At 39.1% G+C, this 487,587-nt stretch overlaps 6 protein-coding genes, 3 long non-coding RNA genes, 1 other non-coding gene and 1 pseudogene across 19 annotated transcripts; 5 read left to right on the forward strand and 6 right to left on the reverse strand.

The window, feature by feature from the left end:
* Positions 1-106,562: 106,562 nt before the first annotated feature.
* LOC123579701 lies at positions 106,563-108,329 on the reverse strand. Its single transcript, XR_006702904.1, has 2 exons — positions 108,218-108,329; positions 106,563-106,803 (listed from the first exon to the last, which is right to left on the reverse strand). It is a non-coding gene; the product is annotated as an uncharacterized LOC123579701 (long non-coding RNA).
* A 38,631-nt stretch (positions 108,330-146,960) lies between these two features.
* On the forward strand, positions 146,961-179,224 carry PAPOLG (poly(A) polymerase gamma). 2 transcript variants are annotated; one of them, XM_045446138.1, is made up of 22 exons: positions 146,961-147,210; positions 150,285-150,446; positions 151,915-151,981; positions 155,682-155,763; positions 155,991-156,100; positions 157,368-157,421; positions 159,220-159,331; positions 161,595-161,684; positions 163,895-164,033; positions 164,725-164,797; positions 165,564-165,684; positions 166,017-166,101; positions 166,492-166,545; positions 168,531-168,650; positions 169,544-169,653; positions 171,277-171,398; positions 171,642-171,817; positions 172,202-172,290; positions 172,371-172,591; positions 173,082-173,147; positions 173,333-173,389; positions 175,198-179,224. In XM_045446138.1, exons 1-22 carry the CDS (start codon positions 147,194-147,196, stop codon positions 175,294-175,296), a joined length of 2,226 nt encoding a protein of 741 aa, XP_045302094.1. In that variant the 5' UTR covers positions 146,961-147,193; the 3' UTR covers positions 175,297-179,224. The 2 variants fall into 2 exon arrangements, with proteins under 2 accessions (XP_045302094.1, XP_045302095.1); XM_045446139.1 differs by lacking the exons at positions 171,642-171,817; positions 172,202-172,290; positions 172,371-172,591; ... (1 more) ...; positions 173,333-173,389; positions 175,198-179,224 and adding an exon at positions 170,353-170,436 and having other exon boundaries at positions 171,277-171,389.
* Positions 154,006-154,114, reverse strand: LOC123581831. The gene has a single exon (XR_006704043.1). It is a non-coding gene; the product is annotated as a U6 spliceosomal RNA (small nuclear RNA).
* Positions 179,225-245,689: 66,465 nt separating the features above from the next.
* LOC123580829 lies at positions 245,690-267,076 on the reverse strand. Its single transcript, XR_006703481.1, has 3 exons — positions 266,934-267,076; positions 246,309-246,389; positions 245,690-245,893 (listed from the first exon to the last, which is right to left on the reverse strand). It is a non-coding gene; the product is annotated as an uncharacterized LOC123580829 (long non-coding RNA).
* On the forward strand, positions 246,054-246,334 carry LOC123580828 (ATP synthase membrane subunit K, mitochondrial-like). The gene has a single exon (XM_045446146.1). The coding sequence runs from the start codon at positions 246,114-246,116 to the stop codon at positions 246,288-246,290; it is 177 nt and encodes a 58-aa protein (XP_045302102.1). The 5' UTR covers positions 246,054-246,113; the 3' UTR covers positions 246,291-246,334.
* A 108-nt stretch (positions 267,077-267,184) lies between the features above and the next one.
* Positions 267,185-307,366, forward strand: REL (REL proto-oncogene, NF-kB subunit). Its single transcript, XM_045446140.1, has 10 exons — positions 267,185-267,490; positions 278,364-278,506; positions 278,996-279,144; positions 283,956-284,047; positions 296,763-296,903; positions 298,025-298,129; positions 298,861-299,073; positions 299,878-299,946; positions 300,075-300,140; positions 301,344-307,366. Exons 1-10 carry the CDS (start codon positions 267,481-267,483, stop codon positions 302,105-302,107), a joined length of 1,752 nt encoding a protein of 583 aa, XP_045302096.1. The 5' UTR covers positions 267,185-267,480; the 3' UTR covers positions 302,108-307,366.
* On the reverse strand, positions 271,479-289,524 carry LOC123580830. Its single transcript, XR_006703482.1, has 3 exons — positions 289,433-289,524; positions 272,255-272,426; positions 271,479-271,648 (listed from the first exon to the last, which is right to left on the reverse strand). It is a non-coding gene; the product is annotated as an uncharacterized LOC123580830 (long non-coding RNA).
* A 5,830-nt stretch (positions 307,367-313,196) lies between the features above and the next one.
* On the reverse strand, positions 313,197-386,645 carry PUS10 (pseudouridine synthase 10). 4 transcript variants are annotated; one of them, XM_045446142.1, is made up of 19 exons: positions 386,270-386,645; positions 382,264-382,404; positions 381,162-381,185; positions 378,929-379,192; positions 378,106-378,192; positions 347,476-347,510; positions 343,379-343,490; positions 341,208-341,269; positions 340,917-340,962; positions 338,448-338,512; positions 337,009-337,094; positions 335,812-335,937; positions 329,429-329,485; positions 328,506-328,582; positions 328,357-328,412; positions 327,190-327,307; positions 320,173-320,315; positions 316,800-316,899; positions 313,197-314,714 (listed from the first exon to the last, which is right to left on the reverse strand). In XM_045446142.1, the coding sequence occupies exons 2-19, from the start codon at positions 382,387-382,389 to the stop codon at positions 314,676-314,678; spliced, it is 1,623 nt and encodes a 540-aa protein (XP_045302098.1). In that variant the 5' UTR covers positions 382,390-382,404; positions 386,270-386,645; the 3' UTR covers positions 313,197-314,675. The 4 variants fall into 4 exon arrangements, 3 of the variants coding, with proteins under 3 accessions (XP_045302098.1, XP_045302097.1, XP_045302099.1); XM_045446141.1 differs by having other exon boundaries at positions 386,191-386,278; XM_045446143.1 differs by lacking the exon at positions 381,162-381,185 and having other exon boundaries at positions 386,191-386,278.
* An 82-nt stretch (positions 386,646-386,727) lies between these two features.
* PEX13 (peroxisomal biogenesis factor 13) lies at positions 386,728-406,724 on the forward strand. Its single transcript, XM_045446144.1, has 4 exons — positions 386,728-386,895; positions 400,204-400,898; positions 401,426-401,551; positions 403,875-406,724. The coding sequence occupies exons 1-4, from the start codon at positions 386,804-386,806 to the stop codon at positions 404,171-404,173; spliced, it is 1,212 nt and encodes a 403-aa protein (XP_045302100.1). The 5' UTR covers positions 386,728-386,803; the 3' UTR covers positions 404,174-406,724.
* A 6,094-nt stretch (positions 406,725-412,818) lies between these two features.
* On the reverse strand, positions 412,819-418,376 carry LOC123581379 (annotated as a pseudogene).
* Positions 418,377-418,687: 311 nt separating this feature from the next.
* Positions 418,688-485,420, forward strand: SANBR (SANT and BTB domain regulator of CSR). Of its 6 annotated transcripts, XR_006703483.1 has the most exons (22): positions 418,690-418,829; positions 422,545-422,703; positions 432,403-432,589; positions 433,400-433,493; positions 435,512-435,750; positions 439,102-439,160; positions 441,675-441,835; positions 446,531-446,617; positions 446,730-446,840; positions 449,883-450,006; positions 453,692-453,844; positions 462,139-462,284; positions 463,025-463,124; positions 464,852-464,884; positions 465,716-465,815; positions 478,820-478,911; positions 479,810-479,838; positions 479,915-479,988; positions 480,804-480,892; positions 481,036-481,107; positions 482,591-482,682; positions 483,582-483,635. XR_006703483.1 is itself a non-coding variant. In XM_045446147.1 (21 exons), the coding sequence occupies exons 2-21, from the start codon at positions 422,554-422,556 to the stop codon at positions 483,616-483,618; spliced, it is 2,157 nt and encodes a 718-aa protein (XP_045302103.1). In that variant the 5' UTR covers positions 418,690-418,829; positions 422,545-422,553; the 3' UTR covers positions 483,619-485,420. The 6 variants fall into 6 exon arrangements, 4 of the variants coding, with proteins under 4 accessions (XP_045302104.1, XP_045302103.1, XP_045302105.1 ...); XM_045446147.1 differs by lacking the exon at positions 481,036-481,107 and having other exon boundaries at positions 483,582-485,420; XM_045446150.1 differs by lacking the exons at positions 418,690-418,829; positions 422,545-422,703; positions 433,400-433,493; positions 481,036-481,107 and adding an exon at positions 433,246-433,322 and having other exon boundaries at positions 432,480-432,589; positions 483,582-485,420.
* The last annotated feature ends 2,167 nt before the right edge of the window (positions 485,421-487,587 follow it).

A 487,587-nucleotide genomic window follows, 5' to 3' on the forward strand; every position in this document is an offset into this window, starting at 1 on the left:
TTACCTTTGCAGAGTCATCGTGACACAGTCTTCGTCCTACTTCAGTTTTCAGAGTGTGTGATGTGGTCAACCACTTCCTCCTCTCTTCCCTAGACCTCTGTGTCACCTTACTTGCCTAGTTTTCTGCACACCTCACTGGCTTCTTTTCATTTTCCTTTGATGATTCCTCCGTTTCTAACAAACCTTTAAATGTTGAAGTACCTCAGGGCTCTGTCTTCTTTTTAAATTTTTTTAAAGTTTATTTATTTATTTGAGAGAGACAGAGACAGCGTGAGCAAGGGAGGGGCAGAGAGAGAGAGAGAGAGAGAGAGAGAGAATCTCAAGCAGGCTCTGCGCTGCCAGCACAGAGCCTGACACGGGGCTCCATCTCACGAAACAGTGAGATCATGACTTGAGTGGAAACTGAGAGTTGGATGCTTAACTGATTGAGCCACCCAGGGCTCTGTCTTCTGTTTATTCCCTGTCCATCTTCTCTCCCTTCCATGGCTTCATGAACCGTGGCTTTCTGATGACTGCTGAATGTCTGCCTCTAGCCTGGACCTCTTCCCTGAGTTCCAGGCCCATATTTCCAACCACTTGCTCAACAACTCCATGTGGGTATTGTGGTGGCTCTGTGTCATATTGACTAAACCAAGCTACATTTCCCGGGATTCTCTTTCCTGTATGTTTCCAGGTAGGCTGGGCCACAAAGGAGATTCTTGGAAGATCTTGGAGGGTGTAAGGAAAGCACCAGCCCCGCCATAGCTCTCAGGGATTGCTGTTGACCTGCTGGCTCACTTTTAGGCATGAAGCAGCAGTGAGGCCTGCAAACGCTCTGCCTTTCTCTGGACCCTCCTCCAGCCTCTCTGCATCCTGCGCCAGGTGTCTGTTTAGCTCCATGACAAAGGGCCCCAAGTTCTGCGGGATACCTACGCTAGGATATACGTATTCTAGCGGACCTACTTCTCTGGTTAAACCCTGAGTGATACACATGTACAAAAGGCACATCATGTAGCCCAAGCAGAATTGTTCCATGTCCCTCCTCAGCCTGCTCCCCACAGTCCTCCCCATCCCAGGCAACGCAAAGGAAACCACAAAATGAATCCATCAATTGGTCCTAGCTCTATCTCCAAACTGCATTGCCCTCCTGACTGCTTCTCCCCACATTCATTGCTACAGCCCCAGGCCCAGCCGCCTCCATCTCTCACTTGGATGACTGCAACAGTCTCTCAGCCTCACTCCCAGCTCTCTTCTCTCTCCATTCATTGCAGTCCCTCCTCCACACCAGAGAATCTTCTTAGAGCTTAAATCACAACACTTCCTTCCCCCCTTCTGCAAGTCTCCCCTAGCTTCCCACTGCAATCAAAATACAAATCCAAAATCCTACAAAATCCTATGTACTTTGGCCCCCGATGCTCCCTGTCTCTGTGCTCACCCACTCATTCTCTATCTTTAGATAGGTACCACTCTCTCTGCCTGTACACACCCCAGAGCTTTGGTACCTGCTCTTCCTCCTGCTTGCAATGCCCTTTTCCCAGAGCCTCACATGGCTCCCTTCTTCTTACTGTTCGGGCCTCAACTGGACGTCACCTTCACTGAGCGATCTCCTCCAACCCCACTCCCCCAGTTATGTCCTACCACATTACCCTAGGTTGTCCTCCTCACAGGACTTCTCTCTGTGTGAAGTTGTCTGGTTGATGTACACTGTTAATATGCTTCTGGGACATCGCCCCCCTCTGGCATGTAAGGTCTTTAAGGGCCGCACTCTCTCTGTTTCACTGCTGCACTCAAAGCTAGAAATGATCCTTACATATGGTAGGACCTGTTGATTGACTGTTTTTTATGTTATTCCTTAACTGGTTCAATCTTTTTACATCCTCAGTTATAGTGTATGCACCTTGGGAATCAAAATCATCTTTGGTGTCCTCTACAGTGCCTAGCATAGGGCTGGGAACGTGGGTCACAGGTTCTCAATAAACCTCACCATGGACAAGAGTGGGGGGTAATAACAGAAATCGTTGTTGGTGGCCCTCTCTACCCCATGCCTCCATGGAGTTCTTTTTTTTTCTCTTGGCTTTGCCCTCCTTGCTTTTGAAGATGCACCTAAGACTTCTGGGCCAGACAGGCAGGATTCTAGGCTGAGCTCTATTGCTAACTAGCTGTCTAACTCTGGGCTAGTGACCTTGTGTGGACCTCAGTTCCTATAGCTCTAGAGTGGGTAGGGGCCTTTCCAGGTATGCAGATGTGAGAGAGACCTGCTATAAGTCAACAAGGAATGGAGAGGTCGAGAAGACCTATGGACTCTGGAGACTGCCAGTATGCCTAACTTCCTTTATAGGATCTTTCACAACCATTCAGGCCTCTATTTCCTTCTCTTCTTCTGACCTGCACTGGACAGAGCCCTTTTGCCATTTCTTAGTTCAGCTATCTCCTCCAGCAAGATTCTGCAAGCCCTTCTTCTGTCCTCACATTCTTAGGAACTATTGGACCCTCAGTCGATGCTTACTTTTTCTTTTAATTTTTTTTTTTTTTTGAAAGAGAGTGAGTGAGCAGGGGAGGGGCAGAAAGCGAGGGAGAGAGAGGATCTGAAGTGGGCTCCGTGCTGACAGCAGAGAGCCCAACACGAGGCTTGAACTCACAAATTGTAAGATCACGACCTGAACCGAAGTCAGACGCTTAACCGACTGAGCCACCCAAGCACCCCAATTGATGCCTACTTTTATGAACAGTGCCAGCACCTGATACCCAGGCCACCCTTTTGGACACCTGCTTCTCTACCTCCCTGTAACGCTAATTGTGTTCTGGTTTATAAGACAACAACAGAGAGTAGAGAGCAGAGGCCTGGGGCACTCTCCAGACAATGCAGCCCAAAAGTACCATTACCGAGAGGGAAGATTTCTGACTTTAACCATTCAAATAATTGCTCACCTGCATACTTTGGAATGTAAATGTAAAAATAGTTTGTCTTACAGCCTTCAAGACGTGACTATGAGATCATAATGGCTCAAAGTCCTTCAAAATACTTACTATTTGCCAAATAGGGGTGGCAAGCTGAGCAGACTAGCGAGGAGGTAAAGAGCTACTATTCTATTTTGGGAAATCCTGCATTCACAGAGAATCGGTGTCTGAGACATGACTGTGGATCTGATGTCCTGGTGCCTTTGACAACCGAGTAAGAACTGCTGGAGCCCTATCACACTGAAGATCCATTTGAAAAGGCCTCCTGGTTTGGGATGTTGTGCTTCCTTCTACAATAACTACTTATGGTCTATCTGAGGCTCATGAAGACTTAAGGGCTATCACCCCTCACCCAAAAGTCCTGACCTCCTGGGGTCAGTCCCTCTCAGATGAAACAGAGAGGAGCGATTAGTACATAACCAGCCCCCCAAATGCTGATGCCTCAACCAATTTACTCATCATTGTACTTTAGGAAGAGTGTCTCTTTGGAAAGGCTGGGAGGATCTGTAACTTCATCCTTTTTGTGATGAGAGAGAGGATGGAGGTTAGGGGGGTGGAGGGAGGTCATTGAGTAATTCCAAAATAACATTGTTTCTGTAACTATGCAGACTAATTCATATCAGTAGTTCCATGATGTGTGTTTACAGCAACACAAAGATGGGAAATGAACCTTGTAATGGTAGCCCATCACATTCTTTGAGGTCTTTGTCAGTCTTACCTACCAGAGACTGTGTAGACTAGCTGCAGTTGAAATTCCCATTTTCTCATCAATTCCTTTGAAATTTATCTGAAGTCAAAAGGAATGGGCTGCCCAAAGAGAAGTTTCCAGAGATGTGGTTGGTGCAAGAAGAAACTCAGCAGGAAGCATCTGAATGTACACTACGGTCCACAAAGACCAATATTTCCTTTCTTTTCATTAGATTATAAAATAGTAGAGCTCACAACTAGCATAAAAGATGGTGTTATGGGCTAAATTGTGTGCCTCCAAAATTAATTTGAAGTCCTAACCGCCAGGCCCCAGAATTTCAGATTGTGGCTTTATTTGGAAATAGAGTCATTGCAAATGTAATTCATTAAATTGAGGTCACCCTGAAATAGAGTGGGCCCCTAATCCAATATGACTAGTGTTTTGATACAAAGAGGAGATCTGAACATAGATGTGCACTCAGAGAGAACACCACATGAACATGCAGTCAGAGATCAGCCAAGGAGTGTCAAAGATAGCCGACAAACCACCAGAAAGTAGAAGAAAATCAGGGATTTTCCCTCAAAGCACTAAAGAGCCAGCACTGCTGACACCTTGATCTTGGATGTCTAGCCTCCAAAACTGTGAGGCAATAAATTTCTGTCATTTAAGCCCCTCAGTTTGTGTCACTTTGCTATGGGAACCCTAGCAAATGAATATAGATGGCCTGGTTCAATTCTTCATTTTAGAGCAGTAATTCTCAATGGGGGAATTTTGCCCCCTATCAGGAAGAGTTTCACAATGTCTGAAGACATTTTGGGTTGTCACAGCTGGGAGATACCACTGGCATCTAGTGGATAGAGGCCAGGAATGCTGTTAAACATCCTGCAATACACAGAATAGTCTTCCATAACGAAGAATTATCTAGCTCAAAGTGTCAATGTTGCCAAGACTCAAAAATCCTCTTTTAAAGATACAGAAATGGAAGGCCAGAGAGTTGAAGTGACTCACAAGATCGCTAAGAACGTTAGGGCAAAACCGGAACCAGGATCCAGGCTCTTGGCCCAGAGAATGAGCAAGAAGAGATTTGGCCCAGAAGAACCCTGGGGAAATCATGTTCTAAAATATAGGCAGATGAGGACACCTGGGTGGCTCAGTGGGTTAAGTGTCCTACACTTGATCTTGGCTCAGGTCTTGATCTCAGGGTTGCAAGTTCAAGCTCTGCATTGGGCTCCGCACCAGGCATGAAACCTACTTAAAAAAAAATTTAGATGGTAATAATAGAGGAAAAAAAGCCTGCAGGGCAGGCAAAGAGGGAGGGAGACACTGGAGAGGAAAGAGGAGAACTGAGAGTACTTGGAGCAGCTGGGGTTGGGGGGCAGAGGCAGACTGCTGAGGATGCTAGAGCAGAAACCCTTATAAGACATTGGCTGAGGAGAGGAAGAAAGAAACACGTGGATAGCTGTAGGGAGACTTTGGGTGGGCAGGGGATTGGGAGTTTAAGATGGAAGGGACTTGAGCATCGAGAGGAGCCCACAGAGGGTTGAGATTGAAGGTCCAGGGTAACATGAGGGGAGCATTACTGAGAAGGGAGCAGGGGACATGGTCAGAGCCCAGGGTGAGGGGGATTAGCTGAGACACGAGGAGGAAGGCAGAAGAAATTAATGGAAAGTGACTTTCAGAGGGAATAGGTTTTTCCATTCTATTCTGCCTTAATCTTATCTTATTTTACTTTGAGAATCATATTTTCTAATAATTCATTAATGTGGTGGAGAACTCTGGGCCTCCTGGATGTGTTCAGGGATATGATGGGAGCACCAGCACAGGAAGGCTTCCGGTTTCCTCTGTTATTCCCTGAAAAGCTACTGCTATTTCCTCCCAAGCCTGTAGATCTGCCTTAGGAAGTTTCAAAAGCCTGGTCCTACAAAGGCTGATGGATGCAGAAACAAAAAGAGTGGAAATGAACCAAATTCTGTAGGAAGGGGTTCAATAGCATATGAATAACTGGCCAGGCTGGCTTCATGCGTGTGCGACCCATACAGTCACACAACTCACTGTGCTCAGAAGCTTCATGGCTTAATGCTCTGTGGTCATAATCTTAAAATTGTCAGTACTTTTATCTTTGGCTTGATGTTTTGTAAGTGAAGTTTGATTGGACAATAGAGAAGGCATTGAAGGCTTGAAGCCTTTGCTCAAATGTTGTCCTGTCTCCCACTGCCTCCCTAGGATGGGTTCTTGACCCCTCTCTTTCACCCCCACCCAGAAAGTGCTGCCCTACCCAGAGGGAGTGAATGAGAGAGCATGGGCGGAGGAAAGGGGTCTGGATATACACCCCCAGGTGCCTGGGAGGGTCTGCACTCTCTCTGCAATTATCCTTATGCATGAGTGTGCAATGTTTAATAGCAAATAAAAAATACCTCAATGGATCAAGAGAGAGAGAGAAGAAGAAAGGAAATGGCTTTTTCGTGGTTTTTCAACAAGGGGCCCTTCATTTTCACTGTGCACTGGGCCCACAAATCATGCAGCTGTCCCTGATGACTGGAACAAAAGAAGCTGAGAGGTCAGAGAAGTGGAGTTTCCCAGAGTTTTCATCATTTTTCTCCAACTAATAGTCATCAAGCACCTAGCAGACCCTAGGGATAAATTACTAAAGAGACATGACAGTTCTGGATTTCAGTGAGCTTTGAGACTGGTGAGGGCTGAGTGGGCATATGTGAAAGCAGGTCGCTGTGCAGTGTGGAAATATCATGAGAAGTCAGCCCAGGGATGATGAGAGCCCTGGGAGGGGCATCCACCTGCCTCTGGGAGGACGGAGGAGGCTTCTCGGAGAACACCCTCTCTGAGCAGTGTTCTGAGTGAGGATTATTTAGAGGAAGAAAAGGGAGCTGCTATCTCAAGGATGTAGGGAATACATGGCCAGTTTGGAAGCTACCAATTGTTCCAAGAAGCTAGAGTACAAGGCAGGGGAGAGTAGAGAGGTCAGCAGGACTGGATGACCAAGGGCCTCACTCTCTAGGCTGAGGAGTTCAGGCTTTATCCTGGAGACTGTGGGAGCCACAGAGGGACTTTAAGCTGGAGTGACCTACTCAGATTTGTGCCTTAGAATGAGGGTATCTGCCCTATATGCAGAATGACTGTAGGGACCCAGGCTGGAGCCAGGCAAAACACTGAGGTTTTTGTCTCCATCCTAGATCCCTCCAGGCAAGAGATGACAAAGAGCCTGAACCAAGGTGGTTGGCAAAAGGAATGGAGAGAAGGAGCCTCCCAACTGTATGACCTTGAGAGAGATTTAGGAGGTGGAATAGAAATGGCAAGCATGATGATGGATTCACTGGGGTGAGGGATGAGGTATAGCAGTAAAGGGCAAGTCTTGTATTTCTGGTTTGGTCCAATGGGCAGGTGGTGTTGCAAGCACTGTTCATAGAGAAAATAAATTCACAGGATAAGTGTACAGGCAGTTTTTTGAGATGGTCCCCAATGATCATCTCCTGGCACTGATGCCCTAGTGTAACACCCCTGTCTTGAGTGTGGACTGGATTTAGTGACTTGTTTGTAATGAATAGAATATGGCGATAGTTATAGGATGTCACTTCCAAGATTAGGTTATAAAAGACCATGTGACTCTTGTCTTGTTATCATTCACTGTCTCTTTCTCGCCTTTTCACTCACTCACTCTGAGGGAAGTCACTACCATATTGTAAGCTGCCCTGTGGAGAGCCCACATGGCGAGAGACCGGATAGCAACTGAATCCTGCCAACAACCATTTTAGTGGGCTTGCAAGTGGACCCACCCCAATTAAGCGTTAAGATGACTATAGCCCTAGCCAAAACCTTGCACTCTTGTGAGAGGCCAGAGCCAGAAGACCCAAGCCACACCCAGATTTCTGACCCACAGAGACTGTGAGCTATGTTTTATGGTGATTTGAGCACAGCAATAGCCAACCAATGCAATAAGCAAGATAGGGTTATATTCACAAGGAAAAAGAGAAGAAAAATTTCAAATATTTTTGAAGAACTTCTGGAGCACTAATTTACAAACGTACCTTTGCTAATTATGAACTATATTTATGTATTCATTTGACAGATTCCCTAAGAAACTTTACTAGGTTGAATTCTTATTTGTGTATATTCTCTCCTTTTTTTATAACACTTTTCAAACCATGTGATGACTTATCTCTTTGTATTAAAGATCTGTATTAAACTACAAATCTTTGAAGACAAAAATCTTCTTCCATTTAACTTAGTATCCCTAACACTTAACGTGACATGTAGAGTCACTGGTGACCCAAGTGTGTTAGTTGAATAAGATTCCAGTTACTGAATATTTTCAAAATCTCTACAATTAACACTTTTGTTGGCTTCAAATATTCCATCTATAGTCTAGAGATACTCCCAAGAGAACTTCTGATATAAATTGAATCCTGGTAAACTGAGACTAGCAGAGGCAGAAAGATTAAGAACGTTTTTATTTCCAGGGTGCCTGGCTGGCTCAGTCGGAAGAGGATGTGACTACTTGATCCTGGGGTCATGAATCCAAGCCCTATATTGGGTGTAGAGATTACTTAAATAAATAAGCTTAAAAAAAAAGAAAAAGAAAAATTTTACTTCCTCCAGTGTTATTATTTGAGATTTGTTAAAAGTAAGAGAATATAATTTCTTTTTTATCTGCCCAGACATGGATTGTTTGAAACATTAGAAATGTAAAAATACATAGACATTTTGAGAGAAGTTGGAATTGTGAGATACACAAATATCTTTCTTCTAATTGTTAGAAATTCCACAGATTCGTGAGTTAATTTATTTAGCAAGTGACTTTGCTCTGCCATTTCCTATGAGAGCTTGGACCAATCCCTTCTCACCTTTATTTATTTTCATTTTTATTTTTTTTAAGTATGTTCCACACCCAGTGCAGAGCCTAAACATGGGCTTGAACTCATGACCCTGAGATCAAGACTTGAGTTCAGATCAAGAGTCAGATGCTTAACCCACTGAGCAACCCAGCCAATCCCTTTCTTACCTTTAGACTTAATGTCTTCATTTGTAAAATAGGAGGAAAGGTGGTCAGATTGTATGACTTCTAATTTCTACTTCGTGTCTCCAGTTCTTTAAGTCCTATGAAATGCACTAAGAAATTGTGCTCATTTAGACGAAGGACAGAACTGAGTTTGAATCTAATATCTGCCTCCCAATGACCCTGAATAACTCATTTTGGTTTTGTGAACTTTGTTCATTTTCCCTAAATGTAAAAGGGGGTCGTTGGTAAGAATCAGGAACAAAACATGTAAAATAACTGCTTTAAAAAAAAAAAAAAAAGGTAGCAATGACCAATGTGTCATGCACTAATGGGGAAATACAAAAGAAAAATATAGGACATTGGATCAACTTTCTAGAAATTTCCAGTCTGGTGGGGCACACTATTGTCTAAAATGATCTTTTAAAATATCCCTAGCCTCCACGCAGGTGACTATTACCTAATCTTGACTAACCACGAACATTTTTCATTAGCATGAAATTTTCCCAAAGCTTTTGAGATTCAGCCAGCATACCGTGTCCTAACACTGAATTTCCTGGCCTCAATACCTGCAAAAAGCAGTGGTTTCTCTTTTCATTTAGCTTACATTCGCTGCCCTGTAATTTGATTCTTCCTCTTCATTCCTGGACCCCGTCCTTTCTTCTCAAACAAGAGGGACTGCTTTGGTTTTGACCAAGCCCTTCATCTTCCTGAATTCCTCAGCTACATCGTTTCTAACGCTTCCCTTTTCCAACATAAATAGTCCTTGCTCGCTCATTGTCCCACCCTGCCTCACCTCTGGCTCCAATTAGAGCAATATTTATTTTTCCTTTTTAAGAATCTCTCTAGCCTCTACTCTTCAGAAATGAGGCAACCCAGCTCGTGTTAAAAGCCCTTTATTATGGTCACAGAAAATCCGCTCTGACAAGATCTACCTCGACAAGATTGTGTTCCTGGAGATCCTTCTCTCGTTTTATCTGTCATCTCACTTTCTAGGTCACATCATTTCCTAGCATCTAAAGTGTTGTCTGTTTATATATATATTAAAGAAATGGAGGCGTGGAATGTCGAGTGAGTGCCTTGTGTGCTGGAGTGTGGAAGAGTCTCTTCTAATATCAACGCAGGGCGCTCTGCCATCTTCTGGGGAAGGAAGAGGAACAAACACACACATAACCTCTTTTGCTTTGGATTTTGGTGGGGATTTTATTTATTTAAGACAGCCAATGGCTCCCTAAAACCCAAACATAGACTCAGGATGGTAAAACTAGGATTCAGGTCAAACCCTCAGGGAAGTATTGATTACCTGCTGGAATCTTCCAGAAACACAGACAGCATCAAGGGACTTGGGGCCATAAGAACTCTGGGATGATCCTACACTTCTCACCCTCTTAGAAAACAGTCACATAGTAAGTCAGTTTGCATTGGATTGGCCCGATATCATCATACTAATGTCTCATTCTTCAGTCCAGTTTGTCACCTCCCTTATGCTAATATGATATCTATTTATTGAATGTTTACCAGCTACCTGCCCTGCACTGAGCATGTGACAAGTGCTATTACAGGTACTCTTCACCACTATCCTTTTTAGGGTAGGTTCTATTATTACCACCCCCAGGTATAATGAGGAAACTGAGACCCAGTGAGCTTAAATAACTTGTCTAAACGTAAAAGTGAGTAAAGAGCAATCAGGATGTGACCTTGGACAGTGCCCAGGCTCTTATCTCAGCTTGATTAGTGTTATGGGCTGAATTTTGCCCCTCCCCATCCCCCCCCCCCACCACCAAGAAGATATGTTGGAGTCCACCCTCGGTATCTCAGAATATGTCCTTCTTTAGAGATAAAGTCTTTATGTAGGTAACCAAGTTAAAGTGAGGTCACTGGGGTAGGTCCTAATACAGTATGACTGGCGTCCTTATAAAAAGGGGAAATTTGGACACAGAGACAGACATACACAGAGAGAAGATAATATGAAGAGGCGCAGGGGACAAGACAGCCACCTACAAGCCAAGGAAAGTAGCTTGAGACAGACTCCTCCTCACAGCCCTCAGGAGGAACCAACTCTGTCAACACTTTAATTTTAGACTTCTGGCCTCCAGAATGCAAGATAATACATTTCTGTTGCCAAAGCCTTCCAACTTGTGGTACTTTGTCTCAGAAGCCCTAGTAAAATAACAGTCACTGATCCTCATTGTAAAGCAAAGACACTCTAAAATTGCTTCAACGAAACTTCTTGGTTTCCCTTTCAATGTGATCATTTACCTGCCTGGGATTCATTAAAACACTCTTAAATCCTAGGTCTGCAGGGTCTGGACTAAAAAGGGTTAAAATATTTTTTTTGCAAGGGTGAGTAGTACCCATCCAGATTCTGTGCAGCAGTAGCAGGGCTCAGAGCAAGCCCGGGATTCCACTGAGGTTGGGTGGAAGCCTGCTGATGTTTCCAGAACACAGGCGCCAGCAAGGTCAAGTCCCCCCAGGTCCTCATAAAGAAGACACCTCCGTGTAATTTTAGAGTCAGCACCTTGAGGGACACTTAGGCCTCCTGGTCACCGGACTTGGGTCTAGGTCTTCAAGAGAGGGGGCTGTGGGTGAACCATGTAAGAGTGACTTCCATATGGCATCTAAGTAGTGTGCTGCTTACAGATAAATCCCCTGCTAATCAAACATATTGACTATCACTATCACTGGCTGGTGTTTCCATCAGAGTATATGTTCCATCAGCTGTGGATTCAGAGCCAGATTCTTAGGGGAGTTAATTGAGCCTTAGCATCTTAACAAAGCAGTATCTGATATCCTCTGATTAAACAGTGTCGGCCAACTTGACACTTGTTCTTTCTCTACCCTCCCTCCCTTCCTTCCTTCCTTGTCTATCTGATCAGTATATATCCTTTGCATATTTCCACTCTAATATGCATACATTCATAAGAAGCTGTTTTAGGTTCCAAGGGCTGCCATAACAAATTAGCAAAAATTTGGTGGCTTAGAACAATAGAAATGTATGCTCTTGCAGTTCTGGAGACCAGATGTTCTCAATCAAGGTGTCAGCATGGCTGGTTCCTTCCTGGGGTCTCACTCGGAGAATTTGTTCAAAGTCTCTCTCTTAACTTCAGGTGGTTTCCCGCAATCCCTTGCCAGCTTTCCTTGGTTTGAAGCAGCATAACTTCCGTCTCTGCCTTCACTGTCACCCTGTGTCCAGATTTCCCACTTCCTATAAAGACACCAGTCATATTGGACTTAGGGCCCAAACTACTCTGATGTGATCTCATCTTAACTTGATTACATCTGTAAAGATTCTATTTCCAAATAAGATCACATTCACAGGTTCCAGGTGGACATGAACTAAGTTTGGGGGGACACTATTCAACCCAGGGCAGAGGGTGACTACCATCAAGCATGTAGTCAGTCCACTTGCTCCCTGCCATGGACTCCTTCTAGAAGCCTCTCAGATCAAAACAGTGTCTAGGACAGGACAAGCAGCAAGACCAGCTGGCTTCCAGATTATTCTACTTCCACAACTCCAAATCAGCTTATACATGGGGATGGGACCTGAGTTGAAAGTTCAAGTCCCCAAACAATAATGGAGTGTTAATTCTCCACCATGTTGTCACCCTAGGATATCACAAAATTTTAGGGGATGCTTGTGCCTGCCACAGTGTATATGAGCCACTTAGATGCTCCTACAGACCAAGTGCTTTCTTTCTCTCTTTTTATTTTTTTTAACATTTATTGACTTTTGAGAGACAGTGACATTGCACAAGTGGGGGAGGGGCAGAGAGAGAGGGAGACACAGAATCTGAAGCAGGCTCCAGGCTCTGAGTTGTCAGCACAGCGCCCTATGTGGGGCTAGAACTCATGACGTGAGATCATGACCTGAGCCAAAGTCAGACGCCCAACCAACAGAGCCACCCAGGTGCCCCAGACTAACTGCTTTCTGCCTGCTCAGTGTCTGGTTGCCGAGTCAGCTCACAGAGCCGGAATGTTATTTATTTTGCTCTCTTTGACAACACTGAATCATATGATAGAAATCTAGAGAATGACCTGGTGAATTTGTTGCATTCATTTTATTTTAATTTTTTCTAATGTTTATTTTTGAGAGACAGAGTGAGTGGGGAAGGGGCAGATAGAGAGGGGGATACACAGAATCTGAAGCAGGCTAGGCTCTGAGCTGTCAGCACAGAGCCCAACGTGGAACTAGAACCCACCAACCATGAGATCATGACCTGAGCCAAAGTCGGACACAACAACTGAACCACCCAGGCACCCCTGTGGCATTCATTTTTAAGACTGGTTGAGTCCAACAAATATCTGGTATAGTCTGCTTTCTTTTTTGTTCTTTCTTTCTTTAAAAAAAAAAAAAATATATATATATAATATAACAATAAATAATATATATATATATATTTATAGTTAACAGAGAAAGCTGTCTAAAAGCTATAATGTTAAAAAGAAGTAGGTGGCAAAAGAGTACATATAACTTGATCCCCATTGTGTGTAAAATAAATATGGGAATACATTTAGAAGTAATAAAAATAACAATAATAAGAATAAATATTGAACACTTTGTGCTACCCTCTTACAAGCATTTTATATATTTTAATCCTTACAACAGCCCCATGGAGGTCCTATTTTTATCCTTACTTTACCATTTTCAATACAGTTGACTAATCTACATATTAAGTGGGACAATATTGATATTCACAAATCAGAGGGAAAGAGTTTCCTTTAAATATTTAAAAATAGAAATTAAATCCTGTGAATCTATACAAAATCATAAATATGAATTTCACATAAGCTCTTATGTATTTTTAGTTTTATTGTACTTTGGGGTCTGAGGGGGGCATATTTGATGCTTCCCCAACTATAAACTCTTTTCTTTGGGAAAGTTCCCCAATTTTTGAACTCATATTCCCATCCTTTGATTCAATCAGTTGCTAGCCATTCTCTCATCAGGTTAAAAAAAACCTCGTGGGGGGAAAGGGGTTAAGAGCGGCTCAGCATTTCGTGGGGAACAGCCAACTCCTTCATTTCCAAGATCTGCTGTGTACTTCCTGCTTCTCTCACTGGGGGCAAATAAAAAACAGGAGATTTAAGAGACAAATTATCCCTAAGAAAGCCTCCTAGAACAGAGTAAAAATAATTGAAAAATGATAACAAGTGGCTGAAATGTTTAGAGAGATAAACGTGATTTATCATATAGCACATAAGCACAGACGTGAAATTGTAACTGCAGACTTCCCTTAACATCTGGGTGACCTTCGGAGCATCCATAAAACTTCCTCCACACGCAAAAACCCACGTATTTCTGCTTGGAGACGAACCCTGATTTGTGTTTCACTTCCTCAGACGCACCTTTTAATTTGTCCTATTTTGTATTTTAATCCATCTGGAGAGGCATTTCCTAAGAACTTGAGCAACCACAGAAAACAAAAGCGGTGCTGAATCCATACGGTGTGAAGTCAAGGCTATATCTACCTTTCTGAGTCTTCATGAACATGGAGATGTGAAAGATTGCTTTATGTAAGACATGTTTTCTTCTCAATATATTTGCTGAAGAAAGAGGGGAGAAAGAACATATGCTTATTGCTTCATTGTTATCAGCGAGTTAGTTTTAAGTTTCTGTCGCACTATTTTCTCTTCTTATGGCTGATTTTCTCACCATTCTGTGACAGAATATGAGACATGCACCGCCATGAAAGAGATAAAGGTTTCCAAGAACAGCCTAGTGCTCTTTGGTATGGAAATGGAGGGTTTATGCTTCTTTGAGTTGTTTCTTTTTTTTTTTTTTTTTTAAGTTTAGCAGCCAAGAATTCAAGAGTTAAGGCTGATAAAACTGCATTAAGATTATCTCACCTGCCCAAGTGTGGGAGAAAACATGAGTCCAGAATAAATTGCTTTTCTCAAAATAGAAAGACTTCTCTGGTTTTATTTGGCCTGGGAACAAAGCTGAAGGGTAGGTGGGGCTTCCTCTCCAACATCTGCTTCTTGGATTGCTGGGAGCTCAGAAACTGGGAATCCCCCAAGCACCTTTATGGATGAGGTGAGGATTTAGGCTCCTGCCAAAGAGCAGAGGGCAGGAGATGGGGCACGGGCAGTCCCAGGGGCAGCCCCTGCATCCTGCCTGAAGCTCCGACTCCTACTAACATCAAAAATCCTGATTCAAGACCTGGCACCTCCTCCTGAACAGAATAGGGCCCCAACTAGTATCTGTTGACTTACAGTCTGAGGGGTAAACCTGTAGGTGTTTTAAAGGCATCATACTTTCCACAAAGAAAAATATTTTTCAGTAAAAACAACACAAATCCCAACAAGTGTGCTAAGGGTGCATATCATATACAGTACTTGGTAACCACGTAACTGTTGCTGTCCCCATCGCGGGCCGTCATGGATGCAGGTCCTGTGAAATACATGTTACCAACACACAGTGTTTATCACGCTGTGATGCAGGTCCTGCAAACCCAACTGCTGCTGCTACACCTCCTTCTTTCCAAATTAACATCTCTAAATTCTTTCTCTGTGTAGGTCAACTGATATTCCAAGTCCTTTTAAAACTTTTTTTAATGTTTACCTATTTTTGAGAGAGAGACAGAGCGTGAGCCGGGGAGGGGCAGAGAGAGAGGGAAACACAGAACCCAAAGTAGGCTCCAGGGCCTGAGCTGTCGGCACAGAGCCTGACATGGGGCTCAAACCCACAAACTGTGAGATCATGGCCTGAGCCGAAGTCAGACACTTAACCGACTAAGCCACCCAGGTGGTCCTCAAGTTCTTTTAACATACATCTTCCAAACCCACCGTCCTTCCAAATCAGTCCTGTTAACCAGAAATCAATTCTGCAACATTGTTTGTTTAAAATTTTAAATTACCATTTAACTGCACATACCATGGGATCATAGACCAAAAGCCCAAATGGAGAATAATAATTTTTTAAAACAGCTCTGGGTAAGAATGACCTTGTGAAAATGTATTTTTCACATGTTCCATTGGTGAATTTTTGCTGTTCTTTTTTTTTTTTTTTAAATGGGAAGCCGTCATTTTAGGGGATAATACAGTAACCTCAGTTAATTCATATGCTGCTGTTCAATCAGAGTCTGCAAGCTGAAGGCCATGAGGTTGTGCTGTAATGGAAAAAAGCTTTTTAACTAAAAGCCAGGAGACCTGGGTTCCAATATCAGCTGTGCCGCTGTCTCACTGTGAGACAGTGGGCAAGTTGCTTAACCTGCCTGTGTCTCAGTTCCTTCATCTCTAAAATGGGGATAATGGCCCTGTCCTCACACGCTTGGGGTTCTTGTAAAGACGAAAAGCAGTGATGGAAGTAGAAGCCCATCATGAATTAGGAGCACGGTACATTCGCCATGTGTTTGCCATTGCATGGTTTTATCCACGCTGCCATCTGACACCAGGCAGCCTGGATTTGCTTCGGGGCACACTGGGAAGCTGTTCCATGCAGGGATTGTGAGCCTGGGCATTGACTCCGACTAGCCTGAAGCTTGAATCCTGGCTTCACCATTTCTAAGCTAAGAGACCTTGGGCAAACTACATAACTTCTCTAACTCTCAGCAGCTGCATCTGTGAAATGGACATAATTATATCTATCTCTTTGGGCTGTTGTGAGGCCAACATGAGGCATGGAGGAACTGAGTATACTCAGTGAGGGCTTAGTAATACCATCATCGTACGTTTTGGGGCTAGGCTTTTATGGAGATACTCTTTTTATGGACTTTATACTCAGTCATTATTAGGTCCCAAGTTTATTCCTCTGGTTCCTGACTGTGTTTAAGTAGCTCACCCATAAGTACTTCTGAAATATTGGAAACCAAAACTTTCAACTGTTTCCTGATTATGTTATCCAAAAAATTCAGGTAGTATTTAACTTGGGAATTACCCATTTCCCTCTGAAAGCCAGAGGTTCCTTATGAGAGATAGGACAACAGGCAGAGGTGATTTTTGTGAGCATGCAGCACACAGGAATGGACTCCTTAAGTCTCAGCACTGAACACATCTGTGCATTTCAAGTCAAAAATGGAATATCTGGGGCTGCCCAAGTACTTATTAATGACTCTGGGCTTAAAACACAAATATAGACATTTTGAAAACAGAGACTTGAGAATTCTTTGCAATTGCCTTAAAAATCTGAATGTAGCAAAGTTTATATAGTAAAGTAGATATTCAGATTCCTAATAACTACACATATACTTATTTAATACATGCCTATTTATAGTATATACTTTATAAGCTAGTAATATATACTAATAGTATATTGATGTACTTATGTTTAATAAGATATATATTCATATTCAGTAAACACTGAATATAAGTCAATGCTTCAGCTGTCTCCTGCATGCAGTTAATTCTCAGATTCCCATTTAAATCTTCAACCTAGTCTTCTCCATCAAGTCCCAGAGCAATAGTCCCAACTCTGTGCTTGTGCTAGAAAACAGTTACAACAAATTCATGAAGCAAATATATACAGAGGACCTCAAATGTGCCAGGCAAGCACAGGGAGCATGCATTCTGGTGGGGGATGCAGAAGGATAAGTGGGTGACTAGGGTGTGAGCAGAGCCACTCTCCCCTGGGAAGTAGGACAAAGCCTTCTGGAGAAAGTGAGTTCTACTCCAGTGTAGTTGGGACAAACCAATCAGGTGTGTAAGGGGCATTAGAAGAGCATCCAAACAGAAGGAAGAGCCTGCGTAGTGACCTTAAGGCAAGAGAAGACTCACTGAAGTGACTGGAGAACCAGTTGCTCAATGAGGAACACCATGATCGGATTTACACTGTAGAAAATCCCTCTGGGAATGATGTATATTTGAGAAAGGCAAGGCTGGAAGTAGGGAGACCAATTAGGAGGCTGTGAGGTAATCCAAGTGAGAGATGACAGGTAGTGGTGGTTGCAAATCAGAGAATGCAATGGAGATGGAGAGAAGCCAGTAGATTTAGAATAAAAGAGTGAGAGCTGGTGGGGAAGTGGAAACAAATTGGATGTGGTCTTAAGCATTTGGGACTGGAAAAAGATTTGAAAATCACCATAGAAATCATGAAAAAAAAAAGGGGGAGACCATCCAGAGAGAGTATAGAGTGTGATGAAAAAGGGTCAAAGATGAAATCCTGAAAAATGTCAAAGTTTAACTGATGATAGAGGAAATGGAGCAAAGGGACAACTGTGAAGTAGGAAGAAACCAGAAGAGAGTAATTTTCTAGAAGCCAGTGCAAGAGAGTTCTTCAAGAAAGGAATAACGTTGGTGTCAAAAACCCAAGAATAAAAAAAAAAAATAAAATAAAAATAAAAAAAAAAAAACAAGAATAAGGGATAAGGATTTAGGGTGGTAGACAAGTGGTGTGATTTTTCTTTTTGAGGTGATGAAAATGTTCTAAAATTAATTGGGGTGATTGATATCCAGAATAGGTAAAGAACTCCTACATCTCAACAACAAAATAAACAAACAACCTAATTCAAATAGGCAAAGGACTTGAATAGACAATTCTCGAAAGAAGCTATACAAATGACCAATAAGCACATGAGATGTTGAACCTCATTCATCATTAGGAAAGTGCAAATCAAAAACACAGTGAGATACCACCTCACACCCACTAGGATGGTTACTATAAAAAAAGAAAAAAAGAAGTGTTGGTAAAGATCTGGAGAGACTGAAAGCTTGTGCACTGTTGGATGGAACGTTAAATGGTGCAACCACTGTGGGAAACACAGTATGGCCATGCCTCACAATATTAAAAGTAAAATTACCATACGATTCACCAATTTTACTTCTTTGTGTATACCCAAAAGAATTGAAAGCCAAAACTCAAAGAGATGCTTATACACTAATGTTTGCAGCAGCATTGGTCACAATCGCCAAAAGGTAGAAACAACCCAAGAGCCCAACAAAGAATGGATGGTTTAACAAAATAAGATAGATAGCTGCAATGGAATATTATTCAGCCTATCAAAGGAAGGAAACCCTGATACATGCTAAACATGGATGATGTTTGAGGACATCACGCTAAATGAAATAAGCCAATTGCAAAACGACAAAACTACATGATTCCACTTACGTGAGGTATCTTGAGTAGTCAAATTTGTAAAGACAGAAAATAGAATTGTAGTTGCCAAGGACTAGGGAGAAAAGGGAGTGGGGAGTTATTGTTGAATGGGTACAGAGTTTCAGCTTTACAAGATGGAAAGAATTCTGGAGATGGATGATGGCATGCTGAAGTGTACATTTAAAAGTGGCTAAGATGATGGGGCACTTGGCTGGCTCAGCTGGTGGAGCATGTGACTCTTGATATTGAGGTCATGAGTTCAAGCTCTATTTTGGGGGTAGAGATTACTTTAAAAATAATAATAATAATATTTTTTTAAGCATAGCTAAGATGGTAGGGGCATCTGGGTGGCTCAGTCAGTTAAGTACCCGACTCTCGATTTCAGCTCAAGTGATGATCTCATGATTCATGAGATCAAGCCCCATCGGGCTACTGCACTGATGATGCAGAGCCTGCTAGGGATTCTCTCTCTTCCTCTCTCTCTGCCCCTCCCTCATTCCCTCTCTCTCTCTCTCTCTCTCTCTCTCTCAAAATAAATAAATAAATAAATAAATAAATAAATAAATAAAATAAAAATAGCTAAGATGGTAAACTTTGTTTTGTGTATTTTACCACAATAAAAAAATACATAAAGCAACAGCTGGAAAAAAAATGATGGTGGTGATAGTTACACAACTCTGAATATAATAAAATGTAATTATACTAATTGCACATTTTAAATGGATATATTGTACAGTATATAAATTACAGCTCAATAAATCTGTTAAAAAACAAACCCAGGGTAGTCAGGTAAGAATAGAACTGATCAATGTTCACATGACATTGGGGATAATTGATCATTCCAGGTTCCGAAGGAGGTGGGCAGGGCTCACATGCATGAGGCATGAGGAGGGAAGGGAGAGAGGGTGGGTTCAGAAGCAGGTCACTTTGTTGCCAGGATGGCAAAAGGCTGAAGGAATTCTGATTTGATGATTTCAAGGTAAAATTTCAAAGGCAAAGCCGGAGGCGGTGAGGAGGAAGATGGTGGGACAGGAGGAAATCTGAAGAAGGTGAGGAAAGCCTGAAATAGCTGCTGCGAAGAATGAGAGAGAGCACCGCGTGTTGAAGGCCTTGTTAAGGTTGACCAGGATGAATGTGGAGTGCTTCCAGTATATGAAGTCCCTCACAATGCATCTGCTGGGAAATCAAACTCTTTGACTCCTCTCCTCAAATGCCTTCTTCTTCAGACTTTCCTTTCCTTTTCTCCACTCTCCACCCAAGGACATTCTCCTCTGAGGAACATTCCTCATCTCTCTCTGGGCTGTTCTGTGTCTGCTGCCATCACCTATTTGAGGCCTTATTTGAGGTCCCCTATTTGAGGTCCTTTGAGCCACTTTTAAATGTACCCGCCAAACTCCACAGATGAATCTTGCAGAGTGTAGCTCCAATCGTTTCATCTCTTCAGAATTGGCTACCAAATGTTGTAACCATGTCCCCAACCCAATGACTAGGCTTTCTCTGTACGATAGGCCCCCATCCTATCTTTACAGCCTCGGCTCCTCACTCTCCCTCAGTACACCCTCATCCATAGTCACACTGACTGCTTAGACACCCGGGCGCCCCTAGAGCCTTCTTTTTAATGCACATGCTACATTTTTTAATTGTGGTAGAATATACGTAACATAAAACTCATTACTTCAACCATTTGTAAGTATACAATTCAATGCCATGAAATAGATTCACAATACCATGTACCCATCACCACTGTCGATACTCAAAGCTTTTTTTATCATCCCCAACATAAACTCCGTACCCATTGAACAATAACGTCCCCTCCCAACACCCTCTGTAACTTTTATTCTGTTTTCTGTTTCTATGAACTTGCCTGTTCTAGGTATCTCATATAAGTGGAATCCTACAATATTTGTCCTTCTGTGTCTGGTTTACTTCACCAAGCATAATGTTTTCAAGTCCATCTATGTTGTAGCATGTGTCAAAATCTCATTTGTTTTTCTGTCTGAAGAGTATATTCCGTCGTGTGTATATACCACATTTTGTATATCCATTTATCTGTTGATACTCTCCACCTTCTGGCTATTGTGAATAACGCTGCTATTAACATTGGCGTGCAAGTATCTCCTTGAGTCTCTGCTTTCGATTCTTTTGGATATATATCCAGGAGTGGAATTTCTGGGTTATAAGTATTTCTACGTTTAACTTTTTGAGGATCTGCCAAACTGCTTTCCACAGCGGTTACACAATTTTACATTCTCATCAGTAATGCACAAGGGTTCCACAAGGGTTATCCACATCCTCACCAACACGCGTTATTTTCCTTTTTTAGAAAAATTACAGCCACCCTAGAAGGTGTGAACCAGGATGTCATTGTGGTTTCCATTTGCATTCCTCTAATGACCAATGATGTTGAACATCCTTTCATGTGCTTGTTGGTCATTTGTATATCTTCTTTGGAGAAATGTCTATTCAAACTCTTTGCCTATTTTTGAATTAGATTGGGTTTTGTTGTTGTTGTTGCTGTTGTTATTGTTGTTTGGTTGTTGTTGAAAGCGCTTTCTTGGGGCACCTGCCTGGCTCAGTCGAAAGAGCAAGTGATGCTTAATCTCGGGGTTGTGAGTTCAAGCCCCATGCTGAGTGTAGGGACTACTAAATAAATAAATAAATAAATAAATAAATAAACTTAAAAAAAAAAGTGCCTTCTTTTGTAAAAAGGTGGCTTGGAAACATACAATATAGAAATGACCTCAGGCTGCCTCATGCTTGGTGAGAACCAGCAATCTAGTATGGAAAGTTTCCATTTACTATTTGCGCTCCCAAATTAACCCATCATTTTCTCTATGTTCTTTTTATTTATTTAGGCATTGGAATTTTCTTAGATCCCAGAGAATTCTTTCACTGAATTCATTGATCCATACATACATTGATGGGTTACATGTTGCAGGAAAGATGCCCTTTGATATGGATAGGAGATCCGTCCTGGGAAAGATACTGAGAAAGAGGTTTAGAAGCTTATCTGGTTTTCTTATTTTGGTGCTTTTATGACACTATCAATCTTCCCACAAAATCAAGTTCTGGTGAAGTATAAAAAAATTGGTATTCTAGGCATCAGGCATTTCAACGTCGCAGAATAATCTGGAAATATGATGTCAATTAACTCAGATTTCACCCAAGACTCAATACGGCTTGAGATAATATAAATTAGTCCTGTGGTAGGGTGTTGTATCTCCCCAAATTCATATGGAGTCCTAATTTATTTGGAGATAGGGTTTTTAAAGAGGTTGTCAAATTAAAACAAAATCATTAGGGTGAACTCCAATCCATTATGGCTGATGTTCTTATAAAAAAAGGAAATTTGAACACAGATATGCACAAAGGAAGAACACCACATGAAGATGAAAGCAGGGATTGGGAAGATGCATCTACAAGCCAAGGGAGGCCAAAGGTTTCTGGCAAACCACCAGAAGCTAGGAGAGAAGCGTGGAACAGATTTTCTCTCAGAGCCTCAGGAGAAACCAGCACGGCTGACATCTGGACCTTTATTTCCAGTCTCCACGACTGAGACAATACATTTCTGTTGTTTAAGCCATGCTGTTTGTGGTACCTTGTCAAGGTAGCCCCAACAAACTCATACAGTCCAATTCTCCCAGAAACAGGTAGTTGTCTGGAAAGAAAACTCAGAAAGAAATCCCCAGTAGCATGTGGAGTTGTTTGGGAGGGATGGATGGGACAAGTTCAGATCTTGATTGTAGAGGTGGTTACACAAATCTGTTTGTGGAATAAGATCGCCTAGAAGCACACACACAGACACATACACACACACATTCAAATGAATTTAGGTTTTTAAAATGGTGAAAACTGAATAAAGTATGTAGTCTAGTTAACAGAAATATACCTGTTACAATTTCTGGTTTTGATATTATACTGTAGCAGCATTAAGATGCCATCTTTGGGGGAAGCTGGGTGAAGGGTACGTAGGACACTTACCGTTTTTTGTGAATTCTTGTGAGTCTGTAATTGTTTCAAAATAAAAGATTTAGAAAAAAATTAATACAAATGACATTTCTTACCAATGTTGTTCTCTTGATATTGAGTATTTTTGCGCTGCTCCCATATAAGCTGCACACCCACAGAGACACCCACCAAGGTCAGCCAGCTGACGGTCACGTTCAGCAAAATTCTAAAACTACATAATAGCACATGGTAGCACGGTGCTACTATCAGGAACAAGCAATATATTTCATCTAAATTTAAAACACTTTAATACTCCTCCAGAAAGTGGTGGTCAAGTTCACAAAATCACTACAAAAGAAACCAGGAAGAAGGACAAGAACAGAAAGGTTAGAAAACATTATGCTGGATTTCTTTCCGAACATTGATCCTATTTCAGCCAGTAGAAGTGAATTAGTAAGAAATTGGCCTGTGACTACAATTTTGATTCCTGGAAAAGCAGTATCTTCCACATCCTATTAAATTCAAAGTAAGCAATTTTTTTAACTATTATTTTAAAGGGAAGTCAAGCTACTGGCATGCCTGGGGTGCTTTCATGACCCTAAATCCAGCTCTGTAGGTACTTAGAGGCTTCAAAACAACATGTCTTTAATAGAACAAGTTGGATGTGGGTGCAGAGGCATGTGAGGGTCAGGTTGCTGACAGACCCTGATTTCTTCTTGGCTCTGTCATCCCAGGGCTCTCTCACCTCCCGCTTTGCTTGCTTGCTTTCTCCTCTTTCCACCCCTCTATTTTCCTATTCATCGTGTCATGAAGTGATGCTCGCAAAGGGTCAATTCCGCCCAGCATGGCTCTGGTGGAGATACAAATCACCATCAGCAGCAGCTACAAGAAGTAGAGAAAAATTATAGGATGCTTTTCTCAAAGGGAGTTACAGAAATAGAATATGTCACAACCATCCCGAAGATTGAGACTTGATCAACACTTGAAGGGAATGAAGCCACAACTCCTGGGGCTGTGTCTTTGGTCAAAGGTAGCCATTATCCTGGGACGATTAACTCCACTGTCTTCGCTGCAAACAGGTTCTTCTCCATTTGTCAGATGGAAAAATGAAACTCTTCCATTTCCAAAGAAGGCAGTAACTCGGAATACTTTTACCCAACAAAATGATTTTCTTTCTCACCTCCTGGGTCTGAAGGCTGCCCCAGCTGCCTCCTGGGGTAGACAGTTCGGTGGGGAGAAATATCTCATCTACACTCTTGTTACTTTTGCACTTGGTGCTTTGTCTCTTGGGGGCCTTTAATGGAAACAGGTTCATTGTGATTTCAATGGAGATGGATTTATTTTTTTCCCTTTGCTGAATAAATTTATCATGAATGGTTTCAGCAAAAATATAATGCTCGTTCTACCTGCACGTTTTACAAAGCCATATACCTTCTTACCCACGAGAAGTTGAAAACAATAGTCAATCGTAGTTATTCCGTGAAGGCACAATTGTATTAATAACCAGAGTTTTAGCAAACATGTACCAAAGTGTATCAACTTGATTTCTGCCTTTACTCCTTTATTTCTGTCCTTAGCCTGATGACATATGTTACATGTCACCCATGTCCTTGTCAGTTTACTAACGTAGCCTGACTGCCTGCAACACCAACATCCTTTTTGTTTTGGCACAGTATGCTTTCTGTAGCCAGTGGACTTCCTGATTTCACCTGAGTTCTAGTCCTTACCTTGCTGTTAACCAGCTGTGTGACCTTGGATAAATCACTTAACATCTCTGGGCCTTTATTCCACAGACACTTAATGAGTATCTATCTTGTATGAAGCATCATGACAGCAAGGTAAGAGAAGTTTAGTAGGAGAAAAATAAAGAAAGGCGGCGGTGGGGGGGTGGTAAATAGAGAAAGAGAAGAAGGAAAGAAAAAAGCAGCCGGGTAGTGAAGCTTTGAAGGGGAGACTAGATTTAGGGTCTTTTTGTTTTTGGGTTTTCTTTTTGTTTTTGGTCTTTCTGCATCAATACCACTAGAAGGCGGGCACAAGGTAAATTGCTGTACCACATCCCAGGCCAGCTCCTGTGTCCCATTCCTAGGGACCCTCCTCCTCATCTACTGGAGAAGCATTTGAGCATCACAGTCTGCTACCACCAGAAAATGAGGCAGAAGGAACGGCTGGCGATACTCAATGTCAGGAGGAAAGTGGAGAAAATCCATACAAATCAAATCTATGACATTGTTTTTTAATTTGTTATGGGTATTATGAGTATTATCTCTGAGTATTGTTTTGAGTATCATTTTTTTATTTTTTTAAATTGTGATTTTTATTGCAAGAACAATTCATATTCGTTATGAAAGAGGAGACAAGGAAAGAAGAAATCAGAACACGCTCATGATCCCGTGCACCTAGGCAGCCACTGTCGATACCTTTTTTGGTGTAGACCATTCCTCTCATTTTGAACACACATGTACCTGCTTCAATTTGTACAAGTGGGACTACACTATTCTTGTTGTTCTAATACTTTTCCTATGTAAAAAGACAAAACCTATATTTTAGACACACTAATAAAAAATAGTTCTCATATGTTGAATTTTCTATGTTAGTGTATTTTAATTACTCTCAATGAGCAATCTTGTAAAGCAAACAAGAGTCTATTTCAATGGATGACACATTTGCTCTCATCTTCAAGCAAATGTATTTAGAAACCAAGAAGACATTTAATATGGAAAGGCTATAATGTATGCATTTGTTTTTAGTGTCAAAGTTCCAAGAATCATGGACCTTGTTGCATTTATTCTTGTTCAGCTTTGAGGGTTAGGAGGAAAAAAGATTTATGAAGTAAGATGTTTAATGATTATGAAAACTGTATCTGTTTTTTCCTAAGAGTGATCTTTTCACATGCCATGAAGAAGTTCCATCACACTGATATATTGTTCCCAACCTTTTGAATTAAGGATATAAAGAAATTTGTTCTCATCAGGCCATAAGCTTTCACTGAGTAAACATACATAGTTCAGATTTTCAAATGATGGTAAATTTCCTCATTCTATGAATGTCAAGAAACACATCTAGTATGAAACTTCTCTCCCAACTGACATGAAAATTCACTGTCTCACCTGCTCATCACTTGTGATGATCAAGAAATTGTCCATCCTTCAGAGAGACCTGAAGGGGTGCCATGATTCCCTTTTGCTTCTGTGCCTTTGGGTAAAGGAATTCATTGTCACATCCCCTGACATTGCTGTCACATTAGTTGGAAGACAAAAGTGACCTTTCTTTGTAGGCAGATCTCACCCAGCCTCAAACCCAGTTGTAGACTCTGGAACCTGCATGGGGATGTTGGTGATAAGAAAGGATGCGATTTAGAACATCATTCACACACACTGTAGTTGAAGACAGCTCCAAGTATGCCTTGTCTGTTTCAGGTCAGCTGTAGTTTCTATCTCCAGTTTTATAGAAGTAGAACCCTCTGGGTTGGGTTCTCCTCCCTCTGTTATTTAAGCTAAATTCAATTCCTCTTTCCATCTTCCTTTAACAGCTACTCTTTCGAGTATTTAGCATTGTACGTCCTCTTCACTGCATCTTTTGCCTCCATCTAAAGGAAAACCAGGAACACGAGAGACCGTGTCCAAAAGGACTCAGGCCAGGGATAGAAAACATCTCTTAGACTTGATAGTGAAAAGCCATTGTCCCTAGGGACTCTCCCATGCCCCTCCCAATGGAACAAGTACAGTTGCCTCTGGTCAGGCTTCCATCTGTGATACACTGATTCTGATCTGGAAGTCAAAAGAGCTCAGGAGGTTATAAACATACCCCACACTAAACAAAAACAGTCTTTATTTTTGATAGACCTATGTAGGAAGCTTGGGTTCATGCCTTATTCCAGGAAGCTGGCACTCACCTGGCTAAGTATTTCTTGGCCTGCCTCATCAAGTCTGATCCTAGGGTTACTCATCTACCTGTCTTTCTCTACCCCTCAACATTCTAGGAACATATACCATGTAGTTTTCGTCATTAAGTGTTTGTATTATAGGTCAAAAGCTAAACAGGATCTGTATGCCACTCCCCAGAGTATGTTTGTTTAGCAGTTGTAGTACTTGTTCGGTAGAGGAAGAAATTTCAAGGCTTAATTAGAGCAGTTAAAGAAGTGTGAACAGTGGCTAAGGTGACCATCCAACAGTCAAGATTTCATTCAACACGCTTCATACAAATGCAGCTTTGTTATCTGCTATGGAGTACGGTAGTCTGTAATTAAGACTACTACCTAGCATTAGTGAGCATAGGATTGCAGAGGCAGTTACGCAACAGATACTACCTTTACCCCCTTCCGTTTCTGCCAGAGCTTATGATACTCATTCGCTCAACAAATATGTAGTGAGCATGCTATGTGCTGGGCACTGCTGAGCACTAAGCATTAGCACTAAAAAGACAGACAAATCCCTGCTATCCTGGAGGGATATAAGCTATTGACCATGAAAGCTAGTTATTACGTGTAAGAAAAAAAAGAAGAGGTAAATTTTGGAAAGGAAACCCCTCACTGTCTTTCTGTTTAAAAACTAGCCTTCTGTGGGGCGCCTGGGTGGCGCAGTCGGTTAAGCGTCCGACTTCAGCCAGGTCACGATCTCGCGGTCCGTGAGTTCGAGCCCCGCGTCGGGCTCTGGGCTGATGGCTCAGAGCCTGGAGCCTGTTTCCGATTCTGTGTCTCCCTCTCTCTCTGCCCCTCCCCCGTTCATGCTCTGTCTCTCTCTGTCCCAAAAATAAATAAATGTTGAAAAAAAAAATTAAAAAAAAAAAAAAAACAAAAACAAAAACAAAAACTAGCCTTCCGAGACCAGGCCCAGGCTTTGGGAGTCCCGTGGTCATTCATTCTATGCAAATAACTCTAACCTTACTCATCTTTTTGAAGTACTCTTTTCTCTTCTGGTCAATTGAAGGCCAGGATTTAAGAGCTTTTGGTTTCTTATTTTTCTGGCTGTCTCATCCTGTCTTTTAAACCATGACAGAAAAGGATTAATAGCCAGGAGAACAGAGGGTCTGACAACTCAATTCTGTCACCCAAGAGTACTTATTAAGCTGCCACCTGTACATAGCCTTGTGTTAGATGCTCTTGCTAATAACGTGTGTGTCTCTTCTCCCTGCAGGACCTTGGCACACACCAAACTTAACAGAAAACTGCAGCTCGAAGGCCCATAGTGAGTGTGGGGTCAGGGCCTTGGATGAAGCTTCAGTGTGTGAAAAAGAGGCAGATGCGGGTCTGAGGTTAATTACATCCCAAAGAGACATTGTGGGGAGGGGCTGGCTGGTGATCACATGAAGGTTAATGGCACTATGATATATTGGAAAAGTCTATACCGTATCAATAAAGAGATAGACTTTTTTTTTTTTTTTTTAACAATGACATAACTGACCATAACTGCTCCTTGGGTGCACTGAGATACAGAAGTGAATAGGGGTCACTAGAAGCCATATACACAGCTACACCCATGCATATGTGCACACCCAAAGCACTTTGCCAAGGAGACTCAGTCCACTGTCTTTGGGTTTTCAGATGACTGTGGCATCGTTTAAAATCGGGACAACTTAACTTTTTATTGTTGGGTGAAATCTATTGGAAGATACCAAAATGCTGAAGCCTAGCATGGAGAGGTTTTAGGATTCTCTTCCAGTGGGATTTTAAAGCCAGGTAATGTTTTCTGCATCAGACCTGGGGAAGGCTTGGCAAGAAGTCAAGGTTTGAAACCTGTGTCCGCCTCACTATGTCTGGGGTGTGGAGTGCGGGCTCTGTGAATACTTGCTAAGGAAGACTTCAAATCTAAGAAAAATGGGCAAGGTTGCCCTACATTGCCCAAAGGCAGGATGAGAGTGGAGACAGGAAACCAACCATTGTAGTCTCAGTCTTCTTTTCTCTGAGGTGGAGCTATAGCCTTAATTTTGAGGATTACCTGGGATAACAGCTGTGAAAATATTTTTCATTTATAAAAGGGGACACAGATGTAAACAACAATTTTTATTAAAAGGTTAGCTCTCTGTTTAAATGTTTCAACTTACTAAGGGTAAGAGCGGACTGCTTGAAAAGGAGATGTTCTCAGTCTGGGTACATAATATTTAACATGCAGGTGACTCAGCTCATCCAGGTTGTTTAAAGGGAGGTTAAGGAGGAAGGACAAAAAGCAGAAGAGTTTTTAGGGTCACCTTTCATGCTGGTTTGCCTAGGACTGAGGGATTTCCCCAGACACAGGACTTTCAGTGCCAAAGCCTGGAAAGTTGTTCATCCTGTCTTGTCCAACCCTCTTCATTCGTGACCTCTAATTTAGTCCTCTCATTTCTAACAGTTTCAATAAACGTATGAAAATTAGTGCAATATCCTTTAAAAAAATTTTTTTTAAACATTTATTTATTTTTGAGAGACAGAGTTGAGACAGAGCATGAGTGGGGAGGTGCAAAGAGAGGAGACACAGAACCCGAAGCAGGCTCCAGTTTCCGCTGTCAGCAGAGAGCCTGATGCGGGGTCTTGAACCCATGGACCGTGAGATCATGACCTGAGCCGAGGTCCGATGCTTAGCCGACTGAGCTACCCAGGCGCCCCTAAGGGCAATATCCTTTAAATGACTGGCCGCGAAGCTATCCCTGTGGTTCTTGGTGAAATTTTAGGGGTGCCATGAGAGCAGAAGGAAAAATATTCTATTGCATTCCATTTATTCTCCCAGCCTTCTGTTATCCATCTTTGAAAAGAGCTGTGAGTTAAACAATACACACCCAACACTGCCCACCTGAAATCAGTCACCATGTGACTCCCAGGCTTCTCCAACCACAAATATGCAAGAATAATGTTTCCAGAGTGTCAGTGGATAACATAAGTTCTACTGAGCTCAAACTTGGAAGGAAAGTAATCAAGGTGTTTACCTGATGAATGAAGAGGGGGGAGAAGGCAGTACCATTTCAAATATATCTAGCATTTTCCCATTAAGCCACGAAACTTGCAGGTATTAATCATCAAAATAAATGTGCCCTGCCCTTAGGTGCATGCAGCCTTGCATGAGAGAAAGCACCAGTACAGAGCTTCATTTCATCAAATTACCGAAGATGAAATGAATTTTGAAACAATATCCCAGGTGAATTAGACATTTAGCTACTTAACAAGAGGCTTTGCTGGGACCCTCGTTTATTACATCGAGACGTTAAGTCAGTTCCTGCCAATAATTCAGTACCGTTCTGTTCACATCTCCATTATTTCACAGCCAGGAGATTCCAGGGCTAATAGCCAGACCCTATTGTATCTTGAGTTTGGCATTGGAAAGGGTTCTGAGAGCCTCCCCCTGAGCCAAGAGTCAAGTTAGAGATCTCCTGTGCAAAAAAGGGGTGGGCATTCCATTATTCTGCAATATAGCAGAGTAAAATAAGTAGGATTTCATTTAAGCTGTGTTTCTCTCTTAGATTAGGTTAAATGGCCAAGATGCTAAAAGCTTCCTATCGTCCAGAAATCGAGTGCCTCTGTCTGCTGATTCTGACCATTCTGGCTGTAAGTCATATTCTGAAAAGCTTTTGATAAGTGTCTTAAGTGTAGGGAGACATCTCATGTGTCTTGCTAAGAACGAGCGCATTTCCATATCGAAAAGGTACTACTGCTCCTTCTGTAAGTGTCTTTCTTCCTTCAGGGGTATTTTCAAGGCAAGACTGAGAGTTTTAAACTAAACTGTAACTCTGAGTTTTGAATATCAGTCCCCAGTTTGGGGAGGAAAAATGTTTAGAGGACAAACCAGAATATCAATATTTCAAAGTGTACTTCCTAGAAAGATACCTGTTTAGGAAGGAAATTCTTGAAACAGAGAAGGCTCATTTCCCAGCTTAAAAACAAAAACAAAAACAAACAACAACAACAACAAATACCAAAAAACAAAAAACAAAATAAAAAAAAGGCCCAACGTGGAAAAGGAAAAAGCAGTACTAGTCTACCTACCACCAAACTTCCCTCCACCCATCTCCGGTCTGACCTTGCCCACTGTGGACCGCCCTGCTCTCCCATCAAGGCCAGAGGGAGGGTTCTTCCAGCAGCAGAAAATCCTCTTCTACCCACTGGTTGATGCTTAAAATTCTACTATTAGGACTTAATCCCTTTAGTTTCAGCTTTGATCCCAGTTAAAATGCAAATACCTCTGGGTGGGGTAGCACTTTTAAACTGTTATCAGCCCTTTCCAGTCCACTGAGAAGGAAAGAGCTGGGCGAATTTCACTAGGGTTGCGTGGAGAGGTCTGGAGGCCAGAGAACTCTGGAGGAAATGAAGTGTGAGCACAGAAGGAGGGCTCCCAGGGGCAGAAAACAAACCGCCTTCTCCCAGTTGCCCAATCAGGACAGGATCTGAAAACAGGACAGCACACATTTGTGTGGAATTCCCTCCACCAAAGAATCTGAGAACAGCATTAGCTCAACAATGGGACAAGCTACCTTTCTACTAAGAGATAATTCAAATGTTGGGGCCCATTCTATGTTAAAATGTAATGGCTAATCCTCAGGGTTCAGCCTTTCTGTTCTAACTTTAACTAAGAGAACTTTAGCCTTGTTAAAGCTATTCTCTGTTCCTAAACTGCATAGTATATAAAATGTAAATGTGACCACACCACTCTTAAATTATTATAACAATACGCCATTCTGTTTTCTTCCCCTTGACATTTACAAAATTCATTTGGAAGAGTGGGATCTACCTCACAGAGATTAGTGATAAATCATGTATTTTTAATGAATATCAATAGGAGAAACCCCATGACATAGCCCACCATCTAATTTGATTAAACTGTGCTTAAGGCAACACTACCTCTCTGGCTAGGGAATAGCTCCATAATGACTTTGTGAGCATTATTGCAGGCTGTTTTAATGATTTAATGAACTGCCTCTATATTTAGTTCAATAGCCTTAAAATGATTAGTGTTTAAGAAAAATTAGCTCACTTTGATTTGATTCTATTTGATGGTAAGTTTAAATAACCTAACCCTTCAAAACACAGTGGAAAAAAAAATCCTAGAATCACAGCCAGCTAACTGCTAGAAAACATTATGCCCATCATTAATAACCGCTCATTTATGTTTAGCTACAGTATCCAGCTCGACATGCTCATCCGAGGAACTGGGCTGTAGGAACAGGGCTAATACTCTATCTCATCTTCCCTTTCTAGCCCGGGGAAGGGGAGGGAGAGGGGAGGAGATGGGCGAAGCATGAAAGTCTTCAATTTCATATGTTGGGCTATAAGGAATTTTCTCTAGTTCAGATCCAAAGTGGGTATCTGTCTACACTTGGGAGAAGTTCCAAGTTTCTAAAGAAGGAGGAGGGGAAAATTGGTGTGAGGTTTTGAGCCAACCCTCCTGCTGTGATGTGGGCAGCCAGCACTGTGAGGCTTGAGCAGTGTGGTCAGGAAACTCCCTGGGACACCCTGATGGGAGTCAGGGAGGCTTTCTGCAAAGAGGACTAAGGCAGATGGCACTTTTTAACAAGGGTAAGTGATCTGAGAGTTGGTGTGACACAGCAGGGACCAGAGCCAACTCCTTACTTGGAGGTAAAGAGGGTCACAGCACACAAATAGAAGTCTGTTCTGTTTTATCCCCATGGGTCACCACAGTATATCCACACCCCAAAACATGGAAAGTAATTACGGTATTGGGGAACCAACTTCTGCACTTCATCTGAAAACATCCGAGCCAGTTGACTTCTGATTGTGTAGAACACAGTGTTAAGAAATCATCTTAGAGTGGGGGTGCCCAGGTGGCTCAGTTGGTTGAGCATCGGCTTTTGATTTCAGCTCAGGTCATGATCTCACAGTTCATGAGTTCAAGCCCTGAATCTGGCTCTGTGCTGATGGCACGGCATGGAGCCTACTTAGGTTCTCTCTCTGCCTCTCTTTCTCTGCCCCTCCCCTGCTTGCTCCTATGCATGCTCTCTTTCTCTCTTTCTAAGTAAATAAACTTTCAAAAAGGGTTATTAAAGAAAAAGAAATCATCTTAGAGGAAAGTCATAGACTAGAAAAGCCACTTAGCTTTGAACTTATTTTTTTTTTAATGTTTATTTTATTTTTAAGAAAGAGAGACTGAGTGTGATTGGGGGAGGGGAAGACAGAGGAGACACAGAATCTAAAGCAGGCTCTAGGCTCTGAGCTGTCAGTACAGAGCCCGACGCAGGGCTCAAACTCACAAACCATGAGACCGTGATCTGAGCCGAAGTCGGATGTTCAACTGACTGAGCCACCCAGGCGCCCCAGTTTTGAACTTTAAAAAATTTTTTTAAATGTTTATTTATTTTTGAGAGAGAGAGAGAGAGAGAGAGAGAGTGGGGGAGGGGCAGAGAGAGAGAGAGAGGGAGATGCAGAATCTGACACAGGCTCCAGGCTCTGAGCTGTCAGCACAGAGCCTGACATGGGGCTCCAACTCATGAGCTGTGAGATCATGACCCAAGCCCAAGTCGGACGCTCAACTGGCTGAGCCACCCAGGTGCTCCACAGCTTTGAACTTTAGAATAATGATAGGGAATATTTTTTTGAGCACTACCAAATGGCAGGCACTGTTTCCTCTTCACATCAACTCTCAGAGGTACATAGTGTGATTCTCCCCACTTTCAGCAAAGAAGCCCAAGCAGAGCTATTAAGCGACTTGCCTATGGCCACATAGCTAAGGGGTGGTGGGGAGGCGTAGTGTGGGGCAGACTTGAACCCAGGTCTGTTAATTTCACATCCAGTGTTCTTACCGCTTTGCCACATTGCCTCTCACCCCCCAATCCGTGTCACACAATGGGCTGAGAGTATTCTGAGGGAGAAACAGGGGCAGATTTAAAGACAATGAATGTCAGTGGAAGGCTGGTGAATATCCAGCAATTCACTAAATGAGGCCGCTCACCCCAGCCTTCATTACTCAGAGCTGTCGCTGTGGATTCCTGGGCCTTAGGGGCAAGAATGCAATCCACTAGCCATCACCACTCCTTGTCCTTAGGAAGGGAGGGGAAATATTTCTCAATGAACCTTTGTCATCTGGATGACAAAGCCCTGTACTTCTTGGCATGTATTATATATTCCCAGGATGCTTTTCCTCTCTGTCTCTGTTAATGTCCACCCTTCCTGCACTCAGATATGTGCAGGTGCATGCACACAACATGCACACACATGTACGTGCACACATGCACCAGCATACACTTCAGTCCCATTTGAAGGCCATTTACTGAGCCCCTAGTGTGGACACCATAGCACAGAACTGAATATAACAGGGCCTCTGCCCATGGCTCTGTACTTGGGGAATACACAGTCTCCTGAGGAGAAGGGACTGTTTCAAATAATGATGCACAGCATCCCATGGTCATAACCTCTTCCCTGGCATAATCCCAGACAACCCAACACTTTTTCAGAGTCCTCTCTGCAAAAGTGTCAGTCTCCCTTCTCCCTTCTGTTATCAGCCTCCGCAGGTCTCAGGGCCACCCCTTTTTGTTCCCACCCTTACTCCAGACCCCAATCTTCCTTCCCTATCACTTCACCAAGAAACCCATCCTATAATTCTCGACTCATTTTCTCAAGGCCATCTGTTCTGACACACTCCTTTTGGACTTACATGTAAATAACTGAGGATAACGTGCGTCTCCCACTCCAACAGGGGCTATGAGCATCTATCTTATACTGTTGAAGAGTATCAGGCCATTTGTGTAGGGACGTTTTGCTTGATGGTGGAGTGCAAATTCTTATATGCAGCAGAAAATATAAATGAATGAAGTTAGCCCTACGGGAATTGGCAAACCAGAGATACACATCGCATTCAAAGGGGACAGCACCACTCAGCAACAGCCCATTGTTACCAATCAGGGATGCCAGTGTGGCCAGAGCACCCAAGTTTTCAAGAAAAACACACATACTAATTTTTGTACGAAACGCTCTAATCGTTTAAAGTTAGCTCGTTTTTTTAAAAAGAATGAATACCGTGCAGGTGAAATAAGACATACCTGCCGACCAAATACAGCCCACAGCTGCTAGTTTGCAACCTCGCCCCCAAAGTAACACAGCAGCATCGACAGACCAGCTATGTGAGGACCAACATATGTAGGAATTTTAGCACAGTGGCCACAACTCAGCGTGCAAAGATGCTCTCCCTGGATGTTCCCCAACCACACTCTGGACACTAAAATAAGCACATAGCATCAGATGAGACTAACATGTGCCTCTTGGCATGAACCAAAGACTCTACATGTTGCTGCTAATAACTTTTCCTGTAACCCACCCAAATCTCTAACTCTTGATGGGGAAAAAAAAAAAAAAAGCTCCCGGCTGTGCATATGCAATATCCAATCGGAATTTAAAATTACTTGACCTACATTTAGATCTTCTGACTCCAGTTCTGAGTACTGTGTTCTTGAAACAGCTGCTGTGGAGTTGAGGATTCCAACCTTGCTTGTTATTTGCTTCTGCCCTGCCTCTGAGAGCTTTCTGTAACCATAAATCCAGTTGTTTTAATAGAAAATAGCAAGTGTCATGAGGAAGACACATCTCGAAATTTGGGAAGCTTTATAGGAAAGTGGGAAACCATGATTTTCTTAAGGTGGGGAAATCCCATTAATTTCCCACTTTAAATTCCATCTTTTCCTGGCAAGTGGAAAACTTACCCTGAAACTGGGATAAAGGGATGAATCAGTGGGTTTGGACTCCAAAGGGAAAATCTCAACAGGTTTCCTGTATGTGCAAAGCCACTTGAAATTGAGTATGTGTCAACACAGATTTAATTAACTCCCAGCCAGGACATATTGGAAATGATCCCAGAAAGTTGGGACAAAAGAGAAGGTGTTAATTTCTCAGTAGGAGAAAAAGTGCCTTTTAACTGCATTGGATTATGGCTGAGGACTGGGTGAATTTTTAGATGATCCACTTCAGGTGGGCTGAAAACAGGTGGCAATAAAAATCAACAAGTCAGTCCCTGCCAATAAGGCTGGAAGACACAGGACAGCGTCCAGCGATCAACACTGTGAATATTATTCAGTTATTCCATGTACAGGTCATCTGGAATCCTGATTCCAGAAGGGACAGCAGTGAGGTGTCCTTAAGAGCTTAAATCAGGTTTCTCTGCAAGAGTTAAAACAGTTAAAAACATTTTTTTAAGTTGCACATATTGGGTATGATTATCCATGTCTGGGAGAAAGCCAAGAGATTGAGAAGTTTGGGAGTCTCAAACCGCAGCCAATTGCTGATATGGACTGAATGTTTGTGCCCCTCTCCGCTGCCGAATTCATATATTAAAGCCCTAACTCCTCAGTGTGATGGTATTAGAAGGTGGAGTCTTTGGGAGGTAATTAGGTTTAGATGAGGTCCTGAGAGGGGAGCCCTCTTGGTGGGATAGTGTCCTTATAAGAGGAGAAAGAAACCCCAGAGTTCTCTCCCTCTCTACCGTGTGAGGATACAGCAGGGAGACTATCAGCAACCTGGGAGAGCACTGTCACCAGGAACCAAACTGGTGCCTTGATTTTGAACTCCCAGGCTCAAGAGCTATGAGAAATATATTTCCGTTAAGCCACTCAGTCTATATTTTGTTGTAGCAGCCCAAGTTGACTGAGACACTTGGGGAAGCAGAATTGAATACGATCGTGCCTTAATAAGCAGATAAAAAAATCAATTATATTGTACCTAGTTAGGAGAAATCCTAGAACATAGAAAGAGAAGTCTTTGGAGTGGGAAATTGGCCCTGTTTATTCATTGGTGTTCAGGTAGTTCAAGGCACTAAGTGAATGTGAACTTTCTGTTCCCTGGAGAAGTAGACTCTGTTGCAGGGCCGAGGTGACTTGAAGCCACACAGTGGACAAAACTGAATTTTCCCCCAAACAGTCCACCTCTCCACACCATCATTTCAGGTGCACCAAACAACCTTTTCAATACAAATCTGGCCTCCCAAGCATACAGATGCCAGAAAGGGGCTTGGCAGGAAGCTTGAGTGTTTCAGTGATTAAAAAGCAGTTCTTTATTTTGTTATTTAAAAAAAATTTTTTTTAACGTTTATTTATTTTTGAGACAGAGAGAGACAGAGCATGAATGGGGGAGGGTCAGAGAGAGGTAGCCACAGAATCTGAAACAGGCTCCAGGTTCTGAGCTGTCAGCACAGAGCCCGACATGGGACTCGAACTCACGGACCGCGAGATCATGACCTGAGCCGAAGTCGGCCACTTAACTGACTGAGCCACCCAGGCGCCCCTATTTTGTTATTTTTTAATAAGACTTCTTTTTAAATTTTTTTTTTTTTTGAGAGAGAGAAAGTGAAAGTGGGGGAAAGGGGCAGAAGGAGAGAGAGAGAGAGAGAGAGAGACAGAGAGAGACAGAGAGAATCTTAAGCAGTTTCCATGCTCACCAGTGAACCCTATGCAGGTCTAGATTCCATGACCCTGGGATCATGACCTGAGCCAAAATCAAGAGTTGGTTGCTTAACTACTGAACCACCCAGGAACCCCTCCTGTGAGCTTTTCCGATGTGAATCTGCCTCCCTAGTCCAATCAGCTCCTGATGAGAATATAGCAAAGAGCCACACCCAAGACAACAGTACATTTACCAACACACTATCTTTTGGTTGGATAGCAACTCTGATTCCCTCTATGTCCCCTTTTGTACCTAAAATGCTTTCCACATGCCCAGCCCTAGTCTAGGTACTCAGAGGTTATAAAACATTGTCCTTGCCTTCTAGGACCTGCCACTATACTTGGAAAAATTAAATTGGACACACAAAACAATTAGAGAACAATATACAATAGCAAGTGATTGAGTACCTGTATGGCTCATCAGATACCATTAAAGTGAAAAGAAGAACACAAACCTTGGGGATTAGTATTATGATACTAGTAATCATAATATGTTTGATTTTATCACACTTCATCATCAATCAAGCAATTACACATATTTTATCTAATTTAATCCTCTGGCTAACTAGTTGAAGCAAGTGTTATCATCCTCTCAGTAAAGATTAAAAACCTGAGGCCCAGAGAGCCCACTACTTGGTCAAAGTCTTAGGTATAGGTATAAGGTGAGCCAGGTCTCAAGTTCAGGTCTTCTGATTCCAAGGTCAGTACGCCTTCTGCAACATGCAGCTGAGAACAGGAAAAGAAGTGAGGCAAATCCTCAAGACCTTTAGTGTGGGGAGAAAAAGACACAAGCTGGTTCTGACATTCAGGGAAGGCATCCTGAAGGAGACAAGATTAGGGGGAACCTACAGGATGGATGGGAGTAAGACACAGGGAAGAGGGGGTCTTACACATAAAGTCAGACCTTCCTCTGTGAGATGACCTGAGGTGTCCCTGAATCCTGCCCTTGCAAGTCAAGACAAAAACAACAGTCTGTGCCATTGCTAGATCCCAGGTTTCATGGGGTCTGAAGCTTGTAACATGGAAGGAAAGCAATACAAATTACAAATACAAAAATCTCCCAGGCGCCCTGGGATAGGCCCCTAAAAATCTTTAGCATCACATAAGCCCACCTCTGGTTAGTCACTGACGTTCATAAGGCCCCAGACTCTTTTCGGGGACCATCTGCTGATCTGTCTCCAAAACTGTGAAAGGCTCCTGTCCTCCTCAGGATCTGATTTATAGAAAAGACCTGTTAGGTCTTTTAGAACCTAAATTAGTTAGGATTTGGTTCAGCTGCCGGTAATGCCAACAATACTGCCACCAAACCAGTGGCATAAATGAAAGAAAAGGTGATCTCTCCTCATATAAATAAGAACAGCTTGGGGTTTACATGGCAACTTAATAATCATCCAGAACCCAAGCTCCTTCCTTCTTGTTGCTCCATCATCCTTAACACAAGGCTTCCACCTGATGGTCCAAGATGGCTGCTTGGGTCCAGCAATCAGCTACATTCCAGTCAACATAAAGAATAAAGTGCTGGAGGACATGCATATTTTTCTCTTTAAGGATAGTGCCTAGGAGTTGCACATACCTCTTATGCTTGCATCCCATTTGTTAGAATTTAGTCACATGGCCACACCAGGAACTACAGCTTTTATTCTGGATTACCATGCAAACAGCGAAAATGTGAAGGGTTCTATTACTAAGGAAATAGGGTAAGTGTATATTAAGAATCAACTAGCCACAGAACTCAAGTTCCTTTGAGGAAGACTGTGGAGCTCCTAGTAAGGTCACTAAAAATGGACATTATGATAATTACTCTATGACTTGGAAGCAAGATTGCACCCAGGGAAGAAACGGTCCATTTCATGCAACCTGCTTCAAGTCCTAATGAAAAACACTGGGGAGGAATGTTGAACATGTGCAGCTTTCACAGCCATTAGTATCCTCAGACCCTTGAAGAACTCAGCTCAAGTTCTTCAGGCAAACCTCAGTTCAACTCCCACTCCACCAGTTACCAGATGTGTGATATTAAGGTTACATACTTATGGTCACAAATGATGGAAACTCAACTTAAATTGCAAATGGAATTTACTGCCCTGTCCCAATCCAGAAGTTTAAGATGTTGACTAGCTTCAAGAATAACCACGTTTGAGTGCCTGGGTGGCTCAGTTGGTTAAGTGGCCGACTCTTGACTTTGGCTCAGGTCATGATCTCACAGTTCATGAGAGGGAGCCCCTCATCAGGCTCTCTGCTGTCAGCACAGAGCCTGCTTAGGATTCTGTCTCCCTCTCCCTCTGCCCCTCCCCTGCTTGTTCTCCATCTCTCTCTCAAAAATAAATAAAAATAAACTTAAAAAAAAACAACAACAAAAGAATGACCACATGCAACCACATGGCTATATCTCAGTCTTTGATTCTGTCAAATTCATTTCCTCTCTTAGGTTCTCCCATCAGGTGCAGCAAGTTCACCACCAGGGCTTACAGTCTCCATTTATCAACTCCAGAAGGAGAGCCCTTTTTCTGATTATCCTAATGAAAACCTAGAGTTAACTCTGATTCGTCCAACATAGTTGATTTTCACATGTCTAAGCCAATCACGGTGTCTCTAACTGGCCAGGGAGATGGGTGGGGTTGGCATCATCTGAGTCACAAGGGCTGAGAGCAGGGAGGAGTGGTTTCCCAAAGGAAACTCTGAGTGCTACTAGCTGAAAAGGGGAAATTATATTGGTCAGGCAGAAGCAACTGAAGCTTGGTTTTTTTCATCTCTTAGTGTAATACTAACCGCATCTGATAATTATGAGAATTAAATGAGATAACATGTATGCCAGGCATAGCAGGAGCCTAATAGATACATTTGATTCATCATAAGGAATTAGAGTCAGGAGCCAGGACAGAAACTTCGGAGCAGAAAGCCAGCAAAGTGGGTGATGACTGGAGACAGATTCAAATGTGTGGCAGGGCAGAGGGGAGAAGTTCCAGCATAAGAGGGTGGGTGTTCCCAGGAGTGCGCCAGCAGCCAAGAGCAGGCCAAGCCACTTCAGTGGATCAGGGATCAGACCTGGAGTTGAGATCACCATGGTAGAAGGGGCAAGGACCAGATATCAGGTAGGGCCCTGGAAGAAATCAGAACCCATTCAGAAGGGTTTGACTGAAGAGTTTAATGAAGGGCCTATTTAGGGAGGTGTAGTCAAAGTTAAGTGAACCCTAAGGAATGTGAAGGCCCCAGATGCAAGAGAGGGCAGCAGCTTCCATCCCTCACCTCGAGGGGCCAGGGGAGGAATTGCTGAAAGCCAGTGAGAACTGGGGCCCCTGCATAAGGAGGGCCTCCCCTTCCCCCCCTGCAGAACTGACTTAGCAGAGGGATACAACCCCCACCAGAACCAGAACTCTCTCCTCTGGCTTTCTGACTGCCTGCTGGGGGGTGACTCCTCTTGGCAAACCCAGAGCACAAAGGAACCAGGGTGATCAATCTGCCAAGGTCGCCTTCCAAGGACACAGATAAAGGCAAAGATCTGGAGGGACGAACTGAATAGCTAGCCCGGGGTGGGGGGATGAAATAGGTGAAGGGGATTAAGAGTACATTTATTTTGGTAAGCACTGGGTAATATATGGAACTGTTGAATCACCATAATATACACCTGAAACGAATATAACACTCTGTATTAACTACACTGGAATCTTTTAAAGTTTATTTTCACATGCAATGTATAGAATCTCTAACATCAGATGAGAAAGTGTGTGTGTGTTTGCAAGCCATAACAGATAAATAATTTCTTTTTAATGTTTATTTATTTTTGAAAGAGACAGACAGAGAGCAAATGGGGGAGGGGCAGAGAGAGGAGGACAGAGACCTGAAGCAGGTTTTGTGCTGATAGCAGAGAGTCTGATGGGGGACTCAAAATCATGAAATGTGAGATCATGACCGAGCTGAAGTCAGATGCTTAACTAACTGAGCCACTCAGGTGCCCCCAGATAAATACATTTCAAACTACATTAAAATATATTTTGTCACCAAACTAGACAGTGTCTGGTATGTCATATTTAATATATTTGTTTACAAAATATGTTTTTTTCCCTTTTCAATTTAAATAAAACCAGCGCTAATTTGGTTTAAAAAAAGAAGAAGAAGAAGAAGAAGAAGATGTAGCCCAGCCACATCAATGGCTTCTAAAAGGAACTCTAACTCCCTGGAAACTTCTGCCTTCACACAAAGCAGCAGGGAAAGGAGTGATGCCGACTCTTCCTCCTACTCATGATCTCCCAGAACTGTAAGAACGACATGGGCTCCACAAGATCAGGAAGGCATGGAGGCCCAAGAACTCTGGGCAACCCTAATTTCTCACAGGCAGAAAACTGTCCTCACCTATCCTAGCATGACAAGCTGACCTTACCAAGACCTTCACCTCACAGGCTCCTCCTCAAGGCCTGAGCCAATGAGGCAGTGGTTAGCAGCAGAGGTAGGGGCTTTATCCCCATCTTTATCTACAAGAGCTGGGACAGTCTATGCCTTACTCATGACAGAGCCTCTAAAAACCTGCATGTCCACAGAGTCATGACCTATCTCCAACCTCCTATGCCTCGTCCACAAGATTGGTCTTCTGCTTCCACTCTTGGTTTGTCCCCTAGTTCCCAGCAGACTTGGGATACTGACCTATACTCCAGCCTGTCTAGCCTGACACTCTGAAGGCCATCTTCCCGTCAGGGTCCTGGTCCATTGTACAATGGTATTACTGAATGTTTTTTCAGAGGGGCTATAGTATACAGGTTCAAAGTACAAACCCTGGGGCCAGTGGTTCCACCACTTACTGTGTGCCTTTGTGTAGGTTACTTGACCTCTCTTTTCCCTGTTTCCTTATCCATAAAATAGAGATGATAATGGTACCTACTTCATAAAGTTGTTGTGATAATTAAATTAATTAATAGTCATAAAGTGCTTAGAACATGTTGACACATAGCCAGGAACTAGTGACTTTTACCTAGTACTCCTGTATTTCGAATGAATGAAAGTTGAACCGGTTGTGTCAGAAAACAAGGGCTGAATTCAGAAAGCTGGTCTTGAATTATTAAGTTCCTCCTCCACAGGTGAAAAAAATGACCAATATATCCTCTCAATCGTATTCTACTTGGGTTTGGTGGGATCTCCCTGGGATGATGCAAAGCCATGCTCCACGTGCCTTTGTGATTTTGCTCATTAGCAGAATGAGAAGTGAAGTTATTTTTGGTGTGTCTGGAGACAAATCAGAAAGTCCATAAGAACTAAATCAATCTTTCAAAAGTATCTATTGGTGATCAGTGTGTGTTAACACAGATTCTTTGAGCACGATAAAGGCACAGTATATGTTGCACACTCTGCTGAGACCAGCTTTCTGATGGCTGAGGAACGTGTAGAGAACTTGTCGAAATAGCTCTTTAAAGCCAGCATAATAAGCAATGCCCTGCCTTCCCTCTTTCTAGGCTCCACCCTCACTGACAGTCCCACATGGATGGCTTGGCCCTAGATGGCAGTCAGGGAAGACAAGAATGGGAGAAATTGAGTCTCCCTTACCATGACTTAACATGGAAAGCAAAGAATGAAACCAATCACCTCTCCTTCAGATCATGGTGAAATTCTAAAATTAAACTTAATTCTTATAAAGAATTCAACCAGTAGATCCCCACCATCTCTTTTTTTACTTTATTTTTTCTTTTTTTACTTTAAAAAATAAAGCAACAAAGGTTCATTTAAAGTGGTAAGTATGCTTTCTCAGTTCCTCTCTTGTCGCTTCGTGTTCCCACATTCAGGCCACCTCACCATCAGCAAGTAGTAGGGGGTTTCTCCACATCAAGTTCAGAGGGTCTCTCCCTTCCCTGTCTGTAGATCTCTGACACCAGAACAGAAGCCCAGAGCCCCTCCTCATATTTGTCTATCTAATGAGAGGGGTAAAGGCTGAGTCCTAGAAGTGTTGGATCTGGAAGGAATCTTACATATCATCTAGAACCATCACTTCAACTAACTGATAAGGAAGCTGTTGTCCAGGGAGGAGACAGGACTTACACAAGATTGTATGGCTGTTTTACATCCAACAATGCAATTTAGATCTCAAAATTTTCATGTATGTTTGCACACATTCATTCCTTAACTGGGATATTTTTGTACATCTATGATGTGCCAAGCAATAGGTAAATAAGATAGAACCCTGTCCTCAAAGCTTTTATTCTCTCTGGGCACATAGGCAATAAATGGACCATTTCCACAGCCCAGAGTTCTTTCCCCTAAGAACTTTCTCACAGCTGGTATTTGGACAACAAATCTGACTCCCCTCATCTATAGAAGATAGTACATCTGCAGTTGTGGTACACATCACTTACAGTCATTCTGACAAGAGTGACAATAGCACCAAACCACTCACTTTAAACCATCTGATCTGTGATGACAAAAACAAAAACGAAAATTCACACACCTAAACACCATCTGTTCCCAGAAAGGTTGTGTGAGTAAATAAAGAGCATGGCCTTAGGAATCAGGAAACTGATCTCCTGTTAATACCTTGTGATTGTGAATGCTGTGTAAGTGACTTTGCCTCTCTGGCCTCAGTCTATCTATAGATTTCCTCATCTATAAAAAGGAGGTGCTAATGTTGCTTCATAGGGTTATGTAGGATTAGATGAGATAATGGATGCAATGCACTCAACACGGTGCCTGACACACCACAGAGCTCAAAATACGTCAGTAGCTTTTCTTTCTCTGCTGTTCCTTTTTCCATAGTTAGAACTGGCAATTCCATGATTGGTACCTTTGAAGAAATCATGGCATTTAGAAGACTTAGTAAAATGAGGCACTTGAGGGGCTGATCTGATCATGAAGAAAAACTCGAACCACTCTTCCTTTCGTGTCCTGGAGTTTTTTCTGGGTCTTGTTTTTCTTGTAAGCTACTTTCTTTGCACACTAATCAGTAGGTGTCAGAGTCTGCCCCCTAGTGGTTGTGGCACACAGTGCCAGTTTTGCTAATGACAATTCAAATGACAAATCTGATTAACCTTCAGTGGTGCCTCTTGGCCTAGTCACAGCAGATTTTTATCTCAACAGAAAAATTAAACAGGAACAAGTATGACTAAAGTTAGTAAGATTGATTCTTTAACATAGAGTTTAATCCTGGCTGCATATTGAAATCACACACACACACACACACACACACACACACACACTAAATCAATGCCTGGGCCCCACACCAAACTAGGTGAACCAGGGGAGAGGGTCTGAGCATGGAGAGTTTTTAAAGTTCCCCAGGTGATTCTGATGAGTGTCCAGGATTCAGAATCATAATTTCCAAAACTCTATTAGAACCTGACAAATGATAGCAAAGACTATAGCCCTTGATGGCAGTCCTCCCAGAAGCTCTCCATGCTGTCCTTGCTGCAAATTGTCCTGGTCTCTTCTTGGGGAGTTGCTTTCAGACCATGTGGCATATATTTTGGAACAATCCCAATACTGGCAAATTTTTGTCTTTTGACAGTGGATTTGAGTTTGAATAAAAATCCTAAAGTGATTCTAATTTTTTTTTAATGTTTATTTATTTTTGAGACAGAGAGACACAGAGCATGAACGGGGGAGGGTCAGAGAGGGAGACACAAAATCTGAAACAGGCTCCAGGCTCTGAGCTGTCAGCACAGAGCCTGAAGCGGGGCTCCAACTCATGGACTGCGAGATCATGACCTGAGCCGAAGTCCGCCGCTTAACCGACTGAGCCACCCAGGCACCCCTAAAGTGATTTTAAAATCCAGTCAGCTGAATATGTGGGGCCATTTTGCAAGATAAACTGGGTAAGACCATTTTTGGTCAAAAACAACATATGGCCAAAGGGATGGATTTATCTCATGCACCTCCAAATTGACAATTTTGCAATTCCAAAAGAGGGCCCCAACATTTTATTAGTAACAGCTGTATTCGAGCCTATATGCTGCTCCCTAAAGTCCCACCTTCAAAAGGCAATGTTTGGGGTGTCTGGATGGCTCAGTTGGTTAACCCACCAACTCTTGATTTCAGCTCAGGTCATGATATCATTCATGAATTCAAGCCCTGTATCAGGCTCTGCACTGACAGTGTGGAGCCTGCTTGGGATTCTCCCTCTTTCCCCCTCTCTCTGTTCCTCCCCCACTTGTTCTTTCTCTCTCTCTCTCTCAAACTAAATAAAATTAAAAAAAAATTTTTTTAATAATAAAAGACAATGTTCATCTGGACATGTGAGGTCTGGTAGAACTATTAAAAATCTGCCTCATTACTTAAGGGTCAACCCCCCATTCAGAATTGGAAGGGGGAAATCTAGTGGAAGGGTCAGAGCGGGGCAGATCGTGGGTTTTATGGAACTCTGTTCATCATCCAACACTGTCAAAATCCAATTTGCCATGTCTAGGAGGGACTCCGCTCCAGGCTGGCAGAGCAATGGCCAGCCCAGGGAGCTGTGGAGGGTCTCTGTTCAGGAGCACCAGACCCTGGCTTCTCAAGAATCTCGGTGGCTAAGTGAAATGACTAAGTATTGCATTATGATTTTTGCTGGCCCTCTAAACCCGCGTAATAAAACTCTCTAACACTGTATCAGATAAATCCTGACTGGGGAGAACGTAAGACACCAGTAAGCCCTTATCATCAATTAGTGGAACTTCATCTCCAATTCTAATATTGTACAGTTGTTTTCTTCCCCAGGTGAGATTTTACTCTTGTCTCATACCTCCTTAATCTAATTTGAACATCCACCACTGGGTCCTCCTGCCTGGAGTCCCCACGACAGTGTTTTCCAATGTGTACTCCAAGGAACGCTGCTTTTGTAGTATCCATTCCTTTATTCATGTATTCTGTGAGTATTTATTGAGCACCTCAGGTGTTCCAGGCAGGGGCAGATCCAGGTTTTGTGAGGCCCAAAGCTTCTAACAATCATGGAGGTCCCGTCTAAGAGAAAGAATGCAAATTTGTGAATACAAGAGTAGGTACAGAGTATCCTGAAGCTTAAGGTCTATTATTTTATGGTGCCTTGTGAACCTTTCTAGGCTACTGGGTTATAGTCACAAATAAAACAAAGACCTGCTCATGTGAAGCTAATATTTTAAAAAGGTAGTAAGAGTCAGGGCACCTGAGTGGCTCAGTTGGTTGAGTGTCTGTCTCTTGATTTCAGCTCAGGTCATGATCCCAGGATCGTGGGATCAAGCCCCACAGTGGGCTCCATGCTGGGCGTGGAGCCTGCTTGGGATTCTCTCTCTCTCTCTCTCTCTCTCTCTCTCTCTCTCTCTCTCTCTCTCCCTCTGTCCCTCTCCCCCACTTGTGCTCTCTCTCTCCCTCAAAAATAAAAATAAATAAAAAGGTAGAAAGAGGAGCTGAAGATTAATTGAATTTATAGGAAAAAAAATCCATGGTTACATGTCTGGGAACAAAAGAGCTAAACAAAATGAAACAGGTTTCTTCATTTTAGGGCTTCTCAGAGCCATTAAAATGCTGATGTGCCCCATGATCCTCCAAGAGGGGAAGTGTGGCTGCATCATTCCCCAGCATTATTTATCAGAGAATCCTTCTTTTGTGAAGCATCCCTGGAGACTAAATTCTGTGAAACTCACTTTGGAGAAATCCTGCTCCGTAACGTATTGGAAGCTCAGAAGTGACATCATCCGTCTGCTGCCAGCCATGAAACTGGGTCCCCTCCCTGTTTGGGGAAAGCATTTGGTTCCTGCGCTAATGAAATAATGTAAATCATTTCTCATTATTGGAGTTTTCTAACTCCCTCCTCTACTGTGTTAGGCATTTGGAACACTTATCTCCTCTGCTCCCAATCTTTCAGACTAAAAATCTCAAAATACGAATATCAAAACTTTTCCAATCAGGCCTTGAATTTTATATAGCATGGGTTCCGCTTAAAGTAACGTGAATTCACCTTATGAAGGATTCTCAGATTTAGAAATGCAAAATACTAGGACACCTCGTGGCTTCAAAATCATCTGTTATCCTGAAGAATCACAGAAGAGTCAGCATTTGGGGTCGTAAATCTGCCTTCGCACCTCCCTCCAACCCCTCCACCAGGGCGAGAAGGCTCTTGTGTGAGGCCTTGCTTTCCAGTGGTAAGAATTATATTTGTCTCGGGTGCTGGTTCCAGAGACATCTGTGATGGCAGCCCATCCAGCTCTGTTCTCAGGGAGCTAACTTTAGCAGCAAATTCTGCATCTGCTGGCGGAGTTTGACACAGCATATGTTTTCCAAAGCAGCCCTTCCCAATAGCTGACTCCCTTCTCATGTGAGGACATTTAATATATCCTGAGAACTAATCAGCTCCCCCCCCTTCCCAAACGTTTAAGCTATTTTTAATTTCATCCAATTTAACAAGTAGTCATGTCTGGAGCCCATTTTTTGATTTCAAAATAAATAAAAAAGAGTTTGTATGACTCACAATAGATTTCACCTCTGGGCAGGCCAGCACATTTATTCCCCACCTTTCTCCAAATAAAGTCCTTCCCTCATATGCTTCCTGACACTCTTGTTAACCCTTTTAACCTCTTGAGGGAATTAAATACAAGTGAACCACCATTGTGGTGGTTTAAAATTTCTTCGACGCTTCTTTATTCAGAAGGGGTGGAGCTTAGTACCCCTCTCCTAGAGTGTGGTCTAGACTTAGTGACACACTTCTAACCAAGAGAATAGAGTGAAGTGGTAGTGTGTCATAAAAGACACTGTGGCCTTCTTCTTCTTGGATCACTAGCTCTGGGGAAACCAGCTGCCATTATGACCCCATTCAGGCAGATCTATGGAGAGAGTCACATGTTAAAGAGCTCAGGCCTCCTATCAATAGCTAGCCAGGAACTAAGGATGTTGCCTACAACCTTGTGAGGGAGCTGTCTTGGAAGTGGATCCTCCTGCCCATCAAGGCTTCAGAAGACTGCAGCATCAGCCAACTTCTTGACTCGTACCACATGAGAGTCTCTGAGATAGAATCACTCAGCTAAGCTGCTCCCAAGTGTGTGACCTACTAAGTGAGATAGTTATTATCGTTTATTAATATTTGGGATAATTTGTTACACAGCAATAGGTAACTAATACAACTGTCTTATGGGTTCCTGTATGAGGTCCCAACTGCACTCCCTTAAGGTGTCAGAGGCAGTTGGGCTTGATTGGCCAGGCACATAATTATCTAAGTAATGGGAAGGATGTCCATGGCCTTTAATCTGGGTAAAATTAAGTTCTACTAATATAGTAGAGCTAGTTTCTGATAGCGCCACGGCCCACTTTCAAGATTCCCAACCCCCTGGAGGGATGGGGGAGAACCCACAGCACTTCTGGTTTAATCTTGTCTGCTTCCCACATGTCTCACAGCTGCCACTGCGTGTCTGCAAGGCCCATCTTCATGCTCCTCCAGACCATTACCCAAGCCACCATCATTGCCCACCTCTTGGGCACTGAATCACACTCCCTGGGGCCCTGGTATTTTCCTGTATGCTGGACTATCTAACAGCTGTCCTCCCCTCCATTAGCATCTCTTAAAGGTGTCCCAAAGCAGTGGCAGAGCTACTTGAACTTGACACTCAGCCATCCATCTGCAGGGAAGCTGCCACTAGTAGGATGCAGCATGCAGGAGCAGCCAGGGCACCTGAGAAAGACTCCCACAACTCTACTGTTGAATTTGACTAATCACATTTAATACTTGTTTTTCAGAGTAAATTCTTCCCCCAGACCCAACAGGCCCGTCCTTGCATTTTTTTCTAAGACTTTATTTTTTTAATATCAGTTTTAGGTTCACAGCAAAATTGAGGGGAAGGTAGAGAGATTTCCCAATACCCCCTCCCTGATACATGCATAGCCTCTACTCTTTATCAACATTGCCCACCAGAGCATTACAACTGATGAACCTACATTGACACATCATTATCACTCTAAATCCATAGTTCACCTTAGGGTTAGCTCTTGGTGCCATATATTCTATGAGTTTGGACAAATGTATAATGACAGGTATCCATCATTATGGTGTCCTACACAGTATTTTCACTGCCCTAAAAATCCTGTGTGCTTCTCCTATTCACCCCTTCCCCCAACCAAACCCCTAGCAACCACTGATCTTTTCACTGTCTTCATAGTTTTTCCAGAATGTTCTATAGACAGAATCATACATATGTAGTCTTTTTGGTATGGCTTCTTTCACTTAGTAACATGTATTTAAGGTTCTTCCATGGCTTTTCATGGCTTGATAGCTCATTTCATTTTAGTGTTGAATAATATTTCACTGTTTGGATGCACCATAGTTTGTTTATCCATTCATCTACTGAAGGACATCATAGTTGCTTCTAGGTTTGGGCAATTATGAATGAAGCTGCTATCAACATACATGTGCAAGTTTTTGTGTGGAAACAAGTTTTCAGCTCCTTTGGGTAAATACCAAGGAGCACGATTGCTGGATTGTGTGGTAAGAGTATGTTTGTAAGAAATGCCAAACTGTCTTCCAAAGTGGCTATACTGGTTTGTATTCCCACCAGCAGTGTATGAGAGTTGCTGTTTTTCCATACCCCCAACAGCAATTTAGTGTTATCAGTGTCCCAGATTTGGGCCATTCTGATAGATGTGTAATGAAATCTCATTGTTGTTTTAATTTGCATTTCCTTGAATACATATGATGTGGAGCCTCTTTTCATGTGCTTATTTGCTATCTGTATATCTTGTTGGTGAGGAGTCTGTTAAGGTCTTTGGCTCAATTTTTAGTTAAGTTGTTTTCTTACTGTTGAATGTTAAGAGTTCTTGGTATATTTTGGATACCAGTCTTTTACACCCTCCTTGCATCTGTAGTAACCACCATCATCAGCAAACACAAATAAGTCCATCCAACATTCTTACACAAACATAAATCCTAGTCATTTATCTTACTTAAGTTATTTTCCTAAAAAGCTCTCTGACCCCCATAACAGCGAAATAACATGTGAGGAAGCCCTCAGTTTTTAATCTTAATAGCCCTATTGGAAAAAAAAAAAAAATTCTAAGACAAGTACTTATGTGTATATGTTGGTAGGGCAAGGGAAGGTTGCTAAGCAATGACTGGCCTCCCAATGGTTTCTTTCTGGAAAGAATGATGGCTATATTTATAAATCACCAAAATCTCAGTTTGTTTTAAATTCCCCCAAATACAGTGTGCAGCACACTAGCTGGATGATTAAACTCCAGGATGTCGAGGGCGGGGTAGGATTCTGTGGTCGTCTTTGGGAAATGCTAGAGCTAGGGTACTTCTCTACAATTGGACTTCCTCAAGGCTTTTGTATGGTAATTTTCATCAGGAGGCACTAAAATAAGGATTTAGATTAGGTATGCTATGTTTCCCAAAGTCACTTCACCACAAAGCATCTCCTGGAACCAGTGTTCTGTGGAGCACACTCTGTGAAACGCTGGGTGAGCCCCAGCCCCAAAGAAAATGAAAAGTGGTAAAATCAAACATTCTTTAATGTGTTACCTGCCCCAGCTCAGCCAGGTCACCCAAGCTTTGATTTACTCCCAGTAAGTCTGAAGAATGTGAGGGGAAGATTGTTCCTTAAAGACATAGATCCAAGGTCCAAAGAAGCTTGAAACCAAAATAAGCTAGTTAGCTAATTTTCTCTCTAAGGACAGAAGGAATATGAGGGTGCTCAGTAGACATTTGTGGGTAAGTGAAATCCAAATTCACTCTCAGTCATTAAACCAGGACGAAGACATCCCACCTCAAGCCCTACAGTGGAAACCAGGGATGCCAAGGCAGAGAACTATCACAGTCAAGGCCTCTATCCCATCTCTCCCTTTCAAAACACCTCCATAAAGAAGGTGGGAGATGGCAGCGGGGGGAGAGAGAAAAAAAACTTTATTCTTTCCACATTGACCCATTTTGTTCAGGTCTAACAACTCAAAAGCAGCAGAGTCATTGAAACATGGATTGTAAAACTATAACACTCCTCAATTACTTCTTGTTGGCCAGACAAGCAAACCTATTATTTGACAATGCATCACATGCTCCAAGATAGTAAACTTTATCATACAGAGGTCATGAGAAAAAGACCACAGGTACAGTTTGCTCACCTCCACTAGATAATTTTTCACAGTTATCATCCAAGCACTGTAAAAGCACAAAAGATATGTTATCTTCGGGCTCAGTTTATTATAACGTGTGGGTGAAACTCCCTATAAAACCACTTACTAGGTAACTGTTGCACGTTCTCCTGCACAGAAAGTCAAATCAGTAAAACATCTTTTTGACAGTGTCTTTTTAAGTGTCAGGAATAAAAGGACGTGCTCTTAAAGGAGAGGTAGCACACTATTTATCATCCCCCCTCACTTTCCCACACGTACACACACAGATCCCCATCGCCTCTCTGCATGCCAGAGACACTCAAAGGAATACTTCTTGGTAGTCTCGTTTCTTTTACAGCTATTTCACGGCAGAATTGTTCGTGAACAAAGCTGCAAGTAACATTAACTCAAGATACTATAGGTGCCAGCATTTCAAGTACTAGTCATGGTATTTTCTTCTCCTGGAGTCAGAACACTGAGTGAGACCCAGGAAATACAAAATAAAAGAATGATGGATTCCCTTGGCAAATGCTCTCAAGAGTCTCAGATTTAATAACAGAGCTTAAGAGAGGTCATCTCTTTGTTTTGTGTGTGTTTTTTTTAAAGAACCTACCTCTCTCTCACAGTGATGTCTTCATGGTCCCCTGAGTCATTTGCAGGGTGGGGCAAATCTTGGATGACTAAACCCCAGGATGTATAATGACATCCCAGGAAACTCGGGGTTCACAATCCTATCCCCAAAAGGAAAGACAAGCTACATAGTGTGAGATGGAGGGTTCCTCCCAGAATGCAATTCTCTTTAGGATTCGCTTCTTCCAAGAGTCTAAGAAATCTGGGAGCCTCATTATCCATTCAAGGCAAAGAAGCAGCTTTGTAGATTGGTATGCACAAGCTCAGTGATTTTCAAAGGAAACCATCAGTGATTTGGGGGTCTAGTTATGTCTCCCCACAAAAACCTGCTGAATAAATATTGAGGTGCTTATGCGGCCCCAGTACAAAATAGAGGCTGTGGGAGAACCGAAAGAAATACAATATGCAGTTCCTATGTTTGAAAAATGTATAATGTTGTCAAAGAGATGAGAACAAAGAACAATTTGCAAAATTCTAAATTGAACGTCTTCCAGTTAAAATGTTTCTTCAATAAATAAATAAATAAATAAATAAAATGTTTCTTCATTACCAAAATATGCTTGGGGACCAATGAAGGGGTGTGCATAGAGTTCCTTTACCTGGAGCTGAGCTCAAAACTCAACTCAAGGAACCTGAAATTCAGCTATGTACAACTTAATGACTAAGCAAAACCTCATTTCCAAATCCTTTTCCTATATCCAGCTATGTTGAAAGGTCTTTGAGATCTTTCTAGTGAGTTCCTCAAGTATTCAATATTCAGCCATTCAATAAATATTTAGGTGCACCCTCTGTGGGCTGGGTACATGGGATACAGGAGTTAAAGATCCAGTCCTTACCCTCCCAGGGCCACAGACATAGACATAGGATCCATTCCAGGCCTAAGGTTAATCATACATTGGGATATCTAAGTCAAACCAAGTGGATTACAGAAAGTTTCTCAAAAGAAAATGATATCTGAGTCAAGGTAAGAGGGTATGTGGGGTTAGCTAGCTGGGAAACGTGAAGGATAAGCATGCAGCAGGCACATGGCTTGGGAGGCTTGGGAAAGATTGGTGTGGTCAGAGAGCTACAAGTCATTTGGTTTGATTGGTGAAGAAGATGTAGGAAGAATTCAGAGGAAAGCAAAGATCATTTTAGCTAAGGGAACTGGAGAGGCTTCATGGGGGAGGTGACATTTGGAGCTGAGCCTTGGAAAATGGATAGGATTTCAGTTAGATGAAGTGAGAAGATGGGGAGGGAGGTGGTGTTCCAGTATTCCTGTTTCCTGTACTCTGCCTGGCATGAATAGGTGCCCCAAAAACATTATTAAATGCTGAAAAGGTAAACTGAGTTACCAAGGCAGAAAAGTGAGCTCAAGATATGTTTGGAAGAGTGAATAGTTTGGTTTGTTGAATGCCTAGAAGGACACAGAAGGTTTAAGAGATAAGGCAGGAAAGGTAAACTGAGACCAGATTGAAGAATTCTTATCTCTCAGTTATAGAATGTGGGAAAAGGCTCTAAGCAATGGAGAGCCATCATGGAATTTTGAGTAGGATAGTGGCAAGACCAAAACGTGCTGAAGAGGTCACTTAGTAGGATGGAGAAAGTGGGGACCAAAGTCCAGAGACCAGTTAAGGTACTAAGGATGCAATCCAGAGTGAAAAAAAATTAAGTGCACAGCTAGGGGAGGGCCGGAGGGAGGAAGAAACATGCAGGTTAACTGGTTAGAGGGAGAAAGGAAGGCACCGAGGAGAAGAATGACAAGGTTCTGTGTTCCAGGTTCATAATGCTGCACACAAAACCACCCCAAACTTAGTGGTTTAAAACAACAATCTTTATTCTACTTATAAATATGCAAGTTGGGCGAGGCTCGGCTGGGAAGCTTTGTCTGTGTTCCATGAAGGGTCAGCAGGGGAGGCTGCCTGAGGGCTGGAGGACCCTCTGCCCAGATGGCTCACTCACACCCCTGGCACCTTGATGCCTGCAGCTGCTGGCAGCTTAGCTGGGGCTGAGGGGTGGTCTCCTCCATGTGCCTGGGCTTCTTCACAGCACGGTGGTTCATTGTGAGCGAGAGGCAGGTGGGGCCCTTTGTCTTTTATAGCCTAGCCTCCGAAGCCACACAGCCTCACTTCTATCATTTTCTGCTGGTTGAAGCTGTCACCAAGGCCCACCCATTTCAAGGGGAGGGAGGAGACACTTCACCTCTTATTGGGAAAGTGACAAGGTTTTGGAAGCAGATATGGAACAGAAAAGGTTGTTTGGCCTATATTGGGCTGAGTGGCGTCACCCCAAAATTTGTATCTACCTAGGACATCAGAATGTGACCTTGTTTGGAAATAGGGAAGATGAAGTCACAGAAAATTAGTGTAGGCCCTAAATCCAATGACCGCTGTCCTTACAGAAAGGGGAGATGATCCACAGACACAGAAGAAACAGACACATAGGGAAGAAGGCCGTGTGAAGACGGAGGCAGAGACTGGGCTTATGCTGGCCCAAGCCAAGGAATGCCAGGAGCTAGAAGAAGCTGCTGGAAGATATAAAGAAGGAGCATGCTTCAGAAGGAGCATGGCCCTGCCAACAGCTTGATTTCAGACTTCTTCCCTCCAGAAAGAACCGTGACAGAATACAGTTCCGTCGTGCGAGGTAATGTGTTAGGGCAGCGCTAGGAAACTAATATCTGGCCCTTTTTTGGAGAATACCGTCTGCCATGCTGGGCGGCTTAAAGATGGAAGGTATAGTCCTGAAAGGTCACATCAGGAGGAAAAGCTGACCTAGAGGTAAGTTCTAATTTCAGGATCTGCTCGATGGAGTTTGTCGGGTGCGGCAGCAAATGCCAGGATGGCACTTGTTTGATGCAAGGCTGTTGCTCCTAGGACTGGGCTGGGACTAGAGATACGGTTTTTAAATCCTGGCCATCAACAAGGAGCTCGGCACAAAGTCAAACGTCCTCTGCATTACCACTTCCTCTCGGGACTGAATCAGGTGACCGCACATGTTTGTACGCATTAATTATTTATAGTGCGCAGTCTAAAGTGGTATTCCACCAGCCTAATGAGTCAGGGTGATTGAATCAAAAGGGAAGAGGATTTGAGCCCCACATGGAGAGTTTCTAATAGACTTCTCTCGAGTTTACAGCTGAAGGGAAGAACGGTTCCCTCCGCCTTCTAATAGACTAACAAACCTCTCTAAATCTTCTTCCGAGACCCCAGAGGTACCCGCCAGTTGCTCTTTCATTCGAGAGCCAAAATGAGCACAATAAGTTTTGTGGCTGGCACAGATGAAATTAGGAATTTGTTAGTGAAATGTTCTATACGCTGATTTTCCTGACAACCCTCTCACGGTCCTAGATAGCAGTCCCCGATCAACTAGATGCCAATTAAAAGAGAGCAGCCGTTTCACTCATCCAAATATTTCCACTTTACTCAAAATGGATTCCAAACAGTCCTGGGCTTCTCAGCGATGTTTTAAATCCTTTTTCCTAGCTAGAAGGCACTTTTGGTTTTCTGTTTCAGACCCTCACCCTTGCAAAGCTCACAAAGAAATTATATCTTGGTTTGGTTGGCCTCGCTGCCCGTCCCCCTCCACACCTCTTGGTAGGGCATTTATTAATTTAGATTTCCTGGGAACTCGGGTCCCTCCTGGCTGGGGCTGGTAACAAAATCTATTAAAGATAATGAATTTTTTTTCCTAAACTTTTTGGGCTGATCATTTTCCTGAAAGGTGCAGAGGGACAGAATTTTCTTTGCAAGGCACGAAGCTGAAACCATTGTGGATGAGCCCGTGGAGGACTCTTTGGGGATGAGGAGAAGATGGAGAGAGGAACGAGAAGGTGCTCCCTGGGGAGGAAAATGGTAGGGAATAGGGGAGGGGGAGCCAAGGAGGAGGGAGAGAAAATGGTGAGGGGGGAAAGAAAGACACAAAGATTCCTTGCTGCCTCAAGACCATTGAAGATTCTACAAGTGCTCTATAGGTTTTGAGAGTAGTTTAGCCAGGAAGCTACACACAGTTGGGGCACTTGGGGAACATGAGTGGGCATCTGCGAACTCCAAAAAGGTGGGACTGGACTAGATCATGGGCCAGCCTCAGAAAGGCTTGCTGCAGAACCTAAAAAATATCTGTCCTCGGGGTTCCTGGGTGGCTCAGTCAGTCGAGCCTCTGACTTCCGCTCAGATCATGATCTTACAGTCCGTGAGTTCGAGCCCCAGGTCGGGCTCTGTGCTGACAGTTCTGAGCCTGGAGCCTACTTCGGATTCTGTGTCTCCTTCTGTCTCTGTTCCTTCCCTGCTCTCTCTCTCTCTCAAAAAATAAATACACATTAAAAAAATTTTTTTTTAAAGTTTCTGTCCTCATCTTCATCCTCCCAAGTGAGGTCAATACTCTTTTGTAAGAACTTGGAGTATAGGGGTTGGGGGGAGGGGGGGTCACCAGTTGTCTATACAAGTCTGTAAATAAAGACTAATTTTTTTTTTTTGGATGGGGTGAGTAGTTTGCTAGTTATACTTGTAATAGAAATGTACGCCCCTAGTTTTTCCAAGTTGTAAAGGATAATAAAATTCACAATTCAGCTAACATTTAGTATTTAGCGCACACCAAGAATTCTGTTTAGTTTATGAGCATTCACTTATTTCAATCTCACAAGTTCTTGGTGAGGTCAGTACTATTATTAGATGAGAGAAATAAGGCCCAGACGGGTTACAAAATTTGCCTAAGGTCACTCAGAGTCAGGCTGTGAGGTAGGCAGCCCAACACCAGAGTCCACCCTTTTCACACTTACTTTCTACCAGACCATGGTTGGGGCTGTTGTAACAAACATTAGAAGGCATAACACACCGAGTAAAGTGAACTAATTCCGAGATTCCTCACTGAGCACCCCTGCATGTTGTGGAGCAGAGGTCGTAGGATCATATTTAAAGCTGTAAGGGCTTTAGCAATCATTAGTCCCAGTTGGGGAAACTGAGGCATTAGGGATTGAATTGCTCAAGGTCACACAACTACTTTGTGGCAGAGCTAGGTTAGAATCAGACCCTCCTAACCCCTGGCCTGCTGCAAGGGTCATTCATGTGTCCACCCTGCTCGACTCCCGGAATCCATCAAAGGTGCCATCAACCTAGAAATGTGTGTGGGAAATCCAGGTGTGCTGCCCCAGAAGGAGGGGAGTCCAAGAGAAAGAGCTGGTCACAAAGGCCCACGGAGGAGACACCAGAGAGAGAGAGCGCACGCATCTTTGCTTTACCCTCACCTTCTGCGAATTCGGACCCCAAATCCCAGGTCTGTTGTTGGGAACACAGGGAAAGACAGTGTTGATGAGCCAGCCCTCCCGGGGCTGGAAAGTGTATCTTAACAAATGGTAAAGGAAAGGGAGCCGCAAAGAGAGCTGAGCGGCAGAAGGCCTTCTTATTTGTGTTAACAAAACAATCAAACCTTTCCTTAGATCCCTTTATGGCAGAATAAGAAGGCTTCGGGGGATCCCAGCATACCTGTCACCGAGCATTTGCGTTTCACACTGCAAAAACCCTTTAGATTAACGACCTCCCTATCTGCAAGATTTTCTTGTCTTAATAGTCGAGTTATGTGTAATACCAATCCCACCAAGATTAAAGAGGAAAGAATTTCTGGTACGAAATTTTGCTAATGACTGACTGAGACATAAAATCTTGCTGCAATAAATTAACACATGTCTCCTAATATGGACCTACTGATTTACTCGAGGCGAAATTGCTCTGGAACCACACACCTGGGCATCGTCGGGACCCCCCTTAGAAATGGTGGGCTTTATATTTATGCTCAGCTGCAGTGAACCCTGAGGACAGCCATCTGGCGCTCCAAGTACCAATAGCCCTGAAGTGGAGAGTGGCACTCCTGTAACGCCGCAGTCATCCTGCAGGTAGAGTGCACTGAAGAGAGAAAAGGATACCTCCTCAGGCTCATCATTGCCACCCAGGCACCCCACACGCCCCTTTCCTGCCTTCTGTGCACTAGACATTTTTACCCCATTTGTATTACCTGCCTTGAAATAAAAAAGTGCCAAACTGTGCGAGTGCTCTAGTCTGTGTATAAGGCAGTGCAGCAGAGAAGAGCCTGGCCCCTGAGCACAAGGACTCTAACCCTAGACCGATCCGGTTCGAATCACATTTCTGCCACTTATTACTCATAATGGCCTCAAACGATTGACCTCTCCATGCCTTAGCTTCCCCATCTGTAACTTGGGGATAACCATACCTACATACCTCATTTAGAATAGCCCTTGACAGGCAGCAGGGTGTTTGAGGACAGACATAGAACTGGGCCCCCTCTTCCTTCTGATTTTCAGCCCAGGCCCCATGCGGAGGAACGAAGTGACTTTCGGTGCTCACTGAAGCAAGGAGGGCGCTAACATCTCTATGGAGTGAGCCCAGCCACCCACCCAGCAATCGGCTGTACCCCCGGCAGGCAGCTCCTCTGGCTCACCGGTCTTAGCAAGTTCCCAGGTGCGGGGGCCCTGAGTTCTTCAGACGCCAATGTTTCAGGGTTTTGCCGCTTTTTGGTTCCACCAAGACCTTTTTCTGATGCTGACGGCATTCCGTGGTTGTAAATGGAAGTTTGTCTGTCAGCTTTGTGAACCAGGGACAGGAGTTTCAGAGGCTGGGAACTCCAGTGTGCTTAACTCAAAGCCAGAGTCTTTATGCCTAGATTTCTCTAAGTGGTTCTTGTGATTACAAGGATTCCCGCTCCCCTCCCTGCCCCTCTCCCTTGCTTGGGTCTGGCTGAGCAGGGCACCTCTTCAGAATCCACACAAACAGCCCAACCTCCCCTTCCTTCCCCTCTCCCTCCATTTTGACCTCTGAGGCAATGTTGAAGTTTGTGGTGGTAGAGAACTTAGCAGCTTGAGATACGTGAGAGAAAACGTCATCTCGTGGACGATGGTGACCACTTAAAGCTTCCACAACGGTACCTCATACAAGAACCTCAGGCAGGTAAGAGGAAACAGGTCAGCTGGGTCCCCTGTCAGTTGCCTTTTCATATGTAGTATCTCTAATGTCTGTCCATTAATAGTGGGTGTGGAGGATAAAGGTGGGCACCCCCGTCTTGGTTATTGAAGATTGAATTGAACGTTTTCCTCGTGTCCCCATCACCCCCACTCCCATACACATCTACATAGCCCCAGAAACCACACACCATCCCGACCACCCTCTGCTAGGACCTCACTTCCTGAAGGCCTTCTCTTAGGGGCCCTGGCTGGGCATTGCCAGTGGTCTTTAACCTCGATGTTCCCTCAGGACTGAACTGGTTCACTTAGGTAATGAGCTCACTGGACCCCAGCAGAAAGAACTGGAATGCTGTCTCCACTTATACCCTGCCACGTCTTTGACTGCCCCCTCAACCTGCTACTTTAACCGAGGGTTGGCCCAGTGACATGGTTCCCGGAGATTTTCATTACGCTGTTCAAAGGTTTGTAATTGTTATCACCAGAACATCCCTATCAACATGCATTGTGTTTACCATATTCCTGTTTAAGAACCCAAGTGACTTTAAGGCCCACAATAAAAATGCTTTTTCTAGTTGTTTCGGTTAATCTCATCATGGTGGGTAGAATTCTAAGGTTCCCCCTGAGATTGCTGCCCCCTGGTGTACATGCCCTACATAACATCCTTCCCTTGAGTGTAGGCCAGACCTATGAGTAGAACGGGATGGTATCTGTTGCAGATGTAATTAAGGTCCTTAATCAGTTGACTGACTTTGAGTTAATCAAAAGGGAGATTATCTCTGGATGGACCTGATCTGATTAGCTGGGCCCTGAAAAGTGATGAGAAGCAGCAACTGACACTCCTCTTTGGCCTGATAGGAAAGCAACCAAAGCAAATGGCCATGCTGTGAACTGCCTATGGAGGGGCCACGTAGCTCAGACTTGAGAGCAGCCCTAGGAAGTGAGAGCGATGTCTGCCAACATCCAGCCAGAAAACAGGTTCAAGGGCACCTGGATGGCTCAGTCAGTTGAGTGCCCAACTCTTGATTTTGGCTCAGGTCACGATCCCAGAGCTACGGAATCAAGCCCCACATTGGGCTCCAGGCTCAGCTTGGAGTCTGCTTAAAATTCTTTCTCTCTTTCCCTCTGCCCTCTTGCCCACTCACTCTCTCTCTTTCTCTGTCTCCAAAATTAAAAAAATAAAATAAAAAAGTATTTTGGGGGCACCTGGGTGGCTCAGTTGGTTGAGCGCCCAACTTCGGCTCAAGCCATGATCTCACGGTTCGTGAGTCTGAGCGAACCCCACATTGGGCTCTGTGCCGTCAGCACAACCCAGAAAACAGGGTCAATCCTACAACTGTGAGCTCACCCTGAGGCTTCTTCATATCACATCGAGTTTAAGGTAGGGCTTAATACAGGTCTGTTTCTGTTTAACTTATTCGTCTTTAGTCTTTTTTCCCCAAATACTTCTCACACATCTCTCTATTTTTGGCTTGGAGCTCTCTGCCTTTTCTGCTCCCAAGTCTTGGCTCACTATCCTGCTTTTAAACAATTGCTAAATACTCAGTCCACAGAAATCCTCAGTATCCCCTGCTACTGTGACCTGCTAGATTCAGTTTGATAGCCCCACATCTACATCTCAGCACAGCTTTGTTTTCCCTCCTGTCTTCGTCTATACAGCACTCCCCAAGAAGTGCTATTATAGAGATTCCAGATTTGGGGGCTGCAAAGTTCACTCGGCTATGTCCAAGGGCTAGAGTGCCTCAGAGTTCCACACAGGATACTACTGGAAGAAAGAGTAACTGGTATTCTCAATTAAAGCTAAGTATTAGAATGAATGACACCAAACATAATTATAGCAAAAGTTCTTTGATGAACCAGTGGAATCCACACAAATGAGGTTTTGCTGTATGCGATTTGGATTGCAGGAGACTTCTCCATGACCGGCATAAAAACATGGTTAGCAGTTTTTAAATGAATGAATGTGGGGCGCCTGGGTGGCGCAGTCGCTTAAGCGTCCGACTTCAGCCAGGTCACGATCTTGCGGTCCGTGAGTTCGAGCCCCGCGTCGGGCTCTGGGCTGATGGCTCAGAGCCTGGAGCCTGTTTCCGATTCTGTGTCTCCCTCTCTCTCTGCCCCTCCCCCGTTCATGCTCTGTCTCTCTCTGTCCCAAAAATAAATAAACGTTGAAAAAAAAAATTTTTTTTAATGAATGAATGTATGAATGAATGAACGAAACACAGTATTCCAGCAGCAATAAAATTAAGGGCCCAGAAGAATGGTACCTAATTAAACATCAGCATTTATGGTTTCTTGACTAAATGGTGTGTCACTCACTTAAATACAAATGTCAGTAATATTAGTTACTGTCTGGGCCTAGTTGCTTTATTACTAAGGTTATATTTTATTTTTTTAAGTTTATTTATTTTGAGAGAGATAGAGAGCATGAGCAGGGTAGGGGCAGAGAGAGAAGGAGAGAGAATTCCAAGCAGGTTCCACACTGTGAGCACAGAGCCCCACATGGGGTTCAACCCCACAAACCATGAGATCATGACCTGAGCCAAAATCAAGAGTCAGATGCTTAACCAACTGAGCCACCCAGGCGCCCCTAGAAAGGTTATATTTTAAAATCCCATTTAATTGAGGGGGCGGATACAGTAACTTCTGTCTGCATATACCAGTCCAAACATGGTAACTAAGTCCCTGGAGGTAACAGACACAGCCACCATGGAGGGAAAAGCAGCTTAGAGAAAATAATTGGCCACTCGGATATTGTTCTTGCAAAATTCCAATCCACAGAGTGATAACAAGCAACTGGAAATTTCTTTATAAATATTTTATAATTCTAAAAAATCAGAAATAATTGATGTGCAGGATGAGTGAAATAAATTATGGCACATCTGAATGGAATAGAATAGAATGGAAAAATAATGGTAAAGATCTATATATATTGACATGAAACATTTTCATGACATACTGTTAAATAGAAGAAAATCAGGCTAAAAACTAGTATTTACAGCATAAGTATACGGGAAAAAAAATCTAGAAGACTATGTGATATGCTGACCATGACTATCATTGGGGAGTGGAGCTTATAGGTAGGGTGTCCATAAACTCTGGTGTGCCTGGAACAGTCTAATTAAAAGAGCCTATCTGTTCACTCCCATTCAATTTACCATATAAATAGTGTTCCTATTTATATGACAAATTATATGGCCACACTATGGTCACGTATATGGTAGTTTTACTTTACTCTTGTATTTTTGCATTTTTGCATGTTCTTACCATCAAAAAACTAGCTATTTTTATTTGGGGGGGGGAGGAGAAAGCATTTTGTAATGTTCATGTCTCAGTTATTTAAATTGGTCATCTGCAGGTTAATCCAAAGTATACATTTTGGCTAATTCAGTGACGTCTCCTAAACATCAGGCATGATGCTAGGCACAGGGGAGCCAGGAATGGTTCAGTAGTCTCCACTCTCTAAACTGCAGAGCTCAGGGCCACCAACTACCTTCCATGTACCAGTTAAGCACTTTACATGCATTGTCTCCTTTCATGACGGCACACCTCTGAGATAAGCAGTCCTTATTCCCCGTTTATAAGGGAGGAAGTATCAGAGAGGCTGAGCTACTTGCTCAGGGTTGCACAACCAGAATTTAAAGCAGAAAAGCCAGTTCCAGTGTCCATGTTCATGACTACCCTCTGGAGCGTGTGGACTGGCACAGGCAGCAGACAATAATAGGTTGATGTGATGCCACATGGAAAGTGCTATGATAAAAAGCATGTCAAGTGCTAGGAGAGCATGAGGCTAGGCAAATAACCCAGCCCAGGATGAGGGGACAGGGGGGTTTTTTAAAGGTAGAGAGTGTGAATGGGGAGACCTTCCAGGCAGAGGGAATAAGATGAGAATTTGATATTGGTGGACCCTTGGGGGAGTGACAAGTAATGTGAGGGTGGTGACTTGTAATGTGCAAATTGGAAGGTGGGAGTGGGGGGACCAGGCTGGCCCATGGAAGGACCGGCATGCCTGCTAGGGAGCTTCACCTATGCCCAGGAGACAATGGCTGCGAGCGAAAGAAGGGGAACACATGGCGCTGGAGGCCATATGGGATGGGTGTCGCAGAGGAAAGGTGATTGTTGCTGGGGAGATCAGCAGGTCCCAGCCACATCACGGGAGGATTCACATGAAGCTCCTGAAGTTTAAGCTCCAGGCCCCTTCCAAGGCCTCTTTTCAAACGTTGTGTTCATAATTTTGTCATCTTTCTCTTGTAAAGCCCCCTCGTAAAACTGTTTAAGCTGCTGGCCCCCCAAACCTAGATCTGCCCCCTGTGAACAGTAATTATTTTCTTATGCCAGCTTCCAATTCCCAGCGCTTTAGTAAAATTCATCTTCTTTAAATTCCTTTTGAGTTTAGTTTCCCTTCCTCTTTTTAAAAAAGAAATACCTTGTTTTTCTTAATATCCTAATCTATTCTTATCTCCTTGTTTTCATTTTGCCACCTAGTTATATTTGTTACTGTCAAACTTCTGCTGTATTTCATACCATTCCTCTCTCTCTGCTGCACCTCATAATATTTTAAAGTGTAAACAACAACAGAGTCTGGTGAAATGCAAACAGAAGAATGCTGTACAGACCCCATCCGTCACGCATCAGGGCCTCCTGCTGGCGAAGAGCCCCTGCAAGGTCCACTCTCCCCTTGTCGCCTGGCCTCTGACCAGCTTCTCCTCTCCCTGGGTTTCACCTCTTCCTCTTACCTTCTGTTCCCAAACGTTCTGCTAATTTGCTTTCCCTCTAGCTCTTTTCTCTTAGCCTCTGACAGGCCCAAAGTCACCGCTTCCAGTCCTGTCTTTCCTTAAAAGTCAACCTTTGTCTTCTTCTCACCCATTATGTCCTCCAGCAAATCAGTGATTACTACGGGCCGCCCCCAAAACATGGACTCTTTGGGGGTGTTGGAGAAGGACACAGAAAAGTATAGTCCATACACAACACGTATATGTATTTGATTGCATATGCAAGTCAGCATGTAACTCTCACCCCCAGATTCTGTTGCTCAAGCCTGCCCTGGGTGCTCATCCTCAGTGTTGAGGCACACAAAGTTTATCATTATCTGTATTCTTCCCACCCTCTCCAGACCTGTACCTTCTGAACCTTCTGGTAGCACCCTGACTTCATTTTTTAGTGCTAGCAATTAGATGTCCCCATTAGCAGATTAGTTAATACAGTCACCTTACCTGTATTTCAGAATATAAACTCCTTGATGGAGGTGGATGGTCTTGTGTGCTCTCTGGTGTTGGAACTAAGTCAGTATTTGTCATATAAAGGAAATCCCCCAAGACATGGTACAACCTCAAAATGTGGCTTTCATTGTCCTTGCTAGTGCAAGTCAACCCACTTCCTGGATGGTCCATTCATCTCCCTCTTCATTGCTGGCTTGGGCTTGTGCCTTCTTGAGCCTACTGCTTCCCACCCTCACCAGCCAAGAAGGCAGGGCAGAGAGAAGAGATATGCACAAAACTGCCTCAGTAACAAGTTCTAGGCCATTGGGCCTCCCAGCAGAGTCAAACACTACTCCATTTCTGAGTGCATTTTTCACTTGTTCAAGTCCAAGCAGCCAAACAAATGACGACATGTACACACTCACAGTGTCAGGTCAGTCAATAGCAATTAAGGGTCTTGCTTAAAAACTGCCTGGTTGGTCCACAGAACGGGCAGAATTCTTGCTCGGGCTACTGAAGACCAATGTCAGCACATGTATCATGATGCCACATTGGTTATAGTTAGAAAGATGTGTGAGCAGAAAGGTCATAGGTGTTGTCCAGGGAAAGTCAGTTGCTGGGCCTTCAAGAGACCTCGTGACTTGGATGGTCTTCATGAATATATCACTGCCCAGGATCAGACTCTCAACTGTGCAGTATTTGAAAATGGACTTGATCAACAAACCTAGAGATGATCAGACTTTCCATGGGAAACTGCAGCTAACTAAACTCACAGGAGACTGAAATATAAGTCAGAATACCAGCTTATTCTTTTTACACAGATTATCTCTTTCCAGAAAGTTCCAGTCCCCCAACCCAATTTCTACCCTTTCCCTGTGTCATGCTGACTTAATAATGTGCAGGTTGCTTGATGGGATAGAAGCAGAACTGGGTCAAATGGTAACTTTATGTTTAACTTCTTGAGGAACTACCAACCTGTTTTCTAAAGTAGCTGCATTATTTTATATTTCCACCAGCTGCATGTGAGAGTTCTGATTTCTCCATATCCTCACCAGCACTTGTTATTGTCTAACTTTCTGATGATAGCCATCCTGCTAAGTATGAAATATGAAGTCGTATCTCATGATTTTGATTTGCATTTCTCTGATGTTGAATGACATTTTATGCATTTATTGGCCACTTGTATATCTTCTTTGGGAAAATGTCTGTTTAGATCATTTGTTAATTTTTAAATGTTTGTTTATTTTTTGAGAGAGAGAGAGGCAAAGAGAGGCAGAGAGAGAGGAAGAGAGAAATCGCAAGCAGGTTCTGCGCTGTCAGCACAGAGCCTGACACAGGGCTCAATCTCAAGAACCATGATTTCATGACCTGAGCTGAAACCAAGGGTCGGGTGCTCAACTGACTGAGTCACTCAGGCGCCCCTATTTAGATCATTTTTTAAGTGGGCTATTTGCCCTTTTACTATTGAGTTTTAAGAGTTCTTTATATGTTCTGGATACAATGCATTTATCAGATATACATTCTTTTCTATATGTGTTAACGATACTGTCTAAAATATTAGGGCATTCAGTCTCCTTCCCCTTGCACTGTATATCCTTGGTTCTAGAACTCAAGATTTTTTCTCCTTTAATACTTCTGGCATTGAAAGAATTTTGTAAAAAAAAAAAAATATATATATATATATATGTGTGTGTGTGTGTGTGTGTGTGTGTGTGTGTATGTCTTTTCCCTCAAGACCTAAAAGCTAGAATTAAATCAATGGTGTATCTTACAATCACCAATGAACTTGCTAAAGGATGTCTCAAGGTCAGCGAAGGTCACCTGTAGGTAGTTAAAGTTTTGTGGGCAGAAGAGGGAAGAATTGATAGGAAGAACACGAAACTAGAAGAGGTGATCGCCATATTCAGCAGACTTGGGACCATTAGAAGTGGAGCGTGGGAAATATTTCTGCAAATATTTCTTAATATAGAAAAAAAAAAACTAAATGCTTTTCTTTAGCAGGCACAAAGAAGCCCATAATTAGGTACTCAATAACCAATGTTCACCAGAGAAATCCGTGGCTCTTGTAGCCCTAACCAGGAATCAAACCACAAGATGCTAGAGGCTCTAGGCTTTGTTTTAACAACCTCTTCTGTACTGGAAGAGGCTGGAGGGGGTTCCTTGTAAACTGAGATGACTGTTCTGCCAACTCATGTTAAAGAGGCATTTTTATGACACAGAATAGGTTATCATCTTGTTAAGATTCTTCTGGGTGTAAGGACAGAACCTCCCACCTTCATCCTGACTCAGATACAGAAAGGTAGGATGATGGTGACCATCCAGAGACGCTGCCGAAACGAGTGACTGCCAGCACTCCTGGGGCCTCGGCAAGCCTCAGGGAAGTGGTGCCCAGTCTCTTCTGCATCCAGGGATATAGGGCAACCCATGGATCGGTAATCACAATAATGGGGAACATTTGTTGAGGGCTGGCTATGTGTCAGGCACTGTTATGATCAACTTATGTGGAATTAGTTCATTTAATCCTCACAACAACCCATGAAGTAGATTTTTATTAGGCCCGTTTTAGAAATAAGAAAATCAAGGCATTGAGAGGTTAAGTAACTTGCCCAAGCTCACGCAGCCAGGAAGTAGTGGACCCAAGATTCAAACCAAAACAATATAGCTCCAGAGTCCATGCCCTTAATACTGGGCTTTGTTTTACTGTGTTCCAGGTCACAAACTAAACCCCAAGTTTGAAACAAATGCATAAAAATGCACACAGCGAGGGACCAGGTGGGACACGTAAATGAATCTATATTTGTCTTCATCTTAGATTCTTAAAGCTGAGCAGAATTTTCAAGATGATCTAGTCCATTGGTCCTCAAAGTGAAGTCCACAGACCCAAGACTTTTTCAGGGGCATCTAAGAAGTCAAAGATTATTTCATAATAATAGTAAGACATGATTTGTCTTTTTCACTGTGATAACATTGGCACCAATGATATAAAAATGACAGTGGATAAAAATGCTGGTGCCTTAGCATGAATCAAATGTACTAGTGGTCATTGTATTCTTCACTGCTACTTGGTAGAAGTTAAAAATCAAAGCCAGTGTTAATTAAGAACGTCCTTGATGAAGCAGTGAAAATTATTAAGTTCATTAAATCTCAACACTTGAATTAAGAGGCTATGGGATGAAATAGGAAACACATAAAGGAATCTGCTGCATTCCTACACAATGATCTTGAGCAACAACCCTTGTGTGATTGCAGAGTGGTAAAGTGCAGCCAATTTTATCATGCAACATCATGTTTATTTGAAAGAATAACTGACAAATCATGATGCTTCAGACATGGATATGAGGCTGACTTCTCAAAAATAACTAAATGAGCCCATTAAATCAAGGAAAACCATTGACAGCATTTGTTGCCAATGAAAAAATTTGAGCTTTCAAATAAAAGTTTGGAATTTGGAAAACCTATACCCACCGCCGTGAGCTGGATGGCTTCCCAATATTTAAAGACTTTTCTGATAGATTCATGGTGATGTTAATGAACGTGATTTTTTATATGCTATATTTTGTGTTGTATATTTGATATTGTATAATGGGATGTGTCAACATTTGGAAGATCTGCCTAACTCTGTAAACCAGTATTTTCCAAATGACAAATGCATGATGTTATAAAATCATGCACGAGTAAACAATCCATTCAAAGTATAAGATGGACTGATGGATTTTAGTGAAACAGAGCCTGAAAAGTTCGTCAATATCTTTTTATATTCCACATATAGAGGAGAGTGTGTGCACTCTCTCTCTCAAAATAAATTAAGAAAAAAAATTATCCGGGCCACCTGGGTGGCTCAGGCCATTAAGCGTCCGACTTCAGTGCAGGGCATGATCTTGTGGTTCACGAGTTCAAGCCCCGAGTCAGGCTGGTCTGACAACTCAGAGCCTGGAGCGTGCATTGGATTCTGTATCTCCCTCTCTCTCTGCTCCTCCCGTGCTCGCACTCTGTCTCTCTCTCTCTCAAAAATGAAAATAAACGTTAAAAAAAATTATCCTCTCAGGGCGCCCAGGTGGCTCAGTCAGATGAACGTCTGACTTCGGCTCAGGTCATGATTTCGTAGTTTGTGGGTTCGGGCCCCGCGTTAGGCTCTGTGCTGACAGCTCAGAGTCTGGGGCCTGCTTCATGTTCTATGTCTCCCTTTCTCTCGGCCTCTTCCCCACTCATACTGTCTGTCTCTCTCTCAAAAATAAATAAACATTAAAAAAAAATTATCCTCTCTTTTACAATTACATATCTCTATAAAGCTGGATTTTCTTTAGATACTTTAGCAAAACAATATATCATGATAGACTGAATGCAGAAACACATTTAAGAATCTGGATATCTTCTACCAAACCAGACATTAAAGCAACACTACACTTCTCAATATTTTGGGGTTTTGAAAATATAGGCACTTTTTAAAACAATGTTACTTATATTAACATGCAATGTGCTTATTACTGTATTTTTACCAAACTAATATGTAAATATTTTAAATGTATCCTTTTATGTTAAATGTGATAAATAACAATGGAATAACTCAGATAAATAAAAGCTCCTTGGGGTCTTCAAAACATTAAAAAAAATTTTTTTTAATGTTTATTTTTGAGAGAGAGACAGAGTGTAAGCAGGGGAGGGGCAGAGAGAGACAGAGACACAGAATCTGAAGCAGGCTCCAGGCTCTGAGTTGTCAGCACAGAGCCTGATGTGGGGCCCAAACTCACAAAGTGTGAGATCATGACCTGAGCTGAAGTCAGACGCTTAACCAACTAAGCCACCAGGCGCCCCTGGAGTCTTCAAAATTTTTAAGAGTCTTAAGAAAAACAGTTTGAGAATTCTAATCTAGTTCAACATTTGCTAACCATATTCCAGGAGTTAATAAGTTTTCTTCAGAAAAAAAAGGATTATTGCCAAAGTAAGTTGAAAACTCCTGCATTTAAAAATACACGTAGATAGAAGAATACACTTATCTGGATGAGCACCCAGTGATATACAGAACTGCTGAATCACTATATTGTACACCTGAAACTAATATAACGCTGTATGTTAACGACCCTGGAATTAAAATGTTTTAAAGAGGAAAAAATAAAAAGCACATTGTTAGAAAAAAATGCATGTATATATAATATATGTAAAATATATGATACACACATAAAAGCATTTCTTTATGGCAGGACTCTCAAGAATCATGTCATGTGCTAATGGACATGTGATGCTCTAGAGGCAGAGGGTGGTATACAGAGTTCCCCAAATGCACTTGATCTCCAATTCTTCATTTATGGAATACCTAGTAACATTTCAAAGCACCAGCTTTCCTTAGACCCCATTCTGAGAAATGTTGATCCAGTACCGTCTCCTCATTCTTCACAGAAAACTGCGTCTCCGAGAAATAAAGTGACTTGCCATACGTTACGCTACTAACTGACAAGACTCAGATTAGGACTCGGGTGTTCAGACTGCTAATCCAGCATTCTTTCATTCACTATAACCTGGAAGCCTCCCTGGGCCTCATCTTCACTGGAAGAGATTACAGCACCAACTTCAGTTTATTTGCACCAACCAGCGCTTCTAATCTGTTGCCTTGGAGAGATAATCCTACAAAATGTAGCAGAATGTAGATTCCAAAACCTGCAGAGATTACTTTTTATGGGAGGGGGATTATCTCTGTAATCCAATTAACTCAGCAAGCCAGGGGAAAAAACATAGGCTTTAGATTAGCATTGGGGGAGGAGGAGTTGGGAAAGAAGTTAATTCATATTAACAGGTTCACAAACCTTTGAAGTGCATTTACACTTTCCTAAATCCTAATCATTAATCTTCGAGGTGAACCAGTACCTTTTGGAAATAATATTTCAGCCATGAACCAAATAGTATTAGTGTTTAGAATGCTTCCTTATGAATGTCCCAGTTCCCTTTGAAAGCTGAGCACATTTCTCCCTGACCCAAATGACGAGCTTGTAACTCTACATTTCCCTCTTCATCTTGGCTGCCAGGAAGCTTTGAGTCAGGTAACATACACATCCAGATACCAAATCAACATTAGGATCCCACAGATAGTTCCCAAATTCCTGGAGATGGGCGATGATTTATGTCATATGGGATTAGCGAAACAATTTTTCACCTCTCGGCCGGTCATTTTTGCCATCTGTTGAGCCAAAGAGAAATTACTGGCCACTCCTAAATTCCCTGAACAATCTTCCCAGATCTCCAGGCAACTTCCTGTCTAAAGTTACAGTGGCTGCTGCTGAGAACCAAAGTGGCCGTCAGATTATTATCCTGCCTTCCTTTTCAGTATCTCCTATGCTAATATGATCAATAATTATGCAGAGGGCAATAATATTAAACTGCTTTTATCCCCTGAAGGAAATGCTTATGTGCTCAGGATAGCCTGCATTTTCTGAGTATATTCCAAAATCTCTGAAGATTTTATTCATGCAAGGTAAGTTTGACCTTCCACTAAACTCAAATCTATAATTTAAAGTGGCCTCTTTGACTCAAAATCCTCTCCATTTCAATGCCAAATGGATCATCAGCTACTCTCCAAGTAATATTCGCTCCAAAGGAAGGTTCCTGCTACTGATCAACGCACATTTTTGCATTTCTACTCACAGACTTAAGTTCTGCTCTCCAATATGTGACTGTAGCTTAATTGACGGAGGAATGCAAAAAGAGATTCGCAGGCGTCTGACTACTGTCGACTCATTGACTTCCCTCAGAGAATTCTTTCACTTGTCTTTTAAATTTTCCTTTCTTGTCAAAATTGCAGGTGCAGATAAATGCTGGAATCTTATTTCAATCAGAAAGTGCCAAGAACAAGAAAAGATGGAGAATTTTGATTGTCGTTGAGGACAGAGCCTCAAACAGCTGGAGGCCTTCCATTCTCTTTTAGCTTCCATCCATCTAAGAAAAAAAATGCACTAAGGATTTCACTCAATTTGTGTGGAAAGATGAGGAAATTCACGCTGAAATGAAGAACCGCACTCCCAAAATAGCATTAACCTAGAACAGCAATGCTGGGGGAACAAGAGACCTTGAATGTGGTGGGTCCAACCTCGGGGGAAAAGGTCAAAGGGATGCCCCAGATGGATTCCGCGGGGCAGTTAGCTGACGATGCCCTTGCTTTCCTTTCCGGGAGCCTTAGAGCAGCTCAGGGATTTTCACCTCAGCCAGATTTTCTTTCTCAAGACGAAACAAATCTGTGTTTCAAACAATTTCTGAGTAAACCTGGAAATGATTATGAGAAGGAAAAAAAAAAAATAACAAAAATCCAACTCTGGCTTCGTTGTCATTCAGAGCCTCTCCTCTAGGGCGGGTCAAAATGATTTGTCTCAGGGTCCGCCCAGTGTGGGCTCAGACATCTGCAGCCACGCCACATGGCTCTGAAAGATTCTAATGGGCTGTCTCCCCACGAGTCTGCCCTGGGTCCTCGGCGTCAGACCTATGTGGCTCCAGCCTCCAGCCCCGCTCCTGGTATACAGGAAGTGCTCAGTAACAAACTGAAATGTTGCCCCTCGGTAAATAGTTGTTCATGTGTGAAAACACCAGAATCTTCCCCTAGGCCTGATTTTAATTCTTCTCTGGTTTTGGGTCTTAACCTTCCCCTCAGTCCGAGCCTTATCCTTTCCTCTTAGCTCTTCAACTACTCAGTGCCCCCTACTCCTGTCCCCTTCCCCCCCCCCCCCCACTGTCCAATACTGTAGCCATTGCCACACGTGGTCGCTGAGCACTTGAAATGTGGCTGATTCAAACTGAAATGTGCTGCATGTGTAAAATGCACACTGGATTTCAAAGAGTACAGGAAAAGAATGTAAACTATCTCAGTAATTTTTACATCGATTATGTGTTGAAACGATCCTATTGGGGTATGCTGGGTTAAATAAAATATATTATTAAAGTTAATGTCACCTGTTTCTTTTTCTTTTTTTTTTTTTTAACGCAGCTTCTAGAAAAGTTAAAATAATCTGAGTGACTCACATTCTATTTCTATTCGATGGCACTGACTCAGACTAGCTGGCTCCCATTCAGATCCGGCTGGAGTCTACTGCGACCCCCTTTGACTTAACCAGCATGGTGTCGGTCCAGCCGGACCTTCGTGCCCACCAACAGCTCCAGAAAGTCCCAGGAGCAAGTGGCATAAGGTCAGTTCCGCTTCTCCATCTGGTGGGCTCCACCGCTTGAGCCGCAGGGCCCTGCAACAGCCGTGCTTTGCTGCCCCCTGCTGACAAATCCCGTTCCTGCAGCCTCACGGGGCACCCGCAGCCCCTCCCTCTGGCCTCTCTCGTTAGCAGTAGCAGGCAGCCGTTCTGGCCCTTCTGTGCTACCCACTTGCCCGTCCTTAGCATTCCTGTTTTCAAGAGTAGGAGTAGGAAGGAAAAAAGACCCTGCACTTTTCAAAAGGCAAATGTATTCTGGAGAAAGCAGTTTCTTTTTAAGATCACTATGTATTTCTTTCAAAAATACAGAAGTATGGTGTAGTGGTCCCCACACTTCACTCATGACCAGTATCACCTGGAACATTTTCAAATTACAGATTACCAGGCTTCTCTGCTGGAAATCCTGGGTCAGGAGATTAGAGTTGGAAGCCCAGGAATCTGTTTTTCACAAGAACCCCAAGTGACTCCTGTTCCCCTAGAAGTTTGAGAAATAGGGCTATTGAGCAGAGCTTCTCAAACTTGAAGGTGCTCACTGACCACCTGGGACCTTATTAAATACAAATTCTGATCCAGTAAGTCTGAGCTGGGGCCCGAGAATCCACACTTGTAACAGGCTCCCCCGTGAAACTGATCCTGCGGGCCAGTGGCCATGCTTTGAGGAGTGAGTTTGTAGATGCGCAGGCTCCGTGCCCCCAGGTGTATCCTTAATAGCACACCTGTTCTATTTAGAATCACTCCCACCGAGGCTTCTCTAAAAAACAAACTCAAATTGTTACTTCTTTTGTCTGGAAAAGCAAGGATGCCCCCTTTTGACAGCTCAAAATATTTCCTGTAAAAGGCCAGAAGAGGAACAGTAAGTATATTTTCTTCCAAAACATTTTTTTTTAGTTACTCTGAGTTAGAAAGAATTCCTTTCCCTAATAGATAAACTGTTAAGCACCATGTATTGAGATCATGTAGGGGTCCTGGCCATTTAAGATGACGATATGGTGGGGGTGACTTGGTGCTGCTGAGATTGTACCTTCTGGAATGTCACCATCATCCCCCCCCCCACCCAGGGTGAGCTACACACGGGCATCTGGGGCTTTGGAAATAAGCCGTTGCCTTTGAGGACTGTATGCAGTCTACAATCTTTAAACTTATTTTCTGCCTTTGTTTCTTTAAAAAAAATTTTTGTTTAATGTTTATTTTTGAGAGAGAGAGACAGAGCATGAGCAGGGGAGGGGCAGAGAGAGAGGGAGACATAGAATCTGAAGCAGGCTCCAGGCTTTGAGCGGTCAGCACAGAGCCCGACGCAGGGCTCAAACTCGAGAACCCACAAACTGTGAGATCATGACCTGAGCCAGGAAGTCAAAGTCGGATGCTTAACCCTTAACCGACTGAGCCACCCAGGTGCCCCGAGTTTCTGCCTTTATTTCTTAACCCTTTCCTCCATGGAAGGCAGCAAACAAGTTTTGTGTTGTTAGATCTGGCGTTCATCCTGGTCAGACTGTTACTGCTCCCAGCTGTCCCCAGGGATTCTCTGAAAGTTTGGGGGAGGGGTGTAGTGGATGGGGAGTGCCTTTATGGTATCAACTTTGGTTAAACTATGTTTTAGAAACTTGCTCTTCCTAATGGTGAATTTTGGATTTACCCAATGTTATGCCTTAAGTTCCCAAGACATCATGAGACTGCATCATAAACCTTGCAATTTCCAGACACCAATGAAGTTGCATTTCTTAACCTGAAGCCCTTTTGGAGGAGACCTTATATGATCAAAATGTGACATACACATTAGGAGGTGAAAAGTATCTGGCCATTCCATTCCTAGCTTAATCTTCAAGGCTTGGAATACGAACCTAGCATCTATCTACATAGTTTGCAGATTGGTGGTGGTGGAGGTGGTTTGCTTGTTGTGTTTTGTTTGTTCCAAGGCCAAGAAAATCATCTATTTTAACATTTAATACCTTCCTATCCTCACTCCCGCATTTTCAAAAGACTCCTTCCATGGTTACCAACGTAGCTCCCATTAAAGTCAAATTTCCTTAGATGAGGAAGTCACTGAATGCCTAATTACACATGCAATGCCGGGAAAAAAAAATATTAAGACTGCATTTACATTGCCAGCATTCTTTTCCCAATACACAACAGAAGATTTACCCTTTCATCTGGTGCATGAACATTGCTCTCGTAAGCTTGTGTTTCCATGTAACGTGTATTAGTATATCATTCACTATTAGCACCAACCTTGACAATCCAGAAGTTATGCCTCTCTCAGTGTTATATATAGTCTTTCTTCTGAGCTAGAAACAAACCAAACCAAAAATAATCACCAAATCCCACATCCTGGCTGTCACTTACCCAGACAGAGTGACATTGCAACACCCCAGGGCCCCACAGATCTCCTGTGAGCTGTGTGGATTCCTGCCATGGGCTGCACCCACGCAACTATCAAATGCCATTCACTGGCGGAAAGCCCATTTAAACCTTTATCCAGTGGCGTGTTCAGGGCTTTTTTTCTGGACAGGTTGCTTCTGCCTGTGGAAATAAGTGAGTGCTCAGCGATCAGTCATTGTCCAGGAATCAATCTTAGGTCGTACTGAGAGTGACCCAACAAAACGGCACCACACACGCATGCACATTCACCTGCATTAATTTCCAAGTGCTTAGACCTCGGAACATTCAGGTCTAAGCACCTGGTTTGATCAGAAGTAAATCCCAGTACCCATACTCTCAAACTCCAAGGTCAGAAAGTAACTAAAGAAAAACTGCAACCTTTAATTGGGCTGCTGCCGAAGCCTCAGGTGTGTGGGTGTCACCTAGTTTTTCCACATGTCAGCAGAGAGACAGGATTTGATAGATAGATAACTTGGTCCTCAACTCTTGGGAACTACTGCTTCAATGCCTGGATCTCCTACCAATTCACATTGCTAGCGGGTTCCCAGGAAACGCTGCTGACAGACTGTCGAGCTGAGGCAGCTCCAGCGGGGGAACAATTTGCAGAGTGGCATGGCAGACGTCATCATGTCACACAGAGCCTCAGCAGCTCTCCTAGGGAGCGATCCAGTTCCTGGGCTCCTTGCCCTGTGCCTCCAGAGATTCTCCAAGGATAAACTAAGTCATAACAATTCAGTGCCCTCGACAATGGCATGTGGAGAATGGGGCTGGACACTGAGGCCTTGGGATTCTCTGCTGCTAGTAGCTGCTCTCATAAGTAGTCCCAACTGTAACTTCCCAGGCTCCTAATGTGAGTCTTACATTTGTAAGACTGGGAGTAAGATATGAAAGCCCCAGAAGAGTCTTCCTGGGCTTCAGAGAACAGGAAGAAACCTTTTGTCGAATGGTGGCACTGGCCCACAATGCCCCTTTAGAGGCTTGGGAAATGTTCTGGGACTGAATCCCCTGTCTCTGGGTTCTTTGCAAGCTCAGGGCTTGTGCCTCCCTGAAGTGAAAGTCATAACCACTGCCCAGGAGGGAGGCCAGCTCCCACCCCTGGTACCCACAGGCACACCCAATTGATAGCACTTGATTTTTTCTTTTTATAGATCCCCTAATATATAAATTCTCCCACCATCCCCAGGCTCTATCAAAGTGGTTCTCAAACTATTTAATCTCAGGACCCCTTTACACTCTTAAAGACTATTGAGGACCCCAAAGAGCCTTTGTTTATGTGTGGTTATATGTATCAGTTTTTACCATATTATACACATTCCAGTACATACCAGAAAGATATCACATGTCATATAACCTCTGGAAAATGCCTCTGTGCACTCATGAGAGACTGAGGGCGACAATGGTGAATAAGATCTAAATATTTTCATGAAAATAGTTTTGACCTCCCAGACCCTCTGTGCCTCAGAAACCCCCAGATGTCTGTGGATCACACTTAGACCATCACTGACCTATTAAATGACTGTATTTATTATCTCATCTGATAACAGATTTACTCATCTATTTATTTGTTTACTTGGCCACCTCCACCTGAGTGTAAGTTCCATGTGAGCCACAACTTGGTCTTCTTAACCCCTGTTATAGTTTCTATAACAATGCCTGGGATATAATGTGTGTACAAAAAAAAATCCTGGCTATTCCTCAGGCACAGACAATGATCTCAACACCTGAGCTTGGCAGAAATTTCTCCTTCCTGCAGCTGGTCTCACTGTTTGAACTCAACCAGGGTCCAAGTCATTCAGTACTGACTAGGGTTGACTAGAATCAATCACTACTCAATCTCAACCCCTGTGTGAAACCAAAAAGAGAATTGCTAGAGCCAGAAGATGAAGTCACTAAGATCTGTTTTTTGCAACTTTTTTAAAAGCCAGTTTTATGGGACATTTCTTGACTGGCTTATCCTTCCCATCCTACACACATTCCTCCCTCCAGGATGTCCCTCCACACTCCCTAGGTCTACAATATAGGCAGGTCACCCTGCCTCTGTCTTGTCTCCTTACTGTCAACCAACATTGTACAATGTTGATTATTTTAAAAATTCAGGAAGGACATGTGCCTTTATCACTGTGCTCCATGAATCAGCACATACACATACGTGTATCCTGCTCCATACGCTCAGGATACAAGAAATGCCACCTTGATTTTCTAGGCACTCTCTCTCCTTTCTGGTAGGATATTCTGCACCAGGTGTTTCAGCCACTCCCTCCCCCATGGGAAGCCCACCAGTGGTCATCACTGAGAAGAGTTGTTTCTGGGACACAGGGACCCTGGGAAGCAGGTGGCTTTCTAAGGGGGATGAAACTGACTGGGTACTGAACTACCAGAGATGGCTGGTGTGACCAGACCAGAGAGAGTGAGGTCAAGAGGGAGGTGGAAGCCAGTTCATGTTGGCCTTCTAGGCCCTGGAAAAGAGGGGGCTTCATTCAAGGTGTGATGGACACCACTGGATGGCTGTGAATAGGGAGTGACATCGCTGACTTGCTCTTTATGGAGAGCATTCATACTGCTATGCAGAAAATAGACTGTAGATGTGGGAGAAAGGCCAGAATGACAACAGAAAGACCAGGAAGATAGATGGCTATTGTAAGGGTCCAAATGAGAGATGGGGGTGACTTGGACCAGCAAATGAAAGTGATGACAGGGTGTTTGACCAAGATATATTTTGAATATAGAATTGATATAACTTGTGGTTAGATTGGGGTTTCTGGATGGCTCAGCGTCCGACTCTTGATTTTGGCTCAGGTCATGGGATCAAGCCCCACATTGGGCTCTTCACTGGGCTCTGTACTCTCTCTCTCTCTGCCACTTCCCCACTCAGCGCTCACTCGCTCGCATGCTCTCAAAACAAATATAAGTGAACATTAAAAAAAACTTGCAGTTAGATTGATGTGGATATAAGGGAAATAGAATAATCGATGATGATTCCTAGATGTTCAACCTGAGCAAAATCTACGCAAATATATTGACATGGAGAAGATGAAGGTAGGAACAAGTTTGAGGGATAAAATCAAGTTCTATGTTGAAGAAGTCCAATTTGAGATGCCAATTGGACTTCCAATTGGAAATGTCAGATAGATGGACTTACGCAAGTATGGAGCTCCAGGGTGTTGCAGAGATTGGAGCTAAGGATATATATTTGGAAGATGTTGGCGCATAGATGGTATTTAAACCCACAGGACTGCATGTCACCCAAGAGAATATAAATAGACAAGAGGAGAGAAGGGGTAGAGGACTGAGCCCTGGGACACAGCAACATTTTGAGGTGAGAAAGAGGAGAAGCCAGAAAAGGAGACTGAGAGGTAGCAGGAAAAACAGGGGGGTGTATGGCAAAAAGAAGCAATTAATTGCATCAAATCCTATTGAGAATTCAAGTGAGATAAAGATTGAGAACTGACCACTGGATTAGGCAAGTTTATGACCTGGATAAAAACAATTTCAGCAACGTGATGGGGATAAAAGTCTGATTGGAGTAGGTTGAGAGAATGGAGACTTCTAGGCTGAATGCATTTACTTCTGTTCCTTCTTGGATTCCCTCTTGGGAATAAAGGGCTTAAATGCATAAACTTATGTAACAGAGAATAAGAGAGGTGATAAGAGCATATGAGAGATGTTAATAACATTTTGAAATCTGGAGGGCAGAGAGATGAGTGGTAACTGACCTAGCAGCCTGAAGAAATTTGAAAGCTAGGTACCTATAGTCTGGAAGTACAAGAAATGGTCTAATTCACAACAACAACTACAATAACAACAACAACTTAGGAAGTTTCAGGAATTGAAGGTACCAGGCACTTATGAAGGTAGGGGTGCTAGAGGGGACTGAAAGGAGGAATTAGTGAAAGCCTCCATGAGAAGAATTATCTCCTACACCACCCTACACCCCCATGCAAGCTGATGACTGCTCGTCTACCACACAATCAAAAGACTAGAAGCCCAGCGACGATGAGCCATAGGGACTCTGGACTGGGAGAACCACAGCAAACATGAGAGTGAAATAAAGGTTATTTCCAAAGCGCAAAGTCTTATTTGCATTCTTAGAGAGAATTGGAGAATGTATGACATCAAAACAAGAAGGTAAACCAAGAGAGAGGAAACCAAGAGTCAGGAGACCACACATAGGAAGTGTAAAGAGAATGCCCAGGAGAACAGCAAAGAGACAGTCCAGGATGACATCCATGCAGCAGGCCTAGAGAGCAAAAAGTTTGGACTGGAGGATGAGGATGCAAGACTCTGCGAAGAACGTCTCCAAGAAAAAGAAAAGAAACATACATTAACTACTTTAATGTATGTTTGGGAATAACTTGTAATAAGTCTAGAGAAAACCAAGCAAAGGAGAAAATGGGGAAGTAACTCCAAAGAAATTGTACAAGAAAGGAAGTACAATCATAGTTCATTAAAAGGCTCTGTTAGGACTATGTACTAGTCATAATAACAATGAACATTGATTTAACCAAAATTGTCATCGCCATATATTGAAAGGATGGTAGGAATAGAAAGAAGGTAAAAAGACTAATTCTTAATCTCCCACAATAGGAAGTCAATAAATAATACATAAAGCTGAAAAATAAGGAAGCATATATATGTAGATAGATTTCCTCCATGCTGTGGCACACTCATTCCTGCTGTTCTTGCTATAATTCCCCAGCATTGCTCCACTGCCTACCTTTCTAGGCTAGTAGTCTTGAAGTTAGGCTAGTAGTCTCTGCCACCTTAGAGGTATGCCTGCCTCAATTCCTCTGATATGTGAGATTCATATGTCTCCAGACCTACCTCACTTTCTCTAGGGAAAGGAAAACATATTTCCTTTTGCTCATAATTGTTTCTCTTCCCTTCTCTTAGCTCCCTTCCTCCCTTCCGTCCATCTGTCTTTCCATGGGCCACCCTGAGGCCCTGTAGAAACATTTCTCTCCAACTGATCCACTGACTCCTTTCCCTACGGTACCTCTCACACCACAGTTATATCCTAGTTTTTCTGTTGGCTACTTTTCTGTGCAGTAGATTCAAATGGTGAGTAGGTACAGATAACGTTTACAGGAGAAGAATATGGGGGCACCTGGGGGGCCAAGTTGGTTAAGAATTTGACTTGATTTTGGCTCAGTTCATGATCTCATGGTTTGTGAGAATGAGCCCTGTGATGGGCTCCACACTGACAGAGTGGAACCTGCTTGGGATTCTCTCCCTCTCTCTCTGCCCCTCTCCCATTCATGTGCGTGCACGCTCTCTCTCTCTCTCTCTCTCTCTCTCTCTCTCTCAAAATAAATAAATATTAAATAAAGAAAGAACGAAAGAACAAAAGAATAGATAGATAGATAGATAGATAGATAGATAGATAGATAGATAGATAGATATGGCTTCCATCCTCTTCACAGGAAGTAATTGGCAGTAGCATAGAACTAATCTAGTCTGCAATAATATACACAGAGGGGGAGCCTTGTCCTGTGTGTGTCTCTTATGATAATATAATTATTTGGGAGCCTGTCTTCGGGAGGATGACAAAAGCTGGGCAATAATTGGTCCTGGCTATGTACTTGAAAGCCCCGATAAGGAGGAATGAATTACTAATTTGTCAAGAGAATGAAAGGGATTCTGGATCCTATTCCCAAACCCAAGATCTTCTCTGGCTCCAAAGTTTTTCAAATTTGCTTTAATTATTCTATTTTCTATAATAACAATAATTTTATTGTAGCATAGACTATTCATTGTATCTCAAAGTCCACTCTTACCTTTTTAAAGTACCTTTAACTTTTAGCTGGATGCATGGCCATCAGAACAAAAATTGTATTTTCAGACTCCGTTGCAGTGAGGTGTGGTCATATGTCCAAGTCCTAGGCACAATGGGGTGTGATTTCTGGTCACATTCTTAAAGCTAAGGAATGTGCCATTCCTTCACCATTTCCTGCTCCCTTCCTGAGGTTTGTAATGGCAAAGAAGCAGGAGAAGGAGCCAAGGTCCCTGGATGATCCTATGGACTAGAGACACTAAAGCTACCTTGGACCTTTACAAGACAGAAATAAGGTCTCTTGTTCAACCCACTGTTAGGTTGGGACTCTGAAATAACAGTCGGGACTCCTAACAACCTCATCCTTCTCTTTCTTTAGCTATGTATATGTCAGACATATACAAAATACCTAATTAATGCTTTGTTCTTCCCATCCTTTATTCCATTCTTGAATCCACCATTGATAAGATTGTCACTGTGGTGGTTTTCCTTAATAAGGGAAATTTTTAAATTATATCTAAGATAAGGATGAGTCACCTTTCTGAATGTCTGGTGTCTGCAAATGCAATGGCTGGATCCTATTCCCATACTGTCTTTAGTTAAGTGAAATAGCAAGTATAGGAGTAATTGAACAATAATCTTTGAATAGTAATCTTTAAACAGAACTAGTTGTGTTTAGTCCTGAGCATTCTAATAGAAATGATTTCCTTTTCAAAATGCCATCTTGCTCCTTTCCCATTTATATTGTTATTGCTAAACCACCCAATTTTAATTATCATTTAATTATCTTTATCTACAGTTGAGTGCCCCCCTTCTGTTGGAAAGCCTATTTTATATAAACCAAACCATGGGTAATTACCTATCAAAAGCAGATTTATCTAAATTCCCACTGAAACTAGATGAGACAGTTCCTTTAAGTCAGAAAATCATTTAAAAGTGGATCCAGGAAAGAAGGACAGCACTGAATTTAAATTTATAGAATACCAATAACATTATAGTCACCATAGGGAATCAATTCTTATCTGTATTGCCTGCTGTGGGAGTATGGAATCTCAGTTTTAAATTCATCTTCTCGGATGTATATTGTGACAGATACTATAAGTGGATTCGCTCACCATTTTTTTTCCAACCCACATTTTCTTGCCCTCTTCTACTACAGAGGCTGGGAACAAAAAATTTAAATCTCATATTCTCAGTCCCATCTCATCCCCTTTACAGTAAGGAGGCACCATGTGACACAGTTCTGGTCAATGAGACATACGTAGAAATCTATTTAAAAACACAAACTGCCAGTTTTTCCACTCTTGGGTATGCACCCAAGAGAATTGAAAGCATGGACTCAAATAGATACTTGTACACCCATGTTCATAGCATTAGTCACAATAGCCAAGAAGTGGAAACAATCCAAGTATCCATCAACAGATGAGCAGACCAACAAAATGTGGTGTATACACACAATGGAATATTATTCAACCATAAAAAGGAATGACATTCTAATACATGTTACCACAAGGATGAATCTTGGAAAGGTTATACTAAGTAAAATAAGCCATACACAATAGGACAAATATTGTATGACTCCACTTATGTGGGGTACCTAGAATAGGCAAGTGCATAAAGACAAAAGTAGAATAGAGATTACCAGGGGCTGGGGGCAAGGGATAATGGGGGTTGTTGTTTAATGTTGTTGTTTAACACAGAGTTTGTGTTGGGAATGATTAACAAGTTCTGGAGATGGATAATGGTGGTGGTTGCACAACATTGTGAAAGTACTTAATGCCACTGAATTGTACACTTTAAAAATGGTTAGAGTGTTGAATTTTATTTATATTTTACCACAATAAAAATATTAATTAAAAATCCTTATATCTATTTTTAATTAGCAAATTATAAGTCTGGATCTCTCAGTTCTGTGTTTTGTTTAAAGATTCAATATACTAAAAAAAAAAAAAAAGAAAAAGAAAAAAAAAGATTCAATATACTCCTGACTAAATGAAATTTTAATTTCTACTCAAGGTACCTATAAGGCAGCTCATTTTTACCCAAGGCCAACAAGAGATAAAACCAACAATAAACAAAGGCAGAGGACTGTGGCTCCCTAAATATTTTGTTTTGCTTCTCTGCCTTGAAGACTTGGAGGACAGATAGGGTTTGAGAGAAAAAAGGAGGAAAGATGTTCAAGCTGCTACTTGGTGATGAAGAGAAAAGGAGTCTCCATGAGGCAGGACATGCCCATGGCAGATGAGCAGGAAGGAGGAATATTCTTCACAGAAGTTTAAGGTAATCTCCCATTTTGAGATGTCTTGCCACAAGATTTTATCTGCCCAGTTGGGAAGCTCATCAGTGAGGAGGGTTGTTAGCTACAAGACTAAGCAGCTTTGTGGCTTAATCTCACGCAGAAGTCTCTCCCCTAGTCTCCTCTGGATTTTGAGCCCCTGCTTGACACATGGTTCTTACTTGGTAATTTATAATAAGCTAACATTTATTGAAGGCTTATTTTTCCAGGTACTGCTGGAAGCATTGCATATATATCACCTCATTTAAATCTTATACAATCCCTATGTTTGAAATACAAACATAGTATTATTTCCATTTTAGAGATGAGGAAAGTGGAGTAAAAAAAAAATTGGATACTCTGTCCAAGGTCACAGAGATGACAAGTGGCAGAGCCAGGATTGGAACCCAGGCAATCTGGCCCCAGATCCCTCCCACTTAACCATTATTTGATGCTGCTTCTTAGATCCTACAGATAATTGCTTTCTGGATAGTGTCTCAGCCCCCAACTGTGCTTTTACTTTAAAATATTTTTAGCTAGTACTGTCTCTGCCATCATCATGGTTTGTTTACAGAGGAACAAAAATAATGTATGTCTGTGTATATGATTATACAAGTCAAATAACTTCCTATTTCATAATTATATTAATTAGGGTAACATTAGCAGCTGTTCTGGATACAACTCCAAAGTTGCATTTGCCTAACACAATGGAAGTCTAATTCTTACTAAAGTACAAAATAGCTGTTCCTAATCAGATGATGCCTCTCATAAACAGGCTCCCCATATTATGGTTCCACTATCTTGGAAACTCATGGCATCTAAGGTCGTCATGCTCTTCTGCATCAAGCAGGAGGGAAAAGAGCATGGAAGCTCACCTGTTACAGATAATTCTTTGCAGGACCTGGAAATGGCATACATTACATAGGCTTGCAGGCCATTGGCTAGAACTCAGTCACATGGCCACACTTAACCACAAAGGAAGCTGGGAAATGTCAACCAGTTATGTGACTGGAAAAATGTGAAAATGAGTTTTGGGGGAACACATCTCTGCCATAACAGCTTTCCCACCCAATAATGCATTTGCATTGTCAATGTTTTCACAGCCCTTCTGAGCCACAGATTTGAGTCCTTGCAAAGTATCCTAAACAGATAGGATGGACTACCAATAAATCTTCCCCAATGCTCTTCTCAACTACATCTATTATTACTACCCTTATCCCTTTTTTAACCTTACAGATTAAAAACCCATAAGCAATGTAGGACAGTTTGAAGCTTTCATTGATTGCTCCCATGAGAGATACCAGCTAAGGTCTGACAATACGAACAAATATAGATTCTCCAGATATTAACACTTTTGTAAAGCTTGTACTTTAACATTGTTAGGGCAAACATTATGTTTCAACAGACCAGATCACAATCTCAAGCAACAAGAACCGTGAGAATTTAGCCCCTTATCTGTTTAATTTACATGTTAATAGTCTGATATGAATTCTAGGTTAAAGGAGATGCTAGCAGGGTCTTTCTATCAAAACTAGGAATGACCCCAAAAAGCAATTGGTCTGAGTGTCTTTTGTCAGATGAATGTATTTATTCCCTCCAGTGAAATAAGATAATAGTTGAGCTGTAAGATAAATCAAGGCATTGCTTTTAAGATACATTAGTAGCATTTGGTGATTTTTAAAGAAAAATTCCTTCCTTAAAAATTTAGCATGATATACTTATAAATTGAGTTTGTACTTGCTGTAAACATCTCTTGCAACAATGCCAAAAATATGCATGTATTTCAATAAGGACAAACAGGCAATGTTCAAAAATGAAGAGGAACAGCTATATTTAGACAATATGATTACGAATGACTTTTTTCCTCCTTTTAAAGTCTTCTCTAATATTTTTACATCATATCAATAATTTTCTCACAATTTATTGCAAAAAACAAAAAGAAGATTCCTTTCCTCATTTTAATACAACTGTAATAAGCCTTCCATTCTTCGGTGAGAAAGAGTTATCATTTCTATCTCTTTTGGCAGAATGAGTAGTTCTAAAGTGAAGTGTAGGATTTTAAAAAATTATAGTTCCCTGATAAGGACTAAGGGAAATTAATTTTTTAAGAAGTGAGAAAAGAACACTTTCCTAAAAGATACACACGCACTGGTCAGTCTTTTCCGAACACTGAGGATGCCTGAAGGCTGCTACTCTGACCACCATGTTCATTATTAAGAAGCAGGAAGGTGAAGGAACTCCTTGACTTAGAGAATATTTTATTGGCTGAAGCTCCTAAGGGATCCTTTCTTTAAATATTCACTGTGATCAGCGTTCCCTATCACCTCAGGAATTTACTAAGAACTCCAAGGTCTGTTTTGCATCCTTAGGCAAAGGTTAGCCATTTCAGGGGGTTGGTGTATGTGATTTGTTTTCTTATGGACAATATCGTTCTGTCCCTGAAAGATCACTTTTTTTTTTCCTTCAAAGTCTTTCAAACTGTCTGAACATCTTTGAGATTCTTAAGCTCATCACTGGGTATCAAAAAGTGCCACTGTATCCAAGCCCACAATTTCCCAAGTTCATTAAAACTCCTGTCCTCATGGCCATATTAGGTGCTGGAGACTTTCTTTGCCTCACCTGCTTGGATGTAACTTAACATCCAAGAAGACTCTGGTATTTGAAGCTTCCCCAAGAAGCAAAGTTAGGCATTGAGGGATATCTCCCTCATTTTATCTGGTAATTTGGCCTTAGACATATGCAGAGAATTATTATAGCTCTCCACATTCTGGGTTCATAATCTAGTATCTATTTCCAACCAATCCTTTACATATATGAAAGTTACCTACCAGCAGAAGATGCTACTTAGGATGGAGAACTATGTCTTGACTATAGGAAACATAATGCAGAAGGAAAAATAGGAACCTAGATCTGATAATGAGTCAGGAAAATGCCCCTTCTTCTTGTTGGCAGACAGTTCTCCTTGAGTCCCTTGTGTTTCTGCTCGACCTATGACAGTTTTTATTCCAAATTACCTGCTCTAGTGAACAGTATTAGAATAGGGAGAAAGTGCCTGCCTTCAGGACAGAGGGCAGATTTGTTTGCTGTCTGGGATAATAGAGAATGTTTCTCTCAGGCAAAGTTGTGGTAGGTTTGCAAGAAACCAACTAATAAGACTGGTAGTTTTCTAAGCTCATGGTCCCTCAGCTGTGGTACAAACCTAATATATACGCAGCATTGCCTTGGGCCCCCTCCACATTGTCCCTGTGGAACTTGTAAGAGGAATGGGTGAGAATGTGAAGATCAGACTGTAACAGCAGTCCATTGTTTCTGATCCAGGAAACTCATGCCTTCTTTCCAACAGGAAATTGGCAGACTAACTTGTTAGCTTGAAAGTAGTGTAAAATCTCAAACTCTTCATAATCCTTGACTTTTCTAACATTAGGTAGCCCACTGTTAGGATGAGGACTCTCTTTAACCATTGTAGAAGAGAATTTTGATTTCACAGGCAAAACAAATAGGTATATATGATGGTTAAGTATGAATGTGTGCCCTCCACTCATAGGTACTTATCTCAGATGACTTGCTGTAGTAAAATATCCTCTACACTTACCAGAGGACATAATAAGTATCAATATCACATAGACTTATCAACTGTATTCCTTGAATGTCTTTAACAAATGAAATGTCACTACAAACACCTGTGATGTGGACTGGCTACACACTTATTTTTGAAAGGGGCTTTCCCAGGAGGAAGCTGGTCTTGTTTTCATCGAGTAGATCAGAGTTCCTCCAGGAAAACACAGTACTTCAGAGAATGAAAGCTGAGATGCTGGTAAATCCTACTAAATCAAATAAATTTCAACTAGGACATGGTAAAACACCTAAAAGCCATATGCAGACATCTGAATTATAAAACACCATGCCAAGCCATACCTAAGAACATCCTGTAAATTTTTTTAAATGTTTATTTATTTCTGAGAAAGAAAGCATGAGTGGAGGAGGGGCAGAGGGAGGGGGGACAGAGGATCCAAAGCAGGCTCTGAGCTGACAGCAGCGAGGCCCATGTGGGGCTCGAATTCACGAACCGGGAGATCATGACCTGAGCCAAAGTTGTCTGCTTTACCGACTGAGCCACCCGGCACCCCATCCTGTAATTTTTTTTAATTAATTACTTTCTATTTAAAGTGCTTAATCTTTTTTTAACAATAAAAGAACTAAGAAAAAAACATGGTAGAATCCAGCCATCTACAAAAGTAACAGCTTTATTTTATTAACTCACAAACTTGTGTTAGAAACTTTGATCTACACAGAACACGTAAGATGTAGATATAGTTAATATTTTGCTCTCAATGACCATCCAGGGATAGTTTAGGAGAGAAATTTGTTTCCTATATCTATGTCTTATATTCCAAACTAATATAACCCAAGATTGTTATAGAGTTATAGAATTACATTAAATCAGATATTTATAAGACATTGAATCCTATGCATATTATGTTTCAGCTGTAAGCTAAGTAAAAAGCAGATTTAGCAACTTCTAGGTTGGACTTTACCTTTGCTTTCTGCTAAAATGATGGAGCCTTATAGTACAGTGGTACACTATTTCTCATCAGTAATATCATCTGCTGCCAGTGAGAAGTTCTTTAAAATCCAACTTGTTTTGGAAGAGGAGGGGCCAGTATTTAAAAGATAACTTTTTAGGGGAACCTAGGTGGCTCAGTTGGTTAACCGTCTGCCTTTAGCTCAGGTCATGATCTTGTGGTTTGTGAGTTTGAGCCCCACGTCTGGCTCTGTGCTGACAGCTCGGGGCCTGGAGCCTGCTTCAGATTCTGTGTCTCCCTCTCTCTCTCTCTCTGCCTCTCCCCCACTTATGCTCTGTGTCTTTCTCTCTCTCAAAAATAAACATTTTAAAAACTTAAAAAAAATAAAAGATAACTTGAAAAAAATTTTTTAACATTTATTTATTTTTGAGAGAGAGATAGAGCATGAGTGGGGGAAGGGCAGAGACAGAGGGAGACACAGAATCTGAACCAGGTTCCAGGTTCTGAGCTGTCAGCAGAGAGCCCAATGCAGGGCTCGAACCCACAAATCATGAGATAATGACCTGAGCCGAAGTCAGACGCTCAACCGACTGAGCCACCCAGGCTCCCCAAAGATAACTTTTTATTTTTTTTATTTTTTTTATTTTTTTTTTTTCAACGTTTATTTATTTTTGGGACAGAGAGAGAGCATGAACGGGGGAGGGGCAGAGAGAGAGGGAGACACAGAATTGGAAACAGGCTCCAGGCTCTGAGCCATCGCCCAGAGCCCGACGCGGGGCTCGAACTCACGGACCGCGAGATCGTGACCTGGCCGAAGTCGGACGCTTAACCGACTGCACCACCCAGGCGCCCCCAAAGATAACTTTTTAAATGGACATTGAATCCAATCCAAATTTCTAAAATGTTTCTAAACTTTCTAACATTTTCTTTCCTTTCCCTTCTAAACATTTTCTTTCCTTTCCCTTTACAGAAATATCCCCAAGAGATCAAACCCATTCATAATAATAAAAATAAAAATTACAATCACACTGCCATACTGAAATACATTTTTTTTTTACCTATAACATTTGCAAAGGTAAACAGATTTGAAAAGATTTGTTATAAGAATATGGGAAAACAGGCACTGTTGTATTTTGTTTAATAGAAAAAATTGATATAGTTTCTATATAGAGAGCAATTAGGCAATATATCAGATTTTTAAAAATTTTTCTTTTAATGCTTTTTATTTTTTTAAGAGAAAGAGCACAATCGGGGGAGGGGCAGAGAGAGAGGGAGACAGAATCTGAAGCAGGGTCCAGGCTCTGAGCTGTCAGCACAGAGCCCAACATGGGACTCAAACCCATGAACCATGAGATCATGACTTGAGCCGAAGTTGGACACTTGGCCGACTGAACCACCCAGGTGCCCCAAGAGTTTTAAATGCAGAACTTAACTTCTAGGAACTTAGCATGCAGGCACACTTGTACATAGGCAAAAGGACATCTGTCCAAGGTTATTCATTGCAGCATTGTTTGAGGTAGCAGAAAAATGGGACAACCCAAACACAATGCAATACTCTACTACCATTAAAAAGAATGACATACATCTATATATAATGATATGGCAGGACCTTTAAGAAAGATGCAAAGGAGTATACATAATATGGTAGCATTTGTGTAAGAATTTTTAAAAATGGTACCTACATATAGTACCTTTGTGATATGTTGACTAGCCTGAACTACATTTCCCAAAATTCCCTTCTCAGTGTGTTTCCAGGTAGGGTGGGCCTCAAGAGACATCTTTGCAGGAGATTTGGAAAGCAGAAAGAAGTCAAGCAGCAACGTTTTGATTTTTATGCTTCCAAGGTAAAAGTGGGCACTCTTGCAGTTCACATGCCTTGTTGTTTATCTGTTGGCACCTCTCTTTAGCCTGCGCCTCAACTGCCTCACCTTCCCTTGGATTCTCCTTCAGTTTCTCCAACTCTGAGCCGTGTGTGTGTGTGTGTGTGTGTGTGTGTGTGTGTGTGTGTGTGTGTGTGTGAGATCAGCTCTGTGAAGGGTACTGGCTTCTTCTGTAGGACAGCCACAACAAGTCAGGGGCAGAGAGAATTGACAGAGGTTCTAATCCATCCTCGCAGATTCCAACTGATGTTCACAGGTTCCAGCTTGCTTGCCTCCTGTTTTATATCTCCATCGTCCCTCCCCAACTGCCTATCCTGTAGACTTCAAGCTCTAGCATCAGATACAAAGACGACTGCCTAGCTGACCTCCTGCAAGTACATCTGAGTAAATCCTTATAACAAATCCATATGGAACATCTAGAACAAATCAGAAATAGGGGATAGTAATTGAATCCAGGGAAGGATAGAAACAAGGTAACTCAGAAGGGGAAAGGAAGGAACACCACTTCCACTTGTGCTTCTGAGTGTGGCACCATGTGAATCTAGTACCGGTTTCAAAAATAAACATGTAAAATGTTTGAAAATTCCTTAAATTATCTTTCTCATATTTGCATGTAGAGATACAGAAATATTTACCCTTTGTTTCTATTCCTTTAAATAGAGTCTGATTTGCTTTCTATATTTATAAAAGGTTTTGCATGTCACAGGGGACTGCAAGGGGAAAAGGGAACTTGTATGGTTTCTCTCTCTAGAACAAGCCCTAAGTGAAAGAGAACAAAGCTAGGATATTGCATCTCCTATGCCCTTTGTCTCTTGCTCTAACACCCTCCATCAAAGGATCCGATTTGTGGGGACACCTAAGACTTATAGTACTGTAAAGCACTTAAAATGCTTTAAGAGAACTAGTCCCTCTTAAGACCATATGTACTATAGGATTAGGTTTAGATCATCAATCAGTTGTGTAACCAACATCAAGTAGACTCTATGAAATGTAGCTCACATCTGAATGGTTTGTTCGGTACACATGGGATCAACCAGACTGCATCTGGTCACAGTTCCTGGAGGTGTTCTTTTGATCAGAATTTTGGAAATAATATAATCTGTCTAAAAAATCAATACAACATAAAGATAATAACTGTATAATTTTATAATCTTTAAGGTATTTCTACACACATTGACTCATTCCTCAATTATATAGTAATAGCAAGTATTAATTATCACATATCAGGCATTATGCAAAAACCTCAGCATCCTCTGGTGAATCCTGAGGGTACCATCATTAACTTCATTTTACAAATGAATGCATTAAAGCTTAAAGACATTGAGACTTACCCAGTATACCCAGGTATGTCTTGCAATTAAAATTTGAACACAGGGAGGCGCCTGGATGGCTCAGTTAGTTAAGCCTCTGACTCTTGATATTGGTTTAGGTCATGATCTCAATCAAGTTCATGAGTTTGAGACCCACATAGGGCTCTGTGCTGACAGTGTGGAGCCTGCTTAAGATTCTCTCCTTCTCTCTCTGCCTCTCTCCTGCTCTCTCTCAAAAGATAAATAAACTAAAAAAATTTTTTTTAAATAAAATAAAATGAAATTTGAACATAGGTGCACCTGGGAGGCTCAGTCGGTTAAGCGTCTGACTCTTGACTTCAGCTCAGGTCATGATCTCACGGTTCATGGGTTCAAGATCCACATTGGTCTCTGCACTGGCAGTGCAGAGCCTGCTTAGGATTCTCTATCTCTTCCCCTCCCCTACTCGTGTGCTCTGTCTCTTTCTCAAAAATAAATAAACTTCTTAAAAATAAGTAAATAAAATTTGAACACAGACCCACTTGACTCCAGAGCCCATGTTCCTCACTAGTTCATGGTACTGTTTCTCATTATAGCCCCCTGTGACAGAGGTAGGTTGAGTTACTATTGTTATCTCTATTTTACAAAAAAAACCCACTAAGGATCCAGAGGGTATATGATTTGTCAAGGCCACATAGGTGAGACAAAGTGGAAATCAAAATAAGAATGTCTGACTCCATGTATAACACTCTGGTTTACTTAACCACAGCTGATTATGATGTGTTTCCATGAATGCATTCTTGTTTGACCATGTATTCCTTACAGAAGATTAGCAAATTCTTCTAACTGTGGACAACTGGAAGAATAGTCTATTAGCTGTAGTAATCCTGTATAATTTTTTTGTTTGTTTGTTTTCATTGTGTTTTGTTTTTCTGTCCTGGACATGTGTTGTCTATTTCTTGGGCATTTCAATGGGCCTCTCAATTGACACAGAAGTTCTCAGGCTTTTGCAATTTCCCTCAGTCTAATTATTGTAACCATTCTCTGCTCCTACAGCTGCTTCTGTAAACAAATTCTCATCACAGTCTCTTCTCCCCTTTTCCATACCGTCTTTGGCAAGGCTTTGGCATCTTTGGCAAGGCTTGCTTTCTTTCAAGTGGCCCTTCTCTGTGCTACTTACACATTCGTGGTAGCCTTTAAGATGTATTTTAAGCTTCTGAATTTTAGGTGGTAATTCCAAGATTTGTTCATGAGCAGAACACTTAAAAATCTCATTGTTAAAGAAGTGAACTACGGAATCAAAATGGCAAGCCAGCAATGCAAGAGTCAGGAGTAACCTCTATGCAAATAAGAAGGAGTAGAGCTGTAGGTGAAAACCTGAGACAGAACCTGTTGTTTTGCTTTTAAAACATTTTTTTAATATTTGAAACTAATAATAAACCACATAAAATAACATACTTTTTAACCCAGGTATCCATCCCCCAGGATTTTCCAAAACTAAAGAAAGTATCAATTAATACATTCAAGAACTATTATTATGAAGTCCAAATAGAATAAATATAAATTTTAAAAAGCATAAATATTAAAGGATACACTTAAACACATCAGAGTGACATTGCTAAAATCTAAAAAAAAGGAGAGAATCATTCCTAGCTCAAAGCAAATAGAAAGAAAAGAAACATTACCTTCAAAGTTACAATAATAAAAAAATTAAAAAATAAAAACAAAAAAAAGTATTCTAAAAAAAAGAAAAACAATAGGGGCACCTGGGTGGCTCAGTCAGTTGAGCGTCTGACTTCAGTTCAGGTCATGATCTCACGTTCATGAGTTTGAGTCCTGCATCAGACTCGCTGCTATCAGCAAAGAGTCCACTTCAGATCCTTTGTTCTTTGTGCCTCCCCACTCACACTCTCTCTCTCAAAAATAAACAAACATTTAAAAAATCCAGTAAAATAAAATAATAAAAGCAAAGTTGCGATAATAATATTGGTGGTTGACCTCTCAACAGAAACAATGGAAACCAGACAGAGGGCAATAGAAACGTATCTTCATAAGTACTGAAAGGATATATCTGCCAACCTAGAAATCTTTACACAAGAAAAATATTCTTCAAAGACAAAAGCCAAACAAAGACCTTTTCCAGAAAAACAGGGATGGGGAAATTAGTCACCTGCACTTAAAAAAGGAAAATAATCCCTGAAGGATACACAAACATGCAGGAAGGAATGAAGTGCACTAGTGTGCTACACTATTGTGTAGCGTAAAATACACAATACGCTAAAATTGTGTATTTTAATTTAACACAATTAAAACAAATGTGTTAATGCACGTTTTAAGGAATATCAGAAAAAAATTATTAGAAATAAGTTATTGAACACCTATTTATGATAAACTAATGAAAGTCATCAAGACAAAATGAAAATTATGTAGATCTAATATAATTAATTTATAATAAATTATTTGAAATATGAGTAAATATGCTGTTTCTCATGCTTAATTTATAATAATGCAGTGCAAGATGTAACTAACCAACATAATGGAGTTTCTTGGAGCCAAGAGTAGGATAAAAGGCATGATTTTCTTTCAGTAAACAGGTGCACATATATGTACTCTAGTGCTTGGCTCTTGGAAATATTTTGTAAATTATGTATAAAATTCAAAAATAATTCCATACACATTATGAGGTAACTCATTGGATTTAGTGGGAAAGAAAAGCCCCTTTGAGCCACTGCAGCAATGTAGGTTGATGACATTGATCCCAGCCATTGTAATAGAAGACAATGCCTTCTATTATTTTTGAAGATTATTTTTGAAGACGGGGAAAAAGAACAATTATGAAACAGGAGGTGGGAAAGAAGCACGCGGGAGTTGCTGGAGTTGCTGGAGGGAAAGTATACATGGAAGTTGAAGTTTTTCTTTACCATCAGCACCCCGGTACCTGGCAAAAGCTTCATATAACCACAAGGATATGCATACTCCCGTTTGAAGACCATTGCTCTGGGTCTAAGGGATTACCTTGTCCCAAGCTGTGCACATTCTCACCTGTACTAGATATTGACAAACTGCTTCTAAAGCAGTGGAATCGGTTTATAGTCCCACAGCAGGAGTTTTGACATAGTACCCCAGCGTTATTCTGATTTTTCCCTGGCATTGTATTTTTGTTTCATTTAATCTTTCCCTGATTATTAAAAGTGTTGAGTATCTCTTCATACGTTCATTGGCAATTTAAGTTTCTTATGTGAATCTTCTCTTTTTTATTATTTGCCTCTGTCTCAATAAGATATATTTACACATTCTGGATACTCATGCTTTGTCATTTACATGCATTGCACATAGCTTCTGCCAGTCCACAGGCAGATTACTTAAACCTTTAAATGTCTCAGTTTCTTTGTATGAAAAAAAAAAAACCCTCTTCAAAAGACGTTAAGCCAGTTAATCCTCAAAATAACTCTATAGGGTATATTTCAAAATTAAGCCCATTTTTCAGATGAGAAAACTTTTCTAAGTTATGCCAAACTGTTTACCAAACAGGTTGTACCAAATTTTTTTCTATCTTCAGAATATACATGTCCTGTTGCTCCATTTGAAATGATCAGACTTTAAAATTTTTGCCCGTATGGTAAGTGTGAAATAGAATCTTTGTTTTTTATTTTGCATTTTCCTGGTAACTAATGAGGTTGAACACCTTTTCATATGTGTATTCTCTATTCTTGGTTCCTCTTCTCTAAAATGCCTGTACATGTCTTTTGCTTATCATTATTGGGTTATTTGTCTCTTTCCAATTGATTCAAAAGTTTTCTTTCTATATTCTGGATACTCGTGCGAGTAACTTCTCCCAGTTTGTGGCTTCTTTTTAAATTCTCTTTATGCTGACACTTGATGAAAGCAAGTTCTTAATTTCAACATAACTTACTCTGATTACCTTTTCCTTTTTGGTTATGCTTTTCTTGAGTATATTACCTTCCTTCCTTTTTTTTAAGTGTATTTATTTATTGTGTGTGTGTGTGTGTGTGTGTGTGTGTGAGAGAGAGAGAGAGAGAGAGAGAGGCAGAGAGAGAAGGCAGGAGAGAATCCCAAGCAGGCTTCACGCTGTTAGTGGGAAGCCTGATGTAAGGCTCAATCTCTCAAAACGAGAGATTATGATCTGAGCCAAAATCAAGAGACAGACACTTAACTGATTGAGTCCCCCATGTGCCCCTACCTTCATTTCACTAAACTTTTCTATGTCATTCTGTTGTAGTATACCTCTTGCAAAAATCATAATCAAATCAGATAGCTTCTTGTCTTTCACTATATAAATTTAATTTGTTTACCTTTGTAACCAGTCATATATTTAGACTTATTTCTACCATCTTATTTTTTTAATTTACTACTTGCAATCCTTTTTACCAGCTTTCCCCGCTCCTTTCCTGTCTTTTGTTGGATTGATAAATTTTCATATATTCACTGTAATTTTAGTATCTACAGATTGTATATCTACCTACATGCTTAGGCTGTCTTAAATATTCAGCATATATTCTTTTTTTTAAATGTGTATTTGTTTTTGAGAGAGAGAGAGACAAACAGAGTGTGAGCAGGGAAGGGGCAAAGAGAGAGGAAGACACAGAATCCGAAACAGGCTCCAGGCTCTGAGCTGTCAGCACAGAGCCAGATGTGGGGCTCAAACCCACAAACTGAGATCCTGACCTGAGCTGAAGTCAGTTGCTTAACCGACTGAGCCACCCGGGCACCCCCAATATTCAGCATATGTTCTTAACCATAAACTTTTTTTTTTTTAATTTTTTAACGTTTATTTATTTTTGAGACAGAGAGAGACAGAGCACGAACGGGGGAGGGGCAGAGAGAAAGGGAGACACAGAATCGGAAGCAGGCTCCAGGCTCTGAGCCATCAGCCCAGAGCCCGACGCGGGGCTCGAACTCACGGACCGCGAGATCGTGACCTGGCTGAAGTCGGACACTTAACCGACTGCGCCACCCAGGCGCCCCAACCATAAACTTTTAATACACTCTAAAATAATTCAATATTTGTATATTTTTAAGGACTTTAGCAGTATATAAAACAAAATAGCCAAAATATTGATTACTGCTAAGCTGGGTGATGGGTTAACTGTATTAAAGGACTTAGTATCCTTAACTACCCATTGAATACACACACACACACACACACACACACACACACACACAAATAATATTATTAAGGAAGAGTTTTATTATTTATCTTTTTTAAAATTGTTTTCCTTTTTAGAGAGAGAGCACACGAGTCAGGTAAAGGGGCAGAAGGAGAGAGAGAGAATCTTAAGCAGGCTCCACACTCAGTGCAGAGCCCAACACGGGGCTCAATCCCACGACCCTGGGATCATGACTTGTGCCGAAATCAAGAGTTGGATGCTCAACCGAATGAGCCACACAGGCACCCCAGTTTTTACCTTTTTTTAATAAAAATATGCAAAAATTTGTTTTGCGGGGGGATTTTTTAGTCACATAAATACATTTCCAGAAGTATTTGATCTGTTCCCATGCTCACTGTTTTTTGGTTGGTTGGTTGTTTTCATATGCTGTGCTTTTCTTCTGAGTTCAGGTTTCTTCTTGATGGAGAAGAATCTTAATAGTCTCTTCAATAAGAGCCTGTGGCAAATTTTTCTCTCCCTTTTTTGACATATAGTTTAACTGGATATGAAACTCTGGGTTGATGGTTACTTTTCCTCAACACTTTCATAATATTACTCCTTTGTCTTCATTGTAGATGAGAAACCAGCTGTTTATTTAATTGTCATTCCTTTGTGGGTAATGTGTCGTTTTTCCTCTGGCTGCTTTTAAGATTTTCTGTTTATGATGCAGTGTCACTATAATGTGCCTACTATGTGGACTTAATCTCATCTCTACTGCATATTTCATTTTTCTTCTGGAACTCCTATTAGAAATGTCTGAAATTATGTCTGGAAAAAACGTCTGGAACTCCTATTAGAAATGCCATCCAGAATGTATCCTTCACATCTTTAACTGATTGTTCATATTTTCCTTTATTTGGATGCCAGGTGAATTCCTCAGCATTCTTCCAGTTTACTCACTGTCCAATTCTTCCTGACCTAGAGTTTGTCCCAGCTATTGACTTCTCTTTCAAGAACTATTTTTTATTTCTGCTTACTTTTGTTTCTTTTATAAATATTATTCCTTATTTTATCCTTTTGAGGAGGTGACATTTAAGTTGAGAAAGTTGAAACCATGTGAAGTGACTGGTGTAGAGCATTCTAGGCAGGAAAGAATAGCTTTGGAACTAGACATTTCTCCCCCCCAGAATTGTCTGGTCCTTAGCCAGCATTTACTTTCAATTTGACCTATGTTTATTATATAAACATAGCTGGTTGTAACTCAGCATGGGGACTGAATCTGGAAGCTTTTGGTGTGAAACTTCTGAGGGACTGACTGGGTTTTGGCATCATTTAGCATAGAAACTCTGACATGTAGAAGCTTTACTTGCAGTAGGTCAATTGAGCCATATTGTATCCAGGGATAAACATGGCCATGAGCTGACTAAGCAACAAAATGCATGGTTTTGGTTGGAGTAAATAACACAATGCAAGATTTATTTCTATATTAATCATGTGCTTTATAGAAATCAATAAAATAATTGTATAAATATAAACAAAACAGTTAAATGTCATCACTTAGCATTGTCATGATTATATATAAAAATGAAAACTTGGGCGTCAAAATCATGTAGCAATACTCACTTACAAAAATGTCATAGATGATCTAGATACTCCAAACTATGTTTATACCAATATTTTTTAGAATATGACTTAATTTGCAACAACAACAAAAATTTTAACCCCTGTTAGAACTTGAATATCCCCAGTTGTAAAACTATTTCCCTCTCAGCCCCTGTAGATGGGGAGATATTTTGGCTAGTGGTGGTAGTAGACAACCCTGATGTCCTTTTCCTTATGCCATATCACCTTTGCCTCTTTTCTTCCTCTTCCATTCCTCCTTTTGGCCAAGTACCATTCTTACAGCTGCCTGCTTTGAACCAGAGTCTAGTGTTGTCTTTTCTGAATGGAAGACTAACATATCCACCTATCTTGCATTATCTAATGCAGTGAGCTTTACCATCAACCTGTTAGGTTGTCACTTCTCTAGGGCTCAGCATACTGAGGCATAACTAGGTAAGGCACTCTCCTTGGTGCAACCATGCAGTGTGTCTACACATAGCCCAGCACAGTGGACCCACTAGCTGTATGTATGCCCTCTGCCAACCACGGAATCATACTGAACATTTTCCTATTAACAGTGTCGTCTTTGTCTAGCATTCATCTTCCTCATTTCTCACAGTGCTTCCTCTAAAGTAAAAAATATTTATATCAAAAAAGGCTGATTACTGGATACTGAGCTTTAGATGTTTAACTCTGCCCTGAAACTCCTTGACAAAATATAAGTGATATTAAGTTTTTCACATTCTCGCATTGTAGAAGAAGAACTATCTTCCTTTGGGGTGTGGCTAATTTTGGTAAGTCTTTTGAATGAAATAATTCAAATACAGAAGTTGTTTCCACAAAAAGAGAAAGCTCTCTCCAATCTATCCTCAGGTGGAAGTTAGTACCTTGAATGTGATGTTCACTTCCTTCAAGAGAACAACATCTTAGGTAAGTGGAAATGTTTTTCAACAAAGAACCTGCTGTTTCAAGTTCAATATACTGTTTCAATTCATTATCAAAAGCCATATAGAAAGAATGTTTAGTGCCAAGGAAATCTATGGTCTGACGAACCAACAGATGAAATCAAATTCACATTTGAAAATATTTCTTCTATTTGTTTAGGTACAATTTCAACAACATTGACTTTTGAAATAAATACAGCCTGCCTAAGATAGGATGAAAGTACTCCTCAGTGAACTTCCCACAGCTTCTAAGGTTTCCCATAGCCTAAAGGGCTGGCATGCTGTGGTCCCTGATATCTCCTCCAACCACAACTTGTTTCCTATGCCACTTGCTAATTTTGTTCTAGTTCTACCAGTCTTCTGTTAGCAACTAAAGCAGGTCAAGCTGTTTCCTATCACAAGGCCTGCCCAGAGTATCCTTCTGCCTCCTCTCATCTTAACTATCTCCTCAAAGAAGTCTTCCCTGACCACCCTGTCCCAAGTAGGTTGTCTACCTTAGTCCCTGTGTATTTCCTACATTCGGTGTATGTCCTGCATAGCACTAATTAGAGGTTTCAAGATTCTTATTTCTCGGTTATTGATGGTCTTTTCCCCACCCTAGAATGTAAGCCCCATGAAGGTAGGAATCTAATCTGTCTTTGTTCCATCCCTAATCCCTCTGTGCCTGGTACAGAAGTCTACTAGCCAATGGCATCTTCCTGATACAGCCACCTCAGATTTAGAAGAATAATAAATGTTATTCAAACAATAAGGGCACAGATGCCTATCTGAATTTCATGTAGAATTGACTATAACACAGAATTTAGGATAGTCCTAAAGCCACAAATCCTGGACTTTGGGTTTGAAATTTTAAATTTATTTTTATTTATTCTGAATGATAGCCACTAGAGGGAGACATAGCCAAATACTATAGTCTCAAATTCTATAATTTTTCCATTAGAATTTTTGAAGACCTGCAACCTAACCCTCCTCCCAACTTCCCTGAAAGATATCCATTCAACTTTTTATTATTTTTAATGTTTTATTTATTTTTGAGAGACGGAGAGCATGAATGGGGGAAGGCAGAAAAAGAGGGAGACACAAAATCTGAAGCAGGCTCCAGGCTCTGAGCTGTCAGCAGAGAGCCCCACACGGGGCTTGAACTCAAAAACTGTGAGATCATGACCTGAGCCAAAGTCATACACTTAGCCGACTGAGCCACACAGATGCCCCATCCAACTTCTTTTAAACCAAACCCCCCCCCCACACACACACACAAACACACACACACACACACACACACACACACACACAAAACAAAAATAAACAAACAAAAAAAAAACAAAAATAAAATCAAGAAATCTCAACCCAGTGGAACAGACTATTCTACAGCTGGGTACCACTCATTTAAAAGGTCCTCTTGTCAAAGATGGCAGCACAGTAGGAGGACCCTAGGCCTACCCAGGCCCTGAACACAGCTAGATAGCCATCAAATCATTCTGAATACCTGAGATATCGACCTGAGGACTGATAGAATGGACTGCACAACTAGAGGAAAAAAAGAGGCCACATCGAAGAAGGTAGGCAGTACAGAGATGTGGTTTGGGGGAGAAAAGATCAGATTGTGGGTGCCACAAAGGGAAGGGAGCCCTGGTCGTGGAGAAAGGCAGAAAAGAGAGGAACACACAGGGATGTGCACAAGAAGAACACTTCCACAAAGCCATTGGCTGGAAAAATAAGAGGGGATGATTTTCATGAGTTTTTGCAACCAGCAGGGCTCAAAGACTGGAGTTTTGGAGGTCCATGGGCTTGGTTGGGATAGAGACTTGAGGGCACTACCTTACTTCTGAGAAGAAGCAGGCAAGAAACCCTGGGGCAGACTGCATGATCTGAGAAGTCCCTGGGGCACACAGGGAGTGAATGTTCATACTTTATGGAGCGCATCTGTGAAAGGTGGCATTGCCTTTCTGGGGACAAGGAAACCAGCAGAAACCATTTCCCTCCCCCGCCCCACAGCATAGGTGCAGAGACACCTGCTAAGGGCCTCTAACTGGGACACTGGCTGTTGAGCCTGTTTTGCTCCAAACTCCATGCCCCTGCGATCTGCCACGACTGCCCTTCTGGGTCAAAACTGCATCAGTCCCAGCTCAGTGAGACCCTTTCCCAGAGGACCAACGCAGATCCCTGCCACACCAGGTCCTTAAAGTATGGAGTTTTAAAAGGCATCAGGCCTGGCTGGGGTAGAGAGCACTGTGCTTCTCCAGGCAGGCAAGCGACCCAGAGACAGACACTGTGAAAACAGCAGTCTGAAAAACACCTAAGACACATGAGGCTAAGGTATTTTCTACTCAGAAAGAAGTTTTCTGACTGCAGCAAGCAGTGACTCCCTCTCCAGAGACAAAGGGGCAGGCTGACGCCATTTCCCTTCCCCCCTCACAGCATAAACTGACTTCAGTAAGCTGCACAACCCCAACACTGACTGCCTAACCTGCATAAACAAACTCATGCCTACCTGTGCTTTGTGGGTACTTCTTTTCTTGGGCAAGGGTGCCTAACAACCAGCACAATGGGCCCCTTCCCCAGAAGACCAGCACAAAGCCCCTCACACACCACGTCTACTGACCATTGAGTTCTGCAAAGCTTCAATTCTAGTGGAAGGAGCATACATCTCTTTTAACAAGCAGACCAGAGCACACCTAGTTAAACTCACCACATTCTGCCCAATATTCATATATTCCCTGCTGAAGGCAAGGACAGCCTCTGCAGACGACTGACCTGAGTTATAGAACAGAAAAAAACACAACAGGAGAGTGCACGTAACACACCAGAGACACTTACTGAAGTGCCAGGCCCTGGATATTATATGATCTCTACTTCAAACAGGAATCAGGAGCTTCAAACTCAGGAGCAGGAAACATAACAGGCTTTTCTAACACAGAGAAGAAGACAGAACTTGAGACAAAATGACAAGATGGAGGAATTTATCCCAAAAGAAAGACAAGAAAAAGTCATGGCCAAGGATCTAATCAAAGCAGATATGAGTAATATGCTTGATGCAGAATTTAAAGCAACAATCATAAGTATACTAATTGGGCTTGGGAAAAGCATGGAAAACACTGTGGAGACTCTTGGGAAAAGCACGGAAGACAACACGGAGATAAAACAGCTAAAAAGATTAGGACCAAAATGAAAAATGAGACTTAAAATTAAACTTGAAACTGACTGGATATAATGACCACAGGATGGAAGAAGCAGAGGAACGAATGAGTGATACAGAAGATAGAATTATGGAAAATAACAAAACAAATAATAATAAAAGAAACGTGGCAAGCCAGAAGGTAGTGGCATGACATATTCAATGTGCTGACCAAGAAAAATCTGCGGCCAAGAACACTCTATCCAGCAAGACTATCATTCCAAATAGAGGGAGAGATGAAGAGTTTCTGACATAAACAAAAATTAAAGGAGTTCATGACCACTAAACCAGCCCTGCAAGAAATATTAAAAGGGACTCTTTGAGTAGAAAGGAAAGACAAAAAGTGACAAAGACTAGAAAGGAGTAGACAAAATCTCCAGAAACAAGGACAAAACAAGAAATAAAATGGCACTAAGTACATATCTATTAGTAATTACTCTGAATGTAAATGGACAGAACACTCCAATCAAAAGACATAGGGTGTCAGAATGGATTAAAAAAAACAAGACCCATCTATATGCTGCCTACAAGAGACTTGTTTGAGACCTAAAGACACCTACAATTTGAAAGTGAGGGCATGGAGAGGCATTTCTCATGCAAATGGATGTCAAAAGAAAGCCAGAGTGTCAATACTTATATCAGATAAACTGTATTTAAACCAAAGAATGTAACAGGAGACGAGGAAGGGCACTAGATCACAATAAAGGGGGCTATCCAACAAGAAAATCTAACCATTGTAAATATTTATAGCTCCAACTTGTGAGCATCCAAATATATACAACAATAAACAACAAACATAAAGGAACTTGTTGATAATAACACAATACTACTAGGGGACGTTAACACCCCACTTACAATGATGGACAGATCATCTAAGCAGAAAATCAACAAGGAAACAATGGCCTTGAATGACACACTGGACCAGATGGACTTAACAGATATAGTCAGAACATTCCACCTTAAAGCGGCAGAACACACGTTCCTTTTGAGTGCACATGGGACATTCTCCAGAATAGATCACATGCCAGGTCACAAATCAGGCCCCAACAAGTACACAAAGACTGAGATCATACCATGCATATTTTCTGACCACAATGCTATGAAACTGACGTCAACCACAAGAAAAAAATGGAGAGAACATAAATACATGGAGGTTAAACAACATGCTACTAAAGAATGAATGGGTCAACCAGGAAAACTAAGAAGAAACTTAAAAATACATGGAAACAAACAGAAATGAAAACATGACAGTCCCAAACCTTTGGGATGCAGCAAAAGCAGTCATAAGAGGGAAGTACATAGCAATATGGGTCTACCTCAAGAAGCAAGAAAAATCTCAGATAAACAACCTAACCTTACACCTATTGGAGCTGGGGGGAGGGGTAAAACCTAAATCCAGCAGAAGAAGGGAAATACTAATGATTAGCACAGAAATAAATGATATAGAAACTAAAACCACAATAGATGAGGTCAGTGAAACCAGGAACTCGTTCTTTGAAAAATTAACAAAATTGATAGCCCCCTAGCCAGACTTATCAAAAAGAAAAGAGAAGAGGCCCAAATTAAAAAATCACAAATGAGAGAGAAGAAATAGCAACCAACACCACAGAAGTACAAACAATTATAGGAGAATATTATGAAAAATTATATGCCAACAAATCGGACAATCTGGACAAAATGGATAAATTCCTAGAAACATATAAACTACCAAAACTGAAGTAGGAACAAGTAGAAAACTTGAACAGGCTTATAACCAGCAAAGAAACTGATTAATAATCAAAGATCTCCCAACAAACAAAAGTTCAGGACCAGATGGCTTCACAAGGGAATTCTACCAAACATTTAAGGAAGAGTCAACACCTATTCTCCTATAACTGTTCCAAAAGATAGAAATGGAAGGAAAACTTCCAAATTCACTCTGTGAGGCCAGCATTACCCTGATTCTAAAACCAGACAAAGACTCCACTAAAAAAGGGGACTATAGGCCAATGTCCTGATGAACTTGGATGCAAAAGTTTTCAACAAAATACTAGCAAGTCAAATCCAACAGTACATTTAAAGAATCGTTCGCCACAATCAAGTGGGATTTATTCCTGGCTTGCAAGGATGGTTCAATATTCGCAAATCAATCAACACAATACACCACATTAATAAAAGAAAGGATAAGAACCATATGATCCTTTCAATATTTGCAAATGACATGCAGAAAGGGCGTTTGACAAAGTACAACAGCCATTCATGATAAAAACCCTCAACAAAGTAGGGTTGGAGGGAACATACCTCAACATAATAAAAGCCATACGTGAAAAACCCATAGCTAATATGATCCTCAATGGGAACAACTGAGATCTTTTCCTCTATGGTCAGGAACAAGACAGGGATGTCCGCTCTCATCACTGTTATTTACCATAGTACTCAAAGTACCCAGCCTCAACAATCAGACAACAAAAAGAAATGAAAGGCATCCAAATCAACAAGGAAGAAGTCAAACTTTCACTATTTGCAGATGACATGATACTCCATGTGGAAAACCCAAAAGACTCCACCAAAAATTGCTAGAAATGTTACATGAATTCAGTAAACTTTCGGTCTACAAAATTAACGTAGAGAGCTATTACCTTTCTATGCACCAATAATGAAGCAGTTGAAAGAGAAATCAAGGCAATGATCGCATTTACAATTGCACCAAAAACAGTAAGGTACCCGGGAATAAACCTAATCAAAGGAGTAAAAGATCTGTACTCTTAAAACTATAAAACACTGATGAGAGAAATTGAAGATGACACAGGAAATGGAAAAACATTCCGAGCTCATGGTTGGAGGCACAAAGATTGCTACCCAAAGCAATCTACACATTTAATGCAATCCTGATCAAAATACCACCAGCATTTTTCACAGAGCTAGGACAAACAATCCTAAAATTTGTATGGAACCACAAAAGACTCTGAATAGTCAAAGCAACCTTGAAAAAGAAAAGCAAAGCTGGAGGCATCACTATTCTGAACATCAAGTTATATTACAAAGCTGGAGTGATCAAGACAGTATGGTACTGACACAAAAACAGACACATAGATCAATGCAACAGAATAGAAAACCCAGAAATGAACCCACAACTATATGGTCAACTAATCTTCAACAAAGTAGGAAAGAATATCTAATGGAAAAATGACAATCTCTTCAAAAAATGCTTCTGGGAAAACTGGAGGGTGACATACAGAAGAATGAAACTGGACCACTCTCTTACACCATACACAAAAATAAATCAAAATGGATGAAAGACCTAAATGTGAGACAGGAAACCATCAAAACCCTAGTAGAGAACACAGGCAGCAACCTCTATGACATTGGCTAGAGCAACTTCCTACTAGACATGTCACCGAAGGCAAGGCAAACAAAAGCAAACATGAACTTCGTTAAGATAAAAAAACTTCTTCACAGCAAAGGAAAGAATCAACAAAACTAAAAGGCAGCCTACAGAATGGGGGAAGATATTTGCAAATGACATATCTGATAAAGATTTAGTATCCAAAATATATACAAACTTATCAAACTCAACATCCAAAAAACAAACAACCCGGGGCGCCTGAGTGGCTCAGTCGGTTAAGCGTCCGACTTCGGCTCAGGTCATGATCTCACGGTCCGTGAGTTCGAGTCCCGCGTCAGGCTCTGTGCTGACAGCTCAGAGCCTGGAGCCCGTTTCCGATTCTGTGTCTCCCTCTCTCTCTGCCCCTCCCCTGTTCATGCTCTGTCTCTCTCTGTCTCAAAAATAAATAAACGTTAAAAAAAATTAAAAAAACAAAAAAACAAAAACGAACAACCCAGTTAAGAAATGGGCAGAAGACATGAATAGACATGTTTCCAAAGAAGACATTCAGATGGCTAACAGACATATGATAGGATGTCCAACTTCACTCGTCATCAGGGAAATACAAATCAAAACTACGATGAGATATCATATCACACATGTCAGAATGGCTAAAATGAACAACACAGGAAACAACAGGTGTCTATGAGGATGTAGAAAAAAGGGAACCCTCTAACACTATTGGTTGGAATGCAAACTGGTGCAGCCACTCCGGAAAACAGTATAGAGATTCCTCAAAAAGTTAAAAATATGACCCAGCAATTATACTGCTAAGTATTTACCCAAATGATATAAAAATATAAACTTGAAGGGATACATACACTCCAATGTTTATAGCAGCATTATCAACAATAGCCAAATATGGAAAGAGCCCAAATGTCCATCAAGTGATGAATGGATAAAGAAGATGTGGTGTATATATATACAACAGAGTATTATTCAGCCGTAAATACATTGAAATCTTGCCATTTGCAATGACAGAGCATTATGCTAAGCCAAATAAGTCAGTCAAAGAAAGATGAATATCATATGATTTCATTCATATGTGGAATTTAAGAAACAAAAGAGAAGAACATAGGTGGAAAAAGAGAAAGGCAAACCAGAAAACAGACTTGTAAGTTTAGAGAACAAACAGGGTTATTGGAGGGGTGGTGGGCGGGGGGATGGGTTAAGTGGGTGATGTGTATTAAAGAGGACACTTGTGATGAGCACTGCATGTTATATGTCAGTGGTAAATCACTAAATTCTACAGCTGAAACTAATACTACACTGTATATTAACTAACTGGAATTGAGATAAAAACTTGAAAAAAATAAAAAAATTAAAAGTCCTCTTGTCAATCTATTTGTAACTGTCCCTCCTTGCCCTCCTCCTTTCCTAAATCATTAAGAAACTGACACTCTCTTGGCCCCTGTTCTAGGCCTCATTGTCGAGAATATTTTTTGAAACTTTGCAGATGGCTGATCCTAGCATGCCTCACACCCTTTTCATCCTTGGCCAAGATGTAAAGTACTTGTGTTTTCTTTCCTTTGACCCACTGGCCCACTGCTCCCTCCCCCAAGCTTTATACTTTGCCCTGTTCCACAGTAAATGCACTCCTCAACATTGTCAACTCCCCACTACCCCATTAAGCCTCTCCATCCTCTTGCCCTGAAAGTTGGCTCTCCTGAAAGTGTAGTTACCCTGCATCGCCTCTAGCGAAGGGGCTCATTCTCCCAAGTTCCCAATACCACAAATAGAACTGGCATTCATTCTTTTGCCAATGCCACTCTCAAAGCACCACTTCTCTTGTTTGTGCAATCCTGCTGCTCCACTGTCACCAATATACAAGGCTTTAAGTTCTCGTTTCCATCCAGTACCATCCCTATTCTGTGTAGCTTTAGCAACCATGTAAACAACAAGTCTTTACCTTAACCACTTTCTTCCACCAACACCTGAGACCTCACATTGGACCTCAGATTTACCCTAGTAATTGTCTCACCAGCTCATTCATACCCCCTCACACCACACTTGTCCTTCACTCTCATTAAGATGTCCAGGGTATCTTTGCCCACATAGCTCAGGCTTGTCACCTCTCTTCTTAGCCATCCTACCCTCCCCACTACTATTTTTCCACTTTAATATCCTTAATCATTTATATTTCTCCCCCAACTTCTCCCCTGGCCAAAAGTGCAACTGAATAAAGCTAACTGTTCTCCTTTTCTGCTCCCTCACTAATCACTGCTGTGAAGATACCAATAGCAAATATTTACTGACAACTGTATTAGGTAATACTATTGTTACCAACATATTACAAATGAGAAAAATAAAGCCCAGAGGAAATAAGTAAATTGCCATAGATCACATATCTAGTAAGCCAGACAATTTGCTTTAATCAAATGTCTTTGAAATATACAAAGCAAAAATTGATAGAACTACAGGGAGAAATTGACAAATTATCATCAAAGTGGAAGATTTCAGTTCACCTCCCCAGATCATTGGTAGGTCAGGCATTCAAAAACTTAGCAAAGAGGGGTTCCTGGCTGGCTCAGTCAGTACAGCATGCGAGTCTTGATCTCAAGGTTGTCAGTTCAAGCTCCACATTGGACCTACAGCAAAAAAGCAAAACAAAACAAAACAACACACAACTATACAACTTGGTATAGAAATACATGATAAGAAAACACTTAGGAACTTTGATTTAGTGGACATATATGGAGTCCTGTCTCTAAAAATTAGCACATATGGTATATTTACAAAAATTTACAATAAGCTAGACCAGTTATTCTTAAAATTTTTAGTCTCAGGAACCCTTTTATAGTCTTTTTTTCTTTTTGCAGTTTGGTAATCTTTATTAAAAGACTTAAAAATGGAGGAGAGAGCTAAGATTGTGGTGGAGTAGGAGGACTCTAAGCTCATTTCGTGCCTCGAACACAACTAGATAATTATCAAATCATTTTAAATACCCCAGAAATCAACCTAAGACTGACAGAATAAACTGCACAACTAGAGAAAGAGAAGAGGCCACATTGCAGAAGGTAGGAAATGCAGAGAAGCAGTTTAGGGGAGAAAGGGATCATGGGTGCTGCAGAGGGAAGGGAGCCCTGGTCGTGGAGAAAGGAGAGAAGGAGTGGAACACACAGGGATATGCACAAGGAGAACCCTTCCCAGAGCCTTTCCCAGAGCCATTGTCTGGGAAAATGAAAGAGGCTGAATTTTATGAGTTCTTAAAAATAGTGGGGCTTAAAGATGAATTTTAAGCTTGGTGGGCTTGACTGGGGTAGAGCCCTGAGGGCACTGCCCTACTCCTGGAGGGAAGGCAAGCAAATAGCCCTGGGGGTGAGGGTAGATGGTGTGTAAACAGCAATCTGAAGAACACTTGGGGCACAGAGAGGAAAATCATTCACTCTTCTTAGAGCACATCTCTGAGAGGCAGAGTATGGGAGATGCCTCTTTGGGCACAAAGGAGAGGGCAGACACTATTTCCCTCCCCCTGCCTCCTCAGCATAAACACAGAGCCACCTGCAGGAAGCAGTGCATCACAAACACTGGCTGCCTAATTTGCTTATGCCAAGTCCCATGCCCCTGTGCTCTGGCGCAAATGCCTTCTCCATCTAGCTTGCAACTATCCCAGCATGGCAGGACCCTCCCCCAGAAGACCAGCTCAGGCTCCCACCACAGTCCATCCCTAAAGCCTGGAGTTTTAAAAGTCAGCAGGTCTGGCTGGGATACAGCCCAGAGGGGACTACGCTGCTTCTGGAGAGAAGGAAGGCAAACAACCTGGAGGCAAACTGTGAAAACAGTGATCTGAAAAACACCGGGGATGCACAGGATAGGTGATTACTCGCATTCTCAGAATATTTCCCAGAAAGGCAGCATGCACAGTGATGACTCTTGGGAACAAAGCAGCTGGTGAGTGCCATTTCCCTCTCCCGCCCCTCAGCATAGAAACAGAGCCACCTGTAGTAAATAGCACAGCACCAGCACTAGTTGCGTAGTCTGCTTACACAAGGCCCCACACACCTACACTCTGTCGCTACTGCTCTTCTCTTTCAAATTTTCCTCAGTCCCAGTGCAGAGGTCCCCTTCCCCAGAAGGCCAAAAGAAACCCCTGCCCACACCATATCTCCCAACCAGAGTGTTCTGCAAGGCCTCAGTTCCAGTGGAAGGAGCATGTCTCATTTAACAAGCAGACCAGAGCACACCTAGTTAAAACTTGCCACATTCTGGCCAAAGTTCAAACACTCCTCATTGCAGTCAAGGAAAAACCTCTGCAAATGACTGGCCTGAGGGATAGAGCAGCCAAAACAAAACAAAACAAAACAACAGAGCACATGCAGGACACACTACAGACACTCCCTGAAGTGCCAGGCCCTGGACACTATATGACCTCTTCTTTATAAAGCCATTACACACAGGAGCAGGAAATATAACAAGCTTTTCTAACACAGAGAAGAAGAGAGACTCAGACAAACTGCCAAGACAGAGAAGTCATCACAAATCAAAGAACAAGATAAGGTGACAGAGATCTAATCAAAACAGGTATAAGTAACAAGCCTGATGGAGAATTTAAAGCAACAATCATAAGGATACTAGCTGGGTTTGGGAAAGGAATGGAGGACTACAGGGAGGCCCTTACTGCAGAGATAAATCAGCTGAAAAACAAGAGGGCCAAAATAAAAAATGCAATAACTGAGATTGAAAATTAACTGTATGTAATGATCACAAGAATGGAAGAAGCAGAGGAACGAATAAGTGATAAAGAAGATAGAATTATGGAAAATAACGAAGCTGAAAAACAGAAAAAATTCACAAAAGTACATTTAGGGAACTCAGAAACTCCATCAAACATAATAACATTAGTATCATAGGAGTCGAGAAGCAGAAGAGAGAGAAAAGGGGATAGAAGGATTCTCTGAGGAAATTATAGCTGAAAACTTCCCTAATCTAGTGAAGGAAACAGATATACAGATCCAGCAGGCATAGAGGAGGTCCATCAAAATCAACCAAAGCAGGCCAAAACCAAGACATATGTAATTACATTTGCAAAACACAGTGATAAAGAAAAAACCCTAAAAACAACAAGACAAAAGAAGTCCCTAACTCACAAGGGAAGACCCATAAGGCTACGTGCAGATTTCTCAACAGAAACATGGCAAGCCAGAAGGTAGTGGCATGACATATTCAATGTGCTGACCAAGAAAAATCTGCGGCCAAGAATACTCTATCCAGCAAGACTATCATTCCAAATAGAGGGAGAGATGAAGAGTTTCTGACATAAACAAAAATTAAAGGAATTCATGACCACTAAACCAGCCCTGCAAGAAATATTAAAGGGGACTCTTTGAGTAGAAAGGAAAGACAAAAAGTGACAAAGACTAGAAAGGAGTAGACAAAATCTCCAGAAACAAGGACAAAACAAGAAATAAAATGGCACTAAGTACATATCTATTAGTAATTACTCTGAATGTAAATGGACAGAACACTCCAATCAAAAGACATAGGGTGTCAGAATGGATTAAAAAAAACAAGACCCATCTATATGCTGCCTACAAGAGACTTGTTTGAGACCTAAAGACACCTACAATTTGAAAGTGAGGGCATGGAGAGGCATTTCTCATGCAAATGGATGTCAAAAGAAAGCCAGAGTGTCAATACTTATATCAGATAAACTGTATTTAAACCAAAGAATGTAACAGGAGACGAGGAAGGGCACTAGATCACAATAAAGGGGGCTATCCAACAAGAAAATCTAACCATTGTAAATATTTATAGCTCCAACTTGTGAGCACCCAAATATATACAACAATAAACAACAAACATAAAGGAACTTGTTGATAATAACACAATACTACTAGGGGACGTTAACACCCCACTTACAATGATGGACAGATCATCTAAGCAGAAAATCAACAAGGAAACAATGGCCTTGAATGACACACTGGACCAGATGGACTTAACAGATATAGTCAGAACATTCCACCTTAAAGCGGCAGAACACACGTTCCTTTTGAGTGCACATGGGACATTCTCCAGAATAGATCACATGCCAGGTCACAAATCAGGCCCCAACAAGTACACAAAGACTGAGATCATACCATGCATATTTTCTGACCACAATGCTATGAAACTGACGTCAACCACAAGAAAAAAATGGAGAGAACATAAATACATGGAGGTTAAACAACATGCTACTAAAGAATGAATGGGTCAACCAGGAAAACTAAGAAGAAACTTAAAAATACATGGAAACAAACAGAAATGAAAACATGACAGTCCCAAACCTTTGGGATGCAGCAAAAGCAGTCATAAGAGGGAAGTACATAGCAATATGGGTCTACCTCAAGAAGCAAGAAAAATCTCAGATAAACAACCTAACCTTACACCTATTGGAGCTGGGGGGGGGGGGGTAAAACCTAAATCCAGCAGAAGAAGGGAAATACTAATGATTAGCACAGAAATAAATGATATAGAAACTAAAACCACAATAGATGAGGTCAGTGAAACCAGGAACTCGTTCTTTGAAAAATTAACAAAATTGATAGCCCCCTAGCCAGACTTATCAAAAAGAAAAGAGAAGAGGCCCAAATTAAAAAATCACAAATGAGAGAGAAGAAATAGCAACCAACACCACAGAAGTACAAACAATTATAGGAGAATATTATGAAAAATTATATGCCAACAAATCGGACAATCTGGACAAAATGGATAAATTCCTAGAAACATATAAACTACCAAAACTGAAGTAGGAACAAGTAGAAAACTTGAACAGGCTTATAACCAGCAAAGAAACTGATTAATAATCAAAGATCTCCCAACAAACAAAAGTTCAGGACCAGATGGCTTCACAAGGGAATTCTACCAAACATTTAAGGAAGAGTCAACACCTATTCTCCTATAACTGTTCCAAAAGATAGAAATGGAAGGAAAACTTCCAAATTCACTCTGTGAGGCCAGCATTACCCTGATTCTAAAACCAGACAAAGACTCCACTAAAAAAGGGGACTATAGGCCAATGTCCTGATGAACTTGGATGCAAAAGTTTTCAACAAAATACTAGCAAGTCAAATCCAACAGTACATTTAAAGAATCGTTCGCCACAATCAAGTGGGATTTATTCCTGGCTTGCAAGGATGGTTCAATATTCGCAAATCAATCAACACAATACACCACATTAATAAAAGAAAGGATAAGAACCATATGATCCTTTCAATAGATGCAGAAAGGGCGTTTGACAAAGTACAACAGCCATTCATGATAAAAACCCTCAACAAAGTAGGGTTGGAGGGAACATACCTCAACATAATAAAAGCCATATGTGAAAAACCCATAGCTAATATGATCCTCAATGGGAACAACTGAGATCTTTTCCTCTATGGTCAGGAACAAGACAGGGATGTCCGCTCTCATCACTGTTATTTACCATAGTACTCAAAGTACCCAGCCTCAACAATCAGACAACAAAAAGAAATGAAAGGCATCCAAATCAACAAGGAAGAAGTCAAACTTTCACTATTTCCAGATCACATATAGAAAACCCAGGAGCACCTAGGTGGCTCAGTTGGTTGGTCATCTCACTCTTGATTTAGGCTTGGGTCATGGTCTCACAGTTCATGAGATTGAGCCCTACAAAAGGCATGGAGCCTGCTTTGGATTTTCTCTCCCTCTCTCCCTGTTCATCTCTCTCTCTCTCTCTCTCTCTCTCTCTCTGTCTGTCTCTTCCTGTCTCTCTCTCGTAATAAATATATAAACATTTAAAAAAAAAAAGGAGGGGTACCTGGGTGGCTCAGTCGGTTAAGCACCCAATTCAGCTCAGGTCATGATTTTGTGGTTCCTGACTTTGAGCCCCACATTGGGCTCTGTGCTGACAGCTTGGACCCTAGAGCCTGCTTCAGATTCTGTCTCCCATTCTCTCTACCCCTCCCCCTTGCTCTCTCTCTCTCTCTCTCTCAAAAATAAATAAACATGGGGCACCTGGGTGGCTCAGTCTGTTGAGCATCCAACTTGGCTCAGGTCATAATCTCGCAGTTCATAAGTTCGAGCCCTGCGTCCGGCTCCATGCTGACAGCTCAGAACCTGGAGCCTGCTTCAGATTCTGTCCCCTCTCTCTCTCTGCCCCATTCCTGCTTGTGCTCCGTCTCTCTGTCTTTAAAAATGAATAAACATAAAAAATATTTTAAAAATAAAAATAAAAAATAAATAAATACACATAAAAAAATATTTTAAAGAAAAGAAAACCCAAAGACTCTACCAAAAAGTTTTTAGAACTGATACACGGGGCGCCTGGGTGGCGCAGTCGGTTAAGCGTCCGACTTCAGCCAGGTCACGATCTCGCGGTCCGTGAGTTCGAGCCCCGCGTCGGGCTCTGGGCTGATGGCTCAGAGCCTGGAGCCTGTTTCCGATTCTGTGTCTCCCTCTCTCTCTGCCCCTCGCCCGTTCATGCTCTGTCTCTCTCTGTCCCAAAAATAAATAAAAACGTTGAAAAAAAAATTAAAAAAAAAAAAAAAAAAAGAACTGATACACAAATCAATAGAGTTGCAGGATACAAAATCAGTGATATCTGTTGCATTTCTTCTTTAAAAATATTTTTAATGTTTATTTTTGAGAGAGAGACAGACCATGAGTGGGGGAAGGGCAGAGAGAGAGGGACACACGGAATCTGAAGCAGACTCCAGGCTGTGAGCTATCAGTACAGAGCCCGACAAAGGGCTCAAACTCATGAACCGCGAGTTCATGACCTGAGCCAAAGTTGGATGCTTAAACAACTGAGCCACCCAGGCGCCCCACGTCTGTTGAATTTCTATACACCAATAATGTAGAAAAAAGAGAAATCAAGGTATTGATCCCATTGACAATTACACCAAAAACCATAAGACACCTAGAATAAAGCTAACCAATGATGTAAAAGATTTGTACTCTGAAAACTGTAAGCACTTATTCAGGAAACTGAAGATGACAGAAAGAAATGGAAAGACATTTCCATGCTCATGGATGAGAAGAATAAACATCATCAAAATGCCTATATTACCCAAAGCAATCTACACATTTAATGCAATCCCGATCACAATACCACCAGTTTTTCACAGAATTTTACAACTCCCTATTTGTATTCCATACTAATACAAAAATTTGTATGGAACCACAAAAGACCCCAAATAGCCAAAGTAACCTTGTAAAAGGAAAGCAAAGCTGGAGGCATTACAGTTTTGGACTTCAAGTTATAGTACCTAAACTGTAGTGATTTAGACAGTATAGTACTGGCACAAAAACAGACACATAGATCAATGGAACAGAATAGAAAACCCAGAAATGAACCCACAACTATATGGTCAACTAATCTTCAACAAAGCAGGAAGGAATATCTAATGGAAAAATGACAATCTTTTCAAAAAATGCTTCTGGGAACACTGGAGGGTGACATACAGAAGAATGAAACCGGACCACTCTCTCACACCATACACAAAAATAAATTCAAAATGGATGAAAGACCTAAATATGAGAGAGGAAACCATCAACATAAGCAATAACCTCTTTGACATCACCCATGGCTATTTCTGACTAGATATGTCTCCTGAGGCAAAGGAAACAAAAGCAAAAATAAACTATTGAGACTTCATTAAGATAAAAAGCTTCTGCACAGCAAAGGAAACCATCAACAAAACTAAAAGGCAATCTTCAGAATGGGGGAAGATATTTGCAATGACATGTCCGATAAATTGTTAGTATCCAAAATACATAAGGAACTTACCTAAGTCAACACCCCAAACACAAATAATCAAAAATCCAGTAAAAAATGAGCAGAAGACATGAATAGACATGTTTCCAAAGAAGACATCCTGATGGCTAACAGACACATGAAAAGATGCTCAACTGGAATTTTAAAAGAAGAAAAACTAGGGGCACCTGGGTGTCTCAGTTGGTTAAGCATCTGACTCTTGGTTTCAGCTCAGGTCATGATCTCATGGCTTGTGAGTTCAAGCCCTGCATTGGGCTCTCTGCTGTCAGCACAGAGCCTACTTCAGATCCTCTGTCTTCCTCTCTCTCTTCCCCTCCCTCCCTCCCTCTCTCATAAATAAATAAATAAATAAATAAATAAATAAATAAATAAAGCATTTAAAAAGTTAAAAGAAAAAATAAAGACTTAAAATGTCTGTACTTCCAAATTTAATTCTATGTTTTGATAATATTCTTTATCTTTTTTAAGTATTTATTTAACATAGACTTAGCTAACACAGTGTTACTTTAGTTTCAGGTGTACAATATAGTGATTCAACACTTCTATACGTCACATGGTGCTCGTCATGACAAGTGCTTTCCTTAATCCCCATCACCTATTTCACCAATCCCCCCACCCGCTTCCCCTCTGATAACCATCAATTTGTTCTCTATAGTTAAGAATCTGTTTCTTAGTTTGTCTCTCTCTTTTGTTTTTCCCCTCTGCTCATTTGTTCTGTTTCTTAAATTCCACACATGAGTGAAATCATATGGTATTTGTCTTTGTCTGACTCATTTCCCTTGGGATAATACTCTCTAGCTCCATCCATGTCTTTGTAAATGGCAAGATTTCATTCCTTTTGATGGCTTAGCAATATTTCATTGTATGTATGTGTATATGTGTATGTGTGTGTGTATATATATATAATTTCTTATATATATTTCTTTATTATATAATTTCTTAGAAGTTGGCTGAATGTAGAATCTGAAACCATCTCAGTGAACTCTGCACACTCCATCACATTAAAATCCATCAGTCTGTTTTGTGCTTTGAGTCAGTCTTTTACCTAAAAAAAGAAAAAAAATTTAGTACATGACAAAACTTTTAGGCTATAGCAAAAATTATATTTAAGGAAAAATTGTAATCTTAAGTGCTTATATAAGGAAAAAAGACTAAAAATTAATTATATAAATAACTCGAGTTAACAAGGTGAAAATAGCAACAGAATGGCCCAGGTGTGCCTGGGCGTCTCAGTCGGTTGAGCATCCGACTTCAGCTTAGGTCCTGATCTCACAGTTTGTGAGTTTGAGCCCCCCATCTGGCTCATTGCTGTCAGCGCAGAGCCCTCTTTGGATTCTCTGACCCCATCTTTCTCTGTCCCTCCCCCCACTTGCTCTCTCTCTCTCTCTCTCTCAAAAATAAATAAACATTTTCTAAAAAAAAGAGTAGAATGGGTTCAAAAACATAGATGATCATAAGAATAAGAGAAGAAATTAAAGAAATGATAGGAAGGGTGAAAAAAACCCAAAAGTTGATTCTTTGAAAAGATACAAACTTGCGCCACACTAAACAGCAGAATGGAGGGATAGAGCAAAGAATTTGTAAACTGACAAAGTATTTCAATTTTCCTAATGTCAATTCTTTTGGACAAATATATTTCTGGATATCAGGTTCTTAAAGAGCTCTCTCCACTCCCATGTTCACTGAAGCACTATTCACAATAGCCAAGATATAGAAATAACCCATATGTCCATTGACAGATGAATGGATAAAGAAAATGTGGTATATACATACAATGAAATATAATTCAGCCTTTAAAAAGGAAAGGAAATCTTGCCATATGGAACAACATGGATGAACCTACAGGATATTATGCTCAGGGAAATCAGCCAGTCACAGGACAGCTGATTCTGTACTATTCCACTTATATGAGGTCTCTGAAGTGGTCAACTTACAGAAGCAGATAGTCAAGTGGTAGTTTCCAGAGGCTGGGAATGAATAAGTTCTATAAATCTGCTATATAATATAGAGCCTACACTTAAAAAGACTGTCTTGTGTACTTTAAAAATTGTGAAATGGGTAGATCTCATATTAAGTGTTCTTACCAAAACAAAAGAGGCAGAGCACAAGGAAACTTTTGGAGGTGATGGATATGTTTATTACCTTGATTGTGATGACGGTTTCATGATTGTATGCCTATGTCCAAACTCACCAAAATGCATACATTAAATTCGTGCAGAGTTTTTTTGTATTATATCAATTATACATCAGTAAAGCTGTTGATTAAAAAAAGGAAAAGAATGAATTGAGATATCACCTCAGACCCTGCAGACACCAAAAGGATAAGGAAACACTAAAAAAAGCAAAAACAAAAAAACAAAAAACAAAACGAACAAAAAAAACCCTCTACACACCTGAATGTGACAACTTACATGAAATGAACAAATTCCTTGGAAAACACAAATTATCAAACAGTCTATAAAATAAACTGTTTGAATAGCCCTATAACTATTAAGGGCATTGAATTCATAATTTTAAAACTCCTAAAAAAGAAATCTCTAGGCCCAGATGGTTTCACTGGAAAATTCTACCAAACAATTAAAGAGTTAATATCAACTCTACACAGTCTCTTCCAAAAATTAGAAGAGAACATTTCCTAATTCCTTTTATGGAGTTAGTGTTACTCTGGAACCAAAACCAGACAGAAATAGTGCAAAAAGAAAACTACAGACCAATATCTCTCATGAACTTACATGCAAAAATTCTTAACAAATATTAACAAATCCAACCCAGGAATGTGTAAGAAAATATACTATAACCACAGTGGGACTTATTAGAAGAATGCAAAGCTGGGTCAACATTTTTTAAACAATCAATGTAATCCACCATATCCACAAGCTAAACAATAAAAATTATATGATCAGATTGATTGATGTAGAAAACTTCATTTGACAAAACTGAATATACATTTATTTTTTAATATACATAATTTTTGTATCTTAATTAGTTAACATACAGTGCACTATTGGCTTCAGGAGTAGAATTCAGTGATTCATCACTTAAATATAACACCCAGTGCTCATCACAAATGCCCTCCTTAATACCCATCACCCATCTAGCTCATCTCCCACCCACCTCCCTCCATCAACCCTCAGTTTGTTCACTATTATTAAGACTCTCTAGTGGTTTGTTTCCTTCTCTCTTTTCCTCTCTCCTTCCCGTATGTTCATCTGTTTTGTTCCTTAAATTCCACATGTGAGTGAAATAATATATTTGTCTTTCTCTGACTGACTTATTTCACTTAGCATAACATGTTCTAGCTCCATCTACATTATTGCAAATGGCAAGATTTCACTCTTTTTGATGGCTGAGTAATATTCCATAATATAAATACACCACATTTTCTTTTCTTTATCCATTCATCAGTTGATGGACATTGGGGCTCTCTCCATAGTTTGGCCATTGTTGATAATGCTGCTATAAATGGAGGGCTGTATTTTTCAAATCTGTATTATTGTATCCTTTGGATGAATACCTAATAGTGCAATCACTGGTTCATAGGGTAGTTCTATTTTCAGTTTCTTGAGGAACCTCCATACTGTTCTCCAGAGTGACTGCACCGGTTTGCATTCCCACCAACAGTGCAAGAGGGTTCCCCTTTCTCCACATCCTTACCAACACCTGTTGTTGTTTTTTGTGTTGTTAATTTTAGCCATTCTGACAGGTGTGAGGTGGTATCTCATAGTAGTTTTAATTTGTATTTCCCTGGTGATGAATGATGTTGAGATCTTTTCATGTGTCTTTTAGCCATCTGGATGTCTTCTTTGGAAATGTGTCCCAACAGTTCATTTTTGCTTTTGTTCCCCTTGCCTTCAGTGACACGTCTAGTAAGAAGCTGTTTACCGATGTCAAAGAGGTTGCTGCCTGTGTTCTATAGGATTTTGATGGTTTCCTGTCTCACATTTACGCCTTTCATCAATTTTGAATTTATTTTTGTGTATGGTGTAAGAGAGTGGTCCAGTTTCACTCTTCTGCATGCCACCCTCCACTTTTCCCTTTTTCCATTTCCATTTCTTTGCGTCCTCTTCAAATTTGTTAATAAATGTTCTATAGTTTTTAGTATACAGAACTATTCCCTCTTTACTTAGGTTTATTCCTAGTTATCTTATGGGTTTTGATGCAATTTCAAATGGGATTAATTCCTTGACTTCTTTGTCGACTGCCTCATTATTGGTTTATAGTACTGCAACAGATTTCTGCACGTTGATTTTATATCCTGTGACCTTATTGAATTCATGATATCCATTTATGATAAAAATAAGAATAGAGGGAAATTTTCCTAACTTTATAATGAGCATCTATAAAAAACGTATAGGTAACATTATTCTTAATGATCAAAGAATGAATGTTTGCCCCCTAAGATCAGGAACAAGGCAAGATGTCCTTTCTGAACACTTTTATTTGGCATAATGCTAGAAGTTTGCAAATAATTGTTTGTCTTATGTTGATGCTTCTTGGAAGTGATTAAATACTCATTGTTGATGTCAAACATTCATAGGTTATCTAAGACAGAGGAGCTGCAGGTGGCAGGTTAAGGTAGTCAAGAATGAAGAACCTCCCACGAAGCCTATTTCTCCCACTGTTTAGCTCTTCCAAGGGAATGTGCCTGAAGTGCAGGGTACCCATGGAGCACCTGAAGTACAAGAGCCCCAAGAAGGTATCCAAACAAGTTAAGAGAGGGCTGCTATGACTTCCTGCCCCAGGAGGTCAATGCAGCCATGATTGTGGCCAAATATGCAGGTACTATTACTTTTCAGATTTACCCTTTTCTTAATGATATAATTTGTAATATATTTCAAAGGTGAACTATTCTACATACCTCAAGTCATTTTTTAAGCCAAGTTAAATTCAAATCAGATTCAGAAATTAATAATTAATCCCCTTGGCTCTTGCAAGCTAGATAGTTCCACCCAGAATGTACTGCTGAAGAGATGTAACAGATCACCTGGTCCCTCCTTAACATCTTTGTGCCTCAGCTTCCTCACCTGTAAAGGAGTGATCATCATAACTCCTATCTTGTAGGGACCTGGAAAGGATTAAAGGAGTTAATTCAGGGGATGCACTTAGAACAGTGCTTGCACACAGTAGGCCCCCAGAAGTGCTTCCAGTCTCTGCCCACACTTATTAAGGGGACTGGTCTTTCAGAAGGGTTTAGGAGAGACTGCTTTATATCAATCCCATTCTGCATCCAGAAAAGATTAGCCAACACTGCTTGCTCATCACTAGTAACTAAAGGCTGATGAAAGGAGAGATCATTAGGAGAGTGAACCAGAGATCACCCGCTGCCTGCCTGCCTGCATCTGCCTGCATCCATGTTTTATTTGATCTGATTCTCATCACCTGTCTGGCCCCCTGAAGCATTTGAATTTGTGATGTCTGATATTTTGCTAATTTTCTACATTATAGAATTTCCCACCACTTCACCCAAAGAGCCGTGGTTGAATGGCTGAGAGAGAGCAGTCTTCTCAGAGGAAAGGGAATAAAGGAAAGATTTTTGTATTTACCACACTTTATGCCAAGTCACTTATTCAAAGATTTCAAATAAATAAATAAATAAATAAATAAATAAATAAATAAATAAAGGTTTCATATGTGAAACATCAAGACTAAGTGGAGAAGGGGCTGGGGGTGCTTTGAGGGATTTTCAAGGGTGCTTTGAAACTGGGACCCTCCTGGGCCTCTCATCACCCTCCTCCCATGCTCTGTGCCCAGGACTGCATCAACAGGCTGTTTTGCCTTCTGTCTTCCAGTCGGGTTCAGCTAAAGGTAGGGGGCCCTGGCAGAAGACGGAAGAGCAAGAGAACAAAGTCAGAGTATTTATTTCCCAATAGGGTCACTTTAGAGATCTCTGCTCCTGATAGGTAACTTTGTCCATACAGCTTTCTCTCTCTCTGGGTGCTGTAACTACTCCCTCCTGTGGTCTGGCAGTTGAAACAGAACCTGCAAGTGAAGTCCCAAGTACAGCAAAGTCCCTCAGGGCTTACCTACACACACTGGTAAGTAGTCCCTGTGAAATAGTAAGAAATGTATATACTGGTCTCTGCCCCTTGCTCCTGCCTGACACAGGACTCCTAAAACCCTTGTAAATAGGAGTGCTAGGAAAATCTTTGATTCTAATATTAGTTTTTGACAAGTGTTCCTGTCCCAGAGCTCCTAAGACCTTTGTAATTTCCTGAGGGATAGGAGCATCTAACACAAAACTCCTAAATCTCTTGGAATCCCCTGGGTGATAGGAATGTCTTTTATTCTAACGAGGCAAATTTTGGTGGGCTTCTGGATGGGGCTGACTACCAGAAAGACCATGATTAGAAGCTTGGAACTTTCAGCCCTTCTCTCCCCCAGTTCTCAGGAGAGGGGAGAGAAGCTGGATGTGGAGTTGATAATCAAATCACGGCTAGGTGATGAAGCCCTCCATAAACATCCCCAAAGTATGGGATTCAGAGAGCTTCTGGGTTGGTGAACCCTTCCATGCTCCAAGAGGGTGGCACAGGACAACTCCATGGGAACTGAAGTTCCTACATTGTGTATTTCTTCATCTGTCTGTTCCTTTGTATCCTTTAAAATATTATTTTTAATTAATTAGCAATAGTAAGTAAACTGTCTTTCCTGAATTCTGTGAGCTGCTCTAACAATTTATTAAACCCAAGGAGGGGGTTGTGGGAACTCCCAATCTATAGCCACATCCAACAGAAGTTGTGGGTAACTTGGGGACCTATTACCTGTGAATGGCGTCTGAAGTGGGGGCACTCTTGTAGGACCAATCCCTTAAACTGTGGTGTCTGTGCTAATTCTGGTTAGTGTTAGAATTGAATTGAATTGAGGATACCCAGCTAGTGTCAGAGAATCGATTAGTGTGGGGAAAATCCACATACTTGGTGTCAGAAATGTATGTGAGAGTAAAGAAAATACAATGAATGAAAACATTCCCTTTTTAAATTCTCCTCAAATACCTTCTTTCGGCAGTGCATCTACTTCTTAGCACTATAACTAATGATATATGTATATAAAGCTTCACATTCATCTTTGAACCTAACCCCTGGGTAAAGTATGATTCCTTGTGCCAAGGGCCAGGGTCAGTAAAGAAGGCAGTTTCAAACCTCAGCCTGAAAACCTCTCAAGTGTATAGAAAACACAACGTTTTCTATTTATCTATAACTCGGCTTAATTTCTATTTCAACCACAATCCTCCCTGATTGCAAAAACATAAGCTAAATCAATTCATGGTCCCTCCTGACAATAAAAAACACAATTAATAAGTGTAAGAATAGAACTACACACTAGGAATTTGGGAGCCAAGAGGAGCAACACCTAACACAGCCTCAAAGGAAGAATGGAGTGCCAGGGAACTTCCTGGACAGTGTGATGTCTGCATTGAGACAAAAGGATGAATGGGGTTAACCAAGCAAAGAAAGAAAACGGCATGCTAGGCACAGGGCAAAGACACAGAGGCAGGGAACTACAAGTAATTCAGTGTTGTTAGAGGATAAGGTCAAGGCATGGAAAGGTGACAGATAAAACAGTGACCAGATCTTGAGGGCTCTATTACACCAGGTTAAGGAGCTTAAACTTTATTATAGGTCAGTGGTCCCCCAAAGTGAGGTGCACACATCCCAGGGTGTACACAAGAATGTTCACTGGACACCAGGAAGAAAATGTTAGAAATTCTATCTTCTGCTTAAATTGTGTCTGTGTGTGTGTGTGTTGTATAATGTACATAGTATATTAGTGCCATAGGACAAATTATATAATAAACAAATAAATATTAGGTACACTCTGAAGTTTGGGTTCAACCTCAGAATTCACCCATAATCTGACAATTGTCTTTGGCTCTGACCAAGTGCCCACTTGAATATCATATCTAACATCACTGAAACTATGTGTAATCAGTGATTCTGTGAAAGCAGACATCACCATCCTATCTAATCAGTGTATCAGCAACAATTATATAAACAAGGTATGTGACTTGGTTTCACTGTTAGTATTAAAATGTTTGTTTTCCAAAATGAGTGAGTTTTCTAGATGTAATTTTGAATACATTTTCCTTATGTGTTTTATAAGTGGAAATTCTACGTGGTAGATGAAATACATATATAGATACGTATTTATTATTGCAAGAGTAAAATACTACAATAAGCAATGATGACTGTGAAGCTAATGATTTTGCATACAAAGTCAATTTCAAACTTTCAAATTATTCAATAGGGAAATAGATTGCACTTAATATGAAGATTTAGAAAGAGTGAAGTAGCTGAATAACTTTATGAAACATACTTTTGAGCCAACATGCTTATAAAATTTTTAAGAATAATATAACATAGCAGGGCACCTGGGTGGCTCAGTTGGTTAAGCGTCTGACTCTTGATTTCAGCTCAGGTCAGATCTAGCAGTTCATGGGTTCAAGCCCCATGGTGGGCTCTGCACTGATGGCATGGAGCCCGCTTAGGATTCTCTATCCCCCCCTCTCTCTCTACCCCTCCTACACTCATTCTCTCTCTCTCCCTCTCTCTTTTTCTCTCTCAAAAATAAATAAACATTTTTAAAAATAATAAAATGTAGAGTAAAACAGATTCTATTATAACTTATGGAAGCACTTGGTGTTACTAGCCTGCATTTATAATACAAAATAACCTGTAAGAACTGTATTAAAGTTTTCATTACTTAATTCCATTTTGGCCATGAGTCTTTCAAAAAAAAAAAAACTTACACCTGTCAAATCGGCTATAATCAAAATGTCAAGAAATAACAAGTGTGAGCAAGAATGTGGAGAAAAAGGAACCCTCCTGCACTATTAGTGGGAATGTAAATTGGTGCAGCCACTGCATAAAACAGAATGGAGGTTCCTCAAAAAATTCAAAATATAAATCAAATATGATCCAATAATCCCACACCTGGGCATTTACCCAAAGAAAATGAAAATACTAATTTAAAAAGATATGTGTATCCCTATGTTTATTGCAGCATTATTTACAATAGCCAAAATACGGAAGCAACCTAAATGTCCACTGATAGATGAATGGATAAGGAAGATGTGTATACACATACAACGGATTATTATGCATCTATAAACAAGGATGAGACTGTGCCATTGCAGTAACATGGATGGACCTAGAGAGTATTATGCGAAGTGAAATAAGTCAGACTGAGAAAGACAAAAACCATATGATTTCACTCATATGTGGAATTTTAAAAACAAAACAAACAAATGAACAAACAAATAAAAAGTGGAATCATATCTGTAAATACAGAGAACAACTAATGGCTATTAGTCAGGGGAGGGGGAAGGGGATGGGAGGATGGGCAAAATGGGTGAAGGGGAGTGGGAAATTTTGGACCTTTGGTTATGGAAGGAATAAGTTGTGGGAGTAAAAGGTACAACATAGAGAATGTAGTCAATGGTATTATCATAGTGTTGTGACAGATACAGCTACACTTCTGGTGAGCATAGCATAACATATAGAGAATTTGGATCATGATGGTGTACATTTGAAACTAATGTAACATTGTGTGTGAGCTGTACTAAAAAAATATTTTTTAAGAACATTTATTTGGGTGTTCTTTAATCCTGTGAAAGCATGGTGTCAACTCTGATACTTCAGAATTTTACTCCTATATCAAGCACCACAGCATCCTTGATACCTTATCTTTAATTGAGATATAATAAGGAATATAAATAGCACATTTTTAAAAAAGGAAACTTTTAGAGAAAAATGAAGTTCTCAAAACATATTGCGATTTCACCAAACTTCTATCATTTTCCCTAGGTGAAGTAAAAAAATCTTTTGAGATTTCCCAAGTTTTAAATCCTAGGTACAAAGTTTCTCCAAGAACTCAAGGTACTGGAAAATCTTTTCCAGAATCTAATTTTCTGAGCACAAAAAGGATAGTGCTTTTACTGAATGTGTTCCTTTGGTGGTGTTTGTGTAGACATTTGGGCATGTGGAGAAAATACGGCATTTTTAAGTTTAACAGCTCTGTGGAATAATGACTAAGTCAACTCTCCTATTTTCCTTGGTGGCTGAGATAACTTAGGATCTCCCTAAAACTAATAGCATGGTAAATCTGACTGATGAAACACTAACAGAATGGAAAATCATTTAGGTAAACAAACAAGGTAAAGAATGATTAAGGAGTCACAAACATTCAGTATTTTATTCAAATCCGATAGCTATATTCAATAAGGTAATTACAGTAAAGCATAATATAACAGGGTTACTAGCCAAGGATTAGCCAATGGTGGACCCTCTCATCATTTTCAGCTAAAAGCAAGCTAATGAACATAGAAGAGGTTTAGAAGCTCTCTTTTACTTATTATAAAAGATGCTCAAATAAGATGGAACAGTAGCTGCTACATGTTTTTAAAGCATTTGAACAGAAGAAAGTCTTAATGTACTCCACAGAAAACAATAGCAATGAAGCAGGCTTAGCAGCAGGTTGATAGTTGCTTACAGAAAAACTGCTTCAGGGGCTCCTGGGTGGCTCAGTTGGTTGAGCACCTGACCCTTGGTTTCAGCTCAGGTCATAATCTTATGGTTCATGAGATCAAGCCCTGCTTCGGGCTCTGCAGTGATCCTGCTTGGGATTCTCTCTCTCCCTCCTTGACCCTCCCCTGCTCCTGCTATCTCTCTCAAAATAAGTTAAAAACTTATAAAAAATACAATGACATAGTTAAGTTGAAATAAAAGGATGAAAAAAAGTTATGCAAACATTAATCAAAAACATCTGAGGCTCTATTTTTTTTTAATTTTTAATGTTTATTTTTGAGAGAGAGAGAGAGAGACAGAGCACAAGTGGGGGAGGAGCAAAGAAAGGAGACACAGAATCCGAAGCAGGATCCAGACTCTGAGCTGTCAGCACAGAGCCTGACACGGAGCTCAAACCCATGAACAGCAAGATCATGACCTGAGCCAAAGTCAGACACTTAACCAACTGAGCCACCCAGGCACCCCTGAGTACCTCTATTAATACCAGATAAGTACACATCAGAGCAAAGAAAGTTACTAGAGACAAAAAGGGACGTTATGTAATGATAAAAGGTAAATGATAAGTGTTCATCCACCAGGAAGACATTGCAATCTTAAATGTGAATCCACCAAGTAAATGAAGCTCATACATGAGCCACAAATCACATGAAGCAGACACTGATAGAGCTGAAAGGAAAAATAGACAAACACACAATTATAATTGGGGAATTCAACACTCCATTCACAATGATTGATAGAACTTCTTAAGCAGGAAATCAGCAAGGATATCTAAGAACTGAACGAGACAGTCGACCAACAGAATCTAATATCCAATACCCAACAGCAGTGGAATATACATTTTTGTCAAATATCCACAGAACACTCTTTAACCTAAAAGAGTTAAAGTCATAGAGAGCATGTTCTCTGACCACATGACATCAGACTAGAAATCAATACCAAGAAAACATCCAAACATTTAGAAATTAAATTACATACTTCTAAATAATGCATTGGTAAAATAGGAAGTCTCAAGCCAAAAATACATAATTGAGTGAAAATGAAAATATAGCATATCAAAATTTGTGGAATTTAGCTAAAGCAATGCTGAAATCGGGAAAAAAAAAATTGTAACACTAAAAGCTGTATTGGAAAAAAGAACAGGCTTTAAACCAAATCAATAATGGGGCACCTGATTGGCTCAGATGGTTAAGTGCCTGACTTTAGCTCAGGTCACGATCTCACAGTTGGTGAGTTGGAGTCCCACATCAGGTTCTCTGCTATCAGTATGGAGCCTGCTTCAGATCCTCTGTCCCCTGTCTCTATGCCCCTTCCCCCTCTCAAAAATAAAAAAACATTAAAAAAAAAAAGGCTTCAAATCAAATCAATAATGTAAGTTCCTAAATTGAGAAACTAGAAGATAAGAACAAAAATACCCAAAGCACACAGAAGAAAGTAATAAAGATAAGAGTATACATCAACAAATTTGAACAGAAAAAGAATGGAGAAAATTAATGAAACAAAAAGCTGGAACTTTTTGGAACTTTGAAAAAAATCAATAAAGTTGATCAATTTTTAGCAAGAATGACCAAAAAAAGGAAGAAAAAATGAATTACCAATATTAGAAATGAAACAGGAATATCGCTACAGATTCTGCAGCTACTAAAAGGATGACAAAGAAATACTACAATTTTACATTTATAAAATTGACAACTCAGAAAAAAGGGGATAAATTGCTTAAACACTACAAACTACTAAAATTCAACCAAGAAAAAAATAGGCAACTTAAGTAGTCCTGTAGCCATTACAAAAATTCTATTTGTAATTTAAAATCTCCCCACACACACACACAAATCTTCAATTCCAGATGGTTCCACTAGAGAATTAAATAGAACATTTAAAGAATTAACATTAATTTGACATAATCTCTTCCAGAAAATAGAAGAGGAGGGAACATATCCCAACTTATTTTATGAGGCTAACACCAAAGACAGTACAAAAATAGAAAACTGCAAACCAATATCCCACAATATCTCATTTAGATACAAAAATCCCCAACAAAATATTAACAAATCTAATCTAGCAGCATATTAAAACATTGTACACCATAGCCAAGTGGGATTTACTCCAAGTATGGAAGACTGGTTCAACATGCTTAAAAATAATCAGTGCAATCCACCATATCCACAAACTAAAGAAAAGTCATATGATCATATCCATTGATAGAGCAAAGCATTTAACACAATCCAACACTCATTTAAAAAAAAACTCTCAGTAAACTAGAAATATAATGAAGTTCCCCAAACTGGAAAAGAGCATTTACTAAAAAACCTACAATTAAGATCATACTTAATGGTAAAATACTGAATGCTTTCCCTCTAAAACAGGAGGTTCTCTCATTATTGTCATTCAACATATACTAAAAGTCCTAGCCAGTGCAACGAGTTGGAAGAAAGAAAGAAAGAAAGAAAAGAAGGAAGGACGAGGGAGAAAGGAAGGAGGGAAGAAGAGAGGGAGGCAAGAAAAAAAAGAGGGAAAGAAAGAGAGAAAGAAAGCGATGGAAGAAAGGAAGGAAAGGAGGAAGGGAGGGGAAAAAGGAAGGAAGGAAGAGAGGGAGAGAAGGAGATGAAGGAAGGGAGATATAAAGATGAAAGAAAGAAGGAAGGAAGAAGGAAAGAAAGGCAAAAAAGGCAGTCTGGAAAGTAAAAAATAAAATCCCAATCTGCAGATGACATGATTGTCTAAGTAGAAAATCCCAAAGAATATACAAAATGAAACAAAAACAACCACACATAAAACAGGATACAAGATCAACACCTAAAGTTTGTTTGCATTCCTATATGCTAATAATGAACATGTGGAAATTGAAACTTAAAACACAATACTATTGGGGTGCCTGGGTGGCTCAGTTGGTTGAGCATCTGACTTCGGCTCAGGTCATGATCTCACAGTTCGTGGGTTCGAGCCCTGCATCAGGCTCTGTGCTGACAGCTCAGAGCCTGGAGCCTGCTTCAGATTCTGTGTCTCTCTCTCTCTCTGCCCCTCCCCTACCCATGTTTTGTCTCACTCTGTTTCTCAAAAATAAATAAATGTAAAAAGAGGCCATAAGCTATTTATAACCACTCCAAAGAAAATGAAATACTAAGGTATAAATTTACAAAACGTGTACAGGATCTGTATGCTGAAAATTAAAAAATGCTAATGAAAGAAAAAATACCTAAATAAATGGAGAGACATACCATGCTCATGCATTGGAAACAACCTAGCAAGAGTGTGAGCACTCCCCAAATTTATCCATTCAATTTCTATAAGAAATCGTGGACACAGACAAACTTATTCTAAAATGTATATGGAAAGGCACAGGACCTAGAACAATTCAAACAATCTTGAAAAATAAGAATCAACTGAGAAGAATCACTCTATCCAATATTACCATTTACTATGTAGCTGGTGATCTACAGAGTGAGATACTGTTGGAGGGATAGTCACATAGATCAATGGAACAGAACAGAAAACCCAAAAATAGATCCACACACGTATGACCAACTGATTTTTGATGAAACTGTAAAAAGCATTACAATAGAGGAGGGATAGCCTTTTCAACAAATAATGCTAGAGCAATTGAACATCCTTAACCAAAAAAATTTAACCTGCCTAAACCTCACACCTTCTATAAAATTTAGCAGAAAATGGACCCTAGACTTAAATGTAAAATATAAAACTATAAAACTTTTAGAAAAAAATGAGAGAAGGTTTTAGGGCTATCAAGCTAGGGAAAGAGTTCATAGACTTGGCACCAAAGTATGATCAATAAAGGAAAAAATTGATACGTTGGACCTCATCACAACAAAAAAGTTTGCTCGATAAAAGAGTCTGTTAAGAGGATAAAAAAACAAGCTACAGACTAGAGGAAAATGTTTCCAAGCCTTTAATCTGGCAAAGTATGATTACCTGGAATATATAAAGAATACTCAAGGCTCAACAGTAAAAATGTAAACAATCCAGGGGCACCTGGGTGGTTCAGTCAGCCAAGCGTCTGACTTGGTTCAGGCCGTTATTTTATGATTCATGAGATCGAGCCTTCCATTGGGCTCCACACCGACGGCGAGGAGTCTGCTTGGGATTCTCTCTCTCTCCCTCCCTTTGCCTCTCCCCTACTCTCTCTCAAAACAAATACATTTAAAAACTTGAAAAAATAAAGTACACATTAAATGTGATTTCATAAATTTAACATGAAAGATGATTGCATAGATCAGAACATGAGCACAAGACATGAACAGATATTTCATCAAAGAAAATATTCAGAAGGCAAATAAGTGCATAAATGGATGTTCAACATCGTTGGCCATTAAATAAATGCAAACTGAAACCACAATGAGATGTCAGTACACACCTACCAGAATAACCAAAATAAAGTGTAGTGACAGCTCCAAATGCTGGCGAGTATGTGGAGAAACTGGACCACTCACACGTTGCTGGTGGGGATGTAAAATGATACATCCACTCTGGAAACAGTTTGACAGTTTCCTATAAAATTAAATATGCAACCACCATTCAACTCAGCAACTGTCCCCCTGAACTTTTATCCCAGAGAAATGAAAACTAATGTTCACACAAAAACCTGTACAGAAACGTTATAGCAGCTTTATTTTTTAAATTTCTTAATGTTTATTTATTTTTGAGAGGGAGACAGAGTGCCAACAGGGGAGGGGCAGAGAGAGAGGGAGACATAGAATCCGAAGCAGGTTCCAGGCTCTGAGCTGTCAGCACAGAGCCTGATGCGCAGCTCGAACTCCCAGACAGTGAGGACATGACCTGAGCCAAAGTCGGATGCTTAACTGACTGAGCCACGCAGGCACCCCTATAGCAGCTTTATTTATAATAGCCAAAATCTAGAAACAACCCAGATGTCTTTCAACAAGTAAACTATGGTACCATGGAATTCTAGCTGGGAATAAGAAGGAATGAACTATGGATACACCACACAACTTGAATGAGTCTCCAGGGGTGTTGTGAGGTGTTAGACCACCATGTCAGCAATTCATGCTCCAATGGTTCAAGGAAAAACTACTCTTTGCCCTATTCTTGCAAGCCTGAAATTATTTCAAAAGGAAAACCAAGTAACTGACAGAATTAAAGTTTAATTGGACATGAGAAAGGCAGGAGTCAAGAAAGACTCCCAGGTTCCTAATTTAGGTCACGGGGGTTACCAGCTGAGGCTGAAATGCAAGGCTTCCCATCTTAATTACGATGTATATTAAATATTATTTGATAAATTTAATATAAAAGAGGATTGCATAGATTAGAGAGTCTCTTTTACTATCGCATATTCATTTATTAAGGTGATCTTGACAAATTTCCGTATCCTCAGCTACCTTCTTTCTTTTTCTTTTTTTTTAATTTATTTTCTTAGATTCAAGTTAGTTAACATACAGTGTGGTATTGATTTCAGAAGTAGAACCCAGTGATTCATCACTTACATATAACACCCAGTGCTCATCCCATCAAGTGCCCTCCTTAATACCCATCACTCATTTAGCCCATCCCCCCCCACCTCCCCTCTAGCAACCCCCAGTCTGTTCTCTGTATTTGAGAGTCTCTTATGGTTTACCTCCCTCTCAGCTAACTTCTAAGAGTTGCCTGTGGTCAAATGGTTTGGTGCAAGAACAAGAATCAGAAATCCTAAGCCTTATTCCTGGCTCTAATTTTACACAGAGCACTAAATTTCTTCAATGCTTGCTTTCTCATCTACGAAGTGGGACCAATAATTCTAGTCTGCAAAATGCTTTCCTCAGGAGAGAGTCATAATTTGAGTGCAGTTAACGGCTTCTAATTTTTCAAAAAATAAAATTCTGCCTAATAGCGGAGACACAATGTCCCAAACTAATTGTTTCTACAAGTGATCATTTTTTGGAAGCCATCAATTCATTTTGTGATAATTTTATGAAATGGCGACTAAATTGGAACTAACTCATATGAAAATAATATCTTTTAATATTAGCTGTAATGACAGCTTGATATCTTAATAGGGAAGTTGTGTAACATGAGGAGAAAGGGGAAGAGATAAAAACAATGAAAAGTCTATTCCTACTTAAAACTCCAATTTTAAGCAGTGGTATCCACCCCTCCTATAAGTTTTCTCAGAAAGCACCAGACAGAATTATATGTAGTCCCCACGAGAAACTAATGAACTCAATACAAACAATACCACTAGACATGGTAAGAGATACTGCCTTGGAGTATTAGTGTCAGACTTGAATACTGAAGACCAAACTGGGGCCATACCTTAATCTAAAGGGACTGGGTCCAAACAAGATGCTTCTGGTTGCCCATTGTTAAGCCCCTTCCCCGACCTCTTCAGAGTGCTTTTAGGTTGTTCTTTAGAAGAAAAGACCAGGAAGACTCGGAGAGAAAAAACAGTTCATGCATTCATCATCTCTCCTCACAGAGAAACAATGATTTTTATAGTACTGTACAATAATTTTTAAGTGGTTCCCTTTCCTATTTTAATGTGAGTCCTTAAATAGATTCATAAAATGATAAGTCATAAAATTATGAAATATGCCTATAGTAGCAGAAATAAACTAATGCTTAGAACATGTTTGAATAAAATTCTAGTCACTCTGCAGGGTTTGAGGGGCCATAGGTCATAGTATCGTTAAATTTTTAAGAATTTATATTTGAGGGGTGCCTGGGTGGCTAAGTCAGCTGAGCATCTGAATCTTGATTTCAGCTCAGGTCCTGATCCCCAGGTTGTGGGATCAAGCCCTTTGTTGGGATCCACAATGAGTGTGGAGTCTATTTGGGATTCTCTGTCTCTCTCCCTTTGCCCCTCTTCCCCACTTGCATGCTCTCTCTCTTTCTCTCTAAAATAGAAAAAAGGAGAGGTGCCTTGATAGCTCAGTCAATTGAGAGTCTGACTTCAGCTCAGGTCACGATCTCATAGTTCATGAGTTTGAGCCCCGCATGGGGCTTGCTGCTGCTCAGAGCTTGCTTTGGATACTCTGACCCCTTCTCTCTCCCTGCCCCTCACCCACTCACACTCTCTTTCTCAAAAATGAATGAACATTTATTTTTTTAAAAAGGGAAAAAAAATTTTAGTAATTCTTATTTAAGTATAGCATACATACAGAAAGTGCATAAATCCTAAGTGTACAAATTGATAAATAATAAAAAGTGACCACATCTATGTAACCAACAATCAGGTCACGAAATAGTAATACATGAAAAACTAATTCCTGATACAAATTGGTCAGAATAGTGGTTAATGTTGGGAGTTGTCAGGGTGCCTGGGTGGCTCAATCAGTTAAGTGTCTCACTTCAACTCAGGTCATGATCCCACGGTTTGTGGGTTCGAACCCCATATCAGGCTCTGTGGTGACAGCTCAGAGCCTGGAGCCTGATTCGGATTCTGTGTCTCCCTCTCTCTCTACCCGCCCCCTACTTGTGTTCTGTCTCTCTCTCTCTCTGTCTCTGTCTCTCAAAAATAAATAAACATTTAAAAAATTAATGTTGGTAGCTGTCATGTGGGTGAAGGATATGCTCACTGCGGTATTGAAAATGTTCTATATCTTGATCTGGGTGATGGTTATCACAAGTGTTTACTTATGTAACAATTATCCTGTACATTTAAGATTCATGCATTTTCTCTACTTAAGTTATAGTTCAATAAAAAGTAAAAAATGTTAAAGGATTAGTTTTGCCTGTTTTTGAACTGGATTAAAATAAAATCATACCACATGTGTTCTTTTATACTTTGCCCAACATCATATTTGGGAAATTAATCCATGTGGTTCAATATAGTTGCAATTCATTCATTTTTTTCAATAGTGTTCAATCATATGAATATACCACAACTTATTTATCCATTATACTTCTGGGTTATATCCAGTTTGGGGCTGATATGAATATTATTTATGTACATGTCTTTTGGTATGTTTGTGTACACATTCTTGCAGGGTATATGTTTAGGAGTAACATTGCTGGGTCTTAGGGTGTGTGTGTATGCAACGGATATACTGCCAAAGAGTCTTCCAACATGCTCACCGATTTACATCCCCACCATCAACGTATGAGAGTTCCCACCAGCCCCATATCCTTGCCAGTAGTTGATGCTGTCAGTTTTTGTAATCTTAGTTATTCTGGTCAAAGCATACAGTGCATTTTATTGTTTTCATTTTAATTTCATTGATTGCTAGTGAGTTTGAATAGTTTTTCATGTATGAGTAGTCATTTTGTGAAATTTGCTCAAATCTTTACCCCCTTTTTAAAATAGCCTGTCTGGGGGCGCCTGGGTGGCGCAGTCGGTTAAGCGTCCGACTTCAGCCAGGTCACGATCTCGCGGTCCGTGAGTTCGAGCCCCGCGTCGGGCTCTGGGCTGATGGCTCAGAGCCTGGAGCCTGTTTCCGATTCTGTGTCTCCCTCTCTCTCTGCCCCTCCCCCGTTCACGCTCTGTCTCTCTCTGTCCCAAAAATAAATAAACGTTGAAAAAAAAAATTAAAAAAAAAAATAGCCTGTCTGTATTTGCCTTACTGATCTAAAAGAGTTCTCTCTTTTAAAAAAAATTTTTTTTAATTTTTTTTTCAACGTTTATTTATTTTTGGGACAGAGAGAGACAGAGCGTGAACGGGGGAGGGGCAGAGAGAGAGGGAGACACAGAATCGGAAACAGGCTCCAGGCTCTGAGCCATCAGCCCAGAGCCCGACGCGGGGCTCGAACTCACGGACCGCGAGATCGTGACCTGGCTGAAGTCGGACGCTTAACCGACTGCGCCACCCAGGCGCCCCAAAAATTTTTTAAATAAATTCTACCCCCCCAACTTGAGGCTCAAACTCATGACCCCGAGATCAAGAGTTGCATGCTTTACTGACTGGAGCTAGCCAGGTGCCCCTGAAAGAGTTCTTTATATATTTTGGATATAAATCCTATGGCTTTCCTTTTCACCTTTGTAATGGTATCTTTGGTGAACAGATGTTATTAATATTAGTTTGGTCCAACTTATCGATCTTTTTCTTCATGGCTAGTGCACTCTTTGTGTCCTACTTAAGAAATATTTTTCATCGTGGTCATAAAAATTGTTTCCTATGTTACTTTTAGAAGGATCATAAAGATTGTGTTCTATATTAGTTTTGTAAGTTTATTTTTAGATCTGTAATTTCGTAGTATTTAATATTCTATATGATATGATGTAAAGGTCAGGTTTCATTTTTTCCGCATGGATATCCAATTGTACTCGCACTAGTTATTGAAAAGTTCGGCTTTTCCCACTGCTCTGAAGTGTCATCTTTGTCATAAATCAAATGTCCATGTGTATGTATCTACTGCCAGTCACTCTATTCTGTCTAGTTGATCTAATTTATCTTCCTTGCACCATATTATGCTGTCTTAATAACTGTAAGTTAGTTATTTTTTACAGTATATACAGTTATTTACAGTAAGTTTTGATACTCAGTGGCAAACCTTTCTACCTTCTTCTTTTTAAAAATTGTCTTAACTATTTTTGCCTCTTTGAATTTTCGTATAAATTTTTAAATCAGCTTTTCAAAACCCACCAAAACAAACAGAAAGCTTTCTAGGAATTTTATTGGGGCTGCACAAAAATTTAGAACAATTTAAGGAGAATCATATTCTGTCCATGAACAGGATACTTTCCTCCATTTACACAATTAAGAATAAATTGCAGACATTTTACCATTGCTTTTATTAAAAACAAATTGAAATATTTAAAGGTAGAGGTGCCTGGGTGTCTCAGTAGTTAAGCATCCAACTTAGGCTCAGGTAGTGGTCTCATGGTTCATGAGTTTGAGCCCCATATCAGGCTCTCTGCTGTCAGCACAGAGCCCGCTTCTGATCCTCTGTCTCCCTCTCTCTGTTCCTCCCCCTTTAGCGTTCTCTCTCTCTCTCTCTCAAAAATAAAATAAACATTTTTAAATGAAATATTTAGAGGTAAAATATCTAGCAATTTGTGTTTTTAAATAGATTTCTACATATGTCTCATTGAATAAAACCATGTCACATGGTGTCTCCTTACTACAAGGGATGAGATGGGACTGAGAACATGAGGTTTACATTTTTTTGTCCCCAGGAGCAGCTGGGTGGCTCAGTTGGTTGAGCATCCAACTCTTGATTTTGGCTCAGGCTATCATCCCAGGGTCATAGGATGAAGCCTTGCATAAGGCTCTGTGCTGAGGGTGGAGGCTGCTCAAGATTCTCTCTGTCTCTCTGTCTCTCTCTCTCTCTCTCTCATTCTCACTCTCTCTGTCTAAAATAAAATTTAAAAATTGTTTAAATTATTTTCATTTTAATAATTTATCAGTAATTTATGAATTTTCTATATATACAAGTATGTCAGTTGCGTATAATGACAGGGTTTTTTCACCCTAAGCCTTATACATTTTATTTTGTTTCTTGCCTTTTGTACTGGCTAGCATAATATTACATAGAAATGGTGATAGTAAACATCCTTGTCTTGTTCCCAACTGCAGGGGGAAAGGTTTTGATATTCTACTATTTAATACATTTGTTATAGAGTTTGTGTAGAACCACCTGTGATATTACAGAAGATCCTTTCTATCCATTCACACTAGGCTTTTTTTTTTTTCAGTAATGAATATATGTAGAATTTTACCAAAAACCTTTTCTCTCTTTCTTTCACTGAGAATATTCTGCCTTTATCCTGTAAATATATTTAATTACATTTATTAACTTTTTAATGTTATACCAACCTTGCATTTCTGGAATAAACCTGACATAGTCATCCATAGTCATACCCACTGGCTATGGTCTTTTCTGGGTTCTTGTCTTTTAAGACTAAATTGCAGTTACCCCCAAATCATTAAAAAGAAAATCTCAAATATAACTAAGGGTAATTTATGCCTAGGTTATGCTTAATTTTGGTAACTGTTTCGGACTCCCTTTTCCAGACACCATGGTTATGTAACAAATCACCTTAACTTAATGACTTAGAACAATAATAATTTTTCTCTCTCATGGTGTCCATGTGTCAAGAATTCCAGAGCAGCTCAGCAGGCCCAGCTCTGCTCAAGGTCTCTTATGGGTTACAAATCAGATTGGTTGGGTCTGGAGTTATTTCAAAGGCCTTATTCACAGCCCTAGTGCCTGGGCTGGGGGGACCCCAACAGCTGGCTACTGGAACATGGGGGTCTCATCAAACATCCCCCTCTGATTCTGTTGTCATCTCTGGCAAGACAGCTTCAGGGTGGTAGGATTTTTTGTATCAGCTCAGGGTTCCAGAGGCATGTGTCCCGAGGCAGAAGCAGAAGGAAACTATATTGCCTATTATGACCTAGGCTTAGAAGTCACATAGAATAATTCTACCATACTATTGGTCAGGTAGTTACAAAAGCCCACTCAGTTTCAAGGGTTAGGAACATAGGCCCATCTTCCAGTGGAGGAGTGTTAAGTCACACTGTAAGGAGAACATGTGGAGCAGATGTATGTCAGCAAAGCCATCTTTAGAAGATACAACCTGCCACAGCAACATCTCCACAGCCAACCTACACAGTCATCTTTACCATCACCCACCTTTGGCCTGTCTATTTTAGGTCCCACACCTCCTTTCTTACCTCTGCCCCCAGTAGTATGGTGCCCATCTTCATTGTCCTTCATGCACAGCCACATACTGGGGTCCCACAAGATCACTCTTAAGACTCATTTCTCAGATATCTTCCCTAGAGCTTTGGAGGGAACCCAGTGGGCTTAAGAAATGGGTATCAAATGTTACCCCAGCCAGAGGTCCCAAGGAATGTTATTATGTACTTGGGACAGCTGGACAGACCCCTGAGTGCATTTTCATGACAATGTGCCACGATGAAATTCTTTCCTCAATTCCAAGGATCTTCTCAGTGAGGGCCTTCTCCAGACCAGGACTATGTTAGAAGCTGGTCGCATGAAAAAAGAAGGAACTCACAGTGGAAAGATGTGTCTGTAAACTTGTCAGCACATGACCCAGAGGAAAGGGAAGATTAAAAGATACTAAGCCAAGAAGTGTCACGATCAGGTTTGCACTTTGGAAAGATCATAACTATGGGGCGTCTGGCTAGCTCAGTCAGTGGAGCCTGCGACCCTTGATCTCAGGGTTGTGAGTTTGAGCCCCATTCTGGGTGTAGAGATTACTTAAAAATAAAATATATTGAAAAGAGAGAGAGGAAGGGAGGGAGAGAGAGAGAAAGAAAGAGAAAAAGGGAGGGAGAGAAAGCAAGCAAGCAAACAAGCAGGAAAAGTCATCACTATGTTTAAGTAAAGCTTGTCCCTTACTGCCAGGAACAATGCATACTCAGTGGCACTGTGTGTACAAATCTGCATTTCAATGTATTAGACCTGAGGGGGATTTCTTTGATACGAAGCCTCTTTGAGACAGAATCATCTAGGCCTCGCTTGTTTATATACATACCAGAAGCACACTTTGAAGAAAACCTGCAGTGGAATGGAGTCTGCTTTCCTCAGTTCAGAAAACTGGAGGATTTGGAGTTGGAGTAGCGACTATCTCATCTAAAGAATTTACTCCAGGGGAGACTGGGTGGCTCAGTTGGTGAAGTGTCCAACTCTTGATTTCAACTCAGGTCATGATCTCACAGTTGGTCACGATTTCACGGTCGGTTGAGAGATCAAGCCCTGCATCGAGCCCCGTATTGAGCCGTGCATTGAGTCCCATATGGGGCTTCGAAACAGGCGTGGAGACTGCTTAAGATATTCTCTTTTTGGGGTGCCTGGGTGGCTCAGTCGGTTAAGCGGCCGACCTCGGCTCAGGTCATGATCTCGCGGTCTGTGAGTTCGAGCCCCGTGTCAGGCTCTGTGCTGACAGCTCAGAGCCTGGAGACTGTTTCAGATTCTGTGTCTCCCTCTCTCTGACCCTCCCCCGTTCGTGCTCTCTCTGTCTCAAAAATAAATGTTAAAAAAAATTAAAAAAAAAAAAAGATATTCGCTCTTTCTCTCTCTCTCTCTCTCTCTCCCCCCCCACCACCCCCTTCTCTCAAAAAAAAATTTACTCCAAAATCTGAATTTATTATTAATTTTCACCATCCCAACAGATAAAGACTAATTTGATTCCGTAGCTGAAAAATGAGCATAGCAACATCCTTTGTAAAATATTTTGGAAATGTCCCTGATTTATTGAAAATGGCTATGACAAATCATGACAAAGATCATAAAGAATTTTCACAATAGTCTTTTGTGGAATCCAGAGCAGCAGCAGCTATTCCTGGTAGTACTGTCTTTCCCTGAGCTCTAACCATCATTGGACAAGGAAACTGTACACCTGATTGATTCAGGAAATCAAAGTAATAAAACTGCCAGCAACAATGCAGCCAAGTGATTAAAAGAAAGCTGGTTGAAAATTTAAACACCCTTTTTACTCATTAATCTCCAACTGCTAAAGACAAACAAAAAGCAAAATTAACATGATTGTAAACTAAGCACTTGTGTCCTGTGGCTACCGTGTTAGCCTGCTGAGAGGGAATGGGCTGATCAAAGCCACGGAGTCCGCAGAGAACTGTGGCTAAGAGCCGCTTCGGGGAACGCACAGCCAGGATCCATTACCGGCCCGGTTCAGAAACAGGTGAGTACCGTAATTAATCTTGCCCTCAATTTGGAGGGAAGTGGGAAACCCACCTGCTCTGTCCACTGAGTTTATATGTTAATCCTCCGAGCTCTGGGAAAAAGTTTTTAAATTGGTGTAAAGACTTTTTCTGCCCTTCCGAAAGTGTAGAGAAGAAACAGTTGGGAGGGGGTGTTGAGGTCTCTAACTTCAGGCAGTTAAGATGCCTCCCAGGAAAGCTGTTGATTGCTACCTTGCTTGGTTTGATGCATCTAAGCCCACAGAGCAAAGGCTCTTCCAATGAAGCTAGCAGGTTTTTTAATGCAAGAAATACTCAGAGACACAGGGGGCCTCACCCCACAAACATAAACCATGAAAATCCAGATACTTGGAATTAGAATTGATCTTGGGGACAAATTCATCTAACCAATGGTCTCTTGAATTGCTTAAAGCATATCCAATACTTTATATATTATTCTAGATAAGAAAAATGAATAGGCATCTGCTTTGTCCCTTCTCTGCACCAAATTCATATTAAAAAAAAACAACAACAACAACAATAGGGGCTCCTGGGTGGCTCAGTCGGTTGAACATCCAACTTCGGCCCAGTTCAGGATCCCACCTGTCATGGGTTCAAGCCCCGCATCAGGCTCTGTGCTGACAGCTCGGAGCCTGGAGCCTGCTTCGGACTCTGCGTCTTCCTCTCTCTCCTCCCCTCTCCCACTCTCTCTGCCTCCCAAAAATAAATAAACATTAAAAAGCAATAAACTGTACAAACAAAATATCTGCATCAGCAATAGAGATTTCACATTAGAAAAACTGAGAACTACTAAAACTCAGTGCTGAATAAATGGGGTAACAAAGTCAAACCACAGAAAGCAATCTTTCTTCTGCAAAGAGACAACAAATTATGGGCGTAAGCAGAAGATGCTAGAAGGTGCCCTCTGACACCCCTAACATGGAGTGGTAGAGGCCACTCTGTGGCAGAAGGCTGAAAGCAAAGCTGTTTGAGGCGCCCGGTAGAAACTGTAATGCTTGGGTGCTCCTCCTTCTGAGACACCCTCAGTGATGCGCTGAGGCCCCAATGGGGCCCCGATTAGTCATCCAAGCATAAAACCTTAAAAAGCAAGGTCCCTTTCCTAGAGAACCTGCCCACAATGATAGAAGTGTGGCTTCACCAGAACTACCTCCCCCATTCCACTCTGCTTCCCGCCCCCCACAGTTCTATGATAAACTATTGCTACATTTCTGAAATGTCATTGCTCCCAGCTTCTTTTCCTCTTTATTTATCTGGATCTGCTATCCTACAATTAAAAATTTGGTTGGGACCTGTCTTAGTTTGGCCTGCTACAACAAGACCATAGACGGGGTGGCTTAAAACACAGAAATTTATTTCTCACAATTCTGGAAGCTGAAAAGTCCAAGATCAAAATGCCAGTAGATTCGGTGTCTGGTAAGGGCCCATCTTCCTGGTGGCTATCTTCTCATTGTATCCTCCCATGGCAGGGACCAAAAAGAGAAAAGCAAGAACTTTCCTGTCTCTTCTTATAAGGGCACTAATCTCATCATGAAGACTCCACTCTCACGACCTATTATCTCCTGAAGGCTCCATCTCCAGGTACCAGCACATTGGGGATTAGAGTGTCAGTTTATGTATTTGGGGGCAGGGTGGCAAGTGACATCAAACACGCAGTCTGTAACAGGACCCATATCAATTTCTGACAACATCCAACTCCTATTTGTTCAAAATCAACTGAGCAGCACCGAACCTGAATCTATTGAGAGCAGATTCAACCACATATTTTATTTTAGTTGTTCAAATAGGTAGGGAGTCCCTGCATGGTCACTACCTATCGAGCAACAGGGTTTAAGATGAATTCCATATGGTCATTCAGCTTGAGTTAAGGAACAGTCTTTAATGGGAGAAATTACAAGCCAGGGGTCAGAAAGAGAAGACGGCATAGTCTAGGATCTTCCAAACATCCAAGAGACAGGGGTGCTATGGCTGGGTGCTGTGTGTGTTCCAGTGGAGGAATATGTCCCCCCAGATTAGATCTTCTTAGAGTAAACTTGTGAGGAAGCAGCCTCATCAGAATGTTTCCCAAAGAAATTATTTAGAGCCAGGGTAACTGAAGTTAGGTGCCAGCTGCCCAATACCTGGTGATCTTAAGAAGTTCAGCCCTGGGGCACCTATGTGGTTAGTCATTTAAGCGTCCAACTTCAGCTCAGGTCATGATCTCGAAGTTCATGAGTTTGAGCCCCACATCGGGCTCTGTGCTGACACCTCAGAGCCTGGAGCCTGCTTCAGATTCTGTGTCTCCCTTTCTCTCTGCCCTCCCCCTTGCGCACTCTCTCTCTCTCTTTCTCTCTCTCCCTCTCAAAAATAAATAAACATGAAAAAAAAAAAGAAGTTTCAGCCCCTTATGCAAGGGGTAGAAACCCATCCCAGGAAGCTAAGTGTGGGCACAGCTGTTTCTGCTGGTAGAAGGAGAGAACCTAGTCCCTTCTGGCACACTATGTGGGTAACCCCAGTGTCATCTCCCAAGGTCATTTTTGGATGATCCTACCTGAAGCACCATACTCTTCTATTCATACTTTATTATTTATTTATTTGTTAAAAGTGTATTTATTTATTTTGAGAGAGACAGGGACAGCACAAGTGGGGGAAGGCAGAGAGAGGGAGAGGGAAAATCCTAAGCAGGCTTGATGTTATCAGTGCAGAGCCCAACACAGGGCTTGAACTCACGAACCGTGAGATCATGACCTGAGCCAAAACCAAGAGTTGGACACGTAACCGAACGAGCCACTTAGGCGCCCCTATTCATACTTTAAAAAGTGTTAGTTATAACCTGCAAATGACCAGTACGAACAATCCTACACTACAACAATCTGCCCGATAAAGGAAATGCTTTGAGCTAGTAAAGGTTGTTCAGAGATGAAAAGGTTCCAATAGAATACTTGTATAACATTCAGACACATCAGAATATTAAGTTGAAGGCAAAGTGGAGATTGTCTACCAATTGGGGCAAAAAGATGGAGAGACAATGAGATGAAGGAAGACATAAGGGAGAATAATATTTGAAATTAATTCCTGCAACAAATATTTATGTTTATGAAGTTCTGAGACTGAGCTGGTGAGCAAGACAGATATGCCCTACTTGTTCTACAGACAAGTAAACAGCCCAGGAGATGTTTAAAAAGCTAAAATGATAATTTTTAAAGATTTTTCCCCTGAATTACTTGCATGAACATTTTAAACTCTCCCAAGTTGCATTTCTGTTTACCTGAACAAACAAACAAAAAAGAGCTGATTGATGGAACACAAGGAATTTTCAAAGTTAAAAAAAAGGGGGGGGAGGACTTAACCTAATCTTTTAAAAAGTACTCAGGAAAAAAATGTTTAATGTTTACTATGTTCTAGACACATTTTAGGGAAAAGACCGTCATACAAAGGCCTATTTGGACAGAATTTTTAAACTTCAAAAATAAGAATTGTACAAGTGTTTAAGACTCACCAGGTAACAATAAAGCACCATCTACCAAGCTTTGAAGGGAATGTTATGATTTAGTAAAAGGGCATTTTCAAATATGCCAGAACTAGGAAAATGTACCCCCTTTCTAAAAAAATTTTTTTTTCAACGTTTATTTATTTTTGGGACAGAGAGAGACAGAGCATGAACGGGGGAGGGGCAGAGAGAGAGGGAGACACAGAATCGGAAACAGGCTCCAGGCTCTGAGCCATCAGCCCAGAACCCGACGCGGGGCTCAAACTCACGAACCACGAGATCGTGACCTGGCTGAAGTCGGACGCTTAACCGACTGCGCCACCCAGGCGCCCCATGTACCCCCTTTCTAAATAACCTATTTCAAGACTCATTGTAGAGCGAGAGATGATCATAAGGAAAAACTCAAGGATAGGGAAGTTGTAGCTGGAAGAGACTGGCAGTAAGCACCGAAAACATTTCATTTGTAGGAGTGAGTCTTGATAATTGGTGTAAATACAGTTATACCACAAGGAAAGTAGACAAAACATGAATCCACAGAGTAGGAAATATAAATGGCTGGTGAAATACCACTGATCAGAGACGTGTAAATTAAAACCACAAAAAAAATACCACTTTCCAACCTATCATATTGATTAAAAAAATTTTTTTTAATACTGGCAGAGGAACCAGCTTGACGGAGGAACCCACTGGCCAAAGCTGGGATAATTTTAGCATCAAAAGAACCATAACTGTAATTGATTGAAACATGCTGACTACATTAGAAAAATGAATCCATGTGATACTAAAAAAAAAGAGGAATAAAATAAGCAATCAAATAAATAAGAATCTTTGAATGGGCCATTATACCAAGTTCTTAACTCTGGAAGGAAAAGGAATATTTTTTTCTTTGCAGTAGGAATCATATTGCAGGATAACTAACAGCCCTAGTTAATGAGAAAAAAAGCTCTTCTTTCTATAAAAATGCCAGCTATAAATGTAGACAGAACTGGAAATCACAATTTGCAACCCCTAAGGAAATAATTAAGCCAAGAGTATCAACAGATGCTGAAACCATCAGGTAAATGGTTGATGGAGAGCTGGATATCCACCTAGTGCCAAAGTTATCACCCCACAGATTACTAGTTTGTTCCAAGAAGACTGTCACTACATAAACCCTTAGTATCTTGGTATCACCAATGATAGGATAACCAGAGCTTCATAATGTGACTCCTGGTGTGATGCAGTGTTTAGCCTGAATCTAATCAAGCCTTCAGATCTAGCTTCCAATAATAGAAAATATGGCGCTTACTGTTAAATTACACCAGAAGGGACCAGTCAGAAAAATCCAGAAATTCGGACATTCTAGGAAACAACTATCCTGGTCTTTCTGAATCAATGTCATTGGAAAAATAAAAAGCTGGGGGTGGGAGGTGAAGAGGAGATACGAAGGGATAAGAAAGGGTGTGTCTCTTCTAAATCTAAATACACTTCAGAGACCCAGCAACCAAATACAATCATGGCTCTTAACTGGATCCTTATATGAACAAACTTGCTGCAAAAGACATTTGGGGGACAAGAGGGAGAAACCTGGGTGTGTTGGTATTATTGTGGTTATGTAGAAAAGTGTTCCTATTTATATATACATATCAAAATTTAGGAATGAAATGTCATGATATCTGTATTTACTTTAAATTTCTTCAAAAATAGGTGAAACATGACAAAATACTAAAATAATTGTTTAATCAATGTGATAAGCATATGGTGTTTATTATACTACTCTACTTTTACGTACGTTTATAATATTCATAATAAGTATAAAAAGTATTTTTAATATCTAGCATTTGTGAGGGTTTGAGGAAACAGACCATTCTATACATATTGTTGGTAGTAGTTAAATTGTTATAACCTTCTTAGACAACAATTTGGAATATATAAATATCATTTTAGAGTTGCCTGGGTGGCTCAGTCAGTTGAGCATCCGACTTCAGTTCAGGTCATGGTTTTGCAGTTCGTGAATTTGAGCCCCGTGTCGGGCTCTGTGCTAACAAAGGGCTCAGAGTGTGGAGCCTGCTTCAGATTCTGTCTGTCTGTCTCTCTCTCTCTCCCTCCCCTGCTCATGCTCTGCCTCTCTCTGTCTCTCAAAAATAAATAAATGTTAGAGGCGCCTGGGTGGCGCAGTCGGATAAGCGTCCGACTTCAGCCAGGTCACGATCTCGCGGTCCGTGAGTTCGAGCCCCGCGTCAGGCTCTGGGCTGATGGCTCAGAGCCTGGAGCCTGTTTCCGATTCTGTGTCTCCCTCTCTCTCTGCTCCTCCCCCGTTCATGCTCTGTCTCTCTCTGTCCCAAAAAAAAATAAATAAACGTTGAAAAAAAATAAATAAATGTTAAAAAAAATAAATATTATTTTAAAATATACATACCCTTTAACATAGTAATCTCATCATTAAGAATCCATTCACGGGACACCTGGGTGGCTTAGCTGGTTAAGCGTCTGACTCTTCGTTTCAGCTCTGGTCATGATCTCTCAGTTTTGTGAGTTCGAGCCCCGAGTCGGACTCTGCACTGGCAGCACGGAGCCTTTGTGGGATTCTGTCTCTCTCCCTCTCTCTGTCCCCCACCCCCACTCGCTCTGTCTCTCTCAAAATAAATAAATAAACTTGCAAAAAAAATAATCGAGGGGTGCGTGGGTGGCTCAGTCAACCAGTTAAGTAATCCATCTTTGGCTCAGGTCATGATCTCACGGTTGGTGAGTTCGAGCCCCACAGCGGGCTCTCTGCTTATCAGCACAGAGCCTGCTTCAGACCTTCTGTCCGCCCCCCTCCTCAAAAATAAATAAACATTTTTTTTTAAACTTAAAAAAAAGAATCCATTCAATAACTAGTGACAGAAGAATAGAGGATGTATTATAAAGATATTTATTATAGCATATTGATAATATAAACAAATATGAGACAATAGGAAATGGTTAAGTATATTTCGACAATATATATTATCTATGACAAAGAACACCATGTTACTGTTAAAAAGGACAAAGTAGGTGCACATTTACTGTTCTGGTTTGCTAGAGCTTCCTGACAAAGTACCACTGACTGGGTGGGTGGCTCAAACAACAGAAATGTATTTTGTCACAGTTCTGGAGGCCACAAGACTGAGACACGGTGTGTGCACGGCTGGTTTCTTCTGAGGCCTCTCTCCTTGGCTTATAGGTGGCCGTCTTCTCCTAGTGCCTTCACATGGCCTTCCCTGTGTACCCAGCTGTGTCCAAATTTCCTCTTCTTACAAGAACACCTGTCATCTTGGAGTAGAGGCCACACTAATAACTTCATTTAAACTTAATTATCTTGGGGAGCCTGGGTGGCTCAGTCAGTTGAGTGTCCAACTCTTGATTTTGGCTTGGGCCATGATCTCACGGTTCTGTGAATTTGAGCCCCATGTCAGCATGTTGACCCACACTGTCAGCACAGAGCCTGCTTGGGATTCTCTCTCTCTCCCTCTCTCTCTGTCCCTCCCCAGCTCGTGCACACATTCTCTCTCTCTCTCTCTTAAAATAAATCAATAAATAAAAACAAAAAAATTAATTTAATTCTCTCTGTAAAGACCCTGTCTCCAGGTACAGTCACATTCTGAGGTACTGGGAGTTGGGGCTCCAACATATGAAACTTTAGGGGCACACATCATAACATTTACTGACATGGAAAGATGTGCATGACTTTTAGGCTAAAAAAAATTAAGAAACAGAACAACATGTACAGTATCCCTTTTTCTCAAAATTTAAAAGTAACAAAAGCAAACCTCTGGTACATATTTATACATAGCTTGGGATATATTGAAAACATACCTATCTGAAAGGATAGATATCCACCTGTTACAAAGGCTCCCTGGGGAATAAAATGGAGTTGGGAATGAAAGGGAAGGACATATTTCCACTCTTTCTTTATAAGCATAGGTTACTTTTGTAATTAGAAAATTTTAGCTTAAAAAAAAAAAAAAAAAAAGACCCTTACAATGAACTCCGGACAAGACCTGGAGGCATCAGAGACTCTCCAGTCCCAAGTGCCATGAGGCCAGGAAAGTAGACTTAGCCGCGCCGAGGACCAGATGTGCACAATCTGTCCTACCTCCGCTAATACATTGGCACCATCTCAAGAATTGGGGAAGGGTGACCAAGATTGTCTTTGTCTGCCAGCTCAGAAGAATGAGGGATTCAGGGTCAAAAATTCAGTTTTAGAAAATAAAATGATATTTCTTGCATGTCTGAACTTTTAGACTGAGATCCATATGGCTACACATACTGTACTCATTTAATTCTCTCACAATCTTACTATCTTCATTTTACAAATGAAGACAGGGCTTTTTAAGGTTAATTTTCCTGAGTATGTAGCAAAACTGGAACTCAAATTTGGGCCTCCCTTGCACTGAAGCCCACACTACCTACTACTCTATGCTGCATGGAATAGGTTTTGCCTCTTCTCTCCACCACCTGTACCCAATCCCGACTACCAAACCTTGCTAATTCAGGCGGCATTCTCTCTTCTAGGAAGCCACTTTCCAACATCTCCCCTAACTTTAGGTGGCCTCTTAGGCCTCCCTAAATCCCTATCTGTATTTCCATGATCTCTGTGTATGTTTGTCCTCCTCCACAAGACTGTGAAGGGCAGGAGTTAAATATCTCTAGTGCCTGACACACAGTAGGTGCTTTAGTTCTACGACAGAAGAACATCACTTACATTTTATTGTTTCCTCACTAAACTCTGAATTTCATAAGGTTAAAGAATACATCCGGTTTTATGCACCATTAAGCCACTGGTACCTAACAGCACTTGGTTTTCAGTAAATATTTTTGAAAGAATGAATGGATAATTTTATAAGTAATCGCCTCTATTTCCTGGGACTCTGAGTCACATTCCGAGAAAAAGCAGCTTCCTGACATCCTTTTCCTTGTAATGGTTTAGTGTATTAAATTATTTCTTGGATTTATTCTTCCATTGCAAACTGCTAGCGATTCTCACTTAACTGACAGAATGTCATGAATCAAGGGAGGTAGAGGTGAAGTGAACAGGTTAGCCTCCAATTTACAAGCTTGCTTTCCACTGGTTTAATTGTAAAGTCACACGTTCCTCGGTGTGACCCTCTCACGACAAAATCTCCACGAGTGGATTGATCACGTAGAACTCTGACTAATTAAAGATGTAGGATAACAGAAGAGTTAAAATTGTATTTGCTAGGCAAGGTTGTGATCTTTTAAAAAATATGTTATAGTCTTTCATTGGTGAAACAAGGAAAATATGGTCCAAATTACCTTCCAAGCGGTTTGCCTAGATTGACAGTCCCACGGACAAAGGAGGGGACAAAACACTCCTTCCGACCGGCATTTGAGGCCAGAGCCGGCGCCCCCTGTGGGCGGGACCACTCGAGCCTCCGGGGACCCAAAGGAGGAGGGGGCGGGGTCGAAGGCGGGTCCAGGCCTCCGGGGGCGGGGCCGCAGCGGGCGAGGGGCAGGCTGGGAAGCGGCGCCATATTGGCGTCGGCCGCGCTGTATTGTCATAAATAGAGCCGGTTTTGTGGTGTTTTCACTACTCGGTTGGATGCCTCGGCCGTAGTAAGTGAGAAAGTGAGCGAGCAAGCGAGCTACAAGCAACCGGAGGAAAGTGGACAGGAGGAGAAGGAAAGAGCAAGAACTTGACTCCAGAGCGAAAGATACTCGGCGGTGAGGGAGACGCAGGAAGCGATGAAAGAGATGTCTGCGTAAGTGATGGGGGGCGGCGGTTGGGGGCGAAGCGGAGAGGGGTGGTTTGGGGTGGTCGGCCGGGACCCCGTTTCCGTTCCCTGCCCCTCGCACCTTGCCCATAGCTCGCCGGAGTGGTCTCCTTCCCCGCTCCTGGCCGGTCGGCAAGGGCACCTCCCCTACACCGGGCGGCTCACCTGGCCACCCCTGAACAGACTGGGGGACTCTTGGAGCCCCCATCTGCCCTCGCCTGTCCCGCCTGCGAGGATGCCCCCAGGCAAATAAGCAGCCGGAGAGGCGCGGGTGTCCGTGGGGAGAAATTGTCGGTCACTCTCCTGCCCCCAGCGCTGTCTGAGCCCGTCTCTGCTCCTGTCTGCATTGGCGCAAATACCATCCCCCTACCTCCCCCTCCTCCCTCCCGACCGGCTGTCTCCTGGTCTTCAGGAGTGAATGACCTATCCTAGCCCATGGGTTTCTTTTTAATAAAGACTATGATCTTTTCGCTCTCCCCCGGCCTCCCCCACCTACCCATAGTATATCTACCAGTCTGGACCTCCTGCTCACACTTTGATAAGTCACAAACGGTTTCCGTGCTTGGCAAGATTTTGTTGTGGCTTCTAACATTTGGGTTTATTAGGAAGTAATTTAAGCAGAAAAATGCAGAGAATAACATAAGCATCATTTTTGTAGTCACCATCCATCTCTCTCAAAGCATAACATTCTGTATGTGTGGAGAGTGTGTGTGTACATAAATACCTTTATTTAGAAGAAATCAACTATTACAGATGTGTTTGAAGGATTCTCCTACCTCCTCTGGTTCCATTCACCTTCCTCCCCAGTACCCCACAGTCCTGAATTTGATGTTTATTGCTGCATTGTTAAAAATGCTCTTACAACATATGTACATGTCCATAATAACTGGCATTGTTTTACTTGTTTTTAAGCTTTGTATAACTGGTGTCACACTTGTCATTCTGCATTTTCTTTAAGTGCAACATAGTTAGTATCTTTGAACTTTGTCCCTGTTAATATTTTCAACTCTAATGAATTCATAATAAGTACTATGTTGTATTCCATTGTAGTGATACACCTTAGTTTAGGGTTTTTTTTTTTTTTTTTCCTGTTTTGACTATTTCAGGTTGTTTTGAAGTTTTTTTTTTTAACTTTATTTAGAGAGAGTGCTCACACAACCAGGGAAGAGGGGCTGAGAGAGAATCTTTTTTTTTTTTTGTTAATGTTTTTAAATGTATTTTTGAGAGAGAGAGTGCGCAAGCGGACAAGGGGCAGAGAGAGAGAGAGACAGAGGATTGTGAGCCTGATGTGGGGCTCAAACTCGCAAAATGTGAGATCATGACCTGAGCCAAAGTCCAAGTCAGATGCCCAACCAATTGAGCCACCCAGGCACCCCATGTTTTTAAGTTCTTAATGGTACAGTGTGGCGGTAAACATTCTTGTACATCTTTCCTTGTACACTTGTACTAGAATTTCTCTAGAGTGTTTACTTGTAAGTGAAATTGATGCATTGAAGGGAATGTGGAATTCCTTTGCTTGCTTTTTCTTCCCCCCCTCTAGATGAGGGAGTTTCAGAATCATAGATTTAGAATTTTAGTGCTGGTAGGCATGTTCTTAGCTAACTTTTTCATCATACAGATGAGAAAGTGGGACCCAGGATCATAGTATCGGAACTGAAGTACTTGTTGAAGGGAGAATGGAGTGGTGGAAAGATCTTGGGTTTTGGAGTTCAGATTCTGGCTCTTCGTATCCCTTGGATCTTGGGTACCTATCTGTAAGATGGCACTTATTCACTACCTACCTCTTACAGTTATTGTTGAGATTAATCGATCATATATACTCTGTCCCATCCATTTACCATACACTTATAAACAAATTTTGTTTGTTCAACAGGAAAATTGATACCAGAAAGAAATTAAAGTCACTAATACTGATGTTTCCCTTTTGTGTCTCTTAATCATTTCAGAAGATACATAGGCTATTGTGTCTTTCATTTGCTTCTCCCTCCCTACCAAATCAAATCTTTACCCAAGGAGCATGCCTTACTGTATGAACTTAGTGAATAAGACACTGTTTTGACCAGTTAAAATTCAAAACAGTCACTACTGTATTTTGGTGTGTTATTGTTTACAGGGCTGATGTATTATTTAAAAGACTGTTCTTTTATATTTTGAGATTACATTCTTAACTGTTGTTGTTGATGGTCCTTACTGTTGAATGATAAAGATAGATGGTAGGGTTACTTGGTTATCGTGTATGTTTATTTTTACTTTACTTTCTTAGCAGAATAAAAAGTTATACCAACCCATGGTGGTCCCAAAATTTATTTTGAAATTATTGGCCTGTGTAAATACAAAATCAGAAATTGAGCTGTACTTTATTCAAAACTATAATTCCCTGTTAGGATCTTTTGGAGGCTAGCTTATATTGTATCTATAAAAGTATAAAGAATTTGGTAATTATTTAGTGTGACAATGGACTGGGTACCAATCTAAATAAAGAGAACAATTAACCAGAGTCAATGTTAGGACTGTAAATTCTGATTTGAGCAAAGGATGTTAATGTAGGTTTCTCAAGGACAAATCCTAGTTGTGATTTCTTTTTAAAAGTGAGTCACAAGGACCTACCTTCTAATGTGATGTTTTGTTTCTTTCCTGGGGGGGGACATTGTTCTTACTCAGAGCTTTCTTTTCAAGTGGCTGACTGCTCTTCAAAGATTGAATATAGATGGTACTTGACTTAAGTCCGCAGGGTGTAGTGGAGGTGGCCCTGGCCCAGCTCCCATTCAGGCTCTTTGCCTTTGAGCTAAGTGGTGCTGGCACAGTTGTCCTGATGCCAACACATGCTGCTTTTGGCTTGAAAAGACATCCTAACCATGAAAGCTGGAGGCAGTATGAATAGCCCTTCATCAAAATAAACACAAAATACCCTTTTTTCCCTTAAAAAAAAAAAGTGCCTGCCCCAACTGTTAGTACTAAGTAAACTTTTAAGGTAGCTAAATTAATGAGTGGATTGAGAGATCCATGTATCAGTATGATATGATACTTTAAATTTTTTCTGTTGTTTCATTTTTCTTGAACAGAAACACCATGCTGGACAGCCAGCGTCAACAAAAACATTATGGAATCACTTCTCCAATTAGTTTGGCATGTCCAAAAGAAATTGATCATATTTACACACAGAAATTGATTGATGCCATGAAACCATTTGGAGTGTTTGAAGATGAAGAAGAACTGAACCACAGGTATGTCATATAAAAATGCAAAATATTTAATAGCACATTAAATATTTAATCATTAGTTCTGCAAATATATATCAGGTACTTACCATTATCCTGCCTAGGGATACAAAAATGACCAAATGGAGAGAAATTTTGGCCCTCCTAGAGCTTCTGTTTTTAGGTGGTTAGGGGAAAAGACAATTAGCCAAATAAGTACAATAAATACAATGTTACACATAAGAAGTGCTGCTGAGAAAAATGAAGCTGGAAGTGGAGTTGTCAGGAAGGCCTCATTAACATTTGAGGAAAAATTTGAGAGGGAGGGAACTATGTAGATATTTGAGGGAAGAGCATTCTAGGCAGAAGTTTTCAGGTGGGAGTGTACCTGGTATATTTAAGGAATATATAGTAAGGTAACCAAAGTGTCCAAAACAGGGGGATATGGTCTTAAAGAATATGAGGTGGGAAGGAGCTTGGAGAGCTAGGTCACTTAGGACCTTATAAGCCATTATAAAAGTTTTGGCTTTAACTCTGAGTGAAATAGGAAGCCATTACGTTTTTGAGCAGAAAATGGACATGATTTACTTATGCCTTAAGACAGTCAGTCTGGCTGCTATATTGAGAATAGCCTGAAGAGGGATCAAGGGAAGAAATGGGGAAACGAGTTAGAAGGCTATTACAAGAACCCAGGGAGGAAAGGATGGTGAGTTGAACTAGGACGATGGTAGTGGAAGTGATAAGTAGTAGAGTTCTGGATATATTTTAAAGGTAGAGTTGTTTAATTCCTGGAATGTGTGTGAGAGAGAGAGAGAGAGGTTAAGGATGATGTCAAGGGTTTGGATGTTAGCACCTCAAAGGATGGAATTTCATTACCTGGAGAAGGCTGAGGGAGAAGCACATTTGGACGTCTCAGGAATTCCATTTTTCATGTCATCTTTGAGATGCCTAAACTCTACTCTTCCCCAACCTCTTTTTTTTTTAATGTGGATTTGGATATGCTGTTGGTTGAAAGTTTGGTTTAATATCAAATTCTTTTATTAAGTAATATTATTTCATAAAAATTAGCCAGTATTTAATTTACTCATTTTAATTATCCAAAGACCTATGACTGTCAGTGAGACAATGCTAACCTCTATCACCACGTTGAACTGATTTTATTCCATAGTAAGGCCAAGAAAGTTGACAATTCAGTTGGCCTCTGCAGACTTATTGAAGGTAATTTTGATTTTTTATTAGGCTTTTTGAATTTTGAAAATAGCTCAAAGACCAAAATACTGTCATCACATTTGTCATTTCTTTGGAACTCTTAGGGACCTAAGAATGCCAAAGAGATGTGCCATGTACCAACAGATGCGACAGCATTAGCCCATGTATAATGTGCTTTTACTCTAGCACCAACACAAAGGTTCTGCCTATATGTTTAACTACTTTTTTAAATACTGGTTTTGGGTTTTCTTAGTTTTAATCTAAAGCATGTTATTTTTTATTATAGGCTGGTTGTTCTTGGTAAATTGAACAATTTAGTAAAAGAATGGATTTCTGATGTCAGTGAGAGTAAGGTAAGACTCTAAACTGCATTGAATTCATAGTTCATTATGTCCTGGTCCTTAGTCCTAGTTAATAAGATGTAGAAATTGAGAATAATCTGAAATATATTAAAACTAGGCTTTTTGCTCTGCTTGGTAATGAATTGGTCTACATAGTTGAGTCTCTAAGTGAGAATTTCACTAGTGTCTAGCTATAGATCTACATAGATTTCTTGCTTGAATTATATATAGTGGGCCAAAGTGTAAATATCAAGGGATTTTAGCTTAAAAGCCAGATTTCAGACATCTTGTGAAATACCAGGTCTGGCAACATTGGACCTGCCTTTGGGCAAAGCAGGAAGAGGCTTCAGTGGATTTGGGCTCCTGCCTTCCAGTGCCTCGTGGCCCCCACCAATGCCTGGTCTCTCTGACACAGCACTTGTCACTTATCAATCAATTTTGTGTTTCTTATGTATACTTCCCTCCATTTGCATACCTGCCTGGCCCCTGAGACATAAGAGTTTGCAAATCCTAATTTGTAATTATACAACTCTTTTTTTCCCTTCCGGTAGCTTAACTATTTTTCTTCTAAAATAAGTTACATTTTCTTACTTTCTTAGAGTATTTTGAATGTAATTGAATTTTCATTTGAAAATCACTGAATATTATTTTACTGAGTATACTAAATTGAAATAGGGTGTGTGCAACTGGGTGATACCATTTTCCCCTTCACTATGTGGTCCAGACTGTTGTATTTTAAGTTTTTTGTTTGTTTTTATAATTTTTCCATTTCTCCCTTAACAATAATCAGTTGAAAGTTAATGTCTCACAGCGGTCAGTGTGTCTCTCTAAATTCTTTCTGCCCCTTACTCTGCCTGATTTTAGAAATTAGATAAACACCTGTCAGAATTCTTTCTTTTGTAAGTTTTATTTATTTCTGTACCTATGCTACATGTTTAAAATTGGTTCTTTTAGACTCATGCGCTCTCAAAAATAATTTAAAAAAAATTTTTGATTTCCAAAATTGGTTCTTTTAGACTCTGAATAAGGTCATGAGGGACTCTGCTAAGTCTTCAGTCATTGAGTTTAAATAAATGGTCTTTATGTTGTTTATTTTTGCTGCCAGATAGCTATCTGACTCGTTTCTGAGCTCTCAGCAGGATTATCAGTAGTTGAGATTTTCAGATAAGTTGAATTCTGAGCAGGTGAAATGCTAGTCATGAGTAACAAAAAAAAAATTCACTTTTGTTTTTCTGCTACTAGGTGATCAACTCCTTAAGAAAAAAAGACCTGTCTTGGTCATCTGCCTAACTTCAAGACAGAACTCAGGCATTAAATAAATGTTAAAGGAATCCATTGTCCCTTTCTAATCAGCCTATAATTGTTACAAATGTGCAAACCAAATACTCACTAGAATTATTTTAAAATCATAATAACAAGCTTTATGATTTATTGTGTGTGGTCTTTATGTCAGCTATTATGGTTGTACTAAGGTCTTTGTTTCCATCCCCATTCTATGATGCATTCAAGATAAATCAAGTGGTATTATCCACAAAAGAGGCTATAATAATTTGTTGAGAGATGTACCTAATTTTCTTCACAATTTCTTTGCACTTAACTGAAAAATCCAGTAGAATTCTGTTTCTAGATCAAAAGATGTTTGTTTTTTATTAAATTGCTTTTTCTCCCATGTTAACTCACATCAGTTTAATCTGCATAAAGCAATCACTGGTTTACATTTAATTTTTAGGCATAAAAATTTAAGACTGCCACAATTTGGCTTTTTGTAGGCACAGTAAGTAAAATATCTAATTATGAAAAAAATTTTTAATTGGTTTTGACATCTTCCATTGTGTGGATAGAGTGATTTTTCGTTTTCTGTATCAACTATTCCTTTTATCTATGCATATTTTAGTTTGGAAAATATTGGAAGAATTTGAGTTAGATCAAAGCTCATTTAAATATTCTACACACAGTTCGGATATTTTTAGATTGTAAACAATCTAAAACTCAAATTAGATCATTTTAATTACTGTGGTTTGTGATGAAATTTTGTTTCTAATGTGGAACGCTTCACAAATCAGTGTGTCATCCTTGCGCAGGGGCCATGCTAATCTTCTCTGTATCGTTGCAGTTTTAGTATTTGTGTGTTGCTGAAGCAAGCACTGTAATGAAAATATTTTACCCTGGTTCAGTGTATCATTTTCTCATAAAATCTGTAAAAATCTTGCTTTTCAAAGTAGAAAAGTAAAAAATAGAAAGTAGGAAGGTAAGCTAAAAGTTCCCTATCTTCTCTACCTTTTTGGTTCATATTAGTCATAAATATCTTTACTGACTTCTTGCTCTAAAATTACGTGTGGTACTCTTGAAACATTAATATCCATTAAACAGGGAATAACAAACATATCTTGTTACACAGATAATTTCATTCAAGTGAATCAAGGATATTCTTTGGAACTTGCACTGGGCATTATAAAAACTAAGAGAAGTAGTAGAGACAATTCTCATTTTTAAGGAATTTATAGTTGAAGAGATGGGACATATATTCAGCAAAGAAAGGTCAATAAATGTATAATAGAGGAGCAGAGAGGGAAAAGAGCTTGTTATGGAAGAGAGGGGGATCACCAGAGAAGGCTTCAGGAAAAAAGGTAGAACTTGAAATGAACTTTGAAAAAACAGTTGGTACTGAGATACCCAGAGAAGGATGGACAAGTGCGATGGAAAGGAGACTAGATTGTGTAACATGTTGGCAGTTGGGGCTTTAAAAGGATCCAGGGATCCTTACCTCAGTAGTCAGAGAAGAATGCATTAGTAAGTTTTGAGCAGAAGAGTTATAATATATAGTAAGAACATCAGCAAGTGAGTTTTGTACAAAAAGAAATAGAAAATACAGACGAAAGGCAAGAAAGTAGCTTAAGATCCTAGAATTAAGGATTAAATTAGAACCTAGAATTAAGGGGGTAGTAGTTGAATAGAAAGGAGGTGACATGTGAGGGATATAAACTACAAATTGGTAAGCCAAGAAGAATAATGACTATAGGTAACAGGTGGTAAGGAGAATGAGGAACAGAAAGAGAAATCAGACAGGATACCTGTTTATCATAGGAAGAATATTTTGTTTCAAGCATGGCTATTGAAGTGGATCAGAATGTCTGAGTGAAAATACCTAAGGGGAAGTTAGAATTGGCTCGAGAGAGAGGTGAAAAGTAGCCTTATAATTCTGGTACAGTCTAAAAGATTTTATTAAAGTTGTTAGATTAGGTCATAAGGAGATCATGTCAAGAATGGCTCCACTTTCTTACAGAAAGGTTGCAAAGCTAGAATAAAGAAATTAAGCATATTTGTCGCAATAACTAAAGGGGAAATGGAGTCAGTTAAGTGTATGGTACTGGAAAGAACTGAAAGTGCATTAGTTTGGTGCTTAAGACCTCCAAGTGATGGAGCCATTGAAAGACAGGCCATTGGAAAGGGACAAGTAGGGTCAAGTGATAAAAAATGTTTTTCATAGAGATTTGTGCATGCATGAATTTGTTTTATCTTCCCTCAGGAAACACTCTGATTACTTCAAGCTACAGCCCAAAAGAGCTCTGAAGTACTTTCACAAATCTCAATTTACCTAAGTTGACAAATGTAGTATATATCACTGGTATTCAGGCAATTTTTATGCTAAAAAATTTGAAAAATGGAATGCCATTTGTTTAATTTAATTTAATTTAATTTAATTTAATTTTAGAATCTCCCACCTTCTGTCGTGGCTACTGTTGGTGGTAAAATTTTCACATTTGGCTCCTACAGGCTTGGAGTACACACCAAAGGTAATTGCTTTTCTGTGTTCTACTGATAAGGACTTTCAGTAACAAGCTCTTATTTATTCATAATTTGAAAGTAAAGAAGAGGAAAATACCCATTATCTCACTACTCAGCTAATCATTGTTAACGCTTTCCTATATTCATTTTACATATTTTCTTCTGTACATGTTTGTATATACTTTAACAAAAACATACTTTACTCTTGTTGACTAGAAATAACTTTGATTTGCAGGAGCTGATATTGATGCACTTTGTGTAGCTCCAAGACATGTGGAGAGATCTGATTTTTTTCAGTCTTTTTTTGAAAAATTGAAACATCAAGATGGCATTAGAAACTTAAGAGTAAGTATCCTTTAGTATTTAATATTTTGAACTTATTAAGAAAAGCTAGGCCTACGGTTGTCAAAATATTTAAGAAGTCACTACATCTGGGGGACCTGGGTGGCTTAGTCGGTTAAACATCCGACTTTGGCCCAGGTCATGGTCTCGCAGTTGGTGAGTTCAAGCCCTGCCATGGGCTCTATGTTGACATCTCAAAGCCTGGAGCTGCTTTGGATTCTGTGTCTCCCTCTCTCTATGCCCCTCTGCCACTTGCGTTCTCTCTCTCAAATAAATAAACATTAAAAAAATTTTTTTTAATTTTAAAAAAAAGGAAGCTGCTACATTTTATTAAAATAACAAATGATTGAAAACATGGGCTTTACAGTTATACAGACCTGGGTTTGAATCTGGAATCTACCACATATTAACTTTTAGATTTTAAGTTATCTATTCTCTTTGAGCCTAGTTTCCTCAGCTGTAAAATGGAGATGTAGTGATAACTTGTTACAAGGTTTTTCTGAGGATTAGTGAGATAATTGACATAAACATTTACTATAAGATCTGATAAATGGTTGATGCATATCAAGTGATGGCTATTATTATGTATAAGATTAATAGTAACTTTGTGTATATGTAGCCATTCATTCAGCAAATGAAATTTCAGCACCAGTGATTTGTCAGATACTGTCCTTAGTCCCACAAATACAGTAGTGAATAAGACCGTTTATGGGAGGGAGGGATTGGGGAAATTAAACAGATAGCTTTAATACTATCTGAAGTGCTAGGTTCAGGTGAAGTTGAAAGGATCTGCATTATTTGGGTATCTGGGAATGGAGAAGGAGGTTAAGAATTTGTTTTAGGCTGAGGGATTAAGGAAAGCTCAGAAAGACATTGGTTTCTACTAAATCAAATTATATTGATTGTATTTTTCTAACCAATTAAATCATGAGCTCTGGTCATGTTTTTATTTCCAGTACTAGTGTCTTTGTAAATATTCAGTTTTCAATTTAATCTCAACAAATAGTAAGTACCCAGATGATAGCAGTTCTGCCTGCTAGTTTCTGATGAAGATTTTTAGGAGGATAATAAATTTGATAACTATGGTCTTGACATTTTGTGTGTCTTAAATAACACAATCACAGAGTAGAAGTATTTTTCTAGAATGTGAGACCCAAGAATATTTTTGCTTTTTAGCAAAATTATTCACATTGGCACTTTAGGAAGGATAAAGAAAGGATTACACCTTTGAAGGGATTACTTATGTGTTGTCATTGTTGTCCTCTTGTAGGCTGTAGAAGATGCCTTTGTACCTGTTATAAAGTTTGAATTTGATGGAATTGAAGTAAGTGTTTAATATTTTCTGACTTTGTAATTGAACTATTTAATACATAAGGTTTTTTTCAGTTTTGTTTTCTTTTTTAAGTCAGACTCACATAGACACATATTTTAAAGAATCAAATAGTCTTTAAATAGTTCCTCACCTTTCTTTCTCCTGTATCTATTGACTTCTCACTGTGGAAAATGAGCCAGCTTCCATCCCTACCCCCATGATTTTTATACACACCCTTTGCATTCCCATAATCTAAAATAATTGTATTACTATAATTTTGGTTGGAACATATTCAATATTTACATTATAATGATCTTATAAATGATGTTCAAAACTGAGCATAACGTGTACTAGATTACCATTCTTTGCTCTGTGGCACTGTGTTTCTTGGGAGTCAATAATTGTTTTTGCATTTTGTTTGCTTGGTTTTTATACATAACACTATTTCAAACTCAGTCTCTGCTAGCTGTCTAAATCTCCAAATAGATTTAGATTTCTCAGGTGTTCTGTCATTATCAACTTAAAAAGATATCTGACTCTTCTCACCTGTTCGAATCCACACACAATTCTCCATGAATGATATACAACTAGCATCCTGGCATCTTTCTTTACTATCATCCCGGGATTTCCTTTCACTTCTCTCTAGAGGTTTCTTCTTTTTTGACTTCCTGTCATTTTACGGGCACTCATCCACTAGCTTCCTGAAAAAGAGCACATATTTTTGAGATCTTGCATGTTTAAAAGTGACTTTATTTTGTTCTCACACCAAAATAATAGTTTGGCTGAGTATAGAGCTCTAGGTGGGAAATAATGTATCTCAGAATTTTGAAGACCTTGCTTCATTGTCTTCTACCTTCCATGCTTTGTTGAAAAGTGTGATGCCATTTTGATTTCACATCCTTTGCTTGTGACCTGTTTTATCTCTTTGGACACTTAATGTGATCTTTTTTTCCTGGGCTTCATAGTTGTTAAATTCATGGCAATAATATACTTTGGTATATCTTTTCAACCAAATATGCTAGGCACTAATAGTCCTCTTAAGCACTTTGGAAACTCCTGTCCTTTTGTTCTTGGAAATTGTATTGAATTCTGTTGGATTTCCTACCTTTGTTTTCTCTCCTTTTTCTGTGTATTAGACCTCCACATCCCTATATTTTTCTGCTTTTTGGGGTTTTCTCATCTTCCAGACTTCCTATTGTCCTCCCTTTCTGCTGTCATATTTTTAAGAATAACTTTTTTATTCTCTAAATGTTCCTTTCTATTTATGTATGTGTTTATTTACAGCCTCCTTCTTTCCTGGTTATAATATTTTTTATCTCTTAAATCTGCTGAGTCAGTTACCACTCATCCCCATCTGCTTTCATCGTTTTTGCTGTTGTCTCTTTATTACCTTTGTCCTAGTGGGTGATGCCTTCAAAAACAAAATAATATAAAAAACAAAATGAAATTATGCTGGTATTTTAATGGGGTTTCAATAGGGAGTGAACGTAAATGTGTGTTGGATCTGCCATCTTTTCTAGAAGTTCACTCATAAGATTTTGATGTTCTTTTTAATGCTCGGCATATATGCTAAATTAAAATGCTTTCTCTTAATTTGCAAACTTAATTACCATCACAGAACTTTGGTGATTTTCCCATGTGAGATTGCCTAGATAGGCTTTTTGAAGTTTTGGTAGACCTTCCCAAACTAATAATTAGAACTTTATACTTTTAAGGTTGGGAGGGGGGAGAATGGACTAGAAGGAGAAAAAGTAATATTTTTCTCTTTTTTTTCTTTTTTTCTCTTTTTTTTTTTTTCATCTTTCCAAAGATTGATCTAGTCTTTGCAAGACTGGCAATACAAACCATATCAGATAATTTAGATCTAAGAGACGACTCTCGACTGAGAAGCCTTGATATAAGGTGTATTCGCAGCCTAAATGGTAAGCTTCTAAAAAGAAATCTCAGATACCTGCTTAAAAACAATTAGACAAAGAGATCTTTTTGCAGAACTATTAATGGACTTTTCAAGGGATTGGACTAACTCAGTTAAAAATGATGTGATTTTCTTTATATAGATCATCTGACCACATTTAGGCGTTTTAAAAGATACATTTATTTGAAATGTTGTTTGTAGTAATGGTGCACAAACTTAATGGTCTCAGGACCCTTTTGCACTTTGAAAATTTATTGAGGACCCCAAAATCTTCCATTTATGTGGGTTATATCTGTCAGTATTTACTGTATTAGAAGTAAAAACAAAATTTTAAAGTATGAGTTTATTTCAAAATAATAAACCCATTCTTTTTTTTTTTTTTTTTAATTTTTTTTTTTCAACGTTTTATTTTTGGGACAGAGAGAGACAGAGCATGAACGGGGGAGGGGCAGAGAGAGAGGGAGACACAGAATCGGAAACAGGCTCCAGGCTCTGAGCCATCAGCCCAGAGCCTGACGCGGGGCTCGAACTCACGGACCGCGAGATCGTGACCTGGCTGAAGTCGGACGCTTAACCGACTGCGCCACCCAGGCGCCCCAATAATAAACCCATTCTAAGTGAATATAAATGCATCTTTTCTGTGAGAATGGCATTTTTTGCATTTTTGCAAATCTCTTTAATATTTCCAATATTTAATATTGGAAAAAGGAAGAGAATTTTAATAGCTTTTTCAGAAAATTATGGATATTCTTTGATGCTACACCAAAACTTGACCAGCGACAGTGTCTTTTTTTTTTTTTCTCCAACAGCTCTATTAAGGTATAATTATATGCCATAAAATTTGTCCCTTTTGGGGTACAATTCCATAGTCTTTACTATATTCACAGAGTTGTCCACCACAGTCCAATTTTAGAACATTTCATCATCTTCAAAAGATTCCTCTTACACATTTACGGTCATTCTCCTTTCCAACCCCCAGTCCTAGGCAACCACTAATCTACCTTCTGTCTATAAATTTGCTTTTTCTGGACATTTCATATAAATGGGATCATACAATATGTGGTCTTTTGTGTCTGACTTCTTTCACTTAGCATAATGTTTGTGAGGTTCATCCATGTTTGTAACATGTACCAGTAGTTCCCTTTTATTTCTAAGTAAAAGATTTTTTTTAAGGTTAATTTGAATATCAGTTAACTTTTTATACTCTTATATTAAAATCTATTGGTCTGTTTTGTTCTTTGAATGGATCTTTTACCCATACATGATTTTATATACAGTCATGCCTTAGTCGTTTGGAAAACACTGGTTCACAGTTATTTGGATCTTCTAAATGTTAACACACATTTCCTTATAAGGTACCCCAAAAAATCACATTCATTAATGTCCCCACCAATCTCACCAGACAAGTCTTTAAATACTGGAAAGCTGCCAGGCTCACAGCAGATACTGGTTGTCCAAAATTTTAATTTTTACTTGAAAGCTCCAATTTTATTGTTGGTAGCAAGTTTTGTTGTTTGTTTTCCTTGAAGTGAGGGACTCACTTTGTTCATTGTTTTAGAATCTAAGTAAAACTGTTCCTTGAAAAAAGCAGGTCGTTCAGCTTTCTTCAAACTTTTCAGACACTGCAGGGTTCCTTTCCTGTTTTCTAACTGCGAATGTGTAGTGGTGAAGATACATTGTTTACTAGTACAGCTTTGGTACCAGCAGTTTTACCCACCACTGCTTTTGCACCATCAGTGCAAATGTTAACACAGTAGAAGAGGCAAAGCCTTATTGTTATTATAAGAACAGGTTTGATGAACTTTGGAGGAAAAAAAATAGGTTGACCTGACAGATTCCCCGGGGATCCACAGACTGCACTTCCGAGAACCACTGGCTTATAGCATCTTTAATTTAATCATTGCATTTTTGTTGTACTTCAGGGTCCAACAGTAAATCACAGTGTTTGTGAAATAAGGTTTACTTTAAAGGAAAAAGTTTTGTAAGTTGGGGACATTTGATTAATAGTAAAGTCAAATGTTGAAGAAAGCTAAAGATACTCAGACCCACGTCTTCCTTTAATGTTGAATTATGTTACCCATGTGCTTTTTAATTCTTTAAAAGCAAAGTGATTCCTCATAAAAGTGCTAAATTTCAAATACATAGAGCAAATAAATCCTCGCATTTTATTATCTTTGATTTTTTAACCTTTGAGAGTCTGGAAATTAGAAGCCGTCTGAATTAACTGGATGTTGTTGCATAATGAAAAATGAATGCTTTATCTTTTTCAGGATGTAGAGTTACTGATGAAATTTTGCATTTAGTGCCAAATAAAGAAACTTTTAGACTCACCCTAAGAGCAGTCAAATTATGGGCAAAACGTAAGTATCCCAGATCTTTTAAGTTTACACTGTAAAATTACCGCTTTCAGTTACTAATGATAGAAGCACATATGAAAATTCCTGAACCTATTGATACTGTTAGGGATTGAGGTCCAGTAAATTTTGGAGAATCTGTTTCTTTTTCAGGTACAGTGGTTATGGTGATCTGATATGTGACTATACCTCCTTCTTGCTTGATTGAAAACTAAAAACTCCTGACTTCCCATCTTGGGTTTTAGCCAGCCAGTCAGAATGAGTTAGAACTTGAGGAGTGAAACCTTCGTTGTTCTTCATGCTCTCTATGGGGCAGGACCATCTTATTCATCTTTGTCTCCCCATTACCATCAGAGTATAATTTATAGTAGGTATTCGGTAAAGTTATTAAGTGGAGAGCCTATAGTGATAGTTTCAGCTTCTTTCTGTTTTTGCCTTGTAACACTTTTCTAGTAAAGCCTGGAACTAATTTATATATATACATAGGGTATGGTTCATAAAAGGCCCAAACCTAAGCTGGCACAGCACATTTTTCATAATTTGTAATTATATTTAAGTAGTGCTATACTTGTGGCACCACGTTTTACATAGTCTAAAAATGCACTCACCAATAAAATTTTTTGTGATGATGGAAATGTTTTCTGTGCTGTCCAAAAGTAACCATGTGGCTATTGATCACTTGAAATGTGCAACTGAGAAACCGAATTTTTTAATCAAATTAAAATTTAAGAGAAGTGAAAGCATATATTCATGTAAAAATTTGTACACAGATGTTCATAGCATTCTTCATAATAGCCAAAAAGTAGAGACAACCTCATGTTCATGAATTGATAAATGGATAAACTAAAGGTGATAGGTATAGCCGTAATGTGGAATATTACCTGGCAATAAAAAGGACTGAAGTAAATTCCATTTATATAAAATGTTCACATTAGGCAAATGTAGAGAGATAAAAAGTAGATGAGTATTTGCCTAGGTCTGGGAAGACTGGGAGCAGATAGGAGGGGAGCAACTGCTAAAGGTTTCTTTTTGGGGTGGTGAAAGGGTTCCAGAATTAATTATGGTGATGATTGCACAACTCTGTGAATATACTAAAAGCCATTAATTTTAATCTGTTACATGGATGAATCTTATGGTATGTGAATGATATTTCAATAAAGCTATTACAAAAAAAAAAAGTACATATGACTTGTGGCTACTATGTTGGAAGTACATATCTAAAAAGACCTCAGGCAAGTAGGAGTTGTCCTTGGACTCAGTTACCTGGTATAGTCAGGATAACGTAAGTTGCAAGAAAGGGATATCACAATTTTTTTTTCCTTACAAATTAAATTACATAACATGTTTTGTCAATCCTTAGATGTATATTTTACCCATTTAACATATCTGAAATTGAAATTTTTGTATCTTTTTCTCTTGCTTGCTTAGTGGGACATAAAATAACACTATGTTGGGGCACCTGGGTGGCTCAGTTGGTTAAGCATCCGACTCTTGATTTTGGCTCAGGTCACAGTCTCATAGTTCATGGGATCAAGCTCCACGTCGAGCTCTTCTACACTGACAGCTCAGAGCCTGCTTGGGATTCTCTCTCTGCCCGCCCCATGCTTGTGCACGTGCTCTCTCTCAAAATAAAAACATTAAAAAAAAAAAAATGTCCTATTATGTAATTGAGGACTTAATAGTTTTGATCAAATATGGTAATATTTTATAGATTGCTACAAGAAACAATCATAAGAAAAATGAGTACTATCAATGGTGTATTGTACTTTATGGAGAGGTACCCAAAGTCTGCAAAATACTAAAATTAGTCCAGCTTTACACTTGATTTTTAAATGCCCGTGAATATAACTAATGAAATGTATATTCTTCCTACTTGTAGTCCCTCCAGATATCTTTCCTCTTTGTTTTCATTTTTTTCTCAACCATAGCTATTGAAAAGTGGGAAATTCCAATGTTTTATAGTAGAGCCTGCTTGGGCAGTCAGAACTGGGGCAGAGAACTGAGGGGTCTGTTTTTGGAGGACAAAATAGGGGGATAAGATGCAGTTAATGGCTTACTAATAGAACTGTGGGCCTAGCATGAAGGTCTGCTTATTGATAGTAATGTTATTTCAATAACTAAGCAACAATCTTAGGAACTAAGTTGTCCTATTCCTTAGAGTTGAATGTCATGGATAGTAGATCCTAACAATAGTTAACAAAACATTAATTTTCTAGGACGTGGTATTTATTCCAACATGCTGGGATTTCTTGGTGGTGTCTCCTGGGCAATGCTGGTTGCAAGAACTTGCCAATTATATCCAAATGCAGCAGCTTCTACTTTAGTTCATAAGTTCTTTTTAGTTTTTTCCAAATGGTAAGTATTTATGGGCATACTTTCACTATCTTATTAACTTCTCCCTGTATGTAAATTTGTTTGGCAATTTAAGAGTGATGCAGAGACGTTTTCTCTTGTCTTACATCCTTTTTAAGTTAAAAGTTTAAAAATGTCAAATTTGAGACAATGATGAGACACCAGATGGTGCTCTCTTCTGGCATTGAGGGTTTCTATAAATGTAGGCTTTTAGCTTGAGATTGGTCATGATAGATTTTGCTCTGCTGACTACTAGCTATGTAGAGGTTAACATATCCTATGTAAGATGGAGGTGATAATCATAGCTACTGCATAGATTTATTAGGAGTATTTTCAGTTATTGTCAGCTCTTAACTGCTATTAAATTATCAGTTAAATCCATAAAAGCAAATAGAAGGAAGGGGAAAATTCAGATTTAAATTAGCTACAGCTTAATGAGCAAAACAGTATTTGTTTTGCCCTTTCAGAAGATACATTTAAAATAAGCAGCTTTTAAAAAAATAAAATAATAAAAAATAAATAAAATAAGCAGCTTTTTCCTTTGTGTACTTCCTTCCCTTGCCCACTTTTTTTTTTTTTTTAATACCAAATACCCAGCCATAATGTTTGCCATATGAAAGTTGAAAGAGTCTAACGACTTTTATGGTTCCTGAAGTGAGGTCCTATGTCAGTTAATTTGCCTTATTCATGTTAGGGAATGGCCAAATCCTGTCCTGCTGAAGCAACCAGAAGAAAGCAATTTGAATTTGCCTGTTTGGGATCCTCGGGTATGTGACTTATTATGGAAATTAATTAAACCTTTTAGGAAAAGGACGATTCTCTAAACTGCAATCTAAAGATAATTTCTCTTGTTTCTGCTCATTTTCCTTCTGTATAGCTATAGTTCTTTCCTTCTGTCTGCTGTGTCTTTTGGTGAAGATGACCTGTATTCCAAATTCTGATCCAAATGTTATGTCATTAAAAATCACCCACATAAGACTAGATGAGTGAGTGTATCAACCAAAATGTTGTAATCTGTTGCTAAAAACTTAGAAGTAATAAATTACTAAAAGTGCTGAAGTATATAAAAGATTTACTTTGCGGTGTAATTTAAAGCAGACTCATGGTTCTAAGCTAGCATAACTCTCACCTTGCATTTTTATTTGCTTTTAGATTGAGTGCTCATTCCTCTGAGTTACCTAGGGGAAATTACCCATTGAGTAGGTGCAGAAAGAGGAGTGAGAAACCATTGGATTAATGCTTTTTGCAGCTCTGATACTGTGTTTCCTTGGTTTTAAGAGACCATCGTTTATAAGATGCACCATCCATTTAACAGCTTTTCAGGGGAAAAATAAACTTCTGCAGAGTTTCCTTTGACTATCAGACACATCTGACTTCAGAAATAAATATAGTTGGGGAGGGAAAATGTACTTCTTAGAATTGAGGAACTGTAGTATTAAATTTATATTTCATATTCTTCAGACTTTTGGGGAAATGAAGTGAGGACAACTGAAATAGGAGAATAGATCAATTATTCTGCTTCTAATTTCACAGGTAAATCCATCAGATAGGTATCATCTCATGCCCATAATCACCCCTGCCTACCCACAGCAGAATTCTACGTATAATGTGTCCACCTCAACTCGAACAGTAATGGTAGAAGAATTTAAACAAGGTAAACTTGTTGGCCCTTTGCCCTTTACGTATTCCCACAAGTTTTTGGTTTACAACAGTTCTATTCTAAAGTTTAGTTATGCCTATTATTTCTAAAAATTCTTTCAAATATGTATTTTTTCAGTAGTTAGTTTTCTAAAATATAATAAGTCCAAAATGGAGCCAGCCCAATCTGTTTGAAATTGATTTTTGTGTTATGAGAAATTCCTTTTTTTTTTTTTTTTTTTACTCAAGAGTTTGTTGAGGTTAGAGATTTTGGGGGTAGGTTGATACAGAAACTGATAATAAAATAGCCAGTTTTCAAAATCAGTCTCTGTCTCGTTTTTAATTTAGGTCTTGCAGTCACAGATGAAATCCTTCAAGGGAAATCAGACTGGTCCAAACTACTTGAGCCACCAAATTTTTTTCAAAAGTATAGGTATTTGAAATTTTTCATTTTGTGTGTGTGTGTTTAAGGAAGAATGTTAAATTTACAAAGTTAATATATGATGGGTGACTGTTGTCCCTTACATTTCAAGTGAGGTAGAGAATAGGTTAGCAGAAATCCTAAATGATGAGTTTGTGTATTCTAGTAGTATTTCACCCAGTATTAGTGGTGTTTTTGTTTTTAGTGAATTAATTTTTGATTATAGTGTCTAGAATTGATTTTGTGAAAATCAGAGCGTGTTCTAATTTTCATAAACTATGTGTCTGCATTAGTTCTTATGTTCATTGGGAGGAAGAAAGAAAAAATAATGATGGAAAAGCAGACCTAACAATGTTTCTGGCTTTTTTTTTTTCCATGACTGTTGCTAAAAATTCTTCACAGACATTATATAGTATTGACTGCCAGTGCATCAACAGAAGAAAACCATCTAGAGTGGTAAGTGATATTCAAGTTCTGTGCTTAAATTTGTAGTGATAACATTTATGTGATGCTTTAGGTTTATAAAATACTTTATCACTAAAATTATTAAATCTTATTAGTGACTGTTATACATGACCATGGAGCATCAGTGTTTAAGAAATGCCATCAAATGAATGTTTCAGAATTAGAGGTAATACAGGATAAGGATACATGTATGTTCTTTGCCTTTGCCACTTCTCAGATTTAAGCAAAATTGTGAGGCACTTCAAACAGTCTGATACCTAGGCTCAAGTTTTCCATCCTTGCCATCATGTTTCCCCTTCAAAACTAAAAGGAGGGGCGCCTGGGTGGCTCGGTCGGTTAAGCGGCCGACTTCAGCTGAGGTCATGATCTCATGGTCCGTGGGTTCGAGCCCCGCGTCGGGCTCTGTGCTGACAGCTCAGAGCCTGGAGCCTGTTTCAGATTCTGTGTCTCCCTCTCTCTGACCCTCCCCTGTTCATGCTCTGTCTCTCCCTGTCTCAAAAATAAATAAAACATTAAAAAAAAAACAAAAAACTAAAAGATATTTTATATATTCTTTTAATTTAGGAGATTAGGGACATGAAAGCTTCTGTCAACAGAGAGGCATTTTTGGTCAAGGAGCAGTGCTTTCTTTCTAGTACATCTAAGTTCATGCCCTTTGCCTCCAGTGTATAGACATCCCTAACTCTATTAGGCAGAAGCTATTAGGCCACCAGAGATGGTTGTGCTTTCCTCGGGTCTGACTTCTGGGAAAGAAAAACACAATACTGTCTTTTGCTTCCAAAGTTTAGTGCTTATTTTATTGATAATTAAAGAGGCACTGAAAAGAATCACTAAAACAACGTATTTCATTTGTCTAGATTGGGAATCAGGAAACTATGATCTGGGCCAAACCTAGTCTGCCACATGTTTTTAATTTTTTTTTTTTTTCAACGTTTATTTATTTTTGGGACAGAGAGAGACAGAGCATGAACGGGGGAGGGGCAGAGAGAGAGGGAGACACAGAATCCGAAACAGGCTCCAGGCTCTGAGCCATCAGCCCAGAGCCTGACGCGGGGCTCGAACTCACGGACCGCGAGATCGTGACCTGACTGAAGTCGGACGCTTAACTGACTGCGCCACCCAGGCGCCCCCACATGTTTTTATAAATAGTTTTATTGAAATACAGCCACACTCACTCATTTATATGTTGTGTATGACTGCTTTCCTGCTATATGGCAGGGTTGAATAGTTACAACAGAAACTCTATAGCCACAAAGCCCAAAATACTTACTCTCTGACCAACACTGAGTAGTAACTCAGTGTTTCATAAATGTGCTGTTGAAGCACACACAATTACAACGTATAAGCTTTTTCAAGTGTTTGAATAATTAAAAATGTTCTTGTAGTTTTTCTAATTAATAAAATCATTGTAAATTTACATAGCTGACAGCAGTCACGTGTTAAATGAGATAGAAAATAAAGTTGCAGGTACCTGATGAAACTTTCTATATTTTAGTAGTATCTGATCTGACTTTACTGAATTCTTTTTTTAATGTAATATCTAGTACCAATTTTATGAAAATCAGCATGTTTTATTTCATTTAGTGCCAGTTATTAGCTTTTTTTGTTCACATGATTTAAACATATCTTAGCCTTAGGGTTTAGATACAAGATTGGAAAGTGAAAAAAATCAACAGTTTTTGTTCATACTGAGATCATGACTATTTTATGGTCTAAACAGACAGGGTAGTTTAGATTAGGAATTCATTAAGTAGATCATTTCTTTTAAGGGGTGGGGGGGGACACAGAAATTGACAAAGTAACTTGTCATTTACTTAAATGGTATTTTAAACAGTCCCTAATATATTAGACTGATTTTTTTTTTTTTTTTTTTATTGAACATGTAAAGCATCGTAGCTATCATATGCCTTTTTGGGTTACTTAGGTGTAGTTTCCAAATTTCATATGGGAAAATTTTGTCCACTCTTCTATTTCAGGGTTGGATTAGTAGAATCTAAAATCCGTGTGCTTGTTGGAAACTTGGAACGGAACGAATTTATTACTCTTGCCCATGTAAATCCCCAGTCATTCCCAGGAAATAAGGAACATCATAAAGAGTAAGTTAAATATTTTTTAATACTGTGTTTCTTAAATAATGTTATTTGACAACAGGCATGATTTAAGATCAGTTGTGACATTGTCATTTAACAAACATTGATGGGGGATGATGATACATTATGTATTTGAACATGAGTGGTCCTACATTAAACCTAGTATATGCTATGTTGGCAGCCCACAGACCCCAGCAGAAACTCCCATCACAAGTTTGGAGCATCTTTATGAATATATTTGATACGTTACTTTCAAAGCCATTTAATCCTCTTTATTGCAACACAGGGTAACTGATCAGTGTTTTTTGGTGTCAATTTTAAGAATTTAGCCAAACCAGAGTGGGGGGCCACCTAGGTGGCACAGCCAAGCATCCAACTCTTGATCTCAGCTCAGGTCATGATCTCACAGTTCCTGAGTTTGAGCCCCACATGGGGCTCTATGCTGATGGTGCAGAGCCTGCTTGGGATTCTGTCTCTCCTCTCTGCCCCTCCCCTGCTTGTATGTATGTACACTTTCTCTCTCTCAAAATAAATAAATAAATAAGCATAAAAAAAAAATGAATTTAGCCAAACCAGGGAGACTGGGTGGCTCAGTCAGTTAAGCATCTGACTCTTGATTTCAACTCTGGTCATGATCTCCTAGTTCATGAGTTTGAGCCTTTGGGCGGAGCCTGCTTGGGATTCTCTCCCTCTCTCTCTGCGCCTCTCCTGCTCATGCTCTCTCTCTCTCAATAAATAAATAAATAAACTTACAAAAAAAAAGAATTTAGCCAAACCATTGCAATTTGTATTTATGTTTCCATGGAGATTGAGTTTGAATTACCAAATGACATCTGTAAAATTATAATAAATTAATTAAATAAATAAATAAATGGAAATTAAATTTTTTTATTTTATAGCAACAATTACGTGTCAATGTGGTTCCTTGGAATAATTTTTCGGAGAGTTGAAAATGCAGAAAGTGTTAACATAGACCTGACCTATGATATACAGTCGTTTACTGATACAGGTAAGACTTTGTCATCATGGAGCTGTGGTTCTCAAGTTTGGTTGTAACACAGTATCATCTGCCATGGATCTGGCTGGCTAGATTTGTTAATTGGTTAAATGAATGTGTACATCCATATTATGAAAACCTATGCTGCTATTTTAAAAAGGCATAGAGAAATAATTTCCAAGACATTAAGTGGGGCTAAAGTTGCAAAACAGTATGTATAGTATGCTACAATTTCTGTAAATAAATAAACACATTTGCTTGTAAGTACCTAGAATATCTTTGGAAGGATATATAGTTTTAAAAAAAAAAGGTGGTAGAACTGGTTGCTTTTTAGGTCAAGGAACCAGGTGTGTCTAGGGGATAATGTGAGGAGACTTCTTTGAACTGCTTGAGTTTTGTACCAAGTGATGGCATTATCTATTTCAGAACAAAAAGAAGACTAAAGAAACTGTACAGGTTATTTTTATTTTCAGTGTGCGCAGATATGTGCACTTGATAGCCTTGATTAGGTTTCAGAATCAGAGAAAGAGTGTCTTTTACATCTAGCTCCCTAATAACAGCTCTCTGGAATATCTTAACGTATCTTTTATAAATTTGGAGTTGTATTAATCTGGAATAGTGTACATTCATACTATTAATATTTTTGGCTTGGCTTATCTGAGTTTTCTAAATTCTTCTAAACTAGCTTTCACATTTATCATGAAAATGCAGATTCCTGTACATCACGTCGGCACTACCGAATCCCACACTCTGGGAGTGGAGCCAGAGAATCTGCAAGTTGAACAAGCACTCCTGGTGATGCTTTTATAAGCAATCTGGAATGAAAACATGGATATACATTTTTCCATTCTAATTTGGGCTCATTTTTCCAAAAGCAGGAGATTGGGAAGCTCTGTTTGTTGTAGATTTATAGAATGTTCTTCTCCAGATAGAGATTCTGAGACCCCAAGCGAGGAGATAATGTACCACATTTCACAGTAGTTAACTATGCAAAAGAAGCCTCTCCTCTGTGTCTTCAGTAAGCTTATGATCTAATTTGGTATTCACAGTTAAACGTACATTAAATAATTCATGTTAATAAAACTGACTTTGTTACAAGATGTGAAAAGTGCTAGAAAGGGACTCTAGGGCTGTGTGTATTCCACCATCAGCAAGTATTCAGGGCTTTTGAGCCTCATTTCCCCACCTGTACAATAAGGATGTACTTTTGGATAGTTCCTGACAGTCCAATATTCTATGATTAGTGTAGTAAAAGAAACATCATGGTGGATGACAACTTGTATTGCATCTTGGATCTCTAGTATAAGGATTAGCTTAGACTTGGGTGAGTAATTATGAGAAGAGATTGTCTTTTGGGAAAAAAACAGAAAACAGGATTTGGAAAAAACTTTTTTCATGCATTTTAATGAGATTTGATTATTGGAAAGTCTTAGAAGTTGGACATGGGAAAACTAGTTGGTACTTAAATAGGATTGTGAAATGAAAATGTTTTAAAAATACTTGTTCTGTAAGCAGAGTGGGTATGTATGTTTGTGAGATTATGGGGACGTATCAAATATATGCATTTTGGAAAAAGAAAACAGACTTCCTGGTTGAGGAAGAAGTTGCCCATTTAACATACTAACATTGTTACAGTGTACAGACAGGCAAACAATATAAACATGCTAAAGGAAGGGATGAAAATTGAAGCAACTCATGTTAAAAAAAAGCAGCTTCATCACTACCTTCCCGCAGAGATTCTTCAAAAGAAGAAAAAGGTGAGTTTGTAATGTTAACTCTCCAGTATGGTTCCCCTCAGACAGATGTTCCTGGGATCAGATTGGCATTCTCACAGCTCCCAAACCTATTAAGAAAAAAAAGGAGAGAAAAGTACATTTCAGTCTAGAACTAAAATCTCCCCTTCATTCATCACAAAAGATTCATTTTATGTACTTCAGAATTGAAACCAGTAATTATTCTCATTTGCTTTTTGAAATCCTAACTGCTTTTCCCTCTTTCAGCAAAGTCTTTCTGATGTCAGTCGAAGTTCAGGTGGACCTCAATCCAAAAGATCATCTCTGGATAGCAATTGTTTGGATAGCTCCAGAGACACTGATAATGGAACTCCTTTTAATTCCCCAGTGTCTGCAAACAAACCTTCCAAGCCTGACGTTCTTCCTTCAGGAGAAACAGAAAGGTCTGCACTTCAGAATTTTCCTTTCAGTCTTCAGTTTGAGGATGATGTAAACTTTTCTGTCCTTAGCTAAGTATCTTAACTGTTAAAATACCTTAGCAGTTACTAGTCATTTTCTGACTAGAAATACCTGACAATGCGTTGTAATCCTGTGGGATGTGGTATCGGCTCATGGATATGTAGGACTTTAAAAGTACACAGAAATGCCCAGGTCTTTTCAGTTTTTTCTCATTTTTCACTCAGTCCTCTGCCTTTTTTCCGCTTTTCTCTTCCTCCAATGGAACATTAAAGTAGGAGTACTTGAAAGAAGTCATCCTGAATGTTAGAATATGAGTGTTTTAAATAAGTCACACAAAGTATTTAATGATAATTCAACACTTTCAATAGGAATAATACTGAGCCTGCTGCTGTAATTGCGGAAAAGCCACTGAGTGTGCCACAAGCTCAAGGACTGTCTATCCCAGTCATTGGTGCAAGTAGGTATCTGCACTTCTGTTAATAACCATTCTGCTATGTATATATTTAATTGCTAGAATTTTTCTTTTTTCCTTTTCAGAAGTTGATTCTGCAGTAAAAGCCGTATCGCCCCCAGCTGTGTGCACCATTCCTACTGTAGTCGGACGAAATGTCATTCCTAGAATCCCAACACCCCACAACCCTGCCCAGGGACAGCCACATCTTAATGGAATGTCAAACATAACTAAGAATGTTGCACATAAGAGGTCCCATTCCCCATCCGTAGATGGGTCTTCTAAGAGGTTGAAAGAAATAGAAAAGGTAAAGTTACAACCTTAGTGGTAGTCCTTTTTTTTTAAGTTAAACTAGCACTAAAGAAATTCACAACTCTCCATAGCTGTCTTAGTGTTCGGTTAGGATTTGTTTAAAAAGAATATTTACCCAAACCCTAAAGGAATAATACTGATTATTCATCCTAAATTCAAATTACTAAAACTTGATCTGAAAACTTGAGTAATTGGTCTGAGTTTCTCTTTGACTTACACAGAAGTTACTACTGGTAACCAGTCATATTTATTGTGTTATAATGTTGATGTTTTCTGCCTCCAGTAGGTGGTGGTAAAACTATTATCATCTGAATTGATTTAACCGAAAAGGTCACTCAAGTTGAAGTTAAAGGTGGCAGCTAAATTTAGTCTAATTTAAGTTGCAGTAGTTTTGACAGTAGCCTTATCATTAGCCTCTCGGTTTATATAGATTGTATGGGTTTTGTAGGTGATAATAGCAATTCATCTTAGTATTTATATTCCAGTTTATTCGACTTGAATCAACATTTAAGGAATCACGTGCTCCTGAAGACAGAAAAAGAAAAGCAATGGTAAATACGTTAACAGTGTGCTTCAAAATATTACTTTCAAAGAGCCATAGATCAGGAAAAGGACTGTATATTTGAAAATGGATCATATTAGATAGGCCTGTGAAGTTTGGGTTATGTTTTATTTTGTGTAGACATAAGCATACATAGGAAGGAAAGTTTTCATTTGTATATAATTCTATTTTTAGGATGCCATTGGAGGAGAATGTATGCCTATTCCAACTATTGATACATCACGCAAAAAGGTAAAGTCTTACTCGTAGATAATCTACAGGTACAAAAAGCTTAAGAGCCACGCACTGGGTGAAAGAAAAGGGTAATAAGATTTTGTCCCTGTCCTCAAAGATGAGCAGTATAGTTTGGAGTTGGGGTAGAAATGCAAGCAAGGTCTGGTCTTAAATGTATGTACTTCCAAAGTCAGGAAAAGAGGAAGTTATTTAAGCTTAGCTATTTATTCACATTACGTTCAACCTTTGTTCCTTTTTCAAGCACAGTAATTTCTTACCAACGCTTGATAGATCCTTTGATGTATACCATTGCTTACTGTCAAAACTTAGGCTTGATACTTATTAATATTTTGGAAGAACCTAATGTAATGGAATACATAGTACCTTTAAAATATGAGCTAAAGAACCCCTAAATCTTAATTTCAAAATTTATTTTTCAAAGAATTGCCATTGAAACTAATAATACAGTATTATTAAGCATGGAAGGCTAATAAGTAGGTGCTGAAAACTCAGCCTTGTGTAGATCAGAGAAGCCCTTTTCTGAGCATTTACAGTCAACAAAATGGCTTATTTTCACCCCCATCAAAGAGTAAAGTACTTATCACAATCAACCAGGCTCCTCACAATGTAATAGCCATTTAATTTTATTAAAGTTTATTTATTTTGGGAGAGTGCAAGTGGAGGAGGGACAGAGAGAGGGAGAGAGAGAATCCCAATGCAGGGCTCCATCTTCCAAACCGTGAGATCATGACCTGAGCCGAAGTCAAGAATCAGATGCTTAACCGACTGAGCCACCCAGGCACCCCTTTACTGGCTTTTGAAGCAAATAGTATCATACTTTCTATTAGCTGTAGAATTCATAAAGTTCCTTTTAACATAAAGAGTACATTACAAAAAATATGAGTATATGATTATATGTGATAATGGAAGAAAAAAATCTGATATGGTTATTAAGGTACAAGACCATGAAATGACAGGCTGGGTCCAGGTTGAAAATATTTCAAGTATAGAGGGTAAGGATATAAACCAAACAAATGTGGCAAATGTTTAATAATGTCTGAGTGTTAATTGTGGCATTAAAAAGTCTTCATTGTCGTATTCTCTACTTTTTTTGTATGTCTGAAATTTTTCATGTTTTTTGAATGGCTGTGGGTATGTAGGTTTGGCCAAGTTAGTAACATGAGAGAATTAACTCTCACGTACTGTTTGCATCACACAACTATCTGTAAGAGGTCTCTTTCTCAATTTCTCAGGATTTACCTTCATGATATAATCATCTTTAGTAGCCTCAGAAGCCTTCATATAGATGTACCGGAGTTTCACTATCACTGAAGTTAACATTACCTGGTCTGACTACAAAGTCCATTTTCCTGAAAACTCATCTCACAAGTTGGATTTACAGTGTTGTTCTCCACGAATATATGACAGATCCTGTTTTCTTCTGTAGCACACTCATTTTTCACCCACCACCACCACTTTCCTGCTTAGTGACCCTGCTTTTCTTCCTTCTCTTTATCATTGCCTGACTTTGTGCATTTCTCAATCCAGAAGTGGCGAGTGATTTAACAAAGCCCTTTTTCCTATACATACACTCCTCCCACTTGCACCCTTTCCCTGTGCCTCTGCTTTTCACCTCTGACTGCATAAAAAAAGTCCCCAAACCAAGGAAATGACTATGAACATTGGAAGAAAGTATTCAACACATATGTGAGTGTTCAAGAGCTTAAGGAATTTGAAGGAAAACTCAGTTTTGTGACTGATTTACTAGTTGAGGCTTTATAATACATGTTTGCTTTTCCTTCTTTATTTCTATTCCTTTCTAATAGAGACTACCCAGTAAAGAACTACCAGATTCATCATCTCCGGTTCCAGCAAATAACATTCGAGTCATCAAAAATTCCATTCGACTGACCCTTAATCGGTAAAAGCAGTGCCTCCTTACTTAAGTGAATATGCAATCATTTAGTGGCATAGAGCAGCCACTCTTTTTAAAATAGAAGTGGCTGTCACACATATAATAAGGTGAAAGTTACAGTCCTCGGACTAACAAGCTTGAAGTGGTTTTGAACTCTCACACTTTGACCTGCAGATGCCGTAGCATTCTCTCATTGATTTGCTACGTACACTTCTGTGAGGATCATCTGCTATCAGATTGTCATCTACAATGTTATGGCTTTGCGTTGGAGGTTTTACTGCCTTAACTTTCGATGCTTGTTTCTCTGTTGTGGGAACCAGTTCTCGGCTCTTTGGACATGGATAAAACGAGTCCAGAACTTTTTTCTTTTTTTTTTTTTTTTTTAAGTCTTATGTTATAATCATTGTATAGAACTGAAAAAGTTGAAAACAAAAAAATTGTAATTTTCCAAATGTTAACACATTTACTTTAGCCTTGAAGCCACTTTGTGAAACCTGAGATAAGTGAATGTGAGGTATCTTTTCTGCTTTCCTCATTTGTGTAGATGTACTTATTGTCTATTCTGTTGATTTAAATTATTTTTTTCCAGAATGGCACATGGAATATTTAAATTTTTATTTTTTTGTGCCTTTCTGTCCAAATGTTGCATAGTTACCAGGGAGGATTAGTCCAGTGATTACATAAGAGTTGGGCACCATAAATTCTCTATATTTTGCCTCCCATGGAGGCCTTCGAAATGCATCTTTATTAAGAATCAAAATGTAACCAAGATACTGAAAGTCAGTATATAAATGGTGAAATTGTTACATATCCTAGCTCATGCCATTCTTGTTAGTTGACTGGTGTTTTTTACCGAGGAGCAACTCATTCCAGCATCAACAATGAGATACTTTTAAATATGGCAGACTTGTATTCTTGAGGTGTAAAATTAACTTGGCATGATAATTCTTGACCATTACTTACCCCACAACTTCAAATAGTTTCTTCATGGACTAGGCATGCAGAAATAAGCAGTGGATTTTACTGAAACCTAAGGCATTTTTTGGACGACATTGTTACCAACCATTAATTGGCTCAGGACCTTTGTAATTTTTATTTAACGATATGAGTTGTCTTTTTTTACACTGCTTTTTTCAATGCATTTCTTAATATTTTTTAAGTTTCATGAACGCATGCTCAGTTTATTAAAATCCATAACCATGTAATTCTTCTTGTAATATGTTGATTCAGTGTTTTGTAAATGAAGTCGTATGTATTTTCAGAGTATTTTTGTATGTACTGTAAGATACCATCTTTTCAAAGAGAAAACTTTAAAACCTTTACTGTCTCTCTTTAATTTTTTTAAATATGGATTATGCTTGAATTACTCTTAAAATGAAAATGTATAGATTGCACAGCCAGGAATGCTGGTATTTATTACTTTTTTCAGCTTTCACTCAGCAATTTAGTAGGTTCTGGTAGGAAAAACACAAATGGTACATTTGAATGGAGCAGGGAAAATACTTGGTTGTATATTTTATAGGACTCATGGGACCCGTTTAGCCTGTGGAATAATAGTCCGTTTTCTTCACAAGCCCCTTACCACAGAGTTGAAGTGCTTGGAATCCTGATAGCAGTATCCTTCTCCCACTCCTGTTCGGTGATCCCTCGGTTGCTGAAATGGAAATTCTAGTATTTAATCTCTTACAAGGGACAACTTAGAAGAGCAAGGAAAAAATAGTTGTTGTTCTGTTACTCTCTTTTTACGTAGTAAAAGGCAAAAGTGAAATCCTGTAACCAAGTTGTAGCTCACTTGGAAAGCTCTTCTTTTAGCCAACCCTTTCCTTTATTCAAATATTTTTAAATTTGTCCTATAAAAACTCTTTGAGCAGAAGTAAAAGATTATGAAAGGACTAAATAATTAAAAAAATTCTTCAGTTAGGAAGATTTGATTAAATTTTCTTTATGTGCTATGTTTGCATTTCTGTGTTTAATATCTAGCTGTTTTCCCCTTCTTTTATCAGTATTCAAGTCTCTACGAATTCTCATGTTTGCCTTCCTATATAAACATTCTTTAGAATGACTAGTAGAGTTTTTCTTCAATAAGAAAGCAACAGGCCTAACCCTTATACCACAGTATAGTCATTTCTCGTCTGTTCAGCATGGGGTTGAGACACAGCCAAATCAGTTGAATGTTAGACACCTCAAAGATCACATTCTTCAACCTGTTTGATAACTTGGGAGTTGAAGAGATGCTTTTGAGATGGTGGGTTTGGTCAGAAATGAAGTGTTTTCTATCCTAAATAGTAGATAGAATGTTCAGTACATTTTGTGAGCGTAGTAGGAAAGCTCCATTGTACTGGTTCCAAGTAAGTAAAAGGGGAAGGTTTGTATTGGGATTGTATGTTATGTTCAGAGGCACTAAATAAATGGGTCTTCAAGTTTGAAACTTACCCAGAAATATATTTTGTAAAGTTAATAACCTCCGGTATGTAGACACATGTTCATTTTCCCAAGGGTATGAAATCTTAATCTCAGTGTTCAGGACTGGCTCTGAAGAATAGTATGTATCAAAGGAAAATACTTGTCTGCTAGCTTAAATCACAGGGACTTAATTCATTTGAGAGGGTACATGGCTTAAAACCTTGTAAAATTGGGGCAAAATGAATTTTAAAAGACTATTGGTGCTTATAATAACTGTCTTAAAGCGACAAATAACCTTATTAAAATGCTTACTTTACTACAGTAGCAATAAAGTACAGATGAACAGTGTGGAAATGGGCTAAGCTTATTTTGTGTTCCTCAGCTTTGAAATAGTAATTCCTAACTCGGGGATCATGGGCCTTTGGGAATCCTTTGCAAATGTATATAAGAAATTTGTTTATATGCGTTTTTGTTTTGTTCTTTTCTGGCGGGGGCGGGGGAATTCATAAATTTGATCAGCTTCTCAAAGTGGTTCATGATCCTTAAAAAAAAGGGGATGATGGGGCATTCTTAGGAACCACAGCTTTGCAACATTGAATTATCCCAGACTCTTTGAGGTTTTTTCCCATAAGCTTTCTCTATTGTAGATTTCTGAAAATGTAGTATGGCTCTTAACTAGTAAGAGTGGGCTTTGGAGGATTCTGGAATACCAAATTTCTCCGAATTTCTTTATATATTTCAGATGAACCAGTGTTTAGATGAATCAGTATTTAGAAGAATGCTTACTACTGAATTTATAAATGTCCTCATGTTTACATTCATTAACAGGGTCAAACTTTAATAACTTTCAACCTAAGACTGATCAGAGCAGAATAGCTCAGAATGATCTTTAGAAATAGTAAACAATAGAATTAGTGAGGATCCTAATCCTTTGGTTTCAGCAGCATTAACGTTCTCTCTTGTTCCTTCAGGTTTGTGGTTCAGAGCAGAACAGTCTGAACAGAAAGATAAAGAGAGAACTTTAGTTTTAAAAAATAACGTGTTCTTAAATAACCATCAAATCTTCCAAAGCTTAGAATTTAGGTCATAATGATAGTGGTAAACAGTGCAGACAATGGAAGAAAACAGATCTCAATAATGGTAACTATTTCCTTTGGGTTTTTTTAAAGAATTGTACAAGGTAAGATCCTCACCAGATTCCCTATTTTTTCTGAATTTTACTGATACCATTTTATATCTGTAGTTGAACATAAGATTATCATCGGGTTTGCTACAATTTTTAAGCCATTGCTGCATTTCAGCAAAGAGTCACATAATTACCTTATAAAGAACTTAAGGTATCTTTGAGGTAAATGGTGCTACATCATTCCACAGTATTATGTAAAATGAATGCAGCTGCCGTTCCTTTCTAGATAGCTGTTTGTGTAGTTCATACTAATATTTCCTGCCTTTTATTTGGATTGTCTTATTTCTTAGTTGTACACACAAGCCTCACTTGTCTGGAATAAGTAATCAAATAAACTTGCTTTGCTAAATAGGTGTTGATGATTGATATTATTTGGGAGCAAGTCAAAATATCTTAGTTATTTTTCAAACCAACAGCCAATTTGGGTCATTTATCACCAAGACTCTTTCTAGCAGATAATCGTATCCAGTATCTGCTTAATATGAAAGCAAAGCCCATACTCAATTTGTCTCACAAACGTTAAACATCAGCAAGCAGTAGCACATGGTGGCATCTGCCTCAAGAACTGGGGGCAAAATCTGTCACTTGTGGTCAATAGAAGGCGACCAGAATTCTCTACTAATGGCTGGACAGAGGTGCATTTCACAATCAGGCCTTGGGTACTGTTTACAGAAGTACAAGTTACAGAGTTGATTACATTCTTGTTACTTTAACAGTAACTTGTTTTTAGCCAAGCCACATATCTTGAATACTAGTACTGAATTCACAAATAACCTGTGTCTACATCATTAAGATTATTAGCTAACCATTCATGGCACCAATGGAAATACATTTGACATTAAGCTAATTAGCAAAGCCTCCTGTATTTATTGATCTACGGGTGACAACAGTAGGGCTTCTAAACAGTTACTTGGGATTTCTAATGTCTTGCTGATTGGACTGCCAGCTGACCATCCCTGGAGTGAATTTATGGAACAACTTGCTGCTCCTAGGATATAACTTTTAACATGATTATCACACTATGCTGAAATGTTCTCAAGAAAATTGGCAGGTACTGTATGGATCCCAGTGCCTTAAGGTATTAAGGCAAAATAGAATTGAATTTATTGCTGTTAAAGCACATATTCTAAAACCTATCTTTCAAACCACATGATCTAGCCAAACTTTCACTTCTTGGTCCCCAAAATGACATACTTCTAAACCCTTCCTTACCAGTGTCCAGTTGCTGGCCTTTCAGGCCTAATGGCTGCATAAAGCATTCTGATAACAGAATGGCCAGCGTGAATCACCCTACCTTCCTAACATACACCTTTTAACATTTCAATTATTCTAACTTGTGAAATGTTCAGTTGTTTCTCCTAAAGAGGTTGTAGGTTTGAGAGTAGTAACCTTTAGCCAAGAATCTATATGTAGTGGGTGCCCAGAAGATGCTGAAGAGGAGTCCTGTTTGGTTGGCTGGTTTTTTGATTTGTGTTTGTTTCTTATTTGATTAAGATTATCTAGGAGACCTGATGAAGGATCTCAGTCACAGAGGCAAACAAAAGCCAGTGAAAATCCTTGTTTTACAAACCTTTTCAACCGTTAACGCTAAGAAGTACATTTTATATTGCAAGCTAGCACGTGTACATACACCAATGTGTCTGTATATATATATATATATATATATATATATATATATATATATATATAATTTATATGCAAATTATGTATGTACACATACATAATTAAATCTCACCTCCCCCCCCCCCCCCCCAAAATGCTTTCCTTGGTGTGATACAGGTTATTTTTAAGTGCTAGTGTTGAAGTTCTCTCTCCAAAAGCTGGAGGGTGGGCTGGGATAAACTGAAGAAGAACAAGCATGCCTTACTAACCAAGTGTCACTCCAGTAAGGTGCAGAAATTACTCACTTTGAATATTACATGGTGCTGGGGAAATGACAGCTGCATGCAAAAAAAAAAAAAAAAAAAAAAAAAGAAGAAGAAGAAGAAAGAAAGAAAAACTGCACCACTTTCTTACACTATACACAAACTCAAAATGGATTAAAGGCCTAAATGTGAGACCTAAAACCATAAATCTCAAAGAAAACATAAAGCAGTAATCTCTTGGACATCATCCTTAACAACATTTTTCAGATATGTCTCCTCAGGCAAGAAACACAAAAATAAACTATTGGGACTACACCAAACTAAAAAGTTTTTACATAGCAAAGGAAACAAAACAAAAAGGTAACCTACGAGATGGGAGAAGATATTTGCAAATGATGTATATGATAAGAAGTTAGTATCCAAAGTATATAAAGAACTTCTCCAACTCAACATCAAAAAACCCCAAATAACTTAATTGAAAAATGGGCATGTATGTCTTCCAAAGAAGACATGGATTGCAAATAGTCACGTGACAAGATGCTCACCAGGGAAATGCAAATCAAAGCTACCATGAGGTATCACCTCACTCCTGTCAGGATGGCTAAAATAAAAATCACAAGAAATAGCAAGTGTTGACAAGGGTGTGGAGGAAAAGGAACCCTCATGCACTGTTGGTGGGGATGCAAACTGGTGCAGCCAAGAGAACAGCAGTTTGGAGAGTCCTCAGAAACTCAAAATAGAACTACCATGTGATCTAGTAATTCCACTACTGGACATTAATGCAAAGAAAATGAAAATACTAGTTCAAAAGAATATTATTTTTTTGTTTACTGTAGCATAATTTACAATAAGCAACTGTGAAAGCTACCCAAGTGTCCATCAATGGACAAAGAAGATGTGGTATATGTATGCACACACACTGGAATATTACTCGGCCATAAAAAAATAATGAAATCTTGCCATTCATGACAACATGGATGGATCTAGAGGGTATTATGTTAAATAAGGCAGAGAGAGCCAAATACCATATGATTTCACTCATATGTGGACTCTAAAAAGCAAACAAAAAAGCAGAAACAGACTCATCAATATAGAGAACTGGTAGTCAGAGAAGAAGGGGTAAGGGGATGGGTAAAACTGGGTGAAGGGGAGAGAGAGGCCCAGGCTTCCAGTTATGGGATGAATAAGTCACAGAGATGAAAGGTATAACATAGGGAATATAGTCGATGAAACTGTGATGACATTGTGTGACGACGGATGGCAACCATACTTGCGGTAAGCACAGCATAACATATCCAGACTTGTCGAATTACTATGTTGTACACCTGAAACTAATGTAACATTGTGTGTCAGACTATACTTCAGTAAAAATACCTCTTCGGCAGGAAAAAAAAAATTTATTGTACACAGCCGTCATAGAATATCCCAATGTGGTCCAGGAACTTAAGGATACAAGAGAATTGGGATTAAACAGTAAAAGTATTACTATCTCCTGAGAAATTCTAGACCATCATTATGAGTGTTTAACATTTACTAAGCATTTAGGATATGCCTTTTAAAACATTGTAGTGCTTAATCTTTACGATGATCCTATGAGGTAGCACTGTTAATTATTTTACAGATGAGGAAATTGAGGCTTAGAGAGATTATGCGATCAGCTCCAAATTGCATGACTATTTCTTGGCATTCTCAGGAAATATGATTCAAAGCCTAGTGTTCAACTGTATCTCCCACTTAGGAAAGTAGATGGAGGTGTGGGGCAAATCTCTGCCTCCTTGCACTCTTCCGTGGAGTCTGGAACTTTTGAGGTTAGCCTGGCCAGCAGCTACAATGATCATCTGTGCCAGGCTGCAGGGGGCACTGTGGCTTCCTGCAGGGAGCCCGTGGCTAAGTCAGGACAGCCCAGTTCCAGCCCAGCTCTGCCACTTACATCTGTGTAAGTATGACACTCAACCCCCACCCTGCTTTGTTTTCTCCCATCTGAAACACTTGCCCTTCAAGCCTCACAGGGAACAGAGAAGACCCCGAATAGCCAAAGTAATGTTGAAAAAGAAAACCAAAAGCTGGAGGCATCACAATCCCGGTCTTCAAGCTGTATTACAAAGCTATAATCATCAAGACAGTATGGTACTGACACAAAAACAGACACATAGATCAATGGAACAGAATAAAAAATCCAGAAATGGACCCACAAATGTATGGCCAACTAGTCTTTGACAAAGCAGGAAAGAATATCCAATGGAAAAGACAGTCTCAGAGTACCCGGGTGGCTCAGTCGGGTAAGCGTCTGACTGGCTCAGGTCATGATCTCATGGTTCATGAGTTCGAGCCCCACGTCAACTCTGCTGTCAGCACAGAGCCCACTTTGGATCCTCTGTCCTCCCCTCTCTGCCCCTCCCCTGCTTGTACTCTGTCTCTAAAATAAATAAATAAACTTTAAAAAATAAAAGAAAAAAGACAGCCTCTTTAACAAATGGTGCTGGGAGAACTAGACAGCAACATGCAGAAGAATGAACCTGGACCACTTTCTTACACCATAAACAAAAATAAACTCAAAATGGATGAAAGACCTAAATGTGAGACAGGAAACCAACAAAATCCTGCAGGAGAAGACAGGCAATAACCTCTTTGACCTCGGCCACAGCAACTTCTTAACTTGACATTTCTCCAGAGGCAAGGGAAACAAAAGCAAAAATGAGCTATTGGGACTTCATCAAGATAAAAAGCTCCTGCACAGTGAAGGAAATAATCGACAAAATTAAAAGGCAACCTTCAGAATGGGAGAAGATATTTGCAAATGACATATCTTGATAAAGTGTTTGTATCCAAAATATAGAAAGAACTTATCAAATTCAACACCTCCCCCCAAAAAATAGCCCAATTAAAAAATGGGCAGAAGACATGGACACATTTCCAAAGAAGACATCCAGATGGCTACCAGACACATGAAAATATACTCAGCATCACTCATCATCAGGGAAATACAAATCAAAACCACAACGAGATACCACCTCACACCTGTCAGAATGGCTAAAAGTAACCACAAGAAGAAAGAAGAAATGTTGGTGATGATGTGGAGAAAGGGAAACCCTTTTGTACTGCTGGTAGGAATGCAAACTGGTACAGCCACCCTGGAAAACAGTGTGGAGGTTCCTCAAAAAATTAAAAATAGAACTACCCTATGACCCAGCAATTGCACTACTAGGTATTTATCCAAAGGATACAAAAATGCTGATTCAAAGGGGCACATGCACCCCAATGTTTATAGCAGTGCTATCAACAATAGCCAAATTGTGGAGAGTCCAAATGTCCACCAACTGACAAATGGATAAAGAAGATGTGGAATATTACAATGGAATATTACTTGCTGATCAAAAAGAATGAAATCTTGGAGCACCTTGGTGGCTCAGTCAGTTAAGCGTCCAACTTTGGCTCAGGTCATGATCTCACGGTTCGTGGGTTCGAGCCCAGCATCAGGCTCTGTGCTGACAGCTCAGAGCCTGGAGACTGCTTTGGATTCTGTGTCTCCCTCTCTCTCTGCTCCTCCCCCACTCACACTCTGTCTCTCTTTATCAAAAATAAACATTAAAAAAAATTATTAAAAAAAAAGAATGAAATCTTGCCGTTTGCAACAACATGGATGGAAATAGAGTGGATTATGCTAAGTGAAATAAATCAGTCAGAGAAAGACAAATATATGATTTCACTCGTGGAATTTAAGAAACACAACAGATGAACATAGAGGAGAAGGAAAAATATGATAAAAACAGGCAGGCAAACCATAAGAGACTCTTAAATACAGAAAAAAAACAGGGTTGCTGGAGGGGTGTTGGGTGAGGGGAAGGGCTAAGTGGGTGATGGGCATTAAGGAGGGCACTTGTTGGGATGAGCACTAGGTGTTATATATAAGTGATGAATCACTAAATTCTACTCTTGAAATTTAAAAAAAATAGGCAATAATAAAATCCAGAAGGCTGAAAAAAAAAAAAAAAATGACCATCATAGGGAAGCCGCAACGTGAAATCATTCCAACAGATTGGCAAGGTTCTACAATTAGGATGGACAGACAGACAGAATCTCCCAGAATAACATCCATGTAGCATTCCTTAGCCATCAATCTAGACTGGAGCAGGAAGAAAATGAATCCAGGAGAGCTATCACCAAGAAAAGCAAAGTGAAAATGAAGGTTCATCTGATAGGCTTAATCAAAGGATATTAACATTTCTCTCAGAGTTTGAGAGCAATCAAGTAAACTCTTAAGTGACACATTAATTTCGGGGAAATGAAAAAGCTAAATGAAAAGGAAATGTAACTAGGAGCGCATGGGTGGCTCAGTCGGTTAAGCGTCTGACTTTGGCTCAGGTCATGATCTCACGGTTTGTGGGTTCAAGCCCCAAGTCGGCTCTCTGCTGTCGGCCCAGAGCCTGCTTTGGATCCTCTGTCCCCGCTCTCTCTCTGCCCTTTGCCCCCTCCCTTTCAAAAATAAACATTTTAAAAAAGGGAAATATAACTAGAGTGTATCACATGGCTCAGCTGTGAAGATTCACATAGTCATAATAATATAAGTAGATAATATTGAACTAGCCCCAAATTGTAAGTACCCTGAGAAGTGGGATGAGGGAGGGAGGGAGGGAGAAGGCAGAAGACAGTGAAATCCTCATCTTTAGTGTAGTTAAGTAGAAATATCTAAACCCAAAACATGTAGCAGAGTGTAAGCATATTATTTAGAAATAACAGAAATGTCTTGAAAATCATTGCCTCTAGGGAGCAGAAATCAGGAATGGGGAAGAAGAAAGAGGAGGATTTAAAAAAAAAATTTTTTTTTAAGGAAGATTTCTGGGACTTATTGACTTTCTAACCGGCACGCAGTAAGAGAATGTTGTAAGCTTTGGAACAGACAGATCTTAGCTGCGCCTCCTACTGCTTGTGGGACGTTGGGCCAGTTGCTTAAACTCCTGGGGCTCCAGTTACTCATCTGTAAAGTGGGACCATCAACACCTATCTCACAGGAGAGGAAGTATAGGGAAGTGGTTAAGAGACCCCGCAGTCACACCGCCTAGACTCAGATTCCATCCGGCTCTTACTGATGGACTAACTGTGGGGAGCTGTGAAAATTACTTAATTTCTCTGGGCCTGTTTTTCTCTTTGCGAGAATGGTGAGTATAATAGAACCTACCTCAAAGAGTTGCTAAATGGATTAAGAGAGACAATCCAGAAGCTCCCAGCACACAGTGGAGTTCAGTAAATAACTCTGAGGCAATTACAAGGGTGACACAAAAGAACACACCAGGAGCTATCCGGAGCACTTGACCCACAATGGGCATCCCCTTCTCCTAAAAACACATCAGGAGAACCCAGGAGGAGAGCCTCTGTTGGTCTCTCCAGCCAGACTAAAGTAACATGTCCAGCTCCCCATGCAATGATGCCAAGGTAAGTGCTCCTAGACCCATCACCAAGCCCGGCTCCAAACACACTTGTCAGACAGCCGTTTTATTTGGAGGAAGTGTGTAAGACTCCTTTAACGCTGATGGAGTTTCACCAGCTTGTTCTTACAGTCTACTTACACACGGGAGAGCCTGTCAAGGCCGTCACTGCCAGGCCAGGACTCAGACTGCCCAGCACAGCAGGTACACCACGAATGTGCAACACACGCTCTACAGCTTGAACAGCCTTCCCCTGACGCCAGATCAGACTCCATCTGGAAAACCGGCCACAGAAATGCTCTAAAGCCACACCCATACTCCCTCATTACTCCCACCTCGCCCGGGAGCAAGACACCTAACCCAAATCCCAAGTCACTTCCTGCCAAGGCTTCTCAGCAATTCAGAGAACTTCTAAGTGCAGGTTCTTTCCAAATAGACCAGTTTCTTGAAACTCACAAGGAGTCAAACACCAGAAGAGAGGGGATTTCTGAAAGCCACCCACTAGGATGGCAACTGGTGCTTGGTAGTTTCAAATATTAAGAAAAGAAGAAACAAGCGACGTTGATTAGGCCGTATCTAATCTCCCTGAGCACAGGAAGTGAGTGAAGGCGAGTGAGTCTGATTTGCAGGAGGCCCTGAGGTTGCACAAAGCAGCCGCTCCTCCAGCAAGGCCCACTCACTGCGGAGACAAGACACCCGCTTTGCCTGCCTCCAGCTGAGCGCACCAGAGGGAAAGCACCACTAAATTCCCTGTGAGCTTTGAGCCAATTAGCTGCAACAAGGTCACCAGGTGAAGGGGACGGGGGAAGGAGGGAAGACATGGATTTGACAGGACTAATCTGATGGGGCCGGTGGAAGACAGTAGCCAGGATGCCGCTCATTTCTAAATGTTTATAGAGCCCCTACCATTCACTAGGCATTAAATCAGGCACCCAGGACACACAGAATAAACTCGTCCCCACACTGAAGGACCCCACAGACTAGCAGGGAAGCTGGCTGACATCCTGGTTAGCTGCACTGTGGGAGGCACAGATGGTGTTAGGGAACTGCTGTAGGGCAGTTAGGGGTTGTCCGGGCAGACAGACAGCTGGGGGAGGTGGGCGGAGGTAGAAAGAGAAAACCTCATGTTTCAAGGATGAAGATTCTGGATATTAGATGTTGTTGTAGGGGTGTGTGAAAGGAGTATTAGATGCATTTTGGGGAACAGGTATAGGAAGAAGCTGGAAATGTAGGCAGAGTCTCGCTACCCGGGGATGGGAGGGGCAGAGGCAGGGAGATGGGTCCTGGTAGGGTACAGCGGACCAGGAGAGTAGACAGTGGGAAATACTGGCCCGGAGCCCAGGAGGGAGGCCTTGTCTGGATGTCCAGATGTCACAGCGCAGCAGGGTTGTCTTTAGAGATATTTATTTGTTAGAGGGCAACGAGCCTCATGAAAGGGGTTCTCCCACTAGAGAAACAGGGAGGAAGAAGATTATCTGATCCCCTACAGTGTGCCTGGGGAAGGAATGCGCATGCACAGCCTGGCCCCACGCACTCAGCCCCTCCTCATGTGTTGGGCCATGTGCAGGTGGCTCCCCGGGGACTGTAGCAGGTTGGTCTGTAGAGTGAACTGCTCAGAGCAAACCCAAAGCCATGGTCTCCAATCAGCTTTATCCATAATAAAGTTAAAGTTTTGATCTCCATCTATCTCCTACAAACTCATGAGGGAGAAAGTGTTATTCATTGAAGCTACTGCCAAACTCCCAACAATACTAACGTATGTTTTGTCCACTGTGCTTTTCTATCCCCGCATTCCAAAAAGGTGGTCGGGCATGCAGGAGTCCCTTTCCTAACACGCCTTCTCAGGGTGAAAAAGCAATCACTCACTGGTTGTCTGTGCTTGGTGTCCTGGGGTAGGGACTGTGAGAGCCTCACAAGGAGAGAGAAGAGATTGGCCCCTGGAACTGAGAAGAGGGGAAATATCAGGTCCCCGGGGGCTGGGGCCTAGACGCTGTCCTTGTCAAGTCCTCAGAGAGGGCAGCTGATCAGTGTCATTAGGAAGGCTGGACCCCAAGCCCAGGAGAACTTCCCTTGAAAAAGACTCCTCTGTTCCAAGTAGCAAGGGCACTGGACCTGAAGGGCCTGTGTGGCCAGACATGGGAACACCTCAGCAGTGATCAGCCAGAACCAAAGAGCAATGACTTTGCCTGGAAGGGCGATAGTGACATAACCCCTGGGTGGAGGGGCAGGCATTCCACAATCAGAGATCAATTTCCTGCCAGCTCAGTAGAATGGGGGCTCTGGGCAGCCTGAAGCTAATTTAAACAAAACCAAGAAGCGTGTTTCCTTCACCTCAGCATTGGACGACTAACATTCACAGCTCCAACAACAGTCATCAGGACACAGAGGGTCTGGGAGTGCTCAGCATGGGAATTCGGGAGTGAAGCCAAGGCATGTGGGCAAAGCCCAGACAATCTCAGACTTGGCGGTAAGTGAAGAAAGAAGGGGCTGAAAAAAATGCAGTCGGCAAGGCAAGAGACACTAAAGAGGAGAGTTAACAGCGTGAAATATTGCAGAGGTCAATTGAGGAAAGGAGTGAAAAGGTAACCCTGTGATCTGGCATTTGGGGTGACCTTAGAGCAGAGCTGTGGTTGTGGAAGTGAATGCAGGGAATAAAGGTCGCATTCTCAAGAAGAGCAGCAGGGGGAAGAGGGAGAGCAGGGGTCATAGATCAAGATGGAAGAAAGGCTTATTTTTAACTGAGGAGATTTCCAAACATGCCTACGGTTGAGGGGAAGGAGCCAACGGAACAATGGTAGATACTTTATAGAGCTAGATGGGGAGAACAGGAACATTTGCACATGTTAAGAACTAGCCCCGGCACAGAAGAAGTGGAAAGGGGTGGAGAAGTAGCAGTAGACAGTTTCCCACTGATTTCTGCCTCCTGGTGCTCATGCCCATGGGTAATCCCCTCTCCTTAAATGGGGGTCGGGCTTGTTGACTCACTTCTAACAAACAGAATGCTGTAGCAGTGATGATATGCCACTTCAAATATCAGGTTATGAAAAGACTGTGGCTTCTATCTTGGGCCCTCTTGTCTTGCTCTCCCTTGGATCATTTCTCCGGGGAGACATCAGCTGCCAGATTGGAAGGCAGCCTTATGTAAAGGCCCACATGGGTGCCCTCAGAAGAGCATCCTTCAGGCCAGTCAAGCCTTGAGGCGACTGCAGCTCCAGCCAATCACTTGATTGCAATCTTATAAGAAACCTTAAAGGAGAGGCACCCAACTAAACCACAGCCAGAGTCCACATACTGTAAGATAATAAGTGTTACTTTAAGCCACGAAGTTTTGAATGCAGCAATAGGTAACTAGTAAGAAGTAGATAAGCTGGTGTGCAGGGCAGACAAACATTTTAGGGAGCATGTGCCCAAAGGCTTTCCATTTTCTGTGCCAAGAACAAGTTGAAAAGAGGGACAGAAGTTTGGCATGGCCACAGTGGAAGATGGGAAATTTAGTTGGACAAGGATGCACGAAAGAATGGACCACTACTCTTAAAAACCCAGCTGAGATTGGTGACAACAGTGTTGAGGCTACTGCAATATGCAGGTAAGGAGCTGTCGTCCAGCTACCCCCACACCCTGAAATAGAAGAGGTTGTTGCAATGACCAGGATTGGGAGTTTATAAGATAATGGAGTAGAAAGCCAAAGAGGCAACTTAGGAAGATGCTAGCCAGACATGGGCTACGGTGAAGGAACCACAGGAGGGGAACAAGAGGTGGTTGGAAGGTCATGGTTAGATGGGCAGAAAATGGCAGTCTCTGTAAAGCTGATGAGCTGACGTCGTAAGTTAAAGAGTGAGAAAACCAAAAGGCCCCAGGTCTGGGTTCAGAGGGGAAGCAGTTCTAAGGTGACCAGATGACTCAGGGTGTATGCATGGGTGGGGTTCTTAAAATGGAATGCCCTCTGCCAACTCTCCCCATCCAATCCAAGCCACTCTGAGCTCCCTCTAACCCATCTCCCTGAATGCCATGCTCTCCCCGAAAAGGAATCCTATGGTTCTGTTCTTACCATGTCTGCCTGGACAGCCCTCCATTCCATTCCCATCTCCCCCCTTCCAATGTATTCCTTTCATTTGCCCCCAACATATTCCTTTTCAACTCTCAAGCTCCAGCTCACATCCTGCTTCCTTAGTAAGATCCTCCCCCAAATCTCCAGTATGAATTAACATCTCCCCAGCCTAGTGTTGCACCTGTTACAGCCCTACAGCTTGTCACACGTTATCATTAGGTTGATGGGGTTTTTGGTTTTCTCCATTAGAAGGCACATCCTTGGAGGGTAGAAAGTGTGACCCGGGATCTTTAAGTGGCTGATGTTCTTGGCAGAGTGGCTGATTCACAGTCAGTGCTCAGTCCTGAACCATGTAAAGTAGTTAAATAATAAGGCTGAAGACACCAAGCTGTAATAGGTCTGCCTGAGGAACTCTGAGATCAGAGAGGCAGTGAGCACTTTATCCACTGTGCTTCTGCCAACACTCCCGACAACGGAGCAAGAGTAGACCTTCCACCGTTTGGGAAACTAAGGCTCAGAGGTTCAGATACTTGTCCATGATGGGTGTTTTCACACCTCGCTAGGCTCTCATCCAGTCTCAAGGCTAAGTTCCATGATTATGCTGATGACCCCCAGATTTCATCTCCAGCCCAAGCCATTCCCATACTGGAAACAATTCCCAGCTGCCTATGCTGCATCTCTAACAGACTTCTTAATCCGCTGTCTTCATCCTGGTAAATGGCAGCTTCCCTCTACCAGCTAGGACTAAAGCCAACTCCTCGCTTTCACACACCCATACCCAGCCATCCTATCGGCACCTGTCAGCTCCACCACCAAAGGCTGTCTAAATTTGACCGCCCACTCCCACTTCAGCACTTGCTGGGAGCCCCCAGCACCGCCCACCTGGATTATGGCAAGCTCCTTACTATCTCCCTGCTTCCACACCTGTGCCCTACAGCCTGTTCTCCGCACAGTAGCAGACAGGATCTTGCCAAATGTAAATCCAACCAGTTCACCCTTCTGCTTAACACCTTCCAGCAGTGTGCCCATCTGAGTAAAAGCACAAGTCCACACGAGGGCCCATGGGCCCTACATGATTCAGGCTCCTGTCAGTCGCTGCTCAGATTGTTAAAATAGCTTCTTCAGGTGTAATTCACATGTATACAGTTTACTTAATGTGTGTGGTTGTGTGGCTTTCAACATATCCTTAGAGCTGTGCAGCCACCCTCTCAGAGAATTTTGGAGCACTTTCATCATTTCAAAGAGAAATCCTGCCTCTTGCAGCCGGCACTCCTCAGCCTCCCCTCTCCCTGGCCTAGGCAACTTGTTTTCTGTCTCCACAAATTTGCCTACTGCAGAGATTTCCTATAAACCTGTCTGATTTTATCACCTACTTCTGTCCCCCTTCCCCAGACACCTCCTACCTCTCCCCCACTTCCCACACCTGAACACCCCCAGCACACTCCCTTCCCAGGGCCCTTGCCCTGCAGCTCTTGCGCTGAAAGCCACACTGCACAGCCACACCTTCCCCTCTTCAGGTCTCTGGTCAAAATGCCACCTTCTCAGGGAAGCCTTCCCTGACTTCCGCACAAAACAACCCTCCCACCGTTCCTGAACCACTCCCCGCTCTACTTAATTTTGTCCATGTCACTAATCATTATATCACAGTATATATCATAATTATATATATTACATATTTGATATTTGTTATATATATATATATATATTTTTTTTTTTAATTGTGCCCCCTCCAACACCCATGGAATATAAGTTCCAGAGGCAGGGATATCATCACTTTTGTACCCTCAGTGCCTTGAGCAGCATGTGAAATATACTCTATAAATATTGTCAAATGAATGGCAACAATAGTTTTCCAACAGGAGCCTATCAGACTCCAAAACCCATACCCTTGGTGGTGCCTGGGTGGCTCAGTCAGTTGAGCGTCCATCGTCAGTTCAGGTCATGATCTTGTGGTTAGTAAATTTGAGCCCCCCGTTGTGCTCTGTGCTGACAGCTCAGAGCCTGGAGCCTGCTTCAGAGTCTATGTCTCCCTCTCTCTCTGCCCCTCCCTTGCTCTCACTCTCTCTCATTCTCTCTCTCTCAAAAATAAATATTTTTAAAAATCTATACCCTTAAACATTATGCTCTGCAGATCTTAGAGAACAGGGAGGATTTGAACAGAGGGTAAAAGGCCAAGATCTACCACCCACGCTCAGTGTGGTGGATGCTGAGGTACATTGCCCAGCTCTCCCCTCAGGACAGGGCGTATATTACCCCAGCTGCAGCTCACAGTTGCATCTTTAGGGCTTGCCCTGGCCTAAAGAGACTGCCCTACCCAAGACCACTTCCCCTTTTCAGCACAGCCTGTATTCAATGGTCAATGCAGGGGCAGAAAGCCTACCCTGAGCTCCGGTTTTAAAAGGCCATCCTATATGATCCAATAATTCCACTATGGGGTATTTATCCAAAGTAAACTAAAACACTAACCTGAAAAGATATATACACCCTTATGTTTATTGCAGCATTATTTATAATAGCCAAGATATGGAAGCAGGCCAAGTGTCCATCCATAGATGAACAGATAAAGAAGAGGCAGGGTGTATGGGTGTGTGTGTGTGTGTGTGTGTGTGTGTAATGGAATATTACTCAGCCATAAAAAAGAGATCTTGCCATTTGTGACAACATGCATGGACCTAGAGGGTATTATGCTAAGTGAAATAAGTCAGACAAATACCATATGATTTCATTCATATGTAGAATATAAGAAACAAAAGCAAACAAGAGACAAACAAGAACCAGACTCTGAAATACAGAGAACTAAGGGGAGGTGTGTGGAAGGATGGGTGAAATGAGAGGATTAAAGAACACACTTAATCATGATGAGCACTGAGTAATGTACAGAATTGTTGGATCATTTACATTGTACATCTGAAATCAATATAACACTGCATGTTAATTATACTTGAACAAAAGAATCTTTTCTTAAATATGGCGTATACATACAACAGAATGTTATTCAGCCTTAAAAAGGTATGAATTATTTTTTTAATTTTTTTTTTAATGTTTATTTATTTTTGAGACAGGGAGAGACAGAGCATGAACGGGGGAGGGTCAGAGAGAGAGGGAGACACAGAATCTGAAACAGGCTCCAGGCTCTGAGCTGTCAGCCCAGAGCCCGACGCGGGGCTTGAACTCACGGACCGCGGGATCATGACCTGAGCCGAAGTCGGACACTTAACCGACTGAGCCACCCAGGTGCCCCAAAAAGGTATGAATTTTTGATGCATGCTGCAACATGGATGAAACTCGAAAGCCTTTTGTTAAGTGAAATAAACCAAACACATAAGGAAAAACTAATAATAAAAAAATAAAGGACCATCCTAGCTTCTGAGCTCCTTGTGGTACTGGCTGAAGCCTTTGTTGTGACAGCATCAAAGTTCAACTTTTCTCTGTGTCCATCCTGCTTCCTTCCCTCCCCCCGAAGGCGTCCATCTTGAGAACACTCCCCAATAAGCTTTGTTGTGCACACAAATCTCACAGGGCCTGCCTCCTGGGGAGCTCAACCTGTGATGCTCTGAACAAATCATCTGATGGCTTTTTAGAAAGGACGAAGGATCTTTGGGAAATTGGACACCGAACAAGTAAGCTGGGCCTCTGAAATCCACACCAACAACCAGATAAACCAGTCCCACCTGTATCTGCATGAACCTAGTTCTCATCATAGCCCTTTTAACAAAAATAACATGGAAAGGAAAAGAAGCTGGTATGCATAGCCCACGATCAGCTCCACCGCTCTGAAGGGTCCCTCACGTGAAAAACAGCCCCATCTTGGTCAAGCACAGCTGAGCTTGGGCTGTCTGTGCTGTGACCTCACTCTGCTAAGCCCAGTGTACAATGACTCATAAGTCATCAGGCTCAATCAAAATTTCCTCTTGGCTACATACCCCACCCCCACCACAAGGCCCGTGGTTATCTCCACCTCCCCCTCTGGAGTGTGGCTGCTAAGTGGGAGAGAAGTGGGAAGGGGGAAATCAGTCAGTCAAGAAGTGACAACCCCAAGGGGGCAGCAATATCCCTGCCTGGAGTCTAGAGAGGAATAAGCAAAAATGATTAAAATCATACATGTCTGTCAGTCTTTTAGTAGAATAAGAAATTAGAGGGGCACTGGCTGGCTCAGTCAATAGCATATACAGCTCTTGATCTCGGGGTTGAGTCTGAGCCCCACTTTGGGTGTAGAGATTACTTAAAAATAAAATCTTTAAAAAAAATTTTTAAGTGTTTATTTTTGAGAGAGAGAGAGAGAGAGAGAGAGAGAGAGAGAGATAAAGAGCAAGCGAGCAGGGGAGGGGCAGAGAGAGAGGGAAACACAGAGTCCAAAGCAGGCTCCAGGCTCTGAGCTGTCAGCACAGAGCCCAATGTGGGGTTCAAAACCACAAACCGTGAGATCATGACCTGAGCTGAAGTCAGACGCTTAACTGACTGAGCCACCCAGGCACCCCATATAATCTTTTTTTTTTTAAGAAAGAAATTAGAGGGTGCAACCCTCCCTAGTGTGGGAGCAACTTGAGGGCAGGTATCGATTATCGACGAAATAGTAAAGGTCAATGCTCACATTGGAGAGACAGTGTGCCAAGCGTTGTTTCTGAGCACTTCACATATATTCACTAGTTTCGTCCTCATAACAACACCAGGAGGTAGGTACATTATCACCCCCCATTCTGCATATGAGGACACTGCGGCTCAGAAGACCTAAGAAAGGGTGTGAAACTGACGAGGGCCATACAGATCATAAGTGGGTTTAGCCAGTATACTACACAGCTGGTGTGTGTACTTCAGGACTAAAGGCAGTGCCTGGGGCTCTGCGGGTTACACCGCCCCATTGCCCTTCTCACAGCTGACCACATACACCTCAGGAGCAAGTGAACCTGGTTATAGACAACACAGGTTAAGAAGAACCACAGGGGCTGCTCTCAGAGCCCCCCTTCTTCCCGCCTGATGTCCAAGGGGCCACTCGCATCTCCCCTTGGCTTGATTTGTGGTGTCTGCTTTCTGTATGATGTATTCATTCTTTCCAGATTTTTAACTTTCTTTCCATTTGCTCACAAGGGAAGGCCTGCTGGGGTGGAAACATCACGCATTAGTTAAAGGAGAACAATGGGCGCTGGGGTGCTAAGGAAGCCCTGAGTGTGGTGGCTGTATTGTGGTTCCTGAGCTTCCTCCAGGCAAGATCTGATCATACATTACACCCAGCAGGGCTGATGGAGACATTTATCACTTCCTCCCTCAACAAAAGGTGCTAATCAAAGAAACTTTTGCTCTCAGGGGCCAGTTGGCCCCTGTGCTGACTACAGCAAGAGCTCTACGGACTCTGGTTACTTACTTGTCCTTTCAGAATGGGACTGTGTCCTTATACCTACAAGCCCCAGCCCCTCCCAGTACACACACAGGTGCTCAGCTGCGTTCTTCCTTGGGCATCTCTGAGTAGCATTGCTTATTCTCGACTTATCCTCCTTGACCAAAAAGCAAAGGGAACCCCTGAGGTTCCAGATTTTGGAGATCGGAGACTGTCTAGATTGAGCTAGACCAATGTTGCTCAAGCTGTTCTCATTATCACTCCCTAAGGAGCCTTGACAGGTATTTTTTCCCCTAATCACCCTTCTTCCCATGGCATTATTGTGTATCAGTATTTCTCAGATATTACAATGGTTTGTGTCCCTAAGTTTTTTGTCCCTACACTCCGTCCCCTCAAGAAACGATTTTCACCTCCTTGGGAGCAATACTACCTATTGAGAATACATGAGATAGAATCAGTCCCCCACCCTGGCATTCTCTTCCTTTGGGTGGTGACTGTTGACATCCTGCCCAGACACTGCATGTCATGTTCATGGTTGAATATAAACTCCCATCTATCTCTCACAGTGGAACCTAAAGCCTAAAGCGATTTCCCTCCCAGGTGATAATGACCCAAGAGAAACTGAGTGCCTTTGTCCACCAAAAGACCAGTTCAAGAACATTCATAGCAGCTTTATTGATAAAAGCCAAAAACCGGAAACAATTTAAGTGATCTTCGATAAAAGAATCATAATATGTTTACACAATGGAATACTACCAGCAATAAAAAGGAACAAACTATTGCCACATATGACAACACAAATAAATTGCAAAAACATACTGTGAGTGAAAGGAAAACAGACACAGAAGAGTACATACCATTTGAGTCCGTATCTGTGAGGTTCAAGAAAGGCAAAACTAGCCCACAGGTAATGGTCTGAAAAGCACGTACTGCTGGGAAGCCTCAAGATCTACCTTGATCTGAATTGTTGCACAGGTACATACAGGTTCAAATGTGAGTACTTGCATAAAAATTCTAGCTATACATTTAATATTTGTGCCCTGAACTCTAAGTAAATTATACCTTAAAATTTTAAACAAGTCCTTGAAAGCTCTTTAAGAAAAATTCAACTAGGGGTGCTTAAGATACAGATTTCCGGAGTGGTTCAGTTGGTTAAGCCTCTGACTTCAGCTCAGGTCACAATCTTGCGGTTCAAGCCCTGCGTCAGGCGCTGTGCTGACAACTCAGAGCCTGGAACCTGCTTTGGAGTCTGTGTCTCCCTCTCTCTCTGCCCCTCCCCCACTCGTGCTCTGTCTCTCTGTCTCACTCTCAAAAATAAACATTAAAAAAAAAATTAAAAAAAATAAAAAAGATACAGATTTCAGAGTCCCTCCCAGAGACCTAGCCTATGGGGCAGGGCTGAGAAACAGAATCTTACCCAGCCCCCCAGGTAATTCTGGTACAGGTTGTCCTGGAACAGTGCTCTAAGACACAGTGGTCAAGAGTTTCCTCAGAAGATCTCTCCTGGCTCCATTAGCTTCCCCCGCACATGTTCCCATTCTGTAAACCTAAACAACTTGAAGTGAATTTAACAAACGTTGCAAAATGTTCCCTGAAAACCTGTGAGGAGTACAACAGAAATAGACCCCAGTGTCCTATAAGTTTGAATTGAATCTCTGTACAAACCGGCCCCTAGGAATGAAGGCTGTGATGTTGGAAGCAAGGAAAAAAAGCAAAGATACGAACACTTATACTAAACGGTTTTTGAACTGCTGCGATTGAGTACTCTGGTTTGAGCCCATCCTACATTACTGGGTGGTGGAAGGCACAGATCCTAGCTCCTCCTGTTGTGAGCTGTGTGACTTTGGGTGAATTACTTAACAACTCTGATCTCCAGGTCCTGCTCTGTAAAATGGGAATAATAGGGTTTCCTTTCTGTGGTTGTTGTAAGGCTTAAAAGAGATTTTAAAAAGGGGGCGCCTGGATGGCTCAGTCAGTTAAGCATCCGACTTTGACTGAGGTCATGATCTCATGGCTCATGAGTCTGAGCCCCACGTCAGGCTCTCCGCTGTCAGCTCAGAGCCTGCTTCAGATCCTCTGTCTCCCTTTCTCTCTGCCACTCCCCAGCTTGTTCTCTCTCTCAAAATAAATAAATAAAAAAGAAAAGAAAAGAAAAAAAAAATGTAAGGACCATATGTAGGGGAGGAAAAAAAATCTTTCACTCTCTGCCGTTTTCAATTTTCTGCCTAGAGCCCTGCAAGTTAGACTGACAAAAGACAAAGTAACAAGAGAAAAAGAAACAGAAGTTTAGAAGTTTACTAACAAATGCAGTGCCTATGTGCAGGGGTACCAAGTGATGAGGGTATGAAGCACAGGGGTGGTTAAAACTTAGCTTATATAGCATCTCTACAAGAAAGAGAAAAAGACTTTTAGACAATTGACGGGAAAAGGAAGAGAATTTTGAGTTCCTAGGGCAGCAAACTGTGGGAAGGGAAACAGAGGAGGGAAACTAACGGAAGATAAGGGCTAGTACTAAGGTTTGTGATGTAGGCCCTTCTCTGGGGACCGCCTCGGGCTGATATAAGCCTACAGTTGTCTTTAGTGATTAACGTCCCTCCTTTCTGGCAAAGAGGGGAGGCGGACACATTTATAAACTTTTTCTGGCTTTTAGACAAATGGGGGAGAGCAGAGAACTTTTCTTGTATCTGTTTCTTCTCAATTGTCTTCAGCTCAAAATAATTTTTACACAAAAGTGGCATACTTCGGGGTGGTGTAGCTGCCACCATTTAGACGCATGCAGATGTAGCTTTTTAAGAGTAGCTTTCTCCAATCTTTCCTGAAATTTAAGTTCCTGTGTGCACTAGCTTCAGCCCCGTATTCACACATTAAATATTTATTGGGGTGGGGGGGGGCACCTGGGTGGCTCAGTCCGTTGAGCGTCCGACTTTGGCTCAGGTCATGATCTCACAGTTTGTGAGTTTGAGCCCTGCATCCAGCTCGCTGCTGTCAGCGTGGAGCCCGCTTCGGATCCTCTGTCCACCTCCCCCACTCACACTCTCTGTCTTGAAAATAAACATTAAAAATAATAATAATAAAATAAAAAATAAATATTTATTGGGCATCTATTTAATGCCAAACACTGTGCCAAGGGTGGGAATTAAAGGGATGAATGAGATGTGGACACTCACATTAGATGGGGCGGGTAGAACGACCTGGGAGGACAGGTACTGAGGATACCCTGCATAGTTGCAGGCATCCCCCCCATCTCTGGGAACTAGGGAAGTCCTCTCAGAGTTCCCCTGAGCTGACTTTAGCGGGATACATAGAAGTTGCCAAAAAGGCAAACCAAAAAAATGGAGAAACAAAGGCTTGGAGTGAGGAGGAGATACAGCTGTGTAAGCTTTCTGGGTTCTCTTTCATGGGGTACACTCATTCGAAAGCCAGCATCTAGTGAGAGGCAACAGGTCAGATACCGTGAGAAACATGGGGATGACTAAGACAGTCCATGGTCTCAGGAGGCTCACCATCGGAATCAAACCTTCCCAGAACTACTTGGGTGGTAGAAAGCAGACAATCAGAATTATACACATAATTCTATTTGTCCTATGTTACTAACCAAGTGCTGGTCTTCAGAAGAGTGGGAAGGGGTCTTGGGTGCCTTTTAGTACTTGTCCCTGGGATCTGGGGAGAGTCTCTGACCATGAGGGAGTGAGCAAGCAGTGATGACTGGCCACTTCCAACCACCTCTATTGCCCTCAAATTATAGCATTTAGGAAGACCTGCCCTTGAAAGTCAACTTCCAGGGAACATTCACAAATAACAGAAATCACACTCCATCTCAGGTGGATCAGAAGCATCTTTTCCCAGCTCTCTCCAGATCCAAAGGCCACCATGTCACTTTGCCATAAATCCAACCCTTTCAAGAAGACTTGTGATGCTCAGTGAAACTGGTAACTTCTCGAGAGGTCTGTGAGAGGTCCTTCATGCTCAGTGGCATGCTAGTAAGTGGTCAACGTCAGCTCTCCAGGAGAAAAAGCCCTGATCTGCTGGGCAATTTTTCTAGTGTAAATGCTCCCACCATGACCGAACCACCAGCGTGAGGCCACTGCACATAGAGCTGGGAGAGACATGTGTCATTAGCTCACAAGCAGAGAGGACCTGCTCTGACACACCACCACGCCATGCTCTCCCATAGCCCTGAGAGATGACTTCCAGAATATCTACAAATGTTACCCCAGTGATGAACAACAGCACACTTTTTTTAACTTTTTTTTTTTTTTTTTTTTCCAAGTGAGCTCTATCCTCAACATGGGGCTTGAATTTACAATACCGAGATCAAGAGTTGCATGCTCCACAGCTGAGCCAGCCAGGTACCCCAACAACAACATATTCTCAGCAGCCCCAAAGCATTTTTCAAACAGCTTCAGGCACCATAGTGACCTGCATTCAGAGCTGGGCCCAGGCCTCAGGGACCAGGCCACCTCCCACAGCAGGTCCCATCCTTTCTCTGCCTGGTCACCTCCTACTCAGCCTTCCCATTCTCAGCTTGAGTCACTTCCTCAAGGAAATCTTTCCAACACCCCACCCCAGCCTAGGTCAAATCCTCCTACCAGGAGCTCCCAAAGCCCCACCCACCTCTCCTTCCTGGGCTCATCACAGTTTAATGGTAGATCTTGTAGGTGTGATTATTTGATTTGCATCTCTCTCCGTTTAGACTAATCTCCCAATGGATACAGACTGGTCACCACTAATCCCTCCCTGGCACATGACAGGAACTCAGCATATACTTGTGAGACAATGAAGACATGATGTGACGAAGTGACTAAACCCAAAAAGCACGGACACTGGGCAGAGCCAGAAGTACCTTTCAGGGTTACCCTGCGGTGCTCTTGCCTTTACCTTCAGTCAGTTTCAAGGTTTGGGGCTCTGATATCAACTTAGCCACTCAGTCATCATCCAGTAGAGGAGGTAATTTTCTAGCTCTGAGGAGGAGGCCAGCTAGCCACGGGCCACCACCAGCCTGAATGGCTGTGTTCAAAGTAAACAAAGATCTCCCCTCTAGCCAGATGCAACTGCAAGAACTCTTGGATTTGCTACAGAATGTTCTTTGGGGACCAAAAAATGCACCTTTTCTCAGAGCATACAACTTGGTGGGCACATGGGGACTGAATTTCAAATTGCAGCCTGGCATCTGTGCCAGGGCAAAGCGCATAGTGTTCACAGCCGCCCTGCTGGCTTGGCCTCCTCCAGAGCCAGTCTTGCCAGGATCTAGGGGCAGAGAGTTCCAGACAGAATGGCAGTTCGAATCCCCTGAGGCAGGTCTGAGCTCAGGCAGTGCGAAAAATGAGGCCAGAGTGGCTGGAACACAATGAAGGCAAAAAGGAACGGGGAATGGGGGAAGAAGGGGGTCAGAGAGGGTGGCAGGGGCCAGAAAGGGAAGAAGGGCTTTAAGTGGAGAACTTGTATTTTCAGTGTTTGTTGACTTGAATGGAAGTCATAAGATTGGATAAAACAAAGTTTTTCATTCTTTTTTTTTTTTTTTAATGTTTATTTTTGAGAGAGTGCAACCGGGAGAGGGGTAAAGAGAAAGGGCGACAGAGGATCTGAAGCAGGTTCTGCACTGACAGCAGTGACAGCAATGAGCCTGATGTGGGGCTGGAATCCATGAACCATGAGATCATGACCTGAGCCGAAACCAAATCAAGAGTCGGATGCTCAACTGACTGAGCCATCCAGCTACACCCCAAAGTTTTTCATTCTTATTGTCCTTATCTATTGACAGTGCATGAAGAATAGGCCCTAGGAAATGTATCAAGGTCATCCCCTTACTACATACAATAGTCTGGGGACAAGGCCCTCCCCCAGGACATGTGAGACCCGAGCCAAATTATAACATGAAACTTCCTTACTCCACTTTCCCCTCCAGGTAAAATCAGACCACAATAAGCATCAAGGATGGTCTAGGGATACTCAGGTATTTATTGTTGATATTGTAGATATTGTACATATTTATTGTTGCATGTATCTACCTCCTCGCCTCTCTTTGGGGACTGTTTCTTTCCCTACTCCAAACGTGTAGTTTGAACAGGGACTTCCATGTTCTCACAGACCCTGCTCCCAGCCACAGTCCCGAGATGGAAACTTGGCCCTAGCTAAGCCAGTCAGAATTCTCCTCTGGGATTTTTATTATAGTATGGACCAGGGGTCCTCAGGAAGTCCTTTCTGGTGCTTTCACTTAGCCGTTTTTCGTTTGTGGGGTGAGCACTTATAAAAACTGTACTTAGGTATTAGGGATACACTGGTAATAAAAGAAAAGGACACAGTCCCTGGCTCCCTAAAGCTTTCAGTCTGGTGGGAGGGACAGAGGAGAGTCCTTCCTGCTGGCCTGTAAAATTCCAGTGGGGACAGTGATTACAAGGGACAGGCAGGTGGTGCTCTGAGGACCTATGAGAGGAATCTGCCTGGTGAAGCAGGTCAAGGACAGCTCCCTGGAGGCAGTAAAGCTGAAGCAGAGATCTAGGCATCTGGAATGGCTTGTGAGAACCTAAGTGGCAGGATATGGCGAGCATAAGGAGAGAAGACAAGAAGGAGAAGGGTAAAGTAGCACCTGGTGCCCAACGAGGATGAAGTGCAGAAGGAGCACACTATATCTGTTAGGTTCTAGTTAGAGAAAGGAATGGCTTAAAAAAGATAGAAAGTCTTCATTTCTCCCCTGAAAGTGATCTATAGAAAGTAGGCCTCTTCATCCCAGGCCCCTTTCACCATTTTCTCTGCCAGTTTTAGTGCTCGTTTTCATCTTCAGGTTTTCCTCACTCTCTCAAGATGACCACTGTAGCACCAGCTATCATATCCCCTTTCAAGGCAGAAGGAGGAGGAAGCCTTAAGAGCAATAACGGCAAAACTTCCAGCTGAGTCAGCCTTTTGTAAAGGACTTTCCCAGGAAGCTCAATTTCATTACTTCTGCATACACTTCGCTGTCCATCCCTGGCGGCAAGGGCTGGAAACTGTAGTCTTTTCAGCTGGGTACATTGCCACTTCCAACAACATGGAAATTCTGTCACCAAGAAATAAGGGAAAAGTTTCAGATGCCCTTGGGATACCCAAGAGTAGATGCCAGCTAGGCATTTGGGTACACTGGAAAGTTGGAGAAAGGTCTGTGTTGGGGAATTAATTAGTGAATCCTCTAAGTAGAGATAGTGATTGCATGAATGAAATCACTGAGAAAGGGAGTAAGAGCACCTTGGATAGAGACCTGAGGAACTCCAATAGTGGACAGCCAGCTCAGGGGCTGAGCCTGCCAAGGAGACAGAGAAAGAGAAGGTTGGAAACTGGGAAATGTGAAGCTGTGGCCCCACCATCATGGGGAAGACCCCTATCTGCAGAGTTAGAGAAGAAAACGTCCTTTGCAAAGAGTTAGCTGGAGAAGAAGAAGAATTATAGGATGGGGAGGAAGGGTGAGGGGGAAAAGGATTCCCTGGTTCCCTCATAGCTGATGCCCTGCCCTTCCTGTGACTGTGTTGAACTTTCTTCCTGTTATCTGAGCCTTTTAATACATCTTCTCTCTTGTCGAAGTCACTGGGAGTCTCTCCCTTTATAGTTTATTAATGTAGACAAGTTGAGGCCTGAGGCGTGTGGAAAGTAACACCATCCACTGGGTAATGTGAAAGAGGAAGCAGCAGCTAATGGTAGATGAGTCTCAGGTCTTTTCAGCACATTTGCTGGGCCCACTTTGGGATGAGTCCTAAGTGTGAACTCTCAAGGTCAGACCTTGTGCCTTTATGGCTCATAAAAGGCTCCTTGTGTTTGAATGAATAAATGTTTGTGGGATGAGAACCACCACGGCATGATCATTGCTCAAGCACTCTTGAAACCACTGGCTTAAGAGTTGGTTCATTTAGTCATTCACTTCCCTTCTCTTTCACTCCATCACTCTTTCAATGATCCCAAGGCAGAAGCCCCACATCACATTTCTTCTAGCTACAGTGACAAGTAGACCCAATGGCAACAGAGAAACAAACAAGGATAAAAATTCGTTGCTAATGGTTGTGTTTTTGACTACAACATTTATCTGAAGGGCAGGGGCAGCTTATGTCCTGATGAAAAAAAAAAGTGTTAATCATTATGTAAATGACATTCCTGAATTTTCAAGATGATGAATCACCTAATTATCTATATAAAAATTCAACAAGCAGAAGTTGTTAACCAAGCTCTCTATCCACAAAGCCTGAGAGGAAAAACAAGATCAGGTATGGCCAAGTGGAAGAAGGAGCTTTGAATAGCAGGGAAAGGCCAGTAAAACTATTGCCCATTTTTTGGTGGGAGGATGGGGAATGTTGGAGTAGAGAGGTCCAACTGATATAAACCATATCTAGTTTCCACGTGATTTAAAGTTCTCTAGATACTGATATACAAGGATATGAAACACATGTCATCTCTTCTCAATTAACTAGACCAATATACTTATATTCACATTGGCTATTACTGGCCATAAACTTCTCCAAAGCTCCTTTTCCAATCCAATCCAATTATACACACACAAACCATCAACTTTATCAGTGCTAGAGATGAACAAGGAAAATAACTCAGTCTGAATCCATTTCTCTACAGGAGGGCTTAGAGATGAGCGTTTTAACTCAAGCCAGTCTTAGCAGGTAAAATCTTACCCATCCCCATCAACTCTCTTGAGAAGGAACTAAACAACTATGATGAACCTGGAAAAGTGAGCATTTGATTCAGGAAGGGTGGTATCCAATACTTTTCAAACTGAAACCTTTTTATTCTAGGAAGAATTAGTCCTAAACAAATGGTGGGTCTCTCACTGGCTCAAGGTTTAATCTAACTGGTGGGTAACTGTCCATGAGAGACCAGCTGGTCTTAAGAGTTTGTATCACCATATACCATGCTTGGGTGAGCTGTACACACACACACTTTGCCACCTTAAAGTCTTTGCCCGCAACGTTTACGGCATTAAACCCTTTTGGCTTCCCCCTTACGGGGATATGAAGCTGTTGTTTGTTCTAATTCAGTCACTGAATTAGACAAAACTCAGCGACCTCTGAATAAGCCAACTCACTTCTGGAGTCAACTTGAGCAATATTCACTTATGTCATTAGTATTGGGGCGGTGGGGGGGAACCTTCTAATGTGCAACTTTCAATAGCCTAAGTCATTCCCTAATAGAAAATTAAGAGTTCAGTGATTCATACCAACCCTTCTCAGCCAAAAAAGATGCCTCCAATATTATGACTTAGTAGTCCCTTATATACTTTTCCCCCTGGGGGACAAAGAGTGACCTACTACCACAAAATGTTTCCCTCTGTTCCACTCTACCAGTTAGGGTAGGACAAAACTTGTTGCCTTCCCTCCCAGGAACCTCCCTCTCCCATTTAAATGAGAACTCCCCTCAGAAGAGCAGTAGCTTTACTTTAATCTGATTCATACAGGAGAGCATGTGAGGGAGGGCAGGCTTTCTTTGGTAAAGATTTCCACTCAGACTTCCCACTAAATATCACTGTCTCAATCTACTCTTTTCTCTTGGGGCCTCCAAGCCATTCCTGGGAAGGAGTTTCGAAAATGATCTCAAAGGCAGGATGGGAGGTAATATTGTGTCAGTTAAGGGAACACATACAGGTCTGCATTGGGATCTGCTACACACAGGCTGGATGACCCCAGGCAAGTTACTTTAACTTCTCAGTGCCTCAGTTCCCACATCTGTAAAATGAGGATAATAATGGCACCCACTTTGTGTACCTAAAGTATAAGATATGACGATGATGAAAATCTCTCTCCATTCTTCTCTTCTCGATTCCAATAAGAATGAACTTCTTTTCAGTTCCCTAAAACCCTCTCCTGTCTCTGTCTTTCTCTCCTGATATGAGCCTTCTAGAATGCTTTCTCTTTTATTGGGACAACCCCTCCCCCAACTTTACCCCTCCAATTCACCTAACACAGTCAGGTTTTACCTTAGATATTACTTTCTCCTGGAAACTGTCCCTGACCAGCCACCCCCAAGTCCAAGGGGACTGTCTGTGTAAATATTCCTGCCACATCTTACATTTAGCTTATCCAGCACCCATCATACTGAACCGTAAGTGTTAGATTAGACTACACTTCCTGAGGACAGGCACTGTATCTATCTTGTCCAAGGACTGAACACAGTTTTGATAAATATTTGTTGAATTAAGGAATGAATCAAATGTTAGACAAAAGCTTACTAATACCAATTTATGGAAATTCCTATAGACATTTCAGTGGAGAGGGTATAAGAATGGAATTACCCAGAGAAGGGATCCTTGCCACCAAATAAAGATTTAGTGCCCAGACATTACTTCCTTGCCTTTTAAAAACTGATGGCATTTGATGCCAATGGCTCAAAAACTATTTATTGTTTCATTTAACTTATCTCCACATATGTAGTAGTAATATACTATCAGGATAACAATACCAAGAAGTTTCTTTTAGGTATTTCTTTTTTTATTTGAGCAGAGGACAAACAGGAAGAAAAAACAGGAATTGAATCCCCTAGCTTGTAGTCATGTGTTTCTGCTTCTCAGAGCCTTGGTTACAGTGAAGAGGTGAATGACATTTAGATATGAAGCTAGTGACTTCAGATCTCAGTCTCTGGTGAAGTAGGGTATTTCCATTTGGAAATCACTGCTCTAAAAACGGCAATAGTGTGTCGTCATTATGCTGAACAGAACTCCAGCCCAAAGGAATTTCCCTGGGAGCCCTACTTCAGCCATCTTTCTGGCCTCTGGAAGGGTTTGTCTGGTTTTTGTCGAGCGCTCCAAATGAGGTCATCACCATCACTATTGCTTTTCAGGATGCTATTCCAGGCACTGAGAAACTGAAGGGTAGGAGCTGAACGTAGTGCCCATCCAGGAAGCAAAGGGGACCCAAGGAAACACAGAGCCAGGGAAAGGAATGAGGCTTTACCCAGTAAATGAGTGACTAGACAGGCCAAGGAGTACATGAAGGAACATAAGAGGTGGTGAAACAGACATTCTCCTTTTTTTTTTTTTTTAGTTTATTTTTTGAAACAGAGTGAGCGAGTGAGCAAAGGTGGGGGGGGGGGGAGGGAGAGAATCCCAAGCAGGCTCCACATCGTCAGTACAGAACCCAATGTGTGGTTCAAACCCACAAACTACAAGATACTGACCTGATCTGAAAACAAGAGTCAGATGCTCAACCGACTGAGCCACCCAGACACCCCAGAGACACTCTTCCTTTTGACAGGCTGTGAGTGAAGCAAAGGAAGCAAGGCAGATGGAATATGTATGCAGGGGAAGAAGGCACTTGGGAGGGGAAGCTGAGCCATGGGAGAGGGAGGGGATAGTTAATGGAGTGAAGTGCACTGGGGAACAAGAGGAAACCAAGATCAAGATGGGTGAGGGGAAACTTGGGGTTGAAATTACTTTTCTTCTTCCAAAACCTAGGAATCAAGACAGAGGCATTTTCAGAAGAAGAGAGAAGTACAGGGAGATGGCATACTAGAGATGGCAGTCCTGGGACCAAACACCTGCATTGACTTGGAAGAAGTGAGAGGCCTCTTTAAAGCTCTGGTTTCATCATGTGCAAAGCAGGGTTGTCTATACTCACCTTGCAGATGAAACACATATATGGCACCAACCTAGTTCTTGTGGCTGCTGCATAAATGATAGCAGCTGTGATTGTTACTCATCTCAGGAAAGCAAGAGACAAGGCCATCTGCAGAAGGGAAGCAAGAGACAAGGCCATCTGCAGAAGGGAAACAGGAGAAAATGGTTTGGGGCCTTGAGGGAAGTGAGCCACCATGGGAATAAGGCAGAGATACAATCAGTAGGTGACCAGAAGGAAGGTCAAGAGGACCAGCTGAGGTCAGAGGGCAGGAATTTGGGGCAGTCCATTGGCAACTCTGGGATTTGAACTAGTAGGGTTCAGCAGCATAGAAAGGTGTGGACATTTCCATCAACATTGCATTAACATCCACATTGTTGAGGGAAGTAGCTGATTGTTTTAGTTTGGGGGAAGCAGCTCTTTTGATCGGGAATGTCACAACAAAGCACCCCTGCGGTGCCTGGCATTCTCTTGTAGTGCTGAAGCCATTTGGAACCCAGGTCCTTCACCAAGGGGCAGACTCTGTTTCTCTGTTTCTCACACATCGCTGCCTGCACCAGGTTTTCACTATTGTGTTTATTAGAACCATTGTCCTGTAAGCCTTTGCATGTGTGTATGTGGGAGACAGGTGGTGGGTAGGAGTGGAAGTTAGGAAAGAAGAGCCAGATACCTCCCGAAGATGGTTTATGGGGAAGACCAAACTGCAAAAACGCCTTTGAGAAGTTACCTTATACTGTTTGCTGATTGTTCATTTTGACAACCTGAGTTGTCAGTGACCTGCAGTAAAAGGAATACCCTGGGAACAGGATTTTTCAACATCAGAACTACTGACATCTGGGGCCAGATACTTCTTTGTCATAGGGAGTTGTCCAGTGCACTGCAGGATATTTAGCAATATCACTGGCCTCCACCCCTAGATGCCAGTAGCAGCCCTCCACATCCCAACCCATTTGTGACAACCAGACAGGTCTCCAGATGCTGCCAAATGTCTCTTGGGGGAAGGGGGTGTAAGGGTTAAATTGTAGTGTAGGGCTAACCTGTAGCTTTAAGAAACAACAGCTTTAACAGCATAGGTTAAGAGATAACAGCCTTATCCTATCAATCAAGGGACGAATTAGTGTTTGATTGGATTGGGGCAAGGGCCTGTTTGAACTGTTTCCACCTGGGAACTATTCCTTTGTTCTGTTCCCAGGTGATAATAAGATGATGTGGTCAGCTATAAAAACTCTGTACCCTGGCTGTTCAAGACCGCACTCTGGTCAACCCGATGGATCAGTTTGCCTTACCTCTCATTGCAATAAACTTTGTTGTGACTGTCACTGGTTCCCGTAGCATTCTGTTTCAGGAGTCGTGTGGATGCAACAGGGGGGAATCACCAGTGGTTGAGAATCCCCACCCTAGAAGGAAAGGACAGTCCTTGAAGGAAGCCATCCTAGCCTCTGCATTTCATCACTTTAAACTCCGCTGTGGTGGTTTCTCCCCTCCCGGCAGTTCTCCTGGGCCCTTCTTCCTCATCATCACATCCCCTACTCAATCATCACAGCATCACCTTCTTGGCAAGGTGGGACTACATGACTGCAAAATAGTCCATCCGGAAGGCAAGAGCAACAGAACGAGAGAGAGGCATTTCATCAGGAGCAGATTGAGAGGGCCTGAAACTTACGTAATTTGGGTAACCCATTTATGAACACTAATGCAAAATTACAAACACAAAATTGCCAGGGTCCCTCTTGGGGCTCTGGAAGAGTCTGTACATTAGGGTGGAGCCCCGTATCTCAGGCTTCATTACTTTCACCACGAACCCTCTTCTACACATCATGCAAACCTGAGTCTTTCCTCAATTTTCTTCTCTTGCCTGAACTTTTATTCCCAGAACACTATATGTCGGGTGACCTCACATAGGACATCCAGTGTGTTGTTCTCTTGTAAACAGATACGTAAGACATTATCCCTTTTGCTTCCTCCCCCATAAGGTATTTAAGCTGAAACCGTACTGCTTTCTGCAAAAGAGGTACAGAGTTGACCAGAGATTGTATAAAAGGAACCATCTAGATTTTATTTCCTAGGCTGCATGGAAAATGAAATTGTTCTACTTATTAAAATAGCCTTTCTTCAAATTCTTGTGACTTACTAAAAATGACCATTAACATTTTCAGTTGGTTCCATTTTGGTTTTGGTCAGAGTTTCTTCTGAATTGAGTTTCACTGACAACTTTGGTGACATTTATCCTTCACTTCCTTTTTTTTTTTTTTTTTTTCCGATGCCTTCTGGGACTGAGGCTAAGGGATGTGCTGCTCTTGTGGGCACAGCAGCTTTCCTCTCTGGATAGGACTGAGACCTGATGCTCCAATTATGCCAATAAATCATATTTTTCTTTCCAAAGCACTTGTTTACTCTCCTTAATGTTCTGTGTAAGAACCTCTTGTGAGCACAACATAAACCCAGGCTTATTTGGGAATCAATCCAACAGCAAATAAAGCCCTCTCCTCATCTCAAAGAGATCTAATAGGAATGACACATAAGTATATATAAACAATAACAACAATAACAGTAATGGTATTAGTAATACAGTTGGCCTTTGAATAATGTGGAGGGTAGGGGCACTGACTCCCGCACAACTGAAAATCTGCATATAATTTTTGACTCCCCCAAAAACTCAACTACTGATAGCCTGTTGACCAGAAGCCTCACCAATAATATAAACAACACATATTTTGTATATGTATTATATATTGTATTCTTATAATAAAGCAAGCCAGAGAAAAGAAAATGCTATTGAAGGGCACCTAGGTGACTCGGTTAAGCATCCAACTCTTGATCTCAACTCAGGTTGTGACCTCATGGTTGCTGAGTTCAAGCCCAGCATGAGGCTCTGTGCTGACAGTGTGGAGCCTGCTTGGATTCTTTCTCTCTCCCTCTCTCTCTGCCCCTCCCCCACTCTCTCTCTCTCAAAATAAATAAACTCTAAAAAAAAAAAGAAAAAAGAAAAAAAGGGGCACCCGGGTGGCTCAGTTTGTTAAGTGTCTGACTTTGGCTCAGGTCATGATCTTGCAGTTCATGAATGTGAGCCTTGTGTTGGGCTCTGTGCCTACAGCTTGGAGCCTGGAGCCTGCTTCGGCTTCTGTGTCTCCCTCTCTCTGGGCCCCCCTCCCTTGCTCGCTTGCTCTCTGTCTCTCTCAAAAATAATAAACATTTTAAAAAAAGATAATGCTATTGAGACAATCATGATAAAGAGAAAACACACAGTACTGTAAAAAAAAAAAAAAAATCCACTGATGTATAAGCAGAACTTCACTGTTAAAACCTGTTTTTCAAGGGTCAACTATAATTTGAGTATGCTCCTATACAGTTCAAGCACTCTACAAACATTAACTCACAAAATCCTGGGAAATACTGGATATATGTTATAATAAATGACAAATAATGTTATCTGAGGCATGTTAATTACAGCTATGGTGGAGAGCTGCCAGGAAATCTTCATAGAGAAGGAGGGATTTGAACTGAGCCCCTGAAATCACCATGCTTTCTATAAGCCGAGAGACTCCCAGGCATCAATCACACACTTATTTCTTATCAACTCTTATCTTCTCACACAGTATTTGAAGCTACTTATAATAAAAAATGCAGTTGGGGCGCCTGGGTGGCGCAGTCGGTTAAGCGTCCGGCTTTAGCCAGGTCACGATCTCGCAGTCCGTGAGTTCGAGCCCCGCGTCGGGCTCTGGGCTGATGGCTCAGAGCCTGGAGCCTGTTTCCGATTCTGTGTCTCCCTCTCTCTCTGCCCCTCCCCCGTTCATGCTCTGTCTCTCTCTGTCCCAAAAATAAATAAACGTTGAAAAAAATAAAATAAAAAAAAAATGCAGTCACAATAGAATTGTTAACCCAAGACTTAAAACACAAAGATCACTTGGAGAAGGGAGAGCTATATGAGAGAACCCAGACAAACTAGTTCTCAGAATTGAGGTAAAATCAGAGTCTCCTGGCAACTTAGGTATAATGAGTTTCATAACTTCAACTCCCATGTAAAAACAAACAAACAAACAAACAAAAACAACAGACAATACACTTGCTCTAAACGCTAAGAAAATTGACAGGGTGAATCTTTATCCGACGGCAGGATACGGGAGCAGGAGATGGGAGGTGGGAGGGTGGTAATGGCAACATAAATTGTTTTCCACAGATACAGAAAGATCTTTCACACATGTGTTTCTCACACTTAAATTACTGTCTTGTGATGGCACTTCTGTGGGGGGCTGAGAAGCTGCGATCCAAGAATGCACATGTCCTGTGTTCTAATTCTGACCAGATAGAGGGAAAGAGCTTAAAGCTGTGCTTTTCAAACTCCAATGTGATCGCAGGGACATGGGATTCTAATTCAGTTGGCCTAAGTTGGGGCCTGAGGGTCTGCATTTCTCATAAGCCTGTGAAACACTGGCACAGAGCAGCAGTTCTCAGATGTGAACGTGAACCAGAACGCACAGATGTCTAGGTCCTATCTCCTGAGTTTCTGACACAGAAGTTCTGAGGTGGAGCCCAACAGTTTGCATTTCTTAAAAAAACAAACAAAAAACAAAAACACCCCCACCACTTTATGGAGGTATGATTGACATACAAAAAGCTGTCGAATTTTACATATACAATTTGATGAGTTTGGAGAGAAGTATACATTTGTGGACCTGTCGCCACAATCTATGCCGTAAACATATCCATCACCTCCAAAAGTTTCCTCCTGCCCTCTTTTTTATTAAGTCTTGTGGTGATAGGAGTTTGCATTTCTAACATGTTCCCGGGTGACACTCATGCTGCTGACACCTCTCTCCCCAGCCACCGCATTTTAAGGACCACTGGCTTAGAACATCCCCCATGAGTGTTCAGTGGTCCCTCCTGGGCTTTGCAGGAAAGTTGGGGGGTAGACAATTCAAGATAAAACAACCAAGATGGGCCTTCCAAGTAGGTATTTTGTGAGCTTAAAATGAAAAGGGGTCCGCACGCTTCAGATAATGAAGGTAAGGATAGCTGGCATTTGTTGACATTTTGTCTGTGCACCAAAGGGTTTAACTCACATCATCTCAGTCAGCATCCAGTACGGGCAGCAGAGTTGGCGTCTGAGGTGCAGTGGAAGGGCCGGCGGCCCTGTGTGCGTGCCAGGAGGTAGTGTCGCATCTTCTGTGCATTGCTGTGGTCTGCAGAGGTACCTGCAACGCAAGGCCAAACCGGCTCTCAGGAAACATCTTTAGATCTGGACAAGCAGACGCTGGAGGCCTGAGTTCTGCTTCACAGGGCTTGCAGGAAACAACCAGAAGAATTTGGGGGCAGGTGTTAACAATCATCTGTCTCAACCACAAAAGTGCCTGAATATAGAACAGAGTTTATCAGCCCTGGCGCACACCAGAAGCACCTGGATGCCCAGGACCCATCTGGGGAGACGCAGTTTTAAAGGCTTTCCAGCCAGGGTTGAGAACTACTGGTGTAGCTGTGATTTCGGGAAAGATGAGTGGGCCAAGGACGAGAGCAGACACCAAATTTATCAAAGAAATCACCTATTCCCAGAGTGGGTCACTTAGGGGCTTGCCTAACTGGCCACACTGGTTTCATGCTCTTCTTTAGAGCAGAAGTCATCCAATTTACGGACAGACCAGCATCACCTGGAAGGTTTGTGAAGGCAGGTTGCTGGGCCCATGCGTGGAGTTTCTAATTCAGCAAGTCTGGAGCTGGCCCGAGAATTCAATTTCTAACACGTTCTCAGGCAATGCTGACCCTCCAGATTCTAGAAGTTTAGCTGGTTTGCTGTTAAGACCTTAACTACTACATAGAGAGGGATGCTTGTATTTCAGATTTTCTATTTTTTTCTCAGCCTTTTTTTTTTTTTTTTTTTTTCCTGGAGCAAAAGGAAAAATGAAGACAGACAAAATAAGCAACAACCTTTTTTCCCTACACCCTAAATATATATATACACAAATTTTCCAAGAAATAATAACAATTATATGAGGAACATTATTAGATCTAGAAAGATAAATATACACTCAATGTCCCTTATATAAAAATCTATACAGGGGCGCCTGGATGGCGCAGTCGGTTAAGCGTCCGACTTCAGCCAGGTCACGATCTCGCGGTCCGTGGGTTCGAGCCCCGCGTCAGGCTCTGGGCTGATGGCTCAGAGCCTGGAGCCTGTTTCCGATTCTGTGTCTCCCTCTCTCTCTGCCCCTCCCCCGTTCATGCTCTGTCTCTCTCTGTCCCAAAAATAAATAAACGTTGAAAAAAAATTAAAAAAAAAAAATCTATACAATAGGGGCACCTGGGTGGCTCAGTTGGTTGAGCATCCAACTTTGGTTTAGGTCATTATCTCACAGTTTGTAAGTTTCAGCTCCACATCAGGCTTGCTTGTGTCAGTGCAGAGCTAGCTTCGGATCCTCTGTCTCCCTCTCCCTGCCCCTGCCCCTTCCCCACTTGTACTCTCAAAAATAAATAAACATTTTTTTTTAAATCTATACAATAAAATTTGCTTTGGGGTACCTGACTGGCTCGGTTGGTAGAGTATGTGACTCTTGATTTTGAGGTTGTGAGTTTTTAAGCCCTATGTTGGGTGTAGAGGTTACTTAAAAATAAAATCTTGTGGGGCACCTGGGTAGCTCAGTGGTTTAGCATCTGACTTCAGCTCAGGTCATGATTTCACAGTTCATGAGTTCGAGCCCCGCATCGGGCTTCCTGCTGTCAGTGCAGAGCCCACTTGGGATCCTCTGTCCCCCTCTCTCTCTGCCCCTCCCCCACTCATACTCTCTCTTGAAAATAAACAATAAAATAAAATCTTCAATAAAATACAACTTGCCTTGAGTTTAGAGCTATAACAAAGTTTATTTCCTTTGATAATGAATTAAATGTCTTATAATTAAACATAGTTTTAGAAAAGCTATATCCAGCTATTTAAATAAAGGTTTAAAAGGCTACTATAGCCTTGTTAAAATGCTATTTAAGGGGCGCCTGGGTGGCGCAGTCGGTTAAGCGTCCGACTTCAGCCAGGTCACGATCTCGCGGTCCGGGAGTTCGAGCCCCGCGTCAGGCTCTGGGCTGATGGCTCAGAGCCTGGAGCCTGTTTCCGATTCTGTGTCTCCCTCTCTCTCTGCCCCTCCCCCGTTCATGCTCTGTCTCTCTCTGTCCCAAAAATAAATAAACATTGAAAAAAAAAATGCTATTTAAGGTTGAACTGTAGAAGTATTATTTTGCTAAAGCCTCTGAAGAAATGCATAAAGTGTAGGATCTCTATCAAGCTACAGAGTTTGGCCCATAAATGTTTCCTTTTATATACTCAGAATAATCGTCAACAGATACTAAAGGTTTTCAACGTTTATAACTCTTTTCTCTATTGAGTAAAGTCAAGAACAGCAAAGATTAAGAGTCGAGTGCACTTAGAATTTGCTTATCCCTCACATGTGGGACAAGAGTTAGAAAAGCAGCCCAGACATCCTGGCATATGACGGTACAGCCTTTGGATGTGGCTGTATCACCTGTGGGCTAAAAGATTCTATATTAAAAAGAAGAGAGGGGGCACCTGGCTGGCTCAGTCGAAAGAGCATGTGACTCTTGATCTCAGGGTCACGAGTTCGAGCCCCGTGTTGGGTGTAGGCATTACTTAACAAAATAAACTTTAAACTAAATAAATAATATAAAAACAAAAGAAAGCCAGAAAAGCATTAAAACAACAACTAGGTCACTACAGTAAAACACAAAAGTACAAATGAAGAGTCAAAATCCCCACAAAGGGCCAGGCAAACAAAAACAATGAAGATCAGCAGAAACTGTTCTGATTTATTTCAAAGAGTGAACTTGAAATTAAACTCAGGAATCACTTCTTAAGCAAGGATGGCCACAGGCAGTCCCTGAAGGCTGGTGTCCCTAGTGGTAGTCTTCAGTCACTGCCCCAGGTGAGGAGCCTCACCCTCACCCTCAGAATGTGTCCCCCATGGCCAGTCTTGCTGGCCATCTGTACACAGGGTCCCCCAATTGTCTGTCCACCAGACAGCACCATCCTCCCCACCGCTCTGAGGCACACCCAGCCAGCCCCCAGGCACCAAGTCGCCAGTCTTCACTCCTGGAGAGAAGGGCACCAACAAGGAGGGAGGGCGGTTTTCTCAGCTCTGGATACACTCCTGAAAATGTCCATGCCAGGGATTCTATTTAATTGGTCTGAGATGGGAACCAGCAGCAGTTTTGTTTCTTAATCAAAGTAAAATATGTAGACAAAAAAGTACACAAATCATAAGTATGCAACTCAGTGAATTATCCAATGTATATGTATTTTTTTTATTTGTATAACCATCACTGAGGAACACACACACACACGGACATTACTAGCAACCCAGAAGCCCTTCTTGCGTCCTCCCTATTATCTACCCATTTCCCCTTCTCTAAAGGTCCTGGCTTCTAACACCATAGAGATTTACAATTTTCCTGATTTTCATTACTTTATGATATCTCATATTTTGAGGAAAATCTTTTATGTCAGTATCCTTTCACTGAATGCTCTATTTGTGAGATTAATACTATTTGTAACTATAGTTTGCAAACTTTTAATACTGTTCAGGATACCATTATATGGATATATCACAACTTGTTGATCTATTCTACTGATGGACATTTGAGTTGTTTGTGCTTTGAGCAATTGCAAATACTATTGCTGCAGATATTTTTGTACAGGTGTCTTGGTGCACATGTGCAAACATTTCTCTTGGGTATAAACCTAGAAGTAGAATTGCAGATCACAGGGAGATGTTGGTTCAACTTCAACAGATACTACAAACGGCTTTCCAAAGTGGTTGTACCAATTATACTCCACTTAACATGTTTGTGAATTTTACTTGCTCCACATCCTAGCAGGAGAGCAGTATTTGTAAAAATTCCCTGGAAGGTTCTGCTATGCATCAGGTTAAGAACCACTGGTGCCATTATATGTCAAATACTTTGGAAATGGCATAAGGTCTCACATACTGCTGGAGTGCTAGAGAACGGGAGGATAAAGGGTGATGTTTTCGCAACCACCCAAGAAGCAGACAGGACACCTAGTTTTATTCCCATTTGGCTAATGAAGACACTAAGACTCAAGGTCATTGACTTGCCAGAAGTAAAACAGCCACATAGTGACAGTCAGACTAAAACCCAGGACTCTTGATTTCTATCCCTTTGTGTGTTCCAACACACAACACAACATTATTCATTAGATGTCCAATATATAGAGGTTTGGGCCAAACCAGATGCCAAGGCAACTTCTCTGTTGTCTCCTGTCCCAGACTTTAAGAAAGAAGAGAAAGCAAGGGCACTTGGGTGGCTCAGTCAGTTAAGCATCCCACTCTTGATTTCGGCTCAGGTCATGATCTCATGGTTCGTGAGTTCAAGCCCCACATCAGGCTCTGTACTGACAGTGCAGAGTCTGCTTGAGATTCTCTCTCCCCTCTCTTTCTGCCCCTCCTTCTCTCTCTCTCTCAAAAATAAATTTTAAAAAAAAACATTAAAAAAAAAGAAAGAAGAAAAAGCAGAAGTCTCTAGTCATGATTGTGAGAAGCACACACACTCTTCCTTCAGGCAGGAATGTAAAACAGTAAATGGGCCCTTTGTTGCCTGGGAAGCTCCATGACCAGAAAAGTGGTCAGTCCCCTCAGGAACAATATGGTCTGAGCTTCCCTCTGACTCAGCTCTTCTCTGTCCTTACTGGGCAACCTTGGACAAGGGACTCAATCTCTGAGTCTCAATTTCCTCATTGGTAAAGTGAAAATGATAATATATGTACATCTCGTGTTTTAAGGAATGAAGAGCATACATAAGAACCTAATACGTATAAGCACTCAATACAATGTAGATACTCTTAACATTACCAGTGAGAGTCCACTAACCCTGAATCTTCCCTTTTCCCTCTTTTTTTTTAATGTTTATTTTTTGAGAGAGAGAGAGACAGACAGACGGACAGAGTGTGAGTGGGGGAGGGGCAGAGAGAGAGAGGGAGACACAGAATCCGAAACAGGCTCCAGGCTCTGAGCTGTCAGCACAGAGCTGGACGCAGGGCTCAAACTCACAAGCTGTGAGATCATGACCTGAGAAGAAGTCAGACGCTTAACTGACTGGGCCACCCAGGTGCCCCCCCCCTTTTTCCTTCTTTACTGGATCTTTCCCAACAATGTACAAATGTGGTTATCTCCCCTATTTTTAAAAATCTCTCTCAACCCTACTTCCTTCTCTAGCTGGAGCCCCATTTCTCTCTTCCCTTTACAACTTATGGCCTTCAGGGCATCGTTTGTACTCACTGACTGCAGTTCTTCCTCTTCATTTGTTCTTGAACCTTTCCAACAAGACTTTCACCTTCACCACTCCACTGACACTACTCTTTTTCAAAGTCACCAATGACATGGACTTTGGAAGCTTCTTGGTCCTCATCTTACTCTGTCAGCAACAAGGGGTACAGTGGAGCACTCCCTCCTCCTGGATACATCCTTAACTGGCTTCCAGGACTTCCAGGCACTATACTCCTCCTCCTCTCCTCCTATCTCATTGGCTGGTCTTTTTGTCTTTTCTGCTTCTTCCTTCCCATCCCCGTCATAAACACTAGACTGTTCCAGGGCTCATGTCTTTACACTTCTCTTTTCCATCTACTGTCATTTCCTCAAAAAATCTCATCACCTCTTAGTTTTAAATACCATGTATTCATTGATGACTCCCAAAAGTTTCTTTCTAGCCCTGACCACTCTCCTGAATTCCAAGCTCATAGATCTGACTGCCTGCTTGGGTTCTCCTTTTGGATGTCTAAAGGGATCTAACATGTAAGTCCCACCGCTGAACTTCTGATCTTTTTCCCATCCTGAACCCCATAAGTCTTCCCTGTCAGTTCACAGACTCCCTTTTTAGTTGCTCAAGCAAAAGACCTTGATGTTCTATTTAACTCCTTTCTTTTCCTCACACCCCACAACCAATCCATTAGCAAATCTTTTGATTCTATTTTCAAAATATGTCCAGAATCTCACCACTCCTCACCATTTCTAATATTACTTGGTCTAAGAGACTTTCTTCTCTTCCTTGGATTATTTCAATAGCTTCCTGACTGGTTTCACCATGTCCTTCCCAGGCTACTCTCAACAGCCAGAGTGATCCAGCTAATATGCAAATCAGACCATGTCACTCCTTGGCTTACATCGTATTGTCGCTTCCCATCTTGTTCTGAGTAAATCAACATGCTAACAAGAGCCCTCCGTGATCCTCCACCCACACACCCACACTTTTCTGACCTCACCTTCTACTCTTTCTTGCACTCATCCTGTTCCTGAGTCAGTCACTCTTGGCCTGCATGTTGATCCCTAAACTTGCCAGGCATGCTCCTGCTTCTGGGCTTTGTCATTTGAATCTTTCCAACAAGGTTCTACCTGTGCCGAGAATGCTTCCAACCCAGGTATTTTCTCCTCTCCATCTCCTTCATGTCTTTATTTAAATGTCACCTTCTCAGGGAGGCCTTCCCTAACCACCCCATTTTACACTGTACCCTTCTTTATTTTCTCCCTAGCACTTCTCACCACCAAACACAAGACACACACATTGCTGTTGTTGTTATTAATCTTGTTTACCAGTTGTGTTTCCCAAAAGAATGTACAGGGCACAAAGGCAGGGCGTTTGCCATTTCAGTTCACCCCAATATCTCCAGCAACTGCGGCAATGCTTACTTATAACACAAACTCAGCAAATTTTGGTTTAATGAATGAATTAGTCCCTACTCACAAATGAAAAACAAATAAACACATCCTTGGTAAAAGAGATCCTGGGGGAAATCCTCAAGAGTTCTTTGGCCTCTCAGAAAGAAATATAACTTATTTGAAGGGGAAATGGTTTTGGTTTTCCCCTTTATTTCTGAAAGTTCTATTTAACAAAGACTAGCCATATCTGCCCCCAGTAACTCATTTCCAATATTTAAGATGCTTTAATGAGAACACAGAAAAGAACAGGGAGTAGGAGTCTGGGAAGGGGTGAGGAAATGGGAGGAAAGGAGAGGAAGACAAAGGAAGGGCCCAGAGCTCCAGGGAATGCAGGAGCCACAGAAACCAGACTTGCCCTGGGTCTTTCTGCTTCAATTCAACCAGGTCCTGAAGCAGGTTTCCCGCCTGCTGCTCTGCTCTCTGGTCCCTCCCAGGTTCATCACTCCTCCTAACCAAAAAATCCTTCTGGCTGGTTGCGTCACTAATGGAGCTTCTTTCAGGTTATGTCAGAGCCCTCCCATTTAAAATTTCCATCATACAATGGTACATATTAAGAAAGAATAAAAACTACTTATAGCCAGTATAAATACCATTTCTCCCAGTAGAGGGGGGAGAGGTTGGGAAGGGATGCTGACTGCCCCAGTGCTTGATAAAGAGGGGGCAGTTCACTTTTCGTACTCACACACCTCCGTGATAAAGGAATGGCCAACCGCAGTTCTCCATAGGACCAGCTAGCAAAGGCAGATAGGCAGCCACTCACCTGGCATGATTTGAGAAGCACTGAAGCCTGTTGCTCTACTCACCTGCCATAGCATTTGCCCTGCTCTAATTAGGACTGCTTTTCCTTTATGTTGTGTCACTAGGAGTTGCCTATCAAAGCCCCAGATACCCTATGGAAGGCAGACAGTCCAATCTAAGATAGTTGCTCACATTTACCAGCACAAGAGTGCAAATGGAGGCCTATAAATATGTGTTTAAATATTTAAAAGTTATAAACCAAGCCAACAAACTGATGAAATATGTTCCATTTTCCCCACCCTGACACCAACCTGGAAGGCTGGGTTCAAACTTAAAATTCTCAGATTCTTTAGACCTCTCCACCAGAACTGGTGGCATACGAAGGGCCAGCCCCCAGGCCCCAGGTGCACGGCTTCCCTTCTCCCATCCTGGCTCCATCCCACACCACAAGGGCCTCCTGCACATGCATGTGGACATCCCAGTGTGCACCTCTGAGTCCTGTTCACCTTCCCAGACAGCTGGGCACAGTCTTTCCTCAAGAGGACCCATATTTGGAAAAGGCCTGAAAGAGACCTGGGGCTCTTCGGGGCCTCAGGTTCCCAGAATGTGCTCTAGAAGGAGAGCATAGGCTCTGGGATAGGAAAAGAGCATGTGCCTTCAGCCCTAAGGATTCCTAACCCCATGGGGAAAGGCAGGGCAGGAGCAGCCCTGTAAAGACGGGGTTCAGTGCAGGGCCTCTCTTGTTTGGGTCTAAGGATTACGTTTCCCAGTTCTGGGGAGTGAAGGAAAAGACAGAGAAGTATGAGGGAGGGAGAAGAGGGCACATCTCATGTGCCCAGCATGAGATGCTTCCTGCAGAGCTGCACACAGTGAGGGGCCTCTGGACAGCCAGGCGGCCAGCCCAAAAGAGGGGTAAAGGAAAGTCAGGAGAAAAGGAATGGGAAAGCAGGTGAGTGGAAAGTGAAAAGGCACTCAAAACAAAACTATTTTATAAGTCACCTTGGGCATACTTTATCTATGTAAGTATAATGTATTTTTTTAATTGAACTACTAGTCATACTCCCCAGCTCATTACATGTTATCATCATCGTTACTATATCATTGGGTGGTAAAGAGACAATCTTGTTTTATGTATTTCTTGCATTTCCTCTCCATTCCCTATTCCACGCCTCTCATCCCCACTGGCAAACATTCTACTATATTAACAAGTATTTTGTATGTAGAGGGGGCCATCCTGGTTCCTCTCTATCTTTGGGTGCAATAGCCTTGTGTCCAGCCATACCTGAACCAAGAGATCATTCCTCTGCATGGACCCGTTATGTCTCTTTGAAGTGATCATGTATCTTCCGTGTCCCTAGACCTAGTCAGCTCTCTCCTAGACCTCAGAAGAATAGAACCACATTAAAACTGCCACAAGACCCTGTTGACCCTGGAATGGATTTGCAAAGACTCCACCTTGGATCCCAAAGGAGAGGCCAAAATCTCATTAGAATTATCTTCATCTGCAAATAAATCCAGGCAGTTTTATTGTTCTCATGCTGTTTTGAAGTCTATTACATCCAATGTAATATTTTATCTGCTAAAAAAGAGTTTGGTATATTTTATACAGTAGATAGAGCAATGTTTCTGTACTTACTTATTCTTGGGAAACAGTCCATTTTTAAGTTTCTGGCTACTCCATGCACAGTAACTTTTTTAAATTTTATTAATAATTTATTTATTTTTTTAATTTATATCCAAGTTAGTTAGCATATGATGCAACAATGATTTTAGGAATAGATTCCTTAATGCCCCTTACCTGTTTAGTCCATCCCCCACTCATGCACAGTAATTTTGATCATTTTTATCTTGCATATTCCAGTTATCTCTTCCATTTAAACATTTCCTATTCTTTCTATTGTCATTCCACTTACCTTTGAACACCAAAAATATGTATGGGTAGATTTTCATTAACTTAAAATTGTTGTCTAATTGACTCCCAATTACAGTATACAAAGTTAGACTTTTAAAATCTGGCTGTTTAGGGGCGCCTGGGTGGCTCAGTCGGTTAAGTGTCCGACTTCAGCTCAGGTCACGATCTCGCGGTCCGTGAATTCCAGCCCAGCGTCGGGCTCTGGGCTGATGGCTCAGAGCCTGGAGCCTGCTTCCGATTCTGTGTCTCCCTCTCTCTCTGCCCCTCCCCCATTCATGCTCTGTCTCTCTCTGTCTCAAAAATAAATAAACGTTAAAAAAAATAAAATAAAATAAATAAAATAAAATCTGGCTGTTTAATAGGATTGCTGTGTGTGTGTGTGTGTGAGAGAGAGAGAGAGAGAAAGAGAGACAGACAGACAGAGACAGAGAGAGAGAGAGACAGAGAGAGAGGAATGACTTACATATTTAAATTATCCAGAGGCCAATATAAAATAAACTTTTAGGGTGCCTGGATGGCTCAGTCAGTTAAGCGTCTGACTCTTGATTTCAACTCAGGTCATGATCTCATGGTTTGTGAGTTTGGCGCTTGGAGTCTGCTAGGGATTCTCTCTCTCTCACCCTCTCTACACCTTCCCCACTCACAATGTCTCTGTCTCTCTGAAAATAAATAAACTTAAAAAAATTTTTTAATTAAAAAATTAAAAAATAATAAACTTTTAGCATCAATCCTAATTCTTTTCCTTCACTAAGAGATTTAAATTTTAATGTAAACTAAACATACCTTTGTAGTAATATGTTTTTATTTATGGAATTTTATTTATATTACAGGAAACACACGTTAAGAAGGAAAACAAATACTAAGAGACCCATGAGATCTTAGCAAAATTGCCAAATTCTCTCTCCCAAGTGTACTTATTTTATTTTCCTGATATGTGGGCATATGATAAATGGTTTAGGAGACTAGAAGAATGTGGAACTAGCAGAGGGAAGCTTATCATTAAGAAGTCTCTGATGGTAATATTTCTGTTATGTCAAAGTTAGAAATAATTTAATTGAAAAAGTAAGATATTATAAAAAGGGGTTAAGTGCATGGTTATAAAAATTACATCTAAAGACCAGCTCTTAAAGAATATGGGCTCTGAGACTAGGAGTAGAAGGTAGGGAGAGACCACCAACTGGTCCAGGGAGCACTCTCCAATCCTGAGAAGGAGAGGCTGGTCTGTTACCTTTGTAGGCCCCTCACCATTAATCTAAAGTGTGGATCTCTCGGGGACTAAGGGGTTGTCACTAAGGGAGGGTTAGGACCATTGGATCCTGATCATTCTTACCAGATCAGGATTTAAATGAAAAGAAAAAAAAATGGTCAAATGAAAAAAAAAAAAGATCAAATGAAAAAAAATTGCATCCCTCCCCCCAGATAAATAAATAAATAAATACTTGGTCAACTTGTGCTAAAACAATCAAGGATTGCCAAAAATACAGGCAAACTCTTTTTTTTTTTTTTTGGTAATTTTTTAAACATTTATTGATTACTGAGAGACAGAGAGACACAGAGAATGAGCATGGGAGGGGCAGACACAGTATCTGAAGCAGGCTCCACGCTCTGAGCTGTCAGCACAGAGCCTGATGCAGGACTTGAACTCTCGAGCAGTGAGATGATGACCTAAGCCAAAGTCAGATACTTAACTGACTGAGCCATCCAGGTGCATAAATACAGGCAAACTCCTGAAGTGAAGAAGAGACTTTATTGTTTCTGCCCTGGGGGATTGGGAGCTGTCTGTGCACTTGGAGCCAGAAGCCTTCAGCATCTAGTCCTAGCTATGCAGGTGACTATGTGACCTACTATCCTTTATGCCATCTCTTGTGTACCAGCATCCTCCTATCCAGGACTACTGTTAGCTCACACTGCATCTTCGTGTGAATTAGGAAAAGGTACTCCATGTAGACAGATGGAACACTCCACCCAAGGTACCTGGCCTAGAGAATGGGGTACCAGCTATTTGCCCCAACCACAAGCTCAGAAGGCTGTCATTTCCCATCAGCTTTCAAACAAGCTTTGTCCCTCTTGAAAAAGCCTCCCCCTCAACACCCTCCAAAGACTACCCCAAAGCTTGGTCCCCCTTCCCACCCTTCAATAAGGTCACCATATGGCTAAATCTAGGGGACAGTTTTTGTTCTCATTTTATAGGCCCTCTCAGGAAAGTTTGACCCTGCTGATCACTCGCTCCTTAAAATGATCTTCCCCTGGCCCCTGTGGCACCACATGCTCTTGGTCCTCCTCCTCTATCTGGCTGGGGCTTCCTCCTTGAAACCATGTTTAAAAGTGAGGCTTCCTCAAGCCTCAATCCTGACCATCCCCTCTTCCCATTCTAGGCTCTTTCCTTTGTGCCAGTGACCTCAAATATTATTTCTACAGCCAGGGAATACCTTATTCCTTCATCGTCCCATTCACCCCAGGAGGGAACAGTACTGGAACACCTGTCCTGGCCGTCAACCCACAACTTACCACTCTCCTCCAAAGACCAAGTAATAGAGCTGATTGGGAAGGTTGGGGAAAGGCTGCACTAACTCTGGTGACAACACGATTGGGTCTGGCAATCTCCCCAGCAGACCAGGAGGCTAGCAACTGGGGTGGGGAGGTTCGATTCAAGGTGAAGATATGAGGAAGCCCAGAGATGGCTGCAGATTCCTAGCTACATTTTCCAGTTCGACTTTATCAGCAATAAAAGCCGTCTATTGATCCCTAGTGGTTGTCTGATCCTATTTCTCAGTTGGTTCTGAACTCAGATAAAGGGGATTAGATTTGTTTCCTCCTCACCCCCAAGCCCCATATATGGCCCACAAACCAGGAAAGCTTGAGGAACAGGCACAAAGATGGGGCTTTGGAGACATAAGATATACTCAGAGAGTTAGATGCTGTGGGTGTGGCTGGGATAGGAGGTGTCACTACTTCGTAAGCACAGGGCTTCTTGGCCCTTGATTGCTTGAAGACACAGCAGTTTAATGAGACTGGTGTCACAGAGATTCGGCAAACCTAGGCCTTTGCAACCTCGGTGCACACAGGCCGGGCAAGCTTTTGCAACTTACAAACCTAAGCAGGTGCACCCAACATGGGGATTAGATGAATCTCTCTGTCACTTAAAATATACAGAGCTCCAGTGGAAAAAAGTCTTTAGGCATTAGTGGTTGGGAAAATTTCTTGCTGCTCCTAACATATTTCTCAGGCAGGAACAGCCTAAAGGAAGCTGTTTCACATGCAACTTCCTGTAAATGGAGCTAAGTGCCACTTGGGAGAGAACTGTGGTTCTTGACTCATCTTAGTGAGCTTGTTTAAGTAGTTTCCTGGGCTCCCGCCCCCAGTAGGTCTGGGTCAAGGCCTTTGAATTAGCATTTCTAACAAGTTCTCAGGTGGTGCTGATGCGGCTGGTCTGAGAACGACTTGAGAACACAGGGTTAGAATGTACTAGTTATGTCGTTCTAGCTTTAGGTGCATTAAGTCAACTACCTCAAATTCTCTTCCTCTTAGTCTGTTGAACTGAACCCAGTTTTAGGGCCAAAGAGTGAACTGTGGTTGATTTAACCTCCTGGTTCCTTATGGCTTACCTACAGACTTCTAGAATCACCCTCAAACCCCACCACGTGAATCAAAGTCCTCTAGATTTGTTACCTAAGCCTGGCCATGGCTTTCATCAGAGATTCAAATAAGGGCCTTATTTGATGGGTAGCAGGCCATCTTTTGGGGCATTAATAAAAATATTATTTTTTAGTCTCAGAAAGAATAATAAAAGGCCTGTACCAGGAACATGCTGTCTGTAGGAATCAAGGAGGAGCTGGATTGGTTTAGAAACTAACAAAGATCCTTTCATTAACCAAACTCTAGTAAGTCTCCTCTGAACTCTTTTCTCAACTGGGCCCTGATTTCCGGGCTTCCATGTTCATCTCTACATTGTCCAATTGTAACCAGAATCCTGCTAAGTGAGTTTAGCCAGACCACCCCCACCCCAACCTCAATATCTGATCAGGTTCCTCATCCTCCTCGGCCCACAGGTGATATCTGGTCACCCTGGCCTGCCTTCAGCAAAAATCCTATGAGCTGGGTTCAGCCAGAACCCCCTTGTCCCTGATGTTTCCTCTTAGTAATTTCCCATCCACTGACCACCCCCCTCCCTGCCCCTTGGCTATAAATTCCCACTTGCCTAAACTATATTCTGAATCGAGCCCAATCTCTCTCCCCTACTGCAAAACCCCATTGCAGTGGTCCCTACACCTAAATAAAGTCTGCCTTACCATTCAGTCTCTAACATGAGGTATGAATAATTTTTTCTTTAACAAAATTTTGATCTTGAAGCCAGAATCAGAGCAGTTGGAGAGAGAAAGATAAATAAAGGAGCCAGGATGATAATGGAGGGGGTGGTCAGCAGGGGAAGACTGAAGTTCAGCCAGAGACATGCCCGGGTTGTTTGCAGGCAGTGTCTATTCTGATCATCCAGCACTGTACCTTACCACTACTGCCATGCAGAGAGAAGGATTTCCTTAAGAGACACATTTTGATCATGGAGGTCAGGCTAGTCCAATATGAAAGGTGAAATAAGGGGCACCTGGGTGGCTCTGTCAGTAGAGCATCCGATTTTGGCTCAGGCCATGATCTCTAGGTTTGTGGGCCTGAGCCCTGTGTCAGGTTCTCTGCTGTCAGCACAGAGCCTGCTTCTGATCCTCTGTCTCCCTCTCTCTGCCCCTCCCCCACTTGTATGCATGCTCTCTCTCCTCTCTCTCTCTCTCTCAAAAATAAAATAAACCTTAAAAGAAAAAAAAAGAAAGAAAGGTGAAATAAGATATGCCTGGACCTAACAACTCTCAAGGAAGGTGTTAGAAACCTTCTTGTTTAGGTTATTACTAGACCAGAAAGGTTGACTAAATAGGATCCAAAAACTTCTAATAGAAGGAGGTAAAATTTCAGAGAACAGACTGGAATAATCTAGACCCTGCCACCCCCAACCAGGGAGTACAGTTCCAGGAAGCTCTCGAGAAGTGCCCTCTTAAAAGGTCAGATAAGGAGTCAACAATAAGTTTAATTGGGGAATCACCTTTTAAAGATTGCCACAGTTATGATAGGTAGTCATGCAACTGTGGCCAGATTTGAGGGGAGAGGTCTGGGAAGATGGGCCCAGAATGCTTCTAGCATTACCAGTGAGCTTTCCAGTGGCTCAATTATTATAGGAGACAATTCAGACGTGGCATGTGCCTTGAGGGAACATACCCGGGAACTTCTGGAGGAGGGCTTTCAAGAAAGGCACAGGAAGATGAACTGCACGCAAACCAGCCAGGGCAGTGGTAGATAGAGTCCCAGCCTAGGTTGGATACCCGTCTAGGCTAGTATCGACAGCCATGAAAGAACACCCACCCACGAAGAATAAATAAAGGAGGACAAGACCAGTATCATCAGCCATGTTTCTGGCAGACTCAAAACTTCATAACTTCAAATTGTTCACTGTGATGGACCCCACAAGACAGAATCTAAGGAATGTATCAGGAAAACAAATGTCTTGATTCAAAAGCAAAGGGAAAGAAAGAGGAAAACACTAATCAATACAGTGCTTGGCTGACATGATAAGGAAGGAAATGATCAACTTAAGAAGCAAGTTAAAATGTTAAAAACATGGCTGAGTCTTCCTAAAAAGAGAAGTGGAATGACAGAGGCAAATGGATAAATGAGAGATGTGTCGCACTTCGCAGAAAAAGACAGGACAGTCTCTGCTGCCTTTGACACAGCTTTAATACCTGAGAGAAAGGCAATGCTCTGTAGACTAGCACATGGCGGAGGGGGTTGTCCTCACCAGCCTCAGAGAAGATCCTCAGAACCATCACCACAAATATGTGCTGAGACCCTCCATGTGCCAGGTATGTCCTAGGTTCTGGGAAGACAGCTTGAACAAAGACCTCTGCCCCCATGGAACATATATTCAACAGCAGCTCTGGTTGAGAAATCCACTATGAATGATTGTCCAGATTAAATAAGTAGGAAAACTGCTTCAGGAGGCAGGTAGTAGAGACATTCCAGGAAAGAGGCAGCGGCTTTTAGGGGCTCAGGAAAGCTGCTAAATATTCAGGGATTTTGCAAGGCACAGCTTTGGTAGCTTGAAATCTTCCATGGTAGGAGTACTTACACCGAGGAAATTGGCAAATGCTATAAATCAGGATCTCTTTCTTTTTTCTTCCCTCCAGAGAGCCTGCTTATCAGTATACCATTGCAATGATTGCTCATAAGAAGAAATGTGGCTGTGTCCTTGGTTTGACAGAGACAAGGGGAAATAGAAATTAGGGATTTTAAAATATACAGAATGGGGAAGAAAGGAGCCTCTAGTAAATTTTGGAGCATCATTAAAAATTACTAAATTTTTCAAGGGGGTGAAAAGGTTACAATTTCTAGATATGATATGGTAAACCCAGGCCATAATTAACCTCTTGATGAAAGAATTCTCCCAACACTAAGAAGTCCACAGGTCAAGAACTATAGAAAACTCCCATATAGACTGAGACGCATGCAAGATAAGCCTGATATCGGCAAGATTTTATTTCACTCTTTCATGTTTTCTCAGTTTTTCCTTTCTTCCCTCAGATATTGCTATACTCTGTCAGGGCTTTCAGCTGGTGCCAGTACTATATGTCTGTTCTGGGATTCTAAGAACTTGATTTTGGGGCACCTGGGTGGCTTGGTCGGTTAAGCATCCGACTTCAGCCCTGGACATGGCCCTGTAGTTCATGAGTTCGAGCCCCACATCAGGCTCTATACTGACAGTGCAGAGCCTGCTTGGGATTCTCTCTCTCTTTCCCTCTCTCTGTCCCTCCCCTACTCATGCTTTCTCTCTCTCTCAAAATAAATAAATAAACTTAAAAAAAAAAGAACTTTATTTTGATTGAAGTAGATATTCATCATGATTTTGGTTGCCCATCATCTGCTGACCTCTCCCCCTCCCTAAGAGTCTTGATGGGAGGCAGAGTCTATCTCCTTTTATAGAAGCAGAAAATGCCATTTACACAATTTCCCAGCTTCCCTACAGCCACATGGCAAGGGTATGGCCATGTGACCAAGGCCCAGAACTTTGAATCCGAAGTCAGTGATGTACAGATGTGGGCCTGGCAGAGAACTCCCCATGAAAGTGGGTGCAAAGCTCTGCTCCCGTCAACAGTGCCTTCATGGGGACACTTCACAGGTCACACTACTCAAAGCCAGGTTTTCCAGTCTTCCCTGCAATTTCCCCACCTTTCCAAAGAACTGTCAATCAATTCCTTCTCTACTTACATCAGGCAGAGTCAGTTTCTACAGCTCACAACCCAGAATCAGGGCTGACACAGCTGGTCTAAATGCTACAGGGCTGGGCAGATTTGCTCACGTTTTCTAAGTTTCTCACGTGTGGGTGGGGCTGGTGCTGGGTAGCCTTCTATGTCCTGTAACCCTTTGGACTCCAAAAGTGGAATATATAAGAGACTTTGGATGCAGCCATGGAGGGACCCCTCACTTCCCAGGCACTGAGTGAAGCCCCTGGGCTGAGGCTGACCAGAACGAGTCTGTGTACCAGATAGCTGTGTACTTCCATATCTGCTCTTTATCTTGCAAGAGCAAGGAGATTTGGTTTGGGAGCTTTTATTCCTCTTTGGGAACGGAATACTATATTTCATAACATCGAAATACCACCAAGAAAGGGGGAGAAACTGCCAATTTAAACTTTAACACAACACTTGTCACTTAAATGTTGATTTTATACTTACTTAACAAGCTCTTTTAGACTGACTTAGACATAGATTTTTACCATATGTTGTTCTTGTGCATACATAAAAAGGAAAATATGAGCAAAATAACTTAAAGTATTCTTAGAAGCTCTTTATATTCAGAATCCAAATATTCTGAATCATGTTTGTTTTCAGAGTTGGAAAAGAGCTTTTATTGAATATCTTTTCACTTTTTTCTTAAGGGTTCACACAAGTCTATAACATACTCTGCATACAGATTTTTTTTCATTTAAAAAAATTTTAAATTTCTTTTTAAAGTTTATTTATTTTGAAAGAGAGAAAGAGAGAGAGAACACACACTTGCAAATGAGTGCAGGGGAGCGGCTAAGAGAGAGGGAGAGAATCTCAAGCAGGCTCTGAGCTGCCCATGTGTGGCTCGACATGGAGCTCAATCCCATGACCCTGAGATCATAACCTGAGCCTAAATCAAGAGTCATATGCTTAACTGACTGAGCCACCCAGGCACCCAGACACCCAGGCATACAGATTTTTTTTTTCCAACGTTTATTTATTTTTGAGACAGAGAGAGACAGAGCATGAATGGGGGAGGGGCAGAGAGAGAGGGAGACACAGAATCGGAAACAGGCTCCAGGCTCTGAGCCATCAGCCCAGAGCCCGACGCGGGGCTCGAACTCACAGACCGCGAGATCGTGACCTGGCTGAAGTCGGACGCTTAACCGACTGCGCCACCCAGGCGCCCCCATACAGATTTTTTAAATAAGACCTCCATTTTATACAGTATTCCCCCCTCCAAATTTTTTCAAGCTTTAAAATTTTTTTTAATGTTTATTTATTTTTGAGAGAGAGAGAGACAGAGTGCAAGCAGGGGAGGAGCAGAGAGAGAGAGGGAAACACAGAATCCAGGCAGGCTCCAGGCTCTGAGCTGGCAGCACAGAGCCCAACGCGGCTCTGTGAGCAGTGAGATCATGACCTGCCCAACTCATGAGCAGTGAGATCATGACCTGATCTGAAGTCAGACACTTAACCGAATGAGCCACACAGGTGCCCCTTCAAGCTTTTTATTGTGAAATAACTTTGGATGCAGAATAACTTGCAAACATAGCACAAAAGTAGTATATCCATTACCTAGCTTCCCCCAATATGTTGAGTCACTTTTTAAAAAAATTGAGATATCATTCACATACCACAAAATTCACCATTTTAAATTTTTTTTTTTCAACGTTTATTTATTTTTGGGACAGAGAGAGAGACAGAGCATGAACGGGGGAGGAGCAGAGAGAGAGGCAGACACAGAATCGGAAACAGGCTCCAGGCTCTGAGCCATCAGCCCAGAGCTTGACGCCGGGCTCGAACTCACGGACCGCGAGATCGTGACCTGGCTGAAGTCGGACGCTTAACCGACTGTGCCACCCAGGCGCCCCAAAATTCACCGTTTTAAAGTATACAATTCAATGGTCTTTTGTGTATTCACAAAGTTGTCCACTGTCACCATTACCTATGCCAGGACATTTCTATCACCCCAAAAGGAAACACTGTGCCCATAAGCAGTCATTCTCCAGTCCACTGTCCCCACACTCCTACCCCTGCAACCACTAATTTACCTTGTGTCTCTACGGCTGAACCACTTTTAAAATCAGAGTGGCCCATGTAATATCTGATGGTGTCACTCTCTGTGCCATCAAGAGCACTGGTGATGGAGCATTTTATAACAGTGCTCTGCTCTATCTGCTGGGTTTTCTTCTAAGTTGCTGATATCCATTCTGCCAGGTTTGATGCATATGGCAGGTGATGACACCACCATCATAACAGCTGCCTGGTGGATGAGACTATAATATGACTCCCAATTTTAGAGAGGTTAAAATGTGAAAAAAAAAATGTTTCACATCTTAGTATTACTGAAACAATGTAATGGAAAAAGGTTATCTGGGACATTTCCATTTCATTGGTATTGCATCACTGTCAAACATCACATTGTCATATATTTATATTGTCATTTGATCCCATTGCATATCTGCTGGTAAACCTGTTGGACAAAACAGCTGAGCAAATATGAGATAGGAATTTTCTTTTCACCCTAGGTGAAAAATGAGGATAGTCATTTTCTTTTCACGCTAGGTGCAGTGGGCATTTAAAGAACTGTTCTGCTTCCATTTCAGAGCTTTCTTGGAGTAAAGGCTAAACTACCCAGCAATGGTTGAAGGAGGGACCCAAAGGAGCAGTGGATGGTAGGGTGCACGTATAGAGGTTAGCCTCCTAAAGGTGGGAGCAGAACAACAGGTTTCTAATCCTCACCTCAGGGAAGTTCACTGCCAGGACTGAACTGTACAGTGACACCTCTTGCCCTCTCTCTAGCCCTTACTAATAACATGCTGGTTATGTTTTTAAGTTTACTTATTTATTTTAAGGCAGGCAGAGAAAGAGAGAGCAGGAGAGAGAGAGAATCCCAGAGAGCCCGGACCCCGATGCGGGGCTCAAACTCAATGACCCATGAGATCACGACCTGAGCCGAACTCAGATGCTTAACCAACTGAGCCACCCAGGAGCCCCCATGCTGGTTATTTTCTGATTGCCTATTCCCCACCCTTTTCTGCCCTCTGTGCCTGGGCAGGTTGACTGCTACACATTGCATTCCCCGGTCATTATAGTCCACTAGTTTCCTGTGGGTCAAAGGGACGGAGTTCAGACGGTGGGAAGAACAAGTAGGCAGGACATTTATCTTCCCCCACAGTCTAACCTCACCCTGGGGCAGTCAGAGCCAGTTTTGGCACTGGCTCCTTTCCTCAGCCACATTCCTGTTGGATGGCATCTCTTCCTTAGCTAGAGCTCTTGCTGAGTTCTGGTAAGAGCTCCCTTCCCTGATCCCCACTAGAATTTCCCTGTACGTAGTTCCTGGATGTTTCTACATCCCTTGTTGGTTCCATTAATCTTGCCCACGCCTCAGTTAATAATCCCTTTGCTATATTCCCCTCAATTACCTCTTTGAGTATACCATTTGTTTCCTGCTGAAATACTCAGTCCTTCCCCCAGGAGGAGTGACTCACACACAGCTTGGATGTCTCTCCTCTTCTCTCTTTCTCTCTTTCTGTATAGATCTGTCGCCCCTGCAGCAGGAACACAGTCCTTTTTCTCACATGACACAATCTTATTAGGCCAAGGTCTGTTTCTGCAATATGGAGGTTTGCTGTTGGAGGCCAATAGGTTAAATTCAGGGGGAGGATATTAAAAAGCCCAGTTTTGGGGCTCCTGGGTGGCTCAGTCGGTTGGGCATCCTAACTTCAGCTCAGGTCATGATCTCACTGTTTGTGGGTTCGAGCCCCACATTGGGCTCTGTGCTGAAAGCTTGGGGCCTGGAGCCTGCTTTGGATTCTGTGTCTCATTCTCTCTCTGCCCTCCCCCACTTGTGCTCTGTCTCTAAATAAAGAAATGTAAAAAAAAAATTTTTTTTAAAGCCTTGTTTTGTCTACTGATCAAAGCTGTATTGTACAATACAATTTAATCAATTAAAAAGCTGGGATTTTGCTCAGCTTTCGTTCAGCTCAGCTTTTGCTCAGATTTTGTTCAGTTGCTCTGAACTCATAAGATAGGGAGCATTATTCATGGGTCCCCTTAAATCCCAACAACCATTCTCAAATTATATCTCCAGTTTCAGCTCCATATAGAAAACTGTATTGTTTAGCAAGCTGCTCAGAACAAATATATCCATGACAAACTCAAGATCTACATCTTTCTACTCCAAACTTCCAATGTTCCTTATTTCATTCTACTCTCTATCCAGTTGCTGGAAACCAGAAAGTCATCCTTGACACCTTCTTCACCCTTAAATGCACAAACTTTCAAATACTGAAGATCCTCTTTCCATTTGCTACAACCTTGGTATAAGACACCATTAACTCTTGACTGGACCATAATAATACCTTTTTTTAAAGGTTTTAAGGTATAAACACACTAAAGAGACAAAAATTTTCCCACTTTCTAGTCTCGGATGTATCGTGAAGCTTCCAGGAAGTTCAAAATAGCTAAGAAACACTCATTTTAGTATAGAATGAATTCTAGTCCTTTTGCTAATAGTAAGTGACATTTTTTTTGTCTTTATTTTTTTAAGTAAGCTCTAGGTCCAGCATGGGACTCAAACTCATGACCTAGAAATCAGGAGTCACATGCTTCACTGACTGAGCCAGCCAGTCATCCCAAGTGACATTTTTTTCTTTTCTTTTCTTTTCTTTTCTTTTTTTTTCTTTTGAGAGAGAGAGAGAGAGAGAGAATCTTGAGCAGGCTCCATGCTCAGCAGAGAGCTCTATGTGGGGCTAGACCCTGCCACTGTGAGATCATGACCTGAGCTGAAATCAAGAGTTAGACACTTAACAGAGCCACCTAGGTGTCCATCAAATGACAAATTTTTTAATGAAAGCACCTAACTAGTATCTAGGGGCCTTAAAACAACAAAAAAATAGTGTCCAAGTGTTTGGAGCTGTGGTCATCAAGAAGGGTAGTGCTACATGTTCCAGTTTTACAAATGCAAGGAAGACCTTTGACCCTAGGATCCTCCAGAGCTCTCTGTCAAGTCCTCTGCTGTTGTGGGTTAAATTGTGTTCCCCCCAAAAAGATATGTCCAAGTCCTAACCCCCAATACCAGTGAATGTGATCTTATTTGAAAATAGGGTCGTTGCAAATGTATCTAGTTAAATAAGGTCACACTGAATTAGGGTATGACTGGTGTCCCTATAAGAACAGGAGAAGAAATACAGACAGATACAGAGGGAAGATGGCCACATGAAGACAGAGGCAGGGATTAGAGTGATATTGCCCAAGGAACACCTAGGGCTACCAGATGCTGGAAGAGATAAGGAAGTATTCTCCCCCAGAGCCTTTGGAGGGAGCATGGCCCTGCAATATTGATTTCAGATTTCTGGCCTCCAGAACTATGAGATAATCAATTTGTGTTGTTTTAAGCTACCCAGTTTGTGGTACTTTGTTACAGAAGCCCTAGGAAACTAATAAGCCAGACTTTAGAAATATAGATCTCTAAAGCAGGAATTGTCAAAAATATGGCCTATGGGCCAAATCCAGCTCACTGCCTGTTTTTATATGGCCCAAGAACTAAGAACTTTTTTTCTCAGAACATTTGTTATCAATTTGATGATAGAGAATATTAACTTTGAACCTCAGTTAAATGAAATGTTATCTCCAAAAAAGAATTATTTTCATTAATAGACCTATATGACACAAAAATTCTGCTCAATTATTATATTTTTAATTTCATCATTTTTAAATGTGCAGAAATCTGTTTTCTCTTTCATTATATGAGTAGCTACATAGTATCCACCATTTTGCCTCTTGGCCTGCAAAGAAAGCCTGAAATAATTTCTGTCTGGCCTTTTACAGAAAAAGTTTGAAAAAGAATAAAAGTTTGCGGGGCGCCTGGGTGGCGCAGTCGGTTAAGCGTCCGACTTCAGCCAGGTCACGATCTCGCGGTCCGTGAGTTCGAGCCCCGCGTCGGGCTCTGGGCTGATGGCTCAGAGCCTGGAGCCTGTTTCTGATTCTGTGTCTCCCTCTCTCTCTGCCCCTCCCCCGTTCATGCTCTGTTTCTCTCTGTCCCAAAAATAAATAAAACGTTGAAAAAAAAATTAAAAAAAAAAAAAAAGAATAAAAGTTTGCTAAAGTTTGAAAAAGAATAAAAGTGTGCTAAACCCTGCCCTAGAAGAATCTCAGCATTATCTTCTCATTTAGCCAAGGGGATTTCTAAGCATCAGTAAAAACATTTTAGTTGTGATCAAGAGGATTGATTTTAATGTTTTTATTTTACATAAACTTTTTTCTCATGTTATTTTTTTTATATATAATAGCTTCGTTGAGATATAATTCACCCATTTAAAGTATACAATGTAGGGGTACCTGGGTGACTCAGTCAGTTGAGCATCCAGTTCTTGATTTGGGCTCAGGTCATGATCCCATGCTCGTGGGATCGAGCCCTGCATCAGGCTCTGCACTGAACGTGGAGCCTGCTTGAGAGTCTCTCTCTCTCTCCCTCTCTCTCCCTCTGCCCCTCTCCCCTGCATGCTCTCTCTCTAAAATAAAAATATAAAATAAAATAAAATAACAATGAAAAGGCTTTTCGTATATTCAGAGTTTGTAATCATCACCACAATCAGTCAGTCCCCAGGTCCCCCTAGCCTTCTGCCTCCAACCCTAGGGAACACCTAGTCAACTTTCAGTCACTACAGATTTCCCTCTTCTGGTCATTTTATATGTAATAGGTCAACTTATAAGATATCAGAACGCTAATTGTATATATAATTGTATATAAGTTTGGCTTAAACTCACCTTTCATGAGTAGTTGAGATAAAAGGCTTATGTAGTTCTCTATTAGGTTTATCAGAAATTACTAATGGCCCTATCTCGCTTCTGTGACCTCGCCTGCTTGCTAAATAGATAAATTAGGATGCAAAACGCTCCCCCACCCCCTCTGCCAAGATCTGGCCTAGACAAGACCAACATGTAAAAAGTCATGTACTCGGGGCCCTACAGAATCTCAAGTGTCTAACTATGATTGGTCATTTTAAACCCTCTTAGGACAAAGACCTTTAAATTGATAGGTTCCTGCCAAAACTAACGTCTGTGTGTCACAATATAATTGGCTACCATGAAATGTTGTAAATTGTAATTGGTTAACCAAATAATGACGTATGCTGACTTGCTAAAATCCATATAAGCTCACTGCTGCCTTTGTTTCAGGGCCATTCTCTGCACTTTCCTCCTTAAGATTAGGAGATCAGGTTTGGCCTGGCTGTGAATAAAATCTTGCCTCCCTTCTATTCGGCATCTGGTGGTTTTTTTCGACAGCACCTGTTTCATTATATCTCTGTTCCATGTTACTTTTCTACATTTGCTTTGGCTGATCTTAATTTTTATTTCATTTTTTTTTTTTCGGTACTTTAAAACAAGAACTAATACCAGAAGTGTGAGCCGTAGGAGGCTTTGACTTCTCTGACATAAATCTTTCCTATCCTGAAATATAGCCCACAGATATGGCCCCATTGGCTATATGTCCTATATAGACTAAAAATGTCCCGGACTTTCCCTTCCAGAAATGTTCTGTGACTAACGTCCTAAGGTCAGGAAACGAACCCAGTGGATAGGGATACTAAACCTCCTAGCTTGTAGCTTTTTGAGTTGCTGAGTTGACAGGTTAGGAATCAGCCTAACTATCTGTCCTAGTTTGCTGGTACAGTAGTTCTCCCCCCTCTCTCGCTATCTGCAGTTTTGTCTGCCATGGTTTCAGTTACCCATGCTCAACCTTGGTCTGTAAGCAGATAATCCTCCCTCTGACCTATGGTCAGAAGGAAAAATAGTAGCCTAATGCTAAGTCGCAACGCCTCAAAATTTTCACTTCATCTCATCACATAGACATTTTATCATCTCACGTCATCACAAGAAGGTTGAGTACCCACTTAAGCTGTTTTGAGACACCACATTCACATAACTTTTATTACAGTATGTTGTACTTGTTCTATTACATTATTCTTTATTTTTGTTAGACTCTTACTGTGCCCATTATATAAATTAAATGTTATCATAGGTATGCATATATAGGAAAGAACATAGTGTATATATGATTCAGGACTACCCATGGTTTCAGGCCTCCATTGGGGGGTCTAAGGACATATCCTCCACAGATAACTGCAGATACAGAGGGACTACTGGAATTTGAATCTCTGAAATAGGAATAAAAAGTGGTGAAAAGAAAATTACTTATACAAATTACCTTTGAGAGATATGGCATAATCTTTAAACATTTCATATGAATTAAAACAAAATTGTTTGTTTTCAAACAAAAAAAACAATATTTTTTAAAACTATAACTTGGTCTCACTAATTATTTGCTTTTATTATTGGTAACAGGTCCTTTTGACAGGAAAGCACCACTTCACCTGGCTTGTCATGGTAATTAGCTCTAATGACTTCTAATGGGCCCTTGGGTTCTCTCCTTACTTAATAAAGAGCCATAGCATTGAAATCAACTCATCTATTGTTCTGGTTATCTATTGCTGCATTACAAGCCACCCCAAAGCTCACTGGCTTAAAAACAATAATCATTTTATTAACTCACAAGGTTTCTGAGGGTTAGGAATTCAGGAAGAGCTCCACTGGGTGGTTCTGCCCCTAGGATTTCTTGTATAGTTGCAGGAGCTGGAAGAGTGGGCATCGGGAGAGTGTAGGACGCCTGGGCATCCTCTTTCACCATGTCAGGAGGGCTCTTCACATGGTCTGTCTGCATGGGTTAGCTTGTGCTTCCTCTCAGCATGGTGACCTCAGGGTGATTAGGCTTCTTACACAGTGGCTCATGGCTGTCCAACGAACCTGGTAGAATTTGCTCCACTTGTTATGACCTAGCCTGGAAAGTCACATAATGTACTTCTGCCATAATTTACTGGTCAACCAATCATTAAGGTTGGTGGCCCACATTCAAAAAGAGGGACCACAGGACCCACCTCTTCATGGGAGAAGAGTCAAGGAATTTGTGGAAATGTTATAAACTGCCATTCTTTATGCAGAAGACATTCTTTGGTTTATGTAATAATTACTCTGCTGAGACATATTATTTCTCTCTTCCTTTTACTTCCTGTGTTTCCTTCCCTCTTTCATGATCCCCTCAAACTGTCCACAAATTAAAGATTTCAGCTTTAAATTTTTGCTTGGTACTTATGTGTCCTGCACATAGATTAAATTTTGTGCCAGGTTCAAATATTTCCGGCTGTTCTGTTCTACTCTGCTTACTTCCTGTTTGGTTGATTTTTATTTCCTGTACTCTTTGTCAAAGGGTTTTGTCAAAGTTGTAAACTTCATTCTGGCCCCGGCAATCTGTTCTATTTCGGAATCTGCCAGTGGTCTTAAGCAACAGTATGCATACAGTAACTGTAAGTATAATACAGGAAGTGAAAATAAAAGTACTGTGTCTTAATATTGATAGAATTAAATGCCCACTTTAAAGAGATACATATTTGAATGGAGTCCATTTTCCAAGATCTCAGGCCTCAAAGAGTTGGTTCACCTTCCCAGTAGTGAACTGCTCTTGGCCATTGGTTGGATTATTGAGGATCTAGCCCCAAAGATCTTATTCCCAAGTGATTACAAGCCTAACTAGAATTCTCTTTTAGGGACAGTTCTATATTTCTTAAATCATTCTGGGCTACAAGTAGGAATCTCAACTCAACTGATTTAAACCATAAGGGAATATTTGTTATCTCATATTTTATAATACAAAGAGTCTGAGGGGCACCTGGGTGGCTCAGTAGGTTAAGTGTTGGACTCTTGATTTCAGCTCAGGTCCTGAACCTTATGGTTTTGAGATCAAGTCCTGAGTTGGACTCCATGCTGGGTGTGGAGCCTGATTAAGATTCTCTCTCTCCCTCACCCTCTGCCTCTCTCCTGAGCGCGCTCTCTCTCTCTCTCTCTCTCTCTCAAAAAACAAAAACAAAAACAAGGAATCTGAGGTGAGATGATTCCAACTCAGTAACTAACCATGTCGTCAAAAAAATCAGATCCCTTCTAAATCTTTCTGCTCTAACATCTTTAGCATTTTGCTTTTATTTTTAATTCATGGTCTTAAAATGGCTCCTATAGTTTACTTGTCACATACAGACACAGCAAAGTCCAGTGAATTCCTGGGTACCTCTTTTCATTAATGAAAAAATGTATTCCAGAATCTCCCCAGCAAATTCCCCCTCTTGTATCAGTCAGAACTGAATCATTTGCCAATTCCTAACCCACTCTCTGGCTCAAGAATGGGATTATCAAGATTGAGTTAAAGACGAAGTTGGCATTTATAACAGGGTAGATTACCCAAACAAAATCAAGGCTCTGTTAATAAGGGAGAAGAGGAGAATGAATGATGGATGGAGGGGCTTTTAATGTTTGGATTTACTGTAGTACAAAGAGAGAGATTCCCCTTCCCTGGAGTTCTTAGATCATTGAATGGCTCCACAATGAAGAGTTGCTCAAAGCAGAAAACTGGCAATGCTCATTACCTACATTTCCCAAACATCCCTTCCCCCAAGCCACTGCCTCAAATCAAGCACTGTTCTTTTCACCCCATCATTATTACAACTATTACAACTAACAGTCACCTGCCTCTGGCCTTGCACTTCCCCCAATCCCTCTTCCACATTGTTGAGAGAGGGTGAGCTTTCTCTCATGAATTATCAGGGTGTTCTCATTAGAGCTCAATTGCTAAAAATGAAGTTAGATGCCATTTTCACTCTCCACTTCCTCCAACATGAGTTCATTTATATGGTGAAATTTGTTTTGTGGCTGCAGAAATAGGAAAGTGTTCTGGTTAAAGGAGGTTGTCCTGGGAAAGCCAGGACAGTAGAGGAGACGTGAAGGAGACGTGATGGCATTTGTCACTATAATCAGTCTGATGATAATTTGGAGTCACAGTGGAGGAGGGGGTTAGAGCTGAAAGATAAAGGAATTGTATTCGTGGTAGATTCTGTGATACTTTGGGCACAAACAGTCCTATTGAGGCCTAGGTGACAAAGTATGATATAGCACTGGATAGGAGGGGAGGTCTTCTGGGTTCATCAAAGTAGGAGACAAGACTCCATGCTCTATTGTATTCTGTCCCTCCTATTTCAACTCTAACTAGCTGTAAGGTCTTTGATGCTGAGACAGAGTTTTTCCTCTGCATTCCAAGGGCCTAGCACAGTGTTTGGCATGTAGTAAGTACTTAATCATTGATTAATTCAACATTTATTAAGTTTAATTTTCATTCATATACACAGACCCCAAAAAGAACCACTTAGAGAAATGATACAACCAAAATCATATAAAGTTTAAGGCAAAAAAGGCATTCAAAACACACTAAGTAGTATTAAAGTATAATTTTATGATTTATGATACTGATCTATCACTTTTTTAAAAATGCTTATTTACTATTGAGAGAAAGAGAGTGAGCAGAGGAGGAGCAGAGAGAGAGGGGGACAGAGGATCCGAAGCAGGCTCTGTGCTGACAGCAGTAAGTCCAACATGGAGTTTGAACTCATGAGCCCTGAGATCATGACCTGAGCTAAAGTTGGAGACTCAACTGACTGAGCCACTCAGGTGCCCCTAATAATAACTAAACATAGATAAATGTGTATATGTTATCCATAAAAATGAAAAAGTTCCACCTGGAATATCCAAAATTAGGTTAAATACATTTTGAACTTCATTAGAGTTTTTGATTGTTTGCTATAAATATTAGATGAAATATTTAGAACAATTAGATTATTAGATGAAAGTTACGCTTGTCTTCAATCTCAGTTGTTAGATAACAAATAGAGCAAGCCTTTTTTATGCTATAACTTAGAAAGTACAACTTCCAGATCATAATTTCTTATTTTTCCATCTTTCCCACTCCATGGTCACACAAAATCTGTTTTTTAACCTCATTAAGACCTACAAACCTTGGCAGTATTTCTAGTTTCCTAGGACATTCCTTCTCTAACTAACTTCCTTTCTTATACAGCTTAGTATAAAAAGTATGTAACAACACAGGAAAATATGAATAGTATAATATTCAGTAAAAAAAAAAAAGGCTACCATATTTTATTTATGTATAGTATTCATGATTGTAGCTATATAAATAAACAAAAGAGTTATGTAAGGATGGGATACCTGGGTGGCTCAGTCGGTTGAGCATCCAACTCTTGATTTCAGCTCAGGTCATGATCTCATAGTTCATGGGATTGAGCCCCACATTGGGCTCTGAGCTGACAGCAAGGAGTCTGCTTGGGATTCTCTCCCTCTCTCTCTGCCCCTCTCCTGCTCGCGTGTGCGTGCTTGCACTTTCTCTCTCTCTCTCTCTCTCTCTCTCTCTCTATCAAAATAAATATATAAACTTAAAAAAAAAAAAAGTCACTTTAAAAAAAAGTTATGTAAGGATATACTCCAAACCATTACTCTTGGATATTTTTTGCACAGGGGTGGGAGTAAGGTTATTTTTTTTTATTTTTTTTTTTTTAATTTTTTTTTTCAATGTTTATTTATTTTTGGGACAGAGAGAGACAGAGCATGAACGGGGGAGGGGCAGAGAGAGAGGGAGACACAGAATCGGAAACAGGCTCCAGGCTCTGAGCCATCAGCCCAGAACCCGACGCGGGGCTCGAACTCACGGACTGCGAGATCGTGACCTGGCTGAAGTCGGACGCCCAACTGACTGCGCCACCCAGGCGCCCCGAGTAAGGTTATTTTAATTGAGTATCATTTTCTCTACTTCAATTCTTTTTTTTTTTTAATTTTTTTTTTAACGTTTATTTATTTTTGAGACAGAGAGAGACAGAGCATGAACGGGGGAGGGGCAGAGAGAGAGGGAGACACAGAATCGGAAACAGGCTCCAGGCTCTGAGCCATCAGCCCAGAACCCGACGCGGGGCTCGAACTCACGGATCGCGAGATCGTGACCTGAGCTGAAGTCTGACGCTTAACCGACTGCGGCACCCAGGCGCCCCTCAATTCTTTACCATAATCAAGTAACAGCAGAAGAAATATATCAAGGTTTGCATATAAAATGCCCTAGGGGCACCTGGGTGGCTCAGTTGGTTAAGCATCCAGGCCTGGAAACTGCTTGGGTTTCTGTATCTCCCTCTCTCTCAGCCCCTCCCTGGCTCACGCTCTGTCTCTCTCTCTCTCTCTCAAAAATAAATAAACATTAAAATGCTCTGGAAGGGGGGCGCCTGGGTGGCTTGGTCGGTTGGGCGTCTGACTTTGGCTCAGGTCATGATCTCACAGTCCGTGAGTTCGAGGCACGTGTCGGGCTCTGTGCTGACAGCTCAGAGCCTGGAGCCTGTTTCAGATTCTGTGTCTCCCTCTCTCTCTGCTCCTCCCCTGTTCATGCTCTGTCTCTCTCTGTCTCAAAAATAAATAAACGTTAAAAAAAATTTTAAAAAAATAAAAAAAATAAAATAAAAAATAAAATAAAATGCTCTGGAAGGGAACACATAAACACATACTCATACATGTACACTGGTGACATTTGTATTAGTGAGGTAGAATTACAAGTCATTTTTCTTTTCTCCAATACTTCTTTAAAATGTATGTGTATGTTTTTGATGCTCTAATTTTAAAATAAAAATTTTAACAAAAAGGACTTTGAATATTATTTTAAAACTTGTTGACTGGTTGACTCCACTTGCTTTTACTATATTAATCCATGATTTTGTATTTGTCTTACTATAATCACCACTATGCTTCTCTGTAGGCATAGTTACTTACCTATCTCTTTGGAATCAGAGAGCTGAATCTTTTTTTTTTTTTTCTTTAAATAGTTTTTAATGCCCAGTGGTGATATATTGTCAGTCATATCAATACTGAAGTGATTCAGTGTATAAGAATTTATATTTCATTAGATATTTACTGAGCATCTACGATACTCTGGGTAATGTCCTAAACATTAGAGGGAACAAACGATGAAAAAGACACAGTCAATGCCTTTAATAAAACATGTTAAAGGACTTATTTTTACTTTCTCACAGAGATGGTGAATTGATAACTCTTGGGAAAAAAAGCATGAGGGTCTTAAAAGATACAAAGCCTTGTGAATGCTAAGCACTCCATATGTTAGCATTTTTATTCGTGAGATTATGGTGGCTAGTTAGCTAGCAAATATTTTTATATTGCTTTATGTTTAAAAAAATGTTATTAATGTTTATTTATTTTTGACAGACAGACAGAATGTGAGTGGGGGAGGGGCAGAGAGAAAGGGAGACAATCCAAATCAGGCTCCAGGCTCTGAGCGCAGAGTCTGATGTGGGGCTCGAACCCACAAACCGTGAGATCATGACCTGAGCTGAAACCGGACACAACTGACGGAGACATCCAGGCACCCCATATTGCTTTATGTTTTAGATCACAATTGAAAATGTGACGTGACAATGGGGAAAAGACCCAAACTAAGAGTTTGGAGGTCTAGTTTCAAGTCTCAACTCAGCAACTAATTAGCTGCATGAAGATGGACAAACTACTTAAATTTTCTGTGCAATTTCTTCACGTGTAAAATGAGGATCTAAACTAAATGATCTATAAAGTTCCTTCCAACCTTAAAATTTAACTATCCTCGGGGTGCCTGGGTGGCTCAGTCAGTTGAGAGTCTGACTCTTGATTTCGGCTTAAGCCATGATCCCAGAGTGATGGGATTGAGCCCCATGTCGGGCTCCATGCTGAATGTGGAGGCTGCTTGAGGTTCTCCCTCTGCCCCCTTCCCCTACTCCTGTACTCTCTCTAAAAAAAATTTTTAAAAAAATTTTAAAGAATCTAAAATTTAACTATCCTCTGTTGAGACATATCAGAAACATCATATGACTTGAAGATGATGATGGTTTTATTACCAGTTCTGAAAAATGCTAATTCCAAATCTGTGCAAGTAATTATTGGATCTCGTGTTTGTGAAACATCAGATATTACTACTGTTACAGAAACCAAATTAGAACACTGTGTCATACTTCCAAGCAGTGCTATGCACACAAAACTAGCATATATAATACTATAGGTCCTAAACAATATAAACATAGAGATTAAAGAGAGGCATTTTTAAAATGAGTGTTGTATGACTTTTTTTGAGTTTTCATGAACTAAGATTTCATTTCTCTGGGTGTTCACAAACATTATGTTTCAGTTCCTTAAATGAAAATAGGTGAGTGGGCAGGTTTCTCAGAGCTACAGTCTTTACTTTAGGGACTGTCCCTTTCCCCTAAAGTTTACTTTAGAAATGGTGGTACATGGACTCACGTTGGATAGGAGGGACAATAGGTGAAATTGATGATGGCAGGATCTGGGTCTGCTGACATACTCCAAGCTATTTACATATATTTTTAAGTTTATTTATTTTTGAGAGAGAGAGAGATCAGGGGAGGGGCAGAAAGAGAGGGGGACAGAGGATCCCAAGCAGGCTATGCACGAATGAACCTTGAGATCATGACCTGAGCCAAGATCAAGAATCGGACACTTAAACAGCTGAGCTACCTGGGCACCTCTATTTACTTTTTTTTTTTTAATGTTCATTTATTTTTGAGAGAGGGGGAGACAAAGGATCCAAAGCCACCCAGGTGCCTCTTATAATTTTTAAAACATTTTTTTTAATTTAAGTGATCTCTATACCCAACATAGGGCTTGAACTCACAACCCCAAGATCAAGAGTCACATACTCTTCCAACTGAGTCAGCCAGGAACCTCTGATTTTTAAAAGTTAATCTATGTATTCCATTTTCTTGCCATCAATTTCTGCTGTATCAACACTTTTCCAGATTAAAAATTTGGGACTTTTAGGGGCACCTGGGTGGCTCAATTGGTTAAGCATCTGCCTTTGGCTCAGGTCATGATCTTGGGGTTTGTGAGTTCAAGCCCCGCATCAGTTCTCTGCTGTCAGCACAGAACCTGCTTCAGATCCTCTGTTCCCCTCTCTCTCTGCCCCTGCCCTGCTTGTGCGTGTGTGCTCTCTCTCTCTCTCTCTCAGTCTCAAAAAAATAAAGAAAGAAACTTTAAAAAAAATGTTGGGGCTTTTCTTTGCCCCTTGGTTCTCCTTAATTCCCTATAACCAGCTGGTCACCAAGGCCTATAATTTTTTCTAATGTCTCTTGATTGTTTTCCTTCCTCTTCATCTTTACTTCATTTCCACATTCAGGCTCATGCTTGTTTCAGGCTCATGCTTGTTTCACAGCAATAACCTCTTCATGGAAGGTTTCATGCAATCAGTCTAATTTCTTGAACCACTTGCCTTCATCATAGCACTATCTGGTTTAAGAATTTGCAATTTTCAGGGCACCTGGCTGGCTCAGTTGTTGGAGCATATGACTCTTGATCTTGAGGTTGTGAGTTTGATTTTTTTTTTTTTAATATTTATTTATTTTTGAGAGAGAGAGAGATGGAGCACAAGCAGGGGAAGAGCGGAGAGAGATGGAGACAGAATCTGAAGCAGGTTCCAGGCTCTGATCTGTTAGCACAGAGCCTGACGTGGGGCTCAAACTCATGAACTCTGACATCATGACCTGAGCTGAAGTTGGATGCTAAACCGACTGAGCCACCCAGACACCCCTTGGGGTTGTGATTTGAGCCTCACATTGGGTATAGAGTTTACTTAAAAAAAAAAAAAATCTTGCAATTTTCTCCATTGTCTACAAGATAAAACTAAACTACTCCTCCCAGCATTCTAATCCCTCCATTACCAGATTTTAACCTTATTTCTCTGTTTTTTAGTACGTATTCGTATTAGTTAATGTTATGATAGCTGCTATAACAAAGAGACACAAATGACTCAGAAAAGACAGAGACTCATTTCTTTCTTTTTTTAAGTTTATTTATTTATTTTGAGAGAGACAGCAGGAGCAGGGTAGGGGCAGAGAGAAGTAAAGAGAGAGAATCCCAAGCAGGCTCTGCACTGCCAGCTGCAGAGCCCAATGCAGGGCTCAAACCCAGAAGCCATGAGATCATGACCTGAGCCAAAAGCAAGGGTCAGATGTTTAACCGACTGAGTCACCCAGGCTCAGAAATTCATTCCCCAGAAATTCATTTCTTAATTTAGTGTCTGAGTTCCAGGCTGCTCCATGCAGTCATACAGGGTCCTTCCATCTTGTTTCTCCATTCAACAGGGTTGAATATGGATCACAGGACATCTTCTTTTTAGCCCTTGAAAAGGCAAAAAAGCAGGCTTGCCATCTGAAAGTCTCTGCCTAGGAATGAGTGGGCGCATATTATCTCTACTCAAGGGAAGTTGGAGATACAGCACTATTCAGCAATCGTGTATCAAGCTACAGTTAATACAGAAAAAGAAGAGAAGTTGGGCGAGGTAGCTGCATATGTTGAAGGACCTAACTGGCAGATTGGTGTCTTTTGCAAGATTGACATCATGGCAGATCCAAAAACTGATGACCAATTACATTTCACTGATGTCAAAAAATATTTCAACTCTTATGCTCTCACAGGTAGAATGAATTCCGTACTGGCCACATATGGAGGCATTGCTTTGATAGTCTTATACTTCAAGTTAAGGTCTAAAACAACACCAGCTTTGAAAGCAACATAAATGCATTTTAAACTGTACCTCATCTGTTAAGTTTCCAAGCCCAGAGAAGCTAATGTCAATTCATCATCTGGTATTCAATTTGTACAATACATTATGAACCTGGAAAAAAGAAAAGAAAAAAGAAGTCAGCTAGCTCTGTGTGCCACACGCCCTCTGCTTCCATTGTCCTGGTCTCTCCAACACTCAGCTTTTCTTTCCTTCTCTCCTTCTCTTCTCTCCACTTATCCAAATAACATTCACCCTGTTAAAGTATTACCTCCTCTTATACATATTGCAGCCATATTAAAGAATGTCTCAGTAAGCTGAAGGAAGTGGAAATAGTTCCAGGCTCTTTAAAACTGATTTGTAGATCCTGGTCTTTGCTCTTTATGAAGCGCTTCCCCCCTTACTTTTGTTTTTTTACAACTTCTTGAATTCTTGGAAGTGGATTTCAGAAATCTTAAATAACACTCACAGAGTAATAAGTAAAAAGGGGAATGGTGGGGGTGGGAAGAGGGGTTGCCAATAGCATGGGTAGAATCCACTTCTAATGGCTGAGTCCAGCTACCACAACTATTTGTCCTGACTTGAGAGTACTCTAATTGGGACTAGAGTGTAGTCTTTTTTTTTTTTTTTTTAAATTTTTTTTTTTTTTTTTAATTTTTTTTTTTTTCAATTTATTTTTGGGACAGAGAGAGACAGAGCATGAATGGGGGAGGGGCAGAGAGAGAGGGAGACACAGAATCGGAAACAGGCTCCAGGCTCTGAGCCATCAGCCCAGAGCCTGACGCGGGGCTCGAACTCACGGACCGTGAGATCGTGACCTGGCTGAAGTCGGACGCTTAACCGACTGCGCCACCCAGGCGCCCCTAGAGTGTAGTCTTGATAAGGCTTAATTTCTTGTAAAATAACCTTGTTGCCTAAATTGATGTAAAATATCTACATAAACTGTGCAACCAAGGGAAGGTAATGCAGATAAAAAGGGTATCAAAGAGAAGCAGTTTGGCAACGTTCATCCAGAATTATCTGAGGGAAAGACAATGAATCTGATGAACAGGATCATTCTGGTTATTAGAGAAGTGTAAAAATAATTGCTTCTTTATATATATATATATATATATATATATATATATATATATTTAACTTTTAACTTTTTATTTTTAAGAGAGAGAGAGAGAGAACATGCACAAGTGGTGGAGGGGCAGAGAGAGAGGGAGACACAGAATCTGAAGCAGGCTCCAGGCTCCAAGCTGTTAGCGCAGAACCTGATGTGAGGCTCGAACCCACTAATCGTGAGATCATGACCTGAGGTGAAATCAGACACTTAACCAACTGAGTCATCCAGGTGCCCCGAATTCTTCTATATGTTGAAGTATTTAGGGAGAAGTGTACCAGTGTAGGGAATTGATTTTGAAATATGTTTTTAAAAAAATAAGGTAGATGAGTGGATGGATAGAGGAATGGAAAAATGGCTAGACAGGTGGTAAGTGTAGTGAAATTTATATTAAGGGTAGAATCTAGTTGGTGAGTGTATAGATGCTCCTTGCAAAATTCTTTCAACTTAGCTGCATGTTGAAAATTTTTATAACAAAATAGGATAGAAACCTGCTAACATTTTTTAAATACTTTCCCTGTGTCAGACCCTTTACATTAATGATCCCATTTCATCCTCAGGACAAGCCTGTAAGACAGACACTATATTATTATTAACTCCATCTTATAAATGAGCAAACGAGCACAGAGAGGTTAAGTGACTTGCCTGACTTCCCACATTTAAGATGAAGCCAATCTAAGATTTAAATCCAGGTGTGTGTTTGCAAAGCCAGATCCCTTGGTTATGGGACAGGGATAAGTCAACAGGCTTTTTTCACAGCCTCCATAAAATATTATTCAAGATTCTATCATTCATTTTTCCTGATTCCTTATCCATGAAGCAGTCTTCCTACTTCTTCCCAAACAACTTGTATCTGGGAAAAGAGTGTCCTACGCCTAGTGGATGAACTACATCTCTGGTCACAAGAAAAGCCTGTGATCAAACTCCAGAGCTGTGTTGGTTCTCAACTGTTAGTGGAAAACAGATGTCATCTATGTGGGGTACTGGGCTTTCATATTCATCACTAAATCAAGCACCTATCAGTTACGATGTTCACTTGGAAGGGTAGGATGCCATTGCCTTTTGGCCCGGTTGTCCATTTGAACTCTGGTAGGCTACTATTAACCTGGGGCTCCCCTGGTCCCTCCAAGTACTTTCCTTAAACTCACCCAACACCATCCATTGTTTTTCTGGCCCTTCACTATTATCACTTCGGTTTTAAAATTTACTTCTGTGTAGGGGCACCTGGGTGGCTTCAGAAAGTTAAGCATCCAATTCTTGCTTGGTCATGATCACAAAGTTCATGAGTTCGAGCCACACGTCAGGCTCTGTGCTGACAGAGCAGAGCCTGCTTGAGATACTCGCTCTCTCCTCTTTCTCTGCCCCTCCCTGGCTTGTTCTCTCTTTCTTTCTCAAAAATAAATAAATAAACTTTAAAATTTATTTCTCTGTTAGTTGTTACAGTAGCAAGAATATACCCAACAGTATTATTACAATTTTCATCTACTAAAGGAACTTTTACTTTTGTTGGCATCATAGAGTGATGGCAATAAAATTTATTGCCAACAATACTACTACAATTTGTACGACCCTAAGAAACAAATGTACGAAATGAATATCTCAATATAAAGGTTCTTATAGGGTAAATTGGTTCCCTGCTGTGTCTTGGATTCTTTAGTGGAACGCAGTAAGTTGAGTATCAGGGCTTTAGTGAAGAGCAAATCTTGTCAAAGTGAATTTTGAGGGACAGAACTCTTAGGATAGTCAAAGAAAAAACATGGATCCCAGAGCCCTTCCCCTACCTACTAAATCAGAATTTCTGAGAATGGGTGCAAGTAATGTGCATTCCAAACAAGTTCCCCAAGTGATTCTTATGACCACCAAATTTATTTTAAAAATGTTTTTAATGTTTATTTTTGAGAGAGAGAAAGAGAGAGAGAGAGCGAGCATGTGAGGAGGAGGGGCAGAGAGAGAGAGAGGGAGACACAGAATCCGAAGAAGGCTCCAGGCTCTGAGCTGTCAGCACAGGCCCTGATGCAAGGCTCGAACCCACAAACCATGAGATGACCTGAGCCAAAGTCAGAAGCTTAAGCAACTGAACCACCCAGGTGCCCCTTATGACCACCAAATGTAAGATCCACTATTCCAAATGACTTGGGATATTTTGGAAATCTGTGACCAAACTGTTGGTTGTCAAAATGATTTGGGGGCACCCATGGCATTCACTGTGGGGGTGGTTAGAGATGCTAGATGCCCTCTAGGGAGAGTCCAGCACAGCCAACCATCCTCATGATTTCCCAGAGTCTCACCAGATATTCACATTCACATAGGTGAAAAATCTATTATAATAATGTAAGCCTAGAACACAACCCCATTTTACATATGAGCACAAAATATTTTTTGTGTGGTTTTAATATACACTGAATTTCTCAGGAATGCAACTACCATGTTCATCAAAGATTATTTTATTAGAAAACTTTTTGAAAGTTGTAAAATCACAATTCTGACAGCTCACCAGTATAGAACATCAGCATCAGACTGCATGTGCTACACCTACAGTGATTCTATGTCTAGGCATAAACATTTGAAAACTTTAAGTCTTTTAATGTAGTCATACCCAAGTGTGTAAGGAAAAACTCAGTTTTCCTCCCTTACTCTCATACTACTACCAAACTCACAACTTCTGATACCAGGTGTGTGGAATTTTTTGCCCATACTGAACAATTCTCTGTGACACCAGCAAGGGGTCTTATTAAATTTAACTCAATTCTGACACTAGCTAATGGAGACAACATGAGATCCCACAGATTTAAGGGCTCAGTCCCATGAGATTGCCCCCACTTCAGATGTCAACTGCAATTAGTAGTTACCCATAACCTCTGTCTGACTTGGCTACAAATCAGAAGTTCCCATGACCTCCTTCCCTTGGATTCAATTACCTGCTAGAACAGTTCACAGAACTTAAGGAAACACTTATGTTTACCAGTTTATTATGTTATAAAGGATGTGACAAAGGATACAGACGAACGGCCAGATGAACAGATACACAGAGCAAGGTATGTGCGATATGGAGCTTCCATGCCTTCTTTAGGCAAGCTACTCTCCTAGAACCTAGATGTGTTCAACAATCTTGAAGCTCTCTGAACCCCATAATATTGGGAATTTTATGGAGACTTCATCAGATAGGCATGACCAATTATCAACTCCATTTCCAGCCCCTCTCTCCTCTTTGGAGAGTGGGGGGTGGGGCTGAATATTCCAAGCTTCTAACTGTCACTTGGTCTCTCTGGTGACCACCCCCATCCAGGACCCAACCAAAGGCTCACAGAGTTGACTCATTAAAACAAAAGACATTGCTATCACCCAGGAAATTCCAAGGGATTTATGAGCTCTGTGTCAGAAAATGGGGGTCAGAGACCTATATATACATATTTCCCATTATTCATACCAAACGTTTACATATTGAAGTATTATTTTTTTATAAATGGCTTTCTTTTTATTTCTCCTTGACATTGTTGTTAGAGCATTATTTTTATTTCTTTGAAAATATACATGTGAGGTAGATTATATCTATGAATTCACTTCAGGATAGTAAACAGGATGTTACAAATATAAATTATAAAACAGTGGACACTGATCTGATAAGGTGAAGAATAATTGCCCTTGATACTAAAGAACATGCCTTAAACACATAAAATCTTTTTTTTAAATAAAACAGCAATCATGAAGTTACATTTTTTAAGAAACAAACAAATCTGGCTAGTAAATGGATGTGTTCTGGGTCTATGATCCAGAAGAATATGAAAGAGAGTGAGAGATAACAAAATGAAGTTGCCTTATAGATTTTGTGTTGAAAGATAAAAAAGATGCCCATTATCAAACTGAATAGATGTGTTTATAGAAAAGTTTCATAATAAAATCAACCACTGTGGTCCTCCATAGGCTCAGAAGAGCTATCCAAATGCAAGGTGTATAATATACAACACACTAAAGACCAGACATGGTGGGGCGTGTACTAACCCAACCAGGCTCAAGGAAGAAAGGTATTGACTTCTAATCAAGATAATTCATTCAGCAAATATTGAACATCTGCTATATGCCAGCTGCCAGGAATAAGAGAATCACTGCTTTTAAGGATCGATTTTATATTTTAGCAAGGGAGCCAGGCATATGACCAAATAACCATACTTCAGTGTGATAGGATGATAGGTAATATGCTGGTTTTCATGTTGCACATATCTTGGAAGAGGTTGAGAGGATGTGATCACAAGGTGACCCTCAAGCTGAGCAATCAGAGTCTCTTTACCCCTCCCTTGTCCTTGGAATATATGTTCCACTCACCATTCCCACACTAGGAGACATTTCAAGGATGCAGCCTTAAGAGAGTAATGTGTTGCTGAGGCCATCTGGACTTTGTACGTGACTGGGCCCCATTAAGGCATTAATATAAACTTTTAAGAATCTGGCAGGTGGGTGTGGAGATCTACTTGTCTTACAGCTGACCAAAACAAATATTGTATGGAAGTTCCCTTGCTTATTAAACCTGCAATTTACCAATCTGGAAAAGTCCCCTTCTTTCTTCTGTCTCTCCTTGTCCTCTGCATATGGGGGCCAGTTTTGAATTTCACCTGGGAAACTCCTGCAGATGCTAACCAAGGACAAAGAAAGAAGAGTCTATCTGGCTAAGGGAATCTGTAAAGCCTTCCTTTAAGCTGAGTCTTAAAGGATGAGTGGAATGAAACAAATGAAGAAGTCTGTGTTAGGAGGTGGGGAGAAGGAAGATAGGTGATAAGCAGGGTGTCAAGGGAAGGCTATGCATGTTGTGTGGCCTTCATGGGGAAAGTTATTCAGAAGTCTATTCAAATATTTAAAAAAATTGAGGTATAACTTATGTAGTGTGAAAGTCTTTACACACCACTATAGCTCAGTTTTTAAATATATGTAATCCATGTGAAAGATATATAAAGCCAGACTCCAAAGTGGTATTGAAATAGGGAAGAGAGCCAAGTGTAAACTGAACTCAACTTTGATTTGTGCAAAGGTAACTGGACATTTTCAATGGAGAAGGGGGAAATAGGGAAGGGAAATGAGCAGTCAGGAGTGTGGAAATTTACAAAAAATGGGATGGGGCCATCTGTGTTTGTTAACTGGCATTTATTGACGTTAGGCTCCTACCCTGCCACAGACACTAGGAGACAAACATCGTGTGGCTAGGTGTCGGCTAGAACAAACAGTAAATACTTTCGGCAGGCTTGTGCTTTCCTAAGCAGCAACCTAAGGGAGCTGAAGTCATCATCCTGGACTTAAGAAGTTAGAAACTTTGCTAGTGTTTGTTCAAGTCTCTTAGTATAAGGGATGGGCAAAATAATTTGTGCTAAGAGTTGTCATAGTTAAGGGTGCCTGGGTGGCTCAGTCCATTAAGTGTCTGACTCTTGGTTTCCACTCAGGTCATGATCTCATGGTTCATGGGTTCAAACCCCTTGTCAGGCTCTGTGCTGACAGCGTGGAGCCTGCTTAGGATTCTCTCTCTCTCCCTCTCTCAAAAAAAAGCAAAAAAAAAAAAAAAAAAAAGCCACACACACAAAAAAGCGAAAACAAAACAAAACCCACAGAACAAAACAAAAAAAAGAGTTGTTATAGGTCAAGACTGAGGGCTTGTTGAAAAGAGGGCTCAGCAGAGGCTGACTAGAGTTTGGTCAAGGATTAAGTCTTTATCACTCATCACTCAGATCAAGATATAGAATATATCTAGCAACTCAGAAGGCTCCTTTGGGCCACTTCTCATCAATACCCACCCAAAAGGTACCCAACATTCTGCCCTCCATCACAAAAATTAGTTTTATCTGTTTTTGAACTCAATATACAGACATACCTTGTTTTATTGCTCTTCACTTTATTGTACTTTGCAGAGATTGCAATTTTTACATACTGAAGGTTTGTGGCAACCCTGCACCAGCCAAGTCTATTGGCACTATTTTTTCAACAGCATTTTCTCACTTCGTGTCTTTGTGTCACATTTTGGTAATTCTCACAATATTTCAAATTTTTTCATTACTATTACATTTGTTATGGTGATCTGTGATATTTGATGTTAATTATTTTGGGGCATTGCAAACAGCACACATAAAAGATGGCAAACTTAATCGATACATGTTGTGTATGTTTTGACTGATGCACCGACCAATTGTTCCCCATCTCTCTCTCCTTCCTCAGGGACCCCTATTCCCTGAGACATAGCAATATTGAAACTAGGCCAATTAATAACCCTAAAATGGCTTCTAAGTATTCAAGTGAAAGAATAATCACATGTGTATCACTTTTTTTTATTTTAAGTAAGCTCTATGACTAATGTGGGGCTTGAACTTATCACCCAAGATTAAGTCTCATATTCTACCAACTGAGCCAGCCAAGCACAGCTCACATTTCTCTCACTTTAAATCAAAAGCTAGAGGGGCACCTGAGTGTCTCAGTCAGTTGAGCGTCCAACTCTTGATTTCAGCTCAGGTCATGATCCTGGGGTCGTGGGATTGAGCCCCAAATTGGACTCTGCATTGAGCATGGAGCGTTGCTTAAGATTCTCTCTCTCTCTCTCTCTCTCTGCCCTTCTCCCCCACTCATGCTCTCTCTCTCTCTCTCTCTCTCAAATAAATCAATCAAAAGCTAGAAAAAGGCATGTTAAAAGCTAAAACAAGCCAAAAGCTAGGCCTCCTGCACCAGTTAGCCAAGTTATAAATGCAAAGGAAAAGTTCTTGAAGGAGACGAAAAGTCCTACTGCAGTGAATACACAAATGATAAGACAGTGAAACAGCCTTATTGCTGATATGGAGAAAGTTTTAGTGGTCTTGAGAGATCAAATCAGCCACAACATTTCCTTAAGCCAAAACCTAATCCAGAGCAAGGCCCTAACTTTCTTCAAGTCTGTGAAGGCTGAGAGAGGTGAGGGAGCTACAGAAGAAAAGTCTGAAGCTAGCAAAGTTTGGTTCATGAAGTTTAAGGAAAGAGCCATCTCCACAACATAAAAGTGTGAAGTAAAGCAGCAAGTGTTGATGTAGAAGCTGTAACAAGTTATCTAGAAGAGCTAGATAAGATCATTAATGAAGGTGGCTACACTAAACAACAGACTGTCAATGTGGTCAAACAGTCTTCCATTGGAAAAAGGTAGGACTTTAATAGCTAGAAAGAAGTCAATGTCTGGCTTCAAAGCTTCAAAGGACAGGCTGACTCATTATTAGGATCTAAGGCAACTGGACTTGAAGTTGAAGCCAATGCTCATTTACCATTCCAAAAATCCTAGGGCCCTTAAGAATTATGCTAAATCTACTCTTTCAGTGCTCTGTGAATGGAACCACAAGGCCTGGATGATAGCACATCTGTTTCAAACACAGTTTACTGAATATTTTAAGCCCACTATTGAGACTTACTGCTCAGAGAAAAATGTTCCTGTCAAAATATTACTGCTCATTGACAATGCACATGGTCACTCAAGTGTGCTGATGGAGATGTACGGTGAGATGCACATTGTTTTCATGGCTGCTAACATGACATCCATTCTGCAGTCAATGGATCAAGGAGTCATTTTGATTTTTAAAACATATTATTTAAGAAATACATTTTGTGATTTGGTTAGTGTTTTAGTAACATTTCAAGTTTTTTTTATTTGTTTTATAGACTAAATGTAGGGTTGGTATGAAGCAAAAATCTAATTGTTAAATTTCTCATTTGTGTTTTGTTTTCTTGAATACTTTTTTTTCAGTTGTTTAAGGAGATTTAAAAATTATTGTACTTTGGTCAAAAAATAATAAATATATCTTATAAATGTAAAAAAAAGAAATATATTTTGATTCAGTAAAGTTGCAGGATACAAAATTAATATACAGAAATCTGTTGTGTTTGTATATACTGATAACTAGCAGAAAAAGAAATTAAGAAAATAATCCCATTTACAATTGCATCAAAAAGAATAAAATACCTAGGAACATATTTAACCAGGGAGGTGAAAGAAATGATAAGACACTGTTAAAAGAAAGTAAATATACATAAATAAATGGAAACATACACCATATTTATGGATTAGAAGAATTAACATTGTTAAAATGTCCATTCTACTCAAAGCAAGCTACAGGTTCAGTGTAATCCCTATCAAAACACCAGTAGTACTTTTCACAGAACAAGAACAAATAATTCTAAAATTTGTATGGAACTGCGGAAGACCTCAAAGAGCCAAAGCAATATCGAGAAAGAAGAAGAAAGCTGAAAGTATCACAATCTCAGATTTCAAACTATACTACAAAGCCATAGTAATCAAAATAGATGATAATGGCACAAAAATAGATCAATGGAACAGAATAGAGAGCCCAGAGAAAAACCTCTACATTTATAGAGAGGTTCAATTAATCTATGACAAAGGAGACAAGAATATACAATGGAGAAAAGACAGTCTCTCTAACAAATGGCATTGGTAAAATGCAAAAAAAATGAACCTGAACCACTTTCTTATACCATACACAAAAATAAACTCAAAATGGATTAAAGACCTAAATGTAAGGCCTGATGCCATAAATCTCCTGAAGGAAAACATCTCTTGGACAATGGCCTCAGCAGTATTTTTCTGTGTCTCCTAAGGAAAAAGAAACAAAAGCAAAAATAAACAAGTGGGACTACATCAAACTAAAAAGCATTTGTACAGCAAAGGGAACTATTAACAAAATGAAAAGTCAAGCTACAGAATAGAAGAAGATATTTGCCAATGATAGATCTGATGAGGGGTTAATATCCAAAATATATAAGGAACTCATACAACTGAAAAAAAATCTGATTAATAAATGGGCAGATGGGATACCTGGGTGGCTCAATCAGTTGGCTCAATCAAGCGTCCAACTCTTGATTTCAACTCAGGTCATGATCCCAGGGTCATGGGATCAAGCCCTGTGTTGGGCTCCATACTGAGCGTGGAGGCTGCTTGATATTCTCTTTCTCTCTCTCTCTCCCTCTGCTCTTCTCCCCAACTTGTACTCTCTGTCTCTAAAATAATTTTTAAAAAATGGGCAGAGGATCTGAAAATACATTTTTCCAAAGCAGACATATAGATAGCCAACAGACACATGAAAAGATGCTCAACATCACTAATCATCAGGGAAATGCAAATCAAAACCACAATGAGATATTACCTCACACCTGTCAGAATGGCTAGTATCGAAAGACAAGAAATAAGAAGTGTTGGTGAGGATGTGGAAGAAAAGGAACGCTTGGACACTGTTGGTAGAAATGTAAACTGGCACATCCACTATGGAAAACTGTATGGAGTTTCCTCAAAAACTTAACAATAGAAATATCATCTGATCTAGTAATTCCTCTTCTGGGTCTTATCTGAAGCTAACAAAAACACTAATATGAAAAGATATATGCATTACTATGTTTCTTGCAGCATTATTTACAATAGCCAAGATATGAAAGCAACAATAGAGGAACGGACACAGAAGATGTGGTACAGACAAAGGAGTATTACTAAGACACAAAAAAGAATGAAATCTTGCCATTTGCAACAACATGGGTAGACCTAGAGGGTGTTATGCTAAGCGAACTAAGTCAGAAAAAGACAAACACAAGAAGATTTCACTTATACATGGAATCTAAAAAGCAAGACAAATGAACAAACAAAAGCAGAAATAGACTCATAAATACCAGAGGAGAATGGAGTGGGGGCATGGGCAAAATACATAAAGGGGATTAAGAGTTACAAATTTCTAGTTATAAAATAAATAAGTCATGGGGATGAAAACTACAGCATAGGGAATATAGTCAGAAATATTGTGATAACTTGGGGCACCTGGGTGGTTCAGTCAGTTAAGTGTCCAACTCTTGATTTTGGTTCAGGTCATGATCTTAATGGTTCGTGAGACTGAACTCCCCTTGGGGCTTTACACTGACAATGTGGAGCCTGCTTGAGATTCTCTTTCTCCCTCTCTCTCTGCCCCTCCTCTGCTCACACTCACTCTCCCTCAAAATAAATAAAGATTAAAAAAAATGTTCATCAACACCAGAATACATAAACTGTGGGGCGCCTGAGTGGCTCAGTCAGTAAAGCATCTGACTCTTGATCTCAGCTCAGGTCTTGGTCTGGAGTTGTGAATTTGGGCCCTACATTGGGCTCCACTGTGGGTATGAAGCCTACTTTAAAAAAAAAAAAGAATAAACTGTGATATATTCATAAACATAGATTTCTTTCCAATTACGAAAAAAATGTACTATTGCCATACAACAATATAGATAAGTCTTATAGACGAAAAGCCATACACAAAAGAATATATACTATATGACTCCATTTATAGGCATACCTCAGAGATATTATGGATTTGGTTCCAGATAACCACAATAAAGCAAATATTGCAATAAAGTGAGTCAAATGAATTTATCAGTTTCCCAGTGCACATAAAAGTTATGTTTGCACTATGCTATAGTCTATTAAATGTGCAATACCATTATATCTAAAAAACCAATGTATATACCTGAACTTAAAAATACTTTATTGCTAAAAATACTAACCATCATCAGAGCTTTCAGTGAGTTGAAATATTTTTGTTGGTGGAGGGTCTTACTTTGATGTTAATGGCTGCTGACTGATCAGAGTGGTGGTTGCTGAAGGTTGGGGTGGCTGTGGTCATTTCTTAAAACAGTGAAAGTTTGCCACATTGATGGACTCCTTTTTTTATGAATGATTTCTCTGTAATGTACAGTGCTATTTGATAGCAAAATGTGAGATCATGACCTGAGATGAAATCAAGTCAGAGTTTTAACTGATTGAGCCACCCAGGTGCCTTGGCATTGTTCTTTTAATTTTAGCCATTCTGATGAAGGTGTAGCAATATTTTATTATGAGTTTTGTACACATTTCCCTTTTGACTGAGCACCTTTTTATATGCTTATTAATTATTTGGCTATTCTCTTTTGTAAACTGACCTGTTGGGGTCTTCTTCCCACTTAAAAAATTGAGTTATCTTTTTCTTACTGATTTGTAGAGTGGATAGGAGTATGTTAGTTGGATCCTATGGGAAGCAGATACCAATATGAAATGATCAATGCGGGGCGCCTGGGTGGCTCAGTCGGTTGAGCGGCCGACTTTGGCTCAGATCATGATCTCGCGGTCCGTGAGTTCGAGCCCCGCGTCGGGCTCTGTGCTGACAGCTCAGAGCCTGGAGCCTGTTTCGGATTCTGTGTCTCCCTCTCTCTGACCCTCCCCTGTTCATGCTCTGTCTCTCCCTGTCTCAAAAATAAAAATTAAACGTTAAAAAAAAAAAAAAAGAAATGATCAATGCAATTGATGTATTGGGGTAATGCCTATGAAAAATAAAGGGGAGAGAAATAAAGGAATAGGCAGGAAGAGTCTTCAGATGCAGATCTGACACGTGTGAAAAAGGAAAAGGAAGGAGAACTGGGTAGGAATACAATAAGATTGAAGTACATCTCTGAGAAAGTCTTAACCAGTCCAATGAGAAGCTCTAACACAACAGCTCCCCATAGAGAAGTTCTGTACTGGTTGGAGATAGTGAGCCCTTGCCCCACAACTGTGCTTATAACTGGCTAGATGCTTCTAAGGAAATGTGTGTACTTGGCTTGCAAGCTGAGGTAGATCTTTTCTAGAAGTGAAATCTAAGCAAAGTAACTGATGGACACCACAGAATTCTTTACCAGATGTATGTATTGCAAGTATCTTCTCCTAGTATGTAGCTTGCCTTTTTATTCTTAGTGGCATCTGTTAGTTACTTTTAATTAAGTCCAATTTACCTATCTTTTCTTTGTTATTGCTTTTTGTACATTGTTCAAGAAGTCTTTGCCTTTCTCAAGTTCATGAAGGTATTCTCCTATGTTTTCTCCTAGAAGTTTTATCATTTTGCTGTTCACATTAAAGTCTATGATCCATTTTATTTTATTTTAATTTTTTTTACGGTTTATTTATTTTGGGGGGGTGCAGAGAGTGGGGGGGGGGGAGAGAAACCCAAGCAGACTCCACGCTGTTAGCACAGAGCCTGGCACAGGGTTTGATTCTACAAACAGTGAGACCATGACCTGAGCCGAAATCAGGGGTCAAACACTTAACCAACTGAGCCACCCAGGTCCTCCCATGGTCTATGATCCATTTAAAAAAATATTTTGGGCATGGTGTAAGGTTAGGTTCAGGTTCTATTATTTTCCAGATGACAAATTTTTCCCAGCACTAATGAAAAGACCTCCTTCCCTGCCCCCCCCCCCCGCCCCCACCTGCAGTAGAGACTGTTCTAAACAAGTGACTGTATATGTATGGGTCTGTTTCTGGATTTTCTAGTCCAGCCCATTATTCTATTTGTCTAAACTTGTGCTAATATCATACTATCTTAATTTCTGTAGTTTTATAATAAATTTGGATATGTGGTAATGTAGATTCTTCACCTTTATTCTTCGCTATTGGCTTGGCTATGCCAGGACCTTGGCATTTCTCTATATATTTAAGAATCACCTTTTCAATTCCAACAAAAATATGCTGCAGTTTCAATTGGGATTCATTAATTCTATAGACTAATTTGGGGAGAACTGATATTTAAACAATATTAAGTCTTTCAATCCATGAACATGGCATGTTTCTGGAAAGGAACTTCTAGGTAGAAGGGAAAGTAAGAACAAAGGCAGATGGACAAGAAAGAGCATAGCTTCTGGGATATGAGAAGCTACAAAGCAGTTCATTGAGGTGTAAAAGTGCAAGGCATGGAATGCAGAAGATGAGGCTGAAGAAAGAGGTCTGATGTGCATTCATACTAAAGACTCAGGTGACTCTCCTCTTTGGCCTCTTACTCCTTTTCTTGGTCTCTGCCTCTAGCCACACTATCCTTTTTGTTTCTTGAATGTACTGTGATCCCTCCCACTGCTGGGTCTTTATCTGTATTTGCCTCTCCCTCCACCCTCCATAAGGACTTCTGTCACCTAAATTTTTCTTAGCTTTCATTTCTCACCTTGAAACCCTTCTATTTTTTTTTTTTGAAGTCTTCCCTGAGTCCTTACTTTGAAACAGTTTCCTTTATTATATACTTTCATAGAGCTATGTTCTTTTCCATAGAGCATTTATATTAATTTGTTTTTATGTATTCAATCACAGGATTATCTTGATCTGGTTGTATCTCTATATAAGATTGCAGTTATTAGGAAAATGGGATGATGTCTTCACTCCCCTTCATATCTCTGCATCTGTCATAGTACTTGTTGCACAGTAGATATTCAGTAAATACCTGTGTGAATTGAAGAAATTAAAAACTATTCTCATGAAAAAAAAAAAAAAAGACTCAGGTGACAATGGATTTGAATAGGTTCGAATGGCTTTCACAGGGGTTAAAAGTGTAGGCGGGGATAATAGTTAGGAGACCATTCCAGGAGTTTAGGCGAGATATAATGAAGAACATTGACAATGGCAATCAAAGTGGGAAAGAAATGGATTCATATTTTATTGGTAAAATCTGCAGTACTTGGTGACAGGATGTTGTAGGGTAGATGGGAGATGGTGAGAGTCAGAGATGGCTCCCTACTTTCTAACCTGTGTCTGAGTAGATGGCGGTACAAAGAATATGGGAGTAACAGTAAACCTGGGAGAGAAATGGTGAGTAGGTTGAGGTTGGCATGCCGATAGGGCTCCCAGTGAAGTGTCTGGAAGACAACTGGATACATATGGTCCTGGAATCATAGGTAAAATCATGAGAATCGATCAGATCACACAGGGAGTATGTGTGGGTTGAGGAGTATTAAGCATCCTTCCCTCATATTCTCAGTGAAACTTAAATTTTCCTAATTCTTTGTCTTCTTTTTCAAGACAATATTGCCCATTGATCTTCCCTGGGTTAAAAATCATAGAAAGGGGTGCCTGGGTGGCTCAGTTGGTTAAGCACCCAAATCTTAATTTTGGCTCAGGCCATGATCTCACACTCCTGAGATCAAGCCCTGCATTGGGCTCCATGCTAGATGTGGAACCTGCTTCAGATTCTCTCTCCTTCTCCCTCTGCCCCTCTCCCCCACTTTCTCTCTCAAAAACAAACAAAAACCATATAAGAAATAGTGTTTACTGGTCTGACATTATGTTTATGACCACAAGTTTCAAATGGTCATTCAGTACAACAGAAATACCTTCTAAAGTTCCACTCTCAGAGACCATGTTTTTGGCTTCTCCTCTTCCTCCAACCTTCTTTTCTCTCCTTGCCCTCTACTCTCAGTTGAATTTTACCTCATAATTTACTTAAAAAAAGGGGGGGGGGGAGCAATTTGACTACCTCATTTTTATATTTATTTATTTTTAATTTTTTTTAACGTTTATTTGTTTTTGAGACAGAGAGAGACAGAGCATGAATGGGGGAGGGTCAGAGAGAGAGAGGGAGACACAGAATCCGAAACAGGCTCCAGGCTCTGAGCTGTCAGCACAGAGCCCGACACGGGGCTTGAACTCACGAACTGGGAGATCATGACCTGAGTCACCGACTGAGCCACCCAGGCACCCCTGACTATCTCATTTTTATACCATCAAGTGTGCCAGGTTCTCTGCATCCTCTCTGCCTTCCTTCTCATTACCACAGAGGAGTCCCCATTTCAATCTACAGCCAACCCTGTACATCTGTCCTCTACATTTCACCCTTTTTCCCTGCCTCACTTATTAGCCCCCTTCTCTCTATCATCAATTTCTCCTTTGCTGCCAAGTCCCTTTCATCTTTATACAAATATGCCTTAATATCACTCTCTATAAACAAAGCAAATCTTCAGTGCCAGAGACTGCTAGTGCTCACTGATATTCATTTTCTTTTCTTCTTCCCGAGCATATAGCTAAATGCTATTTCTCAAATTCTGTTTTTCAGCCTCCTTGTGGAGGGCATACAGAAAGTAAATTGTGACTTAGTAATGTACTCAGCTTTCAGGCCTGGCCCATAAAAATCTCCCATATATGATCCTCTACTCTCTTTTCTTTTCTAGGCTGATTTTGAAGGCTACATGTTGATGCTACAAGACAGAAGGCATCTTCCAGATTACTCCTGGAAGAAAGACACTCAACTCACACTGGACTGTGACTTGAATAATAAACAAACTTCAATTGTGTTAACATGTTGAAATTGTGGTTGTGAGTGACAGCCCTTAGCCTCATATAGTTCTGCATTCCCCCTTCAGTTATTGCCTCATTTCTGTTTCCTTTAACACTCTTGAAAGGGTTGTCTATACTCCTTGTTTTCATCATTCTCCTCAACCTCCTCAAATTCAGCTTTCATCCCCACCATTCCATTGACATGGCTCTTATCAAGACCATTAATGACCTTCATCTTGCCAAATCCAAGGTCCTTTCTTTATTCTTTTTCAATCTCTCAGCATCATTTAACACAGCTGACCATCTCCATTCTTTCTGAAACACCCTCTGGGACACCATAGTCTCTTGGTTTCCTCCTGCTTCACTGGCAGCTCCTTCTCTACCAGTTCTCTAAGAATTCAAGGATCCCAGGGTTCTTTTTCATATTTTTTCCCCTCTATCTACACTTTATGTTTAGGTAGTCTTATCCCAAATGAAATGCCACTGATTCCCAAATCTTTATTTCTAGCCCTGACCTTTTCCCTTAGCTTTTGTTCTGTATATTCCACTGTCTACTGGGATGTCTACTAGGCATCTGTAACTTAACATGTCAGAAACACAACTCCTGATTTTCCCTCTCAAACCTCTTTCTTTACTAGCCTTCCTTTTTACCTGGTTGCTTAAACCAAAAATGTGGGAGGGGTGCCTGGGTGGCTCAGTTGGTTAAGCATCCGACTTCAGCTCAGGTCATGATCTTGCAGTCTGTGGATTTGAGCCTGGAGCCTGCTTTAGATTCTGTGTCTCCTTCTCTCTCTGACCCTCCCCTGTTCATGCTTTCTCTTTCTTTCTCTCTCTCTCTCTCTCGGAAATAAAAAAATATAAACATTAAAAACAATTTTTTTAAAAATGTGAGAATTGCCCTTGTTTACTTTTCTCCCTACTCCTCCCGACATCCAATCCATCATCAAGTCCTTCCGCCTCGGTCATCAAAATAGCTTACTAAATTTGACTTCTTTTCGCTATCTCCTCTGTTAAGACACTAATCCAAAGCACTTCTTTCATTTAGACTACTCCAACAGCCCCTAGTTAGTGTTCACTAAGTTTAACATGTCAGCCTGAGTAAACATCTCAAAATGTATTCATAAATCAATCACACACTTAACACTCTCCAATAGCTTTCTGTGTGCTACTGGAATTAAACCTCATCTTCCTTATCATGGTCTACAAAGTCCTAGAGGATCTGGCCCCTGCTTACCTCTTCAACCTCATTCTGTTTGCGTTAGTCCTCCTGGCCTTCTCTCCATCCCTCAGGTAAGCTCTTACCAATCTCCAGGATTTGGTACTTGCTATTCCTCTGACTGGAATGTTGTTTCCCTGAATCTTCCTGTGGATACCTCTTTCTTATCACTTAGGACTCAGCTCAAATGTCACGTCTTCAGAGCATCCCCATCCTCAGTCATATACTATCCCATTGCTTTATTTTCTTTACAGCAACAAAAAAACAAAATACCTTCACAATAGTATTTTAAAGGATCTTTTTTGATAATATGCTCGATGTCTTTCATGTGGGCCATAGCTGCATGAAGGCAGATGCTCCGTCTTCTTTCTTAGTGTGTCACCACCTAAAGAGTACCTGGCACAGAGTAGATATTTGTTGAACTGAATGAACAGTATCAACAACTGGGTGCCTTCGAGGAAAACTAGCATGCGCTATTCTCTTCTATAAGTGCCAATAACTAGCTGCCTATCATCTTTACAGTAATAAGCTCTTTTTTCTCAGCATAAGTCCCCTCAAAATCAAAATTACTACTTACCTTTGTTGTTTTTTAGTCCATCCATCACCTTGTCTTGCAATCTTTCTATCTTAAAAAATTAAGTGAGGGCACCTGGGTGGTTCAGTTGGTTGAGCATCCGACTCTTTGATTTCAGCTCAGGTCATGATCCCAGGGTGGTGGGATCCAGCCCCACATCAGGCTCTGCCCTAAGTGTGGAGCCTGCTTGGGATTCTCTCTATCCCTGTCTCTCTCCCTCCCTCTGCCCCTCTCCCCTGCTCATGTGCACTCTCTCTCTCCCTCACTCTAAAATTAAAAAAATAGGGGCACTTGGGTGGCTCAGTCAGTTGAGTGTCTGACTTCAGCTCAGGTCATGATCTCAGGGTTCTCTGGAGCCCCACATCAGGCTCAGTGCTGACAGCTTAGAGCCTGGAGCCTGCTTCAGATTCTGTGTCTCCCTCTCTCTCTGCCCCTCCCACCCTCAAAAATAAACATAAAAAAAAATTTTTTTAATAAAAAAATAAATAAACGTATCCTGTATAACTAAAATATTTTCCCTTTTCAGATATGGACTGAACCTTTCAAAAGAGGGTTCCACTACTTTAAAAAAATGTGAAAGGGTTAAAACAAATCTTTAGGAAGGTAAGAAAATAAAACCCATAGCTTAGTCATATGACAAATTAAAAAAGCCCTGGAAATAAATATAAACATGCTGTCCTATTAATGAGGAGATTTAAATAAGTCAGTCTTTGAAAAATAAAAGATAACAATTGATTAGTTCAAAATTCTATAGTTGTTACTAAATCTCCTTAGGTACAACTTGTGAGTTTACAGATTGGAGTGGTGTTAGAACTGGTCCTAAGTACTGCAACTGGGACAGATTCTGTTCGGTCCAGAACTCTTCAGTAGACAAACATTATTATCCTCTATTAAGTTCAAGAGGCACCTAAAACCAATCAATTTCTGAAGGTGGAATATAAACAAATAGACACAAAATATTTTCCCTTCCTATTTGTCATTCACCTTCCTAATGAATTCTTAAACATCTGTGCTCAGTTCTCCCTTACAGTTCTGATATTGGGGGTTGTAAGGTTAAATTCGTCTAAAAACTAAATTAAAAAATTTCCCTGGTACCAAAATGGACAAGAAATCTCACCTCCTTTCTTTTTACTCAGCAATTCCTTTAGAAAAATCGAAATTACAAATGATGTCTTTGAGATGTATGTATACCTTTTAAAAAGCTAAATAAGCCTCTTGCCAGTTTTGAATCCCTCTAAGGTCTTTCTTAGGGGCCTTGAAATTACCTCTTTGAAACCAAGCACCAAGGAGGACTCTGTCCCACCTCTTGGTCTTTGTGGGATTTTAAACCCCAGCTGTTGGCTTCCAGATGTAACTTCGTATTATTTTTTTCCTTTGGATAAAGACAGCAGGTCGGTGGTGGATTATATCTGCCTGGCTACATAAACAAATGAGGGTTGTTGTGTCTTTCTTTTGTTTTTGTTTTTGTTTTTGTTTTTTTGGTGTTTTTTTTTTTTTTTTGTCTTTACAATCTCTTTAGTGCATCACATGCTTTAATGCTTATTCAATAATAAAATTGTTTCATTCTTTCCTACTTTTAGCGGAGAGGATATTATGGAGTTGGTAGATTTTATTTTTATTATTTATTATTTTTATTTGTGCGAGAGAGATATCGAGCGATCGAGAAAGCGAGAGAGCGAGAGAGAGATCACCCAAGCGTGGGAGAGGAGCAGAGGGAGAGAGAGAGAATCCTGAGCAGGCTCCACGCTCAGAGCAGAGGTCAACAAGGGGCTCAATCTCACGACCCTGGGATCATGACCTGACAAGAGTCAGAGGCTCAAGAGACTGAGCCACTCAGGTGTACCAGATTTTATTTTTAACGATTTCCTCAACTGGGTCCTCCAGTTTCAACACTTGTATAGCTGGCTGATAATCCCCATGCCCCCTCCACACTCGTTTTAGGCAGTAAGGTATAGTGCAAAGACCACGGATTCAGACAACCCTGGGTTTAACCTGTGCTTTTCATTTTACCAGAACGTAACTTCTCTGAAGTATTACTTCTTTTTTTCTCTGAAGTATTACTTAACTTCTCTGAACCCCTATTAACCTCATTTACAAAAATTAGGACAATAATACGTTTTAAATGAGGTAAATAAACGGACACACAGGAGGTTCTTAGCACTCGAATGAAACAGAGTTATACCACACTAACTCCACACACTAAGCGTGTGTTCCACTCCTCCTCTCCTCGTGGGTATCTGTCAAATCCCAGGATAGCGTTTACCTCACTAATCTCGAGCACACTGCGTTAAGAGGCAACGAACTCGCAGTGAGGATTTTAACAGCTGAAAAAGTTTTAGTAGGTAAAGCTGACAGAGCCCTCGCAATTCAAACAGAATGGGGGAAAAGCAGGTTGCGGGGGTCCCCAAATGCAAATACGTGAATTACAAATGAATACAGGCGACAGCGCTTCCGCACTTCCTCTCCTGGGCTCATCAGGACACCGCCCGCCGACGCGGGGGCGAAGATTTGCATGTGCGAAGTTGGGAAGAGGCGGGGAACCACCCATCGAAAACCCCGGCCGCCGTCCCCCGCGGCCCCGGAAAGCCAGCCCCACTTCACCGCCCGGCCCGCCCCCAAGTGCTCCGGTGCGGCCAGCCCCCTGGACGTCACCGCACCTTCCCACCCTCTTCTGAACTTTAAACCACGCGCCTCAGAACAACCTGGAGGAGGGGGATTTCTTCCGAGCCGGCTGCTTTCCCACGCGCGAACAGTCAACGCCCGGCTCCCAGCGTTCCCCGCGCTCCCGAAGATCCCGCCTCCCACTGTCCAGACCCAGTCTCAAAGCTTTGGGCTGCAGGGGGCGGGGCGCGGGTAGGGGCGGGGCGGAGCGCGGGCCTCCAGGACGCCCCGCCTCCCCGCCCCCGGGACAGGCGGCGGTGCTGGGGGTCTACGTCAGCCGCGGGAAATCCCCTCTCCTAGCTGCCCGCCCCTCGGCCTGGCCGGCCTGTGGCTCTGGCGGCGCTCCGCCCCCTACCCCTGGCTCCCGCACCTGGGAAGGGCGACTCTGGGCGAACGCGAGAATTAAGGGGGTGGGAAGGTGTGAGCCGCAAACTCCGAGGAGGGCGGGAAGGAGGAGGAGGCCTCGGGGGGTGATCAGGGGAACAGGGGGTCCCGTCGGCAGAGTCCGTCGGCCGCCGGACCGACGCGGGCTGATCGCGGAGGTCTCGGGTCTGGACGCTTGGAGCGGGCGGCGCGGTGAGCGGAGCCATGGCCTCCGGTGAGTGTTCCAGGCGCGGGTCCGGACCGGGGGAAGGAGCTCCTCCGGACGTCGGAGTTTCGGGGGTCCCAGTTTTGGTTGTGCGCGTTATGTCTTAAAATCGTCTCATCTGGCAAATTGTCAGCCTTTAACAAGTTCCCCGGTTCAAGGTTTGCGTGCGAAATCAAAGTCACGCTCTGTAATTTGATGCCAACGATTTGATTTTTAGGATTAGGGAAGTAACAATTACCTAAATAAAGGAGGACGGATAGTTCTCGTATTTAGAAGTTGTTTTATGTTGAAATGGTGGTGTTATGTTTTAGAACAGGAATGAAGACGCTTCAGACCTCAGGAGTGCGCTACTTTTTTTTTAAAGTTTAATTTCATCAAGTGCCGAGAGGTGATGACTGATGTGTTGACAGTTGTACAAAATGTGGTGCGGCTTTAAAAGTCACCAGTGGTATCCCAACAGCTTTTAAGTGGAAACGTTGCTTGAACAAAGTGGATAGTTTCTACTCTAAAGCGCGTACTTTCTGTTTTACGGAAAAGTCATTTTTTTTTCTTTATTGGAAAGGAGTATTAAAACACCGGTGCTTTTAAAATAGGAGCAGGAATGAAAACTGTGCATCACTAATGTAGAAACTGATTTTCAGTTCATAGATGCGTGGATTTCTTGCTTTGGAGGGAAACGACTTTATCAAAAAACAGGTTAGAGGACAGGGGAGGGAGTCTCAAGTATGTAGCCGTGGTTTGGATCTGTTTGTAACCTAAAGGGAAGTAAATCGAGTAGATTGTTCCAGTTGGACCTTTGCAGGATGCTGGCAAGGTTCATGAGGCTGTTTCCCGGCAGAGGGAGCAGCTTGAGCAAGGCTGGGAGGCCTTATCGATAGTATTAAGTTAGCGCTGTACTAAGTGGCAGAAGAGGGGACCTTGTTTTTGCTTGACCCGCGTCCTCCCAAGTCCCTGATACAGTGACCCTCAGAAGGCTGATATCTAGCAGAGAAGAGGAAGTAGAAAGCATTAAAGGATTTTTTTTAAGGGTTGAGCAGAACAATGCCATAGCTACTGCTGTAGGCCGAAAAGGAAATTGGGGTGGTTCACATGACATTTGATTTCACTTTGTCTGTGGTTTTCATGTGAGAATACAAGTGTAGTTTAAAATATTTCAACTTTCTCTTTACCCACTTCAGTGACCCCAAACTTTAAGATAATTTTGTAAATTTATAACTTCAAAGCACATTTAGAATAAAAATGCAAAGATGATCTGAAATATTTGGCTAATTTATTATTGGTTACCAGAAAGATTTTGTGTGAAAGTAGTAATGGTGAGCATTATAAATAAAAAAGGTCAGACTGCTGTCAATTTACACAAAATTCGTTAATATGTGGCTTGAATACAATACTTCTAATTACCTTACAAGGGAGAAAAGAACCATTTACACAGAGGGTAGCGTAAGCCCCACAGCATTCAGGAAGAGGGTACAATTTAAATTTGTTTAATGGCACTGTATTTTGTGCTGTTGTGAGAGCTGATTTCCCTAAATTGAAGGGGAAGAAATTTAAAGGAATGGAAAGCTGTAGAGCAGTTATCTCTTTTTTTGTTTTTGTTTGTTTTCTGTTTTTTTGTTTTTTTTGTTTTTTGTTTTTTGCCTTTTCTGGAGTTGCATTAAAATGGGACTATTTAAAATATAACAAGTTATTTGGGGTGCCTGGATGACTCAGATGGTTAAGCGTCCAACTTCCGTTCAGGTCATGATCTCACGGTTGGTGGGTTCTAGCCCCTCGTTGGGCTCTGTGCTGACATTTCAGAGCCTGAAACCTGCTTCGAATTCTGTGTCTCCCTCTCTCCCTCTGCTCCTCCCCTCGCTAGTACTCTTTCTCTCAAAAATAAATAAATTGGGCGCCTGGGTGGCGCAGTCGGTTAAGCGTCCGACTTCAGCCAGGTCACGATCTCGCGGTCCGTGGGTTCGAGCCCCGCATCGGGCTCTGGGCTGATGGCTCAGAGCCTGGAGCCTGTTTCCGATTCTGTGTCTCCCTCTCTCTCTGCCCCTCCCCCGTTCATGCTCTGTCTCTCTCTGTCCCAAAAATAAATAAAAACGTTGAGAAAAAAAAAAAATTAAAAAAAAAAATAAATAAATAAATTAAGTAAATAAATAAAAATAAAATATAACAAGTTATTTAAATTGGAATTCAGTTGTTTGAAAACTGCCAAGGAAATTTTTAAAAAGGAGTCTGGGTATATTTTCCTTAATCACTTGTAAAGGCCTTAGAGAAAAAGATGCAATAATTACAAATTCTTTTCCTGTTTTGAAACAGTAATTGAACCGAAAGAGTAATAGGAGAAAAATTTTTGCTTAGTTTATCTTTGTTTAGTTTAGATTATTTGTAGTAAGGTAGTATTGGAACCTCAAAAAGTATTTTTATTGATTACCAAGCACTTTAGACCATGTCTTTATTTCTCACCGGATGTCATATGTAAATAGGTATGTGTAGTTGCATATGTTATCTGTATAACGTAAAAGTAGGAGATCATAATCTCATAGGCAAAATTATATAAGTACCATGAGTAACTGGGACTTTGATATGTTTATGATTCTAAATTTTGTTCAGGTAAATTACCAAATTAATTATTTAGGATTTCACAGATCAGGTTCTATTAAGTTGTCTTTATTGCTTGTTTGTTTGTTTGTTTGTTTTTAACACGTTGATTTTTCTGTCTTTTGGCACAATTAATTAGAACAGGTATTGCTAAGAAGAATGTTCCTTGTCCACTTAGGGTATGCGTAGGCAGTCATTACTCTTGTATATTTATGATTCTGTTTTGCTTAACATAAGCAAAATTGGCTATTTTATGTCTGAACTTAAGGCTTCTCATTGTTCCAGTAGAAAGTACGGAATGCTCTTATGCACACATAGGTCTGTTTCCTAATAAGCAGTACGGTCTTTGGTAAAATATGTTTTAATATTTAGATAATTGATTTTTATTCACAGTTTTCTTAAGTATAGTTCTGTTGTGTCATACAATAGGAAGTACATGAAGAAGTTGTTTTTGTAAGCCACAATACTTCCAACTCTGTGGTGTGAGTTTCAAGAGAACTATAAGTATTTCTCTTGAGTAAGGGGAAAAAAAATCAGTGTAGGTATGATGCAACTTAATCTTTAACGATAAAGCTGGAAGCTGGAATTGGCAACTAAAGCAAATGACTTTTTTAAGTAGAAGACTGCACACTGTAAACACGAAGGCTGTTTCAGACTTGCCACCCATGAAAACGTAGAGACAATAGTGGTATGAAAGAATGAAGGTGCTGACAGAATGAAGTGGTATGATAGAGTGAAGGCACTGAGTGAGTGAAATGGCTAGGGAGGAATCATGATGAATCATAATTGGTACCATCTGGGGGGTGTGTAGTATCTTTCCCAAATACAACTTAGGAGGCTCAGCATTTCCTTTTGTCCTGTCCTTCTCTCATCCGCATTCTCTGCAAAGGATTGTGTTTGTAGGCACATGACCCAAATACTTGCATGGGACATACTTATACTAAAAACCAGTCAATATTTGTTTAATACTTTTTAAAATTGGCATCCTGTAATGTTTAGTTTTAAATTTGGCAGGCTTTTTAAAAAAATATATTTATTTATTTATTTTGAAAAAGAGCATGCGCGCACAAGTGGTGTAAGGGGCAGAGAGTGAAGATACAGAAATCCCAAGCAGGCTCAGTGCTGTCAGCACAGAGCCCATCCGTGGGGTTTGATCCCACATACCGTGAGATCATGACCTGAGCGGAAACGAAGAGTCAGTCGCTTAACTGACTGAGTCACCTAGGTGCCCCTAAATCTGGCAGTCTTAATCAAGACAGGTGATTTGGTATTGCCATTTATTTTCAATTTAGTTAAATACCTGAGTAATCTGGGACAGATTTTAAATATTTCTCTACTTTTTCATCCCAGAAGTTAAAATTTTTTTCGAGATCCTCCCCGCCCCCGAACACAGTGAAATCTCTAGCACTTAACCAACTCTTACATCTTTTATTTACCTTATGCTGCATATATCAGTCAAATACACATCCAGAACTTTCCTTACTTGGATTCTTAAGGCCCATTTCCGAGTCAGCCTCAGATATTGGAATAAATCTGGACTTTAGTCCATAATGAAGCTGGTTTTATTCCAGTTCTGCTACTCTGTGAGATAAAAATGAGAGAATAACTATTATAAAGGCTTGTTTTTAGGAACCCATAAATACCCATCAATGTTAGTTTTCTTATGTAGTGGAGCTGTTTGGGGACTCAGACCTCTAGGAAATGGGACTTTCTAGAGATAGTTTGAGTATCCTGACATTCTAGAATTCTGTGAAACCTTAAAAACTTACAATAATAGGCTAGAACAGATGCTAGATAGAAAATAGTCTTTCAAGAATATATAAGACTACCCATTTACTTTTAAACAATTTGAAATGGTTTTCTGTATTTTTAAACTAGGGGAGAAGAATTTAACAGTGATGTTTGGAGGCAGTGTATCTTTTCTCTGTTGTCCACTTAAATGATACTGAACATTCTGAAAAGAAAGTAAATAAAAAACTTCTTAGTAGATAAACTGTGTCCTTTTGCTAATGATTGATATAACTTATCCTTCATTTGATTTCTTTGGCACCTTCTGTGTTATTCTCTTTCTATCCTGTGGGAATAGGCTTAAGTTTTCTTTGCCCCTTTGTTAACTGAATGCCATTCTATGTGAGAAATGGTAACTCTAAATTTTGATCATAATTAGGAAGAAATGGAAAAGCTCACGTGTGTCTTAAGGTAGAGAAGATTATCACCACAATTCAGTTGGGTTCCTAGGTTTGAGGAATGACAAATCTTTTCTTTTTCTCCAAAGTGAGTGAAGGTGATATTTAGAAAAGTGTATATTGTTAGCTCCATTTCCTCCTTTGACTCTCAGGCAGTCTGTTATCCAGTACTTCTGTAAGAGAGATGCGGTCTGTAGTCAGTTATTCTCAGCTGTGGTGTTGACATTTTAGTGTGTTATCATTTGCTTCCTGTATTGTAACGAGTCTTACTAATGATAGTTAAAATAATAGTTTTGCAAACAATTTACCTTTTAAATAGATCGCTGTGATTGGAGACCATCCCATCATAATGCCTTTTTCCCTTGCTTATGTTTGGCTAAGCTTCTTAGACTGGGAGAGAAAGAAGACTTAGAAGTTGTCAGAATTCCTCTGCCTAGTTTGTCTATCACCCAGCTCATACTTGTATATGAATTTTTGGACTGCTTCCTAGATATGTGCATTGTTTCTGCTGCTTTATGTTTTAGGGCAGTGGTTCTTTTTTTAAAAAAAAAAATTTTTTTAACGTTTGTTTATTTTTGAGACAGAGAGAGACAGCATGAACAGGGGAGGGTCAGAGAGAGGGAGACACAGAACTGGAAGCAGGCTCCAGGCTCTGAGCCATCAGCCCAGAGCCTGATGCGGGGCTCGAACTCACGGACTGTGAGATCGTGACCTGAGCTGAAGTCGGACGCTTTAACCGACTGAGCCACCCAGGCGCCCCAGGGCAGTGGTTCTTAATCAGTAGTGTGTTAGAATGGTTTGGAAGGCTTTTTCAGAAATATGTTGGGGCTTTAAAGATTTCTGTTTCTATTCAGATCACAGGTGGGATCAGGGCGTGTATGTTTTTTGAAAAAGCTTCCTAGGTAATTCTGATACATACCCCCACTGTGAACTCTGTTCCAGGAATTTCATTGGATCTAAATACTGACTTCCCTATACCAAGATGCATTATCTTCTTAAATTAAGTTGCATTTATTTTAGGTTATTTGCTGTAATCAGTTATTGTGACTTTACCCCCAGTGGTTTTTATGGTTGGGTTTTTTTGTTTGTTTTTTAATTTGATCCATTGGGGTCCCAGCTATCATATTTGCTAATGTCATTTATAATTTTTTTCTTATAACTTCATAATGTTGAGCTTTAGCATCTATAAAATGGGATAATAATTCCTGTTCTGTTTTTATGAAGATTAAAGTTGAGAGGATCAAATAAGAATATATATAAGAGTACTTTAAAACAGTGTTATAATTACTGTAGTTAACTTTTTACTGAACAATTAACACTGGTTCCCAGTGCTGGCTATAAGGTTTTAGTTAAGGTGTCTATTTCTGACAATTAAAGCTCCATTTTTAACTTTTATTTCAATGTAATTAAAAAAATTTTTTTTAAGTTATTTTCTTTTTTAATTTTTTTTTTTTTTTTTTAACGTTTACTCATTTTAGAGACAGAGAGAGACAGAGCATGAATGGGGGAAGGTCAGAGAGAGAGGGAGACACAGAATCTGAAACAGGCTCCAGGCTCTGAGCTGTCAGCACAGAGCCCGATGCGGGGCTTGAACTCACGGACCGCGAGATCATGACCTGAGCCGAAGTTGGTCGCCCAACTGACTGAGCCACCCAGGCGCCCCAAGTTAATTTATTTTTGAGAGAGTGTGTGTGCAAGTGGGGGAGGGGCAGAGAGAGAGAAGAAGACAGAATTTCAAGCAGGCTCCTTGCTGCCGGCGCAGGACCCCATGAGGGACTTGAACCCACGAACCATGAGATCATGACTGAGGTGAAATCAGGACTGGCCACTTAACTGACTGACCTACTTAGGTACCCCACAATGTAATTTTTTTTTTTTATTTTAAAAACTCAAATAGCACCTTTTTTTTTTGCCTAAGTGCAAATAAAAACATGAATATATCTTGCAAATATTTTGGCTATATTTCAGATGTTTTACAATATTGTTAAAAATGCAGGGGTCAACCCTAGCTTTTGTATAGTATTGGTTAAAGAAAAGTGCAGTAATCAAGAACTACTTAAAAGAAATTTCAACTTTTCAAAACTGTAGTGATTTGAGATAATCTTACTTGAGAGTACTTATTTTCCCTACAATTCCCTCATTGATATTTTACCTTCTTCCACTCCTTAGATGACTACATTTCAACACTTTTTTCAGGAGAGTGGCATTTTAAGATAGAGCACTGAGGAAGGAAATAACTGGTACACTGTACTGATGCGTGATATAGGTGATTTATAGTTGGGAAGTAGTTTTAAATCATAAATACAGATAAATTAGACTGTAAATAAGTATGAAGGTTAGAAAAGTGTAGCAGTTCTGGTACCCACAAAGCACTGGTTTTTTTCCTTAGTAGGGAAACCTACTGAAGGATCATCAGTATGATCCTTCAATGTTTGTGTAACTTACACAAACAAAAAGATTTTTAGATTTTCAGTTATTCATTCTCCAGATGTTTACCAAATATCAGTCTATAAGGCACTGATGAATACGTCACAATTCTTGCCTTCAAGTAGCTTGAAAAGAAATAAGACCAGTAACTTGATGAAATAAAACAAGTTGCTTTTTTTCAAGAAGAAATAAAACAGTGAGTCTCCCCTTAATTATAGTAATTTGGAATAATTGTCATAAACAAAATACTATGGCAAATTAGAGGAGGGGGAGATTATTTCCAGCTGGGGGAATGTAGAATATTATAATAAACTGTTGGTTGCTCATGAGACTTTTTTTTTTTTTTTTTTTACCAATAAAGAGCTTCTTCAATAGGAAGAATAGATTTCAAAGGGTTTTAAGTACTTGATGTTATATGATAACTAATATTTTTCATTTTTATAATTTCACATTTTTAAAAACTATTTTAATCTTTCAGCAACTGCTCTTTTCTTGTCTATAGCCTTTTTTCAAAAACGTTTTCTACTTTAAGGTAGTGTTGTGTAACCAATGAAATATTTGAAAAATCATTATGAGCCTAACTAGCACTTTTGCTCACACTCATCTCCCAAAAGTTAGCCACTTACCATTAATGATATAATTCTGTATCAACTTCCCACCAACTACCTTTAAATAAATAGTGGGCAGGGATTTATTTGACCCTTAGTTCAACCACATAAATTATTTTATGTATCACTTTAAAATATTGTTGAGTATTGAGAGGAAAATGTACTTTATTTTCACACACTCCTTCAATAATATATAAGGATATGAAATATTTGAAACTGAAATGTGAATTTGAGTTATTTGAAATATGTGAAGTTGAAACACTCATCTGCATGCCTTACATTTTTCAGTAAAATTGAAATAAGTGTTAGGAACAAGATTAGGTTAAAGTCCGTTTTCCCTGGCTCTTTGTCTTTTGCCTAAACAAATAGGTAGTAAATTCAAACAGGAGTCTGAACCAACCAATTAATTAAAGGTAACATTAACACTTCATTCAGTAACCCAAAGTAGAAACTGTGGAGCCTCAGTGATTCTTTACTTGCTCTTAACCCTAATGTTCAGTGACCAAGGAGTGTTAATTTTATGTTTTCAATAATCCTTCATCCTTGTTATCACTACCATATGTCAGACGTGCCCTCATCATTGGGCACAGTAGCATAACAGCCTCTGAACTCATCATCATGCTTTCTCCTTTCTTTCCAATCTGTCCACTGCCATCAGAATTCTTACTCTAAAATGTCAGTCTGATCATATGGTTCCCCTGCACAAAACCATTCATTGATTCTTTGTCACTCAGAAGGAAATCCAAATCCCCAGTGTACTCTGGCATTTGGTTCTAAAGGTGAAAGTGTATTACACGTTCATTATGGTTATATTGGTGATTCTTAAACTTTCTTTTCTGTGCTGCCACGACTTTGGACTCCCTGCTGAATGCCTACCTTTCTCCCTTCCCCCTCTGCTCTCTCCACCCTTTTGCTTCATTAATTCTTTTTCCTTTAACACAGGCATGTCTGACTCTTTTGCTCTTACTGTCATTTTATGCACAATTGTTAGCATAAACAAAATTTTGTTTTGTTGGACTCTCCTATAGTCTAATAATTTGTGTTGTTTGCCTCATTGTTTTTTTTTTTAAATTTTTTTTTTTAATGTTTATTTATTTTTGAGACAGAGACAGAGCATGAACAGGGGAGGGTCAGAGAGAGGGAGACACAGAATCTGAAACAGGCTCCAGACTCTGAGCTGTCAGCACAGAGCCCGCCGCGGGGCTCGAACTCACGGACTGTGAGATCATGACCTGAGCGTAAGTCGGCTGCTTAACCGACTCAGCCACCCAGGCGCCCCTGCCTCATTGTTTTCTAAAGTCTTGAAAGTACCAGTTGTTATAACATCATGGTATCACTATAAAATCATTGTTTTCAAGAAAGCATTTGAAATTAATAATAGTAGACAACATGTATTGAGTATTTCTTATAGGTGTGTTACTTGGTAAGAACCGAACACACATTACCTCTAATCCTCACAACAACCCAATGAAGTAGGTGCTGTTATTATTATTCACATTTTATAGAGTAGGAGACTTATAAGATACAACATTTCCAGTGTGTTTGCTATTAAGATAGGACTAAGTAGGACTCACAAGACCTCTTCCTCATACTGTACTGGGAAGACCCATTGTGTTACCCTTTTGAAGAGCTTTCTTGCATTCTAACAGAAGATAAGTCTTTAGTCAAAGAAATTGATTATCTAATTGTGGGAATTTAAAAGTCAGTAAGCTGATTGAGGGAATTTTTTTAATGGAAGACGTCTTTACCTCCCTGAAGTAAAGACACATTGCTAAGTACCCTACTTGTAAGCACACTTGAGTGTCTCCACTGAGCTTTCATTTCCACAATATGGATCATAAGAGGGGGTAAACAAACATGCACGTGTTCTAGGGCAGCTCTATTGACATATAATTAATGTATGATAAATTACACATGTTTGAAGTATGCAGTTTGATAACTTTTGACATAGAAATACGACTCTAAGCATCATGATCACAGTCAAGATAATTAACATATCCATCATCCCCCAAGTTTCCTCATCCACTCCACACCCCTGTTCTTAGGTGATCAGTGTTCTGCTTTCTTTGATTATAGTTAGTTCATATATTCTAGAGTTTTATATAAATGGAATCCTATAGTATGTGCTCTTTTGGTCTGGTTTCTTTCAGTCAGCATAAAGTTGCATGTTTTAAATGACATTTGTTATAGAAAGTAAGTAATTATTTTCTTTTCCTCTGTTGTGTCTTATACTTTAGCAAAGGTTTAGATGGAACTGATTGAAAATTGTGGTGAGCTTAAAATCACTTCTGGAATTTGTTTGGATATACTATGTATCAATCCTTTAAGATTCCAATGGAGATATTTAAAAAACATATCCTTCTGCAAGGATTTAAATGCATTTTCAATTTCTTATTTTTCTTTCTTTTTAATGTTAATTTTTGAGAGAGAGCAAGAGTGAGTGAGCGTGTGGGGGTGAGGGGAGAGAGAGAGAAGGAGACACAGCATTCAAAGCAGGCTCTAGGCTCTCAGCTGTCAGCACAGAGTCCAACACGGGGCTGGAACTCAAAACCGTGAGATCATGACGGGAGCTGAAGTTGGACACTTAACCAACAGAGCCACCCAGGCGCCCCTGTATTTTCATTTTCAATTAGCCGTCTTTTAGTACTGTTAAGAGTCTAATGCAAAATCAAGCAGTTAAACTCACTTTTGGAGTATGATATTGCACTTCTGAAGACTATCTTCTTGACCCTTCTGTGGGAATCTTGAAGGAAACCCTTCTACTTGTTCTCATATGAGAAGTGGATATCTCTGAAGTGGGTATTTCAGAACTTCACACTGGCATTAGCTGTAGATATTAAATGATAGAGTACTACCTAATAAATATGATTTGAGTGATTTGTGTTAGCATTATGTTAATTATGAGTGGGAGAAGAAGGTGCCTTTACCATTCAACCTTGGGTAATTGCATTTCAACTTTATTATTTAATATTGGGAGGGAAAAATTTTTAGTCTGCTGTTTTGAAAGAAACAAAATGGTTAAATCCATTATTACTGCTATTCTAATTTCACTCTCCCTCTTTTTCAAATTTCCAGGTGGGTATAACCCATGTATAGAGATAATTGAACAGCCCAGGCAGAGGGGAATGCGTTTTAGATACAAATGTGAAGGGCGGTCAGCAGGCAGCATTCCAGGGGAGCACAGCACAGACAACAACCGAACATACCCATCTATCCAGGTAATAGACCATTTTCCTGTGTGTACCTAACTCTTAATTGCTTCATATTTTAGCTATAGCAATTACATTAAAGACCCAGTTTCTTCACAATGTGCTGTCATTTCTACTGTGGCTTAAATATATACTTTGAAGGGGTATTTATGGTATGACAGTGAACAGAAAAGCCTGGCATTCAGTGGCCCAACATTCAGGTGTTTTCTCATGCTCCATGATAATATTATGGTATAACTTGTTTTAAAAGGAATATGGGCAGAATCAGATTATGTGACCAATTGAAATTAGTGCAGAAAATAGTACTCCAAAGAACTGAGAGGTAAATTATTCCCTTCTGGTATTCTCTGGAAAGTTTCATCCAAACTGCATTTGCCAGTCAACTGGACTTTATTTATCTGGTGCTAACTGCATTATATATATTCAACTCTCATTTAGTAGATCAATTCTTAATGAGATAAATTTATGGATTATATCTTTAATTTCCCTCTTTTTCAGATTATGAACTATTATGGAAAGGGAAAAGTGAGAATTACATTAGTAACAAAGAACGACCCATATAAACCTCATCCTCATGATTTAGTAGGAAAAGACTGCCGAGATGGCTACTATGAAGCAGAGTTTGGACAAGAACGCAGACCCTTGTTGTAAGTACACAGTCACAGATCTCTTTAGGAATAGGATAAGCATAGGATGCTCTGTTTACTATGCATGTACATCTGTTATTTTTTAGCAGAATAGAGTAACTTCTCATTCTACTTTTATTTACTATAGTGTACCTTTAAATTTTCTTACCATTTGCTTAGAACCACCCTTTTATTCTTTACTAGTGGACAGCCCATGATGGTAGCAGGAATACTTATTGTTACTGAAGGTATACATAAAATTATTTCATGCTGTGATTTTCTTTCTTAGTTTGAACAATTTATGAAAGGTTTTCTTTCATATATTTTACTTTGTCCTTTCATTAATAGTTAAAAATCACCAAATACGAGAAAATCAACTGGAAAACTGGAATTATTATTTAGAAAAGGACAGGTTATAAAAGTAACATACAATAGTAATTCTAAGATAAAAAAAAATCATTTAACACTTTGGTGTTGGTGAGGCTGCCACAAGATGGGTCCATTATCATGTTGGTGATAGTACAAATTAATGAAACCCTTCTGGTATGCACTTTAACATAGGAAGAACCTGAAAAATATGAATGTCTCTTGAACCGGCAATTCTGTTTCTAGGAGTTTATCCTCAGGAAACAATTAAGCTTAATTTAACTATAGTGATATTCATTGCAGCTTTGTTAGTAAAAGTAAAAAGTTTGAAGCAATTGAAGTAATAAACAGGGAGGGACTAGTTAAATAAACTGGTACATCCAGGCAATAAACATAACATTGCAAATATCTCTTTGTATAGAAAGATATTCACACTATGTAAGATAAATTGGTTTTAAAACAATATGTGATTAAAAATATATTTTTTTAAAAAATGTATGTGTACATATACTTGGTATTAATAGTAGTTGTCTCTTGGTGGGTAAGATTGTGGGGTTTTATATTTTTCTTTTAACTTGTGTTTATTCTATAGTTCGTTTTTGTGATGAACATATATTGCCTTTGGGGAGAAAATGAACCTAATTACGACAGGGAAAATGTTAGTAGCCTCCTTCTGTATTAGTAGTGACTATTTAGAAAATATACTTTAAATTTATTATTATTTTTAATGTTTTTATTTATTTTTGAGACAAAGAGAGACAGAGCATGAGCAAGGGAGGGGCAGAGAGAGAGGGAGACACAGAATCTGAAGCAGGCTCCAGGCTGCAAGCTGTCAGCACAGAGCCCGATGCGGGGTTCGAACTCACAGACTGTGAGATCATGACCTGAGCTGAAGTCGGATGCTCAACTGACTGAGCCATCCTGGCGCTCCTAGAAAATATACTTAAAAATATTCCTCTCACAATAACAACATAAACCAAAAATAATTAATAATACACATGTGGCAAGAAATATTTCCTATTTATATTATTTGACCTCCCAATGCCATTTTACACTGTGGACCCTTCCTTTCTTAGAACATTCTTATTTCTTGATTTCTGTGAAAATAACCTCTCCTGTTTTACTTCCTGCTTTTCTCAATCTTAGTTACAGGCAGTTAAATTTTTGGACTATCTTGGTTATGTTCAACAGTGCCCTTTATGGCTGTCCTGTTTATCCCCCCAATCCAGGTTTAAGGATCACATATTGTATTTACTTGTCATGATTATTTAAGTTGTCATGATTATTAAAATCTCCCTTAATTCAGAACAGTTTCCCAGTCTTTTTTGGTCTTTCATGACATTAACATTTTTGAAGAGTCTGGGCTGTTTTGAAGATTGTGTTCAGTGTGGATTAGTCTGAATGGTTGCTGGTTTATATTCATGTTAGTAACACGAATAATACATTCATGTTAACCCGAAACAATTTGGATGAGAAATCTACAGAGGTGCTGCTATGTTGTTCTCAAAATATCCCTTCAGGAGACATGGGATATTAGTGTTTTCCATTGGTGATGTTAATCAGCATTCTATTGTAAAGAAAAACTTTCCCTTTTTCCCCTTTCCTATTAAAAAAAAAAAAAAATAGCACTGTAGCCCCATGGATTCTTATATACACTGTACTGTAGTCCATTATTGGCATTATTATTTTGATGTTCGGGTTGACCCATATTTGACCAATGCAAGCCCCTTCAGCCTGTTTCCTGTGTCCTTTTGATATGTTCCCATCTTTCTTTGAGCACTTTTTTACTTTCTGACACAGCAAAGTGTTGAAGACTTACTTGTACTTTTCTTGCCCCAGCTCTGAAATCAGTTTTTTTCTAAGGAGCCCTGGTTCCTTTCAGTGGAGAATGGTATTTAGTCCCGTTGTCTTTTTGACATATTCTTGTAAATATCAAAACACCTCAAATAGAGTATTCCCAAGACCGTGATTGTACCATGATCATACTTTTTTCTCAGTTCTTCTTCCAATGTGCCTTATCTCAGTGGTTGCTATAAAAGCCCCAAACTTGGGTATCATCCATGACACCCCTCCCACAGATGCATACTTTGAATGCATTAACTAGTATTTCTTAAATATGTCTTGAATCTATGCACTTTCCTCGGTGACCTCCATCACCACCACACTACCTGTAGTCTAAATGTAAGCTGCCAGAATAGCCTCCTGACTCGTCTGCTTGCATCTTTTTGTACTCCCCCTCTCCCCCCTGCTCCCCAAGTCTGTTCTCCACTTTAGCCAAAGTGATCTTTTGTAAAAGTTAAGTTAATTTATTCAGAGTGAGCTTTTCAAATACAAATCTGAATGTCAAATCCCCATTTAAAATATTTTAATGGCTTTATGTGGCTCTTGGAATAAGGACAGCATTCCTTATTGGCCTGTGAGGTCCGCATGGTCTCCTTGTATTTGTAGCCTGCCATTATACTGTGCTTTCCTTGAACTTTATACTCCAGTCATAGAGGCCTTCCTTTAGTTTGCTGTGTTTACAATGCTCTTCTGTAGGGACCTTTGCTTGTTCTGTTCCTCCTGCCTGAAGTCACTTTACTCTTCTCTTCTCCTACTTCATTTCTGTTTATATTAAGTATCAGTTCATACAATAAACCTGTTTGTCCATCCAGAATTGATCAAGTCTCTCCCATCAAAGGCTCCTATGACAAAGTGTATGTCCCCCTTATCAAATTTGTTAGGATTTCAGTTTAGCATTTGTCTTTTGTTTTTTTATTTTATTATTATTGTTATTATTTTTAATATTTTTATTTATTTTTGAGAGAGAGAGACAGAGTGTGAGGAGGGGAGGGACAGAGAGAGAGGGAGACACAATCTGAAGCAGGCTCCAGGCTTGGAACTGTCAGCACAGAGCCCGATGCGGGGCTCAAACTCGTGAACCATGAGATCATGACCTGAGCCAAAGTCGAATGCGTAACCGACTGAGCCACCCAGGCGCCCCAGCATTTGTCTTTTGCATGTGATTATTTAATACTTCTATATCTGCTTCACTAGACTAGAGGTCAGCAAACTTTCTCTGTAAAGAGCCAGATAGTAAATAGTTTAGTCTTTGCAGGCCATATGGTCTGTGTTGAAACTGCTCAATTCTCTTGTAACATGAAAGCATGCCTAGACAGTATGTAAACAAATTGGCTTGTCTGTGTTCCAAAAGATCTGTGTTTGCAAAAACAGGTGGCGGGCCAGATATGGTCTGGGGGCAATAGTTTGTCAGCCCCTGCGCTAGACTGTGAGCTGCATGAGGGGAGGGATTGTATGTCCCCATAATTTTCCAGACAGTTTTGGTACAGAGTAAGAATCCAAAATTTCATTCATTAAATTTTTTGTCAAAGAAAAATGAGAACCAAGCTATGAATCTTTCAAAGAAGTAGAATACTTTTGAGGAAGAGGATTATGGTTTCAGGGTTTTGAGAAGGGATTACGTATTCCAGATTTATTTTTTAATTATTGGAAGCAGAGGAAAGAAATGTCAAAGGTGTCTTAGGTGCTAACAAAATCACAAGTATGGTGAAGGTGAAGAGCAGGAACATAAGACAGCATGAGCATGGAGAAGGGCAAACAAGGCAGGCAGCCTCCTGTTGCAAAGTGCTGTTATGAAGTTTGAACAAATAGTAATGTTATTATAACCAAGTTTTGCTTCCTTATTCACACCCACCCAGCTTTAATGATGTCATGGTTTTTCCATGTGGGAACAAGTATGACTAGTGGTGGTAGGGGAGTTCCCCCCTCCACCATCTATGCTACAATATGCAAATCAGTAATATTTGTAGCTATTGAGAAGTTTTCCATAAATGACATTTTAAAACTTTTGTTAAATATTATTCACATTAAACAACTTTCTAATTTAAAATGTTTCAGTGTTTTCTTATGAATGATTATTATAGCTTCATATAATATAGCATAAAACATATTCCATTGCTACTAGCAGTGAAGTCAGGGCTCAGAAATCAAATGTCTGTGGAATGGATCAGGGATAAGAGGACTAGCAGGCACTATAGTAAATTGGAGAGCCCTGCATAAGTGGGGCTGCAGGTGCTCAGCTCTAGCCAGGTGTTTCTGTGCCAGTCTACTGTTGCCAGACCTTTAGAATGTTGAAGAGAAGCCAGAAATCCATATATTTATATTCAGTTAACTTGATTGTTAACTGTGCGCATTTGTTTTTTTATTTAAGGTAGGTGACACTTTTATGGGCTTAGTAAAACATACCTGTGGGCTTCAGCTTATGGACATCTTTTTACAACTTTTTTGTTCGGGAGGTCAGTTTTAGCTTTGTGGTATCACTTTCCTGTTAATCTTCATCTATTTTGGTATATTTGACATAGGTATAGGATATATGCTTGATTTTTGCAGTATCCTTCGGTAAAACCTCATTTATATGTCTTTGTATTTAACTGTAAAGCAGTTTGAAAGTTCTGTTTTCCTTCTAGTTTTCAAAATTTGGGTATTCGATGTGTAAAGAAAAAAGAAGTAAAAGAAGCTATTATATCAAGAATAAGGGCAGGAATCAATCCTTTCAATGGTAAGTATGCTTGGTATAATTATTTCTGTTATTTGGGTATTGACCTATTTGTGTTAGTGAATTCTATTTGTATCTCAAACCTGTGCTTTAAGAGCTACCTTAAGTTCCATGTTCACTTTTCTACTTGTTAGCGTATACCTATATCTGAAGAATGAAGAATATTTAAAATCTTTCATAGTGTTGGAAAAAAAATTCTTTGGCAGACAAGGCTTTCTGGTATCTATCAGTGGAAAGTGCCATTGTTTTCTATAAGAAAACCTCAAAAATGTTCTGATTCTTTTTGAATGTGGCCTTCCTTTTGCCACCCCAGCAGATAGTATACATTACCTTTTCTGAATGTTGAATAGGCACTGTGGTTATAAGATATTGAAGTACATTTAAATCAAGGGCATATTCAACAGCAAAATTTAAATTAATCCCAGTGTGGAAGAAGATGTATAGAAATAGTAGAAGCTATACAAAATATTTTCATTAGTGTATTTATGTATAAGGCTAGATATTTACTGGTTAGTAGGTTTTGTTAGGGATGGAGTGATGCGATGTAATGCCTGGCAATTATAAGCACTCTGTGTTGTTTGGATAGATAAATGCTGGCACTACAGTTAGTCTCCATTGTAAGTCTTCTGCAGCTACTTAAATAAGCATAATTCAGGAATTGAACGACTATAAAATTTTCAAAGAATACATTTCTCTGTCATATTTAAGACATCCTTACATTGTTGGGGCATCTGGGTAGCTTAGTTGGTTAAGCGTCCAACTCTTGGTTCTGGCTCAGATCGAGCCCCGTGGGAGGGATTCTCTCTCTCTCTCTCTCTCTCTCTCTCTCTCTCTCTCTCTCGCCCAGGAGGTGCTCTCTCTCTCTGGCACTCCTGGTTTCATGAACTCTGTCTCTTTCTTTCAAAATAAATGAATGAACTTTAAAAAAAAAAGACATCCTTATATTGTTGGTTGTTTGTTTTTCCTGGATGTATAAAAATAATTTAAGGGATATGAAGTGAAGTTAAGGAATATGTTGATAGCCAAGTGCAGTGTTTGTATGAATCATAAGGTCTGCATCTCTTTTCCCTAGTCTTTATTTTTCATACTATTTAGTATAATGCTAAAAGCAAAAGTCCCCTTCAGCCTTCCTCATCAGAGGAGACGACTGTTAAATTTGATGTGTATTTTTCTAGAATTTCCTTTATATATGCATAGCTGTCTCCCTAGTTTAGCAGCTTATCATCTCGTAGTTTTTACAGTGGTGACTACTGTAGGGTAGGTTGCCGACATTTAACTTGCTGTAGTCATTTACCTATTAAAATAATACAGGGTGCTTACAGTTGCACTACTCCAGATAGTGCCATCCCCGGCAAAATCCACTAAACAGTAAATAAATATATATAAATAATATAAATGAATATATACAAATATACACATATATTTTTTTATATAATGGAATCATGCTATACTGCTACTGCTTGTTTCTTTGTACTTAGGAATAGATCTTAAATATCTTTCCATGTTAGTACTTTTGAATCTATTTTACTTTTTAACAGAGTACTCTGTTGTTTGGACAGACCATAATTTGTTTATCTAGCCATCTATTCATGAGCGTTTAGGTTTTCATTTTATTAAAAAAAAAAAAAAACAACTCCATTGAATATATAAACTTTGAGTTCTTGTATGATTATTTCCTTAGGATAAATTTTCAAAAGTGGAGAATTTCTGGGTCAAGAGTCTGCTCATTTTCATTGCTCAAGTAAAAACCAAAACTTAAAAATTAAAGAGTCCATCTAAGTTTAGATGTAGTATAAAACAGGGAAATGTAGCACAAAACAAGGAGATCATAAATAATAGCTACCATTTATTAAGTACTTTTTGTATGTCAAGAAGTAAATGTTAGGTGCCTATGTATGCTATTTACTTAATCATTGTAATGGCACTTCTTTTCAGAAGAGAATTCCAAAGCTTTGGTTATTTAATTTTCTCAAGACGTGTAGCAAATGGCAGAGCTGGAATTCAAGTCTGGATATGACTCCAGTGGAAAAGCAAAAAAGGAAAATGTAGATGGGCCTTCTAGACGTTTTTTAGGTTTTTTTGTTTTTGTTTTTTTACACCAATCCAGAACCAGGCATGATGTTAATAACACTCATATAGCACTCAGAGTAGTTCCTAGTACAAAATAAGTGCATTACATATTTATTTCATTAAATTTCTTTTTTAATTTTTAAAAGTTTCTTTACTTCTTTATTTATTTAAATAATCTCTACCCCCAACGTGGGGCTGGAACTCACAACCCCAAGATGAAGAGTCACATGCTCTTCTGACTCAGCCAGCCAGGCACCCCTTATTTCATTTAATTCTTATAACAGCCTCTGAGGTAGGGACTATTGTTGTTATCTCCATTTTATAAATAAGGAAATGAAGGGATAGAAAAATTAAGTAGTTTTCTCAAGGTCATATAGTTGGTAAGTGATGGTACTGGGATTTGAACACAGGTAGCCTGGCTACCAGGCTCACGATCTTCTCTCTACTGCACTGCCTAGGTGGATTTAGATTTGGGGAAGGGAGCAATCCTGCCGGTTGAGCCTTCACAGTATTTGTGCTTTTGGTTGTTATTTAGTTTTTTGTAACATCCCTTTCTTCCCCATAGCCCTTTTGCTCCCTCTTTAGTTTAGGGACCTACCATCTCACAGTTTGAATTGTAGTAATCTCCTCCCCCCACACCCCAGTAGAATAATCTTCTTAGAATAGTGCTTTAGCATATTATTCTGATTAAAACGTTGAAATGACTCCTTTAAAAGTTTAAAAACTAAATAGCCCTAAATTGAAAGTCTTCCACATGTAGCTCCAGCATATCTTTCCTGCCTTCTCTTCCACTGCTCCTCTTCATGAACCCCTTGCTATTCCAGCAAAACTCTTTCGGTCACCTACCCTAACCATTTCTCCACCATCTTCTACATTTTTCTCACTACCATTGTAGGAATGTAAACTTACATCATTTATAGCTGGACTGTTGCTGATAGCCCTAAACTTGTGTTCCTGCCTCTGTTCTTAATATCCTCCAAGCAGTTTATACACTCTGCATGCAAAAATATCCTTCTAAAACAATAGGAATTCAGTGGCTCCAAATAATTTTCAGCAGTGGTTCTCAAAAATATACTTCATACTTGCTAAAAATGTAGATTCCAGGTCGTATTCCCACTGATTTGCTAGGTCTAGCATGGGGTCTGGGATGCTGTTTTGAGAAATCTCTAGCTCCATGTTTCTTAACTTACTTGACTGTGACTCACAGAAGAAACAGCTCTTGTTTCTCCACCAATACATACATATGCACACATACATACATACATCAAGCACTGTTCTTACTACATTCAGTATACTCTATTCCGTGCCTTTGCATTCCATTTCTTTTTTTCTTTTTCTCTTTTTTTAAAGAAAATGCTTTTCTAACACACCAAATTAATTTTATAACCAATGGGTCCCAAACTCTTACTGAAAATGTCAATCCACATCCACCTCTATGTGTATAGTGGCATTATTTACAATAGCCGAGACAAGGAAACATCCCAAATGCCCATTGATTGATGAATGGATAAAGAATGCTATATATACACAATGGAATATTATTCAGCCGTAAAAAAGAATGAAATCTTGCCATATGCATTGACATGGGTGGAACTAGATTATAATGCTAAGCGAAATAACTCAGAGAAAGACAAATACCATATGATTTCACTCATGTGGAATTTAAGAAACAAAACAAATGAGCAAAGGGAAAAAAAAAAAAAAAAGAAAGAGCAAACCAAGAAACAGACTCTTAACTCTAGGGAACAGACGGATGGTTATCAGAGGGGAGGTAGGTGGGGGGATGGGTGAAATAGGTGATGGGGATTAAGGAGCACACTTGCCATGGTGAGCACCAGGTGATGTATGGAAGTGCTGAATCACTATATTGTACACTTGAAACTAATATAGCACTGTATGTTAACTAAGTGAAATTAAAATTTAAAAAAGAAAATGCTTATCCAACCACCAAATTAATTTTATGACCACTGGGTCCCAAACAATAATTTGAAAATCTCTTCCATAGATGATTCTGGTGCAAGCCATCCATGGACCACGCTTTGAGAAACTCTGATCTACTTGCTAGATTCAACTTCTCACTCATAGCATTCAAAGCCTTTGATCATCTGATCCTTGTTTTCCATTCCAACTTCTTCTCTGGCTTGCATCCTCTGCTTTGACTTCCTGTCCCTCCTTCCTCTAACACTGAGTGCACACATATGTGCTTTGTTTTTGCCATCTGAAATATTTTGCCGTGTTTGAAGAGCCACATTCTTTCTTGCTACTGTGCCTTTATATACGCAATGCCCTTACGTGGAATGCCCTGATCTACCTAGTAAATTCTTCCTGCTCAGCCTTCAAGTTTATTTTTTTTTTCTTTCAACGTTTTTTTTTTTTATTTATTTTTGGGACAGAGAGAGACAGAGCATGAACGGGGGAGGGGCAGAGAGAGAGGGAGACACAGAATCGGAAACAGGCTCCAGGCTCTGAGCCATCAGCCCAGAGCCCGACGCGGGGCTCGAACTCACGGACCGCGAGATCGTGACCTGGCTGAAGTCGGACGCTTAACCGACTGCGCCACCCAGGCGCCCCTCAGCCTTCAAGTTTAAAGGTTGCCTCTTTGAAGCTTTCTGTGACCTTGCCACAGAGAAAAGTATTGTTTTCTGAAAATGTTGTACATCTTTCCAATATGATTTGCTATGCCTTTGTGTGTTTCTCCCTCACTGATTCCTGAGGCTGTGAAGGACTGTCTTCTATGTATCTCTAACACACAGTCTAGTGTGTGGCACATGGTAGGGGCTTAATTAAAATTTGTTGAAAGAGAAAATGAACAAATGAATGAGTGAACACACCTTGTTTGTACTTGTCTACCAAAAATATTCAAGTTGCTTTCCTTATCTGAAATGCCCTGAGAGCCTTTTTAGCTCTGTTGAGCCCAAGGTAATATCCCCCTAATTATACCAGTCACTCAGCAATTGGTCATGAAAAGCTTTGTGACATCTGTTGGATTATTTAATTCTCCAGCAGTTGTTTTATGAGATGAATTTTGTGCTCATTGTGGACAGGATCTATGACGGAACTTGCTTATATGTCACTTTGGTACCTAAACCGTATATTTATATTACTGTTAAAACAAATATCTTCACAATATATTTATATTACTGTTAAAACAAATATCTTCACAATATCTTATATTTCACTTTGGTACCTAAACCGTATATTTATATTACTGTTAAAACAAATATCTTCACAATATCTGAGGTAAAAGTTTCCTATTTATATACAGTAAGTTATGCATCTTAACTACTAATGCATTCATTCCTTCAATAGGAATGCTACCTCATTCAGTCTTTATAGTCCTAGGTTGTGGTAGGTGCTTGGGATAAGTTAGTGAACAAAACGAACAGAAATTCCTGCCTTTGAAGAGCTTCTATTTCTGTGGAGAAACACCGACAATAAACAAATTTACTAAGTAAATATAGTAGGTGATTTATTAGGCAATGAAAAGTTCTCAGGGGGAAAAATCAGTGTAAGGAGTCAGGAATCTGTAGTTAAGGGGAAAAGGTTATACATTTAAATAGGACGGTTAGAGTAGGCTTCATTCTCTATTGCAGTATAGTTTTCATAATAGAAATTATGGTTATTATATGTTATTGTTTTCCTAGAATATTGAAATAAGACCTAAAATGTACATTTCTCTTTTTTTAAGTTCATTTTTTTATTTAGAGAGAGAGTGAGAGCGAGTACAAGCAAGGGAGGGGCAGAGAGAGAGAGAGGGTGCAGAGCCTGATGAGAGGCTCAAACCCACAAACCATGAGATAATGACCTGAGCAGAAATCAAGAGTTGGATGCTTAACCGACTGAGCCACTCAGGCGCCCCCTCAAATGTACATTTCTAATACTAAGCAAAACAAAATCTAATCCCCTTGAAAAAACTCAAAACACCAAAAACTAATTTAGATAACTCAGAATTATCCTTTTCTTTGGTTGTTTATTTTATTTTTGGGATATACAAGTTCAAATTCTACCATGTACATAGAAATTTGTCAGGGCTGAATTTATACTTTTTCACAGGTGTATCACTTCACATAGGAAAATTCTGTTAGTACTGTAAGAGATTAGTTGACTTTGTTTTTGTGATCTATATTTATGATATATAGAAACAGTAAAATTGGAAGTGTTTAGTAAAATAGGACCTGCACTTTCTGGTCTATAGGCTGATGTTACATCATTGTGACAGTCTGTTTTCTAGACATCAGGTATCATGTGAAAATACAAAAACTGGTAAGAATTATTCTTAACTTTCTGTAGGATTAGTTTATGTACTATATCAACTAGTATGTTTTAAGGGCATTCCTTACTTTTCTTGCTATTAATTCTTTGAAACTATCTCTTACAAAAAAGGGATATACAGCAATCAAGTAGTGTTAAACTTGAGGTTTCATGTAAAAATATTGTTCAAATTGTCAAAGATGTGCTGAAATCTAAATTGCACAAAGAATTTAATGAAGGGTTCCAATATCCGTTTTTTTTTTTTTCCAATATCAAGTTTTAATAGTGTCCACTTAGCTGGAATAAAAGAATAGCAGTTAGACTTCATAGAGGACTCTTACAACAAAAGCTGAAAGAAAATTAACTTATTTATCATTTTCTAGCTATGTGTTTAATGACGTACAAGGAATTCTAATATTCATTGATTAAAATCGATAGGATTTTGACAATAAAGAATTTTACAATTCAGTTTTATTCAGTATCTTATTATTTTTCCATATAGAGAGGACACTGAGTTGTTACAAAGACTATTTTACGATTGAGTTTGGGGGGATTATCTTATATTGGTAGACTGAAAGATAACACAGTTTAAAAAGACAAGTGGTCTCTAACATAGATTCATTCTGGTCTCTAAAGTCTGGTTTAATACAAGAAAATATAAGAGCCTTTCCTCACAACTTTAAGCTTAAAAAACAAGAAGAGGGGCACCTGGCTAGCTCAGTCCATTAAACATGCAACTCGATATTGGGGCCGTGACTTTGAGCACCATGTTGGGTATAGAGATTACTTAAATAAATAAATTTTTTCTTTTGTTTTTAAAAGACAAGAAGAAAAAAAGGCTCTTGAGTGCTTCATTATCCTTTCTTTACTGCGTTCGCTTTAGTTTTTCAAACCTTACTGATTATCATGGGCAGAACTTGGGGCACTTCTTTTATGCCTTCTGTATTCAACATACTCCCATTATAACACTTTTCATGTTATATAATTTTACTTTACCTATTTTTCATGGAGACACTAATCTCACTAAGAGCAGGCATGGTCTTTTCATATCTGTATCTGGTGTTTATTTTAGTGCACAGCACATAATAGTAACTCAATAAATATCTTGAAAGAATGAGTAAATTAATGATAGATGGCTGTGACCATTTACCTTTTGCCTGGCCACGTAAGCACTTTAAATGTTAGCTTTTCTTATGTTATACATGACAGATTAATCTATACATTTTTTTAAAAGTTTTATTTATTTTGAGAGTGAGAGTGCATGAACAGGTGAGCTGGGGAGGGGCAGAGAGAGAGGGGGGAGAATCCCAAGCAGTCTCCACATTCAGCACGGAGCCTGACACGGGCCCACGACCACAAGATCATGACCTGAGCCAAAATCAAGAGTCAGACGCTTCCAGATACCTGGGTGGCTCAGTCGGTTAAGTGTCCGACTTTGGCTCAGGTCATGATCTCTCGGATTGAGCACCACATTGGACTCTGAGCACCACATTGGACTCTGTGCTGACAGTCTGGAGCCTGCTTCAGAGTCTGTGTCTCCCTCTCTCTCTGCCCCTCCCCCACTCACGAGTGCACGCTCTCAAAAATAAATAAACATTAAAAAAAAAAAAGAGCTAGACACTTAACCAACTGAGCCACCCAGACGCCCCTCTATACATTTTAAATAGCAAGTCAAATGAATTATAACTAAACTTCATTTTTTTTTTCTGAAATGAGACTTAAATGAAATAAGCTTTTTTTCCAAATGACTTTTAAATGAAGTGAGCTTTTAAAATTATTAGCCTATATATATAGGCTAATAATAAAAATACTGTGTATTTTTGTCCTGATGTTTACTTGTATTTCAGTAATATTTAACCGTATTAGAATTTTGGAAATGTCACATCTCTAGAGCTAATATATACTATAATTGACTTTAAAATTTTGAAGCCCTACTTCTAAGAGAAATACATCATGGTAATATTTTTCCGATAAAAATTAAATTCTTATACATACTGCTTTTAGGACTAAGGAGTAATATTTATTTCTAAAGACAGATTAAGAAGAACAATTGTTACCTTGTTGCCTTTTGATAAATATAAAGGGAAATTTTAAACTAGTTTAAGAGGAATTTAAGAGAATTTGTTCTTCGTCAGATTTTGCATATTTTTAAAAGCTGAGAAGCATTCTCCACATTGCAGACCAAAATACTGCATTTTGTATTATAGAATGATACGTATATATTTAAAAACCTGTAGCAAGCATTATCCTAAATGAAGGAGACATCAGAAGCAGGCTTTGAAGTTAAGAATGAAAAAAGAATGTGTATTCTTGCTACTTCTGTTCAACATTGTAGTGGAGAGTGTAGCCAATGGAGGGACACCTGATTGAAAACGCAGAAATAAAACTGTAATGATCAGAAGCTATTCTTTATGGTGAAAACTCAAAAAGATATACAAGAATATTATCAAAATACTAATCTCAAGAAGAATGGATATAAAATTAATATACAAATATCAGTAGCATTCTATATATCAACAATAAATAATTAAAGGAAATATTGTCAGAAAATATAAAGTACGTGGCAACAAATCTGAGAAATGACAATGAAGATTTCTTTAGGGAAAATTATAAAATTTCATTATGAGAGGGTGGAGAACACCTAAACCGAAGGAGAGATAGGTCATGTTTACTAATATCAATATTATAAAGATGGCATTTTCCCCCAAATTGACATACAGATTCAATGCAATTCCAGACTCTTGAGATTTTTCATTAAATATGATAAAATTATTCTGAACAGGAAAAGGAGGATATTTTATAGAAGAGAAATAGCGATGACAAACTGGCTTTATCAGATACTAGAATTTATTATAAAGAGAAGTATTAATTAAGGCAGTGTAGTATTGAGGTAGCAATAGACAGATTGACCAGTGGAATAGAATTGTGATCCCAGAAACAGACTTAAGAAAATATGAGAATTAAGTTGGATTTTTCTAACTCTTGCTATATACAAAAATCAGCTGAAAACGGATTACAAATTTTAGTGTAAATCAACACTTTTAAAAACTCTCGGTAGGGGCGCCTGGGTGGCTCGGTCGGTTAAGCGTCCGACTTCGGCTCAGGTCACGATCTCGCGGTCCGTGAGTTCCAGCCCCGCATCGGGCTCTGTGCTGACAGCTCAGAGCCTGGAGCCTGTTTCAGATTCTGTGTCTCCCTCTCTCTCTGCCCCTGCCCTGTTCACGCTCTGTCTCAAAAATAAACGTTAAAAAAAAAAAACTCTCGGTAGAAAATCTTGGTAAGCAGATTTTAGTCCTTGGCATATACAAAGAGAAGACACAAAACAAAGTTTTATAAAACAGTTGATACATTTGATGGTATTCTTAATTTCAGTTTATTGTATTTTTCAATTCTAGAATTTATTTAGTTTCTAATAGTTTCAAGTTCTGTGCTAAGTTCAATCTTGTCTTTTAACTCCTGAGTACATTAAGTATAGTTATTTTTAATATTTTATGTATTTATTTATTTATTTATTTATTTATTTATTTATTTAGAGATAGAGACCGTGAGCAGGGGAGGGGCAGAGAGAGAATCCCACGCAGACCCCGCACTGTCAGCACAGAGCCCAATGCAGGGCTCAAACTCACAAACTGTGAGATCATGACCTGAGCTGAAGTCAAGAGTCAGATGGTTAACTGACTAAGCCACCCAGGCACCTCTAAGTGTAGTTCTTTTAAATCAGGTTTCTGAAGACTTCACTATTTGAATCTTTTGCAGTGTTTCTATAGACTCTTGTTTTTCTGTTCTTTTTTTTTTTTTTTTTTAATCACTTTATTTTGTCTCCTCGTATGCCTGGTTATTTGAAATAGAATACCAGTCATCGTATATGAAAAATTCTAAGGATTTTAGGTCTAGGATGTTGTTATCTGCCTTCAGAAGATTTTCTTATGGTAGGTGACTAGTCACTAGCAATCTCAGATCACCTCAAATCAGTGAATGATTTAGGTGGACTTCATCTCTGTGGATCTGTTATCTTTCCAGTTCATTCTTTTTTTTTTTTTTTTTTTTAATGTTTATTTATTTTTGAGACAGAGAGAGACAGAGCATGAACGGGGGAGGGTCAGAGAGAGAGGGAGACACAGAATCCGAAGCAGGCTCCAGGCTCTGAGCTGTCAGCACAGAGCCCGACGCGGGGCTCAAACTCACAGACCGTGAGATCATGACCTGAGCCGAAGTCGGACGCTTAACCAACTGAGCCACCCAGGCACCCCTCCAGTTCATTCTTAACTCCTGAAGTGTAGCTCCTCCAGGGCCCCAACCAAAGAACTGGGCATTTTTCAGGTCCTCCATCCTCGGTATACCCTGAACTCCCTTTATTTTTCCCCTACAGGCTACTGAGAATTTATCTTAACTTCTCATTTTCTTAGCCACCTCTTAGAAAATTGGCAGGCTATATCTGGAAAAAAAGAAGCCTCTCATTCTGAACTTAAACTCTATGGGTTTCTGTGATACTGTGATTTATAATAAATACATATTTGGTCTTCACCCCCATTCCTGACATAAAGCTCCTAAAACCTTTTGTAAGTGATAACAGCAAAAAAAATAAAAAAAGTGTCTTTTGTTATTTGTAATAAACTCCTTTCAACCACCCCTGTTATGTCATATTATGTTATGAACACCTGCATCATAGGTGTTCATATCCTAATATTTTGACTTTTTAGTTATACAGATATGTTCTTGTAGACTCCTTCAAATGCTTGGCTTAAGAATGCAAATGAGAGCGGCGCCTGGGTGATTCAGTTAGTTGTGTCTGACTCTTGATTTCTGCTCAGGTCATGAACTCACAGTTGCTGAGTTCGAACCCCGCATAGGGTTCTGCGCTGGCAACATGAAGCTTGCTTAGGATTCTTTCATCTCTTTCCCTCTCTCTCATCCTGTCTCCCACTCACAGTCTTCCTAAATAAATAAATAAATGAATAAAGCTAACATAAAAAAATACGAATGGGAATATTTAAATTTTTTTAATGTTTATTTTTGACAGAGAAAGAATGAGCAGGAGAGGGACAGAGCATGAGGGGGACAGAGGATCCCAAGTGGGCTCCACACTGATAGCAGTGAGCACTAATGGGAATATTTTAAATGTTCTGATAGCTACAAAGACTGTGAGCATAGTTTAAATAAAAACAGTCAAAATTGCATTGCCATTTTATTAGTTTATTTCCTGTAAGGACCAAAGAATTTGGTATTTAACTGTGTTTTCAAATTTAGTATTTCAAATTTTAATACTTTCTGAAAACTAAAATTTCATAAAAAATTTCCACATTGTGTATTTCATGCTTTTAAAAAATATGGCTGTTACGATTTATTGCTACAGCTTGTTATTCGAAAATGCAGTTAATATTTTCTCGTTGAACTGTATTTCTTTTCAAATATCAACTTAATAAACTGTTACTACATCTATTCTGTCATAAAGAATAGGTTTTTATATTTTTTCAGAACTGTAAAATTTTCCTGCTAGTGTTTTTGTTCCTTTTAAAGCAAACTTAATTTGTACATAAAATTCCTTACGGAAACTAGCTAGTTACCTTATATCATCTATTTTCTTCTAGGTATTTAATCCCTAACATATTGTTCTGAATTTTAGTAGTTATTTCTACATATGTCATTTTTATGCAAAACATACGTAAAGCTTTCTAATAGAGTTCAGTTTTTGAGAGCATAGGTTCAGGATTCAATGACGTCTTAGTTTGAATTCCTTCTCTACCATTGCCTATCTGTGAAACTTTGGAGAAGTAATTTCATCTCCTTAACATCAGTTCTTGGGGTGCCTGGGTGGCTCAGTCAATTGTCCAACTTTGACTCAGGTCATGATCTTGCAGTTCGTAAATTCAAGCCCCGCGTCAGGCTCTGTGCTGATAGCTCAGAGCCTGGAGCCTGCTTCAGATTCTCTGTCTCCCTTTCTCTCTGCCCCTCCCCCACTCACACTCTCTCGCCGTCTTTCAAAAGTGAACAAACGTTAAAACATAAAATTCTTCATCTGTAAAACAGGGATGATAATAATTCTTGTACAGATTTATATTGTCTTTTATATTCTTCCTATTCTCTTTTGCATATAATCTGCAACTACTTTGTAAGAATTTGTCAATTATTAATGTCAGTTTGGGGTTCTGCTCTAAATTTCAGATAACTTAGGATAGTTACTTCCTGACCATGGCTATAACTTAATACTGTTAGTGACTGACTATGTGCTGGTAATGATAAAAGGCATTCTTGGATTGTGTGCCATTCTATTTTGTTAGCACAGATTGGATGCTACTTAGGGTTATTGGATATGTTGGGCAAGGAGGAGGACCTAGCAGGATTTTAGTTCTATGTGACTGTTTTACATGCTTAAAAAAATTGTACTATTTATATTTAGTTCCTGAACAACAGCTGCTTGATATTGAAGATTGCGACCTCAATGTGGTGAGATTATGTTTTCAAGTTTTCCTCCCTGATGAACATGGTAATTTGACAACTGCTCTACCTCCTGTTGTCTCTAACCCAATTTATGACAACCGTAAGTACTTTATTTTCTTATATTTATAGCATTAGCTTATGGGGTTTTTTAGTTTAATTTTTTATAGTATTTTGGCAATTAGAAAAAAGTATGCTCATTGTAAGAAAAATTCAAGTATTACTAAAATAATAGGAGTAATCTTCTCTGATCTCCTCCTCCTCCAAAGATAATCACTATCCTCAGGTACGTTTAACCAGTTTCTTCATATATAAAAACAAACCATCATTTTCACACAATATATTTTTGGCAACTTTAAAAAAAATCACAGATCCTTTAAAAAAAAATTTTTTTTTTCTCTTAGCAATATATCTTCAGCCTTTTCCCCCTTTAGGTACCTTATTCTTTCCAGTAACTGCATATTTCTTTATATGGCTATATCACAATTTTGTGAAATCATTACCTTATTACAAGACATTTGGTTTGCTTCCTTCTGACTTTTTTCTCTAACAAATTGTACTTCAGTAAATATATCCTGTATGTGCATATTTTATGCAGATGTGTCTCTAGCATAATTTTACAAAAGTAGAAATGTTGGCAAATGCTAGATCAAAAGATATGGATATTTGTAGTTTTAGAAGATTATGAAATTGCCCTCAAAGTTTGTGTGTGTGTGTGTGTGTGTGTGTATTTGCTTTTATATGCATCCACTTATGCTATATGACTGCCTGTATTGCATGTAGAAGCATAGTGGAGCATAGGCCTATAAAGGTGGATCAGAGTATCCTCATCATGGAGAACTTTGAATTGCCAGGGAGAATTATTGAAATTGTATTCCTATACATGTCAGCATGAAATTGCATTGCTATAGGGTTATAGTCATGATTGAAGAGATTAATCTGGTGACACTGTGTAGGATGGATTGAAAGAATCCGAATTTAGAAACAGGGAGATTTAACTAGAGGACCTGTTATTGCCAAAAAATGAAGTCACAAGGCTCTAAACCAGTTTGGGCAATGTAGTTAAAAAGGAAAAGGACAGATGTGGATTATTAATGTTTTTAGTGTCCTTAATTTATTTATACACTAAAGCTTTTATCTGTCCTGTAAGTTGTTTTCCTAGAATTCTCACCGTAAAAAACGAGTAAAAAATATTACTAATTAAAAAAAATCCTTTATGTTTAGGTGCTCCAAATACTGCAGAATTAAGGATTTGTCGTGTAAACAAGAACTGTGGAAGTGTCAGAGGAGGAGATGAAATATTTCTACTATGTGATAAAGTTCAGAAAGGTAATTATTTATTTGTTTCATTGAATTTAGAATATACAGATCTTCCTGGGCTTATAGTGAGGTGACACCATGATCAACTCACTGTAAATTGAAAATAATCTTAAATTGAAAATGCAGTTAATACACCTAACCTGCCAAACATCATAGCTTAGCCTAGCCTACCTTAAACATGCCCATAACACTTACATTAGCGTGCAGTTGGGCAAAATGACCTAACACAAAGCCTATTTATAATAAAGTATTGAATATGTCGTGTAATTTATTGAAAACTGTACTGAAAGTGAAAAACAGAACAGTTGTGTCAGTTGTTGACCCTCCTGATCAGGTGGCTGACGTGGCTTGCTGCCACTGCCCAGCATCTTCAGAGTATTGTACTGCATATTGCTAGCCCAGAAAAGATCAAAATCTGAAGTACACTTTCTACTGAATGCATATTGCTTTCACGCCATCATAAAGTCAAGATGTTGTTAAGTTGAACCATTGTAAGTTGGGGACCATTTTATTTCATATTTATTTAGAGAGAGAAACAGCACGTGTGGGCAAGCAGTGGAGGGGTAGAGAGAGAGAATCCCACGCAGGCCCTGCGCTGTCAGCACAGAGCCCATCACAAACCATGAGATCATGACCTAAGCTCAATTGACTGAGCCACCCATGCGCCCCCAATCTGTACTTTAGATTCATAGATGGATTTTGTTTTCCCATTGCTATTTCTTTGCTTTTGTATTCACTAGATGACATAGAAGTTCGGTTTGTGTTGAACGATTGGGAAGCAAAAGGTATCTTTTCACAAGCTGATGTACACCGTCAAGTAGCCATTGTTTTTAAGACTCCACCATATTGCAGAGCTATAACAGAACCAGTAACAGTAAAAATGCAGCTGCGGAGACCTTCTGACCAGGAAGTTAGTGAATCCATGGATTTTAGATATCTGCCAGATGAAAAAGGTACAATTTCTTGGTGGTAAGGTTTTATACATTTCTTTCATTTTTTTTTTAACTTTTACTTATTTTTAAGTAAAATAAGAGAACACAAGCATGTGGGTGCGAGTGAGGAAGGGGCAGAGAGAGGGGGACAGAGAGGATCCAAAGCCGGCTCCACGCTGACAGCACAGAGTTCAAAGCTGGGCTCAAACTCACGAACTGTGAGATCATGACCTGAGCTGAAATAGGATGCTTAACCAAATGAGCTACCCAGTCACCCCAATATATATTTCTTAAAGTTAGTTCTCCTAATAACATTTTCTTATTAGATAACATTTGAATACAGTAGTGTTTATTCATGATTTATATTTTATTTCCTGAAAGTTTTCAGCTGATTTTTTACCAATTGATCTTTATGCTCTTTTGCATCTCTTTCTTTAGAAAGGAATCTGGAATAGTTTCAAAGTATCCGAACTGTTCATCAAAATTTATTTTATATTTGAGGTTCTGTTTTTGTCCTTATCATGCCCTTTTTATAGATGGAAAACTGGCCACTCAGAAACTGGTCTTCATTTTGGTTTGATCCTTAATCTGCCCTTATTGTGTTAGTTGACATTGTTGACTTATAGGTGTTATAAGAAAACAAGATGAGTATTATACCTTTTACTGCTGACTTGGGACACATTCTGCAATACTTACTAAATCCATATTATATATATATATTTAAAGCATTTTCTGTATGGGAATAAAACACCTATTTAGTTGTTGAAGGAGAAGCAGCACAATCCTATGATGATTCACATACTTTCCTGCTTTCTTTTTAACCAGATACTTATGGCAATAAAGCAAAGAAACAAAAAACAACTCTACTTTTCCAGAAACTGTGGCAAGATTGTGGTAAGAGTATTTTGGATTGATTTGTATTTAAATAGATTTGGGGGTTTTTACTTTATCCCATTTTCCAAATTTTAACTGATGTTATTTTTAAAATTGTGTTTAATAATGAAAAAACTTTATCACAACAGTTAATTTTCCTGAAAGACCTAGACCTGGTCTAGGATCAACTGGAGAAGGACGATTCATCAAAAAAGGTATTTCATCCCCTGTAGACTATTCCTTAAATGGTCAAAAGATCAGTGCTTTGCACAGTATATTGGAATTCCATTCTTAAGAATGAAAACTGCTTCTTTGCTATTTTCCATTCCCACAAATTATTTCATGCTTTGAATATTAAATGAATTGATCTCCATTTAAGGTCCTGTTGGAAACTATGATTATGTTTTTGGGATTCATTGTTTGAGAAATTACATTTGTCCATATGGTGGTAATTTTACTTAATTATGGTGTGTCATGGAAGAAGTGGTTTGGATCTTGCGGGTCGCTTATCTTTAAAGTTTTACTGAGACACAGCCACGCTCATTTGATGACATATTGTCTGTGGCTGTTTTTTTTGCATTACAGTGGCAGAACTGAGTAGTTCCAACAGAGGCTGTATGGCCCACAGAGGCTAAAATATTTGGCTGTTTATAGAAAAAAAGTTGTGAACCTCTGGTTTAGATCATTCAACCAGGGTTATTTAATTAGAAGTCTTTCGTTCCCCTTAACATTCTTAAATCAGTGCTTTTTCCTGGTTGAGTATGTATAGCAGTCATATACTATATAAATAAATACAGAATCCTTAATTTCTTTCTGACTGGGAATTATGTGGTACTTTAGAGTTCTAGCTTAATAGATCTTAGCAAGTTATGTGGATTTTTTAATCATCCCTAATGAGCATTTCCTCCATCCCTCCATTTTCTCCTAAAAATAGTGAATTTGAAATGGTTTTGGCTATTTAGATTCCCATTACCTGAAATTCTGATTTTTTTTTTTAATGCTTTATTTTTTAAAGTAATCTCTATGCCCAGTGTTGGGGCTCGAACTCACAACCCCAAGATCAAGAGTCACATGCTCTCTTGACTGAGCCAGCCCGGGACCCCTGAAATTCTGGGATTTATTTTTCACTTTTCAAAAATACCTTTCTAGGGCCTCAGAAGCTAGATTTTCATATTTAACTGGAGTGAAGTTAACTATGCCCAAATAACTTACAAAACTAAAGGTATTTGTAAAACAGCGTTACAGAACGCAGCTTTAGACTCATGTAATAATTTTAGTGCAATTTACTATTTTTATCTAAACTGTTACATCAGTGTCCTTGAAAGTTTTCTTTATTAGTGTGTTTATGCTATTTTAATTTAGAGATACTTTTTATACTTTTATTTCAGTTTTGTAAATATGTATTTTCCTCCCCACAGAATCCAACTTTTCTCATGGTGCAGTTTTGACAGATATGTCCAGGACCTCAGGCATTTCAAGCCAAGCAGACTCTTACTATTCCTCGTCTGTGTCCATCTCGAGTGCGTTGTCACATCATACTTCAGCCATACCTGCAATGGTATCTCAGCCTTCAAGCTGGTCTTCAGGGGCCCACCCCACCTCACGCTCAGTCAACACAAATCCACTGAGTAGTTTTTCAACGGGGACACTTTCCTCTAATTCACAAGGTGTCTCACCATATCTGGAAATACCTCTTGTGAGTGATTTGAATGCCTCTAATGCTTGCATTTATAACAATGCTAATGACATAGGCAGAATGGAAGCATCATCCATGTCATCAGCTGATTTATATGGTATTTCTGATGCCAACATGCTACCAAATTGCTCTGTGAACATGAATGACAGCATGAGGGAGTCTGATAATCCAAGACTTGTGAGCATGAATCTTGAAAACCCTTCATGCAATTCAGTGTTAGACCCGAGAGACTTGAGACAGCTCCATCAGATGTCCTCTTCCAGTCTGTCAGCAGGCGCCAGTTCCAGTACTACGGCTTTTGTTGCACAGTCCGAGGCATTTGAGGGATCTGATTTCAATTGTACAGATAACAGTATGATGAATGAGTCAGGGCCATCAAACGGTACTAATCCAAACAGTCATGGCTTTGTTCATAGTCAGTATTCGGGTATTGGCACTATGCAGAATGAGCAATTGAGCGACTCATTCGCGTTTGAATATTTTTAAGGTAACTTGTGCGATTTAAATGGTTACTCAAGATTTAAATCCTTTGACATGTTTGTAACCATTTTTATGTTACCTATATAGATACAGTATTTTATATTTCTCTGAGACTATAACATAGGGTTTTGTTTTGTTTTGTTTTTCATTTAAAAGATGACAGTTCAAAACTTCTTTATCAGAGAGAAGTATAAAACTTTGGGGATGTAGGGCCTTCCTCTAACAGGCGATCTTGGCTCTGGAGCTCCTTGTTTAGCTGGCAGAGAATTTGTCAGGATATAATGAAAGATGAATCTTCAGTGCTGAAGCTACAGCTTGAAAGAGAGGGATGAAATCATTTCCTAACTTCAGGAAGAGGAGGAAAAATTCCAGCATTTACAGAAGACTTTTGCTTCAAAGAGTAGATAAATCTACACAGACTGAACTTCTAGGCTAGGATGCCCTATAGACGCTGACATCCAATGAAGGTTTATTAAACCAGCACATACTTTAGCTTAGGCTAAATCATTATTTGACATAAGTGTATAAAGTACATGTTAAATATTGAATAAAACCAATTTTCCCATTAACCCCCCCCCCCCCACACACACACACACACACAACTTTGGGTATATTGAATATAAAGCTAGAAAGTACCACAACAGGACAATTCTGAAATGGAAATTTAAAAGGGCCTTACTGTTTCTTCTTTTGAAACATGTGACCTGATGCTATGTGCGGTGCGAATTCTGTCTTTAGAGTCCTATCTCATTTCCCCATGACAGAATGAGAAGGTGAGAGACAGCAAGGCTCTAGTTTTTCCAAATATACTTTTTTATACTTCTTTTATACTGTATTAATGTATTCTTAGGTAAATGAATTAACTGATATTTGCTTTTAAGCAAATTTAAGGTGAAACCTGTAATGACTATGTCATTGGAAAAATGAATTACTTATTATTTTTGAGACCCATGGGCCAAGGTGACCCCTAAGGGGTTTTCTGGAGTTTCTTAGATTTTTTTTTTTTTTTTTAGAGAGAGAGTGAGTATGAGCTGGGGGAAGGGGCAGAAGGAAAGAGAATCTTAAGCAGGCTCCACACTCCTTGTGGAGCCCAATGCAGGGGTTGATCCCATGACCCTGGGATCATGACCTAAGCTGAAACCAAGAGTGGGATGCTTAACCAGCTAAGCCACCCAGGTGTCCCTGAGTTTCTTAAATTTATATGTAAATCAAAAATCTTTAAAAATTTAACTTGGACAGAAGGGAGTTGAAGTGAGCTTTCAAGGTAGGGGAAGTTCTCTACATTTCGGACTTAAATCCCTACCTTTAGAATTGTGATTTTAGCTTTACATCCATGTCTTTAAGGTGAAGAAGTTTCCTTAGACCTCTCTTCTTTCTTGTTTCCTGACTCACTGTGATCTCATCCAATTTCGTGCCCTCTTCCTAAATTTTACCCTTAGACCTATCCCCTGACCTCCAGACTTGGAACTTACATTATGCATGCAAAACTGATTATTTGACATCTCTGCTCAGAACCTAATTAAAGCTCAGACTCGACATAACTAAAACTGAGTTCTTGATCTTCCCTCCCAAATTTGCTTCTCCTTCAGTCTTCCCCAACTTAGTAATAGTAATGCCATGCTCCTAAAGTTGCTCAGGTCCAAAACCATGGAGTCATCCTTCATTTTTTATCTCCCAAATCCAATCCGTCAGCAAATCTGGTAGGCCCTGCCTTCAGAATATATCCAAAGTTCACCTCTTTTGACCTCTACTATCAACTTCCTGTTCTAAGCCACTGTCGTATCATCTCCTGCCTATAGCCTCCAAAAACACTCCTACATCCTTGTGCCCCTACTGTCTATTCTCCCAAAAGTAGCCAGAATAATTATTTTTAAAACAAGTCAAATTGTCAGTCATCTGCTCAAACCATCCAGTGGCTTCCTACTCCCACACAGAGTAAAGACCAAAGTCCTTAAAATTAGCAGGCCCACACTCCCTGTCCTGTCTCATCTCTTACCGTTTTCTTTTCCTCACTCAGCTCCAGGCATTTGGAGCTTCCCTTCAAAAACACCACTTATACTCATGCCTCAGACTCTTTGTGTTTGGTGTTTTCTCTGCCTTGCCTATTTCTCTCTCAGATACATGCGTGGCTCACTTCTTAACAGCCTTCGGATTCACTCAGCTGTTACTGATCAAGGCCTTACTCAACTATCTACACATGAGCACTCCATGCCCCCTCTCCCTTATATTGGTCTATCGTACTTATCAGGATCTGACTTTACTAAGCATTTGTTTATTGAATCCCCAGTTTGTGGAACAGTGTCTGCCTCCTATTAAGCACCGACTAATTATTTCAAAGTACTACTACTAGAACTTTCAAAGTGTAGTACTAATAGAATGTTCAAAGTATTATAGAACTTTGTTTTTTGAAAGACCAGCTCTAATTATTAGATGCTTAGGATTTTTTATAATTCTGTTTAATGTGACATGGGGTTTATGTCTGAATCATGTACCTTCAGGTCAAGGATTAATACTGGTAATCCAAATTGTTTGAAAGCAGAGCAATCCCAGTGGCAAAATGATGGTAGAATTTAGGCAGTAATAGTAGTTGTGATGGAATTGTCATGATGCTAAGTAAATAGCTTGTCAAAGACTTAGTCTCTTTTACAACCAGAATCTCCCATAAATATTGAGCATGTTCCGAGCTAGAAACAGTGTGTCATTTCACTTACGTAGTGTCCAAGCAAACCAATAAAGTTTATTGGAACAATCAAAATGGGAAATGTGTGGATGTCATGTAAATAAAAATTCCGAGTTGAATGATCCTGGGAAATGAGAAGGCGAGCAAAGATAAATCTTGACTTGAGGTCTGGATAGTTTAGGAAGCAGAAGAAAAAGAGTAAACACACAAGTACCATTAATATTTCTCAGAAATTTGATTTCAAATCAAAACATTTGTTATGTAACTTTAAAAACCATAAGCATATAGCATACTTTAGAAGTACTTAACCAGTAAGTAAGGAAAACTTGGAAGGTATAATTCCTTTTTTATTCAAAATATGAACCCAGGATATCTCCAGATAGTGGTTCATAGGTGCTGAGGTTTTTTTTGTTTTTTTTTTTTAAGAATCCTATAATTTTATATTAATTAGCACTGGCAAGCTTAAACACAGACTGTTAGAATATCTAAGTGGATTTTCATTAAATAAGCAATTGACTTGTTTCGCAGTTTTGGATTTTTTTCTGTGTAAGCCGCATTAAGATACTGCAACATCGGTGTTTAGAGTATTTCCAGTGGATTTCTCATTTTTCAGGTGCTATTTACTGATTGTAGAATTTATTTTATAATTTAAAAAGAATTTGGCACCTGCTTCTCCTTGATCTCTAAATGTATTTATGCTCTCACACGTAGTTTCCAAGGAAAAGGTGCCCTTCTGCCTTTCTAAATGAACTCTACTTGTACCTTGGACTGTCCTCTCTCTCCCATCTTGTTTTTGTGTCCTCATATCACCATTTAGTGCTGGTTTTCTTTGTATAAATGTGGTAAATGTCTTTTCTAGTCTAAAAAGAAAGGAGACAAAAATCTTTCCTACCAACTTCATGCCCTTTCCTTCACATCTGGGCTTGGGAAATGCTTTCAGCCTCCCATTTCCTCAGCTCCCATTCTTTGGCTTACTGTTTCATAATATTCTGGGGAGAGGGCCAGAGTCACTGTCCTTGTCAAATCTAGTGTCTTTTTGTCAGTCCTCACTCTTCCTGACCTATTCATAACCTTCTTCCCTATTGGCCACTCCCTCCTTGGATGCTCCTCCCAGGCTTCTGTGGTAGATTAGATTCTCCGAGGCTGACATTTTTTCCACAGTCTCATCCCCAGCCCTCATTTGGTGCTATTTTTCCCCCTGGGTGGCCTCATCAATGCCCACGATTTCAGCTTTCTCTCATGCTGCCCACACTTACCTTTATAAACTGGCTCCCCCTTTGGATTCTCTACTTTCATTAATGGGATTGCCATTTACCCTGCCACCCAGAATAGTTAATAGGAACTTCAAAGTCACATTTTATTCCTTTTCTCCCTCCCTCACACTCATACTTAGTTATCTGGTCTTTTTAATTCTGCCTCATAAAAATGACTTGCATTTTTCCCTCCTTCCTTCCTAGTGCTTTCTTAATATAGGTCTTCATTCCTTTTCCCCAACAAGAATCTTCTGTATACTGTGGTTAACAGTAATACCACAGTCGCCTTAAGCCCTATTATGTAGCTGGCATTCCTTGAAAAATCTCTCAGGCTGCCAGGCCTCCATACCTTTGACATACTCACTTGGCCTCTGCTCTTCGGCAACGACATGCATCCTTTTTTTTTTTTTTTTTTTTTAAATATAAAAATCTGTATTTATTATAGTTAGCATAAAACATTTTTTGCATCAATTATTGTTGTAATTTAGGCTGAATAACTCCAGCTATTTTGCTACTGTGCCGAAGTCCTCTTTTGAACCTACAAGGAAGAGCCTGTAATACTTATGGAAAGCGTTACCATAGCAGCCTATATTGATGTCACAAGCTCAGGCTTCTGACTTCATTGCATAATGCAGTAGCAACTGGGTTTGCAGCAGAAACACCCTGCTAAAGAAAAGTACCTTGGTTCACAGCAAAGGGGACAAAGGAAAACAGCAAGATATAGGGAGTTGAAAGAAAGGAATTACTAATGCCTTGTAGTAGGTAACTAGCTCACAAAGATGAAGAGGACACTTTGAAATTAAAAAGCATATAGGGGCACCTGGGTGGTTCAGTCACCCGGGTGGAACCTGGGTGGCTCAGTGGACCCGGTGGCATCCGGCTCAGGTCATATCATGGGTTGGGGAGTTCGAACCTTGTGTCAGTCTCCACACTGACAGTCCAGAGCCTGCTTGGAGTTCTCTCTCTCTGCCCCTCCACCGTGTGGGTGCTCTCAAAATAAACAAACTTTTTTTGAAAAAGCATATAGCTAGAGTTTTTTATTTTTTGAAATAGTAATGGGTAAAGGATATGATTGATGTCCTAATCTTAATTTTAATAAAAATGTGGAGAACTCTTACATCAATATGTCATATTATATAGCTAGATCTATTTAAGCATGTGTTTGTATGTCTCAGTGAAAGATTATATCTGTTAATGAGTATTATGCTTCTTATACTGGGTACATTAAATCATCAGTGTTTATTTTACCATGCAAATATTCATCCTCATTAGAAGACAAATAAGTGACATGGCTTTGTTCATTTAAAATAAAATAAAAATTTGCAATGATAACCTTTTATAGACAGGCCTGATCTTTCCATTGGAGCCTAAAGCCTGTTCATTATGTCAGTTGGTCTAGATTTCTATCATAGAGTGAATTTCCGAATTGAGATTTTGGAATTTGAAAAGGCATTTACACTAATAAACTTCCTCACCAGAAACTAAGCAACACATATCCTTTAAGACTGGGCTTCTCTTCCTGAGTCCTCCCCCAGTTGAGACACAGCTCGGTGCGTGCGCCTGTCGCCAAGATCCTCTCAGTCAAGTACAGTCCTTAAAGGTTTGTCTCATTTGGCTTTTGGACTCTCACTTGGCACCATCCGTGGCATCGTTGGTGTTGAATAAATGGTAGCTATTCATTAAAGAGGGAAGGATAAAACTGACAGAGGATTATAAAATGTGGACAAGGATATGATTTTTAAAAAAAAAAAAATTTTTTTTTTTAACGTTTATTTTCGAGACAGAGAGAGACAGAGCATGAACGGGGGAGGGGCAGAGGGAGAGGGAGACGCAGAATCTGAAACAGGCTCCAGGCTCTGAGCGGTCAGCACAGAGCCTGACACGGGGCTTGAACTCACAGACCACGAGATCGTGACCTGAGCCGAAGTCGGACACTTAACCGACTGAGCCACCCAGGCGCCCCAGGGATATGATTTTTAAGGGGAAAGGTTACTTAAGCTGGTAGGAAAAGCAGTGATGCCAAGATTACCCAGCTTGTGAAATACTTTACTGTCTGCTTCCTATACTGTCAACTGTATTAGGTAGAAACTTTAATAGTTATTAGGATTGCTTCACATCTCTGACCTTGCTCCTTTTCTCTGCTGTATGTGGCAGTTTTAATCTTCTACACATGTCTTCAACACCGTACCCTTGCACAGACACTCCAGTATTAATGCAATAAATCACATGGCACATTTTTTAAAGTTTATTTATTTATTTGGGGGGGGGGGGCAGGGAGAGAGGGAGACAGAATCCCAAGCAGGCTCTGCGCTCAAACTCATGAACCGTGAGATCGTGACCCGAGGCAAAATCAGGAGTCAGATGCTTAACCGACTGAGCCACCCAGGTGCCCCTTTTTTCCCTCACAGAGCACATTTTTTTATGTCTAATGTGCAAAGCACAGTGTTAGGTGCTAGAAATGAAACAGGTGATGGAGATAAATCTCCTGCTCTCACAGATGTCAGTCTTTTTCTTTTAAGAGGTAAAATACTCTGCAAAGTACAGAAAGTGGACTAGTTTTAAGTGTACAGCTTGATGAACTTTTACATATGTAAACAATCATTTCCAGTATCCCAGAAGTTTCCTCCATGCCCTTTCCAATGTACCTATATCTCAAAACCACTATTCTTATTTCTGTCATCAGAACCTACTATTATAATGGCCTTTTAAATTGGTAACTGGGTTTCTCTAAAAGCTGGGTTGTCAGTTTTAAACCTAATGTTTCAGAAAAACATTTGTCCATGTTAAGAGAGACTTGGAATTGGTGATCTAGGCTGCCCGGTAGTGCCCAATAACTTGTTATATAATAGGGGATTAAAGAAATTGCCACGTGATGTTAAATAGCCCGGGAAAATGGAAAGAGCAGGGATTTTTTTTTGTCGAAACATCTAGGTGTGAATTTTCAGCTCTGCAACTTACAGGTTATGCAATATTTAACAAATCATGCCTTCTGTGGGCCTCTCCTCAGATATAAAATGCAGATAATACCTTCTTTACCTACCTCACAAGATGTGTTGTATTAAATAAAATAATGCACAAGAAACTAAGTAGTGCTAATGAAATATTAATAAACCAACATCTATGTGTATCCTGTGGCCCTGAGTAATCTCTAAATCCAGACATTCCTTCTGTCTAATATATGGCAGAGTGAGAACTATGGAGTAGATTCCTTAGTAGCAACCCTGAGATGGGTTTCTCTTTAGAGTGACCATCTGTTGTGCCCAGATCTGGAGGCTGTTCATTTGGCCTTACTTTTAACAGAACCTTTTCTACTATATTCTATTATATAGCAAACCTAAGATCATTTCCAGTTCTGAAATTCTAGGATCCTTAATTTATTTGCCAAAGTTGATTATGAGTTGGGAGTTGTAGCACTATCTTCCTACAAGGGAGCCTCATCATAGCTAACGAAGTTGCACTGAAAGATTTCTGATCGTTTCCCCACCCCGCCCCCCAGGGGTTGAGTATGAAAAGGGCAAAATTAGGATGCTTTTCGTAGCACACAGAATAAAAAATTTCATGCTATTTAACATAAGCCCAGGAGTGGGCAGCTAATGAGAGCGAAATATATGGTCTGTGTCTGATCTTATTCCTTTGTCTAAGATTTAGTCAAATTGCTATTTTAACTAATACATCTTAGCAGAATTTAAAGCACAGACTTAAAATCATTGGATAAGATTGAATTTCAAAAGTAATTGTAATTTTTTTCATGATACAAAAGTATAGGTTAAGAAAAAACTTTATGTCCCCACTACTGTCACTAATAAATAAAACACAGATAAAAATTTTAAACATTCATTTCTCCTAAAGATTTTCTAGATATGTTTCATTTCGAAATGTCTATAGCTTTAGGAAAAAAATACCACCTGCTAGTAATTATCTATTTAGAGGGGGTAGAATTTATCATTTGTCACTTACCACTCATTTCCACTTCAGTTTACGATTGGACTTTCAAAAATTTAAAGAATCTTACAATTTTAAAGAATTGAAAGAATTTAAAATTTTTCCTTAAATAGTTATGTGTGAACAGTAATAATAATTAGTAAATAATGGTGCTTCAGTAAATCGAGTTTTCAGGGATATCAGCAGAGTAAATAAAATGTGTTTTTGATAAAAGTAAACATCTTGGCTGTTTTTCTTATTACATAATCAAAACAGTGTAGCTTTGCATGAAATGTAGTAATAGAGAAGATGGGAGTATTTGGGGATCTACTTATGGAATTTAGTCTCAGCAGACTTCATTGGGAAGTACCATGTCTAGACGAACCCTTTATATGTCTTAATGTTTTAAAAGACTGTATTAAAGGGGCACCTGGGTGGCTTAGTAGGTTGAGCATCTGACTCTTGATTTTGGTTCTGGGAATGATCCCAGCACCATGGAATCGAGCCCCACATCAAGCTCCATGTTGAGCATGGAGCCTACCTAAGATTCTCTTTCCCTCTGTCCCTCCCCTGCTTGTGCTTTTTCTTTCTCAAAAAAATAATAAAATGACTTTAAAAGAATGTACTTAAAAATGGTGTTAACTAATGAATTACCCTTCTTAGGGGCTCTAATAAATTTGAAGGCACTGTAAAAAGTGGTTTTGTTAAGTTCTCAGGTATTCAATTATTTATGTTAAATGTCACACCAAGATGTAATCATTTGTAAAATGTCAAGATGCTTTTTGTTGTACAGAATATTTTATTACCTTTGTAATATCTTTGTATACAGTGATTTTTTTTTCGTGGTAATAAATGGAAAAAACTCAAAGACTTAAAATTTTGTTGTCATTTGACTTAAACTATTGATGAGATTTTGTTATTTACAGCATCCTCCTTGGGAAAGGTAGTTTGGTTGCTTAGAAACATGAGGCATTTTTATGGAAAGCTATAGCTGAATATACCTGCATATGTAACTGTTCTGTGAAGTGATAATTTTTGTAGAGTACTAAAATACATCTTTAAAAGATTTTCATTTTCTGCCTTCCTGACTTATTTCCTGCCTCTCTCCCTTCCTGTATAATTCAGGACAAAAGTCATTCACTTATTCTGAGCAAGGTACAGGTAAGTACTTTGCCACAGGAGGCAAAGGTGGTGCCCCAGTGTGGAACTGCTGGGTGGAGCTGAAGGAGAACATTTGAGGGTGATAGAGAGGGGACTTTCTGGGATCTGGAATAAGAAATAGGAGATTGGTTATTTATCTGATCTATCAAGTAAATAAATAAGGCTAATGGGAGCCAGATTTCTGTCAGAGAAAGGTATTACAAATATGAAAAGGGAGAAAACTAGAACAAGGTTGGAATTGGAAGTACTGGTATACAACTCCCAATTTTCAATATGTGTAAAGTAATGTGTTTGTGCGTGTATGCATTTGCATTCGTAAGTAACAAATTATAACCCTTCAAATAAAACAGGAAGTCACAAATCCACAAGAAGGGAAACTTCTACCTTTCAGTGGAATGGTAACCAAGAAATGTAAAAGGAATGGTGGAATTAGAAAATCAGTATTTGACAAATCTTCAGTAAATGCTAAAATTAATAGATGAAAGTGTGATGATCTCCTTATAAGATACTCATTAATTAAAGGGAAAAAAGAGTAACTATAAAAGTGGAGGAGCCTGGCAGACACTACCTTCATTAAGTGATTAAAATCCAGTCGTCAGCAACTGCACAAATCAAAATTGTATAATACCTGATAAGATGCAAGAAGATAATATCTCCTATGGTACTCTTGCGAGGAAGGTACAACCTGAGTCTAATAATAAGGAAACATCAAGCAAACCCAGATGTAGGAGCAATCTACAAAATAACTGACCTGAAATCTTCAAAAATATTAAAGTAGTGACAGTCAAGGAGAGACAAACTTTTCAGATTAGTGGAAATGAAAGGAACGTAACAGTTATATGCAAAGTGTGATCCCTTGCCCATGAAAGTCACCGTTGAGACAACTGGTGAGACTTAAGTGGGGTCTGTGGATTACGCAGTCGTAATATCTATGTGAACTTCTGAGTTGATGGTTCTGTTGTGGCGAAGAAGAATGTCCTTGTTTGTAGAAATTACACACTAAAGTATTCAGGGTGATGAAGCATCACTGGCTCAATGGTTTAGGGGGAAAAGGTTCTTTGTACTTTTCTTGCAACTTTCCTGTAAATTTGAAATTATTTCAAAATGAAAATAAATGAATATCATAAAAGTGGTATTTTTTTTTTCTCTCCATAATGAAAAAAGCAGACCTAGGGGGCTCAGTCACTTAAGCATTTGACACCTGATTTCTGCTCAGGTCATGATCTCACAGTTCGTGAGTTTGAGCCCCATGGCAGGCTCTGTGCTAACAGTTCAGAGCCTGCTTGGGATTCTCTCTCTCTCTCCCTCTCTCTCTGCCCTTCCTGTATGTACTTTCTCTCTCTCAAAATAAAAAAACTTAAAAAAAAAAAAAAAAAAAGGAGGGGGGTACCATTTCAGGAAATCCAAAAAGCTTGTGTCCAAGCTCATTCTCTTTACGTGGGCTTAATAATCAAGGATAAAGATCCAAAAGAAAAGATCAGCCTAAGTAAAATGTTTTTCTCTTTGGAAATGGAAATTTAACTTCCAAGTTTATTTCATATAACTTGTTAATGTCACCAGTTACCTTACTTGGGATATTTTTTTTTCTTTTTTTCTTTTCCAGGTATTCAGAGTTGTTTTTCCTAAACTAAATCACAGACTGTATTTGGAACAAAGAAATACTAAGAAGTACAATAGGCCCTTTCTTTAAGTGTTATTAAAGACTTAATTTAAACAAAGCTATGAGGGGAGATCACAAAACTAAAAATAATTTTATATGGACAAAAGTGAAACTATAGCACTCATTACTTAATATTCCCAGCTCTGCATAACACAAAGACCTAACATTAACTTTTAACAACCTGTGTCTCATAATATATGAACATATGGAATAAATAAAGTATAAACAGCTAGTGTTTTTGCTTAAAACTTTGCATGTCAGGAATAGAAATTTAAGAAATAGAAATCTGTTAAGGAAGTTCTTAATTTTTCCAGTTTGGAGAGTCCACTAAATTCAAGGCTGAGCCACAAGAAACATGCAAAAGACTATCTCTCTTTTGTGGCAAAACTTCCCCAGAAATGGAGAAACACACAAAATTTCTTACCTGTTTATCAGAAGTTTATTTCCATTATCCCTTTCTCACTTTCTGGCATTGAAAATAGTGAAAAAAGTTTTTGCTAGTATTCACATATGGAACTTCATGTCAATTAAATAATTTTCTTGATTTCTAAAATGAATAATACATCTTGGTATCTATGAAGTAGGTTTAATGAAGAGATGGAAAACAATAATCCAATACCATCCAAGTCATATGTGTTTTAAAATAAGCTCAGATAGTTGAATCAGGGTGACAAATTATACTTAAATCTCAAATTTTAATGAGATTGCTGAAACATTCCTCTTAATGACCCATCCATTTTCTTTAGGTTTGGCTTATTTCCTCTTCTCTCTTCATAGTACCAACTTACTAACAAATGGCCATCATATGAGATCATATGAAATATACTTGGGCTATTTTTTTGGTAAGCTCCTTGATTTGGCATCTGAATTCTAAAAGTCAATTCTCATGGTTAGTGCATTTAAATGACATTCTCAGGTGCCTCCTTTACGCAGTGGGTGCTCAATAACAAGGTTTATTAAGAAAGGATCTTAAAGACCAAGACACTTCAGTTTTAGCCCCTCCTAAGGAAGTAACTAACAATTTTAGACAAATCATTTAACTTTCATTCTTTGGTTTTCATGTTTATAAAATGGAAATGATGAAATCCTATCCACTTGATGCAAATGTGTGAAATTGGATAATATATTGAAGCACTCTGGAATATATCAGATTGTTTAGCAATCTTAATTTTTCAAAATCTTATCCCTGGGTTTGAAATTACTGAAGGCACTTGTGTCTCCTTATTTAAAAGATTTATGGAAGTCTCTTACCAGGGTCCACCTCAATTCCTAAGTTTCACTTTCCCTCCCCAGGAAAGGTATTGATTTTTTTAGGTTGTCAAAATAGTAACTTGAAGTCATTAAGATTTGTGACAGATTATACCAAAGAGTACTTCTGTTGACAACGGCTTGCTTGAAGTTTACCGGGAAAAATATTAATGATGTCAGATTTACATTTGATATCTTAGGATATTATAGGATACTGTCCTGTGTATCAATCTAGATCTTTTGTCAAGATCATTTAACAAATTTAGAACATGATTTTGAAGGTGGTATGTCTTGTGCAGGGAAATTGTGCTGAAAGAAATTCTAGCTTCTCAGATTATCAGAATGCATCCTGTTTGTGTACTTCTCTAAATGGAATAATTAAGAGAATGTTTCCGTTATTCATAGTTTGGCTTGTGGGGGTTGGAGAGGGAACAAGAAAAATCATAAGATATCCTTAGAACATTTAACACAAAATATACACATATATAGATCCTGAGATGTTACAACAAATGTTAAAATATATAGATCAACATGATCCAAATGGTTTCCAAGACACTGTTATGGTGAGTAAACAGCCATCATACAGTGTATGCTGAACGGATGTCCACATCGTGCCACGAAAACCCTACTCTGTGTTTCCAAGTTTGAAAGCTAGTCATCCAGAGCAGGGGGCCAGTCAACATCTACAGACTAGAAGGAAGAAAACAAGACATTAAAACATTACTATTCCAGTAAGCATTTGCTGATAATGCTTCTAAACTTAATAGTGTTAATATAACACAACAGAAGAAACTGCATTTGAAGAACAGTCATTAAATACCACAGTTCAACACTCTAAAATCCACATGAGGCCTTGAGATTCTTGGGCCCAAGGTCTGTTTCTAAATTCATAGAGTATTTGATTATCAGCCAGTTATTAACTGTACCTTTGAACAGTAAGAGACTAGAGTACCTCTAAATTTTCTAAATGTTATTTATGGGTAAAGTAGCAAACAAACTCAGGGAGCAAGACCAACTTTCCCTCGGAAGTCTCAGCAAATTTTACTCTTCAGATCATTTTCCTTTTCCCATCTTGCATTTAACAAATACTCAAGCAGTTTATACACTTATAGTGTTATTTGTAACCTAGCAACCAAATGAAAAATAAATGAATATGAAAGAGCGCCTGGAACTAGAAAAGAATAAATGATCATTGAGTATCATTTCAGAAGTTTTGTTTCTTGAAAAATCAAATTTATCTATCTCTACTCACCTGGTTTGGCTCTTCTAGAACAAAACCTTTAAGTCATAGTGAAATTACAGTAGCAGACAATTTTTTCTCCACATAAGCAATCACTTCCTAGGCTTTACAAGTATGAAATTACACCTTGTCTTAACTACCCTAGAGGGCCTAATTTGAGAGAAAAGTTTAAAAAAATCCACTGTACCCATGTCTTGTTTTGTTTTGTTTTGTTTTTGAGACTTAAATTTTAAAACCCAGTATGATTTACTAGACATGATTTTTTAAATTAATCTACAAGTTACTACCAGAATCAGGAAAATTGGGTGTGTGTGTATGTGTGTGTGTATTTTTTAGAAATCCCAAGATGCTTTGGTTCTGTTTCAGAACACAGCCATGTACTTAACACCCATATATAAGTTCATGGGTTGTCTCTCATGCCTGAAAACTAAACATTTCAGACCATGATCTTGTGTGTGTTGAAAGCAGGAGAGGTTTCAAAAGCTCCCTAGGTGATTCCAATGGACAAACAGGGATGAGGAACATTGGCCCGTGACTGTGATATTCCTAAACTGTTCTAAGAACTGAAATAAAGGAAGATGAATGCAGTTGAGATTTTCTTCAACTAAAGGTTGTCTTCCTCAAAATAAGTCTCATGAGAAGGCTCCCTGCAACCTTGAAGGTGCTGTCACTGGCTATACTGCAGGAGCTGTATAAAATCTGATCTGAAAGCTCTGAAGAAAACTGCCAGTAAGGTATTAATGCTCCAGTGATCATGTGATTACCATAGATGTTTTCACACTAGGCAGTTATACCCACTTCTTTTTATAACATCAATCCCAGGTGCAAAATGCTAGCCTCCTAAAATTGTTTTTGTTGGGGGGTGGGTTGGGAGAGGGACCCCCTTCCTCAACAGGTATTTGTCAGAGACATAACTTGTGACTCAATACCTACTGATGTTCAAATGAGAAAAAATACTTATGGAGAATTTCCTGAAAGACCTATTCATGTCACTCTTCTAAATACTTAAGAATTTAACCTTGTTTCAATTCAGACTATTAGAGCAGAGAATTTGTACCACATCATAGAGGTCCCTTACAGAACTGCTTTTATAAATAACTGTTGGCTCATCTCATTTTCTATCCCTGTCCTGAATGTATGTTTCTGAGCAATCTGAAACTCCTGAAACAAAACAGGTGTGGGAATTAACTCTCTAGAGTCCAAAGGACATATGAAGGGCTCTTAAAGCATCATTTCCTCACTCCGTTTAAGGGTTTAAGATCTCATGCCACATGTAAAGCAACTTGGTTAGCAAGTTAGCTATATATTTGCAAAAATCACAAATGAGACCTTGTATTTTTTAAAAAGATAAAAATTCCAAAAAGTCCCTCCCTGCAATACAATGCTACTGTGAGATTTTGACTATTTTCAAATACCTATTACGGTGAAAAGAGATAGGTACCTGTTTGGCTTAATGCCCCCCCCCCCCAAAAAAAAAAGCAGAACTTTGTTGAATTCAATGTACAAACAGGCATTTCCACAATAAAATGGTTTACCTCAACATCCAGCTCAAGAATGTCTGCAGTCATATTCATTAGAGAGCCAATGTTCGGCTTGGTTCTCCCAAAGTCTCCATGTACAAACTCTTTAATGTAGCTGGGATTTGTTTAAGGAAACAATGGAGATAGCTATGCAGCACCAACTGTTTGGTGAGATTTGATAGGTAAAAGGGAAAGGACAGACAAAAGCAGAAATGTTACAAGGGTGAGGTTATTTCCGACCTGTGACCATTGATGTGTGTCTTAGAAAATAAGCTCTGGGGGCGCCTGGGTGGCTCAGTCGGTTGAGCGTCCAGCTTCGGCTCAGATCATGATCCCACAGTTTGTGGGTTTGTGGGTATGTGCTGACAGCTTGGAGCCCGGAGCCCGGAGCCTGCTTCCAATTCTGTGTCTCCCTCTCACTCTGCCGCTCCCCTGCTCGCACTCTGTCTCTGTCTCTCAAAAATAAATAAATGTTAAAAAAAAAAAAAAAAAAATTAAAGAAAAGAAGAAAAGAAGCTCTGGCAAACTGGTTCCCACCAGCCTGGAAGCCAACAGCAGGACTCAGTACTAAAAGTCATGACTTTCTTTTTTCTTTAGTTCACCTCCAAGTGCCAAAGTTTAGCTATGGAATTTTTTTTTTTAAGTTTTGTTTGTTTGTTTGTTTGTTTCAAGTAATCTCTACACTCAGTGTAGAGCTTGAAACCACAAACCCAAGATCAAGAGTCGCACGCTTCATTGACTGAGCAGGCCAGGCGACCCTGGATGTACATTTTTTTTTAAGTTTATTTATTTATTTTGAGAGAGAGTGTGTGTGCATGTGCATGCACACGAGCAGGGTAAGGGACAAAGAGAGAGGAGAGAGAGAATCCCAAGCAGGCTCTGTGCTGTCAATGCGAGCCCCAGGCGGGGCCTGAACTCACAAACTGTGAGATCATGACCTGAGCCAAAATCAAGAGTTGGACGCTTAACCGACTGAACCACCCAGGGGCCCATGGATATGGATTTTTTTAAGTTAACTGTAGTTCAATACTAAGTAAAACAAAACCTTAGCTATTTTTTCTCTGCCACAAATTCCATTTTGTCATCTTTTTGGCCTCATTTTTCAATAATGTCAGCTGGCATCTGCCAAATGATAAGTTTCCACAGGGTCACACACAGAGTAACCTCGATGATGGCTTTCCTGGTAATGTGACCCAGTGACACAATAGGAGTAGGATGGGAGGGACAATGAGAATATTAATTTAGTCTTGAGAAAGGTCCTTCAGAAGGATTATCAAAGGACCTAAGTTCTTGTTTGCAACTGTTGCATGGTTAACAAGAGAATTAGGTTAATTCTTCTTTTAAAGGGGAAATTTTGTGTTTCCCTCATAGGTCTTCGAATTTTGAAGTCAATGGTTAATCCTAGAATTACTTATTAAGATTATAGTAATATTCCTTATATAGGACTCTACTACAGGCTTGAAAATATTTATCTGAAAGATATAATTTTGCTAGCATTCAGTAAAAACTCATTTAGCGTTATGTTGTGTTCTATAAACCAGCACTTAGTATAAAAACTTGATGTAATTTGAATAGGAAAAGTAAGTTTATTCTTAGATGATAAAACACTTCCACCATTAACATGCTGATATGATGTCCTCACTTTCTGAAAGTTTATTCACTCTACTTTCACCAAATGTTTTGACTCAAGGATAAGACATATAATTATCTAGTAACTGCCTTCTTTACTAAATGCATAATTACACAACAGTTATAATTCTTTTTCTCTCACTTTCTTTAGAGAATGCTACTTCTGAGGAGCAATGATGAGGGGACATGACCAAAAAGCCCCAGAATAACCAACTGGAAGGGCCAGAATGTTCTTATTCATATCCAGAAGGATGAGGTATAAGTCAAATGAACTAGTTCAGTGTACTGAGCAACGTATGTGAAAAATCCACATACTTCTGTGTATAACCACATGGTATCTAAAGCTTTACCAAGTAGTCTTTCTTGGCTAATCCCTTAAATTCAGATACATGGCTAGTCCTAAAAACGTTTTAGTAAGATTGAAAAGATACTTGTTTCTTCAAAAGACCACTGCATTTCACCTGAGCACACTACACCTAAACTGGAATTAGGTAAAAAGAGTGGGAACAACAACAACAAAAAAGAAGTGATTTCTTTGACATTCCATCTACAGTAGGCAAATGTGCTCCAAACAACAGAATTATAAAGGTCTGCCTGCTGTCTTCTCAACAGATCAATCCCTCGATCTAAACCAAAAGTTGAAAAGATTTTAAGAGTAAATAACATACACCTATTTCACCTTTGCAAATTCTGGTTGCTTCTGGGATGTCAAGGGGCAGGGTGAGGGAGGAGGTTGGTGGGAAAAGAGAGACAGACTAATTACAGCAATATGGTGACAATGCTAGTTGGTGATTAAAATAACTTTTTTTTTTTTTGCCTTCGATCCATAAGTAGATCATTAGTTTTATTCTAGTTAAGTATTTTATCACTTCATACTATTGGATCACTAAATAATATAAAAACAAAAAACAGGGGTGCCTGGGTGGCTCAGTCGGTTGGGCGGCCGACTTCGGCTCAGGTCATGATCTCACGGTCTGTGAGTTCAAGCCCCGCGTCGGGCTCTGTGCTGACAGCTCAGAGCCTGGAGCCTGTTTCAGATTCTGTGTCTCCCTCTCTCTAACCCTCCCCTGTTCATGATCTGTCTCTCCCTGTCTCAAAAATAAATAAAAAAATGTTAAAAATAAATTAAAAAAAAAAAAACACACAAATATTAGGACCACTTTTGAAAAGTCAACTAGAGCTAGGACTAAGGCAACTGCCAGATGTATTTTAACCAGCAGCTCAGGGTTAATACAAAACCATACAAGGCAGAGCCCAATATGAAGAAGTGATCATTTGTGGACTGTTCTCTTGTTTTGGGCCAGTGGGCAAATAAAGTGTAGATCAGTATGTTAAGTAGGGCCACTCCCATCTACTATCAGTGTTTAATAATCTGGGGCAAGTGCTCCAAATACTGAAAGGACCCAAATGTCGTTATGAAAACGCGACTTGCAAAATGTTATGAAGACACAAATCAATAAATGAATCAATCAGAACTGTTTCCCGAGTACTTACTATGCAGTGGGCATTGTGTGAGACACTGTGACTATTTTAAGGTTCACACTCTATTGGCTGCTGACTCATGGTTTAAAAAGTCATTTTGAAAAATACAAATTAAATGGGACCCCCCACACACACACCCCCCAAAACAGAATTTTTCTCCAACCTAATCCTTACCCTAATTGTTCCTAGATCAAGTTGAACCTATCTTCTGGGGCAGCGTGAACTCTTCCACTAAGGTTCTGCTTAGATTACTGCTGGGCGAAAGGCGAAAGGATACGTGCCGGCTTGAGTCTTCAGGTAGAGGTGGAAGTGATGTTCATCCACATAGCGCGTCTCCATGGAGTGAATGATGCGAGTTCTCACAGCCAAGGGCCTCCGATGCAGGACTCGGAGGGGTGTTTTCTGGTCAATCTTTAAGTCCTAGAGGAGGATATGTTACACAACCATGGAGTCAGCTTTGCTCCCAGGGCACCCGGGGAAGCCCGTCTCAGTGTCTCCTTTGTCATCCATGGCTCACCACAGAGGTCTTCTTTGGTGGACCCCATCTATCACTGTCAGGGTAGATACTGGTACTATAATAAATCGTACCTCCAAAGGTTCAGGCTCTGTGGAACTTCTCATAACCTAGTCCATAGTAACTCATTTTCTGGGCCTCCGTATGCCATTAAAAAAGGATTTGGATGGGGCACCTGGGTGGTTCAGTCAGTTAAGACTCCAACTCTTGATTTCCGATTTTGGTCATGATCTCACAGTTGGTGGGATCTAGACCCACGTTGGGCTCTGTGTTGACAGCTTGGAGCCGGCTGAGAATTCTCTCTCTCTTTGTCTCTCTTTCTGCCCCTCCCCTGCTTGTGTGCACTTGTGCTCTGTCTCTCAAAAATAAATGAATAAACATTTTTTTTAAAGGCTTTGAAGTAAATGATCCCCAAGATCTCTTTTACTCTAATATTTAACAAATTGATTAGGACCCCAGAGTTCTAGTCTATCCTTTACTTTAACAGAGCTCTTCTAGAAGATCTGTTCTTACCTTTTTTTTCCCCTGACCCAACAGATGATTTAACAGTGGGGTGAATGGCTGAGGTGAGAAATGGCTTTCTGTAGAAGGTGAGACCTTGGCATCACTTGTGTGTATGGGCAGTGTGCAAGTTTGAAGGACAACCATATACCTACTCACTAGGTTATTTTTTTTGGTTATATGAAAAGATGTATCTGGAAAATTAAGTTACATCACTGTTTAGGGTAGTATTTTCAATATAATAACTACAAAGAAGTGTGTACAATAAATCAAGACCTCTCAGTATTTGTAAGCCCAGTTCAAGTTACTTGAGAATAACAATACTACATGCTTTTGACAATTTAGATTTTTTAGGGGCACAGCCTTGTTTTTCTTCAGAGATTTCCTTTTGTCACAAGACATAAAATAAGAAATAGAGATTAAAATTGTAAAAGGTCAACTAATTCTAAGTTTTAAAAATAGATATTGGATATAATCAGAATTGTAGATTCATGAGAACTTTGAATCCTCTGCCATTTCTTGTTGGAACAACTCCTTCCTAATTTATACGACTTGGGAGTGCCTGAAGCCATGCTAAGAGAACAAAGATTTCTGTCTGGTCTCCCCTCTATCAAGTTTTCCACCCAGAAAGAAAGAGCAAGTTCTGACAAAGACTACACTTGAAATGGTGTGACTGTTTTGATCATAGCAGTGAGTCAATGGCCCCTCCTAACTTGTAGGTTTTATGATTCCATAATTCTTTGATTTAGAAGCATGTTGTTCTGCTGAGATACGCTGTCTACATAAGGTCTGACATTTCTCTGGCCAAAGAGACAAAAAAAAGGACATGGCTGAACTGTTAAGGAATCTGTACAGATACAGCCTTCACTGTAGAATACAGAAATAACTGGCCTTTAAATGAGTGACTAAGGAATGCTCCTCTCCCTGTACTAGTACTCACTCCCAGTCCTAGTCAATGGAAGTACTGACTGAGCTGGGAGACCCACCACTGCTTCCAATATAACACTCGTTCAGCACACACTCCTGTGTGTTTTTTGTCTGCTTGTTTTCAGTAGACAAAAGGAAACTATTTATTTTAACATTGCATTCTTCTGGCCCCATTCTGATGAATTTTCAGAAATACAGACACATACGCAAACAACTTTTTTTTTTCCTTAGAAATAGAATACTCTTAAAAAAGAAGAGACAACAGACTTCAAGCTGTATTAGAAAGCTGTAATCATCAAGACAGTATGGTACTGGCACAAGAACAGACACTCAGATCAATGGAACAGAATAGAGAACCCTGAAATGGACACACAAACGTATGGCCAACTAATCTTTGACAAAGCAGGAAAGAATATCCAGTGGAATAAAGACAGTCTCTTCAGCAAGTGGTGCTGGGAAAACTGGACAGCGACACGCAGAAGAACGAACCTGGGCCACTTTCTTACACCATACACAAAAAATAAACTCAAAATGGATGAAAGACCTAAATGTAAGACAGGAAGCCATCAAAATCCTTGAGGAGAAAACAGGCAAAAACCTCTCTGATCTTGGCCGCAGCAACTTCTTACTCAACAAGTCTTCGGAGGCAAGGGAAACAAAGCAAACATGAACTACTGGGACCTCATCAAAAGAAAAAGCTTCTGGACAGCGAAGGAAACAATCAGCAAAACTAAAAGGCAACTGACGGGATGGGAGAAGATATTTGCAAATGAATATCAGATAAAGGCTTGGTATCCAAAATCTATAAAGAACCTATCAAACTCAACACCCAAAAAACAAATAATCCAGTAAGAAATAGGCAAAAGACATGAATAGACACTTCTCCAAAGAAGACATCCAGATGGCCAACCGACACATGAAAAAATGCTCAACATCACTCATCATCAGGGAAATACCAATCAAAACCACAATGAGATACCACCTCCCACCTGTCAGAATGGCTAACACGAACAACTCAGGCAACAACAGATGTTGGTGAGGATGAGGAGAAAGAGGATCTCTTTTGCATTACTGGTGGGAATGCAAGCTGGTGCAGCCACTCTGGAAAACAGTATGGAGGTTCCTCAAAAAATTAAAAATAAAACTACCCTACGACCCAGCAATTGCACTACTAGGTATTTATCCAAGGGATACAGGGATGCTGTTTTGAAGGGACACACGCACCCCAATGTTTACAGCAACACTATCAACAATAGCCAAAATATGGAAAGAGCGAAACTGTCCATCAATGGATAAATGGATAAAGAAGATGTGGTATATATATACAATGTAGTATTACTCAGCAATCAAAAAGAATGAAATCTTGCCATTTGCAACTACATGGATGGAACTAGAGGGTATTATGCTAAGTGAAATTAGTCAGTCAGACAAAGACAAATATATGACTTCGCTCATATGAGGACTTTAAGACACAGAACAGATGAACACAAGGGAAGGGAAGCAAAAACAATATAAAAACAGGGAGGGGGACAAAACATAATATGGAGAACAAACAGAGAGTTACTGGAGGGGTTGGGGGGGATGGGCTAAATGGGTGAGGGGCATTAAGGAATCTACTTCTGAAATCACTGTTGCACTATATGCTAACTAACTTGGATGTAAATTTTTAAAAATAAATAAATAAATACATAAATAAATAAATAAATAAATAAATGTGAAAAAACAAAAAAGAAGAGACAGTAAATTTGAAGTGACTTTTTCTCAAAATGGGGTAGTAACTCAGTTTTTCTATTTTTTTTTTTAATGTTTATTTATTTTTGAGAGAGAGATAGCAAGAGCAGGGGAGGGGCAGAGAGAGGGAGACAGAGGATCCAAAGCAGGCTCTGTACTGACAGCAGAGAGCTCAAACTCATGAACTATAAGATCATGACTTGAGCTGAACTCAGAACCTCAACCAACTGAGCCACCCAGATGCCCCTCAGTTTTTCTATTCTTGATGACAATAGGAATATTTGAAAATAGTTTTAACCCCAACACAAAAAAATTATTAGAAGTCAGCTAGTCCCATCAGTCCATTTGAGCTATGAACCATTAAAATAGACCCTTTCATTGCTTACTCTGTACCTACAAAAATTATCTTTCACATTATTCAGCATTATTTCTGAATTAGCTGTGAATAGGGCTACCTTCAAACTATGAATGCATTTTTTTTTAAGTAATCTCTATACCCAACATGGGGCTTGAACTCACGACCCCAAGATCAAGAGTCACATGTTCTACCAACTGAGCCATCCAGGTGCCCCAAATCTATTTTTCAAATGAGTTCATGGTCCCCTCAGAATTCTGAATGACTTACATACGTGGTGAAATAGTGGTTTAGAAATTTGTTTTCCAATCTTAAGAATATCTGTCTAGAGTTAAACTATCATTCTAAAGGCTGCAGATAATGGGCTAAAAACCAAACGGCTTTTGATATAGACTCATGGAACATAAGATCTGGAGGCCCACTGGGGGTGATCTAGTCAACACCCACCCCCGTGTTAGGGATGAACGTGTCTTAACAGGTGATTGATTCATACTATAAACATTATTCTGCACTTCACTTTCTTTCTCATAATGTCATGTGTGTTTCTGTAAGTCATAGGTGTAGACCTACTTCTATCCTTTTTTCCAACAATTTTAGGCATATATACACACAATAACATAAATGGGATCACATGCTGTTTTAGTTTTTTTTAATAACTTTATAATATTCCAGGTTCCTCTGCCATTTCCTTTTTTTTTTAAATTTTTTTTTTTTTTAATTTTTTTTTTTTCAACGTTTATTTATTTTGGGGACAGAGAGAGACAGAGCATGAGTGGGGGAGGGGCAGAGAGAGAGGGAGACACAGAATCGGAAACAGGCTCCAGGCTCTGAGCCATCAGCCCAGAGCCTGACGCGGGGCTCGAACTCACGGACCGCGAGATCGTGACCTGGCTGAAGTCGGACGCTTAACCGACTGCGCCACCCAGGCGCCCCTAATGTTTATTTTTGAGAGAGACAGAGACAGAATGCGAGTGGGTTGGGGCAGAGAGAGAGGGAGGCACAGAATCAGAAGCAGGCTCCAGGCTCTGAGCTGTCATCACAGAGCCTGACGCAGGGCTCGAACTCACGAGCTGTGAGATCATGACCTGAGCCGAAGTCAGACGCTCAATCGACTGAGCCACCCAGGTGCCCCTGCCATTTTCTTTCTGAAGGAAGTTCACTTTGTTTCTAGCTGTGTTGTTGTTGATTTTGCCACTTTGAATAAAGTCAGTAAACATCTTTGTGCACAAATCCTTAAGCCCTGGAGTTTTATTTCTTCAGGACAGATTGCCAGTAGTGGAAGTGCTGGGTAGAAGACGAATACGTTTTTAATTTTTATAATCACTGCTACATTATTTTCCAAAAAAGGCTAAACACTTTACATTTCTACTGACAAAGTATGCAACTAGTCTTCTCCATGCCAACCAATAGGTGCTAGTCTCAGAGGACTAAAGTGATGTCTTATTGTTACTTTAATCCAAAGTGGAACGTCTTTTCAGATGATCCTTGGCCATATGCAGTTGCTCTTTTTCAGCTGCTTGATCCTTTGTCTATTTTTCTCTATTGGGTGTTTGCATTTTTCATAAGTAGAAATCCTATTTATGGTATCTTTTGCCACATGATTTGTTTTCTACATAGTTGCATATATGTGTATACAGAAACACACACTCATGTATATGTTTTAATGTTTATTTATTTTTGAGGGAGAGAGACAGAGCATGAGCAGGGGAAAGGCAGAAAGAGAGGGAGACACAGAATCTGAAGCAGGCTCCAGGCTCTGAGCTATCAGCACAGAGCCCGACATGGGGCTCAAACTCACGAACCATGAGATCATGACCTGAGCCCAAGTCAGATGCTTAACCGACTGAGCCACCGAGGCACCCTTCTCATGTGTATGTTTAAATCACAATGTATCACCCAATAAATACTCTTATAGTTTGTTTTCTTCCCCTGAGCATTTATCAGGAACATTTTCCTTGTCAATAGTCATCTACCACATAATTTCTAACAGCTGGTTAGCAGTAGTCCATCATACAGATAAACCATAAGATGAAGTCTGTCTCCTCTAGTAGGTCATCTAGATTATTACAAAATATTGCCCATTTTAACAACGTTGTGATAACTATACAGACCTCTATATCCATTTATGCTCATTCCTTGCATTTGAGAGTAAATTATCCTTACAGGAAGAGATGGGGATAGGTGGGAAGAAACATGCAAAGGAACAGGCAGACCCTCTGCAGTGCCATATGCTCATGTGAAGGAAAACCTAGCACATGCCAAAATTTGTGCTGTACATATATTATCCTTCTTAAAAATTTATAACATGTTGGGGTGCCTGAGTGGCTCAGTTGGTTAAGAATCCGACTTCAGGGGCGCCTGGGTGGCACAGTCGGTTGAGCGTCCGACTTCAGCCAGGTCACGATCTCGCGGTCCGTGAGTTCGAGCCCCGCGTCGGGCTCTGGGCTGATGGCTCAGAGCCTGGAGCCTGTTTCCGATTCTGTGTCTCCCTCTCTCTCTGCCCCTCCCCCGTTCATGCTCTGTCTCTCTCTGTCCCAAAAATAAATAAACGTTGAAAAAAAAAAAAAAATTAAAAAAAAAAAAAAAAAAAAAAGAATCCGACTTCAGCTCAGGTTGTGATCTCACAATTCATGGGTTTGAGCCCCGTGTCGGGCTGTGTGCTGACAGCTTGGAGCCTGGAGCCTGCTTCAGATTCTGTCTCCCCCTCTCTCTGCCCCTCCCCCACTTCCATTCTGTCTCTCTCTCTCTCCCTCAAAAATAAACATTAAGACAAATTTATAACATATTTTATTTATACACTTTATCTTAGCATCAATTCTATTAGACAATTCTATTTCGTATTTCCTTTCTACGGATGGCCAAATATAATAATAGCATTGCTCACGTTTTCTATGTACCAGATACTGTTCTAAGTGCTTCACATGACAACTCATTTCATTCTTCTAATTCTACAGATGAAGGAAACAAAGCATAAAGAAGCCAAGCAATGCGTCCAAAGTCACACAACTAGGAAATGCAGATTCAGGATTTGCAGCCAAGCAATCTGTGCCCAGAGGCAGGATCTCAATCACTAGCAATGCTGCCTCTCAAACAGGTTCGATGAATCGCCCAGTCATTCAACCAGTAAATGGCAATGTCAGGATTTGAAAGCAGGTCTCACATTCCCCCAAGCCCATGCTTTATGACTTGCTACTAACAATCTAAAAGACAAAGAAATATTTTATAGGCAATCAGAAAAAAAAAAAAAAAATAGAGCATTTAACTACCTTTATGTCATTTAGGAATTCAATGTCTTTTTTCTGTATGGCTTTATTTGTCCATATTAAGGCACTGTAGGATTTGGTCTTTTCTTCTTCACCTTCTTTCATATGTCCTATTGCCTCTCTAAACAAAAACAAGAAAAGAAAGTTTGTCTAAACACACAAAATACACTTAAGCCTTGCCCCAACTTCCCTTTCTTCAAAAATAGCTTTATCGAGATAAAATTTACATACAATTCCCATTTTAACTGTACGATTCAGTGATTTTTAGCATGTTTAGAGAGTTGTGTAGCTATCACCATAATCTAATTTTAGAATACTTCATCACCCCAAAAAAGAAACTCCATCCCTATTTGCATTTGCTTCCCATTTCCTGTTTCCCCTAGCCCTTAGCAACCACTAATTGACTTTGTCTCCATAGATTTCCCTACTCTGAATATTTCATATAAAATGGAAGCATACAATACGTGGTGTGTGGTGTCTGGTTTCTTTTACTTCATAATCTTTTCAAGGTTCATCATGTTGGTGCATGTATCAGTACTTTATTCCTTTTTATTATCGAATAATATTCTGTTGTATGGAAATACCATATGTTACCCATGGACATTTGGGTTGTTTCTACTTTTTTGCTATTATGAATAATGCTACTATGAACATTCATGAGCAAGTCTTTGTGTGGATGTACATTTTCATTTCTTGTGGGTATATATCTAGAAGTGGAGTTGCTGGGCCATAATGGTAACTCTACATTTGACCTTTTGACAAACTGCCAACTGTCTTCCAAAGTGGCCACACATAATTTCGCAGCAATTTCTTAGGGTTCCCATTTCTCTACATCTTTGCCAGCATTTGTTTTTTTCTGTCTTTTTGATTATAGCCATCCTAGTGAGCCACCCTAGTGAGAGTAAAGTGGGATATCATTGACATTTTGACTTGTCCTTCCCTAATGGCAAATGATATTGAGCATTTTTTTTTCATGTATTCATGCATAAACATAATATCCTCTTTGGAGAAATGTCCACTTAATCATCTTCCCCATTTTTAATTGGGTTGCTTTCGTATTACTGAGTTGTAAGAGTTCTTTATATGTTCTGGATACAATTCCCTTAACAGATACATGACCTACAACCAAAACTTCCATTTTGAGTTCGTCTCCAGTGAGTCTACCCTTACCTTGTGACAAGCTGCAAGTCACGGACTTGGATTTTGTTAGACGAATTATTAATTTTCTGTAGTAGCAGAAAAAGAAAAAAAATTAGCAACTCTAGTTCAGTTACAGAGTTGCAGAAACATGACGATTTCCATGTCATGAAGTGGTTTACCTGCTGAAGTTCCTTAATTTCTTGTGAAGTGAAATGTACTCTATGAGGATTCACCAGCTCAATTGCAAAGGGCCTTCCTGGCAGCACACACCCCGTCATGAAACAGAAACGTGTTGATGGAGTTAACATTTGGGCCAATGCAAGAGGGTTAGGAGGTGTGAAAAAACGAGTTGAGCTCTAGAGGACTGAAAGTTTAGTGACATGACTACATCTGGGAGAGGGAAGAATGTGTGAAAAGAATCAAGGGGCTTTTTGGGGGGCTGCTAAACCCCAGGACAGGCAACATGTGAAAATGACTGCTTTCCCAAAAGTCCATGAACAAGCCTGTGTTAATTACAAAATAAAATCCAAACAACTGCTAATTGATTTGGTTACACAAAGGTAACATTATTACACACAGCAATGCCCAGGTATACCAAGCTGAAATCCATCCTCCTAGCCTAATCCACTAGTGAAATGGAAAAGCTGTGATTCCATAAGGGGAAGGGACTATTAACTCTCAGCATCTTTCTTGTAATGCAACAATGCAAAATGAGAGAAATGAAGGCTAAGAGAACAGAATCACTTTTTAAATGAAGATGTGCATTTTGAAAACTGTACTGGTACTGCTGAAATGTTATCAAATGGAACAATTAATAATCAAACTTTTGGAAAAACTTGGTTACCACCTTGTTAATGCACATAAAATTCCCTTAGAACCTATAGGTATGCAATAAGGATGGCTTCTGAACACATGATTCCTGTTAAGACATAATCATATAATTTATAAAGGTAGCTCCATAATTCGCAAAGCCTCCTCACAGGGAGAAGCTCTGGGCTTTGCCCACTTTGGTTTTAACTGAGCAACTACAGTGAACCTGCTGTCTGAGAAGGGTGACAGTCTAAAAGTTAGTTCTAGTCAAGTGATGCTGTTGCAATCTTACCATTTCCTAATGTTCTCACATCTACATCTTCTCTTCCAGAGGAGGAAAAATTAAAACCTTTGCAAAGGAGATAAAGAAAAATAATCAGAAACATAATAGCCCTAAGACTTTCATTCCCACCCGTTGGTAGAAACCCCATTTGTCTGAAATAATCTACAGGAGAACTCCAAGGGATAGTCGCCATCCCACCTCTAATCCCAATCTCTAACAAAAATAGCAATGATAAGAAGTACCATTTATTGAGCACCTATATGCTGGGCACTGAGCTAACATTTTGCATACATTATTTCATTTAAACCTTATTAGAACTTTATGATGTAGGTATTAAATAAAAGAATACCAAGCTTCTAAAAGGATAAGTACTTTTATCAAGGTCGCATGATTAAATGGCAGACAGAGCTAGACATTTCTGATATCAAAGCCAGACCTTAACTATCACCTTATGCCACCATCCCATGGGAGACCAGAGGCAGAGCATTTTTTAGAGCAAGGCTCCACAACAACCCTGGTCACAAGCTTACGGTGAAAAATCTGTCATTTTCCTTTTTTTTTTTTTTTCTTGAAACAAAACAAAGCAAAATCATTTATTTGAGAATTAAACTCTATGAAAGGAAGAGGAGTGGGGGGGAAAGGGTTTAAAAGTAAATTCTTTGTATCAAGCAAAGCCTAAGCTGGGACCACAACAAAACTAGTGTTCATTCTAAGATAAATGGATCATCCTAGACTAAAAGCTGCAAATATCAGAATGGGAAATGGTGTAAAAAAAGGTGGGGGTGGGGCAGCTGTTGCATCATAACTTTCTTAGATACAAAACTGACAATTTCACCATCATTGCCATAGCAAACATTACCACAGGCAGGCATTATTCTAAATTTTTCATAGATGTTAACACTATAAGGTAGGTACTATCATTATCCTCATTTTACTTACAAGGAAAATGACCCAGACAGGATAGGTAACTTGCCTAAGATCACATTACTGGTAAGTGGTAGGGCCAGGATTTGAACCAAGTGGTCTGACTCCATCCAGAGTCTCTTAACCACTGTCTATACAACACCACCAAGAGATAGGCAGAAGAGTTCAGACTCATGCCCACAGGGAAAGCAAGACTGGTCTTCTTGGATCAGGGATTAGAAAAGGCTGGGACGTTTGGAGAACTCTGGTCAGTCATTAGAGTTTGGTAAAGTTTAAGATCTCTGAACACATATATATATTAGAGGCTCTACAAGGCACTGTGTACAAGGCACTGTGCTAGACACAGGGGAGATAAACAATATGGACACGGTCCTTATCCTCACAGGGCTTACTGTTTGTGGAGGGATAGGGACTGTAATATAGTGGGTAGGGCTACGACAGGAAGCACATAGCATTATGAGCACATACAGCACTGAGAGCACAGTTGCAACATGAGCTATGAGATTTGTATTTATTCCTCAGTGGTCCAGCTACTTCAGAGAGCACAAGATGAGGAAGAACAAGATAGCCGGAAAGAGCAAATGGGAAAGGCGGAATGGTGAACACCATTTAGACAGCCACTTTCTTCCCAGGAAAGAGTCTATATGTAAAGGTCCCATGTAGATTTTAGAAAAAGGAAGGTTAAAAGGCTTGGAAAGGCCTATGAAAACTACACTGAAGATTAGCCCTCTTTTTGAAGATACTTAGCTGTGAAGAAAGTAGGATTTCACCCTTTCCTCATGTCTAAGAGATCCCTTTGGCAAGCCAAGATCAACACTTTAGGGAACATAGGTTCTGAACTATTGTTTGACACGTACTGTCAGGGTAAAGTGGGCTCCTCTCTCCCACAGGGCCCAAAGCTATGGGTCTCATAGAGAGGAGTAACCCAGTACTGGTTAGGTAAGGGCCAGACAGCCAAGGTAGGACTAGAATTTAAGCTGAATTTAGGCTCAGAAATCTGGGTAAATTGAGGCACCTGTATGGCTCAGTCAGTTGAGCATCCAACTCTTGATTTTGAGTCATGTCATGATCTCGTTCATGGTATCAAGCCCCACGTTGAGCTCTGCACTGGCAATGTGGAGGTCTTTTTTTTTTTTTTTTTTAATTTATTTATTATTGAGAAACAGAGACAGAGCACAAGCATGGGCGGGGCAGAGAGAAGGGGAGACACAAAATCTGAAGCAGGCTACAGGCTCTGAGCTGTCAGCACAGAGCCCGACGCAGAGCTCAAACTCACAAACCGCGAGATCATGACCTGAGCCAGGGTCAAACGCTTAACCGACTGAGCCACCCAGGTGTTCCAGGTGTCCAGGTCTTGATCTCAGGGTCGTGAATTCAAGCCCCATGTTGGGATCCACACTTAAAAAATAAATATAAATAATAAATAAAAATAAAAAGAAGCCTGGATAACTTGTGCTGCGTTAATACCTAAGAACTGGCCAAGTAAGCAGCTATGAGAGCCACAGGGTCAGGCTTTTCTTGAGGTAGAGAATCAAGGCCAGGCAAGGAATAGGATTCTGTGGACCATTGAGTCCCAAAGAACCCTCCACTCCATGTTTAGACTCCATTGTTAATAAAACCCATGGTAACATCAGTAGCTTCTAGACAGACTCAACAGACTCAAGAGTAGCACTAACTAGGGGTGGATAGCTAAATGGGGAATTCAGAATGGCATCTGGGAAGCTGAAAGATACTGACTCCCTGGGGCTGTGATCTGTCTTATACCTGCCCACCTCCATCTCCAAACCAGCCATAATGTCAGGGAACCAGAGGATCCACAGTGACTGAGCCATAACCTGTGACTGATGGGGGAGAAGGGAAAGAACGGGACACAGAGAGGTAAGTCGAACAGTGACAGCTAAATCAGACCAGAAATCTCCAATTCATAAATTAGCCCATAAAATTTCAACAAATTCCAGAGGTGTAGGATCCCAAGCTAGGCCCTTGGGAAGTCCAGAGAAACATTAAATCCAGACAAAGGAAGAAGCGATTATTTATTATATCTTTTAGGAAAATATCTCAAATTTGGACAATACATTCAGAAATATTTTTGGGAGTGGCACGCCTGGATGGCTCAGTCAGTTAAGCATCAGAATCTTGATTTTGGCTCAGGTCATGATCCTAGGGTTGTGGGATTGAGCCCCACGTAAGGCTCTGTGCTGAGCGTGGAGCACGCTTAAGATTCTCTCTCCCTCTCCTTCTGTCCCTCTCCCCTGCTTGCGTGCTCTTTCCTCCTTCCTTCTCTGCTCTAAAAATAAATAGATAGATAAGTACATGATAGAAAACTCACTTAAAAATACTTTTGGGGGTAACCTTTAAAACTTTATTCGTATGCAATTATGAATAATAGCTAACAACAAAAGGAAAAGGAGTTAAGTATTAACTCCTTAATACCTTAATACCTTAAGTATTAGGAAATACATGTTTAAAATTTGGGTGAGTTTTCATTTTTCTTTTTTTTTTAATTTTTTTAATTTTATTTTTTTTTGATGTTTATTTATTTTTGAAGGAGAGAGGCACAGCATGAGTGGGGGAAGTGCAGAGAGAGAGGGAGACACAGAATCCGAAGCAGGCTTCAGGCCCTGAGCTGTCAGCACAGAGCCCGACGCAGGCCTCGAACCCACAAACTGTGAGATCATGACCTGATCTCTGAGAGCTAAAGTCGGATGCTTAACTGACTGAGTGACTCAGGCGCCCGTTTTTAAAAAAAATTTTTTAAGTTGATTTATTTTGAAAGTGACATAGACAGCACAAGTGAGGGATGGGCAGAGAGAGAAGGAGAGAGAGAAAATCCCAAGCAGGCTCTGCACTGCCAGCACAGAGCCTGATGTGGGGTTCAAACCCACAAACTGAGATCATAACTTGAGCCGAAACCAAGAGTCAGACGCTCAACCGACTGAGCCATCCAGGCGTCCCTTCTTTTCTGTTTTTTTAAAGATTTTATTGTTAAGTAATCTCTACACCCAATCAATGTGGGGCTCAAAACTCAGACCTGAGATCAAGAGTTATATGCTTCACTGATTGGGTCAGACAGGTGCCCTGGTTGAGTTTTCTAAATTCACATTATGCCCTGTCTTATCCCCATAATCCTGTGAGTTCCTTTTGCTCAAAGGAACAGAAATTGTAAAAACAAAAACAAAACCAAGTGCAAGAATGATCAGGAACTATCAGCAGTTCAGCTAGTATGTAGTGGGTAGTGGCCCTCATACGCAGAACACACAGATGATGGAACTGAAAAATGGGCAGAGGCCAGATGATGAAGGCCTCAGAAGATCAAGTTCAATAGTTTAGATTTTATCCTGCATGTAGTCATTGACAAGTTTTCAGTAGGGAAATAACATGACAGATATTTATTCAATAAGTGAAATAGCAAATGTATTAGGGGAAAGTTTCTTAGACACAGTGACTTTGAGAGTGTCTCCAAGCTTACTACTCATTAACCAGGGGATTAGCAAATCGATAATATGATGTGCCAGTTTGAAGTGACTGAGAAATCTCCCATTTAGGGGAAGGGACCTTTATACGAGTAGCTAGACCGCCTCATATAATACCACTTATTTTCAAAGAGTTGTAAAACATAGAGGTACATCAGTCAGAACCATCTTCCCAGAGTTGTCACATGTTATCTGCAGAAATAATGAGTAATATATCTGAGATACACAGGTTTAGCAAATTGATGCTATCAATCAGGCATTTCTAACAACAGGTTTTATCCCCTGACAAGGAGCCAGTTAGCACCAAGGCCCAGAGGCCTGCTTTTTCTCAAGCAGCTCTCAATAAATTTCCTCAGGACACAATTACAGATGCTAAACACACAGTTTGCTTCATTTTCAGTTTGGGGACAATTTCCCGCCCTCAAATAGAAAATGAAACCAAGCTAACTTCATGAAAGATTGCAAGGGGGAAACATACATCTGTTTCAGAGCCTCCTGACGGCCCTCTTGGCAATGGGGCCTTCCTTGAGACCCAAATAATCAAAACTGAAAGTTTCTTGAATCATCTTATACAAAGAGAGTCAGGTGGCTCCAAAAAAGAGTTTGAAAGAAACTTTTTGTACTAAAGCTTAATTTTCACTTCTTTATAATTTGGATAAATCTTACAAGATACTGGGTATGTAGATATTAAGCAAGTAAAAGCTCATGGCAATATCCCAGAGTCCTTTTTTTTTTAAGTTTATTTATTTATTTTGAGAGAGAGAGAGAGAGACAGACAGACAGACAGAATACATGCACACACAAGCGGAGGAGGGGCAGAAGGAGAGGGAGAGAGAGAATCCCAAGCAGGCTCCACACTGTCACTACAGAGCCCTACATGGGGCTTGAACTCACAAACTGTGAGATCATGACCTGAGCCAAGATCAAGAGTTGGATACTTAACTGACTGAGCCACCCAGGTGCCACTTATCCCAGAGTCTTTACTGCTGAGATTTTGGAAAATGTTAGGTTGCTAGGTTAATTTCTTCTTTATTCAGTAAACAGTTCTTAAAGACCCTTAAAAAGAGAGTCCACCTACCTGATAGGCAACACATTATAAGAGGGATGTGTTTTAAAGTGCTTGTCTTCCTTCTTGACAAGCCAGAGAGGTGGAAGGAATAGCCATATCTCATCTCAATCATCTGCTTGCCATTCCTAAAGCAGTCTTGTCTCAAGGTTTTTCAGAGAGAAGAGTAGATATCTAGTTGCTTCCTCAAAAAAAGTGTTCTAATTATGCTAGGAGACCCACTTTAAAGTAAATCAATCATTGCTTATGGCCTACAGTTTTTCCTGTTGTACAACATGACTTCCTGCAATTGAAATCTTAGCCCCTTCCCTCTAGCCTAATCCTAGGTGAGATCACAGGCTCTATGTGGTCTGCGACCTGGCAGACCTACAGAGACAGAGAAAACCTAAGCCTGGCAGGATCTGACTCATCCCACAAACCTGGGCTCATTAATACCTGGAAAATTAAAATACAACACAACTCTCATGAAGTCTTCATGAACTGGTAGCTGTTGACCTGCTTTCTCTAGGCTTGAACTTTATCCCAGGACATTTTAGCAGTTAAGGTGGAAGCTAGACATTTGCCAGCGATTATTCTTGAACAAGAACTGGATGTGGAAGTTGTGTTTTAATTTCCTCATATTCCCCCAAAAGAGGCCAAGTCTGAGGTGTCCCAAGGTCAGAACTTAAATGCATTCACTTAAAATAGTTTCAGTGGTTTTGAATTTGCCCAGGAAAGAATAGTCATCTTGAGAGACGAAAGAAATCCTTGGCTCCAATCCAGCCCAAGCCAGAGGTGCTCAGGACATGGTGACCCTTGTTCATGGGAAGCTGCCAGGCAAGGAGTCTAGATCTGGTGATTTACAAAATTTTAGAAATCTTTCCCGCCACCTCAAAGAAACCTATTCATGAATGACAATGTATTTAAAATATGAATATTATAACACTTACTCTCTGCTTTGAATACTGCCAAAAGATGATCTGAAATTAATTCTTCCACTGAAGATTCCAGCTTCCTTTCTCCATCAATTATCCAAGGAGTTTGCGGTAGATTCCTGGAATATTTATTATATCTCCCTGCCAAAGAAACATAAGGTAGCCTGGATGGAATGATATAATTAACATAATAAGATAAAACAACTATATATTGAGTGCCAATATCCTAGGTGCCATGATACAAAGCAAGGCTTACCCTTCAACTAACTTACAATCTAACTTGGGGAGCCAGCATACAGACATATAAATAATTAAATTAAAAGACTTAAGGTAACAATAGAAGAGATGGTTAAAGACATGATATGAATCATCAAATGAGCTTTAAAGAAATGCTCAATAAAAAAAAAAATAAAATGCTCAATATATTTATTAATCTGATTGGCTGGCTGAACAAGTTATATTATGGAACACACCAAGGGTCATTACCAAAAAACCCAGCAACTACTGCTTTTATGCCTGATTAATAATACTTTAATGCAATACTCATTGGTGATAATATATTCCAAAGAGTTCAAATACGGGAAACTTTGAAGTTTTTTAATTAAAAAAAAAAAAAAAACAGAAAATGACTCACTGCTTTATGAAGAAAGCTGCACTATGGCAGGTGGCTTTCATTACCACAGGGCAGAGTATTATAGTTAAGAGCACGAAACAATTTCATTTCGGCCATTACTATGAAATAGATGTAGCTTTCAAAACAAAAACTATCTGCTAGATTACCTCTTGGGAAGGTCAATGCAACATTTTTTTATTTTTAAGCAGAAACTCAAATCTTCAGTCATTCTGCAGATAATAAAATTATTTTTTTCAAGTTTGCTTTTATGCTTTCTGTAGCTATGTTTCTCCCGATCAGTTTCGGGTCTCTGCATCTACCCATATTTCTATGGGTATTGGCCACCTCTGATGGAAACTATTAAAACTTAAGAAGTGTCATTTCCCTTTGGCATGGTATTTCAAATAACCAATCTGAGTGGACCTTGAGAATACCTACAGAAGCTAAAATAAGCTTGACTATCAGTCCTAGTTCTCAAAAGAGTTAATTAATCAGAACCTGATAACAAAAATTAAAAGGAAACAGAGGAGAGGTGACTTGAGTTTTCAGAAAGGATAGTAAGTTGACAGCATAAGTATATTCTAGACTAAATATTTTACCAGCCACAAAAACAGCACCATGAGCACACTCAATTTCAAGAACAGTGCATACAGCCTTTGGTGAGTTTGGAGGACAAGGAAACTGCCTGCAAAACAAAATAAATTTTACAGCTGCTATTTTCCAGAAAAGATATTGAACCACATAACTAGGATGAATCAGCATTGTCTGAGACACACGGAACACGAGTCTCTCACGGACTAAGCCACTCCCTAACTTTAAGTTTTGAAATCATAAAGATCTTTTACACCTCAAGTACACTTTAATACACGAGAGTGACACAAAGTAAATCAGGGCTCTGCTACTACCTTTCACTCAGGAGGCTGCATGTTCCCAGATGATAATTTCTAACAGCCTTGGGATCTGAGAGAAAAACCCATATTTATGAAGTGGAAGCCTCTCCAGGGTCTTTAGCCATCTTGCTCCCTATGAACAGTTGGTGCCAGCTTAAAAAATCGTTAATCATTTGGGTAAAGCTGGTAAGTCCCACCTGTGGGGAGGGTCTCCACCAGTTTTCTCTCTTTCTCTTTCTCATTCCAACTATGACCTTGGGAATTAGATCACACACAGGGCCAGAAAAAGTGGAATGTGGCAGACTCTGCCCTTTTAACTAAAAAACTTCAATCTGAGGACAGAAAAGAGCAATGTATGGCTTTATTTTCTGTCTACCATCTGGGAACTTCCAAAGCCATGGACTGGAGTCTACCTGTAAATGACTCAATGTGGATGGACTCCAAATGCTTGGCTTGAAAATTTCATACAGTTTCCTAAGATGTCTTAACAAAAAAAATGACTTAGAAGTTCAGGACCTATTGCTTGCAAAGAGAGGCTGACTTTACTTCCTAAAATTTAGTGTAAGTATTTCCATTTCCTGAGACTCACTTTTAGTCAATAAAATATATAAAACCTTCCTCACAACTTTATCGTTTGAAATTTATTCAAGGATATTCTGGAAAGATAACCATGATATTTTATTGAACAAAATGAATACAATGAGAATTAAAATATGAGGTTTATTGTATTTCAGCATATTTTAACAAGTGAAGGGCCTTTTTCTCCCTCGTCTTCAGATGGACAATACTCAAAATGGGGGATGTAATGCGACCGACTCTGGGCTGGACAGACAGGAACCCTGGCTCTAAGCCTATTCTATTACCCAGTTGAAATCTTAGGCAAGTCAACTCCCTCAACATGCTCTTCTAAAGATAAAGAAGTTGGATTTGACTCACCAATTCAAATACCAGTCCAATAAACATTTACTGAACACTAGTACATGCCAGGTACTGAGCCAGGGATTTGGGAATATAATAATGACTAAGACACAATCATCATCCCTGAAATACATCCAGTCTTGTTTTAGAGACTGGATGTTAGATGATCTCTAACATTCCCTTTATTCTAAAATTCCATGATGCCGCCATGTTTCTATACTTCTACTCACTTGCGGAAATCCTCTTCTTTTATCTTATTCAACGCTTTCATAACTGCCATTCTAGTGAACACTGACTATATAAGGTAAAATGAAAAGAAAAGACATTTTATCACTCAGACAAGAAAACATCAAAGGTGAAACACAGAACATAGTTGGGGAAATTACATCATTTTAAAGGAGAGAAATACTTAATAGCTTCAAGAAGGTAAAACATAAGCATTTATTCCAGCAGTTCTCCCCAAGGCCTTTCTTTTCAATCTAGTCTGTGTCCATAACACCATGTAGATCTAGCAGAACAGTTCAGCAGTTGGTTGCCAAGCTAAGAGTAAATAGAGCCAACAAGCCCGCCCTGGCATCTAGCAGCTCAACACCACTCGCCAACCACAGAGAAAGTAAACAAATTCACTGTAACAGAAGGGCATCTATAACAAATGTCCCACTTTGGGTTTTTTTTAAATAAGAAAAGTCAAACCATATGGCAGATATGCTAGAACAAATTAGTGTATATATACATGGCTTACTATGATAAATTACAATTACTTCTTCTGTTTTGTGAAATTACACTTGACTAAAAAGAGGCACAATGTAGGTCTCTCAACAGTTTATCATCAAATCAATGATTTTCTAAACCATATTTTGGAGAACCCCAAATTATAGGGTTAAAACTGAAAATTCAGTGCCTATTTGTTAAGATATGAAAACTTAAGCCTGAAAGAATCTCAAAAGGTTATTTAATTTGCTCTCAGCAATAAGGCAGGAAAACTACATACACTATACCACTGGCCAAATGATGTGGTATCTGTGATGCTATGACAAAAATTTCCTTGTTCTACAATTTGGTGCTGGTACCTGTATATTTCCTCAAAGATAACAAACAATACAATGAGATCTTCAATATAAACATGGCTACAGGTCATTTGGGCAGAGCTTTCCAACTAGTATGGCAAAGCAATGAGCTACAGTTGTGCCAAGATGTTGAGCCCTCTAATTCACAAGGGCCAAAGAACCCCTAGACCAATTGCTTCCAGATTAGAGCAACTTGTTAACTTCAGGGTGCTGAACAAACATGGTAATGTTCTAGGTGTATCATGATGTGAGAAAGGTGGGAAGCAGTGCTTTAGACTTTCTCACATTTAGACATGCTGCACAGGGAATTTGACAAATGGTGCCAACTCTGTCTCCCATCCCTCAACACCCCCTCCCCCTACCACCCCCTGGTTCCAAAAGGCTCAGCAACCAGTCAAAGCAAGAGTAAAGACTAACAGATGTATCTTTGGCAATGAATACACACACACACACACACACACACACACACACACACACACACACAAACACACATATATGTATATATACATATATATATATATGTATATATACACCATGTATATAATTTGTTCTAGCATATCTACCACATACACACACACACACATACACACACATATACATTTTTTAGAGCATGTGCGTGCACGCATGTGAGCAGGGTAGGGGCAGAGGTAGAGAGAGAGAGAGAATCCCAAGAAGGCTTCGCACAATCAGTGCAGAGTCCTACGTGGAGTTCAAACCCACAAACCTTGAGATCATGACCAAAGCTGAAATCAAGAGTCAGACACTTAACCGACTGAGCCACCCAGGTGCCCCAGGAGAGAGAATCTTAAGCAGGCTCCATGCTCAGTGCAGAGCCCGATGTGGGACTTGATCCCATGGCCCTGGGACCATGACCTGAGCCAAAATCAAGAGTCAGACACTTAATAGACTGCGCCACCCAGATGCCCCAAGTTTATATTCTTTTTAACGACCGTAAGGGTAAAATGGATGTCAGTAAAAGTAATGCCTGAATCTTCACATAAAACCAGGTAAGTATCTGTGGCATGAAAGCTTGCCAATATCATTGCCTTGCCATTCCACCCTGGCATAGCAGAAACTGAAATGCATGCTAACTATTTTGCTCATTAACATGAAAACCAGCTCACATCAAATAAAGGGGAGTTTGTATAAAATGCCCTTTTGCAAATGTAGCCTGAAATAGGCATATTAATTCAGATTGTCCTAAGTAAAATAATTTATTTTGGATTACATTTCTTAAATACCAATTTCTAGAAAATGAGTATTAGACAAAAGTTTGGAATGCTAATAATTAACATGGATTTTCCCCAATGATGCAATTTTGGGAATAAAACCTCAAAGTTGAATTTCCCCAAACGGAAAACAGTAACATCATTGAAACACTGGTTCTAAATTTAACAACACCAGGGAGACAACCTAGACAGTGACACAAATATGAGATTGTTTGCGTTATGACTTCCTAGCTAGAGGCAAAGGTGTTCAGAGTTGAAAAAAAAATAACTGTAGCAAATGGAAATATTTAAAGAATGATTAAAAGATACATTGACAACATTTCTAACACATATCATTTTGTTGTTGATTTGAATATTCAGCTCAAATAAAACTCAATAAAGAATAAAAAGGAGGAATCTTTACCTGCTTGTTTTTGGCTGGCTTGAAGCAATCTGGGCATATTGCACGTCTAAGTAAAATCCAAGTTAATAAAGAAAAGTTAATGAGTTTATTTTGGGGTGAATATAACTCAAATATATTTTATATAATATTGCTGCTAAATTCAGGATATTAGGAACAGACAAAATGAATTTCTATACCAGCTGTATTGGTTTAATCTGCTAAAACATGACAAGTTACAAAGAGGGCTGTTTCATGAAAATCCAAAAGCATTAACAATGTTACACAATTGACATTGTTTACGTAGCAACTTACAGGAAGTGGCAATCCTCAACTGTTTCTGGGTGAGCAAAGATCACACTCACTTCAAACAAGCTCTAAAAATTATAAAGACAGTTTAAAAATGAGCAAAAGGAAACCAACATCTAACCACTTATGAATGGAAATAGAAATTAACTCTCAAAGATTGGCTTCAGAAAACGAATGAGAAGGAAAACTGGAATACTACTGTTCTCAAATCAGCTTGTTCACAGGGCCACTGAAAAGGATATAATTTTGTTGGGTTTTTTGTTTGTTTTTTTGTGTTTTTTTTTTCACTTCAAAGCTCAATTACTAGTGATTCTACCAAAAAAAAAATTTAACAAATTTTGAAATAAATTTGTATGATTTTTGTGCATGTATATAAATTCAATGTGAACATGAAAGAGAGTTCAGGGAACTGGAAAGAGATAACTGAAAGAATTGTTCCTGTCAGTATTATGATTAGGATTATTAGCAAGGCAAAAGCATTTTATTCACATACTTAAAATCTCTGTACAAGGCTTTATTTTTTTATTATTTTTGTGTTAAGGCTTTATTTTTAAGTGCTCAAACTTCTTAATGGATTTGAATTTTAAAAGAGAGATCTTAGCTTTTTATCACAAAAATGATACATACAAATTATAAAATAATCAAACACAGAAAGGATTTTTTAATCCCACACCACTGAGGTAGAATGTAGTAACAGTTTGGCGTGTTTCCTTTTAGCTATTTTTATAATATAAACATAAATGTATATACTTCATGGGATATTAAACATACTTTTGGAAAATTACTTTAATTAATATGCCAGGGACATCTTTTCAACTCTAGGGACTGTTGGACATTTAAGTTGTAAGCTTTTCTGTTATTAAAAAATGCTATAATGAACATCCTTGCATACAAAATAAGCACAATTTCATACTCTATATACATTAATCTCCACAGAGAACAAAAATTCAACATAGAGAAAAACAATAAATGCCACACCATGTAACAATTTATTCTTTATTGAGTATTTCTATATTTATTGATTGCATTGAATCATCAGCAAGCATATTAGCTACTCTAGAATCACAATAATGAATAGCTAGGTTTTTTTTTTCTCTCTAATCTACAAAGTAAAATTAAAATCACAAGACATTCCTTTTACTCAAGAAAACTTCACTCATTCTGAATCTATTAGAACACTTGCATCTTTTTGTTTTCTATTTTCTGTTCTCACTGGTTCAACATGTAAAATTACTTATGCTTCAAAACTGAAGTTTGAGGTAAAAATATTTTGCATCAATAACTTCTCTAATTTCCAAAGTACTTTCATTACCTCATTTCCTCTCCGTATATGTGTGAAGTGGTTTTATTCTCTATTCTATCAGTATTCAGTTTAAAGGACAGAGTTTATTCATACTAACAGAGAGAAACAGAGCTAAGAATTTTTCTGAATGGTGAAAAATTTTTTTTAACTATTTAGCTTTGAAGGATGGTTTGGTGATTTTACTGGAATAAAGATGTATCTGATATTCAGGGAATTTCCTTCAAGCAAAATGATAAAGCTATGAGGCCATACTATTAAAATCTAATTTAAGAGAAGCTAGTAATATGTCCTGTTTCCACATCTGGAAACCTGTCGAACTCTCCCCTAAATTCAATCCATTCTGGAGACTGAGGTGAGGTCTGTTCTGGAATAGGGCAGACAGCTAAGTGTTCTGGTTTCAAAGGCAGTGTCTACCTAAAATTGAAAAGGAGGGACTTGAGATACCAACAAGGTAGGATAGACTGGATCCACGCTCACTGTAGTTGATTGACTATATCTGAAAATAAGATTAGCCACAGATAACCAGAGTTGACTATTTAAGTTACATAAGTTACTCATAGTTACTTATGTATTGCTCTGTATTAATATGTGTCTCTCCAATTAAACTATAAATATATTAAAGGCATAGATTAATTTCTAATCTTTTAAAGTCAATTAGGGTACACTATACTTGTTATACACATAAATGTCTTAGATCACAAAGAAGTCTTAAAAAAATAAAAACTTTCTCAATTTAAGACTGTTAGAAATTAATATGTTAAAAGTTTAAAAATCCTCCATTATTTAAAGAGAAGATTATTTTGACTAATCAAAACTCTGCCATATGATGATGTAAAACCAGCGAACAAAATTAACAGTGCTGATGATCAAATACCTTTCCATCAATGGGAACACCCAGTTCCTCTGAAAACAGGGGGTGAGTTATCCATTTGTAGGCTTCTTTTAGCTGTACTATATCATTTCTTCCCAGCGGCAGATTCTGCTTTCTGAATAACATAAAAATTAATTCACTGTCATGAAAAATTTCACTTTTTCAACTAAAGGCAAAAATTTATGCAATTATTTAAAAATATTTATTGAGTGCCTACCATGTGCCAGGCGCTATTTTACACATTAGCTAGAAAGTAGAGAACAAGTAGACAAAAATCCCTCAGCTCGTGGACCTTATCATCTAGTAGAATCAAAAAACAACATTTTAAATGGTATGAAATAAATAAATAAATAAATAAATAAATAAATAAATAAATAAATAAAATAAAATGGTATATAAGATAGTTTTTAAACTTCAAAGACAAAAGAATACTAATGACCTTTTCTGAGCTACCATTGCCAGATTCCTGGATTTATACATCAGAAGACGGAAAGGTGTAATAGAAGGGATTATTTACTGCTCAGAAACAACAAAACTGTGTATTAGGATAACCTCATCCAGAATAAAAATGTTTGCATCTACTCTCCTCCTGATAATGGGGCTTACTTTTGGGAAATCAGTGTACAAGCTGTATTTTACTGCTGAAGAAGAAACATTAAATTCTAAAATATCGATGTGCTGAAATGCCTGTCAATTTAATATCAGAAAAATGTCTGAATAAAAATCTGACATTCCCCCCAAATCTACTCATGAGCCAATAAATAGATTTGGGGAAGTCCCAATTATGATTTCTAGCTTTTAGTTTGAGTTTGAACAATTTTATAACTAAAATTGCTATAGAAAGGAACTGAAGGGGGTGCCTGGCTGACTCAGTCAGTAGAGCATGAGACTCTTCATCTCTGGGTCATGAGTTCAAACCCCACACTGGGCATGGAACCTACTTAAAAAATAAAAAGAGAGAAAGAAAAAGAGAAAGGAAGAAAGAGGGAGGGAAAGAGGAAGGGAGGGAGGAAGAAAAAAAAGAAAGGAACTGAAGTGAAAAGAAAAGAAAAACATGCATGCTATGATATTATTAAAACTGCTTTGTTATGCTGAGTATAATATGATATCACTAATACATTAACAAGTCTACTTCATTCAAATTATTAAAACTACAAATCAGTCTTACAGCTATATATGGGGCTTCTTTTAACAAAAGAGATGTTAGGGCCAACTTGTGAATCATTTCTTCTAATGTACAACTTTCACTGATAGAAAATGACTACTTATATCAAATATTCATTGTAATTTGATTCTTGAAGACCAAAAGACACTACTAACTGCAGGTAGAAAACAAAAAGTAATTTAGCTAATGGCTAAATGTAATTGATCTAAAAAAATATGTAAAGATGACTTTCCTCTAGAAATAAAGTTAAGAAATAGTTGATGTACCAATTCGATATCCAGTTGAAAGTATAACTGATTACACAGAATGCTTTCATATGCTTTGGAATTGTGGTTTAACAATGAAATACCCTGATAAACTCTATATCTGACAAATAATCATATTATTTCTCTACATTTAAGAACTTATTGAAACACTAAGTGTTTGAGCTTCATAAACTGTTCCCAATTCTCTAAATATTAGAAACTTTTTAAGTATTTTAAAAGACTATTTGATGTTGTATCAACAGTTTAATGATATTGGCATAATATAGCATCACAGTTGAAAAGTAAATAATTAATGTATGAGAACACATTTTATTTTATTTTTTTTTTCCAATGTTTATTTATTTTTGGGACAGAGAGAGACAGAGCATGAACAGGGGAGGGCCAGAGAGAGAGGGAGACACAGAATCGGAAACAGGCTCCAGGCTCTGAGCCATCAACCCAGAGCCCGACGCGGGGCTCGAACTCACAGACCGCGAGATCGTGACCTGGCTGAAGTCGGACGCTTAACCGACTGCGCCACCCAGGCGCCCCGAGAACACATTTTAAAGGATAAAAAGTTGAAACAAAAAAATACAAGAATAGAAAACCATTTAAACATTGCTTAGACCCAAGAGAGTACAAGGGGTTACAGCAAAAACCAATCCTAAATATGAGTTAAAACATTACTCATGTATTTAAGAAAAGTGGCATTTTAAACCCTTCATAGTCTTTTAAATATATTTAGATATCTTAGTCCAGTTAAAAAAAAATTCCATTATTTTTTCCTTCCAGATTAAAGAGCTGGTAGAAAGGGTTAATAGACAGCTTGGAAACCTTAATATATAAGGCAAACAATTAACACTTAAAATGCCAGATTTCACTTTCTGCCACATGAGTGTGGCTAATAACTTTTTTTTTAAGTTTATTTTTTTGAGAGAGTGAAAGAGGGAGAAAGTTGGGGAGGGGCAGAGACAGACAGAATCCCAAGCAGGCTCCATGCTGTCAGCAGAGAGCCCGACATGGGGCTTGAACTCACAAACCGTGACATCGTGACCTGAGCCAGAATGAAGAGTCAGATGCTTAACCAACTAAGCCACCCAGGCACCTCATAACTTTTCTAACATAATGTAGGATAAATGTTTTCATAGAAGTCCTTAGCATATGCTTGATGGTCCTTTAGAGGAATTAGTACTCATTGAATTAAATTCAGTCCCAATTTAGTACTTAGTATCACGTTTCCCTCTCTCCTGTGTCAGATAACTATTGATAAGGATGTCAACTGCAATCACTTTTTCTATCAATACAACATGACAGCCATTCCAGAGGAAAGATGAACCAAAATATCCAAGCACAATTAATTTTTCTTAATTCCTTGAATCAATTCTTTAATGGCGATTCCTCTACAATCTTTTGAATGTAGAATGAACTATGGACACTGAGGGAAAAGATTAGTAGTTTATATTTTTTCTGTTTCAGTATCTCTATATTGAACAGGATCTTTTGAAGCGCTAAGCTTAGTTTAAAATTCTTCAATAAAGGATAACAACAGCAGCTCACAAGCAATGTGGATGGAAACTGGAAACATTTACAAAATAGCATTCTCTGTGCTAAAAAATTTCTCAAACACAGGATCAAATTTTATCATTCCAGAAACACAAGCATTTGAGACTAATCTAACACAACCTAACTAAACCCCAAAACCTTTGACAGATATATTGCTATTACCCTCCCAGAAAAGCAGATATGAAAGAGGAAATAAATCAACAAGCCAAATCAATTACTTTTTTTTATAAATCACTTAACCAAGTATAAGATTCTAATACAGAAATCTATACTTCTCTCTGTGCTTTTCTCTCCAGAGTACACAGGAACCTCTAGTAGTCACATGGCCCTTTTTATATTGGTATAAAATTTTTAGTTTCAAAATCCAAGAGGGTCTGGAAAGTTAAAGATTTTTTTCTTAACTCGGTAAGCAAACACTGACTTGAACGTGTGAAGCTTTTTAGAGACTTTGTGTATCAAACTTAGTGTGAATATTCATGTTTCACTGCAGAAATATAAATGTGTTTGATTACAGAGTACCACCTCAGACCATGAGGGGAGGGGTATGTTATATATGGTATCTAACACCATACTGCATTTCTAAAACCTAAAAAAATTCTAAGTTCCAAAACATATTTGGTCCCCAAGGGTTTCAGATAAAGGAATGTGGACCTATGTTTTATATGTTTTATCTGTGTATAAACTCAACTGTTTTTCTGCTTTAGTTAGGATTTTACTTTGTGTCTTTTAGAGCATAGTTTTATAATCTAGTTTCTAAGACCAGTATAAAATTTATTCTTTTATAACAGCTTGCCAAACTACATTATATAAGTGCCTTATATAAATGTAAAATATGTATTTACATTCTTGTTAAATCTACAAAAAAATGAATCCACTTTAATAGACACTAGTAAGATGCCATGCAAATAAACTAATTAAATAAGGTTGACACCTAAGTCATACCATAAATTTGTTTTCTTTCTGTTAATTTCTCTAGGAGCTAGTGAACTCACTCTAAAAAAGGAGGTAGTAGTAGTAAAAGTACTTTAAGAATCAGGTAGCTTAAAATAAATAAACATTAAAAAAAAAAAAGAATCAGGTAGCTTATATTTAAATGGTAGAAAAAATTCCCTACCTAAATTACTTACCCCATTTCCTGTTTTACCAGCAACCATGCAGCATGCTGTAGGCAATTTAGTCACACCCAGAAGAAAAGAAAAGGGGGAAAAATGTTCATTGAAATGAAGTTCCAATATCATTACTAAAGTGCTTAACTAATTTGCTAATCAAACTCTTTTTAGGGGAGTAGTAAGTATTCAGAAATGTGGCAATGACCTCAATCTCATTTAAAGTCAGAAATGAGGTAAGATGCCACTTCGCAATGCTGGGTTTCTGTGGCCTAGGAATTCAACAGGGGTATCTCCCTCCTCCCTACAGATTTCTATCTCATTAATGAGATACAAGTTTGTAGCATAAGGAGTTTACTTTTTTTCTTAAAATATCTTACTTCTTCACAGAGGAAGGCCCAAAGTAATGGAGAACAAACTATGTCCCCCAAACAGAATTAAAGGCCTCAGTTTTGCTTTTTTTTTAAAGAGGGCTACACATTTTTAATTCTATTTAATTAATGATATCCATATGTAAGTGTACCAACATCTGTAAGTCACTTTGGAATAAAACTAAAACTAAGATGGGTGGATGGATAAATTGATGACTAGATATACAATAAAGGAAATGTAGAAAGAGTAATAATGATAGAATCCAGGTAAGTATATGGGTGTTCGCTGTACAATTCTTTCAACTTTACTGAACATTTAAAAATTCTCATAATAGGGGTGCCTGGCTGGCTCAGTTGGTGGAGTGTGCAGCTTTTAATCTTGGGGTTGTAAGTTCGAGCCCTATGTTGGGTGTAGAGATTACTTAAAAATAAAACCTTAAAAAATGCTCATAATAAAATGTTGGAGAAAATGTTCTGGGAAGAGTTAATAAAAACTGAAAAAGTTGCTAAAATGGAGACAATAACATTCACAATCATGGTTGTTATAAGGATTAAATTCATGCAAAATGCTTGACACAGTAAGTGTGTGGCACTAAGATTTCTCAGTCTGCCATTGACATCCCATAGCTGTCACCTTATAGAAAGCAAATGACAAGTCCTACCTCAGCATATAGCATTTTGTGAACATGACAGAAGCACGCGTGTATAAGTCAATAAAATACCATATGTAGTCTCTGCATCCACATGTCACAGGAGTGGCCATTCATTATTGCTATTAGAATATTAGACCCGCCCACCCCTACACACACATTGTGGTTCATATGTAGAATCCTGTCCTTTTAAACTTCAAAAGACCAGAGGGACACTAGATACTTTTAAAGATTTATACTCTTTCAGAAATCTTAGGTGAATTACTTTGTTCAGACATGACCCGACTAGAACTAGAGCTGTTCCCAATGCCTAAACATCCCATCAGTACCTTCTGATTCAGTAGTTTACTTTGCTAGCTCAATCTAACACCTCTGATAGCACTACAAGTCCCCATCCTTCTTTCCTTCATTTACTCAAGCCCTCTTTCAAAGAATGTGGGCATATGGTATAACACACAAATTACTAGGAGTCCGGAGACCTGGCTTTAGGCATTACTAAATTGCTGGCACTCAGTTTCCTAATGTGCCAAATGAAACAATTAGACTAAAATGAATGAACTGAAACTTTTCTGGATGGCAAAAGTCATCATTCATGGGCATTAGTTAGTACACTGTTTTGTAACAGAGGCTATTAAGACTTAAAGGACTTTATGATCATAGAAAAAAGTGAATAATGGTCTCCCAAAGCTGAAACTTGCAGTCAATATTGCCCCACCTTCCTTTAGCCTTCATATTTTAAGAGGTCAATAAATACTTGTTTTTTCATCCATAAAGGGGTATTAATACTCCCCTTCAAGGGACACTGTGGGAATTTAATGAAGTTGTGTATGTAAAGAACCAAGTAAGATTCTTGGCATGTACTTAACAAATAGTAACTATTATTGTCATTTTTGAATTAAAACCTTAACTGCAATTCACAAATAATAAAATTATTTTCCCTTAAAAGATTTCCATGACTTGATTCCCAAACTGCTCTGCCATAGGTAGTTCTGGAACTTCTCTCATCAATAAAATCCTCATGGGTATCTAAGCTATAGAGAACTATCTGTCCCTTCTTTAAGGGGACTCAGACTCTTCTGTCCTTTTTTAAAAAAAATTTTTGAGGGGCGCCTGGGTGGCGCAGTCGGTTAAGCGTCCGACTTCAGCCAGGTCACGATCTCGCAGTCCGTGAGTTCGAGCCCCGCGTCAGGCTCTGGGCTGATGGCTCAGAGCCTGGAGCCTGTTTCCGATTCTGTGTCTCCCTCTCTCTCTGCCCCTCCCCCGTTCGTGCTCTGTCTCTCTCTGTCCCAAAAATAAATAAACGTTGAAAAAAAAAATTAAAAAAAAAATTTTTGAGAGAGAGAGAACATGAGTGGGGGAGAGAAGGAGAGAGAGACAGAGAGAGAGAGACAGAATCCTAAGAAGGCTCCAACACTCATCATGGAGCCTGATGCAGGGCTCAATCCCATGACCCTGGGATCATGACCTGAGCCAAAATCAAGAATTGGATGTTCAACCAACTGAGTCATCCAGGCACCCCTCTTTTGTCTTTTTTTAGTGAACTTTTCATCTCTGCTTTTAAAGCAAATCCTGTTTTCTACAGTCACTTTCAGGTGATGCCCATCAAATCTGCAACATGTCCTGCCATCCTCTGATTATAAAGTAGGGCAGAACTGGAGGTTGCCAAGGGAGACCAGATTACCATGTGTAACATATAAAATTAAATCAACTGTCTTCAGTACCTGAGATTTGCTAAAGGGTTTTTCCTTCCTAATCCTCTGTAGGCTTCCTGCTCAAGCATGCCAGCAGGTTGGACAGAACTAATCACACAGCAGGGGCTGGAAGACTGAATTCCAAAGAAGTCAGTATTGCTCAATTATTCAATTTTTACTACGTGCTAATAATGTCCTGGACCTGCTTCTGCTGAGGAAGAAAAGTACATTTCTCTCTTTCAGGTCACCAAGATAATTTTAATAAATGTTCTATTCCTTAGTCAGTGGGAAAAAAATCATTCTCTAGAGTAAGCAATTTAATTCCTCCTCCCCAACAGAACCAAATGGCATTAAAGTTATCAAGTTTAATCAAATTTGGTACCAAAGGCAGTATGTTATCTCCTGAAAATTCAGGAACCACACAACTTAATCCCAGACTCTGCTTTAACTGTATTACAGAATTCTAGGCAAGTGCTAAATGAAGCAGAAGAACATGCTTGCTAAAGTGCTTGTGTATTCTGGTAACCACCCCCCCCCCCCCCCACACACACACACACCATGGAAAGTCTATGCCTCGGAATGGCTTTTGAGCTTAGGGTTCTGAGCTGGGGGTTCATCTAGCACCAGTGAGAGTGGGTAACAGTAGAGCCAAATTGACACCGATTTAAGTAGAGGTGGCAGGTGGAAGGACAGAGAGTGTTAAAAATGGCATGTTGGGGAGCTACAATTCAGTAAAACTGGTGCTCAGGTTATATATAATGTGCACATAAACGTGAGTAGGGATTCAACAACTAGAGATGAAACTTGAAAGATGAGCAGGTTTTAAGTGCCATGCTAGGGCATGACTCCAAAGCATGAAACCATAACAGAAGAAGTGCCACATTTACATATATACAAAGTCCCATGGCAGCGCAAAGAATGAACAATATTTGATCTTCTTTAATTAAGTCACAACAGCCATCATCTGTACACTATTATTTTTCTTACATGGTAGCTTAAGAAAATAAGATGGTTCTTATACCAGAAGGCCTCATTATCCTACATGGGAAATATAGTGTGGGAATGGAGAGGAGTAAGCAGCTTTAAGAGGTAATGGAGAGACACAGGCGGGACTTGGCGACCAGCAGTGATACTAGGGTTTCTAAATTACCACTAATGCCCTTTTTAAAACTCTAAAAATCTTTTGAATTCTACACATCTCCTGGACTCATTTATGACTCATAATAACAAAGAAAATGTACCAACAGGAAAATGACAAGAGTTGTGTGGAAAGCTAGAGATATTCCCCCCTATTCTCTCTTCTCCTAACACACACACACACACACACACACACACACACACACATTTATGTATTCTACCTTCACACAAACAGGCAGCTGGGAATCAGGTTCAACGACGAGGTCAGTAACAACAGTAACTCTTCTTTCCTCTTCCCAGCATGCCTGCCTAACCTTTCCTTCTCCTCCTCCCCATTCCCCAGCTTGCTACAGCCGTGAGCATCTGCCTCACCGGGGCCTGCTCCTCACTTCGCGACAGGTTTGGTGTCTGGCGTAGTGGCAGAAAGAGGAAGGTAAGAGAGGAGGCAGGAGAATACATTCTTATAACCATTGCTGGGCTCCCCCACCTGGCTGAGGTAGAGACCCCTCCTCACCCATGTCTCCTCACCTCTACCACCTCCCTGCCTCAATCTTATTCTTCTTCTCCGGAGTCTCTGATCTCACATCCATGATGTAATGACTAACAGAATGAGTCTGGGTGTCTCTTTTGATGAATAAAAGTTATGTCAGCTCTGTTTGAAAAGCCACTCATATCCTCTACATTATCTTTCCCTATAGGGTTGAGGGAGAAAAAAATGAAGTGGGGGATTAAACTTTCTCACTCCAGCCCTCCCTAACACTGCTGGCAATACAACCTTTGGACAGCATTAAGAAGACTGAGCTTTTTATTTTTGACAAGACAAGAGGGAAAAGGCAAAGACAAGTCAGCAAAGACAGAATGCCCCAGAATCTGCGAGGCAAAATTAGGGTGTACAGCTCTACTGACCCAGTTCCCAGGAGAATCCTATTTCTAAGTTCTGAGGTTTAAGAAGGAGAATTCTTCTTGTATTTTCCAATATTCTAGGTGCTGATGTTTGCCTAGCTCTGAAGGACTTAATTGGAAATAACCACCAGAGGAAATTCTGTGGGGGTGGGAAGGTGGGGTAGGATGGAGGAAGGGAGATGACAATGAATGAAAGGCTCTGGGATAGACATAAAGACAAATATCGCTCATGTGGAGTCTAAAAAACCCCCACAAAACCATATGAGTAAACAAATAAAAAGCAGAATCAGACCTATAAATACAGAAGACAAACTGGTAGTTGCCAGAGGGGAGGAGAATGAGGGATTGGTACAATGGATAAAGAGGAGGGGGAGATACAGCTTTCCAGTTATGGAATGAACAAGTCACGGGAATAAAAAGCACAGTATAAGGAACATAGTCAATGATATTTAACAGTGATGTATGGCAACAGATAGCAGCTACCACTTGTAGTAAACATAGAATAATGTATAAACTTTCTAATCACTATGTTGCACACCTAAAACTAATGTGGTATTATGTGTCAACTACATTCAAATTTAAAATTTTAATTAAAAAAAAAAAAGACAGATATGGCTCAGTCCTGTCCTTTAATGTCATATGCTAATGAGAGGATAACTTGGCAACTAAATTTCAGGTAACTCTGAAGTTAATACCAGTGAAGCGAAGCTATCTCAACAAGTATCTGTTAGCAACTGGGTGTGGCTGAGGGGATGCAAATATATTTCCCCCTAGAATGTGATTTTAGAAAAGTAGCATCCTCACTGAAATATCAGTTAACATAAAGTGAACTTCAATGTATCAAAGAGACTTCAATGTATCAAATATAGCTCAATTTCAAGACATAAATACAATTTTACCTCAAAATTACTACCAAGAAAAACAGGTTTTTTAAAAAATTTAATGTTTATTTATTTTTGAGAAAGAGAGAGAGACAAAGCACGAGTAGCAGAGGGACAGAGAGGGGGACAGAGAATCCACAGTTCAGGCTCCAGGCCTACACTATCTCTCTAAATAAATACACTTGAAAAATAATTTTTAAAAATTTAGGTATTACTTTATAAATATGCTAAAGTAATTTGTTACTATAAAATAAAGATTTATGGCTTCAAGGTGGTAGAATAAAGCCCTTTCTGTCTGCTTCTTCTTTGGAAAACCATCTCAACATAAGATGGAGAATGAGAAACAGAAAAACAAACTCCATCTACAATGAAACAAAAAAATAACTCATCACCCCAAGTCTCCATACATGAAGACAAAAAAGAAATGCAGGAATGGAAAGTAGCAGAGCATAGGAAGTGGATTCTTAAGTGTTCGCAAAAGGAGATACTCGCCCCTCCAAACCCAGCAAAACTGAGGACTGGACGTGTAAGACAACAGAGTGTGAAATGGGCTAACAGGGGAAACAGCTAACAGGTGGTATGAGGAATGAACAGAACCCAAGGTCCTCTCCCTGACACCATGCAAGGGCAGATTTATACTCTGGGTACCAAACTAGAGGTATTTACACTCAGAAGCCCCTGGCAAGAGGACGGCTGGAGTAAGGCCCTGCAAGGAAAACAGAAGTGTTCAGTGAGAGTTTACAGTCTGCATAGAGACCTGCAGTTCCCTCTCTCACCCTGCTCTGGGTACTGAGGCAGCCAAACTTCTACTTCTCTGGACAGAAGATTAGAGGATTCATTGTTGAATGAACTAGATGGTTTCTGAGGGAAAAGTTTCAGAAAGTGGTATATGGTCTCTCCATATAAAAAAGTCAGTTTACTACCTGTTTTCCTCCAATAAAACCCAGTCCACAAGTACCACTGTCCTGCTCTATACAGACCTTTCAATCGCTTTTAAAATGCCCTATGCTTAACAATGAATGAACAAAGATCACTTACTCATTTAGAGAAAATCTCCAACATGAAAGGAAGAAAATAAAACAACAAACACATAAATAGAAACAAGTAGAAAGAATAATACATGAATTCCCATGTACCCTTTGAGCCAGCTTCAAGTTATCAACATTTTGCCAATCTAGTTTTATCTACCTCCATTACCTTTTTTTGTAAAGAAATGACCTCAAGTTTTTATTTTTTTTATTAAAAAATTTTTTTAATGCTTATTTATTTTTAAGAGAGAGAGACACAGAGCATGAGTGGAGGAGGGGCAGAGAGGCAGAGAGAGAGAGAGAGAGAGAGAGAGAGAGAGAGACAGAATCCGAAGCAGGCTCCAGGCTCTGAGCTGTCAGCACAGAGCCTGACATGGGGCTCAAACCCATGAACCATGAGATCATGACCTGAGAAGATGTTGGATGCTAACCGACTGAGCCACCCAGGTGCCCCCATCAAGTTTTTTGTTTTTTTTAAAGAAAATCCAAGACAAATCATTTCACCTGTGAATACTGTCCAATGGAAGCATTTTTAAAAGTGACATTCTTTACTACCAATTAAACTTATAATTGAAAGATTTTAGACATTGATTTCAAAACATGTGAGGCAGTACATAGTTTCTCAAACTTCTTTTGGGGCAGCAGAAGGGTATATAAGCAAAAAAAGTCTGAAAATCACTTACTGCACCTTAGTTTAAGCAAACAACAGAAATGAAAAAGGGACTAGAACCACATATTTGGAGAAGGTTTGGGGTTTTCCCCTTCATTTTCTTTTATTCTTTTTAAATAACACGTTAGAAAGTACAGAATACACTGTCATTTATTTTGGAACATGATTTTCTCTGTCTCTTTCTCCACTGTATATTATCTCAACTTCAAAGGCTTTCTGTTTCTTCAGCAAAGAAAAAAAGTAGGAGGGCCCCAGGCAGGGGAGGGCAGTAGGGGAGAACGTAGGACCTCCTTCCTCCTACTCTCCATTTCTTCCTTTTAATCTGACCTTTGGACAGACATAAACTGCACTGCTGCTGCTGGGGACTTGGGCAAGACGTGCTGAATATGGTCCAGAGTGGCCACACCCAATGACAAGTAATGTTGTGTGCCCATGTGTGTTAGGCATATATTAGTAAACAAAATAGGCATAAACCCTTGCCTTTGTAAAACCGATGGCCAAGAATCATAAAACAAACAAAACAAAGAAATCACACTATTTTATGTGATAAATGCAATGCGAAGTGATAAAGACAGTGGAGAAAAGTGAGAGGAACGAGGAATGGAAGAAGTGATCTGCAATTTCCACTACGGTAGTCAAGGAAAGCCTCACTGTGAAGGCAACATTTGAGAAAAGATGTGAAGGCAGTGAGGGAATAAACCATGAATATATCTGAGGAAGAAACCTTTCATGCAGAAGTAACAGCAAGCAAAGGCCCTGAGGCAGAAGTTGTGCCTGGTGTATCCAGTGAATAAGCAGTAAGGCAGCCAATGTGGCTGAACAGTCAAAGAAGACAGAAACAGGTGATGAAGTCAAAGAACTGAGGTGCAGTGCTAAGACAGGGCTGCTATAGGCCCTTTTAAGCAATTAAAGGAGTTTGATTTTACTCTGAGGGAGATGGGGACAATAGGAGAGTGAGCAAAGGAAGGACTCGAAATGATTTACTTTTTAAAGTGATAGGGGACAAGCATGGAAACAGAGGCAGTTGTTAGGAGGCTATTGTTAAAATCCAGGTAATTGCTCAACCTGTCTGTGCACCCTCCACCTCAGGATCAAGGAAATGATTTTGAAAAGTACGTAAGGAGAACTGGGGTCTTTTCTAGTCTGGGATCTAACTAACTTTTGCTCAACAGTCTTCAGTCCATTTCCTAAAAGAATAAACTGAGGCTTTACCAGGCTATAACTCTGCTTTTGGTTCTGGTCTTGGCTTGTAGTTCTAAATTTTTTTTTTTTTTTTCAACGTTTATTTATTTTTGGGACAGAGAGAGACAGAGCATGAATGGGGGAGGGGCAGAGAGAGAGGGAGACACAGAATCGGAAACAGGCTCCAGGCTCTGAGCCATCAGCCCAGAGCCCGACGCGGGGCTCGAACTCACGGACCGCGAGATCGTGACCTGGCTGAAGTCGGACGCTTAACCGACTGCGCCACCCAGGCGCCCCGGCTTGTAGTTCTATGTATAGTGTGATGAACACAACTTTCACTGAAATAACATTAAAAAGATGCAACAAATATTTAAAAAGTAAACAATAGGCTAGTCTTATTTACAAACACATATATGCATGTATATATGTAAAAAACTTAATAAAATATTAATAAATCAAATTTTATTAAAATAAAACAAAAAATGTTTATTTCAGGAAAACAAAAGTTCAACACAAGAAAATCTATTCAATTACTTGACTACAATAATAGTTAAAAAGAGAAAAATATAATGATTGCAAATATCCATTTCTGATTTGAAAAACTTCCTAAACTTGGGGGCGCCTGCGTGGCTCATTTGGTTAAGTGTCTGACTTTGGCTCAGGTCATGATCTCACAGTTTGTAAGTTTGAGCCCTGCATCAGGCTCTGTGCTGTCAGCACAGATCCTCCTCTCCCTCTCTCTCTCTGCCTCTCCCCCTATGTCTCTCAAATAAATAAACATTAAAAAAAAAAATTTACTAAACTTGGAATAGAAGCAAACTTCCTTAAAGAGTATCTATCAGAAAAGAGTTAACAATATACTTAATATCACAAAATTCTAGAAACATCCCTATTCTTGAGGGTCAAGACAATATATAATTTTCAACAAAAATTACTAGACATGCAAAGAAACAAGAAAGTGACTCGTTTTTAAGAAAACAGCAGTCAGCAGAAACTGACTCTGAGTGGGCCCAGGAATTCAATTTAGCAGAAAGAGCTTGCAGAATTGAAAGAAGTCATAGAAAACAACCTGTTGCATAAAAAGGAACAGTATAACTAATCACAGGCTTCTCATCACAAAAAACAAACAACAAAAGATACTGGAACAACATATTCAAAGTGCTGAAAGGAAAAAATTTTGTCAACCAAATATTTTATATCCAGTGAAACTATACTATAAAACTGAAGGAAAAATAAAGACTTTTCAGATAAACAAAAACTCAGAGGATTCATCACCAGTAAATCTATATTAAAAACAAAAATAAAAACCTTAAGCTCTTCAGGAAGAAGGGAAATGACACCAGATGGCAACTTGGATCTACAAGTAAGAATGAAGAACACTAGGAATGGTAAGTTTGTAGGTAAACATAATAGGTATGTATACTGTTTTCTTCTCTTTTAAAAAAGATATATGACCATTTAAGGCAAATGTTGTAACACTGCATTGCTGGGTTAAAAGGTATATAAATGTAACAGATATATACAACAATTACACCAAGGACAATAAATTGAAGTATAATGTTGTAAAGTTACTTACTATATTTTACCTGATTGAATTAAGGTGAAGATGCATATTATAGCCCCTAGAGCAAGGGTTGGCCAAATTTTTCTGTAAAGGGCCGGACAGTACATATCTTGGGCCTTGCTGGCCAGGATGTCCTAGCGCACCTACCCAACTCTGCTATTGCAGTACGAAAGAAAAGCCTAAAATAAACTAAGCTCCCACTTCAGGAAGATAGAAAAAGAAGAGCAAATTAAAGCCAAAAAAAGTAGAAGGAAGGAAATAATAAAGAGCAGAAGTCAATGAAATAGAAAATAAATATATAGAGGGGCGCCTGGGTGGCGCAGTCGGTTAAGCGTCCGACTTCAGCCAGGTCACGATCTCGCGGTCCGTGAGTTCGAGCCCCGCGTCGGGCTCTGGGCTGATGGCTCAGAGCCTGGAGCCTGTTTCCGATTATGTGTCTCCCTCTCTCTCTGCCCCTCCCCCGTTCATGCTCTGTCTCTCTCTGTCCCAAAAATAAATAAACATTGAAAAAAAAAAATTAAAAAAAAAAATATATAGAAAGAGTAAATCAAGGGGTGCCTGGGTGGCTCAGTTAAGCCTGACTGTTGATTTCCGCTCAGGTCATGATCCCACGGTCGTGAGATTGAGCCTTGTGTCAGACTCCATGCTCATGGCATGGAGCCTGCTTAGGATTCTCTCTCTCTCCCTCTCTCTCTTCCCCTCTCCTGCTTGTGCATGTTCTCTCTCTCAAAGTAAATAAACAAACAAACATTTAGAAAAAAGTAAATCAATGAAACCAAATACTGGTTCTTTGGAAAGGTCAATCATATTGGTAACTCTCCAACTGGACTGATCACAGAAAAGAAAAAAAAAAAAGACATAAATTACCATTGTTAGGGAATATTAGTCCATAATACAGAAATATTATGAAAAACTTTATGTCAATATATCTGACAACTTAGATGAAACAAATTCCTTCAAAGATACAAATTATCAAAACTGACAGAAGAAACAATAGGAAACTGAATAGATCGGTATCAACTGAAGAAACTGAATTTGTAATTAAAAAATATGATCATGTTGTAAAATATCCTAAGGCATCTCCAACAAAACTATTACAACTATGAAAAAAAGTCAGGCAGAATTGCAGGGTACAAGGTTATAAAACACCAACTGTATTTCTATAAACAAGCAATGAAAAATTTAAAAATGCAATGAAAATACAATTCCACGTATAATACCACCCAAAAGAATGAAATTCTTAGGGATAAACTTTTAAAACATGTGTGAAATCTGTACACTGAAAACTATAAAGCATTGCTAAAAGAAAGCAAAGAGTGAAATATACCAACATTCACACACTGGAAAATGCAATACTATCCAGATACCAATTCTTTTTTTTTTTTTTTTAATATTTATTTACCATTTAACTTACAGCGCTGTAAGGGGAGAAATATATTGGAAAAAAATACAATTTTCTCATTCTAAAAATTCTGAATTGATTCTGCTTTGCCACAAGGAATGGCAAAACACATACATATGCATACAAACACAGAAGAGCATTATTTTGAAGTTAAAAAATAACAAATTTAAGTCAGATACCAATTCTTATCAAGTTTACCTATAAATTCAATGCAATCCCAGTCAAAATTTAAGCCAAATTAATAAAAAAAAAATAAATTGATAAGCAGATTCTAAAATCTGTATGGAAATGCAAAGGACCTAGAATCACCAAAGCAAATTTTATTATTTTTTTTAATGTTTATTTATTTTTGAGAGAGGGAGAGAGAGAGTTAGAGTGTGAGCAGGGGAGGAACAGAGAGAGGGAGACACAGAATCTGAAGCAGGCTTCAGGCTCTGAGCTGTCAGCACAGAGCCGGATGCGGGGCTGGAACTCATAAACTGAGTTCATGACCTGAGCCAAAGTCGGACGCTTAACTGACTGAGCCACCCAGGCACTCCTCACCAAAGTAAATTTTAAAGAGAACAAAGCTCAAAGATTTGCTGTTTTCAAGACATACTATAATGCTGGAGTAATCAAGACAGTTTACTATTGATATACAATTCACTGATGACATATCAATGGAAGAAACACACACACACACACACACACACACACATATATATGTATATATACACACACACACACACACACACACACACACACACATATGGTCAGTTTATTTTCTACAAAGTTAGCAAGGAAGTCAATGGGGAAACCAAGGCTTTTTCATCATATGGTACTGAAAAGAAAAACAAACATCAACATTTACCTCACAGTATATTTAAAAAATTAACTCAGGGGGCACCTCGGTGGCTCAGTCGGTTGGACGTCCGACTTCGGCTCAGGTCATGATCTCACGGTCTGTGAGTTCGAGCCCCGTATTGGGCTCTGTGCTGACAGCTCAGAGCCCGGAGCCTGTTTCGGATTCTGTGTCTCCCTCTCTCTCTGACCTTCCCCCGTTCATGCTTTGTCTCTCTCTGTCTCAAAAATGAATAAATGTTAAAAAAAATTTTTTTTAAATTAACTCAGAATGGATCAGAGATATAAACATAAAAGCTAAAAGGAAGAAATTTTTTTATTTTAATTAATTAATTAATTTATTTATTTATTTAAAATTTTAGAGACAGAGAAAGGATGAGCAGGGGGATGGGCAGAAGGAGGGAGAGGGAGTAGGGGGAGAGGGAAAGAGAGGGAGAGAGAGGGAGAGAGGGGGAGGGAGGGAGAGAGGGGGAGGGAGGGGGGGGGAGTAGGAGAGAGATAGGGAGAGAGAGGGAGAGGGACAGAGAGAGAGAGAGAGAGAAAGAGAGGATCCCAAACAGGCCTCTATGCTCAGCATAGAACCTGACACGGGGCTTGATTCCACGATCCTGGGATCATAACCTGAGCTGAAATCAAGAGTCAGAGACTCAACCAACTGAGCCACCCCGACACCCCTGAAAACTCTTATAATAAAACATAGGAGGGGCGCCTGGGTGGCGCAGTCGGTTAAGCGTCCGACTTCAGCCAGGTCACGATCTCGCGGTCCGTGAGTTCGAGCCCCGCGTCAGGCTCTGGGCTGATGGCTCAGAGCCTGGAGCCTGTTTCCGATTCTGTGTCTCCCTCTCTCTCTGCCCCTCCCCCATTCATGCTCTGTCTCTCTCTGTCCCAAAAATAAAAATAAACGTTGAGAAAAAATAAAAATAAATAAAAAATAAAAAAAAATAAAACATAGGAGAAAATCTTTGTAAACTTGCAGTGTACAAAAATTTGTTAGGTAGGATACAAATAGCATGAACCATATGAATAAAAAGCTGGTGAACTGGACTTTATCAAAAGTAGGAAGTTGTCTTCTTTGACAAATATCATTAAGAAAATTAAAGAACAACCCACAACATGGGAGATAATATTTGCAACACATATATACATAATAAGGATGTGGATCTGGACTATATTAAGAACTGTTACAACTCAATGAAAAGAAGATAACCCAAATTTTTTAAATGGGCAAAATATTTGATAAAGTCACATGTGAAGAGACTTCACAAAGATATATGAATGGCAAGTAACTACATGAAAAGATGCTGAACATTATTAGTCAGTAGAAAAATAAATATATAATCTCTACACACCCATTAGAATGGCTCAAATGAAAGAAAGTGACGATACCAAGTGTTACTAAGAATGTGAAGCGACTACAATGCTCACATACTGTTGGTGGATTATAAACATAAACTGGTAAATCTACTTCGGAAAATTGAACGGCAGCTTCTCATATGGTTAAACACATACCTACCATATGACTTAGATTTCCACTCTAAGGTATTTACCCAAAATGAAAATATACACACAAATGATTACACATAAAAGTTTGTATACACCAGCTTTATTCAAAGAACCCAAAAACTGTAATGCATGAATGTGCAGACGTGTAGGAATGTTAGACATGGTTGATTAATATCGTTAAGATATTTCATATTGTTAGGCCTAACTGGCTTGAGATGGAAAAAGCAATACTCTTTTTTTTTTTTTAATGTTTATTTATTTAGTACAGAGAGAGAGAGACAGACAGAGTGCAAGCAGAAGAGGGACACAGAGAGAGGGAGAAGAATCCCAAGCAGGCCCAACACTGTCAGCACAGAGCCCAATGCAGGGCTAGAACTCACAAACCATGAGTTCATGACCTGAGCCAAAGTCAAGAGTTGGTCACTTAACCAACGGAGTTATCCAGGCACCCAACGGAGTTATCCAGGCACCCGAGAAATAATCTGGTTTAAAGCTGAGCAATAACTTCAGGGTTTGAATGGTTATTCAGTGTCAGTTTGAAATAATTTTTTCTTGGCCCAATAAACAAATATTGTGGGATGAAGGCATATGAGATGATAGTTTTTATGCAGTATGGATATAGATTGCTTTCATAGATCTTAGAAGTGATAACTATGATTGGTAAAGTTAACATAAATAGTGAAATTAGTATAGAAGAGGTGAATAGATTTATTGCCTTTATTTGGAGTTGTACCAACTTTTTGGTTCTGAGACCAATGGATTATTACTTCTAGCCATTAAAAGTTTAAAAAAGCTGTTATTATTATACATGGAGGCATGAATTAATTCTTGCATATTTTCTCAGTAAAAAAGATGTTTTGAGTTTCTATTATTAGATTCACAATCTAATATTTTTATTAAAATATATTAAAATATATTTTATTAGGTAAAATATATTTAATTTTATTTTTATTAAAAATGGATGTCAAAATAATTTGGGGGTTAACTGATATAAGTCACAGGACAGTAAATGTGGGGCTATGAGAGCATTTTCTCATGTGAATGATGGTTTGCTCTATTGTGTTTTGATTAATATATAAAGGGACTATAGGGTAGTAATAACAATGTTAATTCCTATCAGGATAATGATAATGTTGGATAATGAAAATGATGATGTAATTAATTACAAATCATTCTCCAATTAGGCTAATTGTTGGGGATAAGACCAAATTGGTAAGGTTCACTAGAAGTCTACATGCTGCTGTTAGTAGAAGGAGAGTCTGTTAATCCCTGAGCTAGAATTATAGTTCAGCTGGGAATTTGTTCATAGTTTGAATTTGCCAGGCAAAATAGTGTTGATGTAAGGCTGTGGGCAATTATTAGGGCTGTAGCTCCTATGTAACTTCATGGTGTTTAGATAAGAATGGCTACAATTATTAGTGCTACGTGGCTAAGAAAGGAATATGCAGTGAGTGATTTCTTTTTAATGTTTTTATTTTATTTTTGAGAGAGAGAGAGACAGAGTGTGAGCGGGGGAGGTGCAGAGAGGGAGACACAGGATCCAAAGCAGGCTCCAGGCTCCGAGCTGTCAGCACAGAGCCCGACATGGGGCTTGAACCCACAAACCGTGAGATCATGACCTGAGCCAATGTCGACATTCAACCAAATCAAGAACTAGATACTGTTTCAGTTCAGGATTGAATTATTAGAAAGTTTAATGAACCTGTAAGATTTTGGATAAAGATTAGGGCAATGAAAAGTGGGAGTGATCCTACTAGAATATAAAATAAAGTCCTGCTTTTAATCATTCTATTTGGTGTCCTTAGTGGCTGATGATGATTAGGATTGGAATTAATGTTGCTTCAAATAAAATATAAAATAAAATTCATTCTATAGCAGTAAAAGTTGTAATTAAGAATATTTGTAGCATAACTAGTATTGTAATATATAGTTTCTAAGGAAGGTTGGTGATTCTTTCATCTAGTGATAGATGAAACTGACTGGCTATGGGTATTAGTGGACAAAGTCATATCATTAATGTTAATAAGGGCACTGACAGGGAGTCAGAAAATATTAGTGAAAAGTTAAAGCTGTTGTCATTAAGTTGATTTAGGAGGAATGAGCTAATAAAGCTGATTAATAGGCTATAAATTGTAGTGTTAATTCAGATTATATTATTTAAATGTATTCCTTATGACTCAGCAATTCCACTCACAGGCATATAGCCTAGATAAACTCCTACGTATGTGCACTAGAATACAGCTACAAGGATGCTTATGGTTTTACTGTTGGAAGTAGCCAAAAACCAGAAATGAACTTAATATCCATTTATAATAGTATAAATAAACTGCAGTATATTTATGCAACTGAAAACTGTATAACAATGAAAATGAATAAATTATAGCTACACATAGCAATATAGATGAATCTCTTAAAAATAATACCAAATGAAGGAAGCCAGACACAAAAGATATATTATGTTATGATTCTATTTTATATAGATCAAAATCAGGCACACTTAAACTCTAGTTTTAGGGGCAAAGACAGGGGATAACTACTGATGAATATTAAAACAAAACTTAATAAAATGAAAATGAAAATATTTCTATTCTAGAATAGAGGGTAGAGTTCAACTTCGAGGACTCATCATGTAATCTGTGTTTTCTATAAGGCCATTACTTAAATATGAGAAATGAATGACTAATCAAACTGGAATAAGACTTTACCTAAGATGTCCAGTAAGTTAACCAACAGACATACTGTGTCTCAAGTTCAGGGGAAAAAAGGTCTATGTGCTAATAGAATATTGTTTATCCGGGAGGCACCTGGGTGGCTCAGTCGGTTAAGTGTCTGACTTCAGCTCAGGTCATGATCTCATGATTCATTTCATGAGTTGCAGCCCTGCATCGGGCTCTCTGCTGTCAGCAAAGAGCTGACTTCAGATCCTCTGTTCCCTCTCTCTCTGCCCCTCACCCATGCTCACTCTCATTCACTCTCTTTCTCAAAAATAAACAAGCATTAAAAAAACAAAGAGAAGACACATGTGGTACATCTTAATCTTAATTGCAAAATAACTCAGGTTACATCATGAATAAAAATTTTATCCAACAGAAGTGTCCTTAATACATACACGCATTTAAAAAAATCTTACCATTCATACATGGTTACTGATCTACTAAATAGGCTTGAAATGCATGTGTCCAATTCCTTGATAAGTAGAGGGTTTCTGTGATGCTTTCAGAGCTATGATCCAAAGTCTCACTAAAATCACTATCTCATGGTTTCTTTTTGTTTTAAATGTTTATTTATTTTTGAGAGACAGTGAGTGGGGGAGGGGTAGAGAAAGAGGGAGACAGAATCCCAAGCAGGGTGCACACTGTCAGCACAGGGACCCATGTAGGGCTCAAACTCAAACTCTGAGAACTGAACCTAAGTCAGAGGCTTAACCGACTGAGCCACCCAGGCACCCCACTATCTCATGGTTTCTAACATGAATTTAAAAAATTTTTTTTCAACGTTTATTTATTTTTGGGACAGAGAGAGACAGAGCATGAATGGGGGAGGTGCAGAGAGAGAGGGAGACACAGAATCGGAAACAGGCTCCAGGCTCCGAGCCATCAGCCCAGAGCCCGACGCGGGGCTCGAACTCACGGACCGCGAGATCGTGACCTGGCTGAAGTCGGACGCTTAACCGACTGCGCCACCCAGGCGCCCCTCTAACATGAATTTATAGTGACAATACACCATAATCTCCAAGCTTCAGAGAAATTTTAAAGTTTACTTTTTTACTTTGAGAGAGAAAGCACGTGCACGTGTGTGTGCACATGCAAAGGGGAGGAGAGAGAGAGGGAGACAGAATCCCACATGGCCTCTGTGCTGTCAATGCAGAGCCCAATGCAGGAGTTGATCTCACAAACCAGGAGATCATGACCTGAGCGGAGATCAACAGTCACATGCTTAAATGACTGAGCCACCCAGGTGCCCCCAAGAAAATGTAAATCCTAGATATGAACTGAATTCTGAAAAGATTATGAGTCTTAATACAAGCATAAAAGGGCTACTACCTATGTTGACACCTTTACATCTATTTCATGATTTCATTTCCTTTTGCATGCTTCACAACTACCTTTAATTTAAATAAAATCCATTTTCTTTTTCCCCACCCAAGTTAGTTCCCCTTACAGTATCTCTGCCCAGATACAGCAACATTTTTAACAATCACTTCAGAGCAAACTGAGATCCTAGCAGAAAAAACCATCAAGAATTTCAGTTGTAGCCATACTTTAACAGTTACTTACATGAATAGCTTTTAAATTACGATGTAATGAAAACAATATATGATTCTTTAACTTGCTATATATATATTATATTTGTGGGGTTTTTTTAAATAAAAAACCTAACCTCTTCTTTCTGCTAGTGCCTGCTCTGAGGACTCTTGCCACAACTGTACAGACTGACATGCATCCAGCTAATCTCTGACACACTAATTGTTAAACCAAAAGATACAAGCAGTAGAAAGGAAGTAGTTCTGAAAACTGACAACCCAGTGTACAACTGAAGTCTTTACATGAGAGTTTTAGAAATGATTAGAGTATCCAAATTGGTTAAAAATATTTATAGCATTAAAATTGGATAACTATGCACAATAAAAGTAGTGGCAAGGATTTCACTCATATGTGGAATTTAAGAAACAAAACAAACAAGCAAAGGGGAAAAAAGACAAACCAAGAAACAAGAATCTTAACTCTGGAGAATAGACTGATGGTTACCAGAGGGGAGGTGGGTTGAGGGATGGGTGAAATAGGTGATGGGGATTAAGGAGTACACTTCTTGTGATGAGCACTGGGTGATGTATGGAACTGCTGAATCACTGTTTTGTACACCTAAAACTAACATCCACTATATGTTAACTATACTGGAATTAAAATAAAAAAATAACAACGGTAAAGAGAAAGACAGTTTTTCTTAGAAAAAGATTTCTCAGATAAACATTCCCACAAAGGCCTTGAATGGTATCTACTCTAGAAAATGGATTCCATTAGTATTGATCCAGTATTAATATCAGTGAAGAAAACCAGAGCAGGTTTTACTTAAAAGGGAAGATTAATAAAGATAACTTCCAATATTTTAAGCACTACAACCTAAATTTTTAAATGTTTATTTATTATTGAAAGAGAGAGAGAGGGGCAGAGGAGAGGGGGGGCAGAGGATCCAAAGGCAAGCTCTGTGCTGACAACAGACAGCCCAACACAGGGCTCAAATTCATGAACTGTGAGATCATGAACTGAGCCAAAATGAAGAGTCAGGCGCTTAACGAACTGAGACACCCAGGCGCCCCAACCTAATTTTTTAAAAAAGCAGGAACAGCTGCAGCACTTCCATTAATCAACACTTTTTAACTGACTGACCTAATCTAAAACTATTTCGTTGATCTTGCCTTTTTCTAAAAGAAAAGAAAGTACCGGTAGCATTTCTTAAAAATGAGGTTTCTGGCAAGTCAGTAATGAAGTTGGACGAGTCTGACTTCAGGGTGGCACCTGCACCCAGGCCCTCTTCTTGGACATTTGGACATATGTGTGACTTGGCTGAACACGTTACTGGCACGCCCACCTCCAATTATTAAGGGACTGTAACATCATAATTCATCGTGTCACACACACACACGTACCAATCGTCCTAAGATCAAAGGAAAATCAAAAGTAGCTCCTCACAAAAATGACTGGAAATTCCTCTATTTTAAGATATCTGCTGTAATAAAATACTCAATTCAAAATGTCTTCTCCACCTACTCCAGTCATCTGATAACCAAACTTGAACCCAACTGTGGTGGGAAAGTCTTAAAAAATGTAATTTTAATTTTATTTTTAAAAACCATATTTTTAGAAAATCACCAAATAAACTGGTGATTTATCCTCATTCTTGTTAAAATATTACGAGTTCTGGTTGTATGTGTGTGTGTGTGTGTGTGTGTGTGTGTGTGTGTGTATACATATATATATATATATATTTTTTTAACCAAGTATCCTTTCTCTGACTTTGAAGATATTGTACCCTCTGAAGAAACAAAGTACCGGTGAAGGTCAAAACCTAGGCTAAGTCTCTCCTATAAACACAGCAACACAATAACCCACTTTTGAAATCTTACCAAATCACAATTTAGGCATTGGGATATAGCAATAATCAAAAGCATAAACCTTAGAGTGGACAGATGAGCATTCAAATCCTAGCTCTGTTATTTATTAGCAATGTGATCTTGAGTTTCAGTTTCATCATCTGTACAATAGGGATAATAACACCATCTACTTCAAGAGGTTGTGGTGATTAAATTACATATATTATATATATATCAAATTATACATACCCAAAACAATCATAACTTCATAGGTTAGAATTAATAAGTCTAAAACATGGTGGTGACATCAGAAAAAAAGGACAGTTGACATGACTTCTCTATGTAACAAGAGAAACCCAAATCTGAAATAGGCAGAGCCTAAATTAGAAGTTCCCTTTTTCTGAAACTTAGTTTACTAGGCCACAAAGTCCTAAAATTAATGAAAAAAAAAAGTTTGATAAGGAACTCAACAGTTGGTAAGTAGCAACGTGATAATATGTTGCATTTGATGGGGAAACTGAGTTAAAAAGAAAAACAATTTGCTTTACCTTATATTCCTTATTGTATTTATTTCTTGTATTTCTTCTTGTAAATTTTAAATATGCAAAGTATAACAATTCACAAGAAGGGACCATACAAATTAAAACAACAAACTTCAAAATTTAAAGGCTGCTTCATATTCTTACTGCACCCTACTACCTCTCAATGACCTGCATGGGTTGATAAGACATAGCAACTCTTCTTTCTTGCTGCCTTCTCCACCTATACTTAGCTAGTTCAGACCAAGAAAAAAACAAAGCTAGGAAGTAAGCATATGCATATTCAAGTATTTAAACATATGTGTGAATACCCTGCCAACTGCATTCCTTTTTTTTTTTTAATTAATTTTATTTTAGAGAGAGAATGTGCATACCCAGGGGGAAGACAGAGAGGGAGAAAGGGAGAGAATCTTAAGCAGGCTCCATGCTCACCATGGAGCCCAACTCAGGGCTAGATCCTATGATCCTGGGATCATGACCTGAGCCTAAATCAAGAGTTGGACACTCACCCAACTAAGCCACCCTGGAGCCTTGCCAACTGCATTCTTGAATTCAATATACATATTATTACTGTGATGGTCTTTAGAATTAGCCTTGTTTCTAGTCCTACTTCACTATGGCATCTCCTTCCAAGGAATAGGATCCATTCCTCTTTGCTACATGCTGCAATGACCTCAGGAAGAGGTTTTTGTTTTACATGTTGGGCTCCCCTGGGCCTGCATCCCTAACAATGGGTTATTAGACCTCTTCAATACCTGCTCTGACTCCTTGACAGCTGGACTTCTGACTACCCATTCTAACCAGGACTGGGGTTCTGTATAGACTTTGACTAATTGCATATTACTCAACCTTTCTCCCTTGGAACACACGTCCCAGATATGCACTGAGTAACAGAATCCTGAACGTACTACCATGTCAAGTCCCATGTTCCCCCCAACACAGCACCTTTGACTAGATTCATCATTCTTGTGAGCCCTTGATCCTTGTTTGTGTTCTTGAGTGGATGGCTTAATAAGTGGAGTAGTTTAAAAAAGGCAATGCCCTGGGGCGCCTGGGTGGCGCAGTCGGTTAGGCGTCCGACTTCAGCCAGGTCACGATCTCACGGTCCGTGAGTTCGAGCCCCGCGTCAGGCTCTGGGCTGATGGCTCAGAGCCTGGAGTCTGTTTCCGATTCTGTGTCTCCCTCTCTCTCTGCCCCTCCCCCGTTCATGCTCTGTCTCTCTCTGTCCCAAAAATGAATAAACGTTGAAAAAAAAAAAAATTAAAAAAAAAAAAAAAAAGGCAATGCCCATAGAGCCATGGTAGTTAGGTAAATAACCACACCTGAATGTAACAAGATGAAAAGATGGTATGGTCTAAAAACAAAAAAAGAGCCACCCCAAATTCCAATAAATATGCCACATTAGGCAAGCTTTGGTTTTTCTCCTCTTCAAGTGAGGATAAGTGAGATGATTAGTGAAGCAGTACCAATCTGTGAGGCAAAAAAAATAATCCAAGCGTATCTTTTTTCTAAATCACAGATATAGGGGATTCATTGAACTGTGAGAGATTAAAAGGGGATCACCTTATACACAAAGGTTGGGAACTCCTGGATTCTCCATCAGAAATTCTGAATGGATTTATTTACACTGAGGGTGGGGCATGGTCAGAGCTCTGACAAATCACAGCTATATACACATCATCATTTTTCAGTGAGTACCATAAAAAGCTAGGAGTTTTGTTCTAGTTCACCAGGGTCTCCTACAGATCTATGATTCTGTGATTCTACTTACTTGTTGTGCTCACAGGGACATGCTTTGGGAGTTACTTTTTATAAGGAAGATAGGTTTAAGTTGTTGCACGTCCTCTGAAGGGTTTTTAATGTTGCAGCCTGTGTATCTAAAACATAGCAAGGTTACTATCCCCCCAACCTGTCCATAAAGAGTCTATTGAAAGACACCTAAGGAGCAGAGACAGTGATCTCTGTAATTTCTGCATGTTTTTCAGTGTCTCATTCAGCAACCTTATAAAAACACATTCTGCATGATTTAGTGGACCACACAGGGATTGAAGCAAGTTCTAACCAACTAACCTAATAAAAAAATAGGGCTACAAATTCTGAAATCTCCTTAGTAAGCTCAGAAAAAGTTTGTTAGTCAAAGTGAACCTTGAGTTGCTCTTAAATGGTAGGTGAGAGAGAACACAAACTGATTTAGGCAAGATGCCTGTCATGCAAAACAAGAATGTGAGAAGTCATGGAACATGAACAAAAAGCTGAAACTACACATGCTAAATCAGAGTCAGGTTAATGAATGAGCCTGCATACACAATATGAACTTGAAAGCATAGTCTCTGTATTTGAAGTCAAAGTGATTTCAACATAATTAGAAAAAACATTGCCCTTTAGAAAAAGTAACTACATCAATCAGTTGGCGGGGGGAGGTTCTGGAGTATTCGATCAAGAAAGATCCTAGATTAATGGCTGGGAGCTTAAGAGGCCCTATAAGTACATGCAAATTTTTGAATATACACATGTCTAGGAAAGGAATTCAATTGCTTTCTTTAGATTCTTAATGAGATGATGATCCCAAATTGGTTATGAACCCACAGATTTAAGTAAAAATCCAATCTTTTGAATATCCATTTGTCATAATTTAAGAAAAAAATTGTAAATATAAACTGCCACCACAGAAATGGTACTGCTTTTATTTTTGGTTAGTTTTCTAGAGCTGTGTATAATTTATAGTACTTAGTGCAAAGCATGAAGATATTACAAGTATAAAAATGAAAGTGTGGGGAGATCCTGGGTGGTTCAGACAGTTAAGCATCTACCTTCAGCTCAGGTCATGATCTTGTGGTTTGTGAGTTCGAGTCCCGTGTCAGGCTCTGTGCTGACAGCTCAGAACCTGGAGCCTGCTTCAATTCTGTCTCCCTCTCTCTGTCCCACCCTCTCCCCCGGCCTCCTGCTCATGCTCTGTCTCCCTCTCTCTCCAAAAAAAAAAAAAAATTAAAAAAATGAAACAAAAAGTTTTTGATTTGACAAATGCAACTCCCAACAAGCTGCGTAAGAGTCAATAAAGTGAGCAAACTGTTTCCACACACTACCAAAAAAACCAAACTGATAGTGCAATATTGCCCTCTACTGGACCACACTAGTAAAGATAAACCTAAAAGAACAGGACTTTAAAGAGTTTACTTTTAAAAGGACTAAATGGAATGCTTTTTCCCATAAATGTCAGTTTAGCCTAATATTAGGGTAAGTCTGGATCATTCATTCTCTCATAATTTTAGTGTGGCACTAATTTGAATGTGGTGAAGAAGTTTAGAGGACTCAATCATGAATATAAGGTAACAAAAAAATAACTAATGTAATAAATATTTTTCTTAAAACTATATAGGATCTTAGAATTGAAAAGGCTGAACAAAGTTTCTAGTCTAACCATCTATATGGTGTACACTTTCCTTCTATATATCTCTGCCAAGTAATTGCCCAGCGTTGGCTTAAATATTCTGGTGGAATATACCATCTCTGAAAAGTCTATCCTGTTCTGAATAGTTCCTTATAGCTGAAAATGATCTCCCTCCTGATTCCATCTCTGCAACAGAAAACCCCTCAAATATTGAAAAATGGCAAATTCATCCCACTACTCATACATTCTCCAAATTAAATGACCCAAGTTCCTTCAACAGTGGCTCCCTGACCAGGTTTCAGATGTGTCCACCATTTGGAATGCACTCCTCTTAATGGGTATTTGTTTTCTTTTGCTACTATAACAAATCCACTACAAAGTGGTTTAAAGCAATATGAATTTATTATCTTATAGTTCTTTAGGTCAGAAGTCCAACATGGGTCTCACTGGGCTAAAATCAAGCTGTCAACAGGGCTGTATTCCTTTCTGGAGGATGTAGGCTAAGAGAATCCATTTCCTTGACCTCAGCCAAGAAGGGTACTTTTAAGGGCTCATATAGTTATGCTGAGCTCACTCAGAGAATTCAGGATAATTTCTCCATCTCAGGATCCTTAATCTTAATTACATCCATAAAATCACCCCCCCCCTTTTTTTCCCACGTAAAGTAACATATTCCCAGGTTTCAAGGATTAGGAGGTGGACTATCACATAATGCCTTTCCATTTGTCCCTGTTCCTCCTAAAGTAATATGTTCCATCTGCATATGGCAGTCCATAAATGGTCAGCACTGAGTAAAACCAGACGGACCATCACCTTCATCTCTCCAGATACTACACTTTCATATCTGTACTAAAGTCCAAAGAGGTTATCCACATCAGTCCCCTAATTCTTACCAGGCTATTAACTAAAACACCCATACCTTGTCTATAAACACAGCTTTTAGGCCATTCCTGCTCTGTCCTTTAGTTGGCAGTGGTTTTCTAAACCCATGTATAAGAACTTATGTTTACTCCTGTTAAATTTCAACTTGTTAGATTTTCCCTATTCTTGAGATCTTTCAGATCTCAAGTCTAACACTCAGCCTATCTGCTATATTTTTAACTCTGTGTCATGCACATCTGCAGTGTTACCATTATAGCACTACTAGTAGAAATCATGAATGAGACATCTGAAAAAAACCTCGCAGCACATCAGAAATCTCTCTGAAGTTGTGTGATTCTTGAATTTCGGTGTGTACTTTAATTGTAGAAGGGTTTCTATGCCCTATATCTGGAGATTCTGATTGAGGAGGTTTAAGACAAGGCCCGGCAATCTGCTTTCAACACCTTTCTCCAAGTGGGTTTCAATCAGCAGAGTACACTTGGAGAAACGCTGTCCAGGTTGAAATCAGTTACTAATCAGTTCCTTTGGGGTATGTCCAGCCACATACAACCCACCCAATTGTCTTCACATTCTGTTCATGTTTCCTGCCACAGGAAGTTATCATGAGAAAGAAACCTGGTCAAATCACTAGCTAAATCCCTTTTATAGTCCTGCTAACCTATAAAAGGAAGAAATGACGCAGACATAATTTGTTCTTAATTTGTTCATAATTTGTTTATAATTTTTTCACATAATCTGTTTGGTGTGTTCACCAAGTTTTCCTTACCCTCAGTGCCTACAATTAACTGTTTAGTTCTTGATCTAGAATACTGCCAGGAGTTTAGGGTCAAGCTCCCCAGTTAGTAGTTAACAAAACCACCTTTAGAAAACTGGGGCTGCCCTTCTCTGTCTTCCAGATTTTGGAAAATCTGCTATCTTTTAAAAGCTCTCAAAGATCATGGACAACTGCAAGTTCTTTCTCAATCCATCCTGGAACGTCATCCAACCAGGCCCAAGTACCTGAACCCATTTAGAGCAGCTTCACCATGTGGAGCTCTCACTCTCCCTCACCAGGCAATGATCATTCTACCCATTTAGGTTGGACATCATTTTCCTTCATAGGAAGGACAGAAGCAAAATAAGATTTTCAGAAGTTCCACTTTCTCTGTATCATCCATCGGCAATATACCATCAGTTCCAAATAGCAGACACATCCCCTTTTTCATCTCTTTCTTCCTATAATCATAACTTAAAGTACCCCAAGTCTTCCTTAGCAATTGTTGCAAGCTTCTACTCATTAGAGATTTTATTTTCCAGTTGCTATTACAGACCTAAGCCTCCTCCTTATATCTGCATTACTCTGACTTTACCTTTCCCATCTCTTTTTTTGGAAACTGACTTCAGTATGTCAAAAAAATTACAACTGGAGTTGGATGATATATACTTAAGGGCTCATTAGGCTAGCCTTGCTACTTTTGTAATTTTCTACAATAAAAGATAAAATAAATACATATAAATGTATAAATACAAATGTTTCTATAAATACAGAGAGAAAGAGATCCCCCAATTTCTTCTTCGTTGAGATGCATTTTTATCCTTAAACTTTCTTTTATTGGTTGGGATAATTTGGTTTTAATTAAAGTCTGAATTGCACTTTCTCTGAACCTCCGAATCCTTTTATCTTCCAGCCCAGATTCCTCTGCCATTTTTCTCTGACTCCCTTTTCTTTGGACTGTTTGACATCTACCTATCAAAAGTGTAGGATTAAAAAAAAAAAAAGTGTACAATATATTCTCATTATGCTTGTTTCTCTCTTCCTATCAAGAATATAAATTTTAGGGGCGCCTGGGTGGCTCAGTCAGTTGAGCATCCGACTTCAGCCCAGATCATGATCTCGCAGTCTGTGAGTTCAAGCCCCACATCGGGCTCTGTGCTGACAGCTCGGAGCCTGGAGCATGCTTTGGATTCTGTGTCTCCCTCTCTCTGCCCCTCCCCCACTCATGCTCTGTCTCTGTCTCTCTATCTGTCGAAAATAAATAAACTTTAATTTAAAAAAAAAGAATATAAATTTTAAAAAGTTCTCAGGTTATTATCAGACTATATTATTTCTGCCATTATCCTTTAGGACAGTGGTTCTCATGGTGTGGTCCTTCGTAGCAACACCAGCAACACCAACACCACCCATTGAGCTTGTTAGAAACACAAATTCATGGGTCCAACCAACCTACTCATCACAATCTCTAAGGATGGGGCCTGGGAAACTCTCCAAATGAGTCCTATGCACATTAGAGTTTGAGAACCACTACTTTAGGAGAAGACACTGTTCCAATTCAAAAGCCATCAATGTGCTTTTAACCAAATGTGATTTGCATCAAGTGCCTAGACACTGGGAATCCCTGATACTACTGTAAACACTAACCTTTATGACTCTCTTATGTTTGCAACTCATCACCTCTTCTTTGGCCATACAACACACTTCCATGCCTGTATCTATCCCATCTCTCTCCTTTTATTCTCCTCTGGATGGTGTTCAGCATTCTTCCACTCACAGGATCTCTGATCTCAATGCAGGTATATAATTTCTTGCCATATCACACCATCATATCTCTCCTCTTAACAAATCTGATTCTCATAAAAAAACTCATCCTTCCTTTGTTACATTCAAGTGGTAAGCCCAAATCCACAAAGTCATCATTATGGTAATGATATACTTATAAATGATATACATGATATACTATCCCTTATAATCTCAACCTTATCATTCAAATTTTGTGTACTGTTATAAAGACTTTGGAGCCTCTAAGTATTATATCCAGCTAGGTTCAAGATTTGTCTTTTGTGAGTCCCTGAATACTGCTTCCATTTATTCTGCTTACCATGTATTACTTGATGTCTAACAGGGTTTTACCAGTTAATTTGCTTGTTTTCCTCCTCTTCGGCACTATTCAGTCTAAAACTGTCCCAGCCAGATAAGACAGTTCCTAGGAAAACACACACAGATGTATTCTACCTCTCCCTCCATATTCTCCCAAACTCAGTGCAAGATGATGATTATATCAACTGCAAGCTTTTCTTCCTAAGCTTTTAAATTAGTGCATTTATAATGATGATAAATAAAAACTATAGCTGTAGCCAGAAGGGATTGATAGGGCCAAATATGGAAGAATTAATATAAATTTAATACTTTGATTAAAAAAAAAAACATCTTTACTTGAACTCATCCTTTCCCTTAGTTCTTTAGTAAGGAGACATACACTATTACCATGTTGATAAAAAGTTATTTGTTTTCAAATCAATGTATCTGTGATCATAATTTTTTTCTTTAGAAGTGGAAAACACTGAATCATTCAAATTCACTCAATGGTGTATTCCACTCTGAATTATGAGATAACTAGCATCAATCAATTCCACACATATTAATGTTTATCTTACACACAGAAAAATAAGTTCTAAGTTTTACAAGCTCGAAGTTGAAAAACTACAATGTAGAAGAAACATGTCACTAGAGAAGTCAAGAATTTATATTCAAAATGCAAGAATACCCCAAAAATGTGTAATTTGTTTAAATTGGGATATGTAACACATATGTTAACTAGTTTGAATAGCAATTTATATCCACTCTGGCCTACATATCATATCTTAACTCCAAAGAAGTAATAAAAGACAGCAATACAAGAAAGTGACAACATGTAATAATGAAAGAAAATCACAAAAAGAACCATAAACACAATTTGCTGAAGAAACCTGCATAGTATACAGCATGTAGGACTGCATACTTTTTGAATAATTAATATTCTTAAGAAAAGAATGGGTAAAAATGTATTACTCAATATAAAGGAATACAACGAGGCACACCTGGGTGGCTCAGTCACTTGAGAGACTGACTTCGGCTCAGGTCATGATCTCGTGGTTTGTGAGTTCGAGCCCCATGTCAGGCTCTGTGCTGACAGCTCAGAGCCTGGAGCCTGCTTCGGATTCTGTGTCTCCCTCTCTCTCTGCCCCTCCCTCACTCATGCTCTCTCTCTCTCTCTGTCTCAGAAATAAACAAACATTAAAAAAAATAATAAAAAAATAAAGGAAAACAATGAGTCACTGAACACACTATTCTGTGGAAATGTATTAATTCTGCAATAACTGGAATGCTCACATATTTCTGCTAGATAGTTTTGTGGTTAAAATCAGTTATAAAAAGTAAATAGAAGGGTTCTTGGGTGCCTCAGTCGGTTGAGCATCTGACTTTGGCTCAGGTCATGACCTTGCAATTCATAAGTTCGAGCCCCACATCAGGCTCACTTCTGCCAGGGCAGAGCCCGCTTTGGATCCTCTGTCTCCCTTGCTCTCTGCCCCTCCCCTGCTCATGCTCACTCGCTCGCTCTCTCTCTCAAAAATGAATAAATATTTTTTAAAAAGTAAATAAAGTTTAAGCAGAATTAGAAATATTCTGTTTCTAATATGGAATGTAAATACTTCATAAGTATTCAATAACTATTAAATGGATATGTTAAAATGATAAGTGATAAAAATGGAAAATACAAATTTTAATGTCAAAATATAAACTTTGAGATGAAGAACTTGGTGGTAAGATATATAACCGCGCTTAGAAAATACGCTTCATATTTCTATTTTTATTACTCAAACACTGCAACTTTTTATGAGTTACTTAGCTTTCGGAAGTCGGTTTCTTGCTACTGAAACTGGATTCAGAAAATGACCTATCCGTGAAAAACGCTTTGATGATTCACTAGAAAATGATTTTATGTGTTTATAAACCTCTGTACCTCATCATCATCATCCCCTTTATTCTATTAGTTCAGCCATCTTGTCATCGACAGAGATACTATTTAAAAACACTCTATTTTCACCTCCCAGCTCTTTGTCATTCAACCAGCTTCAACAAGTCGTAAGTTAATCTTCAGCCTCTTGGAGGCTAATAAACATAGAATTTGCTACAACATACTTTGCTCAACCAAGGAGAGTGATGGTATAAGATATAATGTTCTGCTGACACTTTTAGATTCTTAGGGAAAAGACACCTTACACCCATAAATGAATATGTTTAGAACTCATTGTTATAATTTGAGATTACAGGGGTCATTCTCCCTATAATTCATTTAACAGTATTAACAAAGATAGTTTTATGTTTTCATGTCAGTTTTGACATACAAGAATGTTACAGTAATGACTACTATTATTTTTTTCACTTAACAAAGGAAAAAAGTTAAAATAAACATGAGGCCATTTCTCTCCCTTTTTCCGTGGACTCCAGAAAATAAGAAGGTTCATCATAACTGAAATGATCCCATCCCAAGACCATTATAAAATGTACACAACTGCCCCAAAACATTTCTGAAGTCCTGGTCAAATCTCTTTCTCTGATCAACATGCCTCACACAGATCTAAAGCTCAATGAATATCTGCTACAGAATGAGGACCCTTAAAAAAAAAAAAAAAAAGACAGTCCTTCTAATGGCACAAGGAACACTGTTCTCTTCACTAAGTCTTCAAAAAGTGACTTAAACTAGTCACTTTACATATTGAAAATGAAAGAAATTCTCTGAAATCTCTACCTTTCAATTCCTTTAGAGGACTCCTGGCCTTTGGGATGTTTTTCATGTTCAAAGGCGCTAGGCTTTTATTATATAACTTCCCACAGAAGACTGAAACCATGTGATATTCTCAGCCCTGCTGACACAATAAATATTAAAAACTAAAAAAATAAATAAAAGAGAGACAGTCCTATGATAAACTAACTTAATCAATAATTCCTTTTTTTCATCCATTCATTCAACATTATTAAGCAGCTATAATAATGCCATGCTTTCAATCATCAATTATTCAATAAGTACACAACAAGTAGAAAATATGGTAAGGCATATTTTTACATCTCCATTTTTTGAGAAATTTCTAGCATGCATTTCATGTATAGTTTCATGCATTTAAATGACCTTACCTCTCTTACAGATAGCTGTGGTGGGAAGGAGACTGAAAATACCAAGTTGGTAAATTCAAAACCAGAGGCCTCAACTTTTTGGCACACCTAAAAAAGTATTACATAAAAGCATTTTTTTATTACATAAAACAGTATTCTATAAATTCTCAGGAATTGCTGCAAGTTTTACACTAATGTTCATAACGTGGATTTTGGTCTAGGAGATCACACTACACTTCTAAACTTTCACCTTTGGGAATTCTCATAAACATCCTGAAATCAAGTATTTGCTAACTATAACCTGAACAACTGATATCACAAGGTTCAAAACAGCCAGGATTCACTTGCAGAACAATCTGTGGAACGTCAAAATAGTTTTCTATTAGATCACCTCCTAATTTAAAAAATATTTTTAAGCAAAATAAAGCCAAATTTGGCACTCCTGACAGCTAAGAAACAAAGGCCATCCCACATTCAATCACGTACCTTCCACAAGACGGTAACACTTGTCATTTCAAGACACTAATAGGTATGACTAAGAGTTTTTCTCTAACTCCTAACTATGTTAAACAGCAGAAGGAAACTGCTATATTTTCTTCAGTTGAGTAGCACTCATGACAAACACAAGGACACATATTTCATTAATTTTCAGATATCTTGTTAATAACGTAATTTGAAAAGAGTCGGCTTGTTTTTTCAAAAAAATGTAAAAATGTTTTAATGATCCATTGGTGTTAAACAAGTTGAAGTAAATGGTATTGCTCCTTTAGATTCAAGAATTCTAGGCCTTAAGATTGAAAATTTCTACATAATTGCACATATAATAAAAAAACAGATTATTTACCTTTTTAATGAACTCTTTTTCACAGAATTCTTGAAGAATTCCTAGACATACATTGCATACATTTAAATTTGAGTTCTTAGAAGCAATGCTACCATCTTCCAAAATGGAGACCCTCCCCTCTCCATTTTGACTCAGATTATCAATCCCATCAATCCCATCTTCTAGTTCTTGTAGTCGAATTTTCTTGGGAGGTGGGTTTGGAACATCCGAAATTAATTCCTCTTTTTCAGTTTCCAAAAATTTCTGTAGTTCATTGAGCAACTCCTGGAAAGTTAATTTGGAAAAAAGTAATAACCTTTTGACAATGCCCTGAAGGTTAGGATGAAAACAGGAGTGAAATTACTATATATCACAGACTTATACAATGTTGATATATATCAATTTTGGAGAAATCAATTAACCTTACTATCCAGCATTGGCTTTCTGGGGAATTTAAAAGAGAATTATCCGTAACTCCTCCAATATATGTGTGAATATTTTTTCAAAAGAGTTTCATATATCAGTGAAGCTAAAGTCCTAAATCTGAGGCAGAAAGGTTCCATTAACAAATTTATTACAGGTGTAACCCGTTTAACTGTGCTTCAGTTTATTCTGCTTTGCAGATACTGTGTGTTTACAAATTGAAGTTTTGTGGCAACCTTGCATCAAGCAAGTCTATCAGCACCATTTTTCCAACATTTGCTCACTTTGTGTCTCTGTGTCACATTTTAGTAATTCTCACAATATTTCAAACCTTTCCATTATTATATGTTTTATAGTGATCTGTGACCAGGGATTATGACTCTCTGGAAGCTCAGCTGATGGTTAGCATTTTTTAGCAATAAATTATTTTTTAATTATGTACATTTTAGACATAATGCTATTACACACTTAAAAGACTACAGTATAGTGAAAACATAAGTTTCATATGCACTGGGAAACCAAAAAATTAATTTGACTCACTTCATTGTGATATTTGCTTTAGTTCGGTAATCTGGAACCAAATCTCTATATCTTTGAAGTATGCCTGTAATTTGGTTTGTAGTTATGTCATGAGGATCATTCACTTGCTAATTTTAGATTTTAAAAAAGCTTCGCTTCTAATTATTAACAAATAGAAATACAAACTGAATTCTATTATTGCTAGGTTATTTAATAATCTCACAAGCACTAAAACCTCATTTGTACAGTATTCATTTAATATGAATTCTGAAAAAATAGAGATTATACGTATATTAAGTAAAAATAATTTCAAGACGAATTACTAAACAAAGGTAAACAGATGCTGGCAATGCTGAAATTAGGCACCATAATTACAAAAACCATGTATGCATTAATTGAAAGAAGCCTTCTACTACACTCTGGTTTGCCTAATTTCTGTCACCCTTTGTAGTAGAATGTTAAAAGTTGCATTTCTTTGAAACTGTTCTCATATTTCAGGCATTCCATTCATCTAAAATCTCAGAGGACTTTTTTTCTGTTTTGCCTAAATTAGACAGATTTTATTATTCAGTTGTTGAATAAGTATACTTTTGAAATTCACTCAGGTTACAATTTACTGGCTCTAAAGAATAAAAAATCTTACACTCAAACAAATCTAATTTATTTTATTAAGACATTAGCTCCCCTATTTCATCTTTAACAGAAATATTCATATATACACACACATATAGGTATATTGTGACCTACACAAATGTTTATTACCTAAATTCTATAATGTCAGTATAACACAGTACATGTGTATGTGTACATAAATAGTAATATGACTAGAACAGATCAAAACCTAAGTATATTACAAAAAAAGTCTTCAAATATTTTCATATTTACATAAAATGATACAAGTAAAAGTTGGTAAGACTAAGTGTCTTTATAAGATATATTTTTTAAATCTTACGACAAATGCATAGAATGATAAAATAATGTGTCTGAAAAAATGTGTAAGGAGAGTTATACAAAACCAGTCTTATTACTTTATAGTCACAGTGTGTATAAACGAATATACACATATATATTAATCATCATAGCATATGTACCATTTTCAAAGTGTTTTCACATACTTTATTAGATACTGTCCCTTAAAATCCTGTGAGGTGGATGTTATCATCAATCCCATTTAGAGAGGAGAAAACTGAAGCTGGAACTGGGATTCAAATCCATGTCTTCTAGCTCCAAATTCTAGGCTTTGGATTCAGACAGATAGTTCATATCCTAGCTTGCTCACTTAATAGCTGTGTAAATTGGGCAGGTTGTTTACCTCTCTGTGCCTCAGTTTCTTCATCTGAAAATAGAGACAATCATAGTATGTACTTACCTGATAGGTTATTGTTAGGATTAAATGAGAGCTTGACATATAATAATGTTATATGAACACTGGATATAATTATTATTTCCAAAATAATAGAAACAACTAATACATAAGGGAAATGACTTATATTTCTAACTCCTGAACAATTTTTAAAAACTGTAAAATGGGGTGCCTGGGCAGTTCAGTTGGTTAAGTGTCTGACTTCAGCTCAGGGCATGATCTCCAGTTTGTGAGTTCGAGCCCTGTATCAGGCTCTGTGCTGTCAGCATACAGCCTGCTTCAGATCTTCTGTCTCCCCTCCCTTATCCCCCACCCCCCACTCTCCCTCAAAAGTAAATAAACATGTAAAAAAATTGTAAATTGTAAGAAACAGAGTGTGCGTGTGCATATTACTGTTAATATAGGTATATATTCATATATAATTATTGTCTCTAAAAAGACCATCGCTAGTAGAATCAAGTATATTTCACAAAATATGTTACATATTTTATGTGAAAGTATTGCTAATCAAACCTCTGTATATTATCGTAAATGTCAAAGATCCCTGTATATTATTTTTGTTGTTATTAATAGTAAAAAATGATGATGGTAAGCATTTACTTCTAGAGGGTTACAAATACCTATTTGTAAGTACAAATGGTAATACAGAAAACAGAAAAAGAAAAAAATGCAGCCAAATCCACACTTAATAGATCTTCCACTTAATAGAAGATCTCAGGACTGTCATTCTCCTGTCACATATATTACTAACATCTGGTTAGAAGTACTATTTTTTGATATCTGTCTACTCTTTGGGAGAAGTATATACAAACATTACATACACCAGGGATGTGCTCCACAAAGATCCCACTACATTAAGTGTCAGATATAATCACTTAAGAAGGAACTTACACTTTTATGGTCTAGTGGAAATTCCATAATTACCATTATCAGGAATTATTTTATTATAGTTTTTTTTTAATTTAATTAAGAGCTATGGATACTTTCCCCCAAATGTACAGGTATTCATTTTAGAATAGAGAAACTTTCTTTAGAAACAAAATGAAAGTACCTTGTAGGGACGTTTGTAAGGTGCATGAAAATCCACACCACAGAATCTGAAGATACATCTTGGACAGGTACCAGTACTGAGCAACAACTGGGCCACATGCTTATTTTCCTCAGTCAGTGGAAACATATTAAATAATTATAACTAGAAAGAAAGAAAAAGTAATGAATATCTTTCGTGTTTTACTTTCACAGACAAATATGTCACCTTTAGGGATAAAAACTAGCTTTAATTTGAAAACACTATTTCATACTCTTCAACAATATCCCTCTCATTTTATGCATATTTAAACATAAACTTGAAAGACATTTATTAGATGGATCAGGTAAAAGTTTCTAATTGTCAAGGAATTTAGCTTAGCATTCTGGATTATTGATAAAGTACGTCAATTTAACTAAATCAATCAAAAGAAATAAAAATAATCAAGAACAGTTGTCTCTGAGGAGGGTAATTCAAACAAAGAATGCAGAGTGAAATTTTGTTATTTTATGCCATTCAGGGCTGTTTGGGAACACAGAGTAGTAAATTCAATAAATTTTCCCTATTAGAAATTAAAAATGAGTTTGCTAGGAAAAAATAATCGGAGCAGTCTATATAATATTTTACTAGCCTTACTGATAGCTAAGCAGTCAAGTATTTAAAACAAATTGACCAGATCTAAAAATACCAATTATAGTTTGATGAAATAACTAAATGACAACCATTAGGAAAATGAGAAAAACCTGCTCCTCTGATGCACAAGTAAAACCTCCCCCCACCAAAAAAAAAAAAAAAAAAAACCCCACAAATTACATGCAAAATAATTTAGAGTAACTATTATCTAACACAAGTTGCTACTTTTTGCAATTTGAATAAACTCCCTTAGAAACAAATACAAGAGAATGGGGTAAAATCCAATATAAAACTCTTATTGCCAAATAAAATTAAATTACTAAAATTAAATTACATAATCATTCTGTTTCTCAAATATTTCTCTAAAATTAAATTACATAATCATTCTGTTTCTCAAATATAGATATTCTGATTATTGTACCACCTCATATTACTTTAAAATGAGGAACTGGCAATATTTTATAAAACAATAATTGCATGGCAGTATTGTGGGATGGTATAACTATGGTCATGCAGATAAAAAACAGTAGCATTTTTTGAGAGGCGCCTGGGTGGCTCAGTCAGTTAAGCATCCAACTTAGGCTCCAGTCATGATCTCACACTTCGTTGGTTTGAGCCCCAAGTCGGGCTCTGTGCTGACAGCTAAGAGCCTGGAGCCTGTTTCCATTTCTGTGTCTCCCTCTCTCTCTCTGCCCCTCCCCCACTCACACTCTGTGTGTGTGTGTGTGTGTGTGTCTCAAAAATAAATAAAACATTAAAAAAAAACAGTGGCACTTTTTAATTTGTGCAGTTTTATAATCCAAATGAACTTGCTTAAAATTTGTGGGAAGGTAAAGCTCTTACCAACTCCTTACTCTGAAGATGTGATTCTTAGAATTAGCTTGTGTTTTCCAACCCTTTAGAACCCACTCTTACTTGCAAGTTTTTAAATGTTCATGGACACTTAACAGCATACCCTTCACATAAAGAGTGAGGATGGCAGGTAGAGTGTATCTTATACAGAACCCTTCACCATAAAAATCAGTTCAGCAGCCAGGACTACAAAAAACAGACTCCCTCTGGCTGAGTTCTAACTCAGGTGAATACAATATGGGAGCTGGTAGGCAGAAAGAGAAGAAACTCAGACATGCCTGGATACACCAGTGAGAACTTTGAGACACTGAGACTGAAGCTCTGATTTAGGGTTGCCTAAGTACATTTGGGCTCGAGGCCATTTTCATGAAATGACACAGAGTATTTGGAGAACACTTTGTACATAGAGAAGCTGTGTGTGGTCATCATCATATAAGTGATATGAATTCCTTCCGCCAGTCCATTTAATCTGCTAGTTTGATAGTGACAAGGGGTGGCATTCACTGAAGGGCTGATTATCAGCATTTAAAGTATGTCCCTGATTGCACTCCCTTCCCAGAGAAACTATTTCTGTCTCACTCTTTTTGTCTCCTTTCCATTAGTTAAGGCCAAAGATTTCATTTAATTCAGAATTAATCTTTAACTCAGAAAGAGAAACAAACCCTCCTCCCTGATAAATAAGTGGATGAGTAAGTTCTTTAAAAGGTCACTTTGTATCAAAGATTTCCCCGGGGACTTAAGTTAAATATTTTTATTAAAATGGATGCTTTCTTAGGGGCACCTGGGTGGCTCATTCCATTAATCTAACTCTTGATTTCTGCCCAGGTCATGATCTCACAGTTTGTGGATCAAACCCCACGTGGGCTTCTTGCTGACAGCGAGGAGCCTGCTTGGGATTGATTCTCTTTCTCTCTCTCTCTCAAAATAAATAAATGAACTTAAAAACAAATGGATGCATTCTAAGGATAAGATCGTTCCATTTGCAACAACATGGACAGACCTAACAGTTTATTATGCTAACTGAAATAACTCCAACTAAGAAAGATAAATACCATATGATTTCACCTATAAGTGAAATTAAAAAAATTTTGTTAATTTTTTAATGTTTAATTTTAAAACAAAATGAGAAAAGAACAAATTGATGGTTGCCAGAGGGAAGGGGAGTGAGAAATACAGGCTTCCTCCGGTTATGGAATAAGTCTATGAAATAAGTCACAGGAATAAAAGGCAATGATATTATAATAGGTTGTAGGCTGACAGATGGTAGCTACACTTGTGAGCACGGAATATCAACATAGAGAAGTTGAATCACAATGTTTTACACCTGAAACTAATGTAACACTGTCAAGTACACTAAAGTAAAAACAACTTTTTAATTGAAAAAAAGGGGGGGGGGAATGCTTTCTTTCCTTTGGCTCAAAGACTGTTTATTTCTCCAATAAGCACACTTAAAAGTAGCATGCAAAGTCAATGCATGACACATTACAATCTTTTGGCTCTGAGAAGTTCCCAAACCTGTTCCAGAATTAGGAAACCTCCTGCCCCACGTAATTGGAAGGTCTTAAAAGAGAAAACAAAACCCTCTCTTTGGCGTTTATGTGTTACTAATGGAGCAGTCTTCCAAACCCTCTCAAGATTATTTTCATTTAGCAACAATCTAGCAACTTCTCAAGCAAGTTGGCATGTTAACATTAAAAGGATGAAATGCGTTATGCCTTAAGGTTGGTTGTTTTATTTTGATGTACAGCACTGAAAGGATTTCATAAGACATCAGAAATAAGTTGTTTCATATAAGGTTTATTATCTTTGAAAGCAAGCCCTGAGAAATGTATCCCATACTGTAAGGTTTTCATTGTTGGTTGCCTTTCTTAAGATTTTTTTTTTTTTTTTTTTTTTTTTTTTTTTTTGCTTTTCGCTTGTTTTACAGACAGAATCGGAACAAGTCATTCCAACAGAACTTCCTCCCACGTGTCAGCGTCCCTACGGGTTTCGGGTCCCTTCTCCACAAAACAATGATACCTGGAGAGGACGATGGACTTTATTTTCACCTCTTGGACGACAACTGCAACCATTCATTGCAAACAGAGAAGGGGCAAGGAAGAGTGAAAAAGCACCAAAATGGCCAGACTGAGTCTCACATCCCGTGATCTTTTAACACTCATTTCCACAGAGAAGGGTGTCATTCGTCTCATGGAGGTGGGGAGAAGTGGATTTTCAGAACTTCATTGCGCTACCGTTACACTCAGCTGCAGAACGTACTCTAGTCTCGGAAATTCATCCAAGATCTAACCTCGAGTCTCTCCTTCGGCCAAGCAAGCCCTTACCCCCTTCAGTCAGGTCCAAGAAACTTCCCACTCACCCCTCCTTGCTAACAAGGTCGCTCCAGCAGAAAGGAAACGACCCCCTCCATCCAAACCTCTCCAGCGCCCAAGCCGCACTCCCACCCCTCGGACCTTCCAACCTCACCTTCTCCCGCGACGCCGGAGCCTAAGGTTTAACCCCTTCCGGCTCCCAGAGGGAACGGGGAAGACTAAAGACAACGCACCTACTGCGTGTAGCAATTCTGTTCCCCGAGGAAACGAGAGCTTTAGAACGAAAGTACCAGGTCCTCTCGCAGGACCTGAATGAACTCTCTCCCCTTCTCGTTTGTAGGGAAACCAGAAAAATTGCCTGGTGCACCGCCCCAACCCCTCACCCCATCCCCGCCCCTTCTGGGGTAGGAGTCGGTGGGATCCAACATCCCGCCAGAGCCAGACTAGTCCCAGAGAAGCCTCCGTGGACTCCGACGTCTAGGAAGTTGTAGTCGCTGTTAGAAATATCGATGAGCCCTTAGCCTCAGGTTTAGAATGGAAATTCTTGCTTAAGCAAATAAAGAGAGTGTTCCCCACCCCCGTGGATTAGCCGCATCTTCCTATCCTCAAGTCCCAGTCAACAAAGCACCACAAGCGACGTCCTGACTGCAGGGGTGGGCGGGGTGGAGGGCTCGGTATTCTGCCCGTTGCGCCTGGCGCGCGAGGTACTAGTGTACCCGGGCCTGGAGCGTCCCAGCGCGGACCAGGAGTGAGCGGAGGCGGAGGAGATGGCTTCCCAGCCGCCGCCTCCCCCGAAACCCTGGGAGACCCGCCGAATTCCGGGGGCCGGGCCAGGACCAGGACCCGGCCCCACTTTCCAGTAAGTGTGGGATTCTTCAGACCGCGGGTTTGGCGGGCTGGAGCGGGAACTTGGCAGGAGACGGTTGAGGCCGTTGTTGGGCTGAGGTGTCCCCTCCCCCCCTCAACCAAACCCCAACGGTGAGGGTATCAAGGTGGGGACAGGGCGCCAGTGTGGGGAATTTCGATGTCAAACAGCTGTTTCTGACTTGACGGCTCTTGGTAGGGACACTGTCCAGGGAGCCTCTGGGCGCCTCACTGGGTCCCGGTGCTTCGAAGAAAGGGGGCGGCTTCCAGCCCCTTGATGTTAGCGGGACGCCGTGACAAAACTGCTAGACCCCCTTTAAAGCGTTAGACTTTCGGTCTTCCGCAGATGAGAGTGGCTGGCACTTGCCCAGCCCCGGCTCGACTGGGAACAAAGTCTCTCCAAAGCTTTTAACAACCTCTCGATAAGTTGGTGAAAGCCCAAAAGGTCGCTTTTACGCAACTGGAACCCAAGCCTATACAACTTTGAGTTGTTTTCTAGCATAACTCAGCAACGTTTTGGATAAAGGTTTGGAGAAGCAACTTCTAAGCGGAGTTCTAAATCCAAGGCCTATGGATGGCCTTTGTGTGCAAAATAGTGTGTCATTTTTCTAAGGCCTGTGTGTTTTGTATTTGTTTTTAATCAGTGTTAAATGGATAAAAAGTTAAAATAGAACGAGAGAAGAGTTTCACAGCCTTGTCTGTTTCGTGTTGGGTGGATCTGGACATCCAAATTTAAGTGGTGACATTCGGATGTCATCACCTATCATACAGTAGGTTTACCTAACACCTAAAAATCCCCAGTATACTGGAATGTATTTCTACTGTGTTCTAAAATCTTGTAATCCTTATTTAAACGTCACGATGCTTGAACATATTAGCAACTTAATTTAATAATGACAGATACATAACAAGTAATGAGCCGTAATTATACTGTTAAGATGAGGCGACACTTTCTGCTACCTTTTTTATGAGCGATTTGACTTTTAAAAAAAGTTTGGACAGCTATTTGGAAGACAGATTTTACACCTGACATCCTGTTAAAGTTCTGTTTATGTAAAATTAACCATTTTCCCACTTTTTCTCTTTGTGAATTTTAAACACGTAGAGACCAGTAGAGAGTAAGATAATGAATACTTGTGTATTCACTCCTAGCTTTAAGAAATGTTAACATTTTTCCAGATTTGCCTCATTTTTTCATATTTTTTAAAAAATAAAAATTACAGAAATGGTTAATTCTCTCTTCTTTCCTCCTGTAACTACTATCCCTATTTGGTGTTTAATGTACCCAATTGGGTTTTCATACTTTATTTGATACTTTAGTATCTAGGTTTATATGTTATATATATGTGTGTGTACAGTATTCACTATGTTTTTAAACTTCAAATCATATGTGTGTGTATCATTTTGCAAAATGTTTTCCCCTTAAATATTATTGATTTTGAGATTTATCTTGTTCATATGTATAGCTGTAGTCCATTTTAATTGCCATAGGATATTCTATTATATAAAAACAAACTATTCTGTTGTATTAAAGTATTATATATTAAAAACTGCAGTGACCATTCGTGTGCCTTTCTCCTTGTCCACATTTCCAAGAGGCTTTCTAATAATGTTATTGGGAATAGAATTGCTTGGTAGAGGGTATGCTTATCTTTAAGTACTAACTGTTGCCAAGTTGCTTCCCAAAGTGGTTTTATACCAGATTTACATTTTCACTAGCAGGGTATTCTGTTTCTCTACATTCTTTCAAACACTTGATGATGTTATTTTTTAGTTCTGTATTTGCTAATCTAATGGATGTGAAATATTTTCATCTTTAATTTGCACTTCTCTGATTAGTAATAAGATTGTCTTTTTGAAAGTTAGACATTTGAGATTTTTCTGTTGATATCTTTGGCTCACTTTTTAATTGGCTATGTGTTTGCTTCTTAACTTGGTAAGAGTCCTTTATTCTAATTCTATACTAATTCTATTATGTTTGTTTTTAATATCTTTCAAGCTGTGGCTTGTCTTTTTGCTTTATATTTGTGTTCATTTTTGTTGTACAGATACTTTTTAATTTCAATATAGCCAAAATTTTCATATTTTATTGTTTGTGTTTTTTGTGTCTTGGCTAAGAAACCCTTCCTGTCTTAGATCAAGAAAATTTTTCTCTTATTTTCTTTTTTTTTTTTCTCTTTTTTTTTTAAGCTTATTCATTTTGAGAGGGAGAGAAACACAGCCAGAGAATCCCACGCAGGCTCCACACTGTCAACGCAGAGCACTGGGGGAGGGTGTCTGGAGGTGGGGGCGTGGATCTCACAGACAACAAGATGATGATGTGAGCCAAAATCAAGAGACTGACCCTTAACTGATTTAGCCATCCAGGCACCCCCTCTATGTATTTTTTTTTTTACATGTTCTACATTTCACATTCATATTTTTAATCCACCTAGAACTGACTTTGTTGTACAAAATCAATGCGAAATAGGTAATCTAGTTTTTTTTCCATGTGGGTAACTGTCCCAGTACCATTAATTTATATATTCTGTGCTAGTTTATAATGTCATCACATTCAATTTTCCTAAATCTGTGGTTCTGTTTGGGATTCTATTGGTCTTTCTAACCACCACAGTTTTTAATAAGTTTTGATATCCGGTATGTCAGTTACCTCTCCACATTGCTGTTCTTCATAATTGCCTTTGTTACATTTAGCCATTATAAAAAGACTTACTGTGATTTTTATTGAAACTTTATATTTTATGAAAATATGGACTTTTTGCCTCCAATTGTGTTTTGTGACTGTCTCCATGAAGTACTTTTCCATCTTTTATATCCAGCATAATTCAGACTTAATTTGTTCTGGTGGTTTGGTTGAAATTCTCTTTGTTCCATGTTGCAGTCCTGTCATTTACAAATAAGCCAGCATAGATAACCAACAATCTTGTATTGCTCTTGACTTTCATTGGAATGCTTCTCAAGTCTCACTCTTAAGTTTGATATTTGCTTTTTGGTTTTGATAGTTCTCCTTTTGAACTTCCATCTCCTTGCTCAGATTTTTATTATGAAGGAGTATTAAATATTATGAATTACTTCTATGAATTTGTTGAGATAATCGTATGTATTTTTTAAATTTTGAAATGTGATTTACTTACATCAATTAACTTTCTAATTTAATCAATCCTTAAATTTCTGGATGAACTGCTTAATTGTGATTGTAAAATACAATGCTGAATTCTGTTCTAATATTTTAAGATATTTGCATGTATATTTCTAGGTGAAATTAGCCTGTAATTTTCTTTCTTTGCACTATCCTTTTTTAGCTTTATTTCCAGGTTGCATAGGTACAGAAATTTTTCTTTTGAGTCTTATTTTTATTCCTTTATAGGTAGATTATTTTTTCCTTAGTAGTCTTTAAGATTTTACCTGATACCTTGGTCCTCTGCAACTTTATTATGCTCTGTTCAGGTATGAATATACAGACATGTATATTTTTTCCTCCTGCTCAGTAGCTACAGTGTTCATGATCACTCATAATCCTTCACCGTAAGGATTCAATCTTTCTTTTATTTTTTTCTTTTCTTTCTTTTTATTTTATTTTATTTTTCAATATATGAAGTTTATTGTCAAATTGGTTTCCATACAACACCCAGTGCTCATCCCAAAAGGTGCCCTCCTCAATACCCATCACCCCCCCTCCCTCCCCCCATCAACCCTCAGTTTTCAGTTTTTAAGAGTCTCTTACGCTTTGGGTCTCTCCCTCTCTAACCTCTTTTTTTTTTTTCTTCCCCTCCCCCATGGACTTCTGTTAAATTTCTCAGGATCCACATAAGAGTGAAAACATATGGTATCTGTCTTTCTCTGTATGACTTATTTCACTTAGCATAACACTCTCCACTTCCATCCACGTTGCTACAAAAGGCCATATTTCATTCTTTCTCATTGCCATGTAGTATTCCATTGTGTATATAAACCACAATTTCTTTATCCATTCGTCAGTTGATGGACATTTAGGCTCTTTCCATAATTTGGCTATTGTTGAAAGTGCTGCTGTAAACATTGGGGTACAAGTGCCCCTGTGCATCAGTACTCCTATATCCCTTGGGTAAATTCCTAGCAGTGATACTGCTGGGTCATAGAGTAGGTCTATTTTTAATTTTTTGAGGAACCTCCACATTGTTTTCCAGAGCAGCTGCACCAGTTTGCATTCCCACCAACAGTGCAAGAGGGTTCCTGTTTCTCCACATCCTCGCCAGCATCATAGTCTCCTGATTTGTTCATTTTGGCCACTCTGGCATGAGGTGATATCTGAGTGTGGTTTTGATTTGTATTTCCCTGATGAGGACCGACATTGAGCATCTTTTCATGTGCCTGTTGGCCATCCGGATGTCTTCTTTAGAGAAGTGTCTATTCATGTTTTCTGCCCATTTCTTCACTGGGTTATTTGTTTTTCGGGTGTGGAGTTTGGTGAGCTCTTTATAGATTTTGGATACTAGCCCTTTGTCCGATATGTCATTTGCAAATACCTTTTCCCATTCTGTAGGTTGCCTTTTAGTTTTGTTGATTGTTTCCTTTGCTGTGCAGAAGCTTTTTATCTTCGTGAGGTCCTAGTAGTTCATTTTTGCTTTTAATTCCCTTGCCTTTGGGGATGTGTCAAGTAAGAAATTGCTGCAACTGAGGTCAGAGAGGTTTTTTCCTGCTTTCTCCTCTAGGGTTTTGATGGTTTCCTGTCTCACATTCAGGTCCTTTATCCATTTTGAGTTTGTTTTTGTGAATGGTGTGAGAAAATGGTCTAGTTTCATCCTTCTGCATGTTGCTGTCCAGTTCTCCCAGCACCATTTGTTAAAGAGGCTGTCTTTTTTCCATTGGATATTCTTTCCTGCTTTGTCAAAAATGAGTTGGCCATACGTTTGTGGGTCTAGTTCTGGGGTTTCTATTCTATTCCATTGGTCTATGGGTCTGTTTTCGTGCCATCAATCTTTCTTTTAATTCAGGAAATTTTTCACTAATTATATCTCTATTGTTGAAGAAATATTCTTTCCCATCTCTTCTTCTGGGGGACTCCTATTAAACGTTGTATCAGGAATAGTTTCCACTACAAGTAATAATATGTGACTTACTGAGTTTTGGACTATAAAGACATTTCTTGTTTAGTTAACAAAAAGTCTAGAGATCTCCTAACTCAACATTGTCATTAGGAACCTATGTTTTTCCTGGCTCCCTTTTTAAATTTTTTTCTGTAAGCTTTCTGAGAGTTTGGGCCATTTCTGTATTAGTCTTTCTTCTTTGAAAGGAATCTCTTTTTTTCCTCCAGTGCTTTAAAGATTTTCCTCTTTGTTTTTGGTTTTCAGCGATTATACTTTGTTGGGCCTCAATGTAAACGGTTTCGTTTGTGTTATTTTGGGTAGGATTCATAGAGATACTTGAATCTGATTTGATGTCTTTCATTAATTTCAGAAAAGTTTCAGCCATTATCTCTTCAAATATTCCTTCGGCCCATCATCTTTTCACCCCTTTGACTCCAACAGCATATATGCTCTGTATTTCACTGTACAGCCCATACCTTATACTCCTTTCTGTATATATTCTTTTGTTACTCATACTTCATTCTGGGTATTTTCTTCGGAATTCTCTTGTAGTTCACTGATGTTTTTCTTTCAAAATGTCCAATCTGGTACTGAACCAGTCATTAAGTTCATAGTTTCAGTTATTTTAAATTCTTCAGTACCTTGTTCTTTCATGTTTTAAACAGGTAATGTTGTATGTTTTTAGCTTTTCTACTTTTTTTTTTTTAGTGGCAGGATTAGTCTGATTACCTAGAATGCCATTGCTTGAAGTGGAATTCCCCAAGTTCTATCTATATTTTCACTGTGTTCCTTAGTCTACAACTAATTTTCTTTTTGCTTCATAGTTGCAAGATAATCCCTGTGGCTGTGAGCATCATGTCTAAGCTTTGTAATGGAGTTTTCTTCATATTTACATGTTTTTATTTCATTTCAATTTTTATTTCACAGATGTCATTGCTTCATTGATGTCTATTTTAAACATATTTGCAGGGCGCCTGGGTGGCTCAGTCGGTTAAACGTCCAACTTCGGCTCACGTCATGATCTCGCGGTCTGTGAGTTCGAGCCCCGCATCAGGCTCTGTGCTGACAGCTCAGAGCCTGGAGCCTGTTTCGGATTCTGTGTCTCCCTCTCTCTCTGACCTTCCCCCATTCATGCTCTGTCTCTCTCTGTCTCAAAAATAAATAAATGTTTAAAAAAATTTTTTTAAACATATTTGCAATCCTTGTTGAGCTGTTACATGAAACTTATTTTTCCTTGAATGAATTTTCATTCTAATTGTTGATTTTTGTTAGTTTGGTTTCTTAGTGTTTTTATTTCTTCTTGTGTACGGCATTTTTGATATGTTTGTTTTGAATAGGCATTTTTGAGTTCTGTTTCCTCTCCTTTCCCTTCCATTTATCTCTCTGTGTCTAGTAGGTTTTCTATTGACTCTCCCTGCTCCTTCAGCATGCACCCTCCCATGTAAGAATCAGGTGTAAAAATGGTGGCTTAGATTAAGGATATCAAAGATGAAGTCACTGAGTCAGTAGTTGTTTCATTTCCTGATCTTGAGGCCTAGTCAGAGTCCTACCCTTCTTAGTTCTGTAACTTTCTAAAAATCTTAAACTACTGTCAGCAAGTTTCATAATCTCTTTTTAGAAGCCAAAGTGATGCATCCCAGGCCACAGCTACAAGCAGTGAATTATTTCCATTAGAAAGGAGCACTGTTAGTTTTTGTTACTTCCTAGAAGTCTAAGTCCTGGTTGTCACTACCTGATTTCAAACCCAGAATTGAGTAGGCCTGTAGCATCACCCTTCCAATCATTTTTCATTTCTGTTTGGTTTCTGTTATGTAAATCTAGATATGCCTATTTGTTCTTTTTCTTTTATCTATTATTGCTCCTACTTTAGAACAGAGCTGCTTTATGAAAACCAGGAAATAACTACACTGTTAGTCACCTGACCCTTTTTAAAGTTTGGTTCTACTTTTTGTGATGTGATACAATATGAAGTAAACATAACCCATGAATTATTCTTGCCAAAAATGTTAACATGATTCTAATTAAACCTTTAGATGCAATGTTTAATTTAACTGGAAATGTAGAGGATAGAGATATATTTAAACAACATTTTGGGAAAACACAGATTTAGAATGTAAGACATTCTAAAAGAAAACTGGCTGGACTCTTCAAAAAGTCCAGGGCATTCCAAAAAATGGAATGATTCTAATTTAGAAGAAATGAGGAGACAAACAACCAAATGCAGTGTGTGAACCTTAATTGAATTTTTGTTAAAAAAAAGCCACAACAACCTAAAAGACATTTGACTCTTAAAACTCAATGATAAAAAGGCAAGTACCGTAATTTTTCAAATGGGCAAAATATCTAAATACACATTTCTCCAGAGAAGATTTAAAACTGGCAAATAAGGGGCACCTGGGTGGCTCAGTCGGTTGAGCGACCGACTTCAGCTCAGGTCATGATCTCACGGTTTGTGAGTTCGAGCCCTGCGTCAGGCTCTGTGCTGACAGCTTGGAGCCTGGAGCCTGCTTCGGATTCTGTGTCTCCCTCTCTCTCTGCCCCTCCCCCACTCATGCTCTATCTCTGTCTCAGAAATAAACATTAAAAAAATAATAAAACTGGCAAATAAGCACATGAAAAGATACTCAACATCATTAACTGTCAGGGACATGCAAAACAAAATCACAATGAGATACCACTTCATACCCACTAGGTTGGCTATAATGAAAAAGATAAATAATAACAAGTATTGGCAAAGATGTGGAGAAATTGGAACCCTCATGCACTACTGATAGGAATATAAAATGGTACAGTTGCTTTGGAAGACAATCTGGCAGTGCCATAGAAGGTTAAGCATAGTTACTCTATGATCCACCAATTCCATGCCTAGGTATATGTACCCAAGAGATATGAAAGCGTATGTCCACACAAAAATTTGTACATAAATGTTTATGATAACATTAGTCACAAAAGCCAAAAAGTGGAAACAACACTATATCTATCAACTGATGCATAAATAAATATAACTCAGCAGGAAACAGGAATAAAGTACTGATAAATGCTACAATATGGATGAAACTTCAAAACATTACATTAAGTAAAAGTAGCCAGTCACAAAATATGTTGTATGATTCATTTACAGTAGATTCTCATTATTTGCAGATGCCAAATTTGCTAATTCTCCTCACTAAAATTTACTGTAACCCCCAAATCAATGCTCCTGACACTTTCATGATCATTCACAGACATGGATAGGGTAGCAAAAGATTTGAGTCATCTCAGATGAGATGAGCTGAGATTGAACAAAGCAACACTCCTGCTTCTTGTTTTAGCTTTAAGCTTAAAGCAGGTGTCCTTTTAACAACCAAATGGATGCCACATTTTTCATATTTTTGTTGGTGATTTTGCTATTTTAAAATGGCCTCTAAGTATAATGCTGAAGTGCATTGTTTCCCCCAGGAACAATGATTCTATTTGTTAATTAGATGTTCATAGCAAATTTATAGACTATGACTATTGCAAATAACAAGAATTAACTGTATGTGAAATCACCAGAATAGACAAACCTATAGAGACAGAAATTAGATTAGTCATTGCCTAGGATAGGGAATAGAGCAGGAAATAGGTAGTGACTGCTAATGAATGTGGGATTTCTTACTGGGATGCTAAAAATGTTCTGGAATTACTTAGGTTGGTAGTTGTACACCTCTGGTATCTCAATAAAACTGTTTGAAGACACTTGAGGGTAATGGATATGTGTTGAATTTTAATTGGATAATGATATGGAATTGTTAATTTTTAGAGATGTGAAAATGGCATTATGTTTTGTCTGAAATATCTTTGCTCTTAGGAAATAACATGTTGAGGTATTTAGGAGTAATGTATCAAGTCTGCAAGTTAATTTCAAATGGTTCAAGAATTTTTAAAAGACTAGACAGTGAGAGAAAGAAAGTTCATGTGGCAAAACAATAATAGTTGTTGAATTTAGATAGAAGGAATGAGGGTATTCATTGTACTTTCAACTTTTTTTTCTGTTTGAAATTTTTCAAAATAAAAAGTTGGGTTGGTGAGACTTTTGGCACGTTCAGCACAGAATATACATCTTTTGTTATAAGTTGTAGGTGTGTTGATTTCTCATTTTGCTGGTTGTAACAGAAGGCCAGATGGAATGTGGACACTGAATGTACTTGTATATGCCAAAAATAGCATTAAAACCAGAGAAGAGTTGGAAGAAACTTTCTTTTTTTTATTAAGTATTTACATTTAATTCCTTACAATTTTTAAACTAACATATTCATCAAAACTTATAAAAGAAGGATATATAAAGAAAAAATAATCTGTATTAATGATCTGTGTGATATATGTGTTTTAAATATTCACTAAAAAGAGACTTCAGCATAGTGGTTATATCAGTACCTTTTATATGCTAAGCACTGTAGTAGGTGATGGAGAAACAAGGATAACTCCTGCACCTATGAGGAGCTCACCTTGTAGAAGAGGCAGACACGTATACAAATGTAAGATACTGTACGATGATGGACAAAGAATTGTGGGAAGGACTTCTGATGACAGTAGAATAATTTAAGGAAAAAAAACGCTATTAAGGACAAATAGAAAAACTAGGCAGAATATAAAAACATCTGCTTAAAAACATCTGCTTGAATGCATTATAGAATAAATAAGGTAAAGATTTATGGAGCCCAGATCCAAAAGATGGAAAAAGAGAAAGATGGAAATCCACAAAGGTGAGAGTAGATTCTCATAGAAGCTGCTGCTGATTCTAAAAGAAGCAGTTTAGATGATGGGAAGCTAGTTGAAGAGCACCTTCGACAGATTCTTGGAGTATGGTTAGAGTCTAGTAGTCCTCCAAGACAGGGTGCTGATAAATTACCCATACCTTGTGTTATGACCCTAAAAAGATACATCTATCTAGATATGAGAGTATAAAAGAAGCAGACACTCCCTTACAGGAGCATGAACCCAGCTTCAGATCATCTCAATCCGTGAAATTAGATTAGGGACAATCATGGATTGATAATAGCTTTAGCAGGCTAGTTTGCCTGAAGCAAACCAGAGGATAGTTCAGAAAATAGTATCCAGAATGAAATACACCTAGAGGAAGAGAGCATCATCCAGAGTCTCAAATTCTTGCCACAATTCTTCATGTATGTCTCATGCATAAGCAAAATCAAATAGCAGGACCCAGAAGGATATTAGATAACATAAATTGAAACTAAGTGAAACAACAGATGAGAAAACAGATTTCAAAGGGACTCTAGAAATTGGAGTTACTGAACAGACTTTAACATAAATTTAAAATGTTTAATATGTTGAAGGCAATAGAAGAAAACAAGGAATTTTGGCAGATAATTGGAAACTATCAAAAGGAAAAGGAATATGCAGAACAAAAATGCAGTAACCAAACTTAGTAACTCATTGGGTTTAGCAACAGTTTAGACACTGCTACAGAGATAATTAGTGACTTAGAGCAACGTTCTAAGTGTGTTCTGTAGCTACCAAGACTGGCTGCTGTTTTCAAACTATAAATTAGCAGCCCACAAAAAGATAATGAAACTTTGGCCAGAATGTAAAGCAACATTAATACTAAGCACACTATTTAGTTCAGTTGGCATTAAGAATTCATTGATAAAGAGGCACCTGGGTGGCTCAGTTGGTTAAGCATCTGCCTTTGGCTCAGATCATGATCTCACAGTTTGTGAGTTTGAGCCCCACATCAGGCTCTCTGCTGTCAGTACAGAGCCTGCTACAGGTCCTCTGTCCCCCCTCTCTATCTGCCCCTGCCCCACTCACACACACTCTCTCTCTTAAAAATAAATAAATAAGCTTAAAAAATTTTTTTAAAAAAGAGTTCATTAATTCACATTATGGTACAAGATACTTATTTTGTGATATATTGGCCCTTTTGAATAGCAGGACCTAAAGGATAATTAGGAAGAAAATATCCAACATATTTTTGCACAAAGAGACAAAAGAGCAGAAAATGCAGAAAGGATGGGAAGAGATTTAGAGGATTAAGCAAGGTATAATTTAAAAATAGAGAAAATGAGGGGCGCCTGGGTGGCTCAGTCAGTTAAGCGTCTGACACCTCAGGTCATGATCTGATGGTTTGTGGGTTCGAGCCCCATGTCAGGCTCTGTGCTGATAGCGCTGAGCCTGGAGCCTGCTTCAGATTCTGTGTCTCCCAGTCTCTCTCTCTCTTTCAAAAGTAAACATTAAAAAAAATGTTTTTAAATAGAGAAAAGGAGTAGTCTTATAATTATACAACAATGCTTCTCAAAATATTTGTGCTGATACCTAATACCTTTATAAAATACAGTAAAAATATAACAATGTCAGATTGCTTAAACAGTCTTATTTGTTGTACTTTTCTCATTATAGGTCAGTGCATATGACTCATAAGTCAGCACTGATCGACAAACCATATTTTAAGTAGCATGATACTAAAGAAATTGAATTTGTAATTAAAATCATAATCATCTTGATAGATGTTGAGAAATCATTTGATAAATTCAATGTTCATGGTAAAAACTCTTAGCAAATAGAAATAGAAAACAAATTACTAAATTTACAATAACTCTACAGTAAACATAATAATGGTTACATGTTGAGAAATTTCCCTTTGAGATCAGAAATGAGACAAGAATGCCCATTAATCACTTCTATTCAAGATTGGACACATTTCTTAGGTGCAATACCTTCTTTAATAATCAAAACTGGGGGCGCCTGGGTGGCGCAGTCGGTTAAGCGTCCGACTTCAGCCAGGTCACGATCTCGCGGTCTGTGAGTTCGAGCCCCGCGTCGGGCTCTGGGCTGATGGCTCAGAGCCTGGAGCCTGTTTCCGATTCTGTGTCTCCCTCTCTCTCTGCCCCTCCCCCGTTCATGCTCTGTCTCTCTCTGTCCCCAAAATAAATAAACGTTGAAAAAAAAAATTTTTTTTTTAAATAATAATCAAAACTGTAAGAATTGGAAATATACCCATCATTCACATACAATATGACTGCAAATCCTTAATTGAAAATCCAGAAGAATCAAAAACAAGTTTGTTGGATACAAGCACCATATTAAAAAAAAAAATCCATTATTTCTACATAACAGTATCAAAGTGAAATTTTAGAAGACACCGTTTATAGTAGCATCAAAAAATATCAAATATACAGGAATAAATCTAAAGAAAACCTGCCACAAGGAAACTATAAAACAGTATGGAAACTTAAAGTTATTTTTAAAAACCATTATTCAGAAAAATCTTTAAAAGATCTAATAGGGCCACCTGATTGGTTCAGTTGGTTTAGTGTCTGACTCTTGATTTCTTGATTTCAGCTGAGGTTGTGAGATCCAGCCCTACATCTGGGCCTCCATAGAGCCTGCTTGAGAATTTCTTTCTTCCCTCTCCCTCTCCTGCACACTTGTGCTCTCTCTGTGTCTCTCTCAAAACAAAACAAAAACCTAATAAATGTGGGTTGAAACTCTAAATATTATAAAGATATGGTTTATCTCAAATTAACCTACAGATTCATTGTAATCCCAAATAATCTCAATAGGGTTTTTTTGTAAGTATTTTTTTAAATGTTTATTTATTTTGAGAGAGAGAGAGAAAGAGAGTGCACGCACTTGGGGCAGAGAAAGAGGGAGAATCCCAAGCAGGCTCTGCACTGTCAGTGTGGCTTGAACTCACAGACCATGAGATCATGAACTGAGCCGAAACTAAGAATCAGCCATTTAACTGAACCACCCAGGCACCCCTCAATAGGGTTTTTTTGAGGGAGAGGGTGTGGAACTTAAAGCTCTGATTCTAAAATGTATATGGAAATTCAAAGGGTCAAAAAAGCTAAAACACTCTTGAAGATGAAGAACATTGGAGGAGGACATGTTTTATTGACTACTGCTAAGACCTATTATAAAACTATAGTGATTAAGATAGTGCCATTTAGGGGCAAGGATGGACAAATACCTAGTTGTAACTAACCCTGAGAAAATAGGTTGAAGATACTGCTAATAATGCTAGCAAGTAAACAAGAAAATAGCAGAGTTTAGTCAGCTCTTTTATCTTGTTCATTTTAACACTGAGATTCTAAGCATGTAGGTATTAGAGACTAATCCTTATTCTTACCACCTCTTCAGTAGATCTGTCATTAACACTGGGTATGTAACAGGTGTTTAATAGTTACTTTGAATTTATTATGTGCTTAAGATACTATTTTGAATCTTTTTTTTTTTTTTTTTTTTTTTTTTTTTAGATCTGCTGATTTGGGTCCTAGTTTATTGACAAGACCCGGACAACCAACACTTACCAGAGTGCCCCCACCTATTCTTCCAAGGCCATCACAGCAGACAGGAAGCAGCAATGTGAATACTTTCAGACCTGCTTACAGTTCATTTTCTTCAGGATATGGTGCCTATGGAAATTCGTTTTATGGAAGCTATAGCCCTTATAGTTATGGATATAATGGGTTGGGCTATAACCGCCTCCGTGTAGATGATCTGCCACCCAGTAGATTTGTTCAGCAAGCTGAAGAAAGCAGCAGAGGTGCATTTCAGTCCATTGAAAGTATTGTGCATGCATTTGCCTCTGTCAGTATGATGATGGATGCTACCTTTTCAGCTGTCTATAACAGTTTCAGGGCTGTATTGGATGTAGCAAATCACTTTTCCCGATTAAAAATACATTTCACAAAGGTTTTTTCAGCTTTTGCATTAGTTAGGACTATAAGGTATCTCTACAGACGGTTACAGTGGATGATAGGTTTAAGAAGAGGCTCTGAGAATGAGGACCTATGGGCAGAAAGTGAAGGAACTGTGGCTTGCCTTGGTGCCGAGGACAAAGCAGCTAATTCAGCCAAATCTTGGCCAATATTCTTGTTCTTTGCTGTTATCCTTGGTGGTCCTTACCTCATCTGGAAACTTCTGTCTACCCATAATGATGAAGTCACAGGTAAGAGTAATAGGTTCAAAAACCACATAACAATCTTGAATTTTAAGAATAGATTTGTTAAATTAACGTTCTTTGTGTTCATTTGTATTTAATATTTTGATCCAATTATATTTTCAGTTAAGAACTTGAAAACTGGAAAATGAATATATAGCAAAAACAGGCTTACTGATTGGTTTATTGTTTGTTTGATGTAAGAGTACACATTGCCTGACTACTGTTTATAGGGTACTGAACTTTATGGTGTAGAGGCTACAGGTATGCATAGGACATAATTCCCTTATCTTTCTAAAACTTACTGGCAGGGATGGATAAGACAATATACAGGTAATTGTAATTTTGACCTTGAAAAAAAGGAGAAGGTTCATAATATATATCCTAGTGAGCGTATTTTTGGATTTTGCATAGTGTTAATTATAGAATTTACTTTGGCGGAGGGTGGTGCTTTTCTCTTGGCAAATAGATTTATACAGTTTACACCATAGCCAGTGAACACTAACCCTAACTTTAATTCTTAATTTGGTTTGTAGACAACACCAACTGGGCAAGTGGTGAGGATGACCATGTAGTTGCTAGAGCAGAATATGATTTTGCTGCTGTGTCCGAAGAAGAAATTTCTTTCCGTGCTGGTGATATGCTAAACTTAGCTCTCAAAGGTAACAAAACATGAATAAATTGGAATTACCCATGAATTTTTTGAATTTGTAAATGTACTATTAAAAACTGCAACAAAAGATCTTGGTCCTTGTTCGTTAACTCAGAAGTAGTTGCTAGTATTTCTCTTTTGTGTCAGTTTAGACCTTCCAGATCCAGGGACGTGGAAGAAAAATGCCCAACAGGGTTGTTCCAATAGTATTTCACTGAGATAAGGAAAGATCTTGTTTATGTATATAATCACTTATAAACTCAAAACTTGAATTCCAAACTCTGTTAATCCCCACACAAAAACATGAGATTAACACTACATGTAACAAATCTAACAACCTGAAGAAATTCTCCTGTGACATAAGTATCCTTGTCAGTCTTTAATTGCTCGGACTGGTATTGCTTTCTTTTTTATTTGACTAGTTTACTTCAGAAACTCCCAACATGAATATTTTAGGAATTACTGTCATGAAGTATTAAAGAACTTCAGCAAGGAATTTATACACATCACAGGTTTATTTTTGAACCAGGTCACTAATAGTTTTTAATGGTTCCAGGTATAATGGCCTTTTCCCTTAGCTTTCCTTAGTAAGGATAATCAGAATTTTTATGGATTTGCAAAAAAAAAAAAAAAAAAAAAAATTTGTGTGTTTGTGGGGATTCAGGTTTACTAGGAAGAGTAACATTTTGTTGGTAAAAATACTAGTGACAATAGTAACAGCTATCCTTTATAGGATAAGGCACTATATATCTTTCATTTAACTCTTATAATAATGCTGTGATGTAGGTACTATTATTATCCTGACCTTTTTTTACTTATGAGAAAACGGAGACTCAGAATAACTAAATGGGATCACAAAGCTAAGGTGTGATGGAGCTGGACTATGAACCTAGGTTTGTCTGACTTCAGAACCTGTACGTGTAACCACTTTGGCTGTTTTCCATGTGATCTATTAATGGAAACTTGAGCCTTTAATTAGTTCTAGTCATTACATAGGGAAAAAATATCTTCCATGTTCACATAATTTATTGTATAAATAATTGAAAATTTTGGATCAAATTTGCTAAATCTCTGCCTCATCCCTCATACACAAAACCTAGGCTTCTAAGTATTAGATTCATATTTTTCTTCTAGTGAAAATAGCACTTTCCTATTTTGGATTACAAAAGAGTGATTTCTTTTTAAGATTTATTGTTAGACCCATACAAATAATTAGTTTTAATCTAAATAAAGTATAAGGAAGATCAAGTGTGGTTTCTTTCAATTATAGTATTTCAGGAAAATTTTATATCTCATATTGTTCTTCCACTAATGACACCTCTTAACACTTTAGCTTTGCTTCTTTGTTTTCTTCCTTTGCCCAAAATACATTTGAGCATTTAGAACAAAATCAGTCACAGACATGGTTGATTTTAAGTGTTTTATTTATTCTCTATTGTAGAGTATTAAACATAAAAATGTTATATTGTGCCTAACTTATAGTGTTGACCTAAAACCCTAACAGTTAAACAGCTTTTTAAAGATATGAGTAATCTTTAAAATACCAAAAACCAAAATTGAATATAATAAATAAATCTTTCCTACTTTAAGCTTAGAGTACTGCCTTACCTTTTTGTCATGTGCCTAGAGATAACTGAGGTCTTTATTTTTGCCTATCTTGGATTAAAGTTAGCATTCAGTATCTTCAGAATTATTCATCACAATCACATGGAATGAATTTTGTATTTTGGCCAAAAGTTACGTAAAGAAATTTGGCTTGTATAAAGGTATGTATTTTCTATACTTCCCTGTAACTTCTATTGAGAAGGACTGAGAAATTCATTTCTTAAATTTCAGTTTAAAATATGAAAGACATGGGAGAGAGCCAAAGCATAAGAGACTCTTAAAAACTGAGAACAAACTGAAGGTTGGTGGGGGGTGGGAGGGAGGGGAGGGTGGGTGATGGGTATTGAAGAGGGCATCTTTTGGGATGAGCACTGGGTGTTGTATGGAAACCAATTTGACAATAAATTTCATATATTGAAAAAAAAATATGAAAGACAGTGATGTTAGTTTTAGCTTTTAGGAGAATTGAATCTCCTTACTCTATGAATGGACCAACTAATAATAAACTTCATGTTCTTCAAGGCTGAAAATATAGTAAGTATAAAATAAAAAGTATAAATTGTAAGAAGGGACTCTAGAACTGTTAAGCCTACTCACTTGATTTTGAATATATGTATTTGTTTATGTATTTTATTGTGTAAGTGTAACAGATCTTAATATTTTATTATTAATATTTTGTTGGACTCCAAAATGTGTTATAATTACAAGGCTGTCTTTTCTTCCATCAGAACAGCAACCCAAAGTGCGTGGTTGGCTTCTGGCTAGTCTTGATGGTCAAACAACAGGACTTATACCTGCTAATTATGTCAAAATTCTTGGTAAAAGAAGAGGTAGAAAAGCAATGGAATCCAGTAAAATTTCCAAGCAGCAACAATCTTTTACCAACACAACACTAATTAAAGGAGCCACGGCTGCTGATTCTTTGGATGAACAGGAAGCTGCCTTTGAATCTGTTTTTGTTGAGGCTAATAAGGTTCCAGTTGCACCTGATTCCACTGGGAAAGGTGGAGATAAACAAGATCTTTGATATCTTTCATGTTTGCCTGCAATTGAACTATACTTTTTAAAAATTACTTCTTACAAAGAAATTAATCTACAATCCAATGAACACATTTGTTAATGGCTATTCCAGGTGTTTTGCTGCTAGAAATTATTAAAGTTGTACACTAGTATTTTGGTCTAGTGACCTGGTTACATTTTACGAGTTCTTAGACCATGAGGGTATTTGTTTCACCTAGATTTTAAGATTATGGAGACTGCTGTCATTTTCATCTTATATAAAATCCTGTGTTTATTGAAAGAATAAGTTTGATGAACTATAGAATACACTGTTTGCTACAGTAGGGGTCATTAATGCTTTTTAAAGTTAGAGATTTGGAATTGATTTGGAATCCTCAGATAACGAGTGATAACACACAAATATGAGAACAGGCAAAAGGCTAATTTTTTTTTAACAACTTTAATTAAACTGAATAATAAAAATTTTCTGATCTGTGTTATATGCAGTCGGGTTTGCTTTAGGCAGTAATATATTTTTACTAACAATTAATACTTTTACCTTTTATTGTATTTTTAAAAATTCATCTTGAAAAGGTCTTGAAAAGGTCACTAGAAGCATGGTTCTAGAGTGATATTTAGCCCTTATAGTTTTTCCTGCTAGTAAAAAAGGCTGAAAATTCTCTTTCTTACAGATTATTTCCATTTCTTCTGATGATCATGGAATGTTTTATCCCTTTACAATATGACTAGTTTTCATCCTGGATAAATCAGAATATATGAAGGATTTACTTTCTTTTTCTCCAGCCAAGACTCAAATCCTTCAAATTTACACATTACAGTATAATCATTTCCAGCGGTAATGATTTATATCTTTTCATGGATTCTCTGCTTTTCCCTCATATAATTACTTTTTAAATTCCATATTCAGGCTGTTCTGTAAACATTGAAAACGTGTCACATTGGATACACATTCTGTTAGGTTTAGTTTTTACTACTGAGACTATAAACGCAATGCCATTTAGCATATGAAAATACTATACAACTTGTTTTATATTTAATAATGACTTTAAATGCAGTTAAACTTCACTGAATATTTAGCCATAAAATTGGAAAATCATACAAAACTGGAAAACCTAAACGTTGTGATCGTAGTACAAAATAATACTTTCAGGAATATACTTGCTGAAAGCCTGGGACTATTTGATAAAGATTTTGATTTAGTATTTTCATCTTCTTACAGACTTTATGTTGTAAATAATTCTAGAACAGTTCACACTAAAACATAGAAGATCCAGATATATACGTATATACAAATATATAGCATGGAACTTTACTAAAATCTTTTTGGGAGCCTCTCCTTTGAAATGACAATATAATAAGTAACATATAATTTAAACATATAATTTAAAATACAAATATTGACCCTGTGCAGAAAAAAATAATAAGATAGTAAAATTTATTTATCTTAAGCCTATTTTTCGGACACCGAGATACTTAGTCTTCAAGTTGAGATAAAGTTCCTTGCATATTATTTTCCATTTGTGTTCTACAATTAGAGGTTCTGGTTTTGTTAGAGTAATTTATGAAGATTTTGTCCTTGAAACAATTTTTGATAAAGCAAATAATTAAATTTGGTGTTCAAACATGTAAATTGGGGGTGCTTGGGTTGCTCAGTGTGTTAAGCGTCCAGCTTTGGCTCAGGTCATGATCTTACAGTTCACGAGTTCAAGCCCTGCATCAGTCTCTGTGCTGTCAGCGCAGAGCCTGCTTCAGATCCTCCATCCCCCTCTCTCTCTGCCCTCCACCCCTGCTCTGTCTCTCTCAAAAATAAACATTTAAAAAAATTTTTTTAAAGAAACATCTAAATTGATTGCTAGAAGTCAAGTCAAGTAGGGGTGAAATGCTGAGGCATTAAGGATAGAATTTGTGACTATTAAAGGTGCCTAGGGAGAAGAGTATAGCACAGAATGAATGACAAAAACAATTTCACTTTTCTTAGGGTATTTGTTTTTTGGTTAAGTATGCTAAATTGCAATATACGTTATCTGGTAACTATTTGTTTCTGAAAATTCCTTTTCGATTAGAATTTTGTAAAAGGAATTTAGGAAAATCAGCAGAGAAATTTTGTAGCCTTTTTTATCATGATAGTTTTAGTGTAATTTTTTAGTTGAGACTAAATGTAATGTTCACAGATCTATTATTGTTTTTAGAAACTTATTTAAGGAGTACTACTTTACAGAAATTACTAACTGAAACCAAAACATTTTCAATTAAACAGAATAAATCACAAGTTACAGTAAGAAAACAGATTTCATTTAAAAAAATTTTCTGATTGTATTTTATCAGTTTAGAAAGGAAAAGGTAAGAGGACTATAAATTTTCATGTTTTAACATTTTATGTAGGTACTTGATTCAGTCTATCTTTATGTCATAATTATATGTTTACTTGAATATAGCTGTCTTTTATCTTCTGCTTTCTTTGATGGAAAAAAGAACAGAAATTGTTCTTCAGTTAAAATTTCATTTTGAATAGATTGTGAAGTTACTTTTACTGGACAAATAAAAGTATATTAAACTTGGTTGACATTTTTTGAAGATAAACTGTTAACTCTTTGCAGGTTGAAATTAATATAAAAAGTCTCTATTTTTCTTCATATCATTGTATATATTAACTACTGCAAACCAATTTGTTCTATTTCCTTGTGATGTAAAGAAAAATATCAGATTTACATTTATATAAAAATAAAAACCTAAAAGGTTATAAATACAAGACCACAAATCTAGGTTTTGGGAGATCTATTTGCTAGTCTGGTTACCACTATGAACTTACTGCAAGATTTAGCTCACAGTATTTTTCAGTTTCCTCACTGATAACATGGGGCATAGCTGCTACATCTGTCTCACGTGAGAGTACTCCTTAAAAAATATAAAGCAGGGGCGCCTCGGTGGCTCAGTCAGTTAAGCATCCAATTTTGGCTCAGGTCATGATCTCCCAGTTTGTGGGTTTGAGTCCCACGTTGGGCTGTGTGCTGACTCAGCCTGGAGCCTGCTTTGGATTCTCTCTCTCTCTCTCTCTCTCTCTCTCTCTCTCTCTCTCTCTCTCTCTCCCTCTCTCTCCCTTTCCCCCCTTACCCCACTCACACTCTATCTCTCGCTCTCAAAAATAAACAAACATTTTTAAAAATGTAAAGCAAAATCAAAAGTACAATGTTACAGCAAGTATATGTTTTGTAAATTTTTCTGTGTATATTGAAACTTTTTACATTCTGTAAAAATGTCACAAAGGATTTATATCCATCTAGAATTTCAGAATCACATATACTTAATTAAAAATCAAAATTTGCGGGGGCGCCTGGGTGGCGCAGTCGGTTAAGCGTCCGACTTCAGCCAGGTCACGATCTCGCGGTCCGTGAGTTCGAGCTCCGCGTCAGGCTCTGGGCTGATGGCTCGGAGCCTGGAGCCTGTTTCCGATTCTGTGTCTCCCTCTCTCTCTGCCCCTCCCCCGTTCATGCTCTGTCTCTCTCTGTCCCCCAAAAAATAAAAAATAAAAAAAAAGTTGGAAAAAAAAAATCAAAATTTGCGGGGCGCCTGGGTGGCTCAGTCGGTTAAGCGTCCGACTTCAGCTCAGGTCACGATCTCGTGGTCCGTGAGTTCGAGCCCCTTGTCGGGCTCTGGGCTGATGGCTCAGAGCCTGGAGCCTACTTCCGATTCTGTGTCTCCCTCTCTCTCTTCCCCTCCCCCGTTCATGCTCTCTCTCTGTCTCAAAAATAAATAAACTTAAAAAAAAATTATTAAAAAAAAAATCAAAATTTGCTTGTACTTATAACTTTGCCTAAAATGCATTTTAAAATTATTTTGCTGAATACTAGAACTGCCTAACTTAGAAAAAACACATTGGAATATTTATTCAACACAAGAAGTTTTGTTTTTTCAGCATTGCCTTGACATGTTCTTTCGTATTAGTTTTTTATTGAGCTTATCTTATTTGGAAGAATGAACTGTTTCTTTTAAACTCAGCAAATGCATGAATCCTTTGGGATACTTATTATGCTTCATGAATAGTTTTTCACATTTAAAGAAATAATGTTTAACTTAAGGCTTAATGTTTTTGCTCATGTAAAATGAGTGTTTTGGGTTGTGAGGATCTCAGGTGTTCAGAATTGAGTCAGTCATTGATCATACTCTTTATTAATGACACCAATATCATTGGTCTAGAAAGGCTACACTTTTGTTCTGTTTTATTTCACCTTTATTTTCTTCCTCTCCTACCTGCTCTTCCGTACTCCTTGTTCCCTACTAAATGTTTATCCTTCCAAGCCATTTTCCAAATTTTGTATATATTTCCTTAAAAAACTATGTTTTTTAAAACTATATATTTAATATGTGTTCTATATAAATGATAATGTGGTATGAATCTATTTTGCTTCTAACTTTCTTAAAATATTAAGTTTTATGACCTACTCATGTTACCTTATATGACGTGCTTCTGACTGGTGCATATTATTATACTGCATTCACATACCACAGCTGATCTTTTCCTCTAGCCACAGATACTTAAGCTCTCAGCTGTTTCCCCTTCTACAAACTTGTACGTGTCTTCCTATGAAACTGCCCTGTCATCTGTATGGGATATATGTCCTAGAGTAGAATGCCTCGGGTTGGGGGTATATGCATATGTAATTTCAGTTAAGTAATGCTGCATTGTTTTCAGCAATGGTTGCACCATTTTACACTTGGACCAGCAAAACATGAGGATTACATTTTATCTGCCTCTTCAGCAGTACTTGATATATTTGATTTTTTGTGAAGCTGATATGTGAAACTGTGTTTTTGTCTTAATCTGCATTGTCTGATTACTAATGAGGGTAGGCATATACTTTTTTGGTTTTCTGTTCTTTGGAAAATACTATATTGTACTTATAATTTGCCCTTTTTTTCCTATTAAGTTTTTATCTTTCTTGCTGATTATGTAGTACACGAAACTTTTTATAGAGTCTAGACGTGTTATTGTCAGGTTCAGACATTGGAAATAACTTGGTCTTGTCATTTGTTAATTCTTGTGTTTGGTGTCCTTCATGGAATAGAAATCCTCAATTTTCCCAATTGTGCTTTTTAGGTCTTGTTCTTCTCAGTTTTATAGTTTCACCATTTACATTTAGGCCTTTAGTTTAGTTGGAATTTATCTTTGGATGTAGCATGTGGTATGAATCCAACTTTTTCTCCGGCTAGTCATAAAAGGGAATGGGTTAACAAAATCCCTTCTCTCTATGTATGGGGAAATTATTTTGGTTTTACCTTCTCCTTAGCACAATTTCCTTGGAAATCTATTTTTTTTTAATTTTTTTTTTCAACGTTTATTTATTTTTGGGACAGAGAGAGACAGAGCATGAACGGGGGAGGGGCAGCGAGAGAGGGAGACACAGAATCAGAAACAGGCTCCAGGCTCCGAGCCATCAGCCCAGAGCCCGACGCGGGGCTCGAACTCACGGACCGCGAGATCGTGACCTGGCTGAAGTCGGACGCTTAACCGACTGCGCCACCCAGGCGCCCCAATTCCTTGGAAATCTATTAAGATAAATATGGAATGCCAACTACTTACCCAGCAAGATTTTTGTGTTGTACCAAAAACAAAAAAACAACACAGGCTTTGAGAATTCTCAGAGAAAGGGAAGACTGTAACTGAGCTTGTTCCTCATTGCAGAGACTTGGAACCTACCATCAGGGATTTTTACAAGATAGTGGTTCCTGTGGCACATGAGGCTTACCTAAGGAGAATGCCCTTCTCTACATGATCTATGTACTATGGTATATCCTGCCAAGCTAAGTGACCTTTGTGCTGAGCTATATCCTTTTGGGTCTTGTGAATGTCTGCTGGGCATGCAGGGTAGGATGGTAGTCCATTTTTCTAACCATTACCAAATAATCCACATCTTCCCCCATTTCATTACATACCAAGTTCCTATAAACATGAAACTTTGAGGCTCTCTTATCTTCTATTGATATATATCAGTTCCTTTCTTTCCCAGTACAACACTGTCTTACTTAACGTTACTTGGTAATATGTCCTAATATATGATAGGTGAATCTATTTTGCCCTACTTTGTGAAAATTACATTAGCCATTTGTGGGTTTTTATTCAGCTTAAGTTATAGTATCAGTTTATCAAGTTCCCTTTTTTAAAAAAGCTGCTGAGATTTTGGTTGGAATTACATTGAATATAGAGGTTAATTTAGAAAAAATTGACATACGGTTAAATAATCCCATTCATGAACATAATTTCCCCATTTATTCAGGACATTATGTGTATGTGTGCTTGTTGGGTTTTTGTTTGTTGTTTTGGCTGTTCCTAGGGATTTTATAAATTATGTTGCCATTGACAATGGTGTCCTATTATTTCTGGTACAGAGAAATGTACTGAACTGAGTATGTTGATCTTGTATTTGCAGCTTTGAAGAATGCTTATTAGTTCTAATATTGATTCTCTTGGATTGTCTATGTAAATGCAAATAATGACAGTCTTATCTCTTCCTTTTTAGTCTTTGTGCTTAGCATTCTCTTTATTGCCCATCTGTTTTTGACAGTGGCTGTGGTAGCAGGCATTTTTATTTTTTTCTACCTCAGATTCTAAAGTTGCTCTATTAAATGTGATGTTTACTGTGAGACTTATGCTAGTCTTTTATCCAAAGAAGTTCCCTTTCATTGCTGTTTTAAATCTGCATTTGTTTAGATTGTCTTTTGACTTTTCACCTCTAGTAATAGTAATTGATGAATAATATTGATTTTCTGATATCAAACCATTCTTGCATTCCTTCTGGGTACTATTTTTTTTCGATGAAATAATTTGTTTTACCAAAAAAAATACATTTATATATGTATGTATACATATATACATATACACATATACATATATATGTGTGTGTGTGTAAGATGATTAATATAAAAGTGAGGTATTAGCAGGGCACCTGGGTTGCTCAGTGGGTTAAGTGTCCGACTCTTGATCTCAGCTCAGGTCTTGATCTCAGGGTCGTGCATTCAAGCCCCACATTGGTCTCTGTGCTGGGCATGAAGCCTACTTAAAAAAAAAAAAGTACTAGCATGCAGAAATCTAGCTGTATACAGAAGGTACTATTGCTGCTGTTTGATAAGGTGTCCCAGGAGAAGATAAGCTGAAAAGACGCACTGGATCATAGTCTGGCTTCAGTTTTCTCTGAGAATTTACAAGAACCATTTCTGGAGAAATCATTGGGCAAGGTCCTGAGCAAATCTTAGGAAACCCAGGGTTATCCACAGTTAGTGTATTTTGGAAAGTACCAACTACTAGAACTGAATATCTGCCTGTAACACAGTCCAGGGGAGTGGGGTGCTTAGGCTTTTCTGCTTTTAAGTTCCCTGTGGCCATCCTTCAATCAGGAGTAGATCACTTGTGTGTTCTCAAATGATCCAGGGAACAGGACTTGAAGGAAAAGGGCAAGGATTTCATCACCATGCAGTTTAGCTAATCACATACAGCTAATAATCTGGGCCAGGCTTACCCAGGCTCTATCACATTAAAAATAAGCTGTAACATGGGGTGCCTGGGTGGCTCAGTTGGTTGAATGCCTGACTTTGGCTCAGGTCATGATCTCACTGTTTGTGAGTTCGAGCCCCACATCGGGCTCTGTCTGGGCTGGCAGCTCAGAGCCTGGAGCCTGCTTTGGAGTCTGTATCTCCCTCTCTCTCTCTGCCCCATCCTTGCTTGCACTCTCTCTCTCAAAAATAAATAAGCATTAAAAAAAATTTTTTTTTAATAAGCTGTAACAGAAAGCAACATTATGTTTCTCTTGAGTCATTCCACATAAGAGAACTGGTGGTTCTGTTTCGAGGTTTCCATTTTCCTACATGGTCTTTTTCCCCCTGTTGTATATCTTTGGTCTTTCATGACAAATCTTTTCCTCAGGTTTCCGCTGAATTTTGGTTGTTTGCTTATGTTTAAGAATAAGAGACCAGGGACATCTGACTGCCTCAAGTTGGTAGAGCATGCAACTCTTGATCTCAAGATCCTGAGTTCAAGCCCCACATTGGACATAGAGCTTACTAAAAAATAATAATAAGAGAGTAAACAGCTAATTGAAGATCTTGAACAGGCAGGTCGGGCTGGTATGCGAACTATGTTAAAGCTAGTTTGGAGGGCATGCATAGGATTTGCTAATATTTACCTGAATTCAACTATCCATCCAGTCTCAGACAAAGTAAACTACCAAACTTAGAGAATGTTCAGAAAAACACCAGAAATAACCTTCACTGTAGGTAAGCAATCCAGTGAGAGTGGAGAGGGGCTGGAAAACTACATGTGTATAATTTTTTCTTATAAAATCACTAATCAGCTAACACTCCTTCCCTGAGAAGCAGTAAGAGAGGAAGGGAAGGGGAAAAAATAAGCACCAGAGTGTCACTCTTGAGAAATATTTCCATGTGGAAACGTGGATTAGGGAATTATGTTAGACTGAAAAGTACATTAGATTGAACTTGTATTTTTATTTTATTTTTTATTTTTAAGTAATCTCTGCACCCAAGGGGGGGCTTGAACCTATAATCCAGAGATCAAGAGTCACATGCTCCACCAACTAAGCCAGCCAGGTGCCCCTGAACTTATATTTTAAATTTGTCTTTACATTTGCTTTTTTTTTTTTTTTTTTTGGTCTCTGCTCTAAGTGGACTATGTTTAAAATCTCCATTTGATAGCTTTTCATGGTTTTATCAGTTTTTCACATATTTCCACTACCTTACTACAAGTGTTGTACTTTAAATTTCTTTTTTTATAGATCACATTTTTTTCTTCAGGTTTTTTGTTTTTTGGTCCATGGCTTGGGACAGGGCTCCAGGGTGGTTAAAAAGCTGCCTGGTGGCTGCAGGGAGAGGCTCAGGCACAAACCCTGGTCCGGAGGTTGCAGGCCAGAGAGGTCCTTCAAAGGCTGCCAGGCTTCAAAGGCTCCTAGTCGCGCTTGAGGGCCAGCCTTTAGAAGAGATACTCGCCCAGCCCAGCCTGGGGGCTATCCCATCTACAGGGGTGAGTCAGGTGGTTGCCCATCTTCTTGATCCCCTTCTCATCTTGGTCCTCCAGGAAGTCACAGAGATGGGGGTCTGTGTGTGCAGAACCAAGGGCATGCAAAGCCAAAAGGGCCTGGTTCAAGTTCTCCAGAACCGGGGCGGCTTCCTTGGTGTCCAGGGTTTCATTACACTCTTCCTGGAACAGCTTCTACCTGGTCCTGGTCCTGGAAGAGGGTACAGCTGCCTTGTTGACTTTGCACCTTCTGGGGACACTCCGCACCCTCGTACTTCTCAGCCAACACTCGGAAGTGGCCCACGCCCTCCAGAGCCCCATTGTCACAGTCGAAGTAGAAGACCAGAGAGGTAGGTGTAGGAGGCCTGCAGATGCATGTTGACCAGGAGGTTGACAGCCCCCTCCACCTCGGTGAAATAATTCTGAGGAATCTGGGGAGCTCACAGTTAATGAGTAATAAAGAGCTAAGTTCAAAATAGGGTCCAAAGGTTGTGACTGGAAAAAGGGTTGGAGGGTGGTCGGGAGGCTGGTAGAAGGGGCGTCCCTGCATCCATTCCATCCAGACACTGTTGAAGCAAGAGACAGATCCTCGGAAACCGCCAGATGCGTTGTCTCTTCAGGTTTGAAACCTATACATTTCTATTTTTATTCTTGTTGTGGTTACTTTTTAACCCCTAATTATGTTTGTTTCTCTACCAGTGTTTAAAGTTATCAATATTGAAGTCTTACAACCACACAAGAATGTTGGCACACTATCATCCTCCCTGCTTTCTCCTCCAGACACTTCTCCCTACTGGTCCCCTGCCCCTATTCCTTCACCAATGTCAGTATCCCTTGAAGTTTTATTCCAGATTGTTATGGTTAATTTTTCATATTTAATATTTGCCTAGCTGAAGAAATAACTTGTTTGAAGTTACTATTTTTCCTTCATATATATGTTTTATCCATTCACTTATATTTTTAACTATGAAACTAGTAAAATCGCATGGTTTTAGAAAATCAAATTGTGATTTAAAAAAAAAAGGAAATAAAGTAGTCCCCTACCTCACTCCAGGTTCCCAGAAGCAAACACATTTAGCTTTTCTGCTACTCTGTTTTTACCTTATTTCTAAATAATGTGCTCATCCTGTATTTCTTACAATTTTAGAGATTGTCTCCTCCTGGCCCCCCATGGAGAATTTAACTGCTTTACACTACTATTCCACATTTTCTCTGCAGCCATTTCAGACTCAGAGATGGAAGTTTTGTGTCAAGATTGGCAAAGCAGCCACACCAGTTCTGGAGCACCCACCTGTACTGTAATTTGAGAGAGAAATAAACTTTTATTGTGTTTAAGCCACTGTATTTAGGGTCTCTTTGTTAAAGCAACTTAGTCTGTACTAAAACTGATAGAGGGATGAGCTTCTGAACATAAAAGGGTTAGACTTGGTGAGGAAGGGGAAGTAGATGAAAGTTTTAGATACATTTACCCGTTCTGCATAAAAGGCCTTAGAAAGGAACATCTGTACAATGCCAAAGATTCTTCCTTGGGCAAAGTCATTGAACCGAATGAGTTGACCTTGGGCAAGTCACTTGAACTTTCTCTAACCTTGGAATAAAAAGATTGAATAAGCCCATCTATCAAGGATTCTTTCTTGCTCTATCATTCTGTAAAGGGATATTGTTCTCGAAAAGACTAGAGAGTGATGAGGAAAGCTTCAAACATTAAGTTCCTGAATTGATCATTTAGAGATGGTATAGTAGTATGTGGATCTACAGCAAGAGCAAATGTTGTGAATGGGGTCCAGGAATAGAGCTCTATTCTATCTCCGCTTGCAAACTGGTTGATTCTTAACTGACTTCATTCCTTTTTATCAAACCTTGTTAAAAGCAAAGATCGTCAGCCAATATAAACTTAGATTTTGACCTTTTCTAAACTCCTTTCCTCAGAGCTGTAGGCTTGATAATCTACCTTTCAAGTTAACACAAGTGACACTTCCCAATGCACTCGGAGTCACCAGCCTTCCAGCCTGCAATATGCTTCTACCTGCCAATGCCATACATAGCTTAGATCTTTGTAATTATAGCACACCCCTTTCAGGGACCAAGTTTTCCCTTTTGGGACTACTCTAAGCTTCTGTAACAGACCAAAAAAACAACAGTAGCTAAAGAAAGATAAATACTTTTTCTCATATAACAGTCTAGGGCCTGTTAGGCAGCTTCTCTTCACAAGGTAATTAAATTCAAGGCCAAGGTGCCTTCTATGTTACTGCTCTAAAAAAATCTCATGAGTCCTTTTTTTATTTTTAAAGTAACATTTACTTTTTAAAGTTTATTTATTTTGAGAGAGAGAGCACGCTTGCATGAGGGGCAGAGAGACAGGGAGGGAGAGAGAAAATCCCAAGCAAGCTCCACACTCAGTGCTGAGCCTGATGCGGGCCTAAACCCACAAACCATGAGATCATGACCTGAGCTGAAATCAAGAGTCAGACACAACTGACTGAGCCACCCAGGCGCCCCTCTCATGAGTCTTTCTAATCCTCATGGTTTAAACTGGCTCACCACCATCACAACTGAGTTCAGGACTAGGAGAAAGAAAGTCAAGGTCAAGTAAGAGAAGCAAATAGCTTCTCTTTAAGAATTTACCTAACTAGGCGCACCTGGGTGGCTCAGTCGGTTAAGCGTCCCACTTCGGATCAGGTCATGATCTCACAGTTCCTGACTTTGAGCCCCGTGTCAGGATCTGTGCTGGCTACTCAGAGACTGGAGCCTGCTTTGGATTTGGATTCTGTGTCTCCCTCTCTCTCTGCCTCTTCCCCACTCAGGCGCTCTCTCTCTCTCTCTCTCTCTCTCGAAAATAAACATTAAAAAAAGTATTTACCTAATTAAATACAGAGCTTGCCTAACTTCCGTGTCTCTGTGGAATAAATATAGTAAAAGATTTGATAGTAAAAATAGCAAAAAGTCAGAGTTGATATAATTAGAAAAAACTGACAGCCACTCAATCATCAGATCTCATTATAGTAATTTACCCATTTGAATAGAGCTTTATTTTTTCTGTCCTTTCTAACATTTAGTTTTAGTCCTCAGACTAGACACATTGCGAGTGAAAATTAAAAGTAATTGACATGGAAGCACCTGAGTGGCTTCATTCGTTAGGCCTCTGGCTTGGGCTCAGGTCATGATCTCACAGTTAGTGGGTTCAAGCCCCACATTGGGCTCTCTGCTGTCAGCACAGAGCCAGCTTTAGATCCTCTGTCTCCCTTTCTGCCCTCCTGCCCCCCCCCCCACAAACATTAAAACATTTTTATAAAAAATAAAAATTAAAAAAGTAATTAACATGGGAGGGGGCATCTGGGTGGCTCAGACCATTAAGCATCCGACTCTTGATTTCCTCTCTTGATTTCCTCTCAGGTTGTGATCTCACCATTTGGTTCATGAGTTCTAGCCCCATAATGGGCTCTTCCCTGACAATGCAGAGCCTGCTTGGGATTCTCTCTCTCTCTCTCTCTCTCTCAAAATAAATTAAAAAAAAAAGTAATTGATGGCACAAAAACAGACACCCAGATCAATGGAACAGAATAGAGAACCCAGAAATGGACCCACAAACATATGGCCAACTAATCTTTGACAAAGCAGGAAAGAATATCCAATGGAATAAAGACAGTCTCTTCAGCAAGTGGTGCTGGGAAAACTGGACAGCGACACGCAGAAGAATGAACCTGGACCACTTTCTTACACCATACACAAAAAATAAACTCAAAATGGATGAAAGACCTAAATGTAAGACAGGAAGCCATCAAAATCCTCAAGGAGAAAGCAGGCAAAACCTCTTTGATCTTGGCTGCAACAACTTCTTACTCAACACATCTTCAGAGGCAAGGGAAACAAAAGGAAACATGAACTATTGGGACCTCATCAAAATAAAAAGCTTCTGCACAACGAAGGAAACAATCAACAAAACTAAAAGGCATCCGACAGAATGGGAGAAGATATTTGCAAATGACATCCCAGATAAAGGGTTAGTATCCAAAATCTATAAGGAACTTATCAAACTCAACACCAAAAAAACAAATAATTCAGTGAAGAAATGGTCAAAAGACGTGAATAGACATTTCTCCAAAGAAGACATCCAGGTAGCCAACCAAACATGAAAAATGTTCAACATCACTCATCATCAGGGAAATACCAATCAAAACCACAATGAGATACCACCTCCCGCCTGTCAGAATGGCTAACATGAACAGCTCAGGCAACAACAGATGTTGGCGAGGATGAGGAGAAAGAGGATCTCTTTTGCATTGCTGGTGGGAATGCAAGCTGATGCAGCCACTCTGGAAAACAGTATGGAGGTTCCTCAAAAATTAAAAATAGAACTATCCCACAACCCAGCAATTGCACTACCAGGTATTTATCCAAGGGATACAGAGATGCTGTTTTACAGGGACACATGCACCCCGATGTTCACAGCAGCAGTATCAACAATAGCCAGGGTATGGAAAGAGCCCAACTGTCCATCAATGGATGAATGGATAAAGAAGAGATGGTATATATACACAGTGGAGTATTACTCAGCAAGCAAAAAGAATGAAATCTTGTCATTTGTAACTACGTGGATGGAACTAGAGGGTATTATGCTAAGCGAAATTAGAGAAAGACAAATATCGTATGACTTCACTCATATGAGGACTTTAAGACGCAGAACAGACGAACATAAGGGAAGGGAAGCAAAAATAATAAAAAACAGGGAGGGGGACAAAACATTAAGAGACTCTTAAATACGGAGAACAAACAGGTTACTGGAGGGGTTATGGGAGGGGGGATGGGCTAAATGGGTAAGGGGCATTAAGGAATCTGCTCCTGAAATCATTGTTGCACTATATGCTAATTTGGATCGAAATTTAAAAAATAAAATTTAAAAAAGTAATTGACACATAGTAGTATTTACCCTACAAGACTGAGACTTATATATCTTACTTGTTTCCCAGTAATAGTAGTTACCACAGTAACACATGTGGAACCTATCAATGTGAATGAACACTGAATTTCTAACCCAGAGCTATTTACGTTTTTCAAGAGATGCCTCCTGATAATAATGACAATGCTTCACCCAAGATACTTCTTGTGTCCTTCTAAATGATACAACTTTACCATTCAACCTAACCTAAGCACCTATACCAAAGTGACCTATACCGCCAACTATTTCATCCATGGTTGATCCGCGTTCTTTTATCTCCCTTGTTCCTATTTCCTCTAGAGTCAAGAGTTGGTCACTTAAGATCCGGTCGGGAGGATCTGGTTGCTAAGAAACAAGACGCTGGGGGGTGAAGACGCTGCACTGCGACAAGCCCAGGAGTGAAAGCGAGAGGGGGAAGGGAAAGGCAAAGGCACTGGGCTGCGGCCGCTAGCTGCAGCCGCTTCTCTGGCCACCCGTCCCAGCCCTGCAGGAGCTAGTTGTTCATTGGTTCCGCCGCTGTAGCGCTGGCCTGTGATTGGTTGAACGGCGTGGGGGCCGGCGGTACCCTGCGAGCAGGAGGGGCGATGCGTGTGAGTACCGTGGCCATGCTTGCGGGCCGGGTAGCTGGAGCTTAATGGCGCGAGGACAGTCTGTCCCGGCCGCTGCAGGTGACAAAGGCGTAGTGAGGGCCACCACGGCCCCGAGCAGGTGAGCGAGACGTCGAGGGGCCTGGGGTGCCGGCGGGGGTGGGGGGGGGGCGGGAAGTGCGGCAAGGGGCGGTACCGTTGGCAGTCAGCGGCTTCACGCCGCGGCCTCCTCCTCCGCCCGGCCGGGCCGGGGTCCCGTTCGCCCAAGCGCCCCCGAACGTCCATCCCCACGCCCAGCCTGCAGCCCGCCGGCCTTCCCAGCCCCAGGTCCCTGCCGGCTGTCCCTGCCGCACCACCAGCAGAGGGAACCCCGGTGTCCGTCCGCCGGGCCGCGCCCTGTGTCTGCCAGCATCTTCCCTCAGCCTTGCCCCCCTGCCCGGCGCCTTTGTCAGTCCCCAACCCGCTCCACGCCCGGGGAGTTTCTACCCCTACGGGAAAGGCGGGGACACCAAAGGCTGGGGAACTCTGAGGACGCTCCTCGCAGTGAGGTCTGCGCCCAAGGTTTGCACGGCTTTGATCTATTTATCCTGGGTTGCAGATGTGATTTTTTCGTTCACGGTGAAAGCCAACTGCCTCAGTTCTCATTTGTGGTCAGGAAGCGTGGACACAAGGCTTCTCCCCTGGAGCAGGATGACTGTTCTCTCCCGATCTCAGTTACGCCAAAGGCCTTTGACCTACCTACCCTACCGGCCCCTTCGTTTAGCGTCTTTCCTCTACCTAAGGAAAAAGGCTTTGTCTACAAAAGCCTTTTTCTATTCGGAAAAAAAAAAAAAAAAGAAAAATCAGATGCCAGTGGTGGACTTCCATTTGTTAATTAATTAGATTAGTTTTATTAAAACATTTAAATAAACCAAGATTGTGGGAATGGGGTGGGGGGAGTAGGACACGAAGAGTTCTTAAAAAGTGTAGTGCATTAAATAGAATGTTTATTTCTGGTAAATAACACGTTTGACCTTAAGCATTAATTAACATTAAAAAAATAATTTATTGGGGCGCCTGGGTGGCTCAGTCGGTTAGGCGGCCGACTTCGGCTCAGGTCATGATCTTGCGGTCCGTGAGTTGTAGCCCCGCGTCGGGCTCTGTGCTGACAGCTCAGAGCCTGGAGCCTGCTTCATATTCTGCGTCTCCCTCTCTCTGACCCTCCCCTGTTCATGCTCTGTCTCTCGCTGTCTCAAAAATAAATAAACGTTAAAAAAAAAAATTAAAAAAAATAATTTATCATGAATGGGACTAGATTTAGTAGTAGTGTAATTTGAACTTCAACTTTTTTCTTATTGCCAGTTTTTGATAAGTCTGTACTTTTCTTTCCAGAATGTAGTGCACTATGACAGCTATTCCAAGAGAATTTATGAGAATATCATGTATATTATAAATGAATATTACATGTGAAATATATACAAAAAATTTTAAGTATTTGATATGGACAGTATTTTTAATTAGCTAACAAGTGCCAGCACTTTGCAGGCCACAATAAATATTTTAGAACTTTTAAATGAATATTTTTGAAAGTGAAGAAAAAAAAAAACACCCAAATCCTTGCCCTGAATTGTGGATTAGACTGTTTTCTACTGAGGTCCAAACAAATTATAATGAAATACTCTATGTTCTAACATACATTTCAAATTGTGTGGTATGAAAAGTGACGATGTGCTAGGCATACAAGTGGAGAACAATAAAGCTTTGTAAAATCTATGTTCACCTGGGCTCAAAGAAGTGTTTTACAATTATTAAACTGCAGTTACCCCTTGAAAATGCAGGGGTTGGAGTGTTGACCACCTTCAGTCGAAAATACTCATGTTAATTTTCAACTCCCTCACAACTTAAGCACTAATAGCGTACTGTTGACCACAAACCTTACTGATAACATAGTCTATTAACACGTATTTTGTACATAATATACTGTATTCTCACAATAAAGAAAACTGAAGAGAAGAAAATGTTATTAAGAAAATCATAAGATCAGCTGGGACGTTTGGGTGGCTCAGTAGGTTCAGTGTCTGACTTCAGCTCAGGTCATGATCTTGCAGTTTGTGAGTTCAGGCCCTGCGTCAGGCTCTGTGCTGACAGCTTGGAGCCTGGAGCCTGCTCTTGATTCTGTGTCTCCCTGTCTCTCTCTGCTCACGCTCTGTCTCTCTCTGTTGCAAAAATAAATAAACATTAAAAAAAAGAAAATCATAAGGAAGAGCAAATACATTTATAGTCCAGCATTGTACTGAAGAAGTCTGAATGTAAGTAGATCAGTACACTCAAACCTGTACTGTTCAAGGGCCAGTTGTACTCAATAAATAACAATTATTATGTGTGTTCTTCCTCTGCTCCTCCATGGCTCCCCTGTGCTTTGGTTCTCAGCAAATGATATTAAAATTACCTGTTTGTCTGCTAATATCCCTCACCAGACCATAAATTCCTTGAGGACAGGGACCATGCCATATTTATTTTTGTATCCACAATGCTTGGCACATAGTTGAATCTCACTAAATGTTTATTGAACTACATTTATTTGGGAAGCTTTCTAGAGCCCTTTTTCTTGGTGATTCTATTGCTTGAAGATCTTGGACTCCCTTGGTCACTGGACATGTCATTCAAGGGCTCCTGGATTGAATTAGAGGATGCGATGGGAGGACAGATGGGTGGGGAGCCAGATGAAGAAGCAAGGGAAGCCTCCACGGGGCAGGAGTGACTGCGTACGTGCATGTAGGTGCTTTTTATATTTGAGTGGCAGGGTGTGTTTGGATGTGTGTAAGGATTAAGCCTTATCAGGCCAATTGTCATGTTTTTCCTGAAGACAAGGAAGAACACTCCAAAAACTCAAATTTCTAGAAATAATACTAATTACAATTGTTGCTGTAATCTTCCCACAATTTATAACTAACAATCACATAGCATAATAACAATGATTATGCTTATCCTATCGTGTAAGATTAACTTGTTTTTATTTATTTATTTTTTTTTTAAATTATTTTTTAATGTTTATTTATTTTTGACAGAGACAGACTGCGAGTGGTTTAGGGCAGAGAGAGAAGGAGACACAGAAGCAGAAGCAGGCTCCAGGCTCTGAGCTGTCAGCACAGAGCCCGACGTGGGGCTCGAACTCACGAGCTGTGAGATCATGACCCGAGCCGAAATCGGACTGAGCCACCCAGGCGCCCATTAACTTGTTTTTAAATTTCATTTGATTACATTAGTAAAATTTAAGTATTCTCAGTCTTCATTGTTTGTAGGATGGACATTCACTCACAAAAGAATAAAGGAAATATTGCTTAGGACTAGAATGAAATTATAATTCTTTTAATGAGCTTTATTTTTTTGTTTGTGTGTGTTTGTGTTTTATTTGTTTTTTTTTATAGTTAAACTCCACCATCTGTGAATTGCCAATCAATGTACAAATAAGGCACACTTATGGATTTTTTTTAAGGAAGATATATTGTATTCAACTTCCCCCCCAGTGTTTTATTATGAAAAATTTTAAACATATAGCAAAGTCAAAAGAATGTTATAGTGAACACCTGTATACCCACCACTTCTACTACCATTAATATTTTATTATACTTTTTTATCACATAATTTATCCATCTGTCCATCCACCAATCCATAATATTGAAATGCTATAATATTTGAAGAGATTTGAGCCGTATATTCCATGTGTATTTTAGGTCACTTTTATTCTTCCTTTATAGGTAGCATATAACTCTTAGGAATAAATTGTAACTGATTTATAATGTCCTAAAAACACTTGGATTTCATATGTAAATAAATCTATTTGTCTTTATTTCTAGTTCCAAAAGATGAGTCGTGGATATTCAGAGAACAACAATTTCTTGAACAATAACAACCAAATGGTGTTGGACATGATCCTTTATCCATTAATTGGAATCCATCAGACCATCAACTGGGAAACTGTGGCAAGGCTTGTGCCTGGGTTAACACCCAAAGAGGTAAATAACCATCCTCTAGATAGCTCCTGGAAAAATCAGAAAAAGTGACCAATTTAAAGAAACAGCTAGTGGGGCACAGTCAGTTAAGCATCTGACTCTTGATTTTGGCTCAGGTCATGATCTCACAGTTGGTGAGTTTGAGCCTGGTTTGTGAGTTTGAGCCTGGTTCATGAGTTTAAGCCCCATGTGGGGCTCCACAGCACTGACAGTGCAGAGCTTGCTTCATATCCTCTGTCCCCCTCTTTCTGCCCCTCCCCTGCTCACACATCAGCTTGCTCACTCACTCTCTCTCACTCTTTCTCAAAAATAAATAAACTCGGGGTGCCTGGGTGGCTCAGTCGGTTAAGTGTCTGACTTCAGCTTGGGTCATGATCTCACAGTTTGTTAGTTTGAGCTCCGCGTCAGGCTCTGTGCAGACAGCTCGGAGCCTGGAGCCTGCTTCTGATTCTGTGTTTTCCTCTCTCTGCTCCTCCCCCACTCATGCACGAGCTCTGTCTCTCAAAATAAATAAACATTAAAGCCTTTAAATAAATAAATACATACATAAATAAATACATAAACTTAAAAAAAGAAGAAATGCTACTCCTGAAATCATTGTTGTACTATATGCTAACTTGGATGTAAATTAAAAAAACAAACAAAAATTTAAAAAAAGAAAGAAATGGCTATTAAGAGAAAAACATTTGAATTTTACATATACATATGTGTGAATACTGAATGTGCATATGATATGATTTGACTAGATACAAACTGCATAAATTATTATTTATGTACATTACCCAAACACCTGGTACATTAACCCACCTGGTATGTTTAAATTCAACCAATTGTTTATGTAACAACTGAAAGTTCACTAATACATAAATTTAAGTAACAAAACTGTTACTGGAAAATTATGGGTAGATAAAATTTTTGTAAATCAAGTCATATGTTATTAAATCCCTAATGCTATGCTTGTCAAATTTGAGTGATGGACAGATCTTTTTATTTTATTATTTATTTTATTATTTTTTTTAATGTTTATTTTTATTTTTGAGACAGAGAGAGACAGAGCATGAATGGGGGAGGGGCAGACAGAGAGGGAGACAGAGAATCGGAAGCAGGCTCCAGGCTCTGAGCCATCAGCCCAGAGCCTGACGCGGGGCTCGAACTCACAAACCATGAGATCGTGACCTGAGCTGAAGTCGGACGCTCAACCGACTGAGCCACCCAGGCGCCCCTGGACAGATCTTTTTAAAGGAAAACCTTGAGAACTCCCAATGTTGACTTAAATTATTTTTTTAATGTTTATTTTCTTTTTTCTGAGAGAGCATGAACAGGGGAGGGGCAGAGAGAAAAGGAGAGAGAGAATCCCAAGCAGGCTCCGCACCATCAGCACAGAGCCTGACATGGAGCTTAATCTCACAAACAGTAACATCAGGATGTGAATCAAAATCAAGAGTCGGATGCTTAACAGACTGAGCCACCCAGGTGCCCCTTAAATTATTTTTATTATAATGTAAATAAAATGTCCGCTAATAATACTAGTTGTAAACACACCTATACACCCATAAACCAAATTTGCATATTATAGACACAAGTGAGAACTAAAAACAACACAATTCAAACTAAAATGGTTAGCTAGGGGTGCCTTGGTGGCCCAGCCGGTTGAGCATCCAGCTTGATTTTGGCTCAGGTCGTGATTCCAGGGTTGTGGATCCAACCCCTCATCAGGCTCCACCCTGAGCATGGAGCGTGCTTGGTATTTTCTCTCTCTCCCTCTGCCCCTCTCCCCTGCTCATGCTCTTTGTCTCTAAAAATAAAAAAAATAGGGTCCCCTGGGTGGCTCAGTTGGTAGACTCCCGACTTCAGCTCAGGTCATGATCTCACAGTATGTGGGTTCAAGCCCTGTATCCAGCGCTGAGCCTTCTTGGGATTCTCTCCCTCTGCCCCTTCCCCTCTCACGCTTGTGTTCTCTCTCTCTCTCTCTCTCAAAATAAGTAAAGAAACCTTTAAAAAAATTAAAAAAATAAAAATAATAATGGTTACCTAATGTTGTAAAGTAATAGTGTTTTGCTGAAATTGAATTGCTGATTACAAGGCAAATATTGTGTGATCTGTCATGGCACAAAATATTTTGCATTTAGCTTATATTGCCTTATACCTTTCAAAGACTTCATCCTTCCTCCACTTTTCTCTCTTTAACCTCGTATGAAGACTTACATTGCACCATGACATTACTAGCCTTCCCCTGACACCACTGCCTCCCTCCTCTATCAAGTCCCTTCCCTATCTTATCCTTTTAAAAATTAACCTTAGATGGGGTGCCTGGGTGGCTCAGTTGGTTAAGCATCTGACTTGATTCTCATGGTTCGTGAGTTCAAGCCCCACATTTGGCTCTGCACTGATACTGCAGAGCCTGCCAGGGATTCTCTCTCTCTCCCTCTCCTGCTGCCCCTCCCCCACTCACACTCTCTCTGTCTCTCTCAAAATAAATAAATAAACTTAAAAAAAATTTACCTTAGACAATTGAAGTATTTCTTAGTACAACTTAATTATAAACAGAAAAGCAAATAGGCACTGAAATACTCTGTTATCCTGATGATTTAGATGATTTTATTTTATGCTTAGAATCAAAACTTAAAATCTAAACATTCTTATAGAGAACTCTTTGATTTCTAGTAATTTATCCATGAACCCTAGTTTGAGAAACATTGACCTCAGAATTTCTGCTGTTAATAGGAATCCTAAAGAAGGTGAATCATCTCAGAGTTCTCTAAAAGTAGAAATGACATTAGTGATTTTCCACAATAAATTTTAAGCCTATTCACCATTGCCCTGCTCCGTCATATACACTCAATAAATACTTGTGGAATCAGTGAATGAACCAAGTTCCACCATCTTCTTTTGCAGCTGAGAAAACCAGTACCCACAAGAAATTACTTGCCCTCAGTTATGTTATAGGTCTTTGTGAAATGATAAGGGAGTTTATTTATTTTTTATGTTTATTTATTCTAAGAGAGATTGAGAGAGAGAATCAGTGGAGGAAGGGCAGAGGGAGGGGGGACAGAGGATCTGAAGTGGGCTCTGTGCTGACAACAGAGAGCCTGATGTGGGGCTTGAACTCATGCACTGTGAGATCATGACCTGACCTGAAGTCAGACACTGAATCAACTGAGCCACCAGGTGCCCAGGAATTTATTTTTTAGTGTATAGTATCATTCCCTAATTTATACTTTTCAAACCTTCTGGTTAAGTTTTGAAACATGTTAACTTTTAAAATGGGACAAACCTGTGAAGTCAACTACTGTTCTAACTTTTTATTGTGAATATCTTCAAACGTATAGAAAAGTTGAAAGAATAGTACTACACCCCTCTATTCTAATATATATGCCCTAATTGCTTGATCCCTTTATGTAATTTTTTTTTCTGTGGTATTTAATAGTAAGCTTCAGGCACTGTGACACTTTACCCCATAGACTACAGTGTACATCTCCTTAAAAATAGACATGGGACACCTGGGTGGCTCAATCTGTTCAGCATCCGACTTTTGATTTCCGCTCGGATCATGTCTCATGGTTCATTGCATCCAGCCCCACGTCGGGCGCTGCACTAGCAGCATGGAGCTTATTTGGAATTCTCTGTCCCTCTCTCTCTGCCCCTCCTACGCTTATGCTCTCTGCCTCTGAAAGAAACATTAAAAAAAAATGACATTATTTTATAACTGTGGTACCATGGTCAAACCCAAGAAAATTAACAATAACTCTGTGATATCATCTAATATTCACTGTGTATTCAAATTCACTGAATTGTTGAATTATTTTAACTAAAATACAACTAAACGTGAATCAGATTATTTTTAAGTAGTGTTAATTTTTTTAATGTTCACTTATTTTTGAGAGAGAGAAAGAGAGAGGGCAAGGAAGGGGTAGAGAGATAGGGAAACAGAATCCGAAGCAGGCTCCCCGCTGCCAGCACAGAGCCCCATGCAGGGTTTAAACCCACAAACCATGAGATAATGACCTGAGTTGAAATCCAGAGTCAGACACTCAACTGGACTGAGCCACCCAGGCACACCTAAGTAGTGTTAATGTGTTTTTAAATTTTTGTTTAATGTTTGTTTATTTTTGAGAGATAGAGCGTGTGAGCAGGGGAGGGGCAGAGAGAGAGGGAGACACAGAATCAGAAGCAGGCTCTAGGCTCTGAGCTCTCAGCACAGAGCCCGACATGAGGCTCGAACTCACGAGCTGTGAGATCATAACCTGAGCCGAAGTCGGCCACTTAACCAACTGAGCCACCCAGGTGCCCCAGTAGTGTTAATTTTTTAGTAACTTTTTTATTACTAAACAAAACATGTCCTTAAAGAACCCACACAGGCACAAAGGAAATAAGTGAAAAATCAGAATGATAAATCTGGCCCTATCTAAAGTAAGTTGTTAACACCTTAATTATATCCTTCCAGATACTTTTCTATAGACAGAAAAAGTCTTCAGGTGGATATACAACAAATGTATTGTTTGGCTGCTTGCTTTTTCATTCAGCATATCGTAATCATCTTTATATATCAGTTAATAGACTTCTGCAGCATTTGAGCTATGAGCTATAATAATTTATTAAACCAGTCCCTTTTGTCCCTTTAGTCCCTAGGCTATCTAACATAGTTAGAAATATGTTATTCTTTTCTTAAGGCTTTTGTTACATATTGCCCACTAGAAGGGCCATCCGTGTTATATTCCAATCAACATAGCTGAATACTTGATCCCTGCACTTTCTATGTCACATATTATTTATGTGTATATGTCTTTTCAAAATTCCCATTTTAAAAAAAAATTTTTTAGATGTTTATTTTTGAGACAGAGCGAGAGACAGAGTGCAAGCGGTGGAGGGGCAGACAGAGGGAGACACGGAATCTGAAGCATGCTCCAGGCTCAGAGCTGTCAGCACAGAGCCTGACGCCGGGCTCAAACTCACGAAACGTGAGATCATGACCTAAGCCGAAGTTGGATGCTTAAACAACTGAGCCACTCAGGCGCCCCTCAAAATTCTCATTTTAAAGAAATGTTTGTTTGTTTATTTATTTATTTATTTATTTATTTATTTATTTATTTATTTTAATGTTTATTTATTTTTGAGACAGAGACAGAGCATGAACAGGGGAGGGGCAGAGAGAGAGGGAGACACAGAATCTGATACAGGCTCCAGGCTCTGAGCTGTCAGCACAGAGCCCGATGCGGGGCTCGAACTCATGGACCATGAGATGATGACCTGAGCTGAAGTTGGACGCTTAACTGACCAAGCCACCCAGGTGCCCCTGTTTATTTATTTTTGAGAGAGAGAGAGCACAAGTGAGGGAAGGGCAAAGAAAGAGACGTAGACACAGAATCTGAAGCAGGCTCTAGGCTCTGAGCTGTCAGCACAGAGCCGGACACAGGGCTTGAACCCACGAACCATGAGATCATGACCTGAGCTGAAGTTGGATGCTTAAGTGACTGAGCCACCCAGGCACCCCCAAAATTCTCATTTATATAATATATATATATTTTTTTTAAGTTTATTTATTTATTTTGAGAGAGAGCACATTCACATGCAAGTGGAGGAGGGGCAGAGAGAGGGAGAATGAGAATCCCAAGCAGTCTCCATGCTGTCAGTGCAGAGCCCAAGGTGAGGCTCAGACCCACGAACCACGAGATTGTGACCTGAGCAGAAATCAAGATTTGGACACCCAACTGACTGAACCACCCAGGTGCTCCATCAATTATATATGTTTTTAATAAATGTTAACTTGTTTCAGTTTTAATTTACTTTAAATCCTAAAGAGGTTGAACATTTTATATTTAATGCTATGTCCTTTTTCTATTTGTGAATTTGTTTTGTTAGTAGTTTTAAATAATGATTTTCTATGTATTAAATATATTAACCCTTGATCTAGTTATTTTTTTTTTGTTTGTTACCAGCCTATTAGGTTATTAATGGTAGTCTTATATACAAATGTTTACAAGTTTAAAATGTTTAATGTAAAATCTGTGAATCTTTTACTTTAATATCTGCCTTTTTTGTCCTGTTTAGAAAATCCTTCTTGGGGGCATCTGGGTGGATTAGTCAGTTAAGCATCCTACTGTTGGTTTCAGCTCAAGTCATGATCTCATGGTTCGTGGGATTGTTGCCCCCTGTTGGGCTCTGGCACTGACAGCATGGAGCCTGCTTGGGATTCTTTCTCTCTCTCTCTCTTTCTCTCTTTCTCTCCCCAGTTCACGGACATACACTTTCTCTGTCTCTTAAAATAAATAAAAGAGGAAAAAAAAAAAGAAAATCCTCACCTGAAGCTGTATAATAAATACGTAGTCACCTACATTTTCCTGACTACTTTTATTTTCTACTTTTAAATCTTGACTCCACATGGAGTTTATTTTAGTTTTAACGTTTTTTTTCTAACGAATAGTTAATTGTCTCCACATTTATTGAATATTTCATTCTTTATTACTGATTTGAAATTCCACCTTCAAATCTCTGGACTTACTATTCTAATCTGTTGATCTCTATCTAATCCTACTGACAGTTCTATGTTCATTTATTTTCAATATTTTTTTAATATCTGGTAGACAAAAAAAATATTTTTTGCCTTTCCTTAATATTCTGTTATTTAATTTCCTGGATTATCGTGGTTTTTTTTTCCATTTTGACAATGATCGTGTTGGTATTTTGAAAGTGGAGAAAGGATAAATTAAGAGTTTTTATGTATCGGGCGCCTGGGTGGCTCAGTCGTTAAGCATCTGACTTCAGCTCAAGTCATGATCTAACAGTTTGTGAGTTTGAGTCCCCCATCAGGTGAGCTCATGCCCCACTTGGGTGAGCATGAGCCCCCTTTTGCTACTGGTGAGCTTGAGTCCCACTTCGGGTGAACACAAGCCCCACCTTGGGTAGAACATGAGCTGGTGAGCCCTGCTTCTCTCTCTCTCTCTCTCTCTCTCTCTCTCTCTGCCCCTCACTCACTTGCACACTCTTTCTCAAAAAAAAAAAAAAGAAAAAAGGAGTTTTTATGTTTTTAAAGATGAAATAATGTGTCTAATTTTTCCAAAGTGCACCATTTTACATTCCCACCAGTAATGTCAGTTCCAATTTCTTCATATCCTTGTCAACACTTTTATTATCTGTCTTTTTGAATACAGCCCCTTATGGGTATGAAGTAATAATTCATTACGATTTTTTTCTTTTTTCTTTTATTATGATTTTGATTTTCATTTTCCTGATGGCTAATGATGATCAGTATCCTGTCATGTGCTTATGGGCCATTTATAGATCTTCTCTAGAGGAATGTCTATTTAGATCCTTTGCCCATTTTTTAAATTAGGTTATTTATCTTTTTATTATTGAGCAGCAAGAGTTCTTAATATATTCTAGATGCAAGTCCGTTGTCAAATAATATGATTTGCAAGTATTTTCTGCTATTGTGTATGTTGCCTTTTCATTTTCTTGATGGTGTCCTTTGAAACACAAAGTTTAAATTTTGAGGAGGTCTGGTTTTTCTGCTTTTTCTTTGTTGCTTGTGCTTTTAGTGTCATAGCTAAGAAACCATCACTTAGTCCAAGGTTATTTTCTCATAAGAGTTTTATAGTGTTAGCACTTATATTTAGTCTTTGCACTTATATTTAGTCTTTGATCTATTTTGAGCTAATTTTTGTGTGTGGTATAGGTAAGGGGTCCAGTCTCATTCTTTTGTATATAGATATCATGTAATTTTTGCTTAAACACAAAGAATATTTAACAATATAATTTAAATTATTTATGGTTTACTTCTTTGTTTAAGCAATCATGTGTTTATTTCAGATATTCAGAATTCATAATATTCTTATTAAGTATTAGAAATTGCTGTAAACTTTATTAAATAAGATAAATCTACGTTATAGCTGTGAACCTTACCTAAAGGATATCCAAAAAACCTGTGTGTGGTTTTTTTTTTTTTTTAAGATTTTATTTTCAAGTAATCTCTACACCCAACGTGGGGCTTGAACTCACAACCCTGAGATCAAGAGTTGCATCCTCCTCTGACTGAGCCAGCCAGGTGTCCCAGGAACTTGTGTTTTATTTAAAAGCCTATGGGGCGCCTGGGTGGCTCAGTCGGTTAAGCGTCCAACTTTGGCTCAGGTCATGATCTCACGGCTCATGAGTTCGAGCCCCGCGTCAGGCTCTGTGCTGACAGCTCAGAGCCTGGAGCCTGTTTCAGATTCTGTGTCTTCCTCTGTCTCTCTGACCCTCCCCCGTTCATGCTCTGTCTCTCTCTGTCTCAAAAGTAAATAAATGTTAAAAAAATTTTTTTTTTTTAATTTACAAAAAATAAAAGCCTACCTATCACCTTCTCCGTGTTACAAAAACTAAATTCATTTTGTAGGAGAAATGAATTCAGTAAAACCATTTATCTTTTTTATCCTACGCATGTATATGAATCTGTACATTTTTCTAATGATGTTATAACATTTGTTTTATTTGTCCAGACATTCATCACAACTTTTTTCAGTCTTCATATAAAAAAATATTTGGTTTTTCATAATCATATTAATTATTTTTATTTAAGACTTTGTTTAAAGACATAGCATATTGACTGCATATGTCCATCTATGCATACATATTTTTTAAGTGTGTTTTTTAAAAAAATTTTTTACTTTTCAAAAGACTAAGCCTTGAACAGGCGTTTCATGTAATAGTAACCATATAAACAATCTTTACTGAAAATAGTGCTTAATATCTAGTGGGTATTTGATAATATTTGTGTAATAAATGAGTGATGCCATGCCCAATGCTTTATTCATTTAATGTATAGACATATACATTGTATATATTTTTCTCCTTTTGCACCTCCCAGATTACTTGGTCTGCTATGGAATTTGTCATCCGTGTTGATGTTGGTGCAGATTTAAAAATGGATGCTATGGCAGTGTTGTTTGACCAAGATCCGCATTAAGGAAGGCATTTTATGCTGTGACCTAAGACACACATAGAAATGACATTTCCACGAAGGAGTACTTAGCCTAGTATGCTTAATGCACTTCCGATATTTTCTAATCTATTAAATTTTACTTCTTTTTTTTTTTTTTCCTCTTCAATTGCTGATCTGGACCTTCTAAGTTGATTTCTTGAGTAACTGATGGGTTAAGGGGAAAACACTGTGCTAGAACAAACTATGCCCAAATATGTGGCCATGACGTATTACTACTGTGTTTTGTGCAAGGTGAACCTCAGTGTTGGTAAGAACAAAGTCTTCATTATTTTAATAAAGAAAATCTAGTGTCACGATTTAGATTCTTTTTGGTTTGCTTTCCATTGAAGTTTAAAATTTGGTCTGATTCCTGGCGGGAACTCAGTTAATGTAAAAATAATAACCAAGTTTTTAACTAAATTATTAAAATTGTCAACTGATAATAAAAACAGACCATAGGGAAATATGGTTTATAAAGACATTCTTCATTTTCCTATAACAGCATAAACATATTATGCCACTGGGTTAAAGTGTATTAAAAAAAAGTTCTACCCTGAATTCTTAAAAAAAAAAAGTCAGAAGCTTTTGTGTATTGAAATGTGTGCTAATTTTCTAGGTATTACCCAGCAGAGATTAGTATTCACTCGTAAAAAATGATTATAGAAAATTATTGTCAAATAGAAGGCAAGAAAATAATCTTATTTTTTAGTTACGAAAGACCTACATTTCCTTCCTTGATGTCATTACAGTGTGCAAAAAGGTTTGATGAACTGAGGAGCAGTGGCAGCTCACCTGTTGACAACCAATATAATCCCCTAATGGCTGCTGGAGAGAGTCCTGTGGAAACCTTAGCCACATATATCAAATCGTCACTTCTTGACATGCAGGGAGAATTTCAGGAAACTCCAGTTGGTCAAGATGCAGTTTCCAAAACAGGTAAGGTTTGAAAACAAAATATAGTGTTTGTCCTTATGATAATTTTGCAACATACACATTTCAATCAACTTTATTTACTTAGAGGCTAATATAAACATTACTGGAAAACCTATTAGTATTTGTATCTTCCTGAATTTTAGAAAATTATCTTTGCTATATTTGAAAAATGTTTTAGTATTACCATACAGGTCAAACTCTATTACCAAAAAAAAGCTATTTACTATATCAAAATTTACTACTCCAGTCTGTTGGCCTAGTTATGTCATAATTTCAGAGATTTGTTGACCTATACCTTCTACTTAATTTTTTTTACTGAGGAAATGTTGCTTGTTCCTTATGTTATCTTTTTTTACAGCTACCTTTTATTGTAGTCAACAGTAGCTTCGAATACCACAGTGGCAGTGTAGAAAAGATCTTTTCTGCAATTATGTTGGAAATATTTACTGATTTTAGAAATCCTGAGTGTAGTAAATAATTTGAACCTCAGCAACAGCGAAGTACCAATATAAAAACTTGCTTCAGGAAGAGAGAACTATATTGTTGGCTTCTGAACATTTGATCCCTGCCCATTCACACCATATCATTTTTTAAATCTTCAGTGTAACGTTAGCAATGTGTGATCCTATTTTTGTACTGTTTTTTCCATATACCTTTAGAAATATTAAGGGAAATGCCACCTAACAAAGTGCCATCTTTAGCCTTGGAAACCATGCATTTACAGTATAACCATTCAGTAAGTAAAAACCCTTTCTCAGCTAGAAACGCTAACCTCCCCCTTTGTTTTTGTATGTGTTTGTTTCTGTATTTAAGGAAGACATAGTATAGCTTCCACAAGGAATTGTTCTTCAGAAAGTGAAAATTGTACTACTCGTAATGGTGGAGAAAAGACTGAAGAATCTGAAGGGTAGGAGGCTGGTTCTTTGCTAGATAAGATTTAATATGAATATCAACTTTAAATTATAAAATATACGATTGGTGATTGTATACATCAGTTACCATAATTTAGGAATTTCACATTACACAATTGTTGAAACTGTTGGAATCAGAACAGTTCATGTGTTGAACTATAACAGTTGCTTGATAGCTGAACATGGCTTATTCCTGTTATAATTAAATTGGACTACAGTTTTCCACATAAAAAATTCATTTTCATATTGTAAATATTAAAAATAGCCTCTACTAATATAAAACTTTGAAAAGCAAATTTTAAAACCCAAAGAAAAATCTCTGCCATTAGTTCTCCAATTTTGGTAAAGAAACTAGATGTGTATTTTAGAGCCATTGGAATATAATTCTGATTATGGAAACATTAAAAATTAGAATATACCTTTCAGTATATTGCAAGTTTTGATTGTTTTGTATATTTTACATAAAATAAATTAACATATATTTTAAGTATTCACCTTGATGAGTTTTGGCAAATGGATACACCATGTAACCATCACACAAATGAAGATATAGAACATTTTCATCATATCTGAGAGTTCATTTCTGTATTTTCAGTTCTGATAGGTTTTCATTTCTTTTTTGTAACAGCTTTATTCATATATAATTCATATACCATAAAATTTACCGTTTTGAAATAGTTCTGGAGATGGATGGTGGTGATGATTGCATGACGGTGTGAATGTACTTAATGCCATTGGACTGTACACTTAAAAAGAGCTAATATCACAGATTATATGTTATGTGTATTTTACTACAATAAACCAAAATTCACCCTTTTGAAGTGTATAGTTCAGGGATTTTTAATTTACTCACATAGATTTTTAACTGATAGTTTTGTTTGTGTGTCACAAAATTTATCAGATAATTTTCTTGCTGGGATTGTCTAGTATTTCATACTGTAGATCTAAAATCCATAGAAACATTATGCTTCATTATACAAGCATACCTTACCAGCACCTGTTTATATTTTGACCATGATTTCTTTGGAAGAACAATTTGTGAAGAGTTATTTAAATTCCTTTGACCTTGACAATAGTGTTGGTTAATAATCCTTTATCTGGGAGCCCAGTTTTGTTTCAAATATGATCTTTTTGTATTAGAAAGTTATGAAGTTCCATTGAACACATTAAATTCATATTGTAGGACAGTGTGTCTCTTTTGATTTATTCTCTTTTGTAATGACATGAAAGTAGTTGTGGATCATGCTGATATTTCTTTTTGAGGTGATCTAATTTTCAAGGGAAAGTAAATTCAAGGACTATGTATTTTTTAAGCAGTCTTTCTGATGCATCATCTAAACTTATTCTTAAATTATTTTTAAAATATGTTAATAAACACATTGTAGTCTTAATTCTTTTAACTACATTTACTAATTTATATTTGATGAATGCATAGAAATAAACTTTCTTGCTGTTAAAAATAACTAAGTAGCCATGCTAATTTTTTGATTCTTCAATGAATGATTTTAACTGTTTTTCTTATTTATTAATAGTAATAAAATTTTAATATTTAATATTTATCTCCTCATACCCATAACCATGTAAAAGTACTATTTTACGTTCCTCACAAGAATTAGAATGTGTTATTTAATTTTTGTGTGTGTGAATTGGTATTAGTTCTTAAAACTTTGTTATTAACTTATAACTTGAAAACTAAACTTTAAACCATGTAAATTATGAGTCCTGTAATAAAAATATTTTTGTTTTTCTAAGTTCTTAAGTTATTAGGCTTAATAAGCTTAATAGCTTAAGCTGTTAGGTCAATAACCTAACTATATTTAGTCAAAATCTAAGATATAGATCAGGTTAGCAAGATACTTTTATGAAAAATTCTGAATGTCAAACCCTTTCAAGTTTATTTATGGTCAAAACTTCCAAAAACATCTTGTTCTTGTACTTCCAATAAATGTCAGTATTCTTGGCTCCTCTTCTAAAACTCTAATAATTTCATTTCTGTGTAACATTTTTTATGAAGGCCAAACATGGTGATCCATGTATGTGATGAAGCAAAAAACTTGAAAGAAGATTTTATTTGCCCACGAGATCTTTTGATAGCAGAAATGAAGTACTTTGCTGAATATTTATCTATGGATGCCCAGCGCTGGGAAGAGGTGGACATTTCAGTTCATTGTGACGTTCACATTTTCAACTGGTTGATAAGATATGTTAAAAGGAACACTAAGGAGAATAAAGATTGTGAGATGCCCACTTTAGGTAAAAGACCATCTATTGCTTATTTTGTAGTGAAATTTATGTGTCACCTGGTAGTTGCTTCACACCAAACATGCAATGTGGAAAATTATTTGGACATTAGTATTTGTGCCTAGATTTAGTAATCACCTTTTAGAAAACTGATACCTCATCATTTTTAGTAGATTATAGTGAATGTATGGCAAGTAGACAGGTCTCTAGATTAGCAGTTCTCATTGTATGGTACATGGACCTCTGGAGTCCTGGAGATATTTTGTTTTTTTTTTTTTTTTATATTGAGAGAGAGAGAGAGAATGAGTGGGGGAGGTGCAGCGGAGGGGAGAGAGAGAGATTGAGAGAATCCTAAACAGGCTTCATGCTCAGCGCAGAGCCCAATGTAGGTCTTAATCTCACAACCGTGAGATCATGACCTGAACCAAAATCAAGAGTCAGACACTCAACCAGCTGAGCCACCCAGGTGCCCCAGAGTCCTGGAGATCTTTTAGAAGGTTCACAAAGTCAAGACAATATATATAATAATACTAATATCTTATGGTCTTCTTCTTTGTTGCCATTTGTTCACATGGTATAGAAGTAATGGAGGGCACACATCTGGGCAGGGGCACCAAACTGTACTAATGGTCATCATATTCTTGAATAACATGTGCTCATAGTTAAAAAGATAAAAAAGAAAAGAATAAATTCAGTCTCACTTTAAGAATGTCCTTGATGAAACAGTAAAGATGAGTAATTTGATTAACTCTTGACCCTTGAGCATGCATCTTTTCCATGTTCTGTGTGATGGCATCGGAGGTGTACTTCTGCACACTAGAGTGTGATGGTTGTCTAGAGGAAAAGCACTTGTGCAGTTGTTTGAGTTGCAAGCTAAACCAGCTGCTTTTTGAAAAAGAGAAAACCATTTTTACTTGAAAGAATGAGAGGCAAATTACGGTTATCCAGACTTAGGCAAGATATTTTCTTGAAAATGAATTAAGCTGATCAACTGAAGGGAAACAACTGACAGTATTTGTTGTCAATAATAAAATTCAAGGTTTCAAGTGAGAGAGTATGGAAAACTTGTATCTGCTTCCACATGCTTGACAGTTTCTCCATATTTAAAAGACTTTTCTGATGAGACTGGTGGTGATATTAACAAATGTGAGAGAGAGATATATACATATATATATTAGAGAGTGTGTGTGAAGAAGTGGTAGTGGGGGAGGGAGAGAGAGAGAAAGAGAATCTTAAGCAGGTTCCATGTTCAGTGCAGAACCCAACACAGGGCTCAATCTCATGACTCTGACGTTATGACCTGAGCCGAAATCAAGAGTGAGACTCTCAACCGACTGAGCCACACAGGTGTCCCTTATATATATTGTACAATGAAATGTTTCAACATTTAGAAGATCTGCATAACTCAGTGAACCAATATTTTCCAAATGACAGTGCGTGATGTTAAAATCATGCATGGGTTAAGCAAAGATCCATTCAAAGTGCAAGATAAATCATTTGACTTTGAGATAACAGAATAGGAAAAGTTCATTGATACGACTTCAGATTCCATAACACCTAACCTTTAAAAGAAACTATCAGTTGTTGAGTTTTGATGGAACATCAGAGAAGACTACCCACACACTGAATGTAGAAACAGATATAGAATCCAGCTATCTTCTCTTAAGTTGGATATCGAAGAAATTTGTAAAAAAATGTCAGTGTTACTCTTGCTAATTTGTATTTTGGAAAATACAGTTATTTTTCATAAAGATATGTTAGTATATAATGAGTTTATTCTTTTAAAAGGAATTAAATATTTTAAATTTTTCCTGTTTTAATTTATACTGATAGTTCTAACCCATCTCAACAAAAAAGGAGTCTTAAGATCAAAAGTTTGGGAACCAGGGATGCCTGGCTGGTTCAGTCATTGGAGCGTGCAACTCTTGGTCTCGGGGTTGTGAGTTCAAGCTCCATGTTGGGTGTGGAGATTACTTAAAAATACAATCTTAAAAAAAGTAAAAGTTTGAGAACTGGTGTTCTAGATGAAAGGAAGAATAATGAGTAATCTTTAGTCGGGTATAGCATTGTATAGGAAATCACACTTGTAGTTTAATAAAGTCTGTGCCTTAGAATTTGCTATTTGTAGCAGTCCCAAAATATTTTTAAATTCTTATTAGTAAATAAATCTATAGGGATATAAACATTTTCTGAAGAAACTTATTATTAATAGATTTTAAGGATCAAATTAATGAAAAGAGATTTTGGTGGTTCTTAAATAAAAACTACAAGCTTGCTAAATAAAAATTTTCAGCCAGTTGGAGTCCAGAAATTCCAGATCACTCAGATATGGTTATGTATATGTGAAATAAAAAATTAAATTATGCAGGGAGAAAAAAAATGTTTTATCCAGCATATTTATGCATATAGTCAAGGTAAAAGAAGTGGAGCAAAACTAGTCACTCTGTAATCTTTGACCTTATATCAGTAGCTACAAACATAAACTTTTATAAAAGCAATCTATATTCTAACCAGGAAAACCACCAGAATGCTTACTTAAATCTCTAATAATGCAGACAAGTGGTCTTAGCTGGAATGAGCTATATTACTCTTCCCTGAGGAATTTTTCATGAGGAATTTTTCACCAGTCCCCTTCACCATTTCTATCTGAGAGCCTTTAACCTAGAATTATTGTTTAAACAAAGATTGGAATTGCTTATTTTAATCATTGCATAGTCCTCTATTTGGAAGGATTATCTCAGTGCTATAATGGGAAAAATCACATTTTTTTTTCCTTAAATATACCTCACAGGAGATGACTTAGGTTTACCAAAATAGTAGTGTCAACCAGCATTCCCCTTTCTCTGGTTATGCCTCGCCTAAGTTTGCCTTTAGGAAGTAACTTTAGCGCTTCTGCAGTAGTAAATTTTATGTTACCTTTTAGAGTCTTTTAAATAAATAATTGTTCATGACAAGTATTGTACTGCCTTTGAAATAACTTCACTAATAACAAGTGCTTTCATTAATCATTTAAAAGATTTTCTCACTATGATTTTTTTTATGTGATAAATTAGAGTCTCAATTTTAATTACCTTTTTCTCTGATTTAGTTAAGCAGAAGTTTGCATGTGTCGTATCTTTAGCTGGAGTCTTTTTACTTAGATATAAATCTAATTATCGGGCAGATTTACTATGTGCTTTCTCTATACCCCATATTTTAACATTGCATTTTCTTTCTTTCGTGTGTCTAAGCCATATGATGTAGTAATGTTATAATAAACTGCTCTTATAATGTAACATCCTCTTTTAAGGTGAGAAGGACCTTGTCCTGAGGAGATTGAGGTACAAATCAAAAGGAGAATTAAATTTTTTTCTTTTTTTTTAGAGCCAGGAAATGTCATTTCAATTCTTATTTCTTCAGAGTTTTTGAAAATGGATTCATTGGTAAGTATTAATAAAAGATCCAAGTTCTTTTATTCACCTATGCTTAATTTAACATACAACTTGATTTTTCCTTCAAGTGCCTAGAAATTTCTAAGACATCTTACTAAAGTAGTTGTTAACTCAAGAGTGTGATTCTGTAACTGAACTAATAGGAATTTGCTTCGCGGTGAGTTAAACTAAGAGCCTGCATCAGGTGGAGTTGTCACACAAAGGAAACTATTTGCAGCAAATAAGGAGATCATGGGGAATAACTTCCAGAGCTTTGACTCGCCAAGGAGGGGTGATCATTTTCTTTTATTTAGGGTTTAGGATGAACATTCATAAAGGGGAGCTCTGTCATACCAAGTAAAGGTATGACGTAGCACAGGCATCCTGTGCTATGTTAATGAAGCTTGTGCTCCACCTAGGATGGAAACTTCAATTTTATAATGAAACAGAGGTAACTGGAAGAGGGCAAGGTTCTATGGGTTTAAACTGGATGAGGTCTTGGGTTTGTTATCTTGGGTGAGGAGTGCAGGGCCTTGCTTACTTCGGAAACAGCGATGAGAGTTTTTACCACTACTTTGGTCAGGCTATTTCCAGGCCTGGTGGAGACTGTTAGTTTTTGTGTTCCCTTTGTTCTCTTAAAATTCTTAACTGTTAAGGTCTTTGTATTTCTTTGTAATTCTGACACCTCCTAAAGACACTTCTGTAAGAAGTGGTGCTTGGGCAAGTGGAGCACAGATCACAGAAAATATCTGGGGGCCTAAAATGACTTCTCTTGTGTCAGGAAAGCTTTGTCTCATCTTTCTTTTTCTAGGAATTCCTAACTCTTCTTACTTACAATTCCATTAGAATAAACTGCTCTTGTTCTGTTGGGAAGGCGTTAAACTAGTATGTATCATTTGTATATTACGTCTATACAGCAAACAATTTATCTTCAAGGAATAGCTTACTGGTGTATTAGGTGAAACTAAGCAGAATTAGCTTTACTCCAAGATGGATTTTGCTGTAAAACCAAATTAAATGAAAATTAATTTGAATATATTTGTTCATTATTTAAGTAATTTCTTTAAGCATATTTGGTTATTTGTGTCTTTCATTTACAAATCAGTGAATTAAAAACAAATACCCAAATACTAATATAATTGTATATGTATAAACCCAATGCTAATGTCTGTTGTTAAGGAGTAGTTGATAAAACAGAAAAGCACAGTATATACAAATACATATCAGACTCTAACATTAAATATATTTGTTTCTTGGGGCGCCTGGTGGCTCAGTCGGTTAAGCGTCCAATTTCAACTCAGGTCATGATCTCATAGTCCGTGAGTTCGAGCCCCATGTCAGGCCCTGTGCTGACAGCTCGGGAGCCTGGAGCCTGCTTCGGATTCTGTGTCTCCCTCTCTCTCTGCCCCTCCCCTACTCATGCTCTGTCTCTCTCACTCTCAAAAATGAATAAATGTTAAAAAAAAAGTTTTTTAAATGTATTTGTTTCTTTTTATTTAATCAATTTCTTAATCATTCACATGTTTATATATGTTTGTGTTAGGGCAGAGTACTCCTTTGCTATATTAACAGATGTGAAGTTTGTTTAAAATTTTTTTTTATGTTTATTCATTTCTGAGACAGAGACAGAGCATGAGTGGGGGAGGGGCAGGGAGAGAGGGAGACACAGAATCTGAAGCAGGCTCCAGGCTCCGAGCTGTCAGCACAGAGACGAACGCGGGGCTCTAACTCACAGACCGTGAGATCATGACCTGAGCCAAAGTTGGTCACTCAACCTACTGAGCCACCCAGGTGCCCCTGAAGTTTGTTTATTTGAGTGTTTAAGGTTTTGCTTAGTTCTCTGTATTCTTTCTATTCTTTAGTTGCTCCCTATTTAGTTGCTGGTATTAATTGTTCCAGGGAAGGGTTATAGAAAAAAAGCAGAGATGGAAAGAATCCTTAATGTTTGAGTTTTGAAATCTAAGCCCTAAAGCATTTTTTTTTTCCCATAACAAAATATTTGGAAGAATACATGATTAGCCAGAGCTACTTTTCCCCAAACCCCAAAGCCACCTCAAAAAGTAAATAAATATACCTCAGGTTGGAGAAAGGGGAAGAAAGTCAGAAAGCAAGCACAACACAACTGAGAAAACCCTGAAGTGACTATATTTCTGCCACTCAGAGAAGTAGAGGCTTAAAATTGCCACTAAGTCTAGTTTTAGGAAATTACATATCTTGTATACTTGAGTTTGTGGACTAAGATACATACCTGCCACAATCATGAAAGATGCTCATTGCATTATTGTTTAAAGTGTGCCAGGAAAATTGAAGATTATTTTTCTAGCTTTGTATGGGTTTGTACAACTATGGCCTGCTGGCTCACTTTGGAACAGTATAGATTAGCCCAGTATAGATTAACCTGAATGCAGTTAGTGCCTAGTAATCCATGGATCGAGCTTTTAATGAATTTTATCTTTGAAAGGTATTGAAATGACATTGTCCTTCATGCTACTCTTTTCAACATTCATTTTCTATTCTTTTTTTCAGGTTGAGCAATGTATTCAGTATTGCCACAAGAATATGAATGCCATAGTTGCTACCCCATGCAACATGAACTGTATTAATGCAAATCTTCTCACACGTATAGCTGACCTGTTCACACATAATGAAGTTGATGATTTAAAGGACAAGAAAGATAAGTTTAGGAGGTAATTTTTTTAATTTAATTTTTAACCTAATGTTCCTGTTAGAAGAAATATATTTCTATTTCATTTTAGTGAAATATTCTATTTTTAGAATATATTTAGAAATATTTCTATTTTTTTAAAGTTTATTCATTTATTTTGAGAGAAGAAGAGAGAGAGCATGAGCAGGGGAGGGGCAGAGAGAGGGGGAAAGAGAGAATCCCAAGTAGGCTTTACACTGTCAGCGTGGAGTCCAACGTGGGGCTCAGTCCCATGAACTGCGAGATCATGACCTGAGCCAAAATCAGGAGTCAGCTGCTTGACTGAGCCACCCAACTGACCCTCTATTTTATTTTAAATGAAGTAAAATTTATCCAGAGCCAATGACTCTAGATAAAAATTAGTACTTATTTTTTACAATGTACATATGAGCATATCGTGTTAGTGAATTATGTTCAAAATGATTAAAACTGGCTTTATTATAAAGAGGAAGAGTAGTATGGGATAAAGTCGGCAGTTTAGGCGCTGTTTGAGTCACAGCAAAGAGAGTATACTTTATTCTAAATGTGAATGGGAACAGAGGAGTGGCATTATCTGTTTTTGAAGAGACCATCCTGTTGCTCTGTGGAGAATAGACTATACGGATGTGAGAAATAAGGAGACTGATGAGGAGAGGCTAGTGTGATAATCTGGTGAGAGATGAAGAGTTTGGACTAGAGTAGGAGCAGTGGAGCTGGAAAGAAGTAGATGGATGCAGAGTGTATTATTAGAAATATTGACAGATTGCAAATGGAATAATGTGGGAAAAGAGTGTATCCTAGGATAATTACTAGGTTGAGGTTTAAGGTTGAGCAACTAAGTAGATGGTAATACCATTAATAGAGGAGAGATTGGGGTAAGGGGTTCAAGAGGTGGATTTGGATCTTATTGAGATTACTTAATATATTTAATACACTTTTTGGACATCCAGGCAAGATAGCAGAGGTAGGTGGATATATAAGTTTGAAGCTTAGGTCAGAGATCAGAGCTTAAAATAGAAATACAAGAGTAGATAGATTTGAAACCATGGAACTGGCTGAGGTTTCTTAGCAAGACCATTCTTTCTCCACTGAATTGCAGTGGCACCATGTGTTTCCAAACTCTCCATTTTGTTCTGTTGATCTCTTCTTTTTTTTAAAATTGAAATACAGTTGACACATAGTGTTACATTAGTTTCAGGTTATAACATAGTGATTTAAAAACTAGGGGCGCCTGGGTGGCGCAGTCGGTTAAGTGTCCGACTTCAGCCAGGTCACGATCTCGCAGTCCGTGAGTTCGAGCCCCGCGTCGGGCTCTGGGCTGATGGCTCAGAGCCTGGAGCCTGTTTCCGATTCTGTGTCTCCCTCTCTCTGCCCCTCCCCTGTTCATGCTCTGTCTCTCTCTGTCCCAAAAAAAAAAAAAAAAAAAAAAAAAAACAACGTTGAAAAAAAAATAAAAACTCTATGCATTAAGCTGTGTTTACCACGAATGTAGCTACCATCTGTCACCTTACAATGCCAATACAATCCTATGACTTACTCATTTTGTAACTGGAAGCCTGTATTTCACCCTCTCCTTCACCCCTTTTGTCCATTCCCTTACCTCCCTCCCCTCCAGCAGTTTGTTTTTTGCATTTATAGGTCTGATTCTGCTTTTTGTTTGTTCATTTATTCATTCGTTCTTTAGATTCCACATATAAGTGAAATCATATGGGATTTTTCTCTGACTTATTTCACTTAGCATTATACCCTCTAGGTCCATCCATGTTGTCACAAATGGCAAGATCTCATCCTTTTTATGGCCAAGTAGTATTCCACTGTATATACACGTATACCGTATCTTTTTTATCCATTCATATATCGATGCACACTTGGATTGCTTCCATATGTTGGCTATTGTAAATAATGCTATAATAAATAGACAGGTGCATATATGTTTTCAAATTAGTGTGTTTTTTTTTTCTTCAAGTAAATACCCAGTATTGGAATTACTGAACCATATGGTAGTTCTGTTTTCAGTCTTTTGAGGAACTCCCTTCTGTTTTCCATAGTGGTTGCACCAAGTTACATTCCCATCAACAGTGCACAAGGGTTCCTTTTTCTCCACATCCTTGCCATCACTTGTTATTTCTTGTCTTTTTATTCTAACCATTCTGACACATGTAAGATGATATCTCATTTTGGTTTGGATTCACATTTCCCCCTCATGATTAATGATGTTGACATCTTTTCATGTCTGTTGGCCATGTGTATGTCTTCTTTGGGAAAGTGTCTATTTACTTTTCCAATCATTTTTTAATTGGATTGTTTTTTGGGGTGTTGAGTTGTATAAGTTTTTTATATATTTTCGATATTAACCTCTTATTGGATGTATCATTTCAAATATCTTCTCCCATTCAATAGGTTGCCTTTTTGTTTTGTTGATGATCTCCTTTGCCATGCAAAAGTTTTTTATTTTGGTATAGTCACGGTAGTTTATTTTTGCTTTTGTTTTCCTTGCCTAAGGAGACATATCTAGAAAAAAGTTGGAAAAGTCAATGTCAAAGAAATTGACTGTGTTTTCTTCTATGAGTTTTATGGTGTCAGGTCTCTCGCTTAGGTTTTTAATCTGTTTTGAGGGTTTTTTTTTGTGTATGGTGTGAGAAAGTGATCCGATTTTATTACTTTGCATGTAGCTGTCTAGTCTCATTGATTTTTTTGTCTGTATTGGTATCAGTAGCCCACTGCCTTAATTACAGTGGCTTTATAATATTTTTTGCTATGTAGTAATCTAAATTCTCCAGCTTAGCCTTTTTTCAAGATTGCCATTTTGGCCATGTTAAGTCCTTTCCATTTTTGCATAATTTATATGGAATCAGCCTGCTCATTTTCTCTTTCTGTCTCTCTCTCATAGACACACACACACACACACACACACACACACACACACACACACTTGCTGGAGTTTGATGTTAACATTGATTATATTTGAAAAGATTTGAGATCTCAATTGTACTGGCTCTTTCAGTCCATGAACATGGTATAACCCTCCATTTATCTTAGCAACGTTTTATAGTTTTCAGTGTAGAGATACTTTTCTTTCTTTCTTTTTTTTAATTCCTAGGTAAAAATTTTTTGGTGCTATTTTAAATGCTATTTATTTATTTAATTTTCCAATTGTTAGCAAGAGAATATTGATAAAGACTATCCAATATTTAGAGGTTCAACAGAGGAGTGGCCATTTAGTGGCCTGAGAAGGAGGAGCCAGTGAGTCAAAGGGAAGATAAAAGGAAAGATAGTTTCAAAAGTGGGGAAGTGATTGGGGCGCTGGCTGGCTCAGTCAATAGAGCATGCAACTCTTGATCTCAGGTTTGTGAGTTCAAGCCCTACACTGGGTAGAGAGATTACTTAAAAATAAAATCTTAAAAAAAAAAGAAGTAGGGAAGTGATTAAGTGATCAAATGTGTAGAATGCAGCTACCATGTAGAGTGAAATGAGGACAGAAATGTGACCAATTAGATTTAGACAAACTTTTTTCCCGATGTTTTGCTCTAAATGAATACTAAAAATTTTAGCAGTTAGCCATTAGGGATAGGTAGGCCCAGGAGACCATTTTTTTTTAAGGTAGATACTAGATAATGTTTATATGCTAATCAAAATGATTCATTCCAGAGGGGGAAATCGCTAATGCAGGGGATTATACAAAAGTTTAGTCCTTAGGGGGGATGAGACAGAGGGCAATTATCTGAGAGCTAAATACTTAAAAATGGGGTTAATATCCTAAATCCAGACCTAGCCTCAGGACATACACTTCGAATTAATGACATAAGACTTACAGTTTGCTCATAGTATGTATAATCAATAAGTTTTTGTTAATATATATCAATTGCTTAATGTTATATCTGGCACTCTTTAAAAACACTATTCATTTAACCCTCATAAAACCTTGTGAATTTGGGATTATTAATCCCATTTTATTTTATTTTTTTTTTAATCTTTATTTATTTTTGAGAGAGAGAGACAGAGTGTGAGTGGGGGAGGAACTGAGAGAGGGAGATGCAGAATCCAAAGCAGGCTCCAGGCTCTGAGCTATCAGCACAGAGGCTGATACAGGGCTTGAACTCACAAACCACTAGATCATGACCTGAGCTGAAGTTGGACACTTAACCTGAGCCACCCAGGCACCCCATATTAACCCCATTTTATAGATGAGAAAACAACGTTCAAATATGCCAAGTTATTATTGGTAGACCCAGGATTCTTAAGTTTTCAAGTTCCTCAATCTTGAATGTTTTTACCAAATATTCTTGTGAAAATACATTCTTTTTTTTTTTTTATGTTTATTTATTTTTGAGAGAGAGAGCGCGCAAAAGTGGGGGAGGGACAGAGAGAGGAGGAAACACAGAGCTGTCAGCGCAGAGCCCAACCCAGAACTCGAACCCACGAAGTGTGAGATCATGACCTAAGCTGAAGTCAGACATTTAACCAGTTGAGCCATTCAGGCGCCCCTGAAAATACATTCTTAATTAAGCAGTTCTCATTAACAGGTTTATTTACTTAGAACACTATAAATATATCGTAAATCCCCAGAGTGGCTCTCTAAGGATTTATTAATTTTATTTTCTACATATGCAGGTAGATCAGTATTTATTTTCATCACTATCAAGTAATTTTCGTAATGTAAACATAGAAAATTAATTTGTCCGTCATTTGTTGTTAATAGTAAACTTTTTTGTAAGAAGATTGAAAGACTTTTTGATCCTGAGTACTTGAACCCAGATTCTCGGAATAATGCAGCGACATTATACAGGTATGGTGATGTATTTTTCTTTGATATTCTGTACAGTGCAGCTAAATTCTTTAATTTTACTACATTTAAAATTTTTCTCCTTGGATATTTTTGTATGTTCTTTGTGTTATAGATGCTGTTTGTGTAAGAAACTTTTAACAAAAGAAACAGAAAGAAGAATTCCTTGCATTCCTGGAAAAATCAATGTGGATCAACATGGAAATATTATCTACATTCACATAAGGTGCAGTAACAATAAAATGTAGCTTTTAAATGTGAATTACTAGTGTTTGTCTAAAAACATTAACTAGTATTATAAGGCATAGGATAACATTTTTCTCTGAATGTAATCCAACTTTGACTTAGAAAGATGCTACTTTCGGGGTACCTTGGTGGCTCAGTTGGTTAAGCATCCAACTTTGGCTCAGGTCATGATCTCACGATTCGTGAATTTGAACCCCACATTGGGCTGTGTGCTGACAGCTCAGAGCCTGGATCCTGCTTCGAATTGTGTCTCTCTGTCCCTCCCCTGCTTGCACTCTGTCTCTGTCTATCAAAAATACATAAACATTTGGGGCGCCTGGGTGGCTCAGTCGGTTCAGTGTCCGACTTCAACTCAGGTCATGATCTCACAGTTCATGAGTTGGAGCCCCATGTCGGGCTCTGTGCTGACAGCTCAGAGCCTGGAGCCTGCTTCCGATTCTGTGTCTCCCTCTCTGTCTGCCCCTCCCCAGTTCGTGCTCTGTCTCTCAAAAAGTGAGTAAACGTTAACAACAACAAAAAAAATACATAAACATTTTTTAAAAATTTAAAAAAAGATGCTACTTTCAAAACAAAGTTTTGCAAAAGTTTTATTTTATTTACTAAGTAAATTTCATGATTTTTTAAACTTTAAAATAGTAAAAATTATTCCACATTAATCTTGAAAGATATTCTGGTCACTGTCATTAAAAATTATTTCCCTAACAGATTTTATTTATACAAATGTTATATTGAATTTGACAGAGAACCAAATTTACTTTCAGGTAAATTTTGGTGAATGAGGAAATTGTCTTTAAAATTGAATTTTCCCGGGGCGCCTGGGTGGCGCAGTCGGTTAAGCGTCCGACTTCAGCCAGGTCACGATCTCACGGTCCGTGAGTTCGAGCCCCGTGTCGGGCTCTGGGCTGATGGCTCAGAGCCTGGAGCCTGTTTCCGATTCTGTGTCTCCCTCTCTCTCTGCCCCTCCCCCATTCATGCTCTGTCTCTCTCTGTCCCAAAAATAAATAAACGTTGAAAAAAAAAATTAAAAAAAAAAATAATAATAAAATAAATAAATAAAATTGAATTTTCCATAATCTATTTATTCTTCATACTCTGTCAGTATTTCATTAGTTACGTAGTCTTTTCTTATTCCCCTTTAGGTTCAAAACTAGTTCTCATTATCAGTTGGGGGGAGAGTGTTGCAAATTGGTATAATATCTCAGAAAAGCAAAAATTCTGAAATGTATGTATTTTCTAAAAATATCTTCCTGCTAGGAATTTCTCCAAAGAGGTAATGTTAGATTTGTGAAAGCACTCAACAAGAACATTTATCGCTATATTGTTTAAATAGAAAAAAAGGGAAACATCCAAATGATTAAGTGAATTAAAATATATCCATGTAGTAGTATATCTATATGTAACATATCTAATCCATTCTCAGTGTGCAACCTTTGAGAATAATGTTGTAAAAGAATGTGTACTTACATAGCAAGTTGTTAGTCGTGAATTAAGTGGGGGGAAGAAAGTTCATAAAACTAGAAACATTTCGCGAAAGTGTAAACTGTGGTGTTACCTTTAAGTAATAATATTATGGATGCTTTTAATTTTGTTTGTTTTTTTTCTTCTGTGATAAAAAATGTATAGCGCTTTTGTTCACTATAAATGTTAAATTGCATATTTTAAACATTAAAACAAATATAAATAAACACATATGACCCTAGTATTAATAGCATAGTCATGTTTATTTTATTTTTATTTTTTTAAGTTTATTTTTTTAGTAATTTCTACACCCAACATAGGGCTTGAACTCATGGCCCCGAGATGAAGAGTTCCATGCACCTCCAACTGAGCCAGCCAGGCACCCTTTACAGTCATGTTTAAAATGTTTCATTTTTAGGGGCGCCTGGGTGGCGCAGTCGGTTAAGCGTCCGACTTCAGCCAGGTCACGATCTCGCGGTCCGTGAGTTCGAGCCCCGCGTCAGGCTCTGGGCTGATGGCTCAAAGCCTGGAGCCTGTTTCCGATTCTGTGTCTCCCTCTCTCTCTGCCCCTCCCCCGTTCATGCTCTGTCTCTCTCTGTCCCAAAAATAAATAAACGTTAAAAAAAAAAAAAAAATTAAAAAAAATAAAATAAAATAAAATAAATAAAATGTTTCATTTTTGTCTTCATATGATAATCAGGGAAATCTTCATTAGTTATTGTAAGCACCTAGGATGTTATACTTCTTTGTCTTAAGACTTGATTTCACCTTTTGGAAAGCACTTTCATTCTGACAGCAATAACTATTAATACTATTTGAAAAAAATTGATATTGACTTCAACATCCATTTTTGATTTATTTAAAGCATTTCCGTGCAAGTTAGCTGTTGATATTTTTTCAGTTGTCTTTAATTAAAACAGATGTGCCTATGTAATTTGTAATAACATCATGACATCTTGTTATTTGTTGAACTAAGGGCAAAAATAGCAAAAGTTCAAAAGATTAAGGGATTTGGGAAAAATAGGAACATGAGTTACATATGGACATAGCCAATAGGGTTTTAAGCCTTTGCTATTTTTTAAGTTTATAACTTAAAAATGTATGTTACTAAGACCTGATTATATATTACTATATTATTGAATTATTAGAGAATTCCTTTTGAAAATAATATAAATAATATATTAATGAAATGTTTAGAATCACCAATAATTAATAACAACTTATTCTATAATACGTACAATTAGAATAAAGGTTCTATTTAGCAACATGTGCCTACTGTTAGTCTGCTCAAACTACATTTAACATAGCTTAGCAAAATAATTTGTATAGTTTAGCAAAATAATTTGGCATTCAATCTTTTATATCTTTTTCTTGTGTCCACAGAAAAAGAGAATAAACAAACTCCACATGAAATTTTATCTACTGTCAGTATAGTCCATCCCACAACCAACATTTGGGGAATGTTACTGGAAATAAGCCACAAATTTAAAAACATGTACTTAAAACAAATTGTTTATATTACTTGCTTGTAAAATAAGATAATAATTGAGGCTCTTTTCCCCAGGGATAAGACTTGGGATGTTCATGAGTATTTGAATAGTCTTTTTGAAGAATTAAAATCTTGGAGAGATGTATATTGGCGCTTGTGGGGAACAGTCAACTGGCTAACTTGTTCAAGATGTTATCAGGTGAGGTTTTTTTGTTTTTTTTTTTTTAATATCTTGTTCTGTAAACATTCATAGCAGGCTCCCCCTTTTTTTGTTTTTTCTAAGATTTTGTTTGTAAGTAATCTCTACATCCAACATGGGGCTTGAATTCACAACCCCAGGATCAGGCATTGCATACTCTACTGACTGAGCCAACCAGGCACCCCGCATAGTAGGCTCTTTTAATACAGGATGTTTAACTAGTATGTTTGGATGTGTTTAGACAATATCTGACATCTTTTTAAAGAAACTAGTGGCAAAACGGTAACACTATTAAACATTCCTTCCATCTGGTTTCATCTCTCTTACTGTGTATCTTTATCTTCCTTTTTACTTTCATTGCTGAAACAATCAACACCTTGCCTAATTTTTAGAAAACCAACAGGTTTTAAGTGACCCAATCTGTTTTTTCAGTGGGAAAAAAACCAACAAAGTCCTTACTACCTTTAGTTATTTTGAGCCAGACTTTCTCTGTTAGCCCATTAATTTCTTCAAAAATTCAGAAACACTTTGTAGGTATGGTACTATCGATATGTGCTCTTCTTATTGTAGCTTATTGTAGTTGTGTTCCCAAAAAGGTTAAAAGATTTTGTTCATTTTTTAAAAATAAATGAAGTCTGTAATAAAACCACAAGAAGCTTACTATATGAAGGTACCTGTAATAAATAATTTTATAAAATAAATAGATTTTAATAGGTCACAGTCATTCCTAATTAGTGTTAGGTATAAATCTAGAGTGTTCTACATAAAATTTTTTATAAATCCCTAATATCTCCTTTCCTCACTAATTTTCCTCTCTCACTTGAGTAATGATTTTTGGTAGATAGAAAGAAGAGCAGCTTATCAGAACCATCAGAGGGAGTTTTTTCAAACTGTGTAAGTTTCCACCCAGTGAACTCTAGTCCCCACAATTTTTTAATTGGATTTTTTTAAGAGACAGCATGAGAAAAGGGGGAGGGGCAGAGGAAGAGGAAGAGAGAATCCTGAACAGGGATCAACCTCAATATTATGACCTGAGCCAAAATCAAGAGTTGGATGCTTAACCAACTGAGCCAACCAGGCGCCCCCATAATAAATATTAAATATTACAACTCACTCTTCAATATGCTATAAAAAAGTGAAAAGAATCCCTCACATTTTCTGTGTTCTAAATGCTAAATAAGTTAGATTTTAGAAGCCTGATAGCCTTGATTATTAGTGATACTCCATTGTAGGGAAGACTACTACATGCACCAGCCTGACAGTAAATAGTGCTGGTGAGGGTGTGGAGCAACTAGAACTCTCATACATAGCTGGTAGGAATGCAAAATGACTCAAGGACTTTGGGAAACTGTTAGGCATGGTAAATGTTAAACTTACATTAGCCACACAATCCAGCAATCCTACTTCTAGGTAATTACCCAAGAGAAATAAAAACCTATGTTCACATGAAAACCTGTATGGAAATGTTTATTATGGTGGCTTTTTTCATAATGGACCCAAAGTAGGACACTATAAAGTCCTTCATGGGTGGGTGGATAAACATACTGTGATGCATTTATACATCACTAAAAAGGAATAAGCTGACACATAAAACAGTGTGCATAAATTTCAAATCCATTTTCTAAGTAAAAGAAGCCAGACTCAAAAAGCTAAATACAGTATGATTCTAGTTACATGACATTCCGGAAGAGCCAAAACTATAGAAACAGTAAACAGATCAGTGTTGTGTGAGGCTAGGGTGGAAGAAGGAACTCAAAAGGGGCCTAGGGGAGTTTCTAGGCTGATGGAAGTGGCTTAGGCTTTGACTGTGGTGGTAGTTATGTGACTAAATGCATTTGTCACACCTCATAAAAAGGATGAAGTTTACTGTATAAGGATAAATTTTACTATATGAATGTTACACTTTAATAAATCCAATTAGGGGTGCCTGGGTGGTTCAGTCAGTTAAGTGTCCGACTCTTGATTTTGGCTCAGGTCGCAATCTCAGGGTCTTTAGATCAAGCCCTGCGTCAGGCTGTGGCCTGTGATGGAGCCTGCTTGGTATTCTCTCTCTCAAAATAAACACTTAAAAAATATATATTACGGAGAGTTTATAAACCCATAAAATAGTTCATATGCAAAATATTTTGTGTATGTGCACCCTATAGCTTTAATCAGACTCCATATTTTTAAATTAAAAACCATTTGAAGGGGCGCCTGGGTGGCGCAGTCGGTTAAGCGTCAGACTTCAGCCAGGTCACGATCTCGCGGTCCGTGAGTTCGAGCCCTGCATCAGGCTCTGGACTGATGGCTCAGAGCCTGGAGCCTGTTTCCGATTCTGTGTCTCCCTCTCTCTCTGCCCCTCCCCCGTTCATGCTCTGTCTCTCTCTGTCCCAAAAATAAATAAACGTTGAAAAAAAAAAATTAAAAAAAAAAAAAAAAACCATTTGAAAATCATAATGGGAACTAACAGCAAAGACTTTTGAATATAGACTGATGAAGTTTTGGGGTGATGGTGGGGATCATGGGGCTTGGAGCTGATGGCCAAGAAAGAATTCTTGAAGATGTCTTTGGTGCAAAAAAGGTGACTTTATTAAAGCACAGGGACAGGACCCATGGGCAGGAAGAGCTGCATTGGGGTTGTGTAGAATGGCTGGTTATATACCATGACTTGGGATAGGTAAAGTCAAAGAGAAGTTTCCAAAGAGACTTTCATATGCTAAAGACTTACTGGAGACCTAACTATTGTCAAGCTAAGGTTGTTTTTCCCTCTAGCAAAGCATTAACATTAAGACAGTAGGGGAGTTCCTGGACATTAGGCCATTGAGGAGATTGCCTTTTTCTTGTGAACTGATGGAGACTCTTATTAGTTTAACCATTTGGAGGTTGTTTTTTTTTTTTCCTTTCCTGTTTTTGGAAGTGTCCAGGAGATATCATACATGGCCCACCTTGAGGGAGTGTGCTGTTAGCCTGTACTTTGCCGTCAGCTTGCCCCGTGCTCCCTCATCATAGACTATCTTTTACTGCTTTTAGGTTCAACATCAGTGCTTAAAATTGTTAATTTTTAAATTTTCTTTAAATTATTTTACGAACTTAAAACACATATGAAAACTATTAATTTTATAATTAAACCTTGGTCAGTTTTTGACCAGTGATTCAGAATTGTTCCATAGTTTTCACTAATATTGGTGCTAAATATTTATCTTAAAAAATATGTCTAGGAATAATCAAGTGAGGCAAATTTTATTTCATTTTTTTCCTTGGAAAACTTTTTATGTGATTAGCCATTTATAAAATTAGATGTACATCGAGATCAACTTAATGCACCTGAATTTTGAATAAAGTATTTTTATTCTTGCTTTTTAATAGCTTTACTGAGGTATAATTACCTGCCATAAAATTAATTCATTTTAAATGTACAATTCAATGATTTTTAGTAAATTTACAGAGTTGTGTAACCATTACCACCATCCAATTTTAGTACATTTCCATCATTCCGAAAAGGTCCCTTGTGTCCATTTGCTGTCATTTCCCAGTCTATCTCCAACCTTAGGCAACCTCTGATCTACTTTGTATCTCTAAAGATTTGTTTTTCTGTACATATTATGTAAATGGAATATACGTTATGTGTCTTAAGTAAAAATTTTTTGAGATGTATAATTTCATTGTGGGAATAATCATTGCTTTTATATATTTCTTTTTTCAGGCTTTTCTCTGTATAGAATTTTCACATTGTCAGTATCACTCAGAAACAGTGGTTTATCCAACTGCAGCAAGTTCACTGAGTACTGTTGGCACTGGTGTTTATCCCTGTTGTAACCAAAAGGTTCTTCGGTTTGATCCCACTCAGCTAACAAAGGTAAATTTTGTTTTTTGTTGTTTTGGGGTTTTTTAGATTTTATCTATTTATTTATTTATTTTAATTTTTAAGTTTATTTATTTATTTTGAGAGAGAGGGATGGAGAGAGTGCGTGGGAGGAGCAGGGAGAGAGGGAGAGAGAATCCCAAGCAGGCTCTGCGCTATCAGCCCAGAGCCTGATACAGGGATTGAGCCCATGAACTGAGATCATGACCCAAAAGTGTAGTATAAAATACAAAGTATAAAGGTGATACATTCCTGTAGGAAAGACTTTAAAGAATACAAAAAATAAGTATAGTAGAAAGTAGGAGACCCTCTTTATTCCACTCCCTTGTTCTGCATCTTGTCTTAGAGGTAACCAGTTAACAGTTTCCTTTCAGACATTTTATACATTTCAGACACAAATTATATGCAATGTTTTGGTATTGGAAATCTGATCATACTATTCATACTATTCTGCCCTTTTAGATCAACAGTATACTTAGGTTATCTTTCATTTTCTTTTACTGCAGTTTAATATCCTAAGCCGTGCATATATCACAATTTATTTAACCATCCTCCTGTCGATCAACATTTAGATTATTTCCAGATTGATGGTATTACAGTGTTGTAATGAACATCCTTGCACATATATCTTGGTACAATATGTGAGTATTGCTGTAGGTTAGAGTCCTTGATCCGTAGGGGGGAAAGAATCTAAAGCTCTTCCTCCTCCTTCTCTTCCTCATCCATACAGCAGTTATTTATAAAGCACCAAAGCTGTTTCACACACTGTGCAAGTCAGAGAATAATCTAATTTCTGTAAAATTAGATTGTTTCCGCTTTCGTGGAGCTTTTAGTTCATACAGTACTATCAAAAGGAAAAAAAAAAAGCATGCAAGGAAATGTTTGAAGAAGTACACAGGGCCGTAAATATCTATAATAGGCTGGTCTGATGTGGGCATTCAAGTCAAGGAGTTGGCATTCAGTTGAGATCTGAAGAATGGATAGGAGTATATGAGGCAAAGAGGAAAAGAAAGAGCATTCTAATCTGAATACCAAAGCCAAAAGGAACACAGTGAATGAGAGAGACTGAAAGAAACTGCCTTTTGTAGAAAACATATAGTTTGAGAAAAAGTTGGCAGGGTAAATAGGCCCTGCAGGGCCAGGACCTTGTAGGCCATGTTACAGTTTTTTCTTTATTTTGTATTTTGAAAATCACTCACAGTGTGGACGGAGAGTGGCTTGGGAATAGTAAGTGCAGTCAGGTACAAGAGGAAGTTACCATGGTGGTCTTAGAGAGAGATGATAGTTTGGCCTAGGGTCGTAGAGATGAATTCAGTATTTAGGAAGTAAAACTGAAATGGCCTGGTGGATTATACCACAGAGGAAGAAGGAGTCGAGGATAACTCAGTTTCTTGCTTGTGCTCCTGGGTGGTGGTAGTGCTGTCTACTGACGAGGAAACAAGAAGGGAATCCGGTTTGGAGAGAAGCTCATGAGTTCTGCTTTGGACAGTCTGAGATTGAGGTGTCTAACAAAGAGTGTTAGATGCATGGGTCTTAGGGCTCAGAGAATTGGCTACCTGGAGGTGATAATTTTAAGTCTCTTTGCAAATAAGTAAGAATTGAAACCAGCAGGTATGGGTAAGCATAAGAAGAGCAGATAGCCTAAGGCAGAGCCCAGAGAAACTCCCAGAGTTTAATGGCTGGTTAGAGAAGTGTGAGCCTGCAAAAGAAAGTGATCAGGAGCAGCTGGAATAATAGGAGGAAAACCAAGGATGTTGTCGTGAAAGTCAAGGGAGTAGTATTTAAAGAAAGAAAAAGTGGACCATGATGCCAAATACTGCCAAATACTGATAGAATAATGAAAGATATGTGTCCTTTGGCTTTGGTAACCTGGAATTCATAAGTGTGACAATCTGTTTTGTCAAAGTGCTAGATCCCAAAGCCAGATTGGTAAGGGTTGCAGAGTGAGTGAGTGGAAGAACAAATGTGCACAATGTGAATAGCAACTCTTTTGGGAAATTTGAAAAAGGTAGAAAGTAAGTCAGTATTACGTTATAGATATTTGTTTATTGTTTCTGCTTTATTTTGTTTTGATAGGAGAGACCTTTTTATTTTTTTATTTTTATTTATTTATTTTTTTAAACGTGTATTTATTTCTGAGAGAGAGAGAGAGAGAGAGAGAGAGACAGAGCATGAACGGGGGAGGGGCAGAGAGAGGGAGGGAGACACAGAATCTGAAGCAGGCTCCAGGCTCTGAGCCATCAGCCCAGAGCCCGATGCGGGGCTTGAACTCACGGACCGTGAGATCGTGACCTGAGCTGAAGTTGGACGCTTAACCGACTGAGCCACCCAGGTGCCCCAGGAGAGACCTTTTTAAAAGGCAGTGGGAAGGATCCAGTTGAGGAAGAGAGGTTGACAAGTATAAGACCATGAGGACACAGGGTAGGGTGGGATCATAAGCACATGTGGCAATCTCAGTTTAGACAGGAGGAAGGGCAGTTCCTCTGTTGTAACAGTAGAGAAGAGTAGAATGGTTGCAGATATTAGTAAAATTGTGTTTTTGTCATTTAGATAAATTTTTCCAATTTAATGCCTTTCCTGTTCTCTATATAGTAGGGGGTAAAGCCATCTGCTAATAATAAGGGAAAAGGGAAGGTTTGAAGTAGTCTTTTTGGAAAACATGAGAGTGAATTTTCCAGAGAGAGGTTGTAGGTTAGTAAGCAGTTTGAGAGCCCATGGGAGATTGGTAATCATAAATTTACAATGAAACCCAACATGTCTTTTATGTCACTCTCTCTAGCACTCCTAAGCTGGTTGAGTGCAAACATGGAGAAAATGGGTAGTTGAGTTCGTCCAGAATTGGGGTTTTGCCGGATGGGTACGATTAGATTTACTGCCAAGGAATTTGGGTTATTAGCAAATTTAAGCTCAGTGACAAATTTAAGCTCAGTGGCAAATTTAAATTTAACAGGAGATTAGATACAACTGGAAGATAAAAGTCAGAAGAAACTATCCAGAATGAAGCACAGAGAGACAAAATGATGAGAAATCTAAAAGTAAGAAACCTAGAGAGTGCGTGTCATTTTTTAAATTGTGGTAAATAAACATAAAAATTTCCATCTAAACTGTTTTTCAAGTGTACGGCCCAGTAGTATTAAGTATATTCACACTGTTGTACAACCAGTCTCCAGAACTCTTTCGTCTTACAAAAACTGAAATTCTATAGCCAATCAACATTCTCCATTCCCCCTCCCCTCAGTGCCTGGCAACTCCCATTCTGTTTTCTGTCTCTACAAATTTGAAATCTCTTAAGTACCTCATATAGTAGTATTCTACACTATTTATCTTTTTATGTAAGAAGCACTAATTTCTTAATGGGGTTCCCAATAGAAATAAAAAGAGAATGTATTAGAGGCAAAATTTGAAGAGAGAACGGTTGAGATACTTCAGAATTATTGAAAGATTTTAATTTATAGATTCAAGAATTCCAGGGGTGCCTGGGTGGCTCAGTTGGTTGAGTGTTGGACTCTTGATTTTGGCTCAGGTCATGATCCCAGGGTTGTGGGATTGAACCCCACATTGGGCTTCACATTGAGCATGGAGTGTGCTTAAGATTCTCTCTCTCTCCCTCTGCCCTTCTCCCCTGCTCTCTCTCTTTAAAAAATAAATTTAAAAAGTAAAATAAATAAAAAAATAAAAAGAATTCCGGTGATTCCCTTTAATGGAATTGTTGAAGCACTATATTGTACACTTAAAACTAATATAACACTCTGTGTTAACTAACTGGAATTAAAAAAAAAAAAAAAATTCCAGTGACTTCCAGTAAAAATAGTAGGAAATCCATACCTGCACATATCAGAGTGAAACTGCAGACAACAAAAGAAAACATTTAAAAGCAGCCAGATGGAAAAAGTAGAATCCCTTCAAAACATCAATAATGAGAGTTCACATCTCAAAATGGCGTCAATGGAAGCCAGAGTATAGTTCCTTCAGTCTTTGGTGTACCAAAAGAAATAGTTAACATTCTAGAAATCTGTGCCTTCCTTAAATATCCTTTGAGAGTGAAGACAAAATAAAAACATTTTTAGGCAAAGAAAAATTGAAGGAATTTTCAACCAATGAATTGCTTTAAAGGAGATACTAATGATGTTCTCAAGATACAGGAAGGAATGAAGACCAAAGAAAAAAATTGATATATTGGTAAATCTAAATGAATATTGACTATATTAAGCAATGATGGTAACACTTTATGTGTGTGTGTGTATGTTTGTAATAAATATAGGATTATATAAGTAAAATAGAAAATTTAAAATAATCAACACATACTCTAGATTTTAATGTATAATTTTAAAACCCACAACAATAGCCTGTAGATTAGAAGGATGTTAAAGTGGAGGTCTGACAGTTTAAAAGGTCTTGCATTGTTTAAGAGAAGAGGTATTAATGGAGTGCCTGGGTGGCTTAGTCAGTTGAGCATCCAACTTTGACTCAGGTCATGATCTCATAGCTTGTGAGTTCGAGCCCCGTGTCAGGCTCTGTGCTGACAGCTCAGAGCCTGGAGCCTGCTTCAGATTCTGTCTGTCTCTCTCTCTCTGCCCCTCCTCTGCTCATGCTCTGTCTCTTTGTCTCTCAAAAATAATAAACATTAAAAGAAAAATTAAAAAAAAAACAGGAGGTATTAACAAATTAGACTTTGATAAGTCAAGGATACGAGTTATAAGTTCTAAGATAACCACTAAAAGGATAAAAGAATGTATAATTTCCAAATTAATATATATAAAGGGAATGAGAGGAATGATTTAAAAAAAAATCTTAGCAAATTTAGAAATAAAAGGGAAATAACACAATCCAATAAAGAATGGATAATACACAACTTAAAACAAATGTCACACTTAAGAGTGAAATGTAGAAAAGTTTTCCTTTGAAATTAGGAGTAAGATAAGGGTGCACATTGTTACAACAGTTCTATTCAAATTGAACTGGAGGTCCTAGACAGCACAGTAATGCAAGAAAAAAATAAAAAGTGTAAGGATCAAAAAGAAACTGTCATAATTTGCAGATCACATTGTGAACATAGAAAATCCTGAAGAATCTTCAGATAAATTATTAGAATTAATAGGAATTTAAGATTGATCTGTTAAACATCATTTACAAAAACCAATTTTATTTCTATAAACCAAACAATGTTAGAAGATCAAATTTATAAAAAGAAACCATTTACAGTAGTCTCAAAAAATCAGGTACCTAGGATTAAATCTAATAGAATATGTGCAAGAACTCTATACAGAAAACATAAAACACTAATGAGAGAAAATAAAACTAAAAAATGGATTGTCATACCACATTCATAGATTGGAAAACTCAGTATTGTAAAGATGTAAATGTTCCCCAAACTGGTCTATTTAGATCAATGTAATCTCAATAAAAATACTAACAGATTTTTATTGGGAACTTTGCTAAACTGATTGTAATGTCTGTGGAAATGAAGAGGGCCAAGGATAACCAAGATACTCTCAAAGAACCAAAGGTAGAAGTGCTTGCTCTTCCCAACATGAAGATTTATTACAAAGCCATTAGGGTGATACTGGCAGAGAGTAGACAGACCAGTAGAAGAGAGTACTCACAGCCACTTGGATACTTGACTATGACAGAGATGGCAGTATAGAGCAGTGGGCAAAGGGTAGACTTTTTAGTAAGAGGTCCTGGAACATTGGTATATCCATTTTGGGAAAAAAATGGAAATGGAATCTATCCCAAACTACTCACAAAAAAAGATCTGTATGTGAAAGGAGAACTAATAAAGCTATTAAAAGATAATACCATAAAAAATCTTATTTTTTATTTTAGAGTGAGCAGGGGAGAGGGGCAGAGAGAGAGAAAGTCTTAAGCAGGCTCCATGCTCAGCGTATGGAGCCCAAGACAGGGGTCGATCCCATGACCCTGGGATCATGACCTGAGCTGAAATCAAGAGGTGGATGCTCAACCAACTGAGTCACCCACACATCCATTATTTAGTTTTTTAAAGTAAACTCTACCCCCCAATATGGAGCTCAAACTCACAAATCCAAGATCAAGAGTTGCATGCTCTAATGAATGAGCCAGCCAGGAGTCCCAAGAAAGAGATTTTTAAATTCCAGTACATCACCTACATTAAATAAACTTCAATAGACAAAGTCATAGGTAGGACCAGATATTAGCAACATATCCATGAAAGGTTCATATTAAGATGTTTTTGGGGCGCCTGGGTGGCGCAGTCGGTTAAGCGTCCGACTTCAGCCAGGTCACGATCTCGCAGTCCGTGAGTTCGAGCCCCGCGTCGGGCTCTGGGCTGATGGCTCAGAGCCTGGAGCCTGTTTCCGATTCTGTGTCTCCCTCTCTCTCTGCCCCTCCCCCGTTCATGCTCTGTCTCTCTCTGTCCCAAAAATAAATAAACGTTGAAAAAAAAAAAAAAAGATGTTTTTAGCTCATACAAATCGATAAGAAAACAGTGTTTTAACTTTTTTATGTTTATTTATTTTTGAGACAGAGCGTGAGCAGGGGAGGGGCAGAGAGAGAGGGAGACACAGAATCAGAAGTAGGCTCTAGGCTCTGAGCTGTCAGCACAGAGCCCGACATGAGGCTCGAACTCACAAGCTGTGAGATCATGACCTGAGCTGAAGTCGGACACTTAACCGACTGAGCCACCCAGGCACCCCACAATAAGAAAACAATAATAGGAATGTCACACAAGAAGGCATTTCGCTGGGGAAAAAAAGACATTTAGCTGTCTTGTAACCACGAAAAGGAGTTCAACCTCATTTGTAATTGAGGAAATGCAAATTAAAACCACAATGAGATACTACTACATGCTCACCAGAATGACTAAGATTAAAATGCCTTACCAAGTGTTAGTATATAGAGTAATAACACTCATATACTTCTGAGACTAATATAATTTGGTACACATGAGCACTTTTACACCAGGAAATGTAAAAGATTGTTCATAAGTTTTATTTGTAATAGCTCCAAACTGGAAATAACCCATCCATCAACTGTAGAATAGATATGCAAATTGTGAATTTGTATACAATGGAATAGTATACGTTAAAACAAATGTTATTGTTACATACAATAATGTGGTTGACTCATAAAGACATAATGTTAAACAAAACAAGTGAGGTAAAAGTATAGCTAAGTTTAGGGATGCATCCTTTAGTGGTAAAAGGATAAAAACAGGGAAGTGAGTACCATAAAAGTCAGGATAAAGATTATCTTTTGGGAGAAAGGAGGCAGTTACAATCAGGAATGAGCCCATAGGAATTCCAAAAGTGTTGGTAATATTCTAGTTTTTTTTAATATATATGTGTGTATGTGTGTATACACTTATATAAGTTTATTTATTTTGAGAGAGAGAGAGAGAGAATCCCTAGCAGGCTCCCATGTGGGACTTGAACTCACGAACTGTGAGATCATGACCTGAGCCAAAATCAAGAGTCAGATGCTCAACCAACTGAGCCACCCAGGCACCTCAGCAATATTCTGTTTCTTAATGTGAATGAATGTTGGTTACATGAATATTCTTGACTATTTATTAAGGTGTACATTTATATTTCATGCTCTTTTCTGTATGAGTACAGTTAACCCTTGAACAACATGGGTGAATGGCATGGATCCACTTATACGTTGATTTTTTTTTGATAAGTACAGTATAGTACCATAAATATTTTTTCTTCCTTTTGATTTTCTTTCCTTAGCTTGCCTTATTTTAAGAATACAGTATATAATACATATAACACACAATATGTGTTAATCAGCTGTTTATCAGTAACGTTTCCAGTCAACAGTAGGGTCTTAGTAGTTAAGTTTTGGGGAGCCAAAAGTTATGTGGATTTTTTACTATGCAGGGGATCGGCACCCCTAACCCTGCATTATACAGGAATCAACTGCCTTATTTTTTTCTTTCTTTTTTTTTTTTTTTTTCAACGTTTATTTATTTTTGGGACAGAGAGAGACAGAGCATGAGCGGGGGAGGGGCAGAGAGAGAGGGAGACACAGAATCGGAAACAGGCTCCAGGCTCTGAGCCACCAACCCAGAGCCCGACGCGGGGCTCGAACTCACGGACCGCGAGATCGTGACCTGGCTGAAGTCGGACGCTTAACCGACTGCGCCACCCAGGCGCCCCTGCCTTATTTTTTTCTTGAGAAAAAGTTATAAAATGGTTAATATGACAATATGGCTGGGCAAAGAAAAACAAAAACATACAATCATCTTTAAAGGAATATTTCTATTACAAACCAACCTCTCTAATGTAGTATCTCTTACATGACAGGGTTGTAAAGTGAAGGACCACATAGTTGCTCTTCATGATCAAAGTGAAGGCGGAGATTTGCTGTCGTGTCCAACCACTAGAATACTGGACGATCTGCACAAACACAAAGATGTCATTGTTGTGCCTTTTTCTAAAGATACAGTTAGGTGAGGTGGGGGTGGGGGGACGCGCTGCAGCGCTTTATTCAGTGCTTCCCATCTCAGAATCCTCGTGCCTCCCCAAACCAATAATGGCAGACCCCACATAGCTTACGTTATTCCAGAAAGCTTACTGAAATTACATGTCAGCTTGCAGTAAGAGCAAGCAGGTGTTTATTTGATAGAAAAAATATGGGAGGTCCAAGGGAAAGAAAAACTAATAAAAAGAGTCTTTGGTGATTGAAAGGTTGGGACCTGCAATTCAGTTTTTGAGGTTTTTTTTTTTTTTTCTTTTTCGAAGTCACTTAAGCCCTTTTTAAATCCTTGATGGATACAACTAGAAAAAAAAATTATTAAGGTTTTCTTTGCATAAATTTGAACTGCTTGATTTAATAATTTCTGAAGTCACTTCTATCATTTTCCAATTGCAGTAAGCTGTCAGGTTGGGGGTAGGGGGACCCTTTCCTGAAGGCTGTTCTCTTAAAAGTACCAGTCTTAGCAGCCCATTTCACTACCTGGCAAGTAGGATGCTTGGAATGCAGTAGTGCCTCCCCTGTATGGAGTGCCTTCTGCTAGGGGAAATCACTGGAGGAATTAAGAAATGGAAATGTTGAGGTGGCATGCCTTATACTCAAGAACTATATTTCTAAAGAACATTTATAAAACATTTGCAATAAAAATAGACATCATTTGCATTTAACTTCTTCTGAAATTGAACACTTCTCCCTAAAATCTCTTTTTCTTTCAAGTGATTCTGGGGTTGGTCCCTGTGATGAAAAGGGTCTAGACTGTGATGTTTTATTGGAGCCAAATACACCATGGGGCCCCAAAAGTGGGGAGCTCAATGCTGTGAGTAGCTTGTTTCACTTATTCTTTTTTGATATGAACAATTGGTGACATTTAATCTTTGACCGAAATGTGATGGGTTTAAACTGAAATTGATATTTTCAATTAATAAGCATTTACTGACTATCTGATCATAACAAATGCTGAGTTAGTAGGACTATAAGGGTAATAGGACATGTTCCTTGCCCTCAACTAATAATTAATCAACTTCAATTTGGGGAAAAAATATAACATGTTCTTCAGAGGTTTTATTATGAACAAGTAATGATTTGAGGATTGAAGATAGTATGAATGGGATATTTTGTCCCCTCCTAATTCTAATTCTGTAAACTTTTTTGGTATGAAATTTTTTTTTAATTGAAATCAGGAATGCATTTAGCTTTTGCAGGGTTTCAAAACTGAAATATTTTTCAGGTGGCCAGATAGCTTTAAGTCCTTTGATTCTTATTACTGACAACCAGGGAATCTCTATTTGCCCATGAACTTCCTCGCTTTGTATTGGCTGAGGTATCATTTACTTGACAAAGTGAAATATTCTTTTTTTTTTTTTTTTTTTTAATTTTTTTTTTTAGCGTTTATTTATTTTTGAGACAGAGAGAGAGCATGAATGGGGGAGGGTCAGAGAGAGGGAGACACAGAATCTGAAACAGGCTCCAGGCTCTGAGCTGTCAGCACAGAGCCCGACACGGGGCTTGAACTCACGAACTGCGAGATCATGACCTGAGCCGAAGTCAGACGCTTAACCAACTGAGCCACCCAGGCGCCCTGACAAAGTGAAATATTCTATGTAAAATGTATTGTCAACTCCAAATGGCTACAAATATTCAATCATTAACATTCTTTAATTATGTACAATATAGCAAATGAGGTTTTTTGAATATCCATATATAATTTGGTTCTTGGATCTATAATAAAATATAAACATTAAAAAGTGATTGAAATAGTTCAAAAATTAAATCATATTATCTCTGCCTGTGATTTACTTATCCTTTGGAAATGATACTGGGAAGTGTTGATTTTCCTTTTTGTTTTTTTTGTTTTGTTTTTAATGTTTATTTATTTTGAGAGAGAGTGAGTAAGAAAGGGTTCGGAGACAGGGCAAAGACAGAGACAGAGTATCCAAAGTGGGCTCGGCACTGACAGCAGAGAGCCCATTGCAGGGCTTGAACTCACGAACCGTGAGATCACGACCCCAGCTGAAGTTGGATGTTTAACCAGCTGAGCCACCCAGGTGCCCCAGAAGTGTTGATTTTCTTTTTCTTTCTGTCTTTTTTTTTTTTTTTTTTTTAATGTTTGTTTATTTTGAGCGAGTCAGTGAGCATGAGCAGAGAGAGGGAGTAGAGGGAGAGTGAACAGAAGGAGAGGGGAAGAGAGAATCCCAAGCAGGCTCCATGCTGTCAGCACAGAGCCCAATGCAGGGCTTGATCTCACAAACTGTGAGATCATGACCTAAGCCGAAATCAAAACTCAAACACTTAAGACTGAGCAAACCCAGGTGCCCCGATTTTCTTTTTCTTTCTTTTCTTTTTATAAACATATACATCTTTTTCTAGACAGCCATTATAAAAACCTTGTAAAACATCATTTTCAGCCTGAGTTTTAAGTTGTTTCAACCTGGAAAGGAACTATACTTGCAGCTTTTTTCAACTCTTACAGTATCCACATGAAAATAAGGAGCTGCAATCTGGGTAGATACAAATTTATTAATCTCTCATTCCTTTGTCTTATAGTTTTTGTCACTGAAAAACTGGACTCTGCAACTGGTAAGCAAGCAACTATACTTTACTTTCATCTCTTTCTTCCAAAACTAAAGTTTAGTTTAATAGAATCTTACCAGTATCTTATTTTACAGACTTTAGTTCAATGCAGTTATCTTTTGCAGCTTCTGTAATTTTGTACTTACTAAAAATGCCATTGTTTAAAACAGACATATACTCCATAAGTCTCTTTAATGGCTTTTTTGAAGTCACTTTTAAGTCACATTAGGTCATAGAACAAAGCAACAAATGTGTTAAATTCCAGGTATTTGGTGGTTTGATTGACACGTTGGTTGATTTTTTTTTTTTTTTAACCTCTTTGCCATCACCCTGCCATGTGCCACCAATATTCAGAAGAATGGAAATGGAATTTGGATCAGTGATGACAGAAAGCAGGGTGGGTAGATGCAGGAAGTTGATGCAGATATGGTTGAGTAATCCAAGGCCACGTTTATCCAGGGAATGTGTACATATGGTTGCTTATGGGACTACTTTAATACTAGCAATTATTATATTTTAATGTAATCCTAATATCAAGGAACATGTATTCAGTTAAGTGATAGAGGTATAGTTTGACAAATGCTGATGACCTATTATGGGCCCAACACTCTACTAGAATATGCGAAGGAAATAAATAAAAGATATTTAATGTGATCCTCTCCTAAATGTAGAACTTCTTATGGCCATTTCCTGAATGTTGTATTAGGTATTGGTCATTTTATTAGCTCTTGTTTGACTCATTAAATTTAGATAAATTTGAAAGCGTCCATTAGAGATGTATTAATTTTATGTTTTTAAAAGAGTGTGTGTGTGTGTGTGTGTGTTTTTTTAATTCAGAAACAACAATCATTATTTTCGGAAGAAGAAGAATATACCACTGGATCTGAGGTCACTGAAGATGAAGTTGGAGATGAAGAAGAAATATCCAAGAAACAAAGTACTGATTTCTAAGATAAAATCAAGTCTCACTTTTATGAAGGGGTTGCATTCTAAAGGCTCTAATGCAAGGGATGATGAATTAGCTTTGTAAGTCTACATGGTAGGTTACAACATGGAAAAAAAATAAATAAAGGAGGCTTCATCAAGATTCTCTAACCCTGGCACTAACACAGAATAATCACAAAGTTATTTAAAAAGTGCAGTGTATTGAGAAATAATCCTCCAAGTTTTCATTTCAAGTGTAACCTAAGGGGTTTCTCAAAATGTATGACTTATATCAGTGTACCAGAGATGATTTGAAGTGACACTGTTCGAGCCCCACATCAGGCTTTGTGCTGACAGCTCAGAGCCTGGAGCCTGCTTCAGAATCTGTGTCTCCCTCTCTGTCTGCCCCTCCCCCATTCACGCTCTGTCTCTCAAAAAATAAACATAATAATAAAAAATTTTTTTTTGAAGTGACACTCAAATGAAGCACCAGAGTGTGATTTTTAAAAAACTAAAAACATGATTTTATACAACTACAGAATGAACTTGTGTCAACATTTTTCAACTCATTAGTGAGAGAAACAGCCAAAGTTGGTTCAGAGAACATTTGAAGGCTTGGGTATTTATAGACACTTGAAAAAGAATGTTAAAAAGGATTGCAAGTTAGCGGCAAAACTGATTGATGTTCTACTAGGCAGTAACTGATAACCTTTGAGGTTATCTTTTCTTCTAAAAAAATCATTTGCATTTCTATTAGACACAAAAATCTGCAAGTTAACATAAGACTTCATGTCCTCTGGGCCTTCAATAACAGTAAATAGGAAAGACACAAGGACATTTTCTTTGAGAATTAAGTAATTCTTACATGGGCCTTTTTTTTTTTTAATATAATTATTATCAAATTAGCTTGCATACAACACCCAGTGCTCATCCCAACAGGTGCAATATTACACTATTGCAATATTACAATATTCCATTGTGTGAGTGTATCACCCATTGTGTGAGTATATCACCTCCTCAATGGCCGTCACCCATTTTCCCTCCCCTCCACCCCCTCCACCCTCAGTTTCTTCTCTGTATTTAAGAGTCTCTTGTGGTTTGCCTCCTTCCCTCTCTGTAACTGTTTTTTCCCCCTTCCCTTCCCCTATGGTCTTCTGTTAAGTTTCTCAAGATCCACATATGAGTGAAAACATTGATATCTGTCCTCTGACTGACTTATTTCACTCAGCATAATACCTTCCAGTTCCATCCATGTTGCTGCAAAGGGCCATATTTCATTCTTTCTCATTGCCACGTAGTACTCCATTGTGTATATAAACCACATCTTCTTTATTCATTTGTCAGTTGATGGACATTTAGGCTCTTTCCATAATTTGGCTATTGTTGAAAGTGCCGCTGTAAACATTGGGGTACATGTGCCCCTATGCATCAGCACTCCTGTATCCCTTGGGTAAATTCCTAGTAGTGCTATTGCTGAGACATAGGGTAGATCTATTTTTAATTTTTTGAGGAACCTCCACACTGTTTTCCAGAGCAGCTGCACCAATTTGCATTCCCACAAACAGTGCAAGAGGGTTCCTGTTTCTCCGCATCCTCACCAGCATCTGTAGTTTCCTGAGTTGTTCATTTTAGCCACTCTTGACAGGTGTGAGGTGGTATCTCAGTGTGGCTTTTATTTTACACAGGTCTTTTAAACAGTCCTCCAATATGACACTAAAAGGACATGCAACCCTCCCTTTGTCTTTTTTCCAACTTTTACGTAATTTTTATGTGTTCAATCCTCTTATTAAAAACTAGTCCTTTATCAATTACTTTTAAATTATAATTCGTCAAGAAGAAAATGCTGCTGTGTTTTGTGTGGGCTTTTTTACCTACAGTTGATTGAGATAGAATTTATACGTAATAAAATTCACCCATTTTTAAGTGTATATATTGAGTTTTAGCATACAATTGGGTAATCACCACCAAAATCAAGACCTAGAACATCACTCCAAAAAGTTATCTCCTGCCCGTTTACACTCCTCTAAGGTCTCATGTGAGTGGAATCCTGAGTAGTGTTTTGTGTGTATAGCTTCTTTCACTTAGTATGATGTTTTTGAGATTCGTCCATATTGTTGTGTGTATCAGTAGTTTCTTTTTATTGCACAGAAGTATTCCATTGTGTGAGTGTGAGTATATCATAATTTGTGTATTCATTCACCATTTCATGGACATTTGGGTTGATTCCATTCTTGGCTATTAACAAATAATGCTGCCATGAACGTTTGCATACAAGGCCGTGTGGACATATGTTTTCATTTTTCTTGGGTAGATACCTAGGAGTGGAATTGCTGGGTCATATGGTAAGTGTTAACGTTTAACTTTAAAAGAAACTGACAGACTGTTTTACAAAGTGACTACCATTTTGCGTTCTACCAGCAATGTATGAGTTCAGTTGCTATACGTTTCTACCAATATTTGGTATTATTGTTACTTTTTTTTTAACTTTAGCCATTCTAGTGTAGGTATATAATTCTGGGCATCTTCTCATGTGCTCACTGGCCATTTATATATCTTTTTCATGAAGTATTTGTTTAAATGATCTTTTACCTGTTTTTCAGTTGGATTGTTTGCCTCATTATTGAATTACAAGCATTTCTTATATATTTTTGGATACAAGTTCATATGTTTTGCAAATATTTGCCCCTAGTTTGTGGCTTGCCTTTTAATTTTATTAATGATGTCTTTTGGGGGCACCTGGGGCACTTAGTTGGTTAAGCGTCCAACTGTTGGTATTGGCTTAAGTCCTGATCTCAGGATTCTGGGAGCCCAACATGAGATCATCGGATGATCTCACAGTCATGGAATAGAACAGCATGGAGCCTGCTTGGGAATTTTCAAGCAGTTCTTTTCAAGCAGTTCTTTTTTTTTTTTTTTTTTTTAATTTTTTAAAAAATGTTTATTCATTTTTGAGAGAGAGTACAAGTAGGGGAGGGGCAGAGAGCAGGCTCCATGCTCTGAGCTGTCAGCACAGAGCCTGACACGGGGCTTGAACCCACGAACTGTGAGATCAGGACCTGAGCTGAAGTCAGACACTTAACCAACTGAGCCACCCAGGCGCTCTCTCTCCCTTTTCTTCTATTCCTTTCCTGCGCATGTGCACACACTCTCTCTCAAATAAATTTTTAAAAAATGATGTCTTTTGAAGAGCAAAAGGTTTTAATTTCATGAACTCTAATGTTTTTGTGTCCCTTTTATGTTTCATACTTTAATAACTAAGAAATCTTTGTTTACCCCAAGGTCACAAAGATTTTCTGCTTGTTTTCTTCTAGAAGTTGTATGATTTTAGCTTTTGTATTTAATTCTATGATCTCTTCCAGGTTAATTTTTGTGTATTGTATAAGTTAAGGGTCGAGCTTCCCTTTGTTTTCCTATAGGCATAGCCAATTTTTCCAGAACCATTTGTTGAAAAGAATGGTCTTTCCCCATTGGATTACCTTGACACTTTTGTTAAAAAATCAACTGATCATTTACATGTGGATCTATTTTTAAACTCTTTGTTTTCTTCCATTGATTTTTATGTATCCTTTATTTACATCAGTGTATGAGTACCACATGGTCTTAATTTTTGTAGCTTTTAGTGATTCCTGAAATCTGGTGATGTGAGTTCTTCAAAATTGTTCTTTTATTTTTAGATTATTTTTGTATTTCTAGGTGCTTTGCATTTCCTGTCTATTTTAGAACAAAGGTAACTACTTCTACAAAAAAACTGCTGGAACTTTCATTAGGATTGTGTTGAACCATATATCAATTTGGAGAGAATTGCTTTTTTTTTTTTTTTAACAATGGCAAGTCTTCCAATCCATGAATACAAAATATCTCTCCATTTATTTAGTTCTCTAATGTCTCTCAACAATGTTTTATAGTTTCAGTATGCAGATATTGAACATCTTTTGTTCAATTTATTCCTAAGTGCTTTTTTAAATGCTGTTACAAATGGAAGTAGGTTTTTTAAATTTTTCCAACTTTTCAGTTGTTACAGTTGACCTTGTTTCTTGTGCCCTTGCTAATTTCACATAATTTTTCTTTGCTTATTAGATTCCTTTCCAGTGTGTATGCTTTTTATTTCTTTGTCTTGCTTTTTTGTACTCATTAGGGCCTCCTACTGACTAGAAGTGGTAAGAACACATGTCCTTACCTTGCTCCCTATCTTAAGGGGAAAGCATTCATTCTTTAACCATTAAGTATAAAATGTTAGTGGTTGGTTTCTCATAAATGCCCTTTCTCAGGTTGAGGAAGTTCTTTTCTGTTTCTAAGTTGTTGAATTATTATGGTGAATGGGTGTTGAATTTTGTTAAATGTTTTTTCCCCATCTATTGAGATGATGATACAGGTTTTCTCCATATTATCAGTATGAGAAATTGAAATCGGTTTTTCAAGTGTTATGCCAATCTTCTAGGGTAAACTCTACTTGGTCATGAAGTATTTTTCTTTTTATATATTAATGTATTTGACTTGCTAGTATTTTGTTAAGGATTGTTTGTGTTTATGAGTGATATTAGTTTTTTGTTTTTAGTTTCCTATGACATCGTCTTTAAGTTTGGTTATTAGGATAATACTAATCTTATAAAATGAGTTGGAAAGTGTTCTCCTCACTTTTCTGAAAGAACTTGTGTACTGTTTGTATTATTTGTCCCTGAAATGTATGATAAAATTCATCAGTGGAGTCATCTGGGCCTACAGCTTTCTTTTGGGGAAGGTTTTTAATTAATTATGAATTTATTACCTTCAACGTAGTGCTATTCAGGTTTTCTGTTTCATCTTGAATCTGATAACTTGTATTTTTCAAGGAATTTCTCCATTTTTATCAAGGTTGTCAAATTTATTGGCATAAAGTTGCTTACAATATTTTCTTATCCTTTTCTGTCTAAAAGATCTGTAGTGATGTCCCTCTTTCAATCCTGATATTGGTAATTTGTGTTTTATCACTTTTTTCTTGAACAGTTTAGCTAGAGGTTCATTTTACTGATCTTTTCAAGGAATCACCTTTTGATTTTATTGATTTTTCTCTATGGTTTGTCAATTTTGTATTTCATTGGTTGTCACTCTTATATTTAGCATTTCCTTCCTTGTAATTATTTTGTTTTTTGTTTTGTTTTGTTTTGTTTCAGTATATGAAGTTTATTGTCAAATTGGTTTCCACACAACACCCAGTGCTCATCCCAAAAGGTGCCCTCCTCAATACCCATCACCCACCCTCCCCTCCCTCCCACCCCCCATCAACCCTCAGTTTGTTCTCAGTTTTTAAGTCTCTTATGCTTTGGCTCTCTCTCCCACTCTAACCTCTTTTTTTTTTTTTTTTCCTTCCCCTCCTCCTTGGGTTTCTGTTAAGTTTCTTAGGATACACATAAGAGTGAAACCATATGGTATCTGTCTTTCTCTGTATGGCTTATTTCACTTAGCATAACACTCTCCAGTTCCATCCACGTTGCTACAAAGGGCCATATTTCGTTCTTTCTCATTGCCACGTAGTATTCCATTGTGTATATAAACCACAATTTCTTTATCCATTCATCAGTTGATGGACATTTAGGCTCTTTCCATAATTTGGCTATTGTTGAGAGTGCTGCTATAAACATTGGGGTACAAGTGCCCCTATGCATCAGCACTCCTGTATCCCCACCCAATAGCAGTGCTATTGCTGGGTAGGTTAGGTCTATTTTTAATTTTTTGAGGAACCTCCACACTGCTTTCCAGAGCGGCTGCACCAGTTTGCATTCCCACCAACAGTGCAAGAGGGTTCCCGTTTCTCCACATCCTCTCCAGCATCTATAGTCTCCTGATTTGTTCATTTTGGCAACTCTGACTGGCGTGAGGTGATATCTGAGTGTGGTTTTGATTTGTATTTCCCTGATGAGGAGCGACGTTGAGCATCTTTTCATGTGCCTGCTGGCCATCTGGACGTCGTCTTTAGAGAAGTGTCTATTCATGTTTTCTGCCCATTTCTTCACTGGGTTATTTGTTTTTCGGGTGTGGAGTTTGGTGAGCTCTTTATAGATTTTGGATATTAGCCCTTTGTCCGATATGTCATTTGCAAATATCTTTTCCCATTCTGTTGGTTGCCTTTTAGTTTTGTTGGTTGTTTCCTTTGCTGTGCAGAAGCTTTTTATCTTCATAAGGTCCCAGTAGTTCACTTTTGCTTTTAATTCCCTTGCCTTTGGAGATGTGTCAAGTAAGAAATTGCTACGGCTGCTTTCTCTTCTAGGGTTTTGATGGTTTCCTGTCTCACATTCAGGTCCTTTATCCATTTTGAGTTTATTTTTGTGAATGGTGTGAAGAAGTGGTCTAGTTTCAACCTTCTGCATGTTGCTGTCCAGTTCTCCCAGCACCATTTGTTAAAGAGACTGTCTTTTTTCCATTGGATATTCTTTCCTGCTTTGTCAAAGATGAGTTGGCCATACGTTTGTGGGTCTAGTTCTGGGGTTTCTATTCTATTCCATTGGTCTATGTGTCTGTTTTTGTGCCACCTTGTAATTATTTTGAACTTAATTTCCTTTATTTCTTTTTTAACTTCTTAAGGTAGAAACTTAAATTATTGTTTTTTTTACTTTTCTTCTTTTCTAATACAAGCATTTAAAGCTGTAAGATATGCTCTAAACACCACTTTAACTATTTCCCACAGGCTTTGTTATGTCTTGTTTTCATTTATAATCAGTACAGAGTATTTTCTAATTCCCATTATGATTTTGTTTTTGTTTGACACATGTGTTATTTAGTAGTATGTTGTTTAATTTCCAAATATTTTCAGATTGTCTGGGTATTTTCAGTTACAGGTTTCTAACTTAATCCCATCATGGTGAGAGAACATACTCTATGTTGTTTCACCCCTTAAATTTTAGTGATACATGTTCCACATGTACATGAAAAGAATGTGAAATCTGTTCTTGGTGTAGTCTATAAATGTTAAGTTGTTTTGGTTATCTGTTGCAAATCTTCTACAGTTGTGCTCTTTTTCTGACTGCTTCTTTTTTTTTTTTTTTTTTTAATATATGAAATTTATTGTCAAATTGGTTTCCATACAACACCCAGTGCTCATCCCAAAAGATGCCCTCCTCAATACCCATCACCCACCCTCCCCTCCCTCCCACCCCCCATCAACCCTCAGTTTGTTCTCAGTTTTTAACAGTCTCTTATGCTTTGGCTCTCTCCCACTCTAACCTCTTTTTTTCCTTCCCTTCCCCCATGGGTTTCTGTTAAGTTTCTCAGGATCCACATAAGAGTGAAACCATATGGTATCTGTCTTTCTCTGTATGGCTTATTTCACTTAGCATCGCACTCTCCAGTTCCATCCACGTTGCTACAAAAGGCCATATTTCATTTTTTCTCATTGCCACGTAGTATTCCATTGTGTATATAAACCACAATTTCTTTATCCATTCATCAGTTGATGGACATTTAGGCTCTTTCCATAATTTGGCTATTGTTGAGAGTGCTGCTATGAACATTGGGGTACAAGTGCCCCTATGCATCAGTACTCCTGTATCCCTTGGATAAATTCCTAGCAGTGCTATTGCTGGGTCATAGGGTAGGTCTATTTTTAATTTTCTGAGGAACCTCCACACTGCTTTCCAGAGCGGCTGCACCAATTTGCATTCCCACCAACAGTGCAAGAGGGTTCCCGTTTCTCCACATCCTCTCCAGCATCTATAGTCTCCTGATTTGTTCATTTTGGCCACTCTCACTGGCGTGAGGTGATACCTGAGTGTGGTTTTGATTTGTATTTCCCTGATAAGGAGCGACGTTGAACATCTTTTCATGTGCCTGTTGGCCATCCGGATGTCTTCTTTAGAGAAGTGTCTATTCATGTTTTCTGCCCATTTCTTCACTGGGTTATTTGTTTTTCGGGTGTGGAGTTTGGTGAGCTCTTTATAGATTTTGGATACTAGCCCTTTGTCCGATATGTCATTTGCAAATATCTTTTCCCATTCCGTTGGTTGCCTTTTAGTTTTGTTGGTTGTTTCCTTTGCTGTGCAGAAGCTTTTTATCTTCATAAGGTCCCAGTAGTTCACTTTTGCTTTTAATTCCCTTGCCTTTGGGGATGTGTCGAGTAAGAGATTGCTACGGCTGAGGTCAGAGAGGTCTTTTCCTGCTTTCTCCTCTAAGGTTTTGATGGTTTCCTGTCTCACATTCAGGTCCTTTATACATTTTGAGTTTATTTTTGTGAATGGTGTGAGAAAGTGGTCTAGTTTCAACCTTCTGCATGTTGCTGTCCAGTTCTCCCAGCACCATTTGTTAAAGAGACTGTCTTTTTTCCATTGGATGTTCTTTCCTGCTTTGTCAAAGATGAGTTGGCCATACGTTTGTGGGTCTAGTTCTGGGGTTTCTATTCTATTCCATTGGTCTATGTGTCTGTTTTTGTGCCAACTGACTGCTTATTTCTAACTTCTCTTTCCACTGATTAGTAAAAGATGTTGAAATCTCCAGCTATAATTGTTAATATATGTATTTTTCCTTTTAAGTCTACTAGTTTTATACTTTGTGTACATTACAGCTTTATGATTAGGCATACATATATAGTATATTGACTCTTTTATCATGATATATTCCTCTTTGTCTGTAGTAAAACTGTCTTGAAGTCTGTTTGGTACTCATATTATCACTCTAGATTTGTTTACTCTTTGAATGGCATATCTTCTTGCTATCCTTTTATTTTTAACCTCTTTGTGTTTCTGACTTAAAGTGTATATCTTGTAGATAGCATGTTGTTGAAAACTGCTTTTTTATCCAGTTTGACAGTTTGCCTTTTTATTGGAGTATGTATTCTATTTATATTTAATGTGTTTAATGATGTGGTTGCATTAGTTCTGCCATTTTGCTATTCATTTTCTAATTATTTCAGATGTTATGTTTCTCTTATTTTGCCTTTCTTGCTTTTTTTGTGCTAAGAAAATAAATTTAGTATATCATTCTAATTATTTTACTGGCTTTTTAGTTGTATTTCTTTGCATTTTATTGTTCTAAAGATTACAACACCATCTTTAACCTATCACAGTCTACTTAAAGCTAATAAGAATCACTTTAGGTAAAATATAACCCTAAAGTAAGATAGTTTCCTTAGTTTTTCCTTCTTTGTGCCATTGTTACTTATCTTTATAAATTATACAGAATTACATTATGTGTTACAATATTTGCTTTCTATGTCATTCAAAGAATGTAGAGGGGCAAAAATAAATATACATTTAGTCTTTTATATTTACATATTTACTATTTTTTTTATATCTGAGTAATTGTCATGCAATGTTGTTTTCTTTCATTCTGAAGAACTTTCATTATTTCCTATAGTGTAGGCATACTAGCAATAAATTCTTTCATTTTTACTTATCTGAAAATCTCTTTATTTCCCTTTTTTTTTTTTTTAACGTTTTTTTTTTATTTATTTTTGAGACAGAGAGAGACAGAGCATGAACGGGGGAGGGGCAGAGAGAGAGAGAGGGAGACACAGAATCGGAAGCAGGCTCCAGGCTCTGAGTCATCAGCCCAGAGCCCGACGTGGGGCTCGAACTCACGGACGGCGAGATCGTGACCTGAGCTGAAGTCAGCCGCTTAACCGACTGAGCCACCCAGGCGCCCCTCCCTTTTTTTTTAAAGATTGTATTCTTAAGTAATTTCTACACCCAACGTGGGGCCCCAACCACAACCCCGAGATCAAGAGTCACACTTTCTACCAACTGAGCCATCCAGGTGCCCCTCACTTTGATTTCTAAGTACAGTTTCTCCAATATAGAATTCTTATTTAACAATTATTTTTTTTCTTTTAACGGTTTGTATCTCCCATTCCAGTGTCTTCTAGCCTCCATTATTTCTGATGAGAAGTTAGCCATTGATATAATTATTCCCCTGGATGTAATGCGCCCCTTTTATCTTGCTTCTTTCACGATTTTATTTTTTACTTTCAGAAGCCTGACTATGATATGCCTAGGTGTGGTTATCTTACTTGGTATTTGTTGAGCTTCTGGGATCTGTAAATTAATGTTTTAAACAAAATTTGGGGAGCTTGCAATCATTATTCTTTTAAGTGTTTCTTCTGTCCCTTTCTCTCACTTACCTTCCGGAACTCCAGTACATGTATGTTGGACCTTTTGATATTGCCCCACAGACTTCTGAAGTTTTGTTTCTTTTTCTTCACTCTTTATTTTTTGGATGGAATAATTTCTTTTCTTTTCTTTTCTTTTCTTTTCTTTTCTTTTCTTTTTTTAGTTTTATTTATTTTGAGAAAGAGAGAGTACGGGAGGGGCAGAGAGAGAGAGGGATGGAGAGAGAGAAAATCTCAATCAGGCTCTGCACTGCCAGCATAGAGCCTGACATGTGGCTCAAACCTGCAAACTGTGAGATCATGTCCTGAGTGGAAATCGTCAGATGCTTAACCGACTGAGCCACCCAGGCGCCCCTGGATTGGATCATTTCTAATGCTTAACTTACATTTCACTGGTATATTCTTCTACCATTTCAGTCTTTTTCTTGAGCCCATCTACTAAATATTTCAATTATTGTGCTTTTTAGTTCTAGAATTTCCACGTGGTTCTTCTTTATAGTTTCCATATCTTTGTTGAGATTTCCTATGTGTTTATTCAGTAACACCATTTTCCCTTTGAACATACTTATACTAGTTGCTTTGAAATCATTGTCTGCTTTTTTTTTTTTAACGTTTATTCTTGAGAAAGTGAGACAGAGAGTGAGTGGGGGAGGGGCAAGAGAGAGGAGGACACAGAATCTGAAGCAGTTTCCAGGCTCCGAGCTATCAGCACAGAGCCCAAAACGGTGCTGGAACCCACCAACCGTGAGATCATGACCTGAGCCGAAGTTGGATGCTTAATCAACTGAGCCACCCAGGCATCCCAAAATCATTGTCTGCTTTAATCCAGTATGTAGGTTCTCTCAGAATCAGTTTCTGTTTACTGTTTCTTTTCTGAGTAGTTCATATTTTTTAGTTTCTTCATCTTGTAACTTTTGGTAGGTTATCTTTGTGCAGTTCTGAAATGTTTTGTTCTTAGAATTGTTGGGTTTTTTTGTTCTAGTAGGCAGTTAACTTGCCTGACCCAAACTGCAAAATCTGTCTGCCCCATGGTATGTAGTAAATGCTGTCTCTGCATGGGTTTTTCTTGGCTGCTAAGCTACTATTTTAGCCTGACCCCCAGGGTCATACCAGCCTGTGTAGTTTAGTATTCAGGCAAGATTTTGGACAGACTTTATATTCAGATTTGGGGGCTTACCTGCTTAGCTTCACCTTGCTTTATGGGTTCCCTCTCGATTGCTAGTTGTTTTCTAGTCCGAAGTAGGGCTCCTGCTTTCAGAAGCTTGAGCTCAATGAAGTTTGGGAAATCGTCCAGTCAAAGGCACAAGAAAGTCTCACTTCTCTTCAAGAGCAATTCTGTCTTGCAAGTGTCTTTCTGCTTGCCTGCTTAGCTGGATCTCCTAGGGTCTCCTGTACACTTTCATAGTTTACCAATCATTTGGGCAGAGTTTATAGTCACATTTTAGATCTCCAGTCTTCTGTGACTTTCTTCTAAAATTTCACCTTTAAATTTCCAGCTTCTCTTTCTTTCAATTGTATCATCTTTTCCCTGGAGCTCATAAGGCTGTAATTTTCCTACCTTAGCTGGGGATATTGAGAAAAGTGCCCTCAGGCAGAAAGCCATAAACTCACAATTCTTACCTCATGCATCTTTTTTATAAGTTTTTAATTTTAATTCCAATATGGTTAACATAGAGTGTTTTATTAGTTTCAGGTGTACAATACAGTGATTCAACAATTCTGTAGATTACTCACTGCTCATTGTGATAAGCATATCATCATGATAAGTGTACTCTTTTAACCCCATCACCTGTTTCATTCAATCCCTCCCCTACCTCCCCACCTCATGCATCCTTTAAATGTAAACACTCAACTTTCTACCTCCCTTTGATTATTTGCCAGTACCTACATTTGGTTGTTTATAGTATTTTTGCTCTGTTTCTACCATTCTTTTCTTTAGAAGGAACTTGTCGTCACACTCTAATCTCACCCTATCGTGTCTTTTTGATGTTTGGGAAACAGTGATCTGATGTACTCGCCTTACCTTCCAACATTGATTTTAGAGAAACGCATCTTTCTCCTCCTTCTTTTCTTTTCCTTTCCTTTGTCCGCTACACTGTCAGCCAGAATAAATTCAGAATATTGATTGTAGCAAAGCACTAGGTCAGAATACAATTTGTCCCAAATCTGCTTCCTCCCAAAATCATTTCTGTCCTACCTCCGTTTTTACCCAAATAGCCCCTTCCCACCCACCCAAGCAAAGACATTTTAAAGCTTTTTTGTGAGTTCTTCATTCCTCCCATTCCCAAACTGTGTTTTTTTGGGTTATGGTGTTGTTGTTGTTTTTGTTGTTGTTTTTTGGTATATAAAAATTCGGAATTAGGTGTTAAAACCACTATCAAATTAGATTCAGAGAAATACATATAGTTTCCCTCAACATTTTCTTTTTTTTTTTTTTTTTTTTTTAATTTTTTAATGTTTATTTATCTTTGACAGAGAGACAGAGCATGAGCAGGGGAGGGGCAGAGAGAGAGGGAGACACAGAATCTGAAACTGGCTCCAGGCTCTGAGCTGTCAGCACAGAGCCCGACGCGGGGCTCGAACTCACACTCACAGACTGCGAGATCATGACCTGAGCCGAAGTCGGATGCTCAACCGACTGAGCCACCCAGGCGCCCCAACCCCCAACATTTTCAACATTTAATTTCACTGGGATTTTGAAATTATTGCCCTGATTTTTTTCTCCTTAAGGTTTTCACCAAGTAGAAAGAAGAAAAATAATTAAAACTAACCCCTATAAAGTACATTCAACTTCTCAATATATTTATATTTTATTTAGAGGTAATTTGTTAGTTTTAAGAAACACGTCTTTTTTACAAAATGGTTTTATTGTTTGGAAGTAAGTAATAAGTGCTTTGGAGAAGTATGTGAAACTTCTGCTCATAACATTGACTTTCTTTTGTCAGGGAAAAAGGAAAAGCCAAAGAAGTTCACAAAACAACCAAAAAAGCAGATGTCTTCACCCTGTGGTCAGAAGAAAGAAAAGGTGTTAGAGAAGGTAACTCTAAATTATCTATTACTGTTCTAAAGTTCATATTGAGAAATAAGCAGGCAAATATAGCCAAGAAAAATCTGAAGAAGAGTAAGAACATACAGTGGAATGCTAGAGATATAGCAACGAACAAAGAAGTTCCACATAAACAGATTAAAGATCTCTAAGATATATTGATAGGTGAGAAAAAGTATGCATAGTATAGAATAGATAGAGGAATCTATATATCTTTCCTTATATATGCATAAAATGTTGCCTCTAAAGGGAAGTGAATGGGAGACAGAGACTTTTCACTATATGTGCTGTTTGTAACTTTTGAATCTGGAACCAGTAGTACTTGTTCAGAAAACTTTGAAATGAGATAAATAAGTAGACTTTATAATTTTTAAATAAATTGTATTTTATGAGCTTTTAAAATAATTCTTATTTCACATGCCTTTGAAAGCCAGGTAGGATTAAAAGGACAATAATAACCGTATTTGACTAAAAGAGAAATCAAAGATTCCAAAAATGTATGGAAGGCTGGGTTGAGACAAGTTCCACACAATTATATTGGGCAGGTTGTACATTCATCTGCATGCCAAGTGCTGCAAGCACACAAATGGGTGAATTCTAAAAGATTGCATAAGCTGGGGCTTCCAAGTCAGACAGATAAAGCTGGGTTCAAATTTAGGTCTATATCTCTTTGGACAAGTTCTTTAACTTCTCTGAGCCTGTTTTATTATAGAGATAATTACGGCTGCTGTCTCGTGTGGTTGTTGCAAGGTTTAAATGAAATAATACTTGTGATGCTTTTGGTACGGTGTCTTGAACTCAATAAATTAAGCTGCTTTTTATTTTAAACTGTAACACTAATCAGTAAATATGTTCTAATTGGACCTTAATGTTATCTACTCTTTTTTAGTCAACTTCTAGAGATGTGTCTCCTTTCATGTGAGTATTGCTCCTTAATCCATCAGATATTCACTCTTAAAGCATCAGTGCTGATTTTTGTTTAAATTTCTAATAGCGTGAGTATGCAGAAGAATAAATGGGATGCCACAAGATCCTTGAGATTCAACCAGGATGCACAAAGGGAAGATGGTAAGTTTTAATATTTAGGTAACGTACAGATTAGGTATAAATAACAGTGATAGGAATCTTTCATTTAAAAAAAAAATTTTTTTTTTAATGTTTATTTATTTTGACACAGAGACAGAATGCGAGTGGGTTGGGGCAGAGAGAGAGGGAGGCACAGAATCTGAAGCAGGCTCCAGGCTCCGAGCTGTCAGCACAGAGCCTGACACGGGACTCAAACTCACGAGCTGTGAGATCATGACCTGAGCCTGAGTTGGACGCTCAACCGACTGAGCCACCCAGGTGCCCCAGGAATCTTTCATTTTATGCAGTATGCTGAATAGCGTTAAAAGTTCCAACTGGAATAAAGCCCAGAATTTGCACATTCCCTTAGGAATCAGCCAGAGTTGTATTAGTAGACAACCCTAGCAGATAATGTGTTGTTTTATGCACCTGTGGTTTGGAGGTCTCAGACTGACTTTTGCCCATTACTTGCGCATCATATTTTAGGTTCATTTACAAGTGGGTTTTTTTTTTGTTCTTCACTATTTATTATAACATGTAACCAATAGGTCTGTTTTTAATCTTTTTTTATTTTTTATTTTTTTAATATATGAAATTTATTGTCAAATTGTTTTTAAAAGCAGCACAATTACCTATGTATAAGCCATTTTGCCACTTGCTGCCTAAAGTTCTTCAAAGATAAATATGTGTAGATGTCTGTAAAATAGTATCTAATGGTATTTTCATAAATTCATGATAATTGAAGTGTGTGTTCTTTAAGAAACAGAAGTTATAAATCATCCCCATAAAAAGTTAGGTTTATTATATTTTACCTCCAGATCAGCGGCGGATGTCCGAAATTACAGGGCACCTAATAAAGATGAGATTGGGTGATCTGGACCGTGTCAAGTCAAAGGAAGCAAAAGAAGTAAGAATTATGTGCTAGGGCACTGTGCTTGCATAGATATGCCTTCCTACTTTATTTTCATCATGAGTAATATAAAGATGTTTTAGGCAGAATTTCTAAAAACTAATGTAAATATTTTAATATATTTTTATATTCTGTACCAGTTCACTCACATAAACGTTGTCCACCTTCGTATCACCCGTGGTCCATAAGTCCTCTATAACACACATAATAAGGTAGGTTATTGCTGAAAGTGTAATGTCACACCACGAGTAGATTAGCTGTGCATTGCTGACTATCCAGAGGGTGACTTTTTGGAAGTTGCTGATTTCAGTCAACTCTGTAGGCAGTGCTTAGATGTTATTTCTAAAATAAGATGTAATCTTGCTGAAAATGATGCCTGGAAATACCTGTGTTCTTACTAAAACTATGTATTAGTCATAACACCGTATATTAACATTAGTATTGGTATTATGTATTCACAAAAACTCTTGCCCTAATTCTTTTATTTAAAAATTTACTTCCCTATAAAACTTATAAAATCTTTCTTTTTTAATTTTAATTTCAATATCATTAACATACAGTGTCAAAAATTCTAAAATCATTGTGACCTTGGTTAGGCAAATATTTCTTAGCTGTGACACCAAAAGCATGATCTGTGAAAGAAAAAATTGACAAATCAGACTTCATCAAAATATCAATGGTCTTTTTGAAAGACACTACTAAGAAAATGAAAAGATAAGCCATAATCTATGAGAAAATATGTGTAAAAACACTTATCTGGTAAAGCATGTGTCCAAAATATATAAAGAACTTTCAAAACTCAATAATCAAATAATCCAATAAAACTAAATGGGCAAAAGATTAACCAGACCCTTCATGAAAGAAGGGATACAGATGGTAAATAAGCACATAAAAAGATTCAGCATCTTTAGTCATTAGGGAAATGTAAATTAAAACCTCAGTGAGATAACTGCTATATAACAACTAAAATATCTACAATGAAGGGGAAAAAAGTGCTGGTCAGGATGGAGAGCAACTGAAACTCTCATTTATAGCTGGTAGGGATGCAAAAAGGAATGGTCACTTTGGAAAACAATGTGTCAGTTTCTTATAAAGTTAAACATTTACTCACCATAGAGATCAGTTCATACATGTTTATACTGGCTTTATTCAGAACTGCCAAAAATTAGAAACAATCCAAATGTCCTTCACCTGGTAAATGAATAAACCAACTGTGGTGCATACAAAAAAGAAAGAACTAATACATCAGTAACATAAATGAATCTCCTACACATTACGCTAAGTGAAAGAAACCAGATTTCAAAGGCTACACAGACTGTGTGATTCAATTTAGGTAATATTTTCAAAAATACCAAACTGTAGGGACATAAAACAGATAAGTAGTTGCCGGGAACTGATCGTGGGTTGACTTATGAGAAGCACAAGGGGATTTTCTTGAGGTGATGGAAATGTATTTCTCCCTTGTAACAATGGTTACACTACTGTATGCATTTTCAGAACTCAGAACTGTACGCTAAAAAGGGTGAATTTTTACTATATGTAAAATTATTCACATAAATTATAATTCAAAGAGCCTGAATTTTAAAGATCAAAATAAAATTACTTCTAAGCTAAAATATATTGCCATTTTAATAAAGCAGAGCTTCTGTTGATTCCATAAAAATAATAACTTCGTTTTGCCCCTTTACTCTGCAGTTTGCAGGAGGTATTTATTCCAGACTTGAAGCGCAAATTAAGGCCTCAGTGCCAGTCACTGCCCGGCAAAGCAGCTCAGAAAAAAACACAAGGTAAAGCAGCATAAACAGATTCAGAATGCGACTGGCTTTGACGTGATTTTCTTTTTTTAGGGAAAATGACATGAACAATAGAGGCACATAATTGGAGTTTGGTTTGTTTTGTTTCAAAGATTAGATCATCGAGACATTAGAACCAGAATTTAACATCAAGTTAAGACTTAAAAAGCTCATAAGCACAAAACTTAATGAAAGTATAGTTTTGGGTTTTTTTTTAAGTTTTCTGTTTACTGAATTACTTCTGTTCTGAGCCACCTGCTGATAAGAATGTAAACTATACTGCTACTGTGAATTAGTAGAATTTTATACTATTTATGGGTTATATATTATTATTTTATATAAATCATTGAAGTCTTTCCTGTTCCTTATTTTATTTCTCTTAATAAAAAGTAACTTGTGGGTCCTCTGTCATTTTACATCACAAAATTTCTTTTAAATTATAACACTTATTGAGATTGGATCATTAATACTACAGATCCAAATGCCTTATCAGCAATTCTGAAATCCAGAAAACTCAGAAAACCATCAAGACTTTTTTGTACATTTGTGGCAACTCAAACCTGGCTGAACTACTATGATGCTATTTATAGTTTTTATTTATCACACTTAATTTAAATGTTCATTTGTTACACTGAAAAAGTATTAATGTGTTTGGTTAAAGGGCATTGCTCCAATCCATAATATACAATATATGTACCATATTCTGTCCCCACATCCACAAAAATCTGAATTCCAAAATATGTCTCACTCCAAAGGTTTTTAAAAATGGAATGTGGGGCTACATGAAGTTTCATTTAACTCTGATACTGTCAAGCAAACATAACCTAAAGCAGCAGCAACTTCCTCCTGTTTTAGAAGCACCTCTGACCTTCTTTTCTGTTTAAAAAATCTAGGTCTAAAAGCCGTTTTGGTTCAGGGCGTCCTGCATAAAGCATCTTAACTACAACTAAAAAGAAGACACACCTCTGGACATCTGAGATTGCTCACTTCTTGAAGATCTTCAGAACAATGACTTCTAAATGTTTTATTTATTATTCTTGCAAACCACATAAATCATAATGCTAAGGGAAATGTATAGTTAGGTCTTTTGAAACCTATTTGTAAATATGAAACTTCTTAAATCTGACTTTCTTTTAATGTGATGCTATGTAGAAAATTAGTATTTACAGATTTGCATTGTTAAGACTCCTAATATTTGTTATCCTTTATTTATTTGAAAGAGAGGAGGCCTCAACTCTCAAGTAGCTAAGACTTTTTAAGACCTTAATAAATTAAGGGAACACAGCTGGTGATGGTACTGTGCATGTGCACTGATTATAGTATGCCTTTTGAGCTGTAACTCTTGGGATAGCATTGAGAACTGCAATCTGTGTAATGAAACTCCCAGGGATGCTAATTTTAAGTTTGCATGGATATTAAGGAGTGACAGGTCTCAAGCCTATATTAAATAAAGTTTCAAGGTGTGATGTATTCCCTGTGTTGGGCAAGAGGGTTAATTTTTTTCAGCATTAATCCATGGAAAGCACAATGTTCATCCAACTTGTTTTTCTTTCAGTTTTTAATGCTTATTGGTTATCTGAGCTGGAATTACTGATCATTCCTTTTCTTCTGTGAAGCCAGTGCCATTCTGAATTTATTAAAATAACTTGATAGTTTTAGGATAGTAAATCATTTTAGTTGTATAAAACACCCAGTGTGCAGTTCTCAGGGCTCTAAAACCCAACCATATTTCTAAAACCATTCAAATAGCCCCATTAAACAGTTACAATTACTTACTACTTTAGCAGTGTCTAGAAGGAAACATTCCCAAATACATTTGATGGGTGAAAAATGCTGTGCATTCAGTAGAAATCAAGCTAAATTCTATTATATAGATCATGTTTTAATTTTTCTAACCAAGTAGAAAGAGTGCTCAGGGAAAATTTGTTCCAAACTATAAGCATAAAAAATTATGTGTTTGGAAATCACATATAGGCCTCTGAAAAACTTATAAAATTCACTGTTTCTATTTGTAGTCTTCATTGTCTTATAATTGGAATTTCTTCAAATTATTTAGAGAACAGATTTTGATAATGTGTGACAGAATGGCAGTTTCCATTGAAATGCTGAAGTGTTAAACTCCGTTAACACATACAGAAATCATTTTTAGGGACTATTTTAGTTAGTAAATGCAGCTAGATGTTATTTGATGCTATAGGTATGGATTTTCCAAGGTTTTTGAATTTATGTTTGGAAATTTTGTTCCAGTTTATGTATCTTTCAATTGTTTGATGTTTTTGAAATAGATTATAAAATTTTTATTTTCAAAAGAGAATGTTTTATAGTACATGGTCTATAAGCTCTGTTAAATACCACAGTCTTGTTTCTTTTACTGTATTCTCTGATTAAAAGGATTTAGGCCTGTACAGGTTATATAGTGCTGTGATGGTCACCACTGAAAGAAGTAAGCTCTTTAGATTTTTAACTGATGATAAAAAGGCAAGTTGCTTTTCCCCTGGGAGGACTGTACCAGTGGATTGATTTTTTACAAACCAGAATTTATCAGAATTTGATTTTCTTAAGAATAGGCTTTTTATTTTATAAACATCTGTAATACATAGCACAGGTACCACAAACATTTTAATCAAACTGTTAATAGTATTTCTTTACCAAATACTTTGAAAAGGTTTTATCTTACATTAATTCTGAATTTACATTCCTTTAATTGAAATAAATGTTAATGACAAAAATGGTTTGAAAAGTCCCTTGATCTGAATCATTCCATCTTCTCAGGAAAAGTCTGGATGGGCTCCTAGAGCACAAGTTTTCATGAAAAATTAGCTCTGTTACAAGGTGTATTTTATAAATTTTAAGATTGTTTTGAGTGAGTTTATCCTGGTAAAGATTCAGCAAAATATTTAGGGGCTAAAATATTGCAGGAAAGATTATGTGTTAGGGGTGCTTATTCCACACTCTTGCACCATGTTTGTAATTCTCCCTTTTCAGAACATTCAGCCAGATATTGTGAGATATGCTAAATTGCTTTGGAAGCTGAGGCTGAAGCCCTATTATGCTAATCTGCTAAGGGCAAATTTAATATAAAAACAAAAAGAATACCTTTCACATCTAATATCTGGAATTAAGTCTTCAGCTATCCTTCAGCTATTCATTGAGCAACTATTATGAATCTCACCTTTTCGTACCGCCTAGTTAAGAGGTATTGGGACCTAGCCAGTTCAGTTCAAATAGGCTAGCTTTCCCCCTCTGATTTAAAGCTAATCTGTTGGGGAAGGTGATGGGATAGTATTATCCCACCAATATGGGATTGTTGGAGGATTAAATGGCTTAATCTAAAAAAATTAGCACAGTACCTTCTGACTTATAGTAAACCCTCCATAAATGTTAACTATTGTTGTTGCATTGTTATTTGAATATTTGGAAAGTAGCCTTAAATTCTTTAAGATGGGAGTTTTATATCCTTCTTCCTATAATTTGAATTACTAAGGATGTGTGTGTGTGTGTGTGTATTTAGTGCAAGAAAGAAAAGGGACACCTAATATTTTGGTGGTTGTTATGGCATTTTGCGTTACTTTATTATATTAAAGGTCTTGGCGTTACTTAGACAAAGAACATTTGAAGGAAGAGCTATGTAGGAAAACTATTTCCTGATGTTGGTAGTGACCTATGCTGTTTTCAAAGAGGTTTACTGAAGAATAGAGAGTGAGAACTACAGCATGGTCTTATAGCATCCCTCTTTGCAAGGTACATTTTTCCTTGAGAAAATGTAGCTAGTTTGACTCTTATTATTTGTCTATGACAAGGCCAATTCTTACCAAACTGTAGGTGGTATAGAAGAGTAGTTGCTATTTGTTGAATATATATACTGAGGATGGTGCTAGCTCTGTGATATGTCATATCTCCATTAGCCTCACAGCAAACCCCCCAAATCAGATGTTATCCCACTTTATAGGTGGGGAAGGAAGTTCAGAGAGGTGAAATAACCCACAAACCGGGATTGGAATCCGGGCCTATCAGCAAATTCCAACACTTTCTTAAAACAATTTTACCTTGGATTGCTTAAAACATTCCTGGAGTGCCTCCTGCCTCATGGCAGCTCCTTCAGGCTGAAAACAGCTCACTGCCTATCATTCCAGTCATGTTTATCGAACTGCCTACTTGGCTTCGTATTTGGAATACCAAGAGGTGTCTCCACTTGAACATAGAAGAGAACATGTGCTGTATCTCCCCAACACCAACCCCCCAACTCCCTGCTTGTTCAAGCCCAATCATCCCAGTTCAGTAAATGGCACTACCACCCACCCAAGGGCGCAAACCAGCTACTCAGCAATTATTCCTCTTCCTCTCTTTCCTTCACTTCTTCACATCCAATTCGTCAACAGGTCCCAAACATACCCTACATCCATTTGCTTCTCTCCATCTCCATTATCCCCACGCCAAGTCATTAACCTCTTTTACACGAAGTGTCACAATAGCCCCCTAAGTAATTCTCTGACTTCCACTCCGACCTGTTACTCACAAAGCAACTATGGTGATTTTGAAATGTGAATTAGATCACATTACTCCCTGCTTAACACTCCAGTAACACCCCATCCAACCTAGATTAAAATGCAACCTCCACTGCTCGGGTTTCCAAAGTCTTACGTGACCAAACCCCTAGTTGCCTCTTGACCTCTTTTTCCCTCCTGCTTGCTCCATTCCTCTCACATTAACCTACCTGTTCCTCCAAAAAGTAAGATCATTCTCACCTTTCAGTTTCTTCAGTTAGCTGTTCCCACTAGGTAGAAAGCTCTTCCTAATAATTCAGATGTTAGGTTACATGTCATTTCCTCACAGGAGACATTTCCCATGTGCTCAATCTAAACTAGTTACCGAGGTCAGTCTCATCACATCATCATAGTT

The sequence above is a fragment of the Leopardus geoffroyi genome, chromosome A3 (genome assembly GCF_018350155.1).
Source record: "Leopardus geoffroyi isolate Oge1 chromosome A3, O.geoffroyi_Oge1_pat1.0, whole genome shotgun sequence".
Lineage (NCBI taxonomy): Eukaryota > Metazoa > Chordata > Mammalia > Carnivora > Felidae > Leopardus > Leopardus geoffroyi.

Excerpts from the sequence above, each read along its gene's own strand:
- PAPOLG (XM_045446138.1), top strand. Across the intron at positions 156,101-157,367 it reads ATGGCATTAGAAACTTAAGA|GCTGTAGAAGATGCCTTTGT; the intron begins GTAAGTATCCTT and ends GTCCTCTTGTAG. Across the intron at positions 172,592-173,081 it reads GGTTGAAAGAAATAGAAAAG|TTTATTCGACTTGAATCAAC; the intron begins GTAAAGTTACAA and ends TTTATATTCCAG.
- PUS10 (XM_045446142.1), bottom strand. The coding sequence starts at position 382,389 with ATGTTTCCACTGACTGAGGAAAATAAGCATGTGGCCCAGTTGTTGCTC. Across the intron at positions 347,511-378,105 it reads CACAGCTATCTGTAAGAGAG|CATGCTGCATGGTTGCTGGT; the intron begins GTAAGGTCATTT and ends AATTGCCTACAG. Across the intron at positions 341,270-343,378 it reads GTGTTCCCATTGATGGAAAG|AGCTTGTTTGAAGTGAGTGT; the intron begins GTATTTGATCAT and ends TATAATTTTTAG.
- PEX13 (XM_045446144.1), top strand. The coding sequence starts at position 386,804 with ATGGCTTCCCAGCCGCCGCCTCCCCCGAAACCCTGGGAGACCCGCCGA. Across the intron at positions 386,896-400,203 it reads GGACCCGGCCCCACTTTCCA|ATCTGCTGATTTGGGTCCTA; the intron begins GTAAGTGTGGGA and ends TTTTTTTTTTAG. Across the intron at positions 401,552-403,874 it reads GCTAAACTTAGCTCTCAAAG|AACAGCAACCCAAAGTGCGT; the intron begins GTAACAAAACAT and ends TTCTTCCATCAG.
- REL (XM_045446140.1), top strand. Across the intron at positions 279,145-283,955 it reads CAAGAACGCAGACCCTTGTT|TTTTCAAAATTTGGGTATTC; the intron begins GTAAGTACACAG and ends TTTTCCTTCTAG. Across the intron at positions 299,074-299,877 it reads ATATCTGCCAGATGAAAAAG|ATACTTATGGCAATAAAGCA; the intron begins GTACAATTTCTT and ends CTTTTTAACCAG.
- SANBR (XM_045446147.1), top strand. The coding sequence starts at position 422,554 with ATGAGTCGTGGATATTCAGAGAACAACAATTTCTTGAACAATAACAAC. Across the intron at positions 479,839-479,914 it reads AGAGATGTGTCTCCTTTCAT|CGTGAGTATGCAGAAGAATA; the intron begins GTGAGTATTGCT and ends AATTTCTAATAG. Across the intron at positions 479,989-480,803 it reads GGATGCACAAAGGGAAGATG|ATCAGCGGCGGATGTCCGAA; the intron begins GTAAGTTTTAAT and ends TTTTACCTCCAG.
- LOC123580828 (XM_045446146.1), top strand. The coding sequence starts at position 246,114 with ATGGCAGATCCAAAAACTGATGACCAATTACATTTCACTGATGTCAAA.